The sequence below is a fragment of the Haliotis rubra genome, unplaced genomic scaffold, assembly GCF_003918875.1.
Source record: "Haliotis rubra isolate DU_JTF1 unplaced genomic scaffold, ASM391887v1 Scf140, whole genome shotgun sequence".
Taxonomy (NCBI): domain Eukaryota; kingdom Metazoa; phylum Mollusca; class Gastropoda; order Lepetellida; family Haliotidae; genus Haliotis; species Haliotis rubra.
This window is the reverse complement of record NW_025765337.1, coordinates 521019-1027934: the sequence shown is the minus strand read 5'-3', so window position 1 is coordinate 1027934 and position 506916 is coordinate 521019. Positions and strand designations below refer to the sequence as shown.

At 43.2% G+C, this 506916-nt stretch overlaps 17 protein-coding genes and 1 long non-coding RNA gene across 27 annotated transcripts; 9 read left to right on the top strand and 9 right to left on the bottom strand.

Moving 5' to 3' along the window:
* The first annotated feature begins 41038 nt into the window (after positions 1-41038).
* On the top strand, positions 41039-49075 carry LOC124268846. Of its 4 annotated transcripts, none has more exons than XR_006896359.1 (5): positions 41039-41146; positions 43356-43611; positions 46391-46549; positions 47298-47536; positions 47634-49075. XR_006896359.1 is itself a non-coding variant. In XM_046703867.1 (5 exons), the coding sequence occupies exons 2-5, from the start codon at positions 43428-43430 to the stop codon at positions 47559-47561; spliced, it is 510 nt and encodes a 169-aa protein (XP_046559823.1). In that variant the 5' UTR covers positions 41039-41146; positions 43356-43427; the 3' UTR covers positions 47562-49075. The 4 variants fall into 4 exon arrangements, 3 of the variants coding, with proteins under 3 accessions (XP_046559823.1, XP_046559824.1, XP_046559822.1); XM_046703867.1 differs by having other exon boundaries at positions 47298-47448; positions 47546-49075; XM_046703868.1 differs by having other exon boundaries at positions 47298-47465; positions 47563-49075.
* Positions 49076-72774: 23699 nt separating this feature from the next.
* Positions 72775-80538, top strand: LOC124268845 (toll-like receptor 4). Its single transcript, XM_046703865.1, has 2 exons — positions 72775-72863; positions 76792-80538. Exon 2 carries the CDS (start codon positions 76802-76804, stop codon positions 79436-79438), a length of 2637 nt encoding a protein of 878 aa, XP_046559821.1. The 5' UTR covers positions 72775-72863; positions 76792-76801; the 3' UTR covers positions 79439-80538.
* Positions 80539-84547: 4009 nt separating this feature from the next.
* Positions 84548-91898, bottom strand: LOC124268844 (dentin sialophosphoprotein-like). Of its 2 annotated transcripts, XM_046703863.1 has the most exons (4): positions 91774-91898; positions 89584-91267; positions 86900-86959; positions 84548-85027 (listed from the first exon to the last, which is right to left on the bottom strand). In XM_046703863.1, the coding sequence occupies exons 2-4, from the start codon at positions 90390-90392 to the stop codon at positions 84853-84855; spliced, it is 1044 nt and encodes a 347-aa protein (XP_046559819.1). In that variant the 5' UTR covers positions 90393-91267; positions 91774-91898; the 3' UTR covers positions 84548-84852. The 2 variants fall into 2 exon arrangements, with proteins under 2 accessions (XP_046559819.1, XP_046559820.1); XM_046703864.1 differs by lacking the exon at positions 86900-86959.
* LOC124268879 (rho guanine nucleotide exchange factor 33-like) lies at positions 90502-149931 on the bottom strand. The gene is made up of 14 exons (XM_046703905.1): positions 149812-149931; positions 149222-149424; positions 135490-135599; positions 102636-102779; positions 102138-102248; positions 97401-97546; positions 97035-97102; positions 96678-96835; positions 95884-95956; positions 95046-95314; positions 93778-93885; positions 93547-93633; positions 92708-92844; positions 90502-91267 (listed from the first exon to the last, which is right to left on the bottom strand). The coding sequence occupies exons 2-14, from the start codon at positions 149367-149369 to the stop codon at positions 90502-90504; spliced, it is 2325 nt and encodes a 774-aa protein (XP_046559861.1). The 5' UTR covers positions 149370-149424; positions 149812-149931.
* An 18774-nt stretch (positions 149932-168705) lies between these two features.
* LOC124268843 lies at positions 168706-179419 on the top strand. The gene is made up of 5 exons (XM_046703862.1): positions 168706-168809; positions 170856-171404; positions 177948-178466; positions 178622-178648; positions 179236-179419. The coding sequence occupies exons 1-5, from the start codon at positions 168743-168745 to the stop codon at positions 179367-179369; spliced, it is 1296 nt and encodes a 431-aa protein (XP_046559818.1). The 5' UTR covers positions 168706-168742; the 3' UTR covers positions 179370-179419.
* Positions 179398-182250, top strand: LOC124268842 (collagen alpha-4(VI) chain-like). The gene is made up of 4 exons (XM_046703861.1): positions 179398-179792; positions 179988-180023; positions 180173-180652; positions 181400-182250. Exons 1-4 carry the CDS (start codon positions 179537-179539, stop codon positions 181939-181941), a joined length of 1314 nt encoding a protein of 437 aa, XP_046559817.1. The 5' UTR covers positions 179398-179536; the 3' UTR covers positions 181942-182250.
* A 3608-nt stretch (positions 182251-185858) lies between these two features.
* LOC124268878 (HHIP-like protein 1) lies at positions 185859-203145 on the bottom strand. The gene is made up of 9 exons (XM_046703904.1): positions 202947-203145; positions 198880-199435; positions 197430-197518; positions 197002-197192; positions 192593-192730; positions 192080-192212; positions 186547-186683; positions 186369-186450; positions 185859-186087 (listed from the first exon to the last, which is right to left on the bottom strand). Exons 2-9 carry the CDS (start codon positions 199354-199356, stop codon positions 185961-185963), a joined length of 1374 nt encoding a protein of 457 aa, XP_046559860.1. The 5' UTR covers positions 199357-199435; positions 202947-203145; the 3' UTR covers positions 185859-185960.
* Positions 203146-214107: 10962 nt separating this feature from the next.
* LOC124268840 (HHIP-like protein 1) lies at positions 214108-236471 on the bottom strand. Its single transcript, XM_046703859.1, has 10 exons — positions 236359-236471; positions 224622-225685; positions 223921-224006; positions 220099-220277; positions 218566-218709; positions 218085-218214; positions 217571-217710; positions 217404-217485; positions 215369-215433; positions 214108-214458 (listed from the first exon to the last, which is right to left on the bottom strand). Exons 2-10 carry the CDS (start codon positions 225615-225617, stop codon positions 214295-214297), a joined length of 1986 nt encoding a protein of 661 aa, XP_046559815.1. The 5' UTR covers positions 225618-225685; positions 236359-236471; the 3' UTR covers positions 214108-214294.
* Positions 215690-216611, bottom strand: LOC124268841. Its single transcript, XR_006896358.1, has 3 exons — positions 216289-216611; positions 216073-216108; positions 215690-215928 (listed from the first exon to the last, which is right to left on the bottom strand). It is a non-coding gene; the product is annotated as an uncharacterized LOC124268841 (long non-coding RNA).
* Positions 236472-247886: 11415 nt separating the features above from the next.
* Positions 247887-249716, top strand: LOC124268876 (transient receptor potential cation channel subfamily V member 5-like). The gene has a single exon (XM_046703903.1). It carries the CDS (start codon positions 247887-247889, stop codon positions 249714-249716), a length of 1830 nt encoding a protein of 609 aa, XP_046559859.1.
* A 1279-nt stretch (positions 249717-250995) lies between these two features.
* LOC124268892 lies at positions 250996-259704 on the bottom strand. Its single transcript, XM_046703914.1, has 4 exons — positions 259448-259704; positions 255477-255643; positions 251980-252391; positions 250996-251776 (listed from the first exon to the last, which is right to left on the bottom strand). Exons 2-4 carry the CDS (start codon positions 255639-255641, stop codon positions 251442-251444), a joined length of 912 nt encoding a protein of 303 aa, XP_046559870.1. The 5' UTR covers positions 255642-255643; positions 259448-259704; the 3' UTR covers positions 250996-251441.
* Positions 259705-265001: 5297 nt separating this feature from the next.
* On the top strand, positions 265002-273481 carry LOC124268838 (E3 ubiquitin-protein ligase TRIM56-like). Of its 2 annotated transcripts, XM_046703857.1 has the most exons (4): positions 265002-265512; positions 266011-266071; positions 268218-268527; positions 270394-273481. In XM_046703857.1, the coding sequence occupies exons 3-4, from the start codon at positions 268218-268220 to the stop codon at positions 272082-272084; spliced, it is 2001 nt and encodes a 666-aa protein (XP_046559813.1). In that variant the 5' UTR covers positions 265002-265512; positions 266011-266071; the 3' UTR covers positions 272085-273481. The 2 variants fall into 2 exon arrangements, with proteins under 2 accessions (XP_046559813.1, XP_046559814.1); XM_046703858.1 differs by lacking the exon at positions 266011-266071.
* An 8327-nt stretch (positions 273482-281808) lies between these two features.
* Positions 281809-349524, top strand: LOC124268837. 3 transcript variants are annotated; one of them, XM_046703855.1, is made up of 7 exons: positions 281809-281905; positions 304777-305007; positions 314203-314244; positions 341553-341664; positions 345173-346119; positions 346245-347105; positions 349397-349524. In XM_046703855.1, exons 2-5 carry the CDS (start codon positions 304827-304829, stop codon positions 345729-345731), a joined length of 894 nt encoding a protein of 297 aa, XP_046559811.1. In that variant the 5' UTR covers positions 281809-281905; positions 304777-304826; the 3' UTR covers positions 345732-346119; positions 346245-347105; positions 349397-349524. The 3 variants fall into 3 exon arrangements, with proteins under 3 accessions (XP_046559811.1, XP_046559810.1, XP_046559812.1); XM_046703854.1 differs by having other exon boundaries at positions 345173-347105; XM_046703856.1 differs by lacking the exon at positions 314203-314244 and having other exon boundaries at positions 345173-347105.
* On the top strand, positions 291893-292411 carry LOC124268875 (probable GPI-anchored adhesin-like protein PGA18). The gene has a single exon (XM_046703902.1). It carries the CDS (start codon positions 291893-291895, stop codon positions 292409-292411), a length of 519 nt encoding a protein of 172 aa, XP_046559858.1.
* Positions 349525-355066: 5542 nt separating the features above from the next.
* On the bottom strand, positions 355067-444577 carry LOC124268836 (E3 ubiquitin-protein ligase HECTD1-like). Its single transcript, XM_046703853.1, is given in 45 exon segments — positions 355067-355655; positions 357127-357277; positions 362019-362112; positions 362247-362325; positions 365002-365411; positions 365413-365598; positions 365962-366099; positions 366317-366515; positions 368346-368473; positions 368652-368734; positions 369342-369507; positions 369999-370056; positions 371658-371788; positions 371982-372070; positions 372701-372851; positions 375596-375888; positions 376190-376694; positions 377909-378046; positions 379530-379717; positions 380139-380330; positions 380607-380770; positions 381310-381408; positions 381790-381870; positions 382615-382758; positions 383413-383555; positions 384343-384477; positions 384785-384893; positions 385829-385843; positions 386012-386100; positions 386531-386677; positions 388104-388241; positions 388428-388592; positions 391442-391617; positions 391884-392124; positions 394236-394409; positions 396450-396591; positions 396759-396960; positions 399442-399565; positions 400067-400165; positions 400317-400393; positions 401094-401305; positions 404344-404669; positions 404779-405006; positions 405251-405485; positions 444020-444577. Coding segments are annotated over 45 exon segments (7467 nt in total). The 5' UTR covers positions 444160-444577; the 3' UTR covers positions 355067-355372.
* Positions 444578-449812: 5235 nt separating this feature from the next.
* Positions 449813-482168, top strand: LOC124268835. 3 transcript variants are annotated; one of them, XM_046703851.1, is made up of 6 exons: positions 449813-449888; positions 450347-450573; positions 462725-462919; positions 468274-468363; positions 479206-479340; positions 482025-482168. In XM_046703851.1, the coding sequence occupies exons 2-6, from the start codon at positions 450361-450363 to the stop codon at positions 482109-482111; spliced, it is 720 nt and encodes a 239-aa protein (XP_046559807.1). In that variant the 5' UTR covers positions 449813-449888; positions 450347-450360; the 3' UTR covers positions 482112-482168. The 3 variants fall into 3 exon arrangements, with proteins under 3 accessions (XP_046559807.1, XP_046559808.1, XP_046559806.1); XM_046703852.1 differs by having other exon boundaries at positions 450335-450573; XM_046703850.1 differs by lacking the exon at positions 449813-449888 and adding an exon at positions 449923-450013.
* Positions 482169-485401: 3233 nt separating this feature from the next.
* On the bottom strand, positions 485402-487323 carry LOC124268834 (protein SON-like). The gene is made up of 2 exons (XM_046703849.1): positions 486332-487323; positions 485402-486115 (listed from the first exon to the last, which is right to left on the bottom strand). The coding sequence occupies exons 1-2, from the start codon at positions 487321-487323 to the stop codon at positions 486097-486099; spliced, it is 1011 nt and encodes a 336-aa protein (XP_046559805.1). The 3' UTR covers positions 485402-486096.
* On the bottom strand, positions 485402-506274 carry LOC124268833 (proton-coupled folate transporter-like). The gene is given in 6 exon segments (XM_046703847.1): positions 485402-492251; positions 492253-492292; positions 494183-494339; positions 499103-499186; positions 504916-505420; positions 505422-506274. Coding segments are annotated over 6 exon segments (1551 nt in total). The 5' UTR covers positions 506064-506274; the 3' UTR covers positions 485402-492128.
* Positions 506275-506916: the final 642 nt, after the last annotated feature.

Here is a 506916-nt window from a genome sequence, read left to right as displayed (position 1 = left end):
ATGTGTTGAAGGTTTATTTAGGTGGTGCTACATGACCTTGGTACTAACATGACGGGTCATAGATGACGTCATGGAGATTGGCGTTACTGCTAAACACTGTACATTCTATATGATAGGCAATGGTGACAGACTCGCTTCCATGGAGGGTGGCCTTCATCCCTGGTGCTGGCCCCACAAAGGCGGGAAACCTACAGGACATACAGTGCCTTGATTACACACGGCCAGTTTTCTACAATGTTCAGTAGAAACTTTTCTACCAATCTCCTTCAAGCTACAATCTTTTGTCGGGGACTCTTCATTTTCTTTTTCAGAAGGAAGTCGGAGGGAGCCACCGGGTGCTATGGGGTGAAGCAAAGAGTCTAACCACCATCCAAATTTACAAGGGATAAACTACACAATCGGGTGTACGTGTAGTCCAAGCTATAGGTATATCACCCAGGTACAGTGAACCCTTTTACACTATAGTCACGCACTATGTCGGTCTCTGTGAACCTACCGACCACGGTCTATCTAGTCTCTGGGAGAGATGTATATAGTATGACCAGAAATTATTGAGAATTTTAGGAATATGTTTAATTTGATTTTAGCATAAACAACCTTGACCAGCTATCAAGTGTTTGGTTTCATTCAAGAGAGACAACTCCGTTAATCCTCTTTCATTAGTTTGTGAAGGGTTATCCCCCTCCGTTTACTTGCTAGCTGACGACATTTTCAGTGATCCTCAGTATGTATGATTTAGAGAAGAGGAAGTTGATTTTAGAGTATTATAACAAGGACATCAGATCAGCTAAAGTGATTTCAAGTAGAACAGGCATCCCTTTGTCCACTGTTTATCGTGTTTTGAAAAATATTGCAAATGGATATGACATTGAGCACCAGGGAGGCGCAGGTAGGCCCAGAAAATTGACTGTCGGTGACAGGAGGCGGCTTGGTATTCTTGTTTCTAAAAACAAACGAAGGAGTTTAGAAAACTTAAGGCTGTATATGATTGATAGAGGAACTGTGGCTGTCTGTAAGGAGACAATTAGAACTGAGCTGCAGGCAATTGGTTGGCAGAAAAGTCGAGGAATTCCATCACCGATCATGAAACCTGAACAAATGGAGCGAAGGTTGAACTGATGCTTACAGCATAGAAATTTTAACTGGGACAATATGATTTTCTCAGATGAAAGTTCTGTGTGGCTGTTTCCTAATACACTGAAATTCTGGACCAAACAAACTGAAAAACCCTTTGTATCAGCGCCCAAAGTACAGTCCGAAATTTAACGTGTGGGGTGGCATATCTGTGTTAGGGACAGCGCCCCTCTGTGTATTTGAAGGGAATATGAACAGTGAGCGGTACACAGATATTCTCGAGGGACATTTACTTCCATCTGCTCACGTGTTCAATGGAAATTTTAGGATTTTCCATCAGGACAACGACCCAAAACATCGTTCAAAGCATTCAAAGGTCTGGTTTCGGACCCAAAATATGACATTATTAGATTGGCCAAGCTATAGCCCTGATTTAAATCCAATAGACAATGTTTGAGCACTTATGAAGGAAAGTGTCAATAAGACAAATCTGACAAATATTGCTAAAATGAAAGAAGAGGTGCTCCGATATTGGGACAGCATGGACCACGACTTTCTATTGCTGCCATTAGTGACTTGACAAAATACTAACTGTTCACCTGTCTTTGAATATGGAGTTATGTTCTGCTAATATTCACATTAATACATGAGTAATGAGTGAAAAAAATATAAAAAATTACAATCTTTAAATTCTCAATAATTTCTGGTTGTACTGTAGTCTAGTCGTATATTGTAGCGGCGCGGACTGCACTGGTCAGCCAGCTTTTGCGCGGGTCTATATACATGTAGGCTGTACAACCAGTACTCTGCACGGAGCGGACACTGGTCAGCCAGCCTTTGCGCGGGTCTATATACATGTAGGCTGTACAACCAGTACTCTGCACGGAGCGGACACTGGTCAGCCAGCCTTTGCGCGGGTCTATATACATGTAGACTGTACAACCAGTACTCTGCACGGAGCGGACACTGGTCAGCCAGCCTTTGCGCGGGTCTATATACATGTAGGCTGTACAACCAGTACTCTGCACGGAGCGGACACTGGTCAGCCAGCCTTTGCGCGGGTCTATATACATGTAGACTGTACAACCAGTACTCTGCACGGAGCGGACACTGGTGCTGGTGCTTCTTCACATACTTCCAATCCCGAAATGATTGCATGAAACTAAAATCGATAACCATGACAACCTTGACTCATCACTAGAATCTATTTCATAAAGTAAAAAGGATCGGAGACAAGTTCTTTCAAATTATATCACCCGTCTCCAAGAGTATTTACAATAGCAAACTATTTCATAAGGAACTATCAGCAAAAGACGCAGGTTAAGAGAAATATTATGATACAAAACGTAATGAGATCTGCCATGCCGTTCGAAAAACAAAAATGTTATCACAGAATTACTGTCACAAACATTTCAAATAGCTTTAAACATGATTTTTCTGATTATATAATGAACACTTCCAGAGACGATAAGGAGCATTCGTGCACATACGCAGGAAGGATCTGTAATTAGCCCTGCTGTGTACTTCACTTAATTTACCAGCAGTACGACACAGCTGCGTGTGCGGTACGTCAAGTTTCTAATACCGAGCTGAGGTATTATGTTTTATACTCTCGAATTCAATTTTGAGTTTTAACAATTTTTACTTCTGAAATCGATCCGAAAATATTTGTTAATTTCTTTCCTTGGCAAGGTAACAGTTCCCGAATTTCTTACATTATAATGAATCTCTATCCTAGCTCTGAGGTACTTTTTCTTTCAAGCAATTTGGACTCTTGTTGTTCTGAATATTACAGATTTGAGGCAATGTTCTTATTTTTCTGCGTTCTGACAGTGTCTCCAAATCTGTTTCATAATACAGTGAATTATACGGAGAATACTTGGGAAGTCCTGCAGTAATTCTGGCAGTTTCCTCTGGAGTCTTTCCAACTGTAAACCTAGACCTCTTCCAAAATGATCTCAGACTTTGCATGCCCACTCAAAGTGAGGTCTTACGAAAACCGTGTAAATCTGTAGAAACGCACTAAGCGTTCTGTAAAGCAGTATTTAGGTTTGCTCACTGAGTAGATCGTGTACGAGGATTACGAAACAATATCTGATACATGGGAGGACCATTTGCCGTGCGATGACAGTGCGTCACAGTCAACGCCTCTGTTCTAATAGGGTATGATAACTCTGGCTGGGATGATCACTTGAACCTGATCAACACTAAGTCTTTCAGTCTAACAGGGAGAGTTACCGCAAGCTTTCCTGGACAGAATACATGATAGCTAATAATCTGTCAGTGGCATCATGGTTACTCTACACACAGTCGCAGAACTGCAGGAACTCAACAGCAGGCTTTGTAAGAGATGTCATTTTGAAACGCGCCCCAAGGTATCTCTTTACCACAGTTTCCTTACAACATTTCAACTTAACATTTCGCACCCTCCAACCTTGTCGTATGCTCTGAGAAAAACGAAACACGTTCTCACAACATGATTGTGGAGTTGGAATGTGTAAATCTTTAGTCAGCCTACATCTGTGATAATAGCATGTAGTATTACATTAATTAATAAAACATACACTAGTGTAGAACGTTTAACATTTAATGTACAAATACATACATAGGTAAGAATGGTTACTATAGATCTAGGCAACGTAGAACATGGGCCCCACACCTGGCTCATATATTGCATATATATCCAGGTCACATGTACTGTCGTGTACCTCGAGGCTGCCAAATGTATAGCCTTGTATACCCATGTATAGCCTTGTATACCCATGTATAGCCCTGTATACCCATGTATACCCATGTATAGCCCTGTATACCCATGTATAGCCCTGTATACCCATGTATAGCCATGTATACCCATGTATAGCCCTGTATACCCATGTATACCCATGTATACCCACGTATAGCCCTGTATACCCATGTATAGACCTGGGTGCCAGTATGCGGAGACTCCAAACTCACCTTCAGTCTTGAGTATTCTAATAATCCGGCTGTTTAATGTTTCTTTCTCCTTCTCCTCCTCCCGAGAAGACAGTTAGACTTGCCGGCATCCCCCCTTGTCCCCCATTTTATATGAGCGGCCGTGATGCATTGTTGTCTGAACAAACGACCCGCAGGTTCGTTCAAATGTTGCGAGTAAATACGACTTAAAAACAATAGAAAGAAACAGAATCCAAGATTCGGCGTTAAGTCGGTGTCTTTAGTTGGAAATGTGGGCCATGACTTATTAGTAATGGCCCTTGGCCAGCGCGGGTATAGGTGCGTGATCCCTTCGCTCATTAACAGTTTGGTGACATGTATGCACGTCATTTCAACCAACGTCACTTCAGATCGTGAAATCAAACTTTGTTGCAAGAAAAAAATTAAAACAAATACTTACGATGACATGTGGAGGTGTGTATGCCAACAAAACGATATTCACCTTTTGAATATTCAGTTGGAGTATTTACCAAGTTGTTTCTTTATATTTCGTATGAAATATTGGTATTGTAACAGGTTACACAACGTTGGGTGTGAAGACAAACGTTGCACGTGATGACGTATGGTTCATGTCATGCTATATACATGCATGCATCTTATTGACTCCTGAAATTGGTATCATTTGCTGTACCCACGTGACAGATGCACAGCAGGCAAAGCATCCAGCACAGCAGCCCCCTGACCCCTAGTGCCGGGAAATCGCCCACTGTGTGAGACACAGCAGGTTAGGATAGGGCATACTGCAGCTCTATAGTGTCATCACCCATTAACATAGTCTAGTGTCAAGTCGTGATGTTATCCTGTACTTCTAACAATTTCTAAACCTTATACCCGGTTTCTGGTTTCAGCTCTACAAGCGACAAACACCGTTTACTGATCATAAGAAATCTAAGTGAAATTCAGAGTCTATTGTACTATTCCGGCAACACCAGATGTTCGTGGTTGTCTCCCACACCGGTTGCACTCGTCGCAAATACAGGGAAGGGAAGTCCCTAACCAACACGGGACAATACTGTGCAAGTCGAAACAACGAAATACATCTGAATTTTGTTTTGTTTTGTCATTGATGCATCAAATTTGTAAATATCCTACAAATGTCTGCCATCAAAGTTTGTAACACTTGAGCGAGGTCTTGAGTGTTGTAACCTTAATCAAACAATTTGTGAGCGAGATTCAGACGCTCCTTGACGTTTTGGAATAAAGAACATGCTGTGTATATTATATAACATGAATGTAGACAACAAAGGCTGTGCACAGCTGTATTTCAGAAAGAGACAGATTATGTTGAATAATGCTTTTAAGCCTATATATATGTTACATACACAATCTGGACAATGATGTTTGTGTACAGACATGTACAGGGTAGGACACAACCCTGACACCGACAATGATGTTTGTGTACAGACATGTACAGGGTAGGACACAACCCTGACACCGACAATGCACCGAAGATGCACGAGTTTTCAATGAATCAAATAAATTTCATGGCCATATTTGTTCAGACAAGGGCAAGGCTATCTGTATAGGGAAGAATGTATATTGTTACATTGAATCATATACTAACAAATATAGCTGTGGGGGGGTTGGACTCTTCAGAGGAAGTGTTTGTTTGAAGGGCCGCTTGTTTGTAGATATTGGGAACGTATTACAATATACAAACATCGAGCTGTGGACAAACATACGTGTGGTTTAACCTTGTAGATGTCGCCAGCTGCCTTGTAACACTATTATGCCTAATGCAGCAATATGCTGTCTATGAAGAGATGTTTGCCGAACGCAGCACCTTAGATATCCAGATGAGGGACTGCTTGCCATATGTGAACTCGGATCAAGGTTTTCATTAGCAAGCTTGTCGTTCACACACGTAATGTACAATAGAGAGTTTTATCTATTCATTTGGGCGAAAGTTCATTGTATGCTATCAAGTATCGCAGGAAGGAATCAGAATGAGTTGCATTGGGATGCATTGGGTCAGTAGGTTCGAATCCTAAATTGGCCCTGATTGTGTTTTTAGGCTTGTCAGATACAAACACGTTCTCGTGGGGTTCCCCAGATTGAGATTTGTCAAGATCTGCACCACGGAGGTCCCCCGTCGCTGTACATGGCAGGACACACTAACTAGTGTGTTGTATGGAACGTTGTCATCGTGTTCTATATTCACTGACGCTCTATACAGACGCAAAAGCTATTCAGACTTATTTCCTTTTGGAAAACAATATTTAGACTCTTTGCATAAAACAAGAAGATCTTCTAGTGCGTTCCATACTTTGCGACATTAGCGATATATGTGTACATGCCCTCCCTCACACCGGGAACTAGCTAACGTTGATCTCCTGCTCCTGAAACAATCAGTAATCGTGGTCTCTTCATTAAGGCATCTCCAAATATAATCCATTCAATCCCAAAGTAACGTTTAGCCTTAACACACAGCACACAACATAATCCCTCTTTAAAAGAAGGAAAAACACGTGGTCCAGATTCCATTTGCTCGCACTGCGTCGTTCATTACCCGGGACTGTGGAGGGAGACTGCAGCACTACGTCGTTGATTACCCGGGACTGTGGAGGGAGACTGCAGCACTATTCATAACTCCCTGTATACATCTCTAGGAGCGTACTTCCCTTTCTGACATGATGGAGTCAGATACTGATGAGCCAAGTTGTACTTAGTCCCACATTTAAATCCTACTTTAGCTTACGATCATTTGAAATGAACTTGATCCCCCTTCAGGAAGGAGTTGGTATCATCAATGGGAAATCAGTCGGATTGCTTGAAGCAGTCACCTATAACTATATCACGTCTTTATAGGAAAACGAGGTATATTTTTCTGTTTCGAGTGTTTCATCTTTTACAACAGGATGTTGGTGGTATATTTTTCATTTTGTTTGTTTTACGTGTTGGATCTCAAATGATGACTGATGTACCTTATGCTGTAACAGTACAGAAGCTGCTTCAGACACATTTAGAAGTATGCATAAATAGCCTCACACAATAAGTTTGAAGTATGAAGCATTCCTTTGTGTCAATATACCCTTCCAGGGCACCTGGAACCTTAAGTAGCATCATAACTGTTTCATTAAATGAGTTTTGTACGTCTAAGCTCAAGATCTACAATGCTTTATGTTTCATTCGAGAACCCTGTAAAGCTATTTATTAATAGATCTGACACTAATCATTGAACGAGTATTCATGTTGACCATATCTGTAGTTAGAATGATGATACAGAACCACCGCTGTCAGTGTTAACAGTCATGTTGACCATATCTGTAGTTAGAATGATGATACAGAACCACCGCTGTCAGTGTTAACAGTCATGTTGACCATATCTGTAGTTAGAATGATGATACAGAACCACCGCTGTCAGTGTTAACAGTCATGTTGACCATATCTGTAGTTAGAATGATGATACAGAACCACCGCTGTCAGTGTTAACAGTCATGTTGACCATATCTGTAGTTAGAATGATGATACAGAACCACCGCTGTCAGTGTTAACAGTCATGTTGACCATATCTGTAGTTAGAATGATGATACAGAACCACCGCTGTCAGTGTTAACAGTCATGTTGACCATATCTGTAGTTAGAATGATGATACAGAACCACCGCTGTCAGTGTTAACAGTCATGTTGACCATATCTGTAGTTAGAATGATGATACAGAACCACCGCTGTCAGTGTTAACAGTCATGTTGACCATATCTGTAGTTAGAATGATGATACAGAACCACCGCTGTCAGTGTTAACAGTCATGTTGACCATATCTGTAGTTAGAATGATGATACAGAACCACTGCAGTCCCCTTGAGTGTTAACAGTCATCAAATGTACTGCCGGTCACAGCAACCTCAACACCGGAGCTGGCGTCTTTGTACAGTGCAGAAATCATTAACATCATATATTTTCTCAATCAGATTTTTACCTGTTTCAGTTGGGGTCATATTTAGAGGAGATTAATCATCCCTTTCCAATGTTGTGTTTTCTCCAAGCTGAACTGTTGTATTTTTCCGTGTTCTCCTCACTAACGTTTGTATATCCAATCAATATCTTTATTGAGATAAATAACATTTGTTTGAACTCCTTTTTTAAGATGAAATTAACATAGAAAAACGCGGTACATGTATTTAAAGTAAGAGTAGCAAGTACATTGAAATATTCAGAGTGCACATTGCCAAATATGTTTAGGTTCTTCCCCAACAGTGTATAATTATCGCACACAAACAGTGGTTGGATTGCTGATGGATTAAGTCGTACATCACGAACACGTGTGAACATCACATGACCCTGCTGTCCCCCTGCAGAGAGAGATCAATGGAGAAGACAATCAAATATAGCTTAACTAAACACGACTACAGGCTGTCTAGCGCGGTCATCAGCACTCTTTCGCGGCAACTGGCCTTTGTTTGTGTGAGGAAATTGTACCTGTCCACAGATCAGATTCAAGACCAAGATTCAGAAGAAGTTAGGTAAAACATATGATGTTCATCGTCATCGTGCGGTGTAGTAGGTAGATTAGGACATAGCCTAAACGCCTCTTCTATAAATGTGAATTCGACTTACAACAATCCTTGTTCATGCCAGCGTTTCCTTGGAAGTTAGCTGCGGACATCCGGGGCATGAAACACGGTCACGTCACAGTGGTGATCCATACAGGTCGCGGTGATGATCCATACAGGTCGCAGTACTGTGTGGTCATCATACATGGGTCATCACGGTGGCCATTGTGTGGTCATCCATACAGGTCGCAGTGGGCCACTGTGTGGTCATCCATACAGGTCGCAGTGGCCACTGTGTGGTCATCCATACAGGTCGCAGTGGCCACTTGTGTGGTCATCCATACAGGTCGCAGTGGCCACTGTGTGGTCATCCATACAGGTCGCAGTGGCCATTGTGTGGTCATCCATACAGGTCGCAGTGGCCACTGTGTGGTCATCCATACAGTCATCCATACAGGTCGCAGTGGCCATTGTGTGGTCATCCATACAGGTCGCAGTGGCAGTGGCCACTGTGTGGTCATCCATACAGGTCGCAGTGCCGTGGTCATCCATACAGGTCGCAGTCATCCATACAGGTCGCAGTGTGTGGTCATCCATACAGGTCGCAGTGGCCATTGTGTGGTCATCCATACAGGTCGCAGTGGCCACTGTGTGGTCATCCATACAGGTCGCAGTGGCCACTGTGTGTAATCATCCATACAGGTCGCAGTGGCCATTGTGTGGTCATCCATACAGGTCGCAGTGGCCATTGTGTGGTCATCCATACAGGTCGCAGTGGCCATCGCAGTGTGTGGTCATCCATACAGGTCGCAGTGGCCATTGTGTGGTCATCCATACAGGTCGCAGTGGCCACTGTGTGGTCATCCATACAGGTCGCAGTGGCCATTGTGTGGTCATCCATACAGGTCGCAGTGGCCATTGTGTGGTCATCCATACAGGTCGCAGTGGCCATTGTGAAGTCATCCATACAGGTCGCAGTGGCCACTGTGTGGTCATCCATACAGGTCGCAGTGGCCATTGTTTTCTCATCCATACAGGTCGCAGTGGCCACTGGCCATTGTGGTGTGGTCATCCATACAGGTCGCAGTGGCCATTGTGTGGTCATCCATACAGGTCGCAGTGGCCACTGTGTGGTCATCCATACAGGTCGCAGTGGCCATTGTGTGGTCATCCATACAGGTCGCAGTGGCCATTGTGTGGTCATCCATACAGGTCGCAGTGGCCATTGTGTGGTCATCCATACAGGTCGCAGTGGGTCATCCATACAGGTCGCAGTGGCCACTGTGTGGTCATCCATCATCCATACAGGTCGCAGTGGCCATTGTGTGGTCATCCATACAGGTCGCAGTGGCCATTGTGTGGTCATCCATACAGGTCGCAGTGGCCACTGTGTGGTCATCCATACAGGTCGCAGTGGCCATTGTGTGGTCATCCATACAGGTCGCAGTGGCCACTGTGTGGTCATCCATACAGGTCGCAGTGGCGATTGTTTTCTCATCCATACAGGTCGCAGTGGCCATTGTTTGGTCATCCATACAGGTCGCAGTGGCCACTGTGTGGTCATCCATACAGGTCGATATTGAGTGTCATGTAATTTGACAATCCATACAACCAACGATATCAAGAGTATTACATACTTATATCTCAGAAACTAATTGTTACAAAGTTGGTGTAGGAACATGTGCCTTCTGCTGAAAATTTGATAAAATGCCAGAATCTTCAGATGAAACGCATGTTGGACACATTAAACCCCGTCAACAGTGACAAAACTGAAACCAAGTTTCAAAAAGTGATTAAAAGAAATACCCTTCGACGTTACATCAATGTCTGTAAATCTGTTATTTTCAGTGTTCTGCTCTTCAAATCACTGAATGCCACGTGATATTTTGAAATGATGATAAACCAAAAACGTAATTTCTCACGAAAAATACAAATTATTTGACTGACTGACTGACTGAGTTTAGTTTTACGCCGCCTTTGGCAATATTCCAGCAATATCACGGCTAGGGACACCAGAAATAGGCTTCACACATTGTGCCCATGTGGGGAATCGAACCCTGGTCTTCGGCGTGACGAGCCAACGCTTTAACCACTAGACTACCCCACCGCCCCCGAAACTATTTGAGGAGAACTAACGAGGTGAATATATGCAAGCTCATGTTGACGTCAAGCATTGTGGTTCAGATTGAAATTGTTTGGTTTTCATATTTATATAAGGTTTAAATTGTTGATGAGAAGTGTATCCGAGGGATGTCTTCAGCACACATCGGAGAGATGTGGGATTGATTCAAGAAACCAAAAAAACATCTTTAAATATTTAAATCTTCAAGATCATCTTTATAAAAAGTACGATTTCCATTGTTGAGCGTGCTTGTCGGATAAATAAATATGAGGTTTTAATTACATATGATTGGAGTGCGCTGCTTCCGATCGACACTACAACACGGGTCTGAAGACACAGTGAGTCGACGGATCTGTATTGATATCTCCACACGCGTGTCTCACTCGGCTCGTCCACTGAGGAAACCGTCCAAACAACACGATAAGAGATAGTTGATTAACTTTGCCCAGCCAGTGACGCCTTCGGCGTATGGACTTGTTACCTAATGGCAAAGTGGGCAGGTTGGAGACATGTCTGGATGTTTACCATCCATGACACCATGGCCCCACTGGTGCTGGTCAACTGTAGTGTTACTAGATGAACTGCCAGGTCTACAGTGGATGGTGTGGTGGTCACTGGTGCTGGTCAACTGTAGTGTTACTAGATGAACTGCCAGGTCTACAGTGGGTGGTGTGGTGGTCACTGGTGCTGGTCAACTGTAGTGTTACTAGATGAACTGCCAGGTCTACAGTGGGTGGTGTGGTGGTCACTGGTGCTGGTCAACTGTAGTGTTACTAGATGACCTGCCAGGTCTACAGTGGGTGGTGTGGTGGTCACTGGTGCTGGTCAACTGTAGTGTTACTAGATGAACTGCCAGGTCTACAGTGGATGGTGTGGTGGTTACTGGAACCTGGGTAACTAGGTCTTGATCACGACGCAAACGTATCGACAATCTAACTGACATACGTACAGACAGTTGAACAGACAGACAGACATATGTACAGACAGTTGAACAGACAGACAAATATGTCCAGCCAGTTGAACAGACAGACAGTCATGAAGACAGCCGGATGTTCAGAAATACTGACAAAAACATGCAGACATAAATCCACTTTAACTGTAGACTTACCGACCGACTTTACAGATAGGCAGATCTTTGATAGTTAGGTACTGCTGTGAGGTAGAGTGACTGGTGGACATAGACGGAACATAATAGTCCAGGCAGCATGTACCTGAAGATTTTGTGTTATCGTGTGCTTTCACATTTCAGTTATAGCAAATAACAAATTAGCGACAGTTTGCCAGTTCTTGGTACGGTCTTTTGATATAAAAGCAACACCCATCTCTCAAAAGGAAGTACATTCTACCAAAGCCTTTCACATTTTGTCCACACATATTGAGGCATTTGACACTAAAGAAGCTACTTACTGAAAACAGTAACGGTTCAACCCTTTTAAAAGTTGGCCTGGATTCTGTTTGATAAAAACCAGAACATGCATTTTTCACTGGGAGATCCCCATAGCGGTGTTTTAACGGTGGTTCAGTACTTTGAATATCGTAAACAGCGACCAGGTTCTTTACTGGGCATCTTTAGATAACTGCACGTTCGGAATCAACCTTTGCCAAGATGAATCAAGGTAGAGGCACGAGAGATATGCTAGACGTACACCCAGCTAGTCCGATGTTGGAAAACGACATCCAAGTAAAGCTGTTTTAATTACCCTCACACCATGTTGGACCTACACCCTCAGCTGGGGATAGCTGGAAGGCTTCGTTCAAACGTGTTTTTCTGTCATTCAAATATAACTTTAAGATTACAAAACTGCATCCAAACATCCCAAATGCCATGCAAATGCTACCTTGATCCTGAGCACCACTTTTTGGCCTAAACCGAATTCAAAGAGAGAGAAAAATACCCTGGCCGGGTTCTGTGTTTTAACCTTACAAATTGACTTCGTGTAAACAGAGTGCTACCTGACTGTGTCCGGGACACGCGGTTAGGCTGTTCTTGTGTCCAAGTGGGTTACAAGTGGACAATATAGGCTGGTCATTGCTGACCCAAGGTCTGACTGGTCGAAAGCATAGGTCGTTATATGTAGTTTCTTAATTATCCATGTTGTGCGATATATCTTGAGGGAAACAAATATGGGAACAGCACTTCATGACAGTGTTCCTTTATTCTCAGATTTCCCCTCACAGTGCTATTCAAAGTTGGTGATGAAAACTGGAAAATATTAAAGGAACACTTGAATTTTCCTGTGTTCCTTTATTTGTTTCGCTCAGTATATGTCGTTATCTAAGCGTAAACTCCTGTCTAGGCAACAATAGTTTAGAAACAACTTAGAAACAATAGTTTACTATACACAAGAAGGAAAGAATTCATCAATCCTCATGTCTCTTAAATCTTATTTAAATGTAATTTGCACTCCGAGGGGCGTCCAAAATGTAGTCAGTCTCACCTAGAAAATGAAAAAAAATGCAGCTGTTTTTATGTTTTACATTTTTCTACATATTTTCTGTCAACCTCAACCTACGATCCCCATTTTGTTTGACTTTTTATCTTGGTACCCCCTATATACACAAAATCTGCAATTAATGCATCACAAACTTCCGGGAACAAAATGTAAACGAAACATTGTGTGTGCTTGAGATAGGCAGAAGTCCTTTAGAACCAAACTTAGATATTTAAGTGCATTAAAAGCAATTTGAAACTACAAATTAAAACTGCTTGTTAAAGTGACTCCCCCTTCATGTTTACTGAAAGAGCTTGTTTTGGAGACACTACCCACCCCTTTCAGATGACGTAATCATAAGGACATAACTTATTCTAATGTTTTCAATTATTCATACATGATGCCAGAGGTTGAAACTAAATACTGAATGGTCACAAAAGTGTCAACTCTCAATATATTGTAAACACTGCCAGCTTGAATATCTGCACACAATGTTTTTGAAGTATTAAAAAGTGGGTGTCCCTAAAAACAGCCCTTTGAATGTTGATTATAACGGGTAGTCATCCAATACTATACTGAACATATTTTATTATATTATCTAAGGCATACCATTATCCAAGAGGTACAAAATGATAAATCTGCATTTTTTAAAGAAATATTGTACCCCAATGTGTTGTGCTGACTAATACATCGTTCACCACATCATATATGTGAAATTTGGATATTTCTTTGCTAATGATTCCTTCAAAATATAATGGAAGCTTTTCAAACATTGGACATCGAGAATATAGTTACGCCGACTACGTTTTGACCGAGCGTCCTATGTGTTGCAACGGTGTCATTAAAATGAAATAGTTGAAAGATACTACAAGTTTTGAAGCAGTGTCACTATATCCCCAATGAACAATTCGAACCTGGGAGTATAATAATCTGGATAAATAAAACATCGATGCATCTACTTGTATGGTGACGTAAACATATACTCTGTCATCGTATCGCATGGTGACAATCACTGGATTGTCTGGCCCAGACTCCATTGTTTTCAAACAACATTATACAGCTGTATTACTGCTGAAGCATTTACATGCTCATAACAAAGACAGAATTGTTCAATCGACTCTACCTTTCTGCTTTCAGCAGAGATATCTTGTAGATTTGGATAGGGCTTTGTTGCTTCTACTTCGCCAACCTGGTAAGCGTCAAGAAATACAGCACTTTCCTAGCAGCGGGTGCCACCAGAGGGGCAGAATCCGCTCATCGTTTCGAGAACACCCTCTGTTTAAAACGACCAGAATGATTTTGACAGATTCGGCATCATACAACGGATTCTGCTTATTGCGGATAATTTTAATGACTAAGGAAAGCATTTTGTCATTTTATTAACAAAGGTTGGAATCAGTCTAGTCCGGTATGACCTCTTTTTATCAATAACAGATGTAAAACGTAGATAAAGGTTTTTTAACACAAATTGGATCCGCAGAGAACACAGTAATGATTGTTCATAATGGTTTCTTTTCAAGGGTAATACCAGATGCTAATTTACGTACTATGATTATAGAGGCATAAAACATACATGTTCACCTTTGAGCCAAATAGAAAGTTAGTTTAACAGAAATGCACGTTTCCGTTGGCTGTTAATGTACTAACACAACAAATGCTGGTGTGTGCCGTGTGCTGTATTCCATGTAATGCAATGCTATCCCAAACCCTCACAGATCGATACACATATCGGTCCCAAGTGAGAGTAAACAAACAATATTTGGCAAATAATGAAGTACAAATTGTCCCTTCGGCCACAGATAGGACAGGAAGCTCGACAAATCCCCAGGAACCCTTCACCAATAACTGGAATATATTTACATTTCCGCCTTGTGGCGGAGTAGTATTTACCCGGATAGGGAAACTGTATGTATTTGCCAAGTAACCAGAGACCTCATATACGTCACTGCTGGTGCAGGTCAACCTCTTCCACTCTGGAGCTGGTGACGCCGTCGTGAGACAGTAGTGAAGGTGTACACTGCGCTATCTGCAGGTGTTCAACTGCCTCAACAATAATATCTCCTCGTTGGCATACATTTCTGTTTTGCGCCAACACTTTTCAAGATAAGAAATCAAAGAAACAGAGGTATATATTTTATTAATATGTGGAAAATAACACCAGAACATTCATAAAGAGTTTAGAAGCTTTATCGAACCTGAGATTTACCTGATGCTTAAAAAAAGATAGAAACCAAGCTAGTATGTTGATAAGAAAGATGGGCAAGTTAACGGAGGGAGCTGGTTAGGGGTTGGTTCAGGTTTATGTCTCTATCCTCTTTTATAAAGATGAATGTCAATCTAAATATGGTGTGTAAATTGTTTTGTTTGTTTGCATGCTTGGTGTTTAATGCTGCACTCAGCAATATTCCAGCTATATGGCTGCAGCCTGTAAATAATCGAGTCTAGACTAGACATTCCAATGATCGACAGCATGAACATCGATCTACGCAACTGGGATACGATGGCACGTGTCAACCCAGTTAGCGAGCCTGACCACCCGATCCTGTTAGTCGTCTCTTACGATAACCATGGGTTTCTCCACGGATGATATGTAAATTGAATTGTTAGTATCTGAATGTGTATAAATTTAAAATGTTGCTAAGAAATGTATACGTGTATGAAATAAATATGTAGTTTTGTAAATGCTGGAATCGTATGATTTAAGTAGCGTATGAATTCATGTTCCGCTGTGTTATGTATACATGCCCTTTGGCTGTACAAGGGCAAGCAGCCTTAATACAAATATAATACGCCTGCCTTGTACGTTTGTTTGGCAAAATCAAAACAAGGCCATTTGGCCAAGAAATTAAACTTTTGCTTCAGTCATATCGATTATCTGTTAATCAAACAATCTCACAATCTGACAATCAAACAGCCAATTTCCTTCCACTGAATTAGCCACCAGAGCGTGAAACGATGGAGACTGGTGCTTTATGTGCTTTGTGTCTTGGAGTCAGCCATAGGGTTTACCTTTCACTATTGAGGTACAAGCGAGCATGCTTTTTACCAAGATTTCATACGAATTGTGATCAGAAGTTGTTCAATCAAGGTTACAACATCCATAACTCAGCCAAGAATACTAAACGTTTTAAGGTAGATATGTGCAGTACACTTCACACTTAGACACGTCAGTGACAAAATTGATGTTGTCCAATGCAACTCTCTATTTACACTTGACATTTGTCCAATGCAACTCGCTATTTACACTTGACATTTGTCCAATGCAACTCGCTATTTACACTTGACATTTGTCCAATGCAACTCGCTATTTACACTTGACATTTGTCCAATGCAACTCGCTATTTACACTTGACATTTGTCCAATGCAACTCTCTATTTACACTTGACATTTGTCCAATGTAGGAAGACTGTTATAATGTAACAATAAGAGATATTTATCATGTGTATGAAGATTGTTATAATGTAACAATAGGAGATATTTATCATCTGTAGGAAGATTGTTATAATGTAACAATAAGATATATTTATCATGTGTGGGAAGACTGTTTTAATGTAACAAGATGATATATTTATCATGTGTAGGAAGACTGTTATAATGTAACAATAAGAGATATTTATCATCTGTAGGAAGATTGTTATAATGTAACAATAAGAGATATTTATCATGTGTAGGAAGACTGTTATAATGTAACAATCAAGAGATATTTATCATGATATGTAGGAAGACTGTTATAATGTAACAATAAGAGATATTTATCATGTGTAGGAAGACTGTTATAATGTAACAATAAGAGATATTTATCATGTGTAGGAAGATTGTTATAATGTAACAATAGAGATATTTATCATGTGTAGGAAGATTGTTATAATGTAACAATAAGAGATATTTATCATGTGTAGGAAGACTGTTATAATGTAACAATAAGAGATATTTATCATGTGTAGGAAGACTGTTAAAATGTAACAATAAGAGATATTTATCATGTGTAGGAAGATTGTTATAATGTTATGTGTAGGAAGACTGTTATAATGTAACAATAAGAGATATTTATCATGTGTAGGAAGACTGTTATAATGTAACAATAAGAGATATTTATCATGTGTAGGAAGACTGTTATAATGTAACAATAAGAGATATTTATCATGTGTAGGAAGACTGTTATAATGTAACAATAAGAGATATTTATCATGTGTAGGAAGACTGTTATAATGTAACAACAAAGAGATATTTATCATCATGTGTAGGAAGATTGTTATAATGTAACAATAAGAGATATTTATCATGTGTAGGAAGACTGTTATAATGTAACAATAAGAGATATTTATCATGTGTAGGAAGATTGTTATAATGTAACAATAAGAGATATTTATCATGTGTAGGAAGATTGTTATAATGTAACAATAAGAGATATTTATCATGTGTAGGAAGATTGTTATAATGTAACAATAAGAGATATTTATCATGTGTAGGAAGACTGTTTTAATGTAACAAGATGATATATTTATCATGTGTAGGAAGACTGTTATAATGTAACAATAAGATATATTTATCATCTGTAGGAAGACTGTTATAATGTAACAATAAGAGATATTTATCATGTGTAGGAAGATTGTTATAATGTAACAATAAGAGATATTTATCATCTGTAGGAAGACTGTTATAATGTAACAATAAGATATATTTATCATGTGTAGGAAGATTGTTATAATGTAACAATAAGAGATATTTATCATGTGTAGGAAGATTGTTATAATGTAACAATAAGAGATATTTATCATGTGTAGGAAGATTGTTATAATGTAACAATAAGAGATATTTATCATGTGTAGGAAGATTGTTATAATGTAACAATAAGAGATATTTATCATGTGTAGGAAGATTGTTGTAATGTAACAATAAGGAGATATTTATCATGTGTAGGAAGACTGTTTTAATGTAACAAGATGATATATTTATCATGTGTAGGAAGACTGTTGTAATGTAACAATAAGATATATTTATCATCTGTAGGAAGACTGTTATAATGTAACAATAAGAGATATTTATCATCTGTGTGTAGGAAGATTGTTATAATGTAACAATAAGAGATATTTATCATGTGTAGGAAGACTGTTATAATGTAACAATAAGAGATATTTATCATGTGTAGGAAGATTGTTATAATGTAACAATAAGAGATATTTATCATGTGTAGGAAGACTGTTATAATGTAACAATAAGAGATATTTATCATGTGTAGGAAGACTGTTATAATGTAACAATAAGAGATATTTATCATGTGTAGGAAGACTGTTATAATGTTACAATAAGAGATATTTATCATCTGTAGGAAGACTGTTATAATGTAACAATAAGAGATATTTATCATGTGTAGGAAGATTGTTATAATGTAACAATAAGAGATATTTATCATGTGTAGGAAGATTGTTATAATGTAACAATAAGAGATATTTATCATGTGTAGGAAGACTGTTATAATGTAACAATAAGAGATATTTATCATGTGTAGGAAGACTGTTGTAATGTAACAATAAGATATATTTATCATGTGTAGGAAGACTGTTATAATGTAACAATAAGAGATATTTATCATGTGTAGGAAGATTGTTATAATGTAACAATAAGAGATATTTATCATGTGTAGGAAGACTGTTATAATGTAACAATAAGAGATATTTATCATGTGTAGGAAGACTGTTATAATGTAACAATAAGAGATATTTATCATGTGTAGGAAGACTGTTATAATGTAACAATAAGAGATATTTATCATGTGTAGGAAGACTGTTATAATGTAACAATAAAGATATTTATCATGTGTAGGAAGACTGTTATAATGTAACAACAATAAGAGATATTTATCAAGACTGTAGGAAGACTGTTATAATGTAACAATAAGAGATATTTATCATGTGTAGGAAGACTGTTATAATGTAACAATAAGAGATATTTATCATGTGTAGGAAGACTGTTATAATGTAACAATAAGAGATATTTATCATGTGTAGGAAGACTGTTATAATGTAACAATAAGAGATATTTATCATGTGTAGGAAGATTGTTATAATGTAACAATAAGAGATATTTATCATCATGTAGGAAGATTGTTATAATGTAACAATAAGAGATATTTATCATGTGTAGGAAGACTGTTATAATGTAACAATAAGAGATATTTATCATGTGTAGGAAGACTGTTATAATGTAACAATAAGAGATATTTATCATGTGTAGGAAGATTGTTATAATGTAACAATAAGAGATATTTATCATGTGTAGGAAGACTGTTATAATGTAACAATAAGAGATATTTATCATGTGTAGGAAGACTGTTATAATGTAACAATAAGATATATTTATCATGTGTAGGAAGATTGTTGTAATGTAACAATAAGATATATTTATCATGTGTAGGAAGACTGTTATAATGTAACAATAAGAGATATTTATCATGTGTAGGAAGACTGTTATAATGTAACAATAAGAGATATTTATCATGTAGGAAGACTGTTATAATGTAACAATAAGAGATATTTATCATGTGTAGGAAGATTGTTATAATGTAACAATAAGAGATATTTATCATGTGTAGGAAGACTGTTATAATGTAACAATAAGAGATATTTATCATGTGTAGGAAGACTGTTATAATGTAACAATAAGAGATATTTATCATGTGTAGGAAGACTGTTATAATGTAACAATAAGAGATATTTATCATGTGTAGGAAGACTGTTATAATGTAACAATAAGATATATTTATCATCTGTAGGAAGATTGTTATAATGTAACAATAAGAGATATTTATCATGTGTAGGAAGATTGTTATAATGTAACAATAAGAGATATTTATCATGTGTAGGAAGACTGTTATAATGTAACAATAAGAGATATTTATCATGTGTAGGAAGACTGTTATAATGTAACAATAAGAGATATTTATCATCTGTAGGAAGATTGTTATAATGTAACAATAAGAGATATTTATCATCTGTAGGAAGATTGTTATAATGTCACAATAAGAGATATTTATCATCTGTAGGAAGATTGTTATAATGTCACAATAAGAGATATTTATCATCTGTAGGAAGATTGTTATAATGTAACAATAAGAGATATTTATCATCTGTAGGAAGATTGTTATAATGTAACAATAAGAGATATATTTATCATGTGTAGGAAGACTGTTATAATGTAACAATAGGAGATATTTATCATGTGTAGGAAGACTGTTATAATGTCACAATAAGATATATTTATCATGTGTAGGAAGACTGTTGTAATGTAACAATAAGAGATATTTATCATCTGTAGGAAGACTGTTATAATGTAACAATAAGAGATATTTATCATCTGTAGGAAGACTGTTATAATGTAACAATAAGAGATATTTATCATCTGTAGGAAGACTGTTATAATGTAACAATAAGATATATTTATCATGTGTAGGAAGACTGTTATAATGTAACAATAAGAGATATTTATCATGTGTAGGAAGACTGTTATAATGTAACAATAAGAGATATCTATCATGTGTAGGAAGACTGTTGTAATGTAACAAGATGATATATTGCTATGTCTTGACTCCACAAATGTTTCCCAACCTTTCTATATGATAATAGCCATTTTACGAACCAAACTCTTGCAGCGGTTTATTTCAAGACAACTTACAGACATAACAAACCAGCAATGGAAGCCCTCTATATGAACTCATGTGTACAGAATCCATGGCAACATTGGTTAGTTCCAGAGATATTTCACGTTCTTTCATGATTTATTTACCAAGTTTCCACTAGACCAATGAGATTCTGGTGGCCATTCTATGGAATGTCGATACATACTGATTCTTGATCCGGATCTGTAATATCGTAACAAGTCAACAGACATGTCATTCTACTACAACACGTCAACAGACATGTCATTCTACTACAACACGTCAACAGACATGTCATTCTACTACAACACGTCAATAGACATGTCATTCTACTACAACACGTCAACAGACATGTCATTCTACTGCAACACGTCAACAGACATGTCATTCTACTACAACACGTCAACAGACATGTCATTCTACTACAACACGTCAACAGACATGTCATTCTACTACAACACGTCAACAGACATGTCATTCTACTACAAACAACGTCAACGTCAAGACATGTCATTCTACTACAACACGTCAACAGACATGTCATTCTACTACAACACGTCAACAGACATGTCATTCATTCTACTGCAACACGTCAACAGACATGTCATTCTACTACAACACGTCAACAGACATGTCATTCTACTACAACACGTCAAACAGACGTCATTCTACTACAACACGTCAATAGACATGTCATTCTACTACAACACGTCAACAGACGTCAACGTCAACAGACATGTCATTCTACTACAACACGTCAACAGACATGTCATTCTACTGCAACACGTCAACAGACATGTCATTCTACTGCAACACGTCTACTGCAACACGTCAACAGACATGTCATTTCTACTCAATACTGCAACAGACATGTCATTCTCTACAACACGTCAACAGACATGTCATTCTACACGTCAACATTCTACTACATGTCATTCTACTGTCAACACGTCAACAGACATGTCATTTCTACACAACACGTCAGATTCTACTCAACGTCAACAGACATGTCATTCTACTGCAACACGTCAACAGACATGTCATTCTACTACAACACGTCAACAGACATGTCATTCTACTACAACACGTCAACAGACATGTCATTCTACTACAACACGTCAATAGACATGTCATTCTACTACAACACGTCAATAGACATGTCATTCTACTGCAACACGTCAATAGACATGTTATTCATATTTTAGTTATATTGAACCTCATAATGTGGCTGTATCTACATGGAAATAATCATCGTTTACACATATTATCTTGGCTATTTTCTATAGAAATCCTATGTAACATGGAGTGCCTCATTACACGTGGGGCATATAGTGTTGACCTTGGTGTATTGGGGTTCCTTCATACAGTCATCCCATCATTTCTGATATTTAAGGCGTAAACATATCTTTGCCTCAACCAATTATATGTCACCGCATGCGGAATTCCTAACATTGAATACAAAATAGGGAACCAGCTTACCCCAAAGACAACCTTTAACCCTAAACAATCACATAGGTATAGTCCATCTTCAGCCCCGACTGACGCACGAGGCTTGCCTCTGGTTTGCTTCAACAACCCGTCTGTTGTGGTAGGCATCAGAAAGATCAGCCAGAATACGGAAGAAGAGCCCGATGAGTATATGTCCTTTCATGTCCAGTAAGCCTACTGCTAAGTTGTTGACATGGACGGTCAGGGATCAGCGGCCACTGTCCAGAGAGCAGGGACAGGGTCATGTTGACAAAGTAAAGTCGATGACTTTTGGACTAGAGAATGACTTTAGGACCAGATCCTCATATGTACATTATTTGTCAGGGGGAACCAGTGACCTCATTTACAACATAGCGATGATGTGGTATACAAGTATAAAATATTTCATATTAAGTATTGAATAACAGAATAGCAGAAGTGTATTGTATTTCGGGGCCAGGAGGCCTACAGTACAGTTTAAGATATAATGTTGTTGAATAACATTGTCAAGTAGGTGGCTAAGAGGAACAATAGATTACTTTCTGTCGTTGATAACAAGATAATGAAATGTTAAGTACATGGATGGCTATAATAGTAGATAGGTAAATAATGTTCCCGAATTTTGGCGTAATATGGACACATAAACAGAACATGATATCCGTCCTTCTCCGCAGTACGGGCAAAATAAATCAGCGGGGTTACAATTGTGAACATGTAAATAAGTAAATAGCAATGTTTAACATATCTATTACAATTCATACCGACTATCTTTAACCAAAAGCTTATAACTCTTAGCTGTTGATGAATAAACAAGGAACGGTGTCCACATTCGCCCAAACTTCCCAATTTGTTTGTGCCGTAACCAACTCTTAAAATGTAATTACAAAATTTCGTGTGGATAATTTCTAAAAGTTTTTATTCTTTAGTTCCCCAAATTTCCGAACCGTACATTAAAATTTCCTGAATTTTCCTACCTAAAATATTAAAACAAATGTTACTATCCAAATTTTCATATCTATAAATCATTCTTTTTACAGGAACTAAAGCTGTTTCTGCTTGTTTGGCCAAATTTTGACAAGCATCTGTAAAAATGTTTCTACCTGAAAATATAATACCCAAGTATTTGTAAGAAGAAACAACCTCTATAGATTTCGGTGCATAAACCCAATTTTCATATTTTGATAATTTTCCTTCCTAAAAAAAAATTTATTTTGGTTTTATCTAAACTTACTGTTAAACCCCACTTTTACTGATATTCTTCTAAAAGATCTATTTTTCTCTGGAGGTTGATGACTCTATCGCCAAACATAATTACATCATCAGCTGTTATATCCAGGGGGGTTGAGCAGAAAAAAGACGGCCATTTTGTTTTTATGACGTCATAACACAGATGTGTGACCTTTTTGTGACCTAATCGATTTGGACAGTGAGTTTTGAACCCTGAAGCCCCACCCCCTTTTGAATGAGTTCCCTCCCGGCCTTAGGTTGACCTTAGTGGTCTGTGGCTATTATTCAATTATTTTATGAGTGGTATGAGTTTGATTTGCTGACTCGAGTGTTCACACAGCAAAATATTTTATTGAATTTTATAGAATTAATATTACACTCTGAATATGAGGTAAATTTAGATGCTATTTATTAGGTTAAAAGCCAGTCTTGTTCGAAATATCAGAGCGCATTTTGTTAAATAGAACTTTTTGTAGAGCGAGGTATCACTAGGCAGTTTAAAATAGACTCGCGATTTAGTACAAGGAACAACTCAGAAGTTCTGAGTATTTGTTTTCCATATCTGTGAACAATCAACGTTTGTAGCTGTTAGCAAATATAATTCATGCGCCAAACGTTAATTTAGTGCGTGAGTGGGGCGCAGCCTATATACAGGTTCCACTACACTAATGCAGAATCGCTTGTTCGCTGAGCCGGGCCTTAAGTGAATAGAGTGTTTCTTAAAAGCACATCCATCCACTCATTAAAACTGACCATAACTTTAACTGTTCAGTCATTTGTATCACCATGACGTCTGCTTATGTGTGTACAGATATTTTCATGTAGGTGATATTTGGTGCGGAACTAGGGTTGATGTGTTCCGCTTCCTGTGCTCAGCAAGGTGGCGGGCAAATTGGCCAGAAATTGTGATTTGTTGCAGTTTATAGGCCAGACTGTAGCCATGTGTACATGGAATGGCTGTTGATAGCCTGAATATTTTAACAGTACGTGAATGGCGCAGCCTAGAATGAATGTATACTCAGAAGTGGTCAGCTTCCGTCATTAAGTGTCTGAATGGAACTAAAGACAGGAAATAGTAAGCGGTTGAGGACTGGTGGTCGTCACTAAACTGAGAAAACAAACTTATATTTGCGCTCCTGTAAAACTTTCGGTCCAAATAACGTGTTCCTTTTGCGTTATAACAGTTCAAACACTGTCCAAATCGATTAGGTCACACATCTGTGTGATGACGTCATAAAAACCAAATGGCTGTCCTTTTTTCTGCTCAACCCTCCTGGATACACCAGTAAGCAAATAAATAGAAGCGACAAAACCCTTTCCACATTCATAAAATATCTCTGCCGAAAGCAGAGTCGATTGTACAATTGTGACTATATCTTGAGCAGATATTTGTTTCCAGTAGTATTACAGCTGTGTGAAGTTGTTTGTAATTAAATCGAGCCTGAACCAAACAGTCCAGTGATTGCCACCACCATGTGATACAATGACAGAGCATGACTGTGTTTATGAATCACTATGAAATAGTGATGATACCAGGTTTTCGCGAATAGGTGAGCGTATCCTGCCCCACCGGTGGCACCCGTCATAAACATATGCTAGGTCTATTCATTTGTTCACCTGAAATAATTCGTGAACGTATGGTATAAGTCAAAATAGGGAATTGCATCGGACATCATTTTTGTCACTGATGCATCCAATTTGGAAAATTCATCCACTTGTCTAACATAAAACGTCTTGAAAGCTTTCCTGAGGCCTTGAATATTGTAACCTTGATCAAACAACTTCTGAGCAAGAGTGGCATGACGCACTTTGAAATCCTGATGAAAACATTTTAAAAAAGACAAATTTCTTCAAAATCAGTATCTACAAAAATACTTCGTGGGTTCGTTTGAAAATTAGTTGTAGCTAATTCTTCAATATACATCAAAAACAAAATTGGTGACAACATACACCCTTGTCTAACACCTCGAAAAGATGAAAACTTTTCTGTAAATTTACATGGCGTACATCTCACACGTGCTTTCACAATAAATACTTTCTAACAATTTATATAATTTACCAAAGGCATGAATTCCTTTTCTAAGTAATTGAAAGAGAAGCTTACTTCCATCGACAAACTCAAATGCCTCTTTAAGTCAATGAAAATACAAAACAGTTTCCCTTGTTATTTTTATACTTATGTGCTAATGTATCCAAGATAAACATATTGTCTACAGCGGAATACCCATCTCTGAAGCCTGCTTGTCATTCCGATACAGCGGAATGTAATTCTAACCAAAAATGTAATCTTGTATTAATAATTGAGGTAAACACTTTGCCTAACATAACAAGCAAAGTAATACCTCTATCATTATCCGGGTCTTCTTTACTGCCATGTTTAGATAACGATGTAATTACTTCTTCATTCCAAGCATCAGGGAACTGACCTGTTGTGGGAATGTTATTAAACAGCACCAAATATAGAGACACAATGTCAATGTATTGACTATTGTAACACATATATCGTCTCCTTGAGATAGTAGGGATTGGAATGTCGTACACAAGTGACCTACAATCGCTTATTTCCTCCTGTGTACAAACGTGTCCGTAATTTCCTTGTTCAGTGTTCATAAGGAAATATTAATGTGTATTAATAACCTGAATGTTGCAGCAGTCGTCAGATTAGCCTCTCAGGTATAAGTGGTGCAGTTGTTAGGGTACTAACTTGAGGATGTGGTTTCAACAGGTGTTATAAGCCTGTACTTAGATGTAATTAATAAGAACTGCAAAATCTTAAGGGATAATAAGCTGCCATATGTATCAGGTTGCACACAAGCATGTGTTCAACACTAATGTAAGTTGGATATAAAATCGGTGATGCAATTATGTATTGTAAGTATTACTTGGTGTTCCTACATATGACCGTCCATGTTGTTAATTGTATAATATTTTAAATAATCTATTCTGAACCCAACAATCCATTGCTTGGCATTATCTACGCCGTCGGGGTACGGATAAGAAGCAACCAAGTAGGTCAGCAATAATGTCCATCCGACTGGAGCTGTGGGTAAATGCGCTAGCTAAACTTCCATGTCACAGATGCCACACACAAATATTACAGTTTTCAAGCTATGTGCTGCGTCAACTGAAATATCTACATAGTATATACTCATGTACTCAAGTGAAAACGTGTCGTCACTACGTTCCACATGTCAAAACGTGACTGGCGATTAGAATCAATGACAAGTGCGTTTCAGAGCATTCATATCGAACACCACTGGCTCTTTCCCAATGACCTCAAACATCAGGTGTGGTGGGAATCATTAGCTGCAGAATGTTGACCAACATGGACGAGTACGTCACTCCGTGACAGTATCAACCACATTCGTCAGGTGCTCGGTGTATTTTGAACACACTGCGGTTCCGTCAAATATATGTCATACCGGCGATTGTAATTTCCTATGAAACAACAAAACACATTACTTTTGTGTTTCAAATTTACTGTGCCATACGTTTCTTATTCCATCCTGCTTTGTGTCTTCTATGGCACCGTCTCCGCGGTGTTCAATGTTAGCACGCTGTTTAGAACCACAACATTGCATTTCTTACAAAGTAAAGCTGACAAGTCCAATAGAAGGAGGTAACAGAAGTATTTTTTAATGTCAAATTTGTCATATATTCGGTGTTTCACATGGAAATGAAAGCGAACTTAATGTTTACACAGTAAGTGAACAACACAGATGGCGGGGTTTTTCACAATGTTTCACAATTAATGTAAACACTCACGGGCTACTTCCACATTCCTGGACAACCATAGGGGTTCCTGGGCGTGACTTAATACAGAATCGGGGCGCATCATACCTCATACAATTTAATCTTCAACTGAGAGATTTTTCTCACACTGAGAATTGACAGAAATGTGGTAGGGCATATTTACATTACATCCTGTTAAACAAAGGACCGGGACTGCTTCCTGGACTGATGGCGGCATTCAGAACCAGCATCTACTTCGTCATATATGCACTGGACACGCCAGTGATGATTAACCGCCAATGGCCTAAAGGTCCTAACGTGTCGGTCCTCTTGACGTCTAGGTCTTGAATTCAATCGTTGACACAAAGTTGAATGACATATAGCTGGAATGCAGGTGGTTCCGCCAGTAGGGACTCTCATGATATGTTCCATCCAATACGTTTGTAGGTTCAGACACGACTACATGAATATTCTCTGGAGGAAGAAGACAGCCTCTAAAAGCTATTTATTTCTACACAACATCGGCGAAGTATTTGTCCTGAACGACAACAACAATCTTGAGATGAGATCACCTCGTAGTGAGTCAGTGTCACCCATAGGAGAATAAAACCCGGGCAATCGACGAGATGTGCGAATGTTTCACCCTCACATCATCCAAATGTACACTTGACTCTTAGAGTTGTCCTATTCTTAAATATGAATGCTTGCTATATGCTCTTAAGGGCTGTTGGGTTAGAAATTATAACTGCAAGTGAAGATCCGGATTAGAATTGATCATGCTTGTCGTAAGAGGCGACTAATGGGATCAGGTGGTCAGGCTCGCTGACTTGGTTGACACATGTCATCGTATCCCAATTGCGCAGATCGATGCTTATGCTGTTGATCACTGGATTGTCTGGTCCAGACTCGATTATTTACAGACCACCGCCATATAGCTGGAATATTGCTGAGTGCGGTGTAAAACTAAACTCACTCACTCACTATGATCATTACATTAACAAGAATCATATTGACCTATTGACCATCACCATTTGTACAGCGTTACTCTTAAGTTACTGATTAATTGTCGAAGGTGTTAATGAAGAGCAGTGCTGCTATTTGCCTGTGTGAAGCCGCGTTAGTTAGAGAGTTCCTGAACACGTCGGAGGTGACCTGTTCTAGAGTGATCTACTATACTTCTGTGAATCTAGCAGAGACTAGATATGTGCTGGCGTTCTGTCGTGATCTACTATACTTCTGTGGATCTAGCAGAGACTAGATATGTGCTGGCGTTCTGTCGTGATCTACTATACTTCTGTGGATCTAGCAGAGACTAGATATGTGCTGGCGTTCTGTCGTGATCTACTATACTTCTGTGGATCTAGCAGAGACTAGATATGTGCTGGCGTTCTGTCGTGATGCCTCCACAGTTACAATGCAACACTTTCAACATCCAGATTCAGTCGTCCAAGGAGGGAAGTCAAGAGGTGTTTGTGGGCCGTGTTTCGAAAAACTCCCACTAAAAATAGTTCACTTAGTCACACCCTGAAATAGCCCCTGCCATTCATTCCGTTTATTGTGGCTGAAGTGTCAGCTTGCCATGTCTATTTCTGGCACTGTCAATCACCTGCCATGACACCGTCAGACAACATCGAGACGCAGAGACTATACACAATAAAATCTCAGACAAAACATTGTTGCCACGAATAAGAAAGTTGAGGACCGGGAGAGTTTACAAGAGTTCATTTCTAGCCCAGTCATTTAACCGTAGGCTACTTAATGTGTTGTTTTCATTACAAGCATCGAATGCCTATAACAATCATATGAAACTTACCGCATCATCCTGTGAAAGAAACGGCTCACTTCATCGCAGTTTGCAATATACACTCTTCAAAAAAGAAACGTACAGGCGTTTTCCGCAGTTCATATCGCACAATTTCTATGTTTGAATCCCGTGAAAGATGTCGTGGTTGTTGCGTATTGCGCGCAAACGCATCCCAAATTGTGTTTGTAAACGTTTGTAATAAAAATAAAAACGATACATGAAAGTTCATGCAGGAAACGTTTTCCACGTAATGCACGTGTAGTGTCTCGGAAACATGAGTAGAGACTATAGAAGGCCAAACCAACTTCATCATTTCATTACGAAATATACAACGCAAACGAAGATAAAACATGCCAAGATTGAATGCTACTGACCGAAATATCGCCATTGGAAGCCATATCCCCAGGCTGCCGTTGCAAGACATTCCACTGTCCACCACAGCACCATTTTTCGATTATGATATACACGCTTCAATTCGACCCAGGATCGTCCCAGAGGTAGAAGACCAAGAGTGACCACTCCTGCTCAGGACCGATTCATCCGGCTGTTTCACCTACGTTACCGATTTGCTACAGCAACGGACACTGCAGGACAGGTGCCTGGTTTTCGAAGAATATTTGACCAAACCATCAGAAATCGTCTGAGAGAAGTGGGAATTCGAGCATATCGACCAAAACTTGGACCTGTCCTGACACGACTACACCGACAACGACGTGTCCAATGGTGCAACGGGGTACAGGCATGGAAACTGAGGAACTGGTGACACGTTTGGTGACACGACGCGATGAATCGCGTTTCATAGTGTAACGACGGGATGGGAGACAACGTGTCTGCGCCAAACTGCGTTCAACAGGTGGGCAGATTTGGTGGAGAAAGCGTCATGGTGTGGTGAGTTGTATCCTACACGTTTTGGTCAGATCTAGTGGTGGTTCAAGGCAGTCTTACAGCAAATCACTACATCGACCATATCCATGCTCACCTCTAAAGGGGATGATTATGACACTGACATACATGTACCACGTGCTCCATTTTACATACAGCATGGGCGTATCAATTACTATAACTGTAAAGCTAAACTCAAGAGGGAACAATTATGACATATATGTACCAGCGTGCTTATCTTCACATGGACGTATCATGGATGTATCATCTTGTCATATGATATACATGTACCATTAAACAATAATTTACGTAATGCATAATTTACGTAATGAAACCTTGTAAACAATAGGAGACGTCAGGTGTAAGTTTTCTGTTGGTGGTACTCGTCCTACTGATTCATTGTTTAATGTAACACCAACATTGATTCGTTTGAAGTTCTACTGATAATGCGGGCAGAGGTGTTTTGAATCCTCTGCAGTTTATCAATCAGATTGGAGTTGATGCCAGAAAGAACACTGTTACAATAGTCGAGCCTGGATGTTACTAGAGCTCGAACAAGGGCTTGAGTTGCTGCAGAAGTCAAGTACTGGCGAATGTTGCTGATCGACCTGAGATGGAAGAAGCATGTTTTGCTCACTTGGTTAACATGGGCATTGAACGTCAAAGAAGAATCAATGTGAACGCCAAGATGTATCATTTTGTCATATGATATACATGTACCATTAAACAATAATTTACGTAATGCATAATTTACGTAATGAAACCTTGTAAACAATAGGAAACGTCAGGTGTAAGTTTTCTGTTGGTGGTACTCGTCCTACTGATTCATGTGTTTAATGTAACACCAACATTGATTCATTGCCACTCACTGGCCTCGATGTGAACTTGACAATGTGGGGCCGATCTCGAAACACGCCACAAACATTGCCACCCACTGGCCTCGATGTGAACTTGGCAATGGGGCCGTCGAAACACGCCACAAACATTGGCCCCGATCTCGAAATGTGGGGCCGATCTCGAAACACGCCACAAACATTGCCACTCACTGGCCTCGATGTGAACTTGGCAATGTGGGGCCGATCTCGAAACACGCCACAAACATTGCCACTCACTGGCCTCGATGTGAACTTGGCAATGTGGGGCCGATCTCGAAACACGCCACAAACATTGCCACTCACTGGCCTCGATGTGAACTTGGCAATGTGGGGCCGATCTCGAAACACGCCACAAACATTGCCACTCACTGGCCTCGATGTGAACTTGGCAATGTGGGGCCGATCTCGAAACACGCCACAAACATTGCCACTCACTGGCCTCGATGTGAACTTGGCAATGTGGGGCCGATCTCGAAACACGCCACAAACATTGCCACCACTGGCCTCGATGTGAACTTGGCAATGTGGGGCCGATCTCGAAACACGCCACAAACATTGCCACTCACTGGCCTCGATGTGAACTTGGCAATGTGGGGCCGATCTCGAAACACGCCACAAACATTGCCACTCACTGGCCTCGATGTGAACTTGGCAATGTGGGGCCGATCTCGAAACACGCCACAAACAACTGGCCTCGATGTGAACTGGCAATGTGGGGCCGATCTCGAAACACGCCACAAACATTGCCACCACTGGCCTGGAACTTGGCAATGTGGGGCCGATCTCGAAACACGCCACAAACATTGCCACTCACTGGCCTCGATGTGAACTTGGCAATGTGGGGCCGATCTCGAAACACGCCACAAACATCGCCACTCACTGGCCTCGATGTGAACTTGGCAATGTGGGGCCGATCTCGAAACACACGCCACAATTCTTTCAATCATCAAAACTTCATAGAACTTGTTTGTCGGTGATCTAATCGATAATAGCCTCTTCCTCTGCCACGGAAAATAGGTCATACAGGTGTAACTAATTGTTCAGATTAACGTTGCTGATTAACGCTTGGAAAGTCGTTGTTTATCAGTTACCTACGACTACGAACAACGCTGACGTGAAACAAGAGCACAAAGGTCTGCCACTTGTCGTGAACTTTCCCTTGACGTGCAACAATCAATCGCCACGTCCTTCAAGCTTCTGAACAATGTTTACTAAATCGAAGTTGAGTTGGGACATTAAGCTGCGAGCTTATCTTTTTTGTCTTATTTTTTGTTGTTTATTTTTTCCTTTTCTATATTTTTGTTTGTTTTATTTTTTGGGTTTTTTTTTAAGCCAGCTCTAGTTTGTAAGAGAATGGCAGTTGAATTAAAGTTTCAGCCTGTTCCTCTTGCTTTAAATGAGGTAAAATATCCTTACATTTTAATCTGCAATCTTGCTTGCAAGAAAAACTCAGCAGTTGACACAGATACACAGTTGACACCACTATCAGCATTGCTTCATCAATGTCTGCATCGCTTCACCACTGTCGGCATTGCTTCACCACTGTCTGCATCGCATCATCAATGTCTGCATCGCTTCATCAATGTCTGCATCGCTTCACCGCTGTCTGCATCGCATCATCAATGTCTGCATCGCTTCATCAATGTCTGCATCGCTTCACCACTGTCTGCATCGCATCATCAATGTCTGCATCGCTTCACCACTGTCTGCATCGCTTCACCACTGTCTGCATCGCTTCATCACTGTCTGCATCGCTTTACCACTATCAGCATTGCTTCACCACTGTCTGCATCGCATCATCAATGTCTGCATCGCATCACCACTATCTGCATCGCTTCACCACTGTCTGCATCGCTTCATCACTGTCTGCATCGCTTCACCACTATCAGCATTGCTTCACCACTGTCTGCATCGCATCATCAATGTCTGCATCGCTTCACCACTGTCTGCATCGCTTCATCACTGTCTGCATCGCTTCACCACTATCAGCATTGCTTCACCACTGTCTGCATCGCATCATCAATGTCTGCATTCGCTTCACCACTGTCTGCATCGCATCATCAATGTCTGCATCGCTTCACCACTGTCTGCATCGCTTCACCACTGTCTGCATCGCTTCACCACTGTCTGCATCGCATCATCAATGTCTGCATCGCTTCACCACTGTCTGCATCGCATCATCAATGTCTGCATCGCTTCACCACTGTCTGCATCGCTTCACCACTATCAGCATCGATTCACCACTATCAGCATTGCTTCACCACTGTCTGCATGGCATCACCACTGTCTGCATCGCATCATCAATGTCTGCATCGCTTCATCACTATCAGCATTGCTTCGTAACTGTCTGCATCGTATCACCACTGCCTGCATCACCACTGCCCGCATCGTATCACCAATGTCCGCATCGAATCACCACCGCCTGCATCGTATCACCACTGCCTGCATCGTATCACCACTGTCTGCGTCGTATCACTACTTCCTGGATCGTATCACCACTGCCTGCATCGTATCACCACTGCCCGCATCGTATCACCACTGTCCGCATCGTATCACCACTGTCTGCATCGTATCACCAATGTCCGCATCATATCACCACTGTCTGAATCGCTTCACCACTGTCTGCATCGTATCACCACTGCCTGCATCGTATCACCACTGCCTGCATCGTATCACCAATGTCCGCATCGTATCACCACCGACTGCATCGTATCACCACTGACCTGCATCGTATCACCACTGCCTGCATCGTATCACCACTGTGCTCATCGTATCACCACTGTCCGCATCGTATCACCACTGCCTGCATCGTATTACCACTGCCTGCATCGTATCACCAATGTCCGCATCGTATCACCACTGCCTGGATCGCATTACCACTGCCTGCATCGTATCACCACTGCCCGCATCGTATCACCACTGTCCGCATCGTGTCACCACTGTCCGCATCGTATCACCACTGTCTGCATCGTACCACCACTGCCTGCATCGTATCACCTATGTCCGCATCGTATCACCACTACCTGCATCGTATCACCTCCGCCCGCATCGTGTCACCACTGTCCGCATCGTATCACCACTGTCCGCATCGTATCACCACTGTCTGCATCGTATCACCACTGTCTGCATCGTGTCACCACTGCCCGCATCGTATCACCACGCCCGTCCACTGTCCGCATCGTATCACCACTGTCCGCATCGTATCACCACTGTCCGCATCGTATCACCACTGTCTGCATCGTGTCACCACTGTCCGCATCGTATCACCACTGTCTGCATCGTTTGACCACTGTCTGCATCGTGTCACCACTGTCCGCATCGTATCACCACTGTCTGCATCGTGTCACCACTGTCCGCATCGTATCACCACTGTCTGCATCGTTTGAGCACTGTCTGCATCGTATCACCACTGTCCGCATCGTATCACCACTGTCTGCATCGTTTGAGCACTGTCTGCATCGTATCACCACTGTCCGCATCACTTCACCACTGTCTGAATCGCTTCACCACTGTCTGCATCGTTTGACCAGCGTATGCATGGATTACTGTCTGCATGGTTTCACCACTGTCTGAATCGCTTTAAAGACTGAATGTTGGGTGTGTTTAATACCATAACAGCATGTGGCCAGGAAACGAGTTGGTAATAAAACACTTCAAACACGTGAGGACACACAAACAAGCCAATTACTAAATGACATTTCATACGCTGCCACAATACGCCCTAATATTGGTGGTCATTACGGTTATTACTGTATTATTGTATATAATTGTAGTCCATTCAGTCGACGTTACATAGGACTGTCCGTCCAAACAAACTGGAGAAAAGGAGATCGACAATACGTCCCCATGGTTGGAATATTGAGAACAGGTGTTGTGTGTATTCGTCATGGTGAAACATTTCAAGAACATTTTACACTGGTCTCACGTGCCAAATCTCGTTTACTTGTGACTTGATGATAAACGGTATAACAATGATTTAGCTAAAGCTTTCAAATGCGTCATTAAGAAGTATCTGCATTTATAGAAGCCTTGAACTACAGATCAGTGCAACTTCTGCTTTGTAACCGACTTTCATGTGCATTAGTGTTAAGCAACACTTGATGAGCGGATGCCATACTCTTGTTATCTGCAGCATATTGGATGTTCCGTCAAACAGATGACCTTTCACACTTCTACTGTATGTGTGCTTGTCTGTGACGGCGGTCTGTACATAGTCGCAACCGGATTGGAACAGCAATCTAAGCATTTGTAATTCAGCGAGACATGATAACCCGATCCCGTCAGGCGCCTCTAAGGACAAGCATGCATATGGGTTGCTACAGATCAATTCTAACCCGGATCTTCACGGGTACACTTGTACTTAAGGTCTTGGTGACGTTTGGTGACATGTATCACATGTGTTACGCCAGTATAAAAGAGTAACCATGCTACATTGTGTACAGTTTGAAACTTAACCAAACCTTATACTCTCATTACAAACATTAAGTTATAAGTAGTCCCTATGATCAGTACGTTTCTGCCTTCACGTTACCTAGTGTAACAAATATCATTCACGTGTGACGTATTCAGCTGCGTCAAAGTTCACGGACAGTCGCAAAGCTCCGTTACAACGTGTGCCACATCAGCGTCCGTACACAGGGTCCTTGCAAGAAGATTCCATATGAGCCTCACACATAAAGACAAGGCCTGACACAGTCGGGCTATACGGGAGACGACACGTGTTCCCCTCACTGAAACATGCAACGTGAGACGTGTGACATTCCACTGAGTCTCACTCGTCAGCTCCAATTTGATGCCAGTATGGGAATACAAAACCTATTATGATGGCTCTTGAAGGATTTATGGTGCACTTGTATTTGTGTGATGATTCTCTTGGGAAGCATGTCAAAACTCATGATGAAAACTGTTCAGTCCACAGTTTTCTTAAACGAGTGAGTTTAGTTTTACACCGCACTCAGCAATATCCCAGCCATATGGCGGCGGTCTGTAAATAATCGGGTCTGGACCAGACAATCCAGTGATCAACATCGATCTACGCAATTGGGATACGATGACACGTGTCGAGCCTGATCACCCGATCCCGTTAGTCGCCTTTTTCTTTAATGAACCAAGTATGTAGGCCGTAATCCTAATGTTGATTTTGTTGACAGTTCTGTACTGTTGGACCGCTGCTCGGGACCAGTCACTTCCAACTCAAAACCGTCAGTGTGTGAATGTGCAGCAAAATACGCACGTCCAACACCTTGTAAGAACCCCGTGTCAGAACACCTTATCACACCTTACGAGAACCCTTGTCAGAACACCTTATCACACCTTGCGAGAACCCCTTGTCAGAACACCTTATCACACCTTGTGAGAACACCTTGTCAAAACACCTTATCACACCTTGTCAAAACACTTTATCACACCTTGTGGCACCTTGTCACAACACCTTGTCAGAACACCTTATCACACCTTGTCAGAACACCTTATCACACCTTGTCAGAACACCTTGTCTATCCAGCTGGCAATTGTTTCACAACATTTCGTCATTAATGATTCGAATAATGTCCTAGTCATTTCAAAGTGTGGTTACATCAGAATCTGCTTTTGATTACAAATAACAAATGGTGACATCATTGGGGAAATCATTGCTCTTCGAAGAACGGGGTCCAAGAACGCCGCTAGATTATTGAGATCTGCATATGCGTGCAGCCAAAGCGTGTTTCATAACAGCACTGTGTCGACATTGTCCATACAAAGCAGTGCAGTACAATACCTTCAGTGTTAAACCAAGACGTATTTGAGATCAAAGAAAGGTATATACAAAGGTCTGTATAGCATAATTTCAGTTCAACGTTGCACGCTATGCTAATTCGTTCCCGTTTTCGTTCCTTAACAGGGTGTTTGGTGTGTCCGGCACATTAACAAGTTTAAATATTGTCGATAATGTTGGTCGCACAGCAGCTGTTTTCGTTCTAAACATTTGTCACGCCACTCTAACGCCGCGGCCAACAATGCTGATTGATCCAATAGAAGCCGTTCGTTGTGTTATATAACATAATTCAAGGTCGGCACTGCTAGTTCAAGTAAGGTTTGTTTTATAAACAAGTTTCACCTGACTTTCGCATATTTGCTTGCGAGCCATCGTGTATGCTTGGTAAGTCTCACTTGAGTTTACGTCATAATATTCGGCAAATACAGGCGCCATTGTGACGTCATATTACGTTCATAATTATATTTACTTCCTTTTTTACATTTTTTATTTCTGTTGCATTTTGACAGTAGCACATACATATTAAACTTCATAATAACTAACAAAAAGGTAAATGGCAACTTGACCAGTATTATAAAACATGTCGATATTAGAGTTTATGGAGGCTGCATATTTAGTCATTCTGTAATAGTCAGTTAGCTGCCTTTGGATTTCTGGCATTTTCTTTGTGAACTTCTGGTGAATGAATTATGTTTTGTTATAAATGTGATGATGTTAAGTGGGTTATTATTTCTTTCGGCACAGTCAAGGAAAACAATTTCTTCTGACATATTTATATTTATCTGAGCTTCGGATAACAGCCAATTTTTCAAATCATTCCAAACGGAGCGTATATTATGGCATTCCCACAACAAATGGAATATAGATTCCTTTTCTGTAGAACAAAAGCTGCATAAATCGCTTTCAACCCTATTTTATAAAGGCAAGAATTTGTGGGTAAGATATGATGCAAAATCTGATACTGGAACCATTGAAACTTGGTATAAAATTCTACCTGGTGCGTTCTCTATTGTTTATACCCTGGGATATAATCTCCTCTCCCATTTCACGAAATTTGGGATTTACACTGATCAATGCTTGTGGATCAATGTTTTGTACAAATATTCTAAACCTTTCTGAGTTTTCGATAAATGAGCAACGTGAAATGGATGTAACTTTAGGATTTTTGTTCATTTTTACTATATTTTGTTTCCTTCGATATTGTTTGATAGATTGTACAATGCCTAAATAATCTAAGTAGTTTATGACAATGGAGTTTCGCTTACAAGAGTCTCTAGAGTCTCTATAGGCGTAAACGTTACTGTTACTTGATACAAACAAATATCACTACGCAAGACTTGGCAGTCGTGTAGATGATTCGGGTCTTTCAGGGGTACACAATTCATATTTTGAACAATACTTGTGTTGTACTTGTGCATGTATTTTGACGTCCACGGCAAAGGAACACTTAAAGTAGGTCGCCTAATACCTTACAACTGTGTCTTCCTTGACTTTATAGAAACGAGTGTGCAGATGTCCACCTGTGGCACGCTACCACATATACTACCCATCAAAAGTTTAGACTCACTAGTGTGAATGTAGTCACTTACTTCAGTCAAAAATGTAGATTTTGCAAAATATTCCATACAGTTTAAAGGTACTGTTTACACATGAACTGATGTATTGTAAAACAAATTCGTAACGTTCAGAGATTTTTGTCATGAGTTCAATAAATGATGAAACTCAGTGAAAATTGGCGAATTGTTAACAAAACTCTACACCAAAACGCAGCTGTTCACATGCACGATATTTGCACATGCTTTCCAGCAATTTGATGCATGATCCTCATGCAATTCATCTGCATCTAAGGTTTGCAGTTGGTTCCCTCGAGTAAGGGGAGAAATTCATCTTCGATGTAACCACGTATATATACATAACTTATAGTGAATGTTTTAGGAGAGTCTAAACTTTTGATGGGTAGTATAGTACAGTACACAGTGTTGATGTCATACCTAGTCATCATCAGGTGGCCAATGACCTGATGCAGTGTTGATGTCATACGTAGTCATCCTGAGGTGGCCAATGAACTGATTCAGTGTTGATGTCATACGTAGTCATCCTGAGGTGGTCAATGCCCTGATTCAGTGTTGATGTTATACGTAGTCATCCTGAGGTGGCCAATGAACTGATTCAGTTTTGTTGTCATACATAGTCATCCTGAGGTGGCCAATGCCCTGATTCAGTGTTGATGTATACGTAGTCATCCTGAGGTGTGATGACCTGATTCAGTGTTGATGTCATACGTAGTCATCCTGAGGTGGCCAATGAACTGATTCAGTTTTGATGTCATACATAGTCATCCTGAGGTGGCCAATGCCCTGATTCAGTGTTGATGTTATACGTAGTCATCCTGAGGTGGCCAATGAACTGATTCAGTTTTGATGTCATACATAGTCATCCTGAGGTGGCCAATGCCCTGATTCAGTGTTGATGTTATACGTAGTCATCCTGAGGTGGCCAATGACCTGATTCAGTGTTGATGTCATACGTAGTCATCCTGAGGTGGCCAATGACCTGATTCAGTGTTGATGTTATACCTAGTCATCCTGAGGTGGTCAATGACCTGATTCAGTGTTGATGTCATACGTAGTCATCCTGAGGTGGCCAATGACCTGATTCAGTGTTGATGTTATACGTAGTCATCCTAAGGTGGTCAATGACCTGATTCAGTGTTGATGTCATAGGTAGTCATCCTAAGGTGGTCAATGACCTGATTCAGTGTTGATGTTATACGTAGTCATCCTAAGGTTATACGTAGGCATCCATGTACAACCAATGACCTGATTCAGTGTTGATGTCATACATAGTCATCATCGAGGGGCCAATGACCTGATTCAATGTTGATGTTATACGTAGTGATTCTGAGGTGGCCAATGACCTGATTCAGTGTTGATGTTATACGTAGTGATTCTGAGGTGGCCAATGACCTGATTCAATGTTGATGTCATACGTAGTGATTCTGAGGTGGCCTATGACCTGATTCAGTGTTGATGTTATACCTAGTCATCCTGAGGTTGCCAATGACCTGATTCAGTGTTGATGTCATACGTAGTGATTCTGAGGTGGCCAATGACCTGACATACATAGTTATCCTAAGATTTGGCACTGAGTTATTTTCTAGTTCAGTGACACATACCCCTCTCTCTCTCTCCTTCTCTCTCTCACTCGATCTCTCTCTCTCTCTCCCTCTCTCTCTCTCCCTCTCTCTCTCTCTCTCTCTCTCTCTCTCTCTCTCTCTCTCTCTCTCTCTCTCTCTCTCTCTCTCTCTCGGCAAACGTTCCTCTGCATAATTCAGCGGCCACCGCCTGGAACAGTCCACCACACGTCATGCAATGTAGGAATCTTAGAGCAGTTAGATTCAGACCTCTCTCTGCAGATGTCTCATGTGACAAGCGCCATCTTATCTTCCTGATTTAATTCCTGTATATGTCCAAGACAGACCACTCCGTCCAGAGGTGAACGACGTGCTAGTTACATCAATTGTCCGTACATCACACTCATGACTCCTGGTTTCAGAGGACAATTATTTTGATATCCTAATTACTAATCAATATTTGCAAAGGATCACCACCTTAACGGATACTACGTCAGAAGGTGTGCATTTTGTGAACCAGGAGCTTGAGTGTGGGGTTTATGTCGATAGATGATGTGGGTTTGTTTGTTTTTTAGTTTTTTGTTGTTTGGTTGGTGTTTGTTTTTGCAAAAATGGTAAATACAACTGATTTTTCAGTTTGTTACATAAGCTAATCAGTTATTTTGGAAATGCATGGCAAGGCTTGTAGAAGAACGTCCTGAATGTTGTGATAAATGTACTCAAAGACTCACAATTATGTACAAAAATGACATACTTCAATAGCACTATCTCCAAAATACTATCATTGTGTTGTAATTAATAACAATGATAAATAATAATCAGGGCATTTGTAACGTGCTGAAGTCCGCACCATGGAGGGGCCGGCTTACATCGCTACAATCTCAGTATTATTACCCCGGATATCCGGATTAAAACAGTTTTGAAGTCTTTTGATACCTATCTTGTGTCAATAAACATTTCCGTTTTTCAGCTGCCTAGCAAGAAATAATTAAATGCCGAATGAAAGGAGAATGTATAAAATGTGTAATTTAGTTTACGGAAGAGGAATAGCGCTTTGTCCTCAAATGACCAGTTTATTGAAGTCTACCTGCTACCTCTTTGTACTGATCTCCCAATAGCTGTAAATTCAATGAATTAATGGACTCTGTAAATGCCGATGTAAATGCCTTCAACAACTTTATTCACTTCAAGCCTTGAAGTTAGAAAATAAACATATGTGACATGAACCATTGAATATTGTTTCTGTCTATTCCTTCAATGTACCAAACTATAACGGTCATTTCAGTATTACTGCAATAAGTTGAACTTTTGAAAAACAAAATAATCAAGAAGATGAAAGTTAAATACACGTAATCGCGAACACGCCAACAGTAATATTTTTAGCGGCCAGTCGCAAGAATAGGGCAAGTGGAGTAAGCTCCCTTTAGAGGAAGGGTGGTAACTCTGTGTGGCATAGGTGAGACTGTTTCTCATGTCGGAGTCTCATGTTCTGGTTTTGAATCTGACATTGCGCATCTGTGAAAGGTAGTTTGAATTGTTTGTTGAAATACCAGTGACCTGTGTGTATACAAGACATAACACGATGCTAAACAGGATAAAGCAAAATTCGTTGAATGAGGATTATGCTCACTCAACCACAGGAGATTGTAACGCAAAAAACTAGCGTCAACGCATATCTATATTGTCTCAGACGTTGTGTGAGCACAAGACCCCGTTACTGACAATATATACCGTGATACCAGTTTTTTAGCGTGACAAACCGCTATGGATGCACAAATACCGATAAATCACCATGGAAGCTGAACAACAAGCTGACACCTACTACACAATCGTGGGCAATACATATGACAGTACATCGTTAGGTGCTAACTCATATTAATCTCCGTGTTGAACTGGATGCAGCATGAACTTGTATAGAAATCTGTCTTTTTCTACATTTCGTGCTCGATATGATTGAACATGCTGAGTGCACATTTATGACACTTTAGCATGTTAAGACCGTGCTCCTTAGCTTGTTAGCATGTCGGGAATGCACTTTCTGTCTCTATACTATATCACTGACACACCCCAGCCAGTGATATGGACTTTCACTGCTTTGGGCATTAGCTGCAAACGTTGAAATTTGTATGGCCAGTGCTGACAAACCTATTCACTCAGGACACGATTGTTTTACACTTTTTCATGACAGTGTAAAACAGTGAACAAAGGCCTTCTTCTCTCTCATCTCGTCATATTGTCCATACTACCTCATATTGTCCATACTACGTCATATTGTCATACTACGTCATATTGTCCATACTACGTCATATTGTCCATACTATCTGGGGTTCAGGGTCGCTGCGAACAATAATGCCCAGCTGAAACAGTCAACATAATACGGCCATAATACACATAACACTGAGAGCCAGCAGAATTGCCCTGAACCTCGCTTACAAGTAGATTACTGTCGGACAAAGATTTGTACAATTGTGCAGAGTTGTACACTAAAACTATTATCATTATTCACTTAGCCAGAAAATCCTGGATAAAAAATTACACATGGAATTGTACCAGATGGATAAACATTTCTCTGTACAAAAATTACATGTTAGGCACTTGCTCAACATGATATGTCTAAACTTCAGTAAGTATCTGTCTTGTACTTGTTGAAATCATGATTTTAGGGGATCATTGTTTGAGTTTTACCAAAACATTGGCAGCCTTTGTTCAGGATTCCGGTTTTCAGCTAGTCCCTAACACCTGTTGGAGTGAAATACATGTGATAATCAATCATTGATTAATGAAGCAGGCATGTCAGATCATGTTGACTTTGAATTTGTAAGTATGGTACCTATACACTGTTTTGTTAGAAACTGCTACATGATTCCCAAGCCATGCATGCATTCATTAACAAATAAGAAATGATAGCCCTGCAACTGCAAAGTAACTGTTAATATACAAATATCCAGAAAATTGTTAAATGACTTAAAACTAATATGTACATGACTATGAAATGCAATATAATGTATCTGCCACAATAGTTGATATGTATTCCACTCAATCCATGATTCAATATGTGTTTACCTTCCCACCAATATATACATGTATTGTCATACATCCATACTTTGGCATGGTGTGGCATGTTGGGACTGCATCACCTTGTGGAAATATATATTTTTAATGAACATTTAACACACAATATTCATTATATGTCGGACATGTTTGAAATCTCAGATGCAAGTCCATACAAAGGCAGGACTAATGCAGGTCACAAAGAAACACTTTGGAGATAACATGTTCACAGAAGGCACATGATGAATGTACCTGATGATATCTTCTCAGATGACCCTTGATGAATATGCCTGATATGTTCACAGATGACCCATGATGAATGTACCTGATGATATGTTCACAGATGACCCGTGATGAATATGCCTGATATGTTCACAGATGACCCATGATGAATATACCTGATGATATGTTCACAGATGACCCATGATGTATATACCTGATGATATGTTCACAGATGACCCATGATGAATATACCTGATGATATGTTCACAGATGACCCATGATGTATATACCTGATGATATGTTCACAGATGACCCATGATGTATATACCTGATGATATGTTCACAGATGACCCATGATGAATATGCCTGATGATATGTTCACAGATGACCCATGATGAATATACCTGATGATATGTTCACAGATGACCCATGATGAATATACCTGATGATATGTTCACAGATGACCCATAAAGTGACACAGCTAATGAGGCATTCTGCGCCAGCATTGATGTCGCCATGGTAACCAGTTCTGATGCTTCCCACGGAGCGCCACGCCTTGTACCTGGTGGTACCTGCCAACATCCTGTACACACTTGCAGCTGTCACACACTCATGGTTCGAGCTGCCACCTCACAGCTTCTACGGCCTGTGGTGGGTACAGTTCTGTGACTACCTGCGCTGTCAGATTATACCAGCATTCTACTCTGAGGAACCAGGTTTGTGTGAACTCATGTGCATGATGGCTCTTTCCCACCCAGCAATATTTCCCTGCCACACAAACTCACCCTATACTGGTGCCTTGGCACACAACCTCACCCTATACTTGGACCCTGCCACACAACCTCACCCTATAGTTGGACCCTGCCACACAACCTCACCCTATAGTTGGACCCTTCCACACAAACTCACACTGTACTGGTGCCCTCGCACACAAACTCACACTATACTGGGACCCTGCCATACAACTCATCCTATACTGGACCCTGACACACAACCTCAGCCTATACTGGGACCCTGGGACACAACCTCACCCTATACTGAGACACAACTTCACCCTGTACTGGTACCCTGCCACACAACCTCACCCTATACTGGGACCCTAACACACACCCTCACCCTATATTGGGACCCTGACACACAACATCACCCTATACTGGGACCCTGACACACAACCTCACCCTATACTGGGACCCTGACACACACCCTCACCCTATGCTGGGACCCTAACACACACCCTCACCCTATACTGGGACCCTGACACACAACATCACCCTATACTGGGACCCTGACACACAACCTCACCCTATACTGGGACCCTGACACACACCTCACCCTATACTGGGACCCTGACACACAACCTCACCCTATACTGGGACCCTGACACACAACCTCACCCTATACTGGGACCCTGACACACAACCTCACCCTATACTGGGACCCTGACACACAACCTCACCCTATGTTGGGACCCTGCCACACACCCTCACCCTATACTGGGACCCTGATACACAACCTCAGCCTATGTTGGGACCCTGGCACACAACCTCACCCTATGCTGGGACCCTGACACACAACCTCACCCTATACTGGGACCCTGACACACAACATCACCCTATACTGGGACCCTGACACACAACCTCACCCTATACTAGGACCCTGACACACACTCATCACCTCCTATACTGGGACCCTGACACACAACCCTCACCCTATACTGGGACCCTGACACACAACATCACCCTATACTGGGACCCTGACACACAACCTCACTCCTATACTGGGACCCTGACACACCCTATATACTGGGACCCTGACACACACAACCCTCACCCTATCACCCTGGGACCCTGACACACAACCTCACCCTATACTGGGACCCTGACACACAACATCACCCTATACTGGGACCCTCACACATACTGGGACCCTCACCCTATACTGGGACCCTGACACACAACCTCACCCTATACTGGGACCCTGACACACAACCTCACCCTATACTGGGACCCTGACACACAACCTCACCCTATACTGGGACCCTGACACACACCCTCACCCTATACTGGGACCCTGACACACAACCTCACCCTATACTGGGACCCTGACACACAACCTCACCCTATACTGGGACCCTGACACACAACCTCACCCTATACTGGGACCCTGACACACAACCTCACCCTATACTGGGACCCTGACACACAACCTCACCCTATACTGGGACCCTGACACACACCCTATAACCTCACCCTATACCCTATACTGGGACCCTGACACACAACTCACCCTATACTGGGACCCTGACACACACTCACCTCCTATACACACAACCTCACCCTGCTGGGACCCTGACACACAACCTCACCCTATACTGGGACCCTGACACACAACCTCATCCTATACTGGGACCCTGACACACAACGTCACCCTATACTAGGACCCTGACACACAATCTCACCCTATACTAGGACCCTGACACACAACCTCACACTATAGTAGGACCCTGTCACGCAAACTCACCCTATACTTAGTGACCAGGACACACAACATCATCCTATACTGGGACCCTGACACACAACCTCACCCTATACTAGGACCCTGACACACAACCTCACCCTATACTGGGACCCTGACACACAACCTCATCCTATACTGGGACCCTGACACACAACCTCACCCTATACTGGGACCCTGACACACAACCTCACCCTATACTGGGACACTGACACACAACCTCACCCTATACTGGGACCCTGACACACAACCTCACCCTATACTAGGACCCTGACACACAACCTCACCCTATACTGGGACCCTGACACACAGCTCACCCTATACTAGGACCCTGACACACAGCTCACCCTATACTGGGACCCTGACACTCTCACACTGTACTGGACCCTGACACACAACCTCACCCTATACTAGGGCCCTGACACACAAACTCACCCTATACTAGGACCCTGACACACAACCTCACCCTATACTATCGCCCTCTCACACAACCTCACCCTATACTAGGACCCTGACACACAAACTCACCTATACTAGGACCCTGACACACAACTCACCCTATACTAGGACCCTGACACACAACCTCACCCTATACTGGGACCCTGACACACAACCCTCACCCTATACTAGGACCCTGACACACAACCTCACCCTATACTGGGACCCTGACACACAACCTCACCCTATACTGGGACCCTGACACACACCTCACCCTATACTGGGACCCTGACACACACACTCTAACCTCACCCCCTGCCTATACTAGGACTCTGACACACAACCTCACCCTATACTAGGACCCTGACACACAGCTCACCCTATACTATGACCCTGACACACAGCTCACCCTTTACTGGGACCCTGACACACAAACTCACCCTATACTATCGCCCTCTCACACAACCTCACCCTATACTATCGCCCTCTCACACAACCTCACCCTATAAGACATGTTGGTATTGATGTGTACTTATGTTTCAGTGTGGTACCATGTGCTGCAGGGTCTCAGTTTGCTGGGATGGGGAGCGCTCTCCCTGTCGATGCTGCTGCTAATTTCCACACGACTAGATAAATGCCTCCCAGAGCAGTTTGTGAAAAGCAAGCGTCAGCTGACTATATCTGGGGTTTGTCTTGTTTCTGGTGAGTTCTGTTTGATTATTGCATTTTCACCTCTGTCTTTCACAAAAGTGAAATCATGAGCTTCTTGTTTTGTTTTTTAAAACATTTCCACAAGTATTTATTTAATGAATATGGGTTCATCTCAAAACTGAAGGAATTAAGTTTTGGAACTGCACCCTCAATAACATCTAAATAGTGGTGTGCTGCAATGGAGGAAAGGGAGGCAACTCTGTGACTTGAGCCTTCCCTGTTCCTCTGTATTCTTGAGTTGATACAAAACATGCAGCCTGCTTGATTTAAAACTGTGTGCTGTGAAAATATGGAAATAATCAACTCATTTAATTTAAGATTATTTTTCAGGCATCACGTTTTTTAGGGATTATGATTTTTTGTTGCTACCTTTTGTATACCTTTGTTAGATATCTGACATTCTGTTTCCATGATTCATTTGAATTGAAGAGCAAGTTGTTGGTTCTCTTATGTTTTGCTCATAGAGGTGTAATAAAAATGTTTTTGGTGTGAAGATAACTTTCCACATGTGACCACCATGCAGCTGACTGTCCCATAATGCCTCAGTGGTCTAGAGCACCTGAACGCCTCACCTCAGCCCAGAACTGTCTAAGAAAATGTTTGCTACAATAATCTAAGAATGTTCAAAATGTTAACCTTAATTGTGCATGAGTACTTGAGGTATTCTGTTCACCAGCAGCTAAGCGTTCCGTTAAGGTATTCTGTTCACCAGCAGCTAAGCATTCCGTTTTTCTTTCAGTGTTTGCGATCTCCTCCAGTCTGGTTGTGTTCTATGCGAAGCTGGATGAATCCAGTCCAGCCATGCACCCTCAGATCTCCTGGTCTGCCATGTTGGCAGGGACTGCCTGTCTGTTTGAACTTCTCGCTGGTATCATGTTGATGCAAGTGCCGACGTTCACGATATGATCTGTGTACACTCTGTGTGGCTGCTGGGGCTGTGTGTATATATATGTACATGATCACAGAAGAGATACTGTGGTTGATGAGGACGTTCACGATATGATCTGTGTACACTCTGTGTGGCTGCTGGGGCTGTGTGTATATATATGTACATGATCACAGAAGAGATACTGTGGTTGATGAGGACGTTCACGATATGATCTGTGTACACTCTGTGTGGCTGCTGGGGCTGTGTGTATATATATGTACATGATCACAGAAGAGATACTGTGGTTGATGAGGACGTTCCGCCGACTCCGGGTAGAAACTGAATGTAACCATGGATGCTGAATACAAATCAAAATGTTGGTCATATGTCAAGTCACCATCACTGATGTTTGAAGATAGTATCTGTTACATTTTATTTCATTTTGCGAAAGAAGTGATGCATCTTTAAGATGTTTGCCATGTTGACGTAAACCTGCTTGCATGTGTACATTTCAGTTTTGTTGGCGTGTTGAGGAGTGTACAGGAAGATCTGTTGTCATGTAATAACACACATGGAACCCTCACTCGCTGGAACCTCATAAATCCTGGATTCTGTGTCATCTGTGGCCATGCTGAATATGTCGATGCCAAGTTTACCAAGCAGTTCTTGCCAAACAAAAAGCAATCTTGCACTGACTGAAAGTGATACTTGTTCGAGTGTAGAATTTCACTGTAAGTGAAGTAAAATATATAAACAGTATCACATTTTGTGTAGCTATGCTTGAGACAACTGAGTAGAAACAGATGACGTAGACTTTCCAGATGGTACCAGCATTACAGATGGCTGTCAGACCCCAGAAAAAGTGTTAGATATGTCAAGTGAGTACAATGTCAGGGGTCTCCAGTCAGTACAATGTCAGGGGTCTCCAGTCAGTACAATGTCAGGGTCTCAAGTCAGTACAATGTCTGGGTCTCCAGTCAGTACAATATCTGGTGTGTCCAGTGAGTACAATGTCAGGATCTCCAGTCAGTACAATGTCAGGGTGTCCAGTCAGTACAATGTCTGGGATTTCCCGACAATACAAAATGTGACTTTGCCTCATTTAACGGCTCCTGCTCACAACTTGGTGTACACAGTAGGCAACTCGTGAGGAGTCAGTATGTCACACACTAAGAGAAATGAATATGGTTTTTTCATAAGCACTGAAGATATTTTAAATATCGACTTGATCACCTTTGATTATCTCCCTTTGCTAGAACAAGTTATCTCCCTTTGCAGGCCATGTTCTACTAATGATGGCGGTTAAACCTGTAGTTGAGACCATTCATTACTCAGGTCAAACTGTAGCCATGAAATTGCTTGAATGCCTCTCAGCCTGTGTCTGATGTTCTCCGTCCCTCCATTGTGAATAGTGCACATACACAGGTACTGTTTCTTTGCCAAGTATTTGCATCTTTATTGTTTCCAATCTATTTATGAAGTGACTCAATGCAAAGCCAATGAAAATTCATTAGCTGTGTACAAACCAGCCTTTTTATTTGGTTCACAATGTTTTAGTAGACGTTGAGTGCCTCCAAGTCAACAACACATGATGCTCACACTCAAGTTGTGCATCATGATCTGAGATTTCATTAAACTTGTCCCAAACACCTTTGTGTTATTGTTACAATGTGAATACAGCAAGTTCCATCTGTAGAATATTGTACTTGCCCTATACACCTGTACATCATTACGATGTGCGTTTACAGCTAGTAGCATCTGTAGAATATTGTACTTGCCCCAAACACCTGTACATCGATACAATGTGCGATTACAGCAAGTTCCATCTGTAGAATATTGTACTTGCCCCAAACACCTGTACATCGATACGATGTGCGATTACAGCAAGTAGCATCTGTAGAATATTGTACTTGCCCCAAACACCTGTACATCGATACAATGTGCGATTACAGCAAGTACCATCTGTAGAATATTGTACTTGCCCCAAACACCTGTACATCGTTACGATGTGCGATTACAGCAAGTACCATCTGTAGAATATTGTACTTGCCCCAAACACCTGTACATCGATACGATGTGCGATTACAGCAAGTACCATCTGTAGAATATTGTACTTGCCCCAAACACCTGTACATCGATTACGATGTGCAATTACACCTGTACACAAGTAGCATCTGTAGAATATTGTACTTGCCCCAAACACCTGTACATCGTTACGATGTGCGATTGCGCATGTAGAATATTGCAAGTACCCAAACATCTGTAGCATTACAGCAATCCATCTTGAATATTGTACTTGCCCCAAACACCTGTACATCATTACGATGTGCGATTACAGCAAGTAGCATCTGTAGAATATTGTACTTGCCCCAAACACCTGTACATCGATACGATGTGCAATTACAGCAAGTACCATCTGTAGAATATTGTACTTGCCCCAAACACCTGTACATCGTTACGATGTGCGATTACAGCAAGTAGCATCTGTAGAATATTGTACTTGCCCCAAACACCTGTACATCGATACGATGTGCAATTACAGCAAGTAGCATCTGTAGAATATTGTACTTGCCCCAAACACCTGTACATCGATACGATGTGCGATTACAGCAAGTAGCATCTGTAGAATATTGTACTTGCCCCAAACACCTGTACATCGATACGATGTGCGATTACAGCAAGTACCATCTGTAGAATATTGTACTTGCCCCAAACACCTGTACATCGTTACGATGTGCGATTACAGCAAGTAGCATCTGTAGAATATTGTACTTGCCCCAAACACCTGTACATCGATACGATGTGCAATTACAGCAAGTACCATCTGTAGAATATTGTACTTCCCCAAACACCTGTACATCGATACGATGTGCAATTACAGCAAGTACCATAGGGTCCCTGCAGACCACAGAGTCCCTGTACGTTATTGTGATGTGAGATTGATGTGATGTTGTTGTGTATTTCTGATGGAGATGGTGATGGTATTGTGTTGTGGGAGGAGTGATTTTGTTTGGAGATGATATATTTTTCAGTCAAAGTAATATGTCCAGATATTCTTTTAAACTAACCTGTGAGCCTGAATTTGTCCTGAGAAAAACATCTTGCAAAAATGTAATTTCTGTGGAAGACAGTTTCGCTATTATTAAAGCATAATAAGTTTTTCACAGATTTTCTGGAACAATTACTTTTTTCCACCCCCTCCCAAGGAATGCCGGAATATCAGCTGGTCTGTCACAGAGGATGATGTGTCACTGTGACATATGCCACAGAGGATGATGTGTCACTGTGACATGTGCCACACGGGAATTATCTCATCTTAATCATGTGCAACTATATATTTTGGACACACTTGTGTATTTGCTGTTTGCTCTTTGTGTTTGCAGTTTTCTGTTATGAATGAAAATTGTGCAGATGTGTGACTTGAAAATAAAATCTTTATACCAACTGATGTCATTGTTATATTTATATAATCCTCCAAAAGTGGACTTTCATCTAGATTCCTGGGCGAGAAAGTGGCCAGTTTGAGACGGGAAATATCAGTCATACTGAGTAGTGAGACACTGGGAGGGATGTGAGAGATGTCAGTCACACTGTGTGGTGAGACTCGGGGAGGGATGGAGATGTCAGGATGGTGAGAGAGATGTGAGAGATGTCAGTGACACTGTGTGGTGAGACTCGGGGAGGGATGTGAGAGATGTCAGTGACACTGTGTGGTGAGACTCGGGGAGGGATGTGAGAGATGTCAGTCACACTGTGTGGTGAGACACTGGGAGGGATGTGAGATGGATGTGAGAGATGTCAGTGACACTGTGTGGTGAGACACTGGGAGGGATGTGAGAGATGTCAGTGACACTGTGTGGTGAGACACTGGGAGGGATGTGAGAGATGTCAGTGACACTGTGTGGTGAGACACTGGGAGGGATGTGAGAGATGTCAGTGACAGTGACACTGTGTGGTGAGACACTGGGAGGGATGTGAGAGATGTCAGTGACACTGTGTGGTGAGACACTGGGAGGGATGTGAGAGATCAGTCAGTGACATGTGAGAGGGATGTGTGGTGAGACACTGGGAGGGATGTGAGAGATGTCAGTGACACTGTGTGGTGAGACTCAGGGAGGGATGTGAGAGATGTCAGTGACACTCTGTGGTGAGACACTGGGAGGGATGTGAGAGATGTCAGTGACACTGTGTGGTGAGACACTGGGAGGGATGTGAGAGATGTCAGTGACACTGTGTGGTGAGACACTGGGAGGGATGTGAGAGATGTCAGTCACACTGTGTGGTGAGACACGGGGAGGGATGTGAGAGATGTCAGTGACACTGTGTGGTGAGACCCGGGAGGGATGTGAGAGATGTCAGTGACACTGTGGTGAGACACTGGGAGGGATGTGAGAGATGTCAGTGACAGTGAGACACTGTGTGGTGAGACTCTGGGAGGGATGTGAGAGATGTCAGTGACACTGTGTGGTGAGACACTGGGAGGGATGTGAGAGATGTCAGTGACATGTCAGTCACACTGTGTGGTGAGACTCGGGGAGGGATGTGAGAGATGTCAGTGACACTGTGTGGTGAGACTCGGGAGGGATGTGAGAGATGTCAGTGACACTGTGGTGAGACACTGGGAGGGATGTGAGAGATGTCAGTGACACTGTGTGGTGAGACTGGGAGGGATGTGAGAGATGTCAGTGACACTGTGTGGTGAGACACTGGGAGGGATGTGAGAGATGTCAGTCACACTGTGTGGTGAGACACTGGGAGGGATGTGAGAGATGTCAGTGACACTGTGTGGTGAGACTCGGGGAGGGATGTGAGAGATGTCAGTGACACTGTGTGGTGAGACTCGGGGAGGGATGTGAGAGATGTCAGTGACACTGTGTGGTGAGACTCGGGGAGGGATGTGAGAGATGTCAGTGACACTGTGGTGAGACACTGGGAGGGATGTGAGAGATGTCAGTGACACTGTGTGGTGAGACACTGGGAGGGATGTGAGAGATGTCAGTGACACTGTGTGGTGAGACACTGGGAGGGATGTGAGAGATGTCAGTGACACTGTGTGGTGAGACACTGGGAGGGATGTGAGAGATGTCAGTGACACTGTGGTGAGACACTGGGAGGGATGTGAGATGGTGAGACACAGTGACACTGTGGTGAGACGGGGGGGATGGGAGGGACACTGTGTGGTGAGAGAGATGTCAGTGACACTGTGTGGTGAGACACTGGGAGGGATGTGAGAGATGTCAGTGTGAGAGACCGGGGAGGGATGTGAGATGTCAGTGACACTGTGTGGTGAGGGACTGAGAGGGGAGGGATGTGAGAGATGTCAGTGACACTGTGTGGTGAGACTCGGGGAGGGATGTGAGAGATGTCAGTGTCGGGAAGGGATGTGAGAGATGTCAGTCAGACACTGGTGAGACTGAAGACACTGGGAGGGATGTGAGAGATGTCAGTGACACTGTGGTGAGACACTGGGAGGGATGTGAGAGATCAGTGACACTGTGTGGTGAGACTGGGAGGATGTGAGAGATGTCAGTGACACTGTGTGGTGAGACACCTGTGTGGGGACTCTGGGAGGGATGTGAGAGATGTCAGTGACACTGTGTGGTGAGACTCGGGGAGGGATGTGAGAGATGTCAGTCACACTGTGTGGTGAGACTCGGGGAGGGATGTGAGAGATGTCAGTGACACTGTGTGGTGAGACACTGGGAGGGATGTGAGAGATGTCAGTGACACTGTGTTGTGAGACACTGGGAGGGATGTGAGAGATGTCAGTGACACTGTGTGGTGAGACACTGGGAGGGATGTGAGAGATGTCAGTCACACTGTGTGGTGAGACACTGGGAGGGATGTGAGAGATGTCAGTGACACTGTGGTGAGATACTGGGAGGATGTGGGAGATGCCAGTCACACTGTGTGGTGAGGCACTGGGAGGGTTGTGAGAGATGTCAGTGACACTGTGTGGTGACACAATGGGAGGGTTTAAGAGACGTCAGTGAGATGTGATGGGATGGTTGCTGTGATGTTGGCTTGACATGACGTGACACGATAACGACCGGCTCGTGTCTAGCCCTGCTGTAGATGACTTCTCCGGACAGATGATGCTTTGGTGCAATGAACATATCTGGCAACGTATGTCTGCATCAGCCATGTTTGTACAACCGTACACGCGCGTTGACCTCTATTTTAAGCCTTTAATGTCAATATCGTTCATTGTACCGACCAGTTATATATTTTGATTTTTGCTGGGCTCTAACACTAGTATTTTCGTATATTCATGGGGTACAGTCATATTCGAATTATTATAAACGCTCACACGTTATGTTACACATAGAATAGTATAGCATACGAGAGGTGTCCCAAATATGCGATCTATATGAAAATTGTTGTCCTTATTTTTCAACATAATCTGCCTTCTCTTCAATGCACTTGTTCTATCGTTTCTCTAGCATATTTAACCCATCTGAAAACCACTGTTTGTCACGTGACCCTAAAAACTCCTCCACAGCAATGATAACCTCCCAGTCCGTCTCAAATCTGCAGAGGATAGATTTGAGTTCAGGAAGAGAAGAAAGTCAGAAGGGGCAAGATCTGGAGAAGAGGCTGGGTGTGGGAGAATCTTGAAGCCAGTCCTGTGTAGCACCCGCGGCCACTCGGGCCGTGTGAACTGGAGGATTGTCCTGGAGCATTGTCCTGGAGGATTGTCCTGGAGATTGTCCTGGAGGATTGTCCTGGAGGATCCAGACACCTCAGTTACCTCGGCGCCTCTTCTAATCAGATCACACAACCTACGCAATTCATCAGCTTAATATGTACCATTTATTGTGGAACCCTTCTTTAAACAGTTTATCATGATAACGCCTTCAGAGTCCCATATAACGGAGGTCATGACTTTGCCACTGGAAGACGTTCTTTTAAACTTTTGGGGCGTTCCACTGCATAGTTTGACTTTTTGTCTCTGGATTAGAGTGATGAACCCAGGTTTCATCCAGAGCAACAATATCACCCATAAAACCACGTGGATCTCTCCGATAGTCCTCGAGAGGCTGACTCTCTGACGTTTGCTTTCTTTAGATAACATTCTGGGCACCCAACGGGCAGACAAATTGTTCATATGCAAATGTTCATGGATGATTCGTTCCACTGATGTTTTGCTAATGTCATGTGCAGTAGTTAATTGTCTAACAGTTACTCGCCTGTCCTGCATTATTGTGTCGAAAACAGCATCAATTTTATCTTTGTTCACTTTGTTATCTTTGGTAGTCACTTGACGAGAGCGATCAGACTACAGTTCGTCTTCGGCCATGCGAATTCAACTCACCACTGTTTGAAGGAGCAGTGTCACCTAATGTTTGTGGCATGTCATCATGAATTTGCTTTGGCGTAAACATTTATAAATGAAGATACTTTATAACAACCCTGCATTCGGTTCCCTCCATTTTGAGAGCAAGTGATAGGGTCATGCTGTTTGACAGTTATAGATAGCAAATTAGAACACCTGGAATTCATGTTTTGCATGTCAGGCACATGCTAAGATACAGTACTGTTTTGTTTTGTTGAGTTTGTGCGATCCGTTCATGGTGAGGCGGGAACCTCTGGGTCACCCCTCCTATAGTTTGGCATGAAATGCATGTGGACCCGGTTTTTTGTAAAGATCTCTTCATCCAATGACCCAATCGATCTCAAACTGTGCAAGTGGATGTTTTGTCAGACAACCTAATAACATTGTAAATCACCGATTTTATGCATTTGTATTAAAGAATCTGTCTATGTAACTGTCAACAAAATAAACAGCAGAACGCAGACTGCTTGCAGAGAGAGGGAGCCAATGTCCTGTAACAGCGGCAGTGTTGGGTCATAAAGGTCAACGTTCGTCAATGTAGGTCAGCTATGCACGTGACAGGTATGAAGAAGTGTCACAGGTCGTGAATAGGGTAAGGTGGGTGCCAACTGTTAACCACCATATGGAGTTTGTTTCTCTGAGTTGTTCAACATTAACCACAAAACCCATTAGTGAGAATTATTCTGTAGGTTAAAATCTTTAAATTTGTAATGTTAATGTCATATTTTGTTTATGCAGTACCTAAGTGGAAATGCATTTAAAGAACACAGAAAGTATATTTACACTAAATCATTAATCGGACCACCTATGGTTAGAACTCAACAACTGTTAAAGACCCGTTCCCTCGGACACAAGCACACACAATCATGCACACTCATTGAAGAAAAGATAGAATGAAGACAAAAGTGTTATGTTTTGATGTCGTTCACATTCCAAATTAAGCAATGCATTTCTAATAGTTTTAAGCATATAGATAGTTAATATTTATATTTTCATGATAATTTTATGTGAAATGAGTGTTTCATGTTACACCATAAGTCGTTGGAATTAGTCAGTGCTGTCATTGTTAAAAGAAGTTATATTTCTTTGAGCATATCTGGCTGGATACTATTATTATCTGTAAATATAATAACAGAATTAAACTTCATCAAGTTCACTCCATTCTTCCACAGAGGAGTCATCAGTGTCCAGACGAATGACAACTGGATTAACTGTTTGCTCCTTCAAGCCATCTTTGAGCCAGTACTCTTTCTCCACCTTCTTGACATGTTCAACACAGACTTCCCACGTGCAATGTCAATGTCACATATAGCAGAGTTGACAATGTGCTTGACATCATTCAACTTGAATGATTGATTTTTCCGGGCCACTGTACTTTTAAGGTCTCCCCAGATAAGTTCGATTGAGTTGAGATCACAGTGGTACGGTGGTAATCTCAAGACCTTATGGCAGTAATGGCGTAGCATGTTGTCAATGTTATATGTGGGTGGAGGTTTGTTAGGTTAAATCAAAGAGTACAACTGTGGTTTAGTGGCCTTAATTGAAATTATTTCCCTATATTGTTATTTGTTAGCCATTGCTGCTGACTTCTTTGTATTGGAAGTTGGGCACCTATTGTTTGGATCTCGAACACTGTGATAGGGAGCATTGTCCATGACAACAAGACTTTTGTAAGGCAGAGCTGGCAACAATTGTTCCTCAACATACTGTGTGAAAACCGTTGAGTTTATTTCTGTATGATAGTTTCTACCATCTGTGCTCTTTGACCGAAATACCAGATCACACCCAGGTAGGAATCCACGGTGGGAACCAGCATGAAGAACGATTAAACGTTCACCTTTGCCTGTTGGTATTTTCCTACCATCACTGGGATCAGTGGGTAGCCACTGTCTGGCAGCAGTATGGTTTACATTGGCTCAGGTCTCATCCAGTTATATAGGTTCGAACCCATCCTCTCTTGCCTGCTTAATTTCTCTCAGATTGTTACACCTTATTTTCACAATATCCAATATCAGATCTCTCACACATTACAAGTTTCTGGTTTGCTACCTTCTTGTACTTGTATCCAAATTTGAGCAGTAGTTTGCTTAGCATAAACCTAGAAACATTAATGTCGTGATCCTCTGCAAGGATGTGTTTTAACTTTCTTGTGGACAGGTGTTCATTTCTAGCAAATAGCCGGCGAATGACATCACTGATGACCCTGATGTCAAAAGAATCTAACTTTGGATGCCTACCTTTTTGTACAAGGTTTTGTTTATTGGTTGTTTGTTTATTTTTGACAATTTTTAGCACGATGTTCTTTTTTATGCCAAGAGCAAAAGTTGTACGTTTCATGTAATCCGACACCTTATCAATCGGTTTGCTACGTTTGCTCTCTTTTTAAAAACAATTCAACACATTTCTAATTAAACGTTTAGCATCATCTGAATAAGCTTTCATGGTGACAGCTATAAGTAGTCAATGTGAATGATCCAAACGGTCTATCACTGTGCAGTACACAGGTAACTATCATGAACTGCACGTGCATTTACCTTTATGACCCAACGCTGCCGCTGTTACAGGTCGTTGGCTCCCTCCCTCTACAAGCAGTCTGCGTTCTGCTGTTTATTTTGTTGACAGTTACATAGACAGATTCTTTAATACAAATGCATAAAATCGGTGATTTACAATGTTATTAGGTTGTCTGACAAAACATCCACTTGCACAGTTTGAGATCGATTGGGTCATTGGATGAAGAGATCTTTACAAAAAACCGGGTCCACATGCATTTCATGCCAAACTATAGTTAACATCAGTTCGTTGTGTACACAGATCCCGGTAAACAATGGCATACAGTGTGGTTTGTTGTGTTTCAGACTGACTATGTAACCATGGCCATTTCTTCATGCAAACAAAACACAAGGAATCAGAATGAATGCACACTAAAGCTACATCTGTCCAGTCAACAGACTAAGTAGAATATACCACATGTATCTGTCCAGTCAACAGACTAAGTAGAATATACCACATGTATCTGTCCAGTCAACAGACTAAGTAGAATATACCACATGTATCTGTCCAGTCAACAGACTAAGTAGAATATACCACATGTATCTGTGCAGTCAACAGACTAAGTAGAATATACCACATGTATCTGTGCAGTCAACAGACTGGAAGTAGAATATACCACAGTGCAGTCAGCAGACTAAGTAGAATATACCACATGTATCTGTGCAGTCAACAGACTAAGTAGAATATACCACATGTATCTGTGCAGTCAACAGACTAAGTAGAATATACCACATGTATCTGTGCAGTCAACAGACTAAGTAGAATATACCACATGTATCTGTGCAGTCAACAGACTAAGTAGAATATACCATGTATCTGTGCAGTCAACAGACTAAGTAGAATATACCACATGTATCTGTGCAGTCAACAGACTAAGTAGAATATACCACATGTATCTGTGCAGTCAACAGACTAAGTAGAATATACCACATGTATCTGTGCAGTCAACAGACTAAGTAGAATATACCACATGTATCTGTGCAGTCAACAGACTAAGTAGAATATACCACATGTATCTGTGCAGTCAACAGACTAAGTAGAATATACCACATGTATCTGTGCAGTCAACAGACTAAGTAGAATATACCACATGTATCCAGTGCAGTACAACAGACAGTCAACAAGTAGAATATACCACATGTATCCGTGCAGTCAACAGACTAAGTAGAATATACCACATGTATCTGTGCAGTCAACAGACTAAGTAGAATATACCACATGTATCCGTGCAGTCAACAGACTAAGTAGAATATACCACATGTATCTGTGCAGTCAACAGACTAAGTAGAATATACCACATGTATCTGTGCAGTCAACAGACTAAGTAGAATATACCACATGTATCTGTGCAGTCAACAGACTAAGTAGAATATACCACATGTATCCGTGCAGTCAACAGACTAAGTAGAATATACCACATGTATCTGTAGTCAACAGACTAAGTAGAATATACCACATGTATCCGTGCAGTCAACAGACTAAGTAGAATATACCACATGTATCTGTGCAGTCAACAGACTAAGTAGAATATACCACATGTATCCGTGCAGTCAACAGACTAAGTAGAATATACCACATGTATCTGTGCAGTCAACAGACTAAGTAGAATATACCACATGTATCTGTCCAGTCAACAGACTAAGTAGAATATACCACATGTATCCGTGCAATCAACAGACTAAGTAGAATATACCACATGTATCTGTGCAGTCAACAGACTAAGTAGAATATACCACATATATCTGTGCAGTCAACAGACTAAGTAGAATATACCACATGTATCTGTCCAGTCAACAGACTAAGTAGAATATACCACATGTATCTGTGCAGTCAACAGACTAAGTAGAATATACCACATGTATCTGTCCAGTCAACAGACTAAGTAGAATATACCACATGTATCTGTCCAGTCAACAGACTAAGTAGAATATACCACATGTATCTGTCCAGTCAACAGACTAAGTAGACTATACCACATGTATCTGAGACAAATGTAGCCAAATATCAGCGTGTTAGTGCTCCTCGGCTCCCAATGAAGTTAGGAAGCATCAAATCTTTACTTGCCATCACAGGCCAACGGCCGAATACAAGGACATGAAAACTAGTGATCCTTTTAGTGTCCAAGCCATGACCTTTTAAAACTAGCAAAAATTGGAATTGTGTACAGACATATCGGAAACGTAAAGCAGGCATATCAGAACTTGTGTGACTCATTCGTGTCATCAACAAGTGGTGCAAGGATTACTTCCGTACACAATCATAACTTCCTCGTATAACTGTCATACCCTTTATGGACCTAACTGGCTTGTCGTGCTTTCATGACTATATACACTGAAGAGCTCTTACTCATTCCCGTTGTGCCCACATCAATCAGATCAGAAACAATGATCACTTAATTGAAACTACTGAGTGTAATCTTGGTCAATATAGGTTTGTGTATATATTTCTTGTAATTTCAGTCTAAGTATCTCACATACATTTCTTATAGATAGTTTCATTTAGATTTACCAGTCAACTATATATGTACTTTTGTGTGACTTACTGATTGCCCCATGCCAAGAAGCTTTGTATGTTGATTGGCCATGCTCACTGACTGACTGACTGACTGACTGAATTTAGTTTTACGCCGCTTTTAGCAATATTCCAGCAATATCACGGCGGGGGACACCAGAAATGGGCTTAACACATTGTGCCCATGTGGGGAATCGAACCCGGGTCTTTGGCGTGACGAGCCAACGCTTTAACCACTAGGCTAACCCACCGCCCCTGCCATGCTCACACCTATTGTTAAAATCAATCACATACGTAATGACTTATCATTTAAATCTTCACAAAGATCAAACACAGACGATACTGAATTTGTGAACTGACTTTTGACACCATATCATGTTATTATGGTTTTACGAAAATATGTCATAACATAAAAAATGCACTGTTAGTTTATTCCAGTAGTATATATATACCTAAACATTCTTCAAGTGGTCCGAATGGTTCACCTGTCAAGTAGGTGAGAACCACTGGAGGCCGAAACCTGTTCACATGGTCTTCCTAACGGAACTTGTTGAGCATGGCTTTAAGCTCAGGGTCCCTCGTACGAGAGGGGCCAGCTTTAGACAGCACAGACCCCACAGCAGAGAGATCAGTGGTGATCGTGGTGGCTTTGAACTTTCATTTGTTCCAGAAGGAAAGGAGGAAGTCTCCAACCGAAGCCGAGGAGGCAACGATCTGCCGCGACCGTAAATCCCCTTAACATGATCCGGCAGAGGTAGAGGTGGACCCCTTGTCAGTTCTGTTAGTGCCACAAACAGCTACCAGACGCAGTCGAAGGAGATTGGTGGATTGAATCTTCTCCACTACTTTCAGCATGAGACGCCAGAGGGTCCGGGACTGGAGAACGTCTCTAGCTGCTTCTTGTGCTTTGGGACCAACAGATCTATAATGGGTCAACCCCAGAGATCGGCTATCTGGTGAAAGACGGCTGGATGCAGCATCCACTCTGGCCGAGAGAGGGCGTCTGCCAGAACGTTGGTTACATCTGGTATATGAGGTTCTATCAGTTTAATTCTGAACTCGTCCGCGATAGCGAATAGACGGAAGGTCAGGATCAGCTGAGAAGCTGACCTCGTTGAGCCCTGTTTGTTGATGAGTGAGTCAGTGAGTTTTACGCCGCACTCAGCAATATTCCAGCTATATGGCGGCGGTCTGTAAATAATCGAGTCTGGACCAGACAATCCAGTGATCAACAGCATGAGCATCGATCTGCGCAATTGGGAACCGATGACATGTGTCAACCACGTTAGCGAGTCTGACCACCCGATCCCGTTAGTCGCCTCTTACGACAAGCATGGGTTACTGAAGATCAATATTCTAACCCGGACCTTCACGGGTCTGTTTGTTGATGAATGCCGCGAGTATGGCATTGTCGGTTGCGAACATCACTTGCTTATCTGCCAACTGAAGTTTCCAGCGATCTAAGGCTAGGACCACTGCCAGGAACTCCAGGTTGTTGATGTGAAGACCTTGTTGTTCTTCCGGCGACAACCAAGCTGATGTTGCCCGTCCACATGAGCGCCCCACCCTTGGAAGGACGGCCACAACCCGGCTGATGCTGCGCGTCCACATGAGCGCCCCACCTTTGGAAGGACGTGTCACGAAAAGATGGTGAGTAGCCTCGAATGGCGTCAGGGAGACGCTGCTTAGGACATTCGATGGATGGAAGCCGGCATTCTAGCTACTGGAGGAGACTGCGGGGACATGGGATCCGGACGAAAAGGTCCTTGCGACTGACCTGCGGAGTCAGAAACCTCTGAAGTGGTTTGAGCATCAGGCGTCCTTGGGACGTCAGATCCTGAGCGGAGGTGAGAAGGCCTTATAGGCTTTACCACTCTCTCTACCTGATGGAGGTGAGAAGGCCTAATAGGCGTTACCACTCTCTAAACCTAATGGAGGTGCGAAGCGCCTGCTAGTTGGCAAGGGTTGGCAATGGTTGGCAGGCGTGAAAGCCTCTCTTGGGAACTACCAGACGACCGAAGATGAATACACGAACATATGACAGACAGAAACATACAACATGTAACCAATGCAAGAAATATCACTGAACATCTCAAAACAACTATGTACAAGATTGATGATGCTGTCAACGAAAAATTTAGTGTCTATGTCATTGACGGAGATTTCTAACTTGGTGCGCAGAATGTCCAGGGCTTCGTGAAAAACTCGGACATGAAATCAGCGTTATCAGAATATGTGATAAAAAATCCGAGCCATACCATCAATTGGGATGACACTGACATTTTGGCCCTCAACATCTACAATTGGCGGAAAAGGAAATTGATGGAGGCCATCTGGATCCCCCGCACCAAACCTGAAATCAACGGGATCAGGGCGTTTTTCCACCGAATGCATGATGCATAGTATAATGCTTTCAGTGTACATGTTTTCCCTTTTCCCCTAAATCACTGTACATGCCTTGATGTGTGTTTTCATATAAGTGTTTTCCTATCGTTGTTTTCATAAGTGGCTTCCATCATCCTTCATTGTTTTCATAAATGGCTTCCAAACAATCCTATCATGTATAACCAATCCTTTACACTGTATAAACATTCTGTACGTCATTTGTATAATCTCATCTAAACACATCACTTAATCTCTGTACATCTCAATCTGTAATACTATCTCACTGGCTTCCTGTACATACCATATATTTTGCTTGCATCATATTCTGTCATTCACCTGATGAAGGGGCAAGAAGTAGCCCAGAAACGTCGTGTTGTAAATATTACAGAAGTTGTAAATCCATACCATACGTTGTTGTGTTACCTCCCAACTTCTAAATGCCCATCAAGCACCTGAATATAAGTGGTCATGGAAAATGATATGGCAAAAAAGGGAACGCTAGTGAACTGTCAGTGAACTGTCAGTCCTGATCAACTTATACCCCTGCTGCAAGTGGTGTCACACATTGTCACACATTGTCACACATTGTCACACATGCATCAAAGCTTGACGGGACACGCATATTGTACAATGTGATATGTACAGACGAGTCACTGCCAATGTACGGGTGTTATTGACTGCTTGGTTGACGGAACATGCCAGATGCGGTGGAGAACTCGGAAGTAAAGTTCACTGCAGGAAGGATGTCGAAAGACTAAACAGCCTATGCAGGGTCTCCTAAAGAAAACAGTCTCACAAAGAGGGAATCTAGCACTGTCACAAGAGGGCCTCGTTTTTAGCCGTGTCTCATTCGCACCTATGTGAGAGTAAGTATTGTAGTTAAGTATATACTTATTTTTCGTTATGAAATCTCTGAATCATGGTTGATAATTGTATTAGTATATCTCGTTATAACATCTAGTTCACACCCAAAGAGTGATGCTGGGTCACGATGACCTCTTCAGCTTATATACCTAGACAACATGGCTTGATTGTAATTGTATAATCCAATGGTACTTTGTGTGTTAAAGTACAAAGTAGACGATTGTTGGATAATAGTGTGGTACGGTGTGTATTTAGGTAAGGAATAATATAATCTATATAATTCTATAGTCTTATAAAACTCTATACAGTGTGTAGAGTGGTACTCCTGTACATTGTAAAATTATATAATCCTGAGGTACAGTATACTGTGTGTGGAGTGGTAATCCTGGGGTACCCTGTAGGGTGCTAATCCTGGGGTACACTGTAGAGTTGTATGATCCTGGGGTACACTGTAGAGTTGTATGATCCTGGGGTACACTGTAGAGTTGTATGATCCTGGGGTACACTGTAGAGTTGTACAATCCTGGGGTACACTGTAGAGTTGTATGATCCTGGGGTACACTGTAGAGTTGTATAATCCTGCAGTACACTGTAGTGATCCTGGGGTACACTGTAGAGTTGTATGATCCTGGGGTACACTGTAGAGTTGTACAATCCTGGGGTACACTGTAGAGTTGTATGTACAATCCTGGGGTACACTGTAGAGTTGTACAATCCTGGGGTACAATCCTGGGGTACACTGTAGAGTTGTACTATTGTAGTTGTAATCCTGTAGGGTACACTGTAGAGTTGTATGATCCTGGGGTACACTGTAGATTGTCCTGGGGTATGATGATCCTGGGGTACACTGTAGATGATCCTGGGGTACACTGTAGAGTTGTATGATCTGTAGAGTCCTGGGGTACAATCCTGGGGTACACTGTAGAGTTGTAGAGTTGTATGATCCTGGGGTACACTGTAGAGTTGTACAATCCTGGGGTACACTGTAGATCCTGGGGTACACTGTAGAGTTGATCCTGGGGTACACAGTAGAGTTGTACAATACACTGGGGTACACTGTAGAGAGTTGTACAATCCTGTAGGGTACACTGTACAGTTGTACAATCCTGGGGTACACTGTAGAGTTGTACTGTAGAGTTGTACAATCCTGGGGTACACTGTATAGTTGTATGTTTCTGGGGTACACTGTAGAGTTGTACAATCCTGGGGTGCAAAATTGAGTTGTGAAAAGGAGGAAGTCTCCAACCGAAGCCGAGGAGGCAACGATCTGCCGAGACAGTAAATCCCCTTAACATGATCCGGCAGAGGTAGAGGTGGACCGCTTGTCAGTTCTGTTAGTGCCACAAACAGCTACCAGACGCAGTCGAAGGAGATTGGTGGACTGAATCTTCTCCACTACTTTCAGCATGAGACCAGCTGACTGCAAGATCGTCCAGATCCCACGCCAGAGGGTCCGGGACTGGAGAACGTCTCTAGCTGCTTCTTGTGCTTTGGGGCCAACAGATCTATATGGGTCAACCCCCAGAGATCGGCTATCTGGTGAAAGACGGCTGGATGCAGCATCCACTCTGGCCGAGAGAGGGCGTCTGCCAGAACATATATAATTCATGTGTTAAGCATTATATAATGGAAAAGAGTGTACTGTGTGTTATGTAGTATATATAGGAAAAGAGTGGATTGTGTGTTATGTAGTATATATGGGAAAAGAGTGGATTGTGTGTTATGTATTATATATGGGAAAAGAGTGGATTGTGTGTTATGTATTATATATCAGAAAAAAGTGGATTGTGTGTTATGTATTATATATGGGAAAAGAGTGGATTGTGTGTTATGTATTATACATGGGAAAAGAGTGGATTGTGTGTGAAGCATTATATGATGGAAAAGAGTGGATTGTCTATTATGTATTATATATCGGAAAAGAGAAGATTGTGTGTTATGTATTATATATCGGAAAGAGTGGATAGTGTGTTAAGCATTATATATCGGAAAAAGAGTGGATTGTCTCATATGTATTATAGATCGGAAAAGAGCGGATTTTGTGTTTTTGTTTTAAACATATTTTATTCATGAGAAAAGGATTGGGTACAAGTTATACAACTTAGAACACCCTCTCCGTAGTATTTACATAGTATTATTTACATTCATTCTACAAGATGGACAGAGAAGAACAGAGCAGAAATATGGGAAAAAGAGGAACAATTGCAACATTTAAGAAAATCGTTTTGAATGACAAATATATGTTTGAACAATTTTAAATATGTTTTGATTTATGTGAACAGTCAGATCTGCATTGCCATGTAATAGTAACTCATAGGTTATATCCACATTTGTAATACTGCGTAAATTAGTCATCATGATAGTTCTCTGTACTGTATATAATTGACAGTCAAATAAGTAATGATAAGAATTTTCACAAACATTTCCACAAGAACAACTTGGGTTATCTCTTAAACCAGCACGGAATAGATCATAATTCAACTGACTACAGGTGTAACGTAGTTTTGTAAGGATGATGTTAGTGATTCTCGGTCCAGAATCAAAGTATTGAGGAGCAGTTTTATGTTTTATAACAATATTCGATATAAAAAGAATTCAATGACTCGCTTTTTCTCACTTCAACTGGAAGTTCATTCCACATTCTAATTGTGGATGAAAAATAAGAATCATGGGAAAATTTTAATCGCGAGAAAGGAAGTGAGATATCATCAGAGTTGCGAAGATTATAGCTACATTTAGATGCTACGTCCCCAGGAACAAGATCAATAAGGTACGATGGTGCCATATTATTCTGTATTTTGTAAAAAAGGCGAAGTTTACGCTTTCTCCTACGTTCTGCTAAAGATTCCCAACCAGTTTCATAATACAGATGTTCATGATGAGTATATTTAGGTAAACCTGTAACAATTCTTGCTGCTTCTAATTGCAGTTGTTCTAATTTATTTGCTTGATATTTAGCACATCCATCCCATACTTCACACGCATATTCAAAATGGGGTCTTATGAACATTACGTAAATTCTATTCAATACAGAGCGTGGTAATAAAAATTTGAGTTTACGTAGAGAAGATATCATTTTTGAAGTTATTTTTACAATATTATCAATATGGTCAGACCATTTACAATCTTTTGAAAATGTTAATCCCAAATGTTTATGATTATTAACTGTTTTGACACAAACCCCGTTAAAGTACAGATTTAGTGCATCAACATTCTTTTGCAAGGAGAAAAAGAAAGATTGCCTCAGTTTTATCAGGATTGTATGTTATAAGCCACCGCTTTGCCCAAGCCCGCAGCCTTTCCAAGTTTGAATTCAAATCTCTTTCAATGAATAGACGATCATGAGAAGATGACCCAAGAGACGAATCATCAGCAAATAATCGTGTCAAGCAGTTTAAATCATCAGCAATATCATTGACATAAACAAGAAATAAGAAAGGACCGAGGACTGACCCTTGAGGGACACCAGCTTGTAAATACCCCGGCTTGGATAGGGCTCCATTCACAAAGACGCTTTGTGAACGATTACTTATGTAATCTGCTAGCCAATTTAACAATGAACCATGAATTCCGTATTTTTCTAATTTCAACAATAAACCTTTATGCCACACACGATCAAAAGCTTTAGAGACATCACAGAAAACCATACAATAGTGTTTTTATCATCTAAAGCCGCACAGATTTGGTCATATATTTCAATTAATTGATGGACAGTTGAGTGACCAGACTGAAAACCTGATTGATACTTATACAATAATCGATTTGCATGAAAATAGTTGTACAGACGTTTAAACATCACTCTCTCAAACACCTTGCCCACACAACTGATCAAGGATATAGGCCGATAGTTAGAGGCCATTGAGGGATCACCCTTTTTAAATAGGGGCATTACATTTGCTTCTTTCCACACACTTGGATATATACTACTTTTTTAATGACTGATTAAATAACATGCACAGTGGGATACTTATTGAATGTACAACATTTTTAAGAAACTTATGACTGATTCTGTCCGGGCCAGAAGCTTTTTTAAGATGTAAACATTTGATTATATCGGACACTTCATTTACATCAATTGTTACACTATCTAAAACAGAATCAGTGCGTTTGTCAAAGAATGGCATATCTGTGTTTTCTTCATCAATACTAGATATAGACTGAAAATACTGATTAAGTTTCTCTGCTTTCTGCATATCAGTAAATAACGTTGGGTTTTCATCTGCATCATTTTGTCTTAAAGACGGAATGCAAGTGACTGATCCTGAATCATTAATCAAAAACCGAAGTAATTTCCAATAGGAATTTTTTATTACTAGAATACAGATCAAGTAAAAAATCGTTTGTGAGACTGGCATAAAATGAATCCTTTGCATAACATTTCATATTATTTACTTTATTTCTTTGTTTCTTATAAGCCAAAATATCTACTAGACGGTTTGTCTTTTGGGCCTTTTTTCTCATTCTATTTCTTTTTCTACATTCTCTCCGAAGTTCTGAATTAAACCAAGGTTTATCAGTTGGTCGAATGGTGACCGTTCTAGAAGGAATACACACAAATATAAAACGGTTGAGATGCTTATAAAACAGTGCACAGGCTTCATTAACATTCCTGCAACTACTAAATATGTTATACCAATTTGTCTCATTAATCATAGCATTGAGTTTGTCATAGTCACCTCTTTCATAACATAATACGTTTCTTGTAGGCTAACCTGGTATTTACATGAGCATTAACGGTGATATACGTACCTTTGTGGTCACTTATACTTTTACATAAATCTACAACACCACTGTCTAAAACATCAACATCTTCAGATATAATGATGGGATCAAGCAGTGTGCTCGTTGTTTTTGTTACTCTCGTTGGGTCTTTAATAACATTTTTCAGATTTTTTTCTAGCTATTAAATCATGCAGATACGTGTTATTTTTGGACAAAAGGTTTGCATTTAGATCGCCAACAACGGTAATTTTACTCGAGATATCTAATGCAGTCTCAATGCTACTATCAAGCCGACTCCAGAATTCTAAACCTTGGTATTGTGGTCTGTAGGTGACACATAACACAAGCGGCTTTGTGGGATAAATACTTTAACCCATATAGATTCATCACAGTGATTTTCAAGATGACATAATCTCGTAAAACAGAGAGCGTGATTAATATACATGATAACTCCACCACCGAAACAATTTCTGTCTTTCCGTATGGGTTCATGAAAATTCACCCATTTGAGCGTATCAGTATCAACATCGGAATCTAAATGGGTTTCAGTTAGGCAAATAATGTCATATTCAGATAAATATTCAGACAGGTATTTTAGTTTGTGGCGTAAACTTCTCACATTGAGATGGAAGATTGAGAGTGATTTGTCATAGTCTGCACGTGAAAATGGCCCTGGATTTAACTCTACGTCTCCCGCAAGCTGAATTAACAATAGCAGATGTAATACTACATTGATATTGACAATTTGCGACTGCAGCACACAAAGAGTAACTAACACACAGCTTGATTTACATGAAATTATTAAGATAGTATACATGCAGGAGAGTTCAGTGAGAAAATGTTCTCTGAACGATTTGCCACTCATGCTGAAAAAATAATGTTTTACATTCATACGCAGTTGTTTGCAAAGCCGGACACAATTGAACACACCGATCGCCACACGATGTTGCATAACATTATTACCCATTGTTTAAACAGACTGATACATAGAATATGGTTACAGTGTGACAGGCGGATCGGATGTCAACAATAGTGGATACATACATGTTTAATTGTAACACATGACTGAACGGCAATGCAGATCTGAGGTTGTGCTTGGATACAATAATGGAATATGGATACTGAGGAGAAATAAAAGATTTGGTACAAATAATGAGAAAGTTGGAAACAAGAAAGGTAAGGCTATATACAGTGATATATACACACAGAAAACATGAAAACAGGATGTGTAGCGGCTAAAATGTGGATTTCAAATTTACTTACATTTTACATATTTACAATCCATGAATATCCTTGATTAGCACACATCACATGAACACAACTAGAACACAGATTGTGTGTTACGTATTATATATCGGAAAAGAGCGGTTTGTGTGTTATGTATTATATATCGGAAAAGAGTGGATTGTGTGTTACGTATTATATATCGGAAAAGAGCGGATTGTGTGTTATGTATTATATATCGGAGAAGAGTGGATTGTGTGTTATGTATTATATATCGGAAAAGAGTGGATAGTGTGTTACGTATTATATATCGGAAAAGAGTGGATAGTGTTTTAAGTATTATATATCGGAAAAGTGGATAGTGTGTTATGTATTATATATCGGAAAAGAGTGTACTGTGTGTTATGTATTATATATCGGAAAAGAGAAGATTGTGTGTTATGTATTATATATCGGAAAAGAGTTGATAGTGTGTTATGTATTATATATCGGAAAAGAGAAGATTGTGTGTTATGTATTATATATCGGAAAAGAGTTGATAGTGTGTTATGTATTATATATCGGAAAAGAGTTGATAGTGTGTTATGTTTTATATATCGGAAAAGAGTGGATTGTGTGTTATGTATTATATAATGGAAAAGAGTGGATTGTGTGTTATGTATTATATATCGGAAAAGAGAAGATTGTGTGTTATGTATTATATATCGGAAAAGAGTTGATAGTGTGTTATGTATTATATATCGGAAAAGAGTTGATAGTGTGTTATGTTTTATATATCGGAAAAGAGTGGATTGTGTGTTATGTATTATATAACGGAAAAGAGTGGATTGTGTGTTATGTATTATATATCGGAAAAGAGTTGATAGTGTGTTATGTATTATATATCGGAAAAGAGTTGATAGTGTGTTATGTATTATATATCGGAAAAGAGTTGATAGTGTGTTATGTTTTATATATCGGAAAAGAGTGGATTGTGTGTTATGTATTATATAATGGAAAAGAGTGGATTGTGTGTTATGTATTATATATCGGAAAAGAGAAGATTGTGTGTTATGTATTATATATCGGAAAAGAGTTGATAGTGTGTTACGTATTATATATCGGAAAAGAGTTGATAGTGTGTTATGTTTTATATATCGGAAAAGAGTGGATTGTGTGTTATGTATTATATAATGGAAAAGAGTGGATTGTGTGTTATGTATTATATATTGGAAAAGGGAAGATTGTGTGTTAAGCATTATATAATGGAAAAGAGTGGATTGTGTGTTATGTATTATATATCAGAAAAGAGTGGATTGTGTGTTATGTATTATATATCGGAAAAGAGAAGATTGTGTGTTATGTATTATATATCGGAAAAGAGTGGATTGTGTGTTATGTATTATATAATGGAAAAGAGTGGATTGTGTGTTATGTATTATATATCGGAAAAGGGAAGATTGTGTGTTAAGCATTATATAATTGAAAAGAGTGGATTGTGTGTTATGTATTATATATCAGAAAAGAGAGGATTGTGCGTTAAGGATTATATAATGGAAAAGAGTGGATTGTGTGTTATGTATTATATATCGGAAACGAGTGGATTGTGTGTTAAGCATTATATATCTGAAAAGAGAAGATTGTGTGTTAAGCATTATATAATGGAAAAGAGTTGGTTGTGTGTTATGTATTATATATCGGAAAAGAGAAGATTGTCTGTTATGCATTATATATTGGAAAAGAGTGGATTGTGTGTTATGTGTTATATATCGGAAAAGAGAAGATTGTGTGTTATGTATTATATATCTGAAATGAGTGGATTGTGTGGCAGGTTAAACGTGTACAATAATTCTTAATAGGATTGAGTAGTATGCCAAATAGAGAATCTAGGCTGGATTAGGTAGAGTAATTTGCCTTGGTTTATGTCCGAATTAGGTCGTATGTTAAGTAATGTGTAAAGGAGAATTTCCTCTTCGAATATATAGGTTGTGTATCAAGTAAAGTGTAAAGGACGATGTCCTCTTTAACTGTATAGTTTGTGTATCAAGTAAAGTGTAAAGGATGATGTCCTCTTTTACTATATAGGTTGTGTATTCAGGAAAGTGTAAAGGACGATGTCCTCTTTAACTGTATAGTTTGTGTATCAAGTAAAGTGTAAAGGACGATGTCCTCTTTAACTATATAGGTTGTGTATCAAGTAAAGTGTAAAGGACGATGTCCTCTTTAACTATATAGGTTGTGTATCAAGTAAAGTGTAAAGGACGATGTCCTCTTTAACTATATAGGTTGTGTATCAAGTAAATTGTAAAGGACGATGTCCTCTTTAACTATATAGGTTGTGTATCAAGTTAAGTGTAAAGGACGATGTCCTCTTTAACTATATAGGTTGTGTATCAAGTAAAGTGTAAAGGACGATGACCTCTTTAACTATATAGGTTGTGTATCAAGTAAAGTGTAAAGGACGATGTCCTCTTTAACTATATAGTTTGTGTATCAAGTAAAGTGTAAAGGACGATGTCCTCTTTAACTTATATAGTTTGTGTATCAAGTAAAAGTGTAAAGGACGATGACCTCTTTAACTATATAGGTTGTGTATCAAGTAAAGTGTAAAGGACGATGTCCTCTTTAACTATATAGGTTGTGTATCAAGTAAAGTGTAAAGGACGATGTCCTCTTTAACTATATAGGTTGTGTATCAAGTAAAGTGTAAAGGACGATGACCTCTTTAACTATATAGGTTGTGTATCAAGTAAAGTGTAAAGGACGATGTCCTCTTTAACTATATAGGTTGTGTATCAAGTAAAGTGTAAAGGACGATGTCCTCTTTAACTATATAGGTTGTGTATCAAGTAAAGTGTAAAGGACGATGTCCTCTTTAACTATATAGGTTGTGTATCAAGTAAAGTGTAAAGGACGATGTCCTCTTGAACTATATAGGTTGTGTATCAAGTAAAGTGTAAAGGACGATGACCTCTTTAACTATATAGGTTGTGTATCAAGTAAAGTGTAAAGGACGATGTCCTCTTTAACTATATAGGTTGTGTATCAAGTAAAGTGTAAAGGACGATGTCCTCTTTAACTATATAGGTTGTGTATCAAGTAAAGTGTAAAGGACGATGTCCTCTTTAACTATATAGGTTGTGTATTCAGGAAAGTGTAAAGGACGATGTCCTCTTTAACTATATAGGTTGTGTATCAAGTAAAGTGAAAAGGACGATGTCCTCTTTAACTATATAGGTTGTGTATCAAGTAAAGTGTAAAGGAGAAGGAATGTGTACATTGAACGTGTATTTGGTTAAATGTGTTGCTGTAAAAGAGCAGATGGACTGTTTAACCTCAAGGGACAGAGTGCTACCGTAACAAAAGTCGGTGTCCCAGTACTCTGTCTCCGTGGCCCGTGACACTAGAACCTTTCCACAGGAAGAAAAGTCGACACTAGAACCTTCCCACAGGAAGAAAAGTCACATGACTGGCGGACATTTTTTCCCTGAACTGAGCTTTCTTTCTGCAGCCGTTACACAGCAAGTGAGTATGCAAACATAGCGGGTTGTACATCATTGTGTGAACTGGTTACCTGCAACCGTTATACAGCAAGTGAGTATGCAAACATAGCGGGTTGTACATCATTGTGTGAACTGGTTACCTGCAGCCGTTATACAGCAAGTGAGTATGCAAACATAGCGGGTTGTACATCATTGTGTGAACTTTACCTGCAGCCGTTATACAGCAAGTGAGTAGCAAACATAGTTGTACATCATTGTGTGAACTGGTTACCTGCAACCGTTATACAGCAAGTGAGTATGCAAACATAGCGGGTTGTACATCATTGTGTGAACTGGTTACCTGCAGCCGTTATACAGCAAGTGAGTATGCAAACATAGCGGGTTGTACATCATTGTGTGAACTGTTTGCCAGTCTGTAGTTTCCGGGGCAATATTCACCATTATGCATCATTATCATTTATCGTTGAGAAACCAGTTCACCTGATTATGGTACTTTTTAACAGTTTCATTTCCCTAGTAGTTTAGAAACCAGTTCCTCTTAAATTGATCTTCCACTGGTACTTATTAAGACAGTTTATCTGTATATCTCCTGATTAGTAAGAAGACTTTAGAAGATATTCTGTATGTCTGATTTATCAGAGACATACACAATATATATGTATATCACCTTAATTATATAAGACAGAGACATACACAGATATATATGTATATCACCCTAATTATATAAGACAGAGACATACACAGATATATCTGTGTTCACACATGTGCCTGTATATGTTGACATGCTATATACGGAATATAGATATATTTCTGATTCATAAATAGCATACACGGAATGCCATTCGTCTCAAACAGCAAACAGCTTGCATCACATACACTATCTTCCATTATACATTTCATATTTCCATATCCTGTGGAGTGAACTCCGGAGTTGTTCTGTCGTGCCTGTTTCTTTGTTGACTAACATGCTTACCTGTTGTACATTGTTGTAATATACAGAATGTTAAAACATATATACTAGGCACATAAAGAAACTGTGCATACAAAAATTTAAAATCTAAATTTATCAAACCTGTGTAGACACATAAGGATTTAAACTCAGAGATTAGTGACATGTATCCAACATGCATGCACGTGCCACGTTCCGTGACGTCAGTGGGTTCGTCCTTGAGACGTGCAATACGTTGTTGCACGTGCATTCCGGGAAAGAGAAACAGAGCAAATGAATGCCACACAATACTGTCACTTTGGAAAGCTCAACCCCTGCCCTTGCGATCGTTCAAAAAATTAAACGGCTATTGAAACGCATAGTATGCCAAGGCTCACGTCTGCACAACGTCATGAGGCCATTGGGATGGTCCGTGGGGGAATGTCACAACGACAAGTGGCTGCACATTTCCACTGCCACCGGAACACCATTTCTGCACTGGTGAGACGCTACCAGAACACAAATGACGTCATCGACCGGCCACGTTCTGGACGTCAACGTGTAACAACGCCAAGACAGGACATATGGATATGGGTGACCCATCTTCGCCACAGGTTTTAGACTGCAGTGATGACTGCCCAAACCATCCCAGGACTTCGCCGTGTCCACCCCAACACAGTTCGACAACGATTACGTCATCACGGGATCAGACCATGACGTCCCGCCATACGGCCTATCCTGACACAACGTCATCGACAAGCTCGCCTCATGTCCGCAGACCCTTGTTTTGGTGGAGAAATGTTGTTTTTTACAGATGAGTCCAGGTTTAACATTTCCCATAGTGATGGACGTCAACGTGCCTATAGACGCGTGGGAGAACGGTATGCACAGGCCTGTGTCTTGGAGAGGAATCGCTTTGGTGGTGGTTCCATGATGATTTGGGGTGGAATAACAGCACGCCAAAGAACTCCTTGGTGATTGTTCAGGACAACTTAACTGGTGTGGGCTACAGGGATCAGATTCTTCGACCTGTGGCAATTCCTTTTCTGCAACGTCATGGCCCTGGGTTAACATTCCAACAGGACAATGCCCGCCTTCATACGGCAAGGGTTGCTATGGATTTCTTGCAACACCACAACGTTGACTTACTGCCTTGGCCTGCAAATTCACCCGATCTCTCCCCGATAGACCATGTTTGGGACGAGATGGATCGACGTCTACGCCGTCTACCTCATCCACCAGATAATGTCCTTGACCTTGCAACAGAACTTGAGAGAATCTGGCGTGACATCCCACAAGCCTTCCTTGCACGTTTGATAGGCTCTATGCGTCGTCGATGCACTGCTGTTCTCAATGCCGATGGTGGACATACCCGTTATTGAGCTTGTGACATGGTCGTTTGACGCCTGTCCCGCTTGTGGACTCGTGACGTCATTGTGATTGAATTTTCAATTGAAATTCTCCCGACTTGTTATGGTCTCATGATCCCTCCATTAAAGTTTATATGTACCTTTGACATTGCTATCGTACTTATCAACTGGGATAATATTTTGACAAAGCACAGTTTCTTTATGTGGCTAGTATACTATGTTATTTTGCTACCTGCTGATTCAGTCAGTAAAAGATTTCCATGTGAAACCAACAAACAAGGAAATATAAATTACAATTATTGTCTGAACGTAACTTAATGTACAACTCACTACAAAGGAATTACAATTATCGTCTGAACGTGACTTAATGTACAACTCACTACAAAGGAATTACAATTATTGTCTGAACGTAACTTAATGTACAACTCACTACAAAGGAATTACAATTATTGTCTGAACGTAACTTAATGTACAACTCACTACAAAGGAATTACAAATTACAATTATTGTCTGAACCTAACTTATTGTCTGAACCAATGTACAACTCTGAACTACAAAGGAATTACAAAATTACAATTATTGTCTGAACGTGACTTAATGTACAACTCACTACAAAGGAATTACAATTATTGTCTGAACGTAACTTAATGTACAACTCACTACAAAGGAATTACAATTATTGTCTGAACGTGACTTGATGTACAACTCACTACAAAGGAAATGTACTACAAAGGAATTACAATTATTGTCTGAACGGAATGTACAACTCACTACAAAGGAATTACAATTATTGTCTGAACGTGACTTAATGTACAACTCACTACAAAGGAATTACAATTATTGTCTTGTCTGTACAACTCACTACGTACATAATTATTGTCTGACTTAATGTACAACTCACTACAAAGGAATTACAATTATCTGTCTTAATGTACAACTCACTACAAAGGAATTACAATTATTGTCTTGACTTAATGTACAACTCACTCACAAAGGAATTAATGTACAACTCAAAGGAATTACAATTATTACAAAGGAATTACAATTATTGTCTGAACGTGATTTAATGTACAACTCACTACAAAGGAATTACAATTATTGTCTGAACGTGACTTAATGTACAACTCACAACTCAATGTACAACAAAGGAATTACAATTATTGTCTGAACGTGACTTAATGTACAACTCACTACAAAGGAATTACAATTATTGTCTGAACGTGACTTAATGTACAACTCACTACAAAGGAATTACAATTATTGTCTGAACGTGACTTAATGTACAACTCACTACAAAGGAATTACAATTATTGTCTGAACGTAACTTAATGTACAACTCACTACAAAGGAATTACAATTATTGTCTGAACGTAACTTAATGTACAACTCACTACAAAGGAATTACAATTATTGTGTAAATAGCATGGGAGTTTAAATCTAACAGCAATGGCACATAAGCAGTAATATGATTTAGTGGTACTAACAGCAATGGCACATAAGCAGCTATGCTGCACCAGTGGTCAAGCTTCCCAAATAACCCGAGGCTTACAATCCAGGGTAGAAGCGATCTTCACACATTGCTGGTCTGCTTGTGTAGTGAGGGGTAAGGTGAGAGTACTGAGGGATAAGCGCGCCCCTTATATAAAGTGTAACTGAAATTTTCCTAAATGGTAACTTCCAAAACTCTCGATCTAAATATAACGCACCACGGCTGCCTGCTGAATGTCGGTAGGAACACTGTTTCTGGTTGAATAAACATGCCACATGACAATGTGAACAATGTCTTTGCCTATTCATGTGTTTAGGACTGATGACACGTCCGGGACAGGATACTCTCATCTATTGTATCATCTTACACAGTCATGACTTCCGCGTATATGTGTCATACTACTGGGGACATTTCATAACTGGTTTACTATATTTCATTGACATTGACTGTAGACGGAAACTAAGAGTTCATACTTACACCCTGTTTGTTCATTTGTTTCAGATCAACAACAATGGTCACCGGGCTGAGATCTCTGAATCTAATCACAGCTGTCTGGGTTAGCTTTGTCATCACATCATCACTGTCATTAACTGACAGTTTTCAAGCACCCTATTTCCACTTGAACACAGTTTCGATCAGCTCGCGTCATTCTTGTTCTATGACCCGTGATACCCTGCTCAACGGAACATCAGTTGACTGCCAGAATCGGCAGCTGACCGACATCCCCAAAGCCCTGCCAGCAGACACTGTTGTACTGCAGCTCCAGCACAACCACCTGCTCCATCTGAGGAACTACTCCTTTACTCACCTCCCAGAACTTGTGCAGCTTTACCTCTCCTTCTGTAATCTGTCCAGTCTAGAACCAAGAGCATTTCAAGGATTGGGCCATCTGCAGACATTGAGACTGGACCATAACAATCTTCTCCTGGACAACGAGACCTATACCTCTGACATCTTTCTGCCACTGATACGCTTACGGATTTTAGATCTGAGTGTGAATGATCCAAGGAGGACGGGGAATATACCAGATGAGATTTTTGCTCACCTACAGTCTTTGAAAAAACTCACAATTGATACATTCCAGGACGAATCTTTTGGGACCGGATTTTTACAATTGAAAAAGCTTACAGTTTTGTCTCTGAACAGTGGGTTTGCCACAGAACAGCCTTACTGTGCTATTGCACGATTGCATAACAACACTTTTTCGGTTTTTGAAAATACAAAGCTGTCACATCTTTACCTGCGACAATGTAACTTGTATCAAATTGAGGTCGGAACATTCTTGCCCTTGTCACATATTACCACTGTATCCATGGACACAGTTAAATATCTGGGCATTGATCCCGTGATTCGAGCCATGTTTGGATTTAGTGGTAGGAACATTTCACAAATAATATGTCCACATTGCTACTATCCGCATCGCACAAGTTTAGAACAACTCAAGAACCAAATGATTAGTAAAGAAACGACTTCTCTTCTTAAGAACATATGCATAGAATATTTGGATTTGTCCCACAACAGAATACTTTACGTGGATGACGCGTTTGCGTTTGCATTCGCTAAATGTTTACGGCATCTAGATCTTTCTCATAACTATATTCTGGGACAGGTATCAACGATTTTAGAATTGTCCCTTTTCAAGAAACTAGAATATGCAGATATCTCCTTCCAAATAAGTTCAAAACGAAATGAAATAGACAATGTTTTGAGAACTGGTGCAGAGGAACTAGATACTGATACAAATATTTCAAACAGTGTAATTTTGACCAAAAGCAACCTTTCCCCTAACGTTGTGTTCTATTTACCACCTAGACTTCGGATCTTAAAATTACGATCCATCGTTGCTAACATAGGGAAAATATCTCTGTCAGAAATTAGAGGTGGGCAACATTTGACAGAACTTGATTTGGCATATAACGGACTTAAGGCATTTCGGCAGCATGTGAGAGGCCTCGAGCATGTTCAGAGTGTTGACTTGTCAGGGAACACAGATGCTGAATTGACAGAACACTTTCTTACGTCATTCTACTGTGCTGCACAATTGTTCCTGAATAACATGGGTTTATCTCAAGGGACACTGTTACCTGGTGGCCCACTGTACAACGGCATTCGTAGTTTGGTTCATCTCACAAGGTTAGAGTTGTCAGGAAATAAGATTCAGTTCTTGCCAAGTGACCTTTTAAACCCACTTACAAATATATCATATGTTAACCTTGCCGACAACAGTTTTGTGAAGATTCCTTTTGACCTCTCTTTCATACCAAAAGATCTGACCTTCCTTGACATGTCCTCCAACTCTCTAACTTACATGAGTAACGGAGAAATGAACACTCTTGACACGCTTTCCTACAGACATTCGCTTACACTGAAGCTTGAAGGTAACCCCATATCATGTTCATGCCAGGCTCTCCCATTCATTAGATGGCTTTCTTCAACCGTTGTTGCTCTTGATCAGAGGAATAGCTACACATGTGTGGACGAAGAGGGTGTCATCACCTCCACAACCGAGGTCAATGTAAACCTCCACTGGAGAAGATGTAGAGGACTTTTCTGGTTTCTGGTTGCAGTCACGCTCATGTGCTTCCTGACAGTGGTCGCTGTGTCGACACTGCTGATTTTGAGGAATCTGACTTATTTCCAGCATCGCCTTCTGATTCTACTTGGGAGAGGTGCCCAAGAGGGGCGAGTAACCAGACACGACTTTCAGAAAGATGCCTACATTGCTCATTGTGAACTCGACAGTCAGCTGGCATGTCATGATATCGGAATGGTCCTCAAGCAGAGATATTTGCTGAGATTAATCCTCAGTCACGACTGTCTTCCAGGGCATCTGTTCATAAAGCATGTGGTGGACAGTGTCAATGCGAGCTGGAAAACCGTTCTTGTTGTCACAGAAAACTTCCTTGAAGATGACTGGTCCTATTTCACAATGCAGATAGCAGCAAATGCTGTCACTAACACTAATCCAAACAGAGTAATTCTCTTGTTGATCGGCAGAATCAATGAGGCTCTCCTCCCCGAGTTTCTGCTAAGCTTAGTGAGTGAAAATAACATCTTCCATCTTTCCAACATTCCAGATGAAGAATGTGAAGAATGGACACACATAAAGAACAGGATATTGAATGGAGATGAATACTACTTCACTTAACTTTCCAAATGAAAAAAAATCGCGTTTCAGTTATAAAGGGGTAAATTTTCTCACTTCAATTAACCCGTGGTCGGTTTATTTTCATGCAATAAGAAACGTGTAGGACAGACATCAGAATCAGAATCTGTTATCAATAACAAAATCAAGTGTCTGTAAAAAGGCAAAATGAGAAAAATATCAATAGATCACTGTAAAACAGTAGATCACGTCAACTCCAAAGTTTTTTTCAAACTTCTGCAATCCTTCATATCTGTCAACAGGCCGTGCCAGTGTTGTACATCATGTAACATGCTCCATTGTACCTGTTGACATTCAGCAAGGGGCAGTGGTGTGTTATATATTTAGACAGTTCTGGAATGTACTGCAACCCTAAGGCCTATCCAGTTACCGGTCATATTTTGTAACCTTGACCATTGAGGTGAATATTACCATCATAGTCTTCTTTGCTATAATCACTGATTTCGTACTATACTGTCTTTGAATTTGTTCTGCCACTGTAATGCCTTTGTAGTGATTTGTACTCATTTGTTAATTTTATAACAGAATAGTTATTTACATGCCACTGATGTGCACCTAACTACTGTATTAGTTTCCACTTGGAAATCAACACTTACTTCTTTGAGTGGCATTTAGAAGTTGGTGTGATGAATGAGGAGAGTTCTAGGTACTAACAATGTTATCAAGCAAGTGATGTACAATTCTGAAGGCAAGGTTAAATATACATAGTAAAGTTTGAACAGTAAGTAATTGATGTTTCTATGTATATATAACCTTGCCTTCAGTATTGTTTATCACTTGCTTGATAACATTGTTAGTAGCTACACCGAAACGTTGCCCATAAATTATATTAAAGAAGTTTTATATCCATAAAACTCTCCTTGTTAATCAAAACAAAACCATAGATTGGCTTTCTGCAAATAGCTTCTGCCTGGTTGTACTTAACTGTTTTAAACTGGCAGATCAGCAGTACTGTGTTCCATGGTAGTCGTGGAATGCATAATGCCTTATAAATATTTATATATTATTATATTTCTTAATTCATATGTGGATCTTAAACATTACACAAATGCAATTTCAGAATAAAAATTTGCCTAAGTAAACATGTTCAAAGTGAATGCTGTAACAGACTCATGATTTGACTTGTGTGTGATATTAAGAACACAGTGGACAGTACTGAAAACATAACAGGCTGTCATTTAGCCCAAAATATACAAAGAAGTTTGTTTGAAAAATGAATAATTGTGGAACGTCTTGGCAACAGAGACGGGTTATTATATATGTTCTACTGAGTTCAACACTATAATACACATTAAAGCTTTAGTGCTGTAACTCTCAGTATGGGATTTCTGACTGCAGCACAACAGGACACAAGTGGGGAAAGCTGACAGTTACAGAACACAGATATGTCCACATGGGGATGACAGCTGATCATCTAGCAATGGCAACCAATATGATCAGACATTACGTTGTATCTCATTTAAAAGAGATTTTATTATATAAAATATTATTTGGGTTATACTATTTTATCTGAAAATATTAAATTTCACATACTTTTTGTCAGTCTCAATGTCACCAGATGATCATGAAGATATGACAAAAAGTACACAACAGGATGCATGTATTTTCCATTCTAATAAGAAACATGATGTAATATAATGAAACTGAAACAGCTCAGAGGATCAGGAATACATACTTTTTTCAGATTACTAGTGAGTGAGTGAGTGAGTATTGTTTTACGCCACTTTTAGCAATATTCCAGCAATATCACGGCGGGGGACACCAGAAATGGGCTTCACACATTGTACCCATGTGGGGAATCGAACCTGGGTCTTCGGTGTAATGAGCGAACGCTTTAACAACTAGGCTACCCCACCGCCCCCTCAGATTACTACCAGTGATAACCATATTATTGTACACATATCAAGAAGTAACCAAGGACACTTAACAAATGCATAGTGTTTATTTCACGTGAAGTTTCATTTGAATACAATGAATGATTTGGAAAAATAAACGACTCAGTTGCCCAAAGAAACAGGAAGTACACTTACTCTCATCCCTTCTCTATTGAATTTACATCATAAATAAATTAGAAAATGGCACATCATAAATTGCATTGGAAACTTTCTCTTCTTTCACAAATAACATATGGTTCTCTGCCAGATGCTTCTGTTAGTATGCTGAGATGTTCTACACATGATCTGATATTCAGCTACCAGTATATACTGAATGTCACCTGATATAGAAGTACAAAAGTATGCTCTTATATCTTAAAACTAGACAATAAAATCGTGATGTTTTATTATCATAAAAACAAGAATGCAACAATAAAAATATTCTTAAAATATTTCATTCTAAAGTTGATTGATGTGTTCACTTAAGGTCACAGATGTGGCAAATGATATTGTTCACTGAGACCAAGGGAGGACATGGAGCTGCACGGCCATGTAAGTAACAGCAGTTGCTCTACTCAACATCTATTCAGTTCACAAACTCAAACATGAAAAAAAACATACAAACATTTATGGTACTCAAGAATATTTTCCAATAGTGAACAGAATCTTCAGAAAGTATTTACAATACAAACACACAATATATATGTACAACTTTTATATCTAGCACATAAACAGATAGCACATATATTTGTGGCTTTAGAGGCTTTGTTACCACAGAGATACAATGCCTGCAGTGACACCTCACACTGTGTGTCCCTGGTGTCGTCGTTAGTCCCTGGTGTCATCGTTGTGTAATATCAGTGTGGTTAATGGACAATCAAATATACTCCATCCATACCAAGGGGAATGAAAATAACAAAGCAATGATAAAATTATGTATCATGAAAGTGACTGAGTAACTACTATACATGCATGAATCGGACAGATTAATAGTGTGTAAAGGCGAGGAGTGCCACAACTTAATGAGACTGGAATATCTAACAGTTATCAAAATTTTCCAATAAATATTACTCTATGGCAAATATAAAGTTGATCTTTGGTATTTTTTAATGCAAGCCAAAACAAATGTATATAGGACAAGCTCTTAATTTGACACACAATCTTGGTTTTGACAATCCAAACTGAACAATGCTTGAAGATCCTGAAGGCTAGAGCTGTCTCTAGCTGCCGTGCTGAGTGCATGGGTGGACCACTTGTTCCACAGATTTGTGTTTCTGGCTTAGAGTCCATCCTGAGTGTTACGCTGTCAGCACACACCCAGGTGCATGCATCCAACTAAAGTGGCGAATCTGCATCACTCCTCTCTCACACGACAGACACTGAATGAGTGCGTAAGATGAAACACTATTGACAGCCTGTCAACCCTACTTCCTCCCTGTTTCAAACTACACACGATGTCAGTTTACAGTGCAATGATGTTTGTATGAGCAACACATGATTAGGGCAAATATAAATATCATATGGTATTTACAATTGACAAATTATATTGCTGATAATGCAAAATACATAAACTATTTAAACTGGAAGGCACATGTATATGTTAAGATTGCATAACATCCAACTGATGGAACACAGAAAGAGGTGTGCATCTCTGTCCATCATGCAACACCTGGGACAATGGGTCGTCTCATCAGACATAGCACTGAATAGGTTGGGGACAGGGCAACAGACACTGCTGCTGCTGCTGCTGCTGCTACTACTACTACTACTGCCCTGCAACAGTTACCTGGGCTGTTCCGTGTACAATATCATAAAATAAAACAATTTGTCATTGTACCAGTATTATGAATCCTTGACAATGTGAAGAATACACCCACAGCCAATGGTGATTACTTTTCAGATATAGCCGGTGTGTAGATGTACTGAATCTACCACTTCGAATGGTATGTGCAAGGCACTTGTCTGCTATCAGACAGTATTTAAATGCACTGTGTATTCGGTCAGATGTGCTGTGACCTCATGATGTCAGTGACACAACCATCACTCAATAGCTTCTGAACACTCCCATGAGACATGCGGATCACCTACTTGACCCACTGATTAAACATTGCTGCAACTCCTGAGCTATCTTACTCCAGATAGTCACAATACATGTATCATCCTTAAGAGGGCCGATTATGTACTTCAATAAAACTACTTTACAGACATGGGTAGTACTAGAGTGGTGGTGTGTAGTAACCAATGGGTAGTACTAGAGTGGTGGTGTGTAATCACAAGTCTCCTACAGCCGTCTCCTCATTGAGTGTATTTAGTTAGTCCACAGAATTAATTCTTGGAAACATGTCTACCCCAATATCGTATCCCCAACATTGTGTGTTAGAGTATGTCTCCCCCAACATTGTAAGAGCATGTCTCCATTGTACATTAGAGTATGTCTCCAACATTGTACATATTGCTAGAGTATGTCTCCCCAACATTGTACATATTGCTAGAGTATGTCCCCAACATTGTACTCCTCCCCAACATTGTACATATTGCTAGAGCATGTCTCCTCCAACATTGTACATATTGCTAGAGTATGTCTCCTCCAACATTGTACATATTGTTAGAGTATGTCTCCCCAACATTGTACATATTGTTAGAGTATGTCTCCCCAACATTGTACATATTGTTAGAGTATGTCTCCCCCAACATTGTACATATTGTTAGAGCATGTCTCCCCCAACATTGTACATATTGCTAGAGCATGTCTCCTCCAACATTGTACATATTGCTAGAGCATGTCTCCTCCAACATTGTACATATTGTTAGAGTATGTCTCCCCAACATTGTACATATTGTACAATATTGTACATATTGCTAGAGTATGTCTCCCTCAACATTGTACATATTGTTAGAGTATGTCTCCCCAACATTGTACATATATGTCTCCCAACATTGTACAGAGTATGTCTCCCCAACATTGTACATATTGCTTAGAGTATGTCTCTCCCAACATTGTACATTTAGAGTATTGTACATATTGCTAGAGTATGTCTCCTCAACATTGTGCTAGAGCATGTCATGTCTCCCAACATTGTACATACATGTCTCCCCAACATTGTACATATTGCTAGATTGTCATGTGCTGGGGCATTGTTAGGAGCATGTCCCAACATTGTCTATTGCTAGAGCTCCCCAACATTGTACATATTGTTAGAGCATATTGTTAGATGTCTCCTCCAACATTGTACATATTGCTAGAGTATGTCTACACAGCAACACTAATATCAGCACTTCTTTCCCTGTGCAAAACACACCATTTAACTTTGTCCAAAACTTGTTCCATATTTGGTCACTTTGAGGCACTGCCCAGTCCATCAAGTGCCACTCAGCAACACATGTATTCCATGTTCATTCTCCATGGCCACACTTTTCCATTCTCCATGTGTACCGCCTGCATGGAAGGCCAGTAGCCTGTCCTCTGTCTCCAGGCTCAATAACATACTTCTGCCAGCCAGGTGACATCTTTCCTAACTGATCCTAGGCAGTGCTACATGACTTCTGTTGGTCCCCAAGTTTCACGGGTGGTATCTTAGTGTCATTGTTGTTGTTCAGAACGCTGTTAGCTCCCTGGTGGGAAGGTCCTGGAGGAATGCAGTCGATGCCATGATCCTTGGCAAACTGTGCCTCTAGTTTATCCATTCGAACTGAACCTCTGGAAAGACAGGACATAGTTACTTTCAGTTATGTGTGATACCATCTGGACACAGATGTGAACAAGTAATTGACTATTTTCATACACCTAGGATTACTTGACTGACATTACAATGATAGCATTACTGCATATCACAACAGCATGAAACATTATTACTTTCGACACACCATAGTTAGGTGTGAGGAGATGGAATACAATATCCCTGAAGAAAAACATGGATGTACATGATATACCGGTCAAAAACTGTCAAGAACCTATTACTTACAGAAAACATGCAACAAACACTTTAGATGACAAAAGCAAAGCCAAACCCCTTGTATTAGAGACCAAAGATTATGTCAAGCAATAAATACTTCTCAAAAGAAATTAAAGAACACATGAATTTGTTTATCCATACATACAGTTAATCTGTCATGCCATGATTGTTTTTCATGAACTTCTTTAGTGTAGTATATACATATATAAAACCAGTGAGTGAGTGAGTTTAGTTTTACAACGCACTCAGCAATATTCCAGCTATTCCGGCAATCTGTAAATAATCCAGTGAAGTCTGGACCAGACAATCCAGTGATCAACAGCATGAGCATCGATCCGCAATTGGGAACCGATGACATGTTTCAACCAAGTCAGTGAGCCTGACCACCCGATCCCGTTAGTCGCCTCTTACAAGCATGGGTTACTGAAGATCAATATTCTAACCCAGACCTTCACGGGTCATATATAAAACCAGCACCATGTAAGAAGGTATATGTGTTGAAAGAAAGCTGTAGGGCAACATACATCATTAGTCTGGTAAGTCATTCTTACCAATATATACAACTAGTTGATGAGAAGTCAAGCAACATAATTGATCAGTTGGGTTTTTAGGTAATGGATAGGTAATAAAATATATGAATGATTATATCAAAAACAAGTTGATTGTAACTAATGACTTTTGAGGAACGTAATACTTCATGAGACTGTATACAGGGGTATGTTCCTTCATCGTCCCTGCCTTGTGGTTGTGATGTGTGTCAAGGTAGGTCAGGAAATGAAGCCCTAACTTCCAGTCCAGCGATTTTAACTCCATGAAGGGACTTAGTACAAACCCTGCAGCTACCGGACTTTGAAGCAGTACACAGAGTAACAATAGAGTAACAATGGAGGTAAAATACTTTAGGAATGACAACTTTAAGCAAGAGTGACAGCAGTATAAGAATCTGAAGCATTGCGTCCTGATATATATAGTAAGAAGGTGTCATCCATAAGGTATCCTGCTTTTATCATTACTCACCAACTTGCCAGTCAAACAGACCAGTGTAACACTGTGTTTACTGTCAATAAGCTAACCAACACGTTGCACCAGAACTACTACCACAGTCATCCCATTGCAGATTAAGGTTTCCACCACTTTTACAAAGTAAGGACACCACTACATAGTGGCTGTATGTATTCATGGCGGATGATGACAGAATGGAGTATATCAGGACCTGAGAAGTGAAGATGACGATGAACAGAGATTGTGTTCTCTTCAGTCTACAGCTACAGGGAATCAGACCAGAAATACTACAGAGAGGCACAGCATAAAAGGCAGTAGACATATAGAAAGTATCTTCTCATTCCATACTGATGTTAATGATATGAATTTACAGCAGTCTAATGTGTTCAAAGTTAAGATAGCTCCAGGGTCCTCGAGGATTGGTCGATTGCATTATTAATAACATCATTAGACCGTCACACACTTTCACATTCATCATCACTGTGAAGGCAAGGACCCCTTAACCACTATGCATAATTTTCAAAACAATTCCACGGTCAGTTTCCCATCAGGCTGCCGTCGCCACCACCACCACCATGAAGGGAGATAACTGTGTCCTATAAATCCTCACTCACCCTGGCTGTGGGTGGGCCGACTGCTTGACCCTGAATGAAGGGAGGCTGGGAAGCAGCCCACTGCATGCAAACACCAAACATGTGAGTCAACAACAAACAGGCACGATAGAGGAGATGCATGGGGGACATGGAATCAGGTGTGTGAGTCAACAACAAACAGGCACGATAGAGGAGATGCATGGGGGACATGGAATCAGGTGTGTGAGTCAACAACAAACAGGCACGGTACAGGAGATGCATGGGGGACATGGAATCAGGTATGTGAGTGAGTGCTGTTTAATGCCAAAGTCGGCAATATATTAGTTCGTGACAACCTGTAAATGAGTGATTCTGGAGCAGACCTACCTGGAGAATGTGTCTGATGCAGTCAGTCAAAGATCTACCTGGAGAATGTGTATGATGCAGTCAGTCACAGATCTACCTGGAGAATGTCTAGGATGCAGTCAGTCACAGATCTACCTGGAGAATGTGTAGGATGCAGTCAGTCACATATCTACCAGGTGAATGTGTATGATGCAGTCAGTCACAGATCTACCTGGAGAATGTGTATGATGCAGTCAGTCACAGATCTACCTGGAGAATGTGTAGGATGCAGTCAGTCACAGATCTACCTGGAGAATGTGTAGGATGCAGTCAGTCACAGATCTACCTGGAGAATGTGTAGGATGCAGTCAGTCACAGATCTACCTGGACAATCTGTATGATGAAGTCAGTCACAGATCTACCTGGAGAATGTGTATGATGAAGTCAGTCACAGATCTACCTGGACAATCTGTAGGATGAAGTCAGTCACAGATCTACCTGGAGAATGTGTAGGATGAAGTCAGTCACAGATCTACCTGGACAATCTGTAGGATGAAGTCAGTCACAGATCTACCTGGACAATCTGTAGGATGCAGTCAGTCACAGATCTACCTGGACAATCTGTAGGATGAAGTCAGTCACAGATCTACCTGGACAATCTGTAGGATGAAGTCAGTCACAGATCTACCTGGAGAATGTGTATGATGAAGTCAGTCACAGATCTACCTGGAGAATGTGTAGGATGAAGTCAGTCACAGATCTACCTGGACAATCTGTATGATGAAGTCAGTCACAGATCTACCTGGACAATCTGTAGGATGCAGTCAGTCACAGATCTACCTGGACAATCTGTAGGATGAAGTCAGTCACAGATCTACCTGGACAATCTGTAGGATGAAGTCAGTCACAGATCTACCTGGAGAATGTGTAGGATGAAGTCAGTCACAGATGAAGATAGAAGATACAGGCACTCATGCAGGCTGTATCAAAAATCGCCCTAAAGACCGAGCTGAGGGCTCCAGATTCAATTACATATTATTTACCTATTATGTAATCATCATTGGGTATTGATTGTTTATTCAAAGAAATCTATACTCCCTTGGGTGCAGTCTGTTTGGTATTTCTACACCAATGAGTTGACATTATGTTCATGTGGTGATGCCTCAAGACCTCTACACAGAGGCATGTAGTGCCTTCTCATGAATATGTTTCATTGGATATAATGTATGCATAGTTCTGGGTCTTCATGAGGATCTGTATAGTAATGCACTCCTGACTGTACCACATGTCTGGATGAAGGCAGTGAGAGAGTTGTGGGTATACCAACAGGTAGGTAGAGATTTTAACAACAAGGTGTGCACATGAAGACAGAGCATGGCAGCAAAACAACAGGTGGGAGCAATGACAGAAAAATTGGTTCCAAATTATAGAAGATGAAATCTGAGATAGAATTGATTTGAAGTGCATGGATTATCATGATGATCTTACATGAAAAGTTCAAACTTGAACATGTTGAGTTAGTATCAGTCTTATGATTAGAACCTAAAACACAATTTTGACTTTACTGTTGCATGAATACATCAAATCCTTCAAACTCCAGATATGAATAGACAATACCTATCCCCAGTTGTCTCCCTTTCCCCATGAAAGCTCCGTGCACTTCAACAACATAAACAAGAACTACACAGCTAGCAACTCGGATACGTACACTACATCAGTGATACCCTGTCCTACCTATAGATAAGATAAAACAAAATGTGGACAAAATTCACCCATTAGTATGAAACATAAGACTACATGATGAACAGGTTATCAAGTCTTCACATAAGATTTACAGAAATTGTGAAATTTATAAGTAAAACATGTCAACCTAAGACAGCACTTTTCAGCCATATGGTGGTTGTGAGGCTGTCTGTCATGGGTGTGCCTCTCAGTGACTAGACAGGTGCAAGTCACATGATAAGGTAAAATGACACACGAACAGTGTGGGAAGAACAGACGTTGTGGACAAACCGACACCCATTTTGTGTCTGATACAATCAACAAAATGATATAAAGACATAAGAAGAATATATAACCAATGAGTAGACATTTTGTTATATTTGATTAGAATAACAGACATCACATATGATGGAACTAACTTTCCCAAGCACGTTCAACATGCAAAGACAACTAATCATCCTCGATAGCATTACTTTGTTAATATACCACACAATATTAATCCCACACCTCATGAAACTCTTATCCCAATTAGCTTACATGCAACTTATACACTAAGGATTGCACAAGATGCACACCCTACATGCATCTAATTGATACAGCATCACAGACTGACTGGTATTTAATTATTCAATGCTTAAACAGACAGAAGAGGTACCTACTTCTTCTTCCCAAAGAAGTGCTTCAGTGATGACTTGAATGTTTTCTTGGAACTCACATCCTCGGAAGATTTGGAAAGGTTCTCCATAGAATTATATCGTTTTGTTTTTTCCTTCTTTTTCTTGTTATCTTTCTTGGCCTGAAGACCATCAGTTTCATCGGGGGACGTGTGCAGGTCTGGAGCAAAGTCAGCAGGGCGGGGCTGGGGGAAGGGAGACGACAACCTGTTTGTGTTCCTTGTCCTGGAGTTAAATCTGTCTGACTGTGGCCTCTCAACACCATGTGGCTTGTGTAGGGGTTTGTGATTTGACAGCATTCTCTCATCAAACGAAAGCACAGAGTTCTCGAAGGGGTTTATGTCAAGCCTCCTTGTGTCAGAAGAGAAGCCCAGGTGGGAAGTGTTACCATTAGTGTCTGACACTGAGTTGGGAGTTGGGGTGAGGCTGGTGTCAGATGCCAGTGGAACCTTCCTCAACTCCGTGTCTGAGGAATGTGAGGGAGACTGTGATTGACTCATTGTAACAATGTCCGAGCTCTCCTCCATCTTATGTTCACTGTTCCGAGACTCGGACCTCACAGATTCATCAAAGGAGGAGTTTGGCTGGTCGGAGGAATCGGAGCACATGATGGGCTGCTGGATGCGAGCTTCATCTGTGTCGCTTCGAGTGTCTTGCACCGACTCCAGGTTGAGCTGGAGGTCTGATGTATGCATGCTGCGATCACTCTTGTTGTGGCTGGAGGCCGACTCTAACCCAGGCCCCTGGTCCTCAGATCCTGGAGAAGTGATCTGCGTGTCGAAGCCTTGCGACATGGTCCTCTGTGTGATCCCATCCTGTTGTGTGGCATTGGCCTGGTCACTCAGACTATCAGCTAATGACACAGCTAGATCAAGGTCTTCCGAGTAGCGTGGCTCTGACTGACTACTGTCGATGTAATGCCCGGTTAGGGTCAGTGTATTTCAAGCTGTGAGCACTAGTAATACCATGATCCTCATCACCATATACACCATAACTACTACCCGGAATTCCATGGCAGCTGTCTGGGTAACTTTCCCTTCTGTGCCCATTCACCAAGATTCGAGGGGAGTCATGTGGGAAGGGGGAGAAAGACCTCTGGGCTGGGAAGGAGTTATTGAGATGTGTGGAATGAATCATCGATGACGAATGAGAAGTGTTAATAGTACCAGGCATGGATCTGTTCATCGCACTGTCCTGATGTCGCCGACTGATGATCTGATGATGACTGGGTCGACTTCGGTTGCTAGGAACACCTGGTAAGCCCATGGCTGACTGGGGTCGATTGTGAAGGTGTTCATGGCTATGACGAAGTTGGGATGATTCATGGCGCGAAATGAAGTCAATGGCTGATGCGGGACGATGTCTGTGATGTGGGAGGCTGTAGGTGGTGGCATAGTCAGGGGGCAGGTTAGTCTGACTTCCAGTCTGATAATAGCCCCCCTGACGATCCCCCTTTTTCTTGAGCTTGTATCGCTTGTGGTGACTCATCTTGTCTGATACTGGCGGTCGCGTTGCAACTGACCCATCCTCTTGATATCCCTTTGGCAGTTGACCAGTTGAATGGCGTCCGAAGGTTAGGTCTGGCTGACTCTGTGCTGACAGCCGCTGTTGCGGTCCACGACCTTCACGATAATTGCTGGTCATCTCCACCCAGTCAGGGGTATAACTTCTGAAAGAACAACCAGTTGTGTTGTAATAAGAATAAAACTACCCAGTGCTGACCACCTCCCTCTTCCCCGTCAAGAGCTGACCGTACCTGTTGTAGCCCTGCTGTGAGTGATGCACTACTCACTCCCCCCTCCCCCCAACCTCCAAGAAACAACCTATTGCTGACCACCTCCCTCTTCCCCGTCAAGAGCTGACCGTACCTGTTGTAGCCCTGCTGTGAGTGATGCACTACTCACTCCCCCCTCCCCCCAACCTCCAAGAAACAACCTATTGCTGACCACCTCCCTCTTCCCCGTCAAGAGCTGACCGTACCTGTTGTAGCCCTGCTGTGAGTGATGCACTACTCACTCCTCCCCAAGAAACAACCTATTGCTGACCACCTCCCTCTTCCCCGCCAAGAGCTGACCCGTACCTGTTGTAGCCCTGCCGTGAGTGATGCACTACTCACTCCCCAAGAAACAACCAATTGCTGACCACCACCCTCTTCCCGTCAAGAGCTGGCCGTACCTGTTGTAGCCCTGCTGTGAGTGCTGCTCCTCCCCATTTGAGTGGATGCCACTGTCCCTGGCGCTGGCCGGCTGACTGGGACTTGACCTCAGCGATGGAGCATGCTGCCACTGGGACTTGATTCCTCACAGCTGACATGGAGCAAACACAATACAACATTACAAGTCACACCATGGCATAGTCACAACCACAATACGACATTCCTGAAGTCACAACCACAATACGACATTCCTGAAGTCACAACCACAATACAACATTCCTGAAGTCACAACCACAATATGACATTCCTGAAGTCACAACCACAAGACATTCCTGAAGTCACAACCCACAATACGACATTCCTGAAGTCCTGCAAATCTTGTCACAACCAAAACCAGCCCTATAGTCAGAAACAATTTTCTTGTTCAAAGACAAAACTGCAACCTCTATTACATCACATAACAAGACCCCATTAATAATAATAATATAGTGTTCTTCAAATCAAACTGCAAGGAAACTAAAGTTTTTTTTTCTGGATGTCAATCTCAGCGGCACATCATTCAACTCCCTGGGGAGCATACAAAGCCACTGCAACCTCATTCCCATCCTTTACCCATTTTACAGCTGGGTGGACTGGGACACATAGTCACAGTACTTTGTCCATAAGCTTACCCCATTACTGGGTGTGCTGGTATTTACCATCTGGCATACAGGGTTGTGTACTGTACACTAGGGTTGTGACAACACTGAAAGAGTCTGAAGTTGACTTGGTTTTACAAATGTCACCATTAGTGCTGGTTACCTGCATATACACTTGTTCAAATGATATTGGAAATGACTTCAATGATCAATAAGAGGAGAATATCAAAGTAAATCTACTGGTGAAACCTCATACAGCATCACACAACAACTAGCTAGCCTATGTGTAATTACCAAGTGGACTCAAGAGTCTTGCCTGATTGTGTCCTTGTCATGACTGACGGTGTGGGTGATCTCATCACTGAACTGGTCAACAAAGTTGCGGAGCCTGGTCAGAGTTGACTGCAGGGTGTACTGGTCCGGGTGTGACACCACAGTGTTCTTCAAGAGTTGCTGTAGACATGACAGAGCTATATGTAGACAAGCAGAGCTACAGAGCTCCTCACAGGAACAGTGCATTACCTAGCAGAGCATCACAGTGGCATCTTCTCACTGTGGAACAACATCTCAGCTGTACGAACCAGTCACAAGTTAGCTCAATGGTAATGAAGTTTTCATGTTGGACCTAATAGGAAATAGTTGGTACTGACTATCTTGTCAGCCTTGACTATCCAGAATATTACATCTCTGTTCTAATATGATAATACCTGTGATAAATTCCTATGAATCAGATGTAAACATACTCTGTGTACTGTATGCCTTGTGTTTGTGTACTGTCATCTGTCAGATGTAAACATACTGTGTGTCTGTATGCCTTGTGTTTGTGTAGCACTGTGGTAATGTGTATTGTAGTCAGATGTATTGAATCTGTACATGTACTGTACTGTCATCAGCACAGTGTATTGTAGTGTATTGAATCTGTACATGTACTGTAGTACACTGTAAGTGCTGTGTGTACTGCATGTGTACTGTATGTACTATGCATGTAGCCTAGTGTATTGCATGTGTACTGAGTGTAGTAAAAGGGATAGATGCTGTCACTATTTGTTTTACCCCCAAACAGATGACCACAATGAGCTGTTGACAAGTTAAATAACTTTGTGCCTTCTGTGAGAGTATTGTGTGTGTACTGAGTGTGTAATGTATTGTGTGTACCTGCAGGAGCAGAGAGTACTGGGGTATCCTCCGTATGGGAGCTGTCAGCAGAGAGACGATATCTCCAGAGTTGGGACGGTCTTCTCTCTGGAAGAAAACATCATATATTAACTCTAGCCTCTGAACATTCACCTGTCAACCATAGACATATCAACAAATGTGAACAAGTCAGTTTTTATCCTCCTATAAAGTAATAGCTTCATGACAACACTACCAAGCACCTGTCCCTACCTTAATAAAGTCCCTGAATTTTCTGGACTGTGTGACCTGTCTGCGAAGACAGTTGATGGCAGCAGGGAAGTCAGACAGGTACTCCTTGTATAGCGACATCAGGTTGCCCTGAAAAAAAGTAGTCAAAGATTAGCTATCACAGCTTCATTCAAGTCAAACCTTACTATAGTACTGTCGGAAATAGAAAAAAAACTGTATTTTCTCATTTATCTCTACAATTTATGTAGTTGATATGTGAAAGTGTGAAATATCTGTTAAACTAAGTTCGGCCTAACTACAGTCTCGGTGGTAGAGAGATAGGAAACGGAGAAAAAGGACTTTACTGAGGGGAAATTAGTGCAGAAATGAGCAATGCGGGTTTTTTCTATGTCCAAAAAGACTTATTTGGAACAGACCATGGCTTTATGCAAATTAGTGTGCAACGATATTGTATTACAAAGGACACTTTTTAAATGCCCAATTTGAAATTAGACATAGATTCATTAGAAACGATAGCTGACGTAAAAAATAATAACTTTTATGCCGAAACTATTAAGGATGTAGCTACCATGCAGTCTCACTGTCACTATAAAAGAAACAGATAGGAGGGTTCATCTCAAAAGCAAAACCTGGAGGGTCGGGCTTGGGGGCTAGGGAGAGATATCAGCTAAGATAAGATAATCCTTTAGGGCAATTATACTAGGGAAGTACGACGCACGTCATAACAATTTACAAATAATATCCAGTCCTGTCGATCTTCGCGAATTGGGTGGTCATGCCACCTATATACCACGAGACATTTTTATGGTTTTCGGTATCATACTGTTTTACATATCTCAACATAAACTATATGAAACTATATGACAGAAAGACACGCAAGATGTTAATCAATAAGTGAGACATAGTCAGCATACATGAAAAAGCACAAAATATCTTTGAGATGACCCCTTGTGCCCGTAGCAGCACATGCATTTCATGCCAGGTGAGTCGACGGTCCGTCGTCATACCTGGCTGAGCGACCTAATTGCCATCTATAGTCTGATCTATTGTTTTCAGCAGCTATTCGTATTTTTTCTAAGTTTTGCCTGATTTTACGAGTAAACATGCTTTTCTGGATATCCTTTTACGCATCCCACTGAACGCCATTACTGATTTCCGACAGTACTTTAGCAAGGGTACTGAGGACCTATACTACAGCAGTATTCAAACGAAACAAATTAAACTGGTGATATATACGTGAAACACAAACACTGTCAAGTGGATCTCAGTTGTTGCCACACGCTACTCACAGTCTGGGTATCGGTCATCTTGGCGAAGACGTCACCGACCATGCCGCCCCAGCTCCAGTGCTGCAGTCGGTCCTCCAGGATGTGCAGGATGTGGCAGTGCTCATCATACAGCTGCTGCAGCGACGGTGGCAACAGCAGGTTCAGTTCTCGCGTGCTGACATACAGGCCCTCCTGCAGCGGGGTCAGGTAGCCATCCAACAGTGACCACAGCTGACCACAGTATTCACGTTCAGAGTCGATGATGTCCTGCACTGACTGCTGTCTCTCTGCTGCAGGGGAATGATTGTACTACGTCAGCTCTCGCCATGGTCATGAACAAGTCTCATAACACGTGGAAACAGATCAAGGCCTCCAAGGCCTCCAAACATTAAATATTCAATCTAACTGCCATTAGCTGAAGCAATGTGCCCCATTATCCAAAGTACCAAGAGACAAATGCTGTTATGTGGCATGGCTAAATGAGCAGTTCATATCATCCGAGGGAAGAGGATACAGTTCCAGCCATAAGATACAAAACCTGCTGGATAATCTGCATGGCTCACATGAAATACATCACACTGATACAGATGAAAACTACATTCTAAGATGAAGTAGCACTGCATTTCTCTTCTCCTTCATCTGATCATCAGATTAATGTGGCAAATAGAACAAGTCAAACAGAAACAGTACCCGATCAATCCACAAAAACACTAAGGCCACCAACTCAGTAGTATATTGACTTGCAGTGTTCTAATGCCATATTCAAAGGATTGCTGAAATGGTAGTCAGTTCAGGAAGTTCTTCTACTGCCCAATATGTACACACATGTAAAGGATGTCTGATACGGAATAACACCAACCTGTGTCTCTAGTCTGATAGTCTGCAAAAGTCTCAGGAGCAGATGTCTGATGACTGGACTTTTCACCTGAATTCTGCAATGATACAATATCTGAGCATAACAAGTTGTATGAAACGTTTAACAGACAAGTGACTGAGAATGAAGGGGTTGATAGAAGTAGCACAGATTGCATACCTTCAGAAGAGGCAGAAATGGAGTTTGGCTACTAATACCCCTTTGTGTCTTATTGCCATTGGATACTGTCAGCTCAGTGAAGAAAACATTCATGTAGTTCACAAGTTTTCAATATCCCAAATCAGCAACATCCCAAATCATCAAAAGGCACCAGTCCACTAACCAGCTAATAAATATTCATCAATTTCGCTCTGGAAACAGAAAACGGACAACAGGCTGATCATGTTGATCGCTACATACACGTGAAGTGTACACAATTCCATAGCTACTGAGGTGCACAATAAAACCCGTGAAGATCCGGGTTAGAATTGGTCTTCAGTAACCCATGCTTGTGGTAAGAGGCAACTAACAGGATCGGGTGGTCAGGCTCACCGACTTGGTTGACACATGTCATCGTATCCCATTTGCTTAGATCAATGCTCATGCTGTTGATCACTTGATTGTGTGGTCCAGACTCGATTACAGACCGCCACCATAGAGTTGGAATATTGCTGAGTGCAGCATAAAACTAAAGTCACTCACTCACAATAATGTTGTATCAGCAATACAGCAATTATCATCAGCTACAGGACAAACAGTCTAGTTTCCTGTTGCTGGGTTTAGGCTGTAATGAGTCCTACCTTCTTCCACTGCTGTGTTGCAGCGCGGACATCATCATCATCACTGGAGTCGGACAAGTCGGGCAGGATGCATCGCTCCTCTAGAGCCTGCAGCAGACTGAGACACTTACAAGCTGAGGCAGTCACATCGTCCTCAACAGCTCCTACTGCATCACAACCTGCAACATGGTGAACAGAACCTGTTTGTTCAGTTAGGTCATGTTACTACCATCATTTATCACCCACTACTGATTGCACTGTTGGTCATGCTTCAGAACTACACTGACAGTACCATGGACAACTAGTTTGTCTTGAAGTATATTACTGAAATCCTGTAGCTAGCAGAAGCCCCACTCCTCACATGTTCCGGGCACTCACCGTCTCTGCCAACCCTGTCTGACTTCTGGAGTCTGGTCAAGGAATCCTCACGCTGAACAAGCTGGTGTCTGGGGAATCAAGAGTACTGCTCTTACAACAAAATACAGACATTCACCACTGAAACAGTACATGTCACAACCAGTTCACTTTTGGATGGAGTCTTCCAGATGCATGTTTGTGCTTGTTTAAAAGCAAGGGCATATTTCATCAGATATACAAGGGTTGGCTGATAGGTTCCCACAGAACAGAATGTGGGTTAATATCAACTACAGATACTTGAACTGTTACCAAAAGCTTTCCCTCAGGTCACTGATATTGTACATGAAGCAGATCAACCACCAATGTCTCCCATATTCACTTCCTTACCTGACTCTCTCAGACACAGCACCGTTCTTGACAAGCTCCGTGAGGAGGACATCTCGCTCTGTCTGCAAGGCACTGACCTTATGCTGCAGCCCTTTCTGAAGATCTAGGACTTCCCGTAGGTGACCAGATACTGTGTTTATATCATTCTGGGAACATGTTTGCAATAAAAACAGATGAAATTGACATAAAATCTAATTCCATAAAGGAGATATAGAGTAACAATCTTCCATCAAATCATTTACAAGCATTTTAAAGCATCATTTACAAACGTTTATCCAATAAAACTGACACACACAATTATCCCCTGACATTTATCCATAAAGAGTAGTTCCAGAGGCAAAATCTTGTACAATATATTGTTATTATCCTTGTCTAACCACATACTTTTGAGTGAGTGAGTGAGTTTAGTTTTACGCTGCTTTTGAGCAATATTCCAGCAATATCACGGGGGGGATACCAGAAATGGGCTTCAGACATTGTACCGATGTGAGGAATCGAACCCGGGTTTTCAGCGTGACGAGCGAACACTATAACCACTAGGCTACCCCACCGTCCCACATACTTTAGAAAAGGTGTATGTTATGTACATGAGCATTTACCGTGTATACCTTTTAAACTGTATGCAAATTTCCTCCTCATTTAATCATCCTTACGCTTGGAATTTGGAAGAAATGACACTCAGTACCATTGTTGGATGGACTGGGACACACACACACACACACACACACACACACACACACACACAAAAATTCCATCTCACAATTATCACGCACCGAAAATACCTGAAAAATCACTCCATTTTATGTAGATGAATGTACTGTAAACAAAGGGAAACAGCAGGTGGCTCACCACTGTGACGTCACAACCTGAGCTCTGCCGATGCTGGGATTACGATATGCATCAATCGCACAGGTTGTGAAAATGGAGCAGTTGTTAGGTGCTTTTTAGATAACAATAAAATCATTTATGAATCTTAATTTAGTGTAAATAGGTATACTTTGTTTGTCCATAACATATGTTCAAAAGTTTATATTCAATATATCTCCTTTAAGTGTCTAGTTTCATACCTAAAGAAGTTTACATGTTCTTAAACAGGATTCCTGTGACATACAGTACAAAACACATCAGAATGTCTGTGTATAGGGAGGAGGGAAAGGATTCCTGTGACATACAGTACAAAACACATCACAATGTCTGTGTATAGGGAGGAGGGAAAGGATTCCTGTGACATACAGTAATGTCAAAACACATCACAATGTCTGTGTACAGGGAGGAGGGAAAGGATTCCTGTGACATACAGTAATGTCAAAACACATCACAATGTCTGTGTACAGGGAGGAGGGAAAGGATTCCTGTGACATACAGTAATGTCAAAACACATCACAATGTCTGTGTATAGGGAGGAGGGAAAGGATTCCTGTGACATACAGTACAAAACACATCACAATGTCTGTGTACAGGGAGGAGGGAAAGGATTCCTGTGACATACAGTAATGTCAAAACACATCACAATGTCTGTGTATAGGGAGGAGGGAAAGGATTCCTGTGACATACAGTAATGTCAAAACACATCACAATGTCTGTGTACAGGGAGGAGGGAAAGGATTCCTGTGACATACAGTAATGTCAAAACACATCACAATGTCTGTGTACAGGGAGAAGGGAAAGGATTCCTGTGACACACAGTAATGTCAAAACACATCACAATGTCTGTGTATAGGGATGAGGGAAAGGATTCCTGACATATAGTAATGTCAAAACACATCACAATGTCTGTGTACAGGGAGGAGGGAAAGGATTCCTGTGACATACAGTAATGCCAAAACACATCACAATGTCTATGTATAGGGAGGAGGGAAAGGATTCCTGTGACATACAGTACAAAACACATCACAATGTCTGTGTACAGGGAGGAGGGAAAGGATTCCTGTGACATATAGTAATGTCAAAACACATCACAATGTCTGTGTATAGGGAGGGAGGAAAGGATTCCTGTGACATACAGTAATGTAAAACACATCACAATGTCTGTGTACAGGGAGGAGGGAAAGGATTCCTGTGACATACAGTACAAAACACATCACAATGTCTGTGTACAGGGAGGAGGGAAAGGATTCCTGTGACATACAGTAATGTCAAAACACATCACAATGTCTGTGTACAGGGAGGAGGGAAAGGATTCCTGTGACATACAGTACAAAACACATCACAAATGTCTGTGTACAGGGGAGGAGGGAAAGGATTCCTGTGACATATAGTAATGTCAAAACACATCACAATGTCTGTGTACAGGGAGGAGGGAAAGGATTCCTGTGACATACAGTAATGTCAAAACACATCACAATGTCTGTGTACAGGGAGGAGGGAAAGGATTCCTGTGACATACAGTACAAAACACATCACAATGTCTGTGTATAGGGAGGAGGGAAAGGATTCCTGTGACATACAGTAATGTCAAAACACATCACAATGTCTATGTACAGGGAAGAGGGAAAGGATTCCTGTGACATACAGTACAAAACACATCACAATGTCTGTGTATAGGGAGGAGGGAAAGGATTCCTGTGACATACAGTAATGCCAAAACACATCACAATGTCTATGTATAGGGAGGAGGGAAAGGACTCCTGTGACATACAGTAACACAAAACACATCACAATGTCTGTGTACAGGGAGGAGGGAAAGGATTCCTGTGACATACAGTAATGTCAAAACACATCACAATGTCTGTGTATAGGGAGGAGGGAAAGGATTCCTGTGACATACAGTAATGTAAAAACACATCACAATGTCTGTGTACAGGGAGGAGGGAAAGGATTCCTGTGACATATAGTAATGTCAAAACACATCACAATGTCTGTGTATAGGGATGAGGGAAAGGATTCCTGTGACATATAGTAATGTCAAAACACATCACAATGTCTGTGTATAGGGAGGAGGGAAGGATTCCTGTGACATATAGTAATGTCAAAACACATCACAATGTCTGTGTATAGGGAGGAGGGAAAGGATTCCTGTGACATACAGTAATGTAAAAACACATCACAATGTCTGTGTACAGGGAGGAGGGAAAGGATTCCTGTGACATACAGTACAAAACACATCACAATGTCTGTGTACAGGGAGGAGGGAAAGGATTCCTGTGACATACAGTACAAAACACATCACAATGTCTGTGTACAGGGAGGAGGGAAAGGATTCCTGTGACATATAGTAATGTCAAAACACATCACAATGTCTGTGTATAGGGAGGAGGGAAAGGATTCCTGTGACATACAGTAATGCCAAAACACATCACAATGTCTATGTACAGGGAAGAGGGAAAGGATTCCTGTGACATACAGTACAAAACACATCACAATGTCTGTGTATAGGGAGGAGGGAAAGGATTCCTGTGACATACAGTAATGTCAAAACACATCACAATGTCTGTGTATAGGGAGGAGGGAAAGGATTCCTGTGACATACAGTACAAAACACATCACAATGTCTGTGTATAGGGAGGAGGGAAAGGATTCCGGTGACATACAGTAATGTCAAAACACATCACAATGTCTGTGTATAGGGAGGAGGGAAAGGATTCCTGTGACATACAGTAATGTCAAAACACATCACAATGTCTGTGTATAGGGAGGAGGGAAAGGATTCCTGTGACATACAGTAATGTCAAAACACATCACAATGTCTGTGTATAGGGAGGAGGGAAAGGATTCCTGTGACATATAGTAATGTAAAAACACATCACAATGTCTGTGTATAGGGAGGAGGGAAAGGATTCCTGTGACATACAGTAATGTCAAAACACATCACAATGTCTGTGTATAGGGAGGAGGGAAAGGATTCCTGTGACATACAGTAATGTCAAAACACATCACAATGTCTGTGTATAGGGATGAGGGAAAGGATTCCTGTGACATACAGTAATGTCAAAACACATCACAATGTCTGTGTACAGGGAGGAGGGAAAGGATTCCTGTGACATACAGTACAAAACACATCACAATGTCTGTGTATAGGGAGGAGGGAAAGGATTCCTGTGACATACAGTAATGTCAAAACACATCACAATGTCTGTGTATAGGGATGAGGGAAAGGATTCCTGTGACATACAGTAATGTCAAAACACATCACAATGTCTGTGTACAGGGAGGAGGGAAAGGATTCCTGTGACATACAGTAATGTCAAAACACATCACAATGTCTGTGTATAGGGAGGAGGGAAAGGATTCCTGTGACATACAGTAATGTCAAAACACATCACAATGTCTGTGTACAGGGAGGAGGGTAAGAAGAACAATCTCATTCTCAGAGCCTTAGTCAAAGTATGATTGGTTTCTATGTAGCCACAATAATATAGCACCAATACAACTTAACAAGTATTCACAATACAGTCAAAATCAACCTTCATTTTCACATTCAGTCAAATTTTATATTACCTATGTATACTATTTTCAGCTGAAGCATGTAATTGTGAGTCCGACATAAATACATAGCAATGTTAGTCTCTGTTGGAAAACGCTATAGTGTCTATGAGGTGTGACAAGAAGTAGGTACGGGGCAGCCTTTACTCATCACACTGAAGAATCTATCTGGGGGGTTTCACAGGCCTAATTTCACCTCCTTCTTTACAGCATTTGTCCATCAAAATTCCCAAACTTGATTACAGAACAAAAAGTTTTCCCAACAAGGGCACTAGTTTCGAAATCCGAGATAAAATGCTGCTGTTCCAGGCCCACCTTTAGTGTGCTGATCATATCGGTGAAGTTCTGCTGATGACGTTCTCGGTCCTCCCGAATCTCTCGACGGATGTCTGCTATCAGGTCCGACTTGTGCTTACTTTGCTGCTCCTAGTAAAGAGGAATAATAGCAATAGGCATGGTCATTACTTAAAGCACCATGTTCCTTGTACAGAGGCATGTAAACTACGAGAACAGGGATTACTGATAACTACGGGTTCCTTGTACAGAGGCATGTTAACCACAAGAACAGCAACTAAAGAGTATACCCTGTACATTTGTGCATCATCAGTCAGAGAATCCTTGGTAAAAGCACAGTTCCATAGACTTGCAAACCATGTATCACCATTACAGATGTAACAACCCTGTGGGAGGGCCCGAAGAAGCCTTTCCAAAGTTTGCCTATGTTTAAATGTTTGCAAAAGAAGGGCTAACAGAAGAACAGGTGCCCTAAATGATGAGATGATTACTGAGTACAGAACAGTGTTTTCTACTTGCCCTAAATGATGAGATGACTCTGTCGACGCTGTCTCTGTGATCCTGCATACGGCGCTGAAGGTGATTGTCTCCTTCCTGGATCTTGGTCAACTCCTCCATGGCGATCACAAAACCTTGCTTCATCTCGTGAACCATCTCCTCGATCTGAAACATAGAAGAATAGGAGTAATAGGAGGAATCATTACAGGGCCGACAACACTGGTGGGATATATGGAATTATTATACTACCTGTATGACCGCCTATAAGCCGAATTTTGAGGACCAAAAAGCAGTCTGTAGAAGGGGGTCGTCTTATCCATGGGTTACTGCTTTTGTCAAACTTTTTTCCAGGGGTAAAAACAACATCGTATCATCCTTAGTGAACAAACAACAGAAGAGCGACTTTGTCAGTAGAGACGCCAAATAAATTTGCAATTAAACATCACTAGACAAGATTATTTACCTTTTAAGTTATAAGTTGTTTTGCTGGGCATTGTATTATTTGCAGGGATTAAGATTACGTCGTGATTTGTCTCGCATTACACAAAGCCGAAATAGCAATCAGCTGTGCACACGCTTCCCCGGAGAACAAGTTCAAACATGCACAATAATATAACGGGACGAATTCTGACGCAGTCATCAGTAAAATATAATACAGAATACCGTTATTTAACCCAAAGAAATATATCCTAGCATTGTGTAATTTTAGTTATAGTTTTTGCTCTATAAATTAATTAAGATTACCGTGTGTATTTGAGCCGGAAAAAGCAATAAGCTGTGCACACGCGTTTCCCGCGTAACAAGTTCAAACATGCACAATAATATAACGGGATGAATTCTGGCGCTTGAGTCGTCAGTAAAATATAATACAGAATACTATGATTTAACCCAAAGAAATATATCCTAGCATTGTGTAAGTTTATTTACAGTTTTATGTAAAATATATATAATCAACACTAAGGTTATACCGACCCTCATGAACGTGGTAAGCACATGGAATGGGGTAAAATCACGGAAGCCATTTAAATTCACACATTTTACCGATGTTACTGAAAACTCGCAGTCAATGGAAAACGAGGCGGTAATCAGTTCGTGATTGTTGAATGGGGTAAAATAAGCAAGCCAGTTTGTTGCTACAATAAATATGATATTTAGAGAGTGAGTAGACACAATATATATGACAGTGAATTCTAAGTCTTTGAATAATGTGGACCAAAGTTATAATTATTGGTAACTGCCAGTTGTCTGTGGTCTGTGTTTGCCGCGATTAGGACCCCATCGCGGGGGATCGACTTATGCACGAAACATACCATTTTGACACTGATTTTAAGGGTCAAGTTTGGGGGTCGTCTTATCCATGGGGTCGTCTTGGTCATATACGGTACATCTGATATTAAAGGTGTTTCACAGTAGGGAGCAAAAATACTGGAAGGATAAATGACATTAAAACACCACATCTCATACTGAAGGTGTATCATAGCAGGGAACAGAAACGTCTAATCCAACGGACAAACAGATGAACCCCATTCCAACATCCAAATCTAAATGATAATGAAATGGTGGCCTGATGTTGCAAAGGATAAGCAAGGGGAGACAACTCCACCATCCTTGTTGCAAAACGTCCGCACCAGTGACCATAAGCCTTATAAACACTTGCCCCACAAACATCAGCCACTGTTACTGAACAATGATCATAGTGAAGAAACAGTCTTGTCAATTTGTCACGTCAAACTCTAAAACTGATTTTTCTTGTCAGGATAGAAGACACAAAAAGCATACATCAAAGTTTCTTCATATACACAAATACTCAGGTGAATTAAATCACAAGAACTGGGTGTCAAAATAAGGTAAATCAACCTTAAAGAAAGCTGTTCCCATTATTGAGTCAGTGGTACTCATGACATAATATGCCATACATTATGTCTCTTCTCTAACTTATATTCTTAAATTCTCTTACTCAAAGTTACACTAATATTGCCACAATATAATTCATGTATTTCAACATGCATCAATCTTTAGATATAAGTTGAAATAAAAGTTTGAAATAAAAGCATATCTAACAGCAACGTATGTCATTACCTACATTTACAGCCAGTAAGTTGGCCCCGGCCTTTAAAAAATGTGGGCCACTAAAACAAATCTGTAATCCTTTTCTTTGACATTTTGACATCCCAAATGACTTTCAATGATAAACTCTCTACATCAAGTCAAGCTCTGTACAGTGAAACGAGCTCCTTACAGCTATTCATATTCCAGTTTCGCTTGCAAATAGACGTACTAGCAATGTGCAAACGTTAGGAAGTCTCATTTTGAATTCAGGAAGTTTCAATATTTTGATTTTGATTTCCGAATGTTTGACATTGCTTTCAATAAAAATAGTTGTAATTGGAAATTTATTACGTGCCCGATATATAAGAACGTGTTATAAATCATAAATATATAAATATATCACCAAGGTAAGTACAAGTAGTAGGGCTGGGACAATGCACCGATGCACCCGATACATCATGATACATTTTAAGTTTGATACAGCTATTGTATCATCTACTGGTGTATCGATACCAAACGATACATGACTTTATTTCAAAACAGTATTACCTTAAACATGTTAAAGTACTTATTTAGAGAAACATACGCAAGTATGATAGAGTTAGGGTACTTGTTTGTTTATTACAATAGTGTTATTGCTATACAAAAGTACCTTGATATAAATCATTTTAAATCTTAATACTGTGTCATTCTTTCAAGGTGTATCGTGATATGTATCGTATCGCAGGTAAAATATCACGATACGTATCGTATCATGACATAGTGTATCGTCCCAGCCCTAACAATTCGCAGGAATCCCACAATTACATTGTCTGACTCATGCACTGGAGAAGCATTGAAGGCATCTCAGTCAATATTTCTAAGAAAAATGAGAAATAGCACATGGATACCTCCAGTGGAAACCCATGCACTGACCTACAGTGGTGACCCATGGACTGACCTACAGTGGTAACCCATGGACTGACCTACAGTGGTAACCCATGGACTGACCTACAGTGGTAACCCATGGACTGACCTACAGTGGTGACCCAAGGACTGACCTACAGTGGTGACCCATGGACTGTACTACAGTGGTAACCCATGGACTGTACTACAGTGGTAACCCATGGACTGACCTACAGTGGTAACCCATGGACTGACCTACAGTGGTGACCCATGGACTGACCTACAGTGGTAACCCATGGACTGACCTACAGTGGTAACCCATGGACTGTACTAGAGTGGTAACCCATGGACTGACCTACAGTGGTAACCCATGGACTGTACTACAGTGGTAACCCATGGACTGACCTACAGTGGTAACCCATGGACTGACCTACAGTGGTGACCCATGGACTGACCTACAGTGGTGACCCAAGGACTCACCTACAGTGGTAACCCATGGACTGACCTACAGTGGTAACCCATGGACTGACCTACAGTGGTGACCCATGGACTGACCTACAGTGGTGACCCAAGGACTGACCTACAGTGGTGACCCATGGACTGACCTACAGTGGTGACCCATGGACTGACCTACAGTGGTAACCCATGGACTGACCTACAGTGGTAACCCATGGACTGACCTACAGTGGTAACCCATGGACTGTACTAGAGTGGTAACCCATGGACTGACCTACAGTGGTAACCCATGGATTGACCTACAGTGGTAACCGTGGACTGACCTACAGTGGTAATCCATACTGACCTACAGTGGACTGTATGGACTGATTAGAGTGGTAACCCATGGACTGACCTACAGTGGTGACCCATGGACTGACTACTACAGTGGTGACCCAGGGACTGACCTACAGTAGTAACCCATGGACTGACCTACAGTGGTAACACATGGACTGTACTACAGTGGTAACCCATGGACTGACCTCCAGTGGTAACCCATGGACTGACCTCCAGTGGTAACCCATGGACTGTACTACAGTGGTAACCCATGGACTGACCTACAGTGGTAACCCATGGACTGACCTACAGTGGTAACCCATGGACTGACCTACAGTGGTGACCCATGGACTGACCTACAGTGGTAACCCATGGACTGACCTACAGTGGTAACCCATGGACTGACCTACAGTGGTAACCCATGGACTGTACTAGAGTGGTAACCCATGGACTGACCTACAGTGGTAACCCATGGACTGACCTACAGTGGTGACCCATGGACTGACCTACAGTGGTAACCCATGGACTGTACTACTACAGTGGTAACCCATGGACTACAGTGGTAACCCATGGACTGTACTACAGTGGTAACCCATGGACCATGGACTGTACTACAGTGGTAACCCATGGACTGACCTACAGTGGTAACCCATGGACTGACCTACAGTGGTAACCCATGGACTGTACTACAGTGGTAACCCATGGACTGTACTACAGTGGTAACCCATGGACTGTACTACAGTGGTAACCCATGGACTGTACTACAGTGGTAACCCATGGACTGACCTACAGTGGTAACCCATGGACTGACCTACAGTGGTAACCCCATGGACTGTAACCCTACAGTGGTAACCCATGGACTGACCTACAGTGGTAACCCATGGACTGACCTACAGTGGTAACACATGGACTGACCTACAGTGGTAACCCATGGACTGTACTACAGTGGTAACCCATGGACTGTACTACAGTGGTAACCCATGGACTGACCTACAGTGGTAACCCATGGACTGTACTACAGTGGTAACCCATGGACTGTACTACAGTGGTAACCCATGGACTGACCTACAGTGGTAACCCATGGACTGACCTACAGTGGTAACCCATGGACTGACCTACAGTGGTAACCCATGGACTGTACTACAGTGGTAACCCATGGACTGTACTACAGTGGTAACCCATGGACTGACTGACCTACAGTGGTAACCCATGGACTGACCTACAGTGGTAACCCATGGACTGACCTACAGTGGTAACCCATGGACTGTACTACAGTGGTAACCCATGGACTGACCTACAGTGGTAACCCATGGACTGACCTAACCCATGGTGACCCCATGGACTGACCTACAGTGGTGACCCATGGACTGGTAACCCTACAGTGGTAACCCATGGACTGACCTACAGTGGTGACCCATGGACTGTACCTACAGTGGTAACCCATGGACTGACCTACAGTGGTAACCCATGGACTGACCTACAGTGGTAACCCATGGACTGACCTCCAGTGGTAACCCATGGACTGACCTACAGTGGTAACCCATGGACTGTACTACAGTGGTAACCCATGGACTGTACTACAGTGGTAACCCATGGACTGACCTACAGTGGTAACCCATGGACTGACCTACAGTGGTAACCCATGGACTGACCTACAGTGGTGACCCATGGACTGTACTACAGTGGTAACCCATGGACTGACCTACAGTGGTAACCCATGGACTGACCTACAGTGGTAACCCATGGACTGACCTACAGTGGTAACCCATGGACTGACCTACAGTGGTAACCCATGGACTGACCTACAGTGGTAACCCATGGACTGTACTACAGTGGTAACACATGGACTGTACTACAGTGGTAACCCATGGACTGACCTACAGTGGTAACCCATGGACTGACTGACCTACAGTGGTAACCCATGGACTGACCTACAGTGGTAACCCATGGACTGACCTACAGTGGTAACCCATGGACTGTACTACAGTGGTAACCCATGGACTGACCTACAGTGGTAACCCATGGACTGTACTACAGTGGTAACCCATGGACTGTACTACAGTGGTAACCCATGGACTGACCTACAGTGGTAACCCATGGACTGACCTACAGTGGTAACCCATGGACTGTACTACAGTGGTAACCCATGGACTGTACTACAGTGGTAACCCATGGACTGACCTACAGTGGTGACCCATGGACTGACCTACAGTGGTAACCCATGGACTGACCTACAGTGGTAACCCATGGACTGACCTACAGTGGTAACCCATGGACTGTACTACAGTGGTAACCCATGGACTGACCTACAGTGGTAACCCATGGACTGACCTACAGTGGTGACCCATGGACTGACCTACAGTGGTAACCCATGGACTGACCTACAGTGGTAACCCATGGACTGACCTACAGTGGTAACCCATGGACTGACCTACAGTGGTAACCCATGGACTGTACTACAGTGGTAACCCATGGACTGTACTACAGTGGTAACCCATGGACTGACCTACAGTGGTAACCCATGGACTGACCTACAGTGGTAACCCATGGACTGACCTACAGTGGTAACCCATGGACTGACCTACAGTGGTAACCCATGGACTGACCTACAGTGGTAACCCATGGACTGTACTACAGTGGTAACCCATGGACTGACTACAGTGGTAACCCATGGACTGACCTACAGTGGTAACCCATGGACTGACCTACAGTGGTAACCCATGGACTGACCTACAGTGGTAACCCATGGACTGTACTACAGTGGTAACCCATGGACTGACCTACAGTGGTAACCCATGGACTGACCTACAGTGGTAACCCATGGACTGTACTACAGTGGTAACCCATGGACTGACCTACAGTGGTAACCCATGGACTGACCTACAGTGGTAACCCATGGACTGTACCTACAGTGGTAACCCATGGACTGACCTACAGTGGTAACCCATGGACTGACCTACAGTGGTAACCCATGGACTGACCTACAGTGGTAACCCATGGACTGACCTACAGTGGTAACCCATGGACTGTACTACAGTGGTAACCCATGGACTGACCTACAGTGGTAACCCATGGACTGACCTACAGTGGTAACCCATGGACTGACCTACAGTGGTAACCCATGGACTGTACCTACAGTGGTAACCCATGGACTGTACTACAGTGGTAACCCATGGACTGACCTACAGTGGTAACCCATGGACTGACCTACAGTGGTAACCCATGGACTGTACCTACAGTGGTAACCCATGGACTGACCCATGGACTGTACTACAGTGGTAACCCATGGACTGACCTACAGTGGTAACCCATGGACTGACCTACAGTGGTAACCCATGGACTGACCTACAGTGGTAACCCATGGACTGTACTACAGTGGTAACCCATGGACTGACCTACAGTGGTGACCCATGGACTGACCTACAGTGGTAACCCATGGACTGACCTACAGTGGTAACCCATGGACTGTACTACAGTGGTAACCCATGGACTGACCTACAGTGGTAACCCATGGACTGTACTACAGTGGTAACCCATGGACTGACCTACAGTGGTAACCCATGGACTGACCTACAGTGGTAACCCATGGACTGACCTACAGTGGTGACCCATGGACTGACCTACAGTGGTAACCCATGGACTGGACAGTGGACCCATGGACTGACCTACAGTGGTAACCCATGGACTGTACTACAGTGGTAACCCATGGACTGACCTACAGTGGTAACCCATGGACTGACCTACAGTGGTAACCCATGGACTGACCTACAGTGGTAACCCATGGACTGACCTACAGTGGTAACCCATGGACTGACCTACAGTGGTAACCCATGGACTGACCTACAGTGGTAACCCATGGACTGACCTACAGTGGTAACCCATGGACTGACCTACAGTGGTAACCCATGGACTGTACTACAGTGGTAACCCATGGACTGACCTACAGTGGTAACCCATGGACTGTACTACAGTGGTAACCCATAACTGGACCTACAGTGGTAACCCATGGACTGTACTACACAGTGGTAACCCATGGACTGACCTACAGTGGTAACCCATGGACTGACCTACAGTGGTAACTCCATGGACTGTACTACAGTGGTAACCCATGGACTGACCTACAGTGGTAACCCATGGACTGACCTACAGTGGTAACCCATGGACTGACCTACAGTGGTAACCCATGACATGGACTGTACTACAGTGGTGGACTGACCTACAGTGGTGACATGGACTGACCACAGTGGTAACCCATGGACTGACCTACAGTGGTAACCCATGGACTGACCTACAGTGGTAACCCATGGACTGTACTACAGTGGTAACCCATGGACTGTACTACAGTGGTAACCCATGGACTGACCTACAGTGGTAACCCATGGACTGACCTACAGTGGTAACCCATGGAACCTACATGGTAACCCATGGACTACTACAGTGGTAACCCATGGACTGTACTACAGTGGTAACCCATGGACTGACCTACAGTGGTAACCCATGGACTGACCTACAGTGGTAACCCATGGACTGACCTACAGTGGTAACCCATGGACTGACCTACAGTGGTAACCCATGGACTGTGGTAACCCACAGTGGTAACCCATGGACTGACCTACAGTGGTAACCCATGACTGACTGTAACCCATGGACTGACCTACAGTGGTAACCCATGGACTGACCTACAGTGGTAACCCATGACTGACTGGTAACCATGGACTGGGTACTACAGTGGTAACCCATGGACTGTACTACAGTGGTAACCCATGGACTGATACTACAGTGGTAACCCATGGACTGACCTACAGTGGTAACCCATGGACTGACCCATACTGACCTACAGTGGTAACCCATGGACTGACCTACAGTGGTAACCCATGGACTGACCTACAGTGGTAACCCATGGACTGACCTAGTTGGTGGTGGACTGTACAGTGGTAACCCATGGACTGTACTACAGTGGTAACCCATGGACTGACCTACAGTGGTGACCCATGGACTGTACTACAGTGGTAACCCATGGAACCTAACCCATGGACTGGACCCATGGACTGTACTACAGTGGTAACCCATGGACTGACCTACAGTGGTGACCCATGGACTGTACTACAGTGGTAACCCATGACTGGTACTCCATGGACTGACCTACAGTGGTAACCCATGGACTGTACTACAGTGGTAACCCATGGACTGACCTACAGTGGTAACCCACAGGACATGGACTGACCTACAGTGGTAACCCATGGACTGAGTGGTAACCCATGGAGTGACCTACAGTGGTAACCCATGGACTGTACTACAGTGGTAACCCATGGACTGTACCTACAGTGGTAACCCATGGACTGGACCTACAGTGGTAACCCATGGACTGACCTACAGTGGTAACCCATGGACTGACCTACAGTGGTAACCCATGGACTGTACTACAGTGGTAACCCATGGACTGACCTACAGTGGTAACCCATGGATGGACTACAGTGGTAACCCACAGTGGTACAACCCATGGACTGACCACAGTGGTAACCCATGGACTGACCTACAGTGGTAACCCATGGACTGTACACTGACAGTGGTAACCCATGGTACACCACAGTGGTAACCCATGGACTGTACTACAGTGGTAACCCATGGACTGACCCAGTGGTACTGGTACCCAGTGGACATGGACTACAGTGGTAACCCATGGACTGACCTACAGTGGTAACCCATGGACTGACCTGTGGTAAACCATGGACTTACCACAGTGGTAACCCATGGACTGTACTACAGTGGACCTCCAGTGGTAACCAATGGACTGTACTACAGTGGTAACCCATGGACTGACCTACAGTGGTGAACCCATGGACTGACCTACAGTGGTAACTCCATGGACTGACCTACAGTGGTAACCCATGGACAGTGGTGACCCATGGACAGTGGTAACCCATGGACTGTACTACAGTGGTAACCCATGGACTGACCTACAGTGGTAACTCCATGGACTGACCTACAGTGGTAACACATGGACTGACTGACATGGAGTGTACTACAGTGGTAACCCATGGACTGACCTACAGTGGTAACCCATGGACTGACCTACAGTGGTAACCCATGGACTGTACTACAGTGGTAACCCATGGACTGACCTACAGTGGTAACCCATGGACTGACCTACAGTGGTAACCCATGGACTGACCTACAGTGGTAACACATGGAGTGTACTACAGTGGTAACCCATGGACTGTACTACAGTGGTAACCCATGGACTGTACTACAGTGGTAACCCATGGACTGACCTACAGTGGTAACCCATGGACTGTACTACAGTGGTAACCCATGGACTGACCTACAGTGGTAACACATGGACTACACCACAGTGGTAACCCATGGACTGTACTACAGTGGTAACCCATGGACTGACCTACAGTGGTAACCCATGGACTGTACTACAGTGGTAACCCATGGACTGTACTACAGTGGTAACCCATGGACTGTACCACAGTGGTAACCCATGGACTGTACTACAGAGTATCTGATGGCATCATCTGTCTGGCAGAGTGCCCAGGTCTGGCACTGACCCCAACTGTCTCTCTAAACCTGGACTCCAAGGAAATGTCTGTGAAGGACTCAGAGAGGTACGGAAGCCTATTAGGGCCACTGATTTAGTTTCTTGAATTTTCAACTTAATATCTTGAATTTTCAAGATAATAAAAAAAAATCAGTGGCCCTAATATGCTTCCGTAGAGAGGGTTTCTGAAGATATTTTTTTGAATGTTGCATTGATCAAATTTCGTTGACTGCTCTCCTTCAAACTTGCACCCAGCCATTCATTGTTTCATTACTGTGTGTAAAACTGTAAAAATCTCTGACACTGCTAAGATTTGAATAAACATTGACTGTTTAGCCAGATAAGACTGGAGAGAAAAGAGTATCACATGAGGAACTGGAGACTCCTGGGGGTAACCCGAGACAGTTGTGGTGAAGGGTTTACTGTGTTCAGCATCTCATCAACAAGTGTTACATTCACACTTACATTGATTACAGTAACTCTACACACGCAATAAAGGCGTGTTCACAAGGTGCTCATCTTAGCAATACTACACCACCAGTGGATGATATGTAAGACAAGTGTACGAGTTGTGCTCCTGTATACCCAGGTGGGATTCTCATGTGGATATATCCTACATTATCACCCAAAAGGGGGTAGATGGCCTGCTTGTATTGCGTCTGAATGGCCCTTTTCTCTTCAGTGTGTTTATTTTGGCTCTGAGTATTGTTATCTTCTGTGAAATGACATTTCACACACATACATTACCAGAATAGTGAGTCACAAGTATGTTCTAAATGTAAAAAGCATGAACAGAGAAGATGTGGTGAGACTGATATTTCTCAGGTCTCAAGCTGACTCGAACTAGATTCAGCCCTGTGGCGATACTCAACAAGAGCGGATACCCTGCAACCTTTGGTGGTGGTAAGAGGTGACTTAATGGAGTTGGTGGGTAGGCTCACTGACATGGATGATAGCATGTCACTGTACCCATAGGTTGTGGAACATTGCCCACAATATCAATCATTACAGGATTTACAGGACGATATCACATCATGAACAGAGCCAACTGTGATGTAACAGTACAAGCCTGATTCTACAATGGACATTTCTCAGTACGAGCCTGGTTCTTACCATAAACATTCCTGAGCCTGTGTCTACCCTGGACATTCCTCAGTACAAGCCTTGTTCTACCCTGGACATTGCTCTGTACAAGCCTGGTTCTAGCTTGGACATTCCTCGGTACAAACCTGGGTCTACCCTGGACATTCTTCAGTACAAGCCTTGTTCTACCCTGGACATTGCTCTGTACAAGCCTGGTTCTAGCTTGGACATTCCTCGGTACAAGCCTGGGTCTACCCTGGACATTCTTCAGTACAAGCCTGGTTGTACCCTGGACATTCCTCAATACAAGCCTGGTTCTACCCTGGACATTCCTCAGTACAAGCCTGGGTCTACCCTGGACATTCCTCAGTACAAGCCTGGTTGTACCCTGGATATTCCTCAGTACAAGCCTGGTTGTACCCTGGACATTCCTCAGTACAAGCCTGGGTCTACCCTGGACATTCCTCAGTACAATCATGGTTGTACCCTGGATATTCCTCAGTACAAGTCTGGGTCTACCCTGGACATTCCTCAGTACAAGCCTGGGTCTAACCTGGACATTCCTCAGTACAAGCCTGGTTGTACCTTGGACATTCCCCAGTACAAGCCTGGTTGTACCCTGGACATTCCTCAATACAAGCTTGGTTCTACCCTGGATCGCTGTTTCATATACATGGAACACAGGCAGACAAAGAAACAGTTGCATTTTAGATAATGCAGCTTAGAAAATATCTGCTGTGTCCCATCTGCAGACGGCCATGGCTTGCTCCAGTCCACCAGCTGAGTATGTTTGCCACACAACACTGAGGCCAGACATTCCCTGCCCTGTCTATTATCACCCAGTCGTCACTTCGTCAACAACATCAGTGAACAGTGCAAGGCAACCTCAACATGACTGATCAATTATCAGGAACATTAACTGTGCAATTTGCCAAACATTCAACACGTTTTTGGTTCCAATTTTGTTCCATGACGACATGTTTCACAGTTTTCACTGAAAGGCATGAGTCAACACAAATCAATGAACTGACATATCACACATCTTACTGCTTCAAATAAAGAAGGAAAAGAATAACTAAATCTCAACTATATTAGTATATATACAGCCACAAATATATCCTTAATTTTGTTTGGTTGTTGAGGACACTACACCAAAACATATCCCATTTGCAAGGCAAACTATTGTATATTACAGCAAATAAAGGCAATCAATTGATCAATACATGAATAATCAATAATTCAATGAAATAATCAATGCCAGATTCTGCTGACATGACACCTGGGATAGGTACAAGTAGGCAGCACCTGTACACATAACCTATCTACTTTTCACTGTTACCTGGCCCTACCCTGACCTAGCGAGCTACTGTCACAATGTATTGTCACCATGTACTGTCAAAATACAGGGTACAGGTGAACTGAGGCCAAGCAGTCAGGGAATAGTCAATCTAGTTGTGAATCCCAGGTTGACAAAGACATGGAATCTGTTGACAACACTGGGATCTGCTTCGGTAGACATTCAGGTGAATGTCTTTCACAGGTAGACACAAGATGCTGGACAATCAACAGAATGCTGGATAGGTATAAAGGTGAACAACTGTTTTGAAACAACATTCAAACTTATGAATTCTCATGCATCATGAATTTAACAGAGGTTCAGTAAATGCTCAGGCTTTTACAATCAAGTTTATCTAACCCGAATACTACCAACTTAATGTTTCTACCAGCTGAAAGTAGAAAGTTTGGATTTATCTGGTAAAATCTCTCCAGTTGAGGGTGGAAACATTTGTGGCAACCACACTTACACTCAGCATTTTATACATTGCAACTTGTTTGCTTCCTTGGACAAGAACAATCTATTAAGCTTAAGCTGCTATTTGAATTCTGCCTCAGTATTTCTCTAGTGCACAGCTAGGGCTTATTTTCACATCAGTTATTCCCAGAAAGCTGGCATTGTACTGGTCAGGAACAATCCCCAACCAATCAATTCATCGTAGCCTAAATATGACATGAACCCAGGCAGCCATTAAGCTAGTTTGATATTTGAAAGCAATAACATTTGAACAACCGGGTCAGGTTTATAGCAGCACTGGCTTGGTGGCCGACCAGGCCAGTCTCCTGAAAGGTTTTCCAAGTCGAAGGCGATTAGTGCTGGAGAGTAAAGCAGTTCAACCTAAGCTGCTCCTCACCACAGACACTGTGTATACCAGCCACAGTATCTCTCCATCATTAGCCAGGCTTGTGATTAAGTCCACTCAACCGTCAATGATCAGTAAGTCAGGCTTGTGATTGTTAAATCCACACATCTGAACTGATGGTTCCACCTGTAGCATCACAACAGAGGGAGATATGTACCATCAGCTAACTACAGACAATTCTATGCAGTCTGTGACTTTAACCTGACTAGCCCCAAACCATATTATCCAAATGTCTTCTGATCAAGCAAGCTAACTTATGTCAGCCCACTGTGTGTCAGGACTGTCCAGCCTTGTAGACTCCAGTGACTGGCACAGACTGACCAGTTACTCCTTATCACACAGCTGCCATCACTAGGCCCTGTGATGTGTCCTGGCCAAGAACTCATGCAGGATTGTTGCTAAGGGACCATGCATTTTGTGATCAAACTCTTTGAAGTAGTTTGCATTTACCGGGTCCCAGGGACCCGTTTGGGTGCTGCACCATATATGTATCAGCTAGCCAGAGTTGTCAGAGTTCTGGGACTCCACCGCTGTCCGGCAGTGCTCTTGTCTGGTCACAGGGATATATCAAGGCCTCCTGTGAGACTGATATTGTCCCAAGTCAGTAGCCAATGTAAATATTTAGTATATGTAAATATTTCAAACTTGAGACATAATTTTCTCAATTCATGTTAATATAGTTATAAGCAAAGTTATTGTAGAGGTGACTTGTGATTCAATGACAGCAAAACCAATATGAAGAAAAGCTATTATTGTATCAAATACAATGAACTGCTAACAACTATGAATCTTAGAAAATTTCCACATTGTCATCCCAATTTTTCACAAGATAATATTTTTCCAAATTTGCCTTCCAAGGGAATCTTTAGTTTGGAAACCTCAGATAAATCAACTGAAACAAGGGCATCTCCTTGTCCAGCTGTATCAGTTGTTGGATCTATGTCCCTGATCAGATTGCCCACATGTAAACACATTCAGTGAAGAACACATGAAGCCAGCCCTGTAGTGCAGACTGTATATAATTATTCCAATACAATCTGAGCAGTGCACTACATGAGTCACTGCACAGATAAATAAGGCCATTCCGTATCTGCCCCTCACCAGATATACATTACAGGCTTGTACTGCTTCATGGAGGAAATGATTCAAACCTGACCTTGCCTATTTGCAACTATTGGCTGGTGTCTATGCCTGACCTTGCCTATTTGCAACTATTGGCTGGTGTCTATGTCGTGTTGTAAATGCCAGGGGTGTCATTACAGAGGAATGACAACAGTGCCAGACACATGACCTGCGCCTGGCTGTGCACTCCCTCACTGAGCAGGGCTTCCAAGCAGGGTGACATTTGATAGCCTCACATGCATAATTCAGACCTTTGCCAATAAGCTGTAAACGAAAGCTGTTTTGGAGACTGAAATTCTGAATTTGAACTGAACTTGCTGCTTCGTCTGGTTGTTGACATGAATTGATAATGGAGTTGTAGCTGTATTATGTAGAAACTGTAGTGATTTGTACAGATCATGACAAGTCAGCAGATATGATTGATAGTAGCTTACATTGTGACCTAATTACCAGCATCCTGCTTCACAGATTGGGATGCTTCCAGTTAACTGAAACCATTTAACTTAAACTAGCCACAAGTCTACACATCAACTTACTTTGATACCAACGAATCCTTTGCTGCTGGAAACACACCACCATATATGAAAATGAATGAAACAAAAGAAGCAGACCTCATACGCCGCTTTACATACTAAACTGATCCTATATGCTTCAGTTTCTTGTTTTGACAAGAAACTATTCCACTCTGTTGAGGTCAGGTTTTATAGAATTAGACAGATAGACATGTGAGAAGAATTCCTTAGTGTTAATCAGAATTCCAGAAAGAGGAATACGCATACTGACTCACTGAGATACGAAGCTGCAGCATGTGCATCGTGACCTGTCGGGGTCTATTCCTCCTGATGTAACCATACCTGTGGAGGACCCGGCGCTGCCTGACATTCTGCGATCACCTGCGAATGTTTACGCTTGCTGCTGGAACTACACACACAGGTAGGGAAGGCTCAGCAGGAGGAATAGGACACAATGACCCAACAGTCAGTAACACATCAAATTCTCTACATTCCAAAAGTAGTTCGTTAGAATTAAGAACGTAAATTTGAGCAGCACATGGAGTGAGTGAATCATATACATGAGTGATGGGTTACCTTTCTGTTTGTAAAGAGATGGGTGAGTGAGTGAGTATTGTCTGGGAGGGCAATATTCAAGCCGTATTACAAGGAGAGATACAGTAAGCATGCTCCACACATTGTATCCATGTAGTGAACCAGACCTGACAAGCAATCACACTGACCACTAGGCTATTGTCCCTAAGGATATAATGGTTAATGACACTCCAGGATAATGTATAACATGGAAAAACATGTAGCAAGTATACACATCCTCCATGTATCCATGTAGTGAACCAGACCTGACAAGCAATCACACTGACCACTAGGCTATTGTCCCTAAGGATATAATGGTTAATGACACTCCAGGATAATGTATAACATGGTAAAACATGTAGCAAGTATACACATCCTCCATGTATCCATGTAGTGAACCAGACCTGACAAGCAATCACACTGACCACTAGGCTATTGTCCCTAAGGATATAATGGTTTTAATGACACTCCAGGATAATGTATAACATGGTAAAACATGTAGCAAGTATACACATCCTCACTGTGAGGCTATGATGGGCTCGACTGCATGGCCCTTCTGTTACTGTCAGTAAATGTAAAGACCATAGAAACCAGGTCTGGCCCAGTGAATCATGATTTCAGATACATCATGGCATGTCAGGTGGGAGGAAACCCGTAAAATGATGCAGGTACAAATATGATTACCACTTTGGTGAAACCCACGAAATCGGGTGTGGACAAACCTAGACACAATAATCATTCGAATATCCAAATCAACCAATGATTTAAGGATACTAATAAGCCTTAAGGCTGCAGAGAGCACTGCAGCATCTCAGACCATTAGCTTACCCATGAACCTGCAAAGTGAGCCTGAATGATGAAAACTGCAGAAACATAGGGAGACATGGTCGGCAATGTAGTGAAACGGCATCTTCTTTATGGTAAATACACACTGTACCCCACATCAACAATAATGTATCAGTACACATTTACATCACATTTTCAGAACAGGTAGGAAGGATAGTTGGAAATTTGCCAGTGACAAGTACTTATAACACATGTTATAACAACTGTTTCTGATTATATACTCAGTAAATGTGGATTCCTTTTCCTAATGATTCCACAGTAAATACATTAAACTGTCAGTAACAGGAAGAGGCTGATAGCAATTACTCCCCATATTTCCCTCCCTTTATGAGGTCAGGTATAATGAGTGGTTCTATGTGATAACATGAAATATCTCACCGAAAGTGGCTCGGACTCACTGGTCCAGACAGCAGCTAGTGTGAGCCTGTATGTAAGACTATTCCCTTACTTCCACCCACTGCATCAGCCAGGCTCTGCAAGGAGTTATCTGACAGGTCAAACAGAATGGGCTTCGAGCTGTTCCGCAGAACAAAAACTTCCTACGTGCCAAAGTAGCATCTTCCTCTTGGCTCAAGTCTGTTTCTCATCTGAGAATGTCTGACAATATACCTTGTCCTGGAGCATGTCCACATAACAAGGCCTCTCATGATGCTTCCATAACTAGTCACAATTGATAACTGACCCTATAATTATACAAATGATCAACTCCAAAGGTGAATAGCTAGTTTACAGGAAACATTACACAGAGCAAACGTTACACCAACTATCAAATCTATGATTTCTTGTACATGCGGAAACTTACATAATGCTACATCATGTTGGCTCTTGTTTTCCTTTTCTATTCAACACACCATATTTCTATATCAGTATAAATTTTGAAAAAAATATTCATCAATTTTACATGGAAATCCATCTATGTCCTGGAAAGTGAACCTATGAACCAAACAACTGTGACACAACTGCAAGCATGATTACATTTAGTGGCAAGCACCTGTTGATTCCCTATTCATTTTTATTTAGACTCCCGATCTTTAGTGCCATTATCAAATCTGGACTGACTACTTGCACACCTATGACCCCCATCCTCCCCATACCACATCCCCTCTCCCTCCTCCTGACCTATGGAGGAATCTCCAATGTGTCTGCCAGGCATCCACTACCAGGTGGTTCATCCATACAGATCAACTGGTAGGGATCTGCCCACATACCCCTGGTGCTACACATGCAGAGGCATCCTGATTACAATCAGTCAGAAAATAATTAATGGGTGTGTGCCAGTACCTCTGAGATTTGAGGCTATTTGACAAGGTTTATATACGAGCAGGGGGAGTGGAAGAGCTGCGATTGGTGGCTGTTTGAAGATGTTTATATGTCAGCAGGGGGAGTGAATGATATGTTGAGAAGGTGTAATTGCCAGCGCCAACACTGAGACAATGAACTGCACGCTACCAGAAACAAGAAATATGTGTTTCGATACATTCCTCATACCTCATAGAGAACACTGTTGTGCCAACTAATGTCAGGAGCTGAAACCGATTAGCTATCTCCCAGACCTGGTAAACCAAAACACGGCCAATATGTAACCAACAATTACAGCAAGAGGCAGTGCTTATCCAAACAGTATTTTGTAGAATGGATCTTGAGTTCTCCAATATTTCTGTATGTTTATCAAAACAAAAGACTGCCATCAAATGACTCCATCCACACTAATTCTGAGAGACAGTAGTTATATCTACTTCAATATATGAAAGCAGAATTTCCTCCATTTTTCTAAATGTCACTTTGACATTCTCTAGAAATGTGGCATTCATGGCCCCTCTGCCAGGCATACATCATGGCTGGCTGAAGAAGTATATAAATGTATATGGTTACCGAGACTGACATCTTGATGGGATTACAGGCAAAAACAAGTTGTTCTACAAGTGCCATTACCAACCAGGCGCTACCCTGGGCCGGTGGAATCAGGCAGCAACATAACCCCGGCAGAGACTTCACTAACTATGCTATCTAAACGACAACAAAGAACTGACCTTCATGCAAGCACTGATGTGAGAGAAGGGTAAAGTCTTCACTGTCCATTTTGAGAAGAACAAATGAAGACAGTGGTGAAGTGTTCCAACCACTGCCTATATGGAAAACAGTTTGCAGGAGCTTATGGCAGGGAGACCTGATCCAGTGTCAGACATATCTATACGGCTACCACAGACAGGAGTGGAGTACACTAGTCTTCAGGTGCCTTGGCAGACAACAAATCATTCTTAGGTTTCCAGTTTTAACTGAATTTTTATTTTCAAAGGCAAACAAATGATGAGAGCTTTGATAAGGTAATATATGAGCAAACAGATTTGTTTGAGTAAAGTATGACCACATATTTTTGTGCATTTTTGCTGAGATCAACCAAAGTGAGTGAAGCTGTTTTCTGTATATTAAAGAAAATTACTGTGAGTAAATGAAAAATACTGCTTTAGAACACAGCAAAGGGACTAACTCTCAGTTACACACCTTCTCTCTGGGGCTGTAGCTGGAGCCAGTACAACAACTGTACACGGAGACAGTGATGGGGAACTCACATGTTGATAACAATACCATTCCAATTCCAATCTAAGGAAGCAATCACAAACTTTTAAAGGTCTACTATAGAAAATTGAACATTACATATTTAAGGAGTTTTGCTAACCGAAGACAGTTTAGTCGACTTAATTAAAATGTAAAATGTAAATGTCTTCACATCTAACAATGGCAGAGTAAGTGTTGTCAAACTATATTTGTGCTGGAGAATGTGTGGAATGTGTTCTGTACAGCATAATGTGTTCCCATTGTTTTGCTTATCAATACAGGAGGATTGCTCACAGTACAGCCATGCAGAGAGTCGGTCATGCTCCATGTAAAATGTGCCCCAGGATAAAGATCTACCACAATACAAATATGTACATGAAACAGATAATCTACATAATACACAAGAATCTTAACTCTCTTGATAAAAATATACCTACACCTGAGTTCACATTAATTTGTATTGAAATTACCAGTAACAAAAACCAACCCAGCAGGCACAGTCTAAATGAGGTTTAAATCTGGTTTAGACGTATAACAACATCTTTTAGAAGTTGATTCAACGTACCCATTTCGATGTCTAAGCCTTGAGCTTGATTCAACGTTTAATAGATGTCTAAACTTCGACCAGCATTTTCTACATTTTTTGTTATTAGTCATTTTGTATTCCTTCTTGAAATAAGTTTTCTTCACTAAATGTGCAACAGAAGATCTTTTTACAGTTAGGTGTGTAAAATTAAGGACTTTTCATGGTTTTGCAATATTTTGTGGATGTGAGAATTTTACGCATAACATTTCTCGGAGGAAATTCTTTTTGTATCAAAAACGGCCTTAAAATGAATATATACAAATTTCACAAATATACATATACACAATAATAACATGCACAAAATGAATGCTGATGATAATTAACCACATATGTAAAGAGGCTAAGTTAGTACGTATGTGATGCGTATCGCATGCTTGATGACTATTCCAAAACATTTGTTACATAAATAAGACGAATACTGGATGGTATGAAGGACTGTCGAGCTCTGTTTGTTTTAAGGGAAGGTAATCGAAAGCGGCGTCCAGATGGAAGTAGTTGAAAATGGCGAGATAAAAAATGGGTACTATCAAATCTAATTTTAGTTGCCTTTTTGACAATCTGGTGCTCATAAATAAATAAATACAAATAAATATCACAGGTGTATATATATATCTATCCAGTTACTGAGCTAATCACCCCTGTAATATCACAGGTGTATATATATCTATCCAGTTACTGAGCTAATCACCCCTGTAATATCACAGGTGTATATATATATCTATCCAGTTACTGAGCTAATCACCCCTGTAATATCACAGGTGTATATATATATCTATCCAGTTACTGAGCTAATCACCCCTGTAATATCACAGGTGTATATATATATCTATCCAGTTACTGAGCTAATCACCCCTGTAATATCACAGGTGTATATATATATCTATCCAGTTACTGAGCTAATCACCCCTGTAATATCACAGGTGTATATATATATCTATCCAGTTACTGAGCTAATCACCCTGTAATATCACAGGTGTATATATATATCTATCCAGTTACTGAGCTAATCACCCCTGTAATATCACAGGTGTATATATATATCTATCCAGTTACTGAGCTAATCAACCCTGTAATATCACAGGTGTATATATATATCTATCCAGTTACTGAGTTAATCACCCCTGTAATATCACAGGTGTATATATATATCTATCCAGTTACTGAGCTAATCACCCCTGTAATATCACAGGTGTATATATATATCTATCCAGTTACTGAGCTAATCACCCCTGTAATATCACAGGTATATATATATATATCTATCCAGTTACTGAGCTAATCATCCCTGTAATATCACAGGTGTATATATATATCTATCCAGTTACTGAGCTAATCACCCTGTAATATCACAGGTGTATATATATATCTATCCAGTTTCTGAGCCTAATCACCCTGTAATATCACAGGTGTATATATATCTATCCAGTTACTGAGCTAATCACCCCTGTAATATCACAGGTGTATATATATATCTATCCAGTTACTGAGCTAATCAACCCTGTAATATCACAGGTGTATATATATATCTATCCAGTTACTGAGCTAATCACCCTGTAATATCACAGGTGTATATATATATCTATCCAGTTACTGAGCTAATCACCCCTGTAATATCACAGGTGTATATATATATCTATCCAGTTACTGAGCTAATCACCCCTGTAATATCACAGGTGTATATATATATCTATCCAGTTACTGAGCTAATCACCCCTGTAATATCACAGGTATATATATATATATCTATCCAGTTACTGGAGCTAATCAACCCTGTAATATCACAGGTGTATATATATATCTATCCAGTTACTGAGCTAATCACCCCTGTAATATCACAGGTGTATATATATCTATCCAGTTACTGAGCTAATCACCCTGTAATATCACAGGTGTATATATATCTATCCAGTTACTGAGCTAATCACCCCTGTAATATCACAGGTGTATATATATCTATCCAGTTACTGAGCTAATCACCCCTGTAATATCACAGGTGTATATATATCTATCCAGTTACTGAGCTAATCACCCCTGTAATATCACAGGTGTATATATATCTATCCAGTTACTGAGCTAATCACCCCTGTAATATCACAGGTGTATATATATATCTATCCAGTTACTGAGCTAATCACTCCTGTAATATCACAGGTGTACAGTCAGACCTCGTTAATACGAACACTTTGGTTTTTTAAAAAAAACGTTCGGATAGTGAAACGTTCGTACTGCTGAAACCACAGTATATGCACCGAGTTACTTCCCTTGATATCTTTCCTTACTATCGAGACTCTGAGGTCAGAAAATTATTATAAAAGATTTCTTAAATAATATGTATGGTCGCCTATTTCCCGATATCTGTGGCTTTCCTTCGGTAACATGACATAACAACGGAAAATACCTCCGTTTGCTGCGTCATTATGAATAACATGGGAGGCGAATCGCTTGATGTCGGTATCGTTCAAAGCTCTGAACATCAACAACATCACTGAACCCTTGCCGAGTATTTTCACAGTTGTAAGAAGCGATTTTATTGGATAAACATTGGTTTCTAATGACGCTTTTTCGCTACAGTCTGCTATAAGGGTCGTGATTGGTCAAAAATCAGACACATTGACCTAAGTAAACTTGAAAACTTTTAGATTTAGACCGAAAGTTTTGGGTAAAATAATGCTATTTTGAACATATTAAGCAAGAAATCTACCTATACGTAAATTATGGATTTTATTCATTAGTTTATTCAATTTACATCGTTACTTTGCTCTTTGAAAATGCTATTGTGGACCCGCTGCGTGAAGTATGTGTCCGAGAATCGTTTTCAATAACATTGCGAAAAATAGTTTATAATTTTATTTCGGTTTGCCGAGCATATATTTCTGGATTGAAGTCTTTCCCAAACAGCGTGTTCGGCCGAAATTTCCCTATCACTTATGATAAAGGGATCAAAGGATGAGTCGCTAAGTCGCTAAACAAACAACGTGGTCACTTTGGTGGACCAGTCAGCAGCGCGGTCAACTTCAATCGTTCGGATTAACGCAGCTGTTAACAACTTAATTAGTCCAATCCGTTCCGACTGACCAGCGTTCGGAGGCGGAAGCTGAATCATCGGACTAACGAGGTGTCAATTATATACAATATATAGGGAGATGATTTGGTGCCCGGTGAGTAGCGTTCGGAAGTCGGGGGATTCGGATTAACGAGGACCGGATTACCGCGGCCTGACTGTATATACATCTATCCAGTTACTGAGCTAATCATCCCTGTAATATCACAGGTGTATCTATATCTATCCAGTTACTGAGCTAATCACCCCTGTAATATCACAGGTGTATATATATATATCTATCCAGTTACTGAGCTAATCAACCCTGTAATATCACAGGTGTATATATATCTATCCAGTTACTGAGCTAATCCCCCTTGTAATATCAGAGCTGTACATATATATCTATCCAGTTACTGAGCTAATCACCCCTGTACTATCACAGGTGTATATATATATATCTATCCAGTTACTGAGCTAATCACCCCTGTACTATCACAGGTGTATATATATCTATCCAGTTACTGAGCTAATCACTCCTGTAATATCACAGGTGTATATATATATCTATCCAGTTACTGAGCTAATCCCCTTTGTAATATCACAACTGTACATATATATCTATCCAGTTACTGAGCCAATCACCCCTGTACTATCACAGGTGTATATATATATATATATATCCAGTTACTGAGCTAATCACCCCTGTACTATCACAGGTGTATATATATATATATCCAGTTACTGAGCTAATCCCCCCTGTACTATCACAGGTGTATATATATCTATCCAGTTACTGAGCTAATCACTACTGTAATATCACAGGTGTATATATATATCTATCCAGTTACTGAGCTAATCACCCCTGTAATATCACAGGTGTATATATATATCTATCCAGTTACTGAGCTAATCACCCCTGTAATATCACAGGTGTATCTATATCTATCCAGTTACTGAGCTAATCACCCTTGTAATATCACAGGTGTATATATATATCTATCTATCCAGTTACTGAGCTAATCACCCTTGTAATATCACAGGTGTATATATATATCTATCCAGTTACTGAGCTAATCACCCCTGTAATATCACAGGTGTATCTATATCTATCCAGTTACTGAGCTAATCACCCTTGTAATATCACAGGTGTATATATATCTATCCAGTTACTGAGCTAATCACCCCTGTAATATCACAGGTGTACATATATATATCTATCCAGTTACTGAGCTAATCACCCCTGTAATATCACAGGTGTATATATATCTATCCAGTTACTGAGCTAATCAACCCTGTAATATCACAGGTGTATATATATATCTATCCAGTTATTGAGCTAATCACCCCTGTAATATCACAGGTGTATATATATCTATCCAGTTACTGAGCTAATCACCCTTGTAATATCACAGGTGTGTATATATATATATATATATATCTATCCAGTTACTGAGCTAATCACCCCTGTAATATCACAGGTGTATATATATCTATCCAGTTACTGAGCTAATCAACCCTGTACTATCACAGGTGTATATATATATATATCTATCCAGTTACTGAGCTAATCACCCCTGTAATATCACAGGTGTATATATATCTATCCAGTTACTGAGCTAATCAACCCTGTAATATCACAGGTGTATATATATCTATCCAGTTACTGAGCTAATCACCCTTGTAATATCACAGCTGTACATTTATATCTATCCAGTTACTGAGCTAATCACCCTTGTAATATCACAGGTGTATATATATATCTATCCAGTTACTGAGCTAATCACCCCTGTAATATCACAGCTGTACATTTATATCTATCCAGTTACTGAGCTAATCACCCCTGTAATATCACAGGTGTATATATATATCTATCCAGTTACTGAGCTAATCACCCCTGTAATATCACAGGTGTATCTATATCTATCCAGTTACTGAGCTTAATCACCCCTTGTAATATCACAGGTGTATATATATATCTATCTATCCAGTTACTGGAGCTAATCACCCTTTGTAATATCACAGGTGTATATATATATCTATCCAGTTACTGAGCTAATCACCCTGTAATATCACAGGTGTATCTATATCTATCCAGTTACTGAGCTAATCAATCTTGTAATATCACAGGTGTATATATATCTATCCAGTTACTGAGCTAATCACCCCTGTAATATCACAGGTGTACATATATATATCTATCCAGTTACTGAGCTAATCACCCCTGTAATATCACAGGTGTATATATATCTATCCAGTTACTGAGCTAATCAACCCTGTAATATCACAGGTGTATATATATATCTATCCAGTTATTGAGCTAATCACCCCTGTAATATCACAGGTGTATATATATCTATCCAGTTACTGAGCTAATCACCCTTGTAATATCACAGGTGTGTATATATATATATATATATATATCTATCCAGTTACTGAGCTAATCACCCCTGTAATATCACAGGTGTATATATATCTATCCAGTTACTGAGCTAATCAACCCTGTACTATCACAGGTGTATATATATATATATCTATCCAGTTACTGAGCTAATCACCCCTGTAATATCACAGGTGTATATATATCTATCCAGTTACTGAGCTAATCAACCCTGTAATATCACAGGTGTATATATATCTATCCAGTTACTGAGCTAATCACCCTTGTAATATCACAGCTGTACATTTATATCTATCCAGTTACTGAGCTAATCACCCTTGTAATATCACAGGTGTATATATATATCTATCCAGTTACTGAGCTAATCACCCCTGTAATATCACAGCTGTACATTTATATCTATCCAGTTACTGAGCTAATCACCCCTGTAATATCACAGCTGTACATATATATCTATCCAGTTACTGAGCTAATCACCCCTGTAATATCACAGGTGTATATATATCTATCCAGTTACTGAGCTAATCACCCCTGTAATATCACAGGTGTATATACAGTCAAATCCCGATGAGTCGAATGCCGGTGTCTCGAATATTATGCATAACTCGAAGTACTTGGCAGTCCCGACCATTCCCTATTATAGTGGTCATCATTTGATTTCCGGTTACACGAATTCGTCTCATAAATACACACGATGACTCGAGAAGGAACTTTGGTCCCATGAGATTCAAACAACAGCAATCTTGTATACATAAGCCGAAGTCAGTCAATGAGAAGTTGATTGGTGTAGCAAACTGATCCAATTAACAAACCAGCGCGGCTCACACCTTTCCGCCATTGACGGGTGAGTTCAAAAGGCAGATTAGTGATTTTACGGAAATCACTGTCTGTGCTAATCAGACTGGAACTGATAAGGTGCCCCTATTAGTGATATGGAAATCATTAGATAAACAAATGCTTAGGCGGAGGAATTAGGACTGGATCATCTTCTTTTCTACCCTCGTAGACATACCTTTGTCTCGAATACATCGATAAGTCGAATTTATTACTTGGTCCCCAGCGATTCGACTCATCGGGATTTAATAATAATAATAATAATTGGCTTGTATAGCGCCTAGTTTCCATCATAGATGCTCAACGGCGCTGCATAACATCGTTAAAAACACAATAAGTGTGAAAAGAGTTCTATTCAGAAGCCATCTTGAAGAAGTAGGTTTTGAGCAAGTTCTTGAATTGTGAATGTGACTCAGTTCGTCTGAGGGTGACTGGAAGATTGTTCCACAGAGCTGGTGCTGCTACAGAAAAGGCTCTATCACCCATTGATGTTTTAGTGCTTGGCTGTGTTAGTCTTAACGTATCTTTTGATCTAAGAGCTCTGGTGGGTACATGCAGATGTACAAGCTGGCGAAGGTAGTCACAGGACTGGTCATCGTAGAGGCAGTTATGAGTCAGTAGCAGAATCTTGAAGTAGATCCTGTACTTTACTGGAAGCCAGTGAAGGGATTTCAGAACTGGCGATATATGGTCATGGCGATGGGTTAGAGACCACACGAGCTGCTGGTTTTGAATTTTCTGCAATTTAGAAAGTGTTGAAGATGCCGTGTTGCAAAAAGAGTGAGTTGCAATAGTCCAGCTTTGAGATTACAAGTGTTTGCATTAGGAGCTTTGTTGTCTCGGTGTCTAGGAAGTTGCGGATCTTGCCGATGTTGTAGATGTGAAAGAAACATGACTTGCAGAGGACTTGACATATTCATCTAGGGACATGTTGGACTGGAAGATGATTCCCAGATTTCTGGCTGAGTTTGAGGTCTTCACATCCTCAGTTCCTATCTTGGCGTGATTCCAGGTGGCATCTTCTGCAGCTGTTGCCGTGAGCCTATGGCAAGGAACTCAGTCTTGCTGTCGTTCAACTTCAAATAGTTGACAGCCATCCATTCCCGGATATCCATTATGCAGCGTTCGATCTTATGAACTCCTTGTGAAACTTCTGATGGTTTGATGGAAATATACAACTGATTATCGATCAGCGAGAGATGGAATTTTAGGGAATGACTTCTCGACGATGTCTCCAATTGGTAAAATGTACAAGCTGAAGAGGAGGGGTCCCAGAACAGAACCCTGTGGCACTCCATAGCTTAACCAATGATGGTATTGAGATTTTGTCACCAATCTTTACTGACTCTGTCCGAGAAGAAAGATACGATTTTACCCACTGCAGTGCCGCTCCTGTGAGTCCAACGCTGGTCTCTAGTCAGCCTGAAGAGGATACAGTGATCGATGGTATCGAAAGCCAGCTGATAAGTCCAGGAGAATAAGAAGAGTAACTTTGCTGATAGTCCATTGCAGTCATGATATCGTTGTAGAATGTACACAAGAGCTGTCTCTGTGCAGTGTTTAGATTTATATGCTGACTGATAAATTTCCAAGAGATTGTTAAGCGTGAAGATGATCAAGGAGCCTCTTAGCAACAATTTTTCCAGACACTTCGATAAAAATGACAGATTAGATACCGGCCTAAAGCTCTTCAAGTCCTCTGGATCAAGTGTTGGTTTCTTCCAGAATTGGTGTCACAAGGGCATGCTTGAAGGCACTTGGTACTATACCGAGACGAGGGATGTGTTGATGATATCCAGGATTGGTTCAGCAAGATGGTCGATTATAGACTTTGTGAGCCATGTTGGAATTGGGTCAAGTGAAGATGATTTGGTTTTGGACTTGATGATTACGCCTCGAACCTCTCCAGAGGTGGCGAGTTGAGAGAATTCATTGTTGAAACACTGTCAAAAGACTCCAGTGTAGTGACGCCGTGAACTTGGCGTTTCAGTTCCAGTTCCTGTCGAATGGAGTGAATCTTGGTGTGGAAGAATTCAGCAAATCTCCCAGCCAATTCCTCTTTGTCGTCATGATCGAAGGTTATAGTTAGACTTAGGGCAAGTAAGTTATTCACTAGAGCAAACATCTGTTTGAAGTTGTTTTTACTCTGCTTGATGCTCTTCTGCAATTTTAAGTTCTGCTTAGCTAGTTTCAAGGCATCATTGACATCATTTCGAGCTTTTTGAAGATTTGACGATGAACTTCTAACTTTGTAGAACGCCACTGTTTCTCAGAAGCATGTCTGATCTTCTTCTTTGCTCGAATGTCATCGTTGTACCAGGATGTATGAGGACGAACTACTACAGTTTGAGTTTTCATGGGTGCTTGAGTATCGAGTATCACTCCCAGAGAATGGTCATACAATGCAACCTTCTCGTCAATATTGCTGATTTTGGACAGGGCAGTGACCAAGTAAGCAGCATCGACATCATATGAGAAATCTGCAATGTTAATGTTCCTAGTTTTTCTGTATGACAGCTTCTTCCGCTGTGGTTTTGACTGTATATCTATCCAGTTACTGAGCTAATCACCCCTGTAATATCATAGGGGTGGTGAGGTAGCCCAGTGGTTAAAGTGTTTGCTCATTATGCCGAAGGCCCAGGTTCGATTCCCAACATTGGATACAATGTGCGAAGCCCATTTCTGGTGTCACATACCTCTGCACAGCCTCAAAGACATGCATCAGTCGATACAACCAATCCTGGAAATGTCACACAATGAGCCCAACAATCCCAGTCTATGTCAGCAACACAGTTGTGAAGTCAAGTAATATTTCTTGAGTTTGTAAACACTACAGGTGCTTGTCTGTCCACTTGACATGTAATGTTTACATACACGACAGAAGCCTAGTTCCCAGCAGCCAAATGTGCACAAAAGCAGGGACACTGACTTCCAAGGGGCCAGGTTACTGCATGACCCTTCCAACAACTTGGTGATGACTGGACTCCCTATGTTGAGGGTTTCCATGTCCCAGTGTTTAATACCTGGTGATGACTGGACTCCCTATGTGAGGGTTTCCATATCCCAGTGTTTAATACCTGGTGATGACTGGACTCCCTATGTGAGGGTTTCCATGTCCCAGTGTTTAATACCTGGTGATGACTGGACTCCCTATGTTGAGGGTTTCCATATCCCAGTGTTTAATACTTGGTGATGACTGGACTCCCTATGTGAGGGTTTCCATGTCCCAGTGTTTAATACCTGGTGATGACTGGACTCCCTATGTGAGGGTTTCCATGTCCCAGTGTTTAATACCTAGTGATGACTGGACTCCCTATGTTGAGGGTTTCCATATCCCAGTGTTTAATACCTGGTGATGACTGGACTCCCTATGTGAGGGTTTCCATATCCCAGTGTTTAATACCTGGTGATGACTGGTCTCCCTATGTGAGGGTTTCCATATCCCAGTGTTTAATACTTGGTGATGACTGGACTCCCTATGTGAGGGTTTCCATGTCCCAGTGTTTAATACTTGGTGATGACTGGACTCCCTATGTTGAGTCTCCCTATGTGTGGTTTCCATATCCCAGTGTTTAATGCCTGGTGATGACTGGACTCCCTATGTTGAGGGTTTCCATATCCCAGTGTTTAATACTTGGTGATGACTGGACTCCCTATGTGAGGGTTTCCATGTCCCAGTGTTTAATACTTGGTGATGACTGGACTCCCTATGTTGAGGGTTTCCATATCCCAGTGTTTAATACCTGGTGATGACTGGACTCCCTATGTTGAGGGTTTCCATATCCCAGTGTTTAATACTTGGTGATGACTGGACTCCCTATGTGAGGGTTTCCATGTCCCAGTGTTTAATACTTGGTGATGACTGGACTCCCTATGTGAGGGTTTCCATGTCCCAGTGTTTAATACTTGGTGATGACTGGACTCTCCGTATTCCGGACTCCTCCGGATTTGATCCAGAGATGTTCTAAGCTGCAAAGTTTTCAGGGGTCAACAATGATTCTTACTAAGGCTGCAACGATTCACTCGCATATTCGGTGAATCGAACCGTAGCTCTTCATGAATTCAATTCGTTATTTGTGGTCACCAGAACCGAATATTAACGAATATTTACGACTTGTTTAAGGGAACATGTTTTACTTGAACCCTTATGTCCTTTCCAAAGTGAGATATGCAAGAATGGAACATGTACTAGCATTGCAGTAGTGCAAGTCATGTCAGTTTGCCAAGACTGCACATGGTACTGTCGATAATAACTATTACATTCCAAATTTGATTGTCATGAGATCACTGGTTATTGCTGTGACAAATCAAAACTGTCAACATGGGCTTTCCATATTGTACATCAATCACTTAACTACAACATTGTATTCGGGAATAATTATTCGTATTCGTTACCCAGTATTCATGATACGTATCATATTCGCCACATAGTGTATTCGTTGCAGCCTTAATTCTTACATTCCTCTAACCTTCCCATCCAATGCAATAACGTCTCATGACTGAGTCTCCTAGAACATAGCCAGTACTATCACCTGAACTCATCAGGCATCTTTAATACATCTGGGAATTTCCGATGTAATCATGAATGCTTATATATATCCCTGACTTCAATTTGAAGCTCCAGGAAAGATTTTACACTTTAAATCATTATATCATGCAAAATCCTGAAAATATCAATTCTTCACTTAAACAGTAAATTGACATACTATGATACATCTGTATCCAATCCATTTATCATTAGTTGTGATGAAGGGGAATGATGAGCTATATATCCAACCTCTGATCATGCAATATGACAGTTATTGTGGGTCATCACCCTTTGAGTGGAGCAAAATAGACAAATGACTGATGGAAATCCACCAAACAGAGGTCATTTTCCTCTTTCACCCAGCTGGTATCTAGATGGAATATGCTGAGAACAAAAGAGCTGTGTGTACACCTGATCTGTCGGCCTGACACTGCTGTTATCATGCATAGCATAGAGAATCTGTCAAGCTAATTATGGAAACAGAAAGTATTTAATCTGCTTGTGGGGAGAGAGCACAGGGGGCATGTGAGGGAGAACCTTTCCTCACCTCATTCATTGCTGCTGACAAATCAAGTTACATCCATCAGTCTATTCCAGGTGTTACCAAAACTACTGAGATGGTCAAGTGAGTCAAAGTTAGCTGAAAGTTAGTTGAATGTGTCCCTTGTATTCAATAACTGAGTCATTCAGCCTTTGTGAATGGTTGGTCATGTTGCACTGATACAGAATGTGCACCTCTGCCCACCCATTACAGTCTCTCTCATCTAACAATACATAGAATTAATAAGGCTACTTATATAGTGCTCAACTCCACGTCGCACAAACATGCTCTAAGCACATACAACCTAACGGACATTACTACCCCAGATAACCCAAGTTGCAGGTGAGGCGCTAGAAGGTTAATAGTCATAGGATTTATTTCACTGGGTACCCATTTTCTGCTGGGTGAACAGAGGAAATTAAAACTTAAAACTGTCAATGTGTCATTGAACAGAAGCTGCTAAGAAAGTGTTTATCTGAAAGTGAAAGTTTATATATGCTGAAGTCTATCATCAGGCCTACCAAAGAAAACTTTCCCACTGTGCAGAAAAACGCAGAAAAGCCCACATTAATCGTGGAAATAGCAACATAAACATAATACCCCGCTACTGAAACAGTGAAAACAGCAACTTAAAATCGCTAACACTGCATCATAAAACGAGGAGCCCGCAACTTCGATTTTGCGCATGCGCACATGGAAGAGGAAGTCTCGACCGCATGTTGACATTTTCCAGCTTGGACAAAAGTTACATTCCTTTTTAAGTATTTCTGTTGTGTTTTTTGGCATTTATCATCATGATACTTGTGTGCACACTTGTTTAGTTTACTTTCCATTCGTATGAAATGATTGACAGCAATTATTTCAACATATTTAATACTTTTTCTACGCGAGTCGATTCACGGTTGCTCGGAAATTGGAAAGAAGCCTGGATCGTAATGCGCATGCGCAGTAGAGGTCAAAGTTCGCTGATATAAAAATGTTGCAGTTTCATAGTTTTTGGTTGCCGTTTTTACTGTTTCAGTAGCGAGGTAATGTGTTTATGTTGCTATTTCCACGATTAATGTGGGCTTTTCTGCGTTTTTCTGCACAGTGGGAAAGTTTTCTTTGGTAGCCCTGATCATTCCACCCAGCAATATGTCAGCTTTTCTCCAGGATGTTTGAGTACAGCGTCACTCAGACATCCCAGTGTGACCACCTTATCCCCACTTCAGATGGAGACAGAATGAGACCTCTTCTCCCTGAGTCATGTCAAGAAATGGTCAACTGGAGACCTACTTTATCTGGAATACACTGTGGAGGCAACTACTGTAAACTGAGGGCATACACTGAAGAGGTTTCCCTTCAAACAATGAAGTTTACATCACTCCAATAACTGATAAACTGAGATGATAAACAGACAATTAGAGCTGGCTAAACAGATCAATAATCGAAAATATCACTGATGAGCAAAATTATTAACGATTTTCAATATGAATATTGTAGCACTGATAATATCATTCATTAACATTTGTGAAAAAATGAGGTTTTAGTCTGCTCACACAATTACCATTGTTGGGTCTTTATTCATGAGCTGCTTCTAAATAATGTTCAAGATGCTGCATTGTTAGTCATCCTTGCATAAATATGTCACTACTCACCACTGATGTGATATATGTTGACTTCTTTTGGTATTTTTGGCTTTTTTGCTCAAAGTTCCTTCTCCAATATTTATCGATAATCGATTTCCATGATCTTTATAGATAGCCAGCCCTACAGACAATATACTAATCTCCGGGATAAAACATGGAAGAATGACTGCCTTCTCACCATAACCAGCTGCTCCTCCACATTGATGTCTCCCCCTTCCCCAGCCACACCCTTGCTTGCACTGCCGTCTCCCTCAGACACATCCCTGTTGCTGTTGTCCATCCCACCAACTGCAAGGGTAAGTATACATTAGCACATGCAACATACATGGTGAACATAGACTATTATATCACTGCAGGTATGAGATAACTGTGATTATATCCCAGCTTGCTCTGGGGGAGAAAGTAATGCTGTCAGAACAAGGATTAACCCGAGACTAAACAGTTAATAAAGGCTTCGCATGTGTGAGATAACACAACCAGGCTGTAGTTATGGAAACTTGCTGTAGTGACACAACTGAATACATTGTAAGGAATAGAACACGTAAGTGAAGGTGTTCTTGAAATAACCTTAATGTAAGGAACCTAAGAGTTAAGGGATCCAAATACTCCAACAGAAGATCTCAAGGACCCTGCATCAAGCCTTGGTTTAGGGTACAGTGTGTGCCATTCATTTCTCCATCCACTGACAGCTCACTGTATCCTGTCAAAAGCTGTGGTTCAATACACCCATCTCTACAATGCTGTCTGCTATACCTTATCATCTACAAACATTATGACAACCAAATGAGCAGGTACGTGTTACTGTAAGGTAGCCACATACTGAAACTGTTTTTTCTGTTTGTGTCAGGATGCTACTGGGTGGAATCTGTAAGTTTCACAGCTCACAGGGTACCAGGGTCAGTTGGCCCAGTCAGACAAAGACAGGGAAGAGTCACACAATCAGTAACAAAACATGGCCGACCTGAGCAAACGACTGACAGAATTCACAGAATGCTCTCCAAAATGTTCACTGGGATGCCGGATTGGAGAGTTTGGGGTACACAACAAATTCAACAATGTCTGACGTCTAAAGTGTTCACCTTCACAAAAGGTCTTTCAAGTGTAATTTCTGCGCCTGCTGACTACTTTAAGTTGGATACCTATTGCAGCATGTTTCACCATTATTACGCAGCACAGAACCAACATTTATCAGATATAACACAGCATGTAGTCTACATTATAAACTGATAGGTACCTATAATGGCTACAGAGGATCATATCCATGATTCATATATCTCGGTCAATTACAAGTCATCACAAAGATAACTACTATTAACATGAGACTGTACATTTTTTTAAGCAGGCATTAAAATCACAGTGCAACTGATTTGTAGTTGAACTTACTAGTAACAGAACCATGCTTCAAAATTATTCAAACATGTTTGAAACCATGAATAAATTGATTTCTTCCCTTTGTGAGCACAGTGAGTTGTTCAGAACAAAGACCCATCCACAATATAGCGAATAATGAGGAGCATCCAGCAAACCGCGGCATGTTGTGACAGAGCGAGATGTCCGCCAGCGTGACGATCAATCAATACATCCCCCCACCCCCACCCCTCAGCTTCAACTCTTCCAGACAACACAAATATTGACCCCCCACCCTTCTCTGCCAATATCTACTGCTAATATCAAATTAAATCTCATTACACTTCACCTGTGTGTATGGAGACAAGTAAAGACAAGATCTTGTTTGGATCGGATATCGTAGCTGATAAGGAAACACCCATTTAGCAGACATCATATCCATTATACACACATTATCACCAACTGATGGACAAGAGATGCCGAGGACTGGCAAAGTTCAATTTCTATTCGACCTTCCTTACTGCCAGGTTATGGTTAAATGTAGGTGATTTCCACTGCCAGTTAGCAAGCAGGTTACAGTGACAGGCTTGTGGCCGTCTTGAGACTGCTCCATGGATGTGAAGCATGGATGCAGCTGATGATGGATGCTCCAATGTACCTGAACTTACCTGCATACCTCGTTACACAGAACACTATGGTCGAACATGGTTACCTTTTGTGATGAGATGGTCAAACCTGTTAACAGTCTTTTGCATATATTCATTCTGGTACATCTCCCGTGTTTGAGGGGGAAAGAAGAAAGTTTTTTCACATTTGAACCTCTGTGACTGTTCGGGTGTCGTGTTCATCTTTGCGTTCGATCAATGCCAACTATTGTCCTCAGAATCAATTGTCTCTCTTCATCATAGCATGCCTTGACTTGTCTGGTCTAACACCGGGAAGAAGGGATTTAAATGAAAATATCCAATTTACAGTAATATGTACAGAAATGGAAAATTGCCCCACCATGCAGAAACTGATCCTGTCATTAGTCCAGCAAGTTCAGCACGGTTGACAGGTAGTGACTCAGGTGACATCAGGATATCAAAGAGCCAGCAAGTTAGTAAACCTTCAGAGAGTCTAGAATATACGAAGAGACCTTTCATAACCTTTGTTGTGTAACTCTGTGCTAAGCAATATTCCAGCTATATGACAGCAGTCTCTGAAGCAATCAATTATGGACCGGTCAAACCAGTGACTGACGTAATAAACAACACTGTCTGGGTATGATGAAACATAATTATCTCACGTCAACAAGACTGACCTATCAATAATAATACATTTCTGGGAACCAGTCCTAGCCCGGTTCTAGTTCATAATCATGACAACTGTGTCAGAATCTAATTGTTTTCACAGGTATGTCAATAGGAAACATTATTAATGATTACCGATATGAAACTTATATCATCGATAATATTGTACATAAACTTTTGTGATAACATATATAGTTTTAGTTTACTCAGAAAATACACAAAGTCATGTCTTTATTCATGGGCTGCTTCTAGATTATGTTCAGGATGTTGTTTTGTTAGTAATCCATGCATAAACATGTCACCTCTCACCACTGGTGTGAAATATGTTGATTTATTTCAGACTTTTTTGGCTTTTTTGCTGAAAGTTACTTCTCTTTTACTTACGATAAACGATGGATATTTAGCTAATGCTTATCAATGTCTATGATCTATATCGATAGCCAGAACTAGTAATGGAGAGTCAGTAATGATGTGAGGCTGACTGCAAATCACAACATTCTGTAGCCCAATCATAGATGGGCATTGTCTTGTTTAATGTTGTTGATCAAGTAAAGAAAACTGAACATAGTCAAACTAACTATGCAGTGTTAGATGGGCTTTCATGACATGTGTTTTCATAATCATAGCGTAAATCCTTAATGTTCACATTCAAATTTAATAAAACTATTAAAGCAGGATGAAATAGTTGTCACGTGGCTGAAGCCGAGAGAGGTTATGTGTGAGTGAGTGTAAAGGAGGCCATGACAAAGGCAGCTACAGTAGTCCTGGTGCTGATCACCAGAGTGGAGATGTATGTAACACAGAGAACAACTGAAGATGCAGGTACACGGAACAAACTCACTCATACAAATAATTCACTGATCAAGAAATCATTGGGGATATTAAGATCACCTGATTTCAACAGTTTTCAATCAATCCATCATCAGTCATAGCTGATTCGTCGTCACTGTTTCTCCTGAATATGTATAGCAAATGTTCATAATGGAAATTTATAGTATCATTTCCATGAATGAGATAATAAACAGCTCATCAAGATCACAGGATCCTGGCATTCCTAAGGACTGTAACTTTGTTCAGCTACTGGCAGCACCTTGGAAGCCTGGTAAGGACTGTCACTAAAGCCTAAGTGCAACTGCTGCCTTGGGCAAAACACAGGTACAACAGATACTAACCTGCTTCTCACATAGATGACACATCTCATGCATCAATGAGAGGGCGTTCTAGGCTAATCTGGTGTAGGTTTTCACATTGTGTCTGCAATAACAATGTTTATACCATGTCTTGTCATTGTTAAAGACTTAATTGTTTACACAATGACAACCTGCTGGCCCTGTCTGACGCAAGCAGATCTGTCAGTGTGTCAGGATACTCTATGACATCTACATACTGGTACTTAAAGACCAATGCACAAGCTGTAACTTCACAAGTAAACAAGATATTTATGAATGTACAGACCTCACTAAAAATTCCAATGAAACATACAGAAGGATTTTTAGCATGGTCTTATTTTCTAACAGTGTTCTTTGAAATTATACAGTAGACCAGCAGAAAACTCTATTTTTACTATACAAAAGGACAAAATCCAAAATATATCAGTTCCAAAACATTAGGAAAATGCTTATCTCACACCAAAATCCAACCTCAAAAACTCAAATGGCTGCATTCTTCTTCAAGGTTGATGTAATCCTTTGATTTGTTTGACGGCACTTTAGAAGCTGGTTCGTCATATGATAGGTAGGATACTTTATGTATGGTAACTACTTTACTATAATACCCTGATATTGTTAACGACATTTCTGTATAGAATCTTATACCGTCAAAAAGTTACATTTTGTATTTTGCAATTGGGGCAAAGAATGTATTTGAAGTGACAATTCACCGGAAAACTGAAAACATCTGTCCATCCAGTGCTGCACCACACAGCACAGAGTGCATGTCAGTATGAATACAAATATTCTCAATTTGTCCATAACAAACATGTGACAACAACAAATAGGAATCCAAACTTTAGACTTTATGACTGTGTCCAACAATGAAACAGGTCCAAAGAATATGTTGCCTATTATTCCCCAAATAAAACAGGATTTCCCACTCATGGTTTCAGCGTAAAGTCAATGATAACTGTCCACAATTTGAAGTCACACAGATGACTGGTGATGGCAGCCCACTTAGTCCCATGTTGTATTGAAGAGAAGTAATAATTACCAGCCAAGTATCCCTGCCCGCTCCCTCCTTTCACATGAAGGGCTTGATTACAGTCTGAGAAGAGTTAGGTTCCCATCGGACAAGTGAAGCGAGTTAATACTTATACCTAGGAACAAAGCCAAGGCTTATGACACTGTTCAGTGGGCATGTACAGGTCCTCAGACTGGTGTCCCAACTGTATACAAGCTCCATGAGATGTGTCACCACCATGCTTTGTTTGATCATGATGTCTCTGAGAACAGCCTGTCACTTTTCTGATAAAACAGACAGAATAAGTGAGTGGTTCACGTTTAATGCTGCTTAGAAAAGATTTTTGGTTATATGGCCAAGTCAGCTCAAAATGAATGACTAAAGTGATGCAAGTCTTAGACATTTACCACCATTACCTCCAGCTTCTGTAGATGGAGCTGGCAACCCTAGATGTCTTCAGTGAATGTGAGAATAGACCCAACAATCATACTCTAAGTTTCTAAGAAGCATAGGGACAACACAATACAATATGATAAGGGGAAATCATTTTTCACATTTTAATACAAATAAGGTATTAATAGTAAACTATAGAGGAGCAAAAATATGTTATCAGATCAGACGTAGTGGTTCATAATGCTCTTTTATGCCTAAAACCTCCAAGGGACAAATCTGTGTCCATGTACTACAAGTTTAACATGCCTCCAGCAGCTTATTAGCTATGTATATAGGTTATATACTGTGTGTACTGGAGGGCCGGCCTAGACTTCGTGGTTCTGGTCTGTGTAGGCATCAAAATAGTCTGTCTCAATCTCCTGGTTTCCCTCCACTGGCCAGCTGCCAGTGACTTAACCTACTTACAGGCCCATATCATATGGTAAACCAGGTGCAAGCAGTATGTATTTTAACACCCATTCTTAAGGTGGTACATTCTATGACAAGATTGGATTCAGTGACTCATGGTGGGAGGCAGGTTGACAGCCATATACTCAACATGATACTTCTCCCTCAGTCGTTTTACCATAAACCCTGACACTGAGCTTAAGTCAAGCCTCTCACATGGAAATCCTTTAAGCTCATAATTATTGCATCGACAGATCCTACCTGACTTACCACGAGTGTCTGAATGCTGATCAACATGATCTTGGATATGATGGATATGATCTTGGACAAACACGCTTCTATGACCAGTCGTATTTACATACACTCGATCAATGGAAAATGATACAGAAATCCTCTGGTGGGGGTGGAAAGATTGTTGACAAACAGTGCTGGGAATCACTTCAACAATCATGGCTGACATTCCCAGCAGACTGGTGACTAAAACCGATCCATTGGTTATTAGTCGTATTGTTATTTCGTTGCCACAAATCACACGAACCATTGTGTGATGACCATCACAGCGGAGTGAGTTGGGTTTTATGCGACTTTGAACAGTATTTCATTGTATGGCAGATCGACAGTTTAACATGGGATCAAAGCTTGAAGTGATGCTGAGTTTGTTTCACAAGCCCCAACAAGCAGCAAGAACCAGCACACTCAGTACAATCATATAACACCAACAGGCAGCAAGAACCAGTACACTCAGTATGGCTATATAACACCAACAGGCAGCAAGAACCAGTACACTCAGGATGGCTATATAACACCAACAGGCAGCAAGAACCAGTACACTCAGTATGGCCATATAACACCAACAGGCAGCAAGAACCAGTACAATCAGTATGGCCATATAACACCAACAGGCAGCAAGAACCAGTACACTCAGTATGGCCATATAACACCAACAGGCAGCAAGAACCATATAACACCAACTCAGGATGGCCATATAACACCAACAGGCAGCAAGAACCAGTACGCTCAGGATGGCCATATAACACCAACAGGCAGCAAGAACCAGTACAATCAGTATGGCTATATAACACCAACAAGCAGCAAGAACCAGTACAATCAGTATGGCCATATAACACCAACAAGCAGCAAGAACCAGTACACTCAGTATGGCTATATAACACCAACAGGCAGCAAGAACCAGTACACTCAGGATGGCTATATAACACCAACAGGCAGCAAGAACCAGTACACTCAGGATGGCTATATAACACCAACAGGCAGCAAGAACCAGTACACTCAGGATGGCTATATAACACCAACAGGCAGCAAGAACCAGTACACTCAGGATGGCCATATAACACCAACAGGCAGCAAGAACCAGTACACTCAGGATGGCTATATAACACCAACAGGCCAGCAAGCAAGAACCAGTACACCAACAGGCAGCAGGATGGCTATATAACACCAACAGGCAGCAAGAACCAGTACACTCAGGATGGCCATATAACACCAACAGGCAGCAAGAACCAGTACAATCAGTACAATCAGTATGGCTATATAACACCAACAGGCAGCAAGAACCAGTACACTCAGTATGGCTATATAACACCAACAGGCAGCAAGAACCATGGCTATATACACTCAGTATGGCCATATAACACCAACAGGCAGCAAGAACCAGTACACTCAGGATGGCTATATAACACCAACAGGCAGCAAGAACCAGTACACTCAGCCATATGGCCATATAACACCAACAGGCAGCAAGAACCAGTACACTCAGTATATAACACCAACAGGCAGCAAGAACCAGTACACTCAGTATGGCTATATAACACCAACAGGCAGCAAGAACCAGTACACTCAGTATGGCTATATAACACCAACAGGCAGCAAGAACCAGTACACTCAGTATGGCCTATATAACACCAACAGGCAGCAAGAACCAGTACACTCAGTATGGCTATATAACACCAACAGGCAGCAAGAACCAGTACAATCAGTATGGCTATATAACACCAACAGGCAGCAAGAAAGAACCATGGTACACACTCAGTATGGCTATATAACACCAACAGGCAGCAAGAACCAGCCATATACCAATCAGTATGGCTATATAACACCAACAGGCAGCAAGAACCAGTACAATCTAACACCAACAGGCAGCAAGAACCAGTATGGCTATATAACACCAACAGGCAGCAAGAACCAGTACAAGAACCAGTCAGGATGGCTATATAACACCAACAGGCAGCAAGAACCAGTACAACTCATGGTATGGCAATCAGTATGGCCATATAACACCAACAGGCAGCAAGAACCAGTACAATCAGTATGGCTATATAACACCAACAGGCAGCAAGAACCAGTACAATCAGTATGGCCATATAACACCAACAGGCAGCAAGAACCAGTACACTCAGTATGGCTATATAACACCAACAGGCAGCAAGAACCAGTACAATCAGTATGGCTATATGCAAGCCAGTACTCAGTATGGCCATATAACACCAACAGGCAGCAAGAACCAGTACACTCAGTATGGCTATATAACACCAACAGGCAGCAAGAACCAGTACAATCAGTATGGCTATATAACACCAACAGGCAGCAAGAACCAGTACAATCAGTATGGCCATATAACACCAACAGGCAGCAAGAACCAGTACACTCAGTATGGCTATATAACACCAACAGGCAGCAAGAACCAGTACACTCAGGATGGCTATATAACACCAACAGGCAGCAAGAACCAGTACACTCAGTATGGCTATATAACAACAGGCAACTTCCCTCCAACAAAAATGTCTTACTTTGCTTTATTTAAGTTTTACATAACCAAAATACACACAACAATTCCATGACTGAGTATTCCGGTAAAGATGTCAAAACATAAACCTTTCAACAATGACCACAAACAGTCAATAACAAGAAAACAAGTTGCTTCATCGACATTTTGCAGTTGAAGGTAGATTTTACTTGAACACACTTCTTACAACATCTATTCAGGAATGTGGACTTATAAAAACAAGAAGACAAAGTCATCAATATCCCTTGCAATGGCAAAATACTCTTCATGAATATGTTTACGAGTTGATTATGTCAAATGTTTTGGTGTGTATATAGAAAAGTGGAAGGAGAGCATTGAAAGGTTTTAAAAGATCTGCTCCAGAAAGGAGCACTACCACCAGTTTCAGTATAAGTCAAACTTGTTGCCATGGAAACGCCAAAAATATTTTATTCAAAATACCAAAACTACCAAAAGGCACCAGTACACCACCAGATGTATGTATGTGCCAAGTTTGGTGATGGAATATTGAACGATTTTAAAGTTCTGCTCCGGAAAAGACAAATGTGCACGAACACATGGACGCACGGACACAAGCACGGACGGGGTCCATTTTAATACCCCCCGCAAAACGTGTTGCGGGGATAATACAAAGAATATATTTGCCCCTTCCACAACTGAACTATGGAACAATGTCAGAAGATGATAGTTATCGACAAAAGACTATCAAAACCGATCCACTTACAACAAAACTCTTTTATTGCAGAGTACCTTTCTCTTGTCTTATTGTGTTCTCCTGATGCTGATATCCTACGGCTAGCTAAACTTGCCTGTTTGTAGATAGTTTTGATCAAAGTAAATGTAGACAGTCCTCACTGTAAACAGTACAGTATGCATGTGTGTACAGACAGCTGGTTATCTTATCTCTCTAAACTGACCATTGGACTTCCTCGTTCAGAGTGGATGATGGCCAGGCAAGAACAGACTTCAGTAATCATGGAAACACGGACTAACAGGAAATACGAACAAAAGATACATTGAATTCCTCTGATTCATGAAGTGCAGTATTCATGCTAACTATCTGATGAAGCAAACTTGGCATCACCAACACAAGCTTTTGTTTCCAGACATGTCTTTTTTCAGTTCAGTTCATAAAACAACCAATCTGAGTGGTCTACAACAAAAACTTGATAAAAAACTTAAAAATACATCCACACTCTACATGTACTTCCAAGTTCAGAAGAGGTACTTTCCAATTTTTATGAATTTCATGTTATAAAAAGAATGGATTTGTTTGTTGCTCTCCATATCCATATAACATTCATAAATCATAAAATATTTCAACTGTTGCCCTCAAGGAAGATAAGTTTCTTATTGACAGTAGACATCAGAAGTTATATACAATAGAGTTCATACATTACTGATGAACTGGTCATAACATGTATAATTTGACAAAATCAAGATTCATTGACATACATTTAACCCTGATCAATCACTCTAACCCCTAAGTTGAACCATTTTCAACCTCCCTATCTTCATGCAGCGAACTATACGTTCTACTGGTGTACTGGAACTGCTGCAATACAATACAGTGAGGTGTGTTTCAAATGCTTTACAGATTCCAAACATGTGCCCAAAGTCCTAGCTGACTTTTACTCAGACAAGGAGACATAGTAATTATGAACATTGCAGAATCAACACAATCTGGTCCCAAAGTGAACACAATATGACAATCTGGTCCCATAGTGAACACAATATGACAATCTGGTCAACATGAAACACAAGGATGTGAGCATCTGCTGAACCCCATGGGTTGGTTCCAGTGTTCACGAACAGCACCTGACCCTCTGACAAATCTGGCAGATTCACCAATGGTCTGATAGAAGTCTACAACCTGCCGGCCCCAGTGTCTGACTGTATGTTTCACAATGACTTTGACTGAAGTTGTTATATGTGGCATGTAACACTTGTTTCCTGTTTATAAATCTTATGTTTGTTATAAATTCAATGCCAATTATAAGAGTTGTTAAATCTGAAATGTGTGTTTAATTTTATTCTATGGGTATTTGAATTTTCAATGGGTCAGACAGACATCTGAAACTTACAGGACCAATCTCCTGTTACTTTGAAACACCATTGGTGAACACTGTGGTTCATCATCGTCACATCAACAGCTATACACTAGTACTAAACAGTGTACAGGTGACCATGTCTCAGGTCAAGCTGTCGGTCCCAGTAAATCTGCAGCTTAGTACATCGACATGGACCCCTTGAATTTCATGTTTTGGAAACACTTTTTTCTTGGGGAGAATTGATTGTGTCAACTTTAAACCCAACTCTGACTACATGCTTGTTATGACAGCGGTCGGAAGTAATGACTGGGTGGTCAGTTCCTGTCAGTTGTGAGTCATCAGGCATTGCTCATGCTGTCAGTCACTGACTTGCACACGTGTTGAGCTCTTACCAACTACAATGATGCAGCTCAACAATATCCGCTCACTGACAGCCTTATTATCTGCACTTAGTAAACTGGACCGTCTTTAACCAACATTGAGGTAACATTATAAGGGTTTCACATCAGTTCGCTGTCTTGACACTGACTGATTTTCATGTAAAAGATTTACGTTTTAAAGTTAGTATTGATAATTTGAACAAAAAGCTTTTGAATCTATAGGCCCCAACTAGTTTTCGTTTTCTGTAAATGTTCACGTTATTATTTGATATTTTGGGACTAAGTCCAAATCATTGAAAAACTAAAAATGCCAAAAATCTGTAAATAACAAAAGGCAATACTTCTGTTACAGATCTGTTTGATATATCTGTCAAGTCTTGTAGAAAGATGTTGAACGATTTCCGAGTTGTGCTCCGGAAACGAAGCTCACCCCTCCCTTTTGAGACAAAGTCCGAATCATTTCCATGGAAAACGAGAAAAATAAAAATGCCAAATATCTGCAAATAGCAAAAGGCACCCCTTTGGAATCTGCCTCACATATCTGCCAAGTTTTGCTGAAAGATATTAAGAAGTTTTCGGGTTGTGCTCCGGAAACGAAGTCCACCCCTCCCTTTTGATACTAAGTCCGAATCGTTTCCATGGAAACCGAGAAAATAATAACTCACAAAAGTCTGTAAATAGCAAAAGGCACCACTTTAGGTTCTGTTTGATATATCTACAAAGTAGAAAAATATTCAACGTTTTTTTAGTTATGCTCCGGAAACGAAGCCCACCCCTCCCTTTAAGACTAAGTCCAAAATGTTTCCATGGAAACCGAGAAAAAAGAAAAATGACAAAAATCTGTAAATAGTAAAAGGCACCACCTTAGGTTCTGTTTGATATATCTACCAATTTTTGTTGAAAAATTTTGAACGGTTTTTGAGTTATGCTCCGGAAACAAAATGATTACGGACGGACAGACAGACGGACGTGGCGTCGACTATATCCCCGCATTACATGCCGGGGTGATAAAAAGGGTGCTAATGTCCGATTTTCTTCCCCCAAAAGATCATAATAATAGCCATGATCCCACCTTTCCTGATCTAACTCTGAAACCAAAGACCGCCTCCGTGGTGTAGTGGTAAGAGCGTCTGCCCAAAGAGCAGAAGGACGCGGGTTCGATCCCCGACCGCTTCATACCAAAAGACGTTAAAATATGGTACTTGTTGGTCCCTGCCTGGCGTTCGGCATTAATGGGTACAACAAGGACTGGTCGGCTCAGGGTCAGTATAATGTGTCTGAGTGGGGTATTCATGCTTCACTGGGGCATGGTATCTCAGTGGGCTAGCACTATAAAACCAGCTTCAGTCTGGGCTAGTACAAGCAGCCGCAGATACACATACACACCCATGCACGTCGTCATATGAGCGATTATTCTCAAGCACGACGTTAAACCCAATTTCACCTCACCTCACCTGAAACCAAAACCTGACCCTGGACAGGAAGAAGTCTTCAACAAGGGTGAAGATCCTACATAGAGACATGTTGGTTGGAGAAATATAGCCTCTGTCACAATCGAGGTGAAAGATTTAACAACAATCTCTTAACAAGCAAGCAGGAAGTAGAAGGGACACAGTGAAGAGTGAGGGACATAGTTTATTGGTGGTGTGAAACTGAAAGAGACTTTACTGTTGTGTTGTGTGTGACTGACTCATCAGCATACACTCACTCCACAATCAGTGACGGCCAGTATAATGTCCACTTGTTGAATCACTTGTCACAAACAACCCACAACTGCTGGCTTTGATTATCCCCGATAGAGAACCGTCAGTAAACAGGGTCACTATGAAATCATTTCCCATTTCATATAAAATTCATAAAAGTGTGTTTGACTGGAGAGAATTGGGCCCAAGCCAGTGTGTTACATCCCAACAAAGCACTCCGAGATGGATCACATCAGGTGGGATGAGGCTGTCAATGTTTGCAGGTTTCCCAGAGTTTGTTCTGGCTTCGAAGACAACAACCCTGGCATTGACACAGATGCCATTCTCAGATTAGCAGTTTCACAACTTGTTGTTGATCTATACACAGTTACAACTATGACCAGTGCAGGACTGGCCTTGCTGCCTACCTCCATGTGAAGCTCTGGCCTTAAGGCCCTGCTTGCCTGGGGCTAGGACATAGTGTATGTTATGTGTTAATGCCTTGTATTGCCTACAAGGTGTTTGTCCCTGTGTAAGGCAACAAGGTGATTACACAGTAGGAATCTACAAAGAGCATAAGTTTAGAATTTGCTGAAGCCACATATAATGGAGCATTTGTTAAAAAAATAATCTTTGCTTTTTAAGAATTCTCCACAAAACCTGAACGAGTGAACTTACAACAAGGATAGCAGCCTAATACAAATCTTAATCCAAAACAGGTTATTTTTTCAAAATATTCTTGGATAATCTGTCAAAATAAATAAGACATTCAATAAAGTTTAACATTTGTCATGAAATGTAAGAAAAATAACCCTTAATTAACTCGTACATAGTAAATAATTCTTAATGGAGCCAGATTTTCTAAATCACAAACCTAGCCTGTTGATTCTTCAAATGAACATACTGGGTAAAAACTATCAATATTTAAAATCCACTGTCAGGCAAATATGATAAATAGCATGAATATTGGGTCCTGAAGGCAAATGTTGGCTAATGAATACAATAATGTCAGCAGTGGATGTACTATTCAGTATATTTAGAGAAACAATAACAAAATAAAATTACAATGAATAATAACAAATTGAATTCATGAAGGGACACGGATCGATTCAGAGAATATGCAGGTGAATTGTAACAGCCCTACTCAAAATTAAATTTTCAAATCAAACAGAAATATATGGAATCAGACAGATATGTCTCAGAAACAGAAACTGGCATGAGCTTGCTACCCCAGCTGAGGTTGTATAATTTCAAGTTCTCAAAGGGGAACTTAATCTAAAAACTATTTGGGCGAGCAAACTATTCAGGTCAATTTCTGCCCCTGTGACAAGGACATAACCTACCAATGGTGTCCTGTTCCACCTGACGCCCAGTATCCACATTGACATGAGTTGCTCCGTTGTCCTCCTGCTCTGGGAGGTGACTGATAACGTCCATGCTGTTCTCCTCTCCATCTCCATCATCCTCTACCGTATCAGCATGAGGATCCATCTCGCCATCAGATGACAATGGACAATTTTCAGATGTCACTTTGGGCGGAGAAAACCTGCAAAAGTACCAAACTTCCATACTTTTCTCCCCAGTTTCTGTCACCTTGGACACACCCATCGTGCTGACAACACACAGCCTGGTCATAAGAACACACACTGAAGGACAAGTTCTCTATCTTCACAACTAGCTAACAAAGTTCAGTCGGAAGCTTCCATGAGTAGCTGTAATCTTCAGAAACATCAGTAAGTGTAAGCACTATAATACATGTGAAAAACCTGGCAATTCCTTCACTGAACTCTTCACACAATAATACACGCCTGCGGTTGTGTTGATGTGTGCTTGTAGTGCCACACCTCAACATGGAGTGAATCACACATTACAGCTACAGACTGCCAGGGATGCAAGATATATACGCAGCCAATATGATCTTACGGATTCTTACCCATGATTCCTTGGTGTAGTGATGCCTAAAAACAGAACAGTATCTAAGTGGCTCCCGTATCTGTGTAGTCTTGCTTCTTCCCCATCACTCCAGTGGAAATACCACAAGCAATGTATTATACAGGGGTCAGGTCTGTGGGTAGACACAGCCTCATAGAGGGGGGAGGCAGGGGGCAGGGGGCATCTGAACGCATATTTGTGGTATCAATAGATCAGATATGAGTTGCATTTTCAGATTCCATGTTGTACAAGCAGTTTTTGTTTGTATGCTAATCAAATATATTCCTTGAAATTTTCCAACAGGTTCTAAAAAGGATAAGATGCATAGTACACTATATGCAGTCTACCAAGAGAGCTACAGTGTATCAAAGTAGCGACGATTCTGTCTTAATCTGGATTTCATATGAAACTTACTTTTTAATAATTAGGACTGCATGATATTACCAGTATACCGGTATACCACAATACACTTTTTAAACGATATGTATTGTAACATCTGAGAACCGGTATATTGGGTACTGAACATATATAGTTTTTGTGATTATCTTTATGGCTTAAATCACAATCTGCACAGACTTTCATTCACAACAGATGATTTCGTCCATTATTCAGTGACAAAACGGCATACTGTAATACTATAAATAATTATTGTACAAATAACAAAGAAACTAGAAAATAGTAGAATCCTTAAATGTGCAACCTTATTTTGAGATTGCTCAGAGCCATAATATATATGATTAGGGACTCATTATGTACAAAATAGGATCGGCATGTACAATTAGCGTCACTTACTGTCAAACACTTAAGTTCCAAATATATATCGCAATACGTGTCTCAATATGGGTACCTGAATCGCAATATATTGCAATACAATTTATTTGCCAATACACAACCCAATCTATAATACAAAACAGGTAATAAAAATGCTAAAACCTGTAACTAGGAACAACTTCATTTCTGAAATTGTCCATAGAAGGTTAATCAGTTCTTCAATTGCAACGTGAAACAGCTGTTGTGAGCCCAAATACTCTATAGTGCTGAACAACTGGTTGGGAAGATTACAATACTCATTTTGTCCAAAGTACAGTGTTACGTATCATAAACCAATCAAGTTTATCATCTACAATATAATCAATGTTGTAGATCCAGTAACAATATTAGTAGGTAGAGTTCATGTCAGGTACATATAGTTCATTTTCTGGCTATCTACTTGGGTTGAGGAATCCAGATGAATAACATGAGTAGTCCCCACACCTCTATTGACCCAAAGCCTGTCATCTTCCAACTGATTGTAATATATGTATGAACCCTATCAGCTCGGCATGCCAGACAGAAAATACATCGGACTACACCCAGGCTATGCATTTGGCAAAAGTCAAAAGACCACAAAGTAGAAGTCCTGTTCTTCTACACTTGACAGGAATGTACTGTTAGTAACAGTGTTACAGACTGATTGGATGAGTGAGACTCCTGGTCATGATACTGTCATCTGCACAGACCTTCCACGACAATTAGGATTTTGGGTTCATGTAGGCCATGTTCACATCTGCCGACACAAATTAACAATCCAACAATGGGGAAACTACCGCAGATTTTCAGTTTAGGAATCAGAGCATCACCTGTTCTCTCTGAATACTATATTACCTACTCAATGTGAAGCAGAACCACAAGGTAATTACATGAAAACATTTCAGGAATTTATGTTATAAATTTTTAAAAGTATCCATAAGTTACATGCTTTGACATTTTACTGGTAGTTGTAACAGTAACGGTCGAAGTCTTAGGCTGTCTGGGATTAGTGTGGGGTTGAGAATATCACTGTGCCACAAGTCAGCTAATGGTTATGGAGTCCAACACACCCAGTCATGTTGTGATATTGGATTAACTAGTGAAGCATGTCAGGTTGAGTTTGGCAATACTGTGAGGCACGCGTAAGCACAATAGAGACCCAGAGAGAACACCCATTGACTATTTGAGAGTAGCGGGAGGGAGACACGATCACTTGTACAGTTTATTGCCAAGATTCAATACACAGCTATGGAGATATGTGTAATCAAAGCCCTATATTTACTTTTGTAAGGAATGTCCACATGAACGAAGCAGAGTGTAGGTAAAAGCACTTGACACAACCTGGCCTACATATAGCCATCATCGATAACGGCACAAACACTTGATCAGAGGTACTTGTACACTGCAACTTATGTTCACTGAGTAGTTTAATCAGTTTTATGGTCTGGTAAGTTCAATCTGTGTTTAACATTACCCTACAGGTACAGTGACTTGCCGGGGGTGGCTTGGTGGTGTACTGTGCATATGTTACCTATCTGTTTGAGTGATTACTTGAGAACTTATTGTGACACACTTAAGGTGTTTGTTGTTTAACGCTGCACTAAGTAATATTCCAGCTTTATGGCAGCAGTCTGTACAAATGATTGAGTCCACTTGACTTCACAGTGAATGATGTCTTAAGTATCAATCTGTGCAACTGAGACGTGCATCAACCAAGTCAGTAAGCCTGACCACCCTATCTTGTTGGTCACAGTTGGACACATTGTTTCAACAGTACTTCAGTTCTAGCATGGGGTGTGAGTTTGATGGGGTGGAAAACCTGAAGTGGTACCTTGAACATAGCACTCAGTACCCTGTACTATTCTTATTCATATTCCAATACTCTTATTCTATCCATGCATAAACCCAAATCTCACAAATACGTATTCACAGCATGGCCTTGATCACACCTGATCCAGAGCATTAGATTTCTTGTGAGTCATTCGTATTAAACCTGTCAGCATGGCTTCACAAAAAGATCACTGTATTTCAAATACCAAAGACTTATCATAGCTAACTTATCAAAGGACTAAGTGAAAGTCAGCTGCTGAAAATTGTAAAATCTTTCTATATGGCTATCCTGGAATACCAGTAACATGAGTGACGGAGAAATCTTCTACATTCCAACACGCACATCAAGAGATCCAAGTTCAAGAATCACAAGAGTCCACCATTAGGTAATCAGACAGGGTGTAAAAGCTGGTCAATTAAAGAACAATCACTTTATGAATGCCTGGGGCTGTTTAGCAACAGATAGACTCACTGAGCTTTCACTGGGCCATGTGATTATTGACTTATAAACTCTGTGTGCAGTGAACTGTGAACAGACGCTTCAGAGAATACACAATTACACTCTTGCTTATACATATTATAGTCGTTGTCATATTTGCATTTACTTGAAGTGCACTGAGGGTTCACTGTATTATGACTGAACTTCCTCCTTATGTCCTGAAATATTTTTTCAAGGCCTCCAAATACATCTGACATATTCAGGACCACCCTCCCTGTCCTCGCTATATAAGAAATGAGGGTGTGATTATAGTATATGTTCACCCTATTAGGGTTAGTGTTAGGGGTGGCAAACATATCCTACAGCGACCCCCAAATGACAAGTCCCTCGTTAGAGTTCAGTTTCAGAGTTGTGATGAATATTTTGGTAACCCATATTTGCAGTCAATGTTTAATGCCCCCAAAACTTCTATCTAGACCCTCTTGCTCCAATAATAGACTAAATGACCTGTCAGTATGTAATTTTTTATATGTAGCTAGATCTACATCCAGTCTTGTGGAAAATTATCTTCTATGTGTGAGAACCTTTTAATGTGAGGTTGACGTTTGATGTCTTCATGCCATTAAAACAGTATGCAGACCACTCTAATACACATGTCCACGGCTTATCAAATATTATATATATCATTAGATGATTGATAATCTGTCACAGCTACGGAGTTCCTGGCTGTAAAATAAAGCTTCTGTCATGTCTGTGTGGCAGTCGGTGAGACCGAGAAAAGAATTGTGTCAAGTCTATCACCACACCACCATATCCACGATGACATCTTGATCAACAAACTGTTTGTGTAGGAAATATTTCCAAACACAACACGATCAAGCAGGCAGTACTGCGCCAGGCTTGACGGATTAATGAAATCACTTAGTTCACTGAGACCGACATCGAACACTGATAGCAGCGACAACAAACTATGCGACTCAAGCTAAAACACGGGTTATAGGACATTAATTGTGTATGAACTGTAGCCGCCAGTAATGATTAATAAATGATCCGATCTCTTATGACTGTCTTTATGGACATCAAAGAACCCTTAGGTTCTATTACTAAAGAACAGACGACAACAGTGCGTCCCTGTTTGTTGAATCGCCGAAGCAGTCACAAGACAGGACAAGTTGCTCGGTCCCTCTATTTGTAAATCTCTATTTGTAAATGCCCACTAAATAAAACGAAGAAAAAAGAACAAACCTAAGAAACAGTAATGATCCGATCAGCTACGCCGCATAAATGACAGCCAGCTTTCCAAGTACTCCACACAAAACGAATGCCTGACAAATGACTGTCATGCCTCGCTGTCACTCGTTTTGTATCGAAGCGGGTAACAGCTGGCCACGTCTCGCGAGATTTGAGCGAGATGACACATTCTCCCGTCGTGTTCAGGTTGTGATTTTTAGACATTACTACAAATTGATTAAACTGCCTCACCTTTAATTTTCTTAACTGATTTTAACATAAATTGTTTATCTTGGTTCGACAAAGATGTATTAATTAAATGTAAGCATTTCTTGTAGAAGACATTACTGACAATGAATAAACGCGTCACTGTCCTCTACTGTCTTTCACTTGAAACGTGCATATTTTTGTAAATACATTTTATCTAGAATATCTTTTAATCGGATTAAAAGATATTCTAGATATTATGTATTTACAAAAATATGCACGTCTTTTGTAAGGTGAAAGATTACATAAGCTAATAAAGTATACATATTTAAGGAATATTATAATGTCTTGCCTAACTTTATTCAAAGTAACAAAATGAGCGCATGGTATTTGTTGTAAAAATTGATAAAGTCGCAAACACTCTGCGTTATTACCTTGGGCCTTGGCAAACTTCCAGCACCCGTAATTAATATTAAGAAGGTGTTTTCGTAACTGTAAGCGAATAATACGGTTTCTTTTCTATCTATACTCATGTAAAATAATGGTTGTCACCCCCCCTCCCCACCCCAACACCTCACACACACACCCTCCACACCCCTCTCCAATTAAATGAATTGAAGGGGGTGACAACCATTATTGGCATGAGTATATATTGTAAACAAATCAGTTTCTATTTCTCACAAAAAGACACACTGCAGCCTGGGCTACAAGTACACACGTGACAACCAAAACACACTCACGTGACATCGTGACAGAAAAGACGTTCATAAACTTCAGTTCACGTAAAAGCCGTCTTTTCGAAAATACGTGTGGATAACCTAGCTAGTACACGTAGACAATTTTTTAGAGAGCTTCTTGACACTGAGAAGTGCTCGGGTGGCCCAGGATTCTACGCGCTATAACTCGCTGTGCAGAGTGGCCTTCCTCAGGCGTGTAGAAACCAAGCATCGGAGTTCGAATCCCGGATCCGCTCTGTTCAGGATTCGAGGCTTGTCAGCCACATACTTGTGGGTTCCACCAATGTGGTAAACCTCCAGCTCAGAGCTGCATCACTTCAGGCGTTCCCCCTACATTAAGCTAAGATTACTGAAATGTACACTGTTCTAAACGGCGTTGAACTCACTCATCCGACTGGGGTACACTGCGCGCGCATCATCACGGGAGTTACCTGATACTTTGTAGGAGTCACAGTTTCGTTAGCTTTGTGCTTGTGACAACAACTGGGAGGAAGCTGTAGGGGTAGCCTAGTGATCTACAAGCTGCTCCAGACACCTCCCCACAGTATGTTTAAGTATAACAATACCTCACCCCTATACTGGTTTGTGATATATAAGCTGCTCCAGACACCTCCCCACAGTATGTTTAAGTATAACAATACCTCGCCCATATACTGGTTTGTGATCTACAAGCTGCTCCAGACACCTCCCCACAGTATGTTTAAGTTTCTAAGATGCCTAGCGGTTAGAACAATCGAAAAAAAAATACATTATCAGACAATAAAGGTATAGTTTTTTTATGACGTAACAATTGAATGACGTTTTCCCGTCACTGCGCCATTCTAGTGTGCCCCCTCGTAATCGAACCATTTTACATTACGTCACAATGTAAGCGACGTCACGATGCATGTCAGTTGTCATCGCCTCGTACGGCCTCCTACAGTAAACTACACCGTTGCATCCAGTTTCTTGGTTTGCTGTTGCTTCACGCAGCTAACATCACTGGTGGAAACATTACGTTTATGTTTTACGACGGTTAAAATGTGTCATTTCGACTCACAATTTTCAGCGACACGGTAACGTTCGTAATGTTTACATTCCCACAATGCAATTGTGGAATGTCGCTTGACTACTCAACTTCCTCTGGATGTACTGATCTAAACTTACGCTGGTAGTAGAAATGCAACGTTCATATTGCCCCATATGGTTTACGTTAATGACAGATGTAATTAAAATAATTCAGAGAAGATATTTAAGTCGAACGTAAACCGTCATCAAACTGTTATCATTTGTTTTTTTCTGGTAACGTTCGTCTTAACGTAGGGGGCAGACACATCAATAGAACAGCGCGCCAGTAAGCCCTGTGCGAGGATTCTTAGTTTAGGTCACCGACTCCGTCGTTTGTTTTCTGCCTTAAATTAATCGTAATTATCTTTAGAAAGTATTAAATTTGGCATCTTAGAAAAGAAATACTCTTCGCCCTACCACCATGTATAGTGTAATAAAACACATTTTCGCCCTGAACTATTATAACGTTAATAGTTCAGGGCAAAAGTGTGTTTTATTACACTATACATGGTGTTAGAGCGAAGTGTATTTATTAAATAACTATACCTCGCCCCTATACTGGTTTGTGATCTACAAGCTGCTCCAGACACCTCCCCACAGTATGTTTAAGTATAACAATACCTCGCCCCTATACTGGTTTGTGATCTACAAGCTGCTCCAGACACCTCCCCACAGTATGTTTAAGTATAACAATACCTCGCCCCCATACTGGTTTAGTATAGTGGTTGTAGTGACTGACAACATCCCCAGCTGTCTGCTGTGGCCGACAACATATAACCCTTCCCTGGGTTATAGGATCTGTCATATACTAAATAGTCTGTCCCTTTGTACTAAAAGGTTACCGTTTAATTATACTTTTTTATGTTCAAATCTTGATCATAGTTAAACTCCAATTGAGAGAGAGACATTTAAAGTATACTTGATATGAGGTATTAATCATTAATAATAATTGTTACACGACGTACCATTGAAACGTAGCAACCCCCGACAGAAGCATGTATTAAAATTATATAAACCCAATACTGATATTGATATCCAGAAGGGGGTCGACCTTTCCATGCATTTACAAATTGTACATTGTACATAGCTGTGTGTTGGAGACACCAGGATACAGAAGTATGTGTAATAACCCAACCCATGGACTGACGACAGTCTTCTAGCAGCACAGTACAGGTATATAGATCCACCTCAGTTTGCTGTCCGGTTAACGGCAGCTTCGATGAACTGACAACGTGTGTGTGATGTGGACATACATTGTGTGTGCTGCAGAGAGATGACTACATTGTTCATCCGAAAGGTGTGTTGGTTCGTGTACAGGTGTTGTTCACCTGAACGTGTGTTGGTTCGTGTACAGGTGTTGTTCATCTGAACGTGTGTTGGTTCGTGTACAGGTGTTGTTCACCTGAACGTGTGTCGGTTCGTGTACAGGTGTTGTTCACCTGAACGTGTGTTGGTTCGTGTGCAGGTGTTGTTCACCTGAACGTGTGTCGGTTCGTGTACAGGTGTACTGTGTCGGTAAACTGCACATTGAGATACAATGTCGTTGGGCTGTGTGCGTGTGTGCTAGATGAACTCTTGGAGCCGTTACAACCCAACTATAGCTATAATATCTATTGAATGTCTAATAAACTAGTTCAATGGGATGAACGGTGGTACTTTTACGAGCGCTTTGTGTATCTAAGTGCGGCGAGACCTCTTCAGTCGAAAGCACCAGTGATTGTGACCTCACCTAGTACCGTGTATCACCTCTTGTGTCTGGTAACGCACGTCTGGGTTCACTTCAGAACACGGTGTAACTATAGCATCGAATGACACTCGATGGACCCCTACTTTGTTGCTTCTTTTATACCTGACAGTTATAACCTTGTCTGAGAGGGCTTATGAGACTGGCACGTACTTGTGCTTGTTGTTAAGTCTCATCTTAACCAATACAAATAATTTGTTTATACTTTTATATCTGGGAGTATTCATCAGTAGTGATCGTTAATGACAGCCCTTAATATCCCTGAGAGATGAGGTGACGTGTAAACAGTCATTGTAGGCTGTTGAGGAAGAATGCGTGAAGTTGTTGTCTTCAGCATTTATCGCGGACCGTTTTATCACTGGCACAACAACATGTGAATATATATATATTAGGCGTTTATGGATGTATAAACGTAACACCAGTGAACGCGGTTTCCCGTGTGTACATCGGCTAAATAAAGGCCTATTGGTTACAGAAGTCAAGTATAATAACATAATCGAAACAGTTACTTTTGACACAGTGAGTGTATAACTTGACGCAGTGAGTGTGACACAGTGAGGGTATAACTTGACGCAGTGAGGGTATAACTTGACGCAGTGAGGGTATAACTTGACGCAGTGAGTGTATAACTTGACGCAGTGAGTGTATAACTTGACGGAGTGAGTGTATAACTTGACGCAATGAGCGTATAACTTGACGCAGTGAGTGTATAACTTGACGCAGTGAGTGTATAACTTGACGAAGTGAGGGTATAACTTGACGCAGTGAGCGTATAACTTGACGCAGTGAGCGTATAACTTGATGCAGTGAGGGTATAACTTGACGCAGTGAGTGTATAAGTTGACGCAGGGAGTGTATAACTTGACGAAGTGAGGGTATAACTTGACGCAGTGAGCGTATAACTTGATGCAGTGAGGGTATAACTTGACACAGTGAGTGTATAACTTGACGCAGTGAGTGTATAACTTGACGCAGTGAGTGTATAACTTGACGAAGTGAGGGTATAACTTGACGAAGTGAGCGTATAACTTGACGCAGTGAGCGTATAACTTGACGCAGTGAGTGTATAACTTGACACAGTGAGCGTATAACTTGACACAGTGAGTGTATAACTTGACGCGAGAGAGAGCAAAGCAAGAAAATGTTCAATGTGGTCTTAAGTCATCTCCCCTCTGGATCCGCCAATGGAGAGAGTGGTGTATTTGAAAAATAATCCCATCGAAATTCTTTAGCCAGTCGGGCCATTGGCTGTGGGCTAGACTAAGTCTTAGTCTCTGAATACATATAATTTTGATAGTAACAAACAAGCCCATTTATATTGAAAAGGAGCCCTAGGGAGACCAGAGATTAAGAACCTGAGGAAATCTAGACTTGCTTTATTTAGGGCTTTAGCACTGCAGAGAGGGCTTGGCAGTAGGGAAATTAATGTGGTTCAGGGACTGTGAGACAGACTAGCTGTGGGCTAGCGGGCCAGTGGCTATTTTGCACACTGCATTGATGTTGCATGGAATCTATCTCAGAGTGAAACAGGTCCGGAACATTCCCCACTTTGATGACATTCACGGACATCAGTACGGAGTAGACAAACCAATATCAGTACGAAGCTGGGATTCCAACCAACTATCTCCGGATCGTGAAACCTCTATTAACACAATATGATTAGGTAACAGGGACGTGTGGTTCTGTCTTGTTGGTTCCTCATTTCCTGTTCGCTAAGATACCAATCACAGAGTATACAATGGGGAAGTGTATCTGGTAAACCACCATACATTCCTTGTACATGTGATGAGACGAGACGTGTGTATCGTGGTACTTGAGGGGGCAGAGGTGGCAAGTAGGGCGTGTACCACAGCCGGAGAGCAGCTCAAGTGCCATAGGTCTACGCTCTTACATTACGAAGAGCTAAACACCAAACTAAATATAACTACTGCTGTAAATCTCATTACATTAGCGTGAGACGGCAGCGTTGTGAGGTGGTTGTAAACGATTGTGTTTGCACACACAAAACAATCTAAGCCCTCAAATACCACTGTACACGGCATTATTTGATTTAAACTTGTTACAAGTCACGTCATTAAGGGTTCCCCTGGTGTTTGCTGTACACCGCCTCAACGGTAGCCATGTCACTTAGTGGTAGGGGCCACAGGCAGCAAGGGTTACCCTGATGTCAGCTGTACACCGCCTCAACGGTAGCCATGTCACTTAGTGGTAGGGGCCACAGGCAGCAAGGGTTACCCTGATGTCAGCTGTACACCGCCTCAACGGTAGCCATGTGTTTGTGTCACCTAGGCTGAAGGGGTAGTTGTCGACACGGGTACTACAGATATGTACCACAGGTACATTTCTGTAGTTTGACTTTGTTTAGGGTACATTTCTGCATACATAAACGTACCTGGGGTATATATCTGTAGTACCCGTGCCGACAATGATCTTTTCAGCGTTTTTGGTGTGTTTACACGGGTTTTCCTTGCAGACTGTGGCGTGCATCCATTCCTGGTACATTCCCACCCCAGAAACGGAGACTCGGCCAGAGAAGGCGCTGTTTAGTAACACTATTCAGCGATAATTGTTCAGTGGATGACGATCACGCCTAACCACAGACTGTAGTTGTCGCTGCTGTGAATGGTGCCGCTTATAAACACGTGTAGCAACACGACGTCATGACGATCCCGCTGCATGAAGCTGCTTATGTCAACGATAATCAAATGCCGACGCGGGTGATATTGGCAATGATAATCATGATAATGGCAATACATGAGGCCACAGATGCAGCTGATTTCAGAAACGGTTGATAATGACAAGAAAATTACTTCCATTACCGATCTTGGATCGGAAGGTATGTGTTCGCACATTGATTGTAACAGGATCCAGTGTGAATGACTGTCTAATAAATTCAAGACTCTGAAAAAATATTTTCTTAATAACCGCTCCCCCTTTCCCACGTGGCTCCAGCCAGTTCAAAGAAGAAAAATATGCAGCACGTGCCACTGACGTCACTGGTCAACGTAAGACTGACGCTACAAATAGTACCGAGAATTCCCGTATTTAAGCCGTATCACTTTTCTAGTGATGAAATATTTTAACCATATTTAAGCCCAGGGCTTAAATTCGAAAATGCACAATATTTGGATAAAAAGTAAAAGGAATCGGGATTTTTTGAAACTCTTTAATCAGGAAACTGGTCTATAAATTCAAAATTGAAAGTTATGAAAATGTTTACTCGAGTGAGTAAATGTGAACGTGAATGATGAAGTTGACAGTCTAATTGATGCAAAACACGAACTTCTAACTAATATGACAGGGGTGACTGACATATAAGACAATGACTTTAGTATTTAGAGCCACACTGTTTTCAGAGTACAAAGCTGTGAAAAAGTTTACTCCAGTGAGTATTTCAACTGTGAACGTGAATGATGAAGTTTAATGCAAAACATGAACTTCAAACTAAACTCTGTCAAAAAAGAAACGCAACCCCTGTATTTTAGAGATTTTGATCTGAAGTTTTAAGACGACACAGCATTTTTATTATTTAAGACAGAAGTCTGAAATTTGGCAGAATAATAACCAAGATGGGCATGTTTAAAATTGTCATCTCAAAAGTCATCTCACAGACACCAGTTTGTCACCAGGGGGGCGTCTTTCTCAGTATCTCGTATGAGCACCACGAGCTGCAATCACTGCACGGCATCTCCTTGGACAAGAACGGATAAGACGCCGGATTCTTTCCTGGGGAATGGCTCTCCACTCCTCCTGCAGTGCAACGCCGAGCTGTTGCAGCGTCTGTGGCGGCGGCTGACGTTGACGTACGCGTCGACCCAGAGTATCCCACAGGTGTTCAATAGGGTTGAGGTCTGGTGATTTAGAGGGCTATGGCAAGACATTGACGTTGGAATTCTGCAGAAAGTTCATTGTTGCACGTGCAGTATGAGGCCGGGCGTTGTCTGGTTGAAAATCTGTGTCTGTTGGTCAATAATCGGGAGAAGGTGAGGCTGTAATACGTGGTTGATGTAACGTTGGGCTGTCAGGTTCCCTTCAACGATCACCAAGTCTGATTTCTGGTTGTATGAGATGGATCCCCAAACCATAACGCTTTCTCCGCCAAATCTGTCCCCTGTCGGACGCAGATGGGCGCAAAACGTTCATGACGTCTCCTATACACACGTTTTCTTCCGTCGTGATGTTGCAAAGAAAACGGGATTCATCAGAAAACCAGATGCGCCTCCAGTTTTGTAAAGTCCATATCCTTACGTTGTTGCACCACCTGAGTCGTCGGCGGAGATGTAGGGGCGTAGTACAGGTCCAACAACTGGTCTACAGGCACGTAAACCCGCTTCTTTCAGACGGTTCCTAATCGTTTGAGCTGACACTCTCCTCAAACCTGGTATTTGTGTGGCAGTCACGGTTGGTAGGGCATGCCGATTACGCAGGTGATGGACCCGGATGTACCGATCTTGAAGGGGTCGTGATTCTTGGCCTTCCACTTCTCGGGCGATCGTTGGTCAAATTGAAGTTGTTGTAGCGGCTCCAAAGTCGGGATATCGTTGTTTTGTGAACATTTAGGTGCCGTGCAACAGTTCCAAACTTTCTCCGGCTTGAACACGACCAATGGCGATATTTCGGTCGGCAGCACTCAATCGTGGCATTTTTCACACAGCTTTCATGCGACAAATGAATGAATATAATACGAAAGCACATGGGCTTTTATACACCCCTACATTAACTGCCATTTTCATGATTTGCATGTGGTTTTTTTGTGCGAAGTCACCATGAGGGTCATTTCATGCGTTGTGACGGAATAAGCAATAAAATACACTTATGCGTACAAATGCAGTTGTTTGGATGGTAATCTTCATTAATTACGTGTATAATTTCAATACATTCGAATAACATTTAGTTTGGAAGCAATAACTTCATTCAAACGAATTTTTCATATCTGAGGACAGGGGTTGCGTTTCTTTTTTGACAGAGTTTAATATGACAGGAGTGACAGTGACACTATTCAGAGTGAAGGTCTCGATTAAACAGCTCTTCCGCGGAATCAAATGAATCGTCAGCATCATTTGCCTTCCATATCGGCTTCCGACATCAAGGGGTTGAAGACAGGGTGTAGTCTTCGGCGGAATGATCTTCGTGGACACATTGAGGGATTTCAGAGCTTTGACAACGATTTCATGGCTTTTATGGCTATCCATGAGCAACAGTGACGAAGTAGTTGCAAAATAGGTGACCATGGCTTTTAACACTCGCCCATCCAGGCGAGAGTCAAGAGTGTTTATGCCAGTCATGTCCACATAGCATGGCGTTTCGTCCATGTCGAGGATGACGTTCTTGGACAATCCAAGAGTGAGTTGCTCACAACTGCGCAAATGATCTTGTGTTATAATTTTGATCATTTTAGGATCACGATTATCCTGTTGACCGTGGTGCGTTATTTTGCGTGAAGTGATGGAATGTCGTTGACAAAATCGAAAGATCCAGTGATCACTGCATTGCAGCACTTCGTCTGAAATTCCCATCTCCTGTTTAAGAGCAATAGCATTTACTTTAAGAATTTTGTAGCTTATGATATGCCTTTCAATCGTTCATCCTTAAACCTCCCACATGGGTACAATGTGTGAAGCCCATGTCTGGTGTCCCCCGCCGGTTTAACTTATTGTTTCAACTTGAGTATTGGCATGTAACAGTATTTTCAAGTAAATCAAGCGAGAAGCCGTTGCCATGGCGACAGACCACAGGCAGATCTCATGCACCGTTGACAAAGTTGTACAATTGTTAACACCATCCTCTTACACATGTTACAGACTCTGCCATACAAGTCTTCCCTTACATATCCTGGAACAATGTGAGTTTTAGTTTATCCAATATACCAACTCCACACCATCACCTTATACATGGACACAAGTAGTGCACAAAGTACATACACGGTCACACCCTGGTAGAAGGGCATTCTTTAGTTATGTGGACAATTCGTCCAACCTGATCAATAGTTCTGTGGTTCGAATCCCACGGCGTGGCGAGAATGAAATACTATCTCTGTGTGTGTGTGTGTGTGTGTGTGTGTGTGTGTGTGTGTGCGTGCGTGCGTGCGTGCGTGTGTGTGTGTGTGTGTGTGTGTGTGTGTGTGTGTGTGTGTGTGTGTGTGTGTGTGTGTGGCAGGTATGTATACAACATCTGTGCTGATTTATTAGTGTGGGTATTACCATAAGTTGTTTGACTGAATGATGAGACGCTATATCTGTATGTGCAGGCAATGGAAATTTCTTAGAGGTGCTAATCTGAGAAAAGAGTTTAATCCTTACAATACACAATGCCCTCCAGAAAGACAGTATCTACGCTGTGATATCTCTTCTCTGTGAATCTACTTCTCGCAGTGAAATGCATTTGACCATGGGACTCCATTATCATTCTTGTTGTTGACATATGCTGGGGCCGCTCATTCAGTGTAGATAGAGTCCACGGAGGGCTGTTGGCTTTTCTCCACTTAAATTAAATGGTAAATAGCCCAACTCTGCAATGTGATTGAGATGTTGACACATGTTACGATGATCTGACATGTGAATTGTATGTGACGGAGGAATATTTTCATCTTACAGTTTTAAATCAAGGAATGGTTAGTGAATTTTCTCTTTTCGAAGCTAGCAAATTGGGATATTCGTGTCATCCAAACACTTTCTAAGACCAACAGGTTGCAGTTTCAACCAGGGGAATGTGCGAGATGGTCTCTTACTGTTGGTGGCAATACAGAAGGGTGTATATGGACTGAGTACAATGCAGGGCTCAGGCTTGAGTACAGCTTGTGTATGGTACCGGGCAACGCTCAACATCAGACTTAGAGGTGTGCGTCACACATACCAAAGGATAACCCCTGTGAACTTCCCCACAACCTGAGACACTTCTATGTGTTACACTGTGCCGTCATCAAATCCAGGAACGGTTCCTTGTTGTATGTAGAGTGTGTTTTCCACGTCATGATGTGGCAGTACGTTTTGTTTAGCTGTATCAATTGGGACCCGACAGTCCAGTCATATTCTGACCCATGTCGGAGCGGATTGTTGACAGCTTGGACTATCGTGGACATGGAACAAATCACGCATAATACTGGAGCATGCACAGGGATTATCTAAGTTGATAATGCTCTCATGTGTCTGGTACACAATTAATAGCTTGTCTTTTGTCTGGTACTGGATGCAAGACGTCTTTTGTGGACCCGTTTCTTCATGAACTGATATATCTCTCTTTAAGGCCGACCCCATACTCCCCGAGTCTTGTCATCATGTGGTCTGCTACATTGTTGTTTTCTCCTGGACGTCCCCTCCCAGCTGACTACTGACAATTCCAGTGAACAACTGGATGTAAGACAATGGTGTGTGTTGTGTGTGTGCTTACCAATAAATCCTCTGTGAATTTTCACTGACTTTTATCTGATAAAAAGAAGACTTGACTTAGAGAGTGAGTGAGTGAGTGAGTTTAGTTTTACTCCACACTCAGCAATATTCCAGCTATATGGCGGAGGTCTGTAAATAATCGAATCTGGACCCTACATTCCAGTGATCAACAGCATGAGCATCGATCTACGTAATTGGGATACAATGACATGTGTCAACCAAGTCAGTGAGTCTGACCACCCGATCCCGTTCGTCGCCTCTTACGATATGCATGGGTTACTGAAGATCAGTTCTAACCCGGATCTTCACGGGTCCTTGATTTAGAGAAGATTTGACTTAAAGAGGACTTGACTCCATATATGTCAGCTGGTTTTCGCAGACCATATTTTTCATTTTTATTTGAGTTTACAGTTAATACCTAAACTTCGAATTCCCCCCAATTGTTCCTCATGACCACAGTGGGAGTAACTCATCCTCTTGTGTTCACGTGGGATATGGCTCGTTCTTGCTCAAGTGCATCGAGGTCCAACTTTCTCTCTGGAACTGGTACTTTACAGAACTGCGACATCAGTCTTAAGTGTGCTTCTAAACCCTTGATGGTTCCAAGTTTAGGGTTTACCAACAACTCGTGCGCCATCAATAGACTTTCAATCTCTTATTCATAGTTGTCAACTTTGTGTCACTGGAAAGTTTGTAAATACGTTTGTTGAATAATCTCTCCCAGTTAAATTGCACGTGTGAAACATAAATCCCTTGCACATATGCCACTTTAGCTTTCCCACACAATGGCACTCGTTCACCTGAATAGGTCTTCAATATTATCTCCGTCTTTTCAGGTTTCACGATTGCAAACTTGTCTTCTTGCACTTTGTATGGACATCTGGGCCATCTTAAGTGTGTGTCGGGTATACATCATGCTTCTTTCTATTGTACTTTTATATGTTCTCCAAGGGGAGATAACACGCCCTTTGATTTTTACCAATCTTCACATAAACCATACGTACTGTTATTATCAACCACACTAAGTTAATCACAAGCATAGGCCATGAAGGTAACGTCCATTTATCGTAGATATTGAACACACCAGACACTGTCTACACGTCCAAAATGACAGTTATTTCATGTGTTCTTGTTCTTCATACAGACAGACAGATAGCCCTCCTGGCCACCAGTATCGACTCAATTTGGAGCCTTGAATATCATGATGATGATGATGATGATGATGATTTGGAGATTTTAAGTGCGCTTTTCCGACATGATGAATCTCAAGCACACAGTTTTATGAAGAGGTCACCGCGCCTTTACGTGGACACTGGCCAGTCATGTCCAGCATTGGTGGCTGTCTTTCTGTCCGATGGCTTGTCTCAGAGTAGAGCTGATATTCTGGAGGCAGCCACGAATTTGAAACGACTCGATGTCACGATTTCACTGTTGCTCTTTGGGATCGAAAGTACAATTTTCGGAGAGCCTTGAAACGTTACGCTTTCCATTCTCCTTAGTGAACTACACGTCGACATGGGGAATGGTTTGTAATATTTCATCCATGTGATCATTAAGGTGTGAAATGGTACTAAGTAAGTTACCCAAAACATATATTTCTGTCAGCCAGTAAGGACACAATACGCTTCACGGCATCGAAACGGTTCATCTTGATGTTATAATATACTAAAAACACAGTAAAAAAAGTTAAGCACCCCCAAATTTAAAGTTGTATGTCTTTATGAATTCTAAGATCATGTCATTCCATTTGATGGACAGACTAAATATGGTTTCTGGCTACGAACGGGTGTGTTTTTCGTTACGGAACGGCTCTCACGAACGGAGCTATAGACAATCGAATCATGCCACCCATGCTTTTTGTAACATGGAGTTTCACCCTTCGACTTTCCGTGGCTATTTAAACAGCTTTTGACTTTATTATCAGTTCAGTACAACATGTTATGAACAATGGCACGATGGAGATTGTCAGAGGCTATAAGATGTCAACTTAATGGGCAGCATTTAGCGGGTCTGTCGGACAAAGAAATTTGGAGGACTGGTTACAACTATACGGTAATCAGTCGTTTAGTGCGAAAACATGCCAAAACAAATCATGTTCACGATCGTCCCCGTTCCGGTAGGCCCCGAACTACCACACAGCAAGAGGACAGGGACCTATTGCGTCATCAACGACGTCAAGCGTTCGCCTCAAGTACCGTCTCCGTGCGTCTTGAAACAGGCGTGGCTACCGTATAGGCGGTTGAGCAATCAGACCGTGAGGAACCGCCTGAAAGCAGCAGGATTGAGGGACCGACGTGTCATCAGACATCCATACCTCACAAATAGCCACAAACGGGATCGTAGGATGTGGTGTGGTCACTGTGGTGATAGGCAGCAGTGGAACCTGAGGTCTTGGAGACGAATCTACTGGTCGGATAACAGTCATTTCCTCCTTCATACTGTTGATGGGCGAATCAGAGTTTGGAGAGATAAAAACAGCCGTTACACACCAAGGAACATTCTGCGAACAGTGACATATGGTGGAGGATCCGTTATGGTGTGGGGTTGCTTTTCGTTTGATTGCAAGTTGGATTTGGTTACACTACAGGGTACACTTACGGGCGCTCGCTACATTGATGAGGTGCTGGATCCAGTTGTGATTGATCATTTTGATGACCACAGACTTGCAACTCGGTCACTGTTCATGGACGATAATGCCCGGCCTCACCGTTCCTGAGCTGTGACCCAACATCTGGAGAACAATGGTGCTACTCGAATACCATGGCCAGCAATGTCTCCAGATTTAAATCCTATCGAGGATGTCTGGGACATAATGGGTCGACGTTTACAAAGAATAAATCCTTCTCTACAAAATCTGAGGCAACTGGAGGCAGCTCTTCACGAGGAGTGGCGGCAATTCCCTATGGTACAATTCAGGCGACTTGTAAGGAGTATGCCCAGAAGACTGGCCGCAGTATATTCAGGCGCCTGGTGGCAGCACACGTTATTGACATTGTACGGTTCCTCAGACACTGACTGAGATTTTTCAATATGATTTCTTTAAAAGGCGCATCCTTCAGACTTGTAATGACCATACTTTCATGCATTTGTGTTTTGGACCATATTCCATTCATTTTTCGTTCTGTGTTTTGGGGCACTTGCAGTCCTTGAAAGTTAGCATCTGTTATGCAACGAATAAACCATAGATGAATCTTTCTCTTGCAATTCGTTTTGCATCTGTAGCTTGTCCACAATGTGTCTTTGACACTTCTCCCTATCACAAAAATCATGGGGGTGCTTAACTTTTTTTACTGTGTATATATTTTCATGAGAGATCGATGTTTACTTTTTGAAACGGTAATCTCCCAATTGAACAGGATCGGGTAAAGTCCAGCCCTCCGCAGTACTGACCCTGTAGCCTGGCAACCACCCCACATAGAGCACATGGATCCCTCACACCACTGGTGGAATGTGAAGTCAGCAGGAATCAACTACTGTGAATCACAGTCTACTGGAAGTTTACACACACATATATATGCTCCGACATGCTGGCAAAGGTTTTGTTCATCGCTGTCATTCCCTTTATAAGCTACACGTCTTCCGAGGGACTAGGTGAGTTGTTATATTCCCTTCTCTCAGATCTTTAGCTTATTATATGCTACATAGCTTTACTTTATAAAGCTAACTTGAACATTATGTACAAATCTGGCGTGTGTAACATGTCCGTTGATAGTGCCAGTCTGTAATACTGCCCAGCTTTCACATCAACCCGGGTGTGAGCTATGTTGATCAACCCGGGTGTGAGCTATGTTGATTTGTTATCAACCGGGTGTGATAACCTCCACATGATCAACCCGGGTGGAGCTAATGTTGCCCGGTTGAAACCCGGGTGTGAGTTATGTTAATCAAGCTGCAGTTGATACCCGGGTGTGAGCTATGTTGATACCCGGGTGCTATGTTGTGTGCCAGTTAGAAGCTGCATTTTACCTGTGTGTTTACCCTGTTGATAAAGTCCGATGCTGCATTTTACCTGTGAATTTACCTGGTTGTAAAGTTAGAAGCTGCATTTTACCTGAGCATTTACCCGGTTGTCGAAAGTTGAAGCTGCGTTTTACCTGTATGTTTACTAATGTTGTAAAGATTTTAGAAGAAGCTGCATTTTACCTATGCATGTTTACCCGGTTGTAAAGTTAGAAGCTGCATGCATTTTACCTGTGTTGTAAAGTTTACCCTCTGTAAAGTACCCGTAAAGAAGCATTTTGCATTTTACCCTGTGCGTTTACCCTGTTGTAAAGTTAGAAGCTGCATTTTACCTGTGCGTTTACCCTGTTGTAAAGTTAGAAGCTGCATTTTACCTGTGTGTTTACCCTGTTGTAAAGTTAGAAGCTGCATTTTACCTGTGCGTTTACCCTGTTGTAAAGTTAGAAGCTGCATTTTACCTGTGCGTTTACCCGGTTGTAAAGTTAGAAGCTGCATTTTACCTGTGCGTTTACCCGGTTGTAAAGTTAGAAGCTGCATTTTACCTGTGCGTTTACCCGGTTGTAAAGTTAGAAGCTGCATTTTACCTGTGCGTTTACCCGGTTGTAAAGTTAGAAGCTGCATTTTACCTGTGCGTTTACCCTGTTGTAAAGTTAGAAGCTGCATTTTACCTGTGCGTTTACCCGGTTGTAAAGTTAGAAGCTGCATTTTACCTGTGCATTTACCTGGTTGTAAAGCATTTACCCGGTTGTAAACTTAGAAGCTGCATTTTACCTGTGCGTTTACCCGGTTGTAAAGTTAGAAGCTGCATTTTACCTGTGCGTTTACCCGGTTGTAAAGTTAGAAGCTGCATTTTACCTGTGCGTTTACCCGGTTGTAAAGTTAGAAGCTGCATTTTACCTGTGCGTTTACCCTGTTGTAAAGTTAGAAGCTGCATTTTACTGTGCGTTTACCCGGTTGTAAAGTTAGAAGCTGCATTTTACCTGTGCATGTTTACCTGGTTGTAAAGTTAGAAGCTGCATTTTACCTGTGCGTTTACCCGGTTTGTAAAGTTAGAAGCTGCATTTTACCTGTGCGTTTACCCGGTTGTAAAGTTAGAAGCTGCATTTTACCTGTGCGTTTACCCGGTTGTAAAGTTAGAAGCTGCATTAGAACCATTTTACCTGTGCGTTTACCCGGTTGTAAAGTTAGAAGCTGCATTTTACCTGTGCGTTTACCCGGTTGTAAAGTTAGAAGCTGCATTTTACCTGTGCGTTTACCCTGTTGTAAAGTTAGAAGCTGCATTTTACCTGTGCGTTTACCCGGTTGTAAAGTTAGAAGCTGCATTTTACCTGTGCGTTTACCCGGTTGTAAAGTTAGAAGCTGCATTTTACCTGTGCGTTTACCCGGTTGTAAAGTTAGAAGCTGCATTTTACCTGTGCGTTTACCCGGTTGTAAAGTTTGAAGCTGCAATTTACCTGTGCGTTTACCCGGTTGTAAAGTTAGAAGCTGCATTTTATCTGTGTGTTTACCCGGTTGTAAAGTTAGAAGCTGCATTTTACCTGTGCGCTTACCCGGTTGTAAAGTTAGAAGCTGCATTTTACCTGTTCGTTTACCCGGTTGAAAATTAGAAGCTGCATATTATCTGTGTAGGTATCAGGTCATGAAATAGTAACTGCTAATTGTTTGTTCCCTTGGCAGGTACCGAGTGTCGTGGGGATATCACATTCGTTATGGAATACGCAAAATTCCCCTTTCGTGACCGAACTAACTGTAACTGTGACGGCAAACGCGGGTCCTACTTCATAGGCAGCTGCTGCTGGTGCTTCTGCTGTTGGGACATCTTCTACGACGACTTTCTGCAGGAGCTCGGAGACGTCAGTGGGGCAAAGGTCAGAATTTACGTGCACGTCGGTGGAGTATTGTTCCACTGTACGTTCGACTTGCTTCAGCTTAATGCAAGCAGCTGTAGAAAAGAGTGTTGGCGTCAAGTGACCAGTGCGCCCAGAAGACCACATGTTCCCGGTTTGGTCGTTGTTGTTGCGGAGAGTAAACCGTCTGCCGTGATGAATGACCTCGTTAGTTCCGTGCGTGATGGCGGCGATGCTGTCGTTGTGGTCGGAGTTGGCAGTAACGTCAGTCGCCGCGATCTGCTTCCCTTAGCAACGGATGACAACCGTCTGATGATGGTTGAACACAGAGACGAGCTTAATGAGTCTGTGTCCATGATTCGCCAGAAGGCATGTAACTGTGAGTAACAGGAAATCATTCTAGCGTCACAACTGAACGCAGATTAGAGCAGTGTGCGTGTGCGTGGACTTGAGTGTGCGTCACTTAGAGTGGATGGGTGTGTAGGGAATAAACTACAGTATTTAGAACGATCCTCATATGGTTTGCATGATTCTACAAATTCAAACCTATAAAACGATAATACACCTAACATTATATAAGCCCATAACAAACTGGTTACACTTCTGTAACACGACACAGGCTGTGCGCCTACATCTATAGCTTGTCTCCACACTTATTTTTGAGACTATACACACGGTAAAATGCTGTTTATAACAGCCTTTCAGTTACGTGACTGTCAAACAAATACACATACGTCTCTGTCAAACATATACATTACAACGTCCCTGTCAAACATGTACACATGAAACGTCTCTGTCAAATATATCCACATGAGACATTTTTGTCAAACATATACATTACAACGTCCCTGTCAAACATGTACACATGAAACGTCTCTGTCAAACATGTACACATGAAACGTCTCTGTCAAACATACACACATGAAACGTTATCGGTAACGGTCAGGACATCAGTGTAACAAACAAATGTTATCCCTCTAAAAACTTGCAAAAGATTAAATTCTGAAAGGTAGAGCAACAACTATGATGCTACACAGGCCACTGCACAGATATCATTTTGCTGTTGATATTATGGTGCAATATCAGTCTCCACGAAATATACTTCTTTCATTCACTCAGATATTTTTGTTAATCGTGAGATGGTAACACATATTTATCAAATACAACGGTTTGGCCAACATATTAGCACCTAGCAAATATTCAAAGTAAATGGCAGCCTTACATATCTCACTGTTAAAAAGTTAAAACAGTTTACACCCAAAAATCTGTAAAGGTTGGAATACAATTAAGTTGTTTACCCTTACTACATTTTGTCCAAACTGTTACCATAGATGTCATAACTGTTACCTTTAATTCATAAAGACTATAGATCTTATAGAAAATAGAAACTTAGCGTGATTAATTCGTGTAGTTTTGATTATTTAAAGCAGATAGATAAGTAATTGGAACTATATTATCACACCATAGAACATATTGTTCAAAATTCAAATTTATTAAAGATATGTCCAGAGTTACTATTATTTGTCCAAACCGTTACTAGAGACTGTGTTTTTAATGCTACTACATCAAAACTCCTTTGAACAGTAAAATTCCATGCTTAAACTTATCCTAACTCTTAAAGTAATCATGAATTTATTATATTTCAAATATTAATAAACAAATTTTTGAAATACAAATCATTTTGTCCTGACCGTTACAAGGACTATCCAAACCGTTACTTTGCAGAATGGTATCGGTTTGGACAGTAACGGTCAAGACAATTTGTAAGTAAATCTAAAACAACAAAAATAATAATAATTTAATAAAAATTAAATGCAGTTTGGGTATGCCTGTTCAATCCTAATTGGCATAATATGAATTAATTTGTTTATTTGCATGTATATTTACATTATTTGTGAACATTGATATTAGGACCGTCACCTCCGGAGAGAGCAAGTCTGCCAGTTTTGACCCTAAAATGTGGCTAAACTGTATACATTTCAAAATGACAAGACTAATGATATACCACATTTACTGACTAGTAAACCTCTAAATATGTTTTCTAGCCCCAAAAATCCTTTTAGGTTAACAGCGTTTTTTTATTTGAAACGGACAGAAAATACTACCAATTTTGAAAATGACTCATACACATACTACGTCCCTGTCAAACATATACATTACAACGTCTGTCAAATATGTACACATACAACCTCCCTGTCAAACATATACATTACAACGTCCCTGTCAAACATATACATTACAACGTCTCTGTCAAACATATACACATGAAACGTCTCTGTCAAACATGTACATTACAACGTCTCTGTCAAACATGTACACATGAAATGTCCCTGTCAAACATAAACACATACAACGTCCATGTCAAACATATACACATATTACGTCTCTGTCAAACATATACACAATACAACGTCCCTGTCAAACAAATGCACATACAACGTCCCTGTCAAACAAATGCACATAAAACATCCCTGTCAAACATATACACAATACAACGTCCCTGTCAAACAAATGGACATACAATGTCTCTGTCAAACATATACACATACAACGTCCCTGTCAAACATATACACATGAAACGTCCCTGTCAAACATATACACATACAACGTCCCTGTCAAACATATACACATGTAACGTCCCTGTCAAACATATACACATACAACGTCCCTGTCAAACATATACACATGAAACGTCCCTGTCAAACATATACACATACAACGTCCCTGTCAAACATATACACATACAACGTCCCTGTCAAACATATACACAATACAACGTCCCTGTCAAACATATACACATACAACGTCCCTGTCAAACATATACACATACAACGTCCCTGTCAAACATATACACATACGTCCCTGTCAAACATATACACAATACAACGTCTCTGTCAAACATATACACATGAAAAGTCCCCTGTCAAACATATACACATACAACGTCCCTGTCAAACATATACACATACAACGTCCCTGTCAAACATATACACAATACAACGTCCCTGTCAAACATATACACAATACAACGTCCCTGTCAAAGATGTACACATACAACGTCCCTGTCAAACAAATGCACATACAACGTCCCTGTCAAACATATACACATACAACGTCCCTGTCAAACATATACACATACAACGTCCCTGTCAAACATATACACAATACAACGTCCCTGTCAAACATATACACATACAACGTCCCTGTCAAACATATACACATACAACGTCCCTGTCAAACAAATGCACATACAACGTCCCTGTCAAACATATACACATACAACGTCCCTGTCAAACATATACACAATACAACGTCTCTGTCAAACATATACACATACAACGTCCCTGTCAAACATATACACATACAACGTCTCTGTCAAACATATACACATACAACGTCCCTGTCAAACATATATACACATACAACGTCTCTGTCAAACATATACACACAACAACGTCCCCTGTCAAACATATATACACATACAACGTCTCTGTCAAACAGATACACATACAACGTCCCTGTCAAACATATACACATACAACGTCCCTGTCAAACATATACACATACAACGTCCTGTCAAACATATACACATACAACGTCCCTGTCAAACATATACACATACAACGTCCCTGTCAAACATATACACATACAACGTATCTGTCAAACATATACACATACAACGTCCCTGTCAAACATATACACATACAACGTCCCTGTCAAACATATACACATACAACGTCCCTGTCAAACAAATGCACATACAACGTCCCTGTCAAACATATACACATACAACGTCTCTGTCAAACATATACACATACAACGTCCCTGTCAAACATATACACATACAACGTCCCTGTCAAACATATACACATACAACGTCCCTGTCAAACATATACACATACAACGTCTCTGTCAAACATATACACATACAACGTCCCTGTCAAACATATACACATACAACGTCCCTGTCAAACATATACACATACAACGTCTCTGTCAAACATATACACAATACAACGTCCCTGTCAAACAAATGCACATACAACGTCCCTGTCAAACATATGCACATACAACGTCCCTGTCAAACATATACACATACAACGTCTCTGTCAAACATGTACACATAAACGTCTCTGTCAAACATATACACATACAACGTCCCTGTCAAACATATATACATACAACGTCCCTGACAAACATATATACATACAACGTCCCTGTCAAACATATACACAATACAACGTCCCTGTCAAACACATGGACATACAACGTCCCTGTCAAACATATACACAATACAACAACGTCCTGTCAAACAAATGCACATACAACGTCCCTGTCAAACATATATACATACAACGTCCCTGTCAAACATATACACATACAACGTCCCTGTCAAACATTTACACATACAACGTCCCTGTCAAACATATACACATACAACGTCAGTGTCAAACATATATACATACAACGTCTCTTTCAAACCTATTCACAATACAACATCGCAACGTCCCTGTCAAACAAATGCACATACAACGTCCCTGTCAAACATAAACACATACGACGTCCCAGTCAAACATATACATAATACAACGTCCCTGTCAAACAAATGAACATACAACGTCTCTGTCAAACGTACACATAATACAACGTCCCTGTTAAACAAATGCACATACAACGTCCCTGTCAAACATATACACATACAACATCCCTGTCAAACAAAACACATACAACGTCTGTCAAACATATACACATAAAACGTCCCTGTCAAACATATACACATACAACGTCTCTGTCAAACATATACACAATACAACGTCCCTGTCAAACATATGCACATACAACGTCCCTGTCAAACATATATACACAATGCAACGTCCCTGTCAAACAAATGCACATACAACGTCCCTGTCAAACAATACACATACAACGTATCTGTCAAACATATACACATACAACGTCCCTGTCAAACATATACACATACAACGTTCCTGTCAAACATATACACATACAACGTCCCTGTCAAACATATACACATACAACGTCCCTGTCAAACATATACACATACAACGTCCCTGTCAAACATATACACATAAACGTCCCTGTCAAACATATACACATACAACGTCCCTGTCAAACATATACACATACAACGTCCCTGTCAAACATATACACATACAACGTTCCTGTCAAACATATACACATACAACGTCCCTGTCAAACATATACACATACAACGTCCCTGTCAAACATATACACATACAACGTCCCTGTCAAACATATACACTACAACGTCCCTGTCACACATATACACATACAACGTCCATGTCAAACAAATGCACATACAACGTATCTGTCAAACATATACAAATACAACGTCCACGTCAAACATATACACATACAACGTCCCTGTCAAACAAATGCACATACAACGTCCCTGTCAAACATATACACATATAACGTCCCTGTCAATCATATACACATACGCAACGTTCCTGTCAAACATATACACATACAACGTCCAAGTCAAACATATACACATACAACGTCCATGTCAAACATAATGAATGTAAGATCTATGTTTCCTCTATTGGGTGTTGAGAGTACAGATATTACACACATAACACATATTTTATCATTAAACAATTCAGAGGCTAATGAAAGAAAATATACTATCTCCAAAAAGAAAGGCATAGGCCAGAAACCCGTTGCAAAAATGTTGTATTGTCAAACATGTACAACTCGTCCACAAATAGACTTTAGTGAATGCATTTTTACATCAGTTTAGAAGAAGGAAATGTCTGTACAACAAAGTGGATAATTTTAGATAACGGAGACGTTCAGCGCAATGGTGACGACGTAGCACGGTCCCGACGTTGGTTCTCCTGGCTCTCAGTCCAATCTCTCTCAACCTGTCCCGTACAGTTTGACCGGATTTCCTCCGCTTGGCTGCTGTGCTCAAACCCGTGGCAGTACGATCACGCACATGTAGTACCCGGATGTACCGATCTTGGGCTGCAGTAGTGACTCGAGGTCAGCCTGTACGGGGACGGTCATTTGTGATACATGTTTGGTTGTAACGGGCTGCAAGCCGTGATATCGTGCTCAGACTAACATCCAGACGCCAGGCAACAGAAGATTGGTAATCTCCAGCGTGCATTCATTCAAGTGCGATGTTCCGTGTCGCAGCGTCAAGACGTGGCGTAGTGATTTGACCTTGAAACTCCTTCAAAACGAATGCCGATTTCCGAAATGATCTGGATCTTTATAGCCAGACAGTGCATGCTCTTTGCTGCACAATTTCAACTGGAAGGTGATTTTGTTAAATTAAAACGCCTATACGTGCCTTTTTGGGGATAGTATAGTGCACCATTAGATTTGCTGGGCGAGATACAGTCACCCCAGAGTTTCCCCGGTATAGATTTACACAGTCAATGTACATACTGCAGGTACAGTATGGACTGTAGGTTACCAGAAACTGATTTGTCTGGAGACGATGTTAATGAAGGTCGTCCATGTTGTAAGGTCCATGCAGTCTACGATGTGTGCAAAGCCACCAAGTAGTGTCACAATCGTTTGTTCCTTATCCACACAAACTTCCAGAAGCAAATATTGATGAAGTGTCAGATTATCAAATAGTTTGTCATCCAGTGTATTTCTGCTGTAACTTATGACAGTCAGCACCTGATGATGCACAATGTCATATGTAGCACGACGTATGTGACATGCCGTCAGACCAAGACTAGTAATATGGTCAGTCCTGGGATTCGAACCCACGGTCAAAGGATATTACTTCATAGTGATACTGTGCACTGGAAGCCCTAAATTCACGTGTTCTTATACAGTATCTATTTCCTTTTCACGATTAACACAAACACTGGCTGAAGTGTAAATGTATGACTTTGTATATTTTTGTTGATATCAGCATGCCAGAAAGATGTGACTTTTGTTATGGCTTGGGACGAAGTCTCTTCTGGTCGCCAGTCCTGGGGTTGGTGCGCTGGTGGGCTTATATCCGAGTTCGTCAAGACAATCGGCAACCAGCTGGCGGTGACCTCAATCGACTGGCTTCCTGATGGCAGTGCCTATGGTTGTCAAATGAACTGGCGACACTTCTCCAGTAATTGTTCCTGCCACAAGTCACAATGGAAGGAGTTAAGCCCATCTCTGCTTTATCAAAACATCGTTAACAGATTCTCAAACCTTAGACCAGAATATCCGAATGTGATAGTCTTAATCACAGACCGACATGTTAGTTTTTCCCCTGAAGACACCCGGATATTTCGGGAGAACAATGTTCTAGTGCTTACAGTTGAGATTGGAAACAACGAAAGTCAAGATGAGTTACGGGCCTTGGCGACGTCCAGCAACGTGTCCTTCTCGCTGGGGAACTGGAGTTCCCTGATAGGGCTCATTCCGGAACTCCGGAACCTCGTCTGTAACGGTAAGTCAGATGGCAAATATGTGACAAGTCTAAATAAATGCTCTTCCTTTCAACAATTGTATAATTGCATTTCACACTTATTTCTTCTTATTACGAATCGACTTTTAAAAACATAATTATTGTGATTATATAATGTTTGTAAATTTTATCTACAGATATATCGCTACAGCCGAAAATTGTGGGTAGGTACTTGTGAGCCTGGCGGACTATCTCTTCTTCTGTATCGATTGTTTAACGTAACGAGATCACGTGACCCCTAGTGACATAAAACTGTACTCCTGGAAACCTGTCACTGTTCTTTGAAAAAAGTAAGTTGCTAATTAGGTCTGGTGCCCTTAGAAGATGAAATTGTGATTTCAAGAAGTCGAAAACATTAAATTTTATAAATGCCCTATTTGCCATTTGCCGCTTGTATTTCAACTGAATGAAACATAGACTGTAGCAATCGTCGTTTTGTTGAAAAAGACACTTCAGTAATATCCAACGTTACTGAAGAGACCCAAACCAACAAAAGGAACAAATCAGTGATGTTGAAACTTTAAATCAGTACTCAAAACTGTTTAATGAGTTTTCATACACATTTGCATCAGACACGTGAAGAAGCAAAATTAACTGATCTTGTCTGTGACAACGTGTGTTGTACTTGTATGTTCTGCACCACCTTCCCAGGAAAACTGAACTGCTTCCAGTCTATGTGAAGTTTAAATTACTCACTAAAGTATGTGTTTGGCCCCTCACCACACTTCATTGTCCTTCTCTTTTCCTCAAGGTTGTGAAACAAGAACAGATATCACCCTCCTAGTTGACCTCTCGCACAGCATGACGAGCTATGTCCCATCCATGATGACGTTCCTGAAAACGTTCCTGCAGACACTCAGCATCACAAAAAGGACCAACATGTGACCTTGATAACATTCTCGTCAGAGGTCAGAGTTGTCCTGGAGAACAGCTTCAAAGTATCTGACCTCCTCGCCGCCATCAACGACCTGAGGCCACAGTATGGGGCGTCCGACTTATCTGGAGCTTTAGCTCAGGCCGTGAATGTTGTGAAGAGGTCACCGCGGCTTTACATGGACACTGGTCAGACATGTCCAGCATTGGTGGCTCTTGTTCTGTCCGACGGCTTGTCTCAGAGTAGACCTGATGTTCTGGAGGCAGCCACGAACTTGAAACGACTCGGTGTCATGATTTCATTTTTGCCCTTTGGGATCGAGAGTACCGTCTACGAGAACGAGGCTATAAAGTCGAGCCATTACCTGTTGCAGTCTCTCAACCATTCCATTAACTATACGTTCCTGAGTGGACTGCACGCCGACATCGTGAAGGGTGAGTGATCGTTTGTGTATGTCTATGTATACTTATAGAAGTATGTTCGTTAGTTTGCGGTCACGAGTTTAAGACGATTTTGTCAAAGCCAAAAAGACAAAACTAAATTAATAGCTAATCATATTTTTCTATGTTGTACTAAATGTCCACGAACGATTAATGCTTACCTCAATAACGGTTATCTCCTTGGAGCAGGAAGCACTATGGGAAGCGACACAGACGTGGAGAATCGTAAGTTCAAAATATTTTATCATGCATTTCCTGTAGCTTCAGGCACGCAAAATATAAACCCTGTCAAAAGTCAGTAATTGTTCCTGCTAAATTTGTTAAAGACAACAACTATTTATCTATGTTTGAGTCGAACGATATTTTTTTTTCAGATTGCAGCTATACACCAACCCCCGTTATTTTCATATTCAATGTTGAAAATGAGGCTGTCGTTCAACTATACGTGGGGGAATTTGTAAAGTTCACCAAATCACTATCCACTCATCAAAATATCAGTGTTTTGCATTCTTCCGACATTTTGCCAACAACGTTACCAACTGATGTGACGTCTCACAAAACTGCCACCTCAACCCTACCAGAAATGCTCGACGAGGTCCAGTCTCCAGCCGACGTCAACGGCGCGAGTTGCATCATCATCATCAGCGACAAGCACGTGACAGCACCGGCTCCTCTCTTCCGGCAGATATGGCGTCTTGCTGACACAGGGTCAAAGGTTATGTCCGTTGGTATTGGCAGGAATGTCAACAATTACGTCATAGAGCGAATAGCTTCAGTTCCGAGATATGGCTTTTCTTCGAGACCCGTTTGGGAAAATGACATCCCACCGATGTTGTGGAACAGGTATTGTGAAGGTAGGCTTTACCCTTTTGTATCTGAAGTATCCCGGGGATCCCCCCACAGATGAAAATCCCAGTATGCATACGGACACTTGGCCTAGTCAATGACCTCCGTCAATTGTTGATTTAAAACAAGTGGGTATTTATAACATGTTAATATTGATTATCATTTAACATTCAACTTATGTCGTCTCCCCAAATGAAGTGATGGTCAACAAATGATTTGGTCCTTTCTAATCTCAGCCCTGACATTTAGTTAGTGATCTTGGACATATGTTCTTTGACTGATATCGTCAACAATTGGACTTCATTTGCTTTTAATAAGCTGTGCGAAAAATACATTACTTCAAATTCCGTCGATTGGTCGTAATTACTGGTTGACTGCAGCTGAGTATCACCGCTATATGATCCCGGGATAAGGTGACCCTTACTGGATTACGACGGGTCAACTTTGTCCTTATATGGCATGTCTGTATGTTTCCTCCCAAGCATCTCTTGTAAATTGATCACTTTCTACCTTTCCATCATGGAGTGTCCATCAAACTCGAACTTTTCAAAACTGTTTTATCATTCGATAATCCAAAATTGTGCTCTTGTGTGTGTTTATACTTAAGCTGATGGATATGGATATGAATATAACACTTAGCTGAAAGGTACCCTGGACTGGGTTCCACTGTTCTGGGGTGACTGCTAGCCACCACTGTTCACATATATCCATGTTTGATGTGATCTCTCTCTGAACCACTGTCTGTACTGTTTCAGCATGTGGCTTCACCACCGCCATCGACCTGGTGTTTCTCGTAGAGGCCAGCACTCAAACCTTTTCTCAGTGGAACGAGGTCCTCACCTTGCTCATTGACGTTAGCGACAACTTCCCCGTCGGCAGACACAACGTCATGGTGAGCGTGGTGACATTTGGTCAGCAGACGGTATCCCAGATTCTGTTCAACAGCTACAGCAACAAGATGGATCTATTCAGATCAATCCACAGTCTGCAGCCTCGGAGAGGGCCGGCTGATCTCACAGCAGCTCTGCAGGATGTGGACTCGTTGTTTGCAGGTGCGCGCGGAGGACGACCTGGAGTCAAGAAGGTCATGGTGCTTGTCATGGCACAGGTGATAACACGTGACCTCAACACACGTGAGGACACTCAGGTTATCCTAATGGATGTTGGTGCTAAGAGAAATTATTCGCCATCCAGATTCCTAAAGAGTTCTGATATTTGTATACACCTCGAAGGAGCAGACGATCTGGTCAGATACAGCCGAGACCTGCACGACATAGTGTGCAAACTTGAACCATGAACAGTACTTACAGCTGGAAGAACGTTAACACGTTGCCACACGAGACATGTATGTTGAAGGTTAACACGTTGCCACACGAGACATGTATGTTGACGGTTGTGTGATAGTGGAGACGGAATGAGTGATGGGCTCGTAAAATACTATCAATAGATGTCATATATTTTTTAGCTACGGGTGCAAAACTAGATATATTTTTACGAAAACCACCAGCGATGAGGACTTGTCGATGATTACAAATAACCATGTGTGTAGTTACTGTTTAGTAGCGGTTATGGTTAGTGGTTTGGCAAAATCAGAATGTATTCAAAATCAAATTTTGTATTGTCTTTAACTTAAAGGCTAAAAGATAGATATATATATATATACAGACACGGACTGCTTCACTGGCTTCATCAAATAAGTGTTTTTATTAACAACTATTTAAATCACAAATAACTCAGCAAGATTACCTTTATAAGATTACTGTTAGAAAATTCCGAACAGCTCTTTCACGTTTTAGATGTTCCTCTCATGATCTTTGAAACGTTATATAACACTAGTCGTGGCCGAAGACTTTGCGATGTTTGTAACTTAAATACATTGAAGATGAGTATCATCAATTAAACTAAATTCCTTTTATTGTTATAAAAGACAAATGGTAAAATTCTGCAAGACTTAGCTATGTCCATTTATCTTGCCTCCATGTACATATTTAACATTCATGCAAAATGAGTGTCTGGGTGAGCTTTAACATATCTTATTATATTTTTATACCATATCTGATTGTATATTTTGTATTGTAATATCCTATAGGCCTGTGGCCTTATTAAGTACTGAAATATATAAAGATGAGATAGTTACAAATAAACACAAATAGAACCTTCTGTCAGTCACTCCAATAAGAGCTAGAGTAACCACACGTAGAAGACAGAACTCGTAGGGCATTCACACTTACTTCACTTTACCGAATACAATCAAGAAGTAAGTCTGTGCTTCTTCAAATATACACCATATGTATATCACCATAATCATGAAAAATATCATTTCGCTGCATGAAGTCATAAGTAAAAACCTGATTGTTTTAATATAGTTTGGGATATGTATGGCAGAATGGAGATGTTGACAGTATGAAATCTTGACCTACATAGCTTGACGATAAAGCCGCAAGCTACAGAAATACACCTGTAGATCCTCTTACAATTTCATGAAGGAAAAGGGTAGAAAATTAGGAATTGTAAGACTACCCAAGTAAAATTTCAGCCAATGCGGGTTACATGCGATGTCAATGTATGTTTTCTACTTCTTGCGTTGGAACACAAAGATGGTCATAGGTCCTCATGTCTGTCTATAGTAGGCTGAGACCAGTGTACACGCTCTTAACAACCAGCACTGACAGGGTACCAAGTGGGATCATTTAGTAATGTGAATTGGAACCACCAGGCATTAGTCACTTTAGGTTACATACTCCTAAGGGAGTTGAACATGGAAAATGAAAGGAGAGTAATGCTAGGTAGGGGCATGATGTGTCATGCGCACTGAGATGTATCTGTGACACGTGAACAATCCACTTCACACATCACCGACAAAGAGTTTTTTGTATACTCTGATACATGGCAAGGTAACATCAAACTTCAATTGCACTTTTACACTACACATAATTGACGTAAATGGAAATATGCTTTTTAACTAAATTCCAACAATATTTCTTCTGAGTTGTATCATTTTGACATGTACAAAAACATTCGTACAAATATAACATGAAAACCAGTTGTGACTGGACGCATTCATTTGACTGGAGACGGAAGTGTAAAAAGTTGAAACGTTCATACCTGTAAAGTATTATCTACTGGCTACATTGGAGGGATCAAACCAACCGAACAGTTATTTCATTCTCTGGAGGCTCCGGTGTCCATGCCTTGATGAAAGAACATCATAAATAAGGACATTAGAACTGTCTTATGTGTTGTTTCTGTGTACTTGAAGCACCCTGAAAATAACTGACCTGGGTCCACTTAAAGCGAACATGTAATGCACGACGGGTGACCGACACGTCCTGAAGCCTCACATCATGAGAATAGTGACACCTTCTGTTGTGGACATGACATGATGTGATTGGATTTATCTACAAAGAATTGAGTCATCCGAGCAATTTGTGTCCCTGTGTGACAAACAAGCGGGGAGATGTGGCCATTGTAAAATGAAACCACTATGTAGTACAAGTGCTTGCAACTGCTGTTACGAATGAAGGCAAACACTAGTGAAGGATGCCCCTTACTAAGCCTCCGTGAAAAGGTAGACAGCAGAGGCAAGAAGACGACCCCGTCCCACCAGGAACACAAGCGATCCGCGGTTTGGTGATGATCATCTGTCGAAGGACACTTCCAGGAGAGAGAACATTCTATACTAGCCACATAAAGAAACTGTGCACACAGAAAATGCCTTCATAATTGAAATACAACACAGCAAAGACGAAATGATGTAGACACTTTATAAGCTGAAGTATCGGACCACAAGAAAATGTCAAAAGAACATGAACAATATCCGTAACGATGACGTCAGAAGTTCAAAATCGAGTAGGGGGTCACACGACGAAGTCACAAATCATTAACGGGTATGACCACCATGTGCATGAAGCACAACAGTGCAACGACGACGCATAGAGACTACCAAATGAGCATTGGAGGCCTGGGAAATGGTCTGGGGCGTGGTCACTGCTGTCTGGAACCTGTATCTGAGATGAGTCACCCGAATCCACCTGTCCTGTCTTAGCGTCGTTACGTCGGGAACGCACAGAACGTTGGTGGTCGGCGACGTCATTACTGTTTCGATAACGCCTGACCCATGCAGATATCGTGTTACGATGGCATTGGAAATGTGCTGCCACCTGTTGTTGGCTCATTCCTGCTCGACCCATTCCAATGGCTTCATGACGTTGAGCAGATGTTAATCTTGGCATGATGTGCATGTGACTTCTCATGTGAATTTGTGAACGTTTGAATGACCAAAGATCAAGCTTTCGACAGTGACAGCAATTTCAGAGTTTCACATGTTGTGTGCATCTGTACGGGCTGCACGTGCAGTAACACATTTCAAGCCCTTAGGCCACCGTCAATGACGTCACTTCGCCTGGCACGTGCATGAGCGTTTGATTGTCTCCAATACTTGCTATGTTCACAAATGTATTTATGTATAAATACGCTGTGTGCCTATATTAATATTTTCTGTGTGCAGTTTCTTTATGTGGCAAGTATAGTATCACAAAAATCTTGGCAATGTCAGCTCGTGGGTTCCTAACACTTCTGAGATTTGATCAAAAACACTTCAGGCACAAATCGTCTTGTGATAATCGAGGTATGTTTGAAGTTGATTTGATTCAGAAGGTTCTTGCAAAGTTTTGATGAAACTTTGGGTTAACCGCTCGCAGTCCAAACAACAATGAAAACAGTGGAATCAATTGACATCACCACCAGTAGGGAGGACAAACACTGTCATCTGGAATGGTTTGACCTCCGCACCTTGGGATGTGTGGGATCATGATGGACTATCCTTCAACTGGACAGACATATAGCAAGCTAATTATGATGCACATTCGAGGTAATTACGGGATGAAGAGTCTAAGAGACTAAGAGACTACGAGACAACTCAGTCACTGCCACGGCTACAATCTACGAGCGTGTTTTCAAGTCGTTCCGGGCCGCCATATTCTCCGGATCCTGTTCTGTCTGTTCCTTCTGTTCCCAATCACAAAGAAAATTCGAGCCGAAACTCAAGCAACTGTGGAGAACATTTCGGCAACCCAAGAGAATTCTGCGCTGAAATCTTCGACAAAAGCGCACCGATGTGAATGAGACTATATGTAGCATAATACATAATAGATTTAAAGATAAGTAAATGAACTTACCTATGTTTCGTGATTTCTGATAAATTACAACTCGACCTTTGTGTCAGTTTGTGGTTTATTTCTCATCAGATATATTATAATACAGTTGTACAGTTCCCGTCACCGAACACCCCAGCTTATAAGCTAATATACACGATCTTCAGTCGACGGCGTCCTCAACACGCCAGGAAGCAAACCACGTCAGCACCGTCATCATCAACGTTACGACGACGACGACACCAGCTGACTCTCCCCTGCGACCACACCCACAAGTTACAGGCTTCTCCCTGAAACAGAGTAGCAGAATATATCACCTGCAAGAAACACTGTACTTTAATAGTGCTTTGAGGACAGGCCACGTCTTGTAGTTCAATATCCAATCACTGATCCTTAATCCGTGGCATGTTGGATTAACTGTTGACACAGTGAAACCTTTAATGATATCAAAGGTCATCAGGTGGAGTTCTACGACCTTCCAGACTGACCCATGTTCACCAAGAGACTACACCTGTGTTTAATATAAACTGAACTGAACGTTGATGTCCTGGCGAAATATAAAAATACCTACCCAAGTGATGGCACTATTTTCAAAGCTACACCGTCGTCTTTGAACGCCGTAATTGAAGACGTCGACAGAATGTACACCTCTCCTGGAGAAACATAGAATATCATTAGCATATTTGGACGAAAACAAATACACACGGTTGTTGCAGCGTTGGGTGGAGTTTGTAAAAGAGTTTTGTCACCTTGTTCATCTTGACCAAAGGTCAGAAGGAAGTCCCGGGGCTGCTCCCTGGCATCACACGGACAGTGGTGTCGGTCACACACGGGGAGCGGGGACGATGTCCAGCCGTCGCTGCCCTCCAACAACGCTGATATGTTGCTGAAAACACGAGAGCCGCGCAGATGCAGATCATGCAATAAGGTGTACGGACATAGACGCAGAGACACCGCTACATGTACATGTAGAGTATCAGATGCTGACACAGGCGAAGACTAAGACATTACAGTAACAGACGCTGACACAGGCGAAGACTAAGATATTACAGTAACAGATGCTGACACAGGCGAAGACTAAGATATTACAGTAACAGATGCTAACACAGGCGAAAACTTAGACATGGAGAGAGTAACAGATGCTGACACAGGCGAAGACTAAGACATTACAGTAACAGATGCTGACACAGGCGAAGACTAAGATATTACAGTAACAGATGCTGACGAAAGAAGACTAAGACAGGCGTAACAGATGCTAACACAGGCGAAAAACTTACACATGGAGAGACATTACAGCCGAAAACTAGACATTACAGCAGATGACACAGGCGAAGACTAAGATATTACAGTAACAGATGCTGACACAGGCGAAAACTTACACATTACAGTAACAGATGCTGACACAGGCGAAGACTAAGACATTACAGTAACAGATGCTGACACAGGCGAAGACTAAGACACTACACTAACAGATGCCGACACAGGCGAAGACTAAGACATTACACTAACAGATGCTGACACAGGCGAAAACTTAGACATGGATACAGTAACAGATGCTGACACAGGCGAAGACTAAGACATTACAGTAACAGATGCTTACACAGGCGAAGACTAAGACATTACAGTAACAGATGCCGACACAGGCGAAGACTAAGATATTACAGTAACAGATGCCGACACAGGCGAAGACTAAGACATTACAGTAACAGATGCCGACACAGGCGAAGACTAAGATATTACAGTAACAGATGCCGACACAGGCGAAGACTACGATATTACAGTAACAGATGCTGACATAGGCGAAGACTAAGACATTGCACTAACAGATGCTGGCACAGGCGAAGAATAAGATATTACAGTAACAGATGATGACACAGGCGAAGACTAAGACATTACACTAACAGATGCTGACACAGGCGAAAACTTAGACATGGAGACAGTAACAGATGCTGACACAGGCGAAGACTAAGATATTAAAGTAACAGATGCTGACACAGGCGAAGACTAAGATATTACAGTAACAGATGCTAACACAGGCGAAGACTAAGACATTACACTAACATATGCTGACACAGGCGAAGACTAAGACATTACACTAAGAGATGCTGACACAGGCGAAGACTACGACATTAAAGTAACAGATGCTGACACAGGCGAAGACTAAGACATTACACTAACAGATGCTGACACAGGCGAAAACTTAGACATGGAGACAGTAACAGATGCTGACACAGGCGAAGACTAAGACATTAAAGTAACAGATGCTGACACAGGCGAAGACTAAGATATTACAGTAACAGATGCTAACACAGGCGAAGACTAAGACATTACAGTAACAGATGCTGACACAGGCGAAGACTAAGATATTACAGTAACAGATGCTAACACAGGCGAAAACTAAGACATCACAGTAACAGATGCTGACACAGGCTAAGACTAAGACATTACGCTAACAGATGCTGACACAGGCGAAGGTTTAGACATGGAGAGAGTAACAGATGCTGACACAGGCGAAGACTAAGACATTACAGTAACAGATGCTGACACAGGCGAAGACTAAGACATTACAGTAACAGATGCCGACACAGGCGCTGATTAAGACATTACAGTAACAGATGCTGACACAGGCGAAGACTAAGACATTGCAGTAACAGATGCTTACACAGGCGAAGACTAAGATATTACAGTAACAGATGCTAACACAGGCGAAGACTAAGACATTGCAGTAACAGATGCTGACACAGGCGAAGACTAAGACATTACAGTAACAGATGCCGACACAGGCGCTGATTAAGACATTGCAGTAACAGATGCTGACACAGGCGAAGACTAAGACATTACAGTAACAGATGCCGACACAGGCGCTGATTAAGACATTACACTAACAGATGCTGACACAGGCGAAGGTTTAGACATGGGGACACTAACAGATGCCGACACAGTCGAAGACTAAACATTACACAAACAGATGCTGACACAGGCGAAGACTAAGACATCACAGTAACAGATGCTGACACAGGCTAAGACTAAGACATTACGCTAACAGATGCTGACACAGGCGAAGGTTTAGACATGGAGACAGTAACAGATGCCGACACAGGCGAAGACTAAGACATTACACTAAGAGATGCTGATACAGGCGAAGACTAAGACATTACACAAACAGATGCTGACACAGGCGAAGACTAAGACATCACAGTAACAGATGCTGACTCAGGCGAAGACTAAGACATTACACAAACAGATGCTGACTCAGGCGAAGACTAAGACATGGAGCAGTTACCGATACAAAACAGACACGGAGACAGTCACAGATAGAAATACAGACGCATTTCAGATCTAGATGCACATTCAGACATAGAGAAACCACACATCCAGACATAGGGCACCAACATATCTGTCCAAGGAGCTATCACAGATTATCCAGTAGATACACACTACTAGGTGATCACAATACATTCATAACATCAGGGTGACCTCCTTCCAGAGACATGCAAACTTCAATTAAGAGACAGGGGTGACCTCCTTCCAGAGACATACAAACTTCAATTAAGAGACAGGGGTGACCTCCTTCCAGAGACATGCAAGCTTCAATTAAAGAGACAGGGGTGACCTCCTTCCAGAGACATGCAAGCTTCAATTAAGAGACAGGGGTGACCTCCTTCCAGAGACATACAAACTGCAATTAAGAGACAGGGGTGACCTCCTTCCAGAGACATACAAACTTCAATTAAGAGACATGGGGAGACAGGGTGACCTCCTTCCAGAGACATGCAAACTTCAATTAAGAGACAGGGTGACCTCCTTCCAGAGACATGCAAGCTTCAATTAAGAGACAGGGTGACCTCCTTCCAGAGACATGCAAACTTCAATTAAGAGACAGGGGTGACCTCCTTCCAGAGACATACAAACTTCAATTAAGAGACAGGGGTGACCTCCTTCCAGAGACATGCAAACTTCAATTAAGAGACAGGGGTGACCTCCTTCCAGAGACATGCAAACTTCAATTAAGAGACAGGGGTGACCTCCTTCCAGAGACATGCAAACATCAATTAAGAGACAGGGGTGACCTCCTTCCAGGGACATGCAAACTTCAATTAAGAGACAGGGGTGGCCTCCTTCAAGTCACACGGTCGGCCCTATTAGTACGACCGGTGACCTTTGAGCGATACGACCGACACCCTTCACACGGATGGCCTTCACCAAAGGATCAGCAGCAGTTTAACTGTACTGTCCATGAACGTTACGTGGTAAGGTAAGGGATTACACATGTCCTGTACTCACCCTGACATGGCGTGCCCGGTAGTGATAAGGGATTACATGCATCCTGTACATGTCCTGTACTCACCCTGACATGGCGTGCCCGGTAGTGATACCGCCCGTATAGATCAGGAACCGTCTGGACCCTGTGCATATGTCCTGTACTCACCCTGACATTGTCCTGTACTCATCCTGACATGGCGTGCCCGGTAGTGATACCGCCCGTATAGATCAGGGACCGTCTGGACCCTGTACATATGTCCTGTATGTCCTGTACTCACCCTGACATGGCGTGCCCGGTAGTGATACCGCCCTGACCCTGTATATATGTCCTGTACATCCTGACATGGCGTGCCCGGTAGTGATACCGCCCGTATAGATCAGGAACCGTCTGGACCCTGTGCATATGTCCTGTACTCACCCCTGACATGTCCTGTACTCACCCTGACATGGCGTGCCCGGTAGTGATACCGCCCGTATAGATCAGGAACCGTCTGGACCCTGTGCATATATCCTGTACTCACCCTGACATGTCCTGTGCTCACCCTGACATGGCGTGCCCGGTAGTGATACCGCCCGTATAGATCAGGGACCGTCTGGACCCTGTATATATGTCCTGTACTCACCCTGACATGGCGTGCCCGGTAGTGATACCGCCCGTTTAGATCAGGAACCGTCTGGACCCTGTGCATATGTCCTGTACTCACCCTGACATGTCCTGTACTCATCCTGACATGGCGTGCCCGGTAGTGATACCGCCCGTATAGATCAGGGACCGTCTGGACCCTGTTCATATGTCCTGTACTCACCCTGACATGACATTGTCTTGTGCTCACCCTGACATGGCGTGCCCGGTAGTGATACCGCCCGTATAGATCAGGAACCGTCTGGACCCTGTACATATGTCCTGTACTCACCCTGACATGGCGTGCCCGGTAGTGATACCGCCCGTATAGATCAGGAACCGTCTGGACCCTGTATATATGTCCTGTACTCACCCTGACATGGCGTGCCCGGTAGTGATACCGCCCGTACAGATCAGGAACCGTCTGGACCCTGTGCATATGTCCTGTACTCACCCTGACATGTCCTGTACTCACCCTGACATGGCGTGCCCGGTAGTGATACCGCCCGTATAGATCAGGGACCGTCTGGACCCTGTGCATATATCCTGTACTCACCCTGACATGTCCTGTACTCACCCTGACATGGCGTGCCCGGTAGTGATACCGCCCGTATAGATCAGGAACCGTCTGGACCCTGTACATATGTCCTGTACTCACCCTGACATGGCGTTCCCGGTAGTGATACCGCCCGTACAGATCAGGAACCGTCTGGACCCTGTACATATGTCCTGTACTCAACCTGACATGGCGTTCCCGGTAGTGATACCGCCCGTACAGATCAGGAACCGTCTGGACCCTGTACATATGTCCTGTACTCACCCTGACATGGCGTGACCCGGTAGTGATACCGCCCGTACAGATCAGGAACCGTCTGGACCCTGTACATATGTCCTGTACTCACCCTGACGGTAGTGATACCGCCCGTATAGACCAGGAACCGTCTGGACCCTGTACATATGTCCTGTACTCACCCTGACATGGCGTGCCCGGTAGTGATACCGCCCGTACAGATCAGGAACCGTCTGGACCCTGTACATATGTCCTGTACTCACCCTGACATGGCGTTCCCGGTAGTGATACCGCCCGTATAGATCAGGAACCGTCTGGACCCTGTACATATGTCCTGTACTCACCCTGACATGGCGTGCCCGGTAGTGATACCGCCCGTACAGATCAGGAACCGTCTGGACCCTGTATATATGTCCTGTACTCACCCTGGCATGTCCTGTACTCACCCTGACATGGCGGGCCCGGTAGTGATACCGCCCGTATAAATCAGGAACTGTCTGGACCCTGTACATATGTCCTGTACTCACCCTGACATGGCGTCCCAGAGAGAGAACGCTCGTACAGATCAGGGACCGCCACGATCCTGTACACATGCCCCTGAACTCACCCTGTCATGGCGTCACCGTAGAGATAGAGGCCGTACAGATCAGGAAGCGCCTTGCCTCTGTACACATGTCCTCCGACGACAGCGTGGAAGAGGTTCGTGTGACTGTACACGTAGATAGGCAACGCTTCATTCTCTGTAACCAGGGGTACAAGTTTATCAATCGATTGGACATTTCCTAAAGCAGGAAGAAACATGTGATAACATTTGCCGAACGCATCGTGTATTCCTTAGCAAGCCATATTGTATGTGGAGACGTGGGTGCTGACAACCGCTTGCAGTAATCAGACAGTCCAGCTGCCATATATGAAATTTTGCATTTGTTTATTGGTTTAGTCCGTTCACATTCTGACGTTTATATACAATTATATATACAAGGGAGAAACCTGATGACTCTGTACCTGAGTCTCATTCTATGACATGGCCAGGGATTAAACCATTGATCTTCCACTTTCCGCTAAGATGCTGCATCCATGTCATTCTGGAGATGGGAGCGGTAAAGGCCACCTACCTATTGTCCCATTGCCACACTTTGAGCTGTCGAAGCACTCGTTCCTTCCTTGATGTTCCAACCGTAGTTCCGGCCGCTGAGGATGACGTCGATCTCTTCATAAGTTCGCGCTCCCGGATCGCCACAGAAAATACGCCGCTCACCTATAGGAATGAAACCTGACAAAGTCAACCTAGTCAATCCCATAAGTCTTGCACAGCCAGTCACTTGTACATTACTGACACCCCATGTCTTGCACAGCTAGGCACTTGTACATTACTGACACCCCATGTCTTGCACAGTCAGTCACATGTACATTACTGACACCCCATGTCTTGCACAGCCAGGCACTTGTACATTACTGACACCCCAAGTCTTGCACGGACAGTCCCTTGTACCTTACTGACACCCCAAGTCTTGCACAGTCAGTACCTTATACATTACTGACACCCCAAGTCTTGCACAGTCAGTCACTTGTACATTACTGACACCCCATGTCTTGCACAGTCAGTCACTTGTACATTACTGACACCCCAAGTCTTGCACAGACAGTCCCTTGTACATTACTGACACCCCAAGTCTTGCACAGTCAGTCCCTTGTACATAACTGACACCCCAAGTCTTGCAAAGTCAGTCACTTGTACATTACTGACACCCAATGTCTTGCACAGTCAGTCACTTGTACATTACTGACACCCCATCTCTTGCAAAGCCAGTCCCTTGTACATTACTGACACCCCAAGTCTTGCAAAGCCAGTCACTTGTACAGTACTGACTCCAATGTCTTGCACAGCCAGGCACTTGTACATTACTGACTCCCAGGGTCTTGCACAGCCAGTCCCTTGTACATAACTGACACCCCCAAGTCTTGCACAGCCCGTCCCTTGTACATTACTGACACCCCCAAGTGTTGTAAAGCCCGTCCCTTGTACATTACTGACACCCCCAAGTCTTGCACAGCCCGTCCCTTGTACATTACTGACACCCCCAAGTGTTGTAAAGCCAGTCCCTTGTACATTACTGACAACCCCATGTCTTGCAAAGCCAGTCACTTGTACATTACTGACTCCCCAAGTCTTTCACAGCCAGCCCCTTGTACATTACTGACACCCCGAAGTGTTGTAAAGCCAGTCCCTTGTACATTACTGACACCCCATGTCTTGCACAGCCAATCCCTTGTACATTACTGACACCCCAAGTCTTGCAAAGCCAGTCACTTGTACATTACTGACACTCCCAAGTGTTGTAAAGCCCGTCCCTTGTACATTACTGACACCCCCAAGTCTTGCACAGCCAGTCCCTTGTACATTACTGACACCCCAGAGTGTTGTAAAGCCCGTCCCTTGTACATAACTGACACCCCCAAGTGTTGTAAAGCCAGTCACTTGTACATTACTGACACCCCAAGTGTTGTAAAGCCAGTCAATTGTACATTACTGACATCCCAAGTGTTGTAAAGCCAGTCCCTTGTACATTACTGACACCCCAAGTGTTGTAAAGCCAGTCACTTGTACATTACTGACACCCCAAGTGTTGTAAAGCCAGTCACTTGTACATTACTGACACCCCAAGTGTTGTAAAGCCAGTCACTTGTACATTACTGACACCCCAAGTGTTGTAAAGCCCGTCCCTTGTACATTACTGACACCCCCAAGTGTTGTAAAGCCAGTCACTTGTACATAACTGACACCCCAAGTCTTGCACAGCCCTTCCCTTGTACATTACTGACACCCCCAAGTGTTGTAAAGTCAGTCACTTGTACATTACTGACACCCCCAAGTCTTGCACAGCCAGTCCCTTGTACATAACTGACACCCCAAGTCTTGCACAGCCCGTCCCTTGTACATTACTGACACCCCGAAGTGTTGTAAAGCCAGTCCCTTGTACATTACTGACACCCCAAGTGTTGTAAAGCCAGTCACTTGTACATAACTGACACCCCAAGTGTTGTAAAGCCCGTCCCTTGTACATTACTGACACCCCCAAGTCTTGTAAAGCCCGTCCCTTGTACATTACTGACACCCCCACGTCTTGCAAAGCCAGTCACTTGTACATTACTGACACCCCAGAGTGTTGTAAAGCCCGTCACTTGTACATTACTGACACCCCCAAGTCTTGCACAACCAGTCCCTTGTACATTACTGACACCCCAGAGTGTTGTAAAGCCCGTCAGTTGTACATTACTGACACCCCAGAGTGTTGTAAAGCCAGTCCCTTGTACATTACTGACACCCCAAGTGTTGTAAAGCCAGTCCCTTGTACATTACTGACACCCCAAGTGTTGTAAAGCCAGTCAATTGTACATTACTGACACCCCAAGTGTTGTAAAGCCAGTCCCTTGTACATTACTGACACCCCAAGTGTTGTAAAGCCAGTCACTTGTACATTACTGACACCCCAAGTGTTGTAAAGCCCGTCCCTTGTACATTACTGACACCCCAAGTGTTGTAAAGCCCGTCCCTTGTACATTACTGACACCCCAAGTGTTGTAAAGCCAGTCCCTTGTACATTACTGACAACCCCAAGTGTTGTAAAGCCCGTCCCTTGTACATTACTGACACCCCAAGTGTTGTAAAGCCCGTCCCTTGTACATTACTGACACCCCAAGTGTTGTAAAGCCAGTCCCTTGTACATTACTGACACCCCATGTCTTGCAAAGCCAGTCCCTTGTACATTACTGACACCCCAAGTGTTGTAAAGCCAGTCCCTTGTACATTACTGACACCCCAAGTGTTGTAAAGCCAGTCCCTTGTACATTACTGACACCCCAAGTGTTGTATAGCCAGTCCCTTGTACATTACTGACACCCCAAGTGTTGTAAAGCCAGTCCCTTGTACATTACTGACACCCCAAGTGTTGTATAGCCAGTCCCTTGTACATTACTGACACCCCTAGTGTTGTAAAGCCAGTCCCTTGTACATTACTGACACCCCATGTCTTGCACAGCCAGTCCCTTGTGCTCCACACTGGTACAGTAATGGATCGTGACTCGTCATGTCCCATCTGTCTAATGTGACACATGTCCGGACACGGAGCTCTGCAAGTTCTGCAGAGTAAGTAGTAAATGCTACTTCAAACGTGTCTTCATTGGTAGATTTGGTCAGTATAAATGTGAGTCTAATAACGACAAACAATGCTTCTACTCACAGGCTTTCACCATGTTCAGACTCGTACAAAAATAGTCTTGAAAAGGAGGTAAGGGACTACTTCCATGCCTGTAATCCTTTCACCAAGCCTCGGTGGAACCAGCTGGTCACCGATAGAGTTAGAAGCCTCGACATATCTACTCGAATGGACAGAAGACTAATAGACTCTGGCCACTATGCACTGAAATTTAATGTTAGATCTAAACTTATCCATCCTGCATGTAAACCACACGAGAGAAAGTGCACGTGGTACAGTTGTTTATGACCATGTTGTTATTTCATGCTACAAGAACATGTCAGAGAGAGACGAACTGTATGAAAAGGTATTTGACCTGATCGATGTCAAATGCTTTGCTGACTTATGGTCAAAAGATGACGACTCCATTATCTCATTCTTCCTTGGTGGGTTTCCAGACTGTACAGAAGATCTTGAATTTGATACCTGGTGCCAAATGATGCTAATGGTGGTTGATGCTGTCAGTAAAATATGCAATTTCCTGTTTCATTAACTTTTTGATGCGTTTATATATTCACTTGTCTGTAAATATCATGTGATGTCAATATGTTGCTTTGATGTTGTTGAATGGACCCGGTGTGACAGCTGTGAGCCATGATATCTATCAGATATATCGGATTATATCTCCATGTATTCAGTGATGAACTTACGATATTCTTTCATCATCATCACTATCACCATGACAACTTCACAGGTGGTCACAGCGATCGGTATTGTGTTGCCAATAATAATCACTCACTTGATGATGTGCACACACCTTTTTCAAAACGTTACCGGAAACTGGAATTGTAAGCTACATCAGGTTCTAGTCTCAGTTCTATGATAATATGGAGCGGATGAGGGGCACATTACAACCGTGGTGAAGTAGGGCCGAACATGTTACAGTCTACAATAGTCTTGAAGACCGTTATGGGAAATTTCAAAGATGACATTTCTGGGTTTCTGGGTCGCACTTCCTGCACTATGTTGGGTTGAGTTGTTATTCCAACCCATACCCAGGAACAAAGTCGTCATTACACAACATCAGCAGTCCCACACGTTGTGACCATGTGACCATGTGACCATGTGACTATGTGCCTGGGTCACTAGTGCACGGACATAGTCCTACCATCTTGTGCGCCTGAGGGGATCGGGTGGTCAGGGTCGATGGTAGATCGATGCTCATGATGTAAATCACTGGAATATCTGTCCCAGACTCGATTATTTCCAGACCGCCGCCATGAAGCTGGGATATTTCTGTGCGGCGTTAAACAACAGACAAGTCAACACTCACCATGTTTGTCAGCAACTCTGTCCTGACTGCATCGCCACATATTACGACAACCGTATGCGAACACCTCAGGTCTCCATGGTGACTTGTCAACAAACGGGTTGTTATCGGGAATACCGTACCGGAGCGCGGCTCCGCCCATGAAGGTCTGGCCGTCCACGTCAACTCTCAGTATCTTCCCGAGAAGGCTGCTTCTGTATGAGTGAGTGAGTGAGTAATGGTTAGAGCCGCTTTGCATAGCATTTCACTCATATCACGCAGATTGGGAGGACAGCCTGAACTACAAGTCTCGGCAGTAGGTCTCGAGCAAAAACGTGACATATACGGTAGTTTGATAGAAAATATTACATTCAAGAATCGTTCAGGCGAGGTCATGTTTTCCTATTGTGCGGGTTATTTCAAACAATGCAAACTGGCAGTAGTCTACGTACGGGTCCTGTGCATGGTCACGTGGTATGCCATCATCACCAACCCCGTCCCCGACCGATATGTACAGGTAACCGTCATGGCCAAACAGCAGCTGGAATTGGAAACAATATGTACAGGTAACCTAATTGGACCGATATGTACAGGAAACCGTCATGAACAAACAGCAGCTGGAATTGGAAACAATATGTACAGGTAACCTAATTGGACCGATATGTACAGGAAACCGTCATGAACAAACAGCAGCTGGAATTGGAAACAATATGTACAGGTAACCTAATTGGACCGATATGTACAGGAAACCGTCATGAACAAACAGCAGCTGGAATTGGAAACAATATGTACAGGTGACCTAATTGGACCGATATGTACAGGAAACCGTCATGAACAAACAGCAGCTGGAATTGGAAACAATATGTACAGGTGACCTAATTGGACCGATATGTACAGGAAACCGTCATGAACAAACAGCAGCTGGAATTGGAAACAATATGTACAGGTGACCTAATTGGACCGATATGTACAGGAAACCGTCATGAACAAACAGCAGCTGGAATTGGAAACAATATGTACAGGTAACCTAATTGGACCGATATGTACAGGTAACCGTCATGAACAAACAGCAGCTGGAATTGGAAACAATATGTACAGGTGACCTAATTGGACCGATATGTACAGGAAACCGTCATGAACAAACAGCAGCTGGAATTGGAAACAATATGTACAGGTAACCTAATTGGACCGATATGTACAGGTAACCGTCATGAACAAACAGCAGCTGGAATTGGAAACAACTAATACGACCTTGACTTTCGACCTTTACCTTGACATTTACATTGCTGCTGCATTACACGTGACGATGTTCCGGATACCGCAGTACACGTGACGATGTTCCGGATACCGTATTACACGTGACGATGTTCCGGAAACCGCATTACACGTGACGATGTTCCGGAATACCGCATTACACGTGACGATGTTCCGGATACCGTATTACACGTGACGATGTTCCGGAAACCGCATTACACGTGACGATGTTCCGGATACCGCAGTACACGTGACGATGTTCCGGATACCGTATTACACGTGACGATGTTCCGGAAACCGCATTACACGTGACGATGTCCGGAATACCGCATTACACGTGACGATGTTCCGGATACCGTATTACACGTGACGATGTTCCGGATACCGCAGTACACGTGACGATGTTCCAGATACCGTATTACACGTGACGATGTTCCGGAAACCGCATTACACGTGACGATGTTCCGGATACCGCATTACACGTGACGATGTTCCGGATACTCTACAGTTTTTCCGGGTAACAGTGTATCCTGACTGTATCTTCAGTGTAATACCAACTAGCATCACTTTCTATATAGTTACAGACAGTCATGATACATAGACTATCATCGCACAAGAGTGTAATACTATTGTTTTGTGAACACTTACCTGGCCAGCATTCCCAGCGTTAGTTATTTGTTCAATTCTCAACAATATCCTCTCAGTGGTCGGTAGTGCCACATCGTCGACGACGGTAAACTCGCTGACGTACGAGAACTGAACTCCCGAACTGTTTCCAATGTAATACACATAAAGTTTACCATTTGCGTTATAACGAGGGTGCAGGGTAAATCCAAGTAAACCTCTCTGATCAGCTGGAGAGGCTGTCAACACAATCTTATCCGAAATATTCAATAAGACACGTGCTTCCTTGTCACGTGTTTCAAAATATCGTACGATCCCGCGTTGCTCTGCGATATAATACCTCTCGCCCCTGAATTCAATATGGATGGGATTATATAAACCTGAGGTTTCATTTCTTAGACAGACACACGTCTCCGAGGGCGACACGACACCAGGAAGCGATAGCAAGCTAACTGAGAGGCACCATATGGTAGCAGACCCGAGCACATGGCGGGAAGACATGGCGGCTCACTGGACGATCCACTGGTGTAGGTAAACAGATATACGCCCGACAGACTGTGGAGGGCAGATCACAGGACAACTGAAACAGCGAAGGACAAGGTCTGATTAGAACCAATTATAGTAACGTGCTCATCGATTTCCATCTTTGTGGCCTGCGTGGGCATGTCTCCTGCTGCCAGTTTGTTGACAATGGTGAAAGGAGATCGTTCTCCGGGGACCACAGATTATACTCTGCATTCAGAGTCGGGTTACTCGGAGATCCGGGTAACCCAGGCAATTGCGTACCTACACGGCATTAGGTGAGTGAGTGAGCTGGGCTTTCGCATTTGTCATTAATATTCCAGTAATACCCTAATAACATGGTGGAGACAGCAGAAATGGGTTTCACAGATTCGAACTTGGACTTCGTGACGACCTACCACTGTAACCACACCTGCAGACACGCCAGCATGTCGGCGTTGCCGGTTCCGTAAGGGGCGCATGAACTTCACCCCACAACCAACAGCTCCATGGGAGTTGGGTGTTAAGGCTTGGTGACTCAGCTTAATGGTGTCACCATCTATGTCTCAAATGTTTGACCAACTAGGGAAGCTTCTCATCGAATACATACTGCGAACGTTAAGAAACACTGCTTACCATTTGAATAGTGTCACTATTATCACTACAAGTGTTGACACGTTTGCGAGTGAGTGAGTTTAGTTTTACGCCGCACTCAGCAATATTCCTGCTATATGGCGGCGGTCTGTAAATAATCGAGTCTGGACCAGACAATCCAGTGATCAACAGCATGAGCATCGATCTGCGCAATTGGGAACCGATGACATGTGTCAACCAAGTCAGCGAGCCTCACCACGCGATCCCGTTAGTCGCCTCTTACGACAAGCATGGGTTACTGAAGGTTCATTCTAACCCGGACCTTCACGGGTGACACGTTTGTGAACGCTGTTCTATTTTTCTAACTTGTTAAGCTTATAGGTATATGAAGGGGCGGACCTGGTGTTTGTTTGTACCGAACGTTTAGATCCGGGATAAACTGAAGCGGGGTGTTCTCTTTTTGCCTGCACGTATTGTTTAGGGATTAAAATTACTGGACCGTACTAATCCTGCCAAATATGGGGATTAAAATTATAGTCTGCAGTAGAAATGAAAGTATGCCAGCACTTTATCACAGTTTGTTTATTGCATATAGCATCCGCAAATATACGAATATGAGTCATTTGCAAATATGGTGACATTTTTAATTTTACTAATATTGCATGTAACATAATATGCATGCACAATATTGCATGTATACAAATATACGAAAATTAATTATCTGACAAATATAATTAAATTATAAATCAGCAAATACGTTAAATGTCACACCAGGAAATACATATTTATGTGCACTGTGCATTATATACTAAGCAGCAAAAGAAACGTCAGTATTGGAATTTTCCTTCGCAGAAACGGATAACTGTAAATTCATTTAATGTTTTGATTGTATATTTTTGACAGTATCTCCAACTTTATCTGAGCAAAGACATTCCTTCCCAAACTCAGAATGGAACCCAGGAAATGGTCTCAAAAACGCAACCTGATCTCGGAGATGGTACAGTACGGTGTTCTCCATGTTTTTCAAGCAACTCATGCTGCACGTGCTGTTCACAAGGACCAGCCCTATAAAATGGACCCCCAAACCTGGTTGAAACATTCACATTACAACGTCACAGGATGCCGCAACTCAGAGAAACCAGGCGCTAGGAAGACTTGAAGCTGGCCACACTGCACAAGCCGTTGCCAATATCTTCCAGGTCAACGTTCGGACCATCTACAGGCTGCAGCAACGTTTCCGGGCCACCAACACCACAAATGATCGCTCTCGTACTGGCAGACCAAGGGTGACCCAAGACGACAAGACCGTCATGTTGTGCGACAGCATGTACAGAATCCCTTCATGCAGGCATCCGAAACAGCACGCCAGACAGTGGGAACACACGGAAGACCAATCGGTACTGATACAGTACGCCGACGTCTTAACAGCGGGAACCTCCATTGCCGTAGACCTTACCGTGGACCTATCCTCGCCCCTCGTCATCGGCGTGAACGTCTACAGTTTGCCCCCACAACACCAAAACTGGCGATACAGGCAATGGAGAACTGTTCTGTTCAGATGAGAATCGGTACTGCGTATCAACTGCAGATGGCAGAACAAGAATACGGCCAGCGTTACTCAGACCAATGTGTTATGGAAAGAGACTCATGGGGAGGTGCAAACATCATGATATGGGGTGGAATAGGCCTGAACCAGAGAGTGGGTCCTGTGGTGTTCGAGAACCTTGGTCCAGGGAAAGGAGGCGGCATCACAGCGGTGCGCTACATCGACCAAGCGCTCAGACCCCACGTCATACCACATTTCGCACGTCACCGGAACAACATTTTCCAGTATGATAACGCCCGGGCCCATACTACCAGAGCTACACGGGACTTCCATCAGCAGAACGGTGTCAACGTTATGCAGTGTCCAGCCCTTAATCCTGATTTAAACCCAGTTGAACATCTTTGGGATGAAATTCAGAGGAGACTGAATAATGTCATACCAAAGCCGAACACAGCCGATTTATTGCGCCAGGCCTTTCTCAGAGTGTAGTTCCAGGTGCCAATGGCCTTTATCAATCGATTGGTGCACTCATGCATAGACGCTGTGCTGCAGTTATTGCCGCTCGTGGTGGTCATACTAGATACTGAAGTCAAGAGTCTGAATGGACTGCAAACGTTCACGTAATGTCTTGGAATTATGCTGAGTTATTCATTGATGTGTCAGGATATTGTACACAAAAAATATTTTTGATCCGCTTATTATGTCCATTTCTGTAATGATTTGATTACAGTGCCTATCTAATTTTGAATTCGTTCTGACGTTTTTTGCTGCTGAGTATATAATTACATACAATTGTATAATTTGTTTCACATGACATAATATTATTGTCCTTCGTCGACAGGTTTTTGCAATTTAATTCCATTTGTTATCATTTTATAACTTTTTCAGTCACAATATGGCTGAAATATTGCCGATGTGACTACAAATCTTAACTCTCCCACTCACTCACTCACTCACTCACTCACTCACTCACAGCTTCTGTGGTGTATTCTCTTTTTGCCTGCACTTTAATTGGCTATAAGCGAATTAGGATTAACCGTCCAGAACACCCCATCAAGAGGTCCAACATGATAAAGCCACGTCATGCCGCCCCTACAGAACACAAGCCGCCATCGCGGTACACCAGGCCTACAGGTGTGATCAGGTCAAAACACGAATTGTGAATAATGTTAAATGTTTGCTCAAGTCATGAAATGGAATTAGAAATGTTCTCCTAGAAAGTCTTATTTGCAATCTCCTATGCAGCTCAGCGAAACCTGGTGTTATTTACAATGTAAACTATTCTGAGATAGTTCGATCAGGGCCGATGTATAGAGACCTGCGTCCCTGAGCGAGGCTAAACAACAGATCACATGTCGTCATCATGCAGTACGGTAAGGGACATACCCATGATCTGTACCTGGCCTGGCCGGCAGTGAACCCCGCCACACAGCGGCATGGTGGCTCTCACCTGACTGATGTAGGCCTCCACAACTTCTGTTATCCACAACCTCTATAATACGCAACCTGTGTAACAAGATCTTCACGCTTGAACAGTGCTGGATGTCATGGCCCCCGATGTGAATAAAGTGCACGTGATTATTTGCTCGTGCATTCGTCAACAAACAATCACTTTCTCGTGGATGTGTCATCCACTGAATACCCGGATGTCGTACTGTCGGTTTTAAGTGTCGGTGTGTTCAGTGGGTCGTGACAACCCGACATGAGATCAGAGACATGCGAGTATGTGGAGACACCTGGGTGGACTGAAGCATAACAAACAACTGAATGTGTGTAAGACAGTGTGTGTAAGACAGTGTGTGTGATGGTGGCGCTGCGTGGACCCAGCACTCACAGGCCCCGACAACACTGGAGTACAGGGTGTTCAGGTTTATATATACACATTTGTGTCCAGCATCACTTCCAGAGGGTGGACTGTGGCCACCAACGTCAATACCCCGCTGGTACATATATAAGTAACATATAAGAAATATCAAGCATTCATGTGCGATAGGCCATTTCACACTTACTGCAAGATGAGTTATGGTAATAACTGAATAGAGTTGAGTTGGAAAAAACATAGAAACTATGTCTCAATTCAAACCCAATCTTCAATAATAATAATAATAATAGTGAATTTATATAGCGCATTAATCCATGCACAATGCATGCTCTAAGCGCACATATATGTGGGTATTAAGAGTCATTCTAGAAAGGCACTATTAAATAAGTAAGTCTTTAGCTCGGATTGGAAGGAGGCAAGAGATGAAGACTGTCTGAGATTGACTGGGAGATCGTTCCATTCCTTTGGTGCACTGAAAGCAAAGGAACGTTGTCCATAGTTCACAGATTTGACAGATGGAACTTGCAACAGGAGCTTGTTTTCTGACCGCAGTGATCGAGCTGGTTTGTACTCTGTGATCAAATCACACAGATATTGTGGAGCATCTTCAGACAGGCATCGATACACATGACACAAGATCTTATAGCTGATTCTCTGTCGGATGGGCAGCCAGTGTAAGTCATGTAAGATGGGGGTGATATGGTCGTACTTCCTGCAGCTGGAGACTATCCGAGCAGCTGTATTCTGGATGTGCTGTAGTTTGTTGGTAACAGACTTGGGTGCACCGGCAAGGAGGCTGTTACAGTAATCAATCCTAGATGTTACCAGGGTGAGAATCAGGATGATAAGTGATTCTTTGGTCAGGTACTTTCTGATGTTGCTGATATTCCTCAGTTGGAAAGAGCAAACTCGGGAGATGTGGCTGACATGTTGCTTCATGGACAGTTCTGAGTCCAAAACAACACCCAAGTTCTTCACAGAACGAGTGACATCAATACTTGAGCTTCCGATCTGAACTACGGTGAGACCTGACTGGGTACATCTTGCAGATGGGCCTATTAGCATGCACTCCGTCTTGTCGTCATTAAGCTTGAGTTTATTGATGTTCATCCATTCTTTTATCTGTGTACAGCAGTTGGTAACATCGGCAGAGGCTGCTTCTGCTATGGATGCTATTGGTCGAAATATTTTAATGAGCTGCGTATCATCAGCGTAGAGGTGTCTTGGCAGCTTGTGCTGGTCGATGACCTGACCCAATTCCTTGGTATAAAGAGTGAATAATATCGGGCCCAATACTGAACCTTGAGGCACACCGCAGTTTAGATGTACTGAATCTGAGAACTGTCCATCAATGTACACACACTGTGATCTCTGAGACAGATAGGAGCTAAACCAATTCAGTGCAGATCCTTGGACACCAAAATCGTCCTGAAGTCGCTGCAGCAGTCTTTGGTGGTCGATGGTGTCGAAAGCCGCGCTCAAGTCCAAGAGAACGAGCAGAGCAACATTCCCCGAGTCGATGGCACATCTCAGGTCATTGACGACTTTCAGGAGAGCTGTCTCGGTGCTATGTCGAGGGCGATACGCTGATTGAAGTGGATCATACAAGTTGTGCAGGGTCAAGTGCTGTGACAGACGTTCTGCAACAGCTCTTTCAATGAGCTTGGAGAGGAATGGAAGGTTAGAAACAGGTCTGTAGTTCTTGAGATGTTCTGTGTCGAGGTCAGGTTTTTTAGGAGTGGCTTCACGATAGCATTTTTCAGAGAAACGGGCATTGTACCTTCGTGCAGGCAACAGTTGATGATTGATGTCAAAGTGGGCAGGAGGATATCCATACAACTCAGTACAATGTTAGTTGGAATCGGGTCGAGTACACAGCAAGTCGGTTTAGACTTCCTAAGAAGTTTTAGTGTTTCTGGGACTGTGAAAGGGGGGAAAACATTCAAAACAGGTTTGTCATCAAAAGTGTCATCACATCCTAAAGACGGCGTCAGTGTTTCGCTGTCATGGAGTGTGCTTCTAATATTTTTGATTTTTTCCTGAAAGTACATTGCAAATGAATGAACAATTTCTTTGGTGGTACCAATATCAGGTAAGGGATTATCCGCGGACTTCCCCATCAAGTTAAACATCAGCTTGTACAAGGCGTTAGAGTTAGATTTGCTGTCACTGATTTTAGAGTTCATGAAATTCTGTTTAGCTTGTTTGATGATAATGCTGACCTTATTTCTGGCTGCACAGTAAATCTGACGGTGTACTTCCAGACATGACTTCCTCCATCTCCTCTCAGCTACCCGTCTCGCTGACTTGGCTTTCTTGACATCTGGACTGTAAAGCCAGGTAGCTTCAGGTCTGTGGGGGATTCGCCTGACCTTCTCTGGGGCATGTTTGTCCAGGAGCTCTAGAAGTACTGTGTTGTACATGTCTACATATGCTTCACAGGTTGAAGGAGGATCGGTCAACAAAGGTGACGTCAACAGAGCTGAACGAAAAGTAGCAGTATCCATGTTTTTTTATGTTTCTACACCTAATATATCTGACTGGATGCGATGGTCTTGTGATATCAATGTTCAGGGTTACTAAGTAGTGATCTGAGATCTGATAGTCGGTTACTCTGGAATCAGTTATGATGGGGTCAGTCTCTCTTTTTATAACCCAGTCCAAAATGTGGCCTGATTTATGAGTTGGCAAGCCTATGATTTGATGACAGTTGTGAGCTTCTAGCAGGCTGAGCATCTGTAATGTATTACTTTTGGTTGCTACATCAAAGTGAATGTTAAAATCACCCATGATTATAGGTTGTTTTCTGTCGACACAAATTTGATGCAAAAGAATAGAAAACTCCTGATAGAAAACTGAGAATGACAACTGGTTTTTCTTTGACGGGGGGTGGACGATAGAGAGATACAATGTCAGTGGCAGTTTTGCCATGAGTCACCTGAAACTGCATTGACTCAAAGGAATTAAACTGATCCACATGGCGGAATTTCACATGAAGATTATCTCTGTAGATAACCGCTAAACCGCCTCCACGCGTCTGTCTTGGTTGGTGTCTTGACTTGTATCTAGGGGGCGTCATACTGGCAAGTTTGGACTCATCACCCTGAGCTCTTAACCATGTTTCTGTTACGACCATGATGTCGATGTCACAATCCATAATGGTGTCCATGATGATGTCACTTTTGTTACAAGCTGATTGAACATTCCAGAGACATAGCTTCAAAGTAGGCGGTAATCTACGGGGCTGTATGTAGATGAGATTGTCATAATTGATTGATGAAGCAATCTGATTGGAGTTGTGGTTGAGTGGCCTGTGTCCAATGAGAACACTGATAGGTCTCTGCTTACGCCGGCCAGCCTTTTTACCCCTTGGTCTTTTCCTTGAGCTTCTAGTATGATCAGTTCTTTTGTGTAACAAGGATTGCATGTAGCTGAGGGCAGCCCTTAGCTTTTGAGATGATATGTCGGCTTGGGTACATGACTGACCAACATCAGTCAGCTCTTGCCTACTGTATTGGTATTGGTGTCGATCAAGCATGACTTGGCTTATCCAATCAAGTCTCCAACAATGGGAAGGTGCACTGGTGTAGTTAGTGAATTTGTACTCACTATCAAAACTACACAATGATAGCAGAAATATTTCCATCAAAATCCATCCATAGACTGAGCAAAAAGCAAGTATGACCATATTATTGGCATCTGTGAACCTTCAGAACACTCTATGCAGAAAATCACACATGTAGATAGTATATATCCATGAAAAAATGCAGGAAAGAGTGAGAGCTAGTTGTGAGCCCTGCTGCCTGTTAGGCGCTTGCTATAACCACCTGTGCAGGAGATATGTACAGGGGATATGCACAGGGGTGATGTGCAGGGGTTATGTACAGGTGACATGTGCAGGGGATATGTACAGGTGACATGTGCAGGGGTTATGTACAGGTGACATGTGCAGGGGATATGTACAGGTGACATGTTCAGGGGATATGTACATGTGACATGTGCAGGGGATATGTACAGGTGACATGTGCAGGGGATATGTACAGGTGACATGTTCAGGGGATCTGTACAGGTTACATGTGCAGGGGATCTGTACAGGTGACATGTTCAGGGGATATGTACAGGTGACATGTGCAGGGGATATGTACAGGTGACATGTTCAGGGGATCTGTACAGGCGACATGTGCAGGGGACATGTACAGGTGACATGTGCAGGGGATATGTACAGGTGACATGTGCAGGGGATATGCACAGGGGTGATGTGCAGGGGTTATGTACAGGTGACATGTGCAGGGGATATGTACAGGTGACATGTGCAGGGGATATGTACAGGTGACATGTTCAGGGATCTGTACAGGTGACATGTGCAGGGACATGTACAGGGGATCTGTACAGGTGACATGTGCAGGGGACATGTACAGGTGACATGTGCAGGGGATATGTACAGGTGACATGTGCAGGGGATATGTACAGGTGACATTTGCAGGGGATATGCACAGGTGACATGTTCAGGGGATATGTACAGGTGACATGTGCAGGGGATATGCACAGGTGACATGTGCAGGGGATATAATAATAATAATAATAATAATGTCCATTTGTATGGCGCCGTTTCCACACACTAGTGTATGCTCAAGGCGCCCCGTGTGTACAGCTAAAAAACAACTGCAGGAATTGTGCAAGTCATTCGTAATATTTCCTGAAAAGATGGGTCTTCAATGAAGATTTGAATAAGTCAAGAGATTGTGCTGTTTTGATGGTTATGGGAAGACTGTTCCACAGTGAAGGAGCAGCATAGCTGAATGATCTGTGACCATAGTTCTTGAGATTGACAGGGGGTGTTGTTAGGAGGAACTGTTGGTGTGATCTCAGCTGTCGCGGCGGTGTGTACACTGAGATGAGTTCAGAGAGGTACTGAGGCGCTAGGTCATGTAGACATTGGAACACAATGGTCAAGATCTTGAATTCGATTCTGGCTTGGATGGGCAACCAGTGAAGAGACTTTAGGACAGGGGTTATGTGAGATCTTTTAGATGTTAGGGATACAATGCGGGCTGCAACGTTTTGGACTTTCTGGAGTTTTGTCAAGTGTGCAGAGCTGAGTCCAAACAGAATGCTGTTTGAATAGTCTAGTCTAGATAGAACGAGGGACCTGACGAGGGTATGGGCTGCATCTGTTGTTAAATTATGACGAATGTTACTGATAGCTCTCAGGTGGAAGAAGCAGATTCTTGAAAGATGGTTGATCTGAGCATATGTACAGGGATTATATCAGGGGATCTGTACAGAGGTTATGTACAGGGGTTATGTACAGGGGTTATGCGATGGGGTTATGTACAGGGGGGTTATGTACAGGGGTTATGTACAGGGTTATCTACAAGGGATATGAACAGGGTTATGTGCAGGGATTGTGTACAGGGTTATGTACAGTTATGACGTACTCACATTGCGCCAGATTTGAAGAAAAGCGTACTATAAACAATATCTGGCTGAAATGTACACCTTCAAGGCCGTAACCGATGAATATGGGTCGATATGATCTGAGATTCTATGTGATTTGTAATAATGCAACTATTGTTGAACATATTCAAAGATGTTTCTTATTCGTCATTCCCGTACAAGGAATCCGGGTCGGAAAAACGTTATTTAATGGCGACTTTACTGGCACAAGGTACTGTACTAAATCCCACATTCAAATAAGACATAACACATATTCAAAATGTCCCGTTATCAGGAGGTATGGGATTCTGCTTTAGGGCGGTATTCTCAATCCCCGTAATGCCCTGAAAAGTCCCCCTGTCGGCGGTTTAGCGAGATCCTGAAACAGGCGGCATACGTGGATCGGGCGGTTTACGAAGCCACGTATCAGGCGGTATACCTCTACCAGGTGATTTACCCAGACCCAGTTTCAGGCGGATTAGCGAGACCTTGTATCAGGCGTATAGGGCAACTTTATTATCCCTATTAGTGGTGTGACGATTCATCGATACGCATCGATGCATCGACCCATGGGCCGCCGATACAGTGGATCGATACAAAGTTTTACATTGTCAAATATCCCGATACGATACTTCAAAAGGGCCACGATACATCGATTTTTAACTTTGAATATTGCCGAATCGCGATATCTGTCAAGAAAAATAATTTATTTTTGTTTGATGATTAAAATATATGCTTACTTATTTTCCCTTCATAAGTAAACGTTTTCTTGGAAATTCTTGCGTCAGGAACTGTGTCAGACATAGCGCTCGCTTATTATCAACATTCACAAAGTCCGTGTCTAAACTTAAAGGTCACATGCAACGTAAAACACGACTTTGCAGATTCTGATACCTTTCGGTATGGACTTACCGAAACAAATCATCAAAAATGCAAATTCAACTTATAAAGTTGAAAAATAACGCGATGAAAAAACCGCGCGAAATCGGAGTTCAAACGATTCACTAATTTTCCCCCAGCGCTTGGGGGTATGAAGTGGTTGCAACAGCTGGGCTGCGCTCATAGCACATGCGCAGTGAAATAGGTTCGCAGCTTGGAAGCGGGTTATCCGGTGAATACTCGGTGAAGGCTTTGATGTGAGCTATTTTTCTAATGTTTTGTTGATATTTCACAGGCGCGAGCTTTTTATATCTTATGACAGTAGATTACCGATTTAACTGTTTATATAATAATAATTTCATTTGTCTATTTCACCACACGTTCTTCTTATCGAGTTACTTTCTCAGTTCGATACTTAAAAGCAATGTCATTATTTAGCATTGACAGAATTTCTAACTGTGATATAGATATGTCGTTGTCACAGACAAAACTCAGTGTCTGTTTTATTGACACCTATGTGTCTGCCTGCCCGTCTGCTAATGACAATATTCAATACACAACTTCGATCACTGACCACATGCAATTTGAACTTAACACCTATCCGGCTATACACCATAAACAAAACGCATTGATTTATGGCCCGAGTTCGGTCTCTGTCACGTTATGTAATTACACAGACAGGCAGGTGTGGTGTGATACTTGTACACATTACATGTTATGATGTCTGTTGATTGCAAAATGTTATACACAAAAAATGAGCATGTATTTACAAAACCCAACATCTCTAAATATACACACATAATGAGCCGTGAGAGCATCGGCAAATGAACCAGCCGTTACACTTGAGTGCACACCCACCCGCTCTTACTGGGTTCGTTTCTAGGGAAGTAAACCCAAGTAGAAAATACTGCACTTTTGATTTGCGATTGTACACTCATAATTTCGTTTATATGTTTTTTCATAATCAGCAATGTATACTTTATGTCATGAATAAGTGATAATTGGGTTTTAATTATGTTTGATTGTTTGGTTGCATGTGACCTTTAATTATCTCGTTTCCGAATAAGCATTGAAAAACGCTGGCGGAATTTGACGAAACACTTTAAAATGGTTTTGCTTTGATCTTAAGGTGTTTTATAGTTGATGTTAGAATGAATGATTTTAGTATCGTGATACGTATCGTATCGCCACTCTTATATCGGGATTCGTATCGTATCGAGCTTCAGTGAACAATACTTTGGCAATGTATCGCCGTGACTAAAATCTTAGCATCGTGATGTATCGTTTTGCAGGTTTTATGCCAATACCAGCACTAATCCCTATCCGATATCGTGCCAGCTTTTACGTAAGTCGGTATATTCAGGCTAAGGTTAACCATGAAGAGATATTGTGTAACAAAGCTTCAATAAATGGGATTATGTGGAGCCAACTTCCCGTATTACTTGATATGTTTAGTCTTAGCACTCGTGAAGGTCCGGGTTAGAATATTGGTCTACAGTAACCCATGCTTGTCGTAAGAGGCGACTAACGGGATCGGGTGGTCAGACTTGCTGACTTGGTTGACACATCTGTTCCCTATCTGTTGGTCATCTGTTCCCAATTGCGCAGATCGATGTTCATGCTGTTGATCACTGGATTGCCTGGTCCTGACTCGATACGTATAAGGCTGCAGACGGAGCACCAGCTTCATTATAAGGCTGTAGGCGGAGCATCAGCTTCAGTATAAGGCTGCAGACAGACAACCAGCTTCAGTATAAGGCTGCAGACGGAGCATCAGCTTCAGTATAAGGCTGCAGACGGAGCATCAGCTTCAGTATGAGGCTGTAGACGGAGCATCAGCTTCAGTATGAGGCTGTAGACGGAGCATCAGCTTCAGTATGAGGCTGCAGGCGGAGCATCAGCTTCAGTATGAGGCTGTAGACGGAGCATCAGCTTCAGTATAAGGCTGTAGACGGAGCATCAGCTTCAGTATGAGGCTGTAGACGGAGCATCAGTTTCAGTATAAGGCTGCAGACGGAGCATCAGCTTCAGTATAAGGCTGTAGACGGAGCATCAGCTTCAGTATGAGGCTGCAGACGGAGCATCAGTTTCAGTATGAGGCTGTAGACGGAGCATCAGCTTCAGTATAAGGCTGCAGACGGAGCATCAGTTTCAGTATGAGGCTGTAGACGGAGCATCAGTTTCAGTATGAGGCTGTAGACGGAGCATCAGCTTCAGTATGAGGCTGCAGGCGGAGCATCAGCTTCAGTATGAGGCTGTAGACGGAGCATCAGCTTCAGTATGAGGCGGTAGACGGAGCATCAGCTTCAGTATGAGGCTGTAGGCGGAGCATCAGCTTCAGTATGAGGCTGCAGGCGGAGCATCAGCTTCAGTATGAGGCGGTAGACGGAGCATCAGCTTCAGTATGAGGCTGTAGACGGAGCATCAGCTTCAGTATGAGGCTGTAGACGGAGCATCAGCTTCAGTATGAGGCTGCAGACGGAGCATCAGCTTCAGTATGAGGCTGTAGGCGGAGCATCAGCTTCAGTATGAGGCTGCAGGCGGAGCATCAGCTTCAGTATGAGGCGGTAGACGGAGCATCAGCTTCAGTATGAGGCTGTAGACGGAGCATCAGCTTCAGTATGAGGCTGTAGACGGAGCATCAGCTTCAGTATGAGGCTGCAGACGGAGCATCAGCTTCAGTATGAGGCTGTAGGCGGAGCATCAGCTTCAGTGTGAGGCTGGAGACGGAGCATCAGCTTCAGTGTGAGGCTGCAGACGGAGCATCAGCTTCAGTATAAGGCTGCAGGCGGAGCATCAGCTTCAGTGTGAGGCTGTAGACGGAGCATCAGCTTCAGTATGAGGCTGCAGACGGAGCATCAGCTTCAGTATAAGGCTGTAGACGGAGCATCAGCTTCAGTATGAGGCTGTAGACGGAGCATCAGCTTCAGTATGAGGCTGTAGACGGAGCATCAGCTTCAGTATGAGGCGGTAGACGGAGCATCAGCTTCAGTATGAGGCTGTAGACGGAGCATCAGCTTCAGTATGAGGCGGTAGACGGAGCATCAGCTTCAGTATGAGGCTGTAGACGGAGCATCAGCTTCAGTATGAGGCTGTAGACGGAGCATCAGCTTCAGCATCAGGCTGCAGGCGGAGCATCAGCTTCAGTATGAGGCTGTAGACGGAGCATCAGCTTCAGCATGAGGCTGTAGACGGAGCATCAGCTTCAGTATGAGGCTGCAGGCAGTGCATCAGCTTCAGAATGAGGCTGCAGGCGGATAATCAGCTTCAGTATTAGGCTGTAGGCGGAGCATCAGCTTCAGTATGAGGCTGTAGACGGAGCATCAGCTTTAGTATGAGGCTGCAGACAGACAACCAGCTTCAGTATAAGGCTGTAGACGGAGCATCAGCTTCAGTATAAGGCTGTAGACGGAGCATCAGCTTCAGTATGAGGCTGTAGACGGAGCTTCAGTATGAGGCTGTAGACGGAGCATCAGCTTCAGCATGAGGCTGTAGACGGAGCATCAGCTTCAGCATCAGGCTGTAGATCGAGCACCAGCTTCAGTATAAGGCTGTAGATGGAGCATCAGCTTCAGTATAAGGCTGTAGAGGGAGCACCAGCTTCAGTATGAGGCTGTAGACACAGCACCAGCTTCAGTATAAGGCTGTAGACGGAGCATATACGAAGCATATACAGCTGAGTCACAGAGAGAATATATAAAGTAAATGACAAAAGTATTCACCAAACAATTTATTGACATATAAAATAGGTTCAAATGATGTCTTGGTTTGGACACAAGTAGTAAGGCAGACGAGGTGCCCGTTGTTGCTTGTTGCTATACAAGTCAAGCTGGATACAATGGGCCGTCACCACCCAGCATACACTGCCACAAGCACTGACATACACACTCGTTGAGCAAGACGTGAGCAAAATAACGCGTCGGGAGTTCGGACGCTTACCCGTATTTAAAGCATCCGACATCAGGCTGGAAATGGTACATCTGTTCCACTACTGTATAATTTCAATATAGATGGTATATACAAAATAAAAACATTCTTTATGCACCAAAACATAAGATATTCAATATGCACTAACAGTGATGTTAAACAGAACATACATGACCGTCATTCACCGACAAACAGTCTGGAGCTATCTATCATAGTCCGCTGACAGCCATGAATGTGGAACTATATCGCTGATGTCGATGTAGCACGAAGCAGCATGTTGTAACCATATTTTTGTTGTGAATAGTTTCTATACAATACATACAAGACACCAGCGTTGTGACCACAGCGGGATCCGGCACCTCTTGGTACCTATCTCTTGCAGAAGCGACATTGTGTGGCAATCACGTCAACATGATCAGCACCGACCGGCTGGTACTAAACTGGTTTTGGGAAACCGATGCCTGACTGTAGTAGATGCGCAACATTTTCATATTCCTCTCATCGCTGGATTTCAAACACACGAAAACAACTGACACACAACCTCACGTGACTGACAAGATATGTTATACAGATGATTGTTCAACTTCCCGATCACCGATAACTGTCCCGGTGTAACAGTAACATCTGGACTGGTTGCAGTTGTACACAGTAGGAGCCTCGTTGTGGTATCGTGGTCTCGACGTCGAATACGGAATTACTTTCTCTATGACGTCGAAAAGATGTCACAGACACACTCAGTGTCTGAGCGACCTCAAGACACACATGAGTGTAGTAGCCATGGCGCATGTCCGGATGTTGACCCCATTGATGGACGGAGCCCGGTTCGCTGATGGGGAGGTGGCGCCCGCTGTCGAGGGAAGACTTGGGGTACTTGATGTGTAGAGCGGCGGGTAAGTACCTGAAACAAACATGGAAATTCTCACTTCCAGCTCCAACATACATAGTGCATGACGACGCACAACAGCTCTGGATGACAGGATGAGGTTGTAGAAATGTCCGGCAAGACCTTCAGTGTTTAGGATGTCCACCCAGTTCACCAACTACATATAACTTTCTTAAGAAGTGTAATCAGAACTATAACAGATGTTACATATCACTGCCTAATGGCCTCCGTGAACCACACAGATCACAGCTGGGTCTAAGATGACATTTCACACTCGGCGTTTCTTAGAGGAGTACAATGGACTCTGAACCGACATCCCTCTAAACCGACATTCCATGTAAACCAACATATTTATTTGGTCCCGAATTTGTCCCTATATAATATTATATAAGAAATTCCCTCTAATCCGACATCCGTCCATTCCGAATTCCGACACTCAAATAGTAGGGGAAGGGGGGTGTAGGCATATAAAGAGAGGCGTGTTTGATAGCAGGGGAAGAGCTTGAAGGCACAGAGAGAGAGGCGTGTTCGATAGCAGGGGAAGGGCTTGAAGGCACAGAGAGAAAGGCGTGTTTGATAGCAGGGGAAGGGTTTGTAGGCATATAAAGAGAGACTTGTTTGCTAGCAGGAGAAGGGGGTTGTAGGCATATAAAGAGAGGCGTGTTTGATAGCAGGGGAAGGGCTTGAAGGCACAGAGAGAGAGGCGTGTTTGATAGCAGGGGAAGGGCTTGAAGGCACAGAGAGAGAGGCGTGTTTGATAGCAGGGGAAGGGTTTGTAGGCATATAATGAGAGACGTGTTTGAGAGCAGGGGAAGGGGGTTGTAGGCATATAAAGAGAGATTTGTTTGAGAGCAGGGGAAGGGGGTTGTAGGCATATAACGAGAGACGCGTTTGAAAGGAAAGAAACACGATTCCCGATACTTACGATCCCCTGGGTTGTTGACACGTGTTCCCTGGTTGGCGTGCTGGCACTCACTGGGGTCTCCGCGCCTGGAACAATGTAGGGCTAATAACGTGTGTGTCCACCTTGCTGTCATCATCACTCCTTCATTCCTTACCCTGTCAGGTTATACACTTCACTACCCTGCTAACCGAGTCTACCCGTGAAGATCCGGGTTGGGATTGGTCTTCAGTAACCCATGCTTGTCGTAAGAGTCGACAAACGGATCGGGTGGTCAGGGTCGCTGAATTGGTTCACACAAGTCATTGGTTCCCAATTATGCAGATTGATGCTCATGCTGTTGATCACTGGATTGTCTAGTTCAGACTCGATTATTTACAGACCGCAGCCATATAGCTGGCCTATTGCTGAGTGCCGCGTTCAACGCCAACCAACCCAAACCAACTCCTTACCGAGTCAGGTTTAACACCTCACAAACCTGCTAACCGTGTTGGATCTACCAGATTGTACACTTGTGCTTACCATGTCACATCCACCAGCTTGTACACTTGTGCTTACCGTGTCACTTCTACCAGCTTGTACACCTGTGCTTACTGTGTCGGATCTACCAGCTTGTACACTTGTGCTTACCGTGTCACTTCTACCAGCTTGTACACTTGTGCTTACCGTGTCGGATGTACCAGCTTGTACACTTGTGCTTACCGTGTTGGATTTACCAGCTTGTACACTTGTGCTTACCGTGTCAAATCCACCAGCTTGTACACCTGTGCTTACTGTGTCGGATCTACCAGCTTGTACACTTGTGCTTGCCATGTTGGATCTACCAGCTTGTACACTTGTGCTTACTGTGTCGGATCTACCAGCTTGTACACTTGTGCTTTCAGTGTCGGATCTACCAGCTTGTACACTTGTGCTTACCGTGTTGGATCTACCAGCTTGTACACTTGTGCTTACCGTGTTGGATCTACCAGCTTGTACACTTGTGCTTACCGTGTCGGATCTACCAGCTTGTACACTTGTGCTTACAGTGTCGGATCTACCAGCTTGTACACTTGTGCTTACCGTGTCACTTCTACCAGCTTGTACACTTGTGCTTACCGTGTTGGATCTACCAGCTTGTACACTTGTGCTTACCATGTCGAATCCACCAGCTTGTACACTTGTGCTTACCGTGTCGGATCTACCAGCTTGTACACTTGTGCTTACCATGTCGGATCTACCAGCTTGTACACTTGTGCTTACTGTGTTGGATCCACCAGCTTGTACACTTGTGTGTTGGATCCACCAGCTTGTACACTCGTGCTTGCCGTGTCGGATGTACCAGCTTGTACACTTGTGCTTACTGTGTTGGATCTACCAGCTTGTACACTTGTGCTTACCGTGTCGGATCTACCAGCTTGTACACTTGTGCTTACTGTGTTGGATCTACCAGCTTGTACACTTGTGCTTGCCGTGTTGGATCTACCAGCTTGTACACTTGTGCTTACTGTGTTGGATCTACCAACTTGTACACTTGTGCTTACCGTGTGGGATCTACCAGCTTGTACACTTGTGCTTACTGTGAGGTGAAATTGGGTTTTACGTCGTGCTTGAGAATATTTCGCTCATATGACGATATGCATGCGTGTGTATGTGTATGTGCGGCTGCTTGTACTCGCCCAGACTTAAGCTGGTTTTATAGTGCTAGCCCACTGAGATACCATGCCGCAGTGAAGCATGAATACCCCACTCAGACACAGTATACTGACTCCGAGCCAACCAGTCCTTGTTGTACCCATTAATGCCGAGCGCCAGGCAGGGTCCAACAAGTACCATATTTTAACGTCATTTGATTTGACGCGGTCGGGGATCGAACCCGCGACCTTCCGCTCTCCGGGCGGACGCTCTAACCACTACACCACGGAGGCAGTCTTACCGTGTTGGATCTACCAGCTTGTACACTTGTGCTTGCCGTGTTGGATCTACCAGCTTGTACACTTGTGCTTACAGTGTCGGATCTACCAGCTTGTACACTTGTGCTAACCGTGTCACATCTACCAGCTTGTACACTTGTGCTTACCGTATCGGATCTACCAGCTTGTACACTTTACCACCCGTTCCAGCCGCAGACTCAGTTCCAGTCGAGAGTAAATATATTTCTCCTGAAATAGAAACATGTGGATATTTATGACACTTCACAGTTGGAGTTGAATGTTTATATTTCTGACCAATCAGAAACGTTCTCACCTTCTTCATCCTCACCAAAGGAAATGACGTAACGTTCGTAGTGACCAATCAAACCGTTGAGACAGATGTCAGGCTCGCACATGAATATCTCTTTGTTGTGCCATTCGCCGGATACGTTCTTCGTCAAGGCGAACATCTGCCTGAGAAAACAAATAACGCCGTCACATTTTGGGCAGGTAATTCTCGTCCATGCTATCTGTCACCTACAACTTATTACTTGCATTACCAACTGTCTTCACTGGTGAGATCCAAAACCATTCACATTTCCTCCAGAATCCCTATTATTTGTCTAAAAATACAAATGGTTATCTAACTACCCCGCAATTCAATACCCAGCTATCCTCCACACTACAATCTATGCTGAAACCCAGTACACTCTGAATAAAGTTGCCATAAAAAGATCCCCGATAGAAGACCGTTAGAAGAGCGCTAGCGCTGTATCATCGCCTTTAGTCCATATTGATGTGCGACCAGCATAGGAGGTAAGGGTATTATGGAGGAGGACATCACATACCCGAACATGTAGTCGGCGTAGAAGTACATGCCGTTCAGGTTGGGGCTCTCACATCCCCGGTAGAAGACCCCACCCGTCACAGACTTTCCCACCCGGTGGGGGTAGGCAAATACCGGCAACTCTTCTGGACCTGAAAGATAGGACATCAATTGGTGTCATGGCCTTAACGCAGCTCGGTATACATCTCATACAGATTCCAACCCCACGAGTTACTTCCAGTCGGAAGTCTATGAAGCCCCGAGGCACAGGAGCTGTAGCCTCTGCCAGCATGCTCACACATCAACCGTCATCACGCCGCCGTTACCTGCATGGCAGCTGGTGCGGCAGTCACGCACACACTTCAACAAATGCTGTTAACAAATTACATTCTGAGTCAGCTTTTGGTATGAATATACAATGCCTTATATTTGGGATTACACTTTCTCAATAATGCACAGATTCTCGTGCCACTAGATTAGAACCGACTCTCGGTTGGTTTTACCTATGTTTCCGCATGTGTTTTCATCAAAACACTGGAATCCTTCTCTCGAATTCCAACCGTAGTTAGCTCCCTTTTTCACCAGGTCTATTTCCTCCCACGCTGATTGGCCCACATCACCGCACAATATCCGACCTCTGCCTTCTCCTGAAAAGGGAAGGGCAGCATGAACTGTGTGTATTATGGTCTGGTCGAGGAGGGGCTATATGAAGTGTGTGTGTCGCGCTGGAAGGGGAGGGGTTACATGCAGTGTGTGTGGTTATGTCAGCAATCGTGTTGGGAATACACACCTTGTGTGTATTTGTGTCAGTAAGGGGAGGGGCTATGTTGAGTGTGTGTATTTGTGTCAGTAAGGGGAGGGGCTATGTTGAGTGTGTGTATTTACGTCAGTAAAAGGAGGGGCTACATTACGTGTGTGTATTTACGTCAATAATAGGGGCTATATTAATAGTGTATATTTACCTCAATAAGGGGAGGGGCTATATTAAGTGTGTGTATTTATGTCAGTAAGGGGAGGGGCTATATTAAGTGTGTGTATTTACGTCAGTAAGGGGAGGGGCTATATTCGTTGGTTTCACATTAACTTTAGACTCGCTGTGCGCATGCGCAGAGCGTGTAAAAATATCCTCAGGCCAACTTCCGGTTTGGTCGTAAGCTTTACCGATAGTGTAAACGCACCCTAAAGAAAGCAAAAATCAAAACAAATATATGGTTTTATGTCGAATGTAACTAATCTCAATTCATTTATGAATGGAAGGGACCGGAATCAGTTAAATAAATAGCTTAACGTTTGTTAACAAGCTCTTGTATAAACACATCTCACCACCACCCGTCCACCGTCCTTCCTGCACATCCCCTTCTCACAAGTAAAAAAACACATCTCTGATGCAATGCCACCAAATTAGGACATCAATTATTGAAAAGCATAGGCAAATGGATGTATGTACTCAACTATGAACAGTTGTCACGCGTAAATAATATTCATTCAGCATTTATTTAGAGTGTGTTTACAATATCGCTAATACGACCAAACCGGAAGTTGACCAGTGGATATTTTTACACGCTCTACGCATGCGTACAGTGAGTCGAAAATTAATGTGAAACCAACGAATTACTTGTGTGTATTTACCTCAATAAGGGGAGGGGCTATATTACTTGTGTGTATTTATGTCAGTAAGGGGAGGGGCTATATTACTTGTGTGTATTTATGTCAGTAAGGGGAGGGGCTATATTACTTGTGTGTATTTATGTCAGTAAGGGGAGGGTCTATATTACTTGTGTGTATTTATGTCAGTAAGGGGAGGGGCTATGTTAATTGTGTGAAGTCAGGTCAGCAAGGGGGGGAAGTCTGTAAGGGAGGGGCCACAGTAAAGGTGTGTATTTGGACCAGCAAGGGGAGGTTTACATTAGAAGTGTGTATATGGGTCAGCAATGGGAGGCACGTACGTGTATTTAGGTCAGCAAGGGGTGAGGGCTATATTAGGTCGTGTATTTAGGTCAGCAAGGGGCGAGGGCTATATATATCGAATACCCTACCAGTTTGTCGGTCGCCCCGATCCTTGCCGCATCTCCAGATGTTCCGTACGCCGTAAGCGTAGATCTCAGGGAGGGTGTGCTGCTCGTTGATGAAGGGGTTGTCGGGAGGAATGGAGTAGGGCATGCTGGGGTTAGGAGTGTCCACATCTAGACGTAGTATCTTCCCCAGGTGGACCGATCTGTACAATAGGAACTCGTATAACAATCCACTGATTCATATTATATTATATACATGCTTGAAGGGTTTGTCAGTAACATTCCGGCAAAGATTAACCAAGTCGGGGGCTTCCGGGTACTCAGGTGACTGTGTCACGTGTAAACTGTATGCACTCTTGATCATACACATGCGAGTCTGTTAAACTCAACTCAGGAGATTCCGTTCATCTGGTGGTGGTGTGCGGTCTTAAGCATAGAGCCAAGATCACCAATCGGTTTAAGTTAAGCAACGAGTCCTTGGATGGATGACCATGTTTGACTCCTGAGAGAGTCTAGGACTCGCGTCCTGCCCCACAATGACGCACACATGACACAGTTGTCTCCCTTTGTTAGTTTGTTCAAGATTGCCTCTTTTCACCCATTAGAAAATGGGTACCCGGTGGGATAAGTCGTATGACTATTGATCTTCTAGCGCCCCGCAGGCTGAATGCCCCGGGGGTTCGGACACCTGTAAAGCCTGACACACTGGTTCACCGTGACATTCAGAAGGGTGCCGTCACATAACTGAACTGGTGCTGACTGTGACGTCACACACTCCTTGTTCCACACAATTTTTATCTCAAATTAATCATCAAGAACAAAATTTCTCTACAATGTTGTCACGATTGTGATGACAAGTTAATGTACATGATGTAGATGGTGCCGTTGAAGCAGATGTTGCACACGTTGGCAGGTGGCAACATGACACATTATCTGAATTCCACAAACAATGCAAATACAGGGGGCTGGACATTTAAACATGGAAACTACGGCAGTGCAACAGTTGTACTGATCATCACTCGGCCAACTGCTGCAATACGTTCAGATACAATCGCTACATTGATGAAGCTAGCTGGTGTATTCAGTATGACGGTTTACTGTTTTGTCTCATTGTGTGTGTCACATGTGTGGTGTTGTACGTCGCCTTCAGCAATATTCCAGCGACATCATGGCAGGGACACGTGACAGGGACAGGGAGACTAGCCAGAGCTTGGTCGCAGAATATTCGTGAAACATTTTCCGGGAAATAATCTATGTATTTTCTATTTATCATTACAAATAATGGGGTTTTATACTCGTGGGGCTTTCATCCAGTTGGGATCATGACAGAGTGGCCTATGGGGCTTGTATCCACATCTGCATCAGACTGGCTCCCGTCCTATAAAAAAGTCTGTTTGCAGTGAAAACGTACCGATGTACTCTAAACAAAAAGGTAAATCGATTAAAGAGAAATAAAGATTGCGAATCCTCATAATTTTACCTTGCCAAATGAACATTCAAATCTCAGAATGTTATTCAACTTAGGATAACTGTTGTTTAACAAACGATCATAGTTTCAAATCACTATTATTGGTTCGTATTACAAGGGGGTATGCACATGAGATGAAACACCGAGAACAAGTAGGGCTGGTCTAAGTTAACGCTCATCACGTACCGCATGTGCATTTGTTTCACTGTTCCATCTACTGCGCTTACCCCCTTGTAATACAAACCAATAATAGCGATTTGAATCTATGATCGTTTGTTAAACAACTGTTATCCTAAGTTGAATTAAATTTTTAGATTTAAATGTTTATTTGGCAAGGTAAAATTATGAGGATTCGCAATCTTAAGTTCACTTAATTTGATTTACTTTTTTGTTTCAAGTGACATTCATCGGTATGTTTTCACTGCAAACAGACTATAGTTCCCTAATGGCCAATCCAGTAAGTTGCAGAGTACACAGATATAAGGAACGAACACGGAACATTGGGCGCGATCTGAGAATAATCTGAATAAAATCATTTTCTGGTCTTGATGAGTCTGGCGATGTGGTGTTCACTCACTCACTCACAATCTCATCACACCAGAGATCTACAGTGGCGCAGTTTACCCGATCCTACACACAGTGAGTGACACACGTATGGATGAATGAATGTGAAGTGACAGGTGAAAACACGTATGGATGAATGAATGTGAAGCGTGAGGTGAACATACGTATGGACGAATGAATGTGAAGTGTGAGGTGAACACGCGTATGTATGAATGAATGTGAAGGGACAGGTGAACACACGTATGGATGAATGAATGTGAAGTGAGAGGTGAACACACGTATGTATGAATGAATGTGAAGTGAGAGGTGAACACACGTATGGATGAATGAATGTGAAGTGAGAGGTGAACACGCGTATGGATGAATGAATGTGAAGCGAGAGGTGAACACACGTATGGATGAATGAATGTGAAGTGAGAGGTGAACACACGTATGGATGAATGAATGTGAAGTGAGAGGTGAACACACGTATGGATGAATGAATGTGGAGCGAGAGGTGAACACGCGTATGGATGAATGAATGTGAAGTGAGAGGTGAACACACGTATGGATGAATGAATGTGGAGCGAGAGGTGAACACGCGTATGTATGAATGAATGTGAAGGGACAGGTGAACACACGTATGGATGAATGAATGTGAAGTGAGAGGTGAACACACGTATGTATGAATGAATGTGAAGTGAGAGGTGAACACACGTATGGATGAATGAATGTGAAGTGAGAGGTGAACACGCGTATGGATGAATGAATGTGAAGCGAGAGGTGAACACACGTATGGATGAATGAATGTGAAGTGAGAGGTGAACACACGTATGGATGAATGAATGTGAAGTGAGAGGTGAACACACGTATGGATGAATGAATGTGGAGCGAGAGGTGAACACGCGTATGGATGAATGAATGTGAAGTGAGAGGTGAACACACGTATGGATGAATGAATGTGGAGCGAGAGGTGAACACGCGTATGGATGAATGAATGTGAAGTGAGAGGTGAACACACGTATGGATGAATGAATGTGAAGTGAGAGGTGAACACACGTATGGATGAATGAATGTGAAATGAGAGGTGAGCACACGTATAGATGAATGAATGTGAAGGGAGAAGTGAACACTCGTATGGATGAATGAATGTGAAGTGAGAGGTGAGCACACGTATAGATGAATGAATGTGAAGCGTGAGGTGAACATACGTACGGATGAATGAATGTGAAGTGTGAGGTGAACACGCGTATGAATGAATGAAACACGTATGGATGAATGAATGTGAAGTGAGAGGTGAACACGCGTATGGATGAATGAATGTGAAGCGAGAGGTGAACACACGTATGGATGAATATGGATGAGAGGTGAATGAATGTGAAGTGAGAGGTGAACACGCGTATGGATGAATGAATGTGAAGTGAGAGGTGAACACGCGTATGGATGAATGAATGTGAAGTGAGAGGTGAACACACGTATGGATGAATGAATGTGAAGTGAGAGGTGAACATGCGCATGGATGAATGAATGTGAAGTGAGAGGTGAACATGCGCATGGATGAATGAATGTGGAGCGTGAGGTGAACACACGTATGGATGAATGAATGTGAAGTGAGAGGTGAACACGCGTATGGATGAATGAATGTGGAGCGTGAGGTGAACACACGTATGGATGAATGAATGAATGTGAAGTGATAGGTCAACACACGTATGGATGAATGAATGTGAAGTGAGAGGTGAACACGTGTACTGATGAATGAATGAATGTGAAGTGAGAGGTGAACACTCGTATGGCTGAATGACTGTAGTAACAGACTAGCTGGTGAGTATAGTTACTTGTTCTGGGCGAAGCCGTGAGGGTCTGCCGCTGCCCCTCCGTCGCCAACAAACAGATATAGATAGCGGTCATCTCCGAACAGCAACTGCAGAATACAAGGGGAGGCGTGGTATGACAAGGGGAGGCGTGGTATGACGCTAAATAAAACTTATCCCAAAGCAGCCAAGTACAAATGTGAATTGAGGCAGTCTACACTTGCTCAATCATTCTAGACTTGAGTTAGACGCTTTTTATTGTTCATTTCTTACGACGAGACTATAGTTTAGTCAGCTACATGACGCCATGGTATACACTGCTATTAGTGGTATACTGTATACACTTCCTCTCCATGTTACAGGGCGCCATGGTATACACCTCCTGGTCTCACTACAGTTATATCGACACTTACCTCGCCTCTTGGGCTCACCACGGTTATATCGACACTTACCTCGCCTCTTGGGCTCACTACGGTTATATCGACACTTACCTCGCCTCCTGGGCTCACTACGGTTATATCGACACTTACCTCGCCTCCTGGTCTCACTACGGTTATATCGACACTTACCTCGTCTCCTGGTCTCACTACGGTTATATCGACACTTACCTCGCCTCCTGGACTCACTACGGTTAAATCGACACTTACCTCGCCTCCTGGGCTCACTACGGTTATATCGACACTTACCTCGCCTCCTGGGCTCACTACGGTTATATCGACACTTACCTCGCCTCCGTTGTGGTTCCAGTAAGGCTCCATGACCTCCAACAGAATTCTCTCGGTGTCAAGGTCAGCTCTGTTCGGGTCGTCCTGTGACACGTGGATCTCACTGATGCGGATCTTATGGTCAATAGGAATATCTCCGCCGTAGAAGTTCAAGTCGTCATGGTCCTGAAGATGTGTCGAGTAGTACACGAAAAATCTGCCGTTATCAGCGAAGTTCGGATGGAAGGCAATTGAAAAGAATCCTCGTTCATCTCCTCGCCGAGCACTGACCTTGACCTTGTTGGTGATATCAAGGAATGGAGTTGGAAGTCCTGTCTTGTTTCGGGGAAAGTAGATATGAACGAATCCAAGCTGCTCACCAACAAACAGCCTTCCAGATCCGTCCCCGGCATGTCGTGCGACAATGGGGTTCCTCATGCCATGGAGGTGTTCCTCCAGACACAGACAGCCCTCCGTGTTGATCTGGGTGTTGTTGATCTGGTCAGTGAAGAGAGGGTTGGTCAAGAGGTCCGGGTAACAGTAGTCCACGTCAGACGGTATGGCCACGGCCTGGCAGAATCCCTGTCTGGAACTGAAGGACGGCAGACTTGCAAGTTCTGAGTCTATATATTGCACAACGTCTTTACACGTGTCGTAGAAGGTGTTGCAGTAAGGTCGACACAGACCTGGAAACTTCCGGGGATTCTGGGTAGCCTCGGCGTCGTAAATATGGGCAGCATATGGGGAGCAGTATTGACACAACAACTCGTCCACGTAGTGTCCACACGTGCTCCATCGGTCACCCAGCCGCCTCTGTATGTCGTCCCGGCGCTGTCGCAAGGCGTCATGGTCCGCCTCCGTACAACATCCGAAGTCAGTGTACTGGGGACAAAAGTTGTTGTTGCCCCCGGCCATGAAGGGGGGTCGATAGTCCAGGCACTGGGGGTGAGGCGACACGGTGATGACACAAGTGATCAAGAGGACTAGTAGAGGTACTGTGTCGCCCATCTCGGCCATGTTGGTGAAGTGAGATATGGAGTGTCGGGTAACACCACGTGCGTCTCTGTGCAAGTCTGCGGCTTCCACTGGAACACATCAGATGGGGAATCGGTCAAACAGACATGGCATTTTTTAGATTGATCTACTCTACATCATGTTCTTTCTACTAACCCACACCCCCACAGGCAAAAAATACCTCTTGTCACAGTTCCAAGGAGGATTAGGAAAATATTATCCAACAGCTGATGTTCGAAGGTTCATCAAGTACATTCATCGCTCGTGTGTCTATATATAGATAGGTGTAACAGTAAATTCACATCACTGTGTAACGACTGCTAACTGGGTGGCAATAGAACACGAGACCTGTGTGAGTCTTGTAGCATTTCTGGCCACCGATTCTAGGAAGCTGAGGCAGAATTAACACCCCTGGTACCCGTGAAACTGAAAATATATAATAATAAAGTACAATAATCTGAGCTTCTGCGAAATGAATTTCATGCACATCCGAGCCTGAACAGTAGTCTATCTGCCAGACCGTAGACAGTTTCTGTAGCTCTGTATTTTCTAAGGACTTACTATCAGTCTAGGGCGTGTCACAAAATGAAATTGAACGATACAAACTAGATAATACCACCGCTCTCCGCGAAGTGTCGTGTCGGGAAGACAAACAACATAAGATTAGTTTCTTAAAACGATGTTTCCACCGAACCAGGCGACCTGCTGGTTTCATCTTCCCGGAGCCACGCAGGATTTGGTATTTGGATCAGCCCACTTCGCGTCTGGGGGACTCCATAGCTAGAAATCAATAGCAGGTGCACCCTGCTCCCCATACCACGGACCTCACCCTCAATATACATAAACTTCCAACCTCGCATGTCATCCAGTAATGTGCAAATATATAGAGAATCTCACCCTAGTGTCTTTTGGAATCAAATATATCACCACGAGTTGATAAAGGAACAAATATCCGAGGCTTGCCGAGGATATTCTTACTTCTATCATCGAGTCTTGATATATTGGATGTCAGAAGACACGAGGGTGAGATTCTATTTATCATCAAAAATCACTCTTCATTATTTATTTTGTCAATGAAAACTGTACATCTCTGAACACAGTACTGCCATTGGACTTGTAGTGCATCGATGTCATACCATTGTGACGTCATCAAGTTCATGACGTCATAGCATTGTGCAAAATCTACTGTTAAAATATCTCCTAGGAGATATCGTCTGATCTCACACAAGCAATATCTCCCGTGGAACACAGTTTTGGATGATAAATACCAATAACCAAACTCTTGTCCTGCGTGTGGGAACTTGATCCGACCTTGATATGAAGAAGACTGACGGTCAAGCAGTTTACGGTCAGCGTTATACTGACCAGGGATACGGTCAGCGTTATACTGACCAGGGATACGGTCAGCGTTATGCTGACCAGGGATACGCTCAGCGTTATACTGACCAGGGAAGCTGCTAGGCTTGCAGTCTCCCTCCCGTGTCTTGACTCTGACTGACGGTCAAGCAGTTTACGGTCAGCGTTATACTGACCAGGGATACGGTCAGCGTTATACTGACCAGGGATACGGTCAGCGTTATACTGACCAGGGAAGCTGCTAGGCTTGCAGTCTCCCTCCCGTGTCTTGACTCTGACTGACGGTCAAGCAGTTTACGGTCAGCGTTATACTGACCAGGGATACGCTCAGCGTTATACTGACCAGGGATACGCTCAGCGTTATACTGACCAGGGAAGCTGCTAGGCTTGCAGTCTCCCTCCCGTGTCTTGACGGACTAACGGTCAAGCAGTTTACGGTCAGCGTTATACTGACCAGGGATACGGTCAACGTTATACTGACCAGGGAAGCTGCTAGACTTGCAGTCTCCCTGCAATATCTTGACTCTGGCTGACGGTCAAGCAGTTTACGGTCAGCGTTATACTGACCACGGAAGCTGCTAGGCTTGCAGTCTCCCTCCAATGTCTTGACACTGACATTATGTCGTCAGTGGGAATGATGATGTGTTGTGTCATCTTGTCCCCGCGGCCGCACGAACAATACACATGACTGCACACACGGGTTTGATGGAGGTGTCAATCTCACAGCCTGTATGTAACTGTCAGTGACTGTTAGATTTGCATCTAAACATACCGAAGGTAATGAAAACTTAAGGAACATCTTAATTTCGTTTGCATTATACACACACACACACACACACACACACCTGACATACACACACCTGGCATACACCTACATATGTACAGAATAATATGTTGTGTCAGCAGAAAAGTTTAGAATGCAACTTTCAGGGAGGCTAACATTGTTGACAGCATGCCCGCCTCATGCCCGCCTCATATCCGTCGATTGCTCCGAGATTTTCGTAATTGACCAAACGTTTTCACGCAATAGCGACACGCACACGTCTCAGACACGCACATATGTTAGGATTTGGAGGTTTTTTCGCCGGAAAATCCCCAGAAGAGAAGTGTTTTTTTGAATGGCGATTTTAACCAAATATTTCAGTGTGTCGGTTGTCATTTTTCCTTCGATGGTTGTTTAACCTCGCATTCCAATACTCCACCTAGATAACTGTGTTGAGACAGGAAGTCCAGTGATTCATGAACGTTGTTCTCCGCACACACTAACATGCATCAACCACTGCGGTTAGTCGCCTGTTACGACAAGCAGGGGTTGCCAAAGATGATTCTTAACCGGATCTTCACGAGGATCCCTCCATTGTGCACAAAAACACAAACTAAAGGTGAAAAACGTAGCTGATCACACTGCTGCAGGTATATGCTGCTTTAGTTCACCACGTGACACGTCCAGGGCCGGTAGGGCAGCCTAACTGTACAACACGGTCGAGATTACATATGGGTAAACCCCATTTCCGCAGTCCACGGTTATAAGTTTGAAATATTTTTTAAGCAGGCGGAGTAACAACATATTCACTCACTCACTCATCATTCATCCACAACACTCATTGCTATGTGCTACTGATACAGATGTTGTATTGCGATCGTAAGACTAACGCTTAGTCTCTGGACATATATAGTAGCAACAGAGACCATATATAGACCAATAAGAGAACACAATCTACTATATGGTCTCTGGTAACAAATAACATTTAAACTGAAAAGCACCCCAGTGAGATGGGAGATTCAGAACCGGAACCTGAGGAAATCTTGACTTGCTCTATTTAGGGCTTCATTTAGCCTTCGCATTGCAGGAAGGGCTTGGCGGTAGGGAATACTACTATAATGCGGTTCATGGAATGTGAGAGACTAGGGGAACATGTGAATATCTCAGTTGTAAGGAACTGTCTAGTCTTCAGCGCATGTCAAACGCAAAGGTCAAGATCGCTGTGGCTGTTCTTCCCGAAAGGTCACCTGGTTGAGCCGGTAACCGGACAAAATCCACCCCAAAATTGCCACCCCGGACAAAATCCACCTCTTCTTAACAGAAAAAAAGGACAAAATCATCCATTTTGTAGAAGTTAAAAGTTTTAGTGTGTCCTGATCTTTGATCAAGATGTTTTTATCAAGCTTTGCAGATGTTGTTTCAAACATTAAAGGTTTCTCCATTTCTCACATTTTGATCACTACTGAATCCCCTTTCATGTATCATTAAGTAGTCTCACACTTTGATCATTACACAGAGCACGCCTTGGCAGACAGTGGATATAGCTTGTATTCCACCCTGCAACAACGGAGGACATACAGAAAGTTAGAAGTGTTCCTGACACTGGTCGAAACTATACAGTCGTAATATGAACGTTTCTATCTATTGAAGTCAACTACATAGGCCGAGTGTAGTTAGTTTAGGCTAACTTGCTGTTCTACAAAACATGAACCACAGGCCGAGTGTGGTGTTCTACAAAACACGAACCATAGGCCGAGTGTGGTGTTCTACAAAACATGAACTATAGGCCTAGTGTGGTGTTCTACAAAACATGAACCATAGGCCGAGTGTGGTGTTCTACAAAACATGAACCATAGGCCGAGTGTGGTGTTCTACAAAACATGAACCATAGGCCGAGTGTGGTGTTCTACAAAACATTAACCATAGGCTGAGTGTGGTAGGGTGTTCTACAAAACATGAACCATAGGCCGAGTGTGGTGTTCTACAAAACATGAACCATAGGCCGAGTGTGGTGTTCTACAAAACATGAACCATAGGCCGAGTGTGGTGTTCTACAAAACATGAACCATAGGCCGAGTGTGGTGTTCTACAAAACGTGAACCATAGGCCGAGTGTGGTGTTCTACAAAACGTTAACCATAGGCCGAGTGTGGTGTTCTACAAAACATGAACCATAGGCCGAGTGTGGTGTTCTACAAAACGTTAACCATAGGCTGAGTGTGGTGTTCTACAAAACGTGAACTATAGGCCGAGTGTGGTGTTCTACAAAACGTGAACCATAGGCCGAGTGTGGTGTTCTACAAAACATGAACCATAGGCTGAGTGTGGTGTTCTACAAAACGTGAACCATAGGCCGAGTGTGGTGTTCTACAAAACGTGAACCATAGGCCGAGTGTGGTGTTCTACAAAACATGAACCATAGGCCGAGTGTGGTGTTCTACAAAACATGAACCATAGGCCGAGTGTGGTGTTCTACAAAACATGAACCATAGGCCGAGTGTGGTGTTCTACAAAACATGAACCATAGGCCGAGTGTGGTGTTCTACAAAACGTTAACCATAGGCCGAGTGTGTGGTGTTCTACAAAACGTGAACTATAGGCCGAGTGTGGTGTTCTACAAAACATGAACCATAGGCCGAGTGGTGGTGTTCTACAAAACATGAACCATAGGCCGAGTGTGGTGTTCTACAAAACGTTAACCATAGGCCGAGTGTGGTGTTCTACAAAACGTGAACTATAGGCCGAGTGTGGTGTTCTACAAAACGTGAACCATAGGCCGAGTGTGGTGTTCTACAAAACATGAACCATAGGCTGAGTGTGGTGTTCTACAAAACGTGAACCATAGGCCGAGTGTGGTGTTCTACAAAACGTTAACCATAGGCTGAGTGTGGTAGGGTGTTCTACAAAACATGAACCATAGGCCGAGTGTGGTGTTCTACAAAACGTGAACCATAGGCCGAGTGTGGTGTTCTACAAAACGTGAACTATAGGCTGAGTGTGGTGTTCTACAAAACGTGAACCATAGGCCGAGTGTGGTGTTCTACAAAACGTGAACCATAGGGCGAGAGTGTGGTGTTCTACAAAACATGAACCATAGGCTGAGTGTGGTGTTCTACAAAACATGAACCATAGGCCGAGTGTGGTGTTCTACAAAACATGAACCATAGGCCGAGTGTGGTGTTCTACAAAACGTGAACCATAGGCTGAGTGTGGTGTTCTACAAAACGTGAACCATAGGCTGAGTGTGGTGTTCTACAAAACGTGAACCATAGGCCGAGTGTGGTGTTCTACAAAACGTGAACCATAGGCTGAGTGTGGTAGGGTGTTCTACAAAACGTGAACCATAGGCCGAGTGTGGTGTTCTACAAACATGAACCATACGAGTGTGGTGTTCTACAAAACATGAACCATAGGCTGAGTGTGGTGTTCTACAAAACGTGAACCATAGGCCGAGTGTGGTGTTCTACAAAACATGAACCATAGGCCGAGTGTGGTGTTCTACAAAACATGAACCATAGGCTGAGTGTGGTGTTCTACAAAACGTGAACCATAGGCCGAGTGTGGTGTTCTACAAAACGTGAACCATAGGCCGAGTGTGGTGTTCTACAAAACATGAACCATAGGCCGAGTGTGGTGTGTGGTGTTCTACAAAACATGAACCATAGGCCGAGTGTGGTGTTCTACAAAACGTGAACCATAGGCCGAGTGTGGTGTTCTACAAAACGTGAACCATAGGCTGAGTGTGGTGTTCTACAAAACGTGAACCATAGGCCGAGTGTGGTGTTCTACAAAACGTGAACCATAGGCCGAGTGTGGTGTTCTACAAAACATGAACCATAGGCCGAGTGTGACGTTCTACAAAACGTGAACCATAGGCCGAGTGTGGTGTTCTACAAAACATGAACCATAGGCCGAGTGTGGTGTTCTACAAAACGTGAACCATAGGCCGAGTGTGGTGTTCTACAAAACATGAACCATAGGCCGAGTGTGGTGTTCTACAAAACATGAACCATAGGCCGAGTGTGGTGTTCTACAAAACATGAACCATAGGCCGAGTGTGGTGTTCTACAAAACATGAACCATAGGCCGAGTGTGGTGTTCTACATGAAGTATAGGCTGAGTGTGGTGTTCTACAAAACGTGAACTATAGGCCGAGTGTGGTGTTCTACAAAACATGAACTATATAGGCCGAGTGTGGTGTTCTACAAAACATGAACTATAGGCCGAGTGTGGTGTTCTACAAAACGTGAACCATAGGCCGAGTGTGGTGTTCTACAAAACATGAACCATAGGCCGAGTGTGGTGTTCTACAAAACACGAACCATAGGCCGAGTGTGGTGTGTTCTACAGTGTGGTGTTCTACAAAACGTAACCATAGGCCGAGTGTGAGTGTTCTACAAAACATGAACCATAGGCCGAGTGTGGTGTTCTACAAAACGTGAACCATAGGCCGAGTGTGTAGGGTGTTCTACAAAACGTGAACCATAGGCCGAGTGTGGTGGTGTTCTACAAAACATGAACCATAGGCTGAGTGTGGTAGGGTGTTCTACAAAACACGAACTATAGGCCGAGTGTGGTGTTCTACAAAACACGAACCATAGGCCGAGTGGGTGTTCTACAAAACATGAACTATAGGCCGAGTGTGGTGTTCTACAAAACACGAACTATAGGCCGAGTGTGGTGTTCTACAAAACACGAACCATAGGCCGAGTGGGTGTTCTACAAAACACGTGAACCATAGGCCGAGTGTGGTGTTCTACAAAACATGAACTATAGGCTGAGTGTGGTGTTCTACAAAACGTGAACCATAGGCCGAGTGTGGTAGGGTGTTCTACAAAACATGAACCATGGGCCGAGTGTGGTGTTCTACAAAAACATGAACTATAGGCTGAGTGTGGTGTTCTACAAAACATGAACATTTAAATCTCCGAATTTTATTCAACTTAGGATAAAAGTTGTTTAACAAACGATCATAGTTTCAAATCGCTATTATTGGTTTACTTGTTTGAGTGGCATTTTAGAAGTTGAGACGTACAATATATAACAAGTTTTATGGATAACAACTTCTTTATTTTCGTGAGTGCGACGTTTCGATACAGATTCTTGTACCGTTGGCAATGAAGTGAGCGTGGTAAGAGGCGGCAAGAGACAAAGGAAACAACCTAATTGCCATGATTGGCTTAATCATCAAATACAAAGGAGTGTGGAGGCCGACATCATGCCATTACAATCGCCAACAACCAAACGGATCCTCACTAAAACGCAAGCTCACAGAAGCCATTCACATCAAACGCCACAAGCCTACCATCAACCGTGACCAAAGGATACTTCATTCCATCTGCTTGGCATGATCCACCTCCTCCAAGCCCAGTCTATTGTATAAACATCGCATCCATTGTATAAACATCTCATTGTAACTACATCTCTGGCTTCCATTCACTATCCTTTATGTACTTACTGGCTTCATCAGCTTACTGCTTAGCCAATCATGGCAATTATGTTGTTTCCTTTGTCTATTATGTTGTTTCATTGTTATATACAGTATATATATGCAGCTCCTACACTTCATGTATCACTCTTGCTTGACAACGGTACAAGAATCTGTATCGAAACGTCGCACTCACGAAAATAAAGAAGTTGTTATCCATAAAACTTGTTATATATTATTGGTTTGTATTACAAGGGGGTACGCGCAGTAGTTGGAACAGTGAAACAAATGCACGTGCGGTACGTGATGAGCGTTAACTTAAGACTACTGTAGAAACCAACGCTTCTTGTTTTCGGGGTTTCATTTAATGTGCATACCCCCTTATAATACAAACCAATAATAGCGATTTAAAACTATGATCATTTGTTAAACAACTTTTATCCTAAGTTAAATAGAATTCTGAGATTTTAATGTTCAATTGGCAAGGTAAAGTTATGAGGATTCGCAATCTTAATATCACTTTATTTGATTTACTTTTGTGTTAAAAGTGCAATTGATCGGTACGTTTTCACTGAAAACAGACTATAGTGTGCCAACGTGGTGTTCTACGAAACATGAACGCAGTTCTCAGACTGTTTCAGGTTTACACGCGAACTGCTTCAAAATGACAGCTGTCGTTATGTCAGTATCCGCATTCACACGCTTCAACAAATGTCTTCACATGTGTCAGACTCGTTCGTGTATTAAACAACATCCCTGCACTTCAGGCTCGTCGATCCCTCGTCGTCGTCATACCAAAAGACGTTAAAATATGGTACTTGTTGGTCCCTGCCTGGCGCTCGGCATTAATGGGTACAAGGACTGGTCGGCTCGGAGTCAGTATAATGTATCTGAGTGGGGAATTCATGCTTCACTGCGGCATGGTATCTCAGTGGGCTAGCACTATGAAACCAGCTTAAGTCTGGGCTAGTACAAGCAGCCGCACATACACACACACGCGTGTACATCGTCATATGAGCGAACTATTCTCAAGCACGACGTTAAACCCAATTTCACCTCACCTCAGGCTCGTGGTGTCAAAACGCTTCATTCAATCACACATACATCAAACTCGCTTACTCACTCCGTCACTCACACACAGTCGAGGCTCTCTTCCGCCATAAGAACAATGGTTGCCAACACAGTATCAGGGGTGTCCGGTGTGGTAACATTCTACCTTGTGAAACATTACTTCCATCAATGGTGCTATCTAACTTGCCCCAGATGCACGAGTTAGGGCATCAGTTGGTGCTCCAGCCTCCCAACCATGGGAGTAGTAATTAGTGGTTATCTCCACACAGGGGGTGTTTACCAGGAGAGGACAGATAGCGTCGGATCAGGTGTACAGTGTGTGGACAGATCGTGCAAGGAAATGGTCAGGAAATGGGGGTTGACAATTCACATGTACATGTTATGATATTTGCCACATTTATGCAGACTGGAAAGAGTAACTTTGCCCAGTAAACTGAGTTTGGCGAGTAATATTCAAGACCGCGGGGCATCTGGATCTAATGGCGTCATAAATTGTAACGGTGACGTGCATGTGGCGTAAAAGATCTAGCGGAATATGGCGTCCCACAGAGATGGGGCATCTGGAGTAAGACTTACAGAGGGTCTCGGTGTCTCTTGGTTTAATGACACTCAACGCTGAGCGAGCTACAGACATAAATGATGTCTGCTTGAGTCAAGACACCCTTTACTAATATTTAATTGCCCCCAAACATAATTTCGTGATCAGAGACCACATGTGTTATGTATTCCATGTGGTACTGCTTCCAGCTAACGACGCGAGCATCTGCTGATGGCGAATATTCTCGACCATAGCAGGGACAGGGGCAATAAAACCACGCTCAGATATCTCCTTGCTCACTCACTAAGAACATTCTTAAAGATATCTGACACGAACGAAAAATATCTTCCGATTAGAGACCATATAATATAGAGTTTATTGCATGGTCTCTGTTCACATATAATCCCAACTTTGCATTTACTATGATGATGTTCGAAATGAAACTAAAGCACATGTCCCCTGTGGACGATGTAGAGTTCTTCTCCCTGAGGCAGGAGGCTGGTTATTCTGCAACCCAGTCTCGAGGAGGACTAAAACACTAGAAGAAGTTCTAGGTTCCTTGTGAGACTGCCCCAGTACATGGGCCACAACTAGCCTCACAGTCCTAGTCGTTCCTTAGATGTCCATCGTTCATGGTGACCAATGCACGAGTGAACAAATCCCCACAGATGATAAAATGTATCGTTTCACTCGATGTACAGCTCAGAGCAATATGGACAGCAAATGTGATCTTCATTATATGTTTCCTTTAAATATTCACTTATCAAACACACATTAATGCAAATACATTCTTGTTGTCATTTGGAAAGGCGTAGTGGCGACTAAAGCGGTCCCCGCCACTGTTTTTGCGGAATATTTGCTCAAAGCGGCGTTAAACCATACTCACTCATATACATTTAATTATAACACCATTGCCTCTATTGGTAACTTCAAACTAGGTCGTCTGACAGGTTCGCATACAAGTACAACAAAGTACACACAATTATTTACAAGAACTGTTCAATGATCTGTCTCAGGGCTGTTGACACACCGTACTGAGAAATCTCACTGAAGCGAGACTATACTTTCCACATGTACCGACTCGGTCCACTGGACGTGTCTGGTGAAGTGTTCTATATATAGAAGTAAGCCTTATTACATAAAGAAGATGAAGAAATTAATTTCAACGGCTGTTGTGAAACGGCTGAAACAAAATATGTGTTAAGAGTGTGTGTAAATATACTAATTAACCGTACATTGACGATACTTTTTCAGAGACACGTACATCTCAGCTGTTGAATAATGTAAGTGGGGGATGACAACTGTATTCTGCTGTTATTGACATGAATTATTTCAGGATACTACATCTACTTCAGAAAAGTATCTCTACATATCGACATGAAGATATGAGTGCATTTTATGCATGATCATCGGATGCGAACAAGTCCCCTGCCGCTCCCCCCTGTGGCGACGACCACTGTAGCGGAACACTTGCCTGAGCGTTGTGTTAATCCATCAGTTGTGTATGTAACACTGTGGCTGACCACCACCACTGATCATCAACATCTACACCGTCCCATCTGTGACTACATCCCCGTGTTGACACTCACCTGCTCCAGACACCGTCAGATGGTCTCCATCTCCCGGCTCGCGGCCCAGATTTGCGTTACGAAACAAAACCGATTCGCTCTCCCCTCTCGTCCGTTGTCAACAAACTCGCGAACACATTTACGAAGGGAGCTAACTCTGTTACCAAATTGGTTTATGCTATCTGTAATGTAAGCATGTAGGTTCGAATCTCTTCGTCTTGATCCTCGAGACGAGAAGTTTTACATAACATTTTTTATATATTTGCAATGGACATGTGAAATATTCCATTCTTTCTTCCTACCTAGCTACCTCTCCCAACCCACACCCACCCAAATCTTTAGAGGATATTACTCACAGTTTTAATCAGTCTGATTCCAAAAGAATAAAATAACATTACATTCACTGGGATTTGTTCGATGGACAGTTTGCAAAAAGCTCAGAATACGTGAAGTCAACAGGAAAATCGTGTGGCGTGGTGTAGAGGAAAGGTGGACCGTTGATAGGGACTGGAAACATCGTGTGGCGTGGTGTAGAGGAAAGGTGGACCGTTGATATGGACTGGAAACATCGTGTGGCGTGGTGTAGAGGAAAGGTGGACTGTTGATAGGGACTGGAAACATCGTGCGGCACGGTGCAGAGGAAAGGTGGACTGTTGATAGGGACTGGTGGCGTGGGTGTAGAGGAAAGGTTGACTGTTGATAGGGACTGGAAACATCATGTGGCGTGGTGTGGCTGACTGGTGATAGGGACTGGAAAGGTGGCGTGGTGAGAGGAAAGGTGGACTGTTGATAGGGACTGGAAACATCGTGTGGCACGGTGCAAGAGAAAGGTGGACTGTTGATAGGACTGGAAACATCGTGGGCGTGGTGTAGAGGAAAGGTGGACTGTTGATAGGACTGGAAACATCGTGGACTGGAAACATCGTGTAGTGCGGTGTAGAGGAAAGGTTGACTGTTGATAGGGACTGGAAACATCGTGTGGCGTGGTGTAGAGGAAAGGTGGACTGTTGATAGGGACTGGAAACATCGTGTGGCGTGGTGTAGAGGAAAGGTGGACTGTTGATAGGGACTGGAAACATCGTGTGGCGTGGTGTAGAGGAAAGGTTGACTGTTGATAGGGACTGGAAACATCGTGTGGCGTGGTGTAGAGGAAAGGTGGACTGTTGATAGGGACTGGAAACATCATGTGGCGTGGTGTAGAGGAAAGGTGGACTGTTGATAGGGACTGGAAACATCATGTGGCGTGGTGTAGAGGAAAGGTTGACTGTTGATAGGGACTGGAAACATCGTGTGGCGGGTGTGGAAAAGGTCTGTTGATAGGGACTGGAAACATCGTGTGGCGTGGTGCAGAGGAAAGGTGGACTGTTGATAGGGACTGGAAACATCGTGTGGCGTGGTGTAGAGGAAAGGTGGACTGATAGGACTGGAAACATATGTGGCGTGGGTGTGGAAACATGTTGATAGTGGCGTGTGGGTGTAGAGGAAAGGTGGACTGTTGATAGGGACTGGAAACATCGTGTGGCGTGGTGTAGAGGAAAGGTGGACTGTTGATAGGGACTGGAAACATCATGTGGCGTGGTGTAGAGGAAAGGTGGACTGTTGATAGGGACTGGAAACATCGTGTGGCGTGGTGTAGAGGAAAGGTTGACTGTTGATAGGGACTGGAAACATCGTGTGGCGTGGTGTAGCAAGGTGGACTGTTGATAGGGACTGGAAACATCGTGTGGCGTGGTGTAGCAAGATGGACTGTTGATAGGGACTGGAAACATCGTGTGGCGTGGTGTAGAGGAAAGGTGGACTGTTGATAGGGACTGGAAACATCGTGTGGCGTGGTGTAGAGGAAAGGTTGACTGTTGATAGGGACTGGAAACATCGTGTGGCGTGGTGTAGAGGAAAGGTTGACTGTTGATAGGGACTGGAAAAAGATCATCTTTACCGATGAAATGACTATTGTTGTTTAGTCTGATGGAAGAGTTAAAGACTGGCGAGTTAAAGTGGAAGAGTTAAAGTGTGGCGAGTTAAAGTGGAAGAGTTAAAGTGTGGCGAGTTAAAGTGGAAGAGTTAAAGTGTGGCGAAAGCGATCAGAAAGATGGAAAGGCGAGTGTCTCGTGTATTTCACTCATGGAATAGTGCGGTCTATGAAGTTGATGATGTTGGGGAGCATTATGTATTACGGTGTGGGATGTTTAGTGTTCGTCTAGGGAAATATGAACAGTGTTGAGTATACCGATACACTTGACGACTTGTTGTGACTTGTTGTAAAATTCTTACATGTCACGATATTTACTCATTTTGAATGTGATAACTTTGACAGTGCTAATTCTTACACTGAATACGTTGTATAGTGGATAGAGAGTCTGCCTGGACACTGCCTCCGTGGATAGAGCGTCTGCCTGGACACTGCCTCCGTGGATAGAGCGTCTGCCTGGACACTGCTTCCGTTGTATAGTGGATAGAGCGTCTGCCTGGACACTGCCTCTGTTGTATAGTGGATAGAGCGTCTGCCTGGACACTGCCTCTGTTGTATAGTGGATAGAGCGTCTACCTGGACACTGCCTCTGTTGTATAGTGGATAGAGCGTCTGCCTGGACACTGCCTCCGTGGATAGAGCGTCTGCCTGGACACTGCCTCAGTTGTATAGTGGATAGAGCGTCTGCCTGGACACTGCCTCCGTGGATAGAGCGTCTGCCTGGACACTGCCTCTGTTGTATAGTGGATAGAGCGTCTGCCTGGACACTGCTTCCTGTTGTATAGTGGATAGAGCGTCTGCCTGGACACTGCCTCTGTTGTATAGTGGATAGAGCGTCTGCCTGGACACTGCCTCTGTTGTATAGTGGATAGAGCGTCTGCCCTGGACACTGCCTCTGTTGTATAGTGGATAGAGCGTCTGCCTGGACACTGCCTCCGTGGATGGACACTGCCTCCGTGGATAGAGCGTCTGCCTGGACACTGCCTCTGTTGTATAGTGGATAGAGCGTCTGCCTGGACACTGCCTCCGTTGTATAGTGGATAGAGCGTCTGCCTGGACACTGCTTCCGTTGTATAGTGGATAGAGCGTCTGCCTGGACACTGCCTCTGTTGTATAGTGGATAGAGCGTCTGCCTGGACACTGCCTCTGTTGTATAGTGGATAGAGCGTCTGCCTGGACACTGCCTCTGTTGTATAGTGGATAGAGCGTCTGCCTGGACACTGCCTCCGTTGTATAGTGGATAGAGCGTCTGCCTGGACACTGCTTCCGTTGTATAGTGGATAGAGCGTCTGCCTGGACACTGCCTCCGTGTATAGTGGATAGAGCGTCTGCCTGGACACTGCCTCTGTTGTATAGTGGATAGAGCGTCTGCCTGGACACTGCCTCCCTGTATAGTGGATAGAGCGTCTGCCTGGACACTGCCTCTGTTGTATAGTGGATAGAGCGTCTGCCTGGACACTGCCTCCGTTGTATAGTGGATAGAGCGTCTGCCTGGACACTGCTTCTGTTGTATAGTGGATAGAGCGTCTGCCTGGACACTGCCTCTGTTGTATAGTGGATAGAGCGTCTGCCTGGACACTGCCTCTGTTGTATAGTGGATAGAGCGTCTGCCTGGACACTGCCTCTGTTGTATAGTGGATAGAGCGTCTGCCTGGACACTGCCTCTGTTGTATAGTGGATAGAGCGTCTGCCTGGACACTGCCTCCGTTGTATAGTGGATAGAGCGTCTGCCTGGACACTGCCTCTGTTGTATAGTGGATAGAGCGTCTGCCTGGACACTGCCTCTGTTGTATAGTGGATAGAGCGTCGCCTGGACACTGCCTCCGTGGATAGAGCGTGGATAGCACTGCCCTGTTGTATAGTGGATAGAGCGTCTGCCTGGACACTGCTCTGTTGTATAGTGGATAGAGCGTCTGCCTGGACACTGCCTCCTGTTGTATAGTGGATAGAGCGTCTGCCTGGACACTGCCTCTGTTGTATATAGTGGATAGTGGAGAGCGTCTGCCTGGACACTGCTTCCGTTGTATAGTGGATAGAGCGTCTGCCTGGACACTGCCTCCTGTTGTATAGTGGATAGAGCGTCTGCCTGGACACTGCCTCTGTTGTATAGTGGATAGAGCGTCTGCCTGGACACTGCCTCTGTTGTATAGTGGATAGAGCGTCTGCCTGGACACTGCCTCTGTTGTATAGTGGATAGAGCGTCTGCCTGGACACTGCCTCTGTTGTATAGTGGATAGAGCGTCTGCCTGGACACTGCCTCTGTTGTATAGTGGATAGAGCGTCTGCCTGGACACTGCCTCCGTTGTATAGTGGATAGAGCGTCTGCCTGACACTGCCTCTGTTGTATAGTGGATAGAGCGTCTGCCTGGACACTGCCTCCGTTGTATAGTGGATAGAGCGTCTGCCTGGACACTGCCTCTGTTGTATAGTGGATAGAGCGTCTGCCTGGACACTGCCTCCGTTGTATAGTGGATAGTGGTCTGCCTGGACACTGCCTCCTAGTGGATAGACGTCTGCCTGGACTGGACACTGCCTCCGTTGTATAGTGGATAGAGCGTCTGCCTGGACACTGCCTCCGTTGTATAGTGGATAGAGCGTCTGCCTGGACACTGCTTCCGTTGTATAGTGGATAGAGCGTCTGCCTGGACACTGCCTCTGTTGTATAGTGGATAGAGCGTCTGCCTGGACACTGCCTCTGTTGTATAGTGGATAGAGCGTCTGCCTGGACACTGCCTCCGTTGTATAGTGGATAGAGCGTCTGCCTGGACACTGCCTCCGTTGTATAGTGGATAGAGCGTCTGCCTGGACACTGCCTCCGTGGATAGAGCGTCTGCCTGGACACTGCCTCCGTTGTATAGTGGATAGAGCGTCTGCCTGGACACTGCCTCTGTTGTATAGTGGATAGAGCGTCTGCCTGGACACTGCCTCTGTTGTATAGTGGATAGAGCGTCTGCCTGGACACTGCCTCTGTTGTATAGTGGATAGAGCGTCTGCCTGGACACTGCCTCCGTTGTATAGTGGATAGAGCGTCTGCCTGGACACTGCCTCTGTTGTATAGTGGATAGAGCGTCTGCCTGGACACTGCCTCTGTTGTATAGTGGATAGAGCGTCTGCCTGGACACTGCCTCTGTTGTATAGTGGATAGAGCGTCTGCCTGGACACTGCCTCTGTTGTATAGTGGATAGAGCGTCTGCCTGGACACTGCCTCCGTTGTATAGTGGATAGAGCGTCTGCCTGGACACTGCCTCCGTTGTATAGTGGATAGAGCGTCTGCCTGGACACTGCCTCTGTTGTATAGTGGATAGAGCGTCTGCCTGGACACTGCCTCCGTTGTATAGTGGATAGAGCGTCTGCCTGGACACTGCTTCCGTTGTATAGTGGATAGAGCGTCTGCCTGGACACTGCTTCCGTTGTATAGTGGATAGAGCGTCTGCCTGGACACTGCCTCCGTTGTATAGTGGATAGAGCGTCTGCCTGGACACTGCCTCTGTTGTATAGTGGATAGAGCGTCTGCCTGGACACTGCCTCTGTTGTATAGTGGATAGAGCGTCTGCCTGGACACTGCCTCTGTTGTATAGTGGATAGAGCGTCTGCCTGGACACTGCCTCTGTTGTATAGTGGATAGAGCGTCTGCCTGGACACTGCCTCTGTTGTATAGTGGATAGAGCGTCTGCCTGGACACTGCCTCTGTTGTATAGTGGATAGAGCGTCTGCCTGGACACTGCTTCCGTTGTATAGTGGATAGAGCGTCTGCCTGGACACTGCCTCTGTTGTATAGTGGATAGAGCGTCTGCCTGGACACTGCCTCTGTTGTATAGTGGATAGAGCGTCTGCCTGGACACTGCTTCCTGGATAGTGGATAGAGCGTCTGCCTGGACACTGCTTCCGTTGTATAGTGGATAGAGCGTCTGCCTGGACACTGCTTCCGTGGATAGAGCGTCTGAACACTGCCTCCGTGGATAGAGCGTCTGCCTGGACACTGCTTCCGTTGTATAGTGGATAGAGCGTCTGCCTGGACACTGCCTCCGTGGATAGAGCGTGTGCCTGGACACTGCTTCCGTTGTATAGTGGATAGAGCGTCTGCCTGGACACTGCCTCCGTTGTATAGTGGATAGAGCGTCTGCCTGGACACTGCCTCTGTTGTATAGTGGATAGAGCGTCTGTCCTGGACACTGCCTCCGTTGTATAGTGGATAGAGCGTCTGCCTGGACACTGCCTCTGTTGTATAGTGGATAGAGCGTCTGCCTGGACACTGCCTCCGTTGTATAGTGGATAGAGCGTCTGCCTGGACACTGCTTCCGTTGTATAGTGGATAGAGCGTCTGCCTGGACACTGCCTCGTGGATAGAGCGTCTACCTGGACACTGCCTCCGTTGTATAGTGGATAGAGCGTCTGCCTGGACACTGCTTCGTTGTATAGTGGATAGAGCGTCTGCCTGGACACTGCCTCCGTGGATAGAGCGTCTGCCTGGACACTGCCTCCGTTGTATAGTGGATAGAGCGTCTGCCTGGACACTGCCTCCGTGGATAGTGGATAGAGCGTCTGCCTGGACACTGCCTCTGTTGTATAGTGGATAGAGCGTCTGCCTGGACACTGCCTCTGTTGTATAGTGGATAGAGCGTCTGCCTGGACACTGCCTCTGTTGTTTAGTGGATAGAGCGTCTGCCTGGACACTGCCTCTGTTGTATAGTGGATAGAGCGTCTGCCTGGACACTGCCTCCGTTGTATAGTGGATAGAGCGTCTGCCTGAACACTGCCTCTGTTGTATAGTGGATAGAGCGTCTGCCTGGACACTGCCTCTGTTGTATAGTGGATAAGAGCGTCTGCCTGGACACTGCCTCCGTTGTATAGTGGATAGAGCGTCTGCCTGGACACTGCCTCTGTTGTATAGTGGATAGAGCGTCTGCCTGGACACTGCCTCTGTTGTATAGTGGATAGAGCGTCTGCCTGGACACTGCCTCTGTTGTATAGTGGATAGAGCGTCTGCCTGGACACTGCCTCTGTTGTATAGTGGATAGAGCGTCTGCCTGGACACTGCCTCTGTTGTATAGTGGATAGAGCGTCTGCCTGGACACTGCCTCTGTTGTATAGTGGATAGAGCGTCTACCTGGACACTGCCTCTGTTGTATAGTGGATAGAGCGTCTGCCTGGACACTGCCTCTGTTGTATAGTGGATAGAGCGTCTGCCTGGACACTGCCTCTGTTGTATAGTGGATAGAGCGTCTGCCTAAAATGGTTCCAGCAGGCTTTAAAATTTTTACTTGCTGTTGCCCTCCCTTGCGCTCAGTGTTGAAGCAACAAAAAGGGATTCGTCTGATCGAGCTCCGTATCTGTACTGTACACAATTCGTCCAGTTTAGTACACCCGGTCACGCGCTCATGCACGTGGTTGTGTGAGTGCAATGGTATTGATTCCCAAGTTAAACCCCACTTCCCAAACAGATGAATGCACTGCCTCGCTGAACTAATTCCCCCATTTCTTGTCCCAGTACACGTGAAACCACAATAACTTGTATATAAAGCTGCAGAGTTCTATACACCGATCTCGCCTATTCTCAACACACAAAGGGCGGCAACAGTAACGACGTAAGGACTGCAACATGCGGCCGCCAACTAAACATCTTTCCATTCTCCGCAAGTGGGTCAGTCTCACAATACACAGAGGGTGATGCTGTCGACCAGCAAGGTGAGCGAAGTTTGTTACACTTTTTGTGCCAGCAATGGTCAGTGTTTAATTACTGCGGTATTACGATAGCACAATGTCAATGTTTAATTACTGAGGTATTACGATAGCACAATGTCAATGTTTAATTACTGAGGTATTACGATAGCATAATGTGAATGTTTAATTGCTGCGGTATTACGATAGCATAATGTCAATGTTTAATTACTGCGGTATTACGATAGCATAATGTCAATGTTTAATTACTGCGGTATACGATAGCATAATGTCAATGTTTAATTACTGAGGTATTACGATAGCACAATGTCAATGTTTATTAGTGCAGTATTACGATAGCATAATGCCCATGTTTAATTACTGAGGTATTACAATGGCACAATGTCAGTGTTTAATTGCTGCGGTATTACGATAACACAATGTCAGTGTTTAATTACTGCGGTATTACGATAGCTCAATGTCAGTGTTTAATTACTGCGGTATACGATAGCACAATGTCAGTGTTTAATTACTGCGGTATTACGATAGCTCAATGTCAGTGTTTAATTACTGCGGTATACGATAGCACAATGTCAGTGTTTAATTACTGTGGTATTACGATAGCACAATGTCAGTGTTTAATTACTGTGGTATACGATAGCACAATGTCATTGATTAATCACTGCGGTATTACGATAGCACAATGTCAATGTTTAATTATTCCGGCATTACGATAGCACAATGTCAGTGTTTAATTACTGCTGTATTATGATAGCATAATGTCAGTGTTTAATTAATGCGGTATTACGGTAGCACAATGTCAGTGTTTTATTACTGTGGTATTACCATAGCATAATGTCAATGTTTAATTACTGCGGTATTACGATAGCACAATGTGAATGTTTAATTACTGCGGTATACAATAGCACAATGTCAGTGTTTAATCACTGCCGTACAACGATAGCACAATGTCAATGTTTAATTCCTGTGGTATAACGGTAGCAAAATGTCAATGTTTAATTACTGCGGTATTATGATAGGAGAATGTCAATTTTTGATTACTGCGGTATTACGATAGCACAATGTCAGTGTTTAATTACTGCGGTATTACGATAGCACAATGTCAATGTTCAATTAATGCGGCATTACGATAGCACAATGTCAATGTTTTATTAGTGCAGTATTACGATAGCACGATGTCAGTGTTAAATTACTGCGGTATTACGATAGTATAATGTCAATGTTTAATTACTGCGGTATTACGATAGCATAATGTCAATGTTTAATTACTGAGGTATTACCATAGCACAATGTCAATCTTCAATTAATGCGGCATTACGATAGCACAATGTCAATGTTTTATTAGTGCAGTATTACGATAGCACGATGTCAGTGTTAAATTACTGCGGTATTACGATAGTATAATGTCAATGTTTAATTACTGCGGTATTACCATAGCATAATGTCAATGTTTAATTACTGAGGTATTACCATAGCATAATGTCAATGTTTAATTACTGCGGTATTACGATAGCACAATGTCAATGTTTAATTACTGCAGTATATGATAGCACAATGTCAATGTTTAATTACTGAGGTATTACGACAGCACAATGTCAGTGTTTAATTACTGAGGTATTACGATAGCATAATGTCAATGTTTAATTACTGTGGTATTACGATAGCAGAATGTCAGTGTTTAATTAATGCGGTATTACGGTAGCACAATGTCAGTGTTTTATTACTGTGGTATTACCATAGCATAATGTCAATGTTTAATTACTGCGGTATTACGATAGCATAATGTCAATGTTTAATTACTGAGGTATTACGATAGCATAATGTCAATGTTTAATTACTGCGGTATTACAATAGCATAATGTAAATGTTTAATTGCTGCGATATTACGATAGCACAATGTCAATGTTTTATTACTGCGGTATTACGATAACATAATGCCCATGTTTAATTACTGAGGTATTACAATGGCACAATGTCAGTGTTTAATTATTGCGGTATTATGATAGCACAATGTCAGTGTTTAATTACTGCGGTATTACGATAGCTCAATGTCAGTGTTTAATTACTGTGGTATTACGATAACACAATGTCAGTGTTTAATTACTGCGGTATTACGATAGCACAATGTCATTGATTAATCACTGCGGTATTGCGATAGCACAATGTCAGTGTTTAATTATTCCGGCATTACAATAGCACAATGTCAGTGTTTAATTACTGCGGTATTATGATAGCCAAATGTCAGTGTTTAATTACTGAGGTATTACGATAGCATAATGTCAGTGTTTTATTACTGTGGTATTACCATAGCATAATGTCAATGTTTAATTACTGCGGTATTACGATAGCATAATGTGAATGTTTAATTACTGCGGTATTACGGTAGCAAAATGTCAATGTTTAATTACTGCGGTATTATGATAGGAGAATGTCAATTTTTGATTACTGCGGTATTACGATAGCACAATGTCAGTGTTTAATTACTGCGGTATTACGATAGCACAATGTCAATGTTCAATTAATGCGGCATTACGATAGCACAATGTCAATGTTTTATTAGTGCAGTATGACGATAGCATAATGTCAGTGTTTAATTACTGCGGTATTACGATAGTATAATGTCAATGTTTAATTACTGCGGTATTACGATAGCACAATGTCAATGTTTAATTACTGAGGTATTACAATGGCACAATGTCAGTGTTTAATTATTGCGGTATTACGATAGCACAATGTCAATGTTTAATTACTGCAGTATATGATAGCACAATGTCAATGTTTAATTACTGCGGTATTACGACAGCACAATGTCAGTGTTTAATTACTGCGGTATTACGATAGCATAATGTCAATGTTTAGTTTCTGTGGTATTACGATAGCAGAATGTCAGTGTTTAATTAATGCGGTATTACGATAGCACAATGTCAGTGTTTTATTACTGTGGTATTACCATAGCATAATGTCAATGTTTAATTACTGCGGTATTACGATAGCATAATGTGAATGTTTAATTACTGCGGTATTACGTCAAAACAATGTCAGTGTTTATGTAGAACATCTTCTGCTGCAGTAGTGTCTGATCTGGCAGATCAGATGCAAATATTCTGATAAGTAATAGGGCCAAACTTATACTAAGTGGATGTCCCAAATATAACATTTGTTACATTTGACCACTTCTAATGGGCATTCTGTATCCAGGCCAAACAGTAATCTCCCTGATAGCGGAGGTGTTCAGCAAAAAAGTGTTTTGTGTGTGTGTGTAAGGCAACTAATCAGATCGTTTGGTTCAGGCTTGCTGATTTGACTGACGTAGGTCATGGTACACCAGCTGTGTAGATCGATGTTCATGATGGCTAGTCCAGACTTGATGATTTACAGAACGTTGTCATATTACAACTAAACTACAAACAAAGATAATATCAGTATTTATTCAAGGGTATTTTAATGAATTATTTATATGGACTTATTATGTAACACATGTTTATATACGAGATTACATTTTGTCAGTAAAGTACAAATTTTAGTACTTTATTTTGGTTGAGTCCCATCCAGGATTCGAACTCACTCTCAGAGTCAGGATCGCAAGCACACCCATTCAGCCATCGCGGCTTCCACGAAAATGGAAGTCTGCCAACTGGTAGTCTTAACCATAGACTTTGTGTACCCCTCTGATCGGTGGAAGTGAAGTGACAAGAATTGGACGGCTCATACGGCCGAAAGCTGTGAAGCAAAAGTACTAGAATCTGTACTTTACTGACAAAGTGTAATCCCAAATATAACCTGTTACATTGACCACTTTCTAAATGGCATTGTGTATTCATGATTAATTATGTGTTTACGCGATGGTTGTATTTCTTACTGACATTTACTATTTATGTGTTTCAGTTTATTCAATGAGACAATGGAACCGCCCAAACAGAAATTAAACACTACGTCCGTTGATAAACCTCGCCTAGCAAAGAACCTCGATCTCAATAATGACGTGAAGAAACTCCTGTATGGTCTGATTGACGAAGGAAGCTCGGATTCCGAGTCACTGAATCTGGAGCTGAGGAGTGGAACGCAAGGGACGCTACTCCACTGTATAACCCGAGCTACCGTGACCCACCCGGAACAGACTGACGTCTACATGAAACTGTTCGACGAGATAGAAGCACGTTGTGTGGCGTGGTGGTGCAGGAAACAGTCGATAGATGTTCCTGAGGACGACCGTGACAGCTACAGAATCTACAAATGTAAAGCCATGGAGTACCTCACCATGACGGTCAAGGTTAGCGAGCAAGACGAGAGGTCAGTGTGGGATTTGGCCTTTGACCTCGTGTCTGTTGAGGTCATGCAGAAGCTCCTCAAGATGACAGGGGTTACGTATGTCAAAGATTCCAGTGGGAGGTGTCGTTATCAGGTCTCTCACATCTGCCCAAAGACTCTCCACAAAGGGCAAACCGGATTCTTGCATAGTATTTTTGGAATTCCACATAAAGACGATTCTAGGTTTGAGCTTTTGCTCAATAAATCCAAGGAAGAGAAACGAGTGACTGAAGTCCTTGAAATGCAACCATTCAAAGAGATAGCAAATATTTACATATCAGTTTCAACAAAGATCCACATATTTATAGCATTTCTGCATGTCCTGTACATGGCGCTGTTTAGTCACGGGTGTTGGGACGTCTTGGAGTCCATGATGCAGAGGAACTCAACGCATCCAGAGACGGCGACGGAAGTGTTTGTGATCGGGATCACTGAGCCGGTCTGTCTGACTGTGTATGTGGTCAGTCACGTGGTAAAGTCTGTGATCACGCGGTCGGATGAAGATCGACACAGCAGTTACTATGTGAGGATCTTCTTCAGGATTAACAACCTAATCATCTACATTATTTTACTTAGTCTCAGCATCGCCAGTCTGAGCCCACGGACAAGCACCAACAACTTCTTTGACAGGAACATCCTCATATCCTTCACCCTGCTGTACGGCTGGCTCATGACCTTCACCTTGGTCAAGGGAATAAAATCTGCTCACTTCTTCTTCCAGGCCACGTTGAGGATCATCTACACCGACGTAAGGAAACTCATCCTGGTGTACGTCATTATTCTTATTGGGTTCTCTATGGCGATGCACATCCTCTTCATGGGCTCCCCCATCATCACCAGCATCTACAGGAACCCCTTCTTCACCATCTTCATGATGTTCAACACCATGCTGGGGGGCGTGGAGATGTTTAATGACGACCTAGAACAAGGTCTGAATGAGAACCTGGTGCTGAGTGTGTTTTGCAGACTCGTGTACATCGTGTACATCGTGCTGTCGGCGATCATACTCATCAACCTCCTCATCGCCATGATGAACACATCCTACTCACAAATACTCAAGCACCACTCCAACCTGTGGAAACTTGAAGCTGTCAAATTTGGAATAAAGACGGAAAGGATTCTGAGACAGCTGACGCCCAGATGGGGGACGACGGTGGTCAAGTACGGTAACATGTTTCCAAAATCTCTGGATCAGAAGTATGTCTGGTACATTGAAGTGCCGGCTGAAGAGGCGCGGTACGGCAAGCGGTCGGGGGACTCGCCAAGTCTCGAGGCCACGCTGGAAAACCTGGATGTTCGAGGTGCGAGATTCGCTACTCAGCTGGCAGAGATGAGCAACACATTGGACAACATCAAGGGACAAATGGACATTATACAAAAATCTTTGTTAATCATGGAGACGAAACCTTCTGACTGGGTGTAAGTTGTATCGTCCATTTCAAAACGCCGAAGTTGCTGGAAATGTATTAACACAGTGAGAAGGTGTTGGGTTTACACACTTTTTATGCTTTTATGCTGGAGTGAACATACGAATTCTTTGTCCTGGAGGCAAACTGCATCTGGCTGTCGACTTCTGAAAGGAGTACTAGTCTTTATATACTCTAGTTACCGAGCCTGCACGGGGCTCGTGAGTATGTATCGTTAACATGATCGTGTATGTTCATGTCCAGTGAGGCAGGATTACCATGGTGACAAAAATATGTCCACTAGTAATAAAGAACATATGTTTTGCACAGACCCTCCTCCACCCACAGTGGTTTCTGTCGTATGGTAAGGGCGATGAAGATATAGGGTCGCATGTCTATATGTATATAGCTGTCGATAAACGTCTCATCCTTGGTTATGAGGGGCACTGTTACCTCCAGGGTGTCAATCCAAAACATGTCATTAATGTTTTGTAATTCCTGCACATAAATGAACATTCAAGTTTACGTCCTTTCTGTGTTTTTAGTCACAGGTGATAACATCCCAGTCTGGGACAAATCAGGGACATTACGATGTGGATATCTTAGTGGGGCCCTCCCTAGAATTCACAGTGGTAGTTGATCAGGACAGCCAGACACAAGATATTAAGACAAGCTTTGGTTATTTCTGGGTAGCAACGCTGTGCAGAGCTGAGTCACTGCGGCACACCAGACACAAGATATTAAGACAAGCTTTGGTTATTTCTGGGTAGCAACGCTGTGCAGAGCTGAGTCACTGCGGCACACCAGACACAAGACATTAAGACAAGCTTTGGTTATTTCTGGGTAGCAACGCTGTGCAGAGCTGAGTCACTGCGGCACACCAGACACAAGACATTAAGACAAGCTTTGGTTATTTCTGGGTAGCAACGCTGTGCAGAGCTGAGTCACTGCGGCACACCAGAAGCAGGGGATTGGGGGTTCGGATCCCAGAATTCTTTATTCTATTTCTGCGTTTGTTCTAAGCGGTGTGACATCTAACACACCCATTCATTCATGCTGTCTGAAGCCGGCAACAGAGGGATGGCAACCAAAGTCGTTACTCTGGCACAAATTAACACTGACTTCATGAAAATACTTTATTTACACTGTGGCATATTTAACACCGATTGTAAGTTTTGTCGATAGAAATATCAAATGAACATTATGTAAATTATGTAAGTGATTGGGTCTTTAGAAATGACGAGCAACGAGCATCAAGAAATGACTTCACAACATGTGTCCATCTGGAGAGTCAAACTCACATAACCTCTGTCCCCACCACCACAGATACGTACTGACCCAACAATGTTCGACCGGGTTCTACTGACCGAGTGTGTCCAGCTGAGATATTATGTTTATGTAAAACTGTAAGAGGTATTCAGATTTAAAAAAAGAGAAATGTTCAGATTCAGCTGCAGCAAGTGTCCAAATTCAGCTGCAGCAGGTGTCCAGATTCAGCTGCAGGAGGTGTCCATATTCAGCTGCATGAGGTGTTCAGATTCAGCTGCAGCAGGTGTTCAGATTCAGCTGCAACAGGTGTCCAGATTCAGCTGCAGCAGGTGTCCAGATTCAGCTGCAGCAGGTGTTCAGATTCAAAAGAGAGGTGTCCAGGTTCAGTTAGGGGAGGTGTTCAGATTCGACCGAGAGGGTATGTGTCCTACCGCCTGGCAGGGTGTTCAGGTCCTGCTGGGCGAGGTGTTCAGCTACAGCGACACAGTTCTTTTTGGACATATGCCTTTGGGGCAAAGCAGGGCACACCAGGCGTTCATGCCCGCCACGGTTCTCCAGACACCGACAGCACGACACCCACTCCCAGGTTGTGACGTTGCTGTAGATGATGACAACGTTGTTGTTGTTGTGGTGGTGGTGGTTGTTGATGATAATGATGTACTTGATGCCGTTGTCGTCGATGTAGATTTTGGCGTTAATGTTGTGTAGGATGTGTTGGTCGTGATCTGGATGTTGGCGCAGTTAATGAAGTGCTCCTGAGGACCGTGGCCTAACCCTGTACCGTCAGCATCTGTACCCCACGTGTTTCCTGGCAACGTCACAAAAGGATAATTGCAAGCATTATAGTAACGATACAGCTAAAACGATATACGTTTATTCTCAATTAATCTCAATTATGAGCAAGTCGACATTAAAATTTAATATACACATATAAGTGACCTTCTATTGTCGGAGCACTCCAGTGAGCAGCAAATGAAACACTGACCACGTGACGTGTTATGACGTACATACCTGTGACGTACGTCCATTGCAGCACACAAAAATCACATGTCACTTCCGCCGGTAGGCTGGCCTTCACGTAAAACATCCTGGTTTCACTTCCAGGAGAGTAACGCACCAGCGGGCCACCAATGGTCGCTGCTTGAACCTCTGGGTCACTCGGGTCAAGAGTCAACAACGTTTTGTTGAGACACTCCAGAAGAGCGTCCCCAGCCAAAAGACCATTGTCACATAATCTGAATTCAAAATAGCCTCTGTGATTAGATGTGATGAGTACATTGATGGTGATGTTGTCACCTGGGTAGTAGACGCGGCTGATGATGTCACTGTAGTACCTTCCGCCAGGTTCGTTGTTACGTTGTTGTGCGTCGTAAGGGTCACCACAGGCGCCGCACTTGCCACCCAGTCCAGTTGACCACTGATGCTGTAACAAAGGGGGGACTCCGTCTGAGAACAAAGAGGATGTAGGTGGGCCGTTCGAGCTTTGTTGAGTGAAAGGGACTGTGTTGAGTGGGAAGGGCTTTGTTGAGTGGGAAGACTCTGTTGAGTGGGAGGGGCTTCGTTGAGTGGGAAGGGCGTTGTTGAGTGGGAGGGACTCTGTTGAGTGGGAGGACTCTGGTGAGTGGGAGGGACTCTGTTGAGTGGGAAGAGCTTTGTTGAGTGGGAGGGATTTTGCTGAGTGGGAAGGGCTTTGTTGAGTGGGAGGGACTCTGTTGAGTGGGAGGGATTTTGCTGAGTGGGAGGGACTCTCTTGAGTGGGAGAGATTTTGTTGAGTGGGAAGGGCTTTGTTGAGTGGGAGGGACTCTGTTGAGTGGGAAGGGCTTTGTTGAGTGGGAGGGACTCTGTTGAGTGGGAGGGACTTCGTTGATTGGGAAAAGCTTTGTTGAGTGGGAAGAGCTTTGTTGAGTGGGTCGGGCTTTGTTGAGTGGGAGGAACTCTGTTGAGTGGAAGGGACTTCGTTGAGTGGGAGGGACTTCGTTGAGTGGGAGGGACTTCGTTGAGTGGGAGGGACTTCGTTGAGTGGGAGGGACTCTGTTGAGTGGGAAGAGCTGTGTTGAGAGGTAAGGGCTTTGTTGAGAGGGAGGGACTCTGTTGAGTGGGAGGGACTCTGTTGAGTGGGAGGGACTCTGTTGAGTGGGAAGAGCTTTGTTGAGTGGGAGGGACTCTGTTGAGTGGGAAGAGCTTTGTTGAGTGGGAGGGACTCTGTTGAGTGGGAAGAGCTTTGTTGAGTGGAAGGGATTCTGTTGAGTGGGAAGAGCTTTGTTGAGTGGGAAGATCTTTGTTGAGTGGAAGGAACTCTGTTGGGTGGGAGGGTCTCTGTTGAGTGGGAAGAGCTTTGTTGAGTGGAAGGGATTTTGCTGAGTGGGAAGGGCTTTGTTGAGTGGGAAGGGCTTTGTTGAGTGGGAAGGGCTTTGTTGAGTGGGAGGGACTCTGTTGAGTGGGAGGGATTTTGCTGAGTGGGAGGGACTCTCTTGAGTGGGAGAGATTTTGTTGAGTGGGAAGGGCTTTGTTGAGTGGGAGGGACTCTGTTGAGTGGGAAGGGCTTTGTTGAGTGGGAGGGACTCTGTTGAGTGGGAGGGACTTCGTTGATTGGGAAGAGCTTTGTTGAGTGGGAAGAGCTTTGTTGAGTGGGTCGGGCTTTGTTGAGAGGGAGGAACTCTGTTGAGTGGAGGGGACTTCGTTGAGTGGGGACTTCGTTGAGTGGGAGGGACTCTGTTGAGTGGGAAGAGCTGTGTTGAGAGGTAAGGGCTTTGTTGAGAGGGAGGGACTCTGTTGAGTGGGAGGGTCTCTGTTGAGTGGGAGGGACTCTGTTGAGTGGGAGGGACTCTGTTGAGTGGGAAGATCTTTGTTGAGTGGGAGGGACTCTGTTGAGTGGGAAGAGCTTTGTTGAGTGGGAGGGACTCTGTTGAGTGGGAAGAGCTTTGTTGAGTGGGAGGGACTCTGTTGAGTGGGAAGAGCTTTGTTGAGTGGGAGGGACTCTGTTGAGTGGGAAGAGCTTTGTTGAGTGGAAGGGATTCTGTTGAGTGGGAAGAGCTTTGTTGAGTGGGAAGATCTTTGTTGAGTGGAAGGAACTCTGTTGAGTGGGAGGGTCTCTGTTGAGTGGGAAGAGCTTTGTTGAGTGTGTGTGGGGGATTTTGTTGAGTGGGAAGGGGTTCGTTGAGTGAGAAGAGCTTTGTTGAGTGGGAAGGGCTTTGTTGAGTGGGAGGGACTTCGATGAGTGGGAGGGACTCTGTTGAGTGGGAGGGACTTCGTTGAGTGGGAGGGACTTTGTTGAGTGTGAGGGATTGTTGAGTGGGAGCGACTCTGTTGAGTGGGAAGAGCTTTGTTGAGTGGGAGGGACTCTGTTGAGTGGGAGAGACTTCGTTGAGTAGGAAGAACTTTGTTGAGTGGGAAGATCTTTGTTGAGTGGGAGGGATTTTGCTGAGTGGGAGGGACTCTTGAGTGGGAGAGATTTTGTTGAGTGGGAAGGGCTTTGTTGAGTGGGAGGGACTCTGTTGAGTGGGAAGGGCTTTGTTGAGTGGGAGGGACTCTGTTGAGTGGGAGGGACTTCGTTGATTGGGAAGAGCTTTGTTGAGTGGGAAGAGCTTTGTTGAGTGGGTCGGGCTTTGTTGAGTGGGAGGAACTCTGTTGAGTGGAGGGGACTTCGTTGAGTGGGAGGGACTTCGTTGAGTGGGAGGGACTCTGTTGAGTGGGAAGAGCTGTGTTGAGAGGTAAGGGCTTTGTTGAGAGGGAGGGACTCTGTTGAGTGGGAGGGTCTCTGTTGAGTGGGAGGGACTCTGTTGAGTGGGAAGATCTTTGTTGAGTGGGAAGGGCTTTGTTGAGAGGGAGGGACTCTGTTGAGTGGGAGGGACTCTGTTGAGTGGGAGGGACTCTGTTGAGTGGGAAGATCTTTGTTGAGTGGGAAGGGCTTTGTTGAGTGGGAGGGACTGTTGAGTGGGAGCGACTCTGTTGAGTGGGAGGGACTCTGTTGAGTGGGAGGGACTCTGTTGAGTGGGAGAGACTTCGTTGAGTGGGAAGAGCTATGTTGAGTGGGAAGAGCTTTGTTGAGTAGGAGGGACTCTGTTGAGTGGGAGGGTCTCTGTTGAGGAGGGGCTGATCATGTGTTTGATAGGAAGTGGTGAGTGTTTGTTGTTAATCGCCTTCCCGCTTTAAATACACAATTGCTTGTCGACCAGATAATCTCGTGATGAAAATCATGAACGTCGAGTCTGGCCATAACCCGGATCTATTCTGGGAAGATCGTCGGAAGATGCTGGTAGAAGCAAGCGTGGCGTGCCCCGATACCAGACAAACAAAGACACTTTCAACAATCGAGAGTTAAATGCATGATATAAATTATGTGTATCTAGTCATGCACACGATATCTAATATCAAAGGCGAGTATTTAATGGTGAGAGTGGACGACTCTCTGTGCGCAGACTTGAACAGGGAGCTACTGAATGACGACCGATCACCTGCATCACTTGGCTCCTGGATGTCGTACCCAATAAGGAAGAACCTCACTTACATAGGATCCGCCACAGTTAAGTTGGTTGTCGTCGTAGTTGGTGGGGGTGTTGAAACCATCCCTCCACATACTGGAACGCTGCGGCGGGTCCATCAACCGCCCATGACCTGTGATCCCAGCAAGGAAAAGCGCGAACACAGCAAAAGTGGCCGGAAGGTGCGTCATCACTGAATAGATACAAACATGACGTACAGAACTGAACCCTAACAACCTGTGTACGGTGTAATAAGACCCTGGATAAATACAGAGATGACGTACAGAACTGACCCCTAACAACTCGTGTAGGGTGCAATATGACCATGGATAAATACAAACATGACGTACAGAACTGACCCCTAACAACCCGTGTAGGGTGTAATAGGACCCTGGATAAATACAAACATGACGTACAGAACTGACCCTTCACAACCTGTGTTGGTTGTAATAGGACCCTGGATAAATACAGAGATGACGTACAGAACTGACCCCTAACAACCCGTATAGGGTGTAATAGGACACTGGATAAATACAAACATGACGTACAGAACTGACCCCTAGCAACCTGTGTTGGTTGTAATAGGACCCTGGATAAATACAAACATGACGTACAGAACTGACCCTTCACAATCTGTGTTGGTTGTAATAGGACACTGGATAAATACAAACATGACGTACAGAACTGACCCCTAACAACCCGTGTAGGGTGTAATAGGACACTGGATAAATACAAACATGACGTAAAGAACTGACCCCTAACAACCCGTGTAGGGTGTAATAGGACCCTGGATAAATACAGAGATGACGTACAGAACTGACCCCTAACAACCTGTGTAGGGTGTAATAGGACCCTAGATAAATACAAACATGACGTACAGAACTGACCCTTCACAACCTGTGTAGGGTGTAATACGACACTGGATAAATACAAACATGACGTACAGAACTGACCCCTAACAACCTGTGTAGGGTGAAATATGACACTGGATAAATACAAACATGACGTACAGAACTGACCCCTAACAACCCGTGTAGGGTGTAATAGGACCCTGGATAAATACAAACATGACGTACAGAACTGACCCTTCACAACCTGTGTTGGTTGTAATAGGACCCTGGATAAATACAGAGATGGCGTACAGAACTGACCCCTAACAACCCGTGTAGGGTGTAATAAGACACTGGATAAATACAAACATGACGTACAGAACTGACCCCTAGCAACCTGTGTTGGTTGTAATAGGACACTGGATAAATACAAACATGACGTACAGAACTGACCCCTAACAACCCGTGAAGGGTGTAATAGGACCCTGGATAAATACAAACATGACGTACAGAACTGACCCTTCACAACTTGTGTTGGTTGTAATAGGACACTGGATAAATACAAACATGACGTACAGAACTGACCCCTAACAACCCGTGAAGGGTGTAATAGGACCCTGGATAAATACAAACATGACGTACAGAACTGACCCCTAACAACCCGTGTAGGGTGTAATAGGACCCTGGATAAATACAAACATGACGTACAGAACTGACCCCTTACAACCCGTGTAGGGTGTAATAGGACCCTGGATAAATACAAACATGACGTACAGAACTGACCCCTAACAACCTGTGTAGGGTGTAATAGGACACTGGATAAATACAAACATGACGTACAGAACTGACCCCTAACAACCCGTGTAGGGTGAAATATGACACTGGATAAATACAAACATGACGTACAGAACTGACCCCTAACAACCTGTGTAGGGTGAAATATGACACTGGATAAATACAAACATGACGTACAGAACTGACACCTAACAACCCGTGTAGGGTGTAATAGGACACTGGATAAATACAAACATGACGTACAGAACTGACCCCTAACAACCCGTGTAGGGTGTAATAGGACACTGGATAAATACAAACATGACGTACAGAACTGACCCCTAACAACCCGTGAAGGTGTAATAGGACACTGGATAAATACAAACATGACGTACAGAACTGACCCCTAACAAACTGTGTACGGTGTAATAGGGTGTAAATACAAACACGTAGACCCTGGATAAATACAAATGACGTACAGAACTGACCCCTAACAACCCGTGTAGGGTGTAATAGGACCCTGGATAAATACAAACATGACGTACAGAACTGACCCCTAACAACCCGTGTAGGGTGTAATAGGACCCTGGATAAATACAAACATGACGTACAGAACTGACCCCTAACAACCCGTGTAGGGTGTAATAGGACACTGGATAAATACAAACATGACGTACAGAACTGACCCCTAACAACCCGTGTAGGGTGTAATAGGACCCTGGATAAATACAAACATGACGTACAGAACTGACCCCTAACAACCCGTGTAGGGTGTAATAGGACCCTGGATAAATACAAACATGACGTACAGAACTGACCCCTAACAACCCGTGTAGGGTGTAATAGGACCCTGGATAAATACAAACATGACGTACAGAACTGACCCCTAACAACCTGTGTTGGTTGTAATAGGACCCTGGATAAATACAAACATGACGTACAGAACTGACCCTTAACAACCTGTGTTGGTTGTAATAGGACCCTGGATAAATACAAACATGACGTACAGAACTGACCCTTCACAACCTGTGTTGGTTGTAATAGGACCCTGGATAAATACAAACATGACGTACAGAACTGACCCTTCACAACCTGTGTTGGTTGTAATAGGACCCTGGATAAATACAAACATGACGTACAGAACTGACCCCTAACAACCCGTGTAGGTTGTAATAGGACCCTGGATAAATACAAACATGACGTACAGAACTGACCCCTAACAACCGTGCAACCTGTGTTGTAATAGGACCCTGGATAAATACAAACATGACGTACAGAACTGACCCTTCACAACCTGTGTTGGTTGTAATAGGACCCTGGATAAATACAAACATGACGTACAGAACTGACCCTAACAACCTGTGTTGGTTGTAATAGGACCCTGGATAAATACAAACATGACGTACAGAACTGACCCTTCACAACCTGTGTTGGTTGTAATAGGACCCTGGATAAATACAAACATGACGTACAGAACTGACCCTTCACAACCTGTGTTGGTTGTAATAGGACCCTGGATAAATACAAACATGACGTACAGAACTGACCCTTCACAACCTGTGTTGGTTGTAATAGGACCCTGGATAAATACAAACATGACGTACAGAACTGACCCTGTGTTGGTTGTAATAGGACCCTGGATAACAACATGACGTGTTGGTTGGTTGTAATAGGACCCTGGATAAATACAAACATGACGTACAGAACTGACCCTTCACAACCTGTGTTGGTTGTAATAGGACCCTGGATAAATACAAACATGACGTACAGAACTGACCCTTCACAACCTGTGTTGGTTGTAATAGGACCCTGGATAAATACAAACATGACGTACAGAACTGACCCCTAACAACCTGTGTTGGTTGTAATAGGACCCTGGATAAATACAAACATGACGTACAGAACTGACCCTTCACAACCTGTGTTGGTTGTAATAGGACCCTGGATAAATACAAATACAGAAACATAGGACCCTGGATAAATACATGACGTACAGAACTGACCCTTCACAACCTGTGTTGGTTGTAATAGGACCCTGGATAAATACAAACATGACGTACAGAACTGACCCTTCACAACCTGTGTTGGTTGTAATAGGACGGGTGGTTAGACTCAGTGACAACTGTATGGGTAGTTGTATATGTCATTCATCATTAATTTGTCTTACCAGCATTCGGTTACGTACATACAGCCGTCATGCAGCTAGAATATTGCCGAGAGCGACGTAAAACAACATACACACTATTGTAGGAAAAACGCGAGCTTACAGTATTGTAATTATGATGTTTAGTATCTCTGGTAGAACAATAGGGATAACATTCTTATTTCAAAAAACAACAAACATTATGTAATTCGAAAGTGTTTGACTATTTTCAAGTTGAAACAAATCTTACCTTGGGTTCAGGTGTCCAGTGCCCGGTAGACTGACACTCAGTTACCTGCACGGGGTTTTCAAGAGAGTTACTCTGCCAAGGGCGGCTTCCGTGATGGCCGCGGCGCTGATAACACGGTGGCTATCTGCGCTGTGGAGCCGGGAGGGGCGTGGCTCCAGGCGTCGTCCTGTGATAGCATCTATTCCCACAGGAGTGAAGGTGTTATCTCAGGGGATAACAACACGATATATCAGCGATCGACCTGATACATCGATGCTCGCGGAACTACTGTCCACTACATACAAGACAAGGTTTTCGGTTTAGTCTCTATTCGCCTACATCTCAATTCGCCTACCTCCCATTTCGCATACAAAAACAATGTTGGGATAAGAAAATGCACCCCTACTCTTATAATGAACCTGACTCACTGGTCAGTGCCATACTAATCAGGTAAATCTTCCAAATTATCCTCACTCATCTCTAAATTACTTTTTAACGACACACATTTTTAAAAAAGTGATGATATGTAGTTAATTTCTCAGTGTAAAATACTCAGTTGTTATAAGGATACGTAGTTGAGTAAAGAGGATTGGTGCATCCACTAAGAAGCTCAAACAAGGTTATAATGAAATACTCACTGGAAGTGCGTCATAGATAACATTAATTATAAGGTTAATGCAGTACAATTGGCGAGCACGTATCTTCCGTCACAGAGCACAGGCACCCTCCTCTGATGAATGAAGATGAGTCTACTCACCAGACAGAGACAACGTGCTCGTGATGAAGTGAGAATGGACATCCGCACAAGTCAATGTCCTTAACACTAATGTGATATGATGTTATATATGATGTGATATGATGTGAATATCACCGTGGTCGGAAAATGACAAATAACAGAGTAAATAAATAACAGACAAATAACAGAAATAAATTCTTCAAAAATTTTATTTTTGTCCTTCAACTACTTCAGCTAGAAGAGTCCACTTTTAGATCATAGGGGTGCCACTAGTTTACCATTGCGTAATCAACAGTCAACAGACCATGAACTGTTGTTTTAAGACTGTAGGCGAATTGGGATGTAGGCGAGATGAGAACATGTCAGGTTTTCCACTTAGACAAGACAATCAACACTTACACCTAAATAATAATTACTCTGAAAGACTGTGTTGCTTTAACGCTACATCTAGCATAACTACAAGCACACGCCATCATCACTGTAAATAGCTACCTCTGGCTATATACATATACGGCCATGGATATATAAACCTACCTCACACTATATACATATACGGCCATCAATATATAAACCTACCTCGGACAATATACACATACGTTCATGAATATATGTCTACCTCTGGCTATATACATATACGGCCATCAATATATAAGTCTACCTCTGGCTATATACATATACGGCCATGAATATAGAAGTCTACCTCTGGCTATATACATATACGGCCATGAATATAGAAGTCTACCTCTGAATATAGCTATATACATAAACGCTCGTGAATATAGAAACCTACCTCACACTATATACATAAACGCTCGTGAATATAGAAACCTACCTCACACTATATACATAAACGCTCGTGAATATAGAAACCTACCTCACACTATATACATAAACGCTCGTGAATATAGAAACCTACCTCACACTATATACTTAAACGCTCGTGAATATAGAAACCTACCTCACACTATATACAGAAACGCTCGTGAATATAGAAACCTACCTCACACTATATACATAAACGCTCGTGAATATAGACACCTACCTCACACTATATACATAAACGCTCGTGAATATAGAAACCTACCTCATAAACGCTCGTGAATATAGAAACCTACCTCACACTATATACATAAACGCTCGTGAATATAGAAACCTACTCGTGAATATAGGAAACCCACCACTATTTACACACTATATACGTGAATATAGAAACCTACCTCACACTATATACATAAACGCTCGTGAATATAGAAACCTACGTCAGATTATATACATAGACGCTCGTGAATATAGAAACCTACCTCATACTATATACATAAACGCTCGTGAATATAGAAACCTACCTCACACTATATACATAAACGCTCGTGAATATAGAAAACCTCACACTATCACATAAACGCTCGTGAATATAGAAACCTACCTATATTTACATAAACGCTCGTGAATATAGAAACCTACCTCACACTAAACGTGAATATAGAAACCTACCTCACACTATATACATAAACGCTCGTGAATATAGAAACCTACGTCAGATTATATCATAGACTCGTGAATATAGAAACATAAACGCATAAACGTGAATATAGAAAACCTCACACTATATACATAAACGTGAATATAGAAACTATATACATACAAAAACGCTCGTGAATATAGAAACCTACCTCACTATATACATAGACGCTCGTGAATATAGATATACCTCACACGCTAAACGCTCGTGAATATAGAAACCTACCTATATACATAAACGCTCGTGAATATAGAAACACCTATAGATACATAAACGCTCGTGAATATAGAAACCTACCTCACACTATATACATAAACGCTCGTGAATATAGAAACCTACCTCACACTAGATACATAAACGCTCGTGAATATAGAAACCTACCTCACACTATATACATAAACGCTCGTGAATATAGAAACCTACCTCAGGCTATATACATACACGCTCGTGAATATAGAAACCTACCTCATACTATATACATAAACGCTCGTGAATATAGAAACCTACCTCACACTATATACATAAACGCTCGTGAATATAGAAACCTACCTCACACTATTTACATATACGGCCATCAATATATAAACCTACCTCGGACAATATACACATACGTTCATGAATATATGTCTACCTCTGGCTATATACATATACGGCCATCAATATATAAGTCTACCTCTGGCTATATACATATACGGCCATGAATATAGAAGTCTACCTCTGGCTATATACATATACGGCCATGAATATAGAAGTCTACCTCTGGCTATATACATAAACGCTCGTGAATATAGAAACCTACCTCACACTATATACATAAACGCTCGTGAATATAGAAACCTACCTCACACTATATACATAAACGCTCGTGAATATAGAAACCTACCTCACACTATATACATAAACGCTCGTGAATATAGAAACCTACCTCACACTATATACTTAAACGCTCGTGAATATAGAAATCTATCTCTGACTATATACATAAACGCTCGTGAATATAGAAACCTACCTCACACTATATACATAAACGCTCGTGAATATAGAAACCTACCTCACACTATATACATAAACGCTCGTGAATATAGAAACCTACCTCACACTAGATACATAAACGCTCGTGAATATAGAAACCTACCTCACACTATTTACATAAACGCTCGTGAATATAGAAACCTACCTCACACTATATACATACACGCTCGTGAATATAGAAACCTACCTCACACTATATACATAAACGCTCGTGAATATAGAAACCTACGTCAGATTATATACATAGACGCTCGTGAATATAGAAACCTACCTCATACTATATACATAAACGCTCGTGAATATAGAAACCTACCTCACACTATATACATAAACGCTCGTGAATATAGAAACCTACCTCACACTATATACATAAACGCTCGTGAATATAGAAACCTACCTCACACTATTTACATAAACGCTCGTGAATATAGAAACCTACCTCACACTATATACTTAAACGCTCGTGAATATAGAAACCTACCTCACACTATATACATAAACGCTCGTTAATATAGAAACCTACGTCAGATTATATACATAGACGCTCGTGAATATAGAAACCTACCTCATACTATATACATAAACGCTCGTGAATATAGAAACCTACCTCACACTATATACATAAACGCTCGTGAATATAGAAACCTACTTCACACTAGATACAAAAACGCTCGTGAATATAGAAACCTACCTCACACTATATACATAGACGCTCGTGAATATAGATACCTACCTCACACTATATACATAAACGCTCGTGAATATAGAAACCTACCTCACACTATATACATAAACGCTCGTGAATATAGAAACCTACCTCACACTAGATACATAAACGCTCGTGAATATAGAAACCTACCTCACACTATATACATAAACGCTCGTGAATATAGAAACCTACCTCAGGCTATATACATACACGCTCGTGAATATAGAAACCTACCTCACACTATATACATAAACGCTCGTGAATATAGAAACCTACGTCAGATTATATACATAGACGCTCGTGAATATAGAAACCTACCTCATACTATATACATAAACGCTCGTGAATATAGAAACCTACCTCACACTATATATACATAAACGCTCGTGAATATAGAAACCTACCTCACACTATTTACATAAACGCTCGTGAATATAGAAACCTACCTCACACTATATACTTAAACGCTCGTGAATATAGAAACCTACCTCACACTATATACATAAACGCTCGTTAATATAGAAACCTACTTCACACTATATACAAAAACGCTCGTGAATATAGAAACCTACCTCACACTATATACATAAACGCTCGTGAATATAGAAACCTACCTCACACTATATACATAAACGCTCGTGAATATAGAAATCTATCTCTGACTATATACATAAACGCTCGTGAATATAGAAACCTACCTCACACTATATACATAAACGCTCGTGAATATAGAAACCTACCTCACACTATATACATAAACGCTCGTGAATATAGAAACCTACCTCACACTATTTACATAAACGCTCGTGAATATAGAAACCTACCTCACACTATATACTTAAACGCTCGTGAATATAGAAACCTACCTCACACTATATACATAAACGCTCGTTAATATAGAAACCTACTTCACACTATATACAAAAACGCTCGTGAATATAGAAACCTACCTCACACTATATACATAAACGCTCGTGAATATAGAAACCTACCTCACACTATATACATAAACGCTCGTGAATATAGAAATCTATCTCTGACTATATACATAAACGCTCGTGAATATAGGAAGCTACCTCACACTATATACATAAACGCTCGTGAATATAGAAACCTACCTCACACTATATACATAAACGCTCGTGAATATAGAAACCTACCTCACACTCTATACATAAACGCTTGTGAATATAGGAACCTACCTCACACTATATACTTAAACGCTCGTGAATATAGAAACCTACCTCAGACTATATACATAAACGCTCGTGAATATAGAAACCTACCTCACACTATATACATAAACGCTTGTGAATATAGGAAGCTACCTCACACTATATACATAAACGCTCGTGAATATAGAAATCTATCTCTGACTATATACATATTCGGCCATGAATATATAAACCTACGTCTTACTATATACATATACGCTCATGACTATAAAATCCCACCTCTGACTATATACAAATGGATACGCTCATGAAGATGAAAACATATCACTGACTACATATACATCTACGGCCATGAATATAAAAACGTACGTCCGACTATGTACATATACGGCCATGATTTTAAAAACCTACATCTCACGGCGTCCTGGGGCTCATCAATATTTGGTAGTGATTCATAAACTCATGTGTACGACATAACCGACTGTGCAGACTTTCAGCAGAGATCCCTTTACACAGGGATAATCTACAACACGTTGTATTGTCTCCCTGCTTTGCACTACCGCAATGGTTTTGTCGGTATAATTTCACTCGTAATTCGATTTCCAGGTATGTAATTTTTTTTACGAAAAAACAAACCAACAAAACGAAATACATGTGCTTTGGGAAGAGGTTTTGAGGTTTTCACCGCCTAGGAATATTTTTGTTTTCGAATTATCAGTGAAAAGTAACATGGAACTCAGCGGATGTACACAAGCGAGCGAATACACATCTTGAATTAGGGCGTCCGTAACCGTTTTGAAATAACTTCCATGGCCGGTTTGAAGTACAGCTGTTTTGTTTCCCCGGTGGGCATTACGTAATATGTTGTGACACATCCCCGGGATAGAGAGACGGGGGCACTTGTCCAGACGCGAGGTAAGTTCAATACGTGTGTCTACCAGTAGAGTGTAGGTCGAGTGTACCGCCACGCACAGCTGCCCTAGCTGTGTCAGCCAGGCTAGGAGGAGGGCTCTACCCACGGTCGTGTGTATGGATGTATGTCTGAATACAACAACGGAAATGTCTATCTTCCCCATTGTAGACATTATCCAGTATATGCTCTGACTATGCAGGTCAACTGGGAATAGAACTGTAGCAGACACGTAAACACTACACTACGGGCATCTGGGGTAATAACTCGGTTGCTGCAAATACGGCGGCGCCCCAAAATTACAGCTAGGCAAAACGGCCCGGACCGCGTATAATGAAATAGCTGCGGGATGTGAAAGAAGAAAGGATGGGTAGACATTCCACGAGTCAATGGAAAATTATTGAAGCATCATTGAGACAAGGCCACGCTAATATATGCATATTTGACGGGGCGGAACATTCGCCAACAGTTCACGTGTTCTAAACTGTTCAAATATGTTTCAGGCAATTCGATGCAAGCAAAGGCACTGATGAGAAATGAAAATCCCCTCCTGATAGCCTGAAAGTAAGTAACTACTGCACTGGCACTGTTCTCTCAAGGGTACAGGGGATTCTCCTGGTTCTGCAAAGCTCAAGCTATACTTAAAACTCCCAAAGGATGGTGATTTGGAAAACTCCTGCCCTATAAGATGTCTGAAATATTTGCATCGTGCGACGTTAAACAGCAACCAACCAACTGAATATTTACAGGATATCTCAGAGGTATTGTTCCATGATATTATTTACATGGAGCAGAAATGAGCGAAAGGGAAGGATCAATTGTTGGTTCAAAACAGGATCATTAAAGAAGCAAAACGAGCCATCATACCCTCTCATTGTGTTGGATAGACTACCTATGATTCTGTACCTCACGGGAAGATACCTGGCAGGTATTGAAATCACTAAGCGATTATTTATCTTAGTCAAGTCTTGAATGAGTTGCTGGTTTACTCAACTTGAGATGTATTCGCAAGGACAGACCTCGGAACTGGGTGCAGACCTCGGAAGTAGTCGACGAGAAATATTTCAAGGTGATTGTTCTGGTCCTATTAAATCCTTGTAGTTTTACCTAACAAAGAGGAAAGTTTTCACCCAGGTCTCCAGCACAGATCTCCAACACCTCCTACTCGATCACCTCCTGTACACGGATGTCCTTATTGCCAAGGTTATCTCTGAAAATAAAATAGCTTCTTCTTTCCTGTGGACTCGGTAAATCCAACATTCTTCATCTGAAACCTGACAAGATGGAAGAGGGGGGATCTGTAGGTCAGACCTAAGGTGTGCAGTTTAGAAACAAATCCCAGAATGCTCATAAATAAGACAATCCTCGAGGAGAATGCTAATGTAGACCTCGTCAAATCTGGACTTCAGAGTTGGACGCTTACAAAAACTGTCAAAGACACAAAGATTTGCTCCCAAGCAAAGTGCCTTAGCAGGACCAGTCACTTGCCACGCGTAATTGATGTGTGACTTTACATCAACATGTAAATATTAAATCCTGATTTATAATTAATGTAATGAGCGCTTGCACAAACCCAACATCGTAAGCGGCATGATGGCGTGGCGTGTTCCTTTCATTACCGTCTTCACCATCCTTGTTGAGGTCCATCCATGATACGCCCGGAATATGTAGGAGGCGTCATGGGGAATGACAATAGACAGGCCTGTATACAGCCTGAGATGTATCTAAGTCAGCAAACCTAACCTTGTCTTTTTTATATCTAATTTATATATAATTGAATTTTCTGTCCCTTTTGACAGTAATTTGATTGACAACATTCAGGGAAAACATAGCAAATATGGACGCCTTGCCGTTATGAAACGTCACGCTTGCATCTCTTGTACCAAGTTGTAAGAGTTCCCATAGGTGTTGGTGCCTTAGGTCTGGTTTTGTTTGTTTGTTTGTTTGTTTGCTCTTTAACGCCGCACTCAGCAATATTCTACTAGCTATATGGCGGCGGGCTGGATATAATCGAGTCTGAACCAGGCAATCCAGTGATCAACAGCATGCGCACCAATCTACGCATTGGGCTACAATGGGTTGTGTCAACCAAGTTGCTGAAGACCAATCTTAGTTTAGTTTGGGTTTAGTACCTCCTTGACGGACATTGCGGTAGTACCCGGGGTAGTACTCGGGGTAGTGCAGCCAGGACCACAGCCTTCTAGCACTGTGGGTAATACAGACGCCGGCAGTGTTGAGGAGTCTGCATGTTCCTCGAAAATGTCTTGGTGGGTTCGACTAGGCAGCGTTTCTTTCGAGAAAACTTATTCACTGTGTGGGCTGTGTGTAGAGGGCGTCCGTGCTGCATTCATGTATTTAAATCTGTAAAGGATGGGATGATACAAACAATACGGCTTTCAAAGGTTGTTATAGTGGACATGTGGAGAACAATTCCAAACTGGATGTCGCCAATGTCAAATATGGTGTCCGATGCTTTTCCTTATTAAGATGCACTATATGTTCTTCTGGGGATTGTTTGAGGCGAACGATGTTGGGTGCCCCCCTGCTCACCTTCTCACAATGTGATAGTGATGAATAAATTCACGATTTTTGCAAATTCATGCATTTTAGCCTGTCTCAGTTTGTGTGTGGCGTGGAATCTCACAGCAGGTGAAACAAAAGAATAGCACCACATGAACGAACAAAAACAATATTTCATCCTGCGTTTCAGATGGCAGCCGCCCGAAAGCTGGAGGCTCTGAATGAGAACTTTTTGACCTGTTCAATATGTACAGACAGATACAAAGACCCCTGCACTTTGACCTGTGGCCACACCTTCTGTAAGGTCTGTCTGGGGAAGTTCCTGAAGACCAGACAAGATGCCATCAGTGCCAAGTCCATCCCGTGCCCTTACTGTCGGCAGATGACCCGAGTTCCTTATCCTGATAGACAAGTGGAGGAGTGGGTAAGACAGATCAAGCCCAGCTTCCTCATCCGGGGACTCCTTGACACACTAGCGTATGGGGAAAATACCTTTCTGGGTAAGTAAATAGGAAGATGGAGGAATAACTTGTGTATATATATGGTCACTCAATGGGCGAGGTTAGCTCTGTTAGAATACCGCCATTGCCGGATATACATACAGTATATACTCGAGTAAATTAACTCTTCTGAACTCGAGGCTCGTACCCACACAAACATTATATACCAGGGCTGATACTTCGTGGGAATATTTCGAGTATCAGTGTACACTTTTGTATATATTAGAGGTTTCGTTAAATTAATTGTCATCATCATTGGTACTTTAACACTGGGCTCACACCAGAGTGTCTTTGCGTAGATTAAAGATTAAATATACAAAAATTGAGATGACCCCCGACTCGAAATGCTTCACAGTATAATACATCATGACAAGGCCGGACACTTCGGTGTACCCCACCCGCCTGCTTTGCCGATCGCTACGCTACCATCGCATGCACTCGATTTAAACTTAATGTAAACATAATCATGGATGATTGGCCTATCGAGCACCACTCATAACACCTACCATTTCCGATTTTGACGCTCAACTAAACCGTCTTGACACAAATGGATGACGAAATCGACAGACGAAATTTTGGACACCCGAAAAAAAAAGTTGTTTAACAAACGGACATTAGTTTGTTGTCACTTTTCGCTATTTCTTACGAGGGAGGACCTCTTGCATCTCAATTTTTTTATATTTAATCTTTTATCTTCGCAACGAAACGAAGGCCTGTGGCTCACACCTGTACGATTACTTCGTAAAATGACCATTTCTATCGGACACATGTTGCCAAATATGATTGACCGACATACAGCAAACACACTACAATGTTTCCCGACACACGCGTGTTGCTGTAGGTGCTATGATTCAGTGTTCCACCCAAGGGTATTTAATGGACGAACTACACACCCTGACCAACACAAATGTTCTTGCACTAGAGGGTTTGAACTCGCACACTATTACTTCATTTTCCTCGTGCAAAATAAATGATGGTTGTTGCTTGTTAATAGAGACGATTGGTTACACTTTGAGGTGTAATGTCTGATTTCGACACTGGCAAACAGACTTCTGAGGACACCGGCATTTCCCCAGCGCATTATGTGTAGATCATGATCATGAGTCTGTTACTGTTCACAGTATTTTGTATGAATTGGCCTTCCAAGGATTGTTCGTTAAGGATCGTCTCAGCATAGATCAGGGATACAGAGCTTGTGATGAAATTCGGGGACTTTAGTCCACCAGCAAAAACATCGTCCCAGTTTAAGAAAATATCAAACGTCAATAGCAAGAAATGCCCCCAAGGGAATGCGACATACGTATTAGGTTGTTTTCCAGGTTAGCACGGTGGCTGTTGTTAATGAAAGGTAAGGGGGAATATCTTCTGTCCAAGCTGTATTTTCCTGATAACTAAGTTTCGAGGTCGAAGTCGTTTATTTGAATGAAAACGCAGTCACAAACACATACTTCCGTTTTCACTCGCTGAATTGTGACTGTGCATATACCCAATGACCAGGCATCCTACAACTGTCGGCTTTACTCGTGGACCTGTGGCTAACAGAATTGTAATGGCGATGATGTGAGGTTCCAGTAATAATTAAACAGCCTCTACGATATACATTTGTTGTTTAACATTCTGCAATACAGCTGTATGACCGCGGCCAGTAACTACAAGTGAAAGGAAAATTATACATAACTGAACAAAAAGAAACTAAGACAATTCCGTAATTTCTGCTAAGGCGAGTCTGTTGTACGATTCCAGGTATATCATCACCATGGAGATATCAATCACATCTGGAGTTCTGGAACGTCGTGCACATCTTACCCCACATGTTACAGTTGAATAGCCTTTATCAATTAACCTATATGATTGTGTTTCCTTCAGATACAGAAAACTGCTGCCTTCCCTGCCAAGACCTTGGAGACAGAAATCCGGCCACGTCGTTCTGTCAACACTGTGACGTCCAGCTCTGTGAGAGATGTGTGAAGATGCATGCTTCCCTTCCTGCTACATCAAACCACGTGATTGCTGACCTTGGTGGAGCAGTGAAGGCCACACGGCAACAAAGACCAAGGTGCAAGGAACACAATGAAGACTTAGATTTCTGCTGTCGGGACTGTAATGTGGCAATATGTCTCAGGTGTTGCACTGCCTACCACTGTCAATGTCACTCTGTGGCCAGCGTTCAGTCCATGATGGCGGAGATCAGAACCGTTCTGTCACACAAGAAGGAGGTGTTCACACAACGCTTTGAGGATGCGAGCAGATCACTTCTACAACACAGATCACAGATTGAAGAGATCAGCCGCAACAGAGACACAGCTGAGTCACAGCTCAAGCAGGTCTCACAGAAAGTCATATCTGTGATCAAACAGAAGGAGAAACAGCTGCTGGATGAGCTAGTTGAGATGACAGAGAAGCAGTGTGGACAACTGAAGGGGCAGATGAAGTCAGGAGAAATAGACATGCAGATGTATCAACAACACATAGAGTACCTCAGCCAGGTGCTGAAGTCTGGGAGTGAGACTGACATGTTTGAGATGTACCGGATGTGTCAGTCAGGGGCTCTCAATGAATCAACAGACAGGGCTGGTTTCTCAGACAGCGTAGGTGATTCACAAGTTCTGTTTCTTTGTGAACTAGACGAGGGGAAATTACACAATGCCGTACACCTGGGTCGAATACAGCAGAACCTAGGTGAACCTGTCGTGGATGTGCGGCTTGATAGAATACAGAGTAGCACATTTGATGTACATAGCAGACCGGTGTTCCACCAGACCGTCGACATCAGGGTTGATGGAGACGTGAAGAAGCCGGATCCAGCTGACGTCACTGTCCTGGTTGTTGACGGTGTAGAGACACTGGTGGTCACGGACTTTAACAATAACTGTCTGAAATCCTTCTACGCTAACAGTTACACAAGTCAACCGGGTAAACTTGCTCTCCCATGTAGACCGCACACTGTGACGAAACTGGCCGACAGGCAGGTGGCAGTGGCTTTCTGGTCACACAATGAAATTGTAATTGTGGATGTGACACCGTATCTCTTTCTGCAGTCCCGTGTCACAACAAAGAAGAAGTACAGATGCCTGACAGCCTTGAGTCCCTCCACACTGGCAGCAGGCTGTGTGAGTCCTCCCTGTGTTGATGTCCTGGATGTATCGGGGACTGTGATCAGGTCAGTCAGAAAGTTCAACTCTGGGAAGAACCTGATACGTGATCCGAGATTTCTGTGTACCACAGGCGAGGGCAACATCCTGGTGTCAGACACTCGGTCAGTCTACTGTATCACACCACATGGAGATGTTGTGTTCACCTGTACCGGAGCCAGGAGCCTCAGGGAACCACGAGGTATCGCCACTACCAGCACAGGACACATCCTGGTGGCGGACTCGGGGACACGGATGGTGATACTACTGACAGCAACAGGGGAGTTTGTCAGAGACCTGCTGACGTCACAGTTTGAAACGGGGAAGCCATATGGCTTGTTTGTCTGCGGACATAAACTGTATGTGTCACAGGAGGATAGATGTGTCATTATCTTTAACAGCAGCACTCAAAGTGTACTGTATTGAAACTGAGTTATTTCTAAATCCAACATGTGCGATGTTAACGTTACCGACCACAAAGTGTATTGGGGAGCCTGAAATTATTGGGGAACTGTTTTTAACTGCATTAATGATCTGTACAAGACCTTAAAGCATAGGAATGGAAACTACCCATTCGTCCTAGCTAAATGTCTTGTCAATTTATATCTCCAAAGTTGCATTTTTGTTAATGACTGTTATATTATTGAGTAATTTCTAGTCAAATAATGTTGTAGTGACATGACATAATCAGTTGCTGGAGTGCATTAGTAACCAACGCAGACAAACTAGCCGTGATGTAGAAGTATCGTTGGATGATTCTGTGGTATAAGTGTAATTCTTCTTCTGGAACAGCGATATGTGACCTTCTGGAAGATACTATCATCTGACTCTACATTAAGACCTGGAAGCTTCACAGACGGAAGGGAGACCACTCTCAATGCTGTTTGTTTTATGAACGTTAGTGGCTTTCACTACTGCTATTGAATTTTGATGTCATTTGCATTGTACTGCCGCCCTCTGTTGTACAGTTATTGCACTTCATTTATAATTTATATTTATTTTAAACCTAGTTTATTTTATTGTACAATTGGTAATGCTGTGCTATTTCTTTGCTGTTTGTTCGATTCACAAGGAGTCTAACTTCTATATGTGTAGTATCAATATATCCCCCAGACACATCGGTGTGTAACTTCTATATGTGTTGTATCAATATATCCCGAGACCCCAGACATATCAGTGTCTAACTTCTATATGTGTTGTATCAATATATCCCCCAGACACATCAGTGTGTAACTTCTATATGTGTTGTATCAATATATCCCCCAGAGACATCGGTGTCCAACTTCTATATGTGTTGTATCAATATATCCCCCAGACACATCGGTGTCTAACTTCTACATGTGTTGTATCAATATATCCCGAGACCCCAAACACATCAGTGTCTAACTTCTATATGTGTTGTATCAATATATCCCCCAGAGACATCGGTGTCCAACTTCTATATGTGTTGTATCAATATATCCCGAGACCCCAGACACATCAGTGTCTAACTTCTATATGTGTTGTATCAATATATCCCGAGACCCCAGACACATCAGTGTCTAACTTCTATATGTGTTGTATCAATATATCCCCCAGACACATCGGTGTCTAACTTCTATATGTGTTGTATCAATATATCCCCCAGACACATCGTTGTCTAACTTCTATATGTGTTGTATCAATATATCCCCCAGACACATCGGTGTGTAACTTCTACATGTGTTGTATCAATATATCCCCCAGACACATCAGTGTCTAACTTCTATATGTGTTGTATCAATATATCCCGAGACCCCAGACACATCAGTGTCTAACTTCTATATGTGTTGTATCAATATATCCCCCAGACACATCGGTGTGTAACTTCTATATGTGTTGTATCAATATATCCCCCAGACACATCAGTGTCTAACTTCTATATGTGTTGTATCAATATATCCCGAGACCCCAGACACATCAGTGTCTAACTTCTATATGTGTTGTATCAATATATCCCCCAGACACATCGGTGTGTAACTTCTATATGTGTTGTATCAATATATCCCCCAGACACATCGGTGTGTAACTTCTATATGTGTTGTATCAATATATCCCCCAGACACACCGGTGTCTAACTTCTATATGTGTTGTATCAATATATCCCCCAGACACATCGGTGTCTAACTTCTATATGTGTTGTATCAATATATCCCCCAGACACATCGGTGTCTAACTTCTATATGTGTTGTATCAATATATCCCCCAGACACATCGGTGTCTAACTTCTATATGTGTTGTATCAATATATCCCCCAGACGCATCGGTGTCTAACTTCTATATGCAGTTAATTTTGTAATACTCACACTCCCATCCATGTTATTTGCAAGTCATCATTTACCGGTATTTAACCTTTATCCCTGTTTCTGTGTCGTAAAGGACAACACCGCCACTATCACCTGCGGGTGAGATTACATTACCATCCGCAGTAGGGAAATGTGGACTGTAAACCCTGGGCGGCTGTATTTGACAATGAAGTTATGACAGTTGGTCACTGAACCCCATCATGTTCATGGTATGGTTAACATGATTCTACGGCATTTCCCAGTGGTATTCTGAAGTACGCCTCGCGAACACCCTATAGGCTGTCATTGTTCTGCTCTTGTAGTTCACACTCTTGATTGACATAGATGTCTTCATTGAAATAGTCAACTCGTTTTCATCTTGTTAGATAGCCACATAGCCATGTGTCGTCTCCTTCCATTCAACAACAAAAGCTGTTTTCCACTTCTACGCGCGCGCGCTGCGGAGTTTGTAAGTATAATTAATGTAGTACTTTAAAGAAAGAAACTAAACCTTTTCTCCAACAACAAGCTGACACTCATTGACATTCTGCTCCAAGAATTGCACGACCTACACCCTCAGCACCGTAGAAATGTATGTAAAACCCCCCACCTACAGGGCAGAGGAACTAGAGTAAACCCCTCACCTACAGGGCAGAGGAACTAGAGTAAACCCCCCACCTACAGGGCAGAGGAACTAGAGTAAACTCCTCACCTACAGGGCAGAGGAACTAGAGTAAACCCCCCACCTACAGGGCAGAGGAACTAGAGTAAACTCCTCACCTACAGGGCAGAGGAACTAGAGTAAACCCCCACCTACAGGGCAGAGGAACTAGAGTAAAACTCCTCACCTACAGGGCAGAGGAACTAGAGTAAACCCCCCACCTACAGGGCAGAGGAACTATAGTAAAACCCCTCACCTACAGGGCAGAGGAACTAGAGTAAACTCCCTCACCTACAGGGGCAGAGGAACTAGAGTAAACTCCTCACCTACAGGGCAGAGGAACTAGAGTAAAACCCCTCACCTACAGGGCAGAGGAACTAGAGTAAACTCCTCACCTACAGGGCAGAGGAACTAGAGTAAAACCCCCACCCCACCCCACCCCCCACCCCCACCCCACCCCACCTACAGGGCACAGAGGAACTAGAGTAAAACCCCTCGCCTACAGGGCAGAGGAACTAGAGTAAACCCCTAACCTACAGGGCATAGGAACTAGAGTAAAACCCCTCACCTACAGGGCAGAGGAACTAGAGTAAACCCCCTCGCCTACAGGGCAGAGGAACTAGAGTAAAACCCCTCGCCTACAGGGCAGAGGAACACTAGTAAAACCCTCGCCTACTGGGTAGAGGAACTAGAATAAAACCCCTAGCCAACGGGGCACAAGAACACTAGTAAAGCCCCTCGCCTACAGGGCAGAGGAACTAGAGTAAAACCCCAAGCCTACGGGGCAGAGGAACTCTAGTAAAACCCCTCGCCTACAGGGTAGAGGAACTAGAGTAAAACCCCCCACCTACAGGGCAGAGGAACTAGAGTAAACCCCTCACCAACAGGGCAGAGTAACTAGAGTAAACTCCTCACCTACAGGGCAGAGGAACTAGAGTAAACTCCTCACCTACAGGGCAGAGGAACTAGAGTAAACCCCTCACCTACAGGGCAGAGGAACTAGAGTAAACCCCTCACCTACAGGGCAGAGGAACTAGAGTAAACTCCTCACCTACAGGGCAGAGGAACTAGAGTAAAACCCCCACCTACAGGGCAGAGGAACTAGAGTAAACCCCCTCGCCTACAGGGCAGAGGAACTAGAGTAAAACCCCTCACCTACAGGGCAGAGGAACTAGAGTAAAACCCCTCACCTACAGGGCAGAGGAACTAGAGTAAAACCCCTCGCCTACAGGGCAGAGGAACACTAGTAAAACCCTCGCCTACTGGGTAGAGGAACTAGAATAAAACCCCTAGCCAACGGGGCACAAGAACACTAGTAAAGCCCCTCGCCTACAGGGCAGAGGAACTAGAGTAAAACCCCAAGCCTACGGGGCAGAGGAACTCTAGTAAAACCCCTCGCCTACAGGGTAGAGGAACTAGAGTAAAACGCCTCACCTATAGGGCAGAGGCCGTAGAGTAAAATTGCTCTACAGGGCAGAGGAACTAGAGTAAAACCCCTCACCTACAGGGCAGAGGAACTAGGGTAAATCCCCTGGCCTACAGGGCAGAGGAACTAGAGTAAAACCCCTCACCTACAGGGCAGAGGAACTAGAGTAAAACCCCTCACCTACAGGGCAGAGGAACTAGGGTAAATCCCCTGGCCTACAGGGCAGATGAACTAGAGTAAAACCTTCGCCTACAGGGCAGAGGAACTAGAGTAAAAACCCTCGCTGAAAGGGTAGGGGAACTAGAGTACAACCCCTCTCCTACAGAGCAGAGGAACTGAAGTAAAACGCCTCACCTACAGGGCAGAGAAACTAGAGTAACACTCTCGCCTACAGTGCAGAGGAACTATAGTAAACCCCCTCGCCTACAGAGGAGAGCAACTAAAGTGAAACCTTTGCCTACAGGGCAGAGGAACTAGAGGAAAACGGCTCACCTACTGCAGTGAATGAAATTTTGAAGTTACCAGCCCTGATGTTTGGCTGGATTTTTGGCTTATTTCATACAATGCCTACATGGCACATGAACTAGAGTAAAACCCCTCGCCTACAAGGCAGAGGAACTAGAGTAAAACCCCTCGCCTACAGGGCAGAGGAACTAGAGTAAACTCCTCACCTACAGGGGCAGAGGAACTAGAGTAAACCCCCCACCCCCCACCCCCACCTACAGGGCAGAGGAACTAGAGTAAACCCCCTCGCCTACAGGGCAGAGGAACTAGAGTAAACCCCTAACCTACAGGGCATAGGAACTAGAGTAAAACCCCTCACCTACAGGGCAGAGGAACTAGAGTAAACCCCTCGCCTACAGGGCAGAGGAACTAGAGTAAAACCCCTCGCCTACAGGGCAGAGGAACACTAGTAAAACCCTCGCCTACTGGGTAGAGGAACTAGAATAAAACCCCTAGCCAACGGGGCACAAGAACACTAGTAAAGCCCCTCGCCTACAGGGCAGAGGAACTAGAGTAAAACCCCAAGCCTACGGGGCAGAGGAACTCTAGTAAAACCCCTCGCCTACAGGGTAGAGGAACTAGAGTAAAACCCCTCACCTACAGGGCAGAGGAACTAGGGTAAATCCCCTGGCCTACAGGGCAGAGGAACTAGAGTAAAACCCCTCACCTACAGGGCAGAGGAACTAGAGTAAAACCCCTCACCTACAGGGCAGAGGAACTAGGGTAAATCCCCTGGCCTACAGGGCAGATGAACTAGAGTAAAACCTTCGCCTACAGGGCAGAGGAACTAGAGTAAAAACCCTCGCTGAAAGGGTAGGGGAACTAGAGTACAACCCCTCTCCTACAGAGCAGAGGAACTGAAGTAAAACGCCTCACCTACAGGGCAGAGAAACTAGAGTAACACTCTCGCCTACAGTGCAGAGGAACTATAGTAAACCCCCTCGCCTACAGAGGAGAGCAACTAGAGTGAAACCTTTGCCTACAGGGCAGAGGAACTAGAGGAAAACGGCTCACCTACTGCAGTGAATGAAATTTTGAAGTTACCAGCCCTGATGTTTGGCTGGATTTTTGGCTTATTTCATACAATGCCTACATGGCACATGAACTAGAGTAAAACCCCTCGCCTACAAGGCAGAGGAACTTGAGTAAAACCCCTCGCCTACGGGGCAGAGGAACACTAGTAAAACCCCTCGCCTGCAGGGCAGAGGAACTAGAGTAAAACCCCTCGCCTGCAGGGCAGAGGAACACTAGTAAAACCCCTCGCCTGCAGGGCAGAGGAACTAGAGTAAAACCCCTCGCCTGCAGGGCAGAGGAACTAGAGTAAAACCCCTCGCCTGCAGGGCAGAGGAACTAGAGTAAAACCCCTCGCCTGCAGGGCAGAGGAACTAGAGTAAAACCCCTCGCCTGCAGGGCAGAGGAACTAGAGTAAAACCCCTCGCCTGCAGGGCAGAGGAACTAGAGTAAAAACCCTTCCTGCAGGGCAGAGGAACTAGAGTAAAACCCCTCGCCTGCAGGGCAGAGGAACTAGAGTAAAGCCCCTCGCCTGCAGGGCAGAGGAACTAGAGTAAAAGCCCCTCGCCTGCAGGGCAGAGGAACTAGAGTAAAACCCCTCGCCTGCAGGGCAGAGGAACTAGAGTAAAACCCCTCGCCTGCAGGGTAGAGGAACTAGAGTAAAACCCCTCGCCTGCAGGGCAGAGGAACTAGAGTAAAACCCCCTCGCCTGCAGGGCAGAGGAACTAGAGTAAAACCCCTCGCCTGCAGGGCAGAGGAACTAGAGTACGCCTGTTACCACAGTCCGTGTGTGGAGGAGCAGCTGTAGGTGTCTCGTATGTCGCCATGGCGGATGATACAATACATTTAAAGTGGTCTAACATGCTATGAACCCAGAGGCACCAGTAACGACCCTAAGTCAAGACTGAGGGATTCGAACCTCGGTCTCCGAAACAGGTTCCAGCCTGTAACCATACAATCCGAGCTACAGTTAGTCTAATTCAAAATTCCCAGTTGCCCAAAACAAATACGAACTTTGTGGGTGAGGCTAGTCTGTCTCCTGTGCGTGCCAGACGTGATACGTGTTGTCTTTCACTGAACGAGTTACAATTATCTGCTGAAGTAGCGGTAAAATCTTTCCTCTGGTTATAAAACAAGGCTCTGGTAGTTAATAGGGAAAATTGAAACAGGCTGGACCTGAAATGTAAATGTATGGGGGTGTAGGCACACTCACCTACTTGCAGTTGTATCAAGGAGCCAGAGATATGGATGTAGGCATACTCACCTACTAGCAGTTGTATCAAGGGGCCAGAGATGGGGATGTAGGCATACCCACCTACTTGCAGTTGTATCAAGGGGCAGGAGATGGGGATGTAGGCATACTCACCTACTTGCAGTTGTATCAAAGGGCCAGAGATGGGGATGTAGGCATACCCACCTACTTGAAGTTGTATCAAGGGGCCAGAGATGGGGATGTAGGCATCTTCGCCTACTTGCAGTTGAATCAAGGGGCAGGAGATGGGGGAGTAGGCATACTCGCCTACTTGCAGTTGAATAATGGGATGGGAGATGGGGATGTAGGCATACTCGCCTACTTGCAGTTGAATCAAGGGGCCAGAGATTGGGATGTAGGCATACTCTCCTACTTGCAGTTGAATCAAGGGATAGGAGATTGGGATGTAGGCATATTCGCCTACTTGCATTTGTATCAAGGGGCAGGAGATGGGAATGTAGGCATACTCGCCTACTTGCAGTTAAATCAAGGGACAGGAGATGGGGATGTAGGCATCCTCTCCTACATGCAGTTCAATCAAGGGGCAGGAGATGGGGATGTAGGCATACTCACCTACTTGCAGATGAATCAATGGGGATGTAGGCATACTCGCCTACTTTCAGTTGAATCAATGGGGAGGAGATGGGGATGTTAGCATACTCACCTACTTGCAGATGAATCAATGGGGATGTAGGCATACTCACCTACTTGCAGATGAATCAATGGGGATGTACGCATACTCGCCTACTTGCAGTTGAATCAAGGGGCAGGAGATGGGGATGTAGGCATACTCACCTACTTGCAGATGAATCAATGGGGATGTAGGCATACTCACCTACTTGCAGATGAATCAATGGGGATGTAGGCATACTCGCCTACTTTCAGTTGAATCAAGGGGCAGGAGATGGGGATGTAGGCATCCTCTCCTACATGCAGTTCAATCAAGGGGCAGGAGATGGGGATGTAGGCATACTCACCTACTTGCAGATGAATCAATGGGGATGTAGGCATACTCGCCTACTTTCAGTTGAATCAATGGGGAGGAGATGGGGATGTTAGCATACTCACCTACTTGCAGATGAATCAATGGGGATGTAGGCATACTCACCTACTTGCAGATGAATCAATGGGGATGTAGGCATACTCGCCTACTTGCAGTTGAATCAAGGGGCAGGAGATGGGGATGTTAGCATACTCACCTACTTGCAGATGAATCAATGGGGATGTAGGCATACTCACCTACTTGCAGATGAATCAATGGGGATGTAGGCATACTCGCCTACTTTCAGTTGAATCAAGGGGCAGGAGATGGGGATGTAGGCATACTCGCCTACTTTCAGTTGAATCAAGGGCAGGAGATGGGGATGTAGGCATACTCGCCTACTTTCAGTTGTATCAAGGGGCAGGAGATGGGGATGTAGGCATACTCGCCTACTTGCAGTTGAATCAAGGGGCAGGAGATGGGGATGTAGGCATACTCGCCTACTTGCAGTTCAATCAAGGGGCAGGAGATGGGGATGTAGGCATACTCTCCTACTTGCAGTTGTATCAAGGGGCCAGAGATGGGGATGTAGGCATACTCACCTACTTGCAGTTGTATCAAGCGGCATGAGATGTAGGCATACTCTCCTACTTGCAGCTGTATCAAGCGGCATGAGATGTAGGCATACTCTAGCTCCTACTTGCAGTTGAATCAAGGGGCGGGAGATGGGGATGTAGGCATACTCGCCTACTTGCAGTTGTATCAAGCGGCATGAGATGTAGGCATACTCTAGCTACTTGCAGTTGAATCAAGGGGCGGGAGATGGGGATGTAGGCATACTCTAGCTCCTACTTGCAGTTGAATCAAGGGGCGGGATATATTTTATACTTGTACATAATTCATTCACTATCGCGATTAGTTTCTAAGGAGGCAACATAATATCTGAGTACTGGGTACAAGAACAAAACATTTCCAAAACGACTCTTTATGGTCTGTTTGCAGTGAAAACGTACCGATGAATTTCACTTTAAACAAAAAAGTGATTATAATAAAGTGAAATGGAGATTGCGAGTCCTCATAACTTTACCTTGCCAATTGCACATTTGAATCTCAGAATTCTATTCAACTTATGATAAAAGTTGTTTAACAAATGATCATAGATTCAAATCACTATTATTGGTTTGTATTACAAGGGGGTAAGCGCAGTAGTTGGAACAGTGAAACAAATGCACGTGCGGTACGTGATGAGCGTTAACATAGAACATCCCTACTTGTTCTCGGTGTTTCAATTAATGTGCATACCCCTTTGTAATACAAACCAATAATAGCGATTTGAAACTATGATCGTTTGTTAACCAACTTTTATCCTAGGTTGAATAAAATTCTGAGATTGAAATGTTCAATTGGCAAGGTAAAGTTATGAGGATTCGCAATTTTAATTTCACTTTATTCGAGTTACCTTTTTGTTTAAAGTGAAATTCACCGGTACGTTTTCACTGAAACCAGACTATTATTCCAAAGTTAAAATAATTTTTTTTTTACCGCACAGCACAAAGAAACAGCATTAAAATCTGTCATTCTAAACCTGGAGTATTTCACCTATGTGTGTTAAATATCGGACACGTACATCAACACCAGTCAGTAACGCCGAGATTTGACGAGTCGCTGAAACTTTTACTGACTAGTGCTCGCATATTATTTGACAACATAAAAAGCAAGAGCGAGATTTTTTTCATCATCCAAATATATATAGTTCTTCCAGTTTGTAAAAATACAGTATTCAGTGTAAAATTGAAGCATGAAGATTGCCATGAAATTAAATGGAATATGACATATTCAAATGCTTAATTGTTTGGATTTATTATAAAATGAAGCATATTGGCGCTTTCTCCAGCTTTTATTTCATGCTGAAAGAGATCACAATTCCATTGATTAACTGTAAAGCAGCTGTCTCAAAGACAGCCGCTCTGGTCGATTCCTGACGCGGCCTTGACCTTTTCCGGGGGTCAGCGCGTGGATGGTGTTGACAGTGGGAGAGGTTCGGGAACATTGGATGGAAACACGTACGCTACAGAAGATGGTGTTATGACTGAGGGATTCAATGAAAGGTGGGTTGGAATCCATTTTCGTCTTCATATAAGCGAAGACGTAACTGAAAGCTTTTGATGATTTTGTGGTTTGGCATCCTCTGTTAAGCGACAAGAAAGAGCTCGTCGGACTTGGCACGCGCTGTCAGTGAGAAATTCTCCGCCGAGAGCCTTGCCTCGTGAAGGAACTTTATTGCTGGGATCAGTTTAATTGAATTAGTCCTCGTGTAATAGAAACAATTGTGGTCTGTGTGACATATAGTTATAGAATCCTCACTAAAAATCTCACATTCAGCTTACCCCGGTGTTGAGAACACACTAAAACAATGTCTCCTTGCAGTCACGGCACTTAGTGAGTAGGACAAGTATGTCTGGTTCAGTTATGGTGACGAGAGTCGGACAATTTGGTACACAGTGTTTATCGGGTTTTTTTAGTAGTAGAATGTAACAGATACAACGTTTATGATATAGTTATTAACAGGTATGAGTGTGTATAACATTCTATTATCATAACAAACTAACATACGACTACGAGGCCACACACTGATACACCATCGTCTGCTAGGCCTACTTTGTTATTATCGAATATTATTAAATGGTCCCCTTATTACCTAATCCAGCGGCATGAATTTTCTAACTGAATATCCCCTGCACTTTGTGTGTGTAGTACTGACATTTTGGTCTAACGTTATCAGACACAGAAAATATCCTAAAACAATGTTTAAGTTTAGCTACTTTTTTTCATTTTAAATTTCTTGAGATTTAGAATTTTGAAAGATTTTATCCCACTTTGTAGCTTCTGATTACTAGCAAAATTGTAAAGAATGTTAAAGATATGGAAATATGTTTGAAGTCAAGCCTCAGGACTCCAGCACAGTTGTGAGCTATAGCCCAGTAAACATCTGGATTACACGTGGTCTTCACCAAGCCTTGCTTGTTGTAAGTGGGGACTATAGGACCAGGTGGTCAGGTCTGTTGACTTGGTTGCTTGTTGTCATATCCCAGTTGCATAGATTGATGCTCATGATGTCTATCACTGCATTGTCTGGTCCAGACCTGTTTAGTTGCGGGCTGCCGTCGTACAATGTGATTTTGGCAGAGTGTGGCGTTAAAAAAGAAACATACATGCAGGCGTGTAAATGTGTCTAGACAAATCAGTCTCCAGGCTAGGTGAATGTACCAGGGTTTTTTAAAAAGTTGTCCCCCTTCTTTTTCATTGATAATTCTATTTCTGAAACCCAAGGTGTATTCCTGTATTGTCCACATGAAGGACCATGTGAGCTTATGCAGCTGAAAGTTGCCCGTTAGTCAAACTCTTCGCTGAAATAGCTGGATGGATTCAGCTGAATTGTGTGGATACAGGCTACTATAATGGTCGGCTTTGTTCAAGGCATCAACAATTGGAACATCAATATGGCTGCCAGTTGACCATCTTTGATTAAAGAAATTTGGTCCTCTTCTCAAAAATATGAAGGGCCAGAGACTTGAACTTAGTACAAGGTTGTTTAAGAGATTTGATGAGAACTCACATATGGCTGCCATCTGATTTTGGTCAGTGATCTATCCCTCATTGTGAAAATCCACATTTTGAGTCAGAATTCATTTGTATGTTTGTACCTGATTATTCCTTCCTCATCGTCTACAATAGGTGCATTCCCGTACTGGGTGAGGAAGATTATACAGTTATTTTATGCTAATGAAAAGTGAGTGTTCCTGACTAGCTGACAGTGCTGGTCAATACCTACCTCTGTAAGGTGCAGACTCTATCACAACACTGTACCTGTCACATCCAGGTGTGGAAATATGCGTTGTCACTGTAAACACATGGCCCTGCCAGATTCCTCACAACCCATGTCAAGCATTTCACAAACCTCTCAACCTCAGTTAACTCTTCCACATAATGCATAAGATTTATACCAAACACATGACTTTAAACTATTGTCCCCACACAAAACCCAGGCCTACTTAAATATGTTCCAGATATGGTCCTCATGGAGTTAAGCTTGCTTTAAAAGGATTCTAGTTATTTCCGTGTTCGGCAAGTCAGTGGAACTGTTTTTAGCATATGTTTGCAGTTACGACTGGTATTGTGGCTCGTGGGGCTGACACATGGCAAATAGAAGTAAACCTTTCCTGTGTCAGGTGATCACTGTGGTCCAGCTCCTAGTTCAGTAACTTGTGTTGAATTCCTGCTTGGAACTTGACAAAGTGAGTTGAACTTGTATTAAGTGTTTCTTCTGGAATATTGATGTAACTTTAGTGTGTGTTTTAATGTTTCAGAAATATGTATTTTCAATATAGACTTTTCTACAGTGATTATAAACAATGGAAACGTGTTCATGTGACTGTATGCATGTGTGTGCATACACGTGTGTGTTGACAATGATGACATCTTTGTATGAGACAGCTTCACGGTATAACTTATGCTATATTTGGGATCACACATTCTAACTTATGTCATATTTGGGATTACACATTCTAACATGTTATGTTTGGGATTACACATTCTAACATATGTCATATTTGGGATTACACATTCTAGCATATGTTATATTTGGGATTACACATTCTAACATGTTATATTTGGGATTACACATTCTAGCATATGTTATATTTGGGATTACACATTCTAGCATATGTTATATTTGGGATTACACATTCTAGCATATGTTATATTTGGGATTACACATTCTAACTTATGTTACATTTTGCCACTTTTTACCACACAATTTAGTTTGTGATAACATGGATCCTTTATCGGCAGATAAGTCAGCTGTTCAACAATAACAGAACTCTTTATCATTGTTTATGTTTTAAGTGGCCAAATAATTAGACTCATTTGGACAATTATGTGGCTGTGTTTGCTAATTGTACCGAACAATTAGGACATTTACCTCCGATTACATATGCTTTTGTTTTATCCCTGGTTTAGTGACACTGCAGTCTCCATACTGTTAGAAGTGAGTATGTCTGTTGTCCTTTGAGAGGCATTTTACAAGTTGTCAAGATGCAGGAAAACCAAGTTCTATGGATAGTCAACTTTATTGCAATGAGTGCAACATTTCGGTGTAGGTACTTACTGACACAGTTATCAAGCAAGTGATACAAAGAGTTGAAACAAGGAGAATATATACATTGCTGCATAGTGAGTATATATACAATTGAGTGAGTATATATACAAGGTTGATGTACATTGGATATCTGATTAGTGATTTCAGCAGAGGAGGTTGATGTACAGAGTGGTTGGTTGTGATTAGAGTTGAGTTTATACGATTGATGAGTTTGATGTACCATCTCATTGGTCTCTGTTGCTAGGTACTTGGCTGGTGGTCAGTTGTCCTTTCTCTAGTAATCTCTAACTATAAAAGATGTGACTTAGATTAACTGTTAACAGGTGTTTGGGGACTGGTGAGCTATGGTATCAACTTGCTATCAAAGTAATGGCTGCACGTTTTGTGCAAATTGTTGGAAAAACAGTATCACATATGTATCATATCGTGATCTCAGTATGAAGATATGTATTGTATCGCGACATCCTTGTCTCCCTGCTGTTTGAAGTAAGTAGGTATGTTGTCTATAACCACAGTCTCTGTACTGCTGAAAGTGAACATTGTATAATCTATAATATATAATTGTGTTGTTTAACAGTCCACCCTTTGACATAGTGCACCCTTTGACATAGTGCACCCCTTGACATAGTCCATTCTGTGAAATAGTCCACCCTTTGAAATAGTGCACCCCTTGACATAGTCCATTCTGTGATATAGTCCACCCTTTGAAATAGTGCACCCCTTGACATAGTCCATTCTGTGAAATAGTCCACCCTTTGAAATAGTGCACCCCTTGACATAGTCCATTCTGTGAAATAGTCCACCTTTTGACATAGTGCAGCCCCTTGACAAAGTCCATTCTGTGAAATAGTCCATTCTATGAAATAGTCCATTCTGTGAAATAGTCCACCCTTTGACATGGTGCACCCCTTGACATAGTCCATTCTGTGAAATAGTCCACCCTTTGAAATAGTGCACCCCTTGACATAGTCCATTCTGTGATATAGTCCACCCTTTGAAATAGTGCACCCCTTGACATAGTCCATTCTGTGAAATAGTCCATTCTGTGAAATAGTCCACCCTTTGAAATAGTGCACCCCTTGACATAGTCCATTCTGTGAAATAGTCCACCTTTTGACAAAGTGCAGCCCTTGACAAAGTCCATTCTGTGAAATAGTCCATTCTATGAAATAGTCTATTCTGTGAAATAGTCCACCCTTTGACATGGTGCACCCCTTGACATAGTCCATTCTGTGAAATAGTCCACCCTTTGACATAGTCCATTCTGTGAAATAGTCCACCCTTTGACATAGTCCATTCTGTGAAATAGTCGACCCCTTGACATAGTCCATTCTGTGAAATAGTCCACCCTTTGACATAGTGCACCCCTTGACATAGTCCACCCTTTGACATAGTCCATTCTGTGAAATAGTCCACCCCTTGACATAGTCCATTCTGTGAAATAGTCCACCCTTTGACATAGTGCACCCCTTGACATAGTCCATTCTGTGAAATAGTCCACCCTTTAACATAGTGCACCCCTTGACATAGTCCATTCTGTGAAATAGTCCACCCTTTGACATAGTGCACCCTTTGACATAGTCCATTCTGTGAAATAGTCCACCCTTTGACATAGTGCACCCCTTGACATAGTCCATTCTGTGAAATAGTCCACCCTTTGACATAGTGCACCCTTTGACATAGTCCACCCTTTGACATAGTCCATTCTGTGAAATAGTCGACCCCTTGACATAGTCCATTCTGTGAAATAGTCCACCCTTTGACATAGTGCACCCCTTGACATAGTCCATTTTGTGAAATAGTCCATTCTGTGAAATAGTCCTCCCTTTGACATTGTACACCCTTTAGCACGTTTCCAAAAGAATGAAAAACACTAAACTTGTGCTCAAACATATGTTGTGCCTTGCTTTCACTTCAGGGCTTTGGGGACAATGGTGTCTTAGGTCAATTCAAATGTTACTATGACTCGGACTGTGAGTATGAGCCATTCACTTAGATCCTATTGGGGAGAAAAGTTCTGTCCTATTCATATTTATTGTGGAATAAATTCATTCATGATTGAGGTTGTCATCAGTAGTAGTTTACCTTCCTTCTGAAGGCTATATATTGCAGCTCCCCTCGTTTAGTGTTAAGAAAACTCATATATACACTTGACAGTTTTACTCCAAGCAGACACATTCCATTATATATCTTGAATTAAATTGTCAGAATATATGTTTGAAGTGTTGTTGCTTTCAGTTATTGATTCTACTCCAACCAGTCGGCCATGTTTGTACCTGCTGTTTAAACACACATTCTCCAGATGATACAGTCGTGCTCACTCGGTTGCACCTCAAACTTTCTAAATATTGACATATCAGAAAAACAACATTCCAGGACATTCCTTCAAGCATGGGCTTAGCGTATTTATCATTTTTAGCTAATGATGGTATGTGATAAGTAGCTTCCTGTTGAAAGAAAAAGGATATTTTGAAATGAAAACCATTCATGACAACAGCAGCTTGCTGTGCAGTGCATCAATCTGCGTCACCTCATGGTATTATCTATGGGGCAGGTCTGCAGAAACTGGGGACCTGCATGGCCACATTGTTTCTTAATTGTCACTTTTCAGGAAAGATTGAAAATGAGGGTCTATTGGCACAAGCTGAAAGCAAGAGCTGTCTGCTCCCTCATCTGTAGATGAAAAACATGCATGCCGATGTCGTCTTTCATGGGTGGGCACAACATGGGACTGTGTCTGTGTTTCCTTCCTGTATGGGTACAGTGTATGATAATGTGACATCCGTCCTGGATGGGTACAGTGTGTGACTGTGTTGTTCCTGTATTGGTACAGTGTATGTACAGTGTATGATAATGTGACATCCCGTCCTGGATGGGTACAGTGTGTGACTGTGTTGTTCCTGGATGGGTACAGTGTGGATGGGTACAGATATGATGTGACATCCGTCCTGGATGGGTACAGTGTGTGACTGTGTTGTTCCTGGTATTGGTACAGTGTGTCCTTCCTGATGGGTACAGTGTGTGACTATGTTGTTCCTGGATGGGTACAGTGTGTGACTGCATGTTTACAGTGTGTGATAATGTTCCTTCCTGTATGGGTACAGTGTGTGACTGTGTTGTTCCTGGATGGGTACAGTGTGTGTGTGTTCCTGCATGTTGTTCCTGTATCCTGGTACAGTGTGTGACTGTGTGTCCTTCCTGGATGTTGGTACAGTGTGTGACTGTGTTGTTCCTGGATGGGTACACTGTGTGTTGTTCCTGGATGGGTGTTCCTGGATGGGTACAGTGTGTGACTGTGTGTGACTGTGTGTCCTTCCTGGATGGGTACAGTGTGTGACTGTGTTGTTCCTGTATTGGTACAGTGTGTGACTGTGTGTCCTTCCTGGATGGGTACAGTGTGTGACTGTGTTCTTCCTGGATGGGTACAGTGTGTGACTGTGTTGTTCCTGGATGGGTACAGTGTGTGACTGTGTTGTTCCTGGATGGGTACAGTGTGTGACTGCATGTTGTTCCTGGATGGGTACAGTGTGTGACTGTGTTGTTCCTGGATGGGTACACTGTGTGTGGATGGGTACAGTGTGTGACTATGTTGTTCCTGGATGGGTACAGTGTGTTGTTGTTCCTGGATGGGTACAGTGTGTGACTGCATGTTGTTCCTGGATGGGTACAGTGTGTGACTGCATGTTGTTCCTGGATGGGTACAGTGTGTGACTGCATGTTGTTCCTGGATGGGTACAGTGTGTGACTGCATGTTGTTCCTGGATGGGTACAGTGTGTGACTGCATGTTGTTCCTGGATGGGAATGTAGCAGGGCGTGGAGTCATCCCACAGATGACATCCTTACCTTGTCAGCTTGCTGACGGGGTTAACCTCTTTGGTCATGTGGACAAGGCGTCCGACTTCGGATTAGAAGGTCCGTGGTTCGAATCCCAGCACGGGACTCGGAAATGTTATGGCCGCTACAGGAACACTGTGTGACATTGTGTATGGGTACAGTGTGTGACTTTGTTGTTCCTGGATGGATACAGTGTGTGACTTTGTTGTTCCTGGATGGGAACACTGTGTGACATTGTGTATGGATACAGTGTGTGACTTTGTTGTTCCTGGATGGGAATACTGTGTGACATTGTGTATGGATACAGTGTGTGACTTTGTTGTTCCTGGATGGGAATACTGTGTACAGTGTGTGACAGTGTGTGACTGTGTGTTCCCTGGATGGGTGACAGTGTGTGACTTTGTGTCCTTCATTCTCTGATGGTTATTTTATTTGATTGTGGGTCCGTTGTTCTTGTCTGTCCCGAAGGGGGTACTGTGTCTGGCCCTGAAGGGGTACAGTGTGTGACTGTGTCTGTCCCTGAAGGGGTACAGTGTGTGACTGTGTCTGTCCCTGAAGGGGTACAGTGTGTGACTGTGTCTGTCCCTGAAGGGGTACAGTGTGTGACTGTGTCTGGCCCTGAAGGGGTACAGTGTGTGACTGTTTGCCTGTTGTTCTTAGTTTGGTACAGTGTGTGACTGTGTGACCATCACTCCTTCAAGACATTGATCAGTGGTCATCCTTGCAACTGTAATCTGTAATTGGCAAATTCACTTGATTGTTTCCTTGACACAGCAACAGTAAACACCTATAGATTTAATAGAGAGGAGTGTTTCCTATATTGTCAACATCTGAAGTAACAAGAGAAGACCTTTGCAATGACTGCCTATGTGTGTAGTGAGCACTGTCATGCCAAGACATCATGAATCATGTCAGTTGGTTGATAGCTGTAAATATACAGTAAAGTCGTGTTTGTCATGATCTGTATGGATGAGTGTCACAGTTATCTTTCATCTTTTGCTGAGGTATGCTGGTGGGAGGTTTCAGTAATACAGTTATTCTGCCAGGTCTCCAAACTGCAACTAACTTCTGCGTAGACAAAAAGTCTAGAGAAAAGCCTGCCCCACATATTTGATGGTTTTCATTTTGCAGAAGTCTTGAAACGGTTTGCCTTGATTCATGACTACCAGATTAGGTTTAGGTGTTGTCAGAATTCCCTGTTGTGTCTTCTTGATTAGACATCAAGGAACTGCTGTCTCCACAGTACTGAGGCAATAATTGCTCTATCCTGCCTTATTGTCACCTAACAAATATCGAGAGAAAAAATGACATAGTTTGATCTAAATCTCAATTTATCAGTCTCATAGTAAGATTAAATGTTGGAATTCTGGATGTATCCAACCCTGCTTGGTGATGATCTGTGTCTGCTGGGAATGTGTGGGATAATAATAGCAGATTAATCACTAGGGGCGGAATTTGTCCTAATTTCAACTCACAGCTACTTTAGCCAGATCAATAACAGCTTGTAATTGCTGCATGAGGGAGATAGTCCTTCTGTGTAAATCACTCCTCTGTCATAGGGGGAACCTGCTGGTGGAGGTCAGTCCACATGGCCACAACTATTCTGTGTTACTTTTATGATGAGAGAAAACTGTTCATGAATCAGTGTTAGTGGCACCTGCAGTCTGTAAAAGTGTCTGTAATTATTGTGTGACAAATTCATGGCTGCTGAATAAGGAGAGAAAACCTTACATCCTTCAAATGATAGTTTACGCAGTGATCATTACATTTTATTGGACCTGCCTGTAATACACGGACCCTGGGACACAAAACCTGCATCCCCCAATACTGTAATGATCAATAACTTACGATAAGATGTATAAAGAATGTTTCTGTAGAAGAGCTAAGTATGGGCAGGTCATTGCACTGGGGTATGGGTTACAAGAACATAGCAAGTGCATGGATCCAGGATTGTAAGAATCATTTGCACAATACAACAATTTTCCAGAACTCCAGTGCGCACAAGATATATGAAACATTCGCTTCGTCCAGACGGACACACAAGATCATTCATTGTAACCCACAACACATCTGTGACTTTACTAACATTGTATCCCACAACACATCTATGACTTTACTAACATTGTAACCCACAACACATCTGTGACTTTACTAACATTGTAACCCACAACACATGTGTGACTTTACTAACATTGTAACCCACAACACATGTGTGACTTTACTAACATTGTAACCCACAACACATGTGTGACTTTACTAACATTGTAACCCACAACACATCTGTGACTTTACTAACATTGTAACCCACAACACATCTATGACTTTACTAACATTGTAACCCACAACACATCTATGACTTTACTAACATTGTAACCCACAACACATCTGTGACTTTACTGACAGTTTGGTTGTTTCTTTAAGAGCTGTTACTTGCATCATTTCATCCATCAATTCATATGGTCAATGATCCATTCCCGGCTCTAAAGAAATGATCACAACATACAGTTGTCTACACCGTTACTTCACAGGACCCTCGTATTGCCTGCAAGGACCCAGTTTAAAACTAATAACTGGGGGTGCCCTGGCCCCCTATCATATGTTTGTGAGTGGATGTAAGACCCTGACTGTTATTTGGCTGGTAGGGTGTTTCAGCAGCAACATGGTGTTTGTATCTGCACAACAGAGTGGGAGTGGTTTGATCAGTTTATGACATTTATAGTGTGAGTAAAATTTTCAAAAACTTTCATGGTAGATATGTGGAGGACATTTCTGAATTTCACACAATAGTAAAAACATGACATCCAGGGCTATTCACTATTTTCACATTTGTTGTTGAACAATTGACTTGACTTTGCATGTGTTTATGATGGGTGCTTCCACTGGGGCAGGGTACGCTCACTGTGACGGTTTCATAGTGGTTTATTAACACATGCTCATGATGTAGTTGTTATTGTCCAGTCTGTTGTCCTTGTGGACGACATTCTTTGTGGGCTTGCATGAAAGAGGTGTTCTTGCTCTGATTCACTTGCTGAAAGATTGTCACTATACAAATATTTAGAGCCAGTACTTGAACACCTCCCCGGACTAACCCCTGTACTGGTGATGCCCAGTGATCTTGTGACCAGTCTCCATCCAGGAACCTCAGGCCTAGTGATGCCCAGTGATCTTGTGACCAGTCTCCATCCAGGAACCTCAGGCCTAGTGATGCCCAGTGATCTTGTGACCAGTCTCCATCCAGGAACCTCTGGCCTGGTGATGCCCAGTGATCTTGTGACCAGTCTCCATCCCGGAACCTCAGACCTGGTGATGCCCAGTGATCTTGTGACCAGTCTCCATCCAGGAACCTCAGGCCTGGTGATGCCCAGTGATCTTGTGACCAGTCTCCATCCCGGAACCTCAGACCTGGTGATGCCCAGTGATCTTGTGACCAGTCTCCATCCCGGAACCTCGGACCTGGTGATGCCCAGTGATCTTGTGACCAGTCTCCATCCCGGAACCTCAGACCTGGTGATGCCCAGTGATCTTGTGACCAGTTTCCATCCCGGAACCTCAGACCTGGTGATGCCCAGTGATCTTGTGACCAGTCTCCATCCGGACCTCAGACCTGGTTATGCCCAGTGATCTTGTGACCAGTCTCCATCCCGGAACCTCTGGCCTGGTGATGCCCAGTGATCTTGTGACCAGTCTCCATCCCGGAACCTCAGACCTGGTGATGCCCAGTGATCTTGTGACCAGTCTCCATCCAGGAACCTCGGACCTGGTCATGCCCAGTGATCTTGTGACCAGTCTCCATCCAGGAACCTCAGACCTGGTGATGCCCAGTGATCTTGTGACCAGTTTCCATCCCAGAACCTCAGACCTGGTGATGCCCAGTGATCTTGTGACCAGTCTCCATCCAGGAACCTCTGGCCTCAGGTGATGCCCAGTGATCTTGTGACCAGTCTCCATCCCGGAACCTCAGACCTGGTGATGCCCAGTGATCTTGTGACCAGTCTCCATCCCAGAACCTCGGACCGGGTCATGCCCAGTGATCTTGTGACCAGTCTCCATCCAGGAACCTCTGGCCCTGGTGATGCCCAGTGATCTTGTGACCAGTCTCCATCCCAGAACCTCAGACCTGGTGATGCCCAGTGATCTTGTGACCAGTCTCCATCCAGGAACCTCTGGCCTGGTGATGCCCAGTGATCTTGTGACCAGTCTCCATCCCAGAACCTCAGACCTGGTGATGCCCAGTGATCTTGTGACCAGTCTCCATCCAGGAACCTCAGACCTACTGAAGTACTATGTAGCCTAGAATGAATTCAGTATCAGTGATGTTTCTAGAAGACTTGCATCAAATGTCCAAGTCAAAATAGGTTGTGATATTGATGAAACTTTAGGTTACCAATTTAAATACATGAAAGGTCACTCTGCAGCATACAAAAAAACAGCATAAAAAAATATCGCTCCCTTGTTACTTGTTCTCCCAGATTTCAACAAAAATAACCAGTTGAATATTTTATGATTTTCAATGAATACAAATTAGTGTTTATGAGACTTGTTACTTCCTGAGTCATGTTTATGGATTTTTCTTGATTTTTATGGTATTTCCATCATGGTTGGATGGACGTGGCAGTAAAGTTTCATAGGCTGCCAGTTTTCTGAGAGGAATGGTATTTAATGACGGAATCTGTTGATTGGCTGATGAATCAGACTGAAGAGAGAACCAGTGGGAGTCGTATTGAATAATTATGTTGTACATCATCCCACGGAGACGAGGCTGCTGGAAGACACATGTCCTCAGCACATTCAGCTGAAATAACACCATCATTACTCGCAGGGAGAGACTTGGTGTATTTAACTGGCACTCAATCAAATTACAGGAAAGATTTGTGATGGGTACTGAGATGATTACACAATGCCATTTAGAAAGTGGTCAAATGTAACGTATGTTATATTTGGGATTACACTTCTTAGTAAAGTACAGATTCTAGTACTTTTTTGGTTGAGTCCTATCCGGGATTCGCATCCACACCCTCAGAGTCAAACACCTAATCACCAGCACACAAAGTCAGCTGCCTAACCCGCTGAGCCACTGCGACTTCCACCGAGATGATTGTTAACACAAGAGAATTGCAGTCAGGTCATGGAGTTGGGTAGTGAGGTGGGTGTTGACTTGTGAAACCCTCTATCTCTGTGTTGCCCTAACTTGTATTACTGTGAAATCCCCCCGGACACAGGGAAACCCTCTTTCTGTGCCTACATCTCTGTGTTGTCCTAACTTGTATTACTGTGAAATCCCCCTGGACACAGGGAAACCCTCTTTCTGTGCCTACATCTCTGTGTTGTCCTAACTTGTATTACTGTGAAATCCTCCAGACACAGGGAAACCCTCTTTCTGTGCCTACATCTCTGTGTTGCCCTAACTTGTATTACTGTGAAATCCCCCATGGACACAGGGAAACCCTCTTTCTGTGCCTACATCTCTGTGTTGCCCTAACTTGTATTACTGTGAAATCCCCCAGACACAGGGAAACCCTCTTTCTGTGCCTACATCTCTGTGTTGCCCTAACTTGTATTACTGTGAAATCCCCAGACACAGGGAAACCCTCTTTCTGTGCCTACATCTCTGTGTTGCCCTAACTTGTATTACTGTGAAATCCCCTGGACACAGGGAAACCCTCTTTCTGTGCCTACATCTCTGTGTTGTCCTAACTTGTATTACTGTGAAATCCCCCTGGACACAGGGAAACCCTCTTTCTGTGCCTACATCTCTGTGTTGCCCTAACTTGTATTACTGTGAAATCCCCCTGGACACAGGGAAACCCTCTTTCTGTGCCTACATCTCTGTGTTGCCCTAACTTGTATTACTGTGAAATCCCCTGGACACAGGAAACCCTCTTTCTGTGCCTACATCTCTGTGTTGCCCTAACTTGTATTACTGTGAAATCCCCCCAGACACAGGGAAACCCTCTTTCTGTGCCTACATCTCTGTGTTGTCCTAACTTGTATTACTGTGAAATCCCCCTGGACACAGGGAAACCCTCTTTCTGTGCCTACATCTCTGTGTTGCCCTAACTTGTATTACTGTGAAATCCCCCTGGACACAGGGAAACCCTCTTTCTGTGCCTACATCTCTGTGTTGCCCTAACTTGTATTACTGTGAAATCCCCCCAGACACAGGGAAACCCTCTTTCTGTGCCTACATCTCTGTGTTGAAATCCCCCTAACTTGTATTACTGTGAAATCCCCCTGGACACAGGGAAACCCTCTTTCTGTGCCTACATCTCTGTGTTGCCCTAACTTGTATTACTGTGAAATCCCCCCGGACACAGGGAAACCCTCTTTCTGTGCCTACATCTCTGTGTTGCCCTAACTTGTATTACTGTGAAATCCCCCAGACACAGGGAAACCCTCTTTCTGTGCCTACATCTCTGTGTTGTCCTAACTTGTATTACTGTGAAATCCCCCTGGACACAGGGAAACCCTCTTTCTGTGCCTACATCTCTGTGTTGCCCTAACTTGTATTACTGTGAAATCCCCCCGGACACAGGGAAACCCTCTTTCTGTGCCTACATCTCTGTGTTGCCCTAACTTGTATTACTGTGAAATCCCCAGACACAGGGAAACCCTCTTTCTGTGCCTACATCTCTGTGTTGCCCTAACTTGTATTACTGTGAAATCCCCAGGACACAGGGAAACCCTCTTTCTGTGCCTACATCTCTGTGTTGCCCTAACTTGTATTACTGTGAAATCCCCCCGGACACAGGGAAACCCTCTTTCTGTGCCTACATCTCTGTGTTGCCTTGTATTACTAACCCTCTTTCTGTGCCTACATCTCTGTGTTGCCCTAACTTGTATTACTGTGAAATCCCCCGGACACAGGGAAACCCTCTTTCTGTGCCTACATCTCTGTGTTGCCCTAACTTGTATTACTGTGAAATCCCCCCAGACACAGGGAAACCCTCTTTCTGTGCCTACATCTCTGTGTTGCCCTAACTTGTATTAACGGTTTTTACTGTTCCCACTTCATGTGAGGTTGTAATAATTAGACAAACATTTTTTGCAAAATTCTTCAGTTGAATCAAATATTCTTAGTTGTTTCACGTCAGCCTGATTAGATAAATAGAATGAGCAATGTATGTATAAGAGTTTCATAGAGAAAGGAAAACATGCTGTGAGTAAGAGATACAATGTAGAACATGTCTCTATCCCTCCAGCTCCTATAGGGATGGGAAGCAGGACTCTTGTTCAAGGTAAGAATGTAATCAGAATTGCATCAGATATTCTAGTGCAGACTACCCATGTGACCTGTAAATGTTGTATTTTATTTTTTTCACAGACTTACTTGATAATATTTGTAAGACAAGCTTACTTTGAAATAGCTGGAGTATAAATGTGTACATCATGCAAGAACAGTTAGGTGAAATGAAAGTGTCAAAAAAGTCTTAATCTGTGTTGAGCAAAAGCAGGATTTAAGATAAAACTAACTGAAAAATAATTGAAGTGGCATCCATAATGATGCAATTCCATCCTGGCGGGAGATTATTTGGTAACCAAATCTGTTTTATCACACAAAACATGCCTCCGTGGGTTTAAAGAGATTCACAGATGCAGAAGAAACAAAGAAGGTGTATGCTACTCAGGAGGATGAACCTCTAGCTTCATTTGGCAACACAACTGTAATTCATATGAATTCTCTTTAAAGATGGTGCAACGCAATATAGATACCGGGAATAGATGGATCTGGTCTTTGAATGTGTCCCTAATTGTCTTGATGTAACATGGATAGATCTGGTGCCTGTTGTCTTGATGTAACATGGGTAGATCTGGTCCCTGTCGTCTTGATGTAACATGGATAGATCTGGTCCCTGAATGTGTCCCTGTCGTCTTGATGTAACATGGATAGATCTGGTTCCTGTTGTCTTGATGTAATATGGGTAGATCTGGTCCCTGTCGTCTTGATGTAACATGGGTAGATATGGTCCCTGTTGCCTTGATGTAACATGGATGAACCTGGTCCCTGTTGACTTGATGTAACATTGTTGGATCTGGTCCCTGTTGCCTTGATGTAACATGGGTGGATCTGGTCCCTGAATGTGTCCCTGTTGCCTTGATGTAACATGGGTGGGTCTGGTCCCTGTTGCCTTGATGTCACATGGATGAATCTGGTCCCTGTTGACTTGATGTAACATGGGTGGATCTGGTCCCTGAATGTGTCCCTGCTGCCTTGATGTAACATTGATGGATCTGGTCCCTGTTGCCTTGATGTAACATGGGTGGATCTGGTCCCTGAATGTGTCCCTGTTGCCTTCATGTAACATGGGTGGGTCTAGTCCCTGTTGTCTTGATGTAACATGGATAAATCTGGTCCCTGAATGTGTCCCTGTTGCCTTGATGTAACATGGGTAGATCTGGTCCCTGTTGCCTTGATGTAACATGGATGAATCTGGTCCCTCTTGACTTGATGTAACATGGGTGGATCTGGTCCCTGTTGCCTTGATGTAACATGGGTGGATCTGGTCCCTGAATGTGTCCCTGTTGCCTTGATGTAACATGGGTAGATCTGGTTCCTGTTGCCTTGATGTAACATGGATGAATCTGGTCCCTGTTGACTTGATGTAACATGGGTGGATCTGGTCCCTGAATGTGTCCCTGTTGCCTTGATGTAACATGGGTGGGTCTGGTCCCTGTCGTCTTGATGTAACATGGATAGATCTGGTCCCTGAATGTGTCCCTGTTGCCTTGATGTAACATGGGTGGGTCTGGTCCCTGTCTTGATGTAACATGGATGAATCTGGTCCCTGAATGTGTCCCTGTCGTCTTGATGTAACATGGATAGATCTGATCCCTGAATGTGTCCCTGTTGCCTTGATGTAACATGGGTGGGTCTGGTCCCTGTCGTCTTGATGTAACATGGATAGATCTGGTCCCTGAATGTGTCCCTGTTGACTTGATGTAACTTGGGTGGGTCTGGTCCCTGTCGTCTTGATGTAACATGGATAGATCTGGTCCCTGAATGTGTCCCTGTCGTCTTGATGTAACATTGGTGGGTCTGGTCCCTGTCGTCTTGATGTAACATGGGTGGATCTGGTCCCTGTTGCCTTGATGTAACATGGGTGGGTCTGGTCCCTGTCGTCTTGATGTAACATGGATAGATCTGGTCCCTGTCGCCTTGATGTGACATGGGTAGATCTGTTCCCTGCTGCCTTGATATAACATGGGTGTGGGTGGATCTGGTCCCTGTTGCCTTGATGTAACATGGATAGATCTGGTCCCTGAATGTGTCCCTGTTGCCTTGATGTAACATGGGTGGATTTGGTCCCTGTTGCCTTGATGTAACATGGATGAATCTGGTCCCTGTTGCCTTGATGTGACATGGGTAGATCTGTTCCCTGCTGCCTTGATGTAACATGGGTGGATCTGGTCCCTGTTGCCTTGATGTAACATGGGTGGATCTGGTCCCTGTCGTCTTGATGTAACATAGGTGGATCTTGTCCCTATCGTCTTGATGTAACATGGATGAATCTGGTCCCTGAATGTGTCCCTGTTGCCTTGATGTAACATGGGTGGATCTGGTCCCTGTCGTCTTGATGTAACATGGATAGATCTGGTCCCTGAATGTGTCCCTATCGTCTTGATGTAACATGGGTAGATCTGGTCCCTGTTGCCTTGATGTAACATGGGTGGATCTGGTCCCTGTTGTCTTGATGTAACATGGATAGATCTGGTCCCTGTTGTCTTGATGTAACATGGATAGATCTGGTCCCTGAATGTGTCCCTGTTGCCTTGATGTAACATGGGTGGATCTGGTCCCTGTCGTCTTGATGTAACATGGATGAATCTGGTCCCTGTTGCCTTGATGTGACATGGGTAGATCTGTTCCCTGCTGCCTTGATGTAACATGGGTGGATCTGGTCCCTGTCGTCTTGATGTAACATGGGTGGATCTGGTCCCTGTCGTCTTGATGTAACATGGATAGATCTGGTCCCTGAATGTGTCCCTATGGTCTTGATGTAACATGGGTGGATCTGGTCCCTGTTGCCTTGATGTAACATGGGTGGGTCTGGCCGTTGTTGCCTTGATGTAACATGGGTGGATCTGGTCCCTGTTGCCTTGATGTAACATGGATGAATCTGGTCCCTGTCGCCTTGATGTGACATTGGTAGATCTGTTCCCTGCTGCCTTGATATAACATGGGTGTGGGTGGATCTGGTCCCTGTTGCCTTGATGTAACATGGATAGATCTGGTCCCTGTTGCCTTGATGTAACATGGGTGGATCTGGTCCCTGTTGCCTTGATGTAACATGGGTGGGTCTGGTCCCTGTCGTCTTGATGTAACATGGATAGATCTGGTCCCTGTTGCCTTGATGTAACATGGGTGGATCTGGTCCCTGTCGTCTTGATGTAACATAGGTGGATCTTGTCCCTATCGTCTTGATGTAACATGGATGAATCTGGTCCCTGAATGTGTCCCTGTTGCCTTGATGTAACATGGGTGGATCTGGTCCCTGTCGTCTTGATGTAACATGGATAGATCTGGTCCCTGAATGTGTCCCTATCGTCTTGATGTAACATGGGTAGATCTGGTCCCTGTTGCCTTGATGTAACATGGATAGATCTGTTCCCTGTTGTCTTGATGTAACATGGATAGATCTGTTCCCTGTTGTCTTGATGTAACATGGATAGATCTGGTCCCTGAATGTGTCCCTATCGTCTTGATGTAACATGGGTGGATCTGGTCCCTGTTGTCTTGATGTAACATGGATAGATCTGTTCCCTGTTGTCTTGATGTAACATGGATAGATCTGGTCCCTGAATGTGTCCCTGTTGCCTTGATGTAACATGGGTGGATTTGGTCCCTGTTGCCTTGATGTAACATGGATGAATCTGGTCCCTGTTGCCTTGATGTGACATGGGTAGATCTGTTCCCTGCTGCCTTGATGTAACATGGGTGGATCTGGTCCCTGTCGTCTTGATGTAACATGGGTGGATCTGGTCCCTGTCGTCTTGATGTAACATGGATAGATCTGGTCCCTGAATGTGTCCCTGTTGCCTCGATGTAACATGGGTGGATTTGGTCCCTGTTGCCTTGATGTGACATGGGTGGATCTGGTCCCTGTTGCCTTGATGTAACATGGATGAATCGGGTCCCTGAATGTGTCCCTGTTTCCTTGATGTAACATGGGTGGATCTGGTCCCTGTCGTCTTGATGTAACATGGATAGATCTGGTCCCTGAATGTGTCCCTATCGTCTTGATGTAACATGGGTAGATCTGGTCCCTGTTGCCTTGATGTAACATGGGTGGATCTGGTCCCTGTTGTCTTGATGTAACATGGATAGATCTGTTCCCTGTTGTCTTGATGTAACATTGTTGGATCTGGTCCCTGAATGTGTCCCTGTTGCCTTGATGTAACATGGGTGGATCTGGTCCCTGTCGTCTTGATGTAACATGGATGAATCTGGTCCCTGTTGCCTTGATGTGACATGGGTAGATCTGTTCCCTGCTGCCTTGATGTAACATGGGTGGATCTGGTCCCTGTCGTCTTGATGTAACATGGGTGGATCTGGTCCCTGTTGTCTTGATGTAACATGGATAGATCTGGTCCCTGAATGTGTCCCTGTTGCCTTGATGTAACATGGGTGGATTTGGTCCCTGTTGCCTTGATGTGACATGGGTGGATCTGGTCCCTGTTGCCTTGATGTAACATGGGTGGATCTGGTCCCTGTTGCCTTGATGTAACATGGGTGGATCTGGTCCCTTTGCCTTGATGTAAAATTGTTGGATCTGGTCCCTGTTGCCTTGATGTAACATGGGTGGATCTGGTCCCTGTCGTCTTGATGTAACATGGATAGATCTGGTCCCTGAATGTGTCCCTATCGTCTTGATGTAACATGGGTAGATCTGGTCCCTGTTGCCTTGATGTAACATGGGTGGGTCTGGCCCCTGTTGCCTTGATGTAACATGGGTGGATCTGGTCCCTGTTGCCTTGATGTAACATGGATCAATCTGGTCCCTATCGCCTTGATGTGACATGGGTAGATCTGTTCCCTGCTGCCTTGATATAACATGGATGGATCTGGTCCCTGTTGCCTTGATGTAACATGGATGAGTCTGGTCCCTGTTGCCTTGATGTAACATGGGTAGATCTGTTCCCTGCTGCCTTGATGTAACATGGGTGGATCTGGTCCCTGTCGTCTTGATGTAACATGGGTGGATCTGATCCCTGTTGTCTTGATGTAACATGGATAGATCTGGTCCCTGAATGTGTCCCTGTTGCCTTGATGTAATATGGGTGGATTTGGTCCCTGTTGCCTTGATGTGACATGGGTGGATCTGGTCCCTGTTGCCTTGATGTAACATGGGTGGATCTGGTCCCTGTTGCCTTGATGTAACATGGGTGGATCTGGTCCCTTTTGCCTTGATGTAACATGGATAGATCTTATCCCTGTTGCCTTGATGTAACATGGGTGGATCTGGTCCCTGTCGTCTTGATGTAACATGGATAGATCTGGTCCCTGAATGTGTCCCTATCGTCTTGATGTAACATGGGTGGATCTGGTCCCTGTTGCCTTGATGTAACATGGGTGGGTCTGGCCCCTGTTGCCTTGATGTAACATGGGTGGATGTGGTCCCTGTTGCCTTGATGTAACATGGATGAATCTGGTCCCTGTCGCCTTGATGTGACATTGGTAGATCTGTTCCCTGCTGCCTTGATATAACATGGGTGTGGGTAGATCTGGTCCCTGTTGCCTTGATGTAACATGGATGAATCTGGTCCCTGTCGCCTTGATGTGACTTGGGTAGATCTGTTCCCTGCTGCCTTGATGTAACATGGGTGGATCTGGTCCCTATCGTCTTGATGTAACATGGATGGGTCTGGTCCCTGTTGCCTTGATGTGACATGGTTGGATCTGGTCCCTGTTGCCTTGATAGGTGGATGGATGTTGATGGATCTGGTCTCTGCTGCCTACATGTAACATTGGTAGATCTGGTCCCTGTTGCCTTGATGTGACATGGGTAGATCTGTTCCCTGAATGTGTCCCTGTTGCCTTGATGTGACATGGGTAGATCTGTTCCCTGCTGCCTTGATATAACATGGATGGGTCTGGTCCCCGCTGCCTTGATGTAACATGGGTAGATCGGGTCCCTGTTGCCTGGATGTAACATGGGTGGATCTGGTCCCTGAATGTGTCCCTGTTGCCTTGATGTGACATGGGTAGATCTGTTCCCTGCTGCCTTGATATAACATGGATGGGTCTGGTCCCCGCTGCCTTGATGTAACATGGATGAATCTGGTCCCTGTTGCCTTGATGTGACATGGGTAGATCTGTTCCCTGAATGTGTCCCTGTTGCCTTGGTGTGACATGGGTAGATCTGTTCCCTGCTGCCTTGATATAACATGGATGGGTCTGGTCCCCACTGCCTTGATGTAACATGGATGAATCTGGTCCCTGTTGCCTTGTTGTGACATGGGTAGATCTGTTCCCTGCTGCCTTGATATAACATGGATGGGTCTGGTCCCTGTTGCCTTGATGTAACATGGATGAATCTGGTCCCTGTCGCCTTGATGTGACATGGGTAGATCTGTTCCCTGCTGCCTTGATGTAACATGGGTGGATCTGGTCCCTATCGTCTTGATGTAACATGGATGGGTCTGGTCCCTGTTGCCTTGATGTGACATGGGTGGATCTGGTCCCTGTTGCCTTGATGGGTGGATGGATGTTGATGGATCTGGTCCCTGCTGCCTTGATATAACATGGGTAGATCTGGTCCCTGAATGTGTCCCTGTTGCCTTGATGTGACATGGGTAGATCTGTTCCCTGCTGCCTTGATATAACATGGATGGGTCTGGTCCCCGCTGCCTTGATGTAACATGGGTAGATCGGGTCCCTGTTGCCTTGATGTAACATAGGTAGATCTGGTCCCTGAATGTGTCCCTGTTGCCTTGATGTGACATGGGTAGATCTGTTCCCTGCTGCCTTGATATAACATGGATGGGTCTGGTCCCCGCTGCCTTGATGTAACATGGGTAGATCGGGTCCCTGTTGCCTGGATGTAACATGGGTAGATCTGTTCCCTGAATGTGTCCCTGTTGCCTTGATGTGACATGGGTAGATCTGTTCCCTGCTGCCTTGATATAACATGGATGGGTCTGGTCCCCGCTGCCTTGATGTAACATGGATGAATCTGGTCCCTGTTGCCTTGATGTGACATGGGTAGATCTGTTCCCTGCTGCCTTGATGTAACATGGATGGGTCTGGTCCCCGCTGCCTTGATGTAACATTGTTGGGTCTGGTCCCTGAACGGAAATATATTCCGTACCCATATATTTAAACCTTTTGCGTATCTAACATTTTTCAATGCATAATTGGTACGCTACAATTATTTTTCAATGGGTATTTGGAAATTTTCTATGCGTATTTTGCCCAGATATGCAGCTTATCTGTGCCTCTGAGTATGAAAATGGTTTCCTCAGGGAAACCATCTGTTTTGTTGACAGTGAATCTCATCAATCACCTGGAGCCGTGGCTGCTAACACCCACACACACACAGTCTTTCCTTGTGTTCCAAAATCCCTCCTATCTCACACAATGCTTATATTTCTCCTTTTCCAGTCATATCAAGCTGATAGTGTTTTTGAGGGGAAAGTTGTGTCTTTGACAGGCAGTGAGAAGAGCTCCCCGTTGATGCCTGGCGGTGATGCCTGGCGGTGACAACAATTTTCTATCTGGTACATGCTTTCAGAAGAGCTGTCTATCCTAAACAGCCACTCTTCTCACAGCCTGTCCTCAGACTTGCTGTGGGACTGACTGAGATAAGAGCTGTCTGTTTGGGACAGACTTGAAGAAGAGCTGGTTGTCTGGTTGGGACAGACTTGAAGAAGAGCTGGTTGTCTGGTTGGGACAGACTTGAAGAAGAGCTGGTTGTCTGGTTGGGACAGACTTGAAGAAGAGCTGGTTGTCTGGTTGGGACAGACTTGAAGAAGAGCTGGTTGTCTGGTTGGGACAGACTTGAAGAAGAGCTGGTTGGTGGTGTGTCAGACCTGGTCACAGTAACAGGACTCACGTCTGCCTCAATGAAGTTCCAAGTGTAGTGAGGGCTAATCTGTTGGGACAACAGGGTGAATGTTTAGGTACCCGTGCTGCCAGCTGGCTTGTTGTCAAGGTTTGATGTCTGACTGTTATAGTGGATATGGTCTCTGGAGCCTCTGACTGTGTGGAGACAATGCCTGCATGTTACAAGAAGTCATTGTGGGCTCATGACTTTCACTCGGGACACAAGCTTGTATTCATACTTACAAGAACTGAGCTGGTTCTTTTTTTTTTCAGAATAAGGGTGTAGTGAAGGACCATGCCCTGGTCAAACCATACTGTAGTGCAGCACCATGCCCTGATGTTTGGGACATAAAATGACACATGTGAAGTTTCTTTTTTTGTTTAGTATATTACCACAGTGATATTAAGAATAACAGGCAAATCCATTGTTCCTGTTACATTGAATAGTTTTCTCCTGTGTTTAAAGTTTAGTTTCTCCACAGAATGTAGCTGTATGTGATGAATGTCTACAATGAAGTGTGAAGAGATATGGTTTACATTGATGTTGACATTTGGGCCTCAGAGACAGGTTATGTGTTCCTTGGGTTTACGTAAATGTCACCGGTACAATCAGCGAATAATGAATCCAGGGTCAGTTGGAAACAGTTTGATAGACTGACATAAATGTTGTGTACAAATTCCTCCATTGTTGATCTTGTTGATATGTGTTGTACTCAAATAATGAGGCTTTTATGACAGTTTTTAGTGAATGATTGTATGGCCAAAACATTGACAATGTGATCCTCACTCACATACTCACTAACCCATTCACTCAATCTCCCAACCCACTCACTCACTCACTCACTCATTCAACAACCAATCCCCCTGCCAACCCACTGACTTGCTGCATCCAAGATACTGTTGTTTGTACACCTAGAGTACCCTCACAGTTCTTTCTCATCTGCAGGTGGTGGATGTCTCTGAGATTTTGGCTAGCAGTGTCGCCGCCGTGTTGACATGGGGGATGTTGCAGGAGGGGTGTGTGGCCCTGGCACCAGCTCCACATCATGCCGCCCTCAACTGCACCCTGTGGAGCGTCTGTGTGTGACACTCAAGCCGCCGCCCTTCCCTGGGTGGCTCAACCAATCAGAGGTGGAGACATATAAGCGTGACTGTTCCAGCTGGCAGACATACGAAGGTGAGCAGCTGTACCCAAGTCAGGCAATACCACCCACTTATATGTCAGGCAGTACCACCCACTTATATGTCAGGCAGTACCAACCACTTATATGTCAGGCAGTACCACCCACTTATATGTCAGGCAATACCACCCACATATGTCAGGCAGTACCACCCACTTATATGTCAGGCAGTACCAACCACTTATATGTCAGGCAGTACCAACCACTTATATGTCAGGCACTACTAACCACGTATATGTCAGGCAGTACCACCCACTTATATCATATATATGTCAGGAAGTACCACCCACTTATATGTCAGGCAGTACCAACCACTTATATGTCAAGCAGTACCACCCACTTATATGTCAGGCAGTACCACCCACTTATATCATATATATGTCAGGTAGTACCACCCACTTATATGTCAGGCAGTACCACCCACTTATATCATATATATGTCAGGTAGTACCAACCACTTATATGTCAGGCAATACCACCCACTTATTATATGTCAGGCAGTACCACCCATTTATATGTCAGGCAGTACCACCCACTTATATCATATATATGTCAGGTAGTACCACCCACTTATATGTCAGGCAATACCACCCACTTATATGTCAGGCAGTACTACCCATTTATATGTCAGGCAGTACCACCCACTTATATGTGAAAGAGTACCACCCACTTATATGTCAGGCAGTACCACCCACTTATATCATATATGTCTGGCAGTACCACCCACTGATATGTCTGGCAGTACCACCCACTTATATGTCTGGCAGTACCACCCATTTATATGTCAGGCAGTACCACCCACTTGTATGTCAGGCAGTACCACCCACATATATGTCAGGCAATACCACCCATTTATATGTCAGGTAATACCACCCACTTATGTGAAATAGGGTAGGTAGTTGGGTGGATTGGTATGTTTGTGTGGGGAGGTGGAGGGAGGATGGTCGGTAAAATACTACGAAATGATTTGCGAGAACCTCTAAATTGCACAATAGCTGCCATATGGATTTAGTGTTATTGTCAGTCCCAAACATGCCTGCATCATCATGTGAGCACATCTAGATGATGTCATTTGTTGTTTGTTTGTATGCTTGGACTGCTTGCCCACAGTAAGACTTGTAGTGACTTCAGACATTTTGTCTGCATCTGTACAGCTGATGTTTCATTGTAAGGTTTATGGCAAATGTGTAATGTGTTAGGTTTGTGAAGATAGCATACATGGAACTGAATCAGCCCTGATAATAACCTAGAAATTCTACAAAATTTTACACTGTGGTGCAAGGCAGTCGTCTGTGCTACAGAAACATACAATCTTCGTATTAAATACAATCAAGAGAGAAGAATATTTATCTAAATAATCTTACCTCCTCATAAACAAATAAGTACTCTTTGTGGAAAAGAAATTATTTCTCAGTCTTTAACAACAGTCATCCAGAAACAGTTTCTATGATATGTTGTTATATTTACAATATTTTGTAAATATTAGTTAAATTTCTTGTATGTACATCATTACCACACTTTAGTTCAATTCTAATATTGTTAACATTTATGCAATTATTAGCAGTTAAAATGCATCACAGGAATGTATCTGTGTGTTTTGTATTTATTGTATTTTACAATTTCGTGTAGAGTATTGCCAGTGTGTCTTCATGGAATCTTGTGCTATAAATATCTAATGTTATCTTCTCCAGTGACACCCCCACCACCCAACCAATGTCAGTCCACCTTCCCCCCTGTGCACTGATGTGTACTACACATTCACAAACAATCTAGTGAAGACAGATGCCCACAGCTAAAACCATTAAGTCTGTAAAGAATGCATCAAGCAGGGATGGAGAAACATTAGAAATAACCCTACTGCGCTGGTGATGAACACTAGGTCTCTCATAATAACTGCATAAAGATGGGTATGTGGTCATGGAAGGTTTACTGTGTGTTTATGTCGTATTTGCGAGTTTACTGTGTGGGTATGTCGTCTTTGAGAGTTAACTGTGTGCGTATGTTGCCATGGAGAGTTAATTGTGTTGGTATGTCATCATGGAGGGTTTACTGTGTGGGTATGTCATCATGGATGGTTTACTGTGTGGGCATTTCGTCTTTGAGAGTTTACTGTGTGGGTAGGTTGCCTTTGCGAGTTTACTGTGTGGGTATGTCGTCATGGAGAGTAAACTCTGTGGGTATGTTGTCATGGAGAGTTTACTGTGTGGGTAGGTTGCCTTTGCGAGTTTACTGTGTGGGTATGTCGTCATGGAGAGTAAACTCTGTGGGTATGTTGTCATGGAGAGTTTACTGTGTGGGTATGTCGTCTTTGCGAGTTTACTGTGTGGGTATGTCGTCTTTGAGAGTTAACTGTGTGCGTATGTTGTCATGGAGAGTTAATTGTGTTGGTATGTCATCATGGAGGGTTTACTGTGTGGGTATGTCATCATGGATGGTTTACTGTGTGGGTATTTCGTCTTTGAGGGTTTACTGTGTGGGTATGTTGTCTTTGCGAGTTTACTGTGTGGGTATGTGGTCATGGAGAGTTTACTGTGTGGGTATGTTGTCTTTGCGAGTTTACTGTGTGGGTATGTCGTCTTTGAGAGTTAACTGTGTGCGTATGTTGCCATGGAGAGTTAATTGTCATCATGGAGAGTTTACTGTGTGGGTATGTGGTCATGGAGAGTTTACTGTGTGGGTATGTGGTCATGGAGAGTTTACTGTGTGGGTATGTGGTCATGGAGAGTTTACTGTGTGGGTATGTTGTCTTTGCGAGTTTACTGTGTGGGTATGTTGTCTTTGCGAGTTTACTGTGTGGGTATGTGGTCATGGAGAGTTAACTGTGGGTATGTGGTCATGGAGAGTTTGCTGTGTGGGTATGTGGTCATGGAGAGTTTACTGTGTGGGTATGTCGTCATGGAGAGTTTACTCTGTGGGTATGTGGTCATGGAGAGTTTACTGTGTGGGTATGTGGTCATGGACAGTTTACTGTGTGGGTATGTGGTCATGGAGAGTTTACTGTCGTGGGTATGTGTATGGTCATGGAGAGTTTACTGTGTGGGTATGTCGTCATGGAGAGTTTACTGTGTGGGTATGTGGTCATGGAGAGTTTACTGTGTGGGTATGTGGTCATGGACAGTTTACTGTGTGGGTATGTGGTCATGGACAGTTACTGTGTGGGTATGTGGTCATGGACAGTTTACTGTGTGGGTATGTGGTCATAGAGAGTTTACTGTGTGGGTATGTGGTCATGGAGAGTTTACTGTGTGGGTATGTGGTCATGGAGAGATTACTGTGTGGGTATGTGGTCATGGAGAGATTACTGTGTGGGTATGTGGTCATGGAGAGTTTACTGTGTGGGTATGTGGTCATGGAGAGTTTACTGTGTGGGTATGTGGTCATGGAGAGTTTACTGTGTGGGTATGTGGTCATGGAGAGTTTACTGCATTTAGGAGAATGGGTTGAGTATAGAGGTGAATTATGAGTTTATGTTTAGTTCATGAGTGGTGGGGTGCATTTATGAGCGTTTGGTAAGTGTAGGGTTGAGTTAATAATGGGTGATACCCATCACTTTCTTATCACTGCGCATAGCTGTAAAATTCTGACAACAATGACTACCAGTTCTATGTTTGCAACTGTAACGGGAACGGCTTTACGACACATGACCATGATGCTTTGTGTTGTGTTTTGTGTACTCAGAATCAAAGCCGTCCTGTTCCCAGTTGATGGATGCAGAGGAGCAATTAAAAAACAACAGATTTCTTAAATAAAGACAACATAAAAACAACATAAACAATAAACAAGTCTAACAAATTCCTGAGAAAAAAGATATACAAACACAGTCACTTAAAATATTTTACTAATACACTAACCTACTTTCTCCTAACCCAACCCTCTTAACTTCACATAAGCCACTCTCTTAAAATAGCGACCACCTCTGTGGTTTTGTGGTTAGAGCGTCCGCCCGGAGAGCGGAAGGTCGCGGGTTCGATCCCTGACCGCGTCATACCAAAAGACGTTAAAATATGGTACTTGTTGGTCCCTGCCTGGCGCTCGGCATTAATGGGTACAACAAGGACTGGTCAGCTCAGAGACAGTATAATGTGTCTGAGTGGGGTATTCATGCTTCACTGCAGCATGGTATATCAGTGGGCTAGCACTATAAAATCAGCTTAAGTGTGGGCTAGTACAAGCAGCCGTACATACACATACACACGCATGCAAGTCGTCATATGAGCGAAATATTCTCAAGCACGACGTAAAACCCAATTTCACCTGACCTCTTAACCCCCTGGATGCCACATGGACATATATGTCCTTCCCCTTCAACCCTCAATTTGAAGTCCAATAAAAATCAAAATATCCCACGCACACAAATACACTTCACCGTTTCGAATTCTGCGGGAAATTTCCTGTATCTTGATACCATCCACTATTATTTTAGACAAAGCTCTAGTGCTGAAAATGACCTTTCAAAATAGGCTTCATCGAAAATGTCGCCATTTTTGACACAGTACGAAATTGGGATTCACAGCGTTATTTGCTGTATGTTTTGAAATGTGAAAATCGGATAATTACTGGGAGTATGGAATTTAAAAAATAACATATTAATGAACACTGATATCACTTTTACATGAAATCGCTAATGATAATTCTGAAACGTTGCCAATGAATCTAGAATCGGTTGGGATGTTTTCGAAAATACACTTACACTAACGCCGTAGAGCGCTTTCCGCCATATTGGATAGTGTTTACAAAATCACATTTCGCGAAGGCCGGTATTGAGACGCCTATTACATCACGTATATTTCATATATAGCTTCGAAAAATGCATCACTGAATTCCCCATACATTTTAGAATCAAATTGCAACTGGTCTGTGTCACCAATACCAACTGTCCAGATAAAATGAGACGAAACATATTGGGTGTGAAAACGAACGCTGTGCTCGAAAGACTGCGCTGGCTCGAAATGTAAACAAAGACACATTCCGATTTTACACTGCGTAGCATTTTCTGAAATTTTCCAACATTCATCCGTCTATTCATTGCTTGCAATGGCTCATTACCTTTGGGATATGCAATGAAAGAGTATCGTAGTAAGAAATAGGAAATTATAAATAGATACAATGCAATGATTTGATAATTCATAAGAAATTGTCAAAGTTTCCGTGCAGCGTGACGCCATCACTGATGCAAAATCACGCAGAACGACAAGTGTAATTATCAGCATTTCTGGCTTCTTCTCTTACTTACAGTGAAAACGATAACAACATATAACAATACACGGATAGTCAGAATCATTCTGATTACTTACATCTCATATTTATGTACAAACGATCACTGAATCAATGAAAGGGTCCTCACAAAATCCTTTGTATCCTTGTCAGCAAAGCCGCCATTTTGAAAATAGGTCATCGGTAGTGATGTCATACGTCAACATTGTTGTACATATTAGGCAATTTCTTTGAGGTGAAGGTCGGTTGAACAAGAGTAAACACAATCGCCCAATCCTTCCGATTACACTGTCAGTATTATAATGTATATTTTGCGGATAGTTCAGATACTTTTTCATGAAACTGACTTCAGTATCTACATTTAGCCTTGTCCAATATCATATACGTGCATATAGGGTTTACAGTGTTTTATTCTTTGAAAGTTTTTGATTGTTTGAATCATATTTACATAAGAAATTGACACAATTAGTGCAGTACACCATATTCTAAACCTTTACACAAGTGTTAGAAGATCAAACGTAGCCACAACTGCAATTACCTTAGTTCCTATGATGTACAATATTCAATGCATTTGAACTAATATTGCAGTTTCACATGAACAGGTTAATGAACGGCGATTTGATTAAACCTTATAAGTAAAACTGATAATATTTAATGAAAATGATTTATGTATGTTATGAAATGTATATGCACACACATTTAAAGGAATTGTCTTGTTCATTACACATTTTTGTGTCGTTTTATAGAGAAAACAATGATGTATATTGATTGGCCAGGTGCGCGTTTGTCGGAAACGTTCTTTGATTCAATATCATTGTTTTTTCGATAATATAATCAATTCATATTCGATTTAAAAATATTGTGATGACAGGATATCAAACTGTAACTATATTCATACGAAAATTGTTTAAAAATATATAAACCATGTCATGTCTTAATTTGGACAAATCTTACATCCATATTCTAATATATAGTACGTACTAGATCCATATATAAAAAGCTATCTTTTTTGCATCTTCCATTGCATACTTATGAAGAGAAATAGCTACAATCATAAATAAAGAAAATTCTTATCCTAAACAAAATATTCGGGTGTTGTGAAATGTTATTTTTCATTTACATTAAATTGATGCCAAACAGGTGCGCATGTTGCTCATGATAAGATACACAGTCAAACTGTCTAATTGTTGATATATTCAGGACACTATTTAAATGGAAAAACCAGTCATTTTATGTTTTGTCTAAAGAGTGTTAATTCTGACAAAGAAGCCGAGACCTTTCACACAATTAATGGAAATTAGGTGAGATATATACTAATCAGCATACCAATGTCATCTTTTTCTGACGTCGCCATATGCATAAAACAAGCAATGACGTCAACTAAAATGTTGTATTATTTTCAGCAATTTCATTACATTTGAAGATATGGCTAGTACTCTGGTAATAACGATGCAAAATTAGTCAAAATACATCTACACAAACAGGAGAATATGGGAATCTAAGAACTAACTTATATATCGGATAGGGCCATCCAAATCGCTATTACGTGCTTTCACATGTAGTACGTTGTCATCTTTTCTTATAAATTGTGAAACTACCAAAGCGTATCCGCTCTTATTGGGGAACTTTGAATTGCAATAGTTTTGTTCACCGTGAACAAAAGATAACAAAAATATAGCGTCCGTATCCACAACAAATACTCTCCATGTGATCTGAGTTACACTGACTTAGTGTTAAGCATAATGGAGTTATGCCCCCTTATCATTATACTCATATGACCTCTCTGTCGTCGTTTGACGTGGTAGAAGAAAATCCATTTTTGACATTTATTGCGAGTCATTTTTAATGTTGAGCGTATAACGTTATGCATAAGCACATACATCCAATTCATTTACACTTATGTCGTTCAGATATCAGGCTGTATTTTCTTATCTCACACTTTCCGTAAAGATGCCAAAATAAAAAATTCGTAGCACAGTGCTTATATCGGTGCGCGATAAAAAGCGGAGAAATTTACTGTTTTTAACGCATAACAAAATTTGGACAACATTTAGCAAGGTCTTTTTCTCAAACCGCCGAGGAAGTTGCACTTATATTTATACCAATGGATAGGAAATTTAATATTCTACATTTCTGTGTAATTTTATAGCCGCACGTAGATCCAGGACCACGCAAGCGCAATTCTCGCACAACGTTCACTTTTCAAAGCGTATGAAAATGTGCGCCTGAAAAAAACTCGGCATCAAGGGGGTTAAAATAGCGCTACATCCTACCTACAGTCTACTGTTCCTACACAAGTCGACTAAATTCCTACTGCCTGGCATGTACCCTACCACTGAAATCCACCCGGCTGTTCCTACTAATACATTTACCCCAAAATACACAGTCTTACTCAATTTCTCTTAATTGGCCGAAAATAAACTAGAACCTAACGGGGAATGGAGTAGGGGCTCACTGTTCTGCACGGAACATCTTATTGCCCCATCACGGGACGTATTACTGTGGATCACCTCACCTCTGATCGGTCGCCGATCATACAGACACTGAACAATTCGTGTTACGCGCTTAAATACCCAGTAGCTGCCCTACGTCTTACATAACACCCGAGACACGATTGGCCAGCCAATCTGCCCACCACCAATTAGAATTGCTCATACCAAACAACCTAACTGCAAATGAAAATGGCGGCGAAGACAATTCGACCACCGAAGGAACAGAATCACAGTATGATACCCCAAACCACGCAGGAAATATATTTCCTTCACCAATGAAGAGTACAGTTCCTAAAGTAAGTTAAAGACCAACACCCGGAAGCAAAATGTCTAGATCTGCACAAGACGTAAACACGTGCTCCCTGTTACACAACAATATGAAAGACAACTCTGACCATTTATAACTTTCAGCCAAGTTAAGGCGCTAATAGCGTGTTCGTAAGTAGTCAAAGTTTACAATCAGCAACTGAAACTGCTGACCGAGCGATGTGTTTTGACACATTCATTGAGTCCCATAATTATATGAAATAATCCAATCTACATGAACTCTCCCAGTGTCCCACAGATGGTTGATATCCCACAAGGCTACACGAGTGGCAGAACACTGAGTCTGTCACTAGGGGTGAGTCTGGTTTGTAGCTGTGAGTTTGTGACTGTAGGGGTGAGTTTGTGCCTGTAGGGTGAGTCTGGATGTACGGGTGAGTTTGTTACTGTAGGGTGAGTCTGGATGTAAGGTGAGTTTGTTACTGTAGGGTGAATCTGGATGTAGGGGTGAGTTTGTGACTGGAGGGTGAGTCTTGATGTAGGGGATGAGTTTGGGACTGTAGAGTGAGTCTTGATGTAGGGGTGAGTGTAACTGTAGGGTAACTGTAGGGATGTATGGGTGAGTTTGTTACTGTAGGGGTGAGTCTGGATGTAGGGGTGAGTTTGTTACTGTAGGGTGAGTCTTGTACATGTGAGTTTGGATGTACAGGTGAGTTTGTGTCTGTAGGGTGAGTCTTGATGTACGGGTGAGTTTGTGACTAGGGTGATTCTGGATGTACGGGTGAGTTTGGGACTATAGGATGATTCTGGATGTATGGGTGAGTTTGTGTCTGTAGGGTGAGTCTTGATGTACGGGTGAGTTTGGATGTACGGGTGAGTTTGTGTCTGTAGGGTGAGTCTTGATGTACGGGTGAGTTTGGATGGACGGGTGAGCGTAGGACTGAAGGATGAGTCTGATGTAGGGGTGAGTTTGTTACTGTTAGGGTGAGGCTTGATGTAGGGGTGAGTTTGGGACTGTAAGGTGATTCTTGATGTACGGGTGAGTTGGTGACTGTAGGGTGAGTCTTGATGTAGGGATGAGTCTGTGACTAGGGTTGAATCTGGATGTAGGGGTGAGTTTGTGGATGTTTGCGAATCTATTCTCACTACATTTTGATCATTCACCATCTTATAGTCTTTTATTGTGTTCAAGCTAATACATGTTTTTGTTTCTCTCTTCAGATATTTGCATTTATGGGAGGGGATCGCTCCGATTCGGTTTTGGTGAGTTGGAAATTCTTCCCTACTTTTGATATATTTTATTGTGTTTATGCTAGTACATGTCAATAATTGAAAAATTAGGTGATACAAAGGTCAAGTACAGATTAGCAGAATGCAGACGGCCCAATAATGAATGTCAGGAATATTTTCAAACTAAACCTGGTTGAAGGTGACAGTACAGGTACACAGGTACACAGTACACAGGTATCTCGGTGGGATCGTGGTGGTGGTGAGATGCTTCTGGTGGTGAAGGTGAAGGTATCTCGGTCGTGGTGGTGAGATGCTTCTGGTGGTTGAAGGTGACAGTACACAGTACACAGGTATCTCGGTGGGAGCGTCGTGGTGGTGAGATGCTTCTGGTGGTTGAAGGTGACAGTACACAGTACACAGGTATCTCGGTGGGAGCGTCGTGGTGGTGAACTGCTTCTGGTGGTTGAAGGTGACAGTACACAGTACACAGGTATCTCGGTGGGAGTGTTGTGGTGGTGAACTGCTTCTGGTGGTTGAAGGTGACAGTACACAGTACACAGGTATCTCGGTGGGAGTGTTGTAGTGGTGAGCTGCTTCTGGTGGTTGAAGGTGACAGTACACAGTACACAGGTATCTCGGTGGGAGTGTTGTAGTGGTGAACTGCTTCTGGTGGTTGAAGGTGACAGTACACAGTACACAGGTATCTCGGTGGGAGTGTTGTAGTGGTGAGATGCTTCTGGTGTTGAAGGTGACAGTACAGGTACACAGGTACACAGTACACAGGTATCTCGGTGGAAGTTTGTGGTATGCTATGTTCCGGCTCTGCAACCTCCGTATGGGATCTTGATTCCTTTCACATGTGTACTGATCATGTTGATTGTGAAACATGAATGAAGTCAAAGAGTTTGATTATCTGTCAATCTCTTTGATCTCCCAAGTATGTGTGTCTGATCACACAGTTAGGTGTGTGTCAGTCTGTGATCACCCTGTGTGATGTGTGTCAGTCTGTGATCACCCTGTGTGATGTGTGTCATTCTGTGATCACCCTGTGGGATGTGTGTCAGTCGGTGATCACCCTGTGTGATGTGTGTCAGTCTGTGATCACCCTGTGTGATGTGTGTCAGTCTGTGATCACCCAGTTAGGTGTGTCAGTCTGTGATCACTCTGTGTGATGTGTGTCAGTCTGTGATCACCCTGTGTGATGTGTGTCAGTCTGTGATCACCCAGTTAGGTGTGTGTCAGTCTGTGATCACCCTGTGTTATGTGTCAGTCTGTGATCACCCTGCGGTATGTGTGTCAGTTTGTGATCACCCAGTTAGGTGTGTGTCAGTCTGTGATCACCCTGTGTTATGTGTCAGTCTGTGATCACCCTGTGTTATGTGTGTCAGTTTGTGATCACCCTGTGTGATGTGTGTCAGTCTGTGATCACCAAGTTAGGTGTGTGTCAGTCTGTGATCACCCTGTGTGATGTGTGTCAGTTTGTGATCACCCTGTGTGATGTGTGTACCATAAGTCTGTGATCACCCTGTGTGATTCGTGTCAGTCTCTGATCACCCAGTTAGGTGTGTGTCAGTCTGTGATCACCCTGTGTTATGTGTCAGTCTGTGATCACCTTGTGTGATGTGTGTACCATAAGTCTGTGATCTTCCTGTGTGATGTGTGTCAGTCTGTGATTGCCCTGTGTGATGTGTGTCAGTCTGTGATCACCCAGTTAGATGTGTGTCAGTCTGTGATCACCCTGTGGGATGTGTGTCAGTCTGTGATCACCCAGTTAGGTGTGTGTCAGTCTGTGATCACCCTGTGTTATGTGTGTCAGCCTGTGATCACCCTGTGTGATGTGTGTCAGTCTGTGATCACCCAGTTAGGTGTGTGTCAGTATGTGATCACCCTGTGGGATAGGTGTCAGCCTCTGATCACCCTGTGTGATGTGTGTCAGTCTGTGATCACCCAGTTAGGTGTGTGTCAGTATGTGATCACCCTGTGGGATAGGTGTCAGCCTCTGATCACCCTGTGTGATGTGTGTCAGTCTGTGATCACCCTGTGTGACGTGTGTCAGTCTGTGATCACCACGTTAGAGGTTTGTGAGTATGTGATCACCCTGTGTAATGTGTGTCAGTTTGTGATCACCCAGTGTGATGTGTGTCAGTCTCTGATCACCCAGTTAGGTGTGTGTCAGTCTGTAATCGACCTGTGTGATGTGTGTCAGTCTGTGATCACCCTGTGTGATGTGTCAGCCTCTGATCACCCTGTGTAATGTGTGTCAGTCTGTGATCACCCTGTGTAATGTGTGTCAGTCTGTGATCACCCAGTTAGGTGTGTGTCAGTCTGTGATCACCCTGTTAAGTGTTTGTCAGTCTGTGATCACTCTGTGTGATGTATGTCAGTCTGTGATCACCCTGTGTGATGTGTGTCAGTCTGTGATCACCCAGTTAGGTGTTTATCAGTCTGTGAATACCAGTTAGGTGTGTGTCAGCCTGTGATTGCGGTGTGATGTGTGTCAGTCTGTGATCACCCTGTGTGATGTGTGTCAGTTTGTGATCACCCTGTGTGATGTGTGTCAGTCTGTGATCACCCTGTGGAAAGGGAAAAGGAAAAATTGCAGTGGTGTTCCATCGTACATGTTGTGGATGCTCCTCAAACAACTTCTTCATCTCCAGGCAGTTTTATGTTCAAACTTGATGGATCCTGCTTGTCTGTCCAAGGATTATACATGGTCTCCAGAGATTTACAAATTAAAAAACAAATAGTTTTTCATTTATTCTGTCTCTTGACTGAAGTCCTTAATAAGAGTGTTCTGTCTACCTGATCACCACTGGTGGGCGTCTCATGATACCTGGAGTGGAATGTGTCTTACTTCTCTCTTCTCATGACTGGCTAAAGTGTTAAGCGTCTCATGATACCTGGAGTGGAATGTGTCTTACTTCTCTCTTCTCATGACTGGCTTAAGTGTTGGGCGTCTCATGATACCTGGAGTGGAATGTGTCTTACTTCTCTCTTCTCATGACTGGCTTAAGTGTTGCAAAAACTGATTTTAAGCTCTTTCTTGAAACAGCTTCAAATGCATTCACTGTGTAGAGAAATCTATCTTGACACTTTTGTTTGATGATGAGTGTGGCTATTGTTGGCTCTGTTTCCAGGGCTCAACATGAGGTATTGAAACCTACTTCCACTCGGTGCAACGTTAGGTAATAACCAAGTTACACCAGATGAAAACAGGTTGCACCTGCAGGCCATAACATCATGTCAAAATTATTCTGGGTCTGATAAGATCATGCCTCATGAAGTTTTAAAAAATGAAGAGACGTTCAGTCACTCTCTGTTTGTGCATCAGAGTCACTACTCCAAACTAGTCCCTGATTCTGTTTCCCAGCTGAAGTCAGCTTTAAACAACAAGGTATCACCTTGCACTAGGTGCAAGCTTGTATAAATATCAGGTGTCAGGTTGCACCAGTGCAAATTCTAAATGCATAGGGTGGTGGTGTAGCCCAGTGGTTAAAGCATTAGCTCATCACGCCAAAGACCCGGGGTCGATTCTCCACATGGGCACAATGTGTGAAGCCCATTTCTGGTGTCCCCCGCCGTGATATTGCTGCAATATTGCTAAAAGCGGCGTAAAACTAAACTCACTCACTCACTCTAAATGCTTAAATCGCAGCTCTAGATTAGCTTACGTCCATGTTCTACTTTAGCACTGACTGATGGTCCCTCTGTGTTTTAGACAATAGGTGTTAGGTCAAAGTAAGGATGTTCAGATCTGATTGGTTCAAAGAACCGTGAAAAATGCTACAACGGAATGACATCCTTCTGGTGGTGAAATCTGTAAGTAAACACCCCAACTCAAGATGCACATCGTGTGTACCAGTCCATGTATGAATGACATTGCTCAGTGTCTGGTTATAGCCTGTAGTTATACTTGTAGTTTATGGAGTTGAATAACAGCCCTCTTTATCAATTTTCTAAGCTTGTGGTACTTATTAGGGGAAATACAGTACCTTCTGTTCCCCTTGTAAAAGACAATGCAGGGTGGAATACATGTCCTGAGCTACAGATAAAACAGTTAGCTTTGTCAGATTGATAGATGACCAACTGAGAAACACACAATACATGTCTTCCAATATCCAGCAGGAGTCCATTATTTGCCAGCTTCTCATGACTGGGGCGTTCTTGTCTGTTGACTTCTTGGGATGAAGGGGGTTTCCAGGTCTGTAACCAACATAGAAGCTGCCGCATGTTGTCTTGCTCAACAATTCCTGGAAGCCAGTGTGTGTTCATTACAGCCAATTTACAAAAACTAACCTTTCTAAAAGTCTCAAAGTCTGCTTATGAAAAACTTCAAAGCTTCTGGTATATTAGTTAAAAAAGGGTTGATCTGCTTCAAACACCTTGATTACATGACTTGATTCTCAGATCTTCGAATGGTAAATTGAGTTCTTCCTGGATTCTTTCAGATCAATAAATTCAATTCCAAAATAAATAATAATTTGCTATTGTGCCAGCGAGTTGTCCGTAAAGAACTGTTTTGTGAGTAATCCTTTCCAATCCAACTTGTGTAATTCTCTGTCTGCAGACAAACAGTAGGGGTTATGTCTAACACAGGCAGGATCAAGTCTTCAATCAGAAAAAGATTTAATCAAAACATTTTTTTATTGTGGCCAGTAATATCACTGAAAATAAATCAGGTGTACTAAAAATGGGATATTCTTGCCTTTTAATTCAAAGCTGATTTCCTATCTTTGTCAGTAGCAGCAGGTGGTGGACTCATCTATAATGGGTTTTGAATGCATGAGGAATCATGATTTGTTGTTGCTAGCAGTTGTATGTGTTGTGAGCATCCAAGGAACAATCCTTCTACTTCATTCTCAACTTCAGATTATCATTGCCTTCATACGCCGTTATTGTCTCCTGGTGAGCGCTGGTTTCACTTTGAGATGGGCCGTCGTTATGATGCCACTTTTTGTCCACTATGTGATGAGCAATAAAAGCAAAAAAGTTATTTTTGGTTTTTGGAGGAAAGTTTCTTTGAAAGGAAAAATAATTTGCATTCATCTTTCAGTCTTTCTTGTCAGTCTTTCCAGCTCCGACCTAACTTATCTAGGATGACAGAAGTTGTCATTAATGTGACACTGCCTACCTACAGACCTGACACTGCCTACCTACAGACCTGACACTGTCTCCCACAGACCTGACACTGCCTACCTACAGACCTACAGACCGGACACTGTCTCCTACAGACCTGACACTGCCTACCTACAGACCTGACACTGCCTACCTACAGACCTGACACTGTCTCCCACAGACCTGACACTGCCTACCTACAGACCTGACACTCTCCCACAGACCTGACACTGTCTCCTACAGACCTCACACTGTCACCCTACAGACCTGACACTGTCTCCCTACAAACCTCACACTGTCTCCCACAGACCTGACACTGCCTACCTACAAACCTGACACTGTCTCCCACAGACCTGACACTGCCTACCTACAGACCTGACACTGTCTCCCACAGACCTGACACTGCCTACCTCCAGTCCTGACACTGTCTCCTACAGACCTGACACTGTCTCCCTACAGACCTGACACTGTCTCCCTACAGACCTGACACTGTCTCCCTACAGACCTGACACTGCCTACCTACAGACCTGACACTGTCTCCCACAGACCTGACACTGTCTCCCTACAGACCTGACACTGTCTCCCTACAGACCTGACACTGCCTGCCTCCAGACCTGACACTGTCTCCCTACAGACCTGACACTTTCTCCCACAGACCTGGCACTGCCTACCTCCAGACCCGACACTGTCTCCCTACAGACCTGACACTTTCTCCCACAGACCTGACACTGCCTACCTCCAGACCTGACACTGTTTCCTACAGACCTGACACTGTCTCCCTACAGACCTGACACTGCCTACCTCCAGACCTGACACTGTCTCCCTACAGACCTGACACTTTCTCCCACAGACCTGACACTGCCTACCTACAGACCTGACACTGTCTCCCTACAGACCTGACACTTTCTCCCACAGACCTGACACTGCCTACCTACAGACCTGACACTGTCTACCTGCACACATGACACTACCTACCTACAGACCCATCACTGCTTACCTACAGGCCTGACACTGTCTACCTACGGACCTGACCCCATCTCCCTACAGAACTGACACCATCTACCTACAGACCTGACACCGTCTCCCACAGACCTGACACTGCCTACCTCCAGACCTGACACTGCCTACCTACAGACCTGACACTGCCTACCTACAGACCCGACACTGCTTACCTACAGACCCGACACTGCTTACCTACAGGCCTGACACAGTCTACCTACGGAACGGACCCCATCTCCCTACAGAGCTGACACCGTCTCCTACAGACCTGACACTGCCTACCTCCAGACCTGACACTGTCTCCCTACAGACCCAAACTTGCCTACCTCCAAACCTGACACTGTCTACCTGCAGACCTGACACTGTCTCCCTACAGACCCAACACTGCCTACCTCCAGACCTGACACTGTCTCCCTACAGACCTGCCACTGTCTCCTACAGACCTGACACTGTCTCCCTACAGACCTGACTCCATCTCCCTACGGACCTGACACTGTCTCCCTACAGACCAGATACTGTCTACCTGCAGACCTGACTCCGTCTCCCTACAGACCTGAAACTGTCTCCCTACAGACCCAACACTGTCTCCCTACAGACCCGACACTGTCTTCCTGCAGACCCGACACTGTCTTCCTACAGACCTGACACTGTCTTCCTACAGACCTGACACTGTCTTCCTACAGACCTGACACTGTCTTCCTAAAGGCCTGACTCCATCTCCCTACAGACCTGACACTGTCTCCCTACAGACCAGATACTGTCTACCTGCAGACCTGAATCAATCTCTCTACAGACCTGACACTGTCTCCCTACAGACCCAACACTGTCTCCCTACAGACCTGACTCCATCTCCCTACAGACCTGACACTGTCTCTCTACAGACCTGATACTGTCTACCTGCAGACCTGACTCCATCTCCCTACAGACCTGACTCCATCTCCCTACAGACCTGACACTGTCTGCCTACAGACCCAACACTGTCTCCCTACAGACCCGACACTGTCTTCCTACAGACCTGACACTGTCTTCCTACAGACCTGACACTGTCTTCCTACAGACCTGACACTGTCTTCCTAAAGGCCTGACTCCATCTCCCTACAGACCTGACACTGTCTCCCTACAGACCAGATACTGTCTACCTGCAGACCTGAATCAATCTCTCTACAGACCTGACACTGTCTCCCTACAGACCCAACACTGTCTCCCTACAGACCTGACTCCATCTCCCTACAGACCTGACACTGTCTCTCTACAGACCTGATACTGTCTACCTGCAGACCTGACTCCATCTCCCTACAGACCTGACTCCATCTCCCTACAGACCTGACACTGTCTGCCTACAGACCCAACACTGTCTCCCTACAGACCCGACACTGTCTTCCTACAGACCTGACACTGTCTTCCTACAGACCTGACAACTGTATCAAGCTGATACTCCAATACAGTACACTAAATGTACTGGCTTCACTTTGAGGACTGCAGAAATGTCATTGTGTATTGATTGCCCAGCATAGAAGTGCTGAACAGTAGAGAGGAGAAACCAAGGACCATCCTCACACCGCCATTTAGTCTCAAGTAAGATAGATAAGTTCACAAGTCGATATCTATGGAACATTTTTCTTGTTTAGGTTGGAATTGAATTGCTGAGCTACACATGTTCGATTTTTCTGTTTCTTTTCCCTTGAAAGATGGTTACTTCTGCCTCAGAATCTATTTTCCATTTCATTCAATCCAATCAGGTGACTGTGGTTCTCTCATCAGTGAATATTGAGTACAACCTGTAGTCAAAGATGAGTCTACATCGTTGCCTCTAGCGGCCTCTAGATGTTACTGCTTCTCAGAGACATGTAGAGTAGTAACTGTAGTTCACCTGGGCAAGGAACATGTACTCACTCTAGATTCTCCTACTTTTTCAGAGGCCTATAGAGATGTATTGTGATCTAGTTCATCTGAGGAAAATGGGCAGGTACACATCTAGACTCTTCTGCTTCTGGAGAGGCCCATTAGCTCACCTGGACATGGGGCAGGTACACAGATCTAAACGATAAGGATGTGAGAAGTATCAAGCTCCAGGAGGACATGAGAAGGATCTAGCTCATGGAAGACATGAGAAGGATCTAGCTCTAGAAGGACATGAGGACTATCTAGCTCTAGGAGCACATGAGGAGTATCTAGCTACAGGAGGACATGAGTAGTATCTAGCTACCCGAGGACAGGAGAAGGATCTAGCTCTAGGAGGACGCAAGAAGTATCTAGTTCTAGGAGGACATCAGAAGTATCTAGCTCCAGGAAGACATGAGAAGGATCTAGCTCTAGGAGGACGCAAGAAGTATCTAGTTCTAGGAGGACATCAGAAGTATCTAGCTCCAGGAAGACATGAGAAGTATCTAGCTACAGGAGGACATGAGGAGTAACTAGCTCCAGGAGGACATGAGGAGTATCTAGCTCTAGGAGGACATGAGGAGTATCTACCTACTCGAGGACAGGAGGATCTAGCTGCAGGAGGACATGAGGAGTATCTAGCTACAGGACATGAGAAGTATCTAGCTACAGGAAGACATGAGAAGTATCTTGCTACAGGAGGACTTGAATATCTAGCTCCAGGAGGACTTGAGTATCTAGCTCCAGGAGGACATGAGGAGTATACTGCTCAAGGAGGACATGAGGAGTATCTTGCTGTAGGTGGACATGAGGAGTATATAGCTCTCGGGGGCAAGAGGAGTATCTTGCTCCAGGAGGACATGAGGAGTATCTAGCTACAGGGCATTAGAAATATCTTGATATAGGAGGACATGAGAAGTATCTAGCTACAGGAGGACATGAGAAGTATCTAGCTACAGGAGGACATGAGGAGTATCTTGCTCCAGGACACAAAAAGGATCTAGCTACAGGAGGACATGAGAAGTATCTTGCTCCAGGACACAAAAAGGATCTAGCTACAGGAGGACATGAGAAGTATCTAGCTACAGGAGGACATGACAAGTATCTAGCTACAGGAGGACTTGAGGATTATCTTGCTACAGGAGGACTTGAGTATCTAGCTACAGGAGGGCATGAGAAGTATCTAGCTACAGGAGGGCATGAGAAGGATCTAGCTACAGGAGGGCATGAGAAGGATCTAGCTACAGGAGGGCATGAGAAGTATCTAGCTACAGGAGGGCATGAGAAGTATCTAGCTGCAGGAGGACATGAGAAGGATCTAGCTACAGGAGGGCATGAGGAGGATCTAGCTTCAGGAGGGCATGAGGAGGATCTAGATCTAGCTACAGGAGGACATGAGGAGTATCTAGCTACTTGAGGACATGAGTATCTAGCTATTGGAGGACATGAGGAGTGTCTAGCTACAGGAGGAGATGAGGAGGATGTAGCTACAGGACATGAGAAGTATCTAGCTACAGGAGGACGTGGGGAAGATCTAGCTCCAGGAGGACATGGGGAGGATCGAGCTACAGGAGGACGTGGGGAGGATCTAGATCTAGCTACAGGAGGACATGAGGAGTATCTAGCTACTTGAGGACATGAGTATCTAGCTATTGGAGGACATGAGGAGTATCTAGCTACAGGAGGACATGAGGAGTATCTAGCTACAGGAGGACATGAGGAGGATCTAGCTACAGGAGGACATGAGGAGTATCTAGCTACAGGACATGAGAAGGATCTAGCTACAGGAGGACATGAGGAGGATCTAGCTACAGGAGGACATGAGGAGCGTCTAGCTACGGGAAGACATGAGGAGGATCTAGCTACAGGACATGAGAAGTATCTTACTCCAGGAGGACATGAGAAGGATCTAGCTACAGGAGGACATGGGGAGGATCTAGCTACAGGAGGACATGAGGAGTATCTAGCTTTAGTAGGGCATGAGAAGTATCTAGCTCCAGGAAGACATGAGAAGTATCTTGCTCCAGGAGGACATGAGGAGGATCTAACTTCAAGAAGGCATGAGGAGGATCTAGCTACAGGAGGACATGAGGAGGATCTAGCTACAGGAGGAGCATGAGGAGGATCTAGCTCCAGGAAGACATGAGGGGTATCTTGCTCCAGGAGGACATGAGGAGGATCTAGCTCCAGGAGGACATGAGGAGGATCTAGCTCCAGGAGGGCATGAGGAGGATCTAGCTACAGGAGGACATGAGGAGGATCTAGCTTCAGGAGGGCATGAGGAGGATCTAGCTACAGGAGGCATGAGGAGTATCTTGCTCCAGGAGGACATGAGGAGGATCTAGCTACAGGACCGCATGAGGAGGGTCTAACTACAGGAAGGCATGAGGAGGATCTAGCTCCAGGAGGACATGAGGAGGGTCTAACTACAGGAGGACATGAGGAGGATCTAGCTCCAGGAGGACATGAGGAGGATCTAGCTACAGGAGGACATGAGGAGGATCTAGCTACAGGAGCGCATGAGGAGTATCTTGCTCCAGGAGGGCATGAGGAGGATCTAGCTACAGGAGTACAGGAGGGGGTTAGGGCTGCTGTTAGGATCAATAATGTAACATTCCAACATGTTTTTTAGTGAATAAAGATCGATGGTAAATGTCCTTGTTTCTTTTGATGAAAGCAAATTTTCTATTTTTTTTATGTTTTCTGCAGTGGAATAATATGGAAGCAAATGTAATTGAGAACTAATGAACAAAATTTCGAATACATGTACTTACCTTTGGTCTAAACAAGGAACTAAATGTGACAGCTATTACAAGTGAGAAAACTGTGGACGATTTACAATCAACCAAACGTGATTCTCTTAAAGTGATTGTAAGTGAAGAAATGAATGTTGAATGAAACATCTAAATACAGCTAATTTTCTGACCTCTAAACACTTCAACAATGTAATGAACCATCTAAATACAGCTAATTGTCTGACTAATGCCTAAGAACGAATGGGCCGATGTGTTGTTTTCCACTGTCTCAAATACTCTTAAAACTTCACATTTCATGTGCACTCGTACCATCTTCGGGTGTATTTAAGCAACACGACCAGGATGCACTGGGTGGGTTTGATGGACAGTTTTAATGAAAAACCAAAATGTCTTCAGAACATGATATGTTTTATCGCCTACTCAAACAAACTTGTATGTGCTGTGATAAAATAAATAGATCTACCAATTCAGGGATTTACTTGGCATTGAGCCAGAGCGGTCAGAATTGTTCTCATGCACCCAGTGTAGTGTCACCAGTATTCAGATTAATGTTAAATTTTTTGTTAATTCTTCTGCGATGAACAAAATATGGCATGAAGATTTAGGAGAGACAGCAGAGAACTATTCTATTCTAGTTGTTAGTTTTCATTTGTTGAATTCATTTGGAAATATGATCAGACCAAGTTTCTCAATGGCACCACATGGCCAAAATCACTGTCTTTGTTATTTGAACACAACTTATGCATGTCCACGTCTCATGTCTGTTCATTTGCCTTGGGGGGCATGATGGTCAGGGAGACATGGCTGTGACCTTTTCAGCACTGGACACGGAGGACTGACCATTACTCCAGATTTCCTATGTCATTGATTCGGCCAGTCCCTGTCATTAGCAGACTGCCCATAGATCCACAGATGTGCCTCCTCCTCCTGACTCAGTTGTGTATAAACACAGGCCAGTTCAGGACTTCATATTCATTTGCTAATTGGGGCATCATTCAAAGTGCAGCCTTCAAGATGAGGTCAGATTCTTCAGTGGACAGCAACGAGATAACCAAGATTTTATGGTTGATGTTATTCTGTTATCTTATTAAATGAAAGAATAATTGTATTATCAGAGAGGAAATTGTTGAGGCTTGAATGAAATCAGATTTCTACCCTCTGTCTGATGAACACAAGTTCCAAGAATTGCAAGATATTGGTTCTATTTCATGAGTTATTTCATTAAGCATATGATTGCCACAGCAGTCCAATCATTGTGGAGAACTGCAAATTCTGTGAGTTTAAAGAAGACGACAGTGAACTGGGAACATGCTGACACATTTGAGTAGTCAGAATACGTTTAGATTAATCAGCATAGGTGGGGAGTAGTCAGAATACGTTTAGATTAATCAGCATAGGTGGGGAGTAGTCAGAATACGTTTAGATTAATCAGCATAGGTGGGGAGTAGTCAGAATACGTTTAGATTAATCGGCATAGGTGGGGAGTAGTCAGAATACGTTTAGATTAATCAGCATAGGTGGGGAGTAGTCAGAATACGTTTAGATTAATCGGCATAAGTGGGGAGTAGTCAGAATACGTTTAGATTAATCAGCATAGGTGGGGAGTAGTCAGAATACGTTTAGATTAATCAGCATAGGTGGGGTAAATTAATCGGCATAGGTGGGGAGTAGTCAGAATACGTTTATATTAATCGTCATAGGTGGGGAGTAGTCAGAATACGTTTAGATTAATCGGCATAGGTGGGGAGTAGTCAGAATACGTTTAGATTAATCGGCATAGGTTCGGTAGATTAATCAGGATAGGTGGGGAGTAGTCAGAATACGTTTAGATTAATCGGCAAAGGTGGGGAGTAGTCAGAATACGTTTAGATTAATCGGCATAGGTGGGGAGTAGTCAGAATACGTTTAGATTAATTGGCATAGGTGGGGTAGGTTAATCGGCATAGGTGGGGAGTAGTCAGAATACGTTTAGATTAATCAGCATAGGTGGGGAGTAGTCAGAATACGTTTAGATTAATCAGCATAGGTGGGGAGTAGTCAGAATACGTTTAGATTAATCAGCATAGGTGGGGAGTAGTCAGAATATGTTTAGATTAATCGGCATAGGTGGGGAGTAGTCAGAATACGTTTAGATTAATCGGCATAGGTGGGGAGTAGTCAGAATACGTTTAGATTAATCGACATAGGTGGGGAGTAGTCAGAATACGTTTAGATTGATCAGCATAGGTGGGGAGTAGTCAGAATACGTTTAGATTAATCAGCATAGGTGGGGAGTAGTCAGAATACATTTAGATTAATCGGCATAGGTGGGGAGTAGTCAGAATATGCTTTGTGTAGTCAAAATTTGTTTCGGTCAGTCATAATGTTTACACAAATCAGAATATGTTTAAATTTATCAGGATATATTAAGATTTGTCAGAATATATTTAAAGTGGACTTCACATACTGTACCCAAGTGAAGTCTCTTGCTTAATGAGCCAGCCCACCCAGCGCATCTTCTGCCTCCTGGTGACTCCGCTAAGTGAATCATGGTGCCCGACAGGTCAAGTGTCACGGTCTTGTCAGTTGTCATCGGCAGGCAGCAGCAATTACTGAAATTTGATTTCCTTAATTTATCAAATTTTGTTCTGTGTATTTCTGGGAAGTGTCCCTGTGTGTTATTTATTTGATTTATTGCTAAGTGGGCATGTTCTGCCGAGGCCCATGGGCCTTCCTGTGAGGCTTGTATGAGTAGCATTTACAACCCGATGTTTACAGCCGGGTAGTGGACTGAAAGGACACGGTTAAATGTTCCCACCTAGTTGGTTTATCCGTAGGACTGCTGGAGTGACGGACATCAGCTGTGAGGTTTCTACACTGGGAAATTCTGTTCTTGTTGACAATTTAACACATCATCAGTTGTTTCCTGGTGTAGTTGTGGATTCATGGTCAAACATACAACGTATAATACTGATATTTTCCTCAAATCCACTTTTACTCTAGTCATTGTGTTGATATTCCAAGGGTGACAGAGTAGTCAGAGTATGCAGCCCCGCTTAAAGGCCACATGCAACCAAAAATTCAAACATAATTAAAACACAATTATCACTTATTCATGACATATAATATACATTGCTGGTTATGAAAAAACATATAAACAAAATTATAAGCGTACAATCCCAAATCAAAAGTGCAATATTTTGTAATTGGGTTTACTTCCCTCGAAACGAAGCACCCGGGATAGCGAACCCAGTCAGAGCAGGTGGGTGTGCTCTCAAGTGTAACGGCTGGTGCATTTGCCGATGCCCTCACGGCTCATTGTGTGTGTGTATATAGAATTGTTGGGTTTTGTAAATACATGCTCATTTTTTGTGTATAACATTTTCCAATCAACAGACATCATAACATGTCATGTGTACAAGTATCACACCTGCTTGTCTGTGTAATTACATAATTACCTAACTCGGGCCATAAATCAATGCGTTTTGTTTATGGTGTATAGCCTGATAGGTGTTAAGTTCAAATTGCCTGTGGTCAGTGATCGAAGTTGTGTATTGAATATTGTCATTAGCAGACAGGCAGGCAGACACATAGGTGTCAATAAAACAGACATTAAGTTTTGTCTGTGACAACGACATATCTATATCACAGTTAGAAATTCTGTCAACGCTAAATAATGACATTGCTTTTGAGTATCGAACTGAGAAAGTGACACGGTAAGAAGAACGTGTGGTGAAATGGACAAATGAAATTATTAGAGCTGTGACGATATATCGTAATATCGATAACCGTTGTACTTTTTCGGACAGTAAATATATCGATCCTTTTTCCGTATCGTGATATGTATCGTTGACCTTAAAATTGTGAATTTTCACCAGAAATTGATGGTTATGTCAAAATTTACACTGTTTCTTGTTACCAAAATACACTTTTTTAAAGGACAAATAAACTTTGGTATTTTTTTACTCTTTTAACTATTACATATGAAAGATTTGTGGTTAGTCTTATGCGGAACACCAAATTCATTCTTAAAAAACTTGTGGTTAATTAATACCGAGCGATTAAAAGTTGCCAAAAAGTCGCCTGCTTCACTCTCGCCCGCCAACGATACCACAGACAGGTTAAGGAACTCTGCCGCCAGAGCATTGCAGTGACGTCATATGAGGAAGGATTTTCAGTTAGTTGTATATAAAGTGTGTAACAAGCTCGTCATTATGATGATTTCTCGACATCAACGAAAACATGCCGAATCGTTGCGTTGTCGTCAATTGCTCCTAGGGGTCGGGCGATGGTGTCGCCATGCACAAATTTACACAGGACCCGCAGTTCATGCTAAGTGGGTTGTGTTTGTGAGTGCGAAACAAGCGTTGTGGAAGCCTGAAACGATACCTTACTTGTGTTCAGATCGCTTCACGGAAGTTAAAGAATCAAAACTACTTACTAGTCGTAGTAAAATATGTATATGATTGATGACTATAAAGATTTTCCATGACACAACTTGTAACATAACGATTTCTTCCTCGGAAGCATGTTGTGGTCGAAGTAACAATAATACTGTAAGTAGTATTATATTGACACCCACCTCGCTTCCACGAGAGAAATTGTTATGTTATGAGCTATGTCATGCAAAATCCTATTGGCCATCAATCAAATACATATTTTACTACCAGTAGAAAGTAGTTTTCATTTTGTAACCTAAATAGCATTTATGCTCAGACTGGCGGATGTTCGCGACAGGGCGCCACCATTTTTGAAAATCGTAAAGTCACGGGCTAAAGTCTGTTAGAATTAACGAGATTATGGTTTGTTTTCATCAAGTTAGAAAATCAATACTACTTTCTACTCGTAGTTAAATATGTATTTGAATCATGACCAAAAGGATTTTGCATGGCACAACTTAAAACATAACGATTTCTTCCACAGAAGCGAGGTGGGGGTCGAAGTGACAATACTGGGCGATAAATTTCTTGCTACATTCACGTGGTTAACGTCCACTCACCAGTATGTAGATACTAGTCAATGTATGTCTTTATATTTGGTCTTATAATCCTAATTAGTTTATTATCATACTTGAATGCATTTTGAAACCAAATAAAAAGCAGACGATCTGCTAATACTTATAGTGAATTTATAACAGGACTGTAATATCTGGACATTTTATAGTTTGCCAATGTGAATCATAATTCGCACACACGCCCTAGTATGTCTCATTACACTTCATGGCGAAAACAATGATTCTGTTGAATGCTACCACAAATGAATACAAACAAAATGCAAATATTAAAATTAAAACCGATTAAAGTTATAGGAACAATGTCAGGCTATTACTTTGTTCGAGGATTGTATCCATCAATATCCACAAAAAAACGAGTGATATGCCATTCATCTGCAGCTGTTTCCAAGTGATGTGTCTTTTAACAGTCTAATATACGAAAAAGTGATATATCGTTTCAGGTGTTTCACATTGGTGTATTAAGTCTCATTGGTCACCCAAGATAGCACACCTGGCAACTAATTGCATAATGTCTGGCATTCTTTTAAAAAAAGTAATTTAGTTAGCCAATAATGAGCAGTCAATCAATGTACTGGCGGTTAATCCTTTGAAAGAAGGACGTTGTCTTTTCGCAGACACAGACACGACAGAGTGTATTCAGTATAGATTATTAAATCTACATACATAAACACTACCTTTTGACAAATCTGCTGTGTAAGATAAAAGTAATTAATCAATCAGCGTGTTATCGGTTAATTCTTTGATCGATGTTTATAATGTTGAGTATTTACTCCAGACACAAGAAATGCCAAATGGGAACCTTTGTCGGGTAATCTAATTATACCTGTTTTAAATTCATTAACTGACCATCAAGTGAATGATGACAAATAACATGTGTAGGTTTATACCACCTAACACGGGTTACAACAAGGGAGTATTAATTGCTGTATTGCATGCAATTTTAATTGCATGTGAAAACTTAAGGGCCAACACTGTTTTGAGAATACAAGAGAAAGGGACAGCCAGGTGTTGAGAAAGGATGGAGACAGCACAGCACAGGTTAATGAATCAATACCTTTGTTGGTACCTGTGCACGTGCTTCTCTAACACCTGGCTGTCCCTTTCTCTGTACTCCTCCCTCGTAACAAATAGTGAAATGTGTCAATATTTTAATGATAGTTTGTTAAACAACTTTTTTATTTTTAGGACATAAATTCTGCAAACAAATCACAGAGTTGGTCTGATGTTTTGATTATGATCAGCGTTTCATTGAGTATTATATGTTTATTAGTTTTCGAGTTAGACTGCAAATCATCGGTCCGCTTTTGAGCCAAACGCACTATACAAAGTGCTCCACTTTTATGTGATATGCATCGTATCGAATCGTATCGTTCCATGATATCGCGATATGTATCGTATTGTGAAATTTCTGTATCTTCACACCTCTAGAAATTATATAAACAGTTAAATCGGTAATCTACTGTCATAACATATAAAATGCTCGCGCCTGAGAAATAACTTATTAAAAGCTCGCCCCTGAGAAATATCAACAAAACCATAGAATAATAGCTCACATCAAAGCCTCCCGACTCAGAGTACTCACCGCCAGGTAAGGTTTTCCGTCTTGAAATGTCGAATGCCTCACTGGTTGACACATAGCTGAGTAGATCTAGATCCTTACAAGGTTCTTTTATGTAACGAGTAGATTATTTACTATTTATTTGTGTACACAACCAGGATTAGACTACTCCTGCTCACGACCTGATAATCCGGGCATGCATCCTGTTTCAAGCTCCGCGAACCTATTCAGTGCACATGCGTTAGGAGCGCAGCGCAGCATAGCTGTTGAAACCACTTTTTTCCTCCAACAGCTGGGGGAAAATTAGTGAATCGTTTGAACTCCGATTTCGCGCATTCTTTTCATCGCATTATTTTTCAACTTTATAAGTTCAATTTGCATTTTTGATGATATGTGTCGGTAAGTCCATATCGAAAGGTATCAGAATCTGCAAAATTGTGTTTTACGTTGCATGTGACCTTTAACTATTCCTCCTCCTCCACCTCCTTCTCCCCCCTTCACTATCCCTCCTTCACTTTCACTATCCCCTTCACAATCCTCCTTCACTATCCCCTCACTATCCCTCCTTCACTACCCCTCCTTCACTATCCCCTTCACAATCCTTCACTATCCCCTCACTATACCTCCTTCACTATCCTTCACTACCCCTTCTCTATCCCTCCTTCACTATCCCCTTCACAATCCTCCTTCACCATCCCTTTCACTATCCCTCACTATCACCCCTTCACTATCCCTCCTTCACTATCCCCCCACATGGGTACAATGTGTGAAGCCCATTTCTGGTGTCCCCTGCCGTTATGTTGCTGGAATATTGCTAAAAGCGGCGTAAAACCAAACTCAGTCAGTCAGTCCTTCACTATCCCCTTCACTATGCCTCCTTCACTATCCCCTTTCACTATCCCTCCTTCACCATCCCCTTTCACTATCCCCTTCACTATCCCTCCTTCACTATCCCCTTCACTATCTTTCCTTCACTACCCCCTCATTATCCCACCTTCACTACCCCCCTTACTATCCCTCCTTCAATTACCCCACACACACACACTATCCCCCTTTGATTTCTCTCTTCACTATCCCCCAAACTCTCAGCAGGCTTTCATGATCTGTTTTGAGCTCAGCCTTTCATGTATGTCCTTGCCGGCATCAATTATGAAAAGAATGATTTTCTTCTCAGTGTTCAGAAATGGAAATGATTAAAGGTATGATAGCTTTTGAATAGTTTGCATAGTTCAAATTTTTCCAGATAAATTAAATCATCAAAAAATAAATCTGTGAAATTTCAGCTTTTCATGCTAACATCATAAAAAGCTTATTTGAAAGATTATTTCACATTCTTGAAGTACACAGTCATGACAGGGATTAGCTCAGTGTATTCCCGGGCAGTCTGTACAGTGAAGATAGGAACAGTGCTACTTCAATACAGCTGTCATGAGCGTTATCATAGCGCACAGCGGTGTTTGATTCCACACCAACACTGCTGGTGTGTACTGTCAACAATGACCATATTTGTGTTTTCCCCTGGTATTAGTGGACGCTAATGCTAACTAACTGTTGAAGTTCAGGCAGCCCCTTTAATGTGTTTGTGAGCAGGAGAAACACATCGCTATTAAGGGGTAGTTTAGGCTTTCATCACTGCAGCTACTGTTTGAGCTGGAGCAGGCCTGGTCAATACTGCTTTGCTTGTTTATTGAAGTGCTGGATTTGAGTCATTCAACTGCGATATTGTCTTGTTTGGGAAGCTACTGTTCCAGCTGTTAGGTTAAACACTTTTTTTCTAAGTGAATTCCACTCAGGACTATGTCCCCAGCACTCAATGCTTGTCTCTCGTGGGTATTCCAGGTCAGATGAGGTCCCCAGTACCCAATCTTTGTCTTTCCATGGTATTCCAGGTCAGATGAGATCTCAGTACCCAATGCTTGTCTCTCCATGGTATTCCAGGACAGACAAGGTCTCAGTACCCAATGCTTGTCTCTCCATGGTATTCCAGGTCAGATGAGGTCTCAGTACCCAATCTTTGTCTTTCCATGGTATTCCAGGACAGACGAGGTCTCAGTACCCAATCCTTGTCTCTCCATGGTATTCCAGGACAGACGAGGTCTCAGTACCCAATGCTTGTCTCTCCATGGTATTCCAGGTCAGACGAGGTCTCAGTACCCAATGCTTGTCTCTCCATGGTATTCCAGGTCAGATGGGATCTCAGTACCCAATCTTTGTCTTTCCATGGTATTCCAGGACAGACGAGGTCCCCAGTTCCCAATGCTTGTCTCTCCATGGTATTCCAGGACAGATGAGATCTCAGTGCTCAATGCTTGTCTCTCCATGGTATTCCAGGACAGATGAGATCTCAGTACCCAATGCTTGTCTCTCCATGTGGGTATTCCAGGACACTAATGCAAGTCAGTGGATTGTTTCGCTACAATTGTCTGCTTGAGCTTCAAGGCTGAGTGCCAATGTTTAAGATGTTAGACTAACTCCTTTTGATGTGTGGATGAACACTTGTTTTGCGTATGGCAAGTGTCATTTTCTGAAGGGACCTCAGCATAGCTCATCATTGTCATTTATTCAAGCTGCTGCTATTTGCTGTGAAGAAACCTCTTTGGACCCAATGAATACAGCCAATTGTTCAGATTGAACTAAAAGTAATTCATGCAAACCTTCGAATGCCAGTTTTATGGCTTCAACTTTCAGCTGGACTGACAGGTTAAATATGAAACCAAACTTTAGTCATCTTTTCCTGCTTTTTTCCCATCATGCAAATCCCATTGATTTCACATGAATAGTTCCTGTGACAAGTTCATTTGAATTCCTCTTGAAACCGCTGGCAGTTTTCCTCATGGGATGAATCTGATCTAATATACCATAGAATAATCTATAGGCAGTGAATCAAGGAGAGATAATATTTACATATTTTCTATTTGTAGAATCAGCATTCACAGATATTTACACAAGAATCTAGAAAAACGTCAAAATCCCCCCTTGATGCCCCTTGAGTACATTTATATTTTTATTCCGAATCCCCATGATGTGACGTTTTAAAGTGTCAGGCCTGTAATGGAAAAGATGTCCAGAGACAACATCGTCTTGACCAGAATTACCATTTGTCCCCGGAACTCAGCTGAGTGGGATGCCTTTAAGTTCATAATCGATCCCAGTGACTGAATGCCAGCCCATGACTGTCGTTGGGAACTAATATCCATAAGCTTATTGCCACCCTGAACATGCTGGATATAACCCAATGACATTTGATGTTGTTTAATAATATGTGACCCGACCCAGTGGCTCAAATTGGAATTCAGTTGAATTGTAGCCTTGATTTCCCAAAGGCTCAAATTGGGGAATGAATTTCAATTAGCAAACTGGAATGATGTAATTTAAGTTCCAAATGGCACAACTGTTTCTTCAACTTGATCACAGAATTACATTTCTTGGGTAATTGGAGAATAAAATAGATTTCTACAGAGCAGGGGAAAGAAGTCTGATTGTCTGAGGGAGATGCTTTACGGATCTAGTGGACATTATGTACCCTGAGATGGCTGGATACAGCAGAGCAGGCGATGGCTTCACCCACAACAGTAATCACTTCACACATCGTACAGCTACAGGAGGGTGTCTGCTTCCTTGCACCAAGGGAACAAGATTGTATTCAGCACAACCACTTACAGGCAGGATTAGAGTACATCATAACTAGCCACATGATGAGGTGTGGTAGGCAGAGCTGACCCGCTTCTCTGTGGAGTCATGGTAATTGGGGCATTGTTGTCATGTTAGTAACTGCCATGAGGCTCATGTACACAGCAGTTTGTCCCTTGTCTTGGATGCTTGTAAGGAAGATAACATTGCGTTCACCCTTCCCCTGTGTAGAAGGCACAGGTTTGTTGGAATTTATCATCTGTATATATTAATATTTATTCTGATTGGTGGTGGAGTTTACAAACAAGATGAAAGAATCAGAAACATGTCACTAAGTACAACATTCAGCTGACACACATGAGTACAACATATATGTCACTAAGTTTAAAGTACAACATTCAGCTGACACACATGCTGACACTATTAGCCTCAGGCCAAAGATTTGTCAGAAATTTCTGATTGGTGGTGAACATGTCACAAAAGTACAACATTACACTCAACAAGATGTCAAAGAATTCAGACACACATGCTGAACATGTCTCACAAAGTACAACATTCAGCTGACACACATGCTGAACATGTCACAAAGTACAACATTCAGCTGACACTCATGCTGAACATGTCACTAAGTACAACATTCAGCTGACACACATGCTGAACATGTCACAAAGTACAACATTCAGCTGACACTCATGCTGAACATGTCACAAAGTACAACATTCAGCTGACACACATGCTGAACATGTCACAAAGTACAACATTCAGCTGACACACATGCTGTATGTATCCACGAAGTACATGTATGTATCCAAGGATGTATCCTTTCATTGATCAACAGAGATAAAATACAGATTCGTGTTGGAATTAACTGGGAAATGTTGCCATCTTTCTGACCCCTTAAATTTCTTGGGTGTTTTTACAATCTGGCTGCAAAATATGTCCATCTCATTTATTCCGATAACAGTTCCAAACATTATGAAGTTTAATTCCACTTCCCAGTGACTAAAATTGTTAGGATTGAAAGAAAAAGGACATTAATATATGTCTTTATATTTTGGGCTTTAATAATCCTAGCGTAATCTATCATTATGTTTTATGCACTGTGGAACTTAATAAAAAGAATTTAGTGGATCTGGTTGATAGTGACTTTGTAATATGACTGTAATGTTTAGGCTTATATGTAACTTCCCAATATTTTACAATACACACCTACCATGAAAAGGTTTGTGAACACGACTTTGTATTGTCTGTCCTGCATCGAACTTTCCGACGATAACATAAATAAAGTGGATTGATTCTGTTCTGTACTACAACAAATGAATGAATAAAAACAAAAACACAATAGTCCTAAATTACAACCTCCGTACATCTGCCGCTGACAAAGGAACATCCCTCATGTCATATGTCATTCAAATATATAATACTGTAAAATATATAGAATGTTTCAGGATATTATAACTCGTGAAACTTTGCTTCAGGTTTTTCACATTGGTCAACAGAGATAGCACACGTGACACAGTTCTTTAAAAAAGATTTTAGTTAGACAACCATGAGCAATCTATCAACGTATTATCTGTTAATCGTTTGAACAAAGGATGTTGTTTTTGTACGTCCTCTTTAAGACAGGTGTATTCCGTCTGTGTTGGTCAACCTACATACATAAACACTAACTTTTAATGTTGAACGAACTTTATGGATAACAACTTCTTTTATTTTGGCAGAGCACTCACGAAATAAAAGATGTTGTACTAAATAACTTGTACAAGCATTTGTTGTGTACTAAAGTTAATAATTGTGTATGCATATTTACCTAAGTAGTGTTTTTAAATTATAGCAATGGCAAAATGGGGTTGATATAGGTTATAGCTTCAAATAAATCAAATGTATGTTTTTAGGATTATAGGTCAGTTGACATGACACTGTCACATGACATGATTAGAAACCAAGGTATAAACACAGCAATGGAATCCTAATCAATCGGGGGCACGGTGGGCGAGCTGTCTAAGGAGCCAGGCTAGTGATCCAGTGAACTTCAGGTGCCGGGATCCAGACCACCCGTGACCGGGTGTAAAAACCTTGGAGTCAACTTTGTTGTGCAGATTCTTTCAGTGTTGTCACAACCTCTAGTGTACAGTACACAAACCTGTGCTCTTAAAAGAATCCACGAATCTGTTTGTGTGACGAATCTGTTGGTAAATAACCAGATGGTGGCCAGCAATTAGCAGTAAACTTGGACAAAGTACTGTGACTATGTGTCCCAGTCCACCCAGCTGTGAATGGGTACCTCGTAAGGATGGGAAAGCTGCAATAACTTGGTGTGCCTAGTGGCTGCAAGAGTTGTATGATCCCCGGGGAGTTGAGATTGACACCCAATGATCGAGGGGAAAAAAATAGCATCTTGAGCATGTACTAGATGCGTGGATATTGGAGCTATATGAATTCCCAATAATAATAATAATAATAATAATAATCACAGTCATTGTCTCAATGTTAATGTCCTCTGTCCTTACAGATAAGAGTCCAGTCTCCTGTCACACTCACTTGCATCCACCAGTAAATCATCTCACGGCAGCTAATGAGACCTATGTGGTGGTGTTAGACTGCCAGGTTGTCCACATAGATTAGTGCCCCTTTAATGTAGAGTGTCTTGTATTCAGTGACGCTGGAGGTATAGTGGTGATTTGTCTCTGCATCTGAAGAAATGTTCTGAGCTCATGTTTTTAGCTATTTTAGTTAAGCGTTATAATGGCCATAACCATTGTCCATGTAATCCTCGGCTGCCATGGGATCCGAGTTGCAGTCAGCAGGCAACTGTGAATTAGAAGGAACCATCTGATCTGTAGCAGACATCCGAATTATTCAAATAATCTGTAATGGAATATAAAGACAGTGTATCTCGGCTTGCTGATGTTATTAAAGGCACTGTGACAAACTCCCACCGGATGATATTGCCGTTATCTCCCAGCCTCTCAGTTGGCGTGACATCACTCGTGAAGCTGGTTAGATTATCTCAATACTCAAGGGAATATACATGGAAACATGGGAGCCCCATCTGTTCACCATTATATGATAGCAATGTGTTTACGATGGTAGTTGGACAAGATGATGAAGAACCATGGAGAAAAAAAACAACATTCCAACTATCCTGGCTGTGTTGGCTGATTGTAGTTTCATGTATATAGTCACCCTCGTGGGGATTACGTGGGATGCTGGTTTCACAACTCTACATGCAAACTGGAGATCAAGTGTCAGTTTTAAAATATTTTCATGAAATAGGATTTATATTCACCATGTACTCGTGATGTTCCTATGCCGAATATGCAATTAGTTTTGGACAAACATGTTTATGATAAGGAAACTATATTATTTTTAATGGAAAACAGAAAGTTTGTATAGTCTGCATGACTATCACAGAGTTTCAGTTTTCTGAATTAGCAATATTTACAAAATATGTGTGTGATTATGGTTCATATAAAAGTTGGAATGTGAAGGCAGAACCTAAATGTGTTGATGAGCCATTATAAAGATGAGGTGCTCGTTTTTGCTGTAGGGTGTATGTTATTACAAGTTATATTTCCGCATGATTTGCCTAGAGTTGGTTTGCTCCTCAACGTCTTCCAACGCTGATGTAGGGTGCTGCTGCTGCCGCCGGCACTGCCTGCAAAGAACAGCTGCAGAGTTGCTGATAGTATGTGTACTGCCCTCAGCGCCAAAACGAAATAACAACTTCATTTATGTTCTCATGTCTTTCATTTTCACACATTTTCACAGCCACTCTCTCATTACAAATTTCTGGTTCCTGGTTCCTGTTCAGTTTTACCCAAACATGCAAACATTGGACCGAATGAACTATGAATTCTGTGACATGAACTAGTTAACCTCAAAATGATGAGACATTTTCAAATATATCTGAGAGAGGGTGTTTGCCAGTAAAACTTGTTTAATTTTATTAATTATCTGAGGGAGCGTGAAGCGAGTGAATGCTGTTGAATATATTCTGCCCATCTTGGAAAAAGTGTGAAATCAGCAAATGATGTTAAATATTTCTGCCCATCTTGGATAGAGTGTGAAGCCAGTGAATGCTGTTTAATATATTTCTGCCCATCTTGGATAGAGTGTGAAGCCAGTGAATGCTGTTTAATATATTTCTGCCCATCTTGGATAGAGTGTGAAGCCAGTGAATGCTGTTTAATATATTTCTGCCCATCTCAGAGAGTTGTCAGTGTTTGGGAGTTAGGTGTGGGTAGGGTTTGGGTGGGGTTGGGGTTGAGATGTGGGTGCAGGATGCAGCAGTGAGTCTAGCCCAGTCAGTAGGAATCTTGCTACGTTCCTACTATTTTATTCCTGTTGTTGTTCTCCGTGCAATGTGAAATTCCTCACACCTTTTTGTTGTTCTCCGTACAATGTGAAATTCCCCACACCCTGTTGTTGTTATCCGTACGGTGTGAAATTCCCCACACCCTGTTGTTGTTCTCCGTACGGTGTGAAATTCCCCACACCCTCTTGTTGTTCTCCGTACAGTGTGAAATTCCCCACACCCTGTTGTTGTTCTCCATAGAATGTGAAATTCCCCACACCCTGTTGTTGTTCTCCATAGAATGTGAAATTCCCCACACCCTCTTGTTGTTCTCCATAGAATGTGAAATTCCCCACACCCTGTTGTTGTTCTCCTTACGGTGTGAAATTCCCCACACCCTGTTGTTGTTCTCCATAGAATGTGAAATTCCCCACACCCTATTGTTGTTCTCCATAGAATGTGAAATTCCCCACACCCTCTTGTTGTTCTCCGTACAGTGTGAAATTCCCCACACCCTCTTGTTGTTCTCCGTACGGTGTGAAATTCCCCACACCCTCTTGTTGTTCTCCATAGAATGTGAAATTCCCCACACCCTGTTGTTGTTCTCCATAGAATGTGAAATTCCCCACACCCTCTTGTTGTTCTCCATAGAATGTGAAATTCCCCACACCCTGTTGTTGTTCTCCGTACGGTGTGAAATTCCCCACACCCTGTTGTTGTTCTCCATAGAATGTGAAATTCCCCACACCCTATTGTTGTTCTCCGTAGAATGTGAAATTCCCCACACCCTCTTGTTCTCTGTACAATGTGAAATTCCCCACACCCTGTTGTTGCGTGGGGGGTGCTGACTGATGATGGTTTTGTCTGCCATAAATGACATTCAGCAGGAAATATAGAACTTTACTTCCACAAGCACAGACAGGTTCATTACAGAATACATACATATTTGGAGAAAAACATGTTGGTTGGTTGACAAATGTGATACAAGGAGCTTCATCTGTCTCCATTCTGCATGTCAGTGGGTTTTGTTGCCCAAGTGTTGCACATAGTTTGCTGCTAGCTCGCACACACCAGGGTCGGTCGGGTAGCCTAGTGGTTAAAGCGTTGGCTCAGTCAGTCAGTCACTCAGTCCAGTCAGTCAGTCACTCAGTCAGTCAGACAAGTCCAGAATCCGGGAGTCACTTGTGCTTTGTGGCTTCAATCACGTCAAATATCACAATACAAGGAAACTTGTGATGAAGAAAAGTAATGTTTCCTGAAACAATATGTATACAAGATTCAAGATACAAGATAAATATTGCACAGATGTTCCCTGTAGAAACAGTGACAATATTAACTATATAATAGGCAGTCTGTCTCACAGTCCCTAAACTGCATCGTTTTCCCTTCCCATTTGTTGTAGTGACCTAGGATTGTCTAGAGATATCTCAGATATGTTTTCAGTTGTATATATGCTGTATAGGATAAAACACTCCTCCTCGGTTTTGGTGGAGATTGTAAAACCTCAGGGGAAGGAAATCCCGAGGGCGCATCAGCCAACACCTTGCCCCGCACGCGCAATCCGTGTCCTGCACGCAGCTCGCTGCCGTCGCCCGAGTACCTGTCGTGTGAGAAACACATGGTTCATACTGACAAACAATCTCATTCCTCACAGCGATCCTTCGTAGCGTAGTGGATAAAACCGCCAAGCTAGAAAGCGATGGGTTGTGGGTTCGAAACCAGTTATCGCCAAAAAATGTTGGAAGTTTTCAATAATTAGAAATTTTACGATCAGTCATCAGGGTATGAGGTTTTACAACGACCATTGTAAAACTTCGTACCTCGTATGAGGTATTACAACGGTCATTGTAAAACCTCCTGCGAGGTATTACAATGATCATTGTAAAACCTCCTGCAATCGTAAAACCTCTACCGAGGTTATTCCATAATGCGAAGCAACTGCAAGAACAATAGACAACATTGGCCATAGGTTTATAAAACTGATTATTTCATTGTATGGGGGAAACTTAGAGAATATGTTATCACTTTCCTGTCACATGCTTGCGGGACATAGCTTTAGACTGGAGACCTTGATTTAACCATGACTAACAGTGCTGACCATCTTGTCCCCAGAGTCGCCGCCAATGTCTCCGACCACCTGGATTGCCCCCGGTATTGCCTTCTCTGCATCGGCCATCTTAATCATCGGGACCATCATCGCCTACCTCTGGCACAGGAAATACAGGTAGTACATCCTTCAACCATGTTTCCTTCAACCATGGTCAATGTATTGCTACATGGCTTCACAGTTCTTGTATTGCTACATGGTGCTGCATAACTTAATGGTCCTTGTACTGCTGACTGGTTTAATGATCAGTGTTTTGAAACATGGTTTAATGGTCAGTGTATTCATAAATGGTGTAATGGTCAGTGTATTGCCACATGGTTTAATGGTCTGTGTATTGCCACATGGTTTAATGGTCTGTGTATTGCCACATGGTTTAATGGTCAGTGTATTGCTACATGGTTTAATGGTCAGTGTATTGCCACATGGTTTAATGGTCTGTGTATTGCCACATGGTTTAATGGTCAGTGTATTGCCACATGGTTTAATGGTCAGTGTATTGCTACATGGTTTAATGGTCAGTGTATTGCCACATGGTTTAATGGTCAGTGTATTGCTACATGGTTTTATGGTCATTGTATTGCTACGTGGTTTAATGGTCAGTGTATTACCAAATGGTTTTATGGTCATTATATTGCTACATGGTTTAATGGTCAGTGTATTGCTACATGGTTTAATGGTCAGTGTATTACCACATGGTTTAATGGTCAGTGTATTCCTAAATGGTGTAATGGTCAGTGTATTGCTGCATGGTTTAATGATCAGTGTACTGCCACATGGTTTAATGGTCAGTGTATTGCTACATGGTTTAATGGCCTGTGTATTGCTATATGGTTTAATGGTCAGTGTATTGCCACATGGTTTAATGGTCAGTGTATTCCTAAATGGTGTAATGGTCAGTGTATTGCCACATGGTTTAATGGTCAGTGTATTCCTAAATAGTGTAATGGTCAGTGTATTGCCACATGGTTTAATGGTCAGTGTATTACCACATGGTTTAGTGGTCAGTGTATTGCTACATGGTTTAATGATCAGTGTATTGCTACATGGTTTAATGGTCAGTGTATTGCCACATGGTTTAATGGTAAGTGTATTGCTACATGGTTTAATGGTCAGTGTATTGCCACATGGTTTAATGGTAAGTGTATTGCTACATGGTTTAATGGTAAGTGTATTGCTACATGGTTTAATGGTCAGTGTATTGCTACATGGTTTAATGGTCAGTGTATTGCCACATGGTTTAATGGTCAGTGTATTGCTACATGCTCAATTTATTGCTACAACGTTTCAAGTCATTGTATTGCTGCATGGATTCAATACATGGTCTCATAGTTGTATTGCTAAAATGGTTTCAGGGACTTACTTAACAGATCAGGAGATCTCCTCCCTAATTTGTTGTTTGTTTGGTTTGTTTATATTGTCAGATACATCTATCACATAGTGACATGCAGTCAACCAGTAGGACCACTCATTCCATCCTGTAGCCGCTTGTGACTTCAGGTTACGAGGGATCAATATGGTTCCCCAGAATACCCTCAGGTATCCCCCACCTAAAGCACCAGACATTAACAGTCTTGTACTTCCACTCATAAGGTAATTAACCTGTCCTGCCCTCGGCCAGACAGTATAGATCAGTGATAGACTGGGTGCCCAAGGAAAGGATGTACCACCAGAGCCAGGCCCATCAAGGTGACAATTACAACCAGTTAGATTGACTTAATTCTCACTCAATGTTCTATGATTAAAGTTATATGATTGGTCTTCCCTCTCCTCTCCCCCTGCCCCTCACACTTGAAACAGTCTCCCCTCCCCCCCTGCCCCTAACGCTTGAAGTGGTCTCCCCTGTCCTCTCCCCTGCCCCTCACACTTGAAACAGTCTCCCCTCTCCCCCTGCCCCTAACGCTTGAAGTGGTCTCCCCTGTCCTCTCCCCTGCCCCTCACACTTGAAACAGCTCCCCTCTCCTCTGCCCCTCGCACTTGAAGTGGTCTCCCCGTCCTATCCGGTTCCCCCTATCTAGCGCTTGAAGTGGTCTCCCCTGTCCCGCTGCCCCTAGCGCTTGAAGTGGTCTCCCTGTCCTCTCCCCTGACCCTCGCACTTGAAGTAGTCTCCCCGTCCTCTCACGATGCCCCTAATGCTTGAAGTGGTCTCCCCTGTCCCTGCTGCCCCTAACGCTTGAAGTGGTCTCCCCTGTCCCCCTGCCCCTCATACTTGAAGTAGTCTCCCCTGTCCTCTTGCCTGTCCTCTCTACCCCTGCCCCTCACACTTGAAGTGGTCTCCCTCCACCTCTCCCCCACCCCTAATACTTGAAGTGGGTGGTGTCCCCTCTCCTCACCCTCTTCCCCTCCCGGCCCCTCCCCTTCACACTTGAAGTGCTCTCCCCTCTCCCCCACCCTCCTGCCCTCCCCTCACACTTGAAGTGGTCTTCTCCCCTGTCCTCTCCCCTGGCCCCTCACACTTGAAGTGGTCTCCCTCCCCCCCTCTCCTCTCTCTCCCCTGCCCCTTCACACTTGAAGTGGTCTCCCCCTGTCCCTCTTCCCCCTGCCCCTCACACTTGAAGTGGTCTCCTCTGCCCCCCTCTCCCTCCCTCCCCCTGGCCCTCACACTTGAAGTGGTCTCATCTGTCCCTCTCCCTGCCCCTAATGCTTGAAGTGGTCTCTCCCTCACCTCTCTCCCCCCCCCTAACACTTGAAGTGGTCTCCCCTCTCCTCTTGAAGAGGTCTTCTCCCCTTGACCCTCACACTTGAAGTGGTCTTCCCTGTCCCCCCTGCCCCTCTCACTTGAAGTGGTCTCCCCCCTCTCCTCTCCCCTGGCCCTCACACTTGAGTGGTGGTCTCATCTGTCCTCTCCCCTCTCCCCTAATGCTTGAAGTGGTCTCCCTCACCTCTCCCCTGCCCCTAATGCTTGAAGTGGTCTCTCCCTCTCCTCTCTTCTCCCCTGCCCCTCACACTTGAAGTGGTCTTCCCTGTCCCCTGCCCCTTGCACTTGAAGAGGTCTCCCCCCCCTCCCTCTCCTCTCCCCCTGGCCCTCACACTTGAAGTGGTCTCATCTGTCCTCTCCCCTGCCCCTAATGCTTGAAGTGGTCTCCCTCTCCTCTCCCCTGCCCCTCACACTTGAAGTGGTCTTCCCTGTCCCGCTGCCCCTCACACTTGAAGTGGTCTTCCCTGTCCCCATGCCCCTCACACTTGAAGTGGTCTCCCCTGCCCCTCGTACTTGAAGTGGTCTCCCCTGTCCTCTCTCCCTGCCCCTCGCACTTGAAGTGGTCTCCCCTGTTCTCTCCCCCTGCCCCTCACACTTGAAGTGGTCTCATCCGTCCTCTCCCCCTGCCCCTCACACTTGAAGTGGTCTCATCTGTCCTCTCCCCCTGCCCCTAATGCTTGAAGTGGTTGCCTATCTCCTATGTCTTTCAGATTAGCAAATTAGTTCACAGCCTTTCAAGGATGAAAAGTTTGAGCATTATTTTCCAGTGTTGTTTTCAACGTATCTTTTTTAAATGAAACCTTCCTTATTTTTCTTTATGTTTTACATTTTAGACTTTTGACTACAAAATTTCCTTAAGAAACAAAAAATAGAGTGTATGTGTGTCTGTTAATGTGTGCTGGTTGTTGAGGTGCTGGTGTCTGTTTACAGGAGCAAATACACAGTGGACAGCATGCGATACCACAGCTACAAGGGCGGCCAAAGTACTACCTCTGACCACGCCCTGAAGGTGGAGAGCTACTCTGTTACAGTCATCAGCACCGGCAAAATGGTCAACATGCTTGAGAGTGGTGAACATGAGACACATCTGGACCAAGACGAAAGTGTAAAGGTGGATGTTGAAAGTGAAGCAGATATTACATCTGAGCATGACAAGCTGGACATAACATCCAGCCCCGAGTCTCCAGACAAGGACTACTCAAGCTTTGTGCTGCCCAATGTTGTGCCCTACCAAGACATGTTCCCTCATGGTGACCACGCCCTGTATCAGAGATCATATGACCCCAACAAAGACATGAAGGGCCTTGGCAAGAGTGTGAGTAGTGAGCCCATCAGACCCACAGGCCGGGTGTTAGAAGTCGGGTATGTCAACCCAGCCTATGATGGCAATGATAGTCTTAAGGAGGGACCTTCACCAAAGAAGAAGAAAAGGAAACCGAGGATGTTTTTCAGTGATAGGAAGGCAGCGAGCAAACAAATGAAATATTAGAGTTCTTTATGCAAACTCTGAACTGTGCAGTTGGGTTTACTACTGAGCTGTGTGGAGATTCAGCTTTGCATAGTACAGTTGCACAGGGAGAGGCTGAAGATGTACCTGTGTATACAGGTGTACAGGGAGAGGCTGAAGATGTACCTGTGTATACAGGTGTACAGGGAGAGGCTGAAGATGTACCTGTGTATACAGGTGTACAGGGAGAGGCTGAAGATGTACCTGTGTATACAGGTGTACAGGGAGAGGCTGAAGATGTACCTGTGTATACAGGTGTACAGGGAGAGGCTGAAGATGTACCTGTATACAGGTGTACAGGGAGAGGCTGAAGATGTACCTGTGTATACAGGTGTACAGGGAGAGGCTGAAGATGTACCTGTGTACAAAGGTGAACAGGGAGAGGCTGGTTATCACACATAATAGCTCTGTAATCGTACAATAATTGATTGTAATCCTATCCCCATCAGAAAATTCAAGTGGATAATAACAAGATACGATCATACCTGTGTATAGTCAGAGGGTGTACAGTCAGAGGCTGACAATGTGTATACAGGTGTGGAGGGAGAGATTGTACCTGGGTGTATACAGCATATGATATACCTATATACACCTATATTCATGCACATATATCAAATGTTGTATGCTGCCATGGAACGGTGCTACATGAGAAACATTTGGTTCCCAGACTTAATGAGGTCAAAGGAGCACTGATCTGTGACAGTTCCCTGGGACCGACTGTTGCCTTTGTTACTGGTGATATCACAGATGATATCCTTGAAATCTTGGCTGGTTTGCAGTTTATGCTCTGACAACCATGTGCCCAATTGAGAGTATAAGGACATACCTTCATGTTAATCAACACGGATGAAGTACAGTTTCATCTCCAGCACTTAATATTGAAATTTAGGCGTTTGTGTTGTGCATTTTTGTTAACACTAGTTCAACTTGTAACCGAAACTATTGATTACACCTGAACATCGCCTATAAATCAAATCATGTGTAAATATTACAGTCAGTGTGTACAATGGCTGTTAGTTTCACTGAGGCAATACATAAGATTCTAAATATTTTCAGTTATTTTACAAATTGGCTACATAATGTATTTATGTAGTTTATAATGACAACAACTATAAGCTTTTGAAGTTTACTTTTATCTGACTGAAATGACATTACTGTAATGATTTGGCTTCTTTTCAGCAGTTTGGGATTTAGTTTACAGCCCAAAATAACCAAACTTTTGTTTTTACTTTTATAAGCCTACTTATATAGCAATATTACGTGATATCAGCATATATCAAGCTATCAAACACAAGCTATTGTGTAATCATATGGAACACAAGCTGTTGTGTAATCATATGGAACACAAGCTATCATGTAATCATATGGAACACAAGCTGTCATGTAATCATATGGAACACAAGCTGTTGTGTAATCATATGGAACACAAGCTGTCATGTAATCATATGGAACACAAGCTGTTGTGTAATCATATGGAACACAAGCTGTCATGTAATCATATGGAACACAAGCTGTCATGTAATCATATGGAACACAAGCTGTTGTGTAATCATATGGAACACAAGCTATCGTGTAATCATATGGAACACAAGCTGTTGTGTAATCATATGGAACACAAGCTGTCATGAAATCAATGGAACACAAGCATCATATGGAACACAAGCTGTTGTGTAATCATATGGAACCCAAGCTATCGTGTAATCATATGGAACACAAACTGTTGTTTAATCATATGGAACACAAGCTGTCATGTAATCATATGGAACACAAGCTGTTGTGTAATCATATGGAACACAAGCTGTTGTGTTATCATATGGAACACAAGCTGTTGTGTAATCATATGGAACACAAGCTGTTGTGTAATCATATGGAACGCAAGCTGTTGTGTAATCATATGGAACACAAGCTGTTGTGTAATCATATGGAACACAAGCTATTGTGTAATCATATGGAACACAAGCTGTCATGTAATCATATGGAACACAAGCTGTCATGTAATCATATGGAACACAAGCTGTCATGTAATCATATGGAACACAAGCTGTCATGTAATCATATGGAACACAAGCTGTCATGTAATCATATGGAACACAAGCTGTTGTGTAATCATATGGAACACAAGCTATCGTGTAATCATATGGAACACAAGCTATCGTGTAATCATATGGAACACAAACTGTTGTTTAATCATATGGAACACAAGCTGTTGTGTAATCATATGGAACACAAGCTGTTGTGTAATCATATGGAACACAAGCTGTTGTGTAATCATATGGAACACAAGCTGTTGTGTAATCATATGGAACACAAGCTGTTGTGTAATCATATGGAACACAAGCTATTGTGTAATCATATGGAACACAAGCTATTGTGTAATCATATGGAACACAAGCTGTTGTGTAATCATATGGAACACAAGCTATTGTGTAATCATATGGAACACAAGCTGTTGTGTAATCATATGGAACACAAGCTGTTGTGTAATCATATGGAACACAAGCTGTTGTGTAATCATATGGAACACAAGCTATTGTGTAATCATATGGAACACAAGCTGTTGTGTAATCATATGGAACACAAGCTATTGTGTAATCATATGGAACACAAGCTGTTGTGTAATCATATGGAACACAAGCTATTGTGTAATCATATGGAACACAAGCTGTTGTGTAATCATATGGAACACAAGCTATTGTGTAATCATATGGAACACAAGCTGTTGTGTAATCATATGGAACACAAGCTATTGTGTAATCATATGGAACACAAGCTGGTGTGTAATCATATGGAACACAAGCTATTGTGTAATCATATGGAACACAAGCTATCGTGTAATCATATGGAACACAAGCTATTGTGTAATCATATGGAACACAAGCTATTGTGTAATCATATGGAACACAAGCTATTGTGTAATCATATGGAACACAAGCTGTTGTGTAATCATATGGAACACAAGCTGTTGTGTAATCATATGGAACACAAGCTGTTGTGTAATCATATGGAACACAGGCTGTCATGTAATCATATGGAACACAAGCTATTGTGTAATCATATGGAACACAAGCTATCATGTAATCATATCAAAAGCTACTCGTGTAATCATATGGAACACAAGCTGTCATGTAATCATATGGAACACAAGCTGTTGTGTAATCATATGGAACACAAGCTGTCATGTAATCATATGGAACACAAGCTATTGTGTAATCATATGGAGCACAAGCTATCGTGTAATCATATGGAACACAAGCTGTCATGTAATCATATGGAGCACAAGCTGTTGTGTAATCATATGGAACACAAGCTGTCATGTAATCATATGGAACACAAGCTGTTGTGTAATCATATGGAACACAAGCTGTCATGTAATCATATGAAACACAAGCTGTCATGTAATCATATGGAGCTCAAGTATCAAGTAATCATATGGAACACAAGCTGTCATGTAATCATATGGAACACAAGCTGTTGTGTAATCATATGGAACACAAGCTGTCATGTAATCATATGGAACACAAGCTGTCATGTAATCATATGGAACACAAGCTATCATGTAATCATATGGAACACAAGCTATCATGTAATCATATGGAACACAAGCTATCATGTAATCATATGGAACACAAGTTATCGTGTAATCATAGGGAACACAGAAATGGGATGCAAATGAAGTCATCTTGTCGTCAGAAATGCAGGGATACGTTGTCCTCTTATCAGACTATAGTCCGTTTGGCTCAAAATCGGACCGATGAATTGCAATCTAACTCGAAAACTAATAAACATATAATACTCAATGTATTGGTATATCCGAATCTTCAAAGATCACGGCTAACCAATCCATGTTCAGAAATGCATATACACATTGTGCCAAAGTTTAGTGATCTGTCATAGCCTGGTCTCCTGTTTCACTTAGTCAGCCAGTATGTTGTCTTAGGTCAGCTAATGAGTCCTAGGAGGGGGGTTGAGGTCAGAGGTCAGTTCCCCTTTAAGGACTTTTCGGTTGATGCAGTATCCAAAACTTGAACACATCATCACATTTGCTCAGCCATTCCAGGTCACAATGTTTCAGCCTTTTTTTATTATCTACTGTTTCAAATGTCAGCACAGATGTCTATTGTCCGTGTAAATTTACAATCATTTTCAATGTAGAAAAACATATGTACAGTCTTCCACATTGTTTTGTAAAGTTTACATTGTCAACACTCTTAGCTTTTTAATTGTTAATGTAGTCTTCCACTGTGACACGTCAACAGACACACAACTAGTGTGTGCTTATCAAGCTCTTGTGTCAGCCTGTTCCTGGGTGTGCACAGGATCCATGTGTGAGATCTGGGTACTGTGACCAGGTCAGACAGGATCCTTGTGTGTGAGATCTGGGTACTGTGACCAGGTCAGACAGGATCCTTGTGTGAGATCTGGGTACTGTGACCAGGTCAGACAGGATCTATGTGTGTGAGATGTGCGTACTGTGACCAGGTCAGACAGGATCCATGTGTGTGAGATCTGGGGACTGTGACCAGGTCAGACAGGATCCATGTGTGAGATCTGGGTACTGTGACCAGGTCAGACAGGATCCATGTGTGAGATCTGGGTACTGTGACCAGGTCAGACAGGATCCATGTGTGTGAGATGTGGGTACTGTGACCAGGTCAGACAGGATCCATGTGTGTGAGATGTGGGTACTGTGACCAGGTCAGACAGGATCCATGTGTGAGATGTGGGTACTGTGACCAGGTCAGACAGGATCCATGTGTGTGAGATCTGGGTACTGTGACCAGGTCAGACAGGATCCATGTGTGTGAAATCTGGGAAATGTGACCAGGTCAGACAGGATCCATGTGTGAGATGTGGGTACTGTGACCAGGTCAGACAAGATCCATGTGTGTGAGATCTGGGTACTGTGACCAGGTCAGACAGGATCCATGTGTGTGAGATGTGGGTACTGTGACCAGGTCAGACAGGATCCATGTGTGAGATGTGGGTACTGTGACCAGGTCAGACAGGATCCATGTGTGTGAGATGTGGGTACTGTGACCAGGTCAGACAGGATCCATGTGTGTGAGATCTGGGTACTGTGACCAGGTCAGACAGGATCCATGTGTGTGAGATGTGGGTACTGTGACCAGGTCAGACAGGAGCCATGTGTGTGAGATCTGGGTACTGTGACCAGGTCAGACAGGATCCATGTGTGTGAGATGTGGGTACTGTGACCAGGTCAGACAGGATCCATGTGAGATGTGGGTACTGTGACCAGGTCAGACAGGATTCATGTGTGAGATCTGGGTACTGTGACCAGGTCAGACAGGATCCATGTGTGAGATCTGGGTACTGTGACCAGGTCAGACAGGATCCATGTGTGTGAGATGTGGGTACTGTGACCAGGTCAGACAGGATCCTTGTGTGAGATCTGGGTACTGTGACCAGGTCAGACAGGATCCTGGGTACTGTGACCAGGTCAGACAGGATCCATGTGTGAGATCTGGGTACTGTGACCAGGTCAGACAGGATCCATGTGTGAGATCTGGGTACTGTGACCAGGTCAGACAGGATCCATGTGTGAGATCTGGGTACTGTGACCAGGTCAGACAGGATCCATGTGTGAGATCTGGGTACTGTGACCAGGTCAGACAGGATCCATGTGTGAGATCTGGGTACTGTGACCAGGTCAGACAGGATCCATGTGAGATCTGGGTACTGTGACCAGGTCAGACAGGATCCATGTGTGAGATCTGGGTACTGTGACCAGGTCAGACAGGATCCATGTGTGAGATCTGGGTACTGTGACCAGGTCAGACAGGATCCATGTGTGAGATCTGGGTACTGTGACCAGGTCAGACAGGATCCATGTGTGAGATCTGGGTACTGTGACCAGGTCAGACAGGATCCATGTGTGAGATCTGGGTACTGTGACCAGGTCAGACAGGATCCATGTGTGAGATCTGGGTACTGTGACCAGGGCAGACAGGATCCATATGTGTGAGATGTGGGTACTGTGACCAGGGCAGACAGGATCCATGTGTGTGAGATGTGGGTACTGTGACCAGGGCAGACAGGATCCTTGTGTGAGATCTGGGCATCATGTTTCAAGACAAACTGTATGATTAAGTGAATGTGTTCTGTGTTGCCATGTTTACACCAGTTATGTTTCTGAAGTGTTTACTATACAAGTTATCAGTGTCACAGCTCAGTGTATGGTTTCCGTTTCAGTATTATTTTCTGTTGAATACATGTATGATGTTATCCCAATAATTTCACTCTCTGTGAATGATTGTATATACAGAACTATTTATTATTATTATTGAATGTTTGTATGTAACAACATGAAATAAACTCAACATATGAACCATCAACCAGGTCTGTTTTTGTCATGACTGCGATATTACAAGTTGACCAAATTGATCTTGATTTGGTAGGGTGGATACATGTTGTACAGGGACTGTAAACAAGGTCCGAGAACATGACATTTTACTCTATGCCCACAGCTGACTGATGTCCTATTAGATGCTGATATGTGAGTGACAGTCCAGGATTGAAAGGTTTTGCTATCATATCATAACTCCATTCAGTAGAAATGACAAAAATGAAGAAAACGATAGTTTGGATTTAAATTTGTATTTTAATCCTTTAATACCCAAGCAGACATCACATTTTCTCTCAGAATCACTCCCAGTATACAGATGCTCATTTACATATGGTGGAGTTTGTACAATCATATCTGTGACTCACAGACACTCTACATAAACAACCATGGATCCTCTACATAAATATCTGTGATTAACAGATGTTCTATTTATATATATATATAATATTTATATATATAGTGATACTCTACACAAATATCTGTGATCCACAGACTCTTGACTTGAATATCAATGATCCCTTCCCATTCTACCCAAATATCTTTCTCAGCTTATGGTATTCTCTGTGCAGGAATAGAACCCAAGATTACACAAGAAAACACCCTGAGAGTAATTTTTCTGCTTTTGATGAAACTGAACATCAGAAAGCCACATTAAGAGAGGCACCACCAGACGCTCCAGTGGCAGCCAAAGGGTCAGATACACTCAAGTGGCAACCAGAGGGTCAGATAAATTCCAGTGGCATCCAGAGAATCAGATATGCTCCAGTTAATCCAGAGGGTCAGATAAATTCCAATGGCAGCCAGAGCATCAGATACACTCCAGTGGCAGCCAGAGCATCAGATACACTCCAGTGGCAGCCAGAGCATCAGATACACATCCCGTGGCAGCCAGAGCATCAGATACGCTCCAGTGGCAGCCAGAGCATCAGATACGCTCCAGTGGCAGCCAGAGCATCAGATACACTCCAGTGGCAGCCAGAGCATCAGATGGCGCGGAGCATCAGTGGCAGCCAGAGCATCAGATACACTCCAGTGGCAGCCAGAGCATCAGATACGCTCCAGTGGCAGCCAGAGCATCAGATATACGCTCCAGTGGCAGCCAGAGCATCAGAGACGTTCCAGTGGCAGCCAGAGCATCAGATACGCTCCAGTGGCAGCCAGAGCATCAGATACGCTCTACAGGCAGCTGGTGTTTTGGAAGCCTATGACGACCGTGACCAACAACTGTCCATAATAAATATTAGTAACTATTATCACACAGACAATGCATAGAGCATTTAAAGCACCTCATGTTTGTCTGACGACTACTCCTTGACAAGGCAGTAGTACCTCAGTCTGTGGTGACCAGATCACCCATTCCGACAAGGAGGAGGAAATAAGTAAAAGCCAACAGCATCTAAAACAACTATGGTTCCTCGGTAGAGTGGCTATCTGACAATAAGTGAGCTATGTTGTTCAGTTTCACCGTAACTTTACATCAGGTGAGATCTGCAGGTAGATCACCCCCTAATACTGCCCCAGTAAAGCACATATCAGTGCTGTTGTCAGGGAGGTAACTAAATGCTACAAAATCCTTGAATGATAGTGAACTAACAACACACTGTAGACTCTGCTGATACACACAAGCTCTGATTTCATTGTAGAATTGAAACAGGAGGAAAACAATCAGATTCTGTTCTTGCAGGTAGAAAACAAACTTTCTATATGTTTTTTTCCCCACACATATTTTCATGCTTTTAACTTGCCTACAATGATGTTTGTTTATAGCAGCATCCAATGTGCCGACTCCATGCAAGATGTTATTTTATATATGCTATAATGTTTCAATAATATTACAAGATTCCTGTTGGATTATTTGGCACATATTTTTCTTATGAATGGTTCTCACTACATCTCTTTCTGAAACCACAGTTTTCAGCTAGCTAGGAATATAAATACTGATGTAGAACTACAGATAAACAAGAAAGATGAACAGAAGATAAACAGAAGTGGTCCAGACTATGCACACACACACACACATTCCTAATCATCAAATTTGAAAACTGACAAAATATGAATCCTTATCATGAGAATCATCAATATTGTTGTATGATAAAAAGCATATGGAATAAAATGCCTTTCCTAAAAAGATCATTTGACATGGATTGGCCAACTATTTCTGAACAGAAGAGTAATGATAGTTAGGTGAAAGCACCACTCAGCACTCACACTTGTAGACTCTCTGCTCTACTGTGAGTGTAATACATCTCATCACCCTAGTATTGCCCCAGTCCCCAGATTGGTAGGTTCTAAGCAGGTGAAACACACACAAATAAATAGACAGCTGTAACAGCTGGTAAAAAACATAGCAAACTTCAAACACAGTCATTGACGGCACTGATATGATTAAATTAAATAGGGGCACATTATGTTGACACTGAAGTGATGAAAGCATCACTGGTTATAGTCTAGGAAGTCTACACCTCCCTCCATCCTGGCAGGAGGCAGTCTAAATGTACATATATACAGGGTTCATGTGGCACTCGACATCACAATGTCATACATACCAGTCCCCATCACAGCCATGAAGACAACTATCATGATGTAGTTAGGTGTGTAGGTATATTTAATGAGGCCATACCTTCACACAAGTTCTGACAAACATGCTACACAGCATCCGCTGACTGAGACATCCAGTCAGAGTCAGTACTGCCTTACACTCTGTGAGAGGAGCCAGTACTGCCTTACACTCTGTGAGAGGAGCCAGTACACCTTAGTTGGTACATTCACATCCATCTTTGCCAAATATGTAAGAGTTGTCATTGCACAAAGTACTAGAAGCCATGTGTGTGGAGGGTGGTTCAGGTAGCCAGAAGACCAGCAGCAGCTGCTGTGAGGATAGGACTAAAGGTCAACCAAGTATCGGCTCCAGACACAGCTTTGCTTCCAGAAACATTGATGAAATAATCTGTTGGTTTACTGATAGCCTGATGTAACACGATAGAGTTCTGCTCTACAGGTGAATGGTATGAAAGCCCACATCAAATGATGGCTGAACACAGTAATGCCCCTTGGATCAACTCTTCATAAATGCAGAGGCAATAGGGCATCATTCCCATTAATTCTTGAATAGTCCTCCTTGGCACTAAGATGATAACACCCTTCATCATTTCACGTGTACAATATTATGATGAATCCTGGTTTGAATTTGCAGGAGTGTAGATAGGCGTTATCTCGCTGTAAACCTGGTGTATGGAACACCATGAGATCCATGTGTTGTCTAGTTTAAGTGGAAGCCTTTCTCCTTGGTGGCATCCAACAGTCTTTCTCGGAGGATGCACTCAGAGGAGTACTCTGGGAGCTTCAGGTAGTGGACGCAGGTGTTCACAGAGGGGTAGCTGCTGTCGTTGCCATCGACCTTGCGCACAACTGTCAGTCGGGGGTGCAGGTTAGCAAGGCCTCCTGGTGGAAGTGAGGAGCAGCCGGTGGTGAACTGAAGGAAAGCTTTACGTTCATCCGCTGTTAGTCCAAGCAGGACGATTACCAACCTCTGGAAGCCAGGGCTGGAAGAGATAACAAGTCAACATAAACTTTCCATTCAAAAACTTTGTGAAATCTACAAAAACTGCCATAGTCTGGGGATGTAGCAAGAAAGCATGGGAGATCACTGAAGAACACCACCTGTGCATGTGACTCACCTCTCCAAGGTGTATGAGACTCACCTCTCCTGGATGTATGTGACTCACCTCTCCCGGGTGTATGTGACTCACCTCTCCAAGGTGTATGTGACTCACCTCTCCCAGGTGTATGTGACTCACCTCTCCCGGGTGTATGTGACTCACCTCTCCAAGGTGTATGTGACTCACCTCTCCCGGGTGTATGTGACTCACCTCTCCCGGGTGTATGTGACTCACCTCTCCCGGGTGCAAGAGACTCACCTCTCCCGGGTGTATGTGACTCACCTCTCACGGGTGTATGTGAATCACCTCTCCAAGGTGTATGTGACTCACCTCTCCCGGGTGCATGTGACTCACCTCTCCAAGGTGTATGAGACTCACCTCTCCCGGGTGTATGTGACTCACCTCTCCCGGGTGTATGAGACTCACCTCTGACGGCTGTATGTGACTCACCTCCCCTGGATGTATGAGACTCACCTCTCCCGGGTGTATGTGACTCACCTCTCCCGGGTGTATGTGACGGGTGTATGAGACTCACTCTCCCGGGCGGGTGTATGTGACTCACCTCTCCCGGGTGTATGTGACTCGCCTCTCCCGGGTGTATGTGACTCACCTCTCCCGGGTGTATGAGACTCGCCTCTCCCGGGTGTATGTGACTCACCTCTCCCGGGTGTATGTGACTCACCTCTCCTGGGTGCATGTGACTCGCCTCTCCCGGGTGTATGTGACTCACCTCTCCCAGGTGTATGAGACTCACCTCTCCCGGGTGTATGTGACTCACCTCTCCCGGGTGTATGTGACTCACCTCTCCCGGGTGCATGTGACTCGCCTCTCCCGGGTGTATGTGACTCACCTCTCCCGGGTGTATGAGACTCACCTCTCCCGGGTGTATGTGACTCACCTCTCCCGGGTGTATGAGACTCACTTCTAGCGGGTGTATGTGACTCACCTCTCCCGGGTGTATGTGACTCACCTCTCCCGGGTGTATGTGACTCACCTCTCCTGGGTGTATGTGACTCACCTCTCCCGGGTGTATGTGACTCACCTCTCAGGGTGTAGCCCATCATGGGCTCGGTGTATGTGACTCACCTCTCACAGGTGTAGCCCAGCTTGGGCTCGGTGTATGTGACTCACCTCTTACGGGTGTAGCCCAGCTTGGGCTCGGTGTATGTGACACCTCTCACAGGTGTAGCCCAGCTTGGGCTCGGTGTATGTGACTCAACTCTCACTTGTGTATCCCAGCTTGGGCTCGGTGTATGTGACTCACCTCTCACGGGTGTAGCCCAGCTTAGGCTCGGTGTATGTGACTCACTTCTCACAGGTGTAGCCCAGCTTGGGCTCGGTGTATGTGACTCACCTCTCACGGGTGTAGCCCAGCTTGGGCTCGGTGTATGTAATAATGTCCTCCCTGGTCCAGCAGGGGGCCTGGTCACCACATAGCAGACTGCCAAGCTCTGTCGGGCTGAAGGAGTGCAGCTTCTCCATTGGGAACACCAAGTTAAACCCAGCTGAAACACACAGTTGGGCTTCTTAGACAAAGGTATGACCTGTACTGTGCCTGCTTGTAGTACATCATCAGTCACTATTGAATTCATGAGTGACTTTGTGTTATACTGCTGTATATAGCATTCAGTCAGTAGTATCACAGAGATTGGGCATAAAGTTGGAGAAAAGTCAAAACTGATACAAGGTCTTTCAGTCTGTTTGGGTTATGAATTAAAGAACTTGAAATAGGGATAAGAGCACAAAAAATAAATAATACAAATGGTCCTGAAACCTGATCCCCATGGGATCTGAAATCTGACAATTTATGATCAATCACGGAAAAAGGTGTTGAAGAAACTATCATGTAATATTGGAAATTTTAATATAATTTGTGTATTTATATACTTATCCCATCTCACGACTTGCACCTCTCTCTCTTGCTTCGACTTTTAATGGAATGACTGTAAACTTTTTTTCATAGGCCTCCTTGTCCATTCGCCCATGCACTCCATGCTGCTCTCCTTAATTAGCTTCCTAGTTCCTAATAAAGCTTGCAGCATGCTCCACTAATTGCCCACGTGATTACCTTGAATGATCATTCTCATTTTGGAGCCAACGTTGTATCTGAGTAGTGGGGAGGCCGGGCGGGCATCCATCGCGTGAGATAGGATAAGTATATAAATATACAATTTATATTAACATTTCCAAATTTTTAAACTTATCCTATCTCACGACTTGCACTTATCCCACAGTTGGACGGCGGGCCGCAGATTACCCTTTTGTCTGGAAAGTGCGAACAGATGGTCTTGGAGCTGTGTGGACTGATGACAACCGTAGATAGCGATGTACAAGGGAGGCCTGTTACGCATGCACGCAACTCCTATGCTTATAGTGGGTTCTCCAGAACCCCTTGGCTTACTAAGCACAACGACTCCCAGGGAGATGGGTGCTCCTGAGCGGTGTGGTGTTCGGCCGCAACCTTGTACAAGACAAGGGACGCAAGTCGGCCTCGCCTCACCACGATTTACAAGGTACCCCCGTAAATAAAGTCTTGCGACTAGAATCGGGCCAGCCCCTGCTTCAAGAAGGCCCCCCAGACACCGACCGAGGCGGGTGAAAGAGAAACACAACTCGGCATCTCCAAGGTTTAACGTTCAGTTCCGGGCAGCATCAAATTGACCCTCACTCCTTTGCCTAAGTTTAGTCAAAGGATGTGCTCGGCAAGTTTGGAGGCAGAACGCAATGAAATCCACTGTGTCACAAGTGTCACACTTCACTGATGTAATTGCTCCATGGAGTAGAGGTCAGTAAGCGTGAATGTCGAACACCTCTGCATAGTCATACTGATTGTGCCTCAGGTCTGTAGGGCCATGCTAGGTGGCCGCATTCCGATGCCTTGGTATGGAGGCCAAGTGAAGTAGTTCAACTTTTATTCAGTATATACAAGGAAGCAGTAACGCGAATGCGGAACCGTCCCTCATCTGCGTTCTTGGGCCAATGTAAGCTGCTGAGCCAGTACAAGAGGTCCGAACTGGTGTAGTCCCTGGACATCCGTGACATACAGGTCTCGCAGGTAATGTGAAGAGAAGACTGTATCAGAACGCCAGAAGCAACCTTCCATGATAGCAGTCAAGGAGCAGTTGCTATGGAGGGCCATAGTCGAGGCTAGTGCATTTTGAGGCCGTGATAACGGGTAGATCAGCAACTGAAAGGTCTGGGGCAGTAACTCCCACTCTGTCGGGGACGGGCGGTTGGATAGGGACAAGGCATCAGCGATCACATTTTTTAACCCGGGAATGTGTCTGGCTCTGGCTACGATGTAGAGTGAGTCGATGAGATGGAGGAACCTGATCGCCCATTGTAGCAGATTCACCGAGCCTGTCGAGCCTAGATGATTTATATACCAAACCACTGTCGAATTGTCTGATTGGATCAACAGACTGGTTGATTGAAGCTCTGTTGCCCAATGTGAGATGGCTTGAATTACCGCCTTGAATTCCAACTCGTGTATATGAAGTACCTCTTCGTCGGATGACCACAGCCCAGCCACTTGGTGGTCGAGCTCCCCAACCCATGAGGGATGCTTCGACGAATAGGTGATGAGTCGGTGCAAAGGGCATCATAGGCCGTGGACAATGAGAGGTAGAACGATTATATCTGGGATCAGAGAATCCGTTCTTAATTCTTTTCAGGCTCTTGAAACCATCATTTAGTGTACTGGATAATTTCAGAATACAAGGTCGAGGTGGTAGGGTAATGGTAGACCAATCCCGGTTCCTAAGAGTATAAGAGTGATCCAGGTCATCTGCTGAAGTACTCAAGGGAAGTTGGAGCTTCTCAACAATCCAAAGGAGTACCTGAGGTGTCTCAACTGCTGCAAAGCTACCCCTAGGGGTAGATAACTCAGAGTGAGCGGGAGATGCAGGCATGGCTATTTAGACTGGATCAATCTCAGGAGGTGGACCAGATGAAGAGCCAGGAGCTACCGAAGCCGGGTGGGCTGGAGCAGAAGGTTGTATTTGGTTCCAGGCTGAGGTTATGGCCCTGAACATCATATTTAGATCCGGAGTCGCTGTAGGAGTGGGATTGTTATCAGGTTCCCATGACTCAGCGATGATCCTAGAGTGAGTCGAAGGATTCTCAGAGCGTGTAGACGGAACATCGTAAGAGACGGTATCAGTGCAATGATCACCCAAACGTCGGTAAGAGGAACTGTATCGAGATCTCGACGTGGTAAGTACCGAAGTAGGTTGGTTAGCCGGTGATCTGGATTCCCTAGTATGGCTAGGTGATCCGGTATGATATGAAGAACTAGTCCGGGTCGCTGTAGTTCTAGTTGGTGATCTGGTTCTGATTGGAGCTCAGCTTCGACCATCTGAATAGGATCGGGCCATGAGATGTGGATCTGTACTATGATCCCGATTGGTCAATGGCTCTGTAAGGTGATCTAGATCGTATAGGTGACCTGGGTTGGTAAGATGATCTGGATTTGTAAAATGATCTGGATCGATTCGATGCACTAACTGGAAACTGTGATCGTGATCTGGATCGAACAGGTGATCTGGTTTGCAGTTGCGATCTGGCTTGATTTGGTGATCTGGATCGGTTAGGTGATCTACTTTGATGTTGTGATCTGGATCGGTTCGGTGATCTGGATCGGTCTGGCGATCTACTTTTCGATGTTGTGATCTGGATCGGTTAGGTGACCTAGATCGGTCTGGTGATCTGATTCGAAGTTGTGATCTGGATCCATTCGGTGATCTGGATCGGTCTGATGATCTACTTCGATGTTGTGATCTGGATTGGCTAGGTGATCTGGATCGGTCCGGTGATCTGATTCGAAGTTGTGATCTGGACCTGTTTGGTGATCTGGAACAGTTAGGTGATCTGGATTGATCAGGTGATCTGTATCGTGACTGTGATCTGGATCTATCCGGTGATCTTGATCGGCACGGTGATCTAGATCGGGTTTGTGACGGTGATCTGGATCGTGAAGGTGATCTAGAATGATGTGGCGATCTGGATCGGCGATTAGGTGACGAAACCTGAAGTGTTGATTAATGATGAACGTCCCCTGGCGACGCTGTTGTAGCCAGCTCCGTCCGGTACAATGAACTGTGGGGAGACAGTGAGCTGGTTTAACGCAGTTGGCCAGGCTCCAAACAAACTGAGACAGTCGAGGGGATATGTACCGATGATCTGGATGATGACAGTGTCGATCTAAGGTCCCCTGGTAGTGTAGATGAGACAGGCAACAATGAATTATCGATCAGAATCACCCGCGAGTGATCTGACGCTATGGAAGGAGGTGATTGATGCGTATGTAATAGGTGCCAATCGTCCTCAGATAAGTAAGATTCTGATGAAGCGTCCATAAAATCCTCTTGAACCACAGACGTCGCTCTCTTTGCGTGAATGTACGATATTCTGTCGCTGTAACTTGATACGCTTGGCGGGAGTGGGATCAGATTCTGTTGATTCCCTGTCCCTATCTGCGATTCTCCAGGAGCAAACACGAAGGTAGGCCTTAAAATCCTCATCTTTGAGTGAATTACACTTGCCACATCTTTTGTTCCAGTTTGTCCAATACAGTCACTGCAAGACGAGTGAGGGTCCAGGGACAAATAATTCGTCTTGCATTGAGCACAAACTTTCCTTTTCCTTGACTGATTATCTGTTTCCCCATGATGTTAGGGTGAAATAATGTCCCTAATATACAGCACGTCCACACAGTTGTGCGACAAGAAAGAGAATGATCATTCAAGGTAATCACGTGGAGGCCTATGGAAAAAAGTTTACAGTCGTTCCACTAAAAGTCGAAGCAAGAGAGAGAGGTGCAAGTCATGAGATAGGATAAGTTTAAAAAATTTGTTCTATTTTCACGCTTCACACTGAGGGGTGACAAAGGGCTGGTTGAACACAAACGTCAGGTTTCAGGACCATGTGTCTTATGTTTTGTGCACTTATCCCTATTTGGAGATATTTAATCATTCACCGTTCTCATTTGAACCCAAACGGACTGTAGATGTTTACCACATCAATGAAAGCCACAAGTCTGGTGCAGACAAACCCAGACTGATGATTACAGTGACTCCAGTAACCAATCATGGGCTTCAGGCACACCCGTGGGATGCAAACACAGCAGCACCGAAAACATGTATTCCTCTTATGTCACTTCAATTAAGGTACTCATATATGAGAAATGTGATAAAAGTATCACTTATTTTACACCATGACATGACGTTTTTCCACGAGTACCAATACCTCTGAATGCATCCATCTGCCTCCTGATGCCATTGTTGAAGCAGAAGTCGGTGACAAGCTCGATGTACTCCTCGATGTTATCCAGTGAGACATCCTGCAGGAAGAATGCAAGTTTAGACTTCAATACTCAATATATGATGCACCTATAAGATCCTGAATTCTGAATGTCAACTGTTTCTTCTCAAACTATTGCTGTGAAGTCGAGAACTTCATAACATACTAACTCACCTCATTTTCTCCATTGTGCTTGAGATCATACGCAGTGTAGCCATAGACCTTAGAGGATGGGTTGAACTGGAAGGTCAAGCTGCAACAGACATGAAAATATACTTGTTCACTGACAGTTCGATAAAAGGGATCCACCTACCCTACATCCATCTACTGGAGTGATCCACCTACCCTACATCCATCTACTGGAGTGATCCACCTACCCTACATCCACCTACTGCAGTGATCCACCTACCCTACATCGATCTACTGGAGTGATCCTACATCCATCTACTGGAGTGATCCACCAAACATACATCCATCTACTGGAGTGATCCACCAACACTACATCCATCTACTGGAGTGATCCACCTACCCTACATCCACCTACTGGAGTGATCCACCTACCTACATCCATCTACTGGAGTGATCCACCTACCCTACATCCATCTACTGGAGTGATCCACCTACCCTACATCCATCTACTGGAGTGATCCACCTACCCTACATCCATCTACTGGAGTGATCCACCAACACTACATCCATCTACTGGAGTGATCCACCTACCTACCCTACACCTACATCCACCTACTGGAGTGATCCAGCTACTCTACTACATCCACCTACTGGAGGATCCACCTACTGGAGGTGATAACCTACCTAACTACATCCACCTACTGGAGTGATCCATACATACATCTACCTACATCCATCTACTGGAGTGATCTACCATCTACTCCTACATCCATCTACTGGAGTGATCTCCATCTGGAGTGACCCTACATCCATCTACTGGAGTGATCCACCAACACTACATCCCATCTACTGGGTGAACCACTCTACCCTACATCCACCAAATGGAGTGATCCACCTACCCTACATCCACCTACTGGAGTGATCCACCTACCCTACATCCACCTACTGGAGGTCCATCCATCTGTCCTACATCCATCTACTGGAGTGATCCACCAACACTACATCCATCTACTGGAGTGATCCACCACTGGAGGATCCTACATCCACCTACTGGAGTGATCCACCACATCCATCTACTGGAGTGATCCACCTACATCTACATCCATCTACTGGAGGATCCACCTACCCTACATCCACCTACTGGAGTGATCCAGTGCTACATCCTACACCCTCCACCAAATGGAGTGGATCCATCCATCCTACTGGAGTGATCCACCCACCCTACATCCATCTACTGGAGTGATCCACCTGCCCTCTACATCCATCTACTGGAGTGATCCACAACACTCCTACATCCACCTACTGGAGTGATCCACCTACTCTACATCCACCTACATCCATCTCCACCTCATGGTGATCCACCCACTGGGAGGATCCACCTACACTACTGGAGTGATCCACCTACATCCCTACATCCACCATCTACATCTACTGGAGTGATCCACCTACCCTACATCCACCTACTGTGATCCACCTACCCTACATCCATCTACATCCACCACTACATTCATCTACTGGAGTGATCCACCTACATTTACCTACTGCAGTGATCCACCCTACATCCATCTCCAGTGATCCACCCACCTCCTACATCCACTGGAGTGATCCACCCTGTCCTACATCCATCTACTGGAGTGATCCACCCACTCTACATCCACCTACTGGAGTGATCCACCAACACTACATCCATCTACTGGAGTGAACCACCTACCCTACATCCACCAAATGGAGTGATCCACCTACCCTACATCCACCTACTTGAGCGATCCACCTACCCTACATCCACCTACTGGAGTGATCCACCTGCCCTACATCCATCTACTGGAGTGATCCACCAACACTACATTCATCTACTGGAGTGATCCACCTACCCTACATCCACCTACTGCAGTGATCCACCTACTCTACATCCATCTACTTGAGTGATCCACCTACCCTACATCCACCTCCTTGAGTGATCCACCTACCCTACATCCACCTACTGGAGTCACCCATCTGCCCTACATCCATCTACTGGAGTGACCCATCTGCCCTACATTCATCTACTGGAGTGACCCATCTGCCCTACATCCATCTACTGGAGTGATCCACCAACACTACATCCATCTACTGGAGTGATCCACCACCACTTCATCCACCAAATGGAGTGATCCACCTACCCTACATCCACCTACTGGAGCGATCCACCTACCCTACATCCACCTACTGGAGCGATCCACCTGCCCTACATCCATCTACTGGAGTGATCCACCAACACTACATTCATCTACTGGAGTGATCCACCTACCCTACATTTACCTACTGCAGTGATCCACCTACCCTACATCCACCTATTCCAGTGATCCACCTACCCTACATCCACCTACTGCAGTGATCCACCTACCCTACATCCATCTACTGGAGTGATCCACCTACCCTACATCCACCTACTGGAGTGATCCACCTACTCTACATCCATCTACTGGAGTGATCCACCAACACTACATCCACCTACTGGAGTGATCCACCTACCCTACATCCACCTACTGGAGTGATCCACATACCCTACATCCACCTACTGGAGTGATCTACCTACCCTACATCCATCTACTGGAGTGATCCACCTACCTACATCCATCTACTGGAGTGATCCACCTACCGTACATCCACCTACTGGAGTGACCGGCCTACCCTACATCCATCTACTGGAGTGATCCACCTACCCTACATTCACCTACTGGAGTGACCAACCTACCCTACATCCACCTACTCCAGTGACCCATCTACTCCAGTGATCCACCTATTCCAGTGATCCACCTACCCTAGATCTTCTAGTCTGACTGCCATGGAAGGGTCAGCTGGGTTAGGCAAGGCAAGTTCCTCCAGAAGGATGTTCTTCTGGTCCTCTGACAGCGACTTGTCCTTCAGGATCCTTTGCTTCTTTGCTGACAGGTCACGCAGCTGCCTCAGGAAGGATGCCCTGTGTGGGTTGACAATCTCAAAGTCCTCCTCTGTCAGGATGCCAGCAAACCAGGGTGTGAGGAGATTGTGGCGAGACTTGGGTTGTTCCATCTTCATCTCCTTCTCTATCTCCTCGATGCTGGTGATCATGTCGCTGCTCTCGCTGTGCCACGACTCCAGCATGTTGCCGTAGCCCTTCTGGGAGAGGTCGTGATACTGCTGGGCAATGTTGTGCCCCACCTCGCCCATACACATTAGCTTCAGGAAGGGGGCGGGACAGGGGCAGGTCAATCAGCCGGTTGTCCTGCAGACACTTGGCTAGGAGGGTACCCAGGAAAAAGAAGATTCTTTCCACTCGATCCATGTCTGCACTGTCTTGAGGCAGTGCAGCAGGGAACAGTCCCCCAATTCTCTGTACATAATAGCCTGGCGGGCGTACACCATGACCAATATCAACCTGAAAGGAAAAGAAATATCTAGAGACATTACAACATGAAACTTAACCCAGCAATGTCAAAAGTAAGCAGTTTTTTAATCATTAGACCTTGGTTCCCGCTTCTTTATTCTGGAGATTATATCTGTCTAAACAAATGTAAAATAACATGCATGTGATTAGTACTTTTCACACTTCAGCAGTAAATCATCAAAACATCTTCCAACCTTATCACACACAGAATGTTATCCATCCGATGAATCAGTCAACTGATCATCTTTCCTCAGTTCTTATGTGAGAATTATCATTGTTCAAATGTGAACTGACAGTAAAATGTTGCTGCACATCTCAACACAACATGCAGATGATGATCCAGATGAGTCTTACCTCTCGTTCTGAAGTATCGACAATATCATCATCACTCAACCACAGGCCCAGGGACTTCCTCTGCATCTCCGCGGCAACCAGAGCATAGAACTCAAGTGTCGGTCCTAGACCAGTTCCTTCTTCACCCTCAAACTCAATCTGAAACAGTCAGTGTTATGCACAAATATGCCTTACAGTAATGGTGGACAAATCTTAACAGATCATCAGCGGAAACAGCCGAGAGTCAAAGCACCTTAGGTAAGTAATCTCCTGGACACCTGGAGTTGTTTCTACAACTGAGGACAAGATTTGATGTACGATGACCATTCAGATCCTTACTCAGTTGATGAATGCCATCAAGTGCTTATTTTCTTACCTCAAGCACAGCCTTCCTCTTGCCGTGGTGCTTCATGACCTGCATAGCCCACTCCAGGAGCTGCTCCCCACGTGGAACCTTGATCCTCTCGTGCTTCAGCCTCCCCACACGGAACTCATGGCCGTCATCTCTGCGAGGCAGCGGGCCACGGTTCCGCTCTATACTGGCATCACGTTTGTTCTGCAGCCACACGATTGCTCTACAACAAATTCACATCAAGAATGTGAGTCAGTTTTGTTCTGGCTTTATGTATGTGAACAAGCATTGTCAATAAGGTGACATAATCCCCCGTCGCAAATATTATCAAATCAAACTTAAAAAGTAATGAAAGTTTAAGATGAAGTTAAATGTCAACAAAAACATGACCAGTCAACCTATCTTGATATCTTGCTCTTTAGTTGTTCAAACACACAAATATTTTCAAGAATGACTTTGACCTTGACATGAATGTCATAGTGTATGAAATATGCAAAAATGGTACTAAAGCTATTGCTTATTGAAAAACATTCAAGAGAAGTCTTGAAAGTCTATGAAGAAAATCCAGTGAATTCAGGTTAACATGTTGAAATCTTCAAAGTGTCGCAGTGACCTTGAAAATTATGTGAAGGTCACCAAAATTGACTGGGCCCTGAGCCTTCATTAGATGATGCTTGGTGTCAAATATGACCAAAATCCAGAGAATGGCTTCTGCGATATCTTGCTGACTTACTTAACATGCAATTTAACACTGAAATCTTCAAAGTGTCTTTGTGACCTTGAAAATTAAGTGAAGGTCACCAAAATCGACTGGGCCTTGCACTTTCCCTATATGAAGCTTGGCGTTATATATGAAGAAAGTCCAGTGAATGGTTCTTGAGATATCTCGCTGACCATCTTAACATGCAGGTTAACATACTGAAATCTTCAAAGTGACACTGTGACCTTGAAAATTAAGCGAAGGTCACCAAAATCGACTGGGCCCTGCGCCTTTCCTGGATGAAGCTTGGCGTCATATATGAAGAAACTCCAGTGAATGGTTCTTGAGGTATTTCCCTGACAAGCATAACATGCCAGTTAATATGCTGAAATCTTCAAAGTGTCGCCATGACCTTGAAAATTATGTGAAGGTCACCAAAATCGACTGGGTCCTGCGCCTTCCCTAGATAGAGCTTGGTGTTGAATATGAATAAAATCTAGTCAATGGTTGAAATTCTTCAAAGTGAACAGTTCTTGAGATATCTCACTGACAAGAGTAAAACGTTAAAGTCCCCTCGTGACCTTGGAATGAAGGTCAAGGTCACCAAAACCTGACTAAGACCTTTCTTATACTGTGATGAACCTAGGTACCAAGTATGAAAGAATCTAGTCAAAGGTTCTTAAGATATTCCAATTCGTACGTACGGCCGTCCGGAGCCTAATACTAAACGTGCGCCGGGGGATAATAATTACATGTGGACCAGTGACTCAAAACAAAAAGAATCCACGAGTCCCAATACCTCTGAATGGATCCAAAGATTCATGGGGCATGAAAACAGCCAAAGTCCACAGCCTGTCCCTTTCTGGGGAACACCAGAAATAAGGGTCACACACAGAAATCATGTGTGGAATCTAACCCAGCTCTTCCACAAGACAAGGTAAAGCTTGAAGCACTAGGCTACCCCATCAGTCTTACACTCTCATGACATCAGTGCGGAGGAACCATGTGTTGAATCTAACCCAGCTCTTCCACATGACAAGGTAAAGCTTGAAGCACTAGGCTACCCCATCAGTCTTACACTCTCATGACATCAGTGCGGAGGAACCATGTGTTGAATCTAACCCAGCTCTTCCACATGACAAGGTAAAGCTTGAAGCACTAGGCTACCCCATCAGTCTTACACTCTCATGACATCACTGTGGAGGAACCATGTGTGGAATCTAACCCAGCTCTTCCACATGACAAGGATATCATCAACTTGCAGAATGAATTATCAGTGCTAGATATAACTTAGTGAGTTCTCATACATATATCAATCTTGAAACATTTAATCTGCAGATATAATTAAGCTACCTAGAGGTGCCAAATGCTGTACAGGTGAAGTAGAGCTGCCTCGTCTCGAAGGGGAACAGCATGGGGCACCATCGTGTGAGATGCTCACACCACTCTGGCAAGGCGTGACTGGCTAGCACCAGGGGATCCTGAACAGAGACAGTTGAAGTTTTATAGCAGAAGGTCACACAGCTAGTTTACTTGTACTTCAAGGTAAATTTATCAAGCAGGAAACTCTTGTTGAATAAGCAAGCTATCTAATTAATCTAGAATATCTAGTCAATCATTCTACATGACTTTGGTAACATGAAGGATACACCCACTCACCTGAATTTGTTGCACAACCTTGTTAGTGATCTTCTTGCTGATAAACTCATCAGCTGGAATGTTTAACTGAACCTCGCTGTTGTCTGTGAGAAGAAAATCAACCATCACTATATACACCATTCTGTTCCCAACATTTACTGTTTCACTACCATATTAGATGTTAACTTTTCTTCTTAGACCACAACATCCCAACTCTTACTGGGCATGGCCTGCTCCATGGTTGTACAATCGATGTGAACTTACCATACCTCTCACTGGGCGTGGCCTGCTCTATGGTTGTACAATTGATGTGAACTTACCATTCCTCTTACTGGGCATGGCCTGCTCTATGGTTGTACAATTGATGTGAACTTACCATTCCTCTTACTGAGCGTGGCCTGCTCTATGGTTGTACAATTGATGTGAACTTACCATTCCTCTTACTGGGCATGGCCTGCTCTATGGTTGTACAACCGATGTGAACTTACCATTCCTCTTACTGGGTGTGGCCTGCTCTATGGTTGTACAATTGATGTGAACTTACCACTCTCTTACTGGGTGTGGCCTGCTCTATGGTTGTACAATTGATGTGAACTTACCATTCCTCTTACTGGGTGTGGCCTGCTCTATGGTTGTACAATTGATGTGAACTTACCATTCCTCTTACTGGGTGTGGCCTGCTCCATGGTTGTACAATTGATGTGAACTTACCATTCCTCTTACTGGGTGTGGCCTGCTCCATGGTGATGGCAAACAGTCGCTGTAGCAGGTTAAGGACATGGTCGACGGTGCAGCTGGTGATGTCACCGGCGCGAGGCAGATCCCAGTCAAGCAGACTCTGCCGCAGCACCCCAAACTTGTCAACTGGGGAGGACGTCTGAAACAAGGAGATGGGCTAGCTTGCATTTTCAGTTGTTGATAAAACTGGACAGAAAAAGGAAATAGGAACAATATTTGCTGCAAAAGGGTCCCACAGTGACGGCCCAACCATCTGCTTGGGTGATGAAGGAGAGAAAGGGGAGGCTACCTGTGGGGGAGTGATATTATGATCGCTTCAGAGAATTTGAAGGGATTCAAGTTTCCACTTAACCGTCGAAAGGAGAAGGGAGATAAGCAATAAGCTTGAGTCAGGATAAGGAAAAATTACAATTACAATTTGGAGGGTTGTTTACAACAATAACTAGGTGCTGGTTGTGATAATGATTATATCTTTTGACACAAAAACGGCTCTAGATGCAAATAGTGAAGAAAACATGTCAGAAATAAAGTAGAAGTTATCAGCATTCTGTGACTGAAATATTGTTTGTGTTAATTCAGACTGTTAGGATTTCGTAATAAAAAGGGCATGGCTACATCAGGAAGACTTACCTTGCTTCCCTTGTCAGAGTCTTTCTCCTCATCCTCCTTCAGCTCCTTGTAGATGATCCTGGACAAACAAAGCATCGGAATGTCAGAAGGGTTGTGAAATCAGTACACATTTAGTTACAATAGTGTCCATCCCTACAAAAACATCACACTGTGCAGAGACGTATGTTGTGTCCAACATGTTTAAATGTATGTTGTTACATTTAGCACTTGGCAATCATCCATATGACAGCTGGATATAACATCCACAGATGTCATGTACAACAGCCAGTGATGTCTAGACATACTGACACATCATCAACCAAACACATTCTAGGATAAGTTGCCATTTACAACAAGGACCTGTTCCTGGAGACCTATTCTGTCACTGTAAGAACTGACAGACTAGAAATGTTTGTGTGCACCCTGCAGAGAAGAAATGTTTGTGTGCACCCTGCAGAGTAGAGATGTTTCTGAGCACCCTAAAGAGTAGACATGTTTGTGTGCACCCTGCAGAGAGAGTAGACATGTTTGTGTGCACCCTGCAGAGTAGACATGTTTGTGTGCACCCTGCAGAGAGAGTAGAGATGTTTGTGTGCACCCTGCAGAGTAGAGATGTTTGTGTGCACCCTGCAGAGTAGAGATGTTTGTGAGCACCCTGCTGAGTAGAGATGTTTGTGTGCAAGAGTAGACATGTTTGTGTGCACCCTGCAGAGTAGACATGTTTGTGTGCACCCTGCAGAGTAGAGATGTTTGTGTGCACCCTGCAGAGTAGAGATGTTTGTGTGCACCCTGCAGAGTAGACATGTTTGTGTGCACCCTGCAGAGTAGAGATGTTTGTGTGCACCCTGCAGAGTAGAGATGTTTGTGTGCACCCTGCAGAGTAGAGATGTTTGTGTGCAGTAGTAGACATGTTTGTGTGCACCCTGCAGAGTAGACATGTTTGTGTGCACCCTACAGAGTAGACATGTTTGTGTGCACCCTGCAGAGAGAGTAGACATGTTTGTGTGCACCCTACAGAGTAGACATGTTTGTGTGCACCCTGCAGAGAGAGTAGAGATGTTTGTGTGCACCCTGCAGAGTAGAGATGTTTGTGTGCACCCTGCAGAGTAGAGATGTTTGTGAGCACCCTGCTGAGTAGAGATGTTTGTGTGCACCCTGCTGAGTAGACATGTTTGAGTGCACCCTGCTGAGTAGACATGTTTGTGTGCACCCTGCAGAGTAGACATGTTTGTGTGCACCCTGCAGAGTAGAGATGTTTGTGTGCACCCTGCAGAGTAGAGATGTTTGTGTGCACCCTGCAGAGTAGACATGTTTGTGTGCACCCTGCAGAGTAGACATGTTTGTGTGCACCCTGCAGAGTAGAGATGTTTGTGTGCACCCTGCAGAGTAGAGATGTCTGTGTGCACCCTGAAGAGTAGAGATGTTTGTGTGCATCCTGCAGAGTAGAGATGTCTGTGTGCACCCTGCAGAGTAGAGATGTCTGTGTGCACCCTGAAGAGTAGAGATGTTTGTGTGCATCCTGCAGAGTAGAGATGTCTGTGTGCACCCTGCAGAGTAGAGATGTCTGTGTGCACCCTGCAGAGTAGAGATGTTTGTGTGCACCCTGCAGAGTAGAGATGTTTGTGTTCTCTGTCGAGATGATTGTACATGCATCTCCTATCATGCAGTTCTGACACTTACGTGTATGTGGGTTCCCAGATCCTCTTCAGCCGCTCGTTGCGTCCGGCATGAGAGCCTAGTGTCAGGAGGTGTTGTACGTATTTGAAGACACAAGACCCAGCATCAGCCAACAAGAACTCTTCGTCGTTCATCTGGAAAATCAACATCAGTGTTACTACATTCATCTAGGAAACCCAACAGCAGATGAATCTAAATTCAATTACAATAGATTCATCTTGGGAAATGTTTAAGATACATAAGTTTCATGAGAACAACATGAGTGTTTGCCAGGTGGCAGGTCCTACAGATTTAGTGCTGTGATTGATCTCCTGTATCCACACTTACCCCTGGTAGACAGGGAGCTCGGAGAGCCAGCACAAGTCGGGGCTGAGCCACCATCTCCCTCTGTTCCCCTGCTCCATTATCTACAGCACCTGCAGACACAACATCATCATGAGACGCACCTGGACATGTCATTGTCATACAGTACTCCTCACCACTATCACACATACCCCACATTATCTACAGCACCTGCAAACACAACATCATCATGAGACGCACCTGGACATGTCATTGTCATACAGTACTCCTCACCACTATCACACATACCCCACATTATCTACAGCACATGCAGACACAACATCATCATGAGACGCACCTGGACATGTCATTGTCATACAGTACTCCTCACCACTATCACATATACCCCACATTATCTACAGCACATGCAGACACAACATCATCATGAGACGCACCTGGACATGCCATTATCTACAGCACCTGCAGACACAACATCATCATGAGATGCAGCTGGACACCCCATTGTCTACAGCAACTGCAGACACAACATCATCATGAGACGCACCTGGACATGCCATTATCTACAGCACCTGCAGACACAACATCATCATGAGATGCAGCTGGACATGCCATTGTCATACAGTACTCCTCACCACTATCACATATACCCCACATTATCTACAGCACCTGAAGACACAAGTCACAAGCTGATATTTGACTATGGGCATGCACCCAACAACACGTGGAAACATAAAGCAACTCACCAGGAGCAGGGATCTCAAAGTCCTGAGTTTGGTTGACGTTTGTCCGCCCTGGGCGGGGATCAAAAGCAGGAATCAGAGCGGAGAATTGACGCTTGAGAACAAACTCATCGTCCCAAGTCCGTCTATCACGGGTGTCCAGCTCATCTTCCTCCTGCATAAACATGTCACATGTAACTTACATCTTACATTTGTAACACAGACCAACTGACTGACACCTTACACCTGTAACCCACTGACACACACCTTACACCTGTAACCCACTGACAGACACCTTACACCTGTAACCCACTGACAAACACCTTACACCTGTAACCCATTGACACACACCTTACACCTGTAACCCGCTGACACACACCTTACACCTCTAACCCAATGACACACACCTTACACCTGTAACCCACACCTCACACCTGTACTGACTGACTGACTGACTGACTGACTGACTGACTGAGTTTAGTTTTACGCTGCTTTTAGCAATATTCCAGCAATATCACGGCGGGGGACACCAGAAATGGGCCTAACACATTGTGCCCATGTGGGGAATCGAACCCGGGTCTTTGGCGTGACAAGCCAACGCTTTAACCACTAGGCTACCCATCCGCCCCCCTCACACCTGTAACCCACTGACACACACCTGTAACCAACTGACACACACCTCACACCTGTAACCCACTGACACACCTTACACCCTGTAACCTAGTGACACACACCTTACACCTGTAACCCACTGACAGACACCTTACACCTGTAACCTAGTGACACACACCTCACACCTGTAACCCACTGACACACACCTTACACCTGTAACCCACTGACACACACCTGTAACTCACTGACACACACCTCACACCTGTAACCCAATGACACACACCTTACACCTGTAACCTAGTGACACACACCTTACACCTGCAACCCATTGAGAGACAACTTACACCTGTAATCTAGTGACACACACCTTACACCTGTAACCCACTGACACACACTGTAAACCTCTAACCATCTTACACACACCTTACACATGTGTAACACAGACCAACTGACTGACACCTTACACCTGTAACCCACTGAGAGAAAACGTACACCTCTAGCCCACTGACACACACTTTACACCTCTAACCCACTGACAGACACCTTACACCTCTAACCCACTGACAAACACCTTACACCTGTAACCCATTGACACACACCTTACACCTCTAACCCGCTGACACACACCTTACACCTCTAACCCAATGACACACACCTTACACCTGTAACCCACACCTCACACCTGTACTGACTGACTGACTGAGTTTAGTTTTACGCTGCTTTTAGCAATATTCCAGCAATATCACGGCGGGGGACACCAGAAATGGGCCTAACACATTGTGCCCATGTGGGGAATCGAACCCGGGTCTTTGGCGTGACAAGCCAACGCTTTAACCACTAGGCTACCCATCCGCCCCCCTCACACCTGTAACCCACTGACACACACCTGTAACCAACTGACACACACCTCACACCTGTAACCCACTGACACACCTTACACCCTGTAACCTAGTGACACACACCTTACACCTGTAACCCACTGACAGACACCTTACACCTGTAACCTAGTGACACACACCTCACATCTGTAACCCACTGACACACACCTTACACCTGTAACCCACTGACACACACCTGTAACTCACTGACACACACCTCACACCTGTAACCCAATGACACACCTTACACCTGTAACCTAGTGACACACACCTTACACCTGCAACCCATTGAGAGACAACTTACACCTGTAATCTAGTGACACACACCTTACACCTGTAACCCACTGACACACACTGTAAACCTCTAACCATCTTACACACACCTTACACATGTGTAACACAGACCAACTGACTGACACCTTACACCTGTAACCCACTGAGAGAAAACGTACACCTCTAGCCCACTGACACACACTTTACACCTCTAACCCACTGACAGACACCTTACACATGTAACCCACTGACAGACACCTTACACCTGTAACCCACTGACACACACCTTACACCCTGTAACCTAGTGACACACACCTTACACCTCTAACCCACTGACACACACCTTACACCTCTAACCCACTGACAGACACCTCACACCTGTAACCCACTGACACACACCTTACATCTGTTACCCACTGACACACACCTTACACCTGTAACCCACTGACACACACCTTACACCTGTAACCCACTGACAGACACCTCACACCTGTAACCCACTGACAGACACCTTACACCTGTAACCTAGTGACACACACTTTACACCTGTAACCCACTGACACACACTTTACAGCTGTAACCCACACCTTACACCTGTAACCTAGTGACACACACCTGTAACCCACTGACACACACCTTACACCTGTAACCCACTGACAGACAACTCACACCTGTAACCCACTGACACACACCTTACACCTGTAACCTAGTGACACACACTTTATACCTGTAACCCACTGACACACACCTTACACCTGTAACCCACTGACAGACACCTTACACATGTAACCCACTGACACACACCTAACACCTCTAACCCACTGACACACACCTTACACCTGTAACCCACTGACACACACCTTACACCTGTAACCCACTGACACACCTTACACCTCTAACCCACTGACAGACACCTTACACCTGTAACCCACTGACACACACCTTACACCTCTAACCCACTGACAGACACCATACACCTGTAACCTAGTGACACACACCTTACACCTCTAACCCACTGACAGACACCTTACACCTGTAACCTACTGACAGACACCTTACACCTGTAACCTACTGACACACAACTTCCACTACTATAAACAAGTATGAAATTCAAGCAACCTTATAAAGGACAGCTAGAATGGTTCAATGGACATACCAAAACATCATCATAGTCCTCGTCATCTTCATTTTCATCCTCATTCTCATCATCATCATCATCCGGTTCCGGCAGCTCCTCGTCATCCTCTAGTTCAGCCAGGAGTGTCGTTGCCCGGCAGCTGTCCAGGAACTCATTATCACTCTCACTGGAGGTGGACGTGAGGCTGCGAGTGAGGGCCTGGCTGAGTGACGTCACATTGGCCATAGTCTGTGTGGTGGTCAGTGTGTTGGACGTCTGACCCGCAGAGGAAGTAAGGCTGGGGTAGCTTTGGGCAGCACTGAGGAGATTGCCTAGGTCAACAGCAGAGTGATAGGACAGATACATTCTCCAGATCAAACAGCGTACAACAGCAGATGGTAGGCAAGTGACAGCTATATTTACACTGTTGTAGCAGCACTGCCTCAGGGTTTGGGCTGGACACACAGATGTGGGTATCCAACAAGCTATGAGCTGTAGCCTATATTTCCATGTAAATAGATTAGATTTGGTCTTAGCTAAACAAATCGCATTTAAGTATAACATTCCTTCATAGTGATAATTTTTCATTTTGTGGAGCATGTTCCACCTACACAACAACAGAGCTTCACTTACTGGGAGAATTGGACAGTGCCAGTCGGACCAGACTGCTGGCATTGGCATTGCGGACGATGTTGCTGCCACTTCCTCCAGAGAGATTGCGGCGTGCCGCAGCAGCAAACGTGTCAAGGAGGCTAGCTGTCTGCTCCATGCTGGTGGGTAGGTTGGGAACGCTGACGCTCATCAGGTTTGTAGGGGAGCTGCGTGTCTGGGAATCTGCCTTCTTGGCTGCCTCATTCTTTGCCTGCTTCTCTCGGTTGGCATTGGAAAGGTGGTGGACCTCCTTCACTCCCCCCACGGCTCCCCGCACTGGCTCCTGGGCCACCTCCATCTCACATGCTGTGTCCATCAACCCACACTCACTGTTGCCTGACGTGTCTTCGCTACCCCTATGCACCACCACCACCGGATCATTTGTCAGAGTTCTATCAGAAGATTCATCAGCCTGGTCGACTGTCACCATGACAATAGCATCCGAGCTGGCTCGATTTACCATACTCTCTGCAACATTCTCAGCAGCCTGCAATAAAAACATTTCATGAAGACAAAGGACACAATTTGGCCCGGTAGCCTGAGTCGGTTTGCCTTATAATGAAATTTTCTGACTAAAATTCATATTTTATACTTATCCTGACTCATGCTTTTTGCTTATGATAGTGGAACACTTGAATCCTTTTTTGAAGCTCCCTTCAAAAAAGCAGATGTAAAATCACTCACCTAAGGTTGCCTCCCTTTACTGTTTAGGCGCCAAAATCAGTCACATGATCAGCCATGCTTGCCACTCTCTCCATTTATGAGCTCGACACCCGGATTTATAGGAAAATCCAGAGTGCCATGAGGGGAGATTGGGAAGGCTGACCTCATGAGTCAGGATAAGTATAAAATATCAATTTTAGTGAGAAAATTACATATTTTTCCTTATCCTGACTCATGCTTTTTGCCTGTAGAATCCGACAGAACCTGTGGTGGGTCAGGCCACTTCTGGATTCATAGGTTGCTGATTTATGTCCGGCTGGGGGTGGAACACTCCAATCGTTCCGAACCCGTCCATCAGCGTCTAAATCCTCTGGCACCTCTGGGTGCTCGGCCTCTTCTGGGGTTATGACCTCTTCCGGGATTACGGTTGGGCGACGAAAAGAGTCTCTGCCTCCTTTGGAGTTGCCAAACTTCTTTTCCCTGGCTCTCGGTATCCCCGCAAATTTCGACTTGCCAGAGTAGCGTTGTGACGTCTGACGAATAACACTGGCTAGTGTGTGATGGACTTGATCATCATCACCTCCCTTGACTCTTTTGTAACTTCTTTGGCTACGTCATCACTTTCCCCTGCGAAGATGGGCGATGCTGACCACTGCTCACTCCAGTTGCAGGGATTCAAGTGCCTTTTCCAGCTATCATGAGGTGCAAGAAGAAGGAAACAAGCAAAAAAGCATGAGTCAGGATAAGGAACAATTTAAAGTATCGACAAGACTGAAGAATCTGAACAGGGTCCACATACAAAATCAATATTGGCTGGTAAATGTTTCAGGCCAAGTTGCAGCCCACAAACATTTCCTATCTTCATTGCTCACACTATCATCCATCACTGACAACAGAGAGCAATACTAGGAAACAACCAATTAGTATCTACCAACTTGTTTACATACAAATCTAACAATCCCAAATAGGGCAACATGCCAGTTTCTTGTTCACCAGGTTGATAATTATTTGGCTACACAATGAGTTACTGGAACTTACCTCCCTGACAGCCTTCATACTGGAGGTGAGATTCTCCGCAGAAGATGCCTGCTCTGTGCTGGCCACAGACGCCTTAGCTTCGGACACCTCACTCAGACTCGGGGTTGAACTGCTCTTCCTGCTGGTCAACACACTCACCTGGAAATAAGACCAGCGGGGCTTCAGATGATCACTGTCGCAATACTGCAGACTCTCTAGGAATATGAGCAGTGCAGCTATGGGTAATCACTGATGTGCAGCTATGGGTAATCACTGCTGCTGTACAGCTATGGGTAATCACTGCTGCTGTACAGCTATGGGTAATCACTGCTGCTGTACAGCTATGGGTAATCACTGTTGCTGTACAGCTATGGGTAATCACTGCTGCTGTACAGCTATGGGTAATCACTGTTGTACAGCTATGGGTAATCACTGTTGTACAGCTATGGGTAATCACTGCTGCTGTACAGCTATGGGTAATCACTGCTGCTGTACAGCTATGGGTAATCACTGTTGTACAGCTATGGGTAATCACTGCTGCTGTACAGCTATGGGTAATCACTGCTGCTGTACAGCTATGGGTAATCACTGATGTACAGCTATGGGTAATCACTGCTGCTGTACAGCTATGGGTAATCACTGCTGCTGTACAGCTATGGGTAATCACTGCTGTACAGCTATGGGTAATCACTGCTGCTGTACAGCTATGGGTAATCACTGTTGCTGTACAGCTATGGGTAATCACTGTTGCTGTACAGCTATGGGTAATCACTGCTGCTGTACAGCTATGGGTAATCACTGTTGTACAGCTATGGGTAATCACTGTTGCTGTACAGCTATGGGTAATCACTGTTGTACAGCTATGGGTAATCACTGTTGCTGTACAGCTATGGGTAATCACTGTTGTACAGCTATGGGTAATCACTGTTGCTGTACAACTATGGGTAATCACTGTTGCTGTACAGCTATGGGTAATCACTGTTGCTGTACAGCTATGGGTAATCACTGTTGTACAGCTATGGGTAATCACTGTTGTACAGCTATGGGTAATCACTGTTGTACAGCTATGGGTAATCACTGTTGTACAGCTATGGGTAATCACTGCTGCTGTACAGCTATGGGTAATCACTGCTGCTGTACAGCTATGGGTAATCACTGCTGCTGTACAGCTATGGGTAATCACTGTTGTACAGCTATGGGTAATCACTGCTGCTGTACAGCTATGGGTAATCACTGCTGCTGTACAGCTATGGGTAATCACTGCTGCTGTACAGCTCATTCAACTTTACACACAAATTATACAGACTGTAAGGCTGACGGTTATTCTGACCAAAATGGTTATGGACCAAAACTGAATTGAACCCACAATATGTGGGTGCAGCAAACTGGGACTCCTTTGACTAACCCTATCTGCCATGGCACCCCTCTCCTCCTTTTCTTACAATGAACAAAGCTGAATACAGGAAGTATATTCAAAGACTGTCATCACTGTCAATATTTACACATGAATGTTGATGATGTTTTCTATCAGGGACCTATTCCAAGTGCAGTGGATTCAGGGTGGCACATATTTTCCTTATTAGAACTAGATGAAGTCAGGAATAATTCCAGAGAAAATGTAGCCATGAAGTGTTGAACTCACCTTGACCTTGTCAGATACCGATGACCCGACCGTTCTGTTCTTGGCCACACCTGTAGCAGTCTGCTCGGCCTTGGTGAACCGCAGCTTGTCTGGGTCATGTGAAGGAGCAAGGGCAAGGTCAAACTTCCCCTCAGCTCCCATCCTGTATGAGTTGGAGCCACCAGCATCCCATGTAACATCCACCCAGCCTGCAGCAAACAGGTCCTCATATATATGTCCACACTACTTACAGTGACACTTCCTACACAGAATCTATGCCCAAGCAGACATTCTCATGAGATAGTGAGTGACTTGAGTTACCATAGTGTTCAACAGTTGTTGTTGTGTCGATAAATGACATATGGGAGTGGGAGGAATGCCCAAAGTGACACCAGTCACAGGGGGTAACAGATCTGAATGACAATCTTAGATTGAACCCACAATGTCTACGTGCAGTGAACAGGGTTTCCTTCGACAAACCCTATCTGCCGTGGCACCCCTCTTCTCCATGTCTTACAATGAACAATACTATCATGACCGTACACACATTCTTCATTTGTATGACAGTGTTGCAACAGAAGGAATGAGTAGATGAGATTTGGGTCAGACAAACAGTGTAAATTAACCTACTGTCACGCTCCTCACCATTATGTAGCTCCCCTGTGACGAGCCCCTCTCCTGGGGGACTGCCATCCTGGTCCCGCCACTTCCAGTCCATCCCCCGCACCACTCTCGCGCCTGGCATCATCTGCTTCAGCACATGGGTCCGCAGGATGCGCCGTTGACGGCGCAGATTCGCCTCAGCTTCTCGGGCTGCCTTACCTGAAACATGTCAATGGTATTTAAGAACATATAACTGAAACACAATTATCATTCAATGTTCATCTTCAGGATTTGTCCTGGAATGTTTGAAATAGGCTCTATTAGTATTTACATCTAGAGACCCACCTAAACTTCCTTATACATAACTTACTATAAACCAGTTTTCATCTGCAAAAAAAAGAGCAATCTTACCTTATCCTACCATATAGCCACTGCATGCCAGTCTATATTTTTTCTGAAATTTAAGGCTCTTGTTAAAAGTGTGTAGCCACCTACCTATATCATCACAGACACCAGTGACAGTTCCATAGATCTCAAAGCCTGACAGGGACAGGTAATGAGTTTGGCCACTAGCATTCTTCCCAGTTTGATGAAGACGAACGTGTCGCCAGCCCTGCTTCTCATCCTTTGGAGCCTCCACTGGCCATGAGGCTGTTGACCTGCACAGATGGGGAACCAATTCTATAGAAACAAACACTCCCGTTCCTGTGTCAGACAGATACTACTGCAGTTGGTAACCCTGCTTCATGGACAGTGAGAGTTGGTAATCCCTCTTTATAAACAGTGGAAGCCATAACATTTCTTCATGAACAGTGGTTGTGTGAAGCCCATTTCTGGCATCCCCCTGCAGTGATACTGCTGGAATATTGCTGACAGTGGTGTAAAATAATACTCACTCTGTCATGAACAGTGGAAGCTGTAACATCCAACCCATCCCACCTAACCCCTTACATGAACAATGGAGGTTGGTACCCCTCCTTCCTTCTTATAACCCCACTTCTTATGTTAGTAACAGAGGGATGATGATTGAAACAGGGTAAGTGGTCACAAAGGTCTACCATGGTTTTAACCTCATTCTGAAGCTCTGATCCCAGGTTACCAGAAAAATTGGCAACAAAAATTCATATTGACACTCGGGTGTTTTGTGTTACACCTGCAATCATTCCATACAGGATGCTATAGAAACTGGTGTACTGACCCTGGTTCATTGAGTGAGCAGTCGTCGGTGTGGTGGTACAGTGTCTGCCAGGTCATTCCATCCTTTGACATCTGGTAGTTCCAGTTCCGCAGAGCCGATCTGAATAGTTAGATGGTGAGACCACCTCATTACATACTTCCCTTAACATGTCACCTATAACAACACTTGGCAGCAATAATCACTGACACAGATGCTGGACATTCCAGTTGACTACAGACAGTGATCACAAAGCCCTGCCTCCTGTGACCACCGAGACACGCCTCTACACAGTTGTATCACCCTCATACTAACAACAATCTAGACATAATCTGGGCAATTTTTTTCAGTTTATCAATCTCAGCTGAGCAAACATGATTAAAGTAACATTCACGGACTATGATATCAGAGCAAAACTTCAGACATGTTGATGATTTTGCATGAACAGCATATGAAGTAACAATGTTTTTTCACCATAAGTACAACAGATGTGAGTGTACTTACTTTCCATATCCCCTGGCATGACGGAGTGTGTAGCATGTGGGGATGATCCACACACCCAGGTCGATGGCGAACCACGCCTTCCTGCAAGTCAGCAGCAATGTGTAATGAGTTGGTGGATGAAAACTCTCCACAGGGAGCACACAATGGAGTATGTCATGTGTCAGATTAAACTGGAAGGACTTTGGTGAAACCCATGAGTGTGAGTGCTGACTTTGGTGAAACCCATGAGTGCGAGTGCTGACAACCCAGGGATCATAGCTGTTCTTGTGATCACCCTGTTACTTCGATATGGTCACCGATTGATGTATATATGATCACATGGTCCCTTGTACTGATCACTGTCCTGTATATATGGTCAACCAATGAAATATATATGATCCACCAGTACTTTGTAAATGATCACTCTGTTACTTATACATGGTTACTCAAAGCTTATATATGATCACCCAGTACTTTCAACATGATCACCTAGTTGTATATATGATCACCATATACCCCATGTATAACTGATGCCCCTGTACTTGACATATGTTCCCAGGCTTGACTACGGATCTATATTGTTTCGTAGTTACTGGAGATGTTGATGCTTATTTGTGTTTGTTATGCACATGTATTTTTACAAACTGTGTCAAGATAAAATAATTCAAACTTCTTTTCAAGTGTATTAAAATATCAGTTGAGTTTGAAGTAATTTACTTAAGAAATGACAGCAAGGTACTTCCTCTGCTAATACAAGTTCTCATAGTCACTGACTAGAAAACATTGAAAGATTTTCCATTTGATTGCTAGAACCATTTTCCCTGGTGTTGCTGGGCAGCTACGTACTTGTCATCATTGGTGTGGCAGTTGAGGGCAGCGCTGTCCCGAGACAGGATGTCCTCCAGCTTGCCGTATGGCAGATTGCGGCCCTCAGACGATGTGACCACCACCAGGCCATACTGAGCTGGGTTCACCCATTCATAAGCAGTTCTGGAACAAACAAACATTCCATTTGGTCAGTTTATTCAGTAAGCAGACATGGTCTGTCAACAGTTATCAGAGTTGCTACTGAATGTTCCACCATTACAAAGCCTCTGTATCTGATCATAATAAACCAACTCTTGACAGTAGTTGGAGATTAGCCACTCTGTTGGCAGCAAAGTTAAATGCTCAGTTTGAGGTCATCAGTTCTGCATGTCAGGTGTTGAATGTGTGTCTTCAGTAGGAGGCCTACATGAAGGCCTCAGCCCCATATACCAAACCATATACACACAGTAAGTATAGATATCATACATTTTAGGAATACAAAACCACATAAATACAAACAAAGACAATTTTCCTTTTTCATGAACATGTATATAACATCATGGCAAATCTTTTAATAAACCTTTGTTGTTCATACCTAAAACTAACTTAAAGGGTATTTGAGATAGGATAGTTTCCTAAGATTTATATTTTGGGGCAAGTAAATGTACCCATCCCCAGAAACTAACAAATGGTCAATTTGGTTGATTTCCGACCATCATCTATCTGCCTGAAACACTGAAGTTAAAGACTTTGTGAAGATATTTCCACCTGGCTACAGAATGGGGCGCTTACTGTTTATTTCAAAATAAGATGGGCTCAGGTACGTGAGGTCCCTACCTTGCATTGGTGCCAACCCAGTATAGGAGGCCATTTTCATCGAAGTCATGCTGGTGGACAAACGTAATAGGGCCATCATTCTCCTTCAGCTTCTTCACAAAGTTGAAGGTCACTCGCTCATAGTCATACCATTGCTTAGCAACCTGAACACAACAAAACAGTCAAACACCATTATCAAGTGACATCAACAATCTTCAGCTTTGACATCTAGTGTTACATTGTTCCCAACTTATAATAATAAGAGTACTTTTATAGCACCTCATCCACATCACTCAGGGACATGCTCAAGCACATAACATATATACAGGTTCTATGTACAGGAAAGTTGACGTCACAGATATTTCTTGAAGAGGTGAGTTTTGAGCTTGGACTTAAAGAGTGGGAGTGATGGAGAGGTTTTGAGATCCGATGGTAGAGAGTTCCAGAGAGTGGCAGCAGCATGAGAAAATGAATTTGCACCAAAGGTTTTGAGTTTGCACATGGGAACTAGCAAGAGTTGATCGCTGGAGCGGAGAGATCTTTCAGGTTTGTACAGTGTTATCAAATCCTGGAGGTATGCTGGACCAATGTTATTAATAGACTGATAAACAAGGGAGAGCAGTTTACATTCAATCCTCTCGACTTGCATCATAAAAACACTTGAATGTCGTCGGCTGGAAGACACGAACAAAACACAAGTGTACATGAAATGATATCTCCTGCCCCAGTGCACATGATTATTATAAAATCTGTTACTTCTGTGGCTAGAGAGTTTTCAAATCTATGTAACATTAAAACTGCTTAAGAGCCATGTAGGAAGCTTGTTGACAACAATCTCATGCCCCATCAATTGTTACATACAGGTGTCATCTAACCATGAGCTAACTAATAACTTTCTGTTCGTCCAAGTTAGCTGACTACACTGAGATTCCTTGACAAACTGATTCTTACCATTTTTAGCAGGTATCTCTCAAGGTCCGACACAGTGGTCAGTGGCTCCATCTTCAGGCTACGACCAGTTCTGTCTATCAGAGTAGTCTCCCCTGTTGACCTCTCCAGCCGGAACCTGAGCCTCCTCGTTAATATCTACAGATAATGGCAGAATAAGTCACCTGGATCTGACAACCTTACAACAGCTTCACAAATCATATCTACTAATGAATACACTAAGTTTGCAACTGTCACAACTTACAAAAGCTTCACAAATCATATCTACCTGACATGTCTTGTTCTCAAAATGTTTTAAGAACAAGACCACCTCAATCTTCATGTCTGTTAACCTTTCATAGCATCAACTATTAGTCAATATGTGGAAGCCATGTGTAAACTCCAATATCGACTCTCTGAGTTTGGGCTCTGTACAATGAGGTCCCATAGTGGGCATCTGTCTCACCTGTAGCCCATACCCAGATCCTGGCAGATCATATGTAAACACAGGCAGCTTCTCAATTGACTCCAGCGCAGAGATGAGTTTCCTTGTCAACTGGATTGCTGGAGCAACACTGGACAAACAAATATCAAACCAGTGCAACATGTTTGTGATGTCAACACATCATGGGTTCTCGACACTGACAAAAAGTGAACAAATATGGTCATAAGCAGATTGTGATAGAAATACATGTATAGGAGGCATGAAATTAAGTGAAAGTAGATGGCAAACTGAAACACACAAAGAACAAGCACCTTATCTGTCCACACTGCATGGATTGTTCATTATTATTTACATTAATTGTGATTGGTTGCATATTGTTTTGTGATCATCATTCATTATTGGTTTTCAATCAAGAGGGGAAACAATCACAAGACACACATAAAAAGCACATAAAGTATATATATTTATTATCGAAATGTGAGATAACCATGGATGTATCCTTGGTTATTATGTTGGCCACCAGTAGCACATGATGTTAGTGCTTCATAAACATCAGAATAATACCTTCCACAGTACTACCAGTAAATAAATCCTCAACAAAGTCATAAAGTGCTGGGTTGGGAACATTTTTAACAGTACGCCTTTGTCTGTTTGGTAATATCTGAGAGGTTCAAACAAAAATCACTTATATTATAGCACTGGTTTGAAAATTCTGAACTAAAATGTCAGATCCCATGGGTATTAACTAATATCAGCAATGTTCTAGATATTAACTTCTATACTAGTAGTTTAATTTATTGGTCATATTCATTTTCATTACATATAAAAACAAACAAGAGAGAAAATGTATTGAAACAAACAAAATATTCCAGAGAGAGAGAAGTAAATTAATGATTGATCTGCACTTAGCTACATCTAAATGGCACGGACAACATGCTGAGAACTATATACTGGAATGCAAGCATCAACCAAGAGAGATGGCATGTAAACAGCACAAGGAAATATCAATATGTACAAGTGTAATACAAGGATGCCGGAGACATGAGAGAGTGAGTCAAGTCTTACCCATCCTCAGTTAGTCTTGAAACAAAGAAATTCACCTTTTGAGATTTTTGTTACAGTTAAGCATCAATCACATGTATTAACATGTATAACATATAATATTTCTAATTACACATTTCTTGATAAAAAACCACATGTACAAAAACAGTTATCTTCACTCAATTTTTTTTGTTCAGGAATGCCTACCTCTCTTTTTCATGAAAGACCGTCTTGAAAATGTTTATTCTATCTTTAGTCCTCTTCTTGCTCTCCTTCGTTTGAATATCTTCCATATTCTGAAAAACAGAAAACAAACATACACTGAACCAATGAGCAGATATTCTATTAGTGTATAAGGATAATATCTGTGAACTAAGCAGGTACATACAATGATTGTGGTACCTATATCTGTGTCAGGAGCAAGGCAAATCTGTTTAAGTATATCTACCCCTTATGTGGGGAGTCAGAATAGTGGTTCAACCAGCAGAAAGGACACGGGGTCAGTGTGATCTTCACATTTAATAACAATCCACGCAGATCAGTAAATGTTCAGCAATATTCCAGTTAACAGCAACGAATAATCAGTGATGTCAGACCACTGAGACTGACCAAAGACTGACCACTTAGCCAGCTTGGTCACTGAAACAAGTACAGGTTCAAGGAAATCTATTGTATACCTGAATATCACAGGGACAACAGGCTAGCTACAAAGACGTCAGTACTTACATTGTTGAGGACATTGAGCATCGTCTGGACAAGGCCACTACTGTACAGTTCGAAGGAAGAAATGGTGTGTTCATCCTTCAGCAGCGACACCAACTCCTCCAGTGCACTACGCATCTCCTGCCGCCATGTTACATCTCCATTTGTACACTGCAAAACATGAAAGTCAGGATTAAATTAGATAGGTTTAACCCGAACAGTACTTCTACAAAAGTGAGTGAGTGAGTGAGTGAGTGAGTGAGTGAGTGAGTGAGTGAGTGAGTGAGTGAGTGAGTGAGTGAGTGAGTGAGTGAGTGAGTGAGTGAGTGAGTGAGTGAGTGAGTGAGTGAGTTTATTTTTACGCAGCTTTTAGCAATATTCCAGCAATATCACGGCGGGGGACATCAGAAGTGGGCTCCGAACTAGGCTACCCCACCGCCCAGTTCGCTCAAAGGCTCTGACAGTACTTTTGTCAGACGATAAAGTACACTATTTGTATTAAGTCACACTGTATTGAAGTCACTGTGTCATTCTAATCTAACCCCTCATAATCAAACGTGCCCTTGGTAAACAACGACAAGATGCACGTCAGTTGTCATTGTAAAGTAGAGTCTCCTACAGTACAACTAACTCTGTAAGACCCCATTTCTTGGTTTGCAGTTGCTTCCCTCAGCTAACATCACAGGTGGAAACATTACATTTAAACAGCAACACAGCAATGTTCACTAGCTTAGCCTATGGCTTCAGACCCACAATGCATCAGGTCAAACGTTGCATGACCAATCAGCTTCATGTTGGATTTATTGTTCTTAAATGAAGTTGGTAGTAGATATGCGACATTCACATTGCCCCATATGGTTTACGATAATCACAGATGTAACTTAACTAATATACAGACGATATGTAGCCCAAACGGCTTATCCTTTGTTTCCCTGGTAACGAGCGTGTTAATGTAGGGTGGGAAGACACATCAATAAAACAGCACATCGGTTAGCCCTGGATGAGGATTGTTAAGTTGGGTCACCGTCGCTTTTGTTTCTGCCTCGATTAATTGTCACCAAGTCTTAAATTTGACATCTTTGAAAAGAAATATAGGTTGCTCTACCCCCATATATAGTGTAATAAAGTATAGTTTGGCCTTGAACTGTTCTAAACTGTACTTTTTTACACTAAACATGGAGGTAGAGCGACCTGTACTTTTTTATTCAGCCATATGAAGTGTCAAGAGGATCCTAAACATTTGCCTCCTCAGGACCTCGAACCAGCCAGGGTACATGACTACGAAACAAGAATCATTAATCTGGGATTGGAACCTAACGTAAGACCGCATAACATGAAGATAAGAAACTGTATGACTTCCTTCTTGCTACTGGGCTAAATCTTCAAGAACTGTTAAAACGCAAAACAAAAACTAATTTGATGTAATACTGAGGAGTAAAACAAATTTGACCACCCAAAGGAGTTGTTTTTAATCACAGTTTCATTATCTGAGTTAACAAATATTTATGAAAAGTGAATTTGCATGCACACACACTCAACAAAACATACAAATAGCATATACATGGACTCCAGAATGTGAGTGGGTTATCTCCCTTACCTTGATCTGACTGATCTGTTTAGCACAGGAAGACTCCAACTGTTGAACTATCCCACACAGCTTAGCAACAACACCCCTGGGTGTGGCCTCCGCCACCTTGAAGTAATCCTCATACAACTCTCGAGCTAAACTCTTCACCTAGAGGGCAGAATAAGACAATGTAGCTATACATCATTGGTAATATAATCAGTGAGACAAAAGAAGGGCAGTAGAAATATTTCTTGCTCAACATGTTAATTTGACACAATTTGTTGCCCTACATGATTTATTGGCCTCAAAGTCATGGTAACATTATGTTTTAGGATTTTCTCAAATGTTGCCCACCTTCGATCTAATGGCGTCTACTTTTGATCTAAGTTTCTTGCTCTTCTTGCCCCCCCAGCCAACAGCAAACTCCGGCCCTAGTGATGTCTCCGCTGTGAACGAATGTTTGGTGCCACGATTTGACTCAAAGATGAATCCAGGAAGATCTTCTCGTAATATTGTGGCCTGAAAAGATGAAACTTTTCAATACAAGCATATTCCAGAAACAAGAACAAGAAAACAACATCTGTATTACAGATTTCAAAATATATTATTCATAATAAAACATTCATTGAAAGTATTTCAACAAATGAAATGAAATGTAAAAAACATCTCCCTTACTGTTACATTTAATTACACTGAGCATTGTCCACTACCTGCCGTCTTCATTGCACAATCTCCCTTACTCTTACAGGGAATGATTCTGACCACTGTCCACTACCTATTGTCTTCATTGCACAATCTCCCTCACTCTTACAGGGAATGATTCAGACCACTGTCCACTACCTGCCGTCTTCATTGCACAATCTCCCTTACTCTTACAGGGAATGATTCCGACCACTGTCCACTACCTATCGTCTTCATTGCACAATCTCCCTTACTCTTACAAGGAATGATTCAGACCACTGTCCACTACCTATCGTCTTCACTGCACAATCACCCTTACTCTTACAGGGAATGATTCAGACCACTGTCCACTACCTATCGTCTTCACTGCACAATCTCCTTCACTCTTACAGGGAATGATTCCGACCACTGTCCACTACCTGTCGTCTTCACTGCACAATCACCCTTACTCTTACAGGGAATGATTCAGACCACTGTCCACTACCTATCGTCTTCACTGCACAATCTCCTTCACTCTTACAGGGAATGATTCTGACCACTGTCCACTACCTGCCGTCTTCATTGCACAATCTCCCTCACTCTTACAGGGAATGATTCAGACCACTGTCCACTACCTGCCGTCTTCATTGCACAATCTCCCTTACTCTTACAGGGAATGATTCTGACCACTGTCCACTACCTGCCGTCTTCATTGCACAATCTCCCTTACTCTTACAGGGAATGATTCAGACCACTGTCCACTACCTGCCGTCTTCATTGCACAATCTCCCTTACTCTTACAGGGAATGATTCAGACCACTGTCCACTACCTGTCGTCTTCACTGCACAATCTCCCTTACTCTTACAGGGAATGATTCTGACCACTGTCCACTACCTGCCGTCTTCATTGCACAATCTCCCTCACTCTTACAGGGAATGATTCAGACCACTGTCCACTACCAGTCGTCTTCATTGCACAATCTCCTTACTTACTTTACAGGGAATGATTCAGACCACTGTCCACTACCTGCACCTGCCGTCTTCACTGCACAATCTCCCTTACTCTTTCAGGGAATGATTCCGACCACTGTCCACTACCTGCCGTCTTCATTGCACAATCTCCTTACTCTTACAAGGAATGATTCAGACCACTGTCCACTACCTATCGTCTTCATTGCACAATCTCCCTCCTTACTCTTACAGGGAATGATTCAGACCACTGTCCACTACCTATCGTCTTCACTGCACAATCTCCTTCACTCTTACAGGGAATGATTCCGACCACTGTCCACTACACCTGTCGTCTTCACTGCACAATCACCCTTACTCTTACAGGGAATGATTCAGACCACTGTCCACTACCTATCGTCTTCACTGCACAATCTCCTTCACTCTTACAGGGAATGATTCTGACCACTGTCCACTACCTGCCGTCTTCATTGCACAATCTCCCTTACTCTTACAGGGAATGATTCCGACCACTGTCCACTACCTGCCGTCTTCACTGCACAATCTCCTTACTCTTTCAGGGAATGATTCCGACCACTGTCCACTACCTGCCGTCTTCATTGCACAATCTCCCTCACTCTTACAGGGAATGATTCAGACCACTGTCCACTACCTGCCGTCTTCATTGCACAATCTCCCTTACTCTTACAGGGAATGATTCCGACCACTGTCCACTACCTATTGTCTTCACTGCACAATCTCCCTTACTCTTACAGGGAATGATTCCGACCACTGTCCACTACCTATCGTCTTCATTGCACAATCTCCCTTACTCTTACAGGGAATGATTCAGACCACTGTCCACTACCTATCGTCTTCACTGCACAATCTCCTTCACTCTTACAGGGAATGAATCCGACCACTGTCCACTCACTACCTGTCGTCTTCACTGCACAATCACCCTTACTCTTACAGGGAATGATTCAGACCACTGTCCACTACCTATCGTCTTCACTGCACAATCTCCTTCACTCTTACAGGGAATGATTCAGACCACTGTCCACCACCTGTCGTCTTCATTGCACAATCTCCCTCACTCTTACAGGGAATGATTCAGACCACTGTCCACTACCTATCGTCTTCACTGCACAACCTCCCTTACTCTTACAAGGAATGATTCCGACCACAGTCCACTACCTGCCGTCTTCACTGCACAATCTCCCTTGCTCTTACAAGGAATGATTCAGACCACTGTCCACTACCAGTCGTCTTCATTGCACAATCTCCCTTACTCTTACAGGGAATGATTCAGACCACTGTCCACCACCTGTCGTCTTCACTGCACAACCTCCCTTACTCTTACAAGGAATGATTCAGACCACTGTCCACTACCTGCCGTCTTCACTGCACAATCTCCCTTACTCTTACAGGGAATGATTCAGACCACTGTCCACTACCAGTCGTCTTCATTGCACAATCTCCCTTACTCTTACAGGGAATGATTCAGACCACTGTCCACCACCTGTCGTCTTCATTGCACAATCTCCCTCACTCATACAAGGAATGATTCAGACCACTGTCCACTACCTATTGTCTTCATTGCACAATCTCCCTTACTCTTACAGGGAATGATTCTGACAACTGTCCACTACCTGTCGTCTTCACTGCACAATCTCCCTTACTCTTACAGGGAATGAATCCGACCACTTTCCACTACCTATTGCCTTCATACCATGCAGACACCCCTAGTGGCCACCTACCTGTTGGCCATCAGAGTTGTGGATCTGGACTTCGCCCTCCTTCTTGCAGGTGAGAGCCCAGTTGCCAACCACCAGCCGGGTGGTACACAGATGGGTCATGATGGGCTGGCTCGGGGTGCCAGCCTTGATCTGACTCCGTGCACGCTGCAGCTTCTCTAGGAACTCACCACGGTTCTCTGAAACCAAGACAGTCCAATATAAATGTCATTAGATACCATGGCACAGTAAGATCTGGTAAAAAGGTGCATATCTCACACACTGTAAATTGAAAATATGAGAACACAAAGCACTTTAAAATACAAAAATGTAACAACATACAGTTGATAATGATCAGTTATTGGAAGCCACTTGACAATCCTGTATTCTTCAGACCACTGTGCCACACCTTCAGCCTAACTGTCAGGGGACACATTACCCTCAAACTATTGTGCCCCATCCTCACCTGAACTGTCAGAGCCCCCTTCTGGGCTGCCACTGGAGTACATGGTGGCCAGCTTGCTGTCCAGAATAAAGCGGAACCAGCCATTACTTCCATTGGAGAGTTCGAGGGCAGCAGCATCACTCCACAGGTATAGGCAGTCGCGGCCCCGCACGATGCACCAGTCTCGCCAATGATACGGTTTCCCCTGGACAATCTCCCTGGCATCCTCCACCACTGTCTCTTCCTCCTCCTTGATGCAGAACTGAGAGCAGAAACCCACAATCCAGTAACACCGACATACAGCACATCAACACACACACACAGTCCAGGAACAGACACACAGCACATCAACACACACACAGACACACAGCACATCAACACAGACACACAGCACATCAACACAGACACACATAGCACATCAACACAGACACACACAGCACATCAACACAGACACACAGCACATCAATACAGACACACAGCACATCAAGACAGACAGGCACACAGCACATCAACAGACACACAGCACATCAACACAGACACACAGCACATCAATACAGACACACAGCACATCAAGACAGACAGGCACACAGCACATCAATACAGACAGGCACACAGCACATCAACAGACACACAGCACATCAACACAGACACAGCACATCAAAACAGACACACAACACATCAACTCAGACACACAGCATATCAACACAGACACTGCACATCAACACAGACACACAGCACATCAACACAGACACACAGCACATCAATACAGACACACAGCACATCAAGACAGACAGGCACACAGCACATCAACAGACACACAGCACATCAACACAGACACACAGCACATCAATACAGACACACAGCACATCAAGACAGACAGGCACACAGCACATCAATACAGACAGGCACACAGCACATCAACAGACACACAGCACATCAACACAGACACACTGCACATCAACACAGACACACAGCACATCAACACAGACACACAGCACATCACAGCACAGCACATCAAACACAGCACATCAAACAGACAGACACACAGCACATCAACACAGACACACAGCACATCAACACAGACACAGCACATCAAAACAGACACACAACACATCAACAGACACACAGCACATCAACACAGACACACAGCACATCAACACAGACACACAGCACATCAACACAGACACACAGCACATCAATACAGACAGGCACACAGCACATCAACAGACACACAGCACATCAACACACACAGCACATCAAAACAGACACACAACACATCAACTCAGACACACAGCACATCAATACAGACACACAACACATCATCACAGACAGACACACAGCACATCAACACAGACAGACAGCACATCAATCAACAGACACACAGCACATCAACACAGACACAGCACATCAACACATCAACAGACACACATCAACTCAGACACAGCACATCACATCAACACAGACACAGCACATCAACACAGACACACAGCACATCAACACAGACACACAGCACATCAACACAGACACAGCACATCAGACAGACAGGCACACAGCACATCAACAGACACACAGCACATCAACACACACACAGCACATCAATACAGACACACAGCACATCAAGACAGACAGGCACACAGCACATCAATACAGACAGGCACACAGCACATCAACAGACACACAGCACATCAACACAGACACACAGCACATCAAACACAGACACACACACACATCACAACACAGACACACAGCACATCAACACAGACACACAGCACATCAACACAGACACACAGACACAACAGACACACAGCATCAACACAGAACACACAGCACATCAACAGACAAATAGCACATCAATACAGACACATCAAACACAGCATCAATCAGACAGACACATCAACACAACACATCAACTCAGACACACAGCACATCAACAGACAGCACATCAACACAGACACAGCACATCAACACAGACATCACACAGCACAGCACATCACACACACACAGCACATCAACACACACACAGCACATCAACATAGACACACAGCACATCAACATAGACACACAGCACATCAACACAGACACACAGCACATCAACACAGACACACAGCACATCAACATAGTACACACAGCACACCAACACAGACACACAGCACACCAACACAGACACCCAGCACATCAACACAGACACACAGCACATCAACATAGTACACAGCACATCAACATAGTACACAGCACATCAACATAGTACACAGCACATCAACATAGTACACAGCACATCAACACAGACACAGCACATCAACACAGACACACAGCACATCAACATAGCACACAGCACATCAACACAGACACACAATGACAAAAGATGATCATTACCTTCTCATCCTTCACTTTCACAACGGCCTCATCTTCCTCCGGCGGCGGACCGGCCAGTCCCAAGACACGGCCAAACAGTCCGAGGCGAGCAAAGTGTTCCAGGAAGGTGCTCTGCCCCTTCTGCATGAGGTCCTGTGTGATCTGCAGTACTGTGTAGTGGCCATCATCATCGTCCTAGATTCAAACAGAGAGGGGGTGAAACGGTGCAGGGATACAGCTTTGGGTAGGGAATACAGTCTTGAGAAAGGTGTTGAGTCTGGGGCTGGGATATGGTCTGAGTGCAGGGATACAGTCTGGGTGCCGGGATACATTCAGGGTGCAGGGATACAGTCTGGGTGCAGGGATACAGTCTGGGTGTAGGGATACAGTCTGTGTGCAGGGATACAGTCTGGGTACAGGGATACAGTCTGGGTGCAGGGATAAAGTCTGGGTGCAGGGATACAGTCTGGGTGTAGGGATAAAGTCGGTGCAGGGATACAGTCTGGGTGCAGGGATACATTCTGGGTGCAGGGATATATGCTGGGTGCAGGGATACAGTCTGGGTGCAGGGATATAGTCTGGGTGCAGGGATACAGTCTGGGTGCAGGGATACAGTCTGGGTGCAGGGATACAGTCTGGGTGCAGGGATACAGTCTGGGTGCAGGGATACAGTCTGGGTGTACGGATACAGTCTGGGTGTAGGGATATATTCTGGGTGTAGCAATACATTCTGGGTGCAGGGATACAGTCTGGGTGCAGGGATACAGTCTGGGTGTACTGGATAAAGTCTGGGTGTAGGGATAAAGTCGGTGTAGGGATATATGCTGGGTGCAGGGATGAAGTCTGGGTGCAGGGATACATTCTGGGTGCAGGGATACATTCTGGGTGCAGGGATACAATCTGGGTGCAGGGATATATTCTGGGTGCAGGGATATATTCTGGGTGCAGGGATAAAGTCTGGGTGCAGGGATAAAGTCTGAGTGTAGGGATAAAGTCGGTGTAGGGATACAGTCTGGGTGCAGGGATACAGTCTGGGTGTACGGATAAAGTCTGGGTGCAGGGATACAGTCTGGGTGCAGGGATACAGTCTGGGTGCAGGGATACAGTCTGGGTGCAGGGATTCAGTCTGGGTGCAGGATTACAAGGATACAATTTGGGTACAGGGATACAGGGATACAGTCTGGGTGCAGGGATACAGTCTGGATGTAGGGATAAAGTCTGGATGCAGGAATACAGGGATACAGTCTGGGTGCAGGGATACAGTCTGGGTACAGGGATACAGTCTGGGTGCAGGGATAAAGTCTAAAAATTACAAGGATAGTCTGGGTGCAGGGATTTGGGTGCAGGGAGTCTGGGTGCAGGGACAGGGATACAGTCTGGGATGCAGTGCAGGGATACAGTCTGGGTGTAGGGATAAAGTCTGGATGCAGGAATACAGGGATACAGTCTCGGTGCAGGGAAACAGTCTGGGTGCAGGGATAAAGTCTGGGTGCAGGGATAAAGTCTGGGTGCAGGGATACAGGGATACAGTCTGGGTGCATGGATAAAGTCTGGGTGCAGGGATACAGGGATACAGTCTGGGTGCATGGATAAAGTCTGGGTGCAGGGATACAGGGATACAGTCTGGGTACAGGGATACAGTCTGGGTGCAGGGATACAGGGATACAGTCTGGATGCAGGATTACAAGGATACAATTTGGGTACAGGGATACAGGGATACAGTCTGGGTGCAGGGATAAAGTCTGGGTGCAGGGATAAAGTTTGGGTGCAGGGATACAGGGATACAGTCTGGGTGCATGGATAAAGTCTGGGTGCAGGGATACAGGGATTCAGTCTGGGTGCATGGATAAAGTCTGGGTGCAGGGATACAGGGATACAGTCTGGGTGCAGGGATACAGTCTGGGTGCAGGGATACAGGGATACAGTCTGGGTGCAGGGATAAAATCTGGGTGTAGGGATACAGTCTGGGTTGCAGGGATACAGTCTGGGTGCAGGGATACAGTCCAAAAAAAGGGGTTCAATCTGGGGTGGGGATACAGTCTAAGGAAAGGGTTCAATCTCGATGAGATACAGTCAAAGGAAAGGTATTCAGTCTGAGAGTACAGTTTCAATTAATCTTTCATTAATTTACCACATTAAGATTCATTTTTTCAGTCATTATGATCCCTGTCCAACATGTTTACTATCAACAACAAAACAGTTTCTCTGTTACATGCTAACATCATCAAATCTGACCTCTGTGTCCAGGACGGTGGCGAGGACCTCAGTGAGGGATGAAGCAAAGTTGGGGGAGGTGAACTCTGGCCCACACATCTCATCCAGCAGAGGGCCCCCCATGTAATGGAGCATTTTGCGGATCAGAGACAAACTGGCTTTCCTGCAGTGAAAAAATTGTGTTAGTTCATTACTGCCTCAACAAATCACTTGTGTTCCACCAGACATCATCCAAGGATAAATGACCCCCTACCTGAGACCAGCATGTAACTTGTGAATTACTCAATCATGGAATCTCCTCCTGACACACACTTCCCCCTCCCCACGTACCTGACTGAGGCTAGCATGGAACTGTGGAACACCTGTGTGAAGACCGGCAGCAGTCGTTGCACATATAGTGGTGCCACCTCAGGATCGCCCTTGGGCTCAGCCGAGTCAACTCTCTCCGATTCACTGTTCTCTTCCTTTTTCTCCTTCTCTCCTTCTGTTGTGGCCTGTGCTCCTTCTCGGTTGACTGGTACCATCCATTCACCTGGCACACACAACATATGTTGTCACTGTGGGTGGTCACAGGGCTCTTCTGTAGTAATTATTGTGTGTTGTTGCATTTAAATATTTCCGTGAAGCATGTAATGCAGATATTTCATCCTATATTTGCATTTTTCAACTACAATGAGCTCAGGAAGCTGTAGCATAAATGAGATTGCAGTCTGGAGCAAGACTTAAGACTTCAAGTACACACAGAAGTACATTCTAGAATACACCTGGAGTACACACCGCAATACATCTTAAGACTACAAGTTCAAGTACACACAGAAGTACATTCTAGACTTACAGTTGGAGTACACTCTAAGTAAATGCTGCACTACACCAAGAACAACTATATGTACTACACCCTGGAAACCTGTACTACACCCTGGATGCTTGTACTACACCCTGGAAACCTGTACTACACCCTGGATGCTTGTACTACACCCTGGAAACCTGTACTACACCCTGGAAACCTGTACTACACCCTACTACACCCTGGATGCTTGTACTACACCCTGGATGCTTGTACTACACCCTGGAAACCTGTACTACACCCTGGATGCTTGTACTAAACCCTGATGCTTGTACTACACCCTGGAAACCTGTACTACACCCTGGAAACCTGTACTACACCCTGGATGCTTGTACTACACCCTGGATGCTTGTACTACACCCTGGAAACCTGTACTACACCCTACTACACCCTACCCTGGATGCTGTACTACACCCTGGAAACCTGAAACCTTGTACTACACCCTGGATGCTTGTACTACACCCTGGATGCTTGTACTACACCCTGGATGCCTGTACTACACCCTGGAACCTGTACTACACCCCTGTACTACACCCACTACACCCTGGATGCTTGTACTACACCCTGGAAACCTGTACTACACCCTGGATGCTTGTACTACACCCTGGATGCTTGTACTACACCCTGGATGCTTGTACTACACCCTTGTACTACACCCTGGAAACCTGTACTACACCCTGGATGCTTGTACTACACCCTGGAAACCTGTACTACACCCTGGATGCTTGTACTACACCCTGGATGCTTGTACTACACCCTGGAAACCTGTACTACACCCTGGATGCTTGTACTACACCCTGGAAACCTGTACTACACCCTGGAAACCTGTACTACACCCTGGATGCTTGTACTACACCCTGGAAACCTGTACTACACCCTGGATGCTTGTACTACACCCTGGAAACCTGTACTACACCCTGGATGCTTGTACTACACCCTGGATGCTTGCTTGTACTACACCCTGGAAACCTGTACTACCTGGATGCCTGGATGCCTGTACTACACCCTGGTACCTGTACTACACCCTGAACACCCTTGTACTACACCCTGGATGCTTGTACTACACCCTGGATGCTTGTACTACACCCTGGATGCTTGTACTACTGTACTACACCCTGGATGCTTGTACTACACCCTGATGCTTGTACTACACCCTGGACTGCTTGATGCTTGTGTACTACAACTACAACCTGCCTGGATGGACTACACCCTAACCTGTACTACACCCTGGATGCTTGTACTACACCCTGGAACCCTGTACTACACCCTGGACACCCTGTACTACACACCCTGGATGCTACATTTGTACTGGATGCTTGTACACCCTGGATGCTTGTACTACACCTATGTATACACCCTGGATGCTTGTACACCCTGGATGCTTGTACTACATTTACTATTTCGATGCAAACTGGACTACATCCTGGACTGCAGCAACAAACAACCTGATGTGGATGCCTAGATGTGGATGCTGATGGACTCACCTGGAGACTGCAGCAACAAGTGAAATAGAAACCTAGATGTGGATGCTGATGGACTCACCTGGAGACTGCAGCAACAAGTGAAACCTAGATGTGGATGCTGATGGACTCACCTGGAGACTGCAGCAACAAAAGTGAAACCTAGATGTGGATGCTGATGGACTCACCTGGAGACTGCAGCAACAAGTGAAACCTAGATGTGGATGCTGATGGACTCACCTGGAGACTGCAGCAACAAGTGAAAACCTAGATGTGGATGCTGATGGACTCACCTGGAGACTGCAGCAACAAGTGAAACCTAGATGTGGATGCTGATGGACTCACCTGGAGACTGCAGCAACAAGTGAAACCTAGATGTGGATGCTGATGGACTCACCTGGAGACTGCAGCAACAAGTGAAACCTAGATGTGGATGCTGATGGACTCACCTGGAGACTGCAGCAACAAGTGAAACCTAGATGTGGATGCTGATGGACTCACCTGGAGACTGCAGCAACAAGTGAAACCTAGATGTGGATGCTGATGGACTCACCTGGAGACTGCAGCAACAAGTGAAACCTAGATGTGGATGCTGATGGACTCACCTGGAGACTGCAGCAACAAGTGAAACCTAGATGTGGATGCTGATGGACTCACCTGGAGACTGCAGCAACAAGTGAAACCTAGATGTGGATGCTGATGGACTCACCTGGAGACTGCAGGATCTGGATGACCTCCCTGTGACCCTCGTCCCCTCTCTCACGAGCCTTGTCCAGCGGGGTCTTGCTGTCTTCATCACGCAGGTCAGGATTGGCGCCATACCGCAATAGTGTCTACAGGACAAGAAAGAAATTGCATGTGCTTAATGCCTTGATTAGCAATATATCAGCCTAAGTGATTCATATTTTGAGAACTACAATTACCTTCGTCAACGTAGCATGCTGACACACCAAATAACTCTTATGAGGATGTTGACACCATCAACCAAATCACTCTACACTATCCATTTACTTCCCTCTTATAAGAATGTTGACACCATCAACCAAATCACTCTACACTATCCATTACCTTCCCTCTTATAAGCAGCTCTTGTTGCTAGATACCAAATCAAACCTGGAATTTCAACAAGTTTTCTGATTTAGTTGCCTATTATGACTAGCAATGAGGTGCTGAGATTCAAACATGTGAACACACCTCCGCAGCTATATCGTGGTGACATGCATGTAATTAGTCTGAGCCAGACAATGCAGTGATCAGATCATGATCATTGATTCATGTCATTCATAAATAGACCTTACCCAACCCAGCCTGAATAGATGAGATAGTGATCATACTTTGACAATCTGTGGTCTGCCGAAACAGGCAGCATAGTGGAGAGATGAGGACCGCAGTCCTCGGTTGACATCAGCTCCTCGTTCACACAGGAACTCCACCTGAACACAGACAACACAAGCAATCAACACCCAGGGTCAACAGAATTACGTAAAAATCCGAATCAATTAGATACTGCTAAATAATGCACAATTACAGTCCTTAAAAGAAATATCAGTGACAAATGTGTTCTAAAATCTGCGAGACACACACCATTTCTTGGGTTCCAAATGCAGAGGCCCAGTTGAGGAGAGTCTGACCAACATCATCCATAAAGTTGACTTCAAAACCTGAAGATTGAAATGCTGAGATCTGTGACACTGAGTTATACTGGTACACACACATGCTTCTTGAAGCAACTGCATCACCAACATGAACATAATGTAGCATATGTTGATGGAACAAGTTAACTGGACATCAGTACATAAATGAAAGAGGTGTGAATCTGAGGGTGCAGTGTATGGATTATGTATTGAAATGATGTCCGACAGGCACTACGGTTCACAATGAACACTCAAGACAACAGGAAGGTGAGGTGAAATTGGGTTTAATGTCATACTTGAGAATATTTCGCTCATATGACGACGTGTGTGTGTATATGTGTGGCTGCTTGTACTAGTCCACACTTAACCTGGTTTTTTAGTGCTAGCTCACTGAGATACCATGCCGCAGTGAAGCATGAATACCCCACTCAGACACATTATACTGAATCCGAGCCGACCAGTCCTTGTTGTACCTATTAATGCCAAGAGCCAGGCAGGGTCCAACAAGTACCATTTTTTATGTCTTTTGGTATGACACGCCTGTGGATCGAAGCAGAGTCCTTCCGCTCTCCTGACGGATGCTCTAACCACTACACTACGGGAGGCGGCTGCCAGGCAGGAAGCACACAACACAAACTGATCTTGATTCTGGTCCAAGAGTCAGACCTTACATCAAAATGGGTTTTCAGCTATGATTCGAAATTTACCAGATGTCCATACACCTTACCATTATCTATAGCATCTATGAGAGCATCCGTGTCTTTGCTGCGTATACAGTCAATAAGCTGCCGATGTGACCTCTCCCCTGCACTGTCTGTGCGTCTCAGCCCTGGCAGGCGACTAGTGATGCTACACACGCCAGTCTTGGGCAGCGCCTTCCTTCCCTCAAACAGCAGCACCAGCAACAGGTCCACCAACCTCATTGTGTCCAGGCAGCATCTGCGACATATTTGCAGATCAAATTAATAACTCTTTTCAAACTCTGCAGATAATTCTAGATACACAGTACTATTCTTTATTTTCTGTACAGCAAGAAAATATTAAATTTACTAATCACACAGCAAATGAGATAGAGGTAAAACATTGGAACTGTCTTTCAAAGTGACAGCATGTCAGCTTCCTGAATGGACAACTTGTTGAGGGTACTGCTGGCAGACCATGCATCCTAGTTATAGCCTGTGACATCAAACCACCCCACCTCCTACCTTTCACTGCTTTACCTGTCTTTACACAAGATTCATGAGCCATAGGCTAAAACAATAGCATCAGAACCAGAATGCAAATGCAGTTTCACCTCAATATAACCTACCACTTTAAACTCCCAAGCTGTACCCAAAGTTCCACTACCATGGTTAACAAGGTAACCAGCCTAACAAGGTTTCTCTAAACAGGTTCAAAGTGGGCTCTTCATGGTTATCCTTTTCCTATGTAGATATTGAATTTCATCAAGTTCTCATCATTTGTATCATTAGATGATGAACTCACCATAGCTTTATATGTAAATGTAAACAAATGCTGACCCTGACGTTATTGATCACTGACAGCATGAAATTAAATCAATAGCAGAGAAAGTAAGGGCAGATGAGCATAATCAATCATTCATAAGATGGCACGCCCAGTGAGACACAATCTATGGTTTTCTGGAGATTGGAGGAAGAACGTCTGCAGTCTTGGTGTAACTGCCAGCCACTATTCCCAGGACTGCCAGGAATTAGTCCACTAGTTAACAGTTTAGTTTCAGGCATGAACTTGGACTAAAGCCACAGAAAACATTAATTTAGTGGTATCTAGTCACATCGAACACTTGTGGTGCCTACTTTGGATAGTCACTTCCTTGAAACATGCCTCTATCCATCTAACAATGAATGTGTACCCAGTTGGAGGGGATGGTAATGTGCCTGTTGACCTAATCACTCACATGCAGCTTAGGGTGTATATTTTCAAGGGAGCTGAGAATGAAGATCGAGTGCACACTGATCCACTGACGTGTGTTGTGCAGATATATAGCAAAATATGTACAGCATTGGAGCTGCTGTTGTGTTGTCATTGTCATCATAATCATTATCATCAGATTAAAAAATCCACAAAGTCATTCCTCATTATGACTTATTCCTGAACCAAATTCCTTTCCACAGTAGGCTTTGAATAACTGGGTGTTATCATTGATCGGTACACAACCTACCTAATGGCAGATGGCTGTCCTGTACTTGCCAGCATTCAGGCACTACCATAACAGGCACTACCAGAAATGACTCTATGTCTCACTCCTCCTCCTCCCTCTTCTGACACCCTGATCTCCTCCCTCCTCCGAATCACCGATCTCCTCCCTCCTCCGACACACCGATCTCCTCCCTCCTCCCGACACACCCTCCCCTCCTCCTCCCTCCTCCTCTGACACCCTGATTTCCCTCCTATGATCTCCGAATCATCTCATGATCTCCTCCTCCTCCGACACCTGATCTCTCCCTCCTCCCTCCTCCCTCCCTGACTCCCCCTGATTTCCCTCCCTCCTCTGATCTCCTCCTCCTCCGACACACTGATCTCCCTCCCTCCTCTGACACCCTGATTTCCTCCCTCCTCTGATCTCCTCTCTCCTCCGACACACTGATCTCTGATCTCCCTCCCTCCTGACACCTGATGATCTCCTCCTCTCCTCCTCTGACACTATGATCTCCTCCCTACTCCTGATCTCTGATGACACCCTGATCTCCTCCCTACTGGACACCCTGATCTCCCTACCTCCTCCTCCTGACACTGATCTCCTCCCTCCTCTGATACCCTCCTCTTTTCCCTCCTCTGACACACTGATTCTCCTCCCTCCTCTGATCTCCTCCCTACTCCCTCCATTGTTAACATGATATCCTCCCTCCTAAAACACCCTGATCTCATCTTTCCTCTTACACCTGATCTCCTCCCTACTCCCTCCTGACACCCTGATCTCCTTGCTCCTATGACACCTTGATCTCCTCCTCTTGACACCCTGATCTTCTCTATCTTCTGAGACCCTGTTTCTCTTGACACCCTGATCTCTCCCTCCTGACACACTCTCCTACTTCTTTCTCTGGCACCCTGATCTCCTCGATCTCCTGACACCTGATCTCGATCTTCTGACACGGATCTCCCCTGCCCTCCTCTCATCCTCCCTCCTCTTTTATGCCCTCCTCTGACAACATCCCTCCTCTTTATGCCCTCCTCTGACAACACCTTTATGCTTAACATCACTTGTCCTCTTTTATGCCCTCCTCTGACATATCCTCTTTATGCCCTCCCTCTGACATCACATCCTCTTTATGCCCTCCTCTCTTTATGCCCTCCTCTGACAACATACATCACCTCTATGCCCTCCTCTGATCAACATCACACTTTATGCCCTCCTCTGACAACATCACATTCTCTTTTTCCTCTGGCACATCCCTTTTTATGCCCTCCTCTGACAACATCCACATCCTCTTTATGCCCTCCTCTGACATCACATCCTCTTTATGCCCTCCTCTGACAACATCACATCCCTCCTGCCCTCCTCTGACACATCCTCTTTATGCCCTCCTGACAACATCACATCCCTCTTTATGCCCTCCTCTGACACATCGGATCTCCTCTTTATCCCTCCTCTGACATCACATCATCCTCTTTATGCCCTCCTCTGACAACATCACATCCTCTTTATGCCCTCCTCTGACAACATCACATCCTCTTTATGCCCTCCTCTGACATCACATCCTCTTTATGCCCTCCTCTGACAACATCACATCCTCTTTATGCCCTCCTCTGACAACATCACATCCTCTTTATGCCCTCCTCTGACAACATCACATCCTCTTTATGCCCTCCTCTGACAACTGATCACATCACATCCTCTTTATGCTGACAACATCCCACATCCTCCTTGCCCTCTCTCTCACAACTGATCTCCTCCTTATGCCCTACATCCATGTCTCTCACAACTGATCTCCTCCCTACTTTCACATCCTGCTCACCTTTCATCCCCTCTCAGCCCACTTTCCACTGCTTCAGGCAATTCTGAGCGCAGCAAGTCATGGGTGATGACAGGAGATCCTCGACACAATGTAGACAGGAGACTTATCACAGTGGACATACTGGGACTGGACTTGGACTCTGTGGCCATGTTCGCTGTACCGGGAGTACTGGTGAGAGAGACATTGTGTCCAGCCTCCCCCACACGGTGTAGGCGTTGCAGCAGCTCCTGGATCAAGCCATGTTTGGCAAGGGGGGCAGGGTCGATCCCACGTCGGGTGAATCTGTCTGCCAATGAAGCAAAGCAACGGAGTGCTCCATCAGCAACCTGCAAAACATAATCCAAAATTACTTGACGTGACAAACACATATAATGATGGGGAGACATTGGCTGTCATGTATGGAGCATAACTGGAAGAAGACTCAGGAAGACTCACGTATTGGTCATCATGCTCCAACAGGGTTGATAAAGACTCCACACACGTCTCCTGTGAAGTGTCCTGCGGTTCCATTTTGCCACAGAGCCGTGACACCACTGACATGGCAGAGTGAAGGGTGTCCTTGTGGACCTGGGAGCCATGCTCACGGATGAAGGTCAGGACACAGTTCAGTCCTCCTGACTCAAACACTGCACCTGACTCTCGTGTACAGATCAACTCCAGGACCTGCATACACAAGTTACAACATCTTACATATCAGATCTATACTAAGTATTACAGTGAAAATCATATACAATTTGCAATGACCTGATTATCCCCTTGACCTGAAGAACATCATCTTTAATATATTTAAACAACATCTGGTTCAAAGATAGGCAAAAATGTGAAACCAGATGAATTTAGTAATGGTCGTATAGTGAGGAGTATGGTTGTGTGTGTTACATGTGAAGGGAAGGGAGAGTCTACGTACTTTGATGCACTGCTCTGCAAGGTCCTTACTCGTACGGGAAGACATCTCAGCAACAACCAGCCGGTTGCACAGAGCCTTGATAGCGCCATCTACAGCCACAATTCTGCGGGTGCACTCAGCAGAGACATCCAAGTAGTAGGTGATGGCACGGGCTGTCACTTCTAGGACGTTGTCTGGGGCACACTCATCCAGGAAGATACGGCAAAGTGCTGGTAGGAAAGTGCGTGGAGGGCAGCTGGAAGACAGAATACATTGATCAGACAAACGGCAACACGACTTGTATTAGTGATGACTACTGGAGTCACTATTGAGATTGTACTGCAATAGTAGCCCACACTAAGTATTGTGATCGTTGCCAATTATTGCAACAGTATAGCAGTAGTAGTATACCCACTTTTAGGCTTGGATTAAAGTAACAGATCTAGGCTCATTTGCTACTAAAACCAAATGAAGCAATTACAATTTGAAGTTGTTGAAATGTTTGCTAACAAACAACACAGGTAGGTTTCAGATTTGCAAATTATATGCAACACTTAAAACTAATTGAAATTAAAGTGTTTCATTTACACTATTGACAATACTAACAACAATCAGTATTTTATTTTCCTATCAATAAAGTATTAAAACTGTAATAAAAAACCCACATTCTCAGAGTCAGGCACCCAATCACTAGCGCACATAGTCAGCGATCTAACACATTCGGCCCATGTGACTTCCACAATAATGGAAGTCAAGACAACTCGTAGTCTAGATCACATACTTTATGTACTACTGGAAGCCGCGGTGGCTGAGCGGTCTAGGCGTCTGACTTTGTGTGCTGGCGATTAGGTGCCTGACTCTGAGGGTGTGGGTTCGAATCCCGGATGGGACTCAACCCAATAAAAGTAGTAGAATCTGTACTTTACAAAGAAAGTGTAATCCCAAATATAACATATGTTACATTTGACCACTTTCTAAATGGCATTGTGTATTTAATAACTACTGAGGTTTATGTCTATGTATGTCACTGACAAGGACAGACATGGCTACTAGTCTGCTCTTTCCTCACAAAATCCAGCAGATTTACGCAAACCACTGGTCCAAAATGAATTGTAGACAGATGGATATCACCACCGGCGTTAGACTAACATCTAGTCTCTCAAATGAACATGTTTTACGGGAAAAAAACTGTTCACAAACAATAATCATAAATAATAATAAAAAGTAGCCCAGAGACTTGCTTCATTTTCAGAAACTGTGGAAATCTAGACCTGCCACATTTTCTAGACTTGCATGGGCTTTCTTGGATATTTGTTTCAGCGTCTGTAAGACTACACTGGTGGCCCCTCTAGACAGTACCTGACACCTATTGGTTCACAAGCAGGGTCGGTTGATTGCAGTTGCTGCTGTCCAAATACACACTGATCACCATGACAACAGATATACAGGCAACAAGAAAATCAGACAAAATCCTTACGAAAGTATGTGTAAACTCGAGCATGTGAGCTCTGTGTAGAACTATGGCACTAATCCCTACATACCACGCTCTTCAGCTACAGCTCACCAAGTGTTGGCAATTACTGGATTCGAGCACCTACAGACAGAGGGGTGCACCTATCTCATACTGATGTTTGGGGAAGTAAACATGGCAATACTTATCACTGTTTGTACCTTTTCCTATATAACAGGTGCCCAAGTTGATACAATTATATATGATGTCACAGACCTAACAATTTTCTTACAGCACAACAACTTGTCCCTGACCACCTGTGTGTATAGTGGTAGGATGTCAAATTATTCAGTGATTCATAAGACTACAATGATACACTCCTGGATCGATACGATATGCATCACAGTATTGACCCCTTGGTTTGGAATATTTCGATTCAATACACAAAGAGATTAGAGGTTAAAAGAAAAACACAATTTTTAGGAAAAACAAAGTTTATTCTTTGGAACACAAATAAATAAAGATATTTTTTACATTTCTTGACTTAAAATGGAATAAGTCATGAAGTACATTTAAATGTCTTGGAATATAATACAATACAAAATGTCCACCATCATCAGTGTCATTAAATGAACACAGTTGGAATTATTTGTAAGAATGAAAAACAAAATAAAACATTCACTGATAGCCAACAGAATTTTCTCATGAAAAAGGATCTTTATCTGATAGTCTTGTGAGCAGTCACTAAATCCAATACAAATATTGAAAATATCCTTCATTGAACATCACTTTGAACCAGTTAGAAGCCTTATTGCATTATTTAGCAATATATCGTGTTGTTCAAGGAATGAACCAAAATCAGCACAATCTGAACCATAAATCAGACCGAAAGTAAATTCCGCGGTATATTGTGAGTGAGTGAGGTGAGGTGAAATGGAGTTGAACGTCGCACTGAAGAATATTTCACTCATATGACGACGTGCATGCGTGTGCATCTGTGGCTGCTTGTACTAGCCCAGACTTTAAGCTGGTTTTCTAGTGCAAGCTCGCTGAGATATCATGCTGCAGTTAAGCATGAATACCCCACCGCAGACACATAATACTGACTCTGAGCCGATCAGTCCATGTTGAACCCAATAATGCCGACAGCCAGACATGGACCAACAAGTACCATATTTTTACGTCTTTTGGTATGATGCAGTGAGTGAGTGAGTTTAGTTTTACGCCGCACTCAGCAATATTCCAGCTATATGGCGGCAGTCTGTAAATAATCAAGTCTGGACCAGACAATCCAGTGATCAACAGCATGAGCATCGATCTGCGCAATTGGGAACCGATTACATGTGTCAACCAAGTCAGCGAGCCTGACCACCCGATCCCGTTAGTCGCCTTTTACGACAAGCATAGTCACCTTTTATGACAAGAATGGGTTGCTGAAGACCAATTCTACCCCGGATCTTCACGGGTCGGTATGATGCAGCCAGGGATTGAACCCTTGGCCTTCTGCTTTCCAGGCGGATGCCCTAACCACTACACCACAGAGGCGGTCTAGTGATTGAGTGAGTGAGTAAGTTTAGCTTTACACCATATTCAGCAATATTCCAGCTATATGGCGTCGGTCTGTAAATAATCTGAGTCTGGACCAAACAATCCAGTGATTGGGATCTACGTAATTGGGATACTATGACAAGCATGGATTGCTGAAGATCAATTCTAACCGAGATCTTCATGGGTCTGGTATATTGAGAACCGCGGTATACTGTTGAGGCACTACAGATTCAGATCCAAATCCTGAATGTTTGTACTGCTTTCCCAGTGTTTGTAAAAACAGGGTGTGTTGGGATCCAGATGTCTGTTCCTGTAGTTTTGAAATTAGGGACTTCCCCAAATTTGTAACGCAGGTAAGGACCTATTACTTTTTAACTTATTTTGAATACTGCTTACTATTACCTCGTTTCTAAATGTTGATGCTTAAGGATTTGACAAAAAGATGTTACTAAGATATAAGGAAGTGCAACAATAATATAAACTGGAGTCAAAGTAAATATATATTTTAAAAGTGCTTGTCTGTATAAAGCCTTCCCTGAGTAAACAAACATTTGTACACAAAGTTGCTCACTATCTGCCATGACACGGAAGATGATTCATCGCCAGGAAACTCCATCAAGATGAATATAAAAACTAAATGGGAAACTTCCTCATCCAGAAAAGAAGTTACTGTAAACTGCATAGTCTTCAGATGGAGAGCAGTGAGCAGAATATTTGGGGGCATGAACGGGAGAGGTTGAAGCATGAGCAGTACAGTTTGGGGCATGAGCAGTACAGTCTGGGGCATGAGCAGTACAATTTGTGTGTGAGCAGTACAGTTTTGGGCATGAGAAATACAGCTGAAGGGGTTAGCAGTACAGAAATACAGGTTTGAGACATGAACAGGACATTATATTTTTGTATGAGCAGTACAGTTTGTGTGCGAGCAGACCAGTTTGAGTGTGGGCAGTACAGTTTAGGGCATGAGAATACATTATTTTTTAAGTCTGGGCAGTATAGTTTAGGGAGTGATCAGTACAGTTTGAGTGTGAGCAATACAGTTTTACAGCATGCAGGGTTTTACTGTGATTCCTGCGTATTTGACGCAACAATTTTCTAAAATACACTCAAAATATTATCATACGAGTCAAGCTTGACGCAAGTTTTATGAGTGACCCTCAGAATTCAGTTAAATAAAATCGATTTGATGAGCAAATCGCATGATAGCTTTCGTTTTATTGCAAACTGTGTTGAAAACGCTCATGATAATAACAGAAAGTACGGGAACACTGAATGGCTAAAAATAGAGCCATGCTAGAAAGCAGTGAAAATACCCGCCAACAGAATTCATTTTAAGTATGTCATTCCCTATGTTTAGACTATGTTTTCGTCATATAAGCATTGTCTATTCTGCTAAGGAACAGTGGTCATTTGACTCCTTTTTCAGTTATGAAACTGAAAGCAAGAAAAACAAATCTCCTGACGTTTCTAATGATGAGCACTAAAACCAGCTGCAAAATCATGACCTGTGATATGTGCATTCAGGCAAAAAAATAAATCAAACCCCTTTACATTTGGTTGTCAAATTTTTCAGAAGTCGACATGAATGAGACATCAAGCTTCTTAAGATCACATTGATGCAGTTAAAATTCACAAACTGCATCAGCATTTCAGCACATCTGTCAAAATGAAGTAAAGGCATACTGATGCTTTTGATTCACACAAAGAAATATTACACTAAGACTTTAATGACTCCCAAATAATGAAAATGACTCCCAAAAATAAATACTGTGAGTCACCATGACTCCCATTTTTCAAAGTCTGTGTAAAACCCTGGTCATGTAACAGATATCCTATCCTATATTCTCTCACTGGACCTCGAATAGTCACTTGGTCAAGACAAACACAACATATGATACAGGTTTGACATGACACATGATACAGGTATGCCATATGGTATTGGTATGGTCGGACATATGGCATAATCACCCTTTTACATCAAACATGACGCCATATCACCATGACATCCCCAAATATACTGAATATTCCATAGCATAAGGACTTGTGACACCTGCCATATAAATGGAAACAATCTATTCAGCACACACTGTTCAGCAGTCAAAGTGGGGGTCAGCTGACTACAACTTGTGGGGATTAAGAAATCCAGACATGGGCTCCACAAACAATGACAAAGTACTGCTGGGACACTGCACAGGTGATTTATATTTGTAAGTGTGTCAGCTGAACACCACACCACCCACAATGAGACATTTATAGACAAGCCATTGTATTCTCTATGCTACCTTCTACCTACAGCTCATACAAGTGTGCCTGCTGAAAAGGGTATAAAGAAATTGCAAAAGTCCAAGACTTGGAACTGTCATAAGCTGTTATGATTGCTCCACAATCAAAGTTTTGTTAAATACAGTTGGCATGTTTGGTGTTACAAATAGAGGATACTAAACAAACTTCTGTGTAAAACTAATTTTATTAAACAAGTTAATGATTTGGTATCAAACTCGCTTTCGCTTTCGCTCGTTTGATACTAAATCTTTCACGAGTTTAATAAAAATGGTATTTCATGGAAGCGAGTTTAGTATTCTGTTTATTACTCTCAAACATAAATTGATAGAAACTGCCTACAGTGTGATGCCTCATTTCAATTTTCCACGAGTCAAGCAAGGTCTAATACCATTGCGACAGAGGCATTAGCATTGTAACGTCATCACTGAAACCATTATGATGTCATATGTCTAGCGGTATTACACTAGTGTAATATTGCCGTAAAAATATTACACTGCAGTATCTTCCACAGGCTATACTATAATATAATGTTTCATAGTGAATCTGTCAAATACAGTTTGTATGCTGGTATACACTGTAATAAGGTTCCACAGTCACTTTATTAAATACAGTTTGTATGTTGGTATACACTGTAATAAGGTTCCACAGTCACTTTATTAAATACAGTTTGTATGCTGGTATACACTGTAATAAGGTTCCACAGTCACTCTATTGAATACAGTTTGTATGTTGGTATACACTGTAATAATGTTCCATAGTGAATAGGTCAAATACAGTTTGTATGTTGGTATACACTGTAATAATGTTCCATAGTCACTCTGTTGAATACAGTTTGTATGTTGGTATACACTGTAATAATGTTCCATAGTGACTGTTGAATACAGTTTGTATGTTGCTATACACTGTAATAATGTTCCATAGTGACTCTGTTGAATACAGTTTGTATGTTGGTATACACTGTAATAATGTTCCATAGTGAATAGGTCAAATACAGTTTGTATGTTGGTATACACTGTAATAATGTTCCATAGTGACTGTTGAATACAGTTTGTATGCTGGTATACACTGTAATAATGTTCCATAGTGACTGTTGAATACAGTTTGTATGTTGGTATACACTGTAATAATGTTCCACAGTCACTCTGTTGAATACAGTTTGTATGTTGGTATACACTGTTATAATGTTCCATAGTGACTGTTGAATACAGTTTGTATGTTGGTATACACTGTAATAATGTTCCATAGTGACTGTTGAATACAGTTTGTATGCTGGTATACACTGTAATAATGTTCCATAGTGACTGTTGAATACAGTTTGTATGTTGGTATACACTGTAATAATGTTCCACAGTCACTCTGTTGAATACAGTTTGTATGTTGGTATACACTGTTATAATGTTCCATAGTGACTGTTGAATACAGTTTGTATGTTGGTATACACTGTAATAATGTTCCATAGTGACTGTTGAATACAGTTTGTATGTTGCTATACACTGTAATAATGTTCCATAGTCACTCTATTGAATACAGTTTGTATGTTGGTATACACTGTAATAATGTTCCATAGTGACTCTATTGAATACAGTTTGTATGTTGGTATACACTGTAATAATGTTCCACAGTCACTCTGTTGAATACAGTTTGTATGTTGGTATACACTGTAATAATGTTCCATAGTGACTCTATTGAATACAGTTTGTATGTTGGTATACACTGTAATAATGTTCCACAGTCACTCTGTTGAATACAGTTTGTATGTTGGTATACACTGTAATAATGTTTCATAGTCACTCTATTGAATACAGTTTGTATGTTGGTATACACTGTAATAATGTTTCATAGTGACTGTTGAATACAGTTTGTATGTTGGTATACACTGTAATAATGTTCCATAGTGACTGTTGAATACAGTTTGTATGTTGGTATACACTGTAATAATGTTCCATAGTCACTCTATTGAATACAGTTTGTATGTTGGTATACACTGTAATAATGTTTCATAGTGACTGTTGAATACAGTTTGTATGTTGGTATACACTGTAATAATGTTCCATAGTGACTGTTGAATACAGTTTGTATGTTGGTATACACTGTAATAATGTTCCATAGTGAATAGGTCAAATACAGTTTGTATGTTGGTATACACTGTAATAATGTTCCACAGTCACTCTGTTGAATACAGTTTGTATGTTGGTATACACTGTTATAATGTTCCATAGTGACTGTTGAATACAGTTTGTATGTTGGTATACACTGTAATAATGTTCCATAGTGACTGTTGAATACAGTTTGTATGTTGCTATACACTGTAATAATGTTCCATAGTCACTCTGTTGAATACTGTTTGTATGTTGGTATACACTGTAATAATGTTCCATAGTGAATAAGGCAAATACAGTTTGTATGTTGGTATACACTCTAATAATGTTCCATAGTCACTCTGTTGAATACAGTTTGTATGTTGGTATACACTGTAATAATGTTCCATAGTTACTGTTGAATACAGTTTGTATGTTGCTATACACTGTAATAATGTTCCATAGTGACTGTTGAATACAGTTTGTATGTTGGTATACACTGTAATAATGTTCCATAGTGAATAGGTCAAATACAGTTTGTATGTTGGTATACACTGTAATAATGTTCCATAGTGACTGTTGAATACAGTTTGTATGTTGGTATACACTGTAATAATGTTCCACAGTCAATCTATTGAATACAGTTTGTATGTTGGTATACACTGTAATAATGTTCCATAGTGACTGTTGAATACAGTTTGTATGTTGGTATACACTGTAATAATGTTCCATAGTGACTGTTGAATACAGTTTGTATGTTGCTATACACTGTAATAATGTTCCATAGTGAATAGGTCAAATACAGTTTGTATGTTGGTATACACTGTAATAATGTTCCACAGTCACTCTGTTGAATACAGTTTGTATGTTGGTATACACTGTAATAATGTTCCATAGTGACTGTTGAATACAGTTTGTATGCTGGTACACACTGTTATAATGTTCCATAGTGACTGTTGAATACAGTTTGTATGTTGGTATACACTGTTATAATGTTCCATAGTGAATAGGTCAAATACAGTTTGTATACACTGTAATAATGTTCCACAGTCACTCTGTTGAATACAGTTTGTATGCTGGTACACACTGTTATAATGTTCCATAGTGACTCTGTTGAATACAGTTTGTATGTTGGTATACACTGTAATAATGTTCCATAGTGAATAGGTCAAATACAGTTTGTATGTTGGTATACACTGTAATAATGTTCCACAGTCACTCTATTGAATACAGTTTGTATGTTGGTATACACTGTAATAATGTTCCATAGTGACTCTGTTGAATACAGTTTGTATGTTGCTATACACTGTAATAATGTTCCATAGTCACTCTGTTGAATACTGTTTGTATGTTGGTATACACTGTAATAATGTTCCATAGTGAATAAGGCAAATACAGTTTGTATGTTGGTATACACTGTAATAAGGTTCCACAGTCACTCTATTGAATACAGTTTGTATGTTGGTATACACTGTAATAATGTTCCATAGTTACTGTTGAATACAGTTTGTATGTTGGTATACACTGTAATAATGTTCAATAGTGACTGTTGAATACAGTTTGTATGTTGGTATACACTGTAATAATGTTCCATAGTGAATAGGTCAAATACACTTTGTATGTTGGTATACACTGTAATAATGTTCCACAGTCACTCTGTTGAATACAGTTTGTATGTTGGTATACACTGTTATAATGTTCCATAGTGAATAGGTCAAATACAGTTTGTATGTTGGTATACACTGTAATAATGTTCCATAGTGACTATTGAATACAGTTTGTATGTTGGTATACACTGTAATAATGTTCCATAGTCACTCTATTGAATACAGTTTGTATGTTGGTATACACTGTAATAATGTTCCATAGTGACTGTTGAATACAGTTTGTATGTTGGTATACACTGTAATAATGTTCCATAGTGACTGTTGAATACAGTTTGTATGTTGCTATACACTGTAATAATGTTCCATAGTGAATAGGTCAAATACAGTTTGTATGTTGGTATACACTGTAATAATGTTCCACAGTCACTCTGTTGAATACAGTTTGTATGTTGGTATACACTGTAATAATGTTCCATAGTGACTGTTGAATACAGTTTGTATGCTGGTACACACTGTTATAATGTTCCATAGTGACTGTGTTGAATACAGTTTGTATGTTGGTATACACTGTAATAATATTCCATAGTGAATAGGTCAAATACAGTTTGTATGTTGGTATACACTGTAATAATGTTCCACAGTCACTCTATTGAATACAGTTTGTATGTTGGTATACACTGTTATAATGTTCCATAGTGAATAGGTCAAATACAGTTTGTATACACTGTAATAATGTTCCACAGTCACTCTGTTGAATACAGTTTGTATGCTGGTACACACTGTTATAATGTTCCATAGTGACTCTGTTGAATACAGTTTGTATGTTGCTATACACTGTAATAATGTTCCATAGTGACTGTTGAATACAGTTTGTATGTTGGTATACACTGTAATAATGTTCCATAGTGACTGTTGAATACAGTTTGTATGCTGGTACACACTGTTATAATGTTCCATAGTGACTGTTGAATCCAGTTTGTATGTTGGTATACACTGTAATAATGTTCCATAGTGACTCTGTTGAATACAGTTTGTATGTTGGTATACACTGTGATAATGTTTCATAGTGATTCTGTTGAATACAGTTTGTATGTTGGTATACACTGTAATAAGGTTCCACAGTCACTCTGTTGAATACAGTTTGTATGTTGGTATACACTGTAATAAGGTTCCATAGTCACTCTGTTGAATACAGTTTGTATGTTGGTATACACTTCAGTTTGTATGCTTGCATAAACTGTTTTAATTTCCCACAGTGGCTCTGTTAAGAACACTTTGTATGCTCCTTTAACATGTTTAAACATAACAAGAACGTTATTGTAAACAATGTAGAGGAAAACAATGGGCACCTAAAGCTGGAATAGAACCTGAGGCACCCTGTAGCTGGTTTGTACAAGGGCACGTAGAAGCTGATATGGAACTTGCACCAAGAAGCTGTCATAGAACATGGGAAACCTAGAAGTTCGCATGGAATGCAGGGCACCGAGCAGCTGGCATGACACCAAAAGACAGGGCGCTACCAAACACAACATGAGGGGGTATTAAACCAACAGTCACGAAATCAGTGGATATGGCACTAGCAGACACTACACTAGCCATCAGTGGATATGGCACTAGCAGACACTACACTAGCCATCAGTGGATATGGTGGTAGCAGACACTACACTAGGCATCAGTGGATATGGCACTAACAGACACTACACTAGCCATCAGTGGGCATGGCACTAGCAGACACTACACAAGCCATCAGTGGGCATGGCACTAACAGATACTACACTAGCCATCAGTGGATATGGCACTAGCAGACACTACACAAGCCATCAGTGGGCATGGCACTAGCAGACACTACACAAGCCATCAGTGGGCATGGCACTAGCAGACACTACACAAGCCATCAGTGGGTATGGCACTAACAGACACTACACTAGCCATCAGTGGATATGGTGGTAGCAGACACTACACTAGGCATCAGTGGATATGGCACTAACAGACACTACACTAGCCATCAGTGGGTATGGTGCTAGCAGACACTACACTAGCCATCAGTGGGTATGGCACTAACAGACACTACACTAGCCATCAGTGGATATGGTGGTAGCAGACACTACACTAGGCATCAGTGGATATGGCACTAACAGACACTACACTAGCCATCAGTGGGCATGGCACTAGCAGACACTACACAAGCCATCAGTGGGCATGGCACTAACAGATACTACACTAGCCATCAGTGGATATGGCACTAGCAGACACTACACAAGCCATCAGTGGGTATGGTGCTAGCAGACACTACACTAGCCATCAGTGGGTATGGCACTAACAGATACTACACTAGCCATCAGTGGATATGGCACTAACAGACACTACACTAGCCATCAGTGGATATGGCACTAACAGACACTACACTAGCCATCAGTGGATATGGCACTAGCAGATACTACACTAGCCATCAGTTGATATGGCACTAGCAGACACTACACTAGCCATCAGTGGGTATGGCACTAACATACACTACAGTAGCAATCAGTGGATATGGCACTAGCAGACACTACACTAGCCATCAGTGGGTATGGCACTAACAGACACTACACTAGCCATCAGTGGGTATGGCACTAACAGACACTACACTAGCCATCAGTGGATATGGCACTAGCAGATACTACACTAGCCATCAGTGGATATGGCACTAACAGATACTACACTAGCCATCAGTGGATATGGCACTAACAGACACTACACTAGCCATCAGTGGATATGGCACTAACAGACACTACACTAGCCATCAGTGGATATGGCACTAGCAGATACTACACTAGCCATCAGTGGATATGGCACTAGCAGACACTACACTAGCCATGAGTGGATATGGCACTAACAGACACTACACTAGCCATCAGTGGGTATGGCACTAGCAGACACTACACTAGCCATCAGTGGATATGGCACTAGCAGATACTACACTAGCCATCAGTGGATATGGCACTAACAGACACTACACTAGCCATCAGTGGGTATGGCACTAACAGACACTACACTAGCCATCAGTGGATATGGCACTAACAGACACTACACTAGCCATCAGTGGATATGGCACAAGCAGATACTACACTAGCCATCAGTGGATATGGCACTAGCAGACACTACACTAGCCATGAGTGGATATGGCACTAACAGACACTACACTAGCCATCAGTGGATATGGCACTAACAGACACTACACTAGCCATCAGTGGGTATGGTGCTGGCAGACACTACACTAGCCATCAGTGGGTATGGCACTAACAGACACTACACTAGCCACCAGTTGGTATGGCACTAACAGACACTACACTAGCCATCAGTGGATATGGCACTAGCAGACACTACACTAGCCATCAGTGGATATGGCACTAGCAGACACTACACTAGACTAACACTTAATCTCTGAATAGATATGATTTTAATAGAAACAAACAATTTATTTTAACATATGTTATATTTGGGATTACACTTTCTCAGGAACGTACAGGTTCTAGAGTCAGGCACCTAATCGCCAGCACACCAAGTCAGACGCCTAGACCGCTCAGTCCAGAGGAACCTGTACTTTACTGAGAAAGTATAATCCCAAATATAACATATGTTACATTTGACCACTTTCTAAAATGGCATTGTGTATTTCACAGTTTATTTTAAATTGAAAAGGGACGGAGACTAATACTACACTAGCAGACATGACACCAACGGATATGGCACTAGCTGACATGACCCCAACGGATATGGCACTAGCTGACATGACACCAACGGATATGGCACTAGCAGACATGACATCAACGGATATGGCTCTAGCTGACATGACCCCAAAGGATATGGCACTAGCTGACATGACACCAACGGATATGGCTCTAGCAGACATGACTCCAACGGATATGGCACCAGCTGACATGACACCAACGGATATGGCACTAGCTGACATGACACCAACGGATATGGCACTAGCAGACATGACACCAACGGATATGGCTCTAGCAGACATGACCCCAACTGATATGGCTCTAGCAGACATGACACCAACGGATATGGCACAAGCTGACATGACACCAACGGATATGGCTCTAGCTGACAGGACCCCAACGGATATGGCACTAGCAGACATAACCCCATCCAATATGGCACCAGCTGACATGACACCAACGGATATGGCTCTAGCAGACATGACCCCAACGGATATGGCACTAGCAGACATGACACCAACGGATATGGCACCAGCAGACATAACCCCAACAGATATGGCACTAGCAGACATGACCCCTATTGACATTGCACTAGCAGACACGACACCAACGGATGTGGCACAAGCTGACATGACACCAACGGATATGGCTCTAGCTGACAGGACCCCAACGGATATGGCACCAGCTGACATGACACCGACGGATTTGGCTCTAGCAGACAGGACACCAACGGATATGGCTCTAGCAGACATGACACCAACGGATATGGCTCTAGCTGACATGACATCAACAGATATGGCACTAGCTGACATGACACCAACGGATATGGCACAAGCTGACATGACACCAACGGATATGGCTCTAGCTGACATGACATCAACAGATATGGCACTAGCTGACATGACACCAACGGATGTGGCACAAGCTGACATGACCCCAACGGATGTGGCACAAGCTGACATGACACCAACTGTATCCCTAAAATTTACTCAACTGCAAATAGCATATGTCGAAATAACCCACTTCGACCAAACTTGGCATTCAGTGGGATGCGTAATAGGATATCCAGAAAAGCATATTTACTCGTAAAATCGGGCAAAAATACAAATAGCTGCTGAAAACAATAGATCAGACTATAGATGGCAATTAGGTCGCTCAGCTAGGTATGACGACAGACCATCGACTCACCTGGCATGAAATGCATGTGCTGCCTACAGGCACAAGGGGGCATCTCAAAGATATTTTGTGCTTTTTCATGTGTGTTGACTATGCCTCATCTATTGATTGACATCTTACGTGTCTTTCTTTCATAAAGTTTATGTTGAGATATGTAAAAGAGTATGATACCTGATAACCATAGAAACGCATCGTATTACATGTCTCAATAAATGTCTCAATATATAGGTGGCATGACAACCGATCGACAGGACTGGATATTATTTGTAAATAGCTATGAGATGTCGTGTACTTCCCCAGTATAATAGCTGATATCTCTATCCCCCCAGCCCTGCCCCAACGATCGTCTGCGACACCCGTCCAGATTTTGCTTTTGAGACGAACCCTCCTATCTGTTTCTTTTTATAGTGACAGTGAGACTCCATGGTAGCTACATCCTTAATAGTTTCAGCATGAAAGTTATTATTTTTTACGCCAGCTATCGTTTATAATGAAGCTATGTCTAATTTCAAATTGGGCATTTAAAAAGTGTCCTTTGTAATACAATATCGTCGCACACCAATTTGCATAAAGCCATGGTCTGTTCCAAATAAATCGTTTTGGACTTAGAAAAAATCCACATTGCTCATTCTGCACTAATCTCTCCTCAGTAAAGTCCTTTTCCTACGTTTCCTATGTCCCTATCACTGAGCTTGTAGTTAAGCCAAACTTAGTTTAACAGATATTTCACACTTGCACATATCAACTACATAAATTGTAGAGATAAATGAGAATATACAGTTTTTTTCTATTTCCAACAGTACTTTAATAAAAAACAGCCACCTCCTCATCCTCTTCCTTGACATAGATACAGGACATCTCAGTGTAACTTTTTCCACAGTTTTGCTATGTAGACTATCAAGACAGTGATGATCCAGCAGAAGCCTGTACAGCTGTCTCTACTGCTGAGAGCAGTGATCAGGAAACATGTGTTTGAGTCAGGCATCCCATCACTGCTAATTACCTTCACAGCACAACATACACACACCACTTGGTCACGCTGAGTCCTCTGTAGAGGTCCAGGTCATTACCAGCAGGGAAGAAGTGGGATAACACTGTAAGACAAACTCCCTCAAAGGCCAACAGATTGATCATTGGTGGCATGCCTTTGAAGGGCAGCAAAATTATTGTGATGTTTTGGCTTGAGCTTCATAAGATCTAAATACATGTACCAACCTTTACAATATGATGATAACGACTGACCTAATTTGTCGTAAAACTGGCTGCAATCTCAACTGAGATACAGTCTCAGCACAGGTAACCTGAATCAAACATAAACTATGAGAGAATCAAAACAATCCTTTCCTGCCATCCACACAGACCAAAACAATTATTCAGAAAACAGAATTAATGCTGTGCAGCTAGTCCACACTGCCCCAACAATCCTGCTCTAATGTAGAGAGTCCACACTGCCCCAACAACCCTGCTCTAATGTAGAGAGTCCACACTGCCCCAACAACCCTGGTCTAATGCAGAGAGGCAACACTGTCCCAACAACCCTGATCTAATGTAGAGAGTCCACACTGCCCCAACAACCCTGCTCTAATGTAGAGAGGCAACACTGCCCCAACAACCTTGCTCTAATGTAGAGAGTCCACACTGCCCCAACAACCCTGCTCTAATGTAGAGAGGCAACACTGCCCCAACAACCCTGATCTAATGTAGAGAGGCAACACTGCCCCAACAACCTTGCTCTAATGTAGAGAGTCCACACTGCCCCAACAACCCTGCTCTAATGTAGAGAGTCCACACTGCCCCAACAACCTTGCTCTAATGTAGAGAGTCCACACTGCCCCAACAACCCTGCTCTAATGTAGAGAGTCCACACTGCCCCAACAACCCTGCTCTAATGTAGAGAGTCCACACTGCCCGAACAACCCTGATCTAATGTAGAGCACTGCCCCAACAACCCTGATCTAATGTAGAGAGTCCACACTGCCCCAACAACCCTGCTCTAATGTAGAGAGTCCACACTGCCCCAACAACCCTGCTCTAATGTAGAGAGTCCACACTGCCCCAACAACCTTGCTCTAATGTAGAGAGGCAACACTGTCCCAACAACCCTGATCTAATGTAGAGAGTCCACACTGCCCCAACAACCCTGATCTAATGTAGAGAGTCCACACTGCCCCAACAACCCTGCTCTAATGTAGAGAGTCCACACTGCCCCAACAACCTTGCTCTAATGTAGAGAGGCAACACTGTCCCAACAACCCTGATCTAATGTAGAGAGTCCACACTGCCCCAACAACCCTGATCTAATGTAGACAGTCCACACTGCCCCAACAACCTTGCTCTAATGTAGAGAGGCAACACTGTCCCAACAACCCTGATCTAATGTAGAGAGTCCACACTGCCCCAACAACCCTGCTCTAATGTAGACAGTCCACACTGCCCCAACAACCTTGCTCTAATGTAGAGAGTCCACACTGCCCCAACAACCCTGCTCTAATGTAGAGAGTCCACACTGCCCCAACAACCCTGCTCTAATGTAGAGAGTCCACACTGCCCCAACAACCTTGCTCTAATGTAGAGAGGCAACACTGTCCCAACAACCCTGATCTAATGTAGAGAGTCCACACTGCCCCAACAACCTTGCTCTAATGTAGAGAGGCAACACTGCCCCAACAACCCTGGTCTAATGCAGAGAGTCCACACTGCCCCAACAACCCTGCTCTAATGTAGAGAGTCCACACTGCCCCAACAACCTTGCTCTAATGTAGAGAGGCAACACTGTCCCAACAACCCTGATCTAATGTAGAGAGTCCACACTGCCCCAACAACCCTGATCTAATGTAGAGAGTCCACACTGCCCCAACAACCCTGCTCTAATGTAGAGAGTCCACACTGCCCCAACAACCTTGCTCTAATGTAGAGAGGCAACACTGTCCCAACAACCCTGATCTAATGTAGAGAGTCCACACTGCCCCAACAACCCTGATCTAATGTAGACAGTCCACACTGCCCCAACAACCTTGCTCTAATGTAGAGAGGCAACACTGTCCCAACAACCCTGATCTAATGTAGAGAGTCCACACTGCCCCAACAACCCTGCTCTAATGTAGACAGTCCACACTGCCCCAACAACCCTGATCTAATGTAGAGAGTCCACACTGCCCCAACAACCCTGATCTAATGTAGAGAGTCCACACTGCCCCAACAACCCTGCTCTAATGTAGAGAGTCCACACTGCCCCAACAACCCTGCTCTAATGTAGACAGTCCACACTGTCCCAACAACCCTGATCTAATGTAGAGAGTCCACACTGCCCCAACAACCCTGATCTAATGTAGAGAGTCCACACTGCCCCAACAACCCTGCTCTAATGTAGAGAGTCCACACTGCCCCAACAACCTTGCTCTAATGTAGAGAGGCAACACTGTCCCAACAACCCTGATCTAATGTAGAGAGTCCACACTGCCCCAACAACCCTGATCTAATGTAGACAGTCCACACTGCCCCAACAACCTTGCTCTAATGTAGAGCACTGCCCCAACAACCCTGATCTAATGTAGAGAGGCAACACTGCCCCAACAACCCTGATCTAATGTAGAGAGTCCACACTGCCCCAACAACCCTGCTCTAATGTAGAGAGTCCACACTGCCCCAACAACCTTGCTCTAATGTAGAGAGGCAACACTGTCCCAACAACCCTGATCTAATGTAGAGAGTCCACACTGCCCCAACAACCCTGATCTAATGTAGACAGTCCACACTGCCCCAACAACCTTGCTCTAATGTAGAGAGGCAACACTGCCCCAACAACCCTGCTCTAATGTAGAGAGGCAACACTGTCCCAACAACCCTGATCTAATCTAGAGAGGCAACACTGGCCCAACAACCCTGGTCTAATGTAGAGAGGCAACACTGCCCCAACAACCCTGCTCTAATGTAGAGAGGCAACACTGGCCCAACAACCCTGGTCTAATGTAGAGAGTCCACACTGCCCCAACAACCCTGCTTGTTCAGATTTGCTGAAATGTAGATAATGTTTAGTCTCCATGTATCTAAACATATATCAACACACTTCATAGAAACTGAACAGGAGCCCTTGTGAGTGCTTTTGCATTACAGTACAGCTGAAGGGGTTGTTGTCGGCACATGTACTACAGATACGTACCACAGGTACGTTTCTGTTTACAGATATGTACCCTAAACAAAGTCAAAATACAGAAAAGTACCCGGTACCCTAAAAGGCGGACAAGTCCATATTCCGCAATCCAAAACCGAAACCGTATGTAGTTGTTCCCGTTCAACTGATTGCGAGTGTTGTCCATATGCATCGCAAAATATCCGTTACTGAGTATTCTCATTACTTACATAACGCAATCAAATGTATCTGATACAACAGCATGACGGTTCCGATCAAGAATACAACACAATGGGAATGGAATCGTCCTAGGGTATGTTTCTGTATTCGCATTATGGCCAGGGTACATATCCCATTATCTGTATACAGAAACGTACCTGGGGTACATATCTGTAGTACCCGTGCCGACAACGACCCCTTCAGCTACAGTATAGGCTGTGTGAAATGGAAAATAATATGGTTCTGGGACTGAGACTTCCCCTAAAACCCTCCTTTATACTCAGTATAGCTTATCCCATCTGTCTATTTGCCACATTAACATGTAAAGGACAACAGTATTTTTTTGTCAACAAATCCTTCCTACGGCCAGTGTCCACAACACTAACATCTACAACACAGTTTGGTGCAGGTTTGAAGTTTACTGTTTACTTATGGTCACGCACAATAAAGCCAGTTTTATTTGCCCAGCCATGATATCCTGCACAATAAACAACCATAGGCAGGATTTTACTAAATAAAGTAAAGATGCCACTGACACGTTTCAAAGGGTCAGCTGAACACATGCAGCCATCTGTCTATCAGCGACCTTATCACATGGGCTGTAATGGAGACAAAGAAATGCTTCTTTTGTTCTCTGACCCCCAGGAGTGTGTCAATCAGTGCCTTCAGCCATGGGTAATTAGTATTGCAGTGGAGAACTAGTTCTCATGTTTCTCATGTGCGGGATGTAAATAATCAAGGCTGGACCAGACAATCCTGTGATCAACATCATGAGCTCACAATTTACCAATATGGCATATGATAACAATTGTTGAACCCATTTTAAGTATAGATCTTTAGGAAGCAGTTTGGAAATTTTAATATAAATTGTATATTTATATACTTATCCTATCTCACGACTTGCACCTCTCTCTCTTGCTTCGACTTTTAGTGGAAGGACTGTAAACTTTTTTCATTCGCCCGTGCACTCCATGCTGCTCTCCTTAATTAGCTTCCTAGTTCCTAATAAAGCTTGCAGCATGCTCCACTAATTGTCCACGTGACTACCTTGAATGAGCTCATCTTGGAGCCAACGTTGTAATCTGAGGAGAAGGGGAGGCTGGGCGGGCATCCATCGCGTGAGATACGATAAGTATATAAATATACAATTTATATTAACATTTCCAAATTTTTAGACTTATCCTATCTCACGACTTGCACTTATCCCACGATTGGACGGCGGTGTCTGGACAGTGCGAACAGCTGGTCTTAGAGCTGTGTGGACTGATGACAACCGTAGATAGCGATGTACAAGGGAGGCCTGTTACGCATGCACGCTACTCCTATGCTTGTAGTGGGTTCTCCGGAACCCCTTGGCTTACTAAGCACAACGACTCCCAGGGAGATGGGTACTCCCGAGCGATGTGGTGTTCGGACGCAACCTTGTACAAGACAGAGGACGCAACTTGGCAAGTAAGCCTCGCCTCGCCACGATTTACAAGGTACACTTGTAATTAAAGTCTTGCGACTAGAATCTGGCCAGCCCCTGCTTCAAGAAGTCTCCCCAGACACCGACCGAGGCGGGTGAAAGAGAAACACAACTTGGCATCTCAAAGGTTTTAACGTTCAGTTCCGGGCAGCATCAAATTGACCCTCACTCCTTTGACTAAGCTTAGTCAAAGGATGTGCCCGGCAACTTTGGAGGCAGAACGCAATGAAATCCACTGGAATTCGGAAGTGTCACACTTCACTGACGTAATTGCTCCATGGAGTAGAGGTCAGTAAGCGTGCATGTCGAACACCTCTGCATCGTCATACTGATTGTGCCTCAGGTCCGTAGGGCCATGCTAGGTGGCCATATTCCGATGCCTTGGTATGGAGGCCAAGTGAAGTAGTTCTTAAACCCATATAATGAGAACAAAAGGTTGAGATCCAGTTCAACTTTTATTCAGTATATACAAGGAAGTAGTAACGTGAATGCGAACCGTCCCTCATCTGCGTTGTTGGGCCGCTGTAAGCTGCTGAGCCAGTACAAGAGGTCCGAACTGGTGTAGTCCCTGGACATCCATGACAGACAGGTCCGCAGGTAATGTGAAGAGAAGACTGTATCAGAATGCCAGAAGCAACCTTCTATGATAGCAGTCAAGGTGCAGTTGCTATGGAGGGCCATCGTCGAGGCTAGTGCACGAGTCTCATGAGTATTGGAAGTGTCTGGAGGAGACAACCCTGCAAAGGTGTAGGCTCGCAGGATCGTGGCACGCATCCAGAAGGCCAATGTGGTCCGGGAAACCTCAGTTCTTGAAGCGTTCGACAATAGAATGAAGAGGCGCTTCCGTAGCCGTCGATGATCTCTGGAGGCAGCGAGGTAAACGTGTAGAGCCCTAACAGGGCAGAGTGTCAAATCTTCATTATCATCAGGCCCAAGAATGGTGGACAATGGGGGAATGGTAAACATCCAGTCCGGTTGCCCTGGCAGTTGGTTTTTTGCAATGAAGTCCCAGCGGAGACCCAGGAAAGCCTTGCCATGCTTCTTCCGCTCGAACCGCACCCGGTTGAAATCAAGCGCATGCAATTCAGATATACGAGCAGCGGTAGCCAAAGCTACCAGGAAGAATGTCTTGAATGTCACTTGTTCGAAGTCCTTGTCTTCTAAAGGTCCATAATCTGTAGAAATTATATGACGAAGGATGACGGACAGATCCTAGGCCGGAGGTCTGAACTTCCTGGACTGGTCAGGGAGTCTATAGGAGCGTAGTAGACTCTGCAACTCGGGAACAGTGGAAATCTTCGTGCCCGTGGTGGTAGCCAAAACTGAGTTGATGGCGGCTAAGTAGGTAGCTAAGGTAGTACCCTTGAGTTTCTTAGTAGTGCGGAGATGCTGGAGAAACTCAGCAACGACCTGAGCCGAGGTGGAAGTGGGAGATACAATTCCCCTACGCATGCAATAGTCTTCAAACTTCTTCCACTTGTTGTCGTACAAGGAACGGGTCGAAGTACGATGCGCTGAAGTGATAGCTGTGGCTACTCGGCGAGAGTGGCACTTAGCTATGAGAGACCTCTGAAGATGCGCCAAACGTGTACATTAAGGGTCTGAGGTGACCCGTGGCGCAGTTCCGAGTGAGGGTGAAGCAGTAGGTTGTCCCGGTTGGGAAGCGGTATTGAGTTTGGCTCTGCCAGGCTTCTTAGGTTGACGAACCCAACTTCTTGCTGGCCAGAAGGGTGCAACCAAAAGCAGTAGTATGCTGCTGGTGGCCAATAGTTTCTGTAATTCTTTTGGTAGCAGAGTTGGAGGGGGGAACGCGTAAGCATTGAGACCCTCCCATGATATTGCCAATGCGTCGTGGTCCCACGCCAAGGAGTCTGGGATTGGTGATACGAACTTTGGAAGTTGGTTGTTGAACCTTGTTTGCGAACAGATCTATTTGAGGCCGTGATAACGGGTAGATCATCGACTGAAAGATCTGGGGCAGTAACTTCCACTCTGTCCGGGACGGGTGGTTGGATACGGACAAGGCATCAGCGATCACATTTTTTAACCCGGGAATGTGTCTGGCTCTGGCTCCGATGTTGAGTGAGTCGATGAGAAGGAAGAACCTGATCGCACATTGTAGCAGATTCGCTGAGCCTGTCGAGCCTAGATGATTTATATACCAAACCACTGTCGAATTGTCTGATTGGACCAACAGACTGGTTGATTGAAGCTCTGTTGCCCAATGTGAGATGGCTTGAATTACCGCCTTGAATTCCAGCTCGTTATATGAAGTACCCGTTCGTCGGATGACCACAGCCCGGCCACTTGGTGGTCGAGGAAGTGAGCTCCCCAACCCATGAGGGATGCATCGACGAATAGGTGATGAGTCGGTGCAAAGGGCATCATAAAGACTCCGTTCGTCAAGCCACCATTGAAGGACTGGACGAAGCGGTTCTGGAAGGCAAATTAGTTCCTTGGGGTTGTCAGCCTGAAGGTACGGGCGTAGAAATCGCTGTATCGGCCGAAGTTGGAGCTGGCCTCTGTACTTTAAGGCTTGAGCTGACGTCAGAAGGCCCAGTAGCTCCTGCCACTGTCGTAAGGTTCTTCCCTGAGACAGTCCTGGAGGAATGCATTGCTGAATCTTTATCCACCTGTCGTGAGGTACGAGTGTCGAACAGTGCTCCGATGAATTGGAGTTTCAGAGTCGGTATTAGTTCCGATTTTGCGATGTTCAACAGCCACCCTAACTGTCTGAGCAGCGTGGTGGCGAACTGTAGCTGGCGAAGCAATACGATCGGATCCTGTTGAGCCTGGATGCAATCGTCCATGTAGCTTTCGAAGGTGATCCCTTGAAAGTGGAGGAAGCTCATTATGGGCTTGGTAATTCGGGAAATTCCAAATGGTAGGACTTACCATTGGTAGTGATCCCCGTTGAACACTAGGCGAAGGTACTTCCGGTGTCCTGGATGTATCTGAACGTGAAGATAAGCATCCTGAAGATCTAGGCTGATGAGGAAGTCTCCCTTCTTCAGGATGGTGCGTAAAAGGTTGATCAACACCATCCTGAAGTGAGGCGGTGAAAGCAAGAATCGGACATTGAACAACTTCATATTGAAGATGAGCTGGAGTTTGTTGGAATTTTTCTTTGGAACCAAGAAGATGGGGGAGTAGCGGGCGAGGGACCTAGGAGCTCTATCGCGAGTTTGTCTAATAGAGTACCTATTGTGGATTGCAGAGTCTGAAGCTGGTCCACAGGATATGAGCGATGAGCCAGATGCAACGTCAGAGGTGGACTGCCAATAACGGGTAGCTGATAGCCGTGAAGTAGGTTGGTGACTTACGGATCTTTGAGGATGGTCCAATTCGGGGCGAAGATCTGCAATCTCCCGCCTACCGGAGTGTTGTAAATCAGAACGACTGGGGGCGGGAGGTCCCAATCGTGCGATTGTCTCAAGCCGTCGCTGCCTCCCGGCTCTGGTCCCTGGGCCAGAGTTGGTCCTAGGGGGGCGACGGGAGGAACCACCACGGCCAGATCTGTTTCCTCTGCCACGGCCTTGAGTGGATGCCTTAGGTGATCTGGATTGATCAGGTGATGTGGATCGTAGTTGTTCTCTGGATTGTGACTGTGATCTGGATCGATCCGGTGATCTTGATCAGCACGGTGATCTAGATCGGGCTTGTGATGGTGATCTGGATCGTGAAGGTGATCTAGAATGATGTGGCGATCTGGATCGGCAATTAGGTGACGAAACCTGAAGTGTTGATTCATGATGAACGTCCCCTGGCAATCCTGTTGTAGCCAGCTCCGTCCGGTTCAATGAACTGTGGGGAGACAGTTGGCTGGTTGAACGCGGTTGGCCAGACTCCAAACAAACTGAGACAGTCGAGGGGATATGTACCGATGATCTGGATGATGATAGTGTCAATCTAAGGTTCCCTGGTAGTGTGGATGGGACAGGCAACGAAGAATTGTCAATCACAACCACCCGCGAGTGATCTGACGCTATGGAAGGAGGTGATTGATGCGTACGTAATAGGTGCCAAACGTCCTCAGGTAAGTAAGAACCACAGACGTCACTCTCTTGCGTGAAGGTACGATTTTCTGTCGCTGTAACTTGATACGCTAGGCGGGAGTGGGATCAGATTCTGTTAATTTCCTGTCCCTATCAGCGATTCTCGGCGAGCAAACACGAAGGTAGGCCTTAAAATCCTCATCTTTTAGTGAATTACACTTGTCACATCGTTTGTTCCAGTTACATTGTCCAATACAGTCACTGCAAGACGAGTGAGGGTCGAGGGAATAATAATTCGTCTTGCATTGAGCAGAAACTTTCCTTTTCCTTGACTGATTATCAGCTTTCCCCATGATGTTAGGGTGAAATAATGTCCCTAATATACAGCACGTCCACACAGTTGTGCAACAAGAGAATGACCATTCAAGGTAGTCACGTGGGCAATTAGTGGAGCATGCTGCAAGCTTTATTAGGAACTAGGAAGCTAATTAAGGAGAGCAGCATGGAGTGCACGGGCGAATGAACAAGGAGGCCTATGGAAAAAAGTTAACAGTCCTTCCACTAAAAGTCGAAGCAAGAGAGAGAGGTGCAAGTCGTGAGATAGGATAAGTTTAAAAATTGGTTTGTCTCCCAGATCTTAGAAAATAGATTTAAAATGAAGTCCAACTCAAACAGAATGACTAAGCAAGTCTTGACTGCAATATAGACAAACTTTATGGATAACAACTTCTTTTATTTTGTGAGTGCGATGTTTCAATACAGATCCTTGTACCACTGTCAAGCAACAAAAAATTGACGTTGCTTGACAACGGTATAGGATTCTGTAGCGAAACATCCCACTCATGAAATAAAGAAATTGTTATCCATAATGCTGGTCTATATTGTACTTCCCAACTTCTTGACTGCCTTTGCTGTAGGTTGTTCTAGGCTCTAGAAATTTACTTATTTCCATTTTTAGGCATTTTCAAATAAGGAAATCTGAACTTTATATCTAGGATGGAGTACTAGTTTGTATTTGCTGGAGCAAGAATTACAAACACCATGTGGCAGTTTCCCAAATAGTGAATGAGTGAGTTTGGTTTTACACCACTTTTAGCAATATTCCAGCAATATCATGGCGGGGTACACCAGAAATGGGTTCACACATTGTATCCAGTTTCCCCAACATCCACAAGTGACATGCAGCAGGAACCAATACCTGATACATATGAAGGTGGTAAGATAGTCTTCTCATCTTTCTCAAATTTGATAGTTTCATTCAAATTAGTAACACTGTTGGAGTATTGTTTCACAAGGCCTTCACTTCTTTTCAGCATAGTTCCAAGCATTACGAAGCATGAATCTCTGCGAAAATGTATCTGGATATACGGCCTACCATGCTCAGACTGGTATCTATCAGTTTTATGAATGTTAATTTTTTTCATTCTTGTCTAAAACATTTGGTCTGCTTGGCTCAAGTACATGAATTAATGTTTGCATGCTTTACAACACAGATGAAAATTTTAGTATTTAATGAAAGACTGACTGACTGAATTTGGTTTTACGCCGCTTTTAGCAATATTCCAGCAACATCACGGCGGGGGACACCAGAAATGGGCTTCACACATTGTGCCCATGTGGGGATTCGAACCCGGGTCTTCGGCGTGACGAGCCAACGCTTTAACCATTAGGCTACCCCACCGTCCCTTTAATGAAAGAAGAGGCTAAAGTTGTAACAAAGGCTCAAACATTCCATGATTCCAAGCTCAGAGAGCTGACACATCTCATGTGAGACCAAATGTTTTAACATGTTTAATGGCTATTGTGTCAAGATGGACCAGCTGAAATGGTCATAATTATTTAATTCCTCACATTAATTTTGAAATATAGGTATCACAAGATATCAATATATTTTACTGCATACTGACAAAAGACTGATTTCATGTACAAATATACATTCTCTGAAAGCCATACAAAGCAAGGAATGAAAATGATTCAGCGGTCTTGATAATCCAAATTGTTCATTCTCAGCTCCTAGAGAAAGTAGGAGTATTGTTGAGAGTAGACAAACTTAGCTCCTGTACATGGAAACTCTGCAAAGACTGCTGGAACACTCGGAAATGGCTGTTCAACAAACTGACAAAATGATTGAACTTTATTCACTCAGTTTTGGGACAAAGCTGAAAGGTGATGAATTTATTAAACTTGGTCCATGACATTATAACTCTTTCAAAAATTTTAAACTGTAGCTAGTTTTCATGCCCTCTTCTTGGAATCAAATATTTGTAGCTCAAAACACAGATATACTCCTTGTAAGTTTCTGGTATCTATCAGTAAAATTTGACAGATACCTGGATACCAACACCTAGATTTTTTAAGCTCTCTTATCGCTATGATTGTCGTAAGTTAATTTTAATGTATGGCGCTTACGACTATCTTAGCGATAAGAGAGCTTCGAAAATCTAGGCCCAGATCTTGTGTTTCCCACATACATCGGGTAACCATAGTAACATCAAGTATTGTGTTTGTAACGATGGGACACTACATGTAATTTTATTTACATTTAACCCTGATTTTCTAAATCCCGACTCTTTCAGGGTTTTTTATTTGGTTCCTAGTAGGACACCCACAAGGTTTTTTCTGCTCAAAATATGTCATTGCTGGTATAGTACTGCTAGGGGGGGCTAGAGTGACACTGTCCGGTCACAAACCCACATGGATGTTTCAGGCCAGCACCCAGCACAAACCACAAGGCAATATACTTCAGCAAACTGGTGAATCAGCAAATCATAAGGCACAGGGACAGCTGTTCACAATACACCGTCGCACTAATAACTTGTACTTTAAATATTAGAACAAACATACAACGGGAACAGTGGCAGGTATGTGCTGAATGTAAGTGTGGCTCTAGTGGTCACCCACCACTGACCAGCCAGGCTAATGACCTCCACTTCACTGCAAACTGCAGGGATTGAAATGTACTGAATATGTTACGGTGTGCCTTTTGGGATTAAAACGTGTCAAACAAAAGCATAATTAATGCTATTATATGAAGGCAAAAAAATAAACAACTGTAGTTATTCCTTTTTCCATTTCTGAACAACATCTGTGAAGCAAAATTGATCATAACATTAAGTATTTAGCACTAAGCTTGACTGTCCATCAGTGTTCATTTGATTCATGGACAACAGTAATTATCATGCTATCTTGTAAATTAAGTCTCACATGACGTCACGAAGCGGAGTATTTCATGTACATACAATGCCACGTCTCACTGACAAAAATGTTCCGAATGTCGGCATTACACGTAATACACTAAATCTAATTGTCCAGCACTGAGATAAATAGCCCAAGATCACTAATGCCATCAGTAACAAATCTTATTTTTTTTAAATATCAAGTAAAAAAAATACCGGTAGCACCAACCTTCTCATGTCTCATCATCTGCTTTCTTACGTGTCAATACGTACTCACTGCAATGGGCTGTCGTACATAGTGATATACAGTCAGCTCTCGTTAATCCGACACTCATTAATCCAACGATCACGTTAATCTGACAAAATATTACTGAAACATTTAAAACAGTGATAATTACTCTCGTTAATCCAACATTCTCGCATTCCGACTCCGACACACCAATCTAGCAACTGATTATTGTAAATACATTGTAAAAACATTCGTTAATCCGACAATCAACACAGCCGGTCGGATGATCCGACTGTATACAAACAATCACACAAGAGTGGTTATTAGTGTGTGCCTTACTGGCTGCTTGACACCGACGTCGGTGAACATCACACTTGTTAATTAGGAACACAGGATAATTAATTGAGACGATTTAATCAAGAAATAACAGAAGAGCGAGCTGTATAAAATGTTTACAACTGACATGAGTTTTCGTCACAAGATGTCTGTCACGAGTACACCACCTGCTAAGCGAGCCCGATCATGAGTGAGTGAGTAATCCACGAAACACAGTGACATTATATTTTGTGTACACACAAATGGGTGATGATTGCAAATGGCTTCGGTAAACAAACATTTCATTCACAAGTGGAATATTAGGTATTTTCAATTTGCTGAATCAATGAATAAAACAATCAGTGAGTATACAAAATGAAATCATGCATTTAAAATATGATTTTCGCCGCACTTCGCTTATATCCACGAAACAAGGTTATGCAAGTGTATTTAGTTGTGGTTTCATATACTGGCAAACAAAGGTAAGTTGAGCACCGACCTGACAACTGACCTGTATAATTAGCATATATGAGTGCTGCCCACTGGCGCTTGCCATTGTTAGCGAAGGGGTCCCAGGTTGTCCGCGATCAAGGGTAGTACGACTTGCTATACCAATGTGAGAGTCTTATGAGCAAGGAGTGTGCAGCTACGCGCAGAATCAATTTCATCGTCATGCAATGCACTACATCTGCTCTACCATTCACAAACCAAGTGAGTTTGCTCATTGCCGTGCACCGCCTACTCCTCGGAAACGCGTTCTCTGCACTGGTCCAACTTATCCTTGTTTGCCAGTAGTAACCAATACAATAAGGCATTGTTAATAAACTGATATTTTTTATAAGTGTGCCGCCAATCAACAGGAACCAATCTTACCAGTTACTGTATATTACCGTAGATAAGCCGAATTTTGAGGACCAAATATTTTTACTTTAAATAAATGTGCACTCAGCCCTAACATATAAAGAACTCATACTGTCTGGGTTATCCACGCACAACCTGCCACTTCACTACCTACTGTCTGGGTTATCCACACACAACCTGCCACTTCACTACCTACTGTCTGGGTTATCCACACACAACCTGCCACTTCACTACCTACTGTCTGGGTTATCCACACACAACCTGCCACTTCACTACCTACTGTCTGTTATCCACACACAACCTGCCACTTCACTACCTACTGTCTGGGTTATCCACACACAACCTGCCACTTCACTACCTACTGTCTGGGTTATCCACACACAACCTGCCACTTCACTACCTACTGTCTGGGTTATCCACACACAACCTGCCACTTCACTACCTACTGTCAGGGTTTCACTACCTGCCACTTCACTACCTACTGTCAGGGTTATCCACACACAACCTGCCACTTCACTACCTACTGTCAGGGTTATCCACACACACAACCTGCCACTTCACCACCTACTGTCAGGGTTATCCACACACACAACCTGCCACTTCACTACCTACTGTCAGGGTTATCCACACACAACCTGCCACTTCACTACCTACTGTCAGGGTTATCCACACACAACCTGCCACTTCACCACCTACTATCAGGGTTATCCCACACACCTTCCCTTCACTATCCAACCACACACAGGGTTATCCACACACCAACTTCACTTCACTACCTACTGTCAGGGTTATCCACACACACAACCTGCCACTTCACTACCTACTGTCTGGGTTATCCACACACAACCTGCCACTTCACTACCTACTGTCAGGGTTATCCACACACACAACCTGCCACTTCACCACCTACTATCAGGGTTATCCACACACAACCTACTCACTCACTGGGTTATCCACACACACAACCTGCACTTCACACAACCACTTCACTACCTACTGTCAGGTTATCCACACACACAACCTGCCACTTCACTACCTACTGTCTGGGTTATCCCACACACAACCTGCCACTTCACTACCTACTGTCAGGGTTATCCACACACAACCTGCCACTTCACTACCTACTGTCAGGGTTATCCACACACAACCTTCCCCTTCACTACCTACTGTCAGGGTTATCCACACACAACCTGCCACTTCACTACCTACTGTCTGGGTTATCCACACACAACCTGCCACTTCACTACCTACTCAGGGTCAAGGGTTATACCTACTGTCAGGGTTATCCACAACCTGCCACTTCACTACCTACTGTCAGGGTTATCACACACAACCTGCACTTCACTACCTACTGTCAGGGTTATCCACACACTACCTACTGTCTGTCAGGGTTATCCACACACAACCTGCCACTTCACTACCTACTGGGTTATCCACACACAACCTGCCACTTCACTACCTACTGTCTGGGTTATCCACACACAACCTGCCACTTCACTACCTACTGTCAGGGTTATCCACACACACAACCTTCCCCTTCACTACCTACTGTCAGGGTTATCCACACACACAACCTGCCACTTCACTACCTTTCATCATAACTTATGATTGTGTTTAAGACAAATTGGAACAAAAACACATCTGATTTGACACAACTGGTTGACAATAGTGATTAGTAAACTGAGAGCAGGGACCAAACAATCATGTCACACAACCATGGATTTGATCAGATATTTTCATAAACTTCATTTCATCTGAACAAAACAAAATATAATTCTAGAATTTCATATCTGGCCTAAAACAGATATTTTTTAGTATTCTATGAACAAACAGCCTACATGAACACAGACAATATCACTTTAATCATGAAGGTTGAACCTGCTGTTGACACTATGAATAGAACCAATGTCTTGATTCTGTTATTCAGTATCTTGCAATGAGCTGTAACCATGGCTATTCAACAACAGGTGTTGTCTTCTCCCACAACAGCTTAGCTATTCGGCAATGTACATACAGCCTTCAGTCTTGTGTCAATCACTTCTAAGAAAGAAGAATGATTATAGGATAAAAAGGGCACCATTACTGACACTGTTACAGTTCCTTATCAGATGTAACATGTTTGGAATAAACATGAAATCTTCCCTACTTTGAAAAAATATTTGTCTCTATCACTAATATTCCAGCTTCAGACTTGCCTACCCCTTTTAAAGAAAATAGTAAGGCAGGTGCCTTTGATAGTAGGTATGTCACAATACATAAGTTTCATGAATCGATCCGTATCACGATACCCCTGTCACGATTCCATACGTATCACGATACCTATTTTTGCGTATATTTAGTTACATTTTGAACATTCATATTACATATTTTATAATTGTCCATGAAAAGAACAACATTTTTTATTCTCAGAGGTTAAAAGGTCTAATTTCCCATCTTTGTGCATGAAAAATAATCATTTATAACTCTCATAACATCAAAAAACATGATATAATTGCAACATGCAAACGATGCATAAACATACTTAAACGATACTTTCAAAACTAAATACTGATACAGTTTTGAATGTATCGATAATTGTATCGTCTTTGAAAAAGTATTGATGTATCGTGGCATCCCTATTTGATGGTAAGGCATGTTAATGTCAAGAAATAAAGGAAAAACATAGCTGGTTAAAATCTTAATATAGTGTTTAATAGCCAAATGTGGTGCCGATCTAATTATAAATAATCTGGACTTCAGTGTCAACAATTTACATGACTGATCACCATGAATAATAATTGTGATTAGCAATGGTCAAAACCAATCTTCGTTATTAATCATATATATCAAAACATACATTCAAAAATTAAGAATTTCTGACCACAGCACCAATCAATGGTCAACAAAATTAATCCAATAACCTAACAGAACATAACTCATCATGATAGTTACGGTAAAGAGACACATTTGTTTTTAGCTATGAAACTGGCAATATTTAATTCAATTTGTATTAATAGTTTACCTATATTTCATGAAGTCCTTTGTGAGGTGCAAAAAATGTCTCATTAATTAATAATTAGACATTATGTTCTGAAGTTTGACATTGCCAGTTCTCATCCTGTGATGAAGTTATTCATAGCATAGCACGTGTTTGCGAGTATTTGTATTGCAGTATCTACCGCTGTTATAAAGCATCGTGATATTCATGTTCTCTGTTAAATTATTTTTTATATGCTTATAAAAGTTTCTGTTAGGTGATTTGTAAATAATAAGGAAATATGACTGTTGATGAAAGAACTATAAATGAATGAAATGAAAACAATCTGCATTCACAATGACGGAAAAATATCTACAACTGTCACTTCACGTTGATGTAAACAGGAGCAGTTCCATGTCCCTCCCTCGCTATTATACATTTTAGCCAATCAGCAAGCTCACTTCCTGGATACGGATATGGCGAAATGGAACACCCAAAACTGTCCTAGAGAAAGAAATGAAAATGTTTTCTTAAAGTCTTTCACTTTGAAATAAACTTTACCATCACTGTAAGATGCAAAGATGATTTATTTATGTTTATGATGCGACTTTTGTTTTTCAGTACTTTATGTACCATAAATGTATCTGTAAATAGCAAGGGCATGCCTTATATCTAATATTCTACCATGTATTTGTAGAAGTCGTAAGGAATTTCATTATGATCGTAAGGTCGTAATTTAGCACCAAAAATAGTAAGTATTACGCCCAAATCGTAGGGATAGGCAAGTCTGCAGATTTATGATATGGATTTTACCTACTGAAAACACCAACCCGCCTGCAAAAGTGGAGGTGGCCGACCTTCCAAGGTGTGCAAGTGGAGATGGTGTGTTGATCATAAGACTGACCCTTACAGTCCCAGGTGTAAAAGTGAAGAAGGTATGATGCTAAGGCCGACCCTCCAAGGTGTGAAACGAAAGTGGAGGTGGTGTGTTGCTGATAAGGCCAACCTTCCAAAGTGTGCAAGTAGAGATGGTGTGTTGCTGATAAGGCCAACCTTCCACAGTGTGCAAGTGGAGATGGTGTGTTGATGATAAGGCCAACCTTCCACAGTGTGCAAGTGGAGATGGTGTGTTGCTGATAAGGCCAACCTTCCACAGTGTGCAAGTAGAGATGGTGTGTTGCTGATAAGGCCAACCTTCCCAGGTGTAAAAGACGAGATGGTGTGTTGCTGATAAGGCCAACCTTCCAAAGAGTGCAAGTGGAGATGGTGTGTTGCTGATAAGGCCGAACGTCCCAGGTGTAAAAGTGGAGATGGTGTGTTGATGACAAGGCCAACCTTCCCAGGTGTAAAAGACAAGATGGTGTGTTGCTGATAAGACTGGACCCTCCCAGGTGTATAACTGGAGGTAGTGTGTTGCTAAGGTCGACCTTCCAAGGTGAACAAGTGGAGATGGTGTGTTGCTGATAAGGCAGACCATCCCCCTGGTGTAAAAGTGGAGATAGTATGTAGCTGAGAATGACAACACTCCCAGATATAAAAGTGGAGGTGGTGTGTTGCTGAGAATGACAACACTCCCAGGTATAAAAGTGGAGGTGGTGTGTTGCTGAGTATGACAACACTCCCAGATATAAAAGTGGAGGTGGTGTGTTGCTGAGTATGACAACACTCCCAGATATAAAAGTGGAGGTGGTGTGTTGCTGAGAATGACAACACTCCCAGATATAAAAGTGGAGGTGGTGTGTTGCTGAGAATGACAACACTCCCAGGTATAAAGTGGAGGTGGGTGTGTTGCTGAGAATGACAACACTCCCAGATATAAAAGTGGAGGTGGTGTGTTGCTGAGAATGACAACACTCCCAGGTATAAAAGTGGAGGTGGTGTGTTGCTGAGAATGACAACACTCCCAGGTATAAAAGTGGAGGTGGTGTGTTGCTGATGACAAATGTATAAAGTGGAGGTGGTGTGTTGCAACACTCCCAGGTATAAAAGTGGAGGTGGTGTGTTGCTGAGAATGACAACACTCCCAGATATAAAAGTGGAGGTGGTGTGTTGCTGAGAATGACAACACTCCCAGGTATAAAAGTGGAGGTGGTGTGTTGCTGAGAATGACAACACTCCCAGGTATAAAAGTGGAGGTGGTGTGTTGCTGAGAATGACAACACTCCCAGATATAAAAGTGGAGGTGGTGTGCTGCTGAGAATGACAACACTCCCACATATAAAAGTGGAGGTGGTGTGCTTGTAATCCTGCCAATAGACTTTGAGAACCTGCATGCTTCTTCATCCTCTGCAGTAGGTAATTACATAATCTTTATTTCATGATGGGATCAATATGATTAATGGCAAACTTAGGAACAGAATGTAAACATCAAGCAAACTGGAAAAGACCATGATGATGGACAGATTGGACTTCAACCTATGTACGCTACTAATGACATTCTTGTGCAACTCACCATTTCCCAGCACCTGTCACAGTATCACATAACCAAGAATGTCAAAGGTCAACGTGAGGTTGTATGAAGGTCTGACAAACCCATTACTAGATACTGGTAGGAGGTCAATGCCGCAGGAGTGCCACCACATGCATAATAAAGCTTAACACTGTTACAACTCAATGAATGCAGTCCACACCAAGAGAAACCTATTATCTTACTCAATAATTATAATGAAAGATATGCAAAAGATCACACCAGAAACCTTATACACACATTCACTGAAAACTGTACATAGCAACACCATACATGCTTTACATAATGAAGGTGTTCAGACTCAACATGGCTGTGCTGTATGATATGGTTAGTGGGTGAAGTAGGTGAAGTAGGTGAAGACAGTTGGCCCCTCGTGTTGTGTATCTTCTTAATACACCTGTTAATCAGCAAATGTAGTTTTTACGGATACACAAAACATAAGGTATTAGTTATTGTATACGCAAGGTATAAATAGTAATTTTTTGCAAGAAATACATCTGGCCCTTTAGCAAATATTACCATAAGGAGTGTATACTACACCATTTCATAGCTTTAACCTGTTTAGGGTGATGACCAATATCAGAGCTCTCATACCAAATTGTAAAATGGTATTACTCCAACTTAGTCCAAGAATCTGTAGAATCTCCACTGCTATATTTTATGGTAAAACTTGTAACCATGGCACCTGAGGAATGTTGGTGGAAGAACCTATATCAATGGTACCTGAAGTATATTTATAAAAGAACCTGTATCCATTGTGCCTAAAGCAAGTTTATGGTAGAACTTGGAACCAAATCAGCCGGACAGGTTTACCTACAAGTACAAGTACCACTGTGGACAAGTTTACCTACAAGTACAAGTACCACTGTGGACAAGTTTACCTACAAGTACAAGTACCACTGTGGACAGGTTTACCTACAAGTACCACTGTGGACTGGTTTTCCTACAACTACAAGTTCCACTGTGGACAGGTTTTCCTACAAGTACAAGTACCACTGTGGACAAGTTTACCTACAAGTACAAGTACCACTGTGGACAAGTTTACCTACAAGTACAAGTACCACTGTAGACAGGTTTACCTACAAGTGCAAGTACCACCGTGGACAGGTTTACCTACAAGTACAAGTACCACTGTGGACAAGTTTACCTACAAGTACCACTGTGGACAAGTTTACCTACAAGTGCAAGTACCACCGTGGACAGGTTTACCTACAAGTACAAGTACCACTGTGGACAAGTTTACCTACAAGTACCACTGTGGACAAGTTTACCTACAAGTACAAGTACCACTGTGGACAGGTTTACCTACAAGTACCACTGTGGACAAGTTTACCTACAAGTACAAGTACCACTGTGGACAGGTTTACCTACAAGTACAAGTACCACTGTGGACAAGTTTACCTACAAGTACAAGTACCACTGTGGACAGGTTTACCTACAAGTACAAGTACCACTGTGGACAGGTTTACCTACAAGTACAAGTACCACTGTGGACAAGTTTTTACAAGTACAAGTACCACTGTGGACAAGTTTACCTACAAGTACCACTGTGGACAAGTTTACCACAAGTTTAAGTACAAGTACCACTGTGGACAGGTTTACCTACAACAAGTACCACCGTGGACAAGTTTACCACACTGTGTGTAACAGGTTTACCTACAAGTACAAGTACCACTGTGGACAAGTTTTACCACTGTGGACAAGTACAAGTACAAGTACCACTGTGGACAGGTTTACCTACAAGTACAAGTACCACTGTGGACAGTTTTCCCTACAAGTACAAGTACCACTGTGGACAGGTTTACCTACAAGTACAAGTACCACTGTGGACAGGTTTACCTACAAGTACAAGTACCACTGTGGACAGGTTTACCTACAAGTACAAGTACCACTGTGGACAGGTTTACCTACAAGTACAAGTACCACTGTGAACAGGTTTACAAGTACCACTGTGAACAGGTTTACCTACAAGTACAAGTACCACTGTGGACAAGTTTACCTACAAGTACAAGTTCCACTGTGGACAGGTTTTACCTACAAGTACCACTGAGGACAAGTTTACCTACAAGTACCACTGTGGACAGGTTTACCTACAAGTACCACTGTGGACAGGTTTACCTACAAGTACAAGTACCACTGTGGACAAGTTTACCTACAAGTACCACCGTGGACAGGTTTACCTACAAGTACCACTGTGGACAGGTTTACCTACAAGTACCACTGTGAACAGGTTTACCTACAAGTGCACGTACCACTGTGGACAAGTTTACCTACAAGTACCACTGTGGACAGGTTTACCTACAAGTGCAAGTACCACTGTGGACAGGTTTACCTACAAGTACAAGTACCACTGTGGACTGGTTTACCTACAAGTGCAAGTACCACTGTGAACAGGTTTACCTACAAGTACAAGTACCACTGTGGATAAGTTTACCTACAAGTACAAGTACCACTGTGGACAGGTTTCCCTACAAGTGCACGTACTACTTTGGACAGGTTTACCTACAAGTGCAAGTACCACTGTGGACAGGTTTACCTACAAGTACAAGTACCACTGTGGACAGGTTTACCTACAAGTGCAAGTACCACTGTGAACAGGTTTACCTACAAGTACAAGTACCACTGTGGATAAGTTTACCTACAAGTACAAGTACCACTGTGGACAGGTTTACCTACAAGTGCACGTACTACTTTGGACAGGTTTACCTACAAGTGCAAGTACCACTGTGGACAGGTTTACCTACAAGTACAAGTACCACTGTGGACAGGTTTACCTACAAGTACAAGTACCACTGTGGACTGGTTACCTAAAAGTGCACGTACTACTTTGGACAGGTTTACCTACAAGTGCAAGTACCACTGTGAACAGGTTTAGCTACATGTACCACTGTGGACAGATCTTGCTGGGTTCAGGTGTTGCTATACTGCGCCATGTTTGCTTAAGAGGCAAACACACTGACCATCAGATACTTCCTGGCCATTTGTTTAACACCTGTTCAGTTCTCTTCAAAATAGGCATGCACACAAACAAGAAAGTGTACAATAGTATCACAGCACAATTTCCATGATATACTGAATTTAATGAATTTCAGTCTTTGCATCACAGAGTCATTGCTTGGTGTGTAAGCGTTATGACAACAGACAGATCTACTTATGCATTGTATCTCCAATGAACAGGATTCTGTGTCATTACACAGTTTTTTAATCATATCAAACATTGATACAAATGGTTTTAAGGATAAAACAAACCAAAAACAATCACCACAAGCACATACTTCACCATTTTCACAGAAAGATTTTATCCAAACATAGTAAGGAAGAGCCCATTCAGAATTCAAGCACACCCATCAAGAATCACTGATACAGAAGACTGGTTGCATCAAGTGTTACTTAGATAACCTTTTTCGTTTATTATTTCTGTATTCATGGTATTTGTCAGGGGATATAATATCTGGAACATGTGGAATGTCAGCCCAGTCCTTGATATGTGCTAGATGCAATAATCAGCCCTGAGTGAATACATGATGTGAACAGATACTTGGACAGTTGGACATGCTGAGGGTAATAACCATAATAACTTTGGGCCTCAGACTTTGAAACAGCAGAGGTGCAGTTTATGGGTGTGAAAACTGCAAACAAAGTCTCCAAGCAGAGGTAAACCACTGAAGCCATGAAATGGTTGAATTGTTGAAGTCTGGCATGTACAAACAGCAAAGCAATCTGCACTTATGTGCAGAAAAGATAGACATCAGTCTTCCAATATTCGAAGCTGAAAGCAGTGAATCAGAGCTTCAACTAATATCTCATAATTCCTTACACAATTATATGGTAAACACAGTGCCTACAATCTTGATAACATCAACAGTTTCCCCTTGTGCACCTGATACAATCATTCAAAGTTTAAGTGCACAACACTATTTTGCAATGGACTAGGTCATGGTGCAAAACGTAACAATATATAGTACAATTCAAAATATATATTAAAACCATGAAAACAATGGCATCTCAGTAAAATGTCACCATACAAAAAACTGATCAGAAAAAATGGTACCTCACCCAAAGCGAAAAACGGCTCCTACTGAGAGGTGAAAACAGTACCTTACTTTTTGGCACCTGGGTTTCTAAATGCACCAAATATATTAACAGTAAGTCAGAATCAGACGCACAAATAATTGTGAAATGTTAAAAACTACATCAGAACCTATTGTGGAAACATTACATCTTTTGACGTTTTACATGAGTACTTTCACAAGATCAAGATGACACTGTCTTCAAAACCGTCAGATCCAGCAGTCAGATCACTATTCTTGACAACATCGTATATATGCATGAAGACAAAAGGAATCAACATGTCCACTTTGTTTACAATTTTATATCTTATGAAACCAAGGACGTAAGAGTAACAAATGTATGAAACAATCACATATAGTACATTTTGCCATCTGTGTTGCAATTAGATGGTGAAAGTGACCATGATGGTTAACTATGTCATGTATTTAATTCAAAGTATTAAAATAATTATAAGTGACAATATCAAATGCATATTAATCAAATCTTCCGTGTTGTTTAAATCTATCAGAATAGTGAAACACGGTAAAATTGAAGGTGAAATGTAGAGCACTCAAACCAATGAATAAAGCATATATACTACTACATAAATTGTTCTTTATAAAAAACATGAGCTACCATTTTTACTCAACATTCTGCATGATCAGAAGACGTTTTATCAGAATAATTGATGTTTTAACCTGCTAAAATTGAAGTGTTGCAGAGGTACTGTTTCAGCCTACATCCTCTAGTAAGTAACCAGAAAATTTCTTATTGAGTTTGATATCCAAATCAGATCAAATTGCATGCTTACAGACTCAGCAAGAACAGGATGTCATGGATACTGGCATACACACACACATAAATTGAAAATCCAAAACAATTATTCAAACAAAAGCAATAAAATTTCTATCATCATATTATCTCCCATATATCCACTAACTATATTTTCTGGATTGGAAATATGACGCAAAACTAATTTTAGAATACACGTATGTTTTCACCTTATGTGAACTACCAGCTGATCTGTGCAAGAAAGTGTTTGGTGTGTCCAACAAAAAAGAAATATTATTTACCTTTCAAAACATCTATCCACATTATCCGACATCAGAAGCAGCATACACAGTTGTTCTAGTGCGATAAGCTGCATATCTCTCTCGTCTCCTTGGCCCATCTGTAGCCATTCTAACAAGGTTTCTGGATCTACATCCGCCATTTTGTTTCCTCTGCTCGAGAAAAACCCACCAAAACAAAGTACTGAGGCGAGGTTTGAGGCTGGTTTGGACGGTTATATCCCAAAGAATAAACACAATGTACACAGAAGCCTATGAGAATAGGCTACTGTCAAACCAGTTCGTCAGATACGTCCATAATATGCGTAGTACGATGTTTCCCCAGACGATACTTTTGTCTTTCCGTACTATCGATGACTCGTCTGACACTGTTCGATCACACTTCCTGCATTGATATTCGAGTTTGGTGACTCCTACGGCGAACCGTAGGTTGTGGCCACCACCCTGTATACTTATCCCGATAAAGGATAACACCTGCCTTCATATAATCATTGTAAATGCAGAAACTGACAAATTATAATGCGTAAAGGGGAAATCCACGAACACTGTGCTGAGAAATGCAGCCTCGATCGGAATAATTTTGAAAGGTGAAGGTCAATTTCATTTGAAGGTGAAGGTTTGTCTATACGGACAGCACCATTATAATGTATCTAATAAACACAACTCACAAACATTACGCGTGACTAAATACGATTACGAGTGACTAAAGTCTACTGCAAAACAAATTATATGTGTTTTTACTTTATATAAGTATTTCAATGCAAAAATAGATGCCAAAAGTTGTATGTAAATCCGTTTCAACTATTTATAGTTGGTAAAAATGATATCCATAGAGACGCATGTGTGTTTCAACTTTCAGCTGCATTCAAAGATTACTGAAGTTGAAACACATGTATTCTGTGTCTGCTGGAACTACCAAACAATACTCGTTTACGACCTGAAGGTTGCAACGCTTAATGTGTAAGACATAATTCACCTCTTATACTGGCTCTATTTCAACCTGGTCATCACGAGTCAATGTCTTTCAACGAAATAATATGTTTCCACACATACAAAAAAATGTCATTAGATTGTTACCATCAAACTCCGAACCTGAATATGTTTCAAACTTTAAATACACCCGATGTGGTGGTCGTAGTAGCTATTGTAGAATTTATAAAGTACATGTACTGCCAGGCAAAGAGCTAGTCGGCCTGTCCACTGGGTGAAGTCTGGTTCTACTAGAGGCTTCTCAACACAACCATGTCCTTATTATCAATCCTTTGATAATGAGTGCAGTACGCGAGTGACGAGTCCTAACAAACACATGTCACGTTCACAACGTGACGTGCTGTACTCTCTGTTACCTAATAAGGTAGAACAGCTATTGTATATTTTACGAATGCTTCAGTGTGTTAATGCGATGTTACTAATACATATATAACTAAAACGTAAGAATTATTATCACCAACCAGTCCACAATCCACAGGCAACAGACTGGTGGTCACATGGACGCTGTGAAAATAGAAGCTAAACATGGAACGGGGAAAGTCACGATATTGCCTCGGAGTTTTGTAACAGAACACGCCCAAAAAAGAAAGTAATTCTATTAATGTTGTACAACATGTTAAATAACAACGTGTTATAATTTGACACGGCGTATATTTCTGGGTAAGCGGTTATCCAGAGAAAGGTTTACCTACGGACTTCTACAGTCAAACTAAGGTTGGATCAGGCGACTGGCAGAGGATTGTTAATGTTAGGGAGATTTTGATGTCTATCGTTTTATACGACACATGCGATTTATAGATATTGATCTACTACCCTCATCACATTCGTAGTATCATTAAAACACCCAACAGCCCGTTGAACGCTGTTGACTATGTGCACATTAAACTCCGTAATTCCGGGGTTAATATGTCCTGCTATCACACTGTGGCCACTTCAGCCCCCCGTTTACCGAGGTCGACAAAGTACAGCCGTACAGTCGGAGCGACCCGAGTGGATCCGACTGCGCCATGTTACAGAGGCAGTGTTGCTTCCAATGATCAGTTGGTTCCGATGTGCATGTTTTGCTCTTGTGTTTGTTTATCACTTGCGAAAACACATTCTGAGCGGTTTCTCAGATAGGATCTCGCGAACAACATCAGACGAACAGCGTGGAATCAACGTGTTTCCTTTGCCTATGATTAGCTGTCCAATGCATTAAAGATGACGTTGTTTAGGAATTAATATAAGGTATGATCGAGTGAACAAAGTAGCCCTTGGAATCGAGATGATCAGAACATTCCATATATATATTTATATATATATATATCGGATCGTGAGAAAGCTACCCACAGACCGGTCCAGTTCGCTGCATCAGCTGACACAATAACAGCAAGAACTACCTCGAGAACTGTATACCGCATGATGAGTTATTCTAGAACGACTCAATGTTTCGAACACTGAGAATATCAAGGGATTATAAACAACACACCACGGTTGTATTAAAATGTTTTCAATACGCATACCCACTACAGCCGTAAACATACACTTTAAACCTGAATCAATACCCACTACAGCCGTATACACCCACCCCACTCCTGTATTGATACCCACTACAGCCGTATACACCCACCCCACGCCTGTATTGATACCCACTACAGCCGTATACACCCACCCCACTCCTGTATTGATACCCACTACAGCCGTATACACCCACCCCACGCCTGTATTGATGCCCACTACAGCCGTATATTACTCCACCCCACGCCTGTATTGATACCCACTACAGCCGTATACACTCCACCCCACGCCTGTATTGATGCCCACTACAGCCGTATACACCCACCCCACTCCTGTATTGATACCCACTACAGCCGTATACACCCACCCCACGCCTGTATTGATACCCACCACAGCCGTATACACCCACCCCACTCCTGTATTGATACCCACTACAGCCGTATACACTCCACCCCACTCCTGTATTGATACCCACTACAGCCGTATACACTCCACCCCACGCCTGTATTGATACCCACCACAGCCGTATACACCCACCCCACTCCTGTATTGATGCCCACTACAGCCGTATACACCCACCCCACTCCTGTATTGATACCCACTACAGCCGTATACACCCACCCCACGCCTGTATTGATACCCACTCCTGCACACCTGTATTGATATCCACTACAACCGCATTGATACCCACTACAACCGTATACACCCACACCACACCTGTATAGATACCCACTACAGCCGTATACACCTACTCCACACCTGTATAGATACCCACTACAGCCGTACACGCGTATACACCCACTTCACCCCGGTAGTGATATCCACTACAGCCGTATACACCCACTCCACACCTGTATTGATACCCAATCCACACCTGTATTGATACCCACTACAGCCGTATACACCCACCCCACCCCTGTAGTGATACCCATTACAGCCGTATACACCCACCCCACGCCTGTATTGATACCAACTACAGCCGCAATGATACCCACTCCAGCCGTATACACCCACTTCACACCTGTATTGATACCCACTCCACACCTGTGTTGATATTCACTACAACCGCATTGATACCCACTACAGCCGTATACATCCACCTCACACCTGTATTTACACCCACTCCACACCTGTATTGATACCCATTCCACACCTGTATTGATACCCACTACAGCCGTATACACCCACCCCACCCTTGTAGTGATATCCACCTCAGCCGTATACACCCACTCCACACCTGTATTGATACCCAATCCACACCTGTATTGATACCCAGTACAGCCGTATACACCCACCCCACCCCTGTAGTGATACCCACTACAGCCGTATACATCCACCTCACTCCTGTAGTGATATCCGCTACAGCCGTATACACCCACCCCACGCCTGTATTGATACCAACTACAGCCGCAATGATACCCACTCCAGCCGTATACACCCACTTCACACCTGTATTGATACCCACTCCAGCCGTATACACCCACTTCACACCTGTATTGATACCCACTCCACACCTGTGTTGATATTCACTACAACCGCATTGATACCCACTACAGCCGTATACACCCACCTCACACCTGTATTTACACCCACTCCACACCTGTATTGATACCCACTACAGCCGTATACACCCACCCCACTCCTGTATTGATATCCACTACAGCCGTATACACCCACCCCACGCCTGTATTGATACCAACTACAGCCACAATGATACCCACTACAGCCGTATACACCCACTTCACACCTGTATTGATACCCACTACAGCCGTATACTTCCACTCCACACCTGTATTGATACCCACCACAGCCGTATACACCCACCCCCATACCTGTATTGATACCCACTCCACACCTGTATTGATACCCACCACAGCCGCATACACCCACCCCCACACCTGTATTGATACCCAATCCACACCTGTATTGATACCCACTACAGCCGTATACACCCACTCCACACCTGTATTAATATCCACTACAACCGCATTGATATCCACTACAGCCGTATACATCCACACCACACCTGTATTGATACCCACTAGAGCCGTATACACCCACCCCACGCCTGTATTGATACCCACTACAGCTGTATACACTCACTCCACACCTGTATTGATACCCACTCTACACCTGTATTGATACCCACCACAGCCGTATACACCCACTCCACACCTATTGATACCCACTACAGCTGTATACACTCACTCCACACCTGTATTGATACCCACTCTACAACTGTATTGATACCCACCACAGCCGTATACACCCACCCCACGCCTGTATTGATACCCACTACAGTTGTATACACTCACTCCACACCTGTATTGATACCCACTCTACACCTGTATTTATACCCACTCCACACCTGTATTGATACCCACTACAGCCGTATACACCCACCCCACACCTGTATTGATACACCCTCCCAACAGATTCTCGGTTTATCGGCGACGTTTCAGAATAATGTTCCGGGTTGATTCACAGGTTGAAAAATATTAACAGGTAGGAAACCAAACAATACCAAAGAAATGTGCTGTAAGTAACAATTGTATCATAAACTTAACTAAGTTCACAAATCAATACAAATCTCTAGAAAGATACTGCCTTGGTATTGAAGAAATAGAGCGGCAGTACAAGTTGAGAGGTGATACAGTATTGGAGCATCGAGTACACCAGTATAGACAATGGTGGTCATATGCATGTCTCAGTAACAGAAATCCAACTCGCAACTACGACAAGAAAAGGCCATCATATACAATGCAGGTCTTCTGGTACCTTGAGATGTAATCTGAGGTGAGATGCAATATCTAGCTCCAGTTATAAACCTAAGAGAAGGATGCTAGAAAATTCTTGATGATTTAGGAATAAGCATTCCAGATCTTCATGCCCAATCTATTAAGTGGCACTCATTGCAATAAAGAAGTTGACTATCCATAAAACTTGGTTTCCCTTCACCAATCTAACTTCTAAAATGCCTCTTAAAAGATGTTATATTGTTGTCAAAGATGTTATATTGTTGTCAAAAACATACTGGAGTACAGCAAAATAAACGTACGCGAGCATAGCGTCGATGGCAAGTACTCAAATGGTGTAAATAGCATTTCCAGCACTGTTCCAAGGTATTATTTTCATGTTTGACGTTATCAGGGTGCTGTTGTACAAAGCGATCTTAGCGCTAAGGTGACCGTAACTCCCATACCTTAACATAGACTTAGGTAGTCTTTGCGCTAAGGTTGTTTTGTACAACGGCACCCAGAGCTATGGAAATTTTGCTTTATGACGACACATACGTCGTGACGTCACAGAATGACGTCACAAAAGTAAACGACAGTCCTATGGCAACATTGAACAAAACGTTCTGTTTACAGATGTTGACCTACATGTGAGTAAAGTTGAGTGCCGTGATTGTATACATTGTGCATCGTAGCTGCATGCAGCTTTTGTCTGAAACCTTTGTGTTAGTGTCTCTGTTCCAGCGCCAGTGTTCTGCTAAGTACCCTACTATAGGTATGAACATAATGCATTCGATCTACACCGGACACGTCAGCCATTTTCGTGCCGCTTCGGTCAATTTATTATATTTATTAGGGTTATTGTGAGGGGTTTAGTGTTAGGGTCCTAATCCAATACAGTAAGTAGGTGTCCGATGTCATACATGTGGACCTTTTTCCCAGGAAGCGCTGCCAAGTCGAACCCATTAGAATATTTCAGAAGATGTGTAGACCCTCCACCACTGCAGCCTTCTGTATAACAGAGAGTGTCAGAAGGGCTTTGTTCTTGGAAGCATATTAATAATAATAACGATATATCGAAAAGATATATTTCCAGGTATTGTTGCAGAGGGTGATCATGAAATGATGTCTGACCCTCCTGACACGCCCCCTACACCCGAACCCACGACGAAGCTGGGAGGGGCCGACAACAGGACTGAGGTCGATGTGTACCGTAAGGAGAGGGATGAGGCTTTGGAGGAGTTGACCAAGGTCAAACAGGATCTGGGGCAGGTTAAGAAGAGGCTCGCTGACCTTCAGATGCTTCAGGAACTTGAGAAGGAAGCTAAGGCAAAGGTACATTCGGGTCCTCTCGGATTGTTTGGTTAACCTCATAATATGTTGGCATGCAACATACGTCCTGATTATTTCTGTTGTGTAACGTGACATTCACCTAGTTAGTCCAGTTCCTATATGGAATCCTGCTATGTGGATCGTTTTCTAAAAGTCTGATGGAATGAACAATGCCTCGTATATAGACGCCTTCACTGCAGTATTAAAGACGTCATAATCATTTGCCCAATGACCAGTATAAAACGGTTAGGAGGACCAGAGACCATCTATTATATGGTCTCTGGGACGACAAATACATAGATGTATATGAACAAATTTCACATTTTTTATGCCACATTTGGTTGTTTATATATGAGAATGCATCATAATTGAAACTGTAAGCATAGATTAAATAGTCTTAGGAAAACCAAACACAGTGAAGAGCTGCACCGAAGCCTTTATAATGGCCCGAGTCGTAATATTCCGTAAGGGAATAGCCTCTGGAAACACATGATAGTAAACGTGTATTGATTGCCTGAATATTTTTATGCAAAGGACTAACAAAGTCGATGAAGACCCTTCTGAAAAGCTCTTGAAAACTGAGTCAGTTTAGTTTTACGCCGCTTTTAGCAATATTCCAGCAATATCACGGCGGGGGACAACAGAAATGTCTTGAAAACTGAAACAACAAAACCCTTTCTACATCTGTACATTTCCGTAGAAATTCAGCAGTATTACAGCAGTACGACGCGGTCTGCAAACAATCGAGTCTGGAGCAGACAATCCAGCGATGACACTATGAGATACGATGACAGATCATGTGTTTATGAATCACTATCAAATAGTGATGACACCAGATGTTCGCGATATGGTGAGCATATCCTGCCGGTGACACCCGTCACAAACATATCCTCGTCATTTGTTCACCTGAAAATATTCGGGAACGTATAGTACAAGTCAAAATAGGGAATTGCATTGGATATCATTTGTCACTGATGGAGAAAATTCTGAAGTTTCTTCCACATGTCCACCATAAAACCTTTTGAAAGCGGTACTGAGACTGGAATGTTGTAACCTTGATCGAGCAACCTTTGGGCAAAAGTGGCATGAGACTCTTTGAAATCTTGGTAAAAAGGGCATGGTCGATTGTACAGTTGTGAAATGTAAACACCAAAGGCTGCAGCTGCTGCAACACTGCTCGACATGAAGGGCGAGTTGGTTGTTGGAACACTGCTCGACATGAAGGGCGAGTTGGCTGTTGGAACACTGCTCGACATGAAGGGCGAGTTGGCTGCTGGAACACTGCTCGACATGAAGGGCGAGTTGGCTGCTGGAACACTGCTCGACATGAAGGGCGAGTTGGCTGCTGGAACACTGCTCGACATGAAGGGCGAGTTGGCTGTTGGAACACTGCTCGACATGAAGGGCGAGTTGGCTGCTGGAACACTGCTCGACATGAAGGGCGAGTTGGCTGTTGGAACACTGCTCGACATGAAGGGCGAGTTGGCTGTTGGAAAGTTGAAATCATCCCTTTGTCATACGGCCTTCAGGAGATTTCTCTTTTTACTGTGAATCCGTATGCATAGATCAAAATGTGAACACTTTATGCGGTCTAATTTGTCTCCATCATTCCAAGTTCAGGTTTCTATTGTACAAATCTATGTTAGGTAACTCCGATACCTTCACACCGACTTACGACTTGACTTACGTAAACCAGTGGAAGAGAAATGGCGTTTTAATGGTTGTTGGACAATGCTAGAACATTGATATACTAGAAGGTGTTAAGTTAAGCTTCTTGACCAAATATCTGGTTTTGATTTTGCCAACCTTAACAGAAACATTTTCACTCAAATGCGTACAAACAAGATCCACAAGAAGAGGAGCACAGCTGTGCCCATGGGGATGCCTCTTTCTTGTCTAAATGTTTTATACCAAGTTTACGCTGATGTTATCAATGAGGAAGTTAAGCTTGTCACACAGTGTTTTCACAGTCCATCTCCGCTGACATTTACTTTCATTTCTGATAAATCACCCTTAGCCTCTAATGATAGATTTTGTCACGCGGGATAGTGGTGTACAACATTGACAAATGAAATGTTTTGACAGAACTGAACTCGGTCCGTTTCTGAGATTGTAAACAGAATCCTCATACATGTAGTAATAATAATAATAATAATAATAATAATGGCACTTATATTGCGCTATATCCACGCCATGAAGGTATGATCAAAGCGCATTGCCTCAAACGATGGAAACAGAGGCAGTTGAGTTCTCCACAGTGGTATGAGTTATGTATCTTTTAGGTATAGTGCTTGAAAAGGTAGGATTTAAGACTGGATTTAAAAGTTTCAAGAGATGGAATGAACTTCAGTGATTCGGGTAGAGAGTTCCACAGAATAGCGGCTGAGACAGAAAAGGATCTGGAGCCGAAAGTTTTAAGTTTGGTGACAGGCACCCGAAGGAGCTGTTGTTGACTAGAGCGTAGAGTTCTTGAAGGGAGGTATGAGACAGTCAGATCACTCAGATAGGCAGGTCCAGTACCATGGACAGCTTGGTAAGTGAGTGAGAGTATTTTGAAAATGATTCGCTCAGGAATGCGAAGCCAGTGAAGCGAGTTTAGCACTGGTGTAATGTGTGCCTTTATGTTCGTCCGAGTGACCAATCTGGCAGCATAGTTTTGGATGTGCTGCAGACGTCTGATTTGTTGTTTGGTGATTCCATAGAGCAAACTGTTGCAATAGTCTAATCGAGAGAATATCAGAGATCTCACGAGGGAGGCAGCTGCGTCTCTCGTCAGCAAATGTCTGATGGCACTGATGTTCCTCAGGTGGTAATGACTGACCTTGAAGCAGTGGCTCACGTGATCTTCCATGGATAGCGAGGAGTCAAGGTACACACCGAGGTTCTTGACAGATGACTTGAAGGTGATGTCAGCTGACCCGATAGACAGATGATCCAAAGTACATTTCCGTAACCTGGATGGAGGTCCAAACAAAATCACCTCCGTTTTGTCTGAATTGAGTTTCAGCTTGTTCTTTTCCATCCATGTACTGACATCAGCAATGCACTGTTGCATTGCATGTTTTGCTTGTCTCAAATACTTTCTGTGAATGTAGAGTCCTTCCTTGCCAGTATTAAGGATTACGGTTTATCTTTGAGAAAACGATGTTATGGTATATTTACAGGACCCAGCAATATATGTCTCTCCTTGTACCGTCTTATTGGGCTGTGGAATCCAGTTCATAAGAATGATGGCCATGTGTACAGGTTTTCCTCTTCAGATAGCAAATGATATGCTTTATATGTGCATCAGTGAAATACATCTGTTTTTAATTATTTCATTTCCATTTATTGCCATACTAATTGTAAAATTAACGAACCAATTTTAGCCACAAATAGACGAATGCGTCTCTCAAAAGAGGAGGAACTGATGGACAGTCTGTAGTTTTCTTTGTTCACAAGTGAAGATCTTCGAGCGCATGGTATATTAACCTATGCATTTGTGACAGAAAACATTGTCAGTCAATTGTAAAACGTATGGGGAATCTAGGGCTTCATGTTTGAAAGCTGAGCATAATTGTTCGTGACATTAGACTTTCATTTGAGAGAGAGGTGTATTTAACTTGCCTAGATGTGCCAGCTTATCGTAACGCTTTGTGTATTCCGTTGTTCAGCCCATCTGGAAGAAAATCTCGTCGAACAAGAAATTCCAGATTATGTCCATTTTGTGTACTGCTCTAAATTATGTCTTGAACACTGTCAGATCTGCAGTCGACCATGGTGACTCAGCTTTGTCCTCCTGGATTTATCTGCGGCATTCGACACAACTTACCACGAAATTCGTCTTAAGCGTTTGCTGAAAGAATTTGGTTTAACCAATACAGTTCTTGACTGGCTAAGATCCTACCTTTCACACAGAACCCAGTCCATTCACCAGGGATCAGTTCTTGGAACTTTTCTACCTGTATACTCAACCGTTCGGAAAACTTGTCTGTTTACCAAGTGCCTCATCATTTCTATGCGGACGACAGCCGACTGTTTGAAAGTTTTAAGTCTTCACAACAAAGTCAGCTAGAGTGCTAGTCCAACCTTGAAGCATGCCTCTCCAGCACAAGATCCTGGATGTCTGCCAACAAACTGAAACTTGACGACGATAAAACAGAACCTCCACAATCTTCTATTCCTTTTTTCTCCTCTTGTGAAAAACCTTGGCTTTCTTTTGGACACAAACCTCAGCATGGACAAGCAAATAAATCATCTAGTAAAGACCTGCCACTACCATCTAAAGAACAGTGGCAGCATCCACAAAGTCCTGACAAAAGAAGCCACACAATGTGCGGACACTGATTTTATCCCGCCTGGATTACTGCAACAGTTTACCTTTTGGGCATCTCTTCGTCCCAACTTCATCGTCTTTAAGAAAACAGAACAGGCTGCACTTATCATCATCTCCCCAGTCCTCGCTGCCACATCTCTCCCATCATGAACTCTCTACACTGGCTCCGTATTCGTGAAAGGATTGAATTCAAGATTCTCTCCCTCACCTATCAGTCTTTCTGCAACTCAGGACCCTCCTGCCTTCAAGACCTACTGACACAATATTCTCCAGAAAGAACTCTACGCTCATCACAACAACTGTTACTCGCTGTTCCGAGCTATAATCTAAGCTTCTCTGGGGAACTCTCTCCCAGTTAAAATCATCCCCTTCCCTAAGTACATTCAAAACTCAAGATATAATTCAAAAGTGAAAAAATGGCCACGCTTGAAGGGAAGCTACAGAGGGAAGACACCTAACTCAAAGTCCTTACCAATAGGGCACTCTCTTTAGAAGGAGCTGTTGGATGACTTGGTTGGTTGGTTGGTCGGTTGGCGTGTTGTTTAACGCCGCACCCAGCAATATTCCAGCTATATGGCGGCTCTGTAAATAATCGTGTCAGGACCAGACAATCCAGTGATGAACAGCTTGAATACCCAACTCCGTAATTGGGATATGATGACATGTGTCAACCAAGTTAGCGAGTCTGACCACCCGATCCCGTTAGTCGCCTCTTCTGACAAGCATGGGTTGCTGAAGACCAATTCTAACCCGGACCTTCACGGGTAGACAAGCATGGGTTGCTGAAGACCAGTTCTAACCCGGACCTTCACGGGCAGACAAGCATGGGTTGCTGAAGACCAATTCTAACCCGGACCTTCACGGGCAGACAAGCATGGGTTACTGAAGACCAATTGTAACCTGGACCTTCACGGGTAGACAAGCATGGGTTGCTGAAGACCAGTTCTACCCCGGACCTTCACGGGTAGACAAGCATGGGTTACTGAAGACCAGTTCTACCCCGGACCTTCACGGGTAGACAAGCATGGGTTGCTGAAGACCAGTTCTACCCCGGACCTTCACGGGTAGACAAGCATGGGTTACTGAAGACCAGTTCTACCCCGGACCTTCACGGGTAGACAAGCATGGGTTACTGAAGACCAGTTCTACCCCGGACCTTCACGGGTAGACAAGCATGAGTTACTGAAGACCTGTTCTACCCGGACCTTCACGGGTAGACAAGCATGGGTTACTGAAGACCAGTTCTACCCGGACCTTCACGGGTAGACAAGCATGGGTTACTGAAGACCAGTTCTACCCCGGACCTTCACGGGTAGACAAGCATGGGTTACTGAAGACCAGTTCTACCCGGACCTTCACGGGTAGACAAGCATGGGTTGCTGAAGACCAGTTCTAACCCGGACCTTCACGCGGGTAGACAAGCATGGGTTACTGAAGACCAGTTCTACCCCGGACCTTCACGGGTAGACAAGCATGGGTTACTGAAGACCAGTTCTACCCCGGACCTTCACGGGTAGACAAGCATGGGTTACTGAAGACCAGTTCTACCCCGGACCTTCACGGGTAGACAAGCATGGGTTGCTGAAGACCAGTTCTACCCCGGACCTTCACGGGTAGACAAGCATGGGTTACTGAAGACCAGTTCTACCCCGGACCTTCACGGGTAGACAAGCATGGGTTACTGAAGACCAGTTCTACCCCGGACCTTCACGGGTAGACAAGCATGGGTTACTGAAGACCAGGCCCCGATTTCTCGAAACAAACTTAAGTCTGAGTTTTGACTTAAGTTAGAGTTTTTACTCAAATTTGAGAAAATGCATTTCCCAGAATGAACTTAAATCGATATTAAACTCAAACATAGCAGACAATTTGAGTTTGAAGGGATAGATTACTTAAGATGTTTGAGCTCTTTTATTTAAAAAATGCAGTTGAGTTTAAAATTCAGCTGTTTCAAATTGTCAAACTCAGTTTGAAATTTGAGTAAAAACTTAAGTTTGTTTCGAGAAATCGGGTCCAGTTCTACCCCGGACCTTCACGGGTAGACAAGCATGGGTTGTTGAAGACCAGTTCTAACCCGGACCTTCACGGGCAGACAAGCATGGGTTGCTGAAGACCAATTCTAACCCGGACCTTCACGGGCAGACAAGCATGGGTTACTGAAGACCAATTGTAACCTGGACCTTCACGGGTAGACAAGCATGGGTTGTTGAAGACCAGTTCTACCCCGGACCTTCACGGGTAGACAAGCATGGGTTACTGAAGACCAGTTCTACCCCGGACCTTCACGGTAGACAAGCATGGGTTGCTGAAGACCAGTTCTACCCCGGACCTTCAGCATGGGTGAAGACCTTACTGAAGACCGACCTTCACGGTAGACAAGCATGGGTTACTGGACCTTCACGGGTAGATTGACATGAGTTACTGAAGACCAGTTCTACCCGGACCTTCACGGGAGACAAGCATGGGTTACTGAAGACCAGTTCTACCCCGGACCTTCACATGGGGTAGACAAGCATGGGTTACATGGGTTACTGAAGACCAGTTCTACCCCGGACCTTCACGGGTAGACAAGCATGGGTTGTTACTGAAGACCAGTTCTACCCCGGACCTTCACGGGTAGACAAGCATGGGTTACTGAAGACCAGTTCTACTACCCGGACCTTCACGACAAGGTAGACCAAGCATGGGTTACTGAAGACCAGTTCTACCCCATGGGTTGTTGGACCTTCACGGGTAGACAAGCATGGGTTACTGAAGACCAGTTCTACCCCGGACCTTCACGGGTAGACAAGCATGGGTTACTGAAGACCAGTTCTACCCCGGACCTTCAGCATGGGTAGACAAGCATGGGTTACTGAAGACCAGTTCTACCCGGACCTTCACGGGTAGACAAGCATGGGTTACTGAAGACCAGTTCTACCCCATGGGTTGCTGAAGACCTTCACGGGTAGACAAGCATGGGTTACTGAAGACCAGTTCTACCCCGACCTTCCGGTAGACAAGCATGGGTTACTGAAGGTTCTAGACAAGCATGGGTAGACAAGCATGGGTTACTGAAGACCAGTTCTACCCGGACCTTCACGGGTAGACAAGCATGGGTTACTGAAGACCAGTTCTACCCCGACCTTCACGGGTAGACAAGCATGGGTTACTGAAGACCAGTTCACGACCTTCACGGGTAGACAAGCATGGGTTACTGAAGACCAGGACAAGCCCGAATTAAACACAAACTTAAGTCTGAGTTTTGACTTAAGTTAGAGTTTTTACTCAAATTTGAGAAAATGCATTTCTGAAGAGAATGAACTTAAATCGATATTAAACTCAAAACATAGCAGACAATTTGAGTTTGAAGGGATAGATTACTTAAGATGTTTGAGCTCTTTATTTAAAAAAATGCAGTTGAGTTTAAAATTCAGCTGTTTCAAATTGTCAAACTCAGTTTGAAATTTGAGTAAAAACTTAAGTTTGTTTCGAGAAATCGGGTCCAGTTCTACCCCGGACCTTCACGGGTAGACAAGCATGGGTTGCTGAAGACCAGTTCTAACCCGGACCTTCACGGGCAGACAAGCATGGGTTGCTGAAGACCAATTCTAACCCGGACCTTCACGGGCAGACAAGCATGGGTTACTGAAGACCAATTGTAACCTGGACCTTCACGGGTAGACAAGCATGGGTTGCTGAAGACCAGTTCTACCCCGGACCTTCACGGGTAGACAAGCATGGGTTACTGAAGACCAGTTCTACCCCGGACCTTCACGGGTAGACAAGCATGGGTTGCTGAAGACCAGTTCTACCCCGGACCTTCACGGGTAGACAAGCATGGGTTACTGAAGACCAGTTCTACCCCGGACCTTCACGGGTAGACAAGCATGGGTTACTGAAGACCAGTTCTACCCCGGACCTTCACGGGTAGACAAGCATGGGTTGCTGAAGACCAGTTCTAACCCGGACCTTCACGGGTAGACAAGCATGGGTTACTGAAGACCAGTTCTACCCCGGACCTTCACGGGTAGACAAGCATGGGTTACTGAAGACCAGTTCTACCCCGGACCTTCACGGGTAGACAAGCATGGGTTGTTGAAGACCAGTTCTACCCCGGACCTTCACGGGTAGACAAGCATGGGTTACTGAAGACCAGTTCTACCCCGGACCTTCACGGGTAGACAAGCATGGGTTACTGAAGACCAGTTCTACCCCGGACCTTCACGGGTAGACAAGCATGGGTTACTGAAGACCAGGCCCCGATTTCTCGAAACAAACTTAAGTCTGAGTTTTGACTTAAGTTAGAGTTTTTACTCAAATTTGAGAAAATGCATTTCCCAGAATGAACTTAAATCGATATTAAACTCAAACATAGCAGACAATTTGAGTTTGAAGGGATAGATTACTTAAGATGTTTGAGCTCTTTTATTTAAAAAATGCAGTTGAGTTTAAAATTCAGCTGTTTCAAATTGTCAAACTCAGTTTGAAATTTGAGTAAAAACTTAAGTTTGTTTCGAGAAATCGGGTCCAGTTCTACCCCGGACCTTCACGGGTAGACAAGCATGGGTTGCTGAAGACCAGTTCTAACCCGGACCTTCACGGGTAGACAAGCATGGGTTACTGAAGACCAGTTCTACCCCGGACCTTCACGGGTAGACAAGCATGGGTTACTGAAGACCAGTTCTACCCCGGACCTTCACGGGTAGACAAGCATGGGTTACTGAAGACCAGTTCTACCCCGGACCTTCACGGGTAGACAAGCATGGGTTACTGAAGACCAGTTCTACCCCGGACCTTCACGGGTAGACAAGCATGGGTTACTGAAGACCAGTTCTACCCCGGACCTTCACGGGTAGTTTGATGAGTTAATGGTAATTGACGTACACATAAAGAATGAAGCGTTTTACATAAGATTGTACTTCCCAATTGATATCGAAAACATGGTTTGAGTTTGGCTCATGAAACCCTATTGGCAGGCCATTTGAGTGTGAACATATCTTATGACAAAATTCTGTCCCGTTTCAATTGACCCAATTTGCAGTATGACGTGGTTGAATTTTGCAAAACCTGTCATATATTTCACATGATTGGCAAATCTAATGAGAAGATCCCAGCCGCTGCTTTGAATCCCAGTCCAACTTTTGAAGAGCCTTTCAGCAGGGTTATCACTGATTGTGTTGACTCGTATCATTACCAGCTATCGCAACAGTATCGCAACATCTATGCTTTTTAACCCTCATATAGCCATTCAGTCCCATCATAATTAGGTTTGTTCGTAGGATTATTTTGACCCTTCGGCCGTACCATACATTGGTTTTAGATATGCAACGATCAACGACGGGCTTTACAAATATATGGTTTCAGTATACTGTTCTTACAGCTCGATAACTTGGAAAAATATTTGATTTCGTTGTTTATAAGCAAATATGGGGCCACCTCAGCTGCCAACTGCTCTAAGATGGCAAGTTATTAGTCTGCGGAGGGTTACTGCAAGCCATGATGGTTGTCAGGCCATCGACTATCGGCTGACTGCCAGAAAACACCAGCAAACTAATTATGTTGAAGACGGTCTGCATTCAGGTCGACCATGCATGACAACTCCTAGGGAGGATACAGCCCTTTTAGAATTCCAAGGCTTCTTCCGTTTATGTCAAGTGGCAAGTTAAAAACAGAGTGGCTTCCACACCGTCGTTGGTCGAATCGCTAAAATCGAAGAGCACAGAGTAGCACGTCTTTATTGGGCGTCCAGTTTCTGTTACGTGTTGAATGTGGAGCAATGTTGTGTTTGTAGAGTCCAGTTTCTGTTACGTGTTGAATGTGGAACAGTGTTGTGTTTGTAGAGTCCAGTTTCTGTTTAGGAGATAGGCATAATGTGTTGGCCAATTTCCGGGTGTTATTGAGTATTAGATGCACTGACATTCATTTGGAACCGAGGGCGTCAGCCGGAGGTTTCAAATGAAATATTCCCGTGCTGTCTTTGTTACGTGTTGATTCCCATGTTGAAACAATAACCGTGAATCAGTTCGACAAGGAATTGGGTGTGAAACCAACAGACAATACAGAAATGTTTTATTATTAACCATTGTATACTAAAATCAACTAAGTTTACAAATCACTACAAAGGAATTACTATGGCAGTAAAAATAGAGTGGCAGTATAGCCACAATGGTAATAAATATAAAACTTGTGATTATTCTGCAACAGCTTCCAAAATAGGAGAATTAAGTGTCAAAAGTCATCTTTACAGATCGGCTGGTCGTCTTGTAATGTGAAATGCTTAACACAAGAGTCAAACATACACGGGTTTACAGAGGTCATACTGTAACACCATAAATGTCCCGGGGCATGTCACCTCAATATCATTACGTCAAGCATTTATAGATGATAATATATATATTATCTCTTCTCCTCCGTTGTTAGGACTGAGTACTCGAATAAAATGTCGCATCAGGCGGAAAGGTCCGAATTGATAGGTGCTTGATCGTTCTGACGACGATACATGGAAACAAATAGTATTCCCCAGACACTAATTCCTACTGTCTGCTACATCACAGTCTCCCCGTCGGTTAACAATCAGTACTAGCGAAATACCAAGGAGTAGAGCGTAGCCATTTATGGGAGGTAACTCTTGTCAGCTTGTCGAACGTATTTGAAATATGAGCCCTTTTAGATCCACATAGTGTACTCAATAAAAGGAATGGCTATACCTTTATCTCACCTAATGACCGACCGAGTACATGGGCTATGTCGTCTATGTGTGAGTGCCCTCCGTGTAAGATATGGACACAGGTGCGACAAAGGTGTGACAGAGACATGAGTGAAACAGGTTAAGGTGGCGTGGAATGAAGGATCCGATCCTGTAGGTGTGATTACTGTCGGTGTGCACATAGAGAATGCTTGTATATGTAGGCACACTGACGTGTAGTGTTTAATGTTAAGATCTACTGCAGGCGTCAATGAAGTGGCATGGGTTGAGTCAAATGTTTTTGAGAGAGTACTTCGTCTATATCTCGCCATGTCAGTTCAATGTAGGACGCAAGCCCAAACTCGGACATAATCTGTACTGGCCAGGCACCGGGTCAGTTTGAGATCCGAACCCATGATGTTCAGTGAAAGATGTTGAATTTTATTTCTTAGCTAAAAGCCACATATAGTTAACCTAAAATAAACCACATTTTGATACAGTCAGCTTTGAAACGTGTTCAATGTGATTGTTTTAGCCTTCTATTGCATAGGGTTGTTATAACATGGCGACACAAACACTCCGGGTCACAGGTGTAACAAACAACGGAATGGATTGGCATATTATTCCATTCAGTGCCAAATAAGGAGATAAAATCATGTGTTGGCCAATTTCCAGGTGTTAGTGAGTATTTGAAGCATGGGAATATATTTGGAACCGACGGCGTTATTCCCATGCTTCAAATACTCAATAACACGCGGGAATTGTCCAACACAAGATGTTTATCGCCACTGGAAACATAAAAGTAAACAAGAAGGTCCACACGCGTTTCTGTCTGCACTCTTTGAAAAAAAGTACGGACTATTTGTACGTATTAATACACAGCGAAAAGACTTGCCATTTCAGGGAATCGAATACCACTCGATCATGTTTTTCAACCAATCAGATTAAAGAACACAGTGACTTTTGGTTTACAATACAGATTATATGGCAGACCTTAAAGGCAGGTGACGCAGAGGCCTGTCAAATGCAGTTTGTACATAATGACTACCTTTATGCCCCACGTGATGTAGGGAGGCACATAATATTCCAGTTTATGTATATATGTTTAGGTCATGTATTGAGTATGCTAGTTTGCCACAAACACGTATTACACGTGCTGCGTTATCATGTAGGCGAAGGAGAAGAGTAAGTCTTCCTCGGGCAGCAAGAAGAAAAAGAAGAAGGAGGATAAAGACAGTCTGGGATTACATCCCACTCCTTCGATCAGTCCCTCCGCCCAACTCCTTCTAAGTCTGTCTACCCCTGCCCGCAAACACCCTGTGATACCCGGGTTAGAAGATGACGAGGATTCAAAGGAATTCTACACGGTATGTATAACACATCTGTGACAGTTCCATATCACCGGAGTCTGCACGGTATGTATAGAACGTCTGTGATAGGTCCATCCACTAGAGTCTGCAAAGTATGTATAGAACGTCTGTGATAGGTCCATCCACTAGAGTCTGCACGGTATGTATAGAACGTCTGTGATAGGTCCATCAACTAGAGTCTGCACAGTATGTATAGAACGTCTGTGATAGGTCCATCCACTAGAGTCTGCACTGCATGTATAGAACGTCTGTGACAGTTCCATATCACCGGAGTCTGCACGGTATGTATAGAACGTATGTGATAGGTCCATCCACTAGAGTCTGCACGGTATGTATAGAACGTCTGTGATAGGTCCATGTCACCAGAGTGTGCACAGTATGTATAGAACGTCTGTGATAGGTCCATCCACTAGAGTCTGCACAGTATGTATAGAACGTCTGTGATAGAACCAACCACTAGAGTCTGCACTGCATGTATAGAACGTCTGTGACAGTTCCATATCACCGGAGTCTGCACGGTATGTATAGAACGTATGTGATAGGTCCATCCACTAGAGTCTGCACGGTATGTATAGAACGTATGTGATAGGTCCATGTCACCAGAGTGTGCACAGTATGTATAGAACGTCTGTGATAGGTCCATCCACTAGAGTCTGCACAGTATGTATAGAACGTCTGTGATAGAACCAGCCACCAGAGTCTGCACTGCATGTATAGAACGTCTGTGATAGGTCCATCCACTAGAGTCTGCACGACATGTATAGAAAGTCTGTGATAGGTCCATCCACTAGAGTCTGCACGGTATGTATAGAAAGTCTGTGATAGGTCCATCCACTAGAGTCTGCACAGTATGTATAGAACGTCTGTGATAGGTCCATCCACTAGAGTCTGCACAGTATGTATAGAACGTCTGTGATAGGTCCATCCACTAGAGTCTGCACAGTATGTATAGAACGTCTGTGATAGAACCAACCACCAGAGTCTGCACTGCATGTATAGAACGTCTGTGACAGTTCCATATCACCGGAGTCTGCACGGTATGTATAGAACGTATGTGATAGGTCCATCCACTAGAGTCTGCACGACATGTATAGAAAGTCTGTGATAGGTCCATCCACTAGAGTCTGCACGGTATGTATAGAAAGTCTGTGATAGGTCCATCCACTAGAGTCTGCACGGCATGTATAGAAAGTCTGTGATAGGTCCATCCACTAGAGTCTGCACGGTATGTATAAAACGTCTGTGACAGATCCATATCACCGGTCTGTGCACGGTATCTATAGAACGTATGTGATAGGTCCATATCACCAGAGTGTGCACTGTGTGTATAGAACGTATGTGATAAGTCCATCCACTTGAGTCTGCACGGAATGTATTAAACGTCTGTGATAGGTCCATCCACTTGAGTCTGCACGGTATGTATAGAACGTCTGTGATAGGTCCATATCACCAGAGTGTGCACGGTATCTATAGAACGTCTGTGATAGGTCCATCCACTAGAGTCTGCACAGTATGTATGGGAACGTCTGTGATAGGTCCATCCACTAGAGTCTGCACGGTATGTATAAAACGTTTGTGATAGGTCCATCCACTTGAGTCTGCACGGAATGTATTAAATGTCTGTGATAGGTCCATCCACTTGAGTCTGCATGGTGTGTATAGAACGTAGGTGATAGGTCCATCCACTTGAGTCTGCACAGTATGTATAAAACGTCTGTGACAGATCCAGTTCACCGGAGTCTGCACGGTATCTATAGAAAGTCTGTGATAGGTCTATATCACCAGAGTGTGCACGGTGTGTATAGAACGTATGTGATAGGTCCATCCACTTGAGTCTGCACGGAATGTATTAAACGTCTGTGATAGGTCCATCCACTAGAGTCTGCACGGTATGTATAGAACGTCTGTGATAGGTCCATCCACTAGAGTCTGCACGGCATGTATAGAAAGTCTGTGATAGGTCCATCCACTAGAGTCTGCACGGTATGTATAAAACGTCTGTGACAGATCCATATCACCGGTCTGTGCACGGTATCTATAGAACGTATGTGATAGGTCCATATCACCAGAGTGTGCACTGTGTGTATAGAACGTATGTGATAAGTCCATCCACTTGAGTCTGCACGGAATGTATTAAACGTCTGTGATAGGTCCATCCACTTGAGTCTGCACGGTATGTATAGAACGTCTGTGATAGGTCCATATCACCAGAGTGTGCACGGTATCTATAGAACGTCTGTGATAGGTCCATCCACTAGAGTCTGCACAGTATGTATAGAACGTCTGTGATAGGTCCATCCACTAGAGTCTGCACGGTATGTATAAAACGTTTGTGATAGGTCCATCCACTTGAGTCTGCACGGAATGTATTAAATGTCTGTGATAGGTCCATCCACTTGAGTCTGCATGGTGTGTATAGAACGTAGGTGATAGGTCCATCCACTTGAGTCTGCACAGTATGTATAAAACGTCTGTGACAGATCCAGTTCACCGGAGTCTGCACGGTATCTATAGAAAGTCTGTGATAGGTCTATATCACCAGAGTGTGCACGGTGTGTATAGAACGTATGTGATAGGTCCATCCACTTGAGTCTGCACGGAATGTATTAAACGTCTGTGATAGGTCCATCCACTAGAGTCTGCACGGTATGTATAGAACGTCTGTGATAGGTCCATATCACCAGAGTGTGCACGGTATCTATAGAACGTATCTGATAGGTCCATTCACTAGAGTCTGCACGGGATGTATAGAACGTCTGTGATAGGTCAATCTACTTGAGCCTGCACGGTATGTTTAGAACGTCTGTGACAGTTCCATATCACCAGAGTGTGCATGGTGTGTAGAGAACGTCTGTGACAGATCCATCCACTAGAGTCTGCACGGTATGTATAGAACGTCTGTGATAGGTCCATCCACTAGAGTCTGCACAGTATGTATAGAACGTCTGTGTTAGGTCCATCCATGAGTCTGCACGGTATGTATAGAACGTCTGTGATAGGTCCATATCACCGGAGTCTGCACGGTATGTATAGAAGGTCCTGTGATAGGTCCATCCACTAGAGTCTGCACGGTATGTATAGAACGTTTGTGATAGGTCCATCACCAGAGTCTGCACGGAATGTATAGAATGTCTGTGATAGGTCCATCCACTTGAGTCTGCATGGTGTGTATAGAACGTAGGTGATAGGTCCATCCACTTGAGTCTGCACAGTATGTATAAAACGTCTGTGACAGATCCAGTTCACCGGAGTCTGCACGGTATCTATAGAAAGTCTGTGATAGGTCTATATCACCAGAGTGTGCACGGTGTGTATAGAACGTATGTGATAGGTCCATCCACTTGAGTCTGCACGGAATGTATTAAACGTCTGTGATAGGTCCATCCACTAGAGTCTGCACGGTATGTATAGAACGTCTGTGATAGGTCCATATCACCAGAGTGTGCACGGTATCTATAGAACGTATCTGATAGGTCCATTCACTAGAGTCTGCACGGGATGTATAGAACGTCTGTGATAGGTCAATCTACTTGAGCCTGCACGGTATGTTTAGAACGTCTGTGACAGTTCCATATCACCAGAGTGTGCATGGTGTGTATAGAACGTCTGTGACAGATCCATCCACTAGAGTCTGCACGGTATGTATAAAACGTCTGTGATAGAACCATCCACTAGAGTCTGCACAGTATGTATAGAACGTCTGTGTTAGCTCCATCCACATGAGTCTGCACGGTATGTATAGAACGTCTGTGACAGTTTCATATCACTTGAGTCTGCACGGTATGTACAGAATGTCTGTGATAGGTCCATATCACCTGAGTCTGCACGGTATGTATAGAACGTATGTGATAGGTCCATCCACTAGAGTCTGCACGGTATGTATAGAACGTCTGTGATAGGTCCATCCACTAGAGTCTGCACAGTATGTATAGAACGTCTGTGATAGAACCATCCACTAGAGTCTGCACAGTATGTATAGAAAGTCTGTGATAGGTCCATCCACTAGAGTCTGCACGGTATGTATAGAACGTCTGTGATAGGTCCATCCACTACAGTCTGCACAGTATGTATAGAACGTCTGTGATAGGTCCATCCACTAGAGTCTGCACAGTATGTATAGAACGTCTGTGATAGGTCCATCCACTAGAGTCTGCACAGTATGTATAGAACGTCTGTGATAGAACCAACCACTAGAGTCTGCACTGCATGTATAGAACGTCTGTGACAGTTCCATATCACCGGAGTCTGCACGGTATGTATAGAACGTCTGTGATAGGTCCATCCACTAGAGTCTGCACGGCATGTATAGAACGTATGTGATAGGTCGATCCACTTGAGTCTGCACGGTATGTTTAGAACGTCTGTGACAGATCCATCCACTAGAGTCTTCGCGGTATGTATAAAATGTCTATGATAGAACTATCCACTAGAGTTTGCACGGTATGTATAGAACGTGTGTGATAGCTCCATCCACTTGAGTCTGCACGGTATGTATAAAACGTCTGTGATAGAAACATCCACTAGAGTCTGCACAGTATGTATAGAACGTCTGTGTTAGCTCCATCCACTTGAGTCTGCACGGTATGTATAGAACGTCTGTGATAGGTCCATATCACCGGAGTCTGCACGGTATGTATAGAACGTCTGTGATAGGTCCATCCACTAGAGTCTGCACGGTATGTACAGAACGTCTGTGATAGGTCCATATCACCGGAGTCTGCACGGTATGTATAGAACGTATGTGATAGGTCCAACCACTAGAGTCTGCACGGTATGTATAGAACGTCTGTGATAGGTCCATCCACTTGAGTCTGCACGGTATGTATAAAACGTCTGTGATAGAACCATCCACTAGAGTCTGCACAGTATGTATAGAACGTCTGTGATAGAACCAACCACTAGAGTCTGCACTGCATGTATAGAACGTCTGTGACAGTTCCATATCACCGGAGTCTGCACGGTATGTATAGAACGTATGTGATAGGTCCATCCACTAGAGTCTGCACAGTATGTATAGAACGTCTGTGATAGGTCCATCCACTAGAGTCTGCACAGTATGTATAGAACGTTTGTGACAGTTCCATATCACCGGAGTCTGCACAGTATGTATAGAACGTCTGTGATAGGTCCATCCACTAGAGTCTGCACGGTATGTATAGAACGTATGTGATAGGTCCATCCACAAGAGTCTACACGGTATGTATAGAACGTCTGTGATAGAACCAACCACTAGAGTCTGCACTGCATGTATAAAACGCCTGTCATAAATCAACAGACATTGAAGACATTTGCCATTGTGTATATATATACTGACTGTGGCGTCTGTGAAGACAATCTACCATGTTTTCCAGAAAGTAGCAGAAGCGTTTCCTAGTATGACGTTGTCTGATGTGCTTGAAGCAGAGACTAAGTTCCTGGCTGCTGACAAAGATCGCAATGGGGTTAGTACCTACACACACTGGGCTTAGTACCCACACACACTGGGCTTAGTACCTACACACACTGGGCTTAGTACCTACACACACTGGGCTTAGTACCTACACACACTGGGCTTAGTACCCACACACACTGGGCTTAGTACCCACACACACTGGGCTTAGTACCTACACACACTGGGCTTAGTACCCACACACACTGGGCTTAGTACCCACACACACTGGGCTTAGTACCCACACACACTGGGCTTAGTACCCACACACACTGGGCTTAGTACCTACACACACTGGGGCTTAGTACCCACACACACTGGGCTTAGTACCTACACACACTGGGCTTAGTACCCACACACACTGGGCTTAGTACCCACACACACTGGGGTTAGTACCTACACACACTGGGCTTAGTACCCACACACACTGGGCTTAGTACCCACACACACTGGGCTTAGTACCTACGCACACTGGGGGTGTACCTACACACACTGGGCTTAGTACCCACACACACTGGGCTTAGTACACACACACACTGGGCTTAGTACACACACACACTGGGCTTAGTACCTACACACACTGGGGGTGTACCTACACATGACCTTGAAGTGCAGTGAGAGAGGGAAGTACCAACACATATCCTTGGGGTGCAGTGAGAGAGGGAAGTACCTACACATATCCTTGGGGTGCAGTGAGAGAGGGAAGTACTTACACATATCCTTGGGGTGCAGTGAGAGGGGGAGTACCTACACATGACCTTGAAGTGCAGTGAGAGAGGGAAGTACCAACACATATCCTTGGGGTGCAGTGAGAGAGGGAAGTACCTACACATATCCTTGGGGTGCAGTGAGAGAGGGGAGTGCCTACACATATCCTTGGGGTGCAGTGAGAGAGGGAAGTACCTACACATATCCTTGGGGTGCAGTGAGAGAGGGAAGTACCTACACATATCCTTGGGGTGCTAGAGAGAGGGGAGTGCCTACACATATCCTTGGGGTGCAGTGAGAGAGGAAGTACCTACACATATCCTTGGGGTGCAGTGAGAGAGGGAAGTACCTACACATACCCTTGGGTGCAGTGAGAGAGGGGAGTGCCTACACTTACCCTTGGGGTGCAGTGAGAGGGGGAGTACCTACACATGACCTTGAAGTGCAGTGAGAGAGGGAAGTACCTACACATATCCTTCGGATGCAGTGAGAGAGGGAAGTACGTACACATATCATTTGGGTGCAATGAGAGAGGGAAGTACCTACACATATCCTTTGGGTGCATTAAGAGAGGGAAGTACATACACATATCCTTGGGGTGCAGTGAGAGAGAGAGTACCTACACATATCCTTGGGGTGCAGTGAGAGAGGGAAGTACCTACACATATCCTTGGGGTGCAGTGAGAGAGGGAAGTGCCTACACATATCTTTGGGGTCCAGTGAGAGAGGGAAGTGTCTACACATATCCTTCGGGTGCAGTGAGAGAGGGAAGTGTCCTCACATATCCTTTGGGGTGCAGTGAGAGAGGGAAGTGCCTACACATAACCTTGGGGTGCAGTGAGAGAGGAACGTGCCTACACATATCCTTGGTGCGAAATGAGAGAGGGAAGTACATACACATATCCTTGTGATGCAGTGAGAGAGGGAAATACCAACACATATGCTTGGGGTGCAGTGAGAGAGAGCGAGGGGCCTACACATATCCTTGAAGTGCAGTGAGAGAGGGAATGCCTACACATATCCTTGGGGTGCAGTGAGAGGGAATTACCTACACATATCCTTGGGGTGCAGTGAGAGAGGGAAGTACCTACACATATCCTTGGGGTGCAGTGAGAGAGGGAAGTACCTACACATCCTTTGGGGTCAGTGAGGGGGCAGTGAGTGCAGTGAGAGGAAGTACCTACACATATCCTTGGGGTGCAGTGAGAGGGAAGTACCTAGGGAAGAGAGGGAAGTACCTACACATATCCTTGGGGTGCAGTGAGAGAGGGAATTACCTACACATATCCTTGGGGTGCAGTGAGAGAGGAAGTACCTACACATATCCTTGGGGTGCAGTGAGAGAGGGAAGTACCTACACATATCCTTGGGGTGCAGTGAGAGGGGAAGTACCTACACATATCCTTGGGGTGCAGTGAGAGAGGGAAGTGCCTACACATATCCTTGGGGTGCAGTGAGAGAGGGAAGTACCTACACATATCCTTGGGGTGCAGTGAGAGAGGGAAGTACCTACACATATCCTTGGGGTGCAGTGAGAGAGGGAAGTACCTACACATATCCTTGGGGTGCAGTGAGAGAGGGAAGTACATACACATATCCTTCGGGTGCAGTGAGAGAGGGAAGTGTCCTCACATATCCTTTGGGGTGCAGTGAGAGAGGGAAGTGCCTACACATAACCTTGGAGTGCAGTGAGAGAGGGAAGTGCCTACACATATCCTTGGTGTGCAATGAGAGAGGGGAAGTACATACACATATCCTTGGGGTGCACACATATGAGAGAGGAGAAGTACCTACACATATCCTTGGGGTGCAGTGAGAGAGGGAAGTACCTACACATATCCTTGGGGTGCAGTGGTGCAAGTACCTACACATATCCTTGAGTGAGAGAGTACCTACACACACATATCCTTGGGGTGCAGTGAGAGAGGGGGAGTGCCTACACATATCCTTGGGGGTGCAGTGAGAGAGGGTAGTACCTACACATATCCTTGGGGTGCAGTGAGAGAGGAAGTACCTACACATATCCTTGGGGTGCAGTGAGAGAGGGAAGTACCTACACATATCCTTGGGGTGCAGTGAGAGAGGGAAGTACCTACACATATCCTTGGGGTGCAGTGAGAGAGGGAGTACCTACACATATCCTTGGGGTGCAGTGAGAGAGGGAAGTACCTACACATATCCTTGGGGTGCAGTGAGAGAGGGAAGTACCTACACATATCCTTGGGGTGCAGTGAGAGAGGGTAATTACCTACACATATCCTTGGGGTGCAGTGAGAGAGGGAAGTACCTACACATATCCTTGGGGTGCAGTGAGAGTGAGAAGTACCTACACATATCCTTGGGGTGCAATGAGAGAGGGAAGTACCTACACATATCCTTGGGGTGCAGTGAGAGAGGGGAGTGCCTACACATATCCTTTGGGTGCAGTGAGAGAGGGAAGTGCCTACACATATCCTTGGGGTGCAGTGAGAGAGGGAAGTGCCTACACATATCCTTGGGGTGCAGTGAGAGAGGGAAGTACCTACACATATCCTTTGGGGTGCAGTGAGAGAGGGAAGTGCCTACACATATACCTACACATGGGGTGCAGTGAGAGAGGGAAGTACCTACACATATCCTTGGGGTGCAATGAGAGAGGGAAGTAGGGTACATAAGTACACATATCCTTGGGGTGCAGTGAGAGAGGGAAGTGCCTACACATATCCTTGGGGTGCAGTGAGAGAGGGAAGTACTACACACATATCCTTGGGGTGCAGTGAGAGGGGAAGTACCTACACATATCCTTGGGGTGCAGTGAGAGAGGAAGTACCTACACATATATCCTTGGGGTGCAGTGAGAGAGGGAAGTACCTACACATATCCTTGGGGTGCAGTGAGAGAGAGGGAAGTACCTACACATATCCTTGGGTGCAGTGAGAGAGGAGAAGGGAAGTACCTACACATATCCTTGGGGTGCAGTGAGAGAGGAAGTACCTACACACATATCCTTGGGGTGCAGTGAGAGAGGGAAGTACCTACACATATCCTTGGGGTGCAGTGAGAGAGGGAAGTACCTACACATATCCTTGGGGTGCAGTGAGAGAGGGAAGTACCTACACATATCCTTGGGGTGCAGTGAGAGAGGGAAGTGCCTACACATATCCTTGGGGTGCAGTGAGAGAGGGAGGGAAGGGCCTACACATATCCTTGAAGTGCAGTGAGAGAGGGAAGTACCTACACATATCCTTGGGTGCAGTGAGAGAGGGAAGTGCCTACACATATCCTTGGGGTGCAGTGAGAGAGGGAATTACCTACACATATCCTTGGGGTGCAGTGAGAGAGGGAAGTCCCTTCACATATCAGTGGGGTGCAGTGAGAGAGGGAAGTACATACACATATCCTTGGGGTACATTGAGAGAGGAAAGTACATACACATATCCTTGGGGTACAGTGAGAGAGGGAATTACCTACACATATCCTTGGGGTTCAGTGACAGAGAGAAGTACATTTACACATCCTTGGGACCTAATGAGAGAGGGAGGTACCTACACATATCCAGGGGTGCAGTGAGAGAGGGGTGTGCCTACACATATCCTTGGTGCGCAATGAGAGAGGGAAGTACATACACATATCCTTGGGGTGCATTGAGAGAGGGAAGTGCCTACACATATCCTTGTGGTGCAGTGAGAGAGGGAAGTACCTACACATATCATTGAAGTGCAGTGAGAGAGGGGAGTGCCTACACATATCCTTGGGGTGCAGTGAGAGAGGAATTACCTACACATATCCTTGGGGTGCAGTGAGAGAGGGAAGTACCTACACATATCCTTGGGGTGCAGTGAGAGAGGGAAGTACCTACACATATCCTTGGGGTGCAATGAGAGAGGGAAGTACCTACACATATCCTTGGGGTGCAGTGAGAGAGGGAATTACCTACACATATCCTTGGGGTGCAGTGAGAGAGGGAAGTACCTACACATATCCTTGGGGTGCAGTGAGAGAGGGAAGTACCTACACATATCCTTGGGGTGCAGTGAGAGAGGGAAGTACCTACACATATCCTTTGGGTGCAGTGAGAGAGGGAAGTACCTACACATATCCTTGGGGTGCAATGAGAGAGGTAATTAGCTACACATATCCTTGGGGTGCAGTGAGAGAGGGAAGTACCTACACATATCCTTGGGGTGCAATGAGAGCGGGAGGTACCTACACATATTCTTGGGGTGCAATGATAAAGGGAAGTACCTACACATATCCCTGGGTTGCAGTGAGAGTGGGAAGTGCCTAGACATGACCTAGGAGTGCAGTGAGAGAGGGGCTTGCCTACACATATCCATGGGGTGCAGTGAGAGGGGAGTGCCTACACATATACTTGGGTTTCAGTGAGAGATGGAAGTACCTACACATATACTTGGGGTGCAGTGAGAGAGGGAAGTACATACACATATCCTTGGGGTGCAGTGAGAGAGGGAAGTGCCTACACATATCTTTGGGATCCAGTGAGAGAGGGAAGTACCTACACATATCCTTCGGGTGCAGTGAGAGAGGGAAGTGTCCTCACATATCCTTTGGGGTGCAGTGAGAGAGGGAAGTGCCTACACATAACCTTGGAGTGCAGTGAGAGAGGGAAGTGCCTACACATATCCTTGGTGTGCAATGAGAGAGGGAAGTACATACACATATCCTTGGGGTGCAGTGAGAGAGGGAAGTGCCTACACATATCCTTGGGGTGCAGTGAGAGAGGAAGTATCCTACACATATCCTTGGGGTGCAGTGAGAGAGGGAAGTACCTACACATATCCTTGGGGTGCAGTGAGAGAGGGAAGTACCTACACATATCCTTGGGGTGCAGTGAGAGAGGGAAGTGCCTACACATATCCTTGGGGTGCAGTGAGAGAGGGAAGAATGAGAGAGGGAAGTACCTACACATATCCTTGGGGTGCAGTGAGAGAGGGAATTACCTACACATATACTTGGGACCTAATGAGAGAGGGAAGTACCTACACATATCCTTGGGGCGCAGTGAGAGAGGAAAGTACATTCACATATCCTTGGGGTGCAGTGAGAGAGGGGTGTGCCTACACATATCCTTGGGGTGCAGTGAGAGAGGGAAGTGCCTACACATATCCTTGAAGTGCAGTGAGAGAGGAAAGTACCTACACATATCCTTGGGGTGCAGTGAGAGAGGGGAGTGCCTACACATATCTTTGGGGTGCAGTGAGAGAGGGAATTACCTACACATATCCTTGGGGTGCAGTGAGAGAGGGTAGTTCATACACATATCAGTGGGGTGCAGTGAGAGAGGGAATTACCTACACATGTCCTTGGGGCGCAGTGAGAGAGGAAAATACATTCACATATCCTTGGGGTGCAGTGAGAGAGGGGTGTGCCTACACATATCCTTGGGGTGCAGTGAGAGAGGGAAGTACCTACACATATCCTTGGGGTGCAGTGAGAGAGGGGAGTGCCTATACATATCCTTGGGGTGCAATGAAAGTGGGGAACGCCTACACATTTCCTTCGGGGGCAGTGAGAGGGGGGAGTGCCTACACATATCTTTGGGGTGCAGTGAGAGAGGGAAGTGCCTACACATAACCTTGGGGTGCAGTGAGAGAAGGAAGTGCCTACACATATCCTTGGGGTGCAGTGAGAGAGAGAAGTGCCTACACATATCCTTGAAGTGCAGTGAGAGAGGGAAGTACCTACACATATCCTTGGGGTGCAGTGAGAGAGGGAAGTACCTACACATATCCTTGGGGTGCAGTGAGAGAGGGAATTACCTACACATATCCTTGGGGTGCAGTGAGAGAGGGAAGTACCTACACATATCCTTGGGGTGCAGTGAGAGAGGGAAAGTACCTACACATATCCTTGGGGTGCAGTGAGAGAGGGAAGTACCTACACATATCCTTGGGGTGCAGTGAGAGAGGGAAGTACCTACACATATCCTTGGGGTGCAGTGAGAGAGGGAAGTACCTACACATATCCTTGGGGTGCAGTGAGAGAGGGAAGTACCTACACATATCCTTGGGGTGCAGTGAGAGAGGAATTACCTACACATATACTTGGGACCTAATGAGAGAGGGAAGTACCTACACATATCCTTGGGGTGCAGTGAGAGAGGGAAGTACCTACACATATCCTTGGGGTGCAGTGAGAGAGGGAAGTGCCTACACATATCCTTGGGGTGCAGTGAGAGAGGGAAGTGCCTACACATATCCTTGGGGTGCAGTGAGAGAGGGAAGTACCTACACATATCCTTGGGGGGAAGTGCAGTGAGAGAGGGGAAGTACCTACACATATCCTTGGGGTGCAGTGAGAGAGGGAAGTACCTACACATATCCCTTGGGGTGCAGTGAGAGAGGGAAGTACATACACATATCCTTGGGGTGCAGTGAGAGAGGGAATTACCTACACATATCCTTGGGGTGCAGTGAGAGAGGGAAGTACCTACACATATCCTTGGGGTGCAGTGAGAGAGGGAAGTACCTACACATATCCTTGGGGTGCAGTGAGAGAGGGAAGTGTGCCTACACATATCCTTGGGGTGCAGTGAGAGAGGGAAGTACCTACACATATCCTTGGGGTGCAGTGAGAGAGGGAAGTACCTACACATATCCTTGGGGTGCAGTGAGAGAGGGAAGTACCTACACATATCCTTGGGGTGCAGTGAGAGAGGGAAATTACCTACACATATACTTGGGGTGCAATGAGAGAGGGAAGTACCTACACATATCCTTGGGGTGCAGTGAGAGAGGAAAGTACCTACACATATCCTTGGGGTGCAGTGAGAGAGGGAAGTACCTACACATATCCTTGGGGTGCAGTGAGAGAGAGGGAAGTACCTACACATATCCTTGGGGTGCAGTGAGAGAGGGAAGTACCTACACATATCCTTGGGGTGCAGTGAGAGAGAGGAAGTACCTACACATATCCTTGGGGTGCAGTGAGAGAGGGAAGTACCTACACATATCCTCCTTGGGTGCAATGAGTGAGAGAGGAGAGGGAGTGCCTACACATATCCTTGGGGTGCAGTGAGAGAGGGGAAGTACCTACACATATCCTTGGGGTGCAGTGAGAGAGGGAATTACCTACACATATCCTTGGGGTGCAGTGAGAGGGAAGTACCTACACATATCCTTGGGGTGCAGTGAGAGAGGGAAGTACCTACACATATCCTTGGGGTGCAGTGAGAGGGAATTACCTACACATATCCTTGGGGTGCAGTGAGAGAGGGAAGTACCTACACATATCCTTGGGGTGCAGTGAGAGAGGGAAGTACCTACACATATCCTTGGGGCAGTGCAGTGAGAGAGGGAAGTACCTACACATATCCTTGGGGTGCAGTGAGAGAGGGAAGTACCTACACATATCCTTGGGGTGCAGTGAGAGTGCAGTGCCTAGACATATCCTTGGGGTGCAGTGAGTACCCTACACATATCCTTGGGGTGCAGTGAGAGAGGGAAGTGCCTACACATATCCTTGGGGTGCAGTGAGAGAGGAAGTACCTACACATATCCTTGGGGTGCAGTGAGAGAGGGAAGTACCTACACATATCCTTGGGGTGCAGTGAGAGAGGGAAGTGCCTACACATATCCTTGGGGTGCAGTGAGAGAGGGAAGTACCTACACATATCCTTGGGGTGCAGTGAGAGAGGGAACACATATCCTTGTACCTACACATATCCTTGGGGTGCAGTGAGAGAGGGAAGTACCTACACATATCCTTGGGGTGCAGTGAGAGAGGGAAGTACCTACACATATCCTTGGGGTGCAGTGAGAGAGGGGAGTGCCTACACATATCCTTGGGGTGCAGTGAGAGAGGGAAGTACCTACACATATCCTTGGGGTGCAGTGAGAGAGGGAAGTACCTACACATATCCTTGGGGTGCATTGAGAGAGGGAAGTACATACACATATCCTTGGGGTGCAGTGAGAGAGGGAATTACCTACACATATACTTGGGACCTAATGAGAGAGGGAAGTACCTACACATATCCTTGGGGTGCAGTGAGAGTGAGAATTACCTACACATATCCGTGTGGTGCAATGAGAGAGGGAAGTACCTACACATATCCTTGGGTGCAATGATATTGGGAAGTGCCTACACATATACTTGGGACCTAATCAGAGAGGGAAGTACCTACACATATCCTTGGGGAGCAGTGAGAGAGGGAAGTACCTACACATATCCTTGGGTGCAATGATATTGGGAAGTGCCTACGCAAATCTTTGGGGTGCAGTGAGAGAGGGAAGTACATACACATATCTGTTGGGTGCAGTGAGAGAGGAAATTACCTACACATATACTTGGGGCCTAATGAGAGAGGGAAGTACCTACACATATCCTTGGGGTGCAGTGAGAGAGGAAAGTACATATATCCTTGGGTGCAGTGAGAGAGGGAAGTGCCTACACATATCCTTGGGGTGCAGTGAGAGAGGGAAGTGCCTACACATATCCTTGGGGTGCAGTGAGAGAGGGAAGTACCTACACATATCCTTGGGGTGCAGTGAGAGAGGGAAGTACCTACACATATCCTTGGGGTGCAGTGAGAGAGGGAAGTACCTACACATGGGGTGCAGTGAGAGAGGGAAGTACCTACACATATCCTTGGGGTGCAGTGAGAGAGGGAAGTACCTACACATATCCTTGGGGTGCAGTGAGAGAGGGAAGTACCTACACATATCCTTGGGTGCAGTGAGAGAGGGAAGTGCCTACACATATCCTTGGGGTGCAGTGAGAGAGGGGAGTGCCTACACATATCCAGGGGTGCAGTGAGAGAGGGAAGTACCTACACATATCCTTGGGGTGCAGTGAGAGAGGGAAGTACCTACACATATCCTTGGGGTGCAGTGAGAGAGAGGAAGTACCTACACATATCCTTGGGGTGCAGTGAGAGAGGGAAGTACCTACACATATCCTTGGGGTGCAGTGAGAGAGGGAAGTACCTACACATATCCTTGGGGTGCAATGAGAGAGGGAAGTACCTACACATATCCTTGGGGTGCAGTGAGAGAGGAGTGCCTACACATATCCTTGGGGTGCAGTGAGAGAGGGAAGTGCCTACACATATCCTTGGGGTGCAGTGAGAGAGGGAAGTACCTACACATATCCTTGGGGTGCAGTGAGAGAGGGAAGTGCCTACACATATCCTTGGGGTGCAGTGAGAGAGAGAGGAAATGCCTACACATATCTTTGGGGTGCAGTGAGAGAGGGAAGTACCTACACATATCCTTGGGTGCAGTGAGAGGGAAATGTACCTACACATATCCTTGGGGTGCAGTGAGAGAGAATTACCTACACATATCCTTGGGGTGCAGTGAGAGAGGGAAGTACCTACACATATCCTTGGGTGCAATGATATTGGGAAGTGCCTACACAAATCTTTGGGGTGCAGTGAGAGAGAGAAGTACCTACACATATCCTTGGGGAGCAGTGAGAGAGGGAAGTACCTACACATATCCTTGGGTGCAATGATATTGGGAAGTGCCTACGCAAATCTTTGGGGTGCAGTGAGAGAGGGCAGTACCTGCACATATCCTTGGGGTGCAGTGAGAGAGGGAAGTACCTACACATATCCTTGGGGTGCAGTGAGAGAGGGAAGTACCTACACATATCCTTGGGGTGCAGTGAGAGAGGAAGTTACCTACACATATCCTTGGGGTGCAATGAGAGAGAGGGAAGTACCTACACATATCCTTGGGGTGCAGTGAGAGAGGGAAGTACCTACACATATCCTTGGGGTGCAGTGAGAGAGGGAAGTACCTACACATATCCTTGGGTGCAATGATATTGGGAAGTGCCTACACAAATCTTTGGGGTGCAGTGAGAGAGAGAAGTACCTACACATATCCTTGGGGAGCAGTGAGAGAGAAAGTACCTACACATATCCTTGGGGTGCAGTGAGAGAGGGAAGTACCTACACATATCCTTGGGGTGCAGTGAGAGAGGGAAGTACCTGCACATATCCTTGGGGTGCAGTGAGAGAGGGAAGTACATACACATATCCAGGGGTGCAGTGAGAGAGGGAAGTACCTACACATATCCTTGGGGTGCAGTGAGAGAGGGAAGTACCTACACATATCCAGGGGTGCAGTGAGAGAGGGAATTACCTACACATCCTTGGGGTGCAGTGAGAGAGAGTGTTGATGGTTTCCTGTGCCTACAGGTGATTGATGTGGATGAGCTGGACAGGGTGCTGATCAAAGGCGTGACTGTGTTCACGCCCGGCAAGGTGCAGGAGATCCTGCAGGAGCTGGACACAGATGAGAGTGGAACCATCGACTTCCTGGAGGCTCTGGGGGTAAGTCCTTGCTTGTCATCTGGAGATCAGTGTGTCGCTAAATGCCCTTGAAAGACTCGAAAGGAAAGTTGCCTTCGTCCAAAATACGTTTATTGTTTCCAGTTCTGAATAAGCGATAGCACGCAATCATAATACGCTCTTCAAAAAAAAAAGAAACGCATTGTCGTTTCTGCAGTTCATTTCCATATATTTTTACAGCAATCGTCATTAAGACAATTCCTATTTTTGAATTCCGTTAATAATGTCGTGATTGTTGTGTATTGTGCGTAAGCGCATCCCAAAATGTGTTTGTAAACGTTTGTCATAAAAAAGGAAAACGATACATGAAAAATGCATTCAGATATTTTAGTAATTTGAAGTAAAGTAAATATGTATCAGGAATATTAAACTCATTTTTTATCAATTTAAACTCTTTTATTTGATATGCTTTTGTAAAAATTTGGTAAACGTGTTTTAATCCTTTGGCATGCCACCTGACAAAAGATGGTCCATCTTTATTTGGAATATTTGGATACTTCGTATGGCGCGTTCGTAAACGTCACCATCGTCCTCACACACTTGCAGAACTTGCCAACGCGTTGCAGAAGGAATGGCGAATAATTCCCCGAGCAAAATCCGACGACTTGTGCAATCCCTTATATGAATAAAATGATAAGCTCAATGGTGTCTCAAGTCGAATCTAGGTCTTGGAATCCATCGTGACTGACCCTTCACCACGTGCAGTTCAGACACGTCCTGCATGTGACGTGCAATTCAGACACATCCTGCACGAGATGTGCAGGTCAGACACGCCCTGCATCTGATGTGCAGTTCAGACACGTCCTGCACGAGATGTGCCGGTCAGACACGCCCTGCATGTGATGTGCAGGTCAGCCACGTAATGGATGTAACGTGCAGTTTAGACACGTCCTGCACGAGATGTGCAGGTCAGACACGCCCTGCATGTGATGTGCAGGTCATCCACGTAATGGATGTAACATGCAGTTCACACACGTCCTGCACGTGATGTACAGTTCAGACACGTAATGGATGTGACGTGCAGTTCAGACACTGCCAGGATGTGACGTGCAGTTCAGACAAGCCCTGCATGTGAAGTGCAGTTCAGACACGTAATGGTTGTGATGTGACGTGCAGTTCAGACACGTCCTGCATCTGATGTGCAGTTAAGAGACGTCCTGCATGTGATGTGCAGTTCAGACACGCTGCACGGCTGGGCTCGTTAAGGGGATTGATGTAGGGAGTTCATTCGGCTATTACAAAACACGAATCAATGCAGACTTTGGACCCAACAGACAGGCATGTTTCACCAAATCAAAACACTATCGATCGATGCTTGGTAGAGGGTGTCCGCTGTGTTGGCAACTTCTGGTTGTGAGTGGGGGGACGTAGGCAGGATGCATTGCAGACTCCGAGAACAGACCCACCTCATGGGTGCATGGTGAAAGACTGAAGGTCACTCAGGTCACTCTGATACCTATGCTTCCAGCCACTTTGACGTCTGGTACGTGAGAGCAGTGATGCAGATATAAAACCTGGTCACATGGGGAGCGGTTGTCAGCTGTTCACGAATCAGCACCACATATGTTCAACTGGATCAGCTGAAACGATACCTTATTAGCCGTGGGGCCCAGGGCTGCTTGTTGCAGTATGGGAGTTACGATCGTCGTAGCACTGAGATCGCTTTGTGCAAGTAAGCCCTGCAGACATGGCGCCGAACAACACCCGAGATCCCACAGTAATGTAGGAATCACCGCAATGGGCGTTCTGACGTCATTATGTACACCTTACCACAACCCCGCCTGGCCAACTGGCCGGGGGAGTTGATGTGCATCAGTCACAATAGTCCCCAAACTATACTGATATAGTAACCATGGGAACAATAACATATTTATTGGTGTTAGCGATATTGAATCAATATACTGCAGTGGCCAGTGACTGGGTGTATTGTATACGCGTGCTGGTAAAGCCGACTAACTGCAGGTTATCTTATCGACGTGGCTTCCCTGCTGTTATTGTAGCCTCGTGTTATTGTAAAATGACGCATTGAAAATATCATCATAAGCAGGTTTTCTAAAGCGGTGGGGCTTCATTATTCCTGTTATAATAATCATCGCCAGGTAGCAGGCAACACTGTATATTTGCCAAGCTGGTCTCACGTCTAATGCAACAGTTAGATTGTGGACAGAGTGACAGTTCCTGCATGCCGTATTCAGAATGAATTCACCTGCATGAGGGCGATCTGTAAACACGCTAATTATGAACTGACACACACGTGGATGTGGAACACGATACACGACAATAAACAACCAATCCCCTTGTGTCTAACTGGCCCCGGAACTGGCCCTGTTCTACACAGATCAGTTGGGTATAGTTGCATCACGCACAATTTCACTGAGGAAAATAATCTGGCCAGCTGTCGCCTACGCTGTCACCTACGCTGTCACAGTCCCCGAACCATAATAATTTACCTTCCCAATAGATAAGCCCTGGATGAAGCATGCCGAAGTTTTCCTCAGGTTCAGGTTCTCGGTCGGGGTTCAAATAGATTGATTTGTTTCGTTATATTCAAATTATATGTTTTAGAGACCAAGTGTTCTATCGGGGAATAAATGCCCTGGATCCATTTGCTGTCATAGATAGCTTCGTTTTGAGCACAGTCATCCTCCACGGTGTTCTGATTTCAGGTGATGACCAAGCTGTCCCACCACCGGCGGACAAACTTACCGGATCAGGTCAAAGAGCACCACAAAAAGGTGTGTTCCCTCCAGTGATGGCGGCTCTGCAGATGTGTACACAGCGGTAAATAAAAAATGTGTTGGATACAGGTTGGGAGCGTGTTTGTTATTCCTTAAAGGACATCGGGGTATATTCATCTTGACCATCCTAATCTAGGCGTAGAGTCCCGATCAAGAAAGCGTCTGTATAGTTTATGTTAGGCTTATGAATGACGTACGAACCGTTTATGGACTTGATCCAGGCTCATAGTACTCTAGCCACGTGGTCCCTAACGTTCAACCCGGGCTCAAGACTCCCAAACCCAAGTATGTCAAATGGTCACCGTTGATTGCATTTGCTTTTGTTTGTGTATCCATTTTAACTGTACTGGAGGCGTGTGAGATTGTTCATGTGGTGTGTAGGTATGGTTTGGGTGACAAATCCTTACATAACCACAGAGCATGATGCTTAAAGGTAAATTCCCTTTAAACCCGGTTTTCTGCCGTACAGCGGGTACGACGGTGTAGTGAGATTGAGCGTCGTCACCACTCGCCCCTTTCTATACCCCCCCAGTGGGTCACAAATGGTACCAAAGAAGCTGTAAGATGATCCACCAGAAGTCTTTACCCAGAAACTCGGCAGCTAACTTGACAACGGTGTCAGTAGAAGTGGTGTATCTGGGAATTCTGAGTCATACCTCGAAAACCTGTTTTCGGTTTTCTTTAAGTCCCAAAGAAAGGTTTTTGACAGGGCTTTGAACTAAGAGCTACAAATAGTGTTTACTTTCGGAAAGTAAAAGTTCTGTTGAGGTTTACCTTGGTTATGTCGGGGAGAATGGCAAGGTCAGTTATTTTGACTAGGCAAGCCATTGGTTTATATTGATAGATAACATGAACTGACGCGTAATTAAGCACTGGTTGGAAATGAACAATAGGACATGGGGATAAAACCACTCATACACTCGTAGTGTTAGTGTTCCTCGTATCAGAGAATGTTCGATTCCGTAAAATATCCACCCCTAGTGAGTGGACCAGACAATCAAGTGATCAACAGTATGAGCATCGATCTGCGCAGTTGGAAACCGATGACATGTGTCAACCAAGTCAGCGAGCCTGACCACCCAATCCCGTTATACGCCTCATCATACGACACGCATGGGTTACTGAAGATCAATATTCTAACCCGGACCTTCACGAGTAATACCATTTAGAAAGTGGTCAAACGTAACCTATGTTATATATGGGAGCATTCTTTCTCACTAATGTGGTCACTGTAACATAGTGTCGAATCAAACCGACTGATTATACTGAACTAAAGAAAGAAACTTCACACTTGGGGAAATGGAATTATTCTGAAAATGGGTAGTACAAGGTAGTTAATATGGGCGAATACCACAATGGCAAGGTGTAACAGGTACGGATACGGCTTTTTGAGAAACGAGGTGCACAGTTCATTTTCAACCGTTTGCACCCCCCTCTGGATCCGCCTATGTGTAACCTGACTATCTGCCCATTGCAACTGTGAAGAAGGGTGTGGCGTTTAACTGAACAGTTCATACAAAACCGTTCGCCCGCTGCCCATCTTCGTGCGAGATGTCCTTATGTTGGGCCGATTCTGACTCAGGTAAACCGTAATGAATATCTTGCACCTGCATATGGCTAAATATCCTGCAAAATGCGGGTATTGATGTCAGAGTGGCCATCGAGATCACTTGAACTCACTCCCATTGTGATAGTCCGATGCGTCTCTCTACACACATCTTTCTTGTACATAGGCAATGAGAGGGAATTATGTGATAGTACTGTCTGAAGTCTGTGGCTCACAGAATTAGATATGCGTGTTTCTGTAAATAGTGAATGAGGTCTCATTTTTGCATCCACCTTGACTCCCACGTACATCCTCATTAACCAGGAAAAAAACATTTAATAAAAGTATAGTTGCAACAGCATTGACTTTATTCACAATCATATGGACTAGTGTACCTGTAGCTCTCTCTTTGGTACCAAAGAAGCTGTAAGATGATCCACCAGAAGTCTTTACCCAGAAACTCGGCAGCTAACTTGACAACGGTGTCAGTAGAAGTGGTGTATCTGGGAATTCTGAGTCATACCTCGAAAACCTGTTTTCGGTTTTCTTTAAGTCCCAAAGAAAGGTTTTTGACAGGGCTTTGAACTAAGAGCTACAAATAGTGTTTACTTTCGGAAAGTAAAAGTTCTGTTGAGGTTTACCTTGGTTATGTCGGGGAGAATGGCAAGGTCAGTTATTTTGACTAGGCAAGCCATTGGTTTATATTGATAGATAATATAAACTGACGCGTAATTAAGCACTGGTTGGAAATGAACAATAGGACATGGGGATAAAACCACTCATACACTCGTAGTGTTAGTGTTCCTCGTATCAGAGAATGTTCGATTCCGTAAAATATCCACCCCTAGTGAGTGGACCAGACAATCAAGTGATCAACAGTATGAGCATCGATCTGCGCAGTTGGAAACCGATGACATGTGTCAACCAAGTCAGCGAGCCTGACCACCCAATCCCGTTATACGCCTCATACGACACGCATGGGTTACTGAAGATCAATATTCTAACCCGGACCTTCACGAGTAATACCATTTAGAAAGTGGTCAAACGTAACCTATGTTATATATGGGAGCATTCTTTCTCACTAATGTGGTCACTGTAACATAGTGTCGAATCAAACCGACTGATTATACTGAACTAAAGAAAGAAACTTCACACTTGGGGAAATGGAATTATTCTGAAAATGGGTAGTACAAGGTAGTTAATATGGGCGAATACCACAATGGCAAGGTGTAACAGGTACGGATACGGCTTTTTGAGAAACGAGGTGCACAGTTCATTTTCAACCGTTTGCACCCCCCTCTGGATCCGCCTATGTGTAACCTGACTATCTGCCCATTGCAACTGTGAAGAAGGGTGTGGCGTTTAACTGAACAGTTCATACAAAACCGTTAAGCCCGCTGCCCATCTTCGCGGCGAGATGTCCTTATGTTGGGCCGATTCTGACTCAGGTAAACCGTAATGAATATCTTGCACCTGCATATGGCTAAATATCCTGCAAAATGCGGGTATTGATGTCAGAGTGGCCATCGAGATCACTTGAACTCACTCCCATTGTGATAGTCCGATGCGTCTCTCTACACACATCTTTCTTGTACATAGGCAATGAGAGGGAATTATGTGATAGTACTGTCTGAAGTCTGTGGCTCACAGAATTAGATATGCGTGTTTCTGTAAATAGTGAATGAGGTCTCATTTTTGCATCCACCTTGACTCCCACGTACATCCTCATTAACCAGGAAAAAAACATTTAATAAAAGTATAGTTGCAACAGCATTGACTTTATTCACAATCATATGGACTAGTGTACCTGTAGCTCTCCCCTCGATGTAGATCACATGACCAGTCCTTGCCTGTCACGCCCTCCTCCTTTCAGCGTACGTGGCAGTTCTCTCAACCTACAGCCACATCACTGGCTGCGTGGCAGTGTTAACCATTATAACAGAACAACCTATAACAGCACATATTTGTCTTTCCTAACTTGAATACATGTCTAATCTCAGTCTGGCTAGTGGCGGACAAAGCCTGGGATAACATGGCCACAGTCACGTGCGTGGAATATCAACAATGCAAACATACATCAATAAACTGAAGGTTATTGTGTGACTCCAAAGTAATTGAATGAATATCTTACATACACCATTATTGTACTATTTCTCTTATGACATGAGGAGGGAACAGCTTTGAGAGTATGACCATGACCCCTGTAGGATGTATGGATACAAGCTTCAGGACAGGCCAACTCTCTGCTGTCTGATAATGTTAAGTACCCTGTCAATGTTACAAAAAGTTACATTATTTTTATATAAAAAGCATAAATCGTATAAAAAGTGTACTGATTATGAGATACTGCTACTGGACTTCCACCTGCATAATTAACATTAATATGAACGGTGAATACCTGCAAACAAAACATGTAACACTAACACACAAACTATAGACAAAATGGCCAGGGCTCTAGATTGTGATAACAAGCCTGTATGGCCATCCAAGCATGCTGACAGCAACTAACTTGTATGGTTGTCCAAGCACTATGACAGCAACAAGCTTATATGGCTGTCCAAGCACTGTGACAGCAACAAGCTTGTATGGCTGTCCAAGCACTGAGACAGCAACAAGCTTGTATGGCTGTCCAAGCACTGTGACAGCAACAAGCCTGTATGGCTGTCCAAGCACTGTGACAGCAACAAGCTTGTATGGCCGTCCAAGCATGCTGACAGCAACAAGCTTGTATGGCTGTCCAAGCACTGTGACAGCAACAAGCTTGTATGGCTGTCCAAGCACTGTGACAACAACAAGCTTGTATGGCTGTCCAAGCACTGAGACAGCAACAAGCTTGTATGGCTGTCCAAGCACTGTGACAGCAACAAGCTTGTATGGCTGTCCAAGCACTATGACAGCAACTAACTTGTATGGCTGTCCAAGCACTGAGACAGCAACAAGCTTGTATGGCTGCCCAAGCACTGTGACAACAACAAGCTTGTATGGCTGTCCAAGCACTGTGACAGCAACAAGCTTGTATGGCTGTCCAAGCACTGTGACAGAAACAAGCTTGTATGGCCGTCCAAGCATGCTGACAGCAACAAGCCTGTATGGCTGTCCAAGCACTGTGACAGCAACAAGCTTGTATGGCTGTCCAAGCACTGTGACAACAACAAGCTTGTATGGCTGTCCAAGCACTGAGACAGCAACAAGCTTGTATGGCTGTCCAAGCACTGTGACAACAACAAGCTTGTATGGCTGTCCAAGCACTGAGACAGCAACAAGCTTGTATGGCTGTCCAAGCACTGAGACAGCAACAAGCTTGTATGGCTGTTCAAGCACTGTGACAGCAACAAGCTTGTATGGCTGTCCAAGCACTGAGACAGCAACAAGCTTGCATGGCTGTCCAAGCACTATGACAGCAACTAACTTGTATGGCTGTCCAAGCACTGTGACAGCAACAAGCTTGTATGGCTGTCCAAGCACTGAGACAGCAACAAGCTTGTATGGCTGTCCAAGCACTGAGACAGCAACAAGCTTGTATGGCTGTCCAAGCACTGTGACAGCAACAAGCTTGTATGGCTGTCCAAGCACTGTGACAGCAACAAGCTTGTATGGCTGTCCAAGCATGCTGACAGCAACAAGCTTGTATGGCTGTCCAAGCATTATGACAGCAACAAACTTGTATGGCCGTCCAAGCATGCTGACAGCAACAAGCTTGTATGACCGTCCAAGCACTCTGGCAGCAACAAGCTTGTATGGCTATTCAAGCGCTGTGACAGCAACAAGCTTGTATGGCTGTCCAAGTACGCTGACAACTACAAGCTTGTTGGGCTGTCCAAGCACTGAGACAGCAAAAACCTTGTATGGCTATCCAAGCATTGCGAGACCCCATTCAACCAGAAAGTATATCCATTTGCATCACAGGTGTTGTGAAACGATCTCAGAGTTACACTATAAATACACCTGATATGAATGCAATCCATGGGATGACTTATTAGGTTGAAACACTGAAATTAAAACATAGCATATTCAAAAACAACCATCACATCTATACAAGCTAACAAGGGCAATAAGCGACAATAAATAAATGTTTAATATATACGGACAAAACATGAGATTTACATAACACTGAATTATGCTGTTCTTCAGCTAGGATACAATGCTCCAAATAGAAAGTCAAACAGCTTCCCTAATGACAATGCCATAGTTGTTTTGATTTCACAGTAGCACGCCTGCCCTGCTCGCATCAGCTGTGAGGTACTGCCATAGGTTAACGGTAGAGGCTCACAGGACACAGGTCATACTCCAAAATATTTGATTATTTGCGATGAATGCTTTATTTGCAATTACATTCAATGATTTAGGCTTTACACCACTTTAGGCTTCCTTCCAGAAATATCTCAGCACGGGACGCCAAACTGGGCTTCACACAATGCACCAATGTTTTGGAATTAAGCTGCAGTCTACAGCATCATGGTGAACAATTAACCCAATGGGCTTCCCAACCACTGGAGCAGAAAAATTCCTGATTCCATCAAAACTGTTGCAGTGGTGTTACACACTGACAGCTGGGCCAAGTCAGGACTTGCACAGGATGCTATCAGTTCACACCCCTGGACACTGGAAGTAAACAAATCAAGACATGCTTCTTACTGGATGTCTTGATTGGCAGTTAGATGTTGTGACAACATGGCGACATCAGCATTGAACTGACGAGAGGACCAGAAGTTGCCCTGGTGCTGGACTACAAACAATAAACAGTCATCAGTAGCTTCATGCCAACATGGTGAAACACACCATACATGGGCAAAATAGTAATATCACAGAAAATAGTCAAAGAATTCTTGTCATAATCTATCAAAAGATAAAAATACAAAAAAACAAGTTCATATAAAGTTTGATTCAAGTTCCCTTGGTGACCAACACGCTATTGCCAATGTTGTCAGGTCAACAATACACCTACCAATGTCAAGGAACTGCATTTCAACGCAATGTTCCAATTTACAAAGCTCATTTGCAATCAGAACCAACAGTATTTTTTAGATCTTGAAAATGTGAGAAGACTGGTCATATGCACTTTGATTCCTGTTTATGCACACTGAGTGTGGTGTGGAAGAGAAAGGATGGTACACTACCATCTAACAAGATTTGTGGTGGTGCTGAGATCATGCACATTCAACAACCCGAATGCATAACAACAGAATAGATATATGTATAAGGTACTGAATAAATAGATCTGTAATAGTTATTGTATAAGCTATACACACATAACTGTGGAATGGTAGAGACTAACATTATTCTTCAAATTTGCTGACACAAGTCATATGATCAATGTCAGCCTGATCTCCCATATCAGCTAGTGGAAGCTGGTTATCTGCCCCTGGATCTATCTGGACATATGGTGTACTGCCCGGGACTGCATGCTAAAGGTAGGTCAAGGCAAATTGTCTTTCAAACAAGAACATGCCCTGAGGAATACCAAGTAGTCAGTAATAAATGCAGGGCTACTTCTTCACAAAGTATTACATCAAACCTTTTCTGAGGCAGTTGTATCTCTAACCTTCACCTTCTGAACCTGTTAACAATTCTCTCTCTTGGCTTTTTGATAACCAGCTTAGATTTTGGTTATGTAGAATTAATTGCCATGGAAAATGCACAAATGAAGAATTCTGTTTGCTAAGGCAATTATTACACCTATACTTTCAATGCTAGCAGTACGATGGCCCCAGCAAATTCTGGTATTTGTGGTCAGAGAGGACAGCTGCTGTAGGCTCCCTGGGTGACAGCCGTGACTGGAGGTACTGTGCAAGTGAGGATGTGACCAGTTTCGTGTCTGGATATCTATTACAGTGCATGTACAGGGTCGCAAGAGGCCTCATGGGAGGTCAGGCTGTGTAAATGTTGATGTGTAAATGTTGTAAACACAATAACTATGTACACAAAATAAACAAGTAACTTTTGGCTGTTTGGTGGTTATAGATTATGGCAAACATTGGACTAAAGAGATATATATCAAACATTGCCGCAATGATTAGGACATTCACAACACACACATCTGACTCAATCAAAACATTTTCTTAACTACTTCACTCACTTTCAACTTGATCATTGTGTAGATGTGGGGTTTTTAAAAGAATAAACCAACTAAAACTGTTACCATGGAGAGTATGTTCCTGCAGACCAGCTGTATCAGAGATAACTGGGATGCTAAGTTCAACAGATAAAACAAATAACATCATTACACCACAAGATCCTTTCTTCTTAGCCTTGCTTCGTAGTTCAACCTATGTTAACCGGATCCACACTATGGGTTAACCTCTACTATCTCATTCACTCTAGGCTTTTCCTCCAACACTTAACTTACAGAGACTTGGGGGAAACTGTACTAAATCAAGTCCACCGTGAAGACCTGGCTAGAATTGGTCTTCCAAAAAGAGGAAACTAATAGGATCAGGTGGTCAGATTTGATAAGTTGTCTGATGCTTGTCTTTGGATCCAAATTGCGTAGATCAATGTTCCTTAGTCTACTATACATTCCATAACATACGTATAGAGAGAATACTACTGCATCAGCAGAGCACAAACAAACTTTTAAATCATCATCATCATTACTATGCTTATAGAAAATATATCTTCTTCCCATTGATTAGTTTTTAGCAAGCCATCCTTGTTGAAAGAGGCGACTAACGGAATCGGGTGGTAAGCCTCGATCTTGGTTAAACCTGTGATCGTAACCCAATTGTGTAGATCAATGCTCATGCTGTTGATCACTGGATAGTCTGATCCAGACTGGATTATGTACAGACTGCCGCCATATAGCTGCAGTATTGGAAGTGCAACCAACCAACCAAACCATTGATTAAGTGTTAGAGATTCAAATGGGCCTGGTACAATATATATTACATTAACTTTCACACAATCAGGCATCACCTACGGAAGGCCACATCTGTTGATATCGGCTGGTACTGTAGGCATTCTCATTCACCACATTCACGCTACCAAGACTACAGGGTGATCTTTCGTTGAAGTGGAATGACGATATCAGACAAAGAAAATGCAAATTCATACCACACATATAACAACATGGTGTAAAAATATCTCTCTCTGTAGACGATAAACACATGCAAGTGGTTGGTAGTAGGAACTGGAACCAAATATGCACTTTGTAATGGAAGGTCGATGACACCACATGCTGTGTATGGTTTCAACTTGTGTCAAACTGAGGGGGGAAAGTATTCTGTAGGGCTTACACGAACAATTCACTTCCCTGACCTGAGCTACAGAGTTGACCCCATACATAGCCTGTGTCACATGGTGTATAATGCTGACTTCATTGGATTTTCATTCATTGTTATATAAGGCCACAACAAATTAACAGTCCATCTGAAGTGAGATGGTAAGCAATTTATCCCGTATGTTTTACTGCACATTGTACTTCCTGAAAAATACAACCCCAAAACATGGCATGTGGAGATACAGAAAGTGGTCAAAGAAATCAAGTTTGGTGGGAATGGATAACATTTCATCAATACAGCCTACTATCTCATTTCAGAATTATTTTTACTTTTCAGAGTGATCAATACCAGCACTGACTGATCTAAGCGACCACAGTCACACACTTACTCTACCCTGGAAACAATCATTACTCACACTGACAGGATAACAACACACTGATTCAAGGCTCGAACAGATATACAACACTAAAATCAACTTCCCCTGGAACAGTTCTCATGGCTCTTTTTTCAGTTTCGGCCTGTAATCAATTTCCAGAAACCCAGCATATTATACATGAGTCGTAAGACCTAAAACAGTATAAACATCACCAAATGTCCAACAAGATTTCTTGTCACTACTACCAAATTTAATGTCATGAACTTTAATACTTTTATTAATAAATGTATATCTTTTTGTACAAATTCAGGGTTTTAAGCTCTTTTGGTGATTTTCAAGGCTTCACAAGATCAATCAATCAAGGGGACCCTAAAAATTCAAGGCCATTTGAAGCCAGCATGAACCTTGATATCCTGAAGCCACACACTGCATGCAACACAGAGACAGCTATAACATAACTCTGTGGACACACCAAGCACCTGTCACACACACAACTAAACTCTCCTTTCCTACTGATACAAAGGTGCTGTTTTCATATTTTTCTGCTTCTTGATTGTAGCCACAGCTGACACAATACTCTACAACAAGTTCTATAAAACGTTGAGCTAATGTAAGCACTGTTGATAAATAAGTAGAAAACATCTACCAAATCAGTTGACAATCGTACAGACCTGCTGTGACTTCTAATTTCACTTTTGAGCAAAAGAAATATGATGCAGTGTACAATATCCCCGGAAAATGTCCCAACACGTCAGACTTATGACAATACTACACAAAACCTTGATATCCAACAACTGTCCAGCATACAGTCAATCTGGCTGATCTCTGTCAGCAATCACGGGCTCAAGGTACACATTCCACAACAATCCATGGGACCTCAGCGTGCTGGCTCATTATGCATCTTGACTCAGCTGAATGAAGCTGATTGGTTCCTGTGCCAGTCGGTCAGTTTCAGATTCGCTGGGTGCCGCAGGTCCCTCCTCCTCGGGCTGCAAATCGGCTCCATCCATTGGCTCAGTATCCCTGAGGCTCCTTCCTCTCTAGATATCGAAGGGCTCTGAAAACACACCATATATCTTGTTGTAATGAACCTGTAGCCATCATTGCTCACATGTCTCTCAGCATTGGCTCAAATAAGAAATAAAATCATTTCAGGTCCTTAAGTAACACATTTAACTAGAGCAAATGGACTTGAAAAATAAATAATATGACGGAAACATACTGAACCCCTGGAAGAATACATGTATGAAGAAAAATTTATCCTGCCACAACAGTATACAATATTTCTTCTTGCTTTAATTGTAAAAGAATGTAGAACAATGTTAACATTCACCCAAAAACAACCTCCATGTCAGGTACATGGGTAAGGTCAGGTAAATGGGTAGGGTCAGATAACCAGGGGTCAGGTACCTGGGTAGGGTCTAATGAGGGGGTCAGGTACCTCGGTAAGGTCAGGTAATGAGGGGCCAGGTACATGGGTGGGGCCAGGTACCAGGGTGGGGCCAGGTACATGGGTAGGGTCTAATGAGGTGGTTAGGTACCTGTGTAGGGTCAGGTACATTGGTGGGGTCAGGTACATGGGTAGGGTCAAGTACATGGGTAGGGTCTAATGAGGGGGTCAGGTACATGGGTAGGGTCAGGTACATGGGTAGGGTCTAATGAGGGGGTCTGGTACATGGGTGGGGTCATTATAAAATTTTATTCAAGGAATACACCAAACTTCCAAAAGATATCATTTTCATCATGAATTTCTAAATATTTGATCATATTGTTTCATTTTTTATTTATTTTAGGCATGATTTCAAACATATTTCAATGCAAAATATCATTTGAAATAATGTAATAAAATAAATAAATAATTATGTGTACAACAGTATGATAAAATCCTTTCTAAATTTCTTTTTTGTTAAAGTGTGCAAAATCGTTTTCATTGAACAGGGGTCATTTTACGCTTTTTGTCCTTATTTGAAGTACAACATTTGGTATTCACCGGGAGATAAATAAAGCTCATGACGTCACTTCCGCTACCTTATATGGCAACAACGAGATGCAGACGACCTAGTTCAGATTGAGTGGGAAGGGTCATATACGACATGTAAATATTATAGCATGTATTTCATGGATGGGGGTCAGACAGATTCCAAAGATTCCAGAGTTTAATATTAATATTTCTGCTGGTTACTTAACTATTTACGAAGATTTGATACATCCTGCTGGTTTCTAAAAAGTAAACAAGCGACTGACGTCTGGCTGTCCATTTACATATGCAAATCACCGCTAGGAGGCGTGTCTCGCGCAGAAAAGCCGAAATACCGTTTGCCGCGATACCATGGATGCCACGATACAACGAGGTCCGAGCATACATGTGTAGGGTCAGGTACCTGAGTGGGGTCAGGTACATGGGTGGGGTCAGGTACATGGGTGGGGTCAGATAACCAGGGGTCAGGTACCTTGATAGGGGTAATGAGGGGGTCAGGTACCTCGGCAAGGTCAGGTAATGAGGGGTCATGTACATGGGTGGGGTCAGGTACCTGGGTGGGGCCATGTACATGGGTAGGGTCTAATGAGGTGGTCAGGTACATGGGTAGGATCAGGTACCTGGGTGGGGCCATGTACATGGGTAGGGTCTAATGAGGTGGTCAGGTACATGGGTAGGGTCAGGTACCTGGGTGGGGCCATGTACATGGGTAGGGTCTAATGAGGTGGTCAGGTACATGGTAGGGTCAGGTACCTGTGTAGGGTCAGGTACATGGTTGGGGTCAGGTACATGGGTAGGGTCTAATGAGGGGGTCAGGTACATGGGTAGGGTCTAATGAGGGGGTCAGGTACCTTGGCAAGGTCAGGTAATGAGGGGTCAGGTACATTGGTAAGGTCAGGTAATGAGGGGTCAATACCTGGGTAGGGTCGGGTACATGGGTAGGGTAGGTAGTAAATCTATTATACTTACACAGTGAACCCAGTCGGCAAAAAGAGCAGGATGATGGAAACGATGAAGACAAAGCCTCCGAAGTAGTGCAGGGAGGAAGCGTAGATCGCAGTGAATGTGAAAGGCGCAAGAAAGTAGATTATGCTTTCCCCACAATGCATCACAGCAAACAGTGACCCTGCAACAAAAGTCAGTGTTGCTCATCCAAACATCTCAGAAACCATGAAAAATGTAAAATGTGTGAAACATGTTGATTTTTTTAGACAAAGTGCAATAATATTAGGAAAAAGACATTGTTGTAAAAATTTGGGACTATTTGTAACATCCTCATTAATCTTACAATCTGAAGAATTGCAACACCACATTCAATGCAGTAGTGTCAAACAAAAAACACACATGAGAGCCTAAACATGTTAGTCAGAAGTTATGACAACCTGACATGGGACACGTTACATCCCAAGTTGAACAAGAAGACAAAGTCATCAATATCCCCCGCAACAGTCCCAACTTTGACATGGCAATACAATATTTATAAGGAAATTAAAACAGGCAATGCCACACGTCAATGATGGTCAACTTGGGTTATTTTCAAGTTTAGTTTTTTTTCCAAATTCTTGTGAAAGTTTCTCCGGACAAAATGACTTCTTCATAGAGTCACAGTTCAAGTCATGTTTCCATGGAAACCACAAAAAATAAAATTCACATACTGGTGTAACCCCCCAAAGGCATCATGGTGAACAAGATGACATCCTCATAGCCACAGCCTAAGTCACGTTTCCATGGAAAACGCAAAAAAATGATATTGGGTCTAAACCCCAAAAGGCACATCTGTGGATCATGCTTGACATATGTACCAAGTTTGATAAAGCTAGCATTACAGTTTAGAAAATCTGCTCCGGACAAGATGACATCCTCATAGTCATGTTTCCATGGAAACAGCAAAAAATAAAATTCATATCTGGGTCTAACCATCAAATGGCATATCTATGGATCATGCTTGATATGTGTACCAAGTTTGATGAAGCTAGCATGTATAGTTTAGGAGATCTGTTCCGGACAAGATGACATCCTCATAGTCACAGCCTAAGTCATGTTTCCATGGAAACAGCAAAAACTAAAATTCATATCTGGGTCTATCCCCCAAAAGGCACACCTAGGGATCATGGTTGACATGTGTACCAAGTTTAGTTAAGCTATCACGAATAGTTTAGGAGATATGCTTCGGGCAAAGTGTGACGGACGCACGGACGGACATGGACTAACGCACGAACGGACGGAACTCGTTTCTATATCTCAACTAACATTTGTTGCTGGCTTGGAGCTGACCGAGATAAATCTGTGATGTACCCTTGTCACATGCAGATGATATTGTTTTAATTGCTGAAAATGAGAATGATTTAAATGTTATGTTGGACTGTTTACATAATTGGTGTATATCCAATAAGATGACTGTCAATAATGTTAAATCCAAAGTTGTTCATTTTAGACACCCGTCAGTTTCAAGAAGTAATGTTTTATTTGTATGTGGTGATACGGAATTGGAGACAACAGATTGTTATAATTACTTAGGTTTGCTTTCAACAGAGCATTTAGATTATTTACGCATGGCAAAATCTGTAGCTAATTCTGCTAGTCGGGCACTTGGCTTATTAATTACTAAGTATAAAGTGTGAGGCGGTATGCCATATCAAACATATTCCAAGTTGTTTTTTTTCTATGGTTTGGTCCACCATCAATTACGGCGTATCCATATGGGGCACCTATAAATTTTCATGTATAGATGCTGTACAAAACCGTGCAATGAGGTTTTTTATGGGTTTACGTAAATATGCCCCAAACAATGCTGTTAGTGGTGACATGGGTTGGTGCCCACCCTTTGTTAATCAGTGGCGAGGTGTGTCTAGATTATTTAGACGATTATGTAATTTAGATCCATTCCGTATAACAAGTAAAGTTTTTGTTTGGAGTAATGTTTCTGCTGTTTTAAGGAAACGGAATTGGAATTTTAGAGTGCACGTTAAATTTTCTGATCTTGGTCTCCACCATTTTAATAACATACACGTTAACTATCATATTCCTTTGTCGTTTCGGAAGTGACACGTAAATTATTTGATAGTTTTAACTCTTCTTGGAAAAATTCTATTTCAAATGTAAATGGTACAACGAGCAATGGAGGTAATAAGTTAAGAACATATGCTACCTTTAAGGATGAATATCATCCTGAATTTTATTTATTTAGCCACATGCCTCGCTCTTATAGACGTGCTTTAGCACTTTTTAGATGTGGTATTGCTCCTCTAAGAGTTGAAACTGGACGTTATAATTGTACTCCTCTAAAGGAAAGAACATGTTTTTACTGTAATGATTTTATTGAAGATGAATGTCATGTTTTACTGCACTGTCCACTTTATTTTTTTGAAAGAGGTGTCCTTTTTAGTAAATGTGAGCAGCTTATTGTGAGCTTTTTGTCTTTTAGTGACTTTGATAAGATCCGATTTTTACTGTCCAATCCACAGGTGTCTTTTAATACAGCCAAAACCTGCTTTCTTATCATTCGGTGTCGACATGCCCTTTTATATTCTTAACTTCGTACTGTAAATATATATTATATATCCTATATTCTTTTAGTTTTGTATTTTATATGATATAGTCTCTCATAAGTCTGTAAAGATTGGCTCAACGTTTTATTATTCCCTTCTATGTACATATGTATGATGTTGAGGTGAGACTCAAATAAATTATCTGTCTGTCTGTCTGCAACAGACTGGGCAAGGCGGTAATGATATGGCAATATATGGCAACGTTGATGGGCAGCAAGACGCCACAACAAACAGCCAGTATCATAGAGATCATCATGACATGACCTCCAGTATCCTCTCCTCATCCCATGATGCGCAATATGTCAACACTCTTTGAGATTAATCTTTGATGTGCACCAACAATCACAACTATGTAGCGATGACCTAAGAGTCAAGGTGTTTGTGTCAAGACATTAGAAGTGGGCTAGTCAGAGGCAATCCCACTGTCTTCCTGCACCTTCCCCATGTTGACCTGAATCAGGTTACCTGTGTAACAATGATATCATGCACACAGTGTAGGGTGTAGGGGGTAGAGACTGGATAGTCATAGCAGTAATGATGTGACACCTGAGTGAACATATAGCACAACTGTTTACGTCCTGCGGCAGACTGTTACAGCCAACAAAGTCGAATATCCTGATTACTGTGATGTGTCCAGGACAACTAGCGTGTGACAGACAGTTAAGTCCTGGGGATGGCTTGACCTCAGTGATCCTCTTCGCCGCTCCCCACCCCCAGTTGCCAGGCATGACAAACATGTGAGTTGGGGGGATGACATGGCCTCAGTAACCACCTTACCCCTCTCCACCCCCAGTTGTCAGGTGTAACAGACAGGTGAGTTGGGGGGATGACATGACCTCAGTGACCATCTCACCCCTCTCAACCCCCAGTTGCCAGGTGTAACAGACAGGTGAGTTGGGGGGATGACATGACCTCAGTGACCATCTCACCCCTCTCCACCCCCAGTTGTCAGGTGTAACAGACAGGTGAGTTGGGGGGATGACATGGCCTCAGTGACCATCTCACCCTCTCAACCCCCAGTTGCCAGGTGTAACAGACAGGTGAGTTGGGGGGATGACATGGCCTCAGTGACCATCTCACCCCTCTCCACCCCCTGTTGTCAGGTGTAACAGACAGGTGAGTTGTGGGGATGACATGACCTCAGTGACCATCTCACCCCTCTCAACCCCCAGTTGCCAGGTGTAACAGACAGGTGAGTTGGGGGGATGACATGGCCTCAGTGACCATCTCACCCCTCTCCACCCCCAGTTGCCAGGTGTAACAGACAGGTGAGTTGGGGGGATGACATGGCCTCAGTAACCATCTCACCCCTCTCCACCCCCAGTTGCCAGGTGTAACAGACAGGTGAGTTGGGGGGATGACATGGCCTCAGTGACCATGTTACCCCGCTCCACCCCCAGTTGCCAGGTGTAACAGACAGGTGAGTTGTGGGGATGACATGGCCTCAGTGACCATCTCACCCCTCTCCACCCCCAGTTGCCAGGTGTAACAGACAGGTGAGTTGTGGGGATGACATGGCCTCAGTGACCATCTCATCACACACACACTCCAATTCCCAGTTGCCAGGTGTAACAGACAGGTGAGTTGGGGGGATGACATGGCCTCAGTGACCATCTCACCCCACCCCACCCAATTCCCAGTTGCCAGGTGTAACAGAGAGGTGAGTTGGGGGGATGACATGACCTCAGTGACCTATCCAGATGTACGACAGCTGGATACCATTATATGTTTGATTGTTGTTTAATTTTAAACCCACACTCAGCAATATTCCAGCTATGTGGTGGAGGTTGAAAACCTCGATGATCTTTAACCTCACATTTGTACTGAGAACACTTATACTGTGGGTTAAGTAAGTTCACAGGCCTAACATTGTAAGTTTCATACCATCTTTGAGTGTAACATATGTTATATTTGGGATTACACTTTCTTTGTAAAGTACAGATTCTAGTACTTTTGTTGGGTTGAGTCCCATCTGGGATTCGAACCCACACCCTCAGAGTCAGGCACCTAATCGCCAGCACACAAAGTCAGACGCCTAGACCGCTCAGCCACCGCGGCTTTCACAATTTGTTCATTTTCATAGCTTTCAGCCGTGGGAGCCGTGCCAACTAACACTTATCAGAGGGGTACACAAAGTCAGCAGTCTAGACTACCAGTTGTCCGACTTCCATTTTTTGTGGATGAGCGGTCTAGGCGTCTGACTTTGTGTGCTGGCGATTAGGTGCCTGATGCTGAGGGTGTGACAGTCTGTACATGTTTAAACAACATTTTAGAACCATATGGTGGCTGTCAAAGTTGCAATTAGTCACATGGCTAAAGTACATTCAGGGGAGAATCTCACCTTGTTCTGATGGGGAGATTCCTCTTGACACGATGGACCTCATCATAGGGAATGGCAGAAGTTCAAACGCCAACAGCAGGATGGCTGAAATATTGAGAAAAATCCTTCAGTGAGTGCCTGACATACAAGTTACAACATAGGTCAAGGACACAATGCGTGCATGCGTGCATGCGTGCATGCGTGATTGAGTGAGTGAGTGAGCGAACGATCTATGATATAGGACAAGGAGTGAGGGAGTGAGTGAAGCACAACTGAAATCAAGAGATGTGTGAGAGTGACCCACAGCATCGTTGTTGAGAGAGTGAGTGAGTGAGTGACCTACATCATATGTGTGGAGCAAGAGTCAAAATGACAAAGGCAATCCAAATGAACAGAAATTGTGAAGCATGCAATATCCATTTGTTTGCTCCCTGATTAATAGTTACCTCCTAAATGAATTCCTGCAAACATCCCTTCTCTAGGGCTTCCATGCATGGGCACATTAAGCACAAGTTATCACCTTGGCAATGTTTAATCATTAAACTGTCTGTAATATTCATGTGTCTGATGATTGTAATGAGAAGACAGTAGCTTAATTACTGTCACCATGAAGAAAGAAGCATTTTAAAGAAATGCTTTCAGTGACATGTTTTGGATAACCAACATCACCAATGCCACTTGCAACATTATATTTTGTTCAAAAATAAAGTAATGTTTGTTTACTTGTCAACTAGGGATAGTGTGAGATGGTCACTGAGGCCATGTCATCCCCCCAACAACCCACACATCAGTTCACTAGTGACAGAAATGAATACTTAACCCAAAACATTACAACACAGGTGGCAGTTTTTATTGGGCAAGATGTGCCTTTTCCTTTGTTTCAACACACTTAGCAACATTTATAAGACAATGAACTAGTGAGATCCAAACTTCCTTGATTATCATGTTAATAACACCTTATTCTGGAAAATACTCCAAAACACTTACTAACCAAATATCAGAGTCAATTCTTTTCAGCTTTGAAACAATCCCTAATCATAGCAGTTATCTGTTGTGGCACTGCATCTTTGTTCCAGCAGATACACCCATGAACCGGCATGGCCCTTGCTTACAGGGCAGATATGCACGGAACGCTCACTTCCCTCACTTCAGTTTAGCAAACACGCAAAGGGAAAGGCAAGGATGGTACGCTTCACAACACAAATACTTAAAACTTGAACATATCATGGACATCCAACATGGCCACCTGGTGTGTAAATATACTTTGCTGTTTTCCTTAAATGGTTACAGCTTCATCAAACAATTATGGTTGGAATTACTCAACACAGAGCACTTAAATATTGTTAGGCTGTTTCTAAGGCCTGCAGAACCTGTTTCAGTTAATTCCTGATGTAAATATCACCTCAGACTGAAATAGTCACATGATAGGCCACACAGATAAAATATTATTATAGTTCCTATTACAGCTATCATTGTTTTTATCAAATTGTTCTTTACAAACAAGATCAAAGGTTTCATTAAGACAACAATGATTGTAAAACCGAACGCTATGCCCCGTGTCTCATTTAAATCAGTGTATCTATCCATGACATTAACAATTGTCAATGAAATTAATACTGACATTAAAAAGAAAATTCTCATTTTGATAGTGACTGTCAGAGGGAAATGTCTTCATTTGTATTGTCTTAAAGCTTCAAGTGAGGAAGTAACTCTTTTAAAATAAAAGTTCGTAATTTTATAGATCTTTTGGTATTATAAAAAGGTTTTTTTGTAAATACACAATTTCCAAATTCTCATCTCCCGATCATTTCTTTGAAAATGCAAGTCTCAAAGTTTATTTGGATACAAATGTACTCTTTTCTTGGCAGACAATTTGTAAAATCAAACAAGAATCATAAGTAGCTGATAACATTTAATTATTTTATAACAGCTTGTAGATCTGTCAAATCTTTTGGATTGTCTATCTGATAATGTATAGCATGACTAGTACCAGCTAACAACTGACTACTTGCTGACAACTGCAGGATGTAACAATATCTTAAGCATTAATCTAGGAATTGGACTTAGACACCGTTGCTTCATTAGCCATTCCTGTTTTAATATTCTTTTTACAAGAACCAATTTGAATTAAATTTCACTTGTTGCTGTTGTGGATGGTTTCTTGTGTCACAATCGCATCCACTTCGGATTTATCTGGAGGAAAATGTCAGGACTCAACCCCCAAAAGTACTGCAATCTGTACTTTACTGAGAAAGTGTAATCCCAAATAAAACATCGAAAACTTTGACCACTATCTAAATGGCATAATGCATTAATAGCTTCAGCCGTGGGAGCCATGCCAATTTACACTTGTCAGGGTATTGTTTGAAAAGGCCAACTAGCCAAACTATGTTTGCAAACCTTCACTATTGCTGATATCTTGCCTTCGTTCAGTTAGGTACCATACTGTATGCCTGCATTGTGTCTCCCTGGGCCTTACCATAAACGTAATAAAACGTTCACTATCAACTATCTCACCACAGAATATTTAACATCTACTGTCTGATCACCATGATCACAGTGTTTAACACTTTCTCACCTTATAATAAAGACACTTGTCCATGAAATTTCCTGTTAGTCTTCAAATGATCTTAACAAAACTCTACTGCTGCATATTGAATGTCACCCAGACACAGTTATCAGAAGGATGTCTCTTAATGTTAAGTGATATATAATAGTTTGATCACTATAGTTTTATCAAACAGGAACCATGACATTCACAAGGTTAACTTGCCAACAGTGACTCATATTTATGTAATCACAGTCTCAAACACACACACCCCCCAAAAAAGAAGAAAGAAGAAAAACTCTATCCATGAAGAGAGGATTGCCAATCCCCAAAATATTTCTGACCCCCAAAATATTTCTGACCTCTGACCAGTGTCCTACCCCATGCAATGAACAGCCATACCACTCAGTGACACAAGGCCTGAGAAACAGCCCACATGTGGTCACAGCTTACATGAATATATTTAGTTACATGTGTATCAAGTACGAGACTGTCCACCCGCCCACTGTGCCCCGACTTGAGGTATGATTGTAAATGAGTGTCAAGAGGAAAGCTCCTCAACAAGGCATGTAACCAGGCTAACTATATGTGAAGCTCCACACAACTACAATCATCATGATCATGGCAATCAAACTGTATACATACCTTTAGTGACCACAATATCACATACCTTTAGAGACCACAATATCACATACCTTTAGAGACCACAATATCACATACCTTTAGAGACCACAATATCACATACCTTTAGAGACCACAATATCACATACCACATTTTAAAAATGCATACACAGTGTGCGAAATAGTTTCCAGACTTTGCTAGCCATTTAGGCTAGTTATGCCTGAAAGTTACTAGCCCACAAAATAATTCACAAACCTGAAATTTGAATGTAGGAACTTAGTAAAGATTACCAAAAAGGTAAAATACCATCAAAAACAATTAAGAAAACAGTAACACATGTTTGAATTTCTGAAATATTTTCTTTATGCTCAAATAACTTAAATAAGTCTGGTTATACGAAGAACATTTTTATCAGGTCAAAATTTAAAATTAAATTAAATGTTTATTATAACTTAACTAGCCTGAGACTGAGAGAGTGATATATTTACAAATGAAAATCATGCATCTGCACATGATGGTTTATGTACAGTATACTAACAGTCCTTGGGGTATTTCCATGTCCTTGTCTAGGCAAGGCTAGTTGACCTGGCACTGACATTGACTGAGCACTAGGAAAACACACTACTGACCACAGTGATAGATATTGAGCACACAAGGACACTTATCATGTTAAGATCTTGACAGTCAAGTTGAAGATATTTACCTAGATCACCGAATCTGTTACTGGTTTGACAAATACCCCCCAGGCTACCACCAGGAGTCATACAGAGTTGCTACTACTCCCGATCAACAGCAAACAATGTTGTCACAAGTTCACATAAATAATCAAATATGATGTGTTAATAAATTAGCCAGTCCATGACTTTAGCTACAAGTCCAAAGACGTGGCCCACGAAAATTTCCTTCAGTGTAGCAAAGTATGCACAAATAAGTTGATACAGTTACACCAAGATCTACTTAAAATTATGTCATCATTCTAATTGGCTGATTGTATCACAAATAAGTTGATACAGTTACACCAAGATCTACTTAAAATTATGTAATCATTCTAATTGGCTGATTGTATCCTTGAACATGAATATTTTCTGTGATACATGTACACTAAACAATAAAACCTGCATGTCATATCATCAAAGGCCACACCCAAAAACAGTTAAGGTTCTGATTACACAAAATGCCTTTAACCCTAATTTTTTTAACTATTAACTACCTCCATTGAAATTTGCTCCCCTGTTGCAGTGAAACTTGTATAGCCACACTTTTCATCTGCATCAGTGAACATTTGATAGCTCCATTCACTGACGCAGGGATTTAGTTTTGTGACTTAAATCTACTGTGCATCAAGTTGCCACATGCCTGTCTCCTCTGTGATGACTGGTGTGCAGTGCTCTGGTCAGACAAACCTTGCAGATGCTAGTTCAGATTTAAACACGGAAAGTCTGGCTCAACATTTAAGTGTGAGATACTTGCATTAGAGTGGTATTTGTCAAGGCAATAAAGTTGTTGTCAGTTCAAGCCATGAGACACAAATGACTATTTACTTGTCTATTTTACTTTTTGAAGTTTCTATTTTTCAGGAGATACCGTACATGTCAAAAAATGAACCTCACATGATTTATAGGGTGAGGCACATTATGTTTTGCCATATTTGTTGCCTAACTGGGACCATACATATGCACTGAAAACATAATTAATATCTACCTACCTACCCTTACTTTTCTGTGTGGCCTTAGACAGTTGCATCAATTTATTTGTCATGACTGACTTTAACCAAGACTTGTTCTCCAGCATACATGTATACTTTGAAGCTTGCCTCAGGGAAAGGAACTTTTCAAAATTTTGGGGACACGTTTAGCCTTATTTCACTATTCTTGCTTGTACAAGACAAAAATGTTGACATTTTCTGAGTTGTATTCAGTTCCTTTTTGAGACTTCAACCACTAGGTTACCCTGTCAGACTAAGTAAGTAGGGCTGAACAGCACCTGTAACAGTATTTTGATAATGGCACGTAACAAACTGTCACCTTAAGCATGTAGATGAAGAGGCCAATCAGCAAATTAGTCCTTTGTTAAAAACAGACATTGTGTCTGTATTTCGGGTAATCATTTACTGTTAGATTCAATGAAAAACAAGATATAACTCATGTTGATTGTTGAAATGACTTTAAAACCTTCCAGGAGCAGCTTATTTGTCTACAGCTGTTGCATGGCAGGCAAACGAGTCATAGGTTCCATGCACAGGTGAAAGCTTTCAATACAAGAATGGTGCTCACCAGGATCCGGGAACTCTAGTGATGCATGATCATTGATCAGTGGATCCTTGCACGACAAAGGGATGCAACTCCAATATCTTACACAGCTGTGAGTATGGTTTATCACGTCGGGGGACACCAGAAATGGGCTTCACACATTGTACCCATGTGCGGACTCAAACCCGGGTCTCCGGCGTGAAGAGCGAACGCTTTAACCAGTAGGCTATCCCACCACAAGGCTATACAACTGTGACAACACTAGATAATAGATGAACATATTTTGATATAAAAATACTATTCTGACAGTTGTTAAGTCTGCATTTCTTCCTGAGAAAGGGATTCTTCTAACATATAGCATTAGTGAGCATTGAAAATATACCTTGATCTTTGTTTGTGATTTCTAAGGACTTACCAAAGTATAAAATTGTTTCATTCTGAACAACAGCAATCCAGAGGGTCCCAAGGGCCTTGGAGAAGTATCCAATAAATGCGATGTTTGATTCTGTGAGGAACCTCCTCATAATGGGTGGACTAAGTGCAACAGCGGCAGCGGCCACAGCCATGATGACGGACAAGAACAGACCAATTTTTACATACGGCCCCGGCCCAGTCACATCCGTGCGCCAGGAATACAAATATGGCTGTCCACTAAGATACAACACTAAGACATTCTCCTGCCCAATATGTACGGCAGCGTATGTCTGGAACGCTAAAATGGCCATCCAAACTTTAATTAGGCCTCGGTTTTTACAACAGTTGAATATTTTGGCCATCGGAGCGAACAAATCTTTGCAACAATTCCCAGTCCTTCTGTGTCGAATCGGTCTGTCCGCTTCGCTGAGCTGGCATTCCTGGACCAGGAAGAAGGATATCAAGAAGGCGATCACCCCGCAGATTAGAGTGAACCAGAACGGTTGCAAAAAATCCACTGGACTTGACCCAGAATCCAACCATGATGTTTCCAAGTGCATATGCACCACCATTCAAAAATTCTTGGATAGCAAGGCGCGAGGCTCTTTGATTTGGTTTAACGCTGTTAATCGCAAAATATGTTGATCCCGCCAAGAAGGCGGTCATACTCCCACTGATTCCCCTGAGAGCTGATGCCATGAAAAGGCCATCCAGGTTCCAGCCAGTGTATAAAATCAGGACATATATGAGAGAATGTGCAACACTTCCTAGTGACGGCAGCCATAACAGGATCTTGCGTCTACCTGTGCGGTCACTGACAGCCCCCAAGATGAGGACAGTGATGATGGCTGGTAAACCCTCCGCAATCTGGAGTCCTAGTACGGCCAGCACACTCTCCTGCTGGGCCTCGTGCCAGGAGCTGGTCTCATTCCCACTCATGCCTTTCTGAATATCTATCAAATTGAGGTTATGTTTTTTGTGGATTTGGTCCTGAACATATTCCTGGAACAATGGTAGAGACATGTGCCGTGAGAGAAAGAAACAAAACAGGGCAGCATCTACGAAATAGCCTTGAATAAAATCCACACACTGAAATATTTTTCTTCTAATGCCCTGTACGGGTGTCGTCTGCTCAGCGTCCTGCGACATGGTGTAACAATGATCCGAAATACTGACCACGATTTCCTGGGTTTTAGAGAGTCATTGATTATCAACTGTCTCAAGCCTAACACCGACCACACATTGTATCTGTTACGTCACAGTAATTAACAACATCCTCCAGTATGACTCACGGTCATATTTTGAATTGAAATGTTGAGGCCACAAGATTGTGTCATCGCAAGTTCATTCATGGAGAACTTCTAGCACGCCCCCTGGCAGGTGCCTGGTAAGAACGATAACTCTGTGAAACAGAATTTGCGCATTGCAGCTGCTTTGACATTTGCATTTGTTGGTTACGATAATCTTTGTTAATAGTGGAATAGTATTAATTATGTAAAGGACCATTCTTACAACAAAAACACCAAGAAATATTTCTCCATAACATCAATAAATATTGACCACAATAACAAAGTACTGTCTATAAAATACAAACAACAAAACGTGCACACACAAACTGATTTTACGTCCTCATTATTTACACAGTACTGGCTGTGAGATTCCCTTCGGCCAGCAGCGACGAGTACGAGGACTGTATCCTCATTGGTTCTACCATCGGCCACACATGTATCAGGTCGACATCGACGTGGCATCCATTTAGCTTTTACATTGTGTATTCATTTAGTTGTTTTTCTTTTAAATGTTTTATTATTATTAATCTGTGCCTTATTGTCTGTCCCCTCCTCCCCCGCGCGTGAAAAAAACTTCAGAAAGTTAGGTTATTAGTTTCTATCTTATTTTTCGTCTTTGAACGTCCATAGCATGAATCTCAAAACCTTCATTGACACACCTATCCTCGAACCATGTCCCAATTAGCTGATTTCATGTCTCACCCAGTTTTAGT

Coding starts and splice junctions, on each gene's coding strand:
- LOC124268846 (XM_046703867.1), top strand. CDS start 43,428: ATGCTTCCCACGGAGCGCCACGCCTTGTACCTGGTGGTACCTGCCAAC. Junction 43,612..46,390: donor ATTCTACTCTGAGGAACCAG/GTTTGTGTGAAC, acceptor CTTATGTTTCAG/TGTGGTACCATGTGCTGCAG. Junction 46,550..47,297: donor TGGGGTTTGTCTTGTTTCTG/GTGAGTTCTGTT, acceptor TTTTTCTTTCAG/TGTTTGCGATCTCCTCCAGT.
- LOC124268838 (XM_046703858.1), top strand. CDS start 268,218: ATGGCAGCCGCCCGAAAGCTGGAGGCTCTGAATGAGAACTTTTTGACC. Junction 268,528..270,393: donor TGGGGAAAATACCTTTCTGG/GTAAGTAAATAG, acceptor TGTTTCCTTCAG/ATACAGAAAACTGCTGCCTT.
- LOC124268840 (XM_046703859.1), bottom strand. CDS start 225,617: ATGGCCGAGATGGGCGACACAGTACCTCTACTAGTCCTCTTGATCACT. Junction 220,278..223,920: donor CACGGCTTCGCCCAGAACAA/GTAACTATACTC, acceptor CCTATTGTACAG/ATCGGTCCACCTGGGGAAGA. Junction 214,459..215,368: donor TGTCAACAACCCAGGGGATC/GTAAGTATCGGG, acceptor TGTTTGTTTCAG/GTACTTACCCGCCGCTCTAC.
- LOC124268835 (XM_046703850.1), top strand. CDS start 449,938: ATGCAGCTTTTGTCTGAAACCTTTGTGTTAGTGTCTCTGTTCCAGCGC. Junction 450,574..462,724: donor AGAAGGAAGCTAAGGCAAAG/GTACATTCGGGT, acceptor GTTATCATGTAG/GCGAAGGAGAAGAGTAAGTC. Junction 462,920..468,273: donor ATTCAAAGGAATTCTACACG/GTATGTATAACA, acceptor CATGTTTTCCAG/AAAGTAGCAGAAGCGTTTCC.
- LOC124268837 (XM_046703855.1), top strand. CDS start 304,827: ATGGGGGATGTTGCAGGAGGGGTGTGTGGCCCTGGCACCAGCTCCACA. Junction 305,008..314,202: donor CAGCTGGCAGACATACGAAG/GTGAGCAGCTGT, acceptor TTCTCTCTTCAG/ATATTTGCATTTATGGGAGG. Junction 314,245..341,552: donor ATCGCTCCGATTCGGTTTTG/GTGAGTTGGAAA, acceptor TCTTGTCCCCAG/AGTCGCCGCCAATGTCTCCG.
- LOC124268892 (XM_046703914.1), bottom strand. CDS start 255,641: ATGACGCACCTTCCGGCCACTTTTGCTGTGTTCGCGCTTTTCCTTGCT. Junction 252,392..255,476: donor TTAACTGTGGCGGATCCTAT/GTAAGTGAGGTT, acceptor CCTTTGTTACAG/CATCAGTGGTCAACTGGACT. Junction 251,777..251,979: donor GCAATGGACGTACGTCACAG/GTATGTACGTCA, acceptor TGACGTTGCCAG/GAAACACGTGGGGTACAGAT.
- LOC124268878 (XM_046703904.1), bottom strand. CDS start 199,356: ATGTCTTCCCGCCATGTGCTCGGGTCTGCTACCATATGGTGCCTCTCA. Junction 197,193..197,429: donor CGTGACCATGCACAGGACCC/GTACGTAGACTA, acceptor TCACTCATACAG/AAGCAGCCTTCTCGGGAAGA. Junction 192,213..192,592: donor TCAAAGTGTGGCAATGGGAC/AATAGGTAGGTG, acceptor CCCTGGTTACAG/AGAATGAAGCGTTGCCTATC.
- LOC124268879 (XM_046703905.1), bottom strand. CDS start 149,369: ATGGATCCTCATGCTGATACGGTAGAGGATGATGGAGATGGAGAGGAG. Junction 96,836..97,034: donor AGACAGGGTTGGCAGAGACG/GTGAGTGCCCGG, acceptor ACCATGTTGCAG/GTTGTGATGCAGTAGGAGCT. Junction 91,268..92,707: donor CATGACAAGGACACAATCAG/GCAAGACTCTTG, acceptor TTGTTCTTTCAG/AAGTTATACCCCTGACTGGG.
- LOC124268844 (XM_046703863.1), bottom strand. CDS start 90,392: ATGTCGCAAGGCTTCGACACGCAGATCACTTCTCCAGGATCTGAGGAC. Junction 86,960..89,583: donor CACTTCTTTGGGAAGAAGAA/GTAGGTACCTCT, acceptor GTTTGCATGCAG/TGGGCTGCTTCCCAGCCTCC. Junction 85,028..86,899: donor TCGGCCCACCCACAGCCAGG/GTGAGTGAGGAT, acceptor CTGTCTTTCCAG/AGGTTCAGTTCGAATGGATA.
- LOC124268845 (XM_046703865.1), top strand. CDS start 76,802: ATGGTCACCGGGCTGAGATCTCTGAATCTAATCACAGCTGTCTGGGTT.
- LOC124268875 (XM_046703902.1), top strand. CDS start 291,893: ATGCCCAGTGATCTTGTGACCAGTCTCCATCCAGGAACCTCAGGCCTA.
- LOC124268876 (XM_046703903.1), top strand. CDS start 247,887: ATGGAACCGCCCAAACAGAAATTAAACACTACGTCCGTTGATAAACCT.
- LOC124268843 (XM_046703862.1), top strand. CDS start 168,743: ATGCTGGCAAAGGTTTTGTTCATCGCTGTCATTCCCTTTATAAGCTAC. Junction 171,405..177,947: donor TCGCCAGAAGGCATGTAACT/GTGAGTAACAGG, acceptor TGTTGATATCAG/CATGCCAGAAAGATGTGACT. Junction 178,649..179,235: donor GCTACAGCCGAAAATTGTGG/GTAGGTACTTGT, acceptor CTTTTCCTCAAG/GTTGTGAAACAAGAACAGAT.
- LOC124268842 (XM_046703861.1), top strand. CDS start 179,537: ATGGACACTGGTCAGACATGTCCAGCATTGGTGGCTCTTGTTCTGTCC. Junction 180,024..180,172: donor CGACACAGACGTGGAGAATC/GTAAGTTCAAAA, acceptor TTTTTTTTTCAG/ATTGCAGCTATACACCAACC. Junction 180,653..181,399: donor GTGGAACAGGTATTGTGAAG/GTAGGCTTTACC, acceptor GTACTGTTTCAG/CATGTGGCTTCACCACCGCC.
- LOC124268834 (XM_046703849.1), bottom strand. CDS start 487,323: ATGCTTGGACGGCCATACAAGTTTGTTGCTGTCATAATGCTTGGACAG.